This window comes from Misgurnus anguillicaudatus, chromosome 4, assembly GCF_027580225.2.
Source record: "Misgurnus anguillicaudatus chromosome 4, ASM2758022v2, whole genome shotgun sequence".
In the NCBI taxonomy this organism is placed as follows: Eukaryota; Metazoa; Chordata; class Actinopteri; order Cypriniformes; family Cobitidae; genus Misgurnus; species Misgurnus anguillicaudatus.
Window position 1 is genome coordinate 27999400 of NC_073340.2, and position 559506 is coordinate 28558905.

The 559506-nt window shown below is 37.9% G+C and overlaps 15 protein-coding genes and 4 long non-coding RNA genes across 60 annotated transcripts; 10 read left to right on the forward strand and 9 right to left on the reverse strand.

Moving 5' to 3' along the window:
• Window positions 1-789: 789 nt before the first annotated feature.
• Window positions 790-5486, forward strand: prph2a (peripherin 2a (retinal degeneration, slow)). Its single transcript, XM_055177213.2, has 3 exons — window positions 790-2026; window positions 2759-3005; window positions 4232-5486. Exons 1-3 carry the CDS (start codon window positions 1446-1448, stop codon window positions 4439-4441), a joined length of 1038 nt encoding a protein of 345 aa, XP_055033188.2. The 5' UTR covers window positions 790-1445; the 3' UTR covers window positions 4442-5486.
• Window positions 5487-36720: 31234 nt separating this feature from the next.
• qki2 (QKI, KH domain containing, RNA binding 2) lies at window positions 36721-80601 on the forward strand. 4 transcript variants are annotated; one of them, XM_055175701.2, is made up of 9 exons: window positions 36721-37413; window positions 48172-48314; window positions 55729-55845; window positions 63177-63320; window positions 70713-70800; window positions 71025-71309; window positions 71593-71625; window positions 73255-73329; window positions 78529-80601. In XM_055175701.2, the coding sequence occupies exons 1-9, from the start codon at window positions 37272-37274 to the stop codon at window positions 78543-78545; spliced, it is 1044 nt and encodes a 347-aa protein (XP_055031676.1). In that variant the 5' UTR covers window positions 36721-37271; the 3' UTR covers window positions 78546-80601. The 4 variants fall into 4 exon arrangements, 3 of the variants coding, with proteins under 3 accessions (XP_055031676.1, XP_055031677.1, XP_055031679.1); XR_008636891.2 differs by having other exon boundaries at window positions 36722-37413; window positions 72602-73329; XM_055175702.2 differs by lacking the exon at window positions 71593-71625 and having other exon boundaries at window positions 36722-37413.
• An 11909-nt stretch (window positions 80602-92510) lies between these two features.
• LOC141363719 (uncharacterized) lies at window positions 92511-94086 on the reverse strand. Its single transcript, XR_012369293.1, has 2 exons — window positions 93968-94086; window positions 92511-93084 (listed from the first exon to the last, which is right to left on the reverse strand). It is a non-coding gene; the product is annotated as an uncharacterized lncRNA (long non-coding RNA).
• On the forward strand, window positions 93995-97572 carry timm23a (translocase of inner mitochondrial membrane 23 homolog a (yeast)). The gene is made up of 7 exons (XM_055176382.2): window positions 93995-94394; window positions 94500-94558; window positions 95331-95424; window positions 95542-95626; window positions 96392-96450; window positions 96555-96665; window positions 96756-97572. Exons 1-7 carry the CDS (start codon window positions 94283-94285, stop codon window positions 96866-96868), a joined length of 633 nt encoding a protein of 210 aa, XP_055032357.1. The 5' UTR covers window positions 93995-94282; the 3' UTR covers window positions 96869-97572.
• A 613-nt stretch (window positions 97573-98185) lies between these two features.
• On the reverse strand, window positions 98186-102057 carry LOC129421083 (elastase-1). The gene is made up of 6 exons (XM_055176381.2): window positions 101925-102057; window positions 100810-100919; window positions 100637-100731; window positions 100280-100560; window positions 99665-99828; window positions 98186-99595 (listed from the first exon to the last, which is right to left on the reverse strand). The coding sequence occupies exons 1-6, from the start codon at window positions 102049-102051 to the stop codon at window positions 99416-99418; spliced, it is 957 nt and encodes a 318-aa protein (XP_055032356.2). The 5' UTR covers window positions 102052-102057; the 3' UTR covers window positions 98186-99415.
• A 1619-nt stretch (window positions 102058-103676) lies between these two features.
• Window positions 103677-129370, forward strand: syt15 (synaptotagmin XV). 4 transcript variants are annotated; one of them, XM_073867113.1, is made up of 8 exons: window positions 103677-104035; window positions 122191-122380; window positions 125091-125193; window positions 125284-125579; window positions 126252-126419; window positions 126519-126630; window positions 128258-128437; window positions 128898-129370. In XM_073867113.1, the coding sequence occupies exons 1-8, from the start codon at window positions 104022-104024 to the stop codon at window positions 129050-129052; spliced, it is 1218 nt and encodes a 405-aa protein (XP_073723214.1). In that variant the 5' UTR covers window positions 103677-104021; the 3' UTR covers window positions 129053-129370. The 4 variants fall into 4 exon arrangements, with proteins under 4 accessions (XP_073723214.1, XP_073723213.1, XP_073723215.1 ...); XM_073867112.1 differs by having other exon boundaries at window positions 103688-104035; window positions 125051-125193; XM_055176426.2 differs by lacking the exon at window positions 103677-104035 and adding an exon at window positions 120702-121441 and having other exon boundaries at window positions 125051-125193.
• On the reverse strand, window positions 107962-117689 carry LOC129421111 (uncharacterized). Of its 2 annotated transcripts, none has more exons than XM_055176422.2 (2): window positions 117297-117689; window positions 107962-110198 (listed from the first exon to the last, which is right to left on the reverse strand). In XM_055176422.2, exons 1-2 carry the CDS (start codon window positions 117422-117424, stop codon window positions 108836-108838), a joined length of 1491 nt encoding a protein of 496 aa, XP_055032397.2. In that variant the 5' UTR covers window positions 117425-117689; the 3' UTR covers window positions 107962-108835. The 2 variants fall into 2 exon arrangements, with proteins under 2 accessions (XP_055032397.2, XP_055032398.2); XM_055176423.2 differs by lacking the exon at window positions 117297-117689 and adding an exon at window positions 117140-117278.
• Window positions 129371-132370: 3000 nt separating the features above from the next.
• On the reverse strand, window positions 132371-137210 carry LOC129421202 (rap1 GTPase-GDP dissociation stimulator 1). The gene is made up of 5 exons (XM_055176565.2): window positions 136840-137210; window positions 136644-136748; window positions 134358-134480; window positions 134077-134202; window positions 132371-133038 (listed from the first exon to the last, which is right to left on the reverse strand). Exons 1-5 carry the CDS (start codon window positions 136883-136885, stop codon window positions 132566-132568), a joined length of 873 nt encoding a protein of 290 aa, XP_055032540.2. The 5' UTR covers window positions 136886-137210; the 3' UTR covers window positions 132371-132565.
• A 664-nt stretch (window positions 137211-137874) lies between these two features.
• LOC129421200 (uncharacterized) lies at window positions 137875-141554 on the reverse strand. Its single transcript, XM_055176563.2, has 4 exons — window positions 141396-141554; window positions 139796-140467; window positions 139382-139511; window positions 137875-139275 (listed from the first exon to the last, which is right to left on the reverse strand). The coding sequence occupies exons 2-4, from the start codon at window positions 140418-140420 to the stop codon at window positions 138864-138866; spliced, it is 1167 nt and encodes a 388-aa protein (XP_055032538.1). The 5' UTR covers window positions 140421-140467; window positions 141396-141554; the 3' UTR covers window positions 137875-138863.
• Window positions 141555-147186: 5632 nt separating this feature from the next.
• Window positions 147187-186413, forward strand: LOC129421013 (neurotrypsin). The gene is made up of 14 exons (XM_055176271.2): window positions 147187-147566; window positions 154175-154217; window positions 167573-167815; window positions 168498-168636; window positions 170469-170647; window positions 171360-171507; window positions 172638-172816; window positions 173171-173312; window positions 174606-174817; window positions 179564-179705; window positions 180283-180564; window positions 181566-181688; window positions 184826-185106; window positions 185333-186413. The coding sequence occupies exons 1-14, from the start codon at window positions 147495-147497 to the stop codon at window positions 185665-185667; spliced, it is 2520 nt and encodes an 839-aa protein (XP_055032246.2). The 5' UTR covers window positions 147187-147494; the 3' UTR covers window positions 185668-186413.
• Window positions 177711-179220, reverse strand: LOC129421014 (cannabinoid receptor 2). Its single transcript, XM_055176272.2, has 2 exons — window positions 178953-179220; window positions 177711-178868 (listed from the first exon to the last, which is right to left on the reverse strand). Exons 1-2 carry the CDS (start codon window positions 179059-179061, stop codon window positions 177892-177894), a joined length of 1086 nt encoding a protein of 361 aa, XP_055032247.2. The 5' UTR covers window positions 179062-179220; the 3' UTR covers window positions 177711-177891.
• A 3296-nt stretch (window positions 186414-189709) lies between the features above and the next one.
• On the forward strand, window positions 189710-292556 carry ndst2b (N-deacetylase/N-sulfotransferase (heparan glucosaminyl) 2b). Of its 3 annotated transcripts, none has more exons than XM_055176068.2 (15): window positions 189710-189896; window positions 246210-246339; window positions 273388-274722; window positions 280508-280595; window positions 280673-280827; window positions 283610-283795; window positions 283900-284028; window positions 284431-284613; window positions 284757-284853; window positions 287187-287310; window positions 288250-288424; window positions 288840-289010; window positions 291000-291109; window positions 291298-291400; window positions 291582-292556. In XM_055176068.2, exons 3-15 carry the CDS (start codon window positions 273688-273690, stop codon window positions 291705-291707), a joined length of 2682 nt encoding a protein of 893 aa, XP_055032043.1. In that variant the 5' UTR covers window positions 189710-189896; window positions 246210-246339; window positions 273388-273687; the 3' UTR covers window positions 291708-292556. The 3 variants fall into 3 exon arrangements, with proteins under 3 accessions (XP_055032043.1, XP_055032046.1, XP_055032045.1); XM_055176070.2 differs by lacking the exon at window positions 189710-189896 and adding an exon at window positions 189947-190058; XM_055176071.2 differs by lacking the exon at window positions 246210-246339.
• LOC141363644 (uncharacterized) lies at window positions 236819-238100 on the forward strand. Its single transcript, XR_012369126.1, has 2 exons — window positions 236819-236892; window positions 236997-238100. It is a non-coding gene; the product is annotated as an uncharacterized lncRNA (long non-coding RNA).
• On the reverse strand, window positions 256783-259655 carry LOC129440108 (uncharacterized). The gene is made up of 5 exons (XR_012369294.1): window positions 259401-259655; window positions 258154-258719; window positions 257882-258013; window positions 257694-257801; window positions 256783-257555 (listed from the first exon to the last, which is right to left on the reverse strand). It is a non-coding gene; the product is annotated as an uncharacterized lncRNA (long non-coding RNA).
• Window positions 292557-297220: 4664 nt separating the features above from the next.
• camk2g1 (calcium/calmodulin-dependent protein kinase (CaM kinase) II gamma 1) lies at window positions 297221-395686 on the reverse strand. 19 transcript variants are annotated; one of them, XM_055177157.2, is made up of 23 exons: window positions 395492-395685; window positions 394516-394610; window positions 356793-356852; window positions 345613-345667; window positions 342773-342838; window positions 335823-335895; window positions 330909-331011; window positions 329564-329647; window positions 328408-328502; window positions 323064-323186; window positions 322782-322865; window positions 322621-322663; window positions 320544-320606; window positions 315133-315170; window positions 314439-314525; window positions 312013-312057; window positions 310385-310430; window positions 309232-309336; window positions 303243-303371; window positions 302475-302550; window positions 302251-302345; window positions 301915-302163; window positions 297221-299733 (listed from the first exon to the last, which is right to left on the reverse strand). In XM_055177157.2, the coding sequence occupies exons 1-22, from the start codon at window positions 395554-395556 to the stop codon at window positions 301931-301933; spliced, it is 1863 nt and encodes a 620-aa protein (XP_055033132.2). In that variant the 5' UTR covers window positions 395557-395685; the 3' UTR covers window positions 297221-299733; window positions 301915-301930. The 19 variants fall into 19 exon arrangements, with proteins under 19 accessions (XP_055033132.2, XP_055033131.2, XP_055033135.2 ...); XM_055177156.2 differs by having other exon boundaries at window positions 310376-310430; XM_055177160.2 differs by lacking the exon at window positions 314439-314525 and having other exon boundaries at window positions 395492-395686.
• A 25135-nt stretch (window positions 395687-420821) lies between these two features.
• sec24c (SEC24 homolog C, COPII coat complex component) lies at window positions 420822-445742 on the reverse strand. 5 transcript variants are annotated; one of them, XM_073867115.1, is made up of 26 exons: window positions 445576-445742; window positions 443249-443439; window positions 442486-442569; window positions 440610-440727; window positions 440302-440471; window positions 439620-440213; window positions 439449-439577; window positions 438786-438928; window positions 438211-438279; window positions 434751-434862; window positions 433959-434086; window positions 433642-433780; window positions 433442-433557; window positions 431626-431750; window positions 430681-430872; window positions 430512-430605; window positions 430175-430291; window positions 429883-430053; window positions 429678-429774; window positions 426670-426815; window positions 426443-426581; window positions 426153-426271; window positions 425871-426050; window positions 424429-424620; window positions 422572-422661; window positions 420822-422389 (listed from the first exon to the last, which is right to left on the reverse strand). In XM_073867115.1, the coding sequence occupies exons 2-26, from the start codon at window positions 443418-443420 to the stop codon at window positions 422249-422251; spliced, it is 3777 nt and encodes a 1258-aa protein (XP_073723216.1). In that variant the 5' UTR covers window positions 443421-443439; window positions 445576-445742; the 3' UTR covers window positions 420822-422248. The 5 variants fall into 5 exon arrangements, with proteins under 5 accessions (XP_073723216.1, XP_055031586.2, XP_055031588.2 ...); XM_055175611.2 differs by having other exon boundaries at window positions 439449-440213; XM_055175613.2 differs by lacking the exon at window positions 442486-442569 and having other exon boundaries at window positions 439449-440213.
• A 699-nt stretch (window positions 445743-446441) lies between these two features.
• Window positions 446442-448596, forward strand: chmp6b (charged multivesicular body protein 6b). Its single transcript, XM_055175615.2, has 7 exons — window positions 446442-446646; window positions 447141-447250; window positions 447463-447550; window positions 447769-447855; window positions 448065-448130; window positions 448274-448354; window positions 448454-448596. Exons 1-7 carry the CDS (start codon window positions 446584-446586, stop codon window positions 448562-448564), a joined length of 606 nt encoding a protein of 201 aa, XP_055031590.2. The 5' UTR covers window positions 446442-446583; the 3' UTR covers window positions 448565-448596.
• Window positions 448597-454261: 5665 nt separating this feature from the next.
• On the forward strand, window positions 454262-543635 carry baiap2b (BAR/IMD domain containing adaptor protein 2b). Of its 11 annotated transcripts, XM_055175181.2 has the most exons (16): window positions 454280-454663; window positions 474611-474686; window positions 481517-481603; window positions 497027-497038; window positions 497561-497622; window positions 497937-498008; window positions 499651-499788; window positions 509181-509333; window positions 518425-518664; window positions 530942-531137; window positions 534009-534210; window positions 536709-536777; window positions 537082-537244; window positions 537660-537697; window positions 537903-537949; window positions 540125-540857. In XM_055175181.2, the coding sequence occupies exons 1-15, from the start codon at window positions 454592-454594 to the stop codon at window positions 537919-537921; spliced, it is 1599 nt and encodes a 532-aa protein (XP_055031156.2). In that variant the 5' UTR covers window positions 454280-454591; the 3' UTR covers window positions 537922-537949; window positions 540125-540857. The 11 variants fall into 11 exon arrangements, with proteins under 11 accessions (XP_055031159.2, XP_055031152.2, XP_055031154.2 ...); XM_055175177.2 differs by lacking the exons at window positions 537903-537949; window positions 540125-540857 and adding an exon at window positions 543335-543630 and having other exon boundaries at window positions 454271-454663; window positions 534012-534210; XM_055175175.2 differs by lacking the exons at window positions 537903-537949; window positions 540125-540857 and adding an exon at window positions 543335-543626 and having other exon boundaries at window positions 454278-454663.
• LOC129434489 (uncharacterized) lies at window positions 519866-529263 on the forward strand. Its single transcript, XR_012369295.1, has 5 exons — window positions 519866-520187; window positions 520835-520962; window positions 521165-521307; window positions 521399-521492; window positions 528635-529263. It is a non-coding gene; the product is annotated as an uncharacterized lncRNA (long non-coding RNA).
• Window positions 543636-559506: the final 15871 nt, after the last annotated feature.

A 559506-nucleotide genomic window follows, 5' to 3' on the forward strand; every position in this document is an offset into this window, starting at 1 on the left:
AATGTCTCGGGTAACTTATGTAACTGTTGTTCCCTGAGAAGGGAACGAGACGCTGCGTATCCCTTGCCATACTTCCTGCGTCCCTGTAATGCCATCTTTGGCAATATTTTAGATAACGATATACTTCCTGGCTCCCCCGTCACCCTGTCTTTGTTGTTAAGCCTTACCATTGGTTAAATTTGATATACACATTCAGACGCACTTACCCCTGGAGGCATCCCCAAAGTGTCACAGCAGTGATGCAGCACGAGTTCCCTTGAAAGGGAACTGTAACAATGTATCTTAAAAGGTAACACGATGTAACCTTGCTCTCACTTGAAATGCCCCCCCACATTTAGTCCTTGAATTTGAGGGTACTGGACCTGGAAAGTCCTTGAATTTGAAGTTAACTAAAGGTGTGGGAACCCTGTTACCATCATTACCATCTTACCATAATTTTATATTTTCATCATTTATCACAATAATATTTGTTTATCCTACTACAGTGCGCTGTGTGCTTGCCAACATTTTTCAGATTATCTTCTTTTGTGTTCATCAAAAAAAAAAAAAAAAAAACTCATACACACAACATCATGGTGAGTAAATAATGACAGAATTTTCATTTTTGGTGAAATATCCCTCAGTCCAAAGTCATTTAAACTTTTCTGAGCAGTTGGGGTTAAGAAGAACCAATAAATATAATCGCCAAATATTTTTATTTGAACATGAAGCAGTTTAATTGTCCACGTTCCAATTACACAGAATTAAGTGTTATGGTTCAAACAACAACAAAAATATGATGTCCACATATGTGGACATCCAGGTCTTAGGAGGATACATTCATGTAGTCTAATAATTGTTTAAATGATCTATAAGAAATCTCAAACAATTGCTGGAGTGCCTAGTAGACAACAATCTTCAAGACCCTTAAAGCAGAAATGGTGCGGTCTTGCGTATTTGGCTCCTGGTTTTTGGTGTCCCATTAATGATGCCAGTTAAACCATGTGACCAGTCAAGCCAATCACACACCATGGCAGCAGCTTACAGATAGGCTCATCTGTAGGTCAGGGATTTCTGTAAATGGGATGAGGGTGATTAGCTGGGTTTACGATGACGTACAGTATCTTTGTGTTTAATCATTCGGATCTTTGCTGTTTGTCCTCTCTTCACAGGTAGAGCACTATTTGCTTCACTACCTGCACACATTGCTAGTTTTAATCATTGTGGATGAAAATCTATTTTAAATGTGAATCGTGATGACAGGGCGATACACCTGCATTTACTTTTAGGCCGGCCGGGTCTTTGTTTATTATGGGTGCGAAGACAGTCATGAAAATAGCCAACAAGTGCTTGCTTTACTGGAATGGATCACATATTGCACCTTGAACAGCGTTAAACAGCGTTTTTTGATTATTTGTGGACCTTTTTTATAAAGATATCTGGACTTTTAATATCCAACATCCAACATGGCTCTTATGAAGGTGAAGTTTGACCTGAAGAAACGGGTGAAGCTGGCCCAGATGCTTTGGCTCATGTACTGGGTCTCTGTTATGGCCAGTGTGCTCGTCTTCAGCATGGGCCTTTTCTTTAAAATCGAATTGCGCAAGAGAAGTGAACTCATGGACAACAATGAAAGCCATTTTGTACCCAACTTGCTAATTGGTGTGGGTCTTTTGGCGTGCGGCCTCAATGCATTTGGGGGCAAGATCTGCTATGATTCACTTGATTCCAGCAAGTTTGCAAAATGGAAGACCGTTTTGAAACCCTTTCTTATTTGTTGTTTGTTCTTCAACGTTTTTCTCGTCCTCACGGCGGTGATGTGTTTTGCCACGCGCATACCTCTACAGTTCACCCTCGCTGAGGGGCTGAAAAATGGCATGAAGTACTATAAGGACACAGATACACCTGGTCGCTGCTATATGAAACGAACTTTGGATCTCATGCAGATGGAGTTTCGCTGCTGTGGCAACAACAACTATAAAGATTGGTTTGAGATCCAGTGGGTGAGCAACCGTTACCTGGACTTCAGCTCCAAGGAAGTCAAAGAGTTAAGTTTCTTTTAGCACCTTAATGCTTGGGCGATAGCACCCTTTAACAGATAAAATGATGTATTATTGTTGCCTTTCACATCTTTTCAATTCATTCTGGTCAAACGCAGTTGGAGATCAAGTTTTAAATAGTGAACGTAGAAAGATTGGTCACTAACCAGTATCATAATCTATGAATTATTTCGTTATTTGAGTTAAGATGGGCAGTGGGTGATTTGTAAGGGGTCAGTGTGCAGTGTAAGTGCTATCAGGCCTGTTAGCCACTTGGGAATTAGTCGCTAATCTTCTTGGATCACATTTTCTTGTCCTCAGAGCTTACTGTCCTTCTCAGTCAGATAGATGGGCTTGAAATAGACCTTAAAGTTGTTGGGTAGACCTCTTGTGTCATCAGTAAGTAATTGATGGTTTCACAAAAAAGGTGTTTATTGCTTTACTTTAAAACCAGATTGTGATTTGGTTAAAAAAATGCTTTTTGCAGGCTCAAAAATGTGTCAAAAAATGGTCCCTAGCTGTCACTGAGGCAGTACCCACTTTAAGAGGTCATAAAATGTATAATTTAGGCACAGACAAGTATACAGTTGGTACTAATGTGTACCTCTGAGAGTACTAATATTAACCCTTTAGGTGCAAAGATGTACTTTTTAAACATGTAATGCCCCATTGAAAGCTTTTTTTTGACAATTTTTCACACAGTGTGCACAACAGCTTTAATTGTTTTTCTTTGTCTTCAGTCGAATCAGCAGTAATGTGGATGGAAAATACTTAATGGACGGAGTTCCCTTCAGTTGCTGCAACCCGAGCTCACCAAGACCTTGCATACAACATCAAATAACCAATAATTCAGCTCACTACAGCTATGACCACCACACAGAAGATCTTAACATCTGGAAACGCGGCTGCCGGGATGCCCTCGTATCTTACTACGGCGGAATGATGAACATGATCGGGATACTTGTGCTGCTGGTTACTGCTTTGGAAGTAAGATGTTTAGCTTTGAAATATCTTAATGCAGGGATGGGCAACTTCGGGTCCTGGAGGGCCGGTGTCCTGCAGAGTTTAGCTTCAACTTGCCTCAGCACACCTGCCTAAAAGTTTCTAGTATGCCTAGTAAGACCTTAATTGTCTGCTTCAGGTGTGTTTAATTATGGTAGGAGCTAAACTCTGCAGGACACCGGCCCTCCAGGACCAAAGTTGCCCATCCCTGTCTTAACGTGCTGATCCAGGATCAGAGCTTAATTACTTGCATTACTTACCTCTTTTCTTAATGGATGACGTTGTAAAGGTCAAACTGATCTTTGATCAGTACTTATTGTGCTTATTTGTCCGAACCAAAAACGTAATCCTGTAAACTGTTTGCAAAGTGGATTTCGGTGTCTTCCCCCAAATAAATGAATCAATAATTATAGCTATGAATTGAACATCTTGAACTATGGTTATAGATTGGTGAAAGAAGTTAGCAAAGGTAAGCAAATCTTTGAATGATGTCACACTATATTCATGTTGGCAGGTCCCTCATATGCTCATCTTACATAATACCATCACAAAAAACATTACGCTGGTTTAATTTAGTAATAAATTATGCTGACCATCTTGAAATTATACTGAAAAATGTTTGGTCTGCTAAGAAATATTAAAAAGCTAACAGGTATTTACATTAAGATTTATGCATTTGGCCTGCATTTATCCAAAGCAACTTATTTATAGTATACATTTTATCCACGTATGCATTTATCCGAATGTGGTCTGTTGTTTTCTATAAAAAAAAGTTTTTATTGTTAGTGTAGGGTTACTGTAAAGTTTGTGATTTTAATAAAACCAGTTCGTTTTTTAAGGTTACCAGACATAAACAGTACATTACAATGTTTGCAACTATAAAAAGTTTGAATATTAATGAAAATCTAACAGAATATGGATCTGAAGTAAGTCAGTCAGGCTTAAAGCAGTCAGTAGCAACATAAACCTTGAACTAGAAATGGTAGAGATTAGGATTGTGAGATGATGCGCTCGCACTTAAGATTCAAAGGGATCAAAAGTACTAATCTGAGGGGCGGAGTTTATACTTGAGAGTTCTCAGAAAAGGTAATGTTGAAATCTAGTTTTAAACAAAATATTTTTTGAAATATGCAGAACACCTGTTTTGTGACTGTTTTCATATAATAAGAAAAACATGTGCATAAAGCTATCTCTCATGTGCTTCTCTTTAGGTTGCTGTCATGATTGGTCTACAATATGTAAACACCTCTCTGTCCACGCTGGTAAATCCCGAAGACCCTGAGAGTGAGAGCGAAGGCTGGATCCTGGAGAAAACTGTCAAAGAAACCTTTACTGACATCATGGCTAAAATGAAGACCATGGGCAAAGGCAATCAAGTGGATGAGGGGGCACAGGAAGAGGGTGTTGCCACTGTAAGCTGAACAAGCCACACCTACAGAACTTTGGCCACGCCTACATGATGCAAAGTGCTGACACAGCCTGAAGCTTACTGCATATCATTTACACTACAAAAAGTGAAGACAACGGCGGTTAGTTAAGCACCTGTGAAGAAAAATGTAAATATAAACTGTTAGCCTTTAATCTGTATGGAAATCCTTATATTGACCTTAGATAAAGCACACATTAATATCCAAATAAAGAGGTGTTTTAAATAATTCATCAACGTGTATTTTTAACAATCGTTGCATTTCCCCTTGACATGGCACTGAAAGTCAAATATAACATTTACTTATTTCAATTTGTGTGATTTATTGCATCTAGTCAGGGGTTTATATCAAGCAAAAGCGAAAACTAGCTCCCATTGTGATTCTTGTAGGCTATCTACTAAAAGAGCACTTGATTTTGGGGATAGGGCAAAGGGTATGAAAAATGTACTTATTATTTTGTGGCCTGCCTGATGAGCACAATAAAATTCAATAAAGTGTAAAGTTCAACAACACAAGACACAAGCGATTTCATCAGTTGATAGGAGACGCTGACTTTGCAGGTTTAGGAGATGCAAAAGTTTAGGCCCCAAATTAACCAAGTACAGAGGGGGCACTTGAGAAGACCCCTGGAGTTCAGAAGAAAGCTTAAGATTGGCAGCTAAACCCTGACCTGTGACTTCTGCATTCCCACTGCTGGGATCTCCTGTGCTTTTACACCTGCACGTTTACTTTATTAAATGTCCCAGGCCAGTGATTGAAACTCACATATGCTCAAACTTGTAAAATGACTCATTTTAATTATGTATCTTTGTAAATCATGTAGAATTATTACAAAATATATTTTTCTTTTTGTAAATATTGAAATGATTATGATTGTACACTAAGTTGACTTTAGTACAGTGTTTGGTGCTTAGTAGGCTAATGTGAATAAAAGTTGTTAAAGTCTAAATAAGCAGAATTGTATTGTTCAGTCTTTTGCAGAGATCAAAGAGTAGGGCATGCTGGGAACTGTGCCTTATCCAATGGGATCAGTAAAGTTTTTGTGAATATGGCACATGGCAATGACAGGTGTTTTACTTTGTCAGAAAAGGGTACAAAAGCTGTAACTGAAAGGGTTAAAGATCCTAATATATACCATTTATGTACCGATATGTATCTTTGAGGTACTAATATGCACCCTTTATGTACAAAGGTCTACTTATCGAAAGTGTACCGCCCCAGTGACAGCTTTAATACCTTTCTTTCTGACAATAGTGTTAAAAGAAATGTTAAAATACCCCAGTGACCTTCACATTGATCATAGTTTTAAACAAGTCCTCCTAAAATAAAAGTGGATAATTCCTGTTTTAAATATAAAACTTCAGAAATTAAAAAATTGAATGACTTTAGACAAGATGCTTTCCTTTATGTAATGTTTAGTGAACATGCAATAAAAAAAAACTTTAGACAAGAAACGTATATGCTTAAAATATCATAGAAAATGGAGACTAGTGAAAGGGCGACATCAGGTATTATGGTTTGTCGTCAAGCACATAAACAGGAGCTGATCTGATAAGCTACTTTGTCGTTAAGCTTAACTTCTTGGCAAGTGACCTGAACTTCTACTACACATCCGGTTAGTGTAGGACACAAAGCGTCCTTGTGCAGGTATGTCTTAAAACGGACTGTACAGTTCTGTGACTATATTTTTCCTCCAGGTCATGAAATGCTTGGCAATGAGAGGGAATCAGGATGTAAACAGAGAATGTGCTTCTGGAATTAGGCTATCCGTGTGTCTCAATCAGCTCCCTTGTTCAGTAGTCAGGGCACTGATCAGGGAGTCAGCCATTTTAAGGGCTGTCTCAATCGCAAAATCCGTTTAGTGCACTGGAACGTTCGTTCCCTAAAAATTCCCACAATGCAACGCAAAAACAGCATCGATGGTCCCTATGTTCCCTTACCGGAAATCACGTGACCTTTTCTGAAGCTCGCCAACCGAACATCACGATCCAACTCAATAAACTTTATGAAATGTTACAGAACTTTTATAAAAGACAAACATTTGTTTAGTTGTAAATATAAACACACATTGCTACACAGTAAGGGACCACAATCTACTCAATATTTAAAATAATAATATTTATTTAAAATTGTAAATATATTTATTACATTTAAAATGTAATTATATGCTTCAATTATATGCACAGATATGTAAGAGAATAATGTCAGCATTTTTCACAATGTACTGTTTTTAAAATTAAGTGGTTTTGCTGGTTGTTGATGAGTAACAGCTGTGAGTGATTACACCGCGCTTAAGCAGCCACGTGACAGAAAAATAAGTGAACATTGTCCCAATGTGAAGTGAGCTAGGGTCCTTACCAGTGCCCGAACCTGTGTACACGATATACTGATTCACGACCTCGGGAGCTAGGGAATGAATTGAGACACACGGTATGTTAAACATTGGTCATTATATAGGCTACAGTAATAACATTGAAAATTTAAAAGATCAAAAAAATAAGTCATTGAAATTTTGGACCCCTTGATGCCAGTAGGAGATAATACCGCCCCTTAATTAATCTGCACTATTCCACCACAGCACCGCCATTTAGTGCAGAGATCAACTCATTTGCATTTAAAAGGACACACCCAAAACGGTTCACAACTACAAAGTGGCAATTTTAACATGCTATAATAAACTATCTATATGGTATTTTGAGCTACATATGTACTCTGGGGACACCAAAGATTTATTTGACATCATTTAAAAGTCTTGTGAAATGTCCCCTTTAAATATTTACTTTGTGTTCCTGTAGCTTAACTAATAGAGAACTGTGTTAAAAGTCGCAAAATGTTGTGGGTTTGCACACCGAGGAAATAACATAATGATAAAACGCACATGTGGTGGCGCGATAAGCATCTGGCCTGAACTTCCGGTTTCTGTTTGTTTAATGGTCTGACTAGTTGCTGAAACAAAACTCTTAAACAAATACCTCGTCGAAAATAACAAATGTTTTGTGTTCCTATGTAATCTACGTGTTGTTTTTTGCTTGCTATATAAATAAACTACTTTAAAGGGACTGTAAGTAGGATTTAAAGTGTTTTATTAATCAAAATCAATGTCTTTATTCATAAATATGTCCTCGTTGGTGTCAAATGACCTCTGCCAGTGATCTGACTTTTCATAAGCTATCCAATGTAAGTCCAATGAGTCATCCATATCGTTCCGCCATATTGATAAACTATATTATACAACAGTTCTTTCTGGTTCTCGAATCTGATTGGCTAAGAGCCATACGATATTGTGCTGATAACAGCACTGTAACCTCTTCACCTTTCGTATTATTCCGCCACCTAGTGAATGGAGGTCCTAAGCAGGCTCATCTCTGAATGGAAAAACACAGACGCGCTGTTTGAATCACTCTCCAAGTGTGTGTCTCATTAGTTTACTAGCTCATAAATCAGTCTGTGAATCCCCAATCAGAAGTATTATTCCGTCAAAGATCAGCGCTCTTGGATGTTACGTTACAGTTAATGGGAGTAATGTCTTGTCACATCGTGTGGATGATTAACACTTGGAAAGAGGAATATAAACACTCGTTTTTTTTTCTGGAGCTATATTTCTTAATCAGAACGCGAAAACACCGTGGAACTGCAGGTAAGCACCGCAGCTTTTAAATGTGGACATTGATCATTTACTTTATCGTGACCTGACTATTAAAACATGTTATGAGATATCGCCACTGATATATTTATAAGCAGCATGCAAAAACATCTCTCTGACACTTATAAAAAACAGTTTTATATAGTACTGACAAGAACAAAGTTTAATAATAATAATCGAGTGCTCGTATCACGTTAAGAATAAATGAGAACGCAATAGTAACGTTATACAAATAGTTTTATTAACTTTTACCTCGCGCCAAAACAATAACAACACAAAAGACACTAAATATGAATTAAAAAACAAGTAATAGTTTGATCATGACACCAAATACTGCTGATTTGATCTCATTTTGACGATCATAAACAAACAAGGCCAACATGAGAGCCAGGGTATTTCTTTCAGAAATGTAGCCCAGAGAGGGCGGTGGTCAGCGGGGCGAGTGAACACTGATGTCCGCTCATGCTTTGGTTCTCATTCGTACCGAATCTCACTAAGCAAACGTTCAAACAGGCGCTATCTTTACTAATCGACTGTAGATTTAAATATAATACATATACATTCTCGACTGAACTAATCTTAAAACTACACTTTGTGACCAAGAAACGGTAATATAAAGTAACGGCTTTTCTGTCCATTGAGTTGTTATGAGCTTCAAAGCAGCCGAAAGTTTTACCTGTCATTCTGGCCGCCCTCAAATCCGTGGCGGAAGAAGTAGTTCTCAAACAAAGAGGCTTTTAAAATAACTCCGTTGTTGTTTTCTAGTTTTCTTTTTTCAAACGTGTGCCGTCGAACTGTTGTATAAAAGCAATATCGCTCTCGGAGTCGTGTGATATAGCTCTATATCATCACGGCTGTGATTGCCTCCGGCACTCGGCCTGCGGCCTCGTGCCTCTGGTCTAATCACAGCCGTGATGATATAGAGCTATATCACACTCCTACTCGAGCGATATTGCTTAAATAGCAGAGAGGGACAAAAAGCACTTGCCTACCAACGCGTTTCCACAACATGCTTTCATTCAGAACACGTCAACCAGCTGCAACGGACAATGAGATCAGCGATTACATAACGGGCTACCGTAGTTGCAACACGCATTTAGACAGGAGAGGCGCTAGAGAGCACTGTTCGTTTGAATGCAAAATACAATTCCACCACTAGATGGGGGTAAATCCTACTTATTGCCCCTTTAAAAGGACTTTGTTATTTATTCTTCAATGAGTTTACCGGAAGTTACGTGAGGACCACGAAAGCCGCTTGTTTATGCTGTTACTGCTGAAACTGTCTATACCTTGTAATGGATTGTAAATCTGTTAAATGCATAAAATAAACTTTGACTTTTAGAAATAGAAACAGAGCTGGAAATGAATGTGGATCGCATAACTCAGATAATTTGGTATTTGTAAGATGTCCAAAATTGAGAAAAACTCTCCTTTAATACTTCCTATTTACAGATAATCATTTTCTTCAATTTAATTTTTCTTACAGTTTTAAGTTTGACAACATAAAACATTGGTTTGAGGTGGATTTATTTATAAAATAGTTACAAACTGAAAGGATTTGTGCACTGACCTCTGTTTAAATCCTTTTCCTCTGGCCAGAACAGTAGGTCAGAACTAGGCCAATGAGAAACTAAACCATCATTAACATCATTTAACTTGAATGATCAATATACATCTCTGGTAACACTGCCATCTGTTGGAGAGAAAACTATGATAATCCTAAAATTTAAGAAGTGATGTAAACCAATGGTTCTCAAACTGTTTCACTGCCATCTAGACGGGTATTATTTATCTCAGGACCCACCAAAATATTTTTATGAATATGCAGAAAAAATTAATTTAAAAACACAATAAGAAATTCTCTTTTAGAAGAGATTTTCATTGTAAGAATTAAATGTATGTTTAATTGCAATCCCAAAATACCTGATATCTAAACCATTGCCAATAATAGGAAAAAAATAAATGTTTTTGTGTCATTCACTACAACAACCAAGTGACTTTGTGCTACCCACCTGATCCCACTGGCGACCCAAAGTTTGAAAACCCCTGATGTAATCTTAATGGTAATCTATAAAAAAATGTAAATACATAAAGGTTGTAGTAAAAGGCATATTTTTTTGCACGCGTTGATGTATGTCTATTCATTTGTTTTATTCAGACTGAATTAAGTCTCTACACAAATACTATCAGTCTGGTGTCATTGTGAAGACCAAGCTGCTGTTTCTCTCTGTTGTGACGGATTGTCTGTTCTCTCTCCAGGGATTTTAGATTCTCTCCCTTTTCCTCTCAGCTGGAAAATTGCCTCATCTCTTCATCCTCCTTGCCAAGATCTTCAGGCAAAGCTGAGCTCCTCCTTAGTCAGTGGCCATTTATATCCCTGATGCTCACAACATCCTAGGATTTCTACATGGTTTGCATTACGATCTGCTTTAAAGAAACAATGTACCAAAATGCCATTCATAGCTTTGTGTGATAGACAAAATGTCATTAATGTGTTATTCTGTAAATGTTTACTGTTTAATGATAGCATATAATAAAAAAGATTGTCTAACTGATAGTTAATAAGGCAGGGGGGTGAAATGGTGAAAAGGGTTCTATGTGTTAATTTAGATTATTTGAGAAACTACAAATAATGAGATTTTTTTTTAAATGCATGTATTAAGTTAAATTAAGTAATAAGTTAATGGACATATTGGGGCAGTTTCCCGGACCAGGATTAGCTTAATCCAGGACTAGGTCTTAGTTTAATTAGGAAATATAAGTAGTTTTAACAAACATGCCTTACTAAAAACATTACCTGTGTGCATTTTGAGGTAAAACAAAGGGCCCTGATGTATTTGAAGATATGTAAGTGCAAGTTGTTTTCAGTTTGGAGAGCTCTTAAAAGTGTTTAAGTCTAGGACTAGTCTAATCCCTGTCCGCGAAACCGCCCAATTATGTATCATCTGCAGTGTGTGGTCATAAAAAAGTTAAAAAAACATAATAATTGTTTGAATTAAAGTATCTCAAGACCAATACAAAATATTCATCACTGTAAGCAAACTTTTTTTTGACCTAAATATATATATATTTAAATTTTCTGATATATTGTAGTATTGTGCAATGATCAAATGATAAACTATATTAATAAATATATTTTATTATTTAATTAATAAATTTTTAATCAACTCTTAAACCCCCTGCAATTCCCCCACGAACCACCAGGGGTAACTAAACTATTTAATTATTTTTTCCTTTATTTTTAGGAGTGTACATATCTCTATATTTTGGAGTAACATAATATTTTATGGTTAATATCGTTTTTGAATTTTGAAATGTTTGTTAATTAGAAAAGTGAGTCATTAACATTATCTTCCTCACGGGGGCAGCATTTACCGATCTGACAAATATTGACAGAAGCTTTTCTGTATCACCCATGCGATCTTCTCATACAACTTTTATTAATTTATTTCCCAATAGCTTATAAAACTAGTTTAAACAATACCCAGAATAATAAATAAAATAAATACCATCACGATTAATACCCACATACAGTACAACAAACTTCTGCTCTCTGTGCTTGGCAGTTTCTGTCACTTTACATGAGATAAATACAATACAATAAAGGACACAGCAAATGACAAAACCCCACTGGGGATGAATAACGAGAGATACATGGATATCCTGGAGCAAGAAGGTTTCAGGTATTGTTTTATATTTACAGGGCATGTCTACTTATAGACTGCTGTTCTGATATCAGGTGTAAACAGCAGAGAAGGACACATTATGTGATTTATTACAACATAGAGTATACATTTATAATAATTTAAATAGTTTATTAGTGAATTGTTATCAGTCAAGATGGCGTAGTAAAACCTGTTGCTTTAAAGATGGGTGAGTAGCCTACACACTTTTCCTCCGATGGAGTTTTTCTCACCCTCCGTATTTCTCACCCTCCATTGAAAGTGAATGGTTCTTATGGGGTTGGGTTGTCTTTATTCAACCTAGAAGCCATTAGCGTGTCAAGTTATGCTGAAGTAAGACTTCGTCGTGAGGTTGATGTCGGGTCTTTTTGTCTCTGCACTGCAGTGGCTGTTGGCAGCCGAGCCTAAAGGTGTAATTAGGTTTTGAAAATGGTAATCTATATTCAAGGTAAGCTGACAGGGACTTTCACATTTGCTTCCAAAACCCCTCATCACAACTCATTTTGCTCTTCAAAGTCCTTCATTAAAGGTGCTGGAAGTGATTTTTTTAGCATTTTCCACTAAAATGTCCCTTCTCTTTGACAGATATCAGGGTAATAGATGCCCTGAGAAATCACACTCGTTTCTTTGACGGCCTTTCAGGTCTGCAAACAAGCAAAAAAAAGAGGTTTTCAGCCAATCGGAAAAAGCTTCTACATGTAAATAATTTTGCACAGATTTCCTGATATATATAGGTAATAAAAAAATCATCACAGTAGTCCATGTGACATCAGTGGGTCAGTTAGAATGTGTTGAAGCATCAAAAAAAGGTTTTGGTCCAAAAACAACAAAAATTACGACTTTATTCAGCACCGTCCTCTCTTCCGCGTCTGTTGTGAAGCGCATGTGCGAGACTAAAGTATGACGTGTATGATGTGTTATCCTCAGACATGTTTGTGAAGTTTTTTTTAACTTACAGACTGTAAACGAAGCCTGGGCGCACAAAAAAAACTCAGCTGGGGTGCACCAGATAACACGTCAGCCATGTCATAAGCCATCCGCGTCACTGCAGTCACGTGACTTTAGTCTCGGGCATGCACTTTACAACAGACGCGGAAGAGAAGACGATGCTGAATAAAGTCGTAATTTTTGTTATTTTTGGACCGAAATGTATTTTTGATGCTTTAACACATTCTAACTGACCCACTAATGTCACATGGGCTACTTTGGTGATGTTTTTATTACCTTTCTGGACATGGACAGTATACCATACGTAGATTTTCAATGAAGGGTCAACAAGCTAAATCTAAAACATCCCAAACTGTGCTCCGAAGATGAACGGAGGTCTTACGAGTTTGGAAAGACACGAGGGTGAGTCATTAATGACATTATTTTCATTTTTGGGTGAACCATCCCTTTAAATCTACTTTACCCCGACCTCAGGACATTCAGAAATACCGCTTTGTTGGCAAAATCTATTAAATGCAACAACGTGCATGGAAAATAATTGAATTAATGATGGTGAAGAGTGACTGGAGACTTTTTAGTAGAGTTTTGCATATACTTAGAGGGTTTTGTAATGAAAGACTAAAGTGACATTAAAAAATAAGGCATTTCTATTACTAACTAAAAAAAAATTCATTGCCATTAAAGTGAAATTACTGAACCCTGACAATAAATGCTAATTTACAAGAAAACATGTTAGACGCACGCAGAGGATTTTGCATCTGAGCTCTCTATACCTACAATCACACAAAGTAAACTAAAGCATATATAACACAATATAGTTGAACAATATTTAAATCAGAACATTGCTTAAATAACTATTCAATTTATTTAATGCATTCAGTGCTATCACTACAGCATATGAGAAAAAAAACTATTAAACGTAGCACGCAGATAAACAAATATTGTTTATTTTCCATCTATTCAAAATAAGAAACATTAGAAATCTTTTCACTCCCAAATCTGACGCCAAAACTCGATTACCTGAGAGAAAACTTGACAGGAATCTCATTCTGTGAACATGCCACTGAGATTTATAAACTGTTTCTGGTTCACAATAAAATGAAAGGTTTTAGTGTATCCCACACAGACGCGTAAACAAACACAACAGCTATAGGCTTTATTCTCACGGCACCATCTATCAATCATTCAGTCTGACAAGCACTATGTCCCTCCACACATATCCCACATTAGATTGCCAAGAAAACAATTTCTATTTGTGTTTAATGGATCGGGAAAGAAAGGAGTGTTAGATGAAGGGTGAAACATAAGAGCTTTTAAGAAAGAGACAGAATACCATAAAAGGAAAACTTTCTTTATTAAAGCCGTCCTGTAATCCACCTTGGCTGTTGTAACACTGGTCTGTATAATTTCTCTCTATTGTGCTTAAAAATCTAAAAATTGGCTTGTTGACCTTGATACAGGAGCGGGTTCTCCAGACTCAATTTTAATCTCTGAGCTAACCCCTACCCCAAACTTGGTACATTTGGTAAATTACAATTGCACTTGAAAAATGGAGGGTTATTTTCAACCCAACATTGGGTCAAAAAAGGATAAACTAAATATTTAACCTTCTGCTGCCATATTTGCAACCCCTCCAGGTCTTGCTAAAGCAAAAGAAAGTAAGTGCCAACCCCAGAGGGCATCATTCTTAAACGGTTGACGATTGGCTCTTTTTGATGGAAGGTGCGTCACTGCGCATCACTCGCGGATAATGAGTAAAGAGGTGGGACGTGGGTGAAGCTAAAATTATGCCTGCCTAGTTCGACGGTAGTGACAGCAGTGGCAGTTCACCCGTCACTCAAGTAGCCACGTTCTTAATTATTCAGAACTTTAAGGTTTATTAAAATTAAGCGGATGGGTTGCAAAAATATTCGCCCCCTCACGGTTGTCATGAAGGCAAAATTAGCTATATAGACCAAAAACGTCCAGTTGGTGAATTGCAGTTTAAGTCACTATCGCGTTGGCGTCACAATAGAGATTGGAAAGGTTGCCCCTTGATCAATACCAGTGACGCATCTTGGTAATATGAAATATCTTTGGTCAAATATAAACATTTCCTGGGTTAATTTACTTCAACGACTGGGTTTGTCCCTTTTTGACCCAACGCTGGGTTGAAATAACCATGCATTTAGTGTAGTGAATAAGTTGTTCTGATGTAGAGATGTTGAAGGGCTGTGTGATGATTGACAGGTCAGAATGATCAGGTGAGAATGATTCTCACAAACAAGGGAAGTTGCAGCACTAGGCGGCCATGTTTGCAATGCCTGTGGGCAGTTATTTCAGTCATGATGCAATGCAAGACTAAAGTCTTATCTTTGGGAATGGGAAAAGACAGATATCTCTTAAATCGCCTGCTAAAATTAAACAAGACATTTCTGAACAACAATTCTGACATTACCCCTATTATAACTTTGGTTTCTTAAGCCCAAATTGTGCTTAAAACACTTTTTTAAGGATGTTTTATCTACTGCGCATACGTACAGCGCGTCATGCGACTACGTACAGACCCCCTACCCCAGAGCATTGTCTTTCTTGATTGATGATTGGTTCTGTTAACTGAAAGACGGGACTTCCATCGCCAGAGCGGCCCATGGACTGTAAAAAAGATGGACAACGCAAGTCGCTTCCTTCCATTGTAATAAATTGAAGCCAGACATGTCCGAACATGGGCGCTGCCATGTTATGTAAAAACGTTAGTTTTGAGCTAGGGCATGCGCAGAAGGAATCCTCCATGGAGCCAGAGGCAGAGCCGCCAGTATCAAACTTCCGCCCAAACGCTTGCGCATCCCATTTAACCATGCCAACGACACGGCCTGTTTATATAGCATCAAATTACTTGCTAAAATGAAACTTATCACAAAAATGAACGATTGAACATACAGTATATGAGCGTGATAACTACCTTAAAGAACCAAAACCATCTTTTGGAAAATTTTATTGAAAGTGTAAATAATTTTTTATTTAGAGCTAAGACTCGATCGTTTGCATGGAGAGGGTGGGGTTTATGACTTGTACTGCAGCCAGCCCCCAGGGGGCGATCAAAGAGCCAGCGGCTTCACTTTTCAAGATGTATACATGCCCTGCGTTCCAGTTCGTTTTTTTATGAACTTCCCTCGCTAACTTCCCTCAGTCTCGTTCACTCGGATGTACGTCATTTATTACGTTGTACGAGTGCCCACTACTGCTAGAACACTTGAAGTGGGTTCAAATGGATCGCCCTTAGCCCTTGATCACATGGAAAGTGGAGACCGCCCCCTCCATGTGAAAAGCGCGAGTTGCTGAAGTGACGTCACAATCGTGCTGCATTGTGGGATATGAAGCTGCATGAAGTGTACATATGAAGCAGACTCGCTCCCTCTGTCAAAATCGAGGGAGCGAGGGTCTGTCCATACAAACTTCGCTCGTCCACTTGACGAAGTGGAACGCACTTCAAAATGGCGACAGGGATTCCCCGCGAGGGGAAGTGCTTAGGGAAGTTCGCGAGTGTGTGTCTAAAACTGTGGAACGCACCCTTGGATTTTTTGGTGACGTCATCACTGCTTGCGCATGCAACCGAGAGGCAGAAAGAAGAGACATGTCTCGTGTTGTAGGGTGTCAGACCTGGGGGTAAAACCAGTACTGATTACCAAGGCCCCAAAGGAAGAGAGGGCCCTTGAAAAGTCTGGAATATATTATAGGGGTGAGGCATGAGGGCCCATCAGGACTGCCTATGCATAGGGCCCAAGATTTTGTGCAATGCCCCTGAGGCTAGTAGCGGTGTCTGTAAGTCAAAATGCCAAGGAGTTGTTGTGTGGTTAATTGTACCAACAGAGGCAGCGCTGGGTGCCTGATGTTAACATACCAGTAGATGCAGCTATTACATTACTAGCCTAACATGATAATTCATACATGTATCACAGTAACACTGCGAAATTAAAGACAGACAAACAGATCCAACTAAAATCACGTTTTATTTAGTCAGCAGTTATATACAAAAAATAAAGAAAGCTTCAATACTGGGGTGGGGTGGTGATGGCACAGTGGATAAGACACACGCCCGTGAGAGACCCAGGTTCGAATCCAGTGTGACACACCATTGTGTCCCTGAGCAAGACACTTAACCTCTAGTTGCTCCAGAGACGTGCGACCTCTGACATATATAGCAATTGTAAATCGCTTTAGATAATAGCGTCAGCTAAATGAATAAGTAAGTAAATACTTAAGGTTGTTGCAGTAGCGGACCAACTCACCAATCTGGCTTTCTGCCTCTAGGATGCGCACGCACCCTAATGTTTGTAAACAGGAAAATCGTGTATTAGGCACACCCGGAGCGGCCATATTGAGTGTTGCATCGTCCCATATTTAGAGTAACAGAAGTACTCAGTCTTGTTATATCCAATATCTTTGGTTAAAACCCAAGTAAATGGAAAGTAAATTTACATTGCACTTCTCACAATACACAGTTTCAAAGCAGCTTCACACAGAATGCATATTTCTTGGTTATATTTTATGCTGTTAGGATCAACAACATACAGTATAATATTCATATAAGTGTGATCAAAGCAATATAAGTAACATATTCTCCATTATTGTAAAGTATCTTTTGAAAAAGGCTGATGTAGAAGTGGAAGTATATGTTTGTGTGTTACTTTACAACAGAGTTCAATGACAGGCAATTTCAGCACTCGTCTCTGAAGGACAATCCAAAGCAGCAAAAAAAAAAAACCCACAACATTATTGAAAAACCAATTTTCTCAAGTTTCCTTTTGATCGTTCTAAAATAGCTGATACGGGGAATGGAAATATATTTACAGCATTTCGCAAAAAATAAAAGGCCTTGAGTTAGGGAGTATGAGCATTATTAGAAAATATTGATCTGAATAGTCTTCACAGTTTTTGGTATGATGAGGATTGGCTTCGTGTTTACTTTAGAAGGTGTGCTAGTTCCACTTCCTTACATTTCAAAACATGTTATCTTATGTTACGAATCTCACGGCTGCGGTTACTTCTGCTCGTAAAATAACAAATATTAACATATCTTGCGTTAAGGCCTGTTCACACCAAGAACGATAACTTTAACTGCTTCACACATGCAGTCTTTACTGGTAAATTGCAGTTTAGAGATCAAGTGTGAAAAAGATTATTTTTAAAAAATAAGAAGTTGTAAGATTACCAGTAATTTACTGATATTGTGCTATGTGTGAACAGAAAATAGGATTACCAGTACTATGAACAAAGATGATGTCAGAAACGCTGACAGCTTCAAGCCAATCATAACAGTCCGACACTGATGACGCGTTAACCTCCCTCACTGTTTACGGTAGATTTTCCACACGTGTTGCTTGACATTAAACGATTAACTATCTGTTTTCCGAATTTTCGATGCAGGTTGTGACACATTATCATACATTCCAGTTTGAAGTCATCTAATACGACGTTGTTTGGTCAAGAGCAACTGCACACGGCTGTCACTGTCTGCCACAAAAGTAGAAACAACAAAAACACGGACCGCTTGACCGTTTTCTCTGACACTTGTTGTGGTTTGCATTCTGCTATTTTCTTACATTTACAAATATTTGTAAAACTTTATTGTAGTTATTATAGTTATAAACATGTTATATCTGTTATAAAAACAAACACTAATGCTAAAAAAGAACTACTATATAGTACTGACTAAATGATCACAAAGCCCATTGTGGTCAGCGAGCCTCTATCGTAATCTATAGCTGTCCAACTGCCCCAAGTTACAATAAGGGGGCGCGTTGTCCCTCAAAGACAGCATATCCCTCTGAAACGTGCCATTGTTCTGCTGGTTCAAAAACAAAAGGCCGTCTTCGCCCTCACATGCCCACTATACCAGCTGGCGATGACAAACCATGTCGCCACACTAACCCTCCTTGTACATCCAAACGCCCATCAGGCTCATAAGACTACTGTTGTCCTTGCCTGGTCAATGGACACTTGATTGTTTGTGAACCAGCGCTATGTGCCGGGATGCCTGGACTGGGGGTGGAGGGCGACCAGGACGGGCATTCACGACTGCATATTTGTCTTGGATGCCACAAAAGAAGTACACATTGACTGTCAATGAGATACATTGAGCTAGGCTGGACAATGGCAGTGCATTGGACAAACATACTCATGTAAAAAAAACATATAGGCGCATATATGTTAACACAACATTAGCATGTCAGTACTGGACAATTTGAAAGTGCCATGACGTATATTGGATTACTAATGAATAAAATGATCAATTATTATACTTTCCTTAGCTTTAACAGAGATGGGGGACACTATTTGTTGTTTTGGTACATGGGAACTTCACAATGAAGACGATGTAGCATGAAAGAGTTAAAGGAACAGTATGTAAGAAATTTATATCAATTAATCATAAAATGGCCCTGATATGTCACTAGACATTAAGAAATCATTTTCATTTCAAATACTTATATCACTGACAACAGTGGTCTGGCCAGGATATTGTGATTTAAAAAGTGGAGTTGCAGCCCTCAACTGATGTTTGTGTTGTCATGTTGTGTATTGGCCACCAGATGTGTGATTGCAGTACCAGTTTTAGCCACAAGTTTTGTGATTGCAATACCAGTTTTGGCCACAATCCTACATACTGTTCCTTTAAGTCTGAATTACAATGGGCTTTAACATTTGCTCTGTTTAAGATTCGAGATTTCCATGACTCGTGTCTTTCTGAAGGTTGGCCATGAATTGCTGGCAGTGAACCGCTATTGATGAATGGAAATGGAAATGCAATTTATTGTAAATGTTTTTCTTCTTTTTAATAACTTTTATTATTTGTTTCATGCAAAGAAACTCCTCTTATGAGCATTGCAAGATTTTTCATTTCCTTTTAATCTTGTACACACACTGATCTCTGACCAGCATCTTTAAAACAAACACCAGCAACTCTGCCTGAATAATAATTCCCAGTAAAATCATACTTACGGCTCTTGAAGACCTGTTTGTGTCACAGTGAATCAACCATGATGACCTATGGGATGTGTGTCACAAAGGCAGAGAGCAGTCTTAAATCTTTCAATAAAACTTCTTTTAAATCTCTTGAGTTTATATTGCTTTATTCATGATCTACACATACTTCCCAATCCTTCCACTTCCTCTCTTTTCTGTGTGTACTTCCTCTTTAAGTCTGTTGTCGAAATATAATATCAGTATATTAGGTATCTGTGCCATATGTGTGAATTTTCATTATTAAATTTCACAATTTTTATTTTCAACCCAGCATTGATTGGGTCAAAAAGAGAGTTGAGATGTAATTTAACCTATGCTGGGTTGTGTCTACCCATTGAGTACGTTTACATGCACAGAATAAGCGGATAACTATCAAAAATCTGACAACTGCGTTTACATGGGACTTGGAGATTTGTCAGGTTTCTCGCAGGTAGTGACGTCATCGCCTATAGTAGGCTACATAATAGTCGATCAAAAAGCAGACAGCATATCTGTCTTAAGCTATATTGTTTTATCTCTTTTCGTGTCTCTAGAACCTGTAAATATAACTTCAAGTTTTATTTTCACAGTTTCTCTGCCAACTGCTTTAGTAGAGAAGAGACTTTTATGCGTTACTTTGCGCTAACTTCCGCGCCTGACGTTTATCTTTCACATGCGGAGACATGCGCACATGGACAAAACCGTGAGAAACCGAATAAGGTGTTTACATGCCACGTGAAATCGGGGTATTGAGCAAAAACTACCTGTGCCGATCGGTTTTTGCTTACACCGTTTATGGGCTTTCCCCGATTAAAGAAAACCGTTTTACGCTTTTACACGACCCCACGTGTTATCAGTTTATTCAGCATAATCGGCGTAAGACTGTCCATGTAAACACACTCATTGTTGGGTCAAATTAGGGCTGTCACGATTATGCAATTTGGCTGATTATGCAAGCTGTGCTTGTTAATTGTTTATTAAATTGTGACGATTGTTTGTTTTAGGGCTTTGACCTTTAATGCTCATAAATTTGTTTTGTTTGTTTATGAAATAATTTTCACAGATTGGTGTGATTATTTAAATTAAATCTTTTGCAAGGTTTACCTGGCAGTAAAAATTAATACACATAACACATATTTAAAAGTAACCTGATACTGTCTTGTTTATACAGGCGCTGCAGCTCCCCTTGTGTTTTTTAGAGAGATGTGCAATCATTGCGGTGATCTGAAAACATCGCGATGAGGTCAAACAATCGCGATGAGACGATTATTTAATTATTGTGACAGGCCTAGGTCAAATATAAACATTTTCTGGGTTATACTAACCCAACAGCTGTGCTTGTCCGTTTTTGGCTCAATGCTGTTATTAAAAAACGGTCAAAATATGACGAGCTCAGATGCAAAAGCTGCTAAATGCCACCTCCGTCAAAATGTAATAATGATATTAACTGAATGCTCTCAGAATTATTATACGTTTATTATACGTTCATCAATAGTGGCAAGGGCCTCACGATACAATACATATCACGATACAATACGTATCATGATACAATGTAACTAGTGCTGGGCAAAGATTAATCGCGATTAATTGCATAATAAAAGTGATTTTTGGCATAATATATGAATATGTGCTGTGTGTAATTATAAATAAATACACACACATTCATATATGTATTTAAGAAACATTTACATGTTTATATATATTTATTTATATTTTTATATATTCTATATTAAATATAAATTTTAAAAATGTATATATAAGTAAAACAATTCTGAAATGAATATATGAATGTGTGTGTGGATAAATATACATAATAATAGACACAGTACACGCACATAGTATATGCCAAAAATCACTTTTATTTTGTATGCAATTAATCGTGATTAATCTTTGCCCAGCACTAGATGTAACGTGATACAATACAATATGTTGCACGCTGCAATACATTGCAATACTTTTTTTTTTAATCGAAAATGTAAAAAAAAATAGAGCTGATTTTTTTCTTAAAGCCAAAGTGCGTCCACATGTCGGCTTTGAAAGCTGCAGGCGTTTTTAAATCGTGGAAAAATGTATCACGATAGTTAGCTGTATCGATATTTTTTGCACTGCCCTATTCATCAAATACTTTCACATCATATCCCGGCCTCAGGCCATTCAGAAAAAAACGGTTAGTTGGCAAATCCACTGAGAGCCTAATAAAAACTGCTCATTTAAGAAAACACGTCAGATGCACTTACAGGGTTTTGCATCTGAGCTCTACATATGCAACCCAGCTGTCACGGACACGGTACTCTTTCAAAAAGTACATCTTTGAAGGTAAAGAGTTCATAGTGGGACCTAAGAGGTACATATTGGTACCTCAAAGATACATATTGTTAACAAATGTATACATATCCATACATATTAGGACCTTTATAAATGGTACTGCCTCAGTGACAGCTATGGTACATATATTGTTTAAATAACCCAACACTCAGTGTTGTTTTTTGTGATATCCAATAAATCTGTATATTTAGTACCTTAGAATTGGATTGAGTATGAGCATGCTTTCCAAAATATTTTTAATGGGAAGACATGGTTTGTTGCAGTCATACACATACATTTCCCCACCCAGCATTTATAATGTTGTAAAACTGTCCGCGTTCCTTTCTTAAAACAGGAACTTATAGTATTTACAGGCATACAATGATCTGCATTGCATTGAATAATATTGCACTTTAAAACCCTCCGCTGTAGCTCAATTGGTAAAGCATTTTATTATCAAAATGGGTTATCATGGGTTTGATTCCTAGGGAGCATGCTTACTAAAATGTGTTACAGAGGTTGAATATCTAGTATACGCTCTCTGTTGTTTTTTTGCACTTACAGTAAATGTATTTTCAGTGAGATCATAGAGAATCTGATTTCAGCAGATGGTCATGCAGCAGTGGAACCTGGAGATATTTCCTTCAACATATGTGTGTAATGTGTAACACCCCATTCCTGAGAAAGAGAAGAGGGCTTTGCCAAAAATGTGTTGTGCACAAGCTAAATCTTTTGTTTAAAACCGGACAACTTTGAAGACAATTACAGTTATACACAATGCATTTCCCTCTACAGAGCGAAAGCAACGAGTCAAGTTTTTTGGTTTACAAACCTGCTATAAACTGTGGCTTTTCTTTGGTTTTAAAGTCTCTGGAGTAAAGAGTCTAAACTGGATCACTTTCAACACATCCAAGTCTGATTTTATGACCCTTGAGAGAAAGTTGCTTCACACTGAGAGATTTCGCCGACGCCGTAGCCTACTCGTCTGTCAAATTCCCTTCGAGCTCAGAAAATAAATGACTAGAGGGGCATTTACACACAACCGCATTACATTTAAGTCATATTCATGGCATGCCACAGGCATTGTTGGGTTCAATTTGGAATTTAAGATTTGGCTTCCTTCCGTTTATGAGTTGGATTTTGAATTGGCCACACCCCATAAGAAGTTAAATTGGTTTGAATTGAGGGTTGTAATATCGTAACTGTTAGAGCCTTTTTTACACCTGGTCACTTCAAACATTTTCACTGATCAGATAGCTATCCGATCTTAAAAAGACCAAGTGTAAATACCTTCATGCTGAAGCAATGCCAAAATTGTGGGTTTAATACAATCACATCCTAACTACAGCATTAGTTTTGCTTTAAATAGGCTTATATGCACTGTTGGGTAAAGTTACTTTTAATAGTAATGCATTACTCGACTAAAAAGTTACTTTTCATGGAAAGTAATGCTTGCGTTACTTTTAAGTTACATTTGCGTTACTTTTTCTTACTTGGCTGAGGTTTGATCTCTTTCAGGCCTTGCAGGTGGCTTTTACGACTGAGAGGTTCTGCATTTAGACATTACGCCAAAAATCATTATATTAAGTTAAGATCATGTTCCATGAAGATATTTAGTAAATTTCTTACCGTAAATGTATTAAATATGTATTTGTCATTAGTAATATGTGTTGCTAAGGACTTCATTTGGACAACTTTTAAAACCATTTTCTCATTTTTTTTTGCACCTTCAGATTCCAGATATTTATTCAGCTTTCAGATGATGTGTAAATCTCATTTTAAAAAATGTACCTGGTTTTGTGGTCAAAGGTCACACATTATGTTATAATTTTAAGAAGTATAATTTGTTAATGAAGTACCATCATTTTAAGCAAATAAAAAATGAATGTTATAATAAACATTTTGGGTTAGTAACTGCACAGTCAGAAAAAATGGTCCCTACAGGGCTCCAGACTAACTTTTTTCACTAGGAGCACAGTGGCCCCCATCTGAAAATTTTAGGGGCGCAACCAGAAAATGTAGGGGCACACACCGTAAATCAACATGCTAACCAAATATTCACATTTCTAATTTCCACTGTATTACTAATAAATACTTTAATGATAGATGCAGAAAGTACAATGTGCTGTTTCAAATTCAGTGTCACATTTTATTGTGCACTTTTGGAAAAAAAGGTCAAATTTATTGGTTGCACATGTGCGACGGATGTAAAATTCAGTGGCACACTCTCAAATTTTAGGGGCAAAATGCCACCATTTGGGGGCAGTCTGGAGCCCTGCCCTATCTGTCACCTGAACAAAAAGTATAATTCATTTTAATGCCTTTGAGGTCACACCTAAAAAAAATATTTTTTTCAACTTATATGTTTAAGTGAAAAAAAAGTAGTGAAAAATATTAGATGAAAAAACTTTACCAATTGAAATACTTTTTTAAGTTGATCTAACTTTTCACTTTTTACAGTTGAATTTTTACATTTAAAAGGCAGGGTGCATGACCAAAACACACTTGTAGCCAATCAGCAGAAAGAGGCGTGTCTACTAACTGACATTCTTGCAGGTGTTGCGTATGTGTGGGGCGGGTCTATTAAAAAAAAGGTCCAGATTCTACTGGGGTAGGGGCGTGTTTGTTTTGGTGATTTCAAATTTCAACATTGGCTTTCAGAGATCATACACCCCCGCCTTTAATGAAACTTTCCTAAAATCATATTACACATCCTCCTCATGTTTGCTCATTTAGGAATTGGATTTGCACAACATTGTCCATTCCATTGTGAATGTCACATAACCCTGTACAAAGGGGAGCTTTAAATTTAGGTTGCTAAACGTTTGACATGATTTGATCAAGTTTCCTCTGAGTGTGGGTAAAAAGTCAAAAAGTCAGTTAAATTTGCAACAGCTACTGTTGGTGGGTGACCTTTTACAGTGAAGATGCTTTTATTAAATACACTTTATTAGTATTTATTCTCCCTGGCAATAAAATCCATGACATTTAGTACTACTTACTTAATGCTCTACTCACTGTTAAAAAAATTGACAAAATACCCCAGCTGTCATTGGGCCACTACCCTTTAAAAAAAATGTCCCATTTGTGCCATTAGGTACAGATATGTATACATTTGGTACCAATATTAGAAAGGGTACCACCCCAATGACAGCTTGAGTCCCAGCAACACTGTTTTATAAAATAATAAAGCTATTGTTCAATTTCAGTCTTTTAAAATATTTCAGAGTTTTTTGGCACAGTCAAAAGATTTTGAGACGTTGCTGATTGTATGGGTGGACAGCATGGTGAAATAAAAGATCAATCCGCATGCTGCTGTAATGTGATGTCATTACATCAGACTTTGGCTTAAACCATGAAGTCACTTCTCTGTTTAGACTGTTAAAACAATGTACCACAGATATTGCACCATCAAAATCACTTACACAAAGGCTTTGTTCAGCATTTTGGAACGAAACCAAGCAAGAAATAGATATTTGACCTATAATCACATCTATCGATTGTGATGGGGGCGTGTGAACCACCATCAATGTGAAAGACAAAAGCAGATCCTTGATTATCTTAACAAAGCAGACGTGCTGCTCTTATCCTTTATTTGTGATAGCTTTCTGATGGAGATGACTGTATTTTTGATCTGTTTGGATCATCCAGTGGAAAAACCAAGCCATAGATCCGTGTAACCAAGCTCTGCTTCTGACAGATATGTTGGTCGGCAATGGCTGTCTCGCCCTAACTCCCCCCCACACACACTCTTGATAGCCATCTGTCTCTCATTTGGGTTTGTGACAAGGGCACCAGGACCTTGGGGCATGTGCGACATGCAGCGGAGCTAAGGTGATGATGTGAACGACTCTACAAAGAACTAAGTATAGAACACGACGCCCCCAACATCACTGCCAAGCGCCATACTGATACCCCTCTGTTACCCATAAATCATGAGTAATGGTTATGATCCCGGCAACACTTTGGTGAATGTGAGTGAACTTTCTTAAAGTTTATGTAAATGAATCATTAACGTTAACATGATGTGAGTCATTCAAGCACTAGTGGGCCAAATACGTCTAAATTACGCTTTAATATGTTTTGGATTTTTCTTCAAGGCCGAATAGAAAACTAATTTTCTGAATTTGAGAGGAGCTTAAATACACCCATTATTACAAGACTGTGTGATCTGGTCAAAATATTTCTCTTCCCTGTTTTTTTCTGAAATACACTGTCAGAAAATATGGTCAGAAAATGGTCTATAGCTGTGAATGAGGCCTTTAAAGGGTTTATACCTTATATTGGTACCAAAGAGTGCCTTTTGGTCCATATTGGTTCTAAATATATACATGCATGTATATATTGCAGTGACTGCTCATCTGAGGTGCGTAAATTCAAAATATGTGTTTGTTGCGTCATGTAAACCATGTGCATCACGTGTTTTGTCAAAATAAGTGCCTGCTGCACATGCGTCAAAACCGTTTATGATAAAAGAGTCGCTCACATTCACAAAATACATGCAAGACACTCCCTTAAAGGAATATTAAATTTTCTTAAAAGAAAAATCCAGATAATTTACTCACAACCATGTCATCCAAAATGTTGATGTCTTTCTTTGTTCAGTCGAGAAGAAATTATGTTTTTTGAGGAAAACATTGCAGGATTTTCTCATTTTAATGGACTTTAATAGACACCAACAATTAACACTTAACACATAACAGTTTTTTCAACGGAGTTTCAAAGGACTATAAACAATCCCAAACGAGGCATAAGTGTCTTATCTAGCAAAACGATTGTCATTTTTGATAAGAAAAATAACAAATATACACTTTTAGAGCACAACTTCTCGTCTAGATCTGGTCGTGATGCGCCAGGTGACCCCACGCAATACGTCATGACGTCAAGAGGTCACAAAGACGAACGAGAAACTCCGCCCCAGTGTTTACAAGTGTGTTGGAAGAGGACCGTTCCTACGTTGTTGTATGTCAACTGATACTAATTAATGTCTTTGTGTCAGTTTATTGTTTAAAATGGTCCGAAAATGTGCGTTTTATATATGTAACACGTGACCTCCCTACGTCACTACACATTTACGTTAGGTCGCGCTGGACCGGACCTACACGAAAAGTTGTGGTTTAAAAGAGCGTATTTTTTTTCTTGTCAAAAATGACAATCGTTTCGCTAGATAAGACCCTTATGCCTCGTTTGGGATTGTTTATAATCCTTTGAAACTCTGTTGAAAATAACTGTTACGTGTTGAGTTAAGTGTTAATTGTTGATGTCTATTAAAGTCCATTAAAATGAGAAAAATCCTGCAATGTTTTCCTCAAAAAACATAATTTCTTCTCGACTGAACAAAGAAAGACATCAACATTTTGGATGACATGGTGATGACTAAACTATCTGGATTTTTCTTTTAAGTAAATTAAATATTCCTTTAACAGTAAACTCTGATTACGTATGAGATTATGCGAGTATCTGGCAACCACAAACGTCACTTTTATCATAAACCATTTTTAGACGCATCTGCAGCAGGCACTTATTTTGACAAGACACGTGATGCACATAGGATCCCTCGATACGCAGAACACATATTTTGAAATTACAAACCACACACATGATGGGCTACATACATGTTGTGACGAACTTCGAATTGAGCCCACTCGAAAAAAGAAGTCACCGGCCGCCACTGCTAAATTTTACATAATGAAGGGTACTACCCCAGTGACAGCTATGGACAATTTTTATTTTTTTTTTGTCGCAGAGAAGTCAGAAGTCAAAACATATGTGAAGCTGAACGAATATGACAAGACAGATGTGAAAGTATACACGCATTTCAACATCGTCACCCCAGTATGTCAATTACAATATTGTAATTCTGCACATACAGTATTATAAACTAGCGCCGCCATGCGAGTTTAAAAGTCAGCTTAGGGTGTCTTTAGCCTTTAGCAAGCTTTTCCTTTAATGGGCAGATAAGAAGAGGCATAAATTCGCAACAATATGGAAATATAGTCAGATGCCAGCAGAACTGTCCATCTGCTTACAGGGTGGCATGTTGCGATGCCCCTGGCTTCTCCGCTCTCCTTGTTCTCAGTCTAATGTTCAGCGCACTTAAACCCTCTTTCTCCTCCTGCTGTGAGCCAGCACATCAGATATGTTACATTACCCACTATGCATAATGGATTAGCAATAAATCTATTTCTGTAACGGGGCTACGACTCCCGCATTATGTCTCTGAGGTCTTTATTAGTGAATACCAATGAGAGAGAGAGAACGGGCAATGAGGGAGAAAGAAATGTCAGAGAGAGAAAGAAAATCTGAGTTTCCTATGTATTTCATTTCGTTTCATAAATTGTATAGCAGTAAGAAAAAGGATTTCACCAGGTCACTGTAGACCAGTGGTTCTCAAACTTTTTGGTGTGTGCCACTCCCTTGCGTAGGGTGCATCTTTTCATGCCCCCCCCCAAAGAAAATGTATTAAATAAAACTTTAAATAAAAGAAAACATTAAATAATACAGTGTAGTGCTGTTGGGTAGCCTTAGGTTTAATTGCACAGAATTTATGATAAATTCATGTATTTTGTAAAATGTCATGGGACCATCTCGCGCCCCCCAGTTTGAGAATCACTGCGGTATGCAGCAGTGGCGGCTCGTGACTGCTCTTTGGGGCGCAAATTAAAAAAAGACGCGTCTGCAGCAGGCAATTATTTTGACAAGACACATGATGCACATAATTTCACTAGATGTGCAGAACACATATTTTGAAATTACGAACCACACCCGACGGGCTACATACATATTGTGACGAACTTCGCACTGGTACACAGTCGAAACAATGGTCCCTAGCTGTCACTGGCGCGGTACCCTTTCAGAAGGTACAGAGTTCTTATTAGTACCTCAAAGGTACATATTGGTACCAAATACATACCTGTTCATACATATTAGAGTCTTAAAATTTTTTACTGCACTATTACAGCATTTTGTTGACCAAAGAGTGTTCGGCTCTATTTGACACACTGAAAAAAATTATTCATTGAATTTAATACATTTTTTAAGGTAGGTGCTTGCAATCAATTTATTTAAGCTACATTTAAACAAAAAAATATTAGTAAAGTAAAATAAAATATAAAACTTTTGTTTAAATGTAGCTATATAAATTGATTGCAACCACTTGCAAATAATAACTTTACAGATCCCCCCAAAATCAGCACAAAGAATGCACAAAATCTGCAGGCTGCGTGTGGACGTGATCATAATTGTCACTTTCCCACGATATCTAATTCTGGTATTTCTGGAATTTGAGGACACAGATAAAACATTACGAAAAGCAACATTTCCTCCGGTGTTCCTAGAATGTTCCAGCAAATAGATGTTTGAGAGAAGACTGCTTGATTGTGACCTCACATGAGATAATAATTTGTTGGAGCCACAGGTGTGCGCCCCATCTGAGAGGTCAATAACAGAAACATTTTCTTTTGTGATGGAAAACATGTCTTTTAAAAACGTCTTCATCTCAGCTGGCTGTCTAAAATGTTTCTTCAAACAGATCAAATTGCAGGGGCAACAAATTGTGTCTCTCGTAGTGAGGACCGCCAACTGTTTTTATTTTATAAGTCACAGGTGATGGGCAGCTGAATCTACAGCTTAGGCGGGTCACCTCACTCATGGTGGTCTTAAGAAAATCTACCTAAAATCCAAATCCTAGAGGCCGACCTATGAAATGCATTGATGCAGAAAGGTTTATAATGATATGAGATGATTTCTGGGAAAAACGTGAAATATAGGGAGTTATTACGCTTGTAGAGAGTCAAATATATACATTTGTTTGTGTTTCCTGTTGTCTCTGCCTCTGTGAAATGAGTTCACAGACTGAGGATCTAAATAAAGATAAAAAGATTTTTCAAAGTTCTTTCAGTGTTATTTACGTGGGCAGAATGCTTCTCACACAGAGAATGTCTTTAAATATACATTTTTGGCAAATGTTTTCTTGCCAAAGCCAAAGAAAGTGTACTACATCTAGACAATAGACACAATGACTTAAGCAAATTAGTCAATGTTTTGCATGACTACATTAAAAACTTTTAAAAATAGTTTAAATATTTGGTCAATCACAGCATTTTAAAGCAACACTAAAGAGAGGCCCTCTATCGGCCAAAATCGCACTAAAGAAGTTTCCAACCGTCGGGTTGCGGTCCTGTAGTTTGAGTGAAAACTACAAAAACTTGCTTTACGGCAGACCTACAATCCAATCGGAGCCAGCTTTGCTGCCTTAGGCTAAATTATTTACGAGCAAAGAGCAAAAACTCTTTAGTGTTGCTTTAACTGTTTTGTATAATGTCTGCTACATTTAAAGGCGGAGTCCACGATGTTTGAAAGCCAATGTTGACATTTGAAATCACTTAACAAACATGCCCCTACCCCAATAGAATCTGGACCTTCTGTTGATAGACCCGCCCCACACATACGCAACCCGGCAAGGATGTCGGTTAGTAGACGTGCCCCTTACTGCTGATTGACTACAAGTGTGTTTTGATAGTCGGCCCGTCTCCTTTTCCAAAGCGTTTTTCAAACATCGTGGACTCCGTCTTTAAATTACCGATTCTTCTTTCATAATAAAATTTTTAAGCAAAAATTAATGTATATGTATTAATCTGTGAAATAAATCGGATAATGCACTGTTAAAACGTAATAAACTTGTAAAATAAACTTCTAAAGACAGTGGCGGCTCGTGACTGCTCATCCGAGGGGCGCTAATTCAAAATATGTGTTCGGAGTGTCATGTGTGTTGCTTGCGTTTTCAAAATGTGTGTTTGTGGCGTCATGTGAACCATGTGCATCACGTGTTTTGTTAAAATAAGTGCCTGCTACACACGCTTCAAAACCGTTTATGATAAAAGAGATGCTCACGTTCACAAAATACACGCAAGACACTCCCTAACACTAAACTCTGATTACGCATGAGATTATGCGAGTATCTGGCAAACTCGAGCGTCTCTTTTATCATAAACCATTTAGACGCGTCTCCAGCAGGCACTTATTTTGACAAGACACGTGATGCACATAGGTTCACTCGACACGCCGAACACATATTTTGAAATTACGAACCACACACATGACAGGCTACATACATGTTGTGATGAACTTCGCATTGAGCGCCCTCGAAAAAAAGACTCTTTCAGGGTTTATTTTGCCATAATGGCCATCTGACTACATAAATAGTAAAGGGATAGTTCACTAAAAAAATCTCAATTCTGTCATCATTTAATCACCCTCAAGTTGTTCCAGACTTGTATAATTTTTTTGTTCTGCTGAATACAAATGAAGATATTTTAAAGAATGTTTGTAACCAATCCGATCTGGGGCACCATTGACTTTCATTGTACGAAAAATAATACTAGAAATTAGGGCTGTCAAAATTAACGCGTTAATAACGCGTTAACGCAAATTCATTTTAACGCCACTAATTTTATTAACGGAGATTAACGCAACATGCAATTTCTGTTTGACCCTTGGTACAGCCCATAGTTGAATGAACAGAGACGCAGACAAATGTGACTCTCTCTAAATGAGTAAAAGGTTTTCATAGAAATAAGAACATTAAGCAAATCGTCTACCAAATCCAATGCTCTAAATGCTCGTTGGACATCTGATATGATCTTTATTTATACGTCTGAGAGGTGTAACGTTACCGTCCTCCTAATGCTGAATCTAATACAAAAATGCGTCTCAATTCATTTTGGTTTCGCTTTTATGCATGACTTAGAAAATAGACTGCAGGACTTGCTTGATGTTAAAAGAGTCATTAAGAGAGATAAAGTTCGGTACCTGATTAATGTTAACGAGTTATTAAGAGCGACAAGACTCAAAAGCGATCCCCTCACGCTGACTGACTGATATCTGAAGCGCGTGCACACAGACACGCGAGTGCGCGACCCGGATATACATCTACACAAAATTACAGTTTTACAAATATCTGTTTTGATAAGAATTCACGCAGGTAGGCTCTATAATCTGTTATGTTTTAAGTAAATGTTTGGTTAACTGTTGGGTAAAACTATCTGATGTGTAACATTATATTAGATCACTTAGATTTTAAGCAGTCTGTCTCAATGTCAATCAAACAAAAGGAAAAAAAGTTGAACATACATTGATGATGTTTTTGCTTTGTGTGTGCTAAATCTATTAGTTTTACCAGTGATTTTAAGGTATTGATGTGGTAATATAATGTAGGCTATGGATGTGGAAATTTTTGTGGTAATTTGACTCTTTCAACTTCAAACACGTGTAGTTCCGTCATATTTTGCCACATTTCAACAAATCATGCATTGTTCCATGTTTTAATAGAGAATGTCAAAATATGAACAACTATCTTTTTTAAATTTGCTAACTCCGACTCAACCCGCCAGCACAGGTCACAAACGACGCAGCAGCAAACAAAAATGGAGAAAGAAAAATCCTCTGAAAAGAAAATTCATATACAAAACAATGGCTGGTGATTCTGTCAAAATGCAAACAGGCTGTTGTTAACATACATTTGCATAAAGCATCTATATATGTATATATGATTAGAATATTAAAAACCTGAAAAGTGTTAAATTAGGGTAAATTTAGAATGGATAAAAATGTGCGATTAATCGCAGTTAACTCATGAAATCATGCGATTAATCTAGATTAATTTTTTTTATCTATTGACAGCCCTACTAGAAATAAATGGTGCCTCGATCTGTTTGTTTATTAGCATTTTTCAAAATATTTTTCGATGAACTAATTACTTTAACAAATAAACAACCCACCTAATGATTTATTACCCTCACGATCTTTCTAAGTGTTCACATGCCTGTACTTAACATAGACACCACGCGACACTTATGTCAGTAAACTGTATATAATGTCAAAGGACGCATGCATGATCCCTAGGCATGGTCTGACCTCTGACATTTCGACTGATCCAGGCCCTGTGTTGAATGTAAATCTTGTTTGCCTGATGATAAAACATGCACAAAGCAAACGTAGATACTTCTACCGGTTCGGCTTGGTATGTATGGTATGAAGTGGGAGTGACACTTCAGGCATTTATCATAATATCACATACAAAGCATCTCCATTCTCTCCATTAATATACACACGCAGTGGATCACAGAGTCTTGACAGGTTACAAACCAACCTCTGTTAGTACACAAAGGCCTGGTTTCATTTTCAGATTGGACTTACACCCATGGACCGCCTACATTCAGTCACAGCTCACTTGTAAAACTTGTAAAGATTTGATCTTGTAAACTCTAATCTGATTGGCTGAGTTACATGTTTGCTAATAACGCACACAGGTTTGTAATGTACATATTCTGTTTTTTTATTATGTTTTCTGCACAGGTGTCTTCAGTTTCAAAGCATCTGTGCCACAGTCAAACACCCTCCATAGATAAGCATGCGTCATTTACCATACAAGTCACACACAATGTACATGCCAGAACATACAATAAGGTATTATTCAGAGATGCACACACACATTATAGCTGTAAATATATTGGATGTTTATGTATATGGATGACTATTAGATGAGCAAACAATACATTCAGACGCACTCAAACCCACACGCATGCAAATACACAAATATAATCCTTCACAAACAAACTGTGAACAACCATTGTTTAACATAATCACACATTTGGGACAACACATTATCAACACCTCATCCCAAATAGATGACAGCCTGTCTAGAAATAAAATCTAAACAGGTGCAGACGATCCTCAAATGTGTTTGTGATGGTCTGTATGACACTGCCATTTGTCTGAACACCTCATGCACCGTTACACTAGTTTCATGTGGGCAGAAAAAAATTGTTTCTCGAGTAGACATTAAGAGATTTGAGCACTGTATCAAAATCTCTGCCTGCCAGTGAATGCAAAGCTTTAGTGATTCATCAATAAGTGATTCAAGAATAACAGCAACTGTCTGAGATGTTGAATCATGTACTTTTTCATCTTAGTACGCATGATACAGATAGTTGCAAGATTTTATAAATATATTTTACAAAAACTGGGTTTTCACAGACCGGGCCACATACACTCAATAAAAGGATGGGTTATTTTCAATCCAGCGTTGGATTAAAAAGGGACAAAGGGTGTCCCCAGAGTACATATGTGAAGTTTTAGCTCAAAATACCATATAGATAATTTATTTAATTAATGGGTTAAAACAGTGGTTCCCAAACTTTTTCAGCGTGTGGCCCCCCTTGTGTACGGTGCATTTGTGACAAAAAACTGTTCTAAAACTCAACATTTTAATAATAAAAAAAAACATTAAATTATACAAAAAAGTAGTGCTTTTAGCCTTACGTTTAATTACACAGAATTCATGATATATTAATGTATTTCATAAAATGTCATAAAACTGGGGCCCCCCTGGCACCACCTCGCGGCCCCCCTGGGGGCCCCGGCCCCCAGTTTGAAAACCACTGGGTTAAAACATTGGTTAAATTACAACCCAACAGGTTGAAAATGACCAAGCATTTTTTATGCAAATTTATGCACATGGCATAGTTTTATAAATATTTCCACAAGGACATGAAACACTAGTCTTTTCGTTTCGCTCTCAAAATAATCCATCTCAATGAGGTGTCAGTCAAATAACCATTGTTCGTTTTTGCCTTGGAGATTTGCACATTTTCTTTTGTCAATACATCTCGCTGGCTTTGTTGAACGAACTGTTTTCTCTCTCTTTCTCGCTCTATCAGAAAAAGCAGCAGTAATGAAACAGCCTGTTCTCTCACCAGTCTGTTAATTACTTCTCTATTTATTTAGCGCTTGTGCTTTGGTGATGGGAGGCCCAAGGGATTGTCTGACTCCCATGCTAAATAGCCTGCATTCCAATCCCTTGATGCCCAGGCTAATACCATCCCCACTTTCATCTCCCCGCCATGCCAAATTAACAGCCATCTAACTTCCTATAGTGAAAAATAAGAAGAAAGTGGTGTACAACATCCAAGAAGAATGTTTTAAATATCGACAGGGTCAAAAATGGTTTAGCGCTGGTTAAGTGCTAGAATAGATAGCACCTCATTCATATGTTAGCTTGTAAAGTAAACATCAAGCAGTTTAGTATGCTATGCCATTCCTTATGCAAGACCACAAAGGCAGTAAGAATACAAAGGTAAGACAGATCCTGATGAATGTAGCGATCTTCAACATGTTTATAAATCTCTTTCTATACTGTTCTTGGATCTGTGCTTTCCCACTGCGCTTCCATAGCTGTTTAAAAAGTGCATGGAGCAAATCTGATCTTAGATCAGCTTTTCATTGTCATACTCTCCCTGCTGAAGGGCCTCTCATTCCGGCCTTTAGCTGTTGTGGGAGCAGTAGCTAAAGTCTGTGTCCATCTGCATAAGAATGCTGCCCACTTCACAGACGAAGGAGGGAGGCCGGAGGAATGGATGAAAACTTTTCCTGTTCCCCTCAAGCCCTTTAATTCCCTCTCCCCTTTTTATTAAAACTTGACTGGGTTGTTTCTCAGACTCCTGCCTGCGTATATTCTATTCGTGCCAGTTTCTGAATTGAAACCCCAGAGATAAAATTTTGGTTTTGAACATTTTATAAAATAATATTGGTGAAGCAACTGAAAAGTAGTTGGTTTTAAAGACGTATGCTTTCAACATCTATTAAACTGTGCATGCCAATACTTCAATATTTGTTAATGCAGAGGAATGCAGAAAAACACTTTCTTGTTTTCTCATATTTAGTTCAGGGTTTGTGTGTAATTGGTTCATTACACTTACTAAAAAAAAAAACACTTACATGAAAGTGCATTGAGTAAACTGGGGCTAGTTGTCACATGGGAAGTTGTCATCATGGCAATATCTCAGTAGTAAGGTTTTAACATCAAAATACAATTTCACAAATGTGTGTTTTCTCTGTTTTTCTTTTTTTTTGAATCCCTATATCAGGAAAAGTTGTCACAATGTTAATTGTTTGTCTTGGGTAAAATTAGTAAAAAAAAAAAAAAAAAAAAAAAAAAAAAAAATATATATATATATATATATATATATATATATATATATATATATATATATATATATATATATATATACATACATTTGGATTTTTTAACTGTGAATGTGCATTGGAGTAAAAATGTGACAGGTATTATCCTCATATTAAAGTATGCATTTATCCCATTAAAAGGGTTTCTGTAGCTCAACAAGTAGCACAGTAAAGGTCATGAGTTCAAGTCCCACAGAACACACACTTTGAATGCACTTGTTAGTCACTGGATGAAAATGATGTCCAAATGTCTTGTTCTGACATAAAAGAACCATCTTTGGTACCCCAAGGAACCTTTCAGTCAAAGGTTCCTAAAAAGCATTCATTTCTTACCTTCTGAAAGTCTAAAGAATGCTTTTTCCACAAAAATAACCTTAAGTAAAAAATGAAAAATCGTTAATCTATGGAATTTTGTGGTATAGGCCTACCTTAATTTTTTTTAAAGGGTCGGAGTTTGTATTAATCATCATGATTTAAAGCATATAAGTTTGTTTTTGTTTGTGGTTGCATATGCGTGAGAGAAAGAGAGAAATCGATCAATGCTGCGCAGACCTTTTGGTATTTGCCATGAAAGTATCGCGAGAGCACAATGCTTTAGAATCGCTCTCGCGATACTTCAATTTCTTACACTGGTCGGTCTGCGCAGCGCTGCATGAAGTCGAACACGCCTAAAGACAGACTGTACAAGTTTCTCCTCCCATTGGCGAGTTTGCACGCTTGTAATGTCGAGCAGTCTAGCGGGGATCGCGATCATCATGTGACAGACAGACACTCAACAGAGAAACATCAGTCGCAAGTAAAGGAGTTTGCTCAGCGCGAGACGAAGTGAACATTGCCGTGCTTTTAAAACCCGTTATTCCGCTATATCCGTTATACGTTCTTACAGAAAGGCGGGAGCGGTTAAAGTGCTGAAGTGAAGCTGGGGACGATTAAAAAACATTCACCGAAGACCAGACGCGCAAATCTCAGCGGGCATGCGGGACTTTTTGGACTTAATTCATCACTGTACAAACATATAAGAGCTGTTATTTGCCTTTATCAGTTTAAACCTGTCAACTGATGGTTGTCGGCGAAACAAATCTGCAACATTGTGTGTGAAAGAGTAGTAGCAGGGCAAGACTTCTGGAGTAAATAAAACGGGGGACGCAGATTAAACCCCTCCGTCGGATTTTTTGTCAGGGGGCAGTAGTGTTTCCCCTTAGCACGTATTTATTTTTTAAGGTTTTTAGGCAAAATTTCAAACATGGTTGGGGAAATGGAAACGAAGGAGAAACCCAAGCCGACTCCTGATTATCTGATGCAGCTCATGAACGACAAGAAACTGATGAGCAGCCTCCCAAACTTCTGCGGCATCTTCAACCATCTCGAGCGACTTTTAGATGAAGGTGAGAGTCTTAAGTTTTTGTTTAAACTGAACACATGAATGTGTTTTTGATGGTTATATACGCCAATAGACTTTGAGTTTGGACATACTTGACTAAAAATGTCCTAGTTGTTGGTTTTCGTTTGTTGTAAATCACTAAATGGTTCTCTTATTACGACACGACACGACTGTATAATTCATAATATCAGACTGTAGGGACATCTATTTTTAAGTTTTTCAGGTTGTCAGACTTAAACTAATCCATAAAACTATGTTTTTTTTCTAAACATGACATAGCTAAACAACTAGGCTTGCATTCATAATCTAATTATAATAATTGTGTAGTCATTGCTTTGGAAAAATGCCTAAAATATTCTACTTTTAAAAAAATTAACCATGGTTTAAATATAATAAAAGTACAATAATCTAATTTTTGGCTTATTTATTACTTTTTGCCATAATTTTACAATTTTACAAGCATCATTGTTAAACTACAATTCCTGTAGCGAGACAATTTGCTACATTTGTGGTTACTGTGGTGTATCTACAAATATAGCTAAGCTGTGGTTAGTGTAGTACCACTATTTTCTTAAAGGACAGGGTAACCCAGCCTTTCAGAGGACAATCATTTCCTTAAATGACCTTCAACGGGTGTAAAACTGCCCTGCCCGGGTCACACACGTGAGGGAGGTGTAAATAACTGTTGATGTCAATAGAAAGTTCCGCTGCATGCGTGTCTGTATTCGACAGGGGGCGCTGTACATACAGTTCATATGAGGGGTGTGGAGCCCTTACAACACCCCTAAACTTAAATAACAATACTTTGTTTCTTAAAAGTATGGGGTGTGGAAAGTGATGACACACATTTACTCTGATACGCAATGATTATCTGTTGAAAGTGAGTAGATCCATTTTGAAAAAGTGTGGCAAATGCATGATCAGTGTTTTTATTTTGCTCAAATGAATGACAGAGCTACATGATCCGGATATATTATTAGTGAATGTGTCTAATCAAATCCAAAAGACAGACTGGTATCATTTCCAGCACATTTGTAAAATTAACACACACGTCCTTATGGGCCAAAGTGCAGTCAGATGGTTGCAATTGATTGAGTATTTGGGAATTAAGTTCTAACCTGTTTTTTTTAACACGCATCACATTAACAAAGTCATCTGTCTGAACATAATCTCTCTCTCACTCGCTCACTTTTCTCTTGCTGTTATTCTAATCACACAGCACGTGGCCCTGGCTTATTTCATTCTCAGTGTATTGCTGATAATCCAGTGTAATGATATAAAGGTTATTGCTGCAATACTTCTACGAAAAGAAGGGCGTTCTGGTGTATTTATTTCCACAGTATTTTGTCATTCATATTACTGTGAATTTGGTTCATTGGTACACTGAATCTCTCTGCATTCATCATAGCTCGCTCATAGCATGCTGATGTATGTGTGTCATAAATAACTTTACTAAGCTCAGGGTTTTCAGTTCCTCTCTTTGGAGCTAATTTAGCCTTGCCTCTTCTCCTAGGCCAAATGCAAACTGATTCGAATATATAAACTGAAATGTAATCATTAGATACATGGGTGGAAGTAAGATACGTTTTATTTTATATACTTTGATCAGGCTGTCACAGTCACAGAAGGGGCTTGAAATGACCCACTGCTTTTTGTATTTGTCTTGACTCGCCGTATATTTTACTTTTATAAGGACCCCAGTTCTGTCAGGTTATTTTTAAGAAGGCTGTGTATAATAAGCTTGGTACTTTGTCACTCACCCAATGCTTTTTTTACGCCAGAGAAACTTATGGTGGGAGTCTGCAGTTTTAAAAAGTGTTTACATTTTATTATTTAGCTTTTTTGAACAAATAGAAAGTGTCCACCGTTTCAGTTCATCTCTTGATTTTTAAATGTTCTTATTCTGTTTTCTTGTCCTGTTATTGAATTTGTTTTCAGCATAAGCGATTGCTGCCTGAACATACAGTACTACAAGCCATTGCACATTTGGCAACTTGTATTTAATGATCTGCGTTTTTCGTTTATTGCTCGAGGCGTTGTGTAGATCCAGTGTGTTTTAAGAGCAATGCTCTGTTTCTTCACATGTATTTGTGTTTCCTCTGAGGAGCAGAGTTTCTGTTGGTATGCTGCTTTTTTATTTATTTATTTGAGTAATTAAACCATCATAGAAAGGCATATCTGGGAGAGGATCCAGAAGCAATACTGTTGTTCTGTACTTATATGATGTAGATATACAGAAGGACAACTGGACCCTTAGGAGCCTTTAAGTCAATTACAGTATTGATATAAAATATTACTTTTCTGTTATTTTTACTGTATTTTGTTCTGAAACAAACGGTGCATTCACATAAGCACGCCAGTTGCCTTTATTGCATCAGATTACTAATATTAGGCTTGTTTCAAAGGGTGGTTTACACAAAAATAAAAATTCTGTCATCATGTACTCACCCTTACAGTAAGTTTTATACAGCTTTGTTCTGCTGAACACAAAGGAAGATATTTTGAGCAATGTTTGTAACCAGACAGTTTTGGAGCACAACTTCCATAGTATCTTCCTATATGGAAGAAAGAAAATTTACACAGGTTGAGAATGTAAATGATGACAGAAGTTTAATTTTTGGGTTAACTTTTAACAGTTGTGTGTAATTGAGTGAACCTTGTTATGCTTCCCTCTTATTTTGTACTTTCAGTCTGTTGTAACCATCTCACTTAAATCTATAATATGTGCTTGGAGCTTTTTTGTAAAATGCATGTCTCTTGTGTCGTGCATTTTTTAAAGGGGTAAAAGTTGTTCCAGACAAAAATGTTGGGTTCTTGTTGGTGGTGCTTGACCTTTGATTGTTTTCATCACATGTGGGTCTTCAAAGTTAAGCTTTGAAACGTGGTTCTCTGCTCATCCCTTCCACACATATGCTGGCACATGAGTGATTAAAAGATGTCCCACCTTTGACCTATATGCATCATATGACCATGATTAAGACACACACACACAGACATTAGCGCAGTGTAGTGGAAGAAAGATCACATGCTTTTCATGGATGTTACCACTTCATAATTGTTAAAGGTGCCGAGTGTTCTACAAAGAGAGAGTGTTCAATGTCTTCTTTTTGTTACATTACATGTCTAATTATGTCTTGTACTTAGTAGCTGGCATTTGCATTTTGTAAGCATGCTTTGCTTAAATGTCTTTTATCATGTGTTTGTATGTAAGCAAGTTGTGTACCTGTGTGTTTAACATTTTATCTCAAAATACATGTGACATCCACGGTCTTTCATTTTCGACTGCATTAAGTCGTTACTTCAGCCACATCCCGTGACACAGACAGAACAAGGCGTAGAGAGATTCAAGGGAACCAGCATGTGGATCGAGAGCAGACCAGATAAATAGTGTTTCACAATAGGCAGTCAGGCTAAATGTCCCAAAATAAATTAACTTTTCTGTAGGAAATGGGTGTAATGGCACATGTTGAGCTCTCTCTTTAACACCATGACACACAAAACTAACAGGGACGCACGGGGACTTGAGGACATCAAAAGAAAGGACAAGTGTTTATAGAAGCAAGTTGTTCCTGCTCAATCGGTAGAGCATTGAATTACTACACTGAAAAAAACTTCTGGACATCGGTTGCACATGATTAAATTAGGTTTTCTAAAAATAATTTAATTTTAATAAAACTTGATTCAATCATGTTGAACTGGTGTACATAATTATATTAGGTAGATACAACAATTTCTTTAAGGAAAATCTTTTTAACTTAATACAATCATGTGCAACTGAAGATTTTTTCAGTGTACTGCAAAAGTTTGTGTTCAAATCCAAGGGAACATGCATACAAAAAAATGGTATAGCTTGAATGCAAAGATGCCAAATGCATAAATGTAAATATAATGTTTATTAATTTAGTTAAAATTTTATATTTTAATGAAAGATTATGTGAAGTGTTTGGTTCCAAAAACGCGATAAACCCCATAAAAAAAGAGTTACTGCCAAAATCATTATTATATTAGGTCAGTATTAAATGTAAATTCTTAATTTTACGCATAATCCAATGTCTGCCGTGTTATTCTGTCATCTTTTTTCCCAAAACGCAATAAACGCCACTCCTCCTTTTCTACAGAATGCAATAAATCCTCTCCACAAATTACAGCGCACCATTCCACGCATTGTAAACAAACAATGGCGGCACGTTGAGTACACAGAATCCTAGTTTTCCTTCATATTGTACTTCGTGATCAACAAACAAACAAAAACAAAATAATACTTTAATTGCATTGCTAAACCTGTGGTTGTTTTCTGTGACGAGAAAGAAACATAGGCCATCAACATCTAATAATTTACGTAAGAAGCACTCGGGAAACGGAAAATGCCGGTTGCATGTTCCCCCGACAGCATCAAACTCTCTCGTGCTAACACATTGACCCCAGGGGATCTTATAAAAACTTTTATTTTACGCAAAGTCAACAAAAATCGAGCAGGACCAAATATTTTACAGCTAATTGCGGTAAAAAAGTTCAGCGACGACGTCCCAAGTATAACCGCATGACAGTGTTCTTAATATGACAAAGTAAGTGTTTTGGTTAATGCCATTAATGTTTATTTTTTTAATCAATGGATATCACTAGTCAACTAAATGAATATAACATGGCAAAGATGAATGCACATATTGTATATATTATATATTGATTCAATAGATTTATAGCATTTTGAAAAAAAAATGTCATGGATTTATTGCATTTTGTGGAAAAAATAATTATTTTTTATTATAAATCTTGGAAAATCAAATTATGGATTTGAATATTTTATGTTTTTATAACCTAAAGATGCTATGTGAAAGTTTGTAACAGAAAATAGTGGTTTTCATCTCGTCATTTTCTTGGTATAGAAAACACGTTTTTACCGAAATTATTCAAAATGGATTTATTGCGTTTTGGAACCAAACTCTTATAGAGATTTTATTTCTTTACTAGGGATATGTATTAAAAAGTACATAGGGATTGATTGATTTGTTGATTTGTGTGATCTGAATTAGACGTAGTCTTATCTAAATTAGCCACAATAGTACCTTCTCTGAAATAAAGTTTGGATTAAACACTCTATACAGGGCTTTTAAGAGAACTTGCTTTGAATGGGGATTGCCAAAGTCAATGACACTGGATTTAGTTATAAATCTCAAACAAGAAAAAGAAATAATAATTTTTAGTTCCCAGGGGCTTGATTTGCATTTACATTTAGGTATTTAGCAGACTTCCATAAGTGAGGAAAACAACAGAGCGATTCAACCATTTGAAAGTTCTTTTTTCTTCTATTGCAATTCATTTTTGTCTTTCTAAATTTGTTTTGTCAAAGGCATGGATTGAATATAGTATCCCAAAGTTTTTTCGGACACATAAAATGTGTCAAAAACAATGGGTCTCATGCATGGGTACGCACAAATTTGTTTGTAAAATAATGCGTTCGGACGTTCATGATTCAACAAAAACTTTCATACTAAAATTTCTTCTAAATGTTTGCAAAAATGTAAGAACAACTGCGCAATAATCATGAACAAGGAAAAAGAACCCTATAAAATATATCTGTGTTATATATTTTTTATATAGTTTTTGTTGAATCATGATTTGTAAGTTACAGTGAATGAGACCCAATAAAATTAAAATACATCATAAACAATATCAAGCTAGCTAAGTGACATCTACGTAATTACTTTTTATCCACTTGGTCCCAAATTCCATTAGTGTGAGTATGCAATCACTTTCATTGAACTTTAAATAGAGACTCCATAACATTTTATGAAATGTTTTTTTTTTAAGTGCTTGTGCAAACCCTTTTCAAATCAAATGCCACCTGATTTTAAAGTGTTATTTGTTATTTGCTGAAATAGCATTTAAGTATGTCAGTTCATTGTCAGGTCAAATCTTTGCGTTTCGAACTGCACATCTCATGTGTTTAAGATGTTTCTGGATTGCCTGCACGTGTCTGTTTCTCTTTGCTCCCTTTGGCAGTTTTCCTTAGGATAAAAGATTTAAAAAAATGATTATTGGGTGTTTTCTCTGAATTCATCAGCCTCTTCTGCTCTTTATCAGACAGCTCTGCTGCATCTGTTAATACTCAATACTTATCTCTTCATTAACTGCCAGTTTGCCTTCCTGTCGTCTTGACATATCCACACAATGTCTTTCTGAGCCTGAGTGCAATCCCATCACGCAATCACAGCAGCAAGTTACCCTGACATTCACAATTGTATTATGATGATGTCACAGAGTTTACCAGCAGAGTAACACAAATTGTCACGCATATGAATTTTAATCAGATTGTCAGGAGAATCTGAGGAATAAGTAGGCTACAGTAAAAATAATATACACAGGTTTTACGTTTGCATAAACATTAGGATAAGTAAATAAATTATGATGTCATTTGACATATCTGGGATGTTTTATGTGCATTGTATCCAAGTCACAAGTTCTTGGTTAAAACAGCCAGGGTTAAAACGGCACAGCTTCTGCCACAGGAATGGCCTCTAAATCTGAAAACAACTTTCAGTTGACAATTTATAACCAGAATAAATGACAATACTGTTATTGTATGTGCATATTTGTTTTCACGCTAGCACTAACAGCCTAACAATTGTGGTAACTGAAGAAGTCAAACCGTTTTCTGGCAGTAGTGAGTATCCAGATGGTTACACTGTTTGAGGTCTACTCTTTCATCCCTCTTGCCACCTTTTTTACCTTTCTTTATCATATTTCTCTGTTCATCTCAGCGTCTCTCATCTCTCCCACACATCCACAGATGGCCGACTCTACTGTATGTGTATGTAAGACTGAAATAATCTGTTTTGTTTCAAAGCTTTAACTCAAGTGGTCGTCCTGCACTTTACTGTGGACTGCTATATCTAAAATTCATAAGACTCATAAATCAGTGCCAACTTATAATTAGTTGCACCAAATATAATAGTTTTATTTATGTATATAATAAAACTGCAGTTCTGCATTTTTCCACACAATGGCCCTTAAATCTGTTAATTACTCAAATAGATAAAATGACCGGAATGTCCATCGCTTTCATTAATTGTTCATACATACTATCTGTTCCCTATTCTTGGTGTCTCCACTTTGCCATTGTTTATGTGAATCCGAGCGTGTGTGAGACCACATCTCCGAACCTTATGTAATGACACACAACTGTGATGTAGTGTTTGGTCGAGTACCCACTTTGTCTTTATGTAGCGTCAAGCGTGGTTTCGCAGGCAACAACTGCTTTGTTCACTAAACGACGAAGGAATGTGTCTGACACCTCACATTAGATCAAGTGCTTTCCACCAGCACAAATCTTTTTCAACATCTTTGAGAAATCTAAAAATGTTTCCAAATTTGCCCGTTTTAAATTATTTTTAACAGTCCACGAGTGACTTTACTGTCAGTATGAAATTAACTAGAAGGTAGGCGTAGAAAAAACTTAAACCAGACAGATGACAGCGTATTATTAGTAAATAACAGTGTCTGTATAGGTTATCTGTGTGTGGATCTGTTTGTTTAAAGGGCAGGAGATCTGTTGGTATTACAGAGGTGATATTTATGTCTCGGTGATGTAGTCCCTGTGAGCTGTCTGTCATACCAGATCATGTGTATCATACTGTAGTGTCGGACAGCTAGACTCTGATGACAGTTAACAAACACAAACTGTAATCAAAGAAGTGTCTCTCTCTCCCCCTCTCTCTCTCTCTCTCTGTCTGTCTGTCTCCTTTCTGTCTGTCTGCCTCTTTCTCCCTCACAGATAAATGATGGTCTTTAAAAGCAGTAGGAGGGCCTGTCTTATGGTTTTTGTCTTTAGTGGCTTTGGAGTTTTGACCAGTTGCCTGTAATGGTTGTTTTTAGTGCATCTGAAGGTTGTTCTAATAACAGCCTGGGGGTGGAAATTATATGTCACCTAATATATCATCTCAGCTGTTTTGCTGGGAGGAATATCTGTGATAAGAACATACAGTAGCATCTGTATTTTTTATTGCTTTTGGTATTTTATAAGAATATTCACTATCTTTCTTGCAGACCTGGAAGCATATAAAATTATATTACTTTTTTACAAATTAGAAAATTTGTTTTGTTTTTATATCCTAAATCTAATGACATGTTTTTAGTAAACTTAAAGGGACTGTTCACCCAAAAGTGAAAAATCTGTCATCATTCGCCCTTATGTTGCGTGGAACCTGTATGAATAGTTTCTTTATTTTGTTAAAGGTGCAGTGTGTAAAAAGGATCTCTTGACAGAAATGCTAAATAATATACAAAACTATATTATCAGGGGTGTATAAAGACCTTTCAAAATGAACCGTTATGTGTTTATTAACTTAGAACGAGACCTTTTTATCTACATACACCAAGGGTCCCCTTACATGGAAGTCGCCATTTTGTGCCGCCATTTTTCTACAGAAGCCCTTAACCGACAAATTTTCTCAGACGATGACATGTTTGTCCGGTGGCAGCTACTGTAGCTTTTCTATGTGTTTCAAAAGCGAGGGGTGAGCAGTGGATTAAGCCGTTGGTTGCAATTCGCAACCTCACCACTAGATGCCGCTAGATGAAATTTACACACTGCACCTTTAACACACAAAAAAAGATGTTTGAATAAATAATGCAAACCACACAGTTGACAATACCCATTGACTTCCATCGTAGGAAAACTAAGGGTGCGTCTCATTTCTCTGTCTTACCCCTTCCCCTTACCCCTTCACCTCGGTTTTGCACGTTCATGCGAGGCGAAGTGGTGTCTCAATTCTCAGTTTGATCAAGGGCTAGGGCCAAGGCGTAGGGATACATAGCCCTTGAAACGAAGTGTGATAAGGACCACACTTGAAAGAGAGGGGTAAACGTTAACGTAGGAATATCTCAGGAGAGACGGCATCAAGACGTTTTATTGATGAATGTCGAACTGTCAAGGAGTCACACAAATGAAAGTAACGTTATTTTCTGCAGTTTAATTGAGATTATATTATGACACTCATGTTTTATGATACTTTTAATAAAATGTTCAAGCGGTTTGAATTGTAATGTTTTTGTTTTGAATAGCTAGTTAAGGCTTAAGGCGCTAGCTAGCAGCTAAGTTATGCGCTATTTGATACCACAACCTGAGACAACGGCATCTTCTTTGTTTGTCAACGCTTGTCTGTTTACGTAGCAGCCAGTTAGCGGCAAGGGAAGGTGACGCAAACGGTAATCGAGTGGTGTCTTATTTTTTAGACGACCGACCTGTCTTACCCCTTTCCCCTTACTCGGTTTCGAGGGGCAAGGGGAAGACGAAGACAAAGGGAAGGGGTAAGACAGAGAAATGAGATTGGCTTTAACAGGATGTCAGTGGGTATCATAAAATGCTTACTGTCATTCATTATAAAGTCTTTTTTTTTTGTGTTCAACAGAATAAAGAATCTCATACAGGTTTACAACAATATAGCGGTGAATTTTAATGGCAAAATATTATTATTTTACAAAATCATCCCAAAGATTTCATATTATTGTCGTGCCTAGTCTCCTACACAGTCACACAAAACCAAAAACAGTAACAGTAAACAGTAACTTCTGCCAGAATGTTTAATCCCCTTTTAGCACTCAGTCTTAAGTGACCAGTTACTCAACTTAACAGTCATGTCCACTTAAAATGCCAAAATGTGTAAATCAGTCACCCTTTGATTCTGGAAAGCTTTCAAATTCTTTATTTTGATGGTTGGTTGTGTTTCATACGGCGCCATTTATTTCTGCCTTCAGTTGTATTCACTGATTGTCTGTATATGTGGTCAAACCAATGATAACATGTGACCATGCATGCAAGATTCATTATTGACATCCAAGATTAGAGGTCTGTGTTGTCGAGTTCTTATCAAGTACAGAAAATTTGCATGTGTTTAGTCAGTCACATGAGAGACATGCTTGTGGAAACAATCCTCATTCTTTGGAATGGGTGTAGGTGGTGGTGCCGCCGTCGTGGGCGGGGCTTAGAGGAAGACGGCACATCGTGTACTGAAGGGTTACTGTGTTTCCAATCTTGTGAGTTTTTTTATGTTGGGAGGATCCAATGGCTAGCTCGGCTTGGGGTTATTTTGAGGTCATATTAATCTGCAGACCCGGGCCAGGCTTTGATGTTGTCGTCTTGAACCATATTGTACATCAGTGAAAATCCAATCTAATATAGCACTGCTTCTTCTCAATATCCTCCAAAGAGCTTTTGTTAAATAATAATGATTGCCTCAGTCTTTTAAGTTAGTCTCTTTGGAATTTCATGGTTTGGACCAGGGTACATTCAAAGAGCTGGTGTCTGATTCACTCTTTGCGAATGCACATCATGGTGCATCTCGCCATGGCTGGCTGCGCTTTTTGCCCTTTAGGATTTGTTTTGGAATTAGTTGCATGAACTCAACAAGAGTTTTGCAAGCTGTCGGAAACAAGTTACTTTAAAAAATAAGTAGATGCAAACTTTAACGCTTCATAGATCTACTTTTGCATATTGCATAAGTGCACGTGCACCCAAAAATGTCCCTTTTATTATTGTGGTGCAAGACAGCCCCAATCTCTTATTACTTTCATTATATGGACAAAAGTGACCAATACATCCTTTTACCTTTTGTGTTTCACAAAACAAAAAAGTCATGAGTTTGAAACAACATAAGGCTCACTCTCATGACCAAAAGTATTTTTTGTCCATCATTCTTTCTCACGCTCTCCACAACTCTTCAGGGTTTCTTTGTTTCATAGAGTTTTTATTGTGTGTGTTTGGCAGAGATTGGACGGGTACGGAAGGACATGTACAATGACACGCTGAACGGCAGCACAGACAAAAGGACGTCTGAACTCCCGGATGCCGTGGGGCCCATCGCACAACTCCAAGAAAAACTCTATGTGCCTGTCAAAGAGTACCCAGACGTAAGTATATTCAGTATTCACCATTTTTGAGGCATTCAACCTATAAATGGCTTGCGTAAGCCATCTCTGCGTAAGCAAGGATTGCAACAAAAAATACATTTTATATGCAAATTCATTTGATTGTTTCAAAGAAAATCACGTGATTTACTTATGAAAAAAGGTATGTTTAATTGATAGCAAGAGAATAATGTTAATAAAAGATGCTTTATAGCTTGATTTAAATTATTGTATTATGCATGGTATAATTTACATTTTAACGTACATACAAAATGGGCAGTACTTACCCCTATAAATATACTATTTACACCACATTATTTTGTGTTTTATGTAGACTTAAAGTGCATGTAAATAAAGCCAAAGTGGGGCGTTTGTAACATATGCTTTCGTAGATAATTCAAATAGCTGGAATTCGGTCCACTAAACACCAATACCTTGTGTCAAGACGTCTATTATCTCAGGTGGGTCCTGGGGGATGAGGTTTTTGGTTGTTTGCACTTCGGTCTTTGCCTCAGGGGAACAGGAGAAGTCTGCCGTAGACTAGATCCAATTAAATCATCTCTGCCAGGACAACATCAATCAAAAGACAATAATTAGCATGGTAAATACTGCTTAATACTGAGTCTGGGCATTGTTTGATGACTCACAGCCTGTCTTGCTTTATATTTATACATTGTGGCTTTTAAATGCATGTTTTCAAACGTAACATTGGTGGTTTCTGGCCCTGAAAACACAAACTTTTGATGACAGGTGTCAGATTCTATTTTTTTTAATACAATTTTGCTGCTTTACGGGCTGTTCATATTTCGCATCTAAAAGCGTGCAAAAAATGCGACCACGCAGTATTCTTCCTCCTTTCCAACATGGTTTCGACATGGCATTCTGAAGGGTTGTAGTATTTTTTACTCGCTGCAGCACTAAATAACGTTAAAATAACGTATTTCACAAAAGACATGAAATGTGAACCCCCCTTTTAAATCAATAGTTGTACTGTAGACAATGTGTATGTGCACAGGCGTGTGTTGTTTCTTTATAAAGTAACATTTGTGTCTACTGGCCTGGGGTCTCATTTATAAAACTGTGCGTAGGATCTTTACTAAAAGTATATGTACACACAAAAGCTGAAAATGGCATATGGCAAAACATATTAAGACTTATAAAACAAAGCAATGTTTGCTTAATAAATCACAGATCACCTGCAAGTGTGCGTACATGAATGTTCCTCAGATCACACTCTGCAATCCCATTCTCTCGTCACGTTTGTTTTTTTATTGATCATAACCTTTGCATTGGAACTGGTGTGCGCACCTTTCCAGCCCTGTTTTGTGAGTAGCAAGCTTCATAAATGAGGCCCCTGTTGTGCGTAATAAAGCGTTTTAGTCATTTTAGTGGATCAGAGTAAACACCGATTTTTTTTTTTTTTTTTTTTTTACGTTGTTGTGTGTACAAAAACGTTTACTTTTACGACATCGTAGTCGTGTAAACATAGCCTAAGTTTAGAGAGATGTTAAGAGTGTTTCAGACTGACAACTCGCACGTTTCTGTCATCTTAAGAGAAGATAGTAGTGGAAAGGGTTAATCAAGTTTAAATAAGAGACGAGTAAAAGGAGCTCCAGTCTTATCTCTTGTTTAGTTATAATTAACCTCCTGCCATTGACCTCAATATCAGGGTGAAACTTGCCTCACTCTTGCAAACATTTGGGCAAATGTACGAAATTAGTAAAAACAAAATACCTCCACATCTTGTTTAAAGTGCACTTACTTCATTGCTAAAAAACAAGGTTATTTTTTGTATTTTTTATCAAATGTGTTCTCATGGTTTATGGTTCAAAAAACACACTATTTTCCACATAACTCACATTTTTGTAGCTCCAGATATACTGTCATCTTGACACGCACTGATTTTGTACAAAACTTGGCGAGCTAATCTGTAGATTGTAGGGGTGTAACTGTACGTGTATTCGTACCGGACCATTTCGATCCAGGGCTTTCGGCACGGTGCACATGTGCACCGAATGGCCGAATGCAATCTTTTGTGTGCAGAACATAGGTCAATTTTCGGTTTACACACGAACGTATTAAGTGGCGAAAGTCTCTGTGTTCAGCGCAAGTCTTCTGTCAAACATATAACATAATTCGGCCCTCAGAAAGATTTTTATTTACTTAGTTGTATATTCGTTTGCGTTTATTGATGTAAACGTTTGCGTGTGTCGTCTAAGCACGCGTTAAACGCTTTTCAACGCGCTGTTTTGTTCTTTCAAAAGTGCGGGAGAGGTTGCGCGTCTTTTGTTGCTATGCAATCATGAGTCGCGCTTTCTGTGAGAATAAGGAATGCGTGAACAGATTTTTCATCTGTACCTCACGTCAATCATATCATTGTCACAATGCGATCAGTTAGTCGGGACAGAGAAGAGCTGTATCCCGGGCTTACTCAGCTGTTACTCGGCTGCGGAGGGGTTCGTTAGTTTAAGTAACAGCTTACATTGGCGACACAAGCAAAGATTAGGAGAAACGTGCAAAAGATAAAAGATGGATGCAACTCACTCATCTTAATATGAGTGTATAATAAGTATATCATCATGTTGCTTGCTATGCAGTTACACATAGAGCAGTAATATTATTTTTATACAGAGATGGGACATAACCAATTTAATACTGTGACTGAAAAAAAAAATCCAAAATAAATCAAAACATAAACATTTTTTGGTGGCAAAAATGTAGGCTTATAGACGGTTTCATCGGATGCACGTGATACACGTCTGGATCCTAACCTTACTTCCGGTTTTGTTTTTTTTAAGGTCTGACTAGTTGCTAAACTGATCTCTTGAACAAATGCCTTGTCGAAAATAACAAATGTTTTGGTTTCCTAGGTAATCTATGTGTTGTTTTTTTTCTTGTTATATAAATAAACTACGTTTAAAGGACTTTGTTGTTATTTATTATTAGCAGAGTTTACCGGAAGTTACGTGCAGCCGCTTGTTTATGTTGTTACTGCTGAAACGGTCTATAGTTCATAAATGTATTCAGGAATTGAATTTGTTAGTTTAGTGCAAGGTTTTAGTAGAAAAAGTTTAAGAAAAGATTTACCTACTGTTATAAAATAATGTAAAAAAGTTTGTTATTTAGCGGAGAACTTTGCAGCAGTACTTTATTTATTATTCTTTTTTTATTTTATATATATTTTATTTATTATGTTTTAATAAAAAAGTATAAAAAAAATTGTTAAAAAAAGTTTATAGTAATAAACAACCTGCAGTTTAATGTATGTATTTTCACCCTTTCTGTACCGAAAATGAACCGAACCATGGCTTCAAAACCGAGGTACGCACCGAACCGTGATTTTTGCGTACCGTTACACCCCTAGTAGATTGTGATTGCCCTGAATACCTCTGACGTCAGCTGGAAATGTGGCGCTCCTTACCATGTTTGAAAGATTTGCGCACAATGCAATGATGACAGGAGGTAACTTACAGGTTGAGTATGAAGCGGGAGGAATTATGATAACGTTGGTCTTGTCCACGTCAACAAGCCCAGGATGTAAACTGTTGCCTACAATCCATGTGTTTGCTGTTTGAGTCCAAGAAAAGAGATTTACTTTGGAGTTTTGAGGGAATAAAAGTTTTTGTATGGATAAGATTAATGGATGACAGCATTTGACTTTAGAAAGTAATGAAGTCATTGGGAACAACACCGCACCACCCCCAATGGTCTGTATTTCATAAGCAATATTTCCAAATTATCATTATTCAGGCTCAACAAATAAAGATGTTTCCTATTGCAGGAAAGCAGATTAGATATTTTCTGCCCCAGCAACATAAATGTTTTTAGCAAATTTTTATTTTTACAGGAAAAAATTAATATAAAGTCATTTTTTTGCATTTGTTATAGCACAAAATTTTATAATGCAACTAATACATTAAACCTCATAAACACCTGGTTTAAAATTATAACGTGTTACAGATTTGTCTTACAAGTCGTTCTTGCCAATGACACCTTTATTTTTGTCCTATCACTTTTGCCCCCACCTTTGTAAAATCTTTTTTTGTTTTTACACTTTGTTGACCATTATCTTTTATAGATCTGTCTGAGGCACAACAGATCCTCACCTTATCTCCACCATCAATCATCAAGCTTGTTCTCAGAGCGGCTTTGCTCTTCTGTAATAGAACCAGAGTTCAGATAATCCTGCAGGAACCTGTCAGGGATGCCGGTATCTCTGGCTCAGTGTTAAATGTGGGTGAGAGATACTCCTGTCACAGGCTTTTCTGTCATCCACAGCCTGACTCGCTTAGAGAGAAGGATCTGGAACACTATCACTGTTGGTGTGGTCCATTTGAAAACAAATGTGAAATTGATGCGGAGGTGGGGATGGGTGGAGGTACGGTAATTTAGTTTTTTCATGCTCTTGCTGAAAGACCCTTCAGGCAGACAATGGATGATTTGAAGGTTTCACTCGATGCTTTTAAGACTCGAGCTATTTGCTGATCATTATGCTTGTCTGTTTTGTTGTAGTTTATTTAAAGCACGTAAGATGCATTTCTTCAACCTGTTAAATAGCACAAGAGATAAGGTCAAAGTGTTTACTTATAGTGTTCTGCATTGATCACAGCATTGAGTTGGTATTATAGGATGGGACATTCATGTTATATGAGGCTATCACACTACACTTTTCATTCCATTACTTCCATTCATACACATGCAAATGTGTCAAATCGGAAACGCAAGCTCGTGCGAGAATACTTTGCATTTCTCTGCATGCTAAAGTTCAAGACTCTGACCTCTGAATTTGTATGATGTGGAGACATGATCAGTAGCAAACCAGTATGTCACAGCATGACCTTTCTCTCTACTGAAAAGCAAAGATGGACGAAACACTCCCGACCATATTCGCAGCAACGGTCGAAAAATATTTGCATGCTCAAAGTCTAGCATGACATATCGCGTCTAAAACCGTGCGGAAAACGACACCGTCGGTTGGTTGTTGTCTCATGACCTGTGGTGCGCTTGCCGCATTCTGAAAAGTTGACATGCGCATCGCTTCCATTATGAGCGCATATACCGTGCGCCTACATTTGAGATAACGAACTTGAGCGCGCAAAAGATGCGCAATGTGAATCGCCCCTTAGAAAGCATATTTTTAGGCAAGATGGTCGAGTATAGTAAGAGCAGGGTTGGGTAAGTTACTCAAAAAAAGTAATTAATTACTAGTTACTAATTACATCTTCAATCATGTAATTAGATTACTTTACAAATTACTCTCTACAAAAAGTATTTAATTACTTATTACTAATTACTTTCTAAATCCTATTTAGTACATGATACAAGGATAGGCTTGAAATGGCTCGAATAAATAATATATAAAAGTACATCAATTATTCTGGTCCCACTTTAGGGTCCAATTCTCTCTGTTAACTAACTATTAACTACTTTTGCCTCAATATACTCCAACAACTAATACTAAAGAAGTTATAGATTTTAGGTATTGGTAGAAATGGGAAGGGTTAAGGATGTAGAATAAGGTTTTGCAGAATCAGGCATTAATATGTGCAGTATTAATAAACAGCCAGCATCTCATTAATATTAATGCTAATAATCAACCAGTTAATAGTGAGAATTGTAAACTTAAACCATGTTAAATCCACTATTGTATTATAGTATATATAATTGTTTAGAGTCCATACACAGTATTTAGTTACATCAGAAGTAACTGTAATTAGATTACAAGAAAAATAAGAGTAATCCCTTACTTTACTTTTTCAAAGGAAAAGTAATTTAATTACAGTAACTAATTACTTAGTAACTAGTTACACCCAACACTGAGTAAGAGTCATCCATATTTTTGATCCCTTTGCCTGAAAGAGGATTTTCTGTAAAGTTCAATTGCAAATTTTATTCACAGCTATACCTTTAAGACATGCCCCCTTCACATTGCTGATTTCAATGTAATCTTGTATATGTCCTTCACTTTCAACCTCTTTGTCACAAGACAACAGGTTCAAGAACAATCCCCACTGAAATGTGGCAAGCGTTAAGTTCGCAATTATGCCTCATGATCCAGCAAAAAACTATTGCGACATCACCTCTTACTTGGCGTAACAATTACAATCACCCTAGCCAAAAACACAGAAGCCAACAGCTTAAAAACATTGCACAAAACAACAATAACACAAGGATGCAGACAGACAGCCCTCCATCCAAACAGTAGCCCGATGAGATCAGTTCCAAATATACAGCACAGAGGCATCATGGCCCCCAGCAGCTGTGGAAGGACCGAGAGGACCTCAGCTTTAAAAGGAAGAGAATGCATTGTGACCATGATAGAGATGCAGCTGCCTGGCTTATCACTCAACCCTTGTGACAGATAAGGTTAAATGCTGAAAGAGCCAGACTGCAAACGTCAAAAAGCGCATGTCCTGGCCTTGTGTCTGGTAAAGGGACAGTGTGATAAATCACAGTTCACAAGTCATTGACATCGCTTGAGTGGTGATTTATCGAACTATGGCTATCTCCTTTAGCGGGAAAGTCTTGCATGGTTTTGATTAATGTTTTTTTCAGATGTTACAGAGTATAATTTTACAAGTCTTGTCTGGCTTTAGTGAAGAGGGAAATCAGTTTTATTGTAATCATTTTAGTGCATCTCATGGGTAGGTTTGAAACTGATCCAAGGTTGGGATTTGTGATATTCAGTGTGGTCTGACCTGCTGTCCTTATGTCATTTTCTCAAAGCAATGATAAATGTCATTGACCGATGAAGCAAAAAGTCACAGCACTTGATAGATTTGATACAACTGTGAAGTTGCATACAAGCAAAGCCCTCTTTAGACTATCAATGATATGTAACTTTTGTCATTTCATGGCTGTTAATTATGGTTGATCTTTATTTTTTTGCTTTCAGACCCCATAGTTAAAAACGTATCTACTTTGTTCCACCTGATTTACATCAATGCAGGAACATTGTGAAGGTTTCCTATTGCAAATGGTCTAAACCACATTTGGTCTCCTGGATGTTCCTCACTCATAAAAGGGGATTAGACATTCCACGCATTCTGCCAGGGCTTACTAAATCCCTTTGATTGAATTTTACAATTATGTTATCATCCAACACTTGCGTTTAAGATTAGCCACAAAGCTTCCATATGGGAGAAGCATTAGCTGAGGATGATGGTCTGTTTGTGTTTTTAGCCTTGAGGATGTGACCATCGCTGTCTCTTTTAACCGTGTTAATATGCTGCTCATAAAAGCATGAGCCCCACGTGCACAGCGATAAAACACATCATTGTGTTACCTAAAGAGTACATGTTTGTATTGCCAAGATCTGGTTACAGATCTTCAGTGCTTGGATGCTCATACCAGATGTGTGAAATGCAGATGTGTTTCACTGAAAGAACTCTCTTGTCTTTTTGATTTCTCTACACAGTTTAATTTCGTGGGAAGAATCCTGGGGCCCCGCGGCCTGACAGCCAAACAACTGGAGGCAGAGACGGGCTGCAAGATTATGGTGCGAGGCAAAGGATCCATGAGAGACAAGAAGAAGGTGAGAAGAAGGTTCTTTCTTTTTCTTCTCTTTCCATTTCTTTCTTTCTTTCTTTCTTTCTTTCTTTCTTTCCATTTCTTTCTTTCCATTTCTTTCTTTCCATTTCTTTCTTTCCATTTCTTTCTTTCTTTCTTTCTTTCTTTCTTTCTTCCATTTCTTTTTTTCTTTCCATTTCTTTCTCTTTCCATTTCTTTCTTTCCATTTCTTCATTTTTTCTCTTTATTACTTTCTTTCTTTCTTTTCATTTCTTTCTTTCTTTCTTTATTCTCATTTCTTTCTCTTTCCATTTCTTTATTTCCATTTCCTTTTTTCCTTTCTTTCTTTCTTTTTTCGCTTTCCATTTCTTTTTCTTCTCTTTCTTTCTTTCTTCTCTTTCCATTTTCTTTCTTTCTTTCTTTATTTGTATTTCTTTCTTTCTCTTTCCACTTCTTTCTTTCTCTTTCCATTTCTTTCTTTTTTCCATTTCTTTCTTTCTTTTCATTTTTTTCTTTCCCTTTCTTTCTTTCTTTCTTTCTTTCTTTATTTCTTTCTTTCTTTCTTTCTTTATTTCTTTCTTTCTTTCTTTCCATTTCTTTCTTTCCATTTCTTGCTTTCTTTCTCTTTCCATTTCTTTCTTTCTTCTATCCATTTCTTTCTTTTTCTATCCATTTATTTATATCCCTTTCTTTCTAACCATTTCCTTCTTTCTCCTTCTATCCATTTCTTCCTTTCTTTCCATTTCTTTTTTTCCATTTCTTTCTTTCCACTTCTTTCTTTCCACTTCTTTCTTTCCACTTCTTTCTTTCCACTTCTTTCTTTCTTTTTTCTTTTTTTCTTTCTTTCTTTCTTTCCACTTCTTTCTTTCCACTTCTTTCTTTCTTTCTTTCTTTCTTTCTTTCTTTCTTTCTTTCTTTCTTTCTTTCCATTTCTTTTTTTCTTTCCATTTCTTGCTTTCTCTTTCCCTTTCTTTCTTTCTTTCTTTCTTTCTTTCTTTTTCTATACATTTCTTTCTTTTTCTATCCATTTATTTCTATCCCTTTCTTTCTAACCATTTCTTTCTTTCTCTTTCTATCCATTTGTTCCTTTCTTTCCATTTCTTTCTTTTTCCATTTCTTTCTTTCCATTTCTTCCTTTTTTCGGTCTCTTTCCATCTCTTTCTTTCTTTCTTTCTTTCTTTCTTTCTTTCTTTCTTTTGTTCTCTTTCCGTTTCTTTCTGTTTCTACTCATTTCTTTCTTTTTTCTGTCAATTTCTTTCTTTCTTTCTTTCTTTCTTTCTTTCTTTCTTTCTATTTCCATTTCTTGCTTTCTTTCTCTTTCCATTTCTTGCTTTCTTTCTTCTATCCATTTCTTTCTTTTTCTATCCATTTATTTCTATCCCTTTCTTTCTAACCATTTCTTTCTTTCTCTTTCTATCCATTTCTTCCTTTCTTTCCATTTCTTTTTTTCCATTTCTTTCTTTCTTTCTTTCCATTTCTTTTTTTCTTTCCACTTCTTGCTTTCTTTCTCTTTCCATTTCTTGCTTTCTCTTTCCCTTTCTTTCTTTCTTTCTTTCTTCCTTTCTTTTTCTATACATTTCTTTCTTTTTCTATCCATTTATTTCTATCCCTTTCTTTCTAACCATTTCTTTCTTTCTCTTTCTATCCATTTGTTCCTTTCTTTCCATTTCTTTCTTTTTCCATTTCTTTCTTTACATTTCTTCCTTTTTTCGGTCTCTTTCCATCTCTTTCTTCCTTCCTTTCTTCCTTTCTTTCTTTCTTTTGTTCTCTTTCCGTTTCTTTCTGTTTCTACTCATTTCTTTCTTTTTTCTGTCAATTTCTTTCTTTCTTTCTTTCTTTCTTTCTTTCTTTCTTTCTTTCTTTCTTTCTTTCTTTCTTTCTTTCTTTCTTTCTTTCTTTCTCTTTCCATTTCTTGCTTTCTTTCTCTTTCCATTTCTTGCTTTCTTTCTCTTTCCATTTCTTTCTTTTTCTATCCATTTATTTCTATCCCTTTCTTTCTTTCTAACCATTTCTTTCTTTCTCTTTCTATCCATTTCTTCCTTTCTTTCCATTTCTTTTTTTCCATTTCTTTCTTTCCATTTCTTTCTTTTTTCGGTCTCTTTCCATCTCTTTCTTCCTTTCTTTCTTTCGTTCGTTCTCTTTCCATTTCTTTCGTTCGTTCTCTTTCCATTTCTTTCGTTCGTTCTCTTTCCATTTCTTTCTTTTGTTCTCTTTCCATTTCTTTCTTTCTCTCTCTCTCTCTCTTTCTTACTTTTTAAGACATTTCAAACCTGTTTTAAAGGTTTTATGTAAGGTAAAGCTTATACTAGATTTGCGCCAATGCGTAACTAATAGATGGCAAATTGAATGGAACAAAATTTGGGCAATTCCAATTTAATGGAATTCCTGACAGAGCCTGAATGGCCTTCTCCAGTGTAGAAGGGAGGCAGACGCTCCGCTTGCCTCCAAGGCTACCTGACACAGAGGAAAAATGGCTCACATTAAAATGAAAATGAGTGCTATTAGAGAAAGGAAAATGCTGTTTTCAAGCTCAGAGTTCACTGTTTTACTTCTTTGCAGTGTCTGTATACCATTTAGTTTTCAGCGAAACAAGAGTAGTACAAATAGTGCTACTAAAGGTTGCAATGTTTTAATGGCATCAGTGTCTTTAAGATGTTTTATGTCATTGTGATGTTCATAAAGGACAGGCAGGTTAAGGCCAACTACAGAGTTGGGTTCAGACCAACAGTGTCCTATTTCACCATCCCAATGCTGTAGTAGTAGCACAAACACAATCACAGTTTCCTTGCATAAAATTGAATGAAATAAAAAATCACTATAATTATATTAGACCTTTGCAAATATTATTTTATTCTTCGTAACATAACTCGTACTGCCTACAGAAGCATGCACATGAAATATTAGCGTACACAAAAATGAAGGGTTCCAGGCATTGATGAGATTCTTCTCGATGCAACGCTGCTAATTCAGACTGATGGGGAATTAATGGAACACAATGAAGTGAGATGCCTCAGGCAAAGAGCCATTCTCTCACTGTTATTACACAACCCACGTTTATCGCACCAGAGATGCTTATTGAGGCCGTTTCATCAGTCAGGACAGACACGCAGACTTGGCGGCTCAGCATTCTTACCCAGACCGACTGCCCGGACGTCTAGAAAATGCAGAACAGACAATTACAATCGAAAGTTAAAACTTCAGCTGTTTCCCTGAAGTCTCTGACGCGATTGTTTTGTGACAGCACACACCAGGGGCCTGTTTTAAAAAGGCTCTTGTCTTAATAGCTTGTCAAGAGTAAAACTGTGTAGAGTGTTGTGCAATAGCCTTGATTGGATTTTGAAACCATCAAAGCTTGTAGTGTTTTCCAGACTTTATTTCTGTTTTACTGACAGCAGAGCCAAAGGGATTTGTGTGTAATTCCTGTGGAAAAATTATGGGAAGTAAAGATAAGAAGAAAACAGGATAGTTACATCAGTGACAAAAAATGATTTACTGACACATTTTTAGTTTTGAGTCTAAGCTTTTGTCTTTCATTTAATGAAAGTGGATGGGGACCAGGGGCTGTCAAGCAAAAAATTCCAATCACATAGGAGCAAATGTCTGATGAACTGTATTGTAGGTCATCTGAAGCCTTTACAAATGCTTTATGTGAGGAACAGACTTAGAGTTCTTCCCTAAAATTATTTCTTTAAAAATCAAATCACGTTTGACATCCGTGGTCACCATTTACTTTGTATAGGAAGGAGCAGATCGGATATTCTCTTTTGAATTACTCATTTGTGTTCCACTAAAGAAAGTTATGCATATGGGTTTTAAAATCCATTATAGTAAGTTAATGATGACTTAATAATGTTTTTGTTAGGTGATCTATTACTTTAATTGTCTGGTACAGCTATGATGTCACATCATGGAGTGGTCTGTTTCGGTTGTACACTGTATTTCAGATCATATGAAAACTTATTAAAACACATATTCGTTCCTTTGAGTTTGAGGTTCAAGAAAGTGTGCATGCCCCTAAAAACTAAAATACATCGAGGTACACTTTGTAAGGTGTATGAGTTCTAATAATAGCTTGCCATAATCATAATGATATGAACTTTATTTGATTTATAGCTTGTTTTGGATTGGCCTTTTATGTTGATCGATAGAGGTAGTCATAGATCTGTAGTTAAGCGCATCATGCAAGCAACTTTATCTTCTGCAATTTGCTGTGTTGTGCACAAAACTGCACACCCATCGAAAGTAGGCCAAAGCCAACCTCTATGCATTGTACAATTGCTTTGAAAAAGTCAAAGTTATTATTAGCATGTAGCCAGCTGTGCATAGAATGTAATGTTTCCTTATTGAATGCATATATTTGATCACGTAATTATTCTTTTCCAAGGAGGTGGTAGCCAATTATTAACAAGTACATCACCGCCTACTGTGATCTGAGGCCGGCGTCAAGGATGTGACTGGTCTATGTCATTGTTTCTCTCATTCAGACTTTACCCATGAGTCCCAGGTGATTTCTGCGATTGCTTGAAGTAGGGGCCCTCAGACGAAGGCGAACGAGTTCACAGTAATTGATTGTTCTGTAGGCCCGAGCTCTGTGTCGTAAACATAAGCCCCGCTGTGATGAAAAACCCAGCTGGAGACATTGCATTCAATAAAGACTCAATGCTTGGGCCTGAACATCCTGTTTCTATGGCAACCGGTGTGTCACTCCTGTTACAGGTCAGAACGTTGAGATAAACCGACAGTCGCTTGCTTCTAAGCTAACTGTTGCTATGGCAAACACTGTCTGTCTGTTGATGTTGGTTTGTGTGTCAGCTGAACACGTGAAAAAAGAGTCTGGAAAAGTTTCTATGGAAACTGGCTGCCACAAAATCATAAGAAGTGGTCTGGTTTGTGCTTATAGGCGGTAGATCTTGAAAACGGCCCTGGAAAAAACTTTTAAAAAAAAATCTAGTCTAAGACGTGGCTTGACGGGTTGCGCACATGCTCTGACACGTTGCATTGTGGTGCTTATGCAGTCTACCCGAGCTTAAGTCATTTCCCATTCCTGTCCCTGTTTAACATCTTACTGTTTTTTTCTGTTAAAGTCAGGGATGTGCAAAATATCATTTACATCAGGGATGGGCAACTTTGATAATGCCGAGGGCCAGCATTTTTCTCCTTTATACCAAGGGGGCCAGAACCACACGCACAATTTACACCATTCTTAATTTCCTTTATTAAGAAACCACAATATACAATTAACCTGTCTTTAAAGATTTTAACTATAAAACTTAGCAATTATGCTAATTCTAAATCATAACTTAATTTTCAGTGGACAAGCATGTCAGATAAAACTTTTTAACTGCATTGCTTTAACATCTGTAACAAGCAAGGCACTTTTAAATTACTATAGAGGAGTTTCTCATCCTGCCCTTAGAGAACAAAATTATTTGAAATAAATAACACATAAATTCAAAACAAAATATATCAAAAAAATGTTAATAACAATGTATTTTACCTTTCAAATCTGAGAGCAATTCTGGCCCGAGTACGACCGCTCACCCATACCAGTGGCATTGGTTTTAACCCGACTGGACCCGAATGTAAACTGACGTGTGTGCAGTCTGCAGCCCCGGTGGCCTCGCAACAAATTTGGCGAGCTGCTCCATTTGTTTATATGACGATGACACCAAGGTAGCCGCTAAAATTGACATTTAAAAATATTTGACATGTCTGTCTGAACGAAACCCGAGACCGGATTATTGTACCTGACTCGTGTCCGAGGCATGCGTGAAACTTTTAGACCCGGACCTAGCGCCCCCTGCTGGTTGGGAGTATTTACGTTCTTATACAAAAATCATTATTTTAAAAGTATTAGATTATGTATAATATGGTCCAGCAGGTCGTATTAGAATTTACCCCGGGCCGTGTGCGGCCCTCGGGCCACCAGTTGCCCATCCCTGATTTACATAATCATTTAGTCTGAAGAAAGCCATGTTTAATTTGATTGAGTTAGGGTCACGAATCAGCCGAATTTCCAATGCTATCTCATGGCAATTTGTACATTTTAAAGGGACAATCCACTTTTTTTGAAAATATGCTACATTTCCAGCTCCCCTAGAGTTAAACATTTGATTTTTACTGTTTTGGAACCCATTTAGCCGATCTCCGGGTCTGGCGGTACCACTTTTAGCATAGCTTAGCATAATTAATTGAATCAGATTAGACCATTAGCATCATGCTTAAAAATGACCAAAGAGTTTCTGTATTTTTCCTTCGATAAGTTGCAGTTTTCTAGGTCGATTTGGCTATAGGAACTATGCTCTCATTTTGGCGTTATAATCAAGGACTTTGCTGTCGTATCATGGGTGCAGCAGGCGCAATGATATTACGCAGCACCCGAAAGTCCCCTTGGTCTAGAAAATCGCAACTTTTAATTTTCCGTCCTTCTTAGTACACAATGTAACTACCAAAGATTCAAGTTTTAAATTGGAAAAATATCGAAAATCTTTGGTTATTTTTGAGTGCGATGCTAGTGGTCTAATCAGATTCAATGAATTATGCTAAGCTATGCTAAAAGTAGTACCATCAGACCCGGAGATCGGCTGAATAGATTACAAAACAGTAAAACTCAATTGTTTAACTCTGGGGGAGCTGGAAAATAAGCCTATTTTCGAAAAAAGTGGAGTGTTCCTTTAAGAGATGGCTAATTCGTATTAATTTGTACGACCACATTTGTACATTTTTGTACGATTTGCTTTTGCCCCTGTGACGTTGGGGTTAGGGGTGAGATTAGGAGTGGGGATTCGTTATTGTTTTCTTCTTATGATAATCATACATTTTTGTATGATTCCTTTCCATATGAATTAATACAAATTAGCCAACGCGTAAATTACCTATGAATTCTCAGAATGCATTTTCTGGTTAAAACAGCTGGACATAGGAATAGAATGGAACAGAATGTAAGGGAACTAAATATAATACATCTAAAAGTTGCACAGAACACATCATAGCCCACACCTACAGATGCATTATAGTCAACATTGTTTACAGCAGGCTATTTGAAGTCAGACAGTAATTGTCCTAACATGTATTGTTTAAGACGGCGAGTTTATAACACAGATGGTGCTTTTGATGAATGTACTAGGGGTGCTTTCAAAGGGGATAAATTTAGAGACGACCCTTGTCTGACGGAGTTTACAGTCTTAACAGCATACCAAAAAAGTCATGTTTAGACTCAAAAACAAGTGGGTTTTAATAATTATAGACTAACTGTTTTTCCCAGTGGGAACTAAATGTGGCAAAACACTGATAAAGCACTTATCTTATGAGGTCTGTGATAAGAGTTATCAGATGTTTCTTTTTTTGTGTGAGCAGGAAGAACAAAACAGAGGGAAACCGAACTGGGAACATCTCAATGAAGACCTCCATGTCCTCATCACTGTGGAAGATTCTCAAAACCGCGCTGAGATCAAACTCAAAAGAGCCGTGGAAGAGGTGAAGAAACTGCTGGTCCCTGCGGTGAGTGACGTGCTGTCTGTTTTCCCATCCTTGTGTGTATTTATTAAGACGAGGTTTAAAAATGTGCAAAGTGATAAAAACATTGATTTGCCTAGACAAACAAGACTCATAGATTGTGCTTAAAGAAACACTGCTTTAGGTATTGATAAATGTATTTACTCAGCGGAGAGCGTGCTTAATTGAAACAGCTGTGCTCAGCACGTCTACCAGTTTCCTGGTGGTAACCCTGAGTCCTCGGGTGAGCATGTGTTGGGCGAGGAACAGGGAGTTGATGGAATCCCTTGGGAATAAGTTCAGCTCATGAGCATACAAAATTCCAGATGTGAGCAGCAAGGGCACATTTTATGAGGAGAATCAAGACTGAAGGGTTAAGGCAGGGGACTGAGGGAAGAGCTTGCTTTGTTGTGCTACTCTGAGCTGAATGGAAATTAACCTTCAAATCTAAAGGAAGTAACATTAGAGGAAGTGCCATTAAGAAGCCTAATGAGATTTATAGGAAATGTTTGTTAGATGTGGAAATCTGCATGTGGACCCCTTGTTGAATTGTCAAGAGGAATTACATTTTTACAGTAAGTCAACATAAAATCAAAATTGCTTGAGGTTTCTTTTTATATCAAACTCAACTTTTATTATGGTTCATTACTGTTTCGCTCAGAAATGCATCAGATTATAGTAAAAAATTCCAGATAATTTACTCACCACCACGTCATCCAAAATGTTGATCTCTTTCTTTATTCAGTCGAGAAGAAATTAAGCTTTTTGAGGAAAACATTCCAGGATGATTTTTCTCAATTTAACTTTATTGGACCTCAACAGTTTTAATCAAGTTTAAAATTGCAGTTTCAATGCAGCTTCAAAGGGCTCTAAACGATCCCAACGAGTCATAAGGGTGTTATCTAGCAAAACGATAGTATTTTCAGCAAGAAAAAAAAATGCACTTTTAAACCACAACTTCTTGTCTTGTACTGGCTGTGTGACACGCCAGCACAACCTTACGTAATACGTAAACACGTCGAAAGGTCAAGCATGACGAATGCGAAACTACCGCCCCAGTGTTTACAAGTGTGGAGAAAGAGGACCGTTCTGACGTCATTTTATGTGGAATAATACTAATTAAAGGTGGGGTGCATGATCTCTGAAAGCCAATGTTGATATTTGAAGTCACCTAAACAAACACGCCCCTACCCCAATAGAATCTGGACCTTCTTTTGATAGACCCGTCCCAAGCATACGCAACCAGAGCAAAGATGTTGGTTAGTAGACACGCTCCTTACTGCTGATAGGCTACAAGTGTGTTTTGGTACTCGGCCTGACTCCCTTTTCCAACGTGTTTTTCAAAAATCATGCACCCCACCTTTAATGTCTTTGTGTCAGTTTATTGTTTAAAATGTGCATTTCACATGTGTGACACGTGACCTTTCGACGTGCTTGCGCAGTTCGCGGGGTCGCGCTGGCGCGTCGCACGGCTAGTGCAGGACTAGAAGATGTGGTTTAAAAGTGCTTATATTTTACTTTTCTTGTCAAAAACTTAGCTAGAAAAGACTTTTATGCCTCGTTTGGGATTGTTTAGAGCCATTTGAAGCTGTGTTAAAACTGCAATTTTAAACTGCATTGAAACTGTATTGAAACTTGGGGTTAAATAAAGTCTATTAAATTGAGAGGGATGCTGGAATGTTTTCCTCAAAAATAATTTCTTCTCGACTAAACAAATAAAGACATAAACAACTTGTCAAGTCCTTTTTATGAAAGTGGAAAATTCCTTAAATGATACTGGGTTGCAAACAGTTTCATGTTGTCCAATCATAAGATTTTTGTGGCTATGGTGATTTTCATTGTTATAAAGATGTAGTTTGATTATCACTTGGGAATAAAATTCTGTACTTTGCGTGATGCTGGATTGTGATCACTTTGTTGTCAGAGAAAATAAGAGTGGGTTTCTGTACACCCTTTGGTGTGACCACGGTAAGTCTTTTGTGGATGTAGTGATCCTTGATTGACAGCTGTGCCTTTTCTCTGCAATTAAACTGTAAATGGAGAATAAGCTCTTGATAAAGTTTACTGCTGTTTACTCTAAGAAACTCTCATCTCTAATGTGTGAACCCACTACTTTTATGTTTGTTTTCATCAAACTATCTGGAGAAGGAGTTTTTAGCTTTTTCTCAGTATGCGAGTTGCTGGTGAAATGGTGTAGAAAAATGTCTTCCTAATGCTTTGGGCCTTGAGCTAGACAACATCTCCCTGGAGTGTAGAATGTAGTCTTTCCATCTGATTCGAGAGGAGGAGACGATTCAGTAATTATGTATTAGGATATAAATGAGCCCCCTTAGCAACTCATCAATCTCTAGGCAAATGTGTCTAATCTGTTTTTTCTGAAATGAATGGTGACTGAACTAAAGCTTTAACACTCTGCATTATTTTTTCCACTTCTGTTTAGTTCTATAATTTGTAATCTAAGCCAGTAATCCTATAATACAATCAACACATTCAGTTTGGAGGTAATTTCTCGAGTACAGGCAATTTTTGTAGTTGAGAATATTTTTAACAGGTTTAACAGATGAAATAAGAGACTGAGTGGAATAGTTTTTGGTTTTAAAAATTCATTTGTCACACCACAAGACCATTTAAAAATAAATTTTAAAGGAAAGCTGTGTAGAAATGGTGAAAAACTTAACGCAGATTTGAAATTTGTGGTGCACGATATATCAGCTGCCGATATGGTCAATTTTTTACACATCTGCATCGTTCCGAATTTACGGCAGCGCAAACGCCTTTAAAAAAAAAAAACTACTATAAAGATTTACTAAAGTCGCGCAGTGAAAAATTTGCACTGAAAAGGCGTGGGCAGGCATTGTTTTTGTGACTGAGTTTATTGCATATATATTTGTAGAAACTTCCCTTCCAGACGCATAATTTATGGGATGAATCACACAAGGCGATTCAATCAATTCACTGCTATTTGCGCCGTATTTTTAAAGGAATAGTCTACTCATTTTCAATATTAAAATATGTTATTACCTTAACTAAGAATCGTTGATACATCCCTCTATCATCTGTGTGCGTGCACATAAGCGCTGGAGCGCGCTACGACGCTTGGATAGCATTTAGCTTAGCCCCATTCATTCAATGGTACCAATCAGAGATAAAGTTAGAAGTGACCAAACCCATCAACGTTTTTCCTATTTGAGACGAGTGGTTGTGCGAGCAGGTTTGGTGGTACAAAATAAAACGTAGCGCTTTTCTAAGCGGATTTAAAAGAGGAACTATATTTTGTGGCGTAATAGCACTTTTGGGAGTACTTCGACTCGCCTGAAAAGTCCGCTCCCCTTCTCACTCTCATAATGGGCGAGGGAGGTTGTTACTGCGCTGAGTCGAAGTACTCCCAAAAGTGCTATTACGCCATAAAATATAGTTCCTAACTACTCGTCTTAAATAGGAAAAACGTTGATGTGTTTGGTCACTTCTAACTTTATCTCTGATTGGAACCATTGAATGAATGGGGCTAAGCTAAATGCTATCGAAGCATCGCAGCGCGCTCCAGCGCTTACGTGCACGCACACAGATGATAGAGGGATGTATCAACAATTCTTAGTTAAGGTAATAACATATTTTAATATTGAAAATGAGTAGACTATTCCTTTAATGCCTAAACAAAAGCTGTTCACGTAAGCTTGCATTCGCATGGAAAACGAAGAATCGTATTTTCCGGACTATAAGTCACACTTTTTTTTTGTCGGGTCCTGGAACTTATAGTCAGGTGCGACTTATACGTCAAAATTATTTCATATGAACCAAGAAAAAACATTACTGTCTATAGCCGCGAGAGTCTGCTCTATCCTGCTACTGTATTTATGTAATTTAATGGATTCAGTGATGCAGAATGACTTCGGGACCTTTTTGAACTTGATTTGGCTTATTATGTTAATTTAGCTTAATCAACCTTCCAGGTATGTTCTGTATGCTATTGTGTATCGTGTAAATAACTGTTTATGTTACTTTAACATGTACCGACACCTATTCAGCCTGCTGTTCTGTGCTATTGTTTAGTTGAATAACTTGCCTTTCCAGATTAAATGTCTGTTCTTCGATTTGGATTTTGTAAAATAATTTTCTAAATAAGCGCGACGTATAGTCCACTGCAACTCCGGAGCGATTCATAGTCTGGAAAATACGGTATAAGCTTACCTGGGCCTTATGCGTCAACTATCTGCATACAGTATAAAAGCATTTTAATGATTTTATTGGATATCATCACCTCATTTGCATTTGCATGCACACGGTTAACTTTGTCCTTTTGACTTGTGCTCCTTTATAGCTCAGTGGTAGAGCACTGCGTTAGCAGCGCATATGATCATCATGGGTTTGAATCCAGGGAAAAAATGTGTATAGCTTGTAATGTACAGTAAATTACTTTGGATTGAAGCGTCTGCCAAGTGCATAAATGTAAATAAATGTAGTTGCTATGTCATCAAATTTTACTATCATATCTCTAATACACAGTTTGACTAATGACTAAGTTGGCAAATCTCAGCTTAGCAAGCAGAGAATAGAGAGGTGTGTACACACATACACATTGATCCCACTTTGAAAAGCTTTTCGCTCTGCTTGCTGACATAGTTTATGTTATTCATTGGACCATCGGCTAAACCCAATCCCTGACCTGCTTTCAAATCAAACTTTACTTTCTGGAAGCTACAAACTTGCTGATCTTCCCTCTTGTTTGTGCTTCTCATAGTTTGGATTTTTATGCCGTTGCAGTCTTTATATCTGCGTTTCCAGCTGTTTCATACTGCACAGATATCAGTCATTTCTTCATGACATGGATAAATGCAGAGGAGAAATGTTTCAAACAAGTTTAGCATGTAGTATGAGTCATTTACAGTGCGCTTTGACCATTTCAGCAGAATTGAAATGTGCAGAGTGCCAGAGTGTTGATCCTAGTGCACACTGTTGAGGGAAATGCGATCTGTTGCTTTAACCTCTCTGGCTTGTTTGAACAGTGGCAGAGTAAATCATCCGTTAGCTGTTAGCAAGCGTGAAACTTTAGATCCCCGGTGCCTCAATGCTGCAAACATCAGGCCTGCAGTCTTCAAACCGTGATCTGAGGCGGTTTAACCTGGTTCTGGTTGGATGGAGCTCTTTTTTCTCATAGTTTTCTGCTGTTAATTTTAATGTATTCTATAGTTTGTTTTCTCCGAGGTCAAATTGACTTTTACTCGATCACGTTTCTGAACTGGGCGCATCTACTTTGTTTAAAAGGGCCAAAAGCTTCGAAAATATATGTCCAATGGCTGTTGATTAGGTGATAAAATAATCAAGTTTTTATTGTGGTGTTTTAATATGCTTTAAGACAAGGCATTTTCAAATTCATTATTCAACATCATTCCTCTGTATTTTCTACTTATGAATGCAGTGTAAATGCTTAAACCTGTTAACAGCGGTGGCAAAAACGTGCTACAGTTGCAGAAGTCACGTATGCGTTGTGTAACCGTCCTCAGCAGCTACATGCCTGGAACTGCACAATGCGGCATCTATGTACATATATATCTATGGTCTGAGCTGGTGTGATTGAGTGGAAGCAGGGGCTAATTTTCATATTCGTGTTTATAGTCTATCTATGTACATATATATCTATGGTCTAAGCTGGTGTGATTTGAGTGGAAGCAGGGGCTAATTGTCATATTCGTGTTTATAGTCTAACTATGTACATATATATCTATAGTCTAAGCTGGTGTGATTTGAGTGGAAGCAGGGGCTAATTGTCATATTCGTGTTTATAGTCTATCTATGTACAAATATATATCTATGGTCTGAGCTGGTGTGATTGAGTAGAGCAGGGGCTAATTCGCATATTCATATCTATAGTCTATCTATGTACATATATATCTAATGGTCTGAGCTGGTGTGATGGAGTGGAAGCAGGGGCTAATTCGCATATTCATATCTATAGTCTATCTATGTACATATATATCTATGGTCTGAGCTGGTGTGATTTGAGTAGAAGCAGGGGCTAATTCGCATATTCATATCTATAGTCTATCTATGTACATATATCTATGGTCTGAGCTGGTGTGATTGAGTGAAAGCAGGGGCTAATTTTCATAATCATATCTATGGTCTATCTATGTACATATATATCTATGGTCTGAGCTGGTGTGATTTGAGTAGAAGCAGGGGCTAATTCGCATATTCATATCTATAGTCTATCTATGTACATATATCTATGGTCTGAGCTGGTGTGATTGAGTGAAAGCAGGGGCTAATTTTCATAATCATATCTATAGTCTATCTATGTACATGTATATCTATGGTCTGAGCTGGTGTGAATGAGTGGAAGCAGGGGCTAATTTTCATTTTCATATGTTCATCTATGTACTTGTATATATATGGTCTGAGCTGGTGTGAGTGAGTGGAAGCAGGGGCTAATTTTCATATTCATATCTATGGTCCATTTATGTACATATCTATGGTATGAGCTGGTGTGATTTGAGAGGAAGCAGGGGCTAATTCACATATTCATATCTATAGTCTATCTATGTACATGTATATCTATGGTCTGAGCTGGTGTGATTTGAGGGGAAGCAGGGGCTAATTCACATATTCATATCTATAGTCTATCTATGTACATATATATCTATGGTCTGAGCTGGTGTGATTTGAGTAGAAGCAGGGGCTAATTCGCATATTCATATCTATAGTCTATCTATGTACATATATCTATGGTCTGAGCTGGTGTGATTGAGTGGAAGCAGGGGCTAATTTTTATATTCATATCTATGGTCCATTTATGTACATGTATATCTATGGTATGAGCTGGTGTGATTTGAGAGGAAGCAGGGGCTAATTCACATATTCATATCAATAGTCTTTCTATGTACATATATATCTATGGTCTGAGCTGGTGTGATTGAGTGGAAGCAGGGGCTAATTCACATATTCATATCTATAGTATTTCTATGTACATATATATCTATGGTCTGAGCTGGTGTGATTGAGTGGAAGCGGGGGCTAATTTTCATTTTCATATGTTCCATCTATGTACATATATATTTATGGTCCAAGCTGCTGTGATTAAGTTGAGGCGGGTGCTGGGGACTAATTTGCATAGATCTGCATATACTAATTGAGGCGAAGGTTTAGAGTTACATTTAAGCAATTTTTCAAATAGAATGCATGAAGAAATTATTATTAGAGGAAAAACAACTTTTAGATATACTGTTGAAGCTTTAAGGGATAAACGTATCGACTACAGAGGGACACTAAAGGTAAATAAGGGGCTAATATTAAAATGACTACTGTTTTAACATTTACAACAGTGAAACAAAACTAGACATAAAAAATACTTAAAACAAGCAAGAATTAATTTCAAACAAAGTCTTTTGTATATGTGCACAGGCGGAAGGAGAAGACAGTCTGAAGAAAATGCAGCTGATGGAACTGGCCATACTCAACGGCACATACAGAGACGCCAATATCAAGTCTTGTAAGAATGACATCATCAAATCTCAACCTGTTCAAATGTTTCTGTTCCTGTCCTGTCTCATTTTTTATTCCTTTGTAAATTAATAGCCAAACAGGCTGAATAAGCCTACAAGTTCAGTTTTGCCCAGACAGCACTGTATTCAGATTCTGGTTAGGGCTTTAATCTCCAGTTTCCTTTTTGCTCACACCTCTGTGTATTGCTCTTGTACATCTCACCCTGTTTAGCAGCATTAGCCTTCTCGCTGGCCGCTTCTGCACAAGCTCCTCGCATGATTACCGGCCCCTCACCGGTCATGCCTACCCTGCGTACCCAAGCGCCCACTGCTCCCACCCTCATGCCCCTCATCCGACAGATCCAGACCTCTGCTCTCATGCCCACGGGCACGCCTCACCCCGCCACCCTCGTACCACAGACCCCTGAGTCGGGAATCATCTATGCACCCTACGAATACCCCTACACATTGGCACCTTCCATCCTTGAATACCCCATTGACTCCAGTGGTGTTTTAGGTAAGCAGAATTTCAGTATTTGTTTGGTAATCAGAGGTGTTATGTACAGATTTGAAGTTAGGGTTGGGCGGTATGACGGTAGAAATGTGTACGTTTATATTTTGGAATGCCACTTTTAAAATGCATTAGATTGTGTGACTGTTCGTGGGCAGGATTGCTTTATTTTAAATACATGAGAGCTCAACTTATAAATCATTAGTGTTGTGAATCAGTGTAAGGTTTTGAATCGTAATTTGTATGTACTTGTTCAAAAACATATATTTTTGTTTATTTTTAACTAAAGTTACGGACTGGAGATTGATTTGTGGTGACATAGGTGAGTATCCGAAAATTACAACATGGTTATTTAATTTATAAACCATGTATCAGAGTTTACTGCAAAAATAACTCTATTCTGATCTATACTATTACAATAGTCCCTTTCACACATGCAGTCTTTACTGGTAATTTGCAGTTAACAGATCATGTGTGAACAGAACCTTTCCGATAAATCAGTGCTCCCAATTTATCAGTAAGATTTACCCGTAAGCGCTATGTGTGAACGAAAAATATAGGATTACCGGCATTTAGAACGGACGACGTCAGATCGCGCTGACAGCTTCAGACCAATCATAATGTTTTAATACAGATGACACGTTTACCCCCGCACTGTTTTAGGGACGTTTCCACACACACGCTGCTTGAAAGTCGAGCACACCTGATGTTTACGTCCACATTTCTTCACCAAAGTTGTTTAAAACAGCTTACCACCTACTTGCCGAATTGCCGACGTCCTTAGTGCGCTCTCTGTGAAGCCTAAAGTGCAAACAGTACTGTTGTTTAAAACGCATTTTATGTTTGACGTCGCCTCATGCAATGTTGTTTGGTCACGAGCAACTTCGTGACTGTCAGAGTTTACCACAGACTTAAAAACAACAAAATATGGACCGTGGATATGAACGACGTGGATTGTTTACAAATACAACACTGAGCTCAACGCGCGCCACAGGTACTTCCGCTTTCTCAACGAATTTACAGGTATTTTGATACTGATGTGTGAATGATGTCTTACTGGTAAAAAGACGGAATGTCACTGCATGTGTGAACAGCACATTTTTGTATTTACTGGTAAATTCATTCTGGTAAATTAATGGTAATTTACCAGAATTACTTTGTGAAAGAGGCTATTGATAATATGATAAGATAATAATAAGATTTTAGTCATGCCGCCCACCCATGTTTGCAATTACAGGATTTTTTATTTGCTCAGAGATCCTGCAGACTAACTTTAGCATTCTGTTTTGTTCCTTTAGGTATGGCTTTTCCAACAAAGGGCTAGTAATGCTCAGATGTGTAACAGCCTTCAACCTATACAAGTGTTAAAATGCTTTTCTTTACAGCTGCCTTGGAACAAAAACAGCCTTACAAACAAAAAACTGTATTTTTTTAAGAATCAAAAGACTTAAGGTCATTATGGATTATGTTTACACTGGTCTCAACTGTTTTGTTGTCTTATTCACAGATCTTAACAGAATATTTTCAGATAAATACTGATTATTAAACATTTTATTACATTCCTCAGTTTGAAATATTTGTTTAGTGTGTAATATTTGGATTACTTATTTCGCTTGTAATTGTATTTTAGATTTACAGTATTATTGCTAAAGTAATATGCTTGTGAAAAATGTACTACATGAAATAACCTGTAGTGAATTCCTTTTATCCAAGGCATCATAGTGTTAGGTGGAAATCAAGGGCTCTCTGAAATGGTTGTTTTTGTAAAATTGCTTAAGTATATCATGGGAATTTTACTTTGATGGAGGTTTTATAAGAGAGATGTCACTATTGCCTTGTAATTTAGTCTTACAAACCTTGTTAAACAGATTTTGTGCTGAGTGTAATGTAGTTTGGTGAATAATCTGATTTTAACCCTTTTGTTTTGTTGGCAATGTTGCGCTCTGAGCAGGTGCCGTGACTACTAAAGTACGAAGGCAGGATATGCGCGTCCATCCTTACCAAAGGGTAGTGAGCGCAGAACGAGGTTAGTTTAGCTCCAGTGTTTAAGCTGTGCTGTGTGTGTGTCCGTGTACAAATGTATTTTATCTTATTAAGTAGGGATGCACGATATATCGGCCGACATATCGTTATCGGCCGATAACTGCTTATTTTTAATATTATCGGTCTGATAGCAAAATTAGGCCGATAAATAAAAGCCGATAAATTATGGATTATTTTGGTTTGTTGAACCACTTCACTTGCTCATTGCTGGCCATGTGGAGTTTTGATTGGTGCTTTCTGTGACATAGCACGAAGATGACACATGTTGCGGGCTTAAGAAGAGTATGCTAGTCTAGTGCAAAGACAAGATGTCCGCGGTCTGGGAGTTTTTCATTGTGAAATTAATATGAATATTTATCGGCCTATATATATCGGTTATCGGCCCCCAAATATAAAGAGTTATCGGTTATCGGTATCGGCCAAAATTTCCATATCGGTGCATCCCTATTATTAAGTATGCTGATCACACTGTATGTTTCATTGCATCTTCCTTATTGTAAAACTAGTAGTTATTTCGAACCTGCCAAACATTAAGATGATCTCTGTATCATTTGAACATTATGATGCTATTGTCAGGTATAATACATTCCAGCCAACGGCACAAACCTGCCAACAAACCTGCATTGAAACTTTGGGTGTTATCAGTGTACTCGTATTATTTGAGCATGTTCTTGGGGTCACAATGCACTATGAAATCGTTACTTAAGGAAACTTTACCTGGTTTATTACAGATAGTAACAACCTATGACAGATTATGACGACATTCCAGTCTATGAGGTTTAGCGTGGCCTGATAAATGTAGCACTTACATGTACACTGTAAAAAGTAAATGTTGGATCAACTTAAAGTGTGAAAATTTAGGTTGAATTTTAAGTGTTACCAAATAAAGTTATTTCAGGGCTCCCATGGGTCCTTGAAATTTTTGAAAGTTTGTGAATCTAGGGAAAAAAATTCAAGGCCCTGGGAAGTTTTTGAAAATATACATACATAGATACAGGTAATTGAAAGTGCATGAATCTATTTTATGCAAGAAGTTTTCTGGAAAAAAAATCCGTATTATTCCCTGTGTAGTGTAGGATAATATCATAAAAATTCTAGACTTTTAAGCACACATGCTAAACTGTTTGCTTTAAATGCTTATATCTTGTGTATGCCAATGTTGATTCATACCAAAATTTTGCATAGTTGTGTTTGACACATGAAAACGTCTCTATACTATTGCTCCCTGAAAAGGGAACGAGACGCTGCGTCTCGCCATACTATCCTGTACCGCCGTCTTTGGCAATATATCAGATAGGGATATACTCCCTGGCTCCCGTGTCACCCCGTCTTTGTTGTTAAGTCTCACCATTGGTTGAATTTGATATACACATTTATGCACTTACCCCTGGAGGCGTCCCCAAAGTGTCACCGCAATGTAACCTTGCTCTCGCTTGAAATGTGTCCCCATATTTAGTCCTTGAATTTGAGGGTATTGGACCTGGAAAGTCCTTGAAAGGTCCTTGAATTTGAAGTTAACTAAGGTGTGGGAACCCTGGTTGATCCAACTTTTACTTTGAACAGTGTATTATACATTACGACAAACATGATCGAAAGCTCAGTGGTTAAGGTAGATAGATATTAATGATCCAAATAAGGATTTGGACACTTGTGCCACCTAAAAATGTATGCAAGTTTATGCATATTTTAAAAACCATCAAACCATGTGACAGCATATTTTTTAAGATGCCTCTTGGTTTTATATTTTGTTATGTACTGTAGTAAAATTAATACATTTTGGGTTTGACTTAAGTGTCCAAATACTGTTGGATCCACTATAAATGTTGTACAGCTAGTTTAATAACACATTCAGATGCTCTAATGTATGTAAAAAACACATTGGAGCAGATATGGAGCAAAACTACCTGTTCAGTGAGCTTTGTTACCCTGATGATATATAGTGAGAGCCTCCAGGCTCAGAGTCAATGAAGTGTGATGGAGCTCACCTGTTTCTTCGGTTTATTCCTTCATTTGTCATTCCTCTGATATCTATCTTTCACTTTTAGCATATTTTGACATGTGTCGCTAAAGCATACTAGTTTTCTTTTTCTATTTCGTCCTTTTATTCAACTGAAACATTGTTTTGACTGCATTCAACAAAAAGTGTTTTCACATTTCGCCTGGGAACAGCTTAAGATTTATTTATTTTTTCTTTAAGACTTAACTGTGGATTTTTGATAAGAAGCATAAACTTATGATGGTTCAACATAACCAGACCAGCATAAATAGTTAGGAGGAGCAAATTGAGTGCCAATTTTTTGGGAAGGGGAATTTGTGAGACAGAAGCATTCTTAATCATATTTATTTAGAAAATGTAGTTTTTTGCATATTATTTTAGTTATTAGCTGTTTTCAGCTCATTTTTCCCCATTTTGTGATTTGTAATGCATTTTTCATAATGCGTTCTTTAGTGCGTACACTGTTTGAAATCTTTTTACATTTTTATTTATACGTATATGGATAGATTGATAGTTGCTTAGAGTCTGTGGCCACATTGTGCACATTCATGACATACTCATTTAAAATGCCTTACATTAAAATAAACTGGATCTAAGGGAACTACAGTATGAGCTTTTAAAGACAGCTGTAATGAAACTGATAATAAACTCATGTTACCGAAACGTAAATGTGCCAAAACTGTACATAAAATAACTGGGACTCCTGCAAGAAGAAAAAACTGGAGACGTGAGAACCTACTGATCAACAAAAGTAAATGTAATACCCGTAAGAACTTAACATTGCGTAATTTAATAACGGTCCAATACGACTGACCAGTTTAATGCATAACGATTGTGAAATTGCACATTAAGTCAGATCTGTCTTGTGTGGTTTACTGCCCATATAGCGTTGGACAGGTTTTGGGGAAGAACTGAACAGTATGTACTGGAAAGATGCTAATAGCTTCTCCAGTTTAAAGGCATCTACAAGTTTTGGTCTTTTTGAATGTTGCTGTACATTATGTTTAAAAGGATAGTTCACCCTCATGTCGTTCCAGGCTCGTGGGACCTCCGTTCATCTTCGAGACACAGTTTGGGATGTTTTGTGTTTGGTCTGAGAGCTTGTTGACCCTTCGTTGGGGGTCTATGTGCGGTGTGCTGTCCATGTCCAGAACGGTGGTGGAAGCATCATCGGGGTGGTCCATGTGGCATCGGTGTGTCGGTTGGAGTGTGTTGAGGCATCGAAAATACATTTTGGTCAAAAAATACAAAAATTCAGACTTTGTTCAGCATTGTCTCCTCTTGCGTCTGTTTTGAGGCGCATGCGTGAGACTGGAGTAGCGTGACTGCAGTGACGCGGCTGACGTGTTATCTGGTGTGCCCCAGCTGGATTTTTTTTTGTTAGCCCGGGCTTCATTTACAGTCTGAGGGAGGTTACGCTGTAAGTTTGAAAAAAAACTTTGCAAACATGTCTAAGGATGGCACGTCATCCGCGTCACTGCGGTTACGTGGCTTTGGTCTCGTGCATGCGCTTCACAACAGACGCGAGGGGGAAGACATTGCTGAATAAAGTCATAATTTTTGGACCAAAATGTATTTTCGATGCTTCGGCACGTTCTGGCTGGCCCACTGATGTCGCATGGACTACTTTGATGATGTTTTTGTTGCCTTTCTGGACATGGACAGGGTGCCGTGCGTGGATTTTCAGTGGGGGGTCAACAAGCTCTCGGACTAAATGTAGAAGAATCTTGGACTGTGTTCTGAGGATGAACGGAGGTCTTGCGAGTTTGGAACGACATGAGGGTGAGTCATTAATGACATTATTTTCATTTTTGGGTGAATATCCCTTTAAGAGGTGAGATTTTTTTCATACCTGGCTTGGGTAGTGTGCCACATAAGACAGACTAGACTGGTTATGAAGGTTAGAACTTGTCTGAGAAGTAAAGTCATCATATAATGCATAAACATTTACAATTATACGTTGTACATTAAGTGTTAATTTTGAGTGCTTATGATGGCTTTGAACTCAATCAAGAATTTCTTCATGTTAAAAATATGGCACAAATAGTTTGCACTGAAGATCTAAAATCGACAGCTCTTATTCTGTGATACACAGACAGAGCAAGTGAAACGAGAAAATACAAAACAGCAAAACCTCATGAGATGTTTATCAGAGCAGGACGGTCACACCATAGGCCAGCCTGTTAGCACAAGAACAACAGATGAAATATTCCAGTTTTGGGTTATTTTGTTTTTTGTACATTGTTTTGCAGTAAGCTTCTTTTGAATTTTGTCATTATGTATGGAAAAGAACATAGTTATCATATCTGTGATCTTTTTAAGATACGTTTATAAAAGCAATATGTTAAACTAATAAGAACATTTATGAAATTTTATTGTATTTGTAAATGAATAGGAATTTATGCTATATAGTGAAACAATGCCATGTTATTAAAGGGGTACATTTTAGGATGACGTACCAATGACGGTCTTATAAGCTATATAGGCTAAGAGTTTATCGGCTTGCAGAACAAGTAGATGTGTCTTTCTAATTGTTTTCTTGTGTTGTGCTATTGTTATAGCCCTACATTTCAGCCAGTATGCATTAGTATTCATGTGTTTTATTAGCGTTGTGTATTTTTTGTAAATAGACAAATTTTAAAGGCAATAAAATTGAGTTTAAAAAAAGAACGGTGTAGCAGTCTGGTTAAATTTTCCCTCTCGAGTCACTTTTTTCTGGATTTTTCTCAGTCACATCTCTATAACTACTCATAAATTCATATCATTATCACTAGCAGCTTTGTGGCTTTGTATTAAACCAGCACTTTTAATGCTTAATAGCAGTCATATGCATCGTCACTTAATCTAGTATAAAAACACTTCATTTCTCCAAATTGACTGCTACTAACCATTAAGTGCTGTTAGTTTAATTCGTAATGACTCTATAATTGCCTCTTTGCTTCTTTAACCATTTTCACCTGGGAATTGGAGTGAAATCATGAAGGAGTTCATGATTTGACTATGTTTAAAGTAGATGTTAAGCAGTTACAGTAGCTGTAATTACAGTAGTAATGTCATATTGTCATCCAACCGTCACTAGCGGAAACTAATCTCCTTCTCTATCTTTTTTCTTTTGTGTCCTTTTGTCTCGTTTGTTATTTTTTGTTTCCCCTCTGTCTGTCCATTTTTTTCTTTCTAACCACCCAGCCGCCACCGGCAACTAACCAATGACCTTTGAGCTCTCAACTCTTCACCCAATGACGACCTGACCATTGCCTGCCTGCTGACCAGCTCTCTGGCTCTCGTCCTTCGCTTCTATGTTTTGGCGGCCTGCCGGCGAGCCCAGAAGCGCCTTTAATTCGGTTAACACAGCTGAAAAGCCGTGATGGCCCCACGCCACCACCCGCAGATCAAACTGAAGACCTCTGTGGTCAGGTGACCTGGGCTACCCTGCCTGCACTGAAATGTCAAAGCAATAACGCTGTCTGAGCAACACCTAAATCCCACTGATAGCCTTGCACGCAAGCACATCTACGCATACACTAAATAAACATGTGTTTAATACATTAATATTCTGAGCGTAATGTTAAACTCACATTTTTCTTGCAGTTCTCACTCTATCGGGAAGAAATGAAATTAAAAAACATTTCGTTTTAAACGTATAAGGGATGTAAAAGCCATGCTTGCCTACCAGCGTTTTATTCAGTGAGCTGTTAAAATGCATCCAGACATGTGATCAAGTGTATAAACACTAAACATCCATAATGTTTTTTGATATGAGGGTGCTGCACAGAAAAGTGAATATAAATATATATATTTTTCACAAGGGATCCTTTTGTATTCAAGAGCAGTATTGTCAAGATGTGAGAACAAACATTTATTTCTTTATAATGACAGAAATTTTAGAGACCAAAACAGTGTCTTTTTTAAATTTAAACAAGTGCCTTATTTTACACACGATCATCAAATACAAGCAAACGTGAATGTCCATTAATGTGTCATATCAGGTCATTCTGTTTAATTCCTCTTCTGTGATCACGAGATTGCGTTACACTCAAACTACAATTTATATGTGTTTTATCATTTTTCTTTACAAAGTTTTACCAGCCTGATCTCACAGGAATTCGTACGTATTTTACGACTTGGCAAATTTGTATGATTTCGTACGAAGTACATCGTACAAATAAGTGCAATCATTAAAAAAACAATAATGAAACCCCGCCCCTAACTGCAATGTCACGGAGCGAAAGAAAACCGTACAAAAATGTACGAATGTGGTCGTACGAATTACAGTGAGATTTGAGCGCTGATTGGACCCTTTTTGGAATCACACAACCTACAGTATAAATACATTAGGGAGCTTTATGTTTAACATCTGTTTGTATTTCAGATGTGCAAACTTTCTTATGTTTTTTTTGTAGTCTGTTACACTACAGTAATGATCCAATACAGCTTTATTAATATGTTACTTAGCTAAAACAGTACTAAAGATGTGTTGGTTATATTTTGGACACTATTTCAGTATTTCTTTCTCTGCATATATCTCAAGAAGCATTTATTCAATTCAATAGACTGAAAATGATAAACATTTGGGGTTTATTAGAACAGAAATAGTTATTATGAGGAATTGAAGTGTGCTGAAGAGCATCACATTTATTCACACTTTTCTATGCAATTGATTTTACAGTTTTTGGTCTTCCAGTCCAAAATTCAGAGCATTAAAGAGCGGAAGAACAATGAAACTAAGTCTAACAAATTGAAACGTATTAATAACAGAGCAAGATTTTGTTTTGGTTATAATAACTGGATTTTTGGACATCATCTCTTCTTTATCGTATTGGTTTATGCAGGGCAAATGAGTGCATGTACATTTTTCTCAACATGTATTTTTGCTAAAAGAAAAGGCCTGCAAATACATTAAATGATGTAGTTTGGTTTTACAAGGATCTTTCATCCAGTTAGCTTGAACAGGAACTGAAGTTGTTTGTAAATGTTTTTTTTTTGTTGTTGTTTGTTTTTTGCCTTCCATGCAGTATTACTACAGTGTGTATGTGTGTGTGTTTGAGTGATTGTGTGAATGTTTTGTGTCACATGTTTATTGTATATGCCAATGAACTGCAATTCTTCATTCAAGTTTTGATTGTTACTTTTTTGCAAACCCAAGCAGATCCCTGCATTGGTAAATATAAGGTCCTATTTATAACCATTGTAACATTTTATAATGTATTTTTCTATCATATTTTGTATGTGAGAAATAACATTAAATCACATTTCCAGATATGAACAGTATGCCTTATTACAAAAAAATGATATTGGAGAGAAACACTTTAAAGCACATGCTATTTGTATTTTTTCCATAATTATATAATTCCAGGCGATGGAAATTAAGTATCAATTTGATCATGATTGATAATGAAAAAATATGATTTGGTTCCAGCCTTAAAGGAATAGTCTACTCATTTTCAATAGTGAAATGTGTTATTGCCTTAGCTGGGAGTTGTTGGTGCATCCCTCTGTCATCTGTGTGCGTGCGCGTGGGCGCTGGAGCGCGCTGCGACGCTTCGACGGTATTTAGCTTGGCCCCATTCATTCAATGGTGCCATTTGGAGATGAAGTTGGAGGTGACCAGGCGCATCGGCGTTTTTCCTGTTTGAGACGAGTGGTTGTACGAGCAAGTTTGGTGGTACAAAATAAAACGTAGCGCTTTTCTAAGCGGATTTAAAAGAGGAACTATATTGTATGGCGTAATAGCACTTTTGGGAGTACTTCGACTCGGCGCAGTAACACCCTCCCTCTCCCATTATGAGAGTGAGAAGGGGAGCGGACTTTTCAGGCGAGTCGAAGTACTCCCAAAAGTGCTATTACGCCATAAAATATAGTTCCTCTTTTAAATCCGCTTAGAAAAGCGCTACGTTGTATTTTGTACCACCAAACTTGCTCGTATAACTACTCGTCTCAAACAGGAAAAACGTTGATGTGCCCGGTCACCTCCAACTCCATCTCCAAATGGCACAACTGAATGAATGGGGCCAAGCCAAACGCTATCGAAGCGTCGCAGCGCGCTCCAGCGCCCACGCACACGCACACAGACGACAGAGGGATGCATCAACAGTTCTTGGTTAGGGTAATAACATATTTTGATATTCAAAATGAGTAGACTATTCATTTAATTTGAGTTAAATCTGGTTTTATTTACTGGGTTTGGTTTGTTGTTGTTGCTTTGCCACTGTGCCTTCTTGTGTATATTGTAAGCTATTAACCATTTCAGTTATATAATTTGATTAATCTTTTCTTTTGCCGATTGTACTAACAGTTGATGATTTTCTATACATTAACCCACCAATAATTTACTTTGTCTGCTTTGAATCTTTAGAACGGGAGTTGTGTGAAATTAAGCAAACGAGTGTTTTACTTACTTTGAATTATGCTGGACTAAACTCTGTACTGAGAAGCAATAGCAAAATATTAAAATCATAGTTTTAAAAGAAACTAACTTGGTCGCTCTTTCTCTCGTGCTTTATGTGCCAGATCACTATGCCTACTAATCTGATAGGTCTTCTGTAGATCAACAAGAAAATATCTCTTTTTAAACTTTCCTTCACTTTATTAATTGATCCCTATAAAGAAAAAATGTATTAAAATCTAAATAAATAATAGTTGAACATACATTTGAAGATACACTGAACCTCATCACTTTTTCACACAGCCTTCTTAATACTAACTAGCTTTTTTCAAAACTCTCCATTATGTTTGCTTGTTTTGCATCACAGTTTTGGAAAAGAATCAGAGACAGCTAAAAAAATATATCCACACTTTACATCAGTAATTGTCATTTGAAGAATTCATTGAAACTGACAAATGCTAAATTGTACATATTTTAAATAAATTAAAAACAATCTAAAACAAACATGCTGGGTTAGTTTTAACCCAAATTTGGGACAAAAAACGACAAATCCATCTGTTGGGTTAAATTAACCAAATATGGGGCAGTTTCCCGGACAGGGTTTAGATTGATCCAGGATTTGGTTATATTAGGATATTTAAGTACACTATTAGAACACTAAATGAGTTGTCCCAGAATTCACCCATCTTTGTGTTATTATTGAAACAACACATTTTGTGTTACTTTTAGCACAACTTGTTTTATATTTTAACACAAAATAACACATAATGTTCCTCAACGGGTGGTTTCCCAGACATGGATTATCTTAAAGAGACACTTCACCCATTTGCATAAAGCTTTGTATAGTTAGAACCCCAGTCATGTTTTTGAATGGTCATGCACAGTGTTGGGTGTAACTAGTTACAAAGTAACTAGTTACTGTAATAATATTACTTTTTTCAGTAACTAGTAGTGTAAGGCATTACCCGTCTGAAAATGGTAATATTATTACAGTTTTCCCGAGCTAGTTACTTGAGTTACATTCGCCAGTAGCACCTTCATCACACAAGGCACAAAACACAGAGAACAAAAGGGAAGGGGAGGAGGGCGTGAATGGAACAGTGATTGGTCTAAGTTTGGCACAGGGTATCATTTACCATCACCGATTGGTCGACACCCGGCAGCCAGCAGCACAGAGCGGCAGCGGCACACTCAAAGACAGATCGGGAAAGTTGAAGCGTCAACAACGGCCAGCTCTTTTTCAGAGGAAGGTTCCCAGCAACAGAAAGCTAGTTTCGACGGGTGGAGATTCAGCCATATTTTATTATGTTCAACGGAAGGAAAATAACTTGACGGTGAAGTGCACACTCTTTAATGTTTCTCCGAACGCTGGGCCCCGCGTCCGGTAGCGGGTAATGAAGCCAGCATTTTCTTGGCCGTATCTTGCCCAAATAAACATTCTTGTCCAGAAAAAAAAATGTAACTAGTAATATAACTAGTAATATAACTAGTTACTTTCTCCAGGGAGTAATAAAGTAAAGTAAGGCATTACTATTTTTGAGAGTAATATGTAATACGTAATATATTACTTTTTTGAGTAACTAGCCCCAACACTGGTCATGCATCATTTTCTCAGTTGCCACTGAGACAGGAGAAATACAGATTTCAGTGTTTCACTTCCTTCTTTCAATGATGTAAAAATCATCATTTTGCATCATTGAAAGAAGGAAGTCCAATATCTTTGTTGAGGGAGTGAGACTATAACACCCCTTTTCTCGGTCAAATAGGCACCAAATTCTAAATGCATGTTAAATTTCACCTACAAATATAAGACACTTTCAATAAAGATTAATGTTTCTACGGTTGAAATGCTCCTTTAAGTCTAAGGACTAGTCTTCCCTTAATTAGGAAATATAACTAGTTTGAACAAACATGCCTTACTAAAAACATTTTGAGGCAAAACAAATGGCACTGATGTATTGTAAGACATGTCAGTGCAAGTTGTTTTTAGTTTGGACAGCTTTTACATTTATTTTAGTCTAGGACTAGTCTAATCCTTGTCCGGGAAACAGCCCCAAAATGTTTGACCCAACCATAGGTTAAAACAACCCAGCACAGGTTAAATTACAATCTAATCTTTTGACCCAACACTGGGTTGAAAATAACCTCAGGGCTCAACATAAAGGACTGCCCGGTGGCCCGGGGCAAGTGTGAGAGACATTCGGGCCAGTAAAAAGTATTGCCACTTGCCTGATCAGGCCAGTGCTTCACCCTCAGTCACTAAAATATATTTTCATCAATGTATATTATTTAACATCTTGGAAGCAGACATTTACTTGGGGAAAACACGACGAAAGAAACAATGCAATTGTTTGCACAATTTGCTGTCAGTTTACAGGTAAAGCAGAAAAGTTGGGAGCCTTTTTCTTTGGAACATGTCTGTTGCATATGTATACAATTATATGTGACACTTGAATTATTATTTTTAAATATGTGGCACTGACATTTTTTATTGGGGCCAGTCAAAATTTTGGCTGGGCAAGTGAAGACCTGAACCACTGGCCCGACCGGGCCAGTATAAAATTTTTTTGCGTTGAGCCCTGAACCTGTAAACATTTTAACCCTTAATTAACCCAAAAATGTCTACATTTGAACCAACCATGGCTTCAACAACCCAGCATTCTGGGCTAAAACAACCCAGTTTATTCATAAAAGTGCTAGGTTATTGTCAACCCATTGCTGGGTCCCAAAAAATTCAACCTTTTTGACCCAACTATTGGTTAAAAGTGTAAGAAAAACGTTCTGGGTACTTGCAAACATGAAAAAGGTTTGAATACATTAGCTGTGTCCGAAACTGCTCCCTATCCACTATATAGTGCACTATATCAGATGTCGGCCATTTTGTAGTGGTGTCCGAAACCTAAGTGAACAACTTTATTCCCTACATTTGTTCACTACTTTTTACCCACAATGCACTCTGATTTTGAGGGTACATTCGATGCACACTTACTCACTCATATTTCCCATGATGCAACGGGAGACAAACGAGTTTGGCCCTGTCCCAAATGCCACACACTTCAGACTTGTGGTCTTCCACAGGGTCCACGCTTTGATGACATCGTAGAGTGCAGACTTTAGGGACCCTTGATGCGAGTCCACGTGGGTGCACCGGAGTTGTGTTTTGGGACAGACTTGAGCGTCACGCCGGAAATAGGAAGGGAAGTTGCCGGTCAGTGTGAACTCCTCCCTTACGTCGTCTGATTGGTCTGATTGCTCTTTCGCAAGGACTTCTGGGTTGGTAAAGTGCGCGAAGCCTGCTGCAGTGCGGGCTTCGTCGGAGACCGCATCAAGGGGGCAAAGGGGGCGCTGATGAGCACACTTCAAAGCATAAAAATGACAGATGGGACACCCTACAGACTCATAGACTAAGCGAGCATGCGCAATTTAAGTCCTCGAGACCGAAAGTCCACATGAAGTGCGCCATTTGGGACAGGGCCTAACTAAAATCAGCTGAGGGATATGTACGGTAAACACCAAAAATTTACATTTATACACTTTTGTTAGTTCTTCTTGTCAGTTATTTTCTACTTTTTGAAAATAACAAAATAATTGCGATTATCTTTTATTTAAAATCTAATACAATTAATTTTTACTAAACAATAAATAAACAACAGTAAATAAATATGATAAATAGTTGTTTTGTTCTCTTTATTATCAACTAATACAATAAACATGACAAATGTGATAAGAAAGTAAACTTTATCGTTTCACAGTACAATCAATACAGCTACACAGGTGTAAGGTTTAAGACGAATCTCTGTGCACTCCTTCTGACGCATGATATTTACGTCAGTGTCCGAAATGGCTCACTCATTTTCATTTTTCATTTGCTTCTTCCCCATATAGTGGACTCAATTGCCATTCCCTACGTAGGGAATAGTGAATGAGTGAACGAGGGAGCGGTTTCAGACAGCTATTGTCATACGCACTTCTTAACTATAATTATAAGTAAGCAAGTAAGCTTTCATTTTTGTAAACATTCACACATAGTTTTAATGAGTTGCTGTTGTTTATGTAGTGGTCTGTGCTTAGCTGATAATGCTAATCAGACTTTTATGGTTCCCAAAAGACCCCTTCACTGCACACAAGCGTCCTAGTGACTCGTTTCGTTCCTTTCCAATTTCCGGCCATAGCATTCATTAAACAAATATGCTTATATTCAAAGGAAGAACCGTGAAGCAGAATCTGTAACCGTCATGGCAGTAGATTGTGTTTTAATAACACACAAAAAATGAAAAATGTAAAGAGATGGATAGAAAGAGGCCGATTAATTTACTCCCACAGAAAGCAAACTGCTCATTAAACACCACACATTTCGTGTTAAATGGTTCCTGTCTGTCCCAAATTACTGGCTGCTATGTAAGGAAATCGTTCGCTCTTTCCATTTCTGTCCTGTTCTCTCTCTCCATCTCTACCCAGCAATTAAAACCTCAATTTCCTGTCTTGTTCGTCGTCCGATGTTCCCTCCTACCCCCTCAACTCCTCTTTATCAAAAACATTTACACGTACTACCCGAAGTAATGAAGTGTAGTGCAGTAAGTGTAATGAGTAGAATGGATAACTTTTTTTCTGAGGGCTAAAGATGAAAGGTGAACCGGGCCCAGAGAGAGAGAGAGACATTATCCTCTGTTGACACACCCACACTATGACTTCCCCCTCTGAAGGCTACGTTGACCTTTACAACCTTTATGCCCACATACAACTCAGAACTCTCTGTCCTAACTTACTAAACCAAAATAGAAATCCCTTCCTTCCTTCCTTCCCTGTCAGTCTACTGATCTTACTGGGTGCCAATGGCACGCCAACCCAGACACAGTTTGAGGAGACGGACCACTTGCAGAAGACAGAAGGGGAACATTGCAGCGGTCACTGTGGCCATCATGGTAAAGGAAGTCAGTGGGTTAAAGACGTTAACATAACGGATGTGATTTATTTATGGCACCTACCACACTCTAAAAATGGCTGGGTTATTTATTTTTGAATGTGTAAAATGTATTTTTAAATGTATTTTTTAATGGGTAAATATTGGACAGAACACATAATCCAATGTTGGGTTGTTTTTATGCACCCATGGGGTATAATAACCCAGCAGTTGGGTTAGGGCAATCCAGCATTGGGTCAATTTTAACCCAGCGGTGTGCTCTGTCCAATATTTACCCATTGTAGGTCAAAAATAACCCAGTCATTTGCAATTTCGGTTCTGATAGTAATGTTTATTGCATTATTTTCCCTACATCTGCACACATCTAAGTGTTACCTAGCAAATAGGGTCATGACAGGTTAAGCTACCAAGAGGAAGTTAATAAGGAATATGATAAATATGAAAATTTATACTCACCCTCATGTCATCCCTTATGACTTCTTATCTTTAGTTAGACACAAGCAAGTTTATATTAAAATGTTTCACGTTATGGGGGTCAATATCATAGATATCCCTACTGAAAATTCCAGCTAAAACCAGCATAAGCTGGTAGCTGGTTTTTGCTGGTTGTAGCTGGTTTAAGGTGGTTTACGCTGGTCCTCCCAGCCTGACAAAGCTGGTCATGCTGGTGGGCCAGCTGGTATTCCAGCATGACCAGCTAAGTCCAGCTAGACCAGCTTAAAATGTGACCAAAACACAGCTAGACCAGCTTGCTACACCAGCAAAACCAGCTTCCTACACCAGCAAAACCAGCCAAAACCAAGCCGGGGACCAGCTAAAACCAGCTCACCAGCCTATGCTGGTCTCAGCTGGATTTTTCAGTAGGGATGTGTAATAAAAGCTAGATGTCTCGCCCGCACTGCTGGCCAATGGAGATCGACGTCCACACCTGGCAGCCATCTTGTCTCAGTCAGCTCGCTCACTCGTAGCATTGTGTTTTAATAGTAGGGTGGCCATTTGTGCCAGTTCCGCCGGACACGTCCCGAACATGTTTTCGGGTTCGTTCTCCGGAAGTCGTTGGTCGACCGCATACGTCATCAAGGTTTAATATTTCGGGTTTAATTTCACAAAAGCAAACGTTACATTTCAAAGTAAGAATGAAACTACAATGATTGTATGTCTAAGAAATAAATCTTAATTTTCTAATGTATTTTAACTGAAATGTGAGAACCTCGATGACGTATGCGGTCGAGCAACGCGACTTCCGGAGAACGAACCCGAAAACATGTTCGGGACGTGTCCGGCGGAACTGACACGAATGGCCACCCTACTATTAAAACACAATGCTACGAGTGAGCGAGCTGACTGAGACAAGATGGCTGCCAGGTGTGGATTTAATAGTGCATGTGCTTTTAAATAACCAAAACTTGCTAAATTTTCTACTGATTTTCTAATGGTTTGGTTTGTTATTATAAACGTCAGAGATGTACCTATGATACGCATACTTATGAATAATTTGCATGAAACATGTTCAAGCATCCAGAATTATTGCCACGTTACTAACGTTTGTAAGAAACCAAACCATTTGAGGATCGGTGGAAAATGGAGCAAGTTGTTGTTGTTTAAAAGTACATGCGGCATAAAAACACAATGCTACGAGTGAGCGAGCTGACTGAGACAAGATGGCCACCGGTGATGACATTAGAGACTCTGCCGTAAGACATCTAGCCTTTATTTTACATATCTATGGTCAATATCTTAAAAGCACACCCATTAGCCAGTTGTCAAATGTATGTTTCGTCACAAACACAAGAAGACCCAATAAGATTTGATGTCAATAACGTGCCGCTAGGTGTCCCATACAGGGAGAGCAATTCGAGAAATCGTAGGAGTCGTCTTCTTTCGAATCGCTCACTCCCTAGAGTGCATTTCTATTGCAGATTTGCTCAAAACTTTAGCGGCTATTGCGAAATAGGGATGATTAACCGTGCTGCGATTCTGTGTTTCATGCACAGCTTGTGCGTGTACTATGGCATTTGGTCAGTAGGAAGTCCTTATTAATCTAATATCATTATGAGTCAGAGTCATTTATTACGTTCATTTAAAAAAGCAACACTCGTTAAACAAAATCATTCAAAATATTCTTTATTATCATGAAAATATGTGAAACAATTTGAAGAACAACGATATAAATATTCCTGTAGACATTTACTGGAATAGCGTTTGTAATGCTACTTCTTCTGTGGCACAAGGGGAGTTTCTGCATGGGAGCGCCCCCTGGCGTTCGGATGTGCCAGGATTTCACCGTAATTCATTCAAATTCATTAATTGAGAAAACGCGCATTTGCACGGTTTATCGTTACATCCCTATTGCGAAATGACCCCGTTTCCATTAACCGATGATATGCGACTGCAAAAGCTATTTAAGAAATGATTCAAAGAGTCTGATTTCGAATCACTCTCGCGGTACTGTGATGTCATCAGCCCTTCGATTCTTGCGGCACCGTATGAAGTCGAACAAGGCTTTTCACACCTTTTAGATTTAGGCTACATGCTGATCTGTTTCCATGGATATATGTTTCAATTGCTAAATGAACTCAAAATATTAATAGGTTTCTCTTACAAACATATGATTTCTTTTCCGAAAACAGTTTAAACCACCGAGTCATCTGCATTACTTTAATCACTGTAAAAAATTCACAGCATTTTTGTCAAATCAACATATATTTTTATGTTACTTTAACTCAAAAAATTAAGTTAAACAATTTCAACTTGATTTTATAAGTTATGTCAACTTAATTAAATAGTAGGTTGAATTGACTTGCAAAACCAAGTTGTTTTAACTTCATGGTGCATTTTTTTTTACAGTATGTGTTTTTAGGAGATTTTTTGTTGAGCCCCATATAAGACGACAACATGCATGGTGGTATTTTAATATAAAAGTATTAATTTGTGCTCAGCTGAATAAAGGAAATCATACATCTGGCATAACAGATGAATAAATTATGAGAGGATTTTCATATTTGTGTTTACTTGTTCTTTAAATGTTTAATTTCTTTAAAAGTTATAATGATGCAAAAACATTTCTATTTTTTTACAATTGCTATTATATTTAAACCCCGGACTTGCATCCATCCACAGTTGTATTGCAAAGTCTGAAAAATAATAATCCTGTTCCCCGAGTGTGAGCATTTGTGCATGGTCTTCTAGGAAACAAACCACACTTGATCTTAAACAATGACCACAAAGAAGACGCGTCCAGCGCGAGGATATGGAGAGGGTGGGGAATGTCCTCCCAAAGGGAAAACAAATTTCCAGGAAACCTTCCTTTCTTCTCTATTAAAGAACCGTTTCCACAGACACTTCCATCAGTGTTTATGCAAGAGAGGAAGTCATCGCTGTTTACCTAGCTTGTGTAATTGTTTCTATTCATAGCCAAAGATCTGAAAAATATCAGCGGGAGATGGTAATGGCGTGGTGTACATAAAGGACGCGGCAGCAAGTTAAACAGGATGACACAACAGATGTTACGCCACAGTGAAGCCACGCAGTGGGGCTCTGCCTCGTTTCAGTTACATCTAGTAGGTTGTGTAAGCAAAGAATCATTCCCGGCTTGCTTATTTTCACTCAGTAACATTTCTTAAAGTTTCATGTAAAGAGATTTATTAGTGAATGCCTTCACAGATTTGGTCTTAACATGAAGTTACTATGTAAGATGCTTTTCTGCATTATTGTACACCCCAGTCTTCTTTAGACCCCCTTTTTGGTGTCTCCTCTTCCTCTCATTCTGTGGGGTCCCCCGCCCTTCCTGACTGCTCTCGAAGGATGGGGCCCCAGCCGCCCGGCCCCCCACGCTGTCTCCTCAAAGCAGGACACTGGCCAAACTGGTGGGATAGGACAACAGAATTTGGCAGGACACAGTGGAGAACATTCAAAGCCAAGCCAAAATGCTAAAACCCTGCCAGGATATAACAGGGAGTGACAAGAGCTAAGCCAAGAGATAACTTTGGCCCTTGGATTATACTTAGTATGTGGGACACATTATGAGGTTTATTTGAGTCTGTTGTGTCAGCTGGGCTTTAACAAAACACATCTAAAGTGTGTTAAAGGGGAGCTGCTGAGTTTGGGTGGATTTCAGGTTTCCAATAAGTAATTGTTTAATACACTTTTGTGCTGTTGTAAACAAGCTCCTTTGTACCCCAAGAGCCTGGAAAGTAAACATACACTACCAGTTTGAAGTTTAGAAATGACTGAAATGTTTACAGTGATCTTAAAATCTTTTAATATGATTAAACACACAAATGTAGTTGTGCCAAACTTAAACATTTCTTTTATTAGAAAATTAAATAAAAACATATTTTTGAAATAGATGACTTACTGTGGGTTCACACCAGATGCGAGTTCAACAATTTGCAACAATGCAAAGACGCAATCAGAGGTGTCCTCGCGTGGGGCGATGCGAATGACGCGATATGGGCAGCGCGTTTGCCGCGAAAACACGCACTACTCGCTTCAAGCTCGTCTTCGCCCAAGTTGAAAATATTCAACTCGAGTGAAAAATTCGCATGACACGAAGTTAAATCCCACGAGTAATCTAGAGTGGGCAACGTGATGCGATTGCACGCTTCGCGTTTGGTGCGAATTCAACGATTTGCGCGAGTAGATTACAAACAAAGTCAATGCAAAGACGCGATCAGACGCGTGGGCCGATACGGATGACGCGATAGGGGCGGCGTGTTTACCGTGAAAACGCGTGCTACTCGCCTCAAACGCGTCTTCTCCCAGGTTGAAAATATTAAACTTGAGTGAAAAAATTTGCATATGCACGAAGTTAAATCCAGCAAGTAATCTAGAGCGAGTAACGTGATGCCCCACATTTGGTGTGTACGTAGCATTACTGTGGGTTTACACCAGATGCGAGTTCAACGATTTGTGCGAGTAGATTACATACAAAGTCAATGCAAAGACGCGATCAGACGCATCCTCACGTGGGGCGATGCGAATGAACGCGGTATGGGCGGCGCGTTTGCCGCGAAAACACGCGCTACTCGCCTCAAACGCGTCTTCGCCCAAGTTGAAAATATTCAACTCGAGCGAAAAATTTTAAATTACTGTGGGTTTACACCAAACGCGAAGCCTGCAATCGCATCGCGTTGCTCGCTCTAGATTACTCGCAGGATTTTACTTTGTGTCATACGAATTGAATATTTTCAACTTGGGCGAAGACACGTTTGAGGCGAATAGCGTGTGTTTTCACGGCAAATGCGGCGCCCATATCGCGTCATTCGCATCGCCCCACGCGAGGACGCATCTGATTGCGACTTTGCATTGACTTTGTATGTAATCTACTCGTGCAAATCGTTGAACTCGCATCTGGTGTAAACCCACAGTTAACTCTAAAGCGACGCGATGCCCCGGGTTTGGTGTGTACGTAGCCTACTATTGAAGAAAAAGCAACCAATAAGAGTCTAGAATAGATGTGAACCCTAAAATTGTTAAAAATTCATCTCATGGTGAAAACTCAAGATCGCTTTTTGATAAAATGCCACAAGTACGACTTTGCAAAGTCTGACTACACTGAAGATGATAAAATATAACAGTTTTCATAAGCTTTTAGTCACAACACAATTCCTATAATTACGTCTTAACGTCTTTTGATGAGTTTATTATTACTGAATAATGTGGAAAAATATAAAGAATGACTCCAAACTTTTAACTGGAAGTTTACATCACAACATAGCTGTGATTTCTTTATACTGCTTGTTTCCTAAATATATATAAAGGATAAATAAACACATTTTAAAATATCAATCATGCATGCAGTAGGTCATAAACTGGTGTACCATCTAATAAAAGGTGTTTTTATCTTTAAATCTTGTATAAAAATAAATCACAACCCAACAGTAGATTTCATGCTTGTACAGGAAAAATTCATGACAGCTTTAAAGTCTTCATCTGAAAGGTTTCCGAGGCCTTTGAACCCCCGCCCCTGTCCTTTCCTCTCATCTCCTCAAAAGTAGTTTAAAAGGAACAGAGGCGCTGCACTGCTTTCCCATCTCCATGGATACACACCCCCTCTGGGGTCCTCCTGGAGATTTTTGTGCGTTGTTGTTCCTCAATTTTGGCACACAAGAAGTCTCAAAAATAAGAAAACGAAGAGAACAGAAAGCGTGGTGTTAAAATACAAATGTGATGAAAAGATATTGCGGGAGATGCATTCATTATGACATCACAGTCATTTCCAAGTGATCCTCGGGGTGCCGGTCTCTATTCTGCAGCTTCTGGTTCTCTTCAGCACTGTGGGTTGTCTATAGGAGCCCTTCCACTGGCCGTGAATGGTCTTTTTGTTGGGGAACAGTGAGCCATTTCTGCTCCCACAGAAAGCTCTGGGTAATTTAGTGTGGATGCCAGGAAGTCTGAGCTCACAGAATGACAACAATGGCAAACGTTATTGCTCCACCTCAAGGGGTGGAAAAGAAAGAGAAAGAAAAAATTAGCTATGGTGATGGAATTGTGGTTCGACGTCCTCCCACACTGTGAATTCCTCTTAAAACCCATGCGAGGATAAGGCAATCTTTATAGTGCTAAACAACCAATTGTGCTTTCAAGCATGCATCACAGGACATGGTTTATTGTGGCACATGGCTCAGTGTGGGGCGGATCTTTTGCCCACAACACTAACAACAACAACAACAAAAAAACTAAAAGTTTCAGTAAAGGAAACTTTTTGTTCGCAGACTTTTGTTCTCGGGTGACATCTAGTGGACAAACATGTTAACTAAAAATGAGACTCTTAACAAAAATCCATTAAATATCACAGTTCTGCGTGAGAAATGTGTGCACTACCACAACATTTGCAAATCATATTCTGGAAAAGCTAAGATGACGTAAACTTTTTTTTTACACATAACACTGTATATTTTTATATGAGATATTATATAAAAATTGTTAACTCATAACAGTGCATATTATTTACATAAGACAGCAAAGTGTGTAACAGAATTTACAATTTACACCAATCTATCGAATTACATTTTACATTTACGCATTCTGCAGACAAATGTATAACTATATTACATTTTGATTTAAATATTTGCATTAATTCTGGTATAAATTTTGGTAATGATTTACACATTTTTCTTTTTATAATGAAAACTTTGTAAAGTGTAACTAACGATAACGCACGTGGTCATAAACTGTCGTAAAAACACCCGCTTATCAACCATTAATTAATTTAACCGAAATAGCCTTATGTATTGAATGAGCTGATAGCATTAATAATATGTTTACTTTAGCAAATGAATCAATCCAAAATACGTTTGTTAAAATTAACCGTATCGTACCATGAATTTTACGGCAGAATTACGTCAGCGGTGACCTTTCGCTTTACGGCAGAGCGGCATGTGGAGGTCAGCGATGTAACCACGACCAGAAACAGAAAACTATACTGATCTTTAAACGTTAGCACTGAACAAGCGGGTTTGCCAATCACAAAAACACAAAAAGAAGAAGAAATATCAACATCGGACAACTTATGACTGTAATATCTACGGCTTTAAGAAGAATATAATCGCTCGGCCAAGTTGTGGATCTCGGTATTTACACCGTGAGTCAGTCAGGAAATCATCTGGTCAGCTTTCTGTATCACATCTAAAGAAATGGATAATAATAATAATGCACCCGGATCAGGAGGGCTTAGAGGGGGTTTGGGAAGCCTATTCGGTGGAGGAGCCCCCGAATATTCAAATACTGAGCTCGCGGGAGTACCACGTAAGTAATGGAGATCTGTACTGACTTTAATCATACAAACTCAAGTAGGGTGTCTACACATTTCCGAAAATATAAACAAAATGAATGTTATGTTTCTTATTTTAGTGACTGGTATGAGCCCTCTTTCGCCCTACCTCAACGTTGACCCTCGTTACCTTGTACAGGTGAGTTCCTGACATTTCTGTATTCCGTTGTGGAAATATATCGATCTTCAAAATAAGGAAGCTCACCCTATGTTAAATGATTGTTTAACGAGATTATGGGAAATGTCATAATGGCTTATGAGTAAAGAGTGAAACCACGCCGAAGCAAAACCCCATGATCAGTAAAAGTTAAAAAGCTTGCCTAACATGATCACAATGATCAACGCATTGTCATGAATGATGAACTGTATTAAGTTGAAACATAAAAAAACACGTGACATGTAGATGGGCTTGTTTAATAAATTAATAAATCGTATTTAATGTGTGTTATTATTTAACACAAATATTTAAAAAATGTAGCTTAAGCTCTTTTTATTATCTAACTATTGGTTAATTTCCACATGTAAGTAATTTTTGATAAATGTATCAGCTGAATAAATGTAATATTGCGCAAATGAGAATATTTGGGAGTCCTGAACTTGAATAAGGGTGTATATGTTAATATAATGACAGTCATTTTGAGAGTGCCTATGCTGTGTAGAATGACATTATAAATGTTTAATGTACTGTTAAGGTTTATGCTTTTTTATCTAATGGTGACGTTATTTAAATGTAATATTTTGCAAATGCAAACGAGACAGGCACAGTAGACAAAATATTTGGGAGTCCTGAACTTGAATAAGGGTGTATATGTTAAAATCTAAGCAGCAGTCATTTTGAGTTTGCCTATGATGTCTGTAATGTGTTTAAGAGCAGTCATGTAACTTTTGGGTTGCTTATCTTTCTTTCCAAGGACACAGATGAGTTCATTTTGCCAACTGGGGCAAATAAAACGCGTGGTCGCTTTGAGCTGGCTTTCTTTACCATTGGGGGATGCTGTATAACAGGTGAGGCCTGTCTCCATGCAGCCTGTGTTCGGTCTTATGACTATAAATGCACCATCTTTTTTTTTTTTATTATAAATGCACCATCTTTATTTTAACTTTTTGATTTTGTTATTGAAGGTGCTACTTTCGGCACACTAAATGGCTTCCGAATGGGTCTGAAGGAAACGAGAGACATGCCGTGGTCGAAACCCAGAAATGTACAGTAAGTGTGTCAACTTTTTTGTAAATACAGGGTTCCCACTGGTCCTTGAAATCCTTGAAAGTTGTTGAATCTGGGGGGAAAAATTCAAGGCCCCGGGAACGAGACGCTGCGTCTCCCTTGCCATACATCCTGTGTCCCTGTAACGCCATCTTCTTCAGGTTGCCATGTACTTTTTTCCTTTGTTGTTAAGCCTCACCATTGGTTAAATTTGATATACACATTCAGAAGCACTTACCCCTTGAGGCGTCCCCAAAGTGTTACCGCAGTGACGCAGCGCGAGTTCCCTTGAAAAGTATCTTAAAACAGGGTTGCCACATCTTGGTTAACTTTAAAAATCAAGGACTTTTCAAGGACATTCCAGGTACAATGCCCTCGAATTCAAGGACTAAATGTGGGGCACATTTCAAGTAAGAGCAAGGTTACATCATGTTACCTTTTAACAGGGTTCCCACAGGTCCTTGAAATCCTTGAAAGTTTGTGAATCTGGGGGGAAAAAATTCTCGAAAGGGAACTGTAACAATGTATCTTAAAAAGGTAACACCATGTAACCTTGCTCTCACTTGAAATGTGTCCCCACGTTTGGTCCTTGAATTTGAGGGTATTGGACCTGGAAGGTCCTTGAAAGGTCCTTGAATTTGAAGTTAACCAAGGTGTGGGAACCCTGTAAATATTTGATTCAAAATTTTGATGCAACTTACAGTATTTGTGATTAACTGAGCCATCTTATTTTAATAAAGAATTCATCTTATTTTAATACTCCATCAGGATTTTGAACATGGTCACACGGCAAGGAGCGTCTTGGGCCAACACACTAGGATCTGTGGGTAAGAAATTCACTGTATTCACTTATGTGAATACATCAAAACCCTCAAGTTGTCATTACACAAGGATGTATACATCTGTTAAAAGTTGCTTTTGATCTCAACAGCTCTTCTATATAGCGTGTTTGGTGTGGCCATTGAAAAGGCCAGGGGTGCAGAAGATGACCTCAACACATTAGCGGCTGGAACTTTGACGGGTTTGCTCTATAAATCCACAAGTGAGTCAGTCACATTGTTTAAAGTTTAATGAATATTATCAATCTCTTCATTGCACTAAATAAAACATAATCAATATTTATTGTGTACAGGTGGACTCAAAGGAGCTGCCAGAGGAGGCCTTGTTGGTTTGGCCATGTCAGGACTGTATGCTCTCTACAACAACTGGGATCACCTGAAGGGCGCGTCACCTTCACGTTATTGAGCGTGACGGAGAGCTCAAACCATGGACTTATTTTGACTCTAAGCTCATTTTTAGCCTTTATCACCAACTCATCTTCCAATTTAAACTTTTGGAAAAGCATCAGTTTCTTATTGAGTGAACCCATGGACCATCACATGTACAGGCTTCATTAGATGTTTATTGAGTATAAAATATTTAATCGGCGGACCCAGGTCATCTCCAGATGTAAAATGCTTTGCTGGGAATTTGCTGTCAGTAAAAAAAATATTGATTTGTTGTTTAGGAATGTATTGCGGTTGACATCTGTTGCAGCTCTTTCGAAATGGTCAAGAAACGCTGTGTCCTTTAAAGGGATAGTTCACCCAAAAATGAAAGTTCTGTCATCATTTACTCACTCTGTCGTGTTGTTGCAAACCTGTATACATTTCTTTGTTCTGAAACAAACAAATTGTTTGATTACGAACATTCCTCAAACTATCTTAATTTGTGTTTATCAGAATAGATAAGTTTGTGCAGGTTTGTGGCAACACGGGAGTGAGTGAATGATGACAGAATTGTATTTTTGGGTGAACTATTCCTTTAAGTTTGATCTGTTTTCATTGTGCACTGATGATTAAAATGTTGTCAGTGGTGGTTGGTTTAAAATTGTGTAATTTGTTTGTACATAACTGGCCACATCAGCTCTGCTAAAATCTAAAATAAAAAACATTTAAGAGTTTACTACAGTAACAGTGTTTGCTGTGTGTGAATGATCAGTGTTTTGCAATTTTTTGCACTTGAATTGAGACAAAAAATATAGCATGAATTCATTTATTTGTGATAATGCACATTGATTTAACATTATTGTTGATTGTTTAAAATGTAAGGAATTGTAGGTGGTCTTGTTTTACACATTTATTTGAACAGTGTATTCGGTGTAGAATGACATATTACAGAATTTGTTATTTTACTGTTAAGGTTTATGATTTGTTTTACATGTCTAGTTATACATGTGGTTATATTTTGCAGAGGGAAAGCATTATAAGAAGTTCTTACACTGATATGTGACAGGTCTGTGCAATCCAGGCTAAAATCTTGTAATCTAATGATGAGGTTAGGAGCATCCAAAGACCCTAGTCAGTATTAAAGATATCAAGGTTATATATTCGTAGAATGTTCTTTACATTTCACTGAAAAAAAATATTCATTTAATTTACTCATTTTTTTTTAAGTAAGTGGTTGCAACCAATTTATTAAAGCTACATCTAAACAAAATTATTTTATTTTTCTATTTTTTTTAATGTAGCTTAAATAAATTGATTGAAACCACTTACCTTAGAAAAAAATTAAATTAGTAAATTTTTAACTTTTCAATGTTTTGTGGGATGATTTTATGTAGAAACAGGTTTTAGCTGGGTTTTCACGGGCAGGTTTACATGTTTATTATTTATGATTTTTTTGTCTAATATCCAGTTAGCACTGTACTTATATTTTATGCATTAATTAAATACAATAACTGATTTTTGTTCTTTTCCAAGCTTTGTTTGGTATTTTACAATTTAAAGGTGCACTGTGTAGATTTTTAGCAGCATCTAGTGGTGAGACTGTGAATTGCAACCAACCGCTCAGACCACCCCTCCCTTTCAAAGCATATAGTGAAGCTACAGTAGTCGCCACAAGACAAACATGTCATTATCTGAGATAATCTAGTGACAAAACATGCTCTGTAGAGCAGTTTGTCCGTTTAGGGCTACTGTAGAAAATGATGGCGACTGCCATGTAAGGCGAACCACGGTGTATGTAGATAAAATGGCTCATTCTAAGGCTGGACTATTCAAATCTTACCCTGGAGGGCCGAGCACGGCAGAGTTTAGATCCAACCCTGATCAAACACACCTAAGCAAGCTAATCAAGGTCTTCATTATCACTTGACAATCACAGGTGAATAAGTTTGATTAGGGTTGGAGCTAAACTCTGTAGTTCTCTGGCCCTCCAGGTTAAGATTTGAACAGCCCTGTTCTAAGGTAATAAAACCATATGTTTATACACCACTTATAATATAGTTATGTATATTATATTGCATTTCTGTCAAGAGATCCTTCTATAAGTTACACAATGCACCTTAAATTGGGGATTCCAATTTCCATCTATGAAAAGACCTTTTCCCTATTCAGTGAAAACCTTTGTGAAATGAGACCATAGCAGCTGTAATAATATAAGAGATTGTCTACTTGACCATAAAAGCACCTTAGGGACTGAGCAATGGACTGCCCAAGAGAGAGGGTATCTGTATATGCCAGTCCTCACAGAAAATGATTAATGTGACTTACAACAACCAGGATTTATAGCTTGCTGAACACCAGGTGATCTGTGTGGAATTTAGCTGAAGCAAAAACTTTGTGGTTGAGATACTAAAGCCAAGCCCAGAAGAATCTCACATGCAAAGTGAAGAAATGACCTAGAAAGCGGTGCAGACTACCCTAACTTTGGTGGTTGTGTTGTACACCATTCCACATACACAACAGGAGGACTGGATCCAGACTGGGACATAACACAGCAGATGTTGGCAGGGAATTCTGGGAAGTGAGATCAGTGCAAGAAGATATCCCTGATGCGTGTGGCCTCTATCCACGGGATGTAAGCCGCGGTGCGAGTGAAGACGCTGGGCTTGTTCTCCACCGTGCATCCGATGGGGCCGAAGCTTACAACGCCATGGACTTCCCAGCGGTCTTGCCCCACCTGACACAGCAGAGGGCCACCAGAATCGCCCTTAAAAGTCACAAAGAAGTCAAGTTAAACATGGGAATCAAATTAAATCCCATAAAACTATTATCTTACCTGGCAGGCGGCGGGCGTGCCTTCTGTATCTCTGAACCCAGCACAGATCATGGAGTCCCTCACTCGGTCACCCCAAAACTTCTTCTGTTTGCAGGTCTTATGGTCGATGATGGGGAGTCGAGCTTGATTCAGCGTCTCAGCCAGCGACACATTTTCCTTCCCACCTGATGATTTATTATTTGAGTTAATGATTTTCTAGATTCTCCCACCACTTAAAGGTGCAGTGTGTAATTTTTGAAAGGATCTCTTGACAGAAATGCAAAATAATATACAAAACTATATTATCAGGGGTGTATAAAGACCTTTTTATAATGAACTGTTATGTGTTTATTGTCTTAGAATAAGACGTTTTTATCTACATACACAGAGGGTCCCCTTACATGAAAATTGCCATTTTGTGCCGCCATGTTTCTCCAGAAGCCCTTAATGGACAAACTTTTTTACTAAGTTGTCTCAGTTGATGACATGTTTTTCCGGTGGCGGCTACCATAGTTTCTCTATGCGTTTCAAAAGCTAGGGGTAAGCAGTGGACTGAGCCGTTAGTTGCAATTCACCACTAGATGCCGCTAAAATTTACACACTGCACCTTTAACAAAGTTTTTTGTTTTTTTTTACCTCGTGTGTCTCCCCAGCCAGTTACCCAGCAGTAGTGTCCTGGTTTCAGGTTGGTCTGCTTGCGCGGCAGGCAGGCGTAGCGGATGAAGTCCGTGGTCTGGATATCCGTGGCAGCTTTGACCAATGCGATGTCATAATCCAGCTCACTGTGGGCCGGATACCGGAAATGCTCATGTCTGTAGATCCTCTTCACGGGAAAAAAACGCTCGGCGGACTCCGATCTCTTCAACTGGTGTTTACCCAAAACAATACGCCAACTGGCAGGGTCCTCTGCTTTTCCCCTTAGGCAACAAAACACACCCATTCTCATTTTTCACCCATTGTCTTAATCTTTGTGTTAAACAGATCATGTCTTACTTTTGAAAGCAGTGTGCCGCAGTGAGAACCCAGTTCTTGTGGATCAGGGTTCCTCCGCACACATGTAAGTAATGTTTACTCCCCCTGGGACGAACCTGTGAAACAGATAGCCTATAAGTGACGGCACTTGACTTGATCCAAACAATCTGTGAGTCATTTCTGAAGTCATTTACCTGCAGTGAAACTTGCCATGGCCAGGAGTGAGGTCGCGCTTCATTGCCTGATACGATACGCTCAGCTGTGTTTGGTTTGAAATGAGCCAGGCCACAGTCTTTTGGCCAATCTAAAAACACAACAACAGTTTTGACAACGTCAACATAGATACAACACTGCAATAAAGTGTTTCTAAGCTCAGTATTTTTGTTAAAAATTAGAGGTGCACCGATATCGGCTGATGATGCTTGCTATGCTTCTCAATGAATTACGGTGAATTACCGCTACATCCAAAAGCCAGAGGGCGCCCTCGTGCAGAAACTCAATATGCGCCACAGACGAAGAACCATACACACAGACACGCAGCTCCAGGAAATGGATTAAGGATGTATTTATATTGCTGTTCTTCAAACCTTTAAGGTATTTGCATGATAATAAAGAATATGTATAATGATAATGTTTGACGAGTGTTGCTTTTTTAAATGCATATTATAAACGACTCCAACGAACAGTGATTTTAGATCGATAAGGACGTGCTGATCAAAAGCCGTAGTACATGAAATATCTGTGAATAAAATAGGCCGTGCGATTAAGAATAGTTATAGCCCACATATTATTAGTGCAAATAGGTATTTATAGGTGCAACCCAATAAGAAGAGAAAAAACCCCTCCAAATTTTCAACCATGTAGATATCATACTCTGTACTGCCAGAAAAAATGGTCCCTATGTAGTAACTCTCATTGATGCAGTACCTTTTCAGTACCTCAAAGGTACAAACTGGTACCAAAGGGTGAAAATTAGTAGACCTACCTCACAGGTATGAATTGGTACCAAATGTATACATATCAGTGCCTAAATTATACATTTTATGACCTTTTTAAAGTGTACTGCCCCAGTGACAGCTATATAGGGACCATTATTTTGACAGTGTATTATGTTGCTTTTTACAGTAAGTAATCGTATCTTATATTACGTAATATTTACTGATAAAGATAATAATATTTAACTTGAAAAAGTTCATCTGCTTTGAAGGCACACAGATTTTTAATGTTATAATTGAAATCAATTCATACTTGGAAAATTTGTAAATGTAGTTTCATCCCACTTGAAAACCTGACTCAGTTTGTTTCTCACCAAGATGAAGAACTTTGTGCCGTTGAAGACGATTGGGGTTGAATGCGTGGATGGAGGCCTTGTCCAGCGCCAGACCCAGCTGTATAAACAGTAGTAGAAAAAATAGTCTCCTTACCGCCATGATCATACTATGTATTGTGTTGCCTTCTGAAGACTACCCATTTATATCATACCTAGCACAGAGGCTGTTATTTGTCCTCTCCACGCCTCTGTCACTGGGACAAAGCGTTTTAACAATGCCCCTCCCTGTCCTGGATTTTTCTGGTGGGGTAACAGAAAGTTTTCAGAAAAAGCTGGTCCCAGAGGATCATGGGAGTGCTATCAGCATTTCCAGTCACTTGCCACTGTGCAAAACAACTCGCCCAGAATGGATTACCAGTAGCCTCCTTATGGTCACGCCATACCCGCATACAAACGGCTGTTATTCGACCTCTACATGACCTTCACTGCCTTTTTAATCCTGGAAGGACACAGTGTTAAACCCTGATAAATAATTTTCATGATCATGACTCGACCTTGTGTTGTTTATGTATTCATTTTATTAAAGATTACCAGGAGCTGTTTATCTTTTTTTGCAGATGCAAAGTGATTTACAGTTCACTTAGAAACCATCCAGTCTGCAGGAACTTGCAGTTAGGCTACACTACCAAAACAACGCAAAGGTTTTGTACATTTTTAAAACACAAAAGATACAGCAAAGTAGTTTTGCTTGTGGGATTTGTAGCTCATTTGGTACAGCATTGTGTTGACATGCAGCGCAAATTTTGTGTGTTTGATTCCCAGGTACACACACCTCTTAAGGCAAAAAATACATTTCTTTGGACAAAAATATGTTTTAAATATATGCTAAATACATTGTATAGAAAGTAAAGGTCAATTAACCTAAAACTCGAGCTTTGGTTTGTCTTTTTTCAGATTTCTTTCAGCTATTTTGGGGTTAGGAGGAACCAATAAATATATCGGTAATAACCAAATATTTTTCTTTGAACGTAAAGCAGTGCAATTGTCCATGTTTGTGTACAACAGGTTCCAGTTTCACAGAATAAAGTATTATGGTGCAAAAAAAAGTGGACACGTATGTGGACACACCAGGTTTTAGGAGGTTAAATATATTTAGAAAATTCAAAAAATTATACTTTAATAATAAAGTATAAGTATAAAATGTATACATGTGTATTAAATATAAAATTATTTATATTTACAGTTGAAAATATATTTATTTTAACCTTTTCAAACCTTTTCAGTTTACAAAATATACATAAATGACCAAAAAATATTGGTTAAAATAAATTTTTGTAAAAATATTTCAAAATGTATTTCAGTACATATATTTTTGGAGCATTTTTTGTTTATTTTAAAATATATTTAAAATTATAATTTAAAATATATATATTTTTTCCATATGGGACATAATGTTGTATTTGTTAACATTAATAAATGCATTAGCTAATATGAACTAACAATGATCAATATAGTTTTTAGCATCTTTGTTAATGTTAGTTAAGTGCCAATACAATATTATTCATCTTAGTTGTGCATAAAATAAAGTTAACAGTTACAGCTTTTGATTTAAAAAACTGTATTAGTAAATGCTGGAATTAACATGGATTAAGATTAAAAAAGTAGGCCTATTGGTCATTGTTAGTTCGTGTTAGCTAATACATTTACAGATGTTAACAAATACAACCATATTTTAAAGATTTTTTATACGTTGAATGCATATGTCGTTTTGGAAAAAAGGGGTCTGTCGAATGTAGAAATGTAAATAAGATTGACAGCATCACTAATGTGCAGTAGTGTTTCATTACCAGCAGAGGGCGCAAGAACTTGACGGGAAAACGCAGGTAGATCTAGCTTTTATGTTTATATTTAAAACAACGTATCTGTTCTTGTAAAGCCATTTTTAAACATATGTTATAATATTTACTTTGTTATAATAAGTTATTTATTGTTATTTTTTATCTACACACAGTTTCGTGTAAAATGCACGACCTTGTGTGTCGTTGCTCGGCGGTAAACGTTGGAGAATGGAGATGAGGAGCTAGGAAAGAGTCAATAGCAGGGAATGTGCCTGCTCATCCAAACGCTCAAAGGGTCATGGAAATGTCCAGGTCAGTCTACTGGAACACAGTTCATCAAGTTTAGCTGGACCTTCTCACATGTTTCCCTTTTCTTTGTACTCTTCGCAAACAAAGAGAAATTTCTGTGTCATTTGGCAACAAACATCATATAGAGTAGATTACAAACTGTTTTTCAGTACCACACATTGTTTAACAAACTCTTTATTGTCGCTCATACATTTCAAGACATTCAGTATTCGAAATATTAAAACATTAGTGTAGTTTTTCTGTATATAAATATTTTCTCATTATACTGTAGTAGGGTGTTGATCCAGTTATATATCTGTTGTTAAATCACAATGTTTTGGTCCAGAAAGAAAATCAAATATGCTTTGACAAAGAAAAACAAAAAAGGATGTATACAGCAAATATTTTTGATTTGGTCAGAAAATCTGGAGATTTACTTACATACCTACAAAATGTGACTGTTTTAAAGGTTATTGTATTGAACATAATCTGAAATTACCACAACTTTAAGAGATTACCACTTCTAACTTTCACAAAAACTGACTGATTTTGTAATTGATATAGCATACAGTAGGCTATACAGTATTTGATCAAAAAACATAGTGACAATCTTACACAGAGTATGATGAGTCATTTTAGCTCTAGAAACTTTATAATAAACAAACGTTGTAAGATTATGTAACAGGGCTGCTTGATTATGGGCAAAATCACATTCAGGATTGTTTAATATGATTACTCAGTGACTTTAAAACATGCATTTATTTAACCTTTTTATTAAGTAAGTGTTGTCAAAGCAGTGCCTTTCAAGCACATCAGTCAAGCAGCCTGCAATTTATTATTTTATTTGCACAGTAATTGTTTTTAATTTAATTGTTCGAATAAAAAATTGAAAGTCAAAAACAATTAATTGCACAGCCCTATTAAGTATGTGGTTGAAAATGTGACCCTGCCTGTGAAAACAGTCATTTTTGTGATTGACTGTTTTTTTATTTATATAAAAGTTTGTGAGTAAATAACTTTGATATTTTTAATATTGACTGAGTAAGATCATGTCAAAGATTTAAATCAATGAATGATTAAAATCAAACTTTAATGCTCCAAATCTCATCATCATTAGATTATAAGACATTAGCCTAGATTTCACAAACAGGGTCAAACATAAAAAGGTTTGCTCATAATGGGCCAAAATAGCATTTGCCTATACACTGGTTCTTAATACTTTTAAAAATCCAAATGTGTGTGTGTGTTATCATTTGTAATAGATTGAGATTGTCCCTGAGCATCACTGGGCATTAGCTGTAGTTTATATTAGACCACAGATTAAGTGCAGTAACACTAACCTTGAGTCTATATTTGTTAATCATGGTCTGATAGGCCTGATAAGAATCCAGCTTTACACACCCACAAACCTCTCCAGCGTTCATATTTTTAGCTCTGTGAATTGATCTGGCTTTGAACACGAATCAGTATTTTCTGATCGCAGAGAGATGATAGGTTTTTACATGCGAAAAGAGCATTGTAGTTGTTAAATCAAAATAAGATGTGACTCAGTCTTTAAAAACCAAGTTAAGTCATTTTTGGTGATTTACTGATTTCTACATAAAATCGTTCTACATAATGTAAAGGATATAGCTTATGTATTATAATATAATATAATATAAAATAATATAATGTAACCTTGATATCTTTAACTCATTCCCTGTCAGCCTTTTTTTTTTAAAGTTGCCCCCCAGCTTTTTTTGTGATTTTCACAAAAGTTTCACAAAATGCCTTCCAGGAAAAATTTTCTTATTAAGTATTTAAACATACAATATATTTAAAATGAAAGAATAGACCCTCTGCTTTTAAACAAACAAATAAACAAACAAAACGGAAAAAAGTTTCATCCTATCCTCATTTTTTCCTTTTATTAACCTCTCAAATATGGGTAGGTTTCTTCTAAAATACAAAATTTTAAGCAAAAACCTGAAATAATTGTATTTTTGTAAAGGACTTTTGTTAAAGATCAGATTCAGAACTATGAGCAAAACATACACGGACTTTACATTGTTGTGAAAATAGTTGATGCTTCAGTTTTTTATAAATTGAGCCCCCTGGTGGATAATAGCAGAATTATAGATTACCGTAAAAACTCATCAGGGAAGCATCATTGGCAGGGAAACATTTTCTCTTAATTGACAAGATAACTTGTCAATGGTGGGGAAAGAGTTAATACTGACTGAATCCATGATCTCTAAAAGCCAATGTTGCCATTTGAAATCACCTAAACAAACACGCCCCTACCCCAATAGAATCTGGACCTTCTTTTGACCCGCCCCACACATACACAACCCAGGCAATGATGTCAGTTAGTAGACACGCCCCTTACTGCTGATTGGCTACAAGTGTGTTTTGGTACTCGGCCTGACTCCCTTTTCCAAAGTTTTTTCAAAAATCAAGCACCCTGCCTTTAAAATCAATGATTGAAATCACATTTTAATGCTCCAGAGCTCATCATTAGATTATGAGACTTAAAGCTTATTTCACAGACATGTTTCACAAATAGTCAAAGAAGCTGCATAACAATGGGGTTGAAATTTCTGATACAGTAATAGTGTATTAAATCTGTGAGACCAAAACACAAAGGGATGCATTCTCTGGATTCACTAGGTTGACTAGAACTAGGGAGTGTTTAGATTTTGCTCAAGGGAGCCCTTTGGGATGTATGAGGGAATCACTAAATTTAGAATAGACTTGTGGAATAAATTCTGGTCCTCATTGCAGTTTATTTTGGCCAAACAATTGGACAGGAAGAAAACATCTGACAGACATTTAAAGCGACCAACCACCATTTTGTTTATCTGAAATAGGTTACACCACAAAAACAGAACAACTCATGAAAACACAGTAGAAACAGCGGAAAGAGTCAAAATGTTTAAAAGTAATAAGTATTGATTATTTCATAGACATAACTTAGAATATACAATTCATAGATATCATTTTTATTTGCTATTAAATAAATCAAACCAAACTCCACCAACTCTGTTGCTTTGTAGTAGATCATTGTGGACCAGTTTCCTGGACAGGGCTTATGGTCGTCCCAGACTAAAATGCTTATTTGAGATATCTTAACTTTAAACAGCTTGCACTAACATATCTTAAAGGATTAGTCAATTTTCTTAAAAATCCAGATAATTTACTCACCACCATGTCATCCAAAATGTTGATGTCTTTCTTTTTTCAGTCGAGAAGAAATTATGTTTCTTGAGGAAAACATGGATTTTTCTCATTTTAATGGACTTTAATGGACCCCAACACTTAACAGTTTTAATGCAGTTTAAAATTGCAGTTTTAAAGGACTCTAAACGATCCCAAACGAGGCATAAGGGTCTTATCTAGCGAAACAATTGTCATTTTTGGCTAGAAAAATAAAAAATATGCACTTTTAATCCACAACCTCTCCTCCTCCTCCGGCTGTGTGACAATCCAGCGCGACCTAACGCACTTGCGCAATGACGTGGAAAGGTCACGTGTTACATATATGAAACGCACATTTGCGGACCATTATAAACAATAAACCGACACAAAGACATTAATTAGTATCATTTGACATACAACAACGTTGGAACAGTCCTCTTTCTCCACACTTGTAAACACTGGGGCGTAATTTTGGTATGTCATCCGTGACCTCTTGACGTGATGACGTATTACGTGAGGTCGCGCTGGCGTGTCACAGGACCGGAGGTAGACGAGAAGTTGCGGTCCAAAAGTGCATTTTTTATTTTTCTTGCCAAAAATGACAATCGTTCCGCCAGACAAGACCCCCACGCCCCGCCTGGGATCGTTCAGAGTCCTCCGAAAATCCGACCTTAAACTGCATCAAAAGTGTTGGGGTCCATTAAAGTCCATCAAAACGAGAAAAATCCTGGGGTGTTTTCCTCAAAAAACATAATTTCTTCTTGACTGAACAAAGAAAGACATAAACACTCCGGATGACATGGTGGTGACATGGTATCTGGATTTTTTTAAGAAAATTGACTAATCCTTTAAAATATATCAGTGCCATTTTATTTTGTAAGGTATGTTTGTAAATACTACTTAAAGGCGGAGTCCATGATGTTTGAAAGCCAATGTTGATATTTGAAATCACCTAAACAAACACGCCCCTACCCCAATAGAATCTGGACCTTCTGTTGATAGACCCGCCCCACACATACGCAACCCGGCATTTGATTTGATTTGATTGGCTATAAGTGTGTTTTGGTAGTCGGCCCGTCTCCTTTTCCAGCGCGTTTTTCAAACATCGTGGACTCCGCCTTTAACTGTCCTAATATGTCCTAGTCCTAGTCCATGTCTGGGAAACCGCCTCATAATCACTTAAACTTATATTTGAGCATTATAGCATATGAAAAAGTTTTTGCTGTGACAGTAATTTCTTCATGCTTTAAAACAGCTTGAATGTAACTACTACATCATTGCTTCAAGTTTAAGTGGGTTACTAATAGCCGGACTATATCGGGTCTATAGTTAACCTATACGGTAAAATGACGGTTATTGCTTGCTGGGAAACAGCCAGACAAAAACCTTTATTTTTTTAGAAGCGTGGTGGTCTTACTAAGGCTGAGACTAACTTTAAAGTTCCCCTGGATGATCACTTTTCTGCCGTTTGCAGATCTAACAACCAACCAACCAACCAACATCCAGCATAATAAAAAGTATGTTGCCGAAAGATGATCTAAAAGGTACTTTGGAGACAAGAAGGCCATATTTGAATGTACAGCAGGTACACATCACAATCTGTAAACACTGAACGGTAACTTTACCGTTATCACCCGGCCACCTGCTTCAGTCTTCTAGAGTACTAGTGTTAGAGCAACATGCTGAACTGCGCAGAGACCTTATAATTCCTTCGCTCTTCTTGCGTCGCCTGGACTGCAGCGCCAGGCCGTTGACTGTCTCTGAAGATTCGCACCGAGCAGCCGCAGCAGCTGCCGTCTCTTTTATCTGCAGCTCCAAATGCTTCTGGATTGCAAGGCCAAGTTCTTCAGGGTCCACAGATGCACCGTACACCTCCCATGTCATACCCTCAGCGTCCCATTCCACCTCTTTCACAGGGCTCCTGTGACAATTGCGCTCTGTTGCCACAGATGCATCCAAGATAGGGTCTGCTCTTAAATTGATTTCCGGAAACAGGTGAGACATAGAGGAACCGAGGGAATTGGAGGACATGGTCTGCACGCCAATATCTCTGAGTTTATGTTCAGACGTCATGGTGGTGGCATCTTTTGTTGTCCTGTTATGGCCGTCATGATCTGGGCGGTCAGTTCTAAGGCAAGAGGAGTTCTGTCCATGTAATTCCGATCCACAGCAGTGTACAGCACTTCGACTGTCCAATCTGGTTTCGCTGACTGAGGATACGAGTGGCGGAAAACCGAGCAATCCGGAATGAAGCATTGACCTTTGACCAGCACACGGGCTTCCTGTGCAAGCTGGCCTTGATAGCAAATGTCCAGGACAGGGAACGGCACTGCAAACGTTCCTCAAGCAGGTGGTGTTCATCACGTGACCGGCACAGGCAGATCTGCGGCATGCTGATAGATGTTGGCTTTCACAGTTATTCGGAGCGTGGTCCACTGTATTCGCTACCTTCCCCACTGAAGAACCCATTCTGCAACAACTGCATCCCGAAAAGTTCTCTGCAGGTCCGCAACATTGACAGTATCCCTCCCTGCTCACCAGACCCTTCATCCTTAGATCCCTATTAGTGGATGGTGAGCATGGCACTCTTCTATGAGTCTGATTTTGTGCAAGGAGTAGATCTTGAGTCCTTCTGGGTGAGCCTTCAGTGATGCTCCATGGTCTAGCAGTTTCTCCATGCCAGATTACACTTTCTGAAGTGCTGTTACCACTACACATGCTCCCTTGATCATAGTCACACAAGGTCACAGGGACTCTCGTCGCCGGTCCGCCCATACTAGCGGGCCTTACTGTGGAGGCAGTGCTGCTGACACTCTTATGTAAATGCTGGTGGCACCACGGCACCTCCGTGTGTTGAAAAGATCCACTCACCATTTCTGTGGAGCTTTTGGATACAGAAATGATTGGTAGTTCATGGTCTTGAACCTTTTCACCTTCTACAAATCCAAGACTGATGCTTGGGAGGTAGATCTCAGATGTTGGGTTTTTTCCTTCCTCCATTGTGAAGTGTCTAGCAAAGAAGAAAGACAGAGAAGTTACGTTAATGTTTTTCATTTTAAAGTGACACCATGTAATTTTTCAACCTTCATAATACATTTTCAAGACCCTTGTGATAGTACCTCGACTTTAAATAGGTTGAATGACATGTCTACCATAGCCTGACGGGGTCTGTATCACTTTTACTCGTATTTTAAAACTTAAGGGTTTCTGGTAGTAACCAGAGCACAAAAAAAACTACAAAATTCGACTGCTTTACGGCATACGTCACTTCCTCCACACAATTTGTTTTTAACGTGAATTTTGCTGGAGGCTTACTTAAGGAATGTAGAGAGCAGCTTTTATTATGTGACTCTGTGGCACAGTCTTTAGTGTCACGGACCTATGACACGGGCGACCCGGGTTCGATTCCCCTTTAAGGCCATTTTTTTATATAAACTCTTGATTCATACATAAATGCGATGTTCTTTATAAATGACGGCGATTATCTTGCATATAGTTCCCTGTATTCACATGCGGTGTTCGCGTTTTTACCTTTCTTTTACTGTGTCTATGATATTTACATTACAATCCAGGATGCAATAGCAGTCAAACTTGCTCAAACTCACACAGTGTAAAACCAAACCCTATTCATTCACCAATCAGATCCGAGCGTTTCTCTCTTCTCTCTTCCTCATTTGCTGCGTTCCGCTGTCACTCACGTGACATATTACAAAGCGGCAGCCTTTAGGTCTGCTTGGACCACATCGGTTTACTTGGATTTGGAGCGACAATTTTCACACAAAAGAGAGGAAAAACGAGCGCCATTGCGGAAAATCCTAGTGGCGAGGGAGAGAGAGAGACGATGCAACAATATTTGTTTGGGAAAAGGCAAGGAAATACTTCTGGTCGTTTCTCAATTGGAAGGCTGCAGCCTCCGGAGGTCAAATATGCAGGCTGCATACGTCATCAAGCCTGGTTTATTAAGGTAAACGGAGCATTACATTCGCAAGTCATAAGCATACTGCAACAATTTACGATTTACTATGTATAATAGTCAACTTTGTAATTGTTAATATTGTGAAATAAAACAGTCTTGATGACGTATACAGCTTACAAATACGACATCTGGAGGCTGCAACCTTCAGATTGAGACATGGCTTCTGCCACGACGAGTTCCTCATCAGAAAGTTGTAACATGACTGCGTTTCTCCCTGTTGTCTCAAAATGTTGATCGTTTAGCGTTTTAAATGTTTAGTTTTTAGTTTAGTTTTAAGGTTGGCCAGTTCCTTTCCTTTGCGACAGTGCCGCGGCGCTTGTGGGCTCTAGGGGCGCTAGAAGTGAAAAATACATGTCTAGCACCCCCTAGTGGTCAGGCAAGGCAAAGGCAAGGCAAGGCAAAGTTTATTTGTATAGCACATTTCATACACAAAGGTCATTCAAAGTGCTTTACATAGAAATGAGAAAACAAAAATCAAAGATACATGAATTTGAAATATCAATTAAAAGAAAATAAATGTGATTTTAATAAAAACTGTTTAAATGTGTGAAAAAGAATAAAACAGGAATAAAAGTATAAAACAGTTAAAAATAAGAAAAAAAGTTTCATGGTGTGCCTTTAAGTGCCTGCAAAAATGTACTATACAATTCATAATTTAATGTTGTATTTGCACGACCCTTATACGCACAAAATTATTTTTTTCCCACTGAAGGTCGCAAAACAATAATAAGGGTGTAGCTTGATGAAGCTGTGAAGGCGTGTGGAATCATGGGAGATGTAGTCTTCTCCTTAACTGCGGAAAAATTCGATTTACGTCCTACGTAGAATTTACCCCTGTTGCACCATCTAGGCATAGCGTACGTCCGAGACTACATCTTATGTCTAGTCAAAGGTAGGGATAAGTGTAAAGTGTTGACTTGTTTCTATGGCAAAATAGAAATAATTAAATTGACAAGATGTTGGCACATCTTATGCATATGATTCTCGTGAAATTAGACTTATGAGGCGACATGAAACATTTTGATAAAAAAGTAAATGCAAAGTAAGAGTATCAAAATAAGAAGCATACAGTTACAAACATCTCTTCACGTACTATTTTGCACATGATTTTAAATTACATCATACAAACCAATTTTGTTTTTTGTTTTCACATTTAAGGGGAAAATTTTAATTACCGCAATGTGTCCATGAATGGATTTTGGTTCTTTGACATGGAAATATAATTAAAAAATCTAAAAAATAAAAAGCTTCAGTGCATGTTATACTATAAACATTTACAGTAAAAAACATGTGGTATTTGGTGATCATTGGTAAATGTAGAGACAATAATAAGGAATATAAATGTGTCCAAGAAAAATGTTCTCATCCTCCGCAACAATTTAAATCATTGTTTAAGCCCTCAAGGAACTAACATTTAAAAAAAAAAATTGTTGGAAGGGACATAATTGACTGTGACACTCAAGATGGCTACCAGGTAAGCAGTTTTTATTTTTTCTCTCCTGATAAAAGTTTAAATTTTGTTTGTTATAGTACCTAGACAACTTTTTAGTTCTCATTACCGAAACATGAGTTTGTAAATGCATATATTTAATGTAATATCATGTTGTGTTAATGATCATTTTTGATTGATAATCTAAAAAATGTAAATAATTCTGTAGGAAATATTTTTTAAACAATCTAAAAATAATGGTTATTGTAAGTTCAGACAGTAATCTTATATGTGCAAAAAAATTGGCTTTAAGGGCTTTAGAAAAAAAATTCTGGATTTCGTCAGAATCACCCATATGCGAGCACTAGGCTTTCATGCATGCAGAATGAGAGACCACCAATACATTTTTATATTATATAACACTTGGATATTTATAAAGAAAGAGTATAAAACTTATTAAAAGCTGTGTTTAATTTTGTTTTAATTCAGAATTGTTAGATTTAATCACCAAATTATTACCTTTTGTGCAAACAGGAAAGGCTTTCTTTTAGTTAATGTGCAGGTTTGATGGGTCTGCACCTGACGCAAGCATCTTGAGGGACATCGCACTTGTAAATGTGTGAGAGGAGGGAAAGCTCTCATTTCTCATCTATTAGCTGGCAGCAGTAAATGTGAGTTTGTAAGCGTCTCAACTATCAATGTGTTAAACCGGATACACAGGGATGCGCATCGTGTACGCTGAGCGTAGTATTAGATGGTGCAACAGACGTAACATTATTCACAAAGCCTTACATAGTTAAGTATGACGTAGTGCTGACATATTGCAACCAGCCAGAATACTAAACCCAACTTCAGTCTTAAGATCGCTACAACATGGGCCTGTCACCTTTACTTACACAATAATCCATTTCAGTCAGGTGATGCTTTCTCTCCACAAGAGTGGTACATTGGATGATATGAACTCTCCCAAAACAATTGAAAGTCTATTAGACTTCAAATGATTGCTGTTGAAGCATGTGTACTTTAAAGCCATCATTTTCATTCAAGCACTATTTTGATATACAATTATTAAAAAAACAAACAAGAGAAAGTGCCCTAGAGAGCTTTGATTGAATGTGTGGCAGGCCTGTTCATGTTTACATCGCACGTTAGACACCCGGGCAGATTCTTTTGGGCAACACTTTTGGGATTGCTGATGATCTGTCACTCCCTACTGTCAGCACACACATGCAGTACTGCTAACTCATATGTGGCATCCACAGTAGGCACTCATTAATACTGTACAACAAAAACCTATAGCAGTTTCTTGTTATTTGTTATTTAGTTGAAACATTATTTATTTATATGTATGCATTTGGCAGACGCTTTAATACAAGCAACTAACAGTACATTTAAGATATACATGTATCAGTATGTGTGTTGTGTTCAATAGAAACTGAACCCATAAGCTATTACACTGCTTTCGCAATCCTCTACCAACCAAGCTACAGGAAAACCAATCCTTTCAACCGTTTGGAGCAAAGGCAAAAGAACAAAAGTGTCATTTCAATAACCCTACGATTCCTAAGTCAGGTGTGATTCTGAAGCCTTTGTGTTAACAGCCCAGAACCGGTTGCAACGATCTCTTCATGTCCCTCCGTCAGTATTTGTTCAGTTGCATCATATAAAACAAACTTCCTAATAGGTTTTTGTAGAATTGAAACATGTTACATTCACAGACTTCCAAACTGTATAGCTCAGTGGTAAAGCATTGGGTTCAAACCCAGGGAACACACATATTGATAAAAATGTATACCTTAGCTGGGTCTCAATTCAAAGGCTGGGTCCTTCAAAGGATGTGTCCTCGAAAGAGAGTACTCGTTCTTTAGAGGTCACAGCCTCCGAAGTCCGCGAAGAGAACTGAAATGAGACGATCTAGCGTTCAGAGGATCAATAAGTTGCGTACAGATTCGCTGTCCAATCAGGGACACAGAGCTTATCAAATCCGTGTGTTTCAGGAAGAGAGTGAAAACAATGAGATGTTTTATCTACATACACTGCGGGTCCCCTTACATGTAAGTCGCCGACAAGTTTCTACAGTAGCCCTAAACAAACTGTTTACAGAACGCATTTCATCCCTACGTTGTCTCAGACAGCGACATGTTTGTCCTGTGGCGGCTACCATATGGGTTTTAAAATTGAGGGGTGACCTTTGTTTGCAATTTGCAATCTCACCACTAGATGTGGCTAAAAATTAACCCACACCACCTTAAACTAACCAACAATATATCAAATGAATCAACCTTAGAAATATATGCAACATAAACAGAATAATATTAAAGGATTAGTCAATTTTCTTAAAAAAAATACAGATAATTTACTCACCTCTATGTCATCCAAAATGTTGATGTCTTTCTTTGTTCAGTCGAGAAGAAATTATGTTTTTTGAGGAAAACATTCCAGGATTTTTCTAAATTTAATGGACTTTAATGGACCCCAACATTCAACAATGTTAATGGACTCTAAATGACCTCAAACGAGGCATAAGGGTCTTATCTAGCGAAACGATTGTCATTTTCGGCAAGAGAAATAAGAAAGATGCACTTTTGGACCGCAGCGTCTCTTCTTCCTCCGGTCCTGTGACGCGCCAGCGCAATGCACAATACGTCATCACGTCAAGAGGTCACGGATGACGTATGCAAAGCTACGCCCCAGTATTTACAAGTGTGGAGAAAGAGGACCGTTCCGACGTTGTTGTATGTCGAATGATACTAATTAATGTCTTTGTGTCAGTTTATTGTTTAAAATGGTCCGCAAATGTGCGTTTCATATATGTAACACGCGACCTTTCCACATCATTACGCAATTACGTTAGGTTGCGCTGGCTCGTCACATACACAGGCGGAGGAATAAGAGAAGTTGTAGTTTAAAAGTGTATATCTTGGCAAAAATGACAATCATTTCGCTAGATAAGACCCTTATGTCTTGTTTGAGATCATTTAGAGTCCTTTGAAACTCTGTTGAAACTGCAATTTTAAACTGCATTAAAACTGTTAAGTGTTGGGGTCCATTGAAGTCCATTAAAATGACAAAAAACCTGGAATATTTTCCTCAAAAAAACATAATTTCTTCTCGACTGAACAAAGAAAGACACCAACATTTTGGATGACATGGTGGTGAGTGAATTGTCTAGATTTTTTTGAAGAAAATGGACTAATACAAAACATAACTTATATAATAAAGATGCATTTTAAGGGTTCAACCTAAGCAGCCTTTGAATTGGGTGAGCCTTACAGGACTGCGACGCAAAAGAGCACCTATTGTCAGATTTACATTTTTACATTTCCTTTGGTGTGTAAGTGTGTATTAGTACATGTTAACAATATGCAAAAGGTACAAACCCCAAAGTAAACGATGACGCGAGTTATCGTCTCCAACATAAATCTCTTTTCTTGGACTACAACAAACACACAGATTGTAGGCAACAGTTTACTTCCTTCGACTGGTGACGTAGAAAAGACAGACATTATCATAATTCCTCCTGCTTTGGACTCACACAGCCTGCAAGTTAACTCCTGTTAGCATTGCATTGTTAGTGAATCTTTCAAACATGGTAAGAAGCGTAATATTTCCGGCTGACGTCAGAGGTATCCAGGCCAATCACAACGTACAGATTAGCTGGCCAATCAGGGACACAGCGCTTTTCAAATCTGTGCATTTCAGGAAGAGAGTGAAATCTGAAGCTACAAAAATGTACGGTATGTGAAAAATGATGCCATAAACCACGCAAACACATTGCATTATACCAAATACACAATAACGTTGTTTTTTAGCAATGAAATAGGTGCACTTTAAAATATGTTTTTCAAAGGTTGCAGCCTTCGAAGTTGCTTTGGATATAAGTGTCTGCCAAATGCATAAATGTAAATGTAAACATAGCCTGGACGGGACTGCATTAAAGTGTTCACAAGAAGATATTCAGCTCTGTGTATAGTTCAAGAAGTGAATCATTCAGCTCATACAATTGAAGCATACACACAAACAGAAGTTGATATCACAATATACATATTAATATCAGGATATTATGTGTTAAAATCAAAACAAGTGCTAAAAATGTATTTAAAATCCAGTTTACATTGAAAGGTACTGCCTACTTCATTCACGATAAAACTAGTAGTACTACTTTTTTAAGTACTAAAAAAAGTAGTTTTTATTTTTTTTACCATAGAAATTAATTTTTAGGTTAATTGTTCGATATTATGATAACTTTCGATGCAGAGCAGGCAATGATCTTGAAAATAACCTTTACTAATTGACCAAAACTCAAGCAGCAGACACAGTGCCAGATGTTATCTCCACACAGTCATCATGGGAAAACATGACATTCATCTACCCAACGCATCTAAAAATAACAGACAAGGTCCACCGGTAACCCATCTCAACCCATAGCCTACCCCCACCCCTACAGACAACAATACACCTGCAGCGGGAAACACTTGTATATGTATACACACACACTCCAATAGACATCATTCCAGATAATAATACTAAAGCAAAGCCATCTCACCTTTTGGTCTTGTTAGCAAACATACACGGTCCATTAAGGCCTGTTTGACATTCTCATTTTACAACCCAGTATTGCAGGCGGCACTTGCCTTACACCGACACAGGTAAGTCAACAAGCCCTCCTCCTTCCCTCCACACACACATGCAGACGTACCTACCTCCCACTTCCTCCTCTCGCTTCCTTCCCCGCAGACCAGCCAGCTTGTCTCCTCTCCTCCTCGCGCTCTCTCCGGTCCATGTGAACAGGACCGAATGGGAGTGCTGTCAGATTATCAGCTGTTGCCATCTGATTACACACACCAGGCTCTGATTCAGAGAGGAAAATCCACGGTGGAAGGGGGAGGAGGCGTGGAGAGACACGGAGCGAAATGGTGCGATGGGAAGTCGAGCTGTGTGCCCGTCAGGGGGTGGGGGATCACGGTTGCTTGGGATTGTGTGTCTATGTGTGGTTTAGAGGAGAGACAGGTGAATACTACCTTAGTCAGGAACGGAAATCAGACAAACACGCACAACTAGTTACTCCGTCTCTCGTTTACACACGCGCGCAGCCTGTGGCTCTTACTCATCCCATCTCAACCAGTCCGTCTTCCCGTTGCTATAGAAACAGGCATGCTCGATAGGAGCATGATGAATTTTCATTTCTCTTTTTTTAAGTTGCCATGGGAACAATAAAAACAGCCTCTTTGAGGTCCTGGGGATGCTGGGAAACCATTATGATATTTCTTTCTGATTCATCTGATATTCCAATACATGCAGGATTCAGTTTGATTATGATATTAGTTAAACAACAGTAAAATCGCAAAATGAAATAGCAAAATATATTTTTTTATATGTATGAATTTTTTGGTAACATTTTACATAAAGGTTGTATTTGTTAACATTAGTAAATGCATTAGCTAACATGAACTAACAATGAGCAAAAGCATTTTATTTTAGCATTTATTAATAAGTTTATGCCAGTACAACTGTTCATGTTAGTTCATTGTGCATTAACTAACGTGAACAGTTCCAACTTTTGATTTTAAAAATGTATTAGTAAATGCAAAAATTAAGATTAATAAATGCTGTAGAAGTATTTTTAGTTTATGTTAGCTAATGCATTAAGCAGCAGTGGCTCGTTACTGCTCATCCGTATTTGTTGTAGTGTTGTAGTCAAGACCACCTAAACCGAGACCAAGTCAAGACCAAGACCAAGACAGGCCGAGACCGAGACAAGACTAAGACTTTAAAGGGTCGAGACTGAGTCAAGACCAAGATCATTGCAAGTCACTGCATTAAAACACTGGAATATGCATATGATTAGGCACTTCTTGTGTGTGTGTGTGTGTGTGTGTGTGTGTGTGTGTGTGTGTGTGTGTGTGTGTGTGTGTGCGTGCGTGTGCGCGTGTGTGTGTGTGTGTGTGTGTGTGTGTGTGTGTGCCATTAGAGAAGTTGATAAAATATTCAAAGACATTGCAGATATGTGGGAATTTATCTTTTTCTATAAGCAAATAAAAGTGAACAAACACTAAAGAGCTGAAATCAACTTAACCATTTAGTCTGAACTGTCTTTCCATGGCTTAATATGCAGGTGTTAATAAAATTAGAAAAACTGTCATTGGGAGAAACTTAAACAATGACAACTTCATATGCCAAACCTGAATAAACTGCATAAAATTAATGATAAAAAATAAATTTGTGATGTGCCATTAGTTGTGGATCTTGACCGGTCTTGAAATAAAATTCCGAGTCCTCTTTGTCTGAGACCGAGACAGAATAAAAACGCGGTCGATTCCAAGAATGAATGAATGAATGAATGAGCTTTTTATTGCCAGGTATGTTTACACATACGAGAACAAGACGAGACCAAGACCTTTAAAAAGTGGTCTTGAGACCGGTCTCGAGAACTAGTTTGTTGGGTCATGTGAACCATGTGCATCACATGTTTTGTCAAACAGGTTACAACCACATCTGTAAAAAAAAAGGTTCGTTCAAATCCATTTAACAGCCACAATTTAAAAAGAAGTACATATTAACAATTGATTATAAGGATGTATTTGTTAACATTAGTCAACGCCCCTAGCGGCCGGCGATTTCTTTTTTTGAGGGCGTACGATGCGAAGTTCATCACATCATGTATGTAGCCCGTCATGTGTGTGGTTCGTCATTTCAAAATATGTGTTTGTTGCGTCATGTGAACCATGTGCATCACGTGTTTTTTATAAAATAGACTCTCATGTTCACAAAATACACGCAAGACACTCCCTTAACACTAAACTCTGATTACACATGAGATTATGCGAGTATCAGGCAAGCGCGAGTGTCTCTTTTATCATGGACCCTTTGGACGCGTCTGCAGCGGGCACTTGTTTTGACAAGACATGTGATGAACATAGGTTCACTAGATGCGCCAAACATATTTTGAAATTACGAACCACACACATGACGGGCTACATACATGTTGTAACGAACTTCACATCATGCGCCCTCGAAAAAAGAAGTCACCGGCCTCCACTGGCATTAACTAATGTTAACACATACAACTTTAAAAAAAAAATCTTTATAAATTGTAACTGTTAAATGAAGTTGAAAAAATATTTTTTTCTCTTTACAAATGTGATAGTAACCTGTTGCAGTAACAACATCTTGTTGATATCATAACACAGAAACTGTTTGTGTTACCTTGAGTCTGTTGAATCAGGTAGGTGCATTTCCTCTACCATTTTTCACCATTTTGTGAACCAGGCTTAGTAATAGTTAATCCAAATATGAAAACTCTCTCATAATATCTGATATTTACTCACCGTTTACTCATCCTGTCATGATATTTTCTTATATGGGCTTCAAGACAACCCCATATAAAAAATTGTTATGTAAACGAATGCAATTCAAGCAATGGTACATGTAGTATTTATGAATTGTGTATTTGTGTATGTGTACACATTTAAACATATATATATATATATATATATATATATATATATATATATATATATATATAAATATATGTATGTACATAAAATTTCCAGCAGATGTAGCCATCAAGCCAAATATTGAATTCATATAAAGAAATCAGAACATTTAAGTATACAAGTTGAGTCATAATAAATAACGTGAAATGACACAGGGAATAAGTATTAAACACACTTTGTTTAATGCTTTGTAGAAAAGCCTTTTGCTGGTCTCTCCGTAGGAGAGGCGTCTAGAAGCTGTAATCACCAACAAGGACTTTTTTACGAAGTATTGGGTGAGGTGTGTTCGGTGCTTGTTCCCTGTGTCATTTCACTTTATTTATTATGACTCAACTTGTATACTTAAATGTTCTGGTTTCTTTGTATGAGTTCGGTGTTTGGCTTGATGGCTACATCTGCTGGAAAGTTTGTCTCAATAACCCACTTTCACATATACACTGTTTAGGTCGGCTCAAATGACGTGTCGCTCCGAGTACGGTGCGTTTGGGTCAGTGTGAACACAACAGCCGCACTCGGGTGCGCACTAAATGGCCGCTCCGAGACCGCTCTAAACAGGTGTGTGTGCGTGCGTGCGTGCGTGCATAAGTGTGTGTGTATGTGTATATATTTAATGCAAAAATATGTTAAAACCCTCTTAAATTTGACTTGAAGGTATTGTGGGAACAGCAGTCGTGTTACCTGATTACAGCTCTTGATAAACTTCCCTGTTGTCCACAAGTTATTCATTAACCCTTTGCGAAGGCTGCAGGTCAACTAATCCAAATGATTTTTCATCTATAAGCCAAACTGTACTTATACTGTACTTAACTGGTAGCGCATGGTTCTCATGGGTTCGATACCCAGGGCATACACGTACTGAAAGCTATAAACTTTTGCTTTGGTTGAAAGCATTTGGATAATACATAAATGTTAACATTGGTGTCTTTTATAGCTTTTCATCATGCTAAGGCACACCCCTGACCTGGTTGCTTTCAACAAATTGGTTTCATTGGAATTTCATTAAGTTTGTTAATTGCATTAACCTTCGCAGTTTGCATGCTCGCTGCATGCCCAAACTTGGTGTTTGTTTGGTAATGAATTCTGTAACTGGCTGAGTGGATATCAGGTCTTTGCTTAGTCTAGCGCATGGTGTTGATTAACTAACCTGGGAAGACTTAGATGACCTGTAGTGCCGAACTACAGTGTGACCCAACACTGAATCCGAAACTTTCTGTCAATGGGACATCGGGGAGAATGCCAGTGAGACTGGGCATACTGGCAAAATGGGGAAGCAGTGACTGGTGATTTACATTGGCATTAAAACGAGAGACAATTTATCCAGTTGGGATTTATACAGTGACTGTCTATGGCTGGTAAGTAACGGACTATTACAACATGACATCATGTTTGCTTTATCAGGCTGCAAATATTTAAAGATTGTCATCTAATAAAACTTAAATTGTGTCAGATATATGAAAGTATTAATATGTATGCTAGTATGTTAATGTTAGTATGTATAGTATAGTAAGTTTGATGCAGGAAAGTGACAGTAATTTTAATTTAATTTACCAAGACTCTGTGCTCTTACAACCTTCATGTGCTATTTATCATCCATTTTCTTACAGTCAACTGCGCCAACATACATTTAAACAAATGTTGTAATGAATTGTAGCATCGTGTTTAAAACTAAAAGACAAAACCCAAGCAGTAGCCTATAATGTAATGAATTTTACATTTCAAATAAATGATTCACCCTTTAAACACTTGAGAATTAAAACTATGGGTATTAAATAAAAAACATACCTTTTCAAATTTCCTTTAGGGTTCTTCTTGTTCCTTCTTCACAGAAAAATATAATCGTATACAATGTATTTGACCTGGAGGATAAACTCTAGTTGTTTTAGAAATGCTGCGGTATTACTCGAGTACTGGCGATATAACATGCCCCACCTCTTGCATGCACCACCAAAGTGTGTTGACATAAGACACTTCACACGTCTATTTAAAATGAATGTCCGGAGAAAGACTGTCCAGTTGTTTTACACAGTAGGTTGAATTAATGCAAAGTCACTTTTTCCCCTGTATAAAACACAAAGTGTGAGTGTTTATTTTGTGCCAGTAGATCTACTTGTGGCATTGGCTTGTGGACTGTCTGCAGCATTTTTCCTACTTTTGCTTGCTGGCTTATCAGTCTATCTATTGTGGAGGAAGAGGCAGACCCAAAGGCTTTACCAGGGACTGATACCAACCACCCCCACAATCCCACAATGCACCACTCCAGTACTCCAGACATCACAGAGCAGCAGCTATGGGTAAACAACACCTGTTGCTTGTGTGGCGATGTCAAATTGTGTTAATAATTTGTTTACACTTTGATGAAAACACATCAAATATAGTGTTTCTGTAGCTCAATTGAAGTGCAAAGGTAATCGGTTCGCAGGTAAAAATTTTACACATTTGTTAGCTAAACTTTTAGTAAACTTTCCTCAACTCTTTCCCTGCCAGCATTTTTTTTGTCAGTAAGTTGTCAGTCAGCGCCAGCATTATTCATGATTTTCACAAAAGTTTAATGCCTTCCAGAAAATTTTCTTCTTTAAATATATGAATATACAATATATCAAATGAAAGAACAGACCCTCTGCTTTCAAAAAAAAAAGTTTCATCCTACCTTCATTGGTTCTCTTTTTTATCACCTTTCAGATATGGGTAAGACTTTTGATAGAGATCAGATGCAAAGCGATCTTTAAAACATACACTGAGTTCTTCTCTTTTATGTGAGGCGTTACTTCCAGGGTGTAAAATTTGCGGAAGTGCGCCACCTGGATAATAGCGGTATTGCGGAAAGCCGTACATTCTCGTCATTGGCAGGGAAACATTTTCTCTTAATTGATGAGATAACTTGTCAATGGTGGGAAAAGAGTTAAGACGTATTCACTGTAGTAAACTGTCAAAAAAAAGGTCAAAAAATGCCCCCTAGCTGTCACCGGACCAAACTGTAAGTCTGGGAAATTTTTTTATAGTGTTCCTGATTCACAACCTGTGGATGTTTTTAATTTTAAAAGGGAGTTTGGGAACTTACTGCAAAGCACAGATGACAACAGGTTTACTTGAGACCACACAAGCTAGCATGAACGTAAAGCTAATCTTTTACATTATAGCGATGGCGCTGGTTGTGACGATTCTCTCAGACCAATCAGTAATCTACAGTGTTTTCGCGTCACATTTTGATATAAACTCAGGTCGCTTGGAACCCCGACTGAGTTGGTACTAAAAAAAAGTATTGGGTACTACGTACTGCACCCAGTGGAAAAAGCTCCCAAAAGTAAGCTGACCCGACCCAAACCGTGGGGTAGTATGCAATGGAAAAGCGCTATTAGAATATTACTTAAGACCAATACAAAGAAAAGATTTTTAGAAATCTTGGCCAATGGAAAAGTATAAACATGGAAAGTATGAACATGTACAGCCCTCAATGCTTAGTTGGTGCTCCTTTTGCCTGAATTACTGCAGCAAGTCAGTGGCACTGCTCAGGTGTTATAAGAGCCCAGGTTGCTCTGATAGTGGCCTTCAGTTCTTCTGCAGTGTTGGGGCTGGCATATTGCACCTTCCTCTTTACAATATCCCATAGATTTTCTATGGGGTTAAGGTCAGGCGTGTTTGCTGGCCAATTACGAACAGGGATACCATGGTCCTTAAACCAGGTACTGGTAGCTTTGGCACTGTGTGCAGGTGCCAAGTCCTGTTGGGAAAGGAAATCTGCATCTCCATAAAGTTGGTCAGCAGCAGGAACCATGAAGTGCTCTAAAACTTCCTGGTATATGGCTGCGTTGACCTTGGACTTCAGAAAAAACAGTGGGCCAACACCAGCAGATGACATGGCACCCCAAACAGTCACTGACTATGGAAACTTTACACTGGACCTCAAGCAGCATGGATTGTGTGCCTCTCCTCTCTTCCTCCAGACTCTGGGACCCTGATTTCCGAAGGAAATGCAAAATTTGCTTTCATCAGAGAACATAATAATAATAATATAATAATAAACTTTATTTTCTATAGCGCCTTTAAAGTAGCATCTCAAAGCGCTGCACAAGGGAAAAGTAACAAGCAATTATACAAGCAATACATAAAACAAGTCAAATATAAAACTACACAAAATAAGATAACATAACTTTAGACCACTCAGCAGCAGTCCAGAAGCGAGACACTTCTGATGCTGTCTGTTGTTCAAGAGTGGCATGCGGAAGGCCACAGCTGAAACCCATGTCTTGCATACGTCTGTGGGTAGTGGTTCTTGAAGCACTGACTCCAGCTGCAGTCCACTCTTTGTGAATCTTCTTCACATTTTTGAATGGGTTTTGTTTCACAATCCTCTCCAGGGTGCGGTTATCCCAATTGCTTGTACACTTTTTTCTACCTCATCTTTTCCTTCCCTTCGCCTATCTATTAATGTGCTTGGACACAGAGCTCTGTGAACAGCCAGCCTCTTTTGCAATGACCTTTTGTGTCTTGCCCTGCTTGTGCAAGGTGTCAATGGTCGTCTTTGGGACGAATGTCAAGTCAGCAGTCTTCCCCATGATTGTGTAGCCTACAGGACTAGACTGAGAGACAATTAAAAGGCCTTTGCATGTGTTTTGAGTTAAGTAGCTGATTAGAGTGTGGCACTAGGTGTCTTCAAAATTGAACCTTTTCATAATGTTCTAATTTTCTGAGCTACTGAATTTGGGATTTTCCTTAGTTGTCAGTTATAATCATCAGAATTAAAAGAAATAAACTTTTGAAATATATCAGTCATTCTGTGTGTAATGAATGAATATAATATACAAGTTTCACTTTTTGAATGGAATTAGTGAAAAAATTAACTGTTTGATAAAATTCTAATTATATAACCAGTACCAATATGTACCTCTGAGGTACTAATATGAGTTGTTTAGGGGCAAAGGTGTACTTGAAATGAGAATCTTACAGTCTTCAAATTTTCACAGGTCAGGTAATGTTCCTTTCATTGTGCCCCCTCGATTCAAGACAGCACCTCATTTAAGGGAGGAGAAAGCGGGAAGACAGGATGCTGAGGAATGGGAACACCATCCTGATCTGCACACCCAGCGAGGATCTTTATCAGTAGGCAGTACGTCAGCTCCTTAAAACTGAATCATGAGATTGTTTGATACGTCTTGTTCTGTCCTTCATTCTGCCTTTTCTTTTTGCTGTTCTTAAGGTTGGTTTCCTCTCGGTAGCTTAAGGCCAGACCTGTACCAGCTTCCAGAGGAGCCCAGCGAGTGGTCCCTGCCGAACGGCTCAGCTGTTCGTCTGTGGTTTGCTTTGAGATACCAGGAGGAGAAAGAACAGCTGGTTGTGTCTGTGCTCCGCGCCGCTAACCTGCCCGCTCGGTGCCAGGGTAACATCGCGTTGGTCAAACTGCAGCTGTTGCCCTCGGATGAACGTCGTCATCGTCAGGCCAAAGCACGAAGGAAGGGACGTCATCCGCAGTTCAACGACAGCTTTGTGTTTCAGGTTGAGAAAATGTTTCTGTCCTATACTGTAAATCAGAGGATAATGTATTGGTCATTAATGTACTAAACATGTAAACAGCTTTTAAAGTTTATTTGTGGATTAATTTGTCAAAACCCTTAAAACCCGATCTCTGGGTCTGGCGGTACCACTTTTAGCATAGCTTAGCATAATTCATTGAATCTGATTAGACCATTAGCATCACGCTCAAAAATGACCAAAGAGTTTTTCTATCTAAAACTTGATTCTTCTGTAGTTACATTGTGTACTAAGACGACGGAAAATTAAAAGTTGCGATTTTCTAGGCCGATATGGGTGGGAACTATACTCTCATTCTGACTTAATAATCAAGGACTTTGCTGCTGTATCATGGCTGCAGGAGGCGCAATGTTTTTACGCAGTGCCCGAAAATAGTGCCCAGCTATTGAAGGTTACCAAGGGGACTATTTTCAGGCACTGCGTAATATCATTGATTTCACATTGATTTTAATCTTTGACATGACCTTACTCTGTCAATATTAAAGATATCAAAGGTATATTATGACAAAATGTTCTTAATTTTGCATTATGCAGGAAGATGTTATGTAGAAAACATTAAATCACAAAAAAATGACTTTAGCTGACATACACATCACACATAGGGCCTTTAACCTGAAACCCTATGTCTGGCAACAGGTATCTAACAGCTGTGTGGACCAATGCTCTTTGCACATGAGCTTGTACACTGTGGAACAGAAGAAGCATCATCTACTGGGACAGATTTTGATACCCCTGAGACATTGTGAACTACAGGAGACAGCAGGCAAAGTGCAGTGGAGGGATCTGGACAATGAGTGTGATCAAGTATAATACTTCATTTAAGATTCTACACAGTATACTATGATAAACTTTGCTTAAGGTCAAGAGGTACATGTATATGTGTGCTTATCACTGCTGTTCTAGCCTTTGTCAAAGAACGGTGACATCCAAGTGTCATTGAACTACAATCTGTCTCTGGACCGCCTCACTGTAGTTGTTCTGAGAGCACGAGGTCTGCGTTGCAGCAGTGATGCAGGTGAGACGATTTTATGGTCCTAAATGTAGCCATCAAATGTTTCATGTCACACCTTAAAGTCTGTGTAAAGTAATTTCAGAGAATTGTAATTTTATTATAACTGTTAGAAATGGATTGCTGAAACATGTTACAAAGACTGTGACACTGTTACACTGTTACACAGTTTTCCACATTTCTGTGTTCAGGATTATTTGAGCGGGGCTAAAACAGTGGCTTGATGATGCACTAGGCCACTGAGCATGGCCCCTAACATAATCACGAGCATCTATTTAGGTCCTGTTCCAAATGGCGCACTTCATGTGGACTTTCGGTCTTGTGGCCTTACGCATGCTCGCTTAGTCTACGAATCCGTAGGTTGTCCCATCTATCATTTTTACCTTCGGAAGTGTGCTCATCAGTGCACCCCCTTTGCACCCCACTGCTGCAGGCTCCACCCACTTTATCAACCCAGATGTCCTTGCGAAAGAACAATCAGACGACGGATGGGAGGAGTTCACACTATTTCCGGTGTGACGCTCAAGTCTGTCCAAAAATATGACTGCCTAAAGCCCGGGATACACTGCATGACTATTGGCTGTCCCAGATGAAAGATTGACATCGTGAAACAATCGTCGCTATTTCTGTGATCGGCTCTTCATCGTTGGTCCTATGTCGTACAATGAGAAAGGTTCAAAGACGGCCATTGATAACTGCACAGTGTGTTTGCTGCTACGACCTGCGCACTTGTATTTGTTTACCACAAGCGCATGCTGGTGACTTTGCGCTTACGTGTGACGCAGCCTCCGAAACTTCTGTGTCATTATCATACAGTCTACATGCCTGTCGTACCCGAGTTTAAACGATCCATGATGCACAGTGTGATAAGGTAATGAAAGGTAATCTTCTAGGAGTGCAAAAATCGTGCAGTGTATCCAGGGCTTAAGGTTGTAGGGGTATTTGAAAGTTGAAAAAGGCCCTGTCCCAAATGGCACACTTCGGAATTGTGGACTTCCTCAGAGTCCACACTTTGATGACATCATGTAGTGCAGACCTTAGGGACCCTTGACATGAGTCCACAAGGGTGCACCAGAGTCGTATTTTGGGACTGACTTGAGCGTCACGCCGGAAATAGGAAGAGAAGTTGCCCATCAGTGTGAACTCCTCCCATCCGTGGTCTGATTGCTTTTTTGCAAGGACTTCTGAGTTGGTAAAGTGCGTGAAGCCTGCAGCAGTGCGGGTTTCGCCGAAGACCGCAACAAGGGTGCAAAGGGGGCGCTGATGAGCACATTTCGAAGCATAAAAATGATAGATGGGACAGTCTACGGACTAATAGACTAATCAAGCACACGCAATTTAAGGCCACGAGACCGAAAGTACACATGAACTGCGCCATTTCGGACAGGGCCAAAGAGACAGCTTTCCTGTAAGGGTGCGTGGTTTTAGCGCAGACAATAGACACACCCCCAGCGTTTGAGAACAGAGAAACCTGTTTTTCCAAGATTTTAATAACTTGATTTAGTTTTTTAATCATTCAAATTTGACTGGGTGGTTAATATCACACTTTTCTGTGGTATCACAAATTAAGAACACATTTCATATCAGACTTTACACAGACTTTAAGAACTCACCTGTAAAATGGTTGGGACAGGTGTGTGCGTCCAGGTCTCCCTGAAGATACATACTCAGGTGGTGAGAAACAAGTGGACCACCGTGGCCAAAGGCAACAATCCGTCTTTTAATGAGAGGCTTACCTTCAGACTTTTACCAACACAGCTGGACACAGCTTGCCTGACCTTGCAACTCCAGCAGCCAGTGACAGACGAACCGGGTAACTGTCTATCAATTACTATTATGATCATATGTGACCCTATTTGTAAAATCCAGACTAAAGTCTCATAATCTAAATATGAGATTAAGAGCATCAAACTAGTGGTCATAAAAATATGAAAATGTAATGTGTGCTTATTGCTGTGATAGGCCTTAAAGAATATATACTGAAATGAATTAATTTATTGATACTTTTATTATTTCGTATAAATAAATACCATTGATTTTAATCTTTGGCATGACCTTACTCAGTCAATATTAAAGATATATCAAAGTTATATTTTAGCAGTTTGTTCTTTACATTATGTAAGATGTAACATGTAATTCACAAAAAATTACTTTAGTTGCGTTGTCACAGACAGGTTCAGATATTATAGGGTTCAACCCCTGTAAAAACCCCTACTGAAAAAAGAATATTACTCCAAAAAAATCAACATTTCTGTTACATATGTATTTTGCAGTGTCGTTGGGTGTCGTGGTCATTGGACCGTTCATGTATGCAAGAGGCAGAGAGCTGGACCACTGGAACGACATGGTCAGCAAACCTCAAGAGCTGGTTAGACAATGGCACGCACTGGGAACAGTTACCACAGTGAACAGCATGGATCAAGTTTAATTCCAGCTATCCTCTTTTAAAAGAATGGTAAAGGGAAGTGTTATGTTATTGTTACCAATGATGTTAAACTTAACTTAGCACTATTAAACAAAGGGAAAGGAAATTTGTTTATTATAGCAGAAATGTGAGAATGAGGTTTGCTTGTAATTACAAACATTTGAATGAGAGGTTGATCGCCAAGGTCACATTTGAACAAACTGTGAATTAATGCATGCAGCAAAATATGGTTTTGCTTACACACCAAGCGTTCCCACACCATTTGTCCAATGAATTTGCATGACTTTTTACTTACTATCATTAATAAAACATCGAAACGCTCATTTTTTAGCCTGATGCTAATGGTCTAATCAGATTCAACGAATTATGCTAAGCTATGCTAAAAGTGGTAGCGCCAGACCCGGATATAGGCTGAATGGATTCCAAAACAGTAAAAATCAAATGTTTAACTCTAGTGAAGCTGAAAAATGAACCTATTTTAAAAAAAAAGTATAGTGTACCTTTAAGTGTTACAAAACCTTTGAACAGTAGTGTGAATGTCAACTAACTCTCATAAGTATTAATGAGCACCTATTTCATTGCTAAAAACAAGGTTATTTTGTGTATTTGGTAAAATACAATGTGTTTATGGTAAAAACACATTGTTTTCCACATACAGTACATTTTTGTAGCTCCAGATTTCACTCTCTTCCTGAAACGCACTGATTTTGTACAAAGCTCATTGATCTAAAGCGCTGTGTCCCTGATTGGCCAGCTAATTTGTACGTTGTGATTGGCCTGAATACCTCTTACGTCAGCCGGAAATATGACGCTCCGTACCATGTTTAAAAGATTTGGTCACGATGCAATGATAACAGGAGTTAACTTGCAGGCTGTGTGTCCAAGCGAGATGAATTATGATAATGTCGGTCTTGTCTACATCACCAATCCCAGGAAGTAAACTGTTGCCTACAATCTGTGTATTTGTTGTAGTCCAAGAATTTTTTTTATGTTGGAGATAACTCGCGTCATCGTTTACTTTGGAGTTTGTACCTTTTCCATATCGTTAACATGCACTAATACACACTTACACAGCAAAGTAAATGTAAATCGTGAATCGGATAATTGGTGCTCTGCTTAATATCTGCGTACATTTTTTATTGTGATCATACCTAAACAGATATTTAACTATATGGAACTTTACAAGTACTTATTTTTAGGGCTGTCACAATGATAAAATTATCGTCTCATCGCGATTGTTTGACCATCGCAATGATTTCAGATCACCCCATTGATTGCACATTTCTCTAAAAACACAAGGGGGAGCTGCAGCGCCTGTATGAACATTTCCAAAACAACAATTTCAAATTTAGGGAAGTGAAGGATGCTATTCTTAAGGATCTGTAAGGAATAGATTTTTTGCAGCCACTACAGACATGTGGTCCACTACTAATGTGACCTTAGTAGGACTGGTTACTATTTAAAGGGATAGTTCGGCCAAAAATGATATTAAACCCATGATTTACTCACCCCCAAGTTGTCGGAGATGCATATGTCCATCGTTTTTCAGACAAACACATTTTCAGTTATTTTAGAAAATGTTTTAGATCTTTCAGTTAATTAAATGTAAAGTTACTGGGTCCACGACCTTCAAGTCCAAAAAATGTGCATCCATCATTCACAAAATAAATCCAAACGGCTCCAGGATGATAAATAAAGGTCTTCTGAGGGTAATCCGTGCGGTGCTGTTGTAGAAATATCCATATTTAAAACTTTATAAACCAAAATAACTACCTTCCGGTAGCGCCACCATCTTAGACTCCTCTGTATTCAGGAGAGAGAATCAGCGTAGTGTACGGACATTTCTTAGTGACGTATGACAAATTCGGAGGCGGGGGGCACAGAGCAGCAGCAGAGTAACCTCCGTACGCTGCGTAAAGCTCTGATCTTGAATGCGGACGCGACTAAGATGGCGGCATTACCGGATGCAAGTTATTTTGGTTTATAAAGTTTTAAGTGTGGATATTTCTACAATGAAACTGCGCAGATTTCACTCAGAAGGACTTTGTTTATCATTGTGGAGCCATTTGGATTTATTTTGTGAAGGATGAATGCACACTTTTTGGACTTGAAGGTCGTGGACCCCATAACTTCACATTTGATTAACTGAAAGATCTAAAACATTTTCTAAAACAACTGAAAATGTCATCGTCCGAAAAACGATAGACACACGCATCTCGGACGGCCCCGGGGCAAGCAAATCATGGGTTCAACATCATTTTTGGCCGAACTATCCCTTTAAGGCCTGTTCTGGTATAGTCAGTTTATTTTGCTTTCTTTTTTTCAGTTAAACACTTTATTGTGTTTATTTCTTATGAAGAATTTTCAGTTTTTGAAAGATATTCATTAAATAATTACTTTTAAATATGTGTTATGTGTATTAATATTTACTGCCATCTAAACCTTGCAAAATATTTACTTTAAATAATCACAACAATGTGTGAATTTTTTTAAATGAACAAACAAAAAATGTATTAGAATTAAATATAAATGCAATAAAAGAGACAAATAATTGTCATAATCATCAAAGCCCCAAACAGGCAATTAATCGTCATAATTGTCACAATTTAGTAGACAATTAACCGTCAGCCAAATTTCATAATCATGACAGCCCTACTTATTCTACTAACCCTATAACATCTACCCCAGTGGTTCTCAAACTGGGGTCCGGGGCCCCCAGGGGGGCCGCGAGATGTTGCCAGGGGGGCCCCAGTTTTATGACATTTTATAAAATACATTCATTTATCATGAATTCTGTGTAATTAAACCTAAAAAAATAAGGCTGCTAACCAACAGAACTACTTTTGTATAATTTAATATGCTTTGTTTAATTAAAATGTTAAATTTTAGAACAGTTTTTGTCATAAATTTTCTTTGGGAGGGCCGCGAAGGAATGCACCGTACACAAGGGGGGCTGCACGCGGAAAAAGTTTGAGAAACACTGATCTACCCTATAGATAACAGAAAGTAAAATGGGTACCATCAGAATTATGTGTAACCCAGATATTGACTATTTTCGAGCATATCATATCAGAAAAATTCATATTCTTACATGAATATGTATTCAAAACAGATCTGAAAAAGTTTTCCAAGCAGAGAGAATAGGAAATGTAAACAAGGCCTAATCTGTAAATGTATTTCTCATGGTAAATTTTGCAAATATGCTTTCATATTGTGACCTGGGTGAGTGTCAGCTGCACTGACCCTGTACACTGAGTCTGAATAATACACTGCTGTAAGGCCTCTTATATGGACTAATCACATAGTTCAGAAACGCTATACCCATACTCTATGCACAGCCAGTTTCTATCTCTAAGATAGATCACTCAATGCAGTTATGCATTTCTTTAAGAGCATATAAGGCTCCAATCTCGATTACAAATGGCTGAAATGAGCTCCTTAAATTTTGGGACTGGTTTACACCAGATCCTCTTTTTAGGCCACCTCAGATGTTGGAAAGCACTTGAATGTTCAGTTTCACAAAAGGGTGTGAAACACCGCTGTCCTCAGATTTCGATTCCTGGGAATGTTCTTTACAGAGCATTTGAATACTTTATACAGCTTGGGGCAGCTTCCCAGGTGGGTTAAATTCGCTAGGTGGTGCCCTGCGTGCCGGCCGTTGTGGGCGCCCCACAGTAGCGTGGAGCATCGCTGAAGAACTTCTACCGTGACGGAGTACTGACCGTTAGTCTTTCTCAGCCTGACCACCGTCACAGCCGAAGAGAAACCGAACAAATATCGCGTGGTGCCTCTAAACACTCGCTCCCCATCGCTGAAATACGCCCCCTCTTCCCAGGCCAGCGTGGAGGCGTCCTCTTCGCCCATGTCGGACAGGTTACAGAGGGCCAGCAGGAAAGAGCTCCTTAGTGCTTCATTTTCACTATGCCTGAGAAGAACCGACGCCAGGCGTGGAACAGCTCCGAGCCTCAGGAATCTCTCCTGCTGCAGGTCTGAAAATAGAGATTTTGAAAACGTTATCCACCTTATTGTTAACTTAATTATTCTTGGAAATTACACTGATCATGCAGGCTATCCAAACATTAACAGCAATTAAAAGCCTGCTACTTTTACTTCCATGACTGAAAGAAAACCAAAGATTTGAATACAAAAAATAACAATTTCAATACAAATAAAAGTGACACAAATTTTTAACATCAATCTTAAACTGGGGGTCTTCTTACTCCGCTTAGTTTTTTAGTTTACAAATTCCCCAATCTAAATAAGGAATCGGCATGGCCAGAGCGCAACTGGATTTTAAAGTGAATGAGAGAGGAGACTCTCATTGGTTTATTGCACGTTACGCCCAAAACACACCCATTACTCATTACGAGAATAGGAACAACACTTTTAGACATTTTTCCCATCGTTAAATTAGCAAAAGTGGATTTGGACATACTGTATTTTCCAGACTATTAGTCGCTCCAGAGTATAAGTCGCATCAATCCAAAATGCGTTTTGAAGATGAAAAAACATATATAAGTCGCACTGGACTATACGTCGTGTTTATTTAGAAAATGATTTCACAAATGATTTTCCAAAATCTGGAAAGGCAAGTTATTCAACTAAACAAGGCTGAATAGGCTAAATTAACACGGCAAGCCAATTCAAGTTCAAAACGGTCCTGAAGTCATTCCACATCACTGAATCTATTGAATTATATAAATACAGGAGCACCATAAAGTGGAGTCTCGCGGCTGTAGAAGGTAATGGATTCTCTTGGTTCATATGAATTAATTTTGACATATAAGTCGCACATGACTAGAAGTCGCGGGACCAGTCAAACTATGAAAAAGTGTGTCCGACTATGACTGGAAAATACGGTACCCTTGTGCGTCAGCACTTTAGACAATGCGCTAAAATCACACCCAAAGACAAAAATTTTTGTGTTTATATGTCCTCTTGCAATAAGACATAATTTCTATTTCCAATAAAGCTCAATGCTGTGTCCTGTGTTTAGAGGAACAGGACAGAACTTGAAGTTCACTTACTGCTGTCATAGCAGATCCTGGCAATGGCCTGGCTGACATACAGCAGAAGGTCCTGGTCTTGGCTGAGCAGTAAGGTCACAAGGGCAGACACAATGCCTGTATCAAAGCATTGCTCCTTCACAGGAGCTGAGGACAGACAGATAAGAGAAACGTCAGAAAAGAATACTATGAAAGTCAATGGAGCCTCTATAAACGTTTCTCAAAATATCTTTCTTTGTGTTCATCAGAACACCACCACATTTATACATTACATGTTTGCTTAAAACATTTATTTTTCTTACCATCTCTGGCAAGTTCAGCCACCAGTCTGACTGTGTGAACGGTTAGTGTACTTTTTCTTCTTAAAATCTGTGCCAGCACAGGCAGAATCCCACTCTCTGCCACCTGCTCAGCGATGCCTTTCTCTAGGGTAGGAAACATGCATGCATGGGATGTCAATCAAAAGAATTACTCTTAATAATGATGATGCAGTTGTCTCCAACATGTTGAACTATACCTATCCATTTATTCTGCATTAATATATACATGTATGTGCAGAATAATCACATTACTAAAGCATGTTTGCTTAAAGGAACCGAGGTGCCTGTTGCTGGTCACCTGACCAATTGTGTTCAAGTAAACAGCCCGGTTAATAAATCCTGTCAGGCTCTAACAGAGACAAATGGAGATACTCTGTTTTCAAATCCACAGGGGTTATCTTTTGTTTAAACATCCTTTAACATTACATGTGGTTTATAACCCGTGTCCAGATAATATCCTGTTTGCTTTGGGTTCCTAAAATGGGCATTTATTATGCCATAATGACTAAGATTACATTCTAACAATAATTTGACAACATCTTAAATAAAATGCAAAATAAATAACCATGAAATATTGGTGAGAAAGAGAACAAAGCAACAGGATCAGGGCTCCAGACTAACTTTTTTCACTAGGAGAACAGTGGCCCCCAACTGAAAATTTTAGGGGCGCAACCAGAACATTTAGGTGCCCACACCGTAAATCAACATGCTAACCATATATTCACATTTCTACAAATTTCCATTGTATTACTAATAAATACTTTAATGATAAATACAGAAAGTACAATGTGCTTTTTCAAATTCAGTGTCACATCACAAAAAAAGAGGTAAAATTAACTGGTCGCACATGTGCGACTGGATGTAAAATTCAGTGGCACACTCTCAAATTTTGGTGGCAGTCTGAAACCCTGAGGATGGACATGAAACACACGACTAGTGTTGGGGAAAGTTGCTTTTAAAAGTAATGCATAACAATATTTAGTTACTCCCAAAAAAGTGACTAATTGCATTACTTAGTACTTTACATAGAAAGTAATGCTTATGTTACTTTTTAGATACTTTTGCGTTACTTATTCTTGGATGAGGCTTGATCTCTTTCAGGCCTTGCAGGAGTTTTATATGACTGAACAGTTCTGACTTCAGAAATTGCATATTTCATCACAAAAATGTCATCTGCCATCTCACATAGAGTGCATAATGTGACTACGTTTAGTTTAATTCAGTACATATTTTTTTAAATCGAATTAATTAAACTAAAAAAGTAACTTGCATTACTTTTTTAAAAAAGTAACTCAAATATTAATGTGTACATTTAAAAAGTAATGTGTAACTTTACTCGTTACTTCAGAAAAGTAATATTAAAGCAACACTATGTAGTTTCCATGTAAAAATGACTTACGGCTCCCCCATGTGGTTGAAAAGCGCAACAGTGCCTGGTATCAGACACTCTTCTGCAGGCAGGAGGAGGGGCGGGGCTGTGTTTCCTACCCTCCACCGCCACTTTCAGAGTGTGCTTGTAGCAGCTAGGAGGCTGCTCAGGTTGCAGCAACAGTACAATTTGTACAGTTAAAAGTTGTTCTATCAACTGAAATAATTTTAGAGACATTATTTAGAGGTAAAAAAACTACATAGTGCTTTAATACGTAATGCACGTTACTTGTAATGCATTACCCCCAACACTGCGACTATTAGCCAAAGTGTATAATCTCAAAACACTGCACTTTATAAACAAAACAAATTACCATGGTTGTTTAAACCCATGGTTGGGTAAAATGTTTAAATTTTCTTATTTAATTTAACCCATTAGTTCCGTTTGTCCATATTTTACCCAACCATGAGTTGAAACAACCATGCATATTTTTTTTTTGAGTGTGTTTATACCTCTATATCACCAAGGTAAAAACATTCAACCACATATGACTGATCAATCAGAATAAGCATTTTAGAGAGTCAGGTAATATTTAACAAATGTGACCCTGGATCACAAAACCAGTCATGCGACTGGCGACTTATGACTGGTTTTGTGGTCCAGGGCCACAAATGACAGTGGCCCTGTGTTGAAGCCTAAACCCCTACTATATAAAGCCAAGGTGTCATTGCAATACACTAAGCAGCTTTCCGTACTAACACAATTTACTGGCCCAATCTGCTCAAACAGAAGCTAATACCTCTGAACAGAGCATTTACTTCATTTTATAGAGAATGTGTGATTATATTGTAATAAATGGAACAGTGTAAAATAAATGTTGCTTGTATGCAGACACTCACTTCTCTCTATGGCAACATTCAGCACCGTGTCCAAATATGGCTTAAGTTCCTCCTCGACAAGTTCTGTACTCACACTGAGGGCTTCTATTGCAGCACTTAATGAATCTGAGACAATAAAATTAAGTCTTAATGAATAGATTTTAACTTTAACCAAAACATTTTACTAAGTCTTTCCATTGTGTTAGCAACTACTTACCCTTACGTGTGCTGGGGATTGGACAGCTGGCTACCATCTTGTCCATATGTCCCAATGCAAGGTTCTGATGACTCTCAGCTTTGCCTACGACTGCGTTTCTGTACTAAAATCGCATGCAACTCCATCTCTCCCTTTTCTTTAATTTTCAGCTCTGTCTGTACATACATAGATCTGTTTGTGACACGCGCCCTTCCATCCATTATTTATTTTCTCTGTCTATATTCCCTCTCAGATTTACACTAATGCACTCCAAATCCTCTGACTAAAGCTTTGTGCTGTACAGGGCCGACTGTAGGTCCTGCTGTGAACTGCAGTACACAAGAGTCAGATATCTCTCAGAGGACACGAGAGAGAATAGAGCAAACAAAACATTGGCTCAGCTACAAATGTGCCTACATGCTACAGATTTCCCTGCATACTCAAAGGGGATTGGGTTTAGAAAAGCTGATTTGTGAGAGTACAATAGATTACAAATGCAGCTGAATCGAGCTGTATTGGATTAAACCAAGCTAATAAAGTAGGGATGCATAACGATTAATCGTGATTAATCTACCGCAGATGTTTACATCATATATCTGTGTGAACTGTGTATAATAATTATGTATATATGAATATACACACATGCATGTATAATTTTAAGAAATAAAAATATATATAATATAAATTATACATAAATCTACAAATGTATATACACATGTAAACATTTCTTAAATATATGCATGCATGTGTGTGCATTTATTTATACAAAGTTATTATTCACAGTCTACGCACATATATGATGTAAACAAAAACTTTTATTCTGCTATAGATTAATCGCGATTAATCGTTATGTATCTCTATAATAAATACAAACAATTGAAAACAAACAATTACAATCTGTCAGGATTAAATAATAATAACAAAATTATTTTTTTTAAAGAAAATGTGAGTGGTGTGTGCTTGTGCAAGCCATCACCATGATGCCTGGTTTCCTCAGGTCAATCCCCCAAATCAGGAAATCCTTGCCTTTTCAAGCAAAAAATAATATACAAATCATTCAAAAAGGAATTGCTTTAATACAAGCTTCAGATGAGCAATCTGCAAATCTTACAGAGTACAGGCTACAGTCATTTACGTACATTACACAACAGATGCGAAAGAAAATAAATATTTTTTGAAAACTAAAAAAAGTCCAATCGAGAAGATATGTTATTATTCAAACTAAACTGCTGAGATTGTAAAATTAAGTACAATGAAATAAAAACTGTTTTAAAATAATGCTAACAAAAACTGTTATTACCATTTGTTTTAACAGAATAAAATAAAAGTGCCCAAAAAACAGTAGCTTGCATGCTACTTTGATAGTCTGTGTACGTTTGTTCGTACTGCGAACAACAAACAAAAACTTTAAGAGCAACAAATTATTTTTGCGTTTTAAATGAAAATAACGTTAAGAAAAATGATGTTGAACAACATCTTGCATTGACCAAACTTAAAGTTATAGTTCACCCAAAAATTTTAATTCTGTCATAATTTTTTCATCCTCATGTTGTTCCAAACCTGTATGAATTTTCCCTTCCGTGATGAACACAAAAGAAGATATTTTGATAAATGATGGCAAGCACACAGCTGATTTTAACCATTGACTTCCATAGTAGGAAAAACAAATACGATGGAATTCAATGGGTACCGGTAACTGTGTGCTTACCATCATTTATCAAAATATCTTCTTCATTTATCACAATACTTCTATATTTCTTTTCCTACTATGGAAGTCAATGGTTACGGCAGCTTTCATTTATCAAAATATCTTCTTTTGTGTTCATCACAAAAAAGACATGTGTACAGGTTTAGAACCTGAGGATGAGAAAATAATGACAGGTTTTTCATTTTTGGGTGAACTATCCCTTTAAGGAATAAAGTAAAACTTTCACTTTTGAGACAAGGTAAGAAGTCGAACATTATAAAACTAAAGTTTTCTTTGAAAAGTTTTTGCACTCGGAATTCACAGTGTCTCTCTAGCTGTGCCCCTTAGGCACGTGCCATTAAGCAAGACCAGCATTGGTGGAGGTGAGTCCACTTGAAATGGTTTCGTATCCCACAGACACTAGCGTTAAGACGCTGCTCTCCATCTCCGTGGGTTGTGGAACCTCTGCGACGGTGGAATCCAGACAAATTTGTTTTCCTTTCTTTCGTCCTCGTTTACCTTTGTCTTTAGGTTTGCCATCTTCCGTGGCAGCTTTGGGCTTACGGTTGCGTTTCCTGATCCTTCTCGCCGGAGGTTCGGGTTTGGGGTCCGTGTTCCCTGAGAGGATTCGAATTTGTCGGTCGATGACGGTGTCGATGAGATCAAGAGCCACGTCCATCATTCCGTTACCGAGACCGTGCGTAACGTTGGAGAACAGGTGGCTGTTCATGGGATCGTTAAAAATCTTTCGCATCTCCTCTAGATAGTTCCTGTTTGATAGCGAGACACAATCGAGGTTTTAAGCATTTATTCAATTAGACTGAATCCGATTGACTGATTCTACTGTGGTATTATTGTACAAATACAATGCCTTACCTTGTCTCGATAATTTTCGACCAGTGCTGCACCTGGTTTGTTTCAGGAAGCAACTGTTTCGCCATGTTATCATAATCCACATACTGCAGTGCAAAGTCCTTCATGTCTTTGCAAAGGGCCGCCGTGTCACCTGAAAATAAGTCATAACATAATTCACATTCACCATCATATTTTAGCGGAACGTACATACGGCGGGGAAAATAAGTATTTGACGCATTAGCATTTTCTCAGTGAAGGGATTTCTAAGTGGGCTATTGACACAAAATTTCCACCAGATGTACCCATCAAGCCAAATATTGATTTCATACAAAGAAATCAAAGCATTTAGGTATACAAGTTGAGTCATAATAAATAAAGTGAAATTGATGGCCTATTTAGTCTATATTCTGAATTGACTAAATTGTCCAGGCTTACCTTCAGTAAGTTTCGAAAAAGAACTAGACACGGCAGTGTTGGTGCTCGGCGACAGTCCGAAGACGTTGAGGGACTCCAGTAGGGTCTTCTTACTAGCTGGACCTCGGCTGACTCTCGTATAGGCGGCCAGAGATCGAAGAGACATCTTCTCAGGCGCTTCCAATCTCCTTTTAACCTCATCATAATGGATCTGGTACTTGCGGGCCTTTGAGCTCTTCATGTTAGGGTCCAGCAGTGAGGCTACTTCCGCAAAAGGGACCTGTAGGGAGTTCACTGCACCGTCCTGAGAAGGTGTGGCACTCTGGCCTTCTGATGAAGCATGTGTCGCTACATGGCCTTGTGTTGAAATGTGTGCTTCCACGTGGGCTTGAGGTGGCTGAGGCTGTAGATGTGTCACTTGCTGGATGTGCGAGTGGGTCTGCATGTGAGATGCCGGTTGGAGGTGTGATGAAATAGCGTGTTGCATGGCATGACAGGAGACTTCTTGAGGTACCACGTGTTGTGTGATGATCTGCGTGATGTTTGGAGGTTGCGGCTGAGGCTGATACATGGATATAATGGGGTTACTGACAGTGACACGGAGATCATTGTTCTGGGACATGTGCATACCCGTAGATGGATCCATTCTTCCCCTCTCACAGGTACAATGATGATCAACTATATAGTTTATATCTAAGAAATAAGAATAGTTTGAAAATAGTTTATATTTATATAAAATGTGTATATACATTATATTAAATCATATAAAAAGTTAACATAATAATCATTCACAAATTAATTCATTAATAAAATAAGACATTGAAGCAGAATATTATTTAATTAGAGAAAATAAAGTATTTTCATGATAAATTCATCAGGAACATTAAAAGTGGGCGTTCCTTACCAGATTACAGGCTGATGGGGAGGGGCTAGTAAAAGTAAATTTAAGTAACTAAAAGTATTTTATTAGGTTTTCTGTGTAGTGACGTGCAGAGATAAAATGTGTGTCATAGGGGCAGGAGGATGTATTGGACAAATAATAATATAAAAAATATAATTCGACGCCATGTTCGCAATATTAATTTCTTACCTAGTTGTTTTTATATTGTTTTATTAAAAAATAAATAAAGACATGACGTTTTGTTAAAATTACTATATTGGCCAATGGGGTTCACATCTCAATAAAGGTAAGAACCTAAGGACTCGTTACGTCACGGGCACGGCAGCTGCTGAACTTCAAAGCGCGTGCATGCGAGCGCGCGGCGGTATGTTGTTTCAACGCTTTAAACATAAATATCAAATACAGACCCTAAACTAAGGTACAGCATATACATGAGATAAAGTATAAGTATGTCATTTAATGTTGCGTTTATTGCACGCACAAACAAGCTACTAATAACACAGAAAGCCGAGTGCATAAGTCAGTGTTGACTTTGACAAGAGATAATCTACTTGTTTTGATGTTAAGTAGGGAAGGCCATAGCCACCATCATGTTTGAAACGTGATATTCCACCGTTTCATGTGCTCAAAAGCGACCAAACGTCAGTTTCTTTCGGATTCTTCTGGTTACGATCGCTAACCTTGTTTCACACGCAAGTTGCTGACGGTATTCTTACTTACCGCTCTATAGTTAGAGTCGTTTTAAACCTCACTGATCCTAGAACAGTCCATGGCGAACCGATCGAAGGTCCCCTTCTTCACCGATCCCGTTTCGGCGGGTTGCAAATCAGCAGATGAGGCACAGGCGCCATAGTTGCAAGTTCTCGTAAGTTCATTGGTTAATGTCACCGTCAGTCGTATTCTTTGACAGTTCTTATTCGGCGAGGTCTGTGTCAATCATATTACGTCAGCGCGAACAGGCGGAATATCCGGAGCTTAAAATGGTTGTACTTGGCATGCATTCTCTGAAAATGTGTTAAAGTTTTTCTTTGTTAAATATATGTTTTTATTTGATAAGCAAAGATTACTAATAAATGTGTACTTTGTTTAGTTATGGGGAAATACATTATTCATAAACAAACACGTGCTGAACGAATAGCCTACCCATTTTTTTGTTATTTTTTTGTTATTTAAGGTAGAAATTAAACTTGGAGTTGCTTCTTAATTTCTTAAGTTAAATAACCTCAACACAAAATGCACTAGATCTGTTATTAGTATGATTTTATTTTATTTTGTATTTTATTGTCTTTCATTATTTTCCTTTTCTTATTTATATATATAAAATCAAGTTATTGTATCATATATAACAATATGTAAGGCAATAAAAAACGACTGTACAAGAACCCATTATACATAGTAAGCTCACTGTCATCCGCCTCACATAATGATAAAAGTCATGCAGTGAAACTGGCTAATTATGATTAAGCACTTTGATTTATGTGCATTATTTGTCACATTTGAAATAAAATCAAAGTATTTAAGTCAAATATCAGATGGCCTTTTTCAACCTGATCTATAAACAATAGTTTATCAGAGTCTTTGTCTAATAGGACATCCAAGAATGTTACAAACTGTTCTTTCTTTTGTGAATTTCATTATTGCTTTTCGCCGCTAGATGTCAGTATTTCCATTCACAAATCAATACGTCTTACAATCTCATTATTCTCACAGTGGCGCTGCTGTCCATCCCATAGCGTTGTTTGCATACATTAGGTCTTGGGTGCTAATTATTAAAGCCAAAGTCATTTATTTTTATAATTTGGCCAATCGAGGGATAGTTATAAGAAACCAGGAAATTATTAATGTGAGGAATTATTCAGAAATGTATGGTGAGAGAAATGCTATCCTTTGTTCTGGCCTCCTGACACATAAAATTCATATTTCTGGCAGCTATCTATTGGTCAGAAATGAAATGTCAGCACAGGAGGCTCGAGGGGACAGTAGAGGGAGTCAAAAGCAATTTCTTCTAGAAAAGCATAAATATTTCCTCTTTCAGCAACCTTGTCAGGTCACATTGACAAAATACTTAAGGTCTGCCATGACTCATTACTTTTGGCTTAATAAAAAGCCTCTTTCACGTAGATCAAATGAAAGCTCTTTGCAATTTTGATGAAAGAAAGATTTTTGTGTTTTCAATTCATTGTTTGATGTCAGACAAAGACTACATGGCGCTTGAGTGAATGAATACAAAGAATAGAAGTGTGCCGCAAAATAACTGCATATTACAAAGCACAGCAAAACACACGTTTCTTTTTTGAGGACATTTATGCATGTGTAGAGACTATTAAACTACCAGAAATAAAAAAAACATTTTAAGATGAAGCAAATCATTTTTTTATTTACTTTTTTTATTACAGAACATGATTGATGCATGAGAGAAGAATGACTTTGACAGTATGCTCCACTTCAAACGCTATCTTACACCAACATCCAATGCCTGTAGCAGCCAGTGCTAAACGCTCTGCTGTTGTCCCATTGCCAAACTCCATGAAAAGGTACAGATAGCGGAAGAAGGTATTATTTTGCATTAGGACTAACAATTGCAATGCAATTCATCATTTACATCATATAGGTTTGAACACTCTTATAATAGCTATTGTGTGCACGTGGCAGTTAAATTAACATGCACAATGTGATAGACACGAAAAATAGCAGACAGAGTTTGTCCAAAAATAGCTCCAAAACGTTATGGCGTGCACAAATGTGTCAAGACTCATTTAAGCGAGACATATCATTAATACAAATATCTACCAATAAGAGGCCTTATGCTCCACACTCATCTTCTCCTAGTCTTTAATGTCTGGTATCAGCATGCATGGAAGAAAAAGAGACCGGGTCCTTTCATTCTTATCTGTTTCCATACCAACTGTCTTGGGTGGGGATCGGCTGCAGTAGAGGGGGTTAATAAAAACGAAAAGCGACGCCTGTAGGTAAAGACAGTTATGATAGACCGAGCCTTCAGATGAGAGTCTTTGAGCCTGAAACAAAAAAACAAAGGCTCACTGATGTATTGCTGCCACACTTTAAAAATGATGCTTTTTTAGACGACTTGCCTGCTTTCGGGTTATTGCCCCTCTCCACCTCCTCCAACAACCCCCCCCCTCCCGTGACTGACCTAAGTTACAGAGCACAAAGACAATTGTCTCTTAAATATCCTTAAATGTGCTGCAAGAGTTGGTGGTACTGCTGGCAATTTAACCATTGTGTTGCCATGACAACGCTGCATCCATCAAAGCAGCGCACTAGTAAAATTCTTGTTTCTCTTATTAAAATTGCAGTTCATCATGAAGCGGCACAGAGGCATAACGCGACTGTAAAACACATCAGTGCCAGCGATCAGGTCATGAATGTAGTGGGAGTATGAGAGTATTGAGAGGGTAATGTATGCATGCTTGTGTGGGTGAGATGGGACTCTGTGGGTGACTTTCCATGGCATCAACAGAAGGTCACTCATACTGGGCTCCCCAGCTGTAGCTTTATGATTATGAGCATACGTGCACAGACTAAACCTGTTATGCTGTGCTCAATTTGGTTTTATTGAACGTAATTGAACTCGCTTATGCCGTCCTATAAACAATACAGAGTGCAAATGCATTTCATAAATATTCCGAACTTTTGATTTTTGGGTGCGGTTTGAGTTGTATGTTTAGATTTGATTTTGTGTCATGTGAAACACCACATAAATACTGTATTTTTACAGATGTTTTATAGATGGATATGTATTCTTGTAAGACAAAATGGTCCTCCTGTTACCAGGGCAGGACTATTGAAAAAAATCTTGGGGACAGATACATTTGGTACCGATATATGCACTGTTCTCTACCATTATGTATATTTTAAAAGGGTACCGCTTCAGTGAAAGCTAGGGACCATTTATTTCTGACAGTGTACAAACTTGAAAATATTTCGCGGTGGTATTTTTGGAAACTAGTTTGTGTTCAAAAGCTTTTTTCTTCCTCTTGCCCCAAGACTTTTTCTTCCCTTTAAACTCTTGTAGGAGTTTATTGTGTTCACTCTGTTGATTTTCTTCACAATCCCTTGAGGTCTTTTAGGATAATAAAGATCTCGTTCATGTCTTTACTGCTGCATTCAAAACAAACAGCCTGCATTAAGAGGCAATTTCATAAGGACAATGAGACAATACAAAAAAACTCATTATTTTTGTATTAAATTCTCATAAAAATCTCATTAAGTAATTAATTATTTACATTTTTTAATTCATTTCAGTTTCATTCATATATAACAATAGTCACAAAGCTGTTAAAGTTTTAGGACTAAACTTTAGTTACTTTCAGAAAACAAGGTACAAAAGCTGTCCCGTTCCACCACATCCCAAAGATGCTCTATTGGGTTGAGATCTGGTGACTGTGGGGGCCATTTTAGTACAGTGAACTCATTGTCATGTTCAAGAAACCAATTTGAAATGATTCGAGCTTTGTGACATGGTGCATTATCCTGCTAGAAGAAGCCATCAGAGTATGGGTACATGATGGTCATAAAGGGATGGACATGGTCAGAAACAATGCTAAGGAAGGCTGTGGCATTTAAACGATACCCAATTGGCACTAAGGGGCCTAAAGTATGCCAAGAAAACATCCCCCACACCATAACACCACCACCACCAGTCTGCACAGTGGTAACAAGGCATGATGGATCCATGTTCTCATTCTGTTTACGCTAAATTTGGACTTTACCATCTAAATGTCTCAACAGAAATTGAGACGTATCAGACCACGCTACATTTTTCCAGTCTTCAACTGTCCAATTTTGGTGAGCTCGTGCAAATTGTAGCCTCTTTTTCCTATTTGTAGTGGAGATGAGTGGTACCCGGTGGGGTCTTCTGCTGTTGTAGCCCATCCGCCTCAATATTTTGTGCGTGTTGTGGCTTCACAAATGCTTTGCTGCATACCTTGGTTGTAATGAGTGGTTATTTCAGTCAAAGTTGCTCTTCTATTAATCTTGAATCAGTCGGCCCATTCTCCTCTAGCATAAACAAGGTGTTTTCGCCCATAGGACTGCCTGTGGATGTTTTTCCCTTTTTACACCATTCTTTGTAAACCCTAGAAATGGTTGTGAGTAAAAATCCCAGTAACTGAGCAGATTGTGAAATACATAGACCGTCTGGCACCACCAACCATGCCACGCTCAAAATGGCCTAAATCACCCTTCTTTCCCATTCTGACATTCAGTTTGGAGTTCAAGTTATTGTCTTGACAAGCAACTTCCATGTGATTGGTTGATTAGATAATTGCATTAATGAGAAATTGAACAGGTGTTCCTAATAATCCTTTAGGTGAGTGTATATATACATTTGCTACCAGTTTGTGCTTTTGAGGTACTAATGTGGACTCCTTAGGTACAAATTTGTACTTTTAAAAGGGTAATAGCTTTTGTACCTAGTATGCAGTAAAAAGAGAACCCAGGAGTATGAAGAGAGTGCCTTTCAAAAAGTACATATATTATTACCTCAGATTATTACCTCAGAGGTACAAACTGGTACCAAAAGGTGCATCTTAGTACCTCAGAAGTACACATTGGTGCCAAATGTATACATATCTGTACCTGAATTTGAATATATCAAGGGTAAGCCCCAGGCGAAACATTTATAAAACCTGAGAAGTTATAAAACTTGTCCTGAGAAATCACACTTGTCTGTATTAGTTCTCCTGGTGTTAATCGATCTGGTAACTGTCTGCCTTCTCCTTATGACCTTATTATTAAGTGTCATCTGAGTTTTTATCACCTAGGCTATCATTGGATGGTCATGCGTGCCATTCACATTTGATGTCACAAATGCAGAGGCTTCTTTGCTGCTAAATGATTAAAAACAATGTAAAAATGCTTAATTTAAAACCTGTCGGTTAACTGTAAACAATCCCAGAATGGTAAAACTAAAGTGTTTTATATTATTTATGTTTTTTAACCTTTATAGCACAAATAGTTATGTTTTATATGTTTCTTTATTCAAGTATTGTCCTTGATTTATTGAAAGGTCATTTAAAAAAAAAACATACAACATAGCTATCCATTTTCTACCACCTGTAATGTGGTTATCTGTTTATTGTAAGGTATGTTTATTATATTATTTAAAGAAATATAAAGGCACTATTACTAAACTGTGTTCGTAATGCACTTCCAAACTTGACTGTATTTTTTGTCTCTGTATATTTAAATTTTTATGCCCATGCAACATATCAAGGTTTGCAACCATAATACAACTATAGTAAAAACATTTCTATTGTATTTTACGTGTATTTATTAAAGAAAAAAGCAAAGCATACATTTTACTTTAAATTTTTACACATTTAAAACTGCTTTATAAATTATTTTGCCTTTTATATATAGGAGAAATGTTTATTTATTGTTATTATTACAATTGCAAATAAATGCTCTCACAGGGATACATTTAAGATATTGATTTGTTAATTAAATTGTTATTGTGGTTGATTTATATTGTCAGATGTGCACTGTAAGGCAGAAACGCCCAGTCTGTTGGCTGCAGGTACGTAAGTGCGCGAGCGCGTGGGTCTTTTCTAGGGGTGTGTGCATCTCATCATTACTCCACAACACCGATCAGACATCACACATCAACCTACGACAGGTCACGGAGGAGCAGTACATCACTCGCCCTGGAAACCGACGCGTTTACGCAGCATCCACACGACCGCGCCTTTCAAAGCGTTTATCAGCGCGCTCGTTCCCAAATTCAACCGGAGTCCTACAGGACAAAAGTGCCATCTGATACCGGACAATGACAGTGACCCAGAGCCGGAGATAGGGATGGATGCGAGAGTGTGCAGGATGCTCGTCCTGGTCGGTGTTTTTGCGCTTTGGGTACCGGCGATCGCGGAGGTAAGACGCGCCTTTGGGTGATGTTCAATAATGGGAACAAATGCGCCCTTCTTTTGTGAAAAATAATGAGGTGTATGATCTTCACACTGCATCTTATTTCTGACCCGATAACAAATGCCGCATGATTGTAAAGTGTGATTTTCAGGCAGTATCTTCTGTCATTGTGCAATAAAAGCCTCACATGCTCTTAGGTGGATTCAGGCATAGCCACCTCCCTCTATTAGAGGATGTGACATGCTTGCTGTGCAAACCTTGTGTGTGATCGAAATGTCTTTTGAACGATATACATTTTGAAATTGCATTCATACAAACAGCCTTATTAATGCTATGAATAAATTTAATTATAATTTAGCGGTTTCTTTTTTGGTTACCTTATCTTTAATCTGGATGGAGAACCTGCACACAGAAAGATTTCGTTTCTTAAGAACAAAACATTAACCCATATTTTGCAACAATATCAGTAAAACATTGTCCCAAGCTGTCATTGGGGCAATACCACTTTAAAAGTCCTATGTACCAATGTACCATTTATACAGATGTGTATACATTTGGTACCAATATGTACCTTTAAGGTACTAATATGAACTGTTTAAAGGAGTCTTTTTGAAGGGGGGTTCCCCCAGTGGCAGCTAGGGACCATTTCTGACCTTTTTTGAATGTTGTTTATTAATAATGTTTGGTTTCTTTCTTTAGTGATATATAAAGCTTTATTGCTATTATTACATTATAACCAATAAGAAATCATTATTTACATATTAACATTTACATATGTGACCCTAGATCACAAAACCATATAAGTCAAACGAGTATATACCCAATAGCTAACAATACAATCAAAATATAGATTTTTTTATGCCAAAAATCATTATGATATTAAGATCATGTTCCATGAAGATATTTTTGTAAACATATAAACAACTTAAAAGGTGATTTTTTTTCAGTTTCAAAATTTTAAAATAGTTGTATCTCAACTAAATATTGTCATATTTACTCAGCTTTCAAAAGATATAAAGCTCATTTTCAGAAAATTAACCTTTATGACCTTTATTGTGGTCCAGGGTCACATAGTAATGTCTACTCAATACATTTGCATTTATGCATTTGGTAGACACTTATCCAAAGTGCGTACAGTGCGTTCAATATAAATACTGTAAATTATTGCATCAATAGGCAATTTTTTCTGAGATTGACCCATGACCTTTGTTTTCCCAACACGATGCTCTACAAACTGAGCTACAGGAACATAACGGCTTCAAATGCTTCAGACTGCATTGTATCTCATGGAAAAACGCAAATAGACATCAGTGTTTTTCAACATGATTGTACTTTCATCTTCACATCCGCCACTGAACTAGAGATCCTTAACATCTGTTTGGGCGGTGAAACTGCAGCACTATTGGAAATATTTAATTGGAAGTGTGCCTGCCGTGCTTCATCACAGATTTTATGCTCTCCATCATTATAGAAACTGTAGCATTTATATCCCAAACAAAATTTGTTTTAAAGGGCTCAGCTTGTGATTTATTCAATATATCTATATACATTTTAAAATGTGCATTCACATAGACTCAGAGATAGCGATCACAGCGCACTGTTTGTTTTTTAGTTAGGTGCCACAGGCTATAGACATCTCCAAGGTTGTTGTGTGCTGTCTTCTATTTGCAGCTGCCAGTAAAACCCACCTGCTCATATGTCCCCTCATCTGTGCTATACAAAAGAGAATATATACCAGCCTCATGTTCGTATAGAATTAAAAATGCATTATCAGATAATAACGGAAAACCGAATGTAACTCGAAGCTTTTTTCTTATGGTTTCTGTTTTGCTCTTTCAAAGCAACAGACAGTGTCATACTGGCCTCAGTTGATGCTTTAGAATGAGAGTGACAGATGCAATTATGGCTGTAACTGAAGCGAGTGTGTTAATATGAGCACGAATATTAGGCTGCATAACTGGGGCTTGTTATCTATAATGCAGTTAACCTGGAGGTGCTTTGCTTGTGGTGCTACATTCTCAAAGCAGTTTATTGCTCGTAAATTAATAAAGTCAATGTGGTGGCTGGTATGTCTACAGACAGACAATCTTAAAAATAAAGGTGCTAAAGGGTTCTTCACAGTAATACTGATGATCCATTTTTGGTTCTGCAAAGTCCCTTTTGGTCAAAGGGTGCATTGTGTAACTTATAGAAAGACCTCTTGACAGAAATGCAATATAATATAAATAACTATAAAATCAGTGTTGTATAGACCTTACATAGTGAACTGTATTGTTTTTATTACCTTAGAATAAGCCATTTTTATCTACATACACCACAGTCCCCATACATGGAAGTCGCCATTTTGTGCCACCATGTTTCTACAGTAGCTTTAAACAGACAAACTGCTCTGTGTGAGTGTTTGTTAAACTTGGTTAGTTTCAGTCCTTGATTCTGATTTACAATTAAACAACTATGACCGCTGCACCCATCGATTTTGTGTATCACTGCGCAGCACCCTTAACAACGTAAAAGTACAGAATGTATACAGTTGATTAGGGACTATTTTTCCAGCTGAAGGAAGACTTTTAGTGATTTAACTTCATGAATGTTGCGTTGATACATATTTTTTTGTCTGTAATATTTGTATTGTATCATAACTGCTTTATATAAGCAATAAGGTAATTGAAGCTAGGGCTGTATCGAAAATAAGTCACGTCACTTCCAGCACATCCTCCAGTACCTTGCTTGAAAAGCAGGCAGTATTTGTGGTCTTTGTTTGATGCAAAAGTGGCACATGCACTTTACCAACTATTTGGTAACATTTTAGAATAAGGCTATATTTTAACATTTTTATTTGAAGGGGACATATCATGAAAATCTGGCATATCATGAAAATTTTTCCATGTTTAAGTGCTACAATGGGGTCCCTAGTGCTTCTATCAACCTAGAAAATGTGAAAAAGATCAACCCAGTAACTTAGTTCTGGTAAACCATTATCTGCAAGCATGTGAAAAAAGAGGTTAATAAAAATTGGCTCCCCTTGTGATGTCAGAAGGGGATAATACCGCCCCTTAATCGGCACTATCCAACCACAGCACTGCCATTTAGTGCAAAGATCAGCTCATTTGCACAATAAATGCAGAAAAAGCCCCCCAAAAATATAACTTAAAAAATGTATTTAATGTTGAAATTAACAATAACTAAAAAATTAGCTGTAGTTATGCAGCTGGTTGCCAGTAACTTACTGTAGATTTAAATGAATGTTATTTACTGGCACCAGTTTGTTCAAAGTTAAATGAACATTAAACATTAACAACTTTGTCTTTACAGAATAAAACTTAAATAAAAGCCTTATGCAAAGCATTCCGGGAATCAGAAATCCTCATCAACCTTTTTCAGTTTTTTTCTTCAGATTTTGTTTCCCAGAATGCTTTGCATAAGGCTTTTATTTAAGTTTTATTATGTAAATACAAAAACTTGTTAATATTTAATGTTCATTTAACTTTGAACAAACTGTTGCCAGTAAATAGCATAAATGTACAGTAGGTCGCCATGCCAGTTTTGTTATTTTTACAATGTTATAGTGATCATATATAATTGTTTCTCAGTCTCTTTAATAGAATACATCCAGAAAATACAGGAAATGTGTATATAGTATTAAAAACTGTATAACAATGTAAACTGATGTGTCAAGTTTTTAAGGTAAACTCTCCTTCCACTTTAGCAATAGCAGGAAACTGCAGGATCTCTTAAACCTAAATAAAATTAAATCCTAATTTTAAAGAAATTAGTCTTTTTACTTAATTCTGCTCAAAACGCTCAAGATGTGTTTAGTGCCAAGAGAGGTCACACTAAACAAAGACAATGCCCAAAGAAGACATTTAGTCCTGAAAATTAAATTTTTCTTTTTTTGTACATATTTCCTGTATTTTCTGTTTGTATCTTAATAAAATAGCTTAAAAAATAAATATGGAAGATAGCTAAAAAAATAAATATGGATGGACATTAAAAACTACTAAAACAACAAGTCTGGTGGTGGTGGCCTAACACTTGCACCGTACTTTATTTCTAAGATACTGGCAAACAGCTGCCATTAATACTGTCATTTCTACAGTTTTTTTTACAGTGATGGACTTGAACTTGTTTTCTCTGCAGTATTGAAGATCGGACATTGCATATTTTTTTGTTATTTTGACCATATTTTTTCTCATTAAAATAAAATAAAAGCATTATTTTTATTAAGAATTTGGCAGAAATGTTGTCAGTAGTTGATAGAATGAAACAAAATTGATCATTTTACTTAAAGGCGGGGTGCATGATTTTTGAAAACACTTTAAAAAAACCAAAACAAACTTGTAGCCAATCAGCAGTAAGGGGCGTGTCTACTAACCAACATCGTTGCCTGGGTTGCGTATGTGTGGGGCGGGTCTATCAAAAAAAGGTCCAGATTGTATTGGGGTAGGGGTGTGTTTGTTAAGGTGATTTCAAATATCAACATTGGCTTTCAGAGATCATGCACCCCACCTTTAAACACGAAAGGATTTATAAATTTTTTCCGTGGCTGTAGATAGAATAGTATTGAATTATTTGCAGTTAGCAAGTGTTACAACAAACCCCTTAAATCATCTGTTACAGTTAACCTAGTCTTGCGTAGCCAGACCTTCAATACTGGAGGTCTGGTGTTTTTCGCTGCTTTTTCTGGACAAAGCCTGCCCACGAGCTGTTTGACCGACATGTCAAACAACCAATCACAGTTTGTTTCGTCTAGCGTCACGTTTCGGACTCCTCACAATAACGAGCCGGCTGGCAACAAGTCAGTTATTGAAATAACCAGCCGCAACCGAATAGCATCTAAATAAACAACATTACTCACCATAGAACAACGTCCTTCGGATGAGACGTTAAACCGAGGTCCTGACTCTCTGTGGTCATTAAAAATCCCAGGATGTCCTTCGAAAAAAGAGTAGGGGTGTGCCCCGGCATCCTGGCCAAACTTGCCCATTGGCCTACTAATCATCCCCTCATACTAATTGGCTATATCACTCTGTCTCCTCTCCACTAATAAGCTGGTGTGTGGTGGGCGTTCTGGCGCAATATGGCTGCCGTCGCATCATCCAGGTGGATGCTGCACATGGGTGGTGGTTCAGGAGATTACCCCGTTCATATGTAAAGCGCTTTGAGTACTGAGAAAAGCGCTATATAAATGTAAGGAATTATTATTATTATTATTGTGCACTTCATCAACAGCTACACCAATGAGACGCTCCCGTTAAACATCTTTTTGAAGCATATCTCTCCACTTTTTAACACATACAAGCAATTCAGGAGAACCAAACTTTTTGACTCCACTAACTGCCTCAAGCAAAACTCTTGGATGTCTTTTAGAGAGTCTATGCTGCGAACTTTGCATATTTTTTAGAATCCAATGTCATGATAGCTGGTCATTATTATCCACGTGAACATGACTGATTCTCTTTCTCAATGGAACGTCAGAGCTTTGTTTTTCAGGGATCAAAACTAATCGCGACACTTGCGTCTCGTGGAAATCCGTTTTATTTCAACCAATCAAAACGACTTCGAAATTCTCACAGGGTTTCCAGAAAAGTGTTCGAAAAACATCAGACATTTAGCCAACAGTCTGTGGGCATGACGTCTGAGGCTGAGACTACAGTTAACCCTAACCATGGAGTAAGTTGTAACATTTGCAATTCTTTCACTTTCAGGGTAATTGTATGAGAATGTTCGTTTCTAACAAACTTTAAGTCTGAGCCAAACCCATATTCAATTAGGTTGTACCTCGCTGTTCCAGACTGTTTTTCAAAATCACATACACAAATAATGAATACTTGGTGAGATAGTCTGGATTACCTGCTGCATGGTCTACTGTGATGCTCAAGAGAAAACACTAAATCACTTGGAAGCGCAGAATCCGATTGCTTCTGGAAAACTCTGCCACCCACCTTTGAATTACAGCAGAGGTCCTGCCTTACTAAACGGCGCTTGTTGGATTTCAGATCACAGGAACAGCTTTTCTCTCTTATTCCTGACATATTAAAGCCTTATCAGCAACCTTCACATTTCTAAGGTGTGCTCAACCATGACAGCAGCCTAAAATTTAGCTTGCATGCTTTGAAAACCCAGTGTCAGATTCGGTCAATACGCTGTAAGCTCGATTTTCAGCTAAATGGCTATGCTGTTATAAATCAGAGCTTGGGAATTACAGTTGTGAAATTGTTTGCAGAGTCATCTGAAGTCTTTTACAACCATAACTTTCAGTCTGCAGTGAATCTGTCGTTTCCGTTTAGTAGAAAGGCTGCTAGATTGAACTTCATCCAAATGATTCGTTTGCCTTTTTTTCCCGAAAGGCAGCTACTTATAAAGATTAAGGCACTAAACGCATCGGCTAATTGTATTTCTGTCGCAGTGCAGTAAAAGTAAGCAGGTAAAGAAAAGTTTGAATATTAAAAGATATCATGTTTTCTGGAACACTCTCAGGGATGACTCTCCGTTTCTTCTGAGCCAGGAAGAAATGTAGACAGAAACAGAACGTAACGGTGTTCAAATATCTGTCACATCTAAGAAGACTTTTTTCAGAACAACAAATTATTTAATTATTCTGTTATCTTCCTTAGGTGAATGGAGAAGATGGCTACATGAATGCTGTCCAGAATACAGGTAAGTCATCTCTTTGTAAAAATTTGGGGTTCCTCAGTTGGCAGAACCCTTCTGAGAACCACTAAACAAGGTTTTGAGGATGTTTGAGGCACCTTTACGTTACCCAAATGTTCTGACTCACATGCGTCTGTTTTGTGCATTATAGAGGTGTATGCAAAATTAAAAACCACTGTTTGTTTAGTCACATCCTGCTGTATCTCATTCAGCTCAGGCCGCGATAGTAATGAGCCGAGGATGATGGATTTGGGATGGCTTGTTTTGGATAAATCATTCATCAATTTCCCCAGAGCTCCAAAACATGACATTTACTCTACAGTCACTGCTGCGCGCCGGTCGCTCGATATTACCGGTGCGACTGGTTAATAAGGGCAAGTGCTCTGTGATGGTGTCCCATCATTTCGAGGTCTGTCAGATTTTCTTCTCATCTTTCTTCCATGCACTTCGACAGCGTGCAATCTGCTAGTACCAATCCGAAAGTGCTAATGACTCGGAGCGCTTTGATGTCGCTGCATCAGGACAGATAAACAGCCCAGCATGACCCAGCCAATCAAACGGCTTTATGGGGCCGATAATGGATTGAGTTTAGATTGAACGATTTGCTTGGTTTTTGTCTCAGTGAAAGTATGAACTGTGCCAGTAGCATCCCTCATGCTTAAAAAGAAATAGGTCAGATTTTATAGATCCCATTAGTTTGTTTTCTGCTTTAATGTGTTTTTTTAGGTTAATGTGCTACAGTGGATATTAAAGATTCTTGGTTTTGATCCTGTGATTCGAATGTGTATCTTGAACATGCAAAATAATGTTGCCGCTATGACAATGTGATGCAGTTGCTAACGTGTGATTGTTGCCACACGATGCAGTTGCCAGGAGATTTTGTGTGGTTACTTAGTGGGCCAAGTTAAAAGAGAGCACATAAAAGTCACATGTATGGTGTAATAGATTAACACTGGGTTTGGCTATATGAATGTGAAAAACAGTACAAATGTCGTATTTAATAAAAATAGTTTCATGCTTCAGCTAGGTAAACATGGTAAACAAGTCTTAAATCATTACATTGTAAACTGATGTGAATCAGAAGATGAGACCACATACTGCCGAGCACTGTAGGTGTGCAGCAGTATGTGGTCTTGAAAGCTGCATGCCATTTAAATACATCAGCGTCTTCTGTTCAGCCCTTTTAGTATGATATAGAGAGTATCATAAATGATGAATAATACAGAAAAAACACAATTAATGATGATTAAAATAAAGACAGTCTGAGAGGTAAAAAGTTGGGAGTGGGGAGTAAAACATTTTCACATGGAAAACTATACTAGATACCACAGTATTTATTTACTATAGTAAACTGCAGTAATACTTCACAGTCCTTCCAGAAAAAGAAAATTTTTTGTGATTGTTGCGGGCAAAAATCCTTGATCTTGCGGCACTTTTTCTTGAAAAATGTGATGGAATATGCGGGATATTTATGCAATTTTATAAGGTGAAATTGCGGGAACTTGCAAAAATTGCGGGAATTCAGTTATATAGCGCTTTTCACAATTGTTTTTTGTTTCAAAGCAGCTTTACATGAATAGATGTGGGGGAAAAACACAGAATAATCAATATATAAGAAGGAAACCGTACAAGCGAGCGTGGTAATACTGTAACGTATGTAAAGTGCTAAATTAAGCCAATGTTGGCTGACTCTCCCGGGGATGAAAAAACCCCTAGGAGAAAAACCCTGTGGGAAAACTCCTAGGAGGAGAAAAACCCTTGAGAGAGATTATTATAAATTTATATATAAACACGATAGGGATAGGAAACGGGTAAGCGGATTAAACTGGTTCAGCCGGTGGTTGCAGCTTTTGCAGCTTTTCAATAATGTTCACGTCATATAATCACGTCACTTCAAAATGTTCCCATGGCAACAGGGGACATGGCTGCACTTGTGTGAAGTAAATGCAAATTTTTTTAACTTTCTGCTAAGATATATGTGATTTTTGCTATGAAAATGTGAGGATTATGAAATCATGCAAGCCCCATATTTTTTGCGCAACGAAATATGCAATTTATGCTGCGAAAGTCCAACATATTCGATAAAATGCGGCCACCGCATAAATATGTGGACTTTGGCTGAATATGTGTTGAATCATACGATCTGGAGGGACTAATTTCACGACGACCATTACATGTCATTGACCCAAAATGCACTATAGACGAAGCATAATGGCGGCCACTATAGGTTAAATGAGTATTGCATGTTGTTTTTTTTTAAAGTAATGAAAATATTTAAAGTCGCCATGAAATTGAAGTTAAAAACTTTTTTGGAATATTTTTTTTTACAAATTTGTGACCTTAATTGTTTTACAAAAAATCATGTGCCCTCATAATCTTTAATCAAAAACGCTTATCTAAAACTAAAATAACAGCCTCATGCAAAGCATTCTGGGAAACAAAATCTGAAGGAAAAAACAGGATTTCTGGTTCCCAGAATGCTTTGCATGAGGCTGTTATTTTATTTTTATTTTGTACAGATAAAGACTTGTTAATGTTTAATGTTTATTTAACTTTAAACAAACTGTTGCAAGTAAATAACATAAACTTAAATTTACAGTAACTTACTGGCAACCAGCTGCATAAATTACAGTTAATTTTTTACAGTGTACTTTTTTAACATTTCAGAAGCCGTTTCACTCAGATATAATACAAGACAATAATGTAATCGCTACTTCCGTTTCATTGTGACTTTAATATGTTTCTATCAATTTCATGTCCACAATTGGAAACAGGTAAGGGGTTTGTTTAAATCTCTACTGTGTTGTTGTTGAAGATTACCTTGGCAAGGCCCTCTTATAACATATTTACACAGAACGCCTTGTGCTGAGATTCGGACCACGTTTTAAGAATATGAAAGATAATCTTCAATTATTTCAATGCCAGTGCCAATGTGAATGGCCTAATGCGATCATGTTGCTATTGGTCCCACACCACGCAGCTGCTCTCATGCTCGGTTACCGCGCCACAGCCTGTGTGTGAACCGTATCAAATATTCATTGTGGTGGGAAAATGGATTATTCTGGGAGGGAGAATAAATAAACTCTGAGCTGAGAGCGTGTGTGTCCAAGTACGGCATACGGAATGCTTTGCGTAAATGACTTGATTTCCACTTCCATTAGCTCTGAATGAATTCAAGCTAAAGAGCTTTGAAACAGTGCATAAGATTTATGACTTTTTCTCAGTGTTAAAAGTACATTGTGTAACGTTTAGAAGGATCTCTTGAAAGAAATGCAATATAAATATTATCAGTGTTGTACAAAATGAACTGTATTGTTTTTATTAATGAGCCTTTTTTATACATACACTGCGGGTCCTCTTACATGAAAGTCGCCGTCATGTTTCTTCAGTAGCCCTAAATGGACAAACGATTCTATAGAGTGCGTTTTGTCACTTCGTTGTTTCAGACGAGGGCAGGTTTGTCCTGTGACAGCTACCATATGCGTTTTGAAATTGAGGGGTGAGCTGTTAGTTGCAAATCGCAATCTCACTACTAGATGCCGCTAAAATGTACTTTTAATTCTTTCCCCGCCATTGACGAGATATCTTGTCATTTAAGAGAAAACATTTGCATAAATAAAGTGTTCCTGATGAGGTTTTAAATGTAATATCGCGACTAGATGGCATACTTCCCTAATTTATCAAAAAACGGAAGCAAAAAAGTATTTATTAATTTTACACTGCGTTTATGTTTTGATAATCATTCTGAATCTGATATCTAACAAAATTCCTTTACAAAAAGCTATTTTTTCAGCTTTTTTGCAAAAAAAAGAAAAATACCCATATTTATAAGTTTATAAGCAGAGATATAGAAATATAGATAGGATGAAATGTTTTTTTCCTGTTTTGTTTTGTTCTGTTTTTTCAGTTTGGTCTGTTCTTTCATTTTATATATTTGTATGTTTATATATTTTTAGAAGAAAATTTTCCTGGAAGTTTTTATTGGAAACTTTTGTGAAAATCACAAAATAATGCTGGCGCGAAACATGGGCGGCGCTAGACATGGGCTAGCGGGGCTTGAGCCCCGGATCTATTTTGTAAAGCCCCGATTGTAATATGCGCGTCACTAATTTTAATCTTTTAAAATATTTTCTATTACAGCCGAACTGTAAATCTCTCGTCAAGAACTGTCAACTTGCTTGTTTGATTATTTATGTAAACGGATAAAAACGCGTGTTATAGACGTTTCTTTTTCCTTCCAAAGCGCGTGAGAGGTAGCGCGTCTTTCGTTGCTACGCAACCATGAGCGCGCTCTCCGTGACGGCGAGTAAACTAAATGCGTGATCGGATTGCTCATATGCACCACACGTCAACCATATCATTGCCACCATATAATCAGTTAATCTTGTCGGGACTTTGGAGTTTTCGTCTAGAGAAGATCTGATACTCTGTCTGTGGGGTTACTCATCTTTACTCAAAGAGTTGCACGGGGTTAGTTCACGCCAAGTCACAGCTTATAGCAACACCTCATATACTGTAGAGATGGAGATGTAACCCATACTAAACCACGGATTAAAAAGTCATCAGTGCCCAGGTTAAGAAAAGAGGAAAGATGAGGAGAAAGGTGCAAAAATAAAAGACTGTATGCTATGAAGCTCCCTCATCTTAATATAAGAATTGTATGAAGTATATATCATTATGTTGCTTGCTGTGTCTGTGCTTAAGTTACACATATAGAGCAGTAGCCTTATTCATTTTTACAGAGATTGAACATAACCAAGTCAAGTCTGTAACTTAAAAAATCCTAAATAAATCAAAACAGAAACACTACCTGGTTGCAGAAAATGTATAATCATTAATACATTCATATTCAGGAATTTAATGTGTTAGTTTAGTGCCAGGTGTTAATATTACAGTTATTTAAGATAAGGTTAAGAAAATGCAATATAAACAGTGCTTTCTGTGGTAAATAATAGAAAAATATGTAATTTACAGAAATACTGTGTATTTTATGTTAAAAAAGCTTTGCAGCCCTGCAAAGAGATGTTAATCTTGGGTTTGAGTTTGAGATCCAGGAACATATCCTGGATGAAATTTTTATTTATCCTGGATGAATTAAGAGATGAGTGTGAAAGGGGGAAAATATGACATTAAAAAGAAATCCAACAAGAAAAATTAAGATGTGTATATTAAAGAGAGAACAATTGTGGATAAAATAAAGAAACAATGAATTAAGTGGAGAGTAAAAAAAGAGCCAATATGTTAAAAAAAAACTGTTGGCCCCCCTTTGACTTGCATTAGTCAAAGTCATGGGGGGGGAGTAGTGTTAGGGATACCAATATTTTTCAAAATATATTATTTTGTGTTCTGCAGAAGTCATACAAGTTTAAAATTACAAGAAGTGGGGTAAAAGATGACCGAATTTTCATTTTGAGGTGAACAACTTCTTTGATATCAGTGTAAAGTGTTCTCAGTTTAACTCAGTGGAAGATATTTATTTTAATGAGCACTATAAAAAAGTTAATCTGGCAAAAATAATACCACTTAGAAAATGTTTATCATGTTTAGCTATTAAAAGTGTATTTTTGACACATGCTTGGATGTCTTTGGGCTAAGCCCCGAATATCCACTGACCCTAGAACCGCCCCTGGCGGGAAATAAAAAAAAAAGGCTGGCGGCAAATGAGTTAACTATCACCTTTAACTGTTATGTTTTATTATATCTTAGAACCTACATTATGTGACAATTGGAAATGAAAATTCCTCAATAGCATCTTGGCTGTCACTTTATTTTAATATTAAATTAAATTTATGTACCTCTAAGCTTTTACTGAATTATGTAAGTCCATCAGTTTGAAAGCTAACTTATTAGGTAATATTTTACTATTTCTTTTAAAAAAACAACATCAAACACACAAAACAGATCTCCTCTCCCTTCGGTGCATCCCTGCTGGTCTTTGCCACCTTAAACAGCTTTGATGTTTTATCCCCTACCTTACACAATGAGTCTGCATGTGTTCAGAATGGAGAAGAATTTCAGAATAAAAAAATCTCACTGCAATACATTGTTGTGATTTAAATGCTTGTTTTAAATAAGGAATAATTCATTATTAGAATACATTACCAGAAACATTGTAAACTGATTTATATTGAATAGACATCACAAAAATTCACTTTATAATTTGGACTTTATAACACAAGCCTGTCTTTGGCCATCAGTCCACATCACCATTCGTACACCTTTTCCAGTTTGTGTAGCAGCACATACTGTTTGAATGGCTCCTTTCCAATTATGTGCTGCCTGCTCTTGGTATCTGTTGTTTTGCAAGACCTGATTCCTGTAATAGCATATATGTCAGGGGTCTGCTTAAATCCGCTGATTTTTTCCTTTAGCTTACCACCCCTCCTCCAACCTTTCTTGTGTCTTCCAGTCATTAACACCTGGGCATCAGCCATTTTTCTTGTATCGTAATGGCATGAGATCGAAATCTCTGTCCTGAGCTTCAGATCTGCTGAGTAAGCATGGCTGACTTCCCATGCAGGTCCTAATGGCTTGAAAGCTTCTATTTTACACCCTTTTACTACCTGACTGGCTCATTCTTTTCTGTTTCTCTCAGACAGACAGACAGATAGACAGACATATAATGACATAGATAGATAGACAGAGAGACAGACAAACTGAAAGAGAGAGGGAGAGAGAGAGAGAGAGAGAGAGAGAGAGAGATGGATCAGAAAGCTCATGTGATTGGCTTAAAAAACACAAAAAGCAAAAATGGCAGCAGCCACATTGGATAATAATGTGTCTTAAAAAGGGTGGTTGCAAACAAGTTGCTTCATGGGACTGCAGACGTTGCCTGGGATTTTAAATGTCATCATTCATAAAGATCTTAAAAAGGCACAATTTCCAACGATCCACAGCAGGAAACATGTATTTAAATGCCTTTAATAAAGTTTGAAAGAGCTATCGGATGCTTGGTGATGATGACGTTGATGTTGGGAGACTGTGGTGTAGTTCGCTTGTAGCCTAAAACCCGGTATACAGCAATAGATAATCAGGCTGAATTTTTTCCCAAATTTTACCCCTCACGACAAATCTTGATCGTCTTCGTGGTTGAGTCGATTATCTTCTAAGATTTTCCTGTGGTGCGTGGTGTGGTAAGAGCGTCTGAATATGCTTAAAGCATGTCGGGGGCGGTCCGATCAGAAATTGGAAATATTCAACGTGTTGAATATTTATGATCTGAAATCCTGTTGTGTGGGGGAAACCTCAAGGACAAATACGATACCCAATCAGAAAGTGAGATGATGAAAGACGAAACCATAACAACCGCACAGTCCAAAATTTTCCCACCAGCATTTGTGATAAAAAGTTGCCAGCATTTTTTTATGATTTTCACAAAAGTTTGTGTTTTTTACCTTGGGTAAGAGCGCCACCTAGTAGATAGTTGCGGAATATGGATTGCCTTATAAACTTGTCATTGGCAGGGAAGCGTTTTCTCTTAATTGACGAGATAACTCATCAATGGTGGGGAAGGAATAAATAACGTTTCTTTATGTCCGTCATGAAGTCACGTTTGACCACGACCACGATTTTTTACAAGATTTCCTGTGTTCTCCATTGAAACTTGCATTGTTTGTGAACTTATGTGAAGGGAATTTGAAGGTGTGTGGTGTGTGATGACCACATAGACATAGCGGCACTATAGGAACAAAACTTTTAAATTGAAGATTTTTTCATCATGTTTGTGGTCTCTTACATTTACATTTTGTAAATATGATAAGATTTAAAAAATATTTTGGTGTGGCCCAAGCTTTATGTTAGCCCTTCATTTTTAGTAAACGCATTTAGACTTTAAAATGTATAAATGTTGTGTTTATCTTTGAAGATTATCTTTTTGGACAAAACCATATAAAAAAGATGGACGACGCCCATTCGCTCTCTTCCATTGGTGAAAAGTGAAACCGCCAGTGTCCCGATACGGCGCTGACATCTTGGGTCTTGAGTCTGCGCAATAGCGATTTCGGGACCAGTACTGCGCAGTAGTGAGCAGGAAGTAAAGCCGTGAAACCAAGCCCCGCCCTCACTCTCACAGAATGCATATATCACAGCTGTCAATCATGACGTCACACCACAGTTTTATAGCATAACTAACTAAAAACAAACTTATTTTAAAAACAAACACTTGGATTTACATCAGCGTGATAAAAACTACAGTAAATGACAGAAACCAGCTTCGGAAAAAATACAATTGAAGTGTAATTAAATTATTTAGTTCAAGTCCCATTGAATAACATGTGGAAGGCGGGGTTTATGACCTATACTAGGACCAGTCACTAGGGGGCAATTGAGTTTGGCTTTACTTTTCAGGGCTTGTGCGGCACGCTTGGACAAAACGTGCAAGTGTCATCAATTTTATAAATTTATTTTTTATGATAATCCAAAAATCCATGGGGAAAATAATAGGCTTTTTGGCAAGGGAACCAGTGTCCCGCAAACTTAAGGGTTGGCCTAAAAAACACATCATCCCTGCGGCACTCTATTTAGGGGCTGCATGCGCTAGCTGAGCGTCTGTCGTTAAGATGAATTGGAATGCAAACTAAAAGTGATGTCCAGGTATATCAAAACACCTTTGTTTATATTTTTAGAGATGTCAACCTCTATATCAGTTTATATAATTTTTTTTATTCCAGGACCCATTTAGACTAAATCTTACCTATATGAAAACCAATCAAGATGAAGGAAACATGAGGGCGGAATGGCAAGGACAATAAAAACCCTTCAAAAAGAGAACAAATGTGTACCCTCCTTGTCATTGCAGATCCAGTTTTAATTCTCCTTAAATTGCAATACAAAAATACCTTATGGTGCAGTAAGATATCAACACCATTGTCGCTTTTAGTCACTGTTGTACTTATCACAATAGACACGTGAGTTTGATTGATTTACCTTATGAAAAACCCTTGATCTATATTGTTGATTATAGTTTAATTTATTTACCAAATATGCATTTATATATATGAAATATGTATTTAAAATCAAAAAGTTGATTCACTTTTGTACTCTATGGGTAAAATATATTTATGTTGTGTTCCAGATACTTCATAGACAGCATTTCCACCCACACATATTCAGGCATCCAATTAAAGAGAAACGCTGTGAACGATTTCCCTGAGGTTGGCACAACTCTCTCTGCGACAACTCTCAGTCATTTGGTTTAATATGTCTAATTCAGCTCTGCCCTCATTGCAGTTAGTCTGTTTAAACTTAGAGATGGAGACATTAATCTCTTCTGCTGCTCTGTACACACAAACACACACCATTCCTCTTCAATATATATTCTCTGATATCACTTGAATACAGACAGCCTGGCCCTGAAATTGCAATTGCGTGTGCATGCAGACAGAGAAGACTGCAGACAACACGATGATGATTTACAGTCTGTTCTTCCCAACCGTCTGTGATGTATTTGAATGAAAGTACCCTTGATTTCTACACAACATTTTATTGACAAGCAATGTGGATGACATTTTTGCTGAGTCGTGTAGTTGTGGATTTTAGGATTGAATGAATCGAGGGTTAGCGGAGGATTAGTGCAGGTGGAAGATCTCAGTCTTCCCATCCATCACTAACTGTCTCACCCGCCTTGTCCAACTTCCAGCAAGTTTGTCAGCAATTGCAGACAAACACGGAAAATGTGCTGACATCTCTTGGACGTGCACAGAGATTTCTGGAGGGCTTTTTGTGCAATGTCTGCAGTCTTTCACAGTCCATATGGACCTCGCCATCTAAAGTCTTTGTGAGGGTTTCTAACAGTCGTACTTCCCATAGTTCTGCTCGCATCCCTGCCGTGTGTGCAGTCATCCAACGGGAGATGCATTTGTTTCCTGATTAGCACAGCACTAAACCCAAGTGCTCAAAGGCCCTTAGCAAAATAAAGTTATGTTCGAACCGAACTTTAGAGCAGCACTACTGATAATCTATTGGACCATTATCTAGCCAGACATAGCATGTGTTCTGAGAGAAATGCAATTTGATCCTGGTTGGAGAAGGGCTACGACACTGAAATTGAGTTAACACAATTGAGTTTACGTTCTGGAGACGAACCAGCCATTATTTTGATCTACCTAGCTATTATGAAGACATAAAATACACTTTGCAGTTGTGAGTATTTCTTCTTACTTTGGTGTGCTTTTTCCTGATTTTTTTTACAAGACCATAAAATACATGCAACAAGCATAACAGAAATCCCATTCACACAGCAGAAAATTTCCGTAAATTTAGCTAAAAAGAGACTTTTGTGTGAACACAAATTTTCCCCGTAAATGTTTTGGGATCACTCCCGTAAAGAGGACCTAGTAACATTGCCGTAACATTTACAGAACAAATCCTGTGTGAACAAGAGGCACAAACAATGCCATAAGGAGCGTGCCGTTAGTGAAGACGCGCATGTTGTCGCAACAAGATGTTTATTATGGTTCAGCTGTTTGACACAGGGATTTAAACGCAGATCGACATTCATGACGAGAATTTGCAAACTGGTCTTAAGCAGAGATCAGGGAGCTTGTCACTATCTGCGCTGAAGCTGAGATCGTAATTAGCAAACTTAAGACCTACCAAGTGCAGGACTTTAAATAGACTGCTAGAGTTCCCTGTAATTTCTACAGTTACCACAAAATGCCCAGTAAAATACCATCATTTTCTTTTCCAGTTCATTACTGTAATATGCATTGCATTATGGGTATTAACATTTAATTTACAGTGATTTACTGTATGTTTGGAATTTGCGGTAGACTGCTGTAAAACAACAGCAATAGTGTTTCTGTAGTTTAATAAAATAGTGTTATAAAAGCATATAAAATGGAAAAATAAAGTGTATCTATGAAATGAAATACATTTTATTTGTTATGCTTTACGCAGTGAAGCAAATTTCAAAATGTGAATTGTTTTTCAGCAGTGTAAATAATTTATTCAGAATTGTAGATAGAAACAAGAAAGGGATTTATGGATAAATGCTTGACCATCAGGTTTGAATTTGACCTCAAGACTTCAAAACATTAGTGACGCCAAGATTTCACTCCTCAGACTGTCGGGAAAGTGACAGAAGAGGCTACTTGGGGAGTGTAGCGAGTAACTTTTACGGGCGACCCTTGACACGGGCGACCCGGGTTCAATTCCCCTTCAAGGCAATATTTTTTTAAATCTAGGATACAGTAAGGGTATTATACTGCAAAATGGAACTGCAGTAAAGGCATCATATTGTAAAAAACATGTACAGTTATGGTACTGTAATGGGGCAGTTACAGTAACTCACTGGCAACACGTTGCCAGTGAATTACCGCATATATACAATAAAAAGTCTAACAGTGTACGTCACGTGTCCTTGCGGGATTTTTACGGCATGTGTGTGAATGCAGGCACAGATTCGGGAAAATCTTTGGCAGTGTGAATGAACCAAAAATCAAACAATCCCATACAAATTCTGGACGCATTTTCCGTGTATTTTCCGTAATCTCTGTGTGAAAACGGCTATGCTGTCCCTTTCATGTAGGTCTAGCGTGATCTTACAGGAATTCGTACATATTTTATGAGTTGGCTAATTTGTATGAATTCGTACGATGTTTATAGTACAAAAACGGACGATTATCATAAAAAAATCACAACAATGATACGTTGAAAGCTAAAGTTGCTAAAGAAAGCTAAATTGTACAAAAAAGTGTGGTTGTATGAATTAATACGAATTAGCCACATCGTAAAAAACGTACAAATTGCCATTATATTGCGTTGGTAGGCCTTGTGGCAGCAGCTGTTGGCATTTTATCAGTCTCTTCTGTTTTGATCAGTGGCAGCTCATGACTGCTCATCCGAGGGGCGCAAATTCAAAATATGTGTTGGCAGTGTCATGTGTGTTGCTTGCGTTTGCAAAATGTGTGTTTTTGTTGCGTCATGTGAACCATGTGCATCACATGTTTTGTCAAAATAAGTGCCTGCTGCACATGCGTCAAAACTGTTTATGATTAAAGAGATTTAATCACATTCACAAAATACACGCAAGACACTCCCTTAACAGTAAACTCTGATTACGCATTATATTATGCGAGTATCTGGCAAAAGCGAGCATCTCTTTTATCATAAACCCTTTAGACGCGTCTGCAGCAGGCACTTATTTTGACAAGACATGTGATGCACATAGGACGGCTACATACATGTTGTGACAAAGTCACCGGCAGCCACTGGTTTTGATATGTCTAAAACGGTGGCTTGATAACGCACGGAGCCACAGAACATGGCCTCCGCCCCTAATCGTGAGCATCCATTCAGGTCGTAGCAATATTTGAAAGTTGAGAGAGAGACTGGCAGCTGATTATTTTTTACCTGCCAATAGGGGTGTAGGCTCTTTCTCAACCTTTAAAAACCTCAACCACCTGTTTTGCTTAATGCAAGGTAAAGGTTTATAACATTTGTGGCTTTAAATCTCGGAAAGGGTAGCGAATCTCTTTCTTGTCAGGCTCAAGTAGGGCAGGTCAGCGAGAGTTTGACTCCCTGCTGCTTTGCTGGCTGCTCAACTTGGCTTCTCATCACCTTCTTAGAATAAAGGCATGTCTAATCCCTTGCCCTTTATGCTGGGAAATAGGCTGGATAAGGGACCCAGATGTCCAACTTCCCCCTCTTTTCACTTTCCAGCTCAGACCCTGAGGAATCAGTGCCCTGTCCACAGCTTGGAAGAGATGTAAGGGCCAAGGTGGGTGTTCATGGGAGATAAACAAAAGGGCTGCTGTTGGACTCGCATGACGCTGGCCTGAAAAGCCCTATTGATAAAACACATCTGCAGAGCTGTATAGATTGGCACTTTATAAAACATGGATAATTATTTTGGATTTAATAACATAAGAGGATTATGGGAGAAAGTGGGCCCTCTTGGAACTAGAACTAAAGTATATTCAGTATATTCAGTCTTCAAGAGTGATGACAGCCAAACTCATTGTCAGACAAATATTAGCTAAAATACAAAACAGTAAATCAGAAATAATTAATTCTAGTTTGCACACATTTTTATTGTTGTGAAGATTAAATTGCATTTTGGTCAAAGAGAGTCTTTGCGGCAACACATGCATCATCACTAAGACACGAATGAATGGGGCTAGGCTAAATGCTAACACATTCACTATGCGCTATACAAAGATTAAGTGCATGCATTGAAAAAAGATTTATTAATTTATCTTAGTTTAGGTAAGAACATAGTAAAATATTTTCCTTTAAGAAAAAAATAGAATTTAAAAAATAAAAATTGTAAAAGATTTCTTAAAGCGAGTTCTTTTGGTGTCACATGTGTTGTGCTGTTGATTATCACATACTTACTATTAATATTTATTTTTGTTCTTCAGTTCCTCTGTCCTGCTCTGAGGGATTCACTGAGTTGGGTTACTACAATGGCACCGTTTCTCAGACCGACTCCGGTTCACCCTGTCTGAAGTGGACGGAGTTTCCGGATTACGTGCAGCAGTATCCGGGCAGGGGTCTGGGAGAGCACAACTTCTGTCGAAATCCTGACCGCGAGTCAAACCCATGGTGCTTTTTTAGACAGAGCTCAGGAGCCATCGGATGGGCCTACTGCGACTGTCACCAGGGTGAGCGATAACTCGCTTCATTAAAGTTTATTCAGCTCATTGCATTCAGCCTGGGAGACGATTTGATGAATTGATGAATGAAAAATTAAAGGGAAGAGTATTCATAGATTCCTTTCATAATATTTCTCAAATGCCTAACATTATTTAGATAATTTCTTATACTTGGATGTTTAAAATTCATCTTTGGAAATGAATGTTCGGCACTCAACTCTTGACAAGAACATTCTGTATCTAAGGGAAATAAAATGTTGTTATGCAAAAATTGATACTAATAAACAATACAGCAGCTCCTCACAGAAACAGACTTAAATATATTGGTAATAAATACATTTTTAGAAAATGTCAAATGATGGAAATGTCACATTCATAACGCTGGAATTGCTCATCTCTATTGTTTATCCTTACCAGGGAAGAATGATTGAGATTTACAGTATTATTATGTTCTTAGGGTAACCAACCAATCCCAACTGCATAGCAATGTTTTAAAGATTTGTTGTTCAGATCGTTTTAGTGTTAATACACATATCATGGTAACCATAAAGATGAAAACTGTAACGTCATAAGTCATCACATCATGTGTTTTGCCCTTTGAGCTTCTGTGAATTACTATTGTTCTCAGTTCAGGTTTCCTCTTTGCTCGTGTCAGAATCGATCAGACTGTGTTTTTCTTTCACCCGTTCAGGAGCGGTCAGGTTAGCAGGGGGTTCGTCCTCTAACAGCGGCCGTCTTGAGGTCTACCTGAATGGCCAATGGGGGTCGGTTTGTGACACACACTGGACGGACCGTGATGCCAGCGTGGTTTGTCGGCAGCTTGGACTGGGGTACAGGAGATCTATTTTTCTGTTAATTTTCTGTGTATGCTAATTTTCCTCATAGCTACATGGGGAGTTTGGGGGGCACTGCCCCCCAGGTCAGATCCAATTATGATTTTGTCAATTATGAATATGAGAATTTATATTTATCATAAATTTTAATGTGTAGATGAGTAAGTTAATGCTAAAATTCTTTCAACTGATTTAAACCATTTTTAAAAACCATGAAGTCGTAAAGTATAGCAGTACCCTTGTTTGTCGGTAGGTGCCCTCCAAGCACAAACGAAAAACTCTGCGTTTAAGTCCAAAAGCCAAATTGGACAAATTGCCTTTGACAAATTAAAGTTGGTCCATACATTTTTTAATGACTTATCTACCATATTGTACCTCAGAGGAACTTTTAGCCATTGGCATTAAAACTGTAATTTTGGGTTCTGCTTATACACTCACCTAAAGGATTATTACGAACACCATACTAATACTGTGTTTGACCCCCTTTTCTACGTGGCATTGATTCAACAAGGAGCTGAAAACATTCTTTAGAAATGTTGGCTCATATTGATAAGATAGCATCTTGCAGTTGAAGGAGATTTGTGGGATGCACATCCAGGGCACGAAGCTCCCGTTCCACCAAATCCCAAAGATGCTCTATTAGGTTGAGATCTGGTGACTGTGGGGGCCATTTTAGTACAGTGAACTCATTGTCATGTTCAAGAAACCAATTTGAAATGATTCGAGCTTTGTGATATGGTGCATTATCCTGCTGGAGGTAGCCATCAGAGGATGGGTTCATGATGGTCATAAAGGGATAGACATGGTCAGAAACAATGCTCAGGTAGGCCGTGGCATTTAAATGATGCCCAATTGGCACAAAGAGGCCTAAAGTGTGCCAAGAAAACATCCCCCACACCATTACACCACCACCAGCAGCCTGCACAGTGGTAACAAGGCATGATGGATCCATGTTCTCATTCTGTTTACGCCAAATTCTGACTTTACCATCTGAATGTCTCAACAGAAATTGAGACTCATCAGACCAAGCAACATTTTTCCAGTCTTCAACTGTCCAATTTTGGTGAGCTCGTGCAAATTGTAGCCTCTTTTTCTTATTTATTATTATAGTGGAGATGAGTGGTACCCGGTGGGGTCTTCTGCTGTTGTAGCCCATTCGCCTTAAGGTTGTGCGTGTTGTGGCTTCACAAATGCTTTGCTGTATACCTCGGTTGTAACGAGTGGTTATTTCAGTCAAATTTGCTCTTCTATCAGCTTGAATCAGTCGGCCCATTCTCCTCTGACCTCTAGCATCAACAAGGCATTTTCGCCCACAGGACTGGCGCATACTGGATGTTTTTCCCCTTTTCACACCATTCTTTGTAAACCTAAGAAATGGTTGTGTGTGAAAATCCCAGTAACTGAGCAGATTGTGAAATACTCAGACCCGCCCGTCTGGCATCAACAACCATGCCATGCTCAAAATGGCTTAAATCACATTTCTTTCTCATTCTGACATTCAGTTTGGAGTTCAGGAGATTGACTTGACCAGGACCACGCCCCTAAATGCATTGAAGCAACTGCCATGTGATTGGTTGATTAGATAATTACATTAATGAGAAATTGAACAGGTGTTCTTAATAATCCTTTAGGTGAGTGCAGATCCGTGCATTTCAGAATTTTCAAAGCATCTCATCTGCATATTTGCTACATTCATCCATATCTATTTTTGTTTCAGTAGTCTCAATAGCCTGTAATATAACCTGAGAGTGGGCAGAAAGACTCATATTCATCGATCTAACTTCTAATCCTCCACTTTTTTCCTCTGTCTTTCTTTGCGATTGCTGTAGTGAGATTGGCACGGCTCTTCAACACTCATATTTTGGCCCTGGTTCCGGGCTCTTTCACTACGCCCGCCTTGGCTGCCGTGGCGATGAGAAATCCCTGCTGCAGTGCAGGAGCAGGAAGTTTGTTACTAGCGACTGTAACCATGGAAACGAAGCCGGAGTGGTGTGCGCACCACCTGAAGGTCAGTGAAGCTGATGACCTTTTGATTGACAGGCGATGTAAACACACCCACATTCAGGTGCTTTGGTGTAGAACCTCAAACAGAAAGCCATTAAAAGCTTAGTGAGGATGATTGCGCTATCTTTTAATGTCTTTGTTCATCAATAGTGAGTTATTAAGATACCATTTACTGAGATTAGAAATTTTAATGAAACATTTTGGTGGGGGTTTTGACTTTCTTTAGTGGAATTAAAATGGCTGTGAATATTTTTTTGTAAAGAGGAACAAACGGATAAAAGGTTGAGAAGCAAATCAGTCCTGTCTGAACTTATGATTGCCTGCTGTGAGCTTTATTGAATACACAATCTCGCAGACAAATATATATATAATAATAATTTAATTTAACCAATTTCAAAGTAACCATTCTTTGATTAGAATTTGCAGCACTAAATTACTACCAATTTTAACACCTTTATTTTTATAAAAGTATAGTATTGAAGGAATTAATGCCCTATTACATCTGGGTCTTATTGGGTGCTTTTCATTCATTGTAAAAAGTTTTATTGTACATATTTTGTATCATCTTTTTAAAAGCAAAACCTTTTTATGATCACGGGAAAGTTTCAGTCAAATGCCCCCATGTTTTTATATATTTGTATATAGGTTATTCTAATGGGCTACATTTATTGATTAGTTTGTGGTTTTGGGTCATGACTCCTGATTTGTCTGTTCAGGTAATGGACCTCCGCTGCGGTTAGTGGGAGGACAAGAGGACTTTGAGGGTCGAGTCGAGGTCTTTCATGAAGGCCGCTGGGGGACCATCTGTGATGACCAGTGGGATGATATGGATGCTGAGGTGGTCTGTAGACACCTCGGACTGGGGTGAGCAGGGTAGTACTGATAACATAACTGATACTATACAGGTAACTCAGTGGTTCTCAAACTTTTTTAGCGTGCGCCCCCCCTTGTATATGGTGCATTCCTTTGCGGCCCCCCAAATTTTTTTTATAACAAATTTGTTCTAAAACGTAACATTTAATAAGACAAAATATATTAAAGTATACAAAGTAGTGCTGTTGGTTAGTAGCCTTATTTTTTTTTTAGGTTTAATTACACAGAATTCATGATAAATTAATGTGTTTTATGAAATGTCATAAAACTGGGGCCCCCCTGGCACCATCTCGCGGCCCCCCTGGGGGCCCTGGCCCCCAGTTTGAGAACCACTGCTATAACTTATACATCAAATGCTCAGATATACTCCCCCTTAAATGCATACACAGGGGATGGTATAGTAATACTTAATAGTAATAATAGAAATAGCTTTTAGGTGCAATCCTTTTTGCAGAAAAAAATCAGTCTTTATGCAAGAACTCACACAAGATGTTTCATCCCAAAGGACAAAAGAGATCTCTCATCTCTATGAGAGGAGGATTGAATTATTTATTTCGCGGCATTGTAGTTTTTGTGCCGTTAAACCATCTCCATTATATTTTGGCTGTTATAAAGAATAAAAACAGTGAGATGGCACACAAGCACTGCAGATATAATATGCATGACTTCACTTACTGCAAGCATTAAAGCTGTTGAAACTAGAGTTATGGCAAAAATATCTTATGTTTATCATTTTGCTTTGTTTTTTTTTTTTGGTCTGTTTTTCTCACTTTTAGTGTATAAAGGGTAAGTTAACAGACTCCAGTCTTCAAAGGGGTTTGTTCGAGTAATGCAAGTTGGCATGAATAATGTTTCACATGACTTTGTCAGAACATTGAAATAAAAGCGTGGAGTTGCGAAATACCACAAATGTTTAACTTCCCTTTTCTCCATTATTTTTATTATCATTGTAGAGATACACAAGATGTTTTGTACAAGGTTGCTACATGAAACACATAAACACAAATAGTACACAAATAAGTAGTCTCAAAGTACAAATACGTAAAAATGATGGGAAAACAGGTTTAAGACATGTTGCTAGCCTGGTCTGCATGAGTTTTTTACCTTTATTGTATGTTTAGAGGTATACCGAAGGCCTGGTCATGGGCTCATTTTGGGCAAGGCAGTGGGCCGATCCAGCTGGATGCAGTACAGTGCACAGGCAATGAACTCTCTTTGGACGAGTGTCGTCACAGTGGATGGGAACAGCACAACTGCGATCATATGGAAGACGCCGGGGTGTCATGCAACCCCTATACAGGTATTGACTTGATGCATGCACACAGAAACACACAATGGTATAACAAAACTTTGCTATGCACCATAAATAATGATGATCAGTGTTTCTGAACCTCAACTGGTAGAGCATTGCGTTAGCATTGCAAAGGTCTTGGTTTCGAATCCGAACATGTATGAACACATATGTTAAAATATGTATATCTTATATGCACTGTAAGTTGCTTTGGATAAAAGTGTTTGCCAAATGCATGTACATGTAAGATATGGATACTGTGGGAGTGATAGATACAAATAGGCTCAGTTAGCATCCTGGGACTTAATCTGTTTTATAATTTGTGGTGTTTGTGTATATTTGCACATGTGTTTGTGTATTTAGATGGGGTGGTGAGACTGGTCGATGGTGATAACCCATGGGAGGGACGTCTGGAAGTCTATCACTCCGGAGATTGGGGTACAGTATGTGACGACAGCTGGACTGAGCAGCATGCACAGGTGGTCTGTAGACAGCTGGGATTCAGGTAAAGCTCTTTTATCATGACAGTATTATTATACATCACAGTGTGTTTTTCCAGCAGACAATTGGATCCACTTTTAGAAATCTGATATTTTATTTTTTCAAACAAAAAATCGGTAAAGGAAAAAAAAATAATTTGAATGAAACCCATTTGAATTATTTAAATAAAACCCAGATTCCCTTTGTGAGCCTTTTTGCCAAATTATTCGGTCTAATAAATACCTAATAATAGGTACTGTTTTGTTCATTTTGTACCATTAAAGGTGCATTGTGTACTTTTTAGAAAGATCTCTTGACAGAAATGCAAAATAATATACAAAACTATATTATCAGATGTGTATGAAGACCTTTTAATAATAAACGTTTATGTTTTTATTACCTTAAAATTAGGCGTTTTTATCTACATACACAGAGGGTCCCCTTACATGGAAGTGGCCATTTTGTGCCGCCATGTTTCTACAGAAGCCCTTAACGGACAAACTTTTTTACTAAGTTGTGTCCGACGATGACATGTTTTTCCGGTGGCGGCTACCGTAGCTTCTCTATGCGTTTCAAAACAAGGGGTGAGCAGTGAACTGAGCAGTTGGTTGCAACTCACATCCTCACCACTAGATGCCGCTAAAATTTACACACTGCACCTTTACAGCACATATTGTACAAACCTGTACATCATTTTTGGCCACTACTACTTAAACATAAGTTTCCACTATTGGTCCCATGTGCGTTTGGTTCCAAAAGCAACTTTACTGTTCAGGTTAACCCTGAAACTTAACATTGAGATACCATGAGATAATACAATTTATTATAGCATGTTAAAATTACCACTTTGTAGGTGTGAGCAAAAATGTGGCTTTTTTGGGTGTGTCCTTTAAAATGCTAATAAGCTGATCTCTGCACTAAATTGCAGTGCCGTGGTTGGATAGTGCAGATTAAGGGACGGTATTATCCCCTTCTGACATCACAAAGGGAGCCAAATTTCAATGACCTATTTTTTCACATGCTTGCAGAGAATGGTTTACCAAAGCTAAGTTACTGGGTTGTTCTTATTCACATTTTCTAGGGTGATAGAAGCACTGGGGACGCAATTATAGCACTTAAACATGGAAAAAGTCAGATTTTTATGATATGTCCCTTTAATCGTAATTTAGTAGTTAAATTCTTTTGAAATGGCTTTCATCTTCCTTATAGTTAGGCTCCTACAGTACGTTGATATTCAGTTACAGTATGTTTTAAAAACACACATGATGTATTTTGTGAAAATGTGTGATTGGTTTACCCTCTGAGTTTGTATGTGTAGGGGCGGTGCGGAGGTCGTGGCCACTGGGGTGTTTGGAGAAGGAACAGGATTGATTTTGTTGGACGATGTTGAGTGTGAGGGTAGTGAAGCCTCCCTGCTGGAGTGTAAACATAGCGTTTGGGGTCGACACGATTGCTCACACAGCGAAGATGTTGGAATACGCTGCCACAGGGCAGAAAACAATGAGGTCCCACTAGCTCCGGAAACTACTGGTAAGTTGTCTTTGCACACACACGCACACACGCGCGCACAGACACACACACACAGTTTTTGTGTATGGTGTAGGCATTGTGTTTGTGGTAGAGATACATTTTGCTGATAGACTCTGCACTGCTTTGACCCTTTGTGATATTCAAAGGGGATCTAAATGTCACCTGTAGTTTCTAAAGCGCTCGCTTTTATTGATCAAAACTTCCATTTGAATTTCAATCGAGTATTGTGTAGCCCACCAAGCCGCCTTTTGACATTTGATGGTGTAACATTACAAAACATGATTTTTTTCCCACCACAAACACTTTTCCGATCTCAACTCTATTATCAAATGACATGAACTGTATTTTTTTGGTCTCAGTCTGTGACATTTTGTTTCGTTTCTTAAGCTGAAAGATAAGATTTGTGTGGCTGTCTTAGAGGATTCAGGTGTGGTTATTTACTTTATGCTCATAGATGTCAAGTACATTTGTGAGGAAAGCATTTTGTTAATGTTGTTATATACAATATGATGAATGATATAATAACAATATCATAAAATTATAATATAACCATGACAAATGCCACTTAATGCTATTGCATCTTATGCTGCGTTTACACCAACATCGTTTGAGGCGTCAAAATCACGTCTATCGCGTCAAGTTTGCCGCTTGAACAGTTTGATTGCATTCACGCGTCTAGAGCGAAGTAGACATGCGGAAAAAGCAAGCATTTGACATACGCTTCTTGTGGGAGGGGCAAGTGCTATGCGGTTGTTTGTTTGCAAAATGGCTGATGTTGATTGTGCATTTATCGAGAGAGTAACTGGTTTGTATTTGGTCACCTTACTATAGGGGAAAACAAAGGGCACGGGTCGATAAACGTCACGTGACTCAAAAGTGAAATGTGTATTTACAACTTACCAGGTTGCCCAATGTCCTCACTGACACTCTTCCAAGCGAGGTCCTTTTTATTCCTGTCTCTATAAGAACTTGTGTCATATAGCTTCGGGTGACTCACGGACAATATCAAGCGTTCCTTCATGTTGAAAGAGTGACTCCGGGCGGGGCTGCTGCCACAGCAGCGAGCAGCCTCCTGATTGGTTAAGCGGCGCGAAAATCCGCCAAAGTTCCAATTTTTCAACTCGGCGTCAGCCGCAAATTCGCGTCAAGCGAAAAATTTACAAAAAGCACCATTTGCGCGTACCGCGTCAGATGCTCAATTTGCGCAAATAGCGCGAACTAGACGTGCAGATGAGGCGGAATCACGTGTACCGCGCCGCGCTAAACACCTCATTCGTGCCGCGAGACCTCCAGACACGCGTCTTCACATTGACTTAACATTGAAATCACTTGTGCTTGATGCCTCTCCCGCGCTGGTGTAAATGCAAGCATTAAAGTAAATTGGGCTTTTAATGTTCTAAAATAGTTGGATCAATGTAAAAAATTGGTAATCCCTAAACATATGACGTTTTATCAAATTCAATTTTCTCACTTTAAGTGAAAAATTTAATTTGAAAATGTTTAAATATTTTAGGTGTACAAAATATACAAAGAATGGTTGCCTGATGAAGATCAGTTGATCGAAACGTTGCAACGCAACTTTCATTAAAAAAAAATTTTCAGCAAGCAGATAGTGTGCGGGAATTGTTCTTTGTATATTTTGAGACTTTTTGTCGTCTTATCCTACGCACCTATCTATTGACTTCAGGTGTGCGACGCTAATTTGTTTAAATATTTTAGGTGTAAAAAATTTTCACCTTAAAATTTTCACTTAAAAGGGACATTTCACCAGATTTTTTGGAGATTATAAATAAATCTTTGGTGTCTCCAGAGTACGTATGTGAAGTTTTAGCTCAAAATACTATATAGATAATTTATTATAACATGTTAAAATTGTAGGTGTGAGCAAAAATGTGCAGTTTTTGGGTATATCCTTTAAAATGCAAATGAGCTAATCTCTCCACTAAATGGTGCTGTGGTTGGATAGTGCAGAATAAGGGCCGGTATTAACCCCAAATTTCAATTACCTATTTTTTCACATGCTTGCAGAGAATTTTTTACCAAAACCAAAAGTTATTGGGTTGATCTTTATCAAATTTTCTAAGCACTGGGGACCCAATTATAGCACTTAAACATGAAAAAGGTCATATTTTCATGATATGTCCCCTTTAAAGTGAGAAAATGTAAGTTTATAAAACATAATTCTTTTTGCGGTGTTACCAACTGAAGTAATTTTTTTAAGTAGAGCGGCTATTAATGTTTTATACTGATATTTTAGCAGATTTTCAAAGGCAATCCCAAATGAAAAAATACTATAGTATATTATAGTAAAATTACCATAGAAAAATTTAGTAAAATTACTCTAGTAAATACTAAAGTGTTTATGAACCATACTATCGTAAATGTACTACAGTAAACTGTATTAAAAGTACTATAGTAATTTATAGTAAACTAACTATAGGAATTGAAGTAAAATTACTCTAGTAAATACCATAGTGTTTTTGAACCATACTACAATAAAGATACTACAGTAAACTGTATTAAAACACTAGTAATTGATAGTAAACTAACTATAGGAAATTAAGTTAAAAAAAACTTTAGGAAATACTATAGTATTTTTTAACCATAATAAAGTGAACTGTACTAAAATACTATAGCAATTTATGGTAAACCTACTATAGGAAATGTAAAATTTCTCTAGTAAATACTATAATATTCTAGAGTATACTACAATACACTATAGTTTACTGTAGTAAGAACTAAAGTATACTATGGTACTTACTACAGTTTATCAGTTTACTATATAATACTATGGTATGTATAGTAAATACTATAATATACTATAATTTAATATACAGTTTACTATAGTAAATACTAAAGTATACTACATTATTTATTTTATGTGGGTAAAAACAAACTATTATCATAAAGGTTCACTTACATCACACTAAAAGTGTTTATATGCTTCCTTTTGTCCTATATGTTTTCCTAATCTTAACCTACATTTGTTCACAGACAGAAATAAAATGTAAATGAATCTGAATATAAGATATTTATTTTAATATTATTGGTGGTTTGGCTGATACATAAATCAGTTATGTAATAGGTGAGGTATTGCTCCAGCACCAACCTTTCCATCTCCTTAAACCAGACAACAATGAAGCAAGTGCAGCCTGTAGCTCACGGCAGAGCAGGGTGTAAAGTAACGGATTTATACCAGAGTTCACCAAACACAGCAGACAGCAGAAAGCGAACACCTTTCCTTGTAGTTTGGAAATTTGCTCTGAAACGACATCTGCCATCATGAAACTAAGGATAGGTAGCCAACACACTAACAGAATCAACAAAATAAAGCTGAAAGTCTTTGCCAAACGGATATCCAGACGCATACGTGCTTTTCCTGGATGCTCTGCGTCCATGTTGGTATCGTGTCGGTGGGCCTTCCAGACTATGATGCCGTAGGCCGCCAAAATGAGCACGAGGACCACCAGCACCAGAATGGCCCAGAATCCCAGATAGTAACGATGGACATAAGGAAAGAGTTTGGAACACGATTGACCGTTCACACATCTCCAGCCCATCAGAGGAAGGAAGGCAATGAAGAAAGCTACAGCCCATAATATCACAGTTCCCACCACGACTCTTTTTCGATTCAGCACGTTATATTTGTAAGCTTTGAAAATGACGTAATAGCGGTCCACCGCCATCAAAAGAAGGCTTCCCACGGAGCTCGTAAATGCCGTGGTCACGCCGCCCAGTTTCAAGAGATATTCATCCGAGCAGTTGTCCGGATTCAAAAGGTGGAAGTTCAGGAAGATTGTGGTAAAAACGCAGCAAGCGACCGTGTCAGCCAGCGCCAAGCTGCCCATAAAGAGGTATGATGGATGTTGCCGCAGGTGCGAGGAACAACCTATGACAATCAGCACTAGAATGTTGGCTAGAAGGGCAAAGGGTGCTATCAGGAGGCAAATTGTGGCAATGGCCACTTTCTCAGCATCATTCAGCACCATGTAGTCGGTCAGGTTACAAGTACTGTTTGTCATTTCCAGTGCGCTTTGGCTTTTTGCCAGATCTGGAAAAACAGCCTCCATTATTATCTTTTAAAAAATATATATTTATGTAATATTTTGTAAATATTTTATAATGTTTAACCAACCTGTGTGAGCCATAAAGTGTGCGTCTTCATGAAAGTTTGTGCGTCGTTTGGTCTGTTTTGATCTTTTTGGTGTGAGAGACGCACAAATCTTTTGAGTCATTTCCTTCATGGTTTTGAAAGTGCAACACCGGGCATCTGTGGTTTTCCAACTTTAACTAACTGTCGTAACTACGATCAACTTAAAAGATCTGCGTGTGTGATTTTATCTCTTTCCAACCTATCAGTCATGTTTACTAATGCTTAGATGCACACATACGTTACCCATACGCCACATCCTATAGGCTTTGCTAAAGTGAAAAATGTCACACACATCCACATTCATTATAGCTTATGAATGCGCTTGCAATATCTGTGTATCTTCTGCAAATGTGTAATTACTAAAAGATGGATTTTAAATTGATTTTTGGTTATTCTGTGCTTTGCTTGACATTTGCAAAAATAATACGTATTTTCGTTTTCAAACAGTTGATTGATTTCATCATTCGCTTTTCATCACAGCAGAAGCTTAAAAAAAAGTCAAAATGTCAAGTTGACTTTTTCAAAAGCTGAATCTGATGTTTCTGTGTTGGTGGTTACACTCATTGGTAAAATGCCAAGTGGTTTGGTTTTAGGGCCGCTGGTACGATTGGTGGGCGGAGATAACAGGAAGGAGGGCAGGGTGGAGGTGTTTCTCAACGGTGAATGGGGCGGAGTTTGCGATCATGGCTGGAATGATGTCAACGCTGCCATCGTCTGCAGACAGCTCGGTTTCACGTACGGATCCATGTGCTACATCTTCAAATATAAACATATGTTATGTCATCAACAGTGTTGGGGAAAGTTACTTTTAAAAGTAATGCATTACAATATTAAGTTACTCCCAAAAAAGTAACAAATTAGGTTACTTTTTATGGAAAGTAATGTTTACGTTATTTTTTAGGTACTTTTGCGTTACTTTTCTTGGCTGAGGCTTGATCTCCTTCAGGCCTTGGAGGTGTTTTTTATGACTGAAAAGTTCTGCATTCAGAAATTGCATATTTCATCACAAAAATGTCGTGCTCTGGCCTGCCATCTCCGTTTCTGACTTATAAAATGCATAATGTGACTACGTTTAGTTTAATTCAGTACATAATTATTTATTTATTTATATATTTTTTTTGAAAAAGTAACTCAAATATTAATGTGTACATTTAAAAAGTAATGCGTTACTTTACTTGTTACTTCAGAAAAGTAATATTAATGCATGTTACTTGTAATGCGTTACCCCCAACACTGTACATCAGTATTGTGGATTATGATTTATTGCCATAATTTCTATGTATTTTAATATATTTTTTTTACTTTCTGGCAGCGGGGTGGCAAAAACACGCCCGATGGGTTTTTATGGAGCAGGGAAGGGGACCATCCACCTGACCAATGTGAGGTGCACTGGAAAGGAGTCGTTTCTTGGGGAGTGCCCTGCTAAAGGACAGGACACCCACGTGTGTAAGCACGGACAGGATGCGGGTGTGATGTGCGATTACATGCCCGAGCCGGAGGCTGATATAGCAGTGGTGGGAACACACACCTGTGGGTTAAGAGCTGGCGCTGAGAGACGCAGCAAGAGGATTGTGGGAGGATATAAATCTCTCAGGTAAGTAGTCAATTTTACTGCTGTTAACTCTTTCCCCGCCATTGACGAGAAAAAACCCTTCCCTAACAATGACAATTTACGGCAATCCATTTTTCCGCCATTATCCACCAGGTGGTGCTCTTACCCAACTTATAAAACCCAGGAGCAACCCCTTAGGGCAAACAGTAAGAAATCTATAGAGGGTCTGTTATATATATTTCAAGAAGAACTTTTACTGGAAGGCATTCAACTTTTATGAAAATCATAAAAAATACTGATGCTGGCTGGCATTTTTTTTTTTAAAACGCCAGTGGGGAAAGTGTTAAGTTTGGTTGAGAAAACATTCACATGGTGTGTGCATTTTTGTAAATTTACTTTTTAATGAAGTTTAACTATTTAACTAAAGTGTGTCACTGTGGGTACTCTGGTTTACTCCCACAGGCCAAAAAAACATGCAAGTTACAAAATTGCCCCTCCCCTAATCTGTGTATGGATAAACTTGTATGGATCAATTTGTGTATGGATTAACCGATTCTCGCTATGAATATAGCCATAGATGCTGGAATGGCATGACGAATAAATGAATAAATAAATAATGTTATCTAACCGATCAGCGCAAAGATGTCTCTCAAATAGCCCTCTGTCAATTTTTTTAAGCATCCCTCCTGCACCCCATCGCCTCACTCTGGTATATTTATCCCAGTTAAGATAGGGGAAGTAATCTGGGTTCGGGCTAATATTTCGAGCATGGAGCCCTTCCCTCGGACAGCATGCCAAATATGCTTTATCTCATACGGTATTTGATTACATGTTAATGTGAACTTGTGAATCGGCTACTGTAAAATCCTAAAATGTGTGACCATCTCTATGAAAACTCAATTTTTTGTGATTAATGCTTTCTTCCTAAATTCATCCTACATAATGTAAAGATCATTTTGTTAAAATATAACCTTGATATTTACTGTGTGCGTGTGTGTGTGTGTTTGTGTGTGTGTGTGCGTGCACATATGTAAACCCCACAGGGGTGACTGGCCCTGGCAGGCGTCCCTATGGCTCAGATCTCAGTCTAAAGGGAATCAGCCTCTATGTGGTGCTACTCTCATAAACTCCTGCTGGCTGCTCACCGCTGCTCACTGCTTCAAACGGTAAGAGAGACACCTGCTGGTGGCTCAGCAGCACACATACATTAAAGGTCCCATTCTTTCTGTGTTTTTGAAGCTTTGCTTGGTTTACAGTGTGTAAAAACGTGTAAAAAACACGGTATATTTTACACAATTTACTTGTAATGTTTTCACTGTCCTCAAAACAGGCTGATGTCTTCCTTGTTTTATGAAGTCCCTCCTTCAGAAATACGTAACGAGTTTTGATTGTGTAGCTTGTTTAGTGTGTTGTGATTCGATAGAAGCTTAGCTTGCCGTTAGCTTAGCTGGTGACTGATGTATTCCTGTCGGAGTTTAGTCAAAAAACTGTTCTACTGACATCATTAAAGCAGGAACTAGAGGGCTATAGTCCAAACCGGATGTTCGCTGTAGGCTTTGAAAGGCGAATTATGTTAAAGAAAATATATCTCCTGGCACTTTGAGCTTTATCATTTTAACAGGTTTTATTTATGCTATTATAGCAACATTACACACTAACGTGGGTTTAAAAAATGAGATCAGAAAGAACGTGACCTTTAAAAAACTATAACTATTCAAGATACAAACTAATGATTGTGATAACCGATCTATGTAGAGATGTATTTATAATTGAAAACTGTTGCTCAATATTCTGCAATGACACAAAAGGTTGTTTTAAATTCAGATGAAATGCAATTTAGAAAGATTACTCTGTAGAGCAGTGGTCTCCAACATGGTGGTTGCGGGCACCAAGTTCGCCCCATGGAGTCTGTGAGTTGCCCGCCAAAGCACATTCTATAAATAGCCTCAATTTAAATATTTATTTATTACATTTTTAAATTAGCTTGGCTTATTTTATGTATGGTAAAATTTTAAACAACGATAAAACATATTACCAAATAAAATAAATAAAATTAACAAGTAAAACAAAAACGGTTTGAGTAGACTATATTAAAAAAGTAGCCCTCCAGATTGTCTTGTTCTTTGTAGTTCCCAAAAAGGTTGGAGACCCCTGCTATCAGGCTTGTGCACAATTCAGAATTTCAGAATTGGCCTCTATTCAATTCATGAATCAGAATTTGAATTGAATTGACTCTGCCCTACAGGAAGTTGAATTTGAATTCGAATGACAGGAAGTGGAATTAAATTCATGGCAATTCAAAGAAATTCCACAGTCACACAACAGAAAGAATCTCACATACATTCAGTGTTAGGAAAGTTACTTTGGAAAATTGTTTGGCAACCATTTTAAATAGTTGGTAAAAGTAAAGCATTCTGGGAAATGAAGTCATGTTCCATCTTGTTCCACAAAATTACAATTACAAAAAAAAAATCAAACTTAATTATTTGTTATGTGACTAGAGTTTTTAACATTAATTGCTGGGGGAAAATATCTCCTGTTAATGTAATCTGTACAAGTAGTTCAAACTAATTTATAGAATATGTAATGCAATCATATCTGACATATACTAGAAGCTTATTTTTTAACACTTCATTTACTGTATAATATGTATATGAATTTCTTTGAATTTCTATTGAATTCCAATTCTGCTTCCTTTAATTCAAATTCGAATTGTAATTCTAGATCCTGTTTTTGACATCAATTCAAATTCAATTCAAATTCAAGAATTGAATTGGAATTAAGGAGTCATTCTCAATTCTTTTCTGAATTGTGCACACGCCTGCCTGCTATAGAGTAAATATTTAACTATTTTACTTTTACTTTTTTTAGCTTACACGATGTGATGGCAAGGTGCAGGTGGCACATTGATTTTAGGATGAATCGTAACAGCATATAAACATAACACATAATAGTAACACTTTACAATAAGGTTGCATTTGTAGTTAATGCATTGGTTATCATGAACTAAGAAGTTTAAAAACACTTCTACAGCATTTATTAATCTTATTCTATGTAAATTTCACCATGCAGAGCTAATACACAACTAACACGAGCAATTGTAATGGCTTTAACAAAGATGAATTCATGCTGAAAAACTATATTGCTGATTGTTAGTTCATGTTAGGTAGTGCATGTATTAATGTAATGCATCTACTAAATTTATGCTTATTTCAAATGTTATATTTGTAATTATTTGGTACTCATTGTCTTGGATCTCAAAATGTTATAGGCCATATCAATAATATTTTTAAAAAGTGTCTTATTTAGCTGAAATGATTTCCTGATTTCCATTGCAATGATATTAGGATAAATATCGAAACACTTTGGTCATTTTTGAGCCCGATGCTAATGGTCAGGTTCAATAAATGATGCTTAGCTATGCTAAAAGTGGTACCGCCAGACCCGGAGATTGGATAAATGGATTCCAAAATGGTAAAAAATCTAATGTTTAAAGGATTAGTCCATTTAAAGAAAAATCCAGATAGTTTGCTCGCCACCATGTCATCCAAAATGTTGGTCTTTCTTTGTTCATTCAAGAAGAAATTATGTTTTTTGAGGAAAACATTCCAGGTTTTTCTCATGGACTTTAATGGACCCCAACACTTCACAGTTTCAAATGACTCTAAACGATCTCAAATGAGGCATAAGGGTCTTATTTAGCGAAACGATTGTCATTTTTGCGTCACAGGACCAGAGAAAGATGAGAAGTTGTGGTTTAAAGTGCATTTTTTTTTCTTGCCAAAAATGACAATCATTTCGCTAGATAAGACCCTTATGCCTCATTTGAGATCGTTTAGAGTCTTTTGAAACTACAATTTTAAACTGCATTAAAACTGTTAAGTGTTGGGGTCCATTAAAGTCCATTAAAATGAGAAAAATCCTGGAATGTTTTCCTCAAAAAAAAAAAAAAACATATTTTTTTCGTCTGAACAAAGAAAGAAATCAACATGGATGACATGGTGGTGAGTAAATTCTCTGGATTTTTTTAAGAAAATGTACTAATCCTTTAACTCTAGGGGAGCTGGAAAAATCTGCATATTTTCAAAAAAAGTAATATGTCCCTTTAAGCATACTGTCATGATTTAGTACACACATTCACAAATAAATAGCTATATGAATAAATAAATAGCTATAATATGAACCTTGAGTATATGTGCTGTTTATTATGCATGCTAAACATGTACTGTATATTATGTGCTAAAGACATAGCTATAGCATATACAATACAAGGGAGTATATTTTCTTCTGTCTTTATTTGCAGGTTTGGAAGTGAAGCATCGCGGTACGTGGTGAAGCTCGGGGATTACCACACGCAGGAGCAGGATGACTTTGAACGCGTGCTGTCTCCAGAGCACATCCACGTGCACAGGAAGTACCGCACAGAGAGCTGGGAGCACGACGTGGCTCTGATCCGGCTAAAGGGGGCGGAGGGAAAGTGTGTGGCCTTTAATCCCCACACGAACGCTGCCTGTCTGCCCGCACCTGGGAGCATGTGGGGCAAAAGACCTTCGTCCTGTGTCATCACTGGCTGGGGAGTGACTGGTAATGTGGGGCTATTCTTACGTCATGGTTTTACAAAAAACAATACTAGTGTGCATCTTGAGACAAAACAGTGGCACTTAAATGTGCTAAGATATTATATCAACTCAAACATGCATTTTAGTCTGAGACTAGTATAAAAAACCGCCCCAAGAAGTTAAAAATGTTTTAGGTTGACCTCCCTTATTGTCTCTACACAAGTTTACTGATGTTTTCCCTTATTTTTTAGACACAGAGCATCCTAACACTCTTCTCCAGGCCTGGGTTCCTCTTTTGCCCTCCTGGCAATGTAAGAAGCGCTACGGCGAACGCTTCACTAGCCACGACATGTTGTGTGCCGGCACCATGTCCTCTGACCTCCGAAAGCATGCCGACAGCTGCCAAGGTGACAGCGGGGGTCCGCTTGTGTGTCAGGGTGAGACGGGGCGCTGGGTACTCACAGGAGTCATTTCCTGGGGTCACGGCTGCGGTGACCCCTCTTACCCAGGCGTATATTCGAGGGTCAGCCGTTACCTGCAGTGGATCGAACAGGTGACGCACAGCACCGCCCCTCTTCAGCACTAAATCTCTCTCTCTAAGAGGTCCTTGACACTTCTGAACAACAGGACTCTTGAAAAGGAGAAACAGGAGCCTGAAAGTGTTTAACATCGTTCTGCTCTACGCTTTGACCTCCCTGTCCTCTGCAAAAGCACTGGATCTAATCTCCATCTGTACAGTTTCATGTAGTCTTAGCATTTAGAGATTAGAAGTGTTGCTTGCTCTCAGAAAGAGCCACGCATATTGAGTATGTGAATCTGGGGAATTACAGAATGAACAATGTGATGTTAAAGGAACAGTTCACTAAAAATCAAAATTTTTTGTTGTCATTTACTCATCCATTATGAAAGAAAATAGTGAAAATGACAAAAATACATCATAAATTAAGTTTATGAATAAAACTCAAATCCTGTAGATGGAGCCCATAAAATTGCTTTTGTGATAGGTTGCAAAGCTCGGGAATTTTGAAAAAATTCCACGTTGGAAAATTGAGGAATTAAAGGAAATCATTTGTAAATTTTGGGTAATTTATACAAACTGTATCACTCATAAACATTAGCTTCCTCAATATCTGACTCATCTTCATCCGTGTGCCCCAACTCCCATTGCCATGTTTTTCCACGGCAACTTTCCGAAATTCCCAGAACTTTGCAACTGTATTGACAGATCACAATTCAAGCCTTTATGTGCATTACTATATGGGAGGATCATACAGTAGATAAACACATAAAGGTTAGCAAATGATAAGACATGATTTAAATTTTTAGGTGAACTGCTCTGATGTTTGAAGAAACATTATCAGTGTCGTGGATTAGACAAGTAGAAACAAAGTCACATTTTTTTAGATAGCTGACAGTTGAAGTGATCTTTAAAGCCATGAGTCTTCTATAAATGTATCTCAATGTGACAAAGTGCAACAAAGCCTTGTTTTACATCATGTCAATCATGACGGTAATATTAAGCTCTTCGAATTCACATTCATTTTCTTAGTATGATCCAGAACTAAAATAAATGTTTAGTTTGATCTCAGTAGATGTTTTAAGGCTTAGGTGACATTTTAGAGGATTAGCCTAACGTGACTTTTCTCTTATGGTCAGTTTGGTTCATTCTGTAATGGTGTTTTAATACAATGTGTCATTATGTACATACAGTATTGCAAATAATAATGATCCAAAAGGTGAGCGTGTAGTGCATAATGTGGTCAATTATCGAAAGCAAATTGCCCAACGTGACTTTTCTCTTATGGTCAGTTTGGTTCAGTTTGTAATGGTGATTTGATACAATGTGTATCATTAGGTAAAAGAAGTATTACAATTAATAATGGTGGTGGTTTTATAAGGGTGTTATCAAGAGAGTTTCTTAAAGTCTAGAAAGGAAGTTTGGGACATTCTCTACATCTTTGTTAACTGTCTGTGTAATGAGATTGTATTTTGTAGCATCTTTAACTCTTCTTGTTCTTTGTTTTGTGAACTGTGTGTTTTCATCCAGTGGGTGGCGATATTGTGTTTTATTACTCAATAGGAGATCCATTCTGTTTTGTGCTGTAAATAGAAAAATCTCTTCAATCTGTTTCTCATTTTAATTCCTAATGATTCTTGTTCTATTAATAACATCATTCATGATACATTGATGCAAATTTTACAGTCATGTGTTAAGTTGGTAAGTAACAAGGGCTCTTTAAAATTGGTCATTAACAGTGGCAGTAGGCTAATGTAAATACAGTAGGAAGTGACATCATGAGAAATGAAGCATGGCTGAGAATAAAGTAACTACAGCGAGAGATTTTTTTAATTATTTCCAATTTAGTTTTTTTCGTTTTTTTTTAGTTTTGTTACCTTGAAATTTGGACTTAATGTGAATCTAAATAATGATTTAAATATAACTGACTGAGCAAAAGAAAAATGGCACTTTAGTGCATTAGGAACTTCAATGTAAGGTTGACTTTTTTATTTTTAGGTATGTCTCTATTTTTGTATGGACATTAATGTCTATTTTTATGTTCCTTAATGCGTAAACTACACTCTAAAAAATGATTGGGTTGGGTAAAAAAGGGATGAGCCCAAACCCCTTGGGTTATAATTTATCCTATGATGGGTTGTTTTAATCCACCTGCTGGGCTTGTCCCCTTTTGACCCAATGCTGGGTTAAAAATAACCCTGCATTTTTTAGACTGTATTTATTATAACAAAAATGTTCACTCCCTGAAACACAGGCACAATTTACTGCGAGATGTACTTTAAAAACAGTTCTTAACATGAAAAAAAATTATTCTGCCTGCTTTTATTATTAATGCATATTTTAATAATCTGATATTGCCTGCTGAATTAGTTAACAGGCATATATTATTTATGTATTCTTAATGTAAGTGGAGCCAAGCCTTCCAATAGGCCTGCATTTCTATGGCATTATATTTTATTGCTATAAAATCCAGCAGGCCTATACATTCCATAATGGATTTTGAAGAAACAGGAAGAGCTCATATTTCAAATTACATCTTTTTTTACTTCATTAGGTCTAGTGGGAGTAATTGGATATGTGTTATATGGGACTGTCTTGTGCACTTCCTCTTTTGTGTTCTGGATTTTGCCTGCTCAGATCTTCAAAAGCCATCCTAATATGTAAAGTAGGCTACTTGGACTGTATAAAGTGGCCAGTCACAGCATCAGAGCTTTGGGACTCTTCATCAGGGGCCAGGAACTCCTCTCTGTATGCACTGGTTGTGCGAAGGGGTTGATGTCTGTTGCATGTCATGCAAGCATCTCTTTGTGTGTTTATGATGTTCTCAGTCATTACAAAGTCTTTGATTTTCTGTAAAAATGCTTTGAATATTTCCATGTGTGACAAGTGCCAAAATAAAGTGACCTCTTCTTGTGGCATTGTATGGTTTTATGGCAAAGATGTTGTTGTAAACAAAGCATGTAGTACTATTGTGTTTTATTTAAGTTGAGAGGGCAATTACATTGGCACAAAAATAAGTAGGTTATATTAAAATGATAGAATATTTGCCAAAACATTTGCCATTACAAACTAGCCCAATATAAGATACTGTTAGTCGCCTGCCTAAGGTAACCCACACATGGTGATTTAAAATTTCCCTAATAAAAATTTTTTCTACTACTAGGCATACTATTTTTACTGTTGCCATTGAATAACTACTACTTTTAATAAAAAAAATCTGACAATGTTTTTTTTCTGTTTTATTGGACTTGCACATCAGCTGTGCTGATTTGAAGCTAGTATTAGTGATTAAATTATAAATTCCTGTATAACTTTAAAAAAAACCCTATTTTCTTCATTTCCATTTATTGTAGAGAAAAAAAAACTCATAAAAGGTTCTCAAGGTTTTCCTACAAATATGCGTTTTCAGCTAATAATAAACCATAACATAATTACGAAACACAAAACAATTCAAGAAATAGACGAAATGTAAAACATACTGTTATGCACATTTCAATATGTTGTTTTGTTCAATAAAAAAAAATCACATGTGACAACTTGCCCCAACCACAAGTTTAAGAGTAAAAGTATCTGTGCACACACGAAAACCTTTTATAGTTCACCCAAAAATGAAAATTCTGTTATTTACTCACTCTCATGTTGTTACAAACCTGTATAAATATCTTTTTTATTGTTTGAAACCAAACCCATCATGAGCCCCATTCACTTCAATAATATTATTTTTTTCCTACTATAGAAGTCAATGGGGCTCATGATTATTGACTTCTCAAAATATCTTCCTTTGTGTTCATCAGAACAAAGACATTTATACAGGTTTATAACAACATGAGGGTGAGTAAATGATGACAGAATTTTCCTTTTTTGGGTGAACTATCCCTTTAAAAGCTTCATTTATATATCGTTTTCTTGAAAGTCTACCAAATAATAGCAAAATATGACGCTGCAATTTTAGATGGGAGAATAAAATATTGAATAATTATTTTATAAAAGGCTTTAACCCAACACACTTATAACTTTTAAATATATGTAATAATTAATTTTAATATATGAAGTAATAACAGTGTTGTAGAGCGTGGATGAGGTGCTCACAACTTCGGGAACCCTCCTACCCGCGCGCCCACTGGCTTCGAGCGCGCGCCTCTTGCTGCTCGCGCTCATTCGGCTCTGGCTGAAGATGGCGGAGCGACGCGAGCGTTGCGGGATGCGCTCGCGCGACATTGACGAGAAGTTTTTCCTCTGACGCTCGCAAGATTCGGAATCGCGCGGACGGGACCGTCGTTCTGACCGGACATTAAACGGTGAGCAGATGTGTTGCGCGCGCGGCTGTTTGTCTTCCCTAGAAACGTACACACATACTCACGCGCCGCTTGGCTTGGACTTCAGTTGCAATGTGGCAGTCCGAGAGATGCAGAAACATCGCGACTGTTGCCTTCAGCAGTGCACGGAGACTAGATTGACAGGTTTGATGGGATAGGAAGTATGCACAGGCTGATAGTTATCTACTGTAACTGCTTGTTTCGATACTATTGTTAGCAAAGTTTTGTTTTTACAGTTTTCTCGAGACCATCACAATTTCAGTAGTAGGCTACAATACGTCAGTACAATACGCGTGTTTAAATGTCTTTTGAAAAGATTTTGGCTTTCATTTTCAGTTTGTGTCAAGCTTTTGTAACTGTAACATGAATTGAAGGGGCTGTTGCACCTTTACCCTTGCGAAAAATAACCATGGTTTACCCGTTTATCTGTGGTAAAATCACAGTAACCACAAATTTACTATGGTGTCAGTGTCACTACAGGAACAATGGTTTAAACTGGTACTATAAATAGTTATCAAGATGCCAAACAAAACACAGTTACTTCACTTTTACCGTATTTAAACCATGGATTATTTTCCTAAAGCTAGTCATGTATAGACACTCAAAAGATGCATTGAAAGTCACTTTGGATAAAAGCATAAATGTGAATGTAAATGTTGCCATGTCTGTGGTTGTGCACATCAGAACATGTGCATGTGTTGATAGTGTTTAAAAGCTGCTATCTAACATGAGAATCTGTGTTAAATGTTTCAAAGTAAGGTGTGTTTGCTTTCTGTCTTTAGTAAATGTCTGCTTATTTGGACTTGACTTAGGAAACCACCTGTTTTTTTTCTGTTTACTGGCGAATTTTTGTGACTGATGCCTCGCAACTTATGAGACTTGCACTGAATGAAATTATGCATCATTTTATGTTATATTGATAAGATGCCAGTTGTTCAAAAATAGATTGTGGGTGCTGGGTGGTGACTCTTGTGTGAAAAAACAAAAGTCCGCATTGAAGTTTTATAAGAAATGACTAGTGCAGCGAATGCACATTTTGTATTGAAATCGTCAAAGTCATTTTTTTCTCGACATTTCAGCTTCGACTCTGTAATTACAGTTGGCGGCTATTGAAGTAGAAGAAGGAGGAAATAAAAGACCTTCCTCTTCCTTTGAAATGAACCTATTAATGCCTCTCATTGGACTGAGAAATCCAATGAGCTCTGGTCAGAGAGCAGAAGATAAATTTTACTCATCGAGTGCCTCATTCATGCCCTTGATGAGTCAGATATAATTAAACATTGTTGCCTCTGGGCTTCGTTCTCCCGGCTGCAATTTGTTTCATGAAGAGCTTAATCAGTGCTCAATAAATGTGCCGCCCAATGCCTTTACGTGCTTTCTGCGTAAATGGGCATATCTTGTCTGCCTCGGGCAGCCACCACCTTCAAGCTGTCATACACTTGATGCATATTAAGCACAGTCAAATGCACGGCCGAGTAAATTAGTCGAATACCATTTTTGTGATGCACTGCCATGCTTGCTTAATGGAATAGTTCATGCAAAAATTAATATTCTTTGTTTTTTTACCCAAGTGAAACGTGTGGTTTTGGAACAATTTTGTGCAATTCCTGTGCCAAATCCATGGGCGTTTACAGGGAAATTTACATGAAAAAGCATTTTTTTACTAAAAGAAAGCTTTCATCTTTCTTGAAGTGTTTCTGCAGAAGAAAATACTGTATTGTAGTAAATGATGTCTGTTTATGTGCCTTGGCTTGTTTAATGAACATGGTGTAGCACCCATTTTCTAGTAATTGTTTTTGGTGAGGCATTGTTGTTTAAACTGGTTACATGGTTTAGGCTGTAGGCAATGCTTTTTCAAGTAATTACTGTTTTTGTTCTTGTTTTATAAGAGGTTGGCTTGGTGGCGTTCTGTTTGTGGTGTGGAATGCCGCATGCTTGGTGCAGTCCTAACCAATTTCTGTAAAACCGTCTTCCCAAACATTGAGTTGCTCATGAGTTTCATGCAGCAAATTTATTTCTTTATTAGATGTTTTTGGGTTATGTTTTGTTTCAGTGTCCTTAATATCCCAATAGACACTTTAACCCAAAATAGCAGAAACTAATAGACTCTGACTTCCAAAGCTTAATGTGATGTCTACATAAGCAGCATTTAATGGACCTTCTAGAAATTAGGCATTGTTAGACATATGCCTAATGAGATTCTTTCTTTTGGCCAAATTCAGATAATAGTGCATGTGTCCTTCACAGAAAATGCAGTTCCATGGGTTCACACCAGCCGTGTTTGAGGTGTCAAATTCGCGTCTACCACGTCTAGTTTGCCGCTTGAACATTTTGAATTTACTCGCTTCATTCGCACAAAATTGTAGTCATCGAGACATTCACATGGAAGTTCGCGTCATTGGAGGAGCTTCTGCGACTCCGCTCGCTTCCTGTAATCTCGTTACTAATAAAGCAAGCTCCTGATTGGTTAATGTGGCGCATTTCTCGCCGCAACGCTCAATTCGCGCCATTCACGCGAGCGAGGCGGAATCGCGTCTACCGCGCCGCACTAAACACCTCATTCGTGCCACGAGACCTCCAGGCGGGCGTCAACGCGTCTTTACATTGACTTAATATTGAAATCAAATCACTCGTGCTTGACGCCTCTATCGCGGCTGGTCTGAACGCAGCATAAGGCTTTTGAGTTGTTTTCAGTAAAAAATCCAATGAAGATGATGGTTCACAGTTATTATGACTGGACAATAGGACAATATATTGCAGAGGCCGATATATCGGACGGTATTTGGATTTTTTTTCTGCATCGGCCGATAAATCTTTTCAATCGGCCAGTAAATGTCTCTATTACTTAAATGTGTTGTTTGTAATAAAAAGACACTCAGTGTCACTCAATGTAAAGCCAAAGTCTGACAGACAGTAATATGGCCAATCATTGTTCCCTTTTTAAAATTACATTATGTTGTGTCACACACAACTACACACCAGTTTAACACACTTATTAAAAAACAGTACCGTGTGATGTCCACATTAATTATGTCTTGTAAATATGATTAAAAGGATTTTAAAAGGGTATATTTATAAATGTTATGATTAACAAACAAACAACTTATTTTTTTAGTTTCACCAATTTTCTGTTTGTCTCTTATTTACTGTATGAAGATTTGTGTTATATCGCCCTCATATCGCCCATACCAGCCTGATCTCACAAGAAATCGTACATATTTTACGAGTTGGCTAATTCGTATCAATTAATACGAAGTTAATCGTGCAAAATCTTATGATTCTCATGAAAAACTACAATGAAACCGAACCCCTAACCCCAATGTCACAGGGCTCAAGGCAAATCGTACCCAAACTTACGAATGTGCTCGCATGAATTGATACGAATTAACCAACTCGAAAAATATATACGAATTGTCGTGAGAAAGCGTTGGCCAAACAGATTTTTTTTAATATTGGCTTCGGCCATAAAAAAACCCCTGTATTGTTCAACCACTAATTATTACTGACCTAACTTCTAGAAGAACTTAGGGGTTGTTTACATGGCAACATTTTTAACCAAATATTGGAAACTATTTTGTTTCGTGTCTTAAGAACGCAAACTTTTGAAAAAGGTTTTAAAGTGCAATTTTCTTTTTTAAAACAACGTCATTATCGTTTTAGTATCGTATAAAAGACGCAAATCTTTGGTGACATCATGTGTGTGCGTATTATACATTTATGCTATGGGCATGCATGAGTATTTCACAACCATTACAATAATGATGGCCTACAGGTGTTTGTTTCAAAATAGTTCTCTGACTAAGTTTACAACATTTTGCCGCTTTAAACCAGGATCACCTAACTCATCAAATAAAACTGCTTGATCCTTTCACCATCTTAATTGTTTATTTGTCGCTCTGTAGAAAAATGTGCGCAGGTGCTTAGTGTTTCTTTACAAAATCACCAGCCACTGGCCTGACATCCATAATCCATGTTTTAGTTGCCGATCCACGTGAACGGGGACCGTTTTGACAATGTGTTAGTGTGTTCGCATAATTTTTCCGTGGAAAATTCTTTTTGATTTAAATACATCTTTTGACGTGTAAACAGGGGCAGTCGGAGCCTAGTGGTTAGAGAGTCTGGCTCGTAACCCAAGAGTTCCCGGTTTAAGTCTCACGGCTGGCAGGTTGTGACTGAGGTGCCCTTTAGAAAGGCACCTTAACCCCAAATGCTCCCCGGGCACTGCAGTGATTAGCTGGAAATTAGGCATCCGGCTGTGTGTGTGTGTTCATGACTTGCAGTGCGTGTACTCACTGGGATAGGTTAAATGCAGAGGTCACATTTCGAGTATGCATTCCATACTTACTTGACAAGTATGTCCTTTTCACTCTTCAAACCAACAGGTTAGTTTAAATTTAAGATCAACATGCTAACAATACAAGCGCATGGAGGGGGACATAGTATAGGGTCTTGAAATCTAAAACCAGTGCATCCTGTCCTCAGGCGATAGTCTCCAAATCTTGCAATGCCGAGAGTTCCATCGTTCTCCGAGAGGGAAGTTAGGGATGGATGGTAGCAATGTTAAAAAGCCGACAGGGGGGATGGTGGCAGGCTGCTCCACGGGGAGCCAAGAGCTGTCTGGTCAGGGATCAAATTCTCGCACTGTTGGCTAGCTCGCATCCATAATTCATGTGCTTTTTGACTAGCAGAGGAAAATGGAAAATGTGCTGCGCTTTTTCCTTCAACTCTCTCCCGGTCCTTCTTTCTGCCTTGTATTCGCTCGTGTCCTTTTATTTCATCAAGCCATTCCAACGTTTCTCTTGACATGAAAGGGTATGCCTGACAGGAGAAATTATTTACTGGGAGATCCACAGATTTTGAGCTTTGTTGAATATGGCGTCTGCGCTCATTCCAATTTCTTATTTTCTTCATTTCGCACACCAACATGCTTTCATGCAGAGGTTTACGTACAGACGAAATTCATCTTCTTCATCTTATTGGGCTTTATGTAATAAAGTTGTTTATGCTTTTATGTATCATGCATTCTGTAGAAACATCCACTTTGACAGATATAGGCTTTGGCGACTGTATCAAGCCCAGCAGGATGTCATTTTTCTTCCCCAAACTCAAATAAATCCATTTTCATTTAATTTGTCTGTTTTATGTTGGCGGACAAATTGTTCTTTCAAGCCTTTAATCTGATCTATTGCCCATTCTGGCTGGAAAAGCGGCAAGCGCACATGTCTGTGTTTTCATTGCTTTTGTGTAAGGTCACATACACACACAATGTAAGCATGCTGTTTCTATTAGTGGTACAACCACATGTGGGTTCCTCCCATTAGGTTTTGTTGTGATTTCTAATGAAGGTTGTGTTTTGTTTATCCAAAATGTTTATCTCATAGACTCGCAGTTTAATGTAATTGAAACGACTGTCTCTTTATGGGTGCTGTAATGTAACCTGCACTGAACAGATAGTTTATTAGTGCTCCTTTATAGCTCAGTGGTACAGCAATGTGTTTGCAGTGCAAAGGTCATAGATTCAAACCCAGGCAACACATATACTAATAAAAACAATGCATACCTTGTAATGCCCTGTTTGCACTGTCAGGTAGACAGGTGTAATGTCTTAAGACATCTATATGAGTCTTAGGACATCTATTGCAGCATCCATAAGTTATTTGTAGCCCTGCTTTCCCGACACAGATATATACAATTCCCTCTAAATCTTTTAGTTGCTATTTTATCTTTGGGTGGGTCATCTTTTGTTTCAAATTTCCATTAGTACGGCCCATTTAGACTCATGGGCCTTTATACATAGTTGTGTAGATGCTTTCTGCATTCATCACGACTCACAATGCACTCCGAAAATGTTGTCCAAAGCTAATGTTTCTGGTTATGAGTTTGTTTGTCTAGTGTATGCGTAATTCGTCTTTGCTCTCTTAAAATGTCTGGGATGGAAATGGCTGGAGGTTTTCCTCACACTGGGCTGCTTTCGCATCAGATCTTCATTAGACTGAAGAAGCTTCAAAGGCTGTTGTGTTCTTTCTATAAATGGAAATTCCTTATTATGGCCTTGGATATTTCTTGTCCATCATTCATCACACTTGGTTTCAATCTGTCTGATTGATTTAAAATGTAAATCTATATATTGCAATGTGCATGCAACCTCACAAAGCAGTTTTACAGTGCTGTTGATTTCAACAATGTAGCAAAACTGTTTTTCTTAACCAAAATAGATGCACACAGTCTCATGGTGTATGGGAGTGGTTCTCCAATTTTTTCGGTGTGCCCCCCTTGTGTACGGTGCATCTCTTCACGCACTCCCCCAAAGAAAATGTATGACATAAAACATTCTAAAACTTAACATTTTAATTAAATAAAACATATTAAAATATACAACGTATTGCTGTTGGTTAGCAGGTATGAATTTCTTTTTCTGATGAACACAAAAGAAGATATTTTGAGAAATGATGGTAAACACACAGCAGATAGTGACCATTGACTTCCATAGTAGGAATAAAATAAAATAATAAAAAATATGATAGAATTTAATGGGTACTGTCAACTTTGTGCTTACCAGCATTTATCAAAATATTTTCTTTATCATTTATTACAGTACTTCCAAAATATTTTTTTCCTACTATGGAAGTCAATGGTCACTATCTGCTGTGTGTTTACCATCATTTCTCAAAATATCTTCTTTTGTGTTCATCAGAAAAAGAAATTCATACAGAACAACATGAGGATGAGTAAATGATGACAGAATTTTAATTTTACTTTCCCTTTAATAACAAAGAATTTATGACAAATTAATGTGTTTTATAAAATGTCATAACATGGCCCCCAGTTTGAGAACCACTGGTGTATGGTATGGTTCAGATAATTTGTTATTTTGGCCCAAAACAAGAATTAGTTGTGTATTACTGCAATATGAAAACTGTAATACTTGCTCTTTGGTATAGTTTCCACATTATTTGGATTGCCAGCCATCAAGCTTTTGAAGAGTGATTGAATGCTTTTTAATGTTAAGAATATACTGTCACTCAATGCCTTGATGTAATCAGAGCTAAAGCTAAGGGACAACAGCGGATCTGTTATGGTCATTCACATCTGCCCGGCTACAGTAGATGAGTAAATCCCATTTCCTTTAACCAACTGCACTTCATGCATGCCACATAACAAGAGGACCATCAACTGTGATATGATGTCATGGTCTAAAGTATTGAAGGCCCTTAGCATTATTGCTAAGTCTCTCTTTGTATCTTTATTGGATGCTCTAATGGATCCTTTTCATTTGAGCTATGCAAACAGATGAGATTTAGTTTTTGCTTTTATCCTGATTGTGTATCTGTGGTGCCGACCTCTGTGGAGAGAGCAAACATGGTATTGCGTTACACAATGCATCTCTTTACTTGTTGTAAAGCAGTACTAGTCATTAATTATGAAGATGGAGTGTACGAGATGCATACATTTGCATATATTTGCATTGTAAAAACACGGTTTTTAAGATGTAATTCGGTTAAGATGTAAAGGTTAAGCATGCAAACAGACCTAGATTTGCATATACAGTAAAGTTCATGGTACCATGGCTACAGTTTAAAAATGCTAGGTTGTTTTAAATGTGTGATTTGGTAAAATATGGACAAATCCAACAGTGTGATTTTCACGAAATCCAGACTTAAAAGCCAAAAGGTGTCCAGCATCAGATTTTTTTAAAAAAAGCCATTGAAGCCAATTTATTTTGCACATTAAAGATTAAGGTCTGAACTTACTATAACCATTATTTTTAGACAATTTAAAAAACATTTCCTATATCATTACCGCAACATGATATTACATTAAATATATGCATTTACAAACTCATGTTTCGGTAATGAGAACAAAAAAAGTTGTCTAGGTACTATGACAAACCAAATTTTAACTTTTATCTGGAGAGAAAAAATAAGAACTGCTTACCTGGTAGCCATCTTAAGTGTCACAGTCAATTATGTCCCTTCCAACAAAATTTTTAGTTCATTGAGAGCTTAAACAATGATTGAAAATTGTTGCGGAGGATGAAAGAATTTTTCTTGGACACATTTATACTCCTTATTTTTGTCTCTACATTTACCAATGATCACCAAATACCACATGTTTCTTTACTGTAAATGTTTATAGTGTAACATGCACTGACGTTTTTATTTTTTAGATTTTTTAATTATAAATTTTCCATGTCAGAGAACCCAAATCCAGTCATGGACACATTGCGGTAATGAAAATGTCACCTTAAATGTGGAAAAAAAGCTGAATTGGTTTGTATGATGTCATTTGAAATCATGTGCAAAATAGTACATGAAGAGATGTTTGTAACTGTATGCTTCTTATTTTGATACTCTTACTTTGCATTTTTATCAAAATGTTTCATTTACTCTTACTTTGCATTTTTATCCAAATGTTTCATGACACATCATAAGTCTAATTTCGCGAGAATCACCCAACAGTTGGTTTAAAGGCGGGGTGCATGATTTTTGAAAAACACTTTGGAAAAGGGAGTGCGGCCTAGTACCAAAACACACTTGTAGCCAATCAGCAGTAAAGGGGCATTGTCTGGGTTGTGTATGTGTGGGGCGGGTTTATCAAATGAAGGTCCAGATTCTATTGGGTTTGTTTGGGTGATTTCAAATGTCAACACTGGATTTCAGAGAACATGCACCATGTCTTTAAATCAAAATGTCCATATTTGACCCATATTTGATTTTAAAAGAGGAACAGAGAAACGCGAGCGATGCATTTGTTTATGTTTTTGCCGTCCTTCCTACGGGATTTGGCAAAAGTTGGTCGCACTTATGGAGGACAAAGTTAAAGAAGCAACTGAAATGAGTGTCACGGCGATGCAACTCGGCGTGCACGACGAGATGGATATAATTAGCGGTCGTTGGCAGCTTCTTTTCGGAACCCCGGAATCGTGACTGCTGAATAAGTGGAGGGACATGCTAGGCTCCGATATTTTTCAAGCCAACGTAACGTTAATGGGTATCGTCGTGGATGAAGTTCACCTAACGTACAAATGGTAAGAGATAGTCTTACTGTATGACTTGGTAAATACTTAATGTTGTGATATAAATGAAATGTTGTACACATAGTAGGTGTTGATGTACGTTGCTAACTCAGACTTAGTATAATCACAAAGTTAGTGTCATTGTAGCGAAATAACTATCAGTTCGGTCAGGCTACAAAAGACGACATTTCAACATACGTCACACACTCCGTTGCTCTGATTGGTCGTAGGTCTATCCAATTGAGTGCAGAGGCATTTTTCGGTTGAGACACGCCTCATAATTATAGCTCAATGGAGCGGTATCAGACTCAAATTCTAACTAGAATTGAGTATGACAACGTCAGGCTAGCAGTTTTTTACAATTATTTTAAATTAGATGACTCGATTAATAAATCTACGTGATTCCTCAAAGGTTTGTTACCATCCTGTTGTTTAATATTCCACCTGTCCCAGATCACCTCACAAATCATTTGAACTGAGAACAATGTTTTTTGTTCCAGTTATCAGGCAAAAAATAAAAAGAAGCAAAGAAAAAGCCTCACTCCATTTTCTCATTCAGTGGCTTATGTGTTTGTAATGGGATACTCTACTTCTTAGTGTATCTGAATCCACAATGAGGCTCCTCTCTTGCGCGCTGCTTTTGAGTACCAGCTTCACCCTAGGGCTTTGTCACTGCTGGATTGTGTGAAATATTTGCTTTGAATTAGAAGCAGGTGGTTTAGTTTCTAATAAAATGTAGAAGGGTTTATGTTTTGTTATCAAAAGTGATGTCAAAGGTTGTGCCTGTAGACTAACAGTTATTGCACAAATGGAGCGATCGTTTATTATTTAAATTCTCCGGTCACAAAGGTTTCTCTCATCGTAATGCTTAAATTTCTCTGCTGCGAAGGGCTGCAGCTGCCAGGCGTCCCACGGGGTCTTTAAATCCCCCTGTCTGTACTTAGACTGAGCCGAGCATCTCTAAGAATACCCCTAATTCTCCGCCCGTCCCCTGGGGTGCAATCAACTGCAACCGGCCCTTAATCTCATAAAGAAAGTGGGAGCGCTTCAATCCGAGTGGGACATAATGAAAATTCTCACCTGTGAGTTTTTGGCACTGAGTCTTGCTGCCCCGCTGTGTGTGTGTTATGATAGTGGATGCACTTTGCTTTTAGTATTGTGAGATCAGCAGGTTCGCTCAATAATTAATGCATTATGAGTTACGAACATTATCTGAGAGGAATTTTCAAAAAGCTTGATCATGTACGCCTAGACCTTACAGATGTTGTCTAGGTGCTGCTGTATTCTTTTGACTTTAAGGCTCATCTTCTAGCGCTCACCGCCTTTAGCCGTGTCCGCCTTGCCTTACCATAGTAATCTTGTGAGCTGTAGTCGCTGTCATTGGCAGGATTGAGTGCTTGCCAGCTTCAACCTCAGGCCTGGGTTATGGGAGGTCGTCCAGCAGCTAGTTTTCAATGGCGCATTTCCATAGGGCCTCCACTGCGACACTGATTAAAACCTTAGGTGATCTTCTGCAGATTGAAAGACTCAGGGACTGAGCATAGGCCTGTCGGCTTTTATCATCAGATTTCATGTATATCCGGTTTGTTTTCCTTGTTCTATGGACTTAGATCTTTAGCTTTTTTGTGCTTTAGTTTTTTCGTTTGAAGTCTAATATGAAGGAGCATGGCTTTTTGAAAAGAATAAAAAAGCTAAATATTAGAGCTATGTGCATTCATACGTGAAACTTGTTGCAGCTCTGTATTATGGTTGTTTTTAGTTAATAGTGTTGGCTAAAGCACTGATTTTAATGTCCTACACCAGTGGTTCCCAACCTTTTTCTCCCGCCCAAATCTAAGCCCCCCCCAACCCTCTACAACTGTTTTTCTTTTTGGTTTTGCCACTACGTGGACAAGCATGTTTAGATTTGAAATTTGAAATAATTATTTTACAAAAGAGAATATGTTTTAACTACCTTATCTTGGCATTTTAATGGTGACATAGAATGATTTAATGGTGTATTTATCCTTGTTCTGTGATGTGAGATGTAGACAACAAAATTTTGGTTGGGTTTATGGGTAATGCCTTACAAGCTTCCTAAAAACTTTCTCAGTAAGCTATATTAGGGTGGGGGATTTTAAATGCGTAGTTTTGTACCTATTTGGTATCCCTTCGGGCTTAACTGGCAATCTCATTATGAAATGCAAGCATTTGACGCTGATTGGCTGCCTTTGCTGCCTTTGCTGCCACTCAAAAGAATGTTAACTTTGCCGTCTTTATAACACGGATAGAAGAGCACACCTCAGAACGAGACTCCCCATTTCGGCTTGAACTTTTCGAACACTGCTGCAATTTACTTCCCGTTGTAGGCGAAAGGTCGGATGTATGCAAATTATTTTGAAGGGGAGGGAATTGAATGAGAGTAGGGGGGAAGTGAAATGCATTTAACGTAACATGTATACATTTTTAAGATGGGGCCATTTTCTGGCGGACATTTCTAAAGGAGGAATTTCTATGAAAATGCGGGTAGACTACCGAGAATGTGGGTAGACTACCGTTATTCAACTAAGACAAGGTAAAAATGTATTTTCATTCTCTGTCCCCTTTAACCCTGTAAGACCCAAATATAGATATAGATATAAATATTTAACCTTTTCAGGGCTCCAGACTGCCCCCAAATGGTGGCATTTTGCCACCAAAATTTGAGAGTGTACCACTGAATTTTACATCCAGTCGCACATGTGCGACCAGTAAATTTGACCTTTTTTGTGATATGACACTGAATTTGAAACAGCACATTGTACTTTCTGCATCTGTCATTAAAGTGTTTATTAGTAATACAGTGGAAATTAGTAGAAATGTGAATATTTGGTAAGTATGTTGATTTTTGGTGTGTGCCCCTAAATTTTCCGGTTGCGCCCCTAACATTTTCAGTTGGGGGCCACTGTGCTCCTAGTGAAAAAAGTTAGTCTGGAGCCCTGCTTTTATATGTTGTTGTAGGAGTCCTCTAATGCAAAAATCAATGGGTTTTTAAATTTTTAACATTTTAGTAAGTTTTTATGGAAATGTTGTAATATTACAGCATTGGGCCTTTGGGTTAGCAGAATTGCTGTGATTTCACTCACTGTCTTAACAAATGTTAATAACATCTAAGAGTTACTTTGCAGGGTGTACTACTTATGCACCCCAATAATAGTATCCTATATATCCATATACATAATCACACAATACATAATAACCAGACAAACCATATTTTTATGAAAAATAATTTATTATAAAAAATATGCTCATTTTGTATTTACAAAACCAGATAAACTGAAAGAAAACTGGTATTTCCTGTTTAGCTGTGTTTACAGACATGTTCAATGATAGTAATCCTATTTTGTTGTTTATGAAAACTTCTCTCTTTTACAAACTGTACTCATTGGTGTTATCTGTCAGAGCCGTGATCATGTCTTGTTCTGACGCAAACCTTCGGAGGTACTTCAGTGATATATGAAAGGAGATGGCATCATTAGTGATGTTAATAACAGAAATATCAGTCTTGAGACTGATAAAATCCTTTTTCAGACAGTAACACCTGTCATGGGGCAAAGTCTGTCTTCATGAATGGCTTGGTTTTGTTGGCGTCATGTCCACATTATCATCATATGAACAAACAACGTTTTTAATTTCTCTTTTATAGTTGAGAGGAATCACCACATTCCTCCTCATCAGTTATATCAGAGTCCCATGTCAAAGTCACTTTTTTCAAATTTAGATGATATAAATGACATCATACACATTGTAGATAAGACAGTCCTGTCTGTTAGAATTCTGAAATAAAAAACAAACTGATTATTTCCATGCTTATTAATCTTGATGCAAATCAATTCCAGTCACATTTATACATTTCAAAGGATTCACCCATTCCACAGAATTCAAACAATACTGTCTGGCAAGCTTATTGTGCTCTATTTATAATGGTAATATCACCTATACCCCCCACACCACATTCCAGAACAATATCACCTGACTCTCATGCAGCAAACAGATATTTGAGCAAACAAAGCCCAGACAAGTAAACAGGACCAGCTAAGAATATTTTGTAAACAATAAGATACAGATTTTAAGGGTTAAAACATTAGGACTTGTGTAAAAAACCTGTACAGGTATTAGATTTTAAACTGATGTTGTAATATTACAACCAAGGGTTTTACAGGGTTAAGCATACAGTATGATTTAAAAAAAATATTATCTTAAATAAAATATTAGTGAAATATTTTATGCATCTTTATTTGAGCTCAAAGCATATCGTGTCGAACGCCCCCCATGTATTCTCTGGTGCCCCGCTATGGAGAAGGAGTGAATTTCCCTTGCGGTGATTTTGCATGGTTTACTAGCATAGTATCCGGATTTACCGCATTTATTTATTAAAATAATTACAGCGAAAACCCTGGTTGGGAACCACTGTTGTACACCATGCCATTTAATTTAGATTAGAGATGCATCGACACAAAATGTTTGTGCTGATACGATATTTGATTACCTAGAACTGCGACTCTTGTCACCCAATTCAAAATAATCACACATTATGAGTTCTGATGCATTTTCCCATCCCTTTTCACTACCAGAATATATTATGCCTATAAGATGCCTTGGCTGTTTTTTAAAAATCGCCCGATGTCCGATAGTGGAAAAAATAGTTTTTATTTGCTGATACCGATTATAGGCCGATACATCGGTACATCCCTAGTTTAGATGCATATAAAGGGTTACAAAAAATTCATACACAAGTGTCTTATAATTGTTATTTTCATCTAACATCACCTGAACCTGTTTCAGATATACAAGCGCTCTCTTGTACCAAACTTATTACAGAAATTAATTGTTTGTAATTCTCTGAGCTCAAATGTCTAACTAAAGTTTTGGCATCCCTAAGGTTTTTTCTTTCTTCTTTTTTATTTAAACAATATACTTTTTCTATTTGATTTTGAAAGATAAATGTATCCATCTTTCATACTGTCCATTTATTATAATGCCATAATGCCAAAATAAACGGTTACCTTTGTTTTGAATGATTTCTTCTTTTAAGCTCAGTTAGCAGCCACGACAAGAATAATTTTAAGTTTATTGTTACTGGCTACAATTTCATTATGGCGCACCCTTATCGTGAATGATTTATCATTGCACATTATAAACTATAAAATACTTCCTTGCTTTATTTTGAATACGACATTTCCTTACAAGCATTAGCTTTGTCTGCCTTTGTAATTTACCCTTGACTTCCCATCAGCTCAGTTTTTGAAGGAAAGCGATTGCATAATGTCATCATTACTTATTTTTGGAGAGGAATGTTTTGAAACTCATTAAATGCAGTCCGACCCCACGCTGGACCTAATTAACTTCATGCCATTGTTTGATAAAGGAACCCTTGACTGATTTATGTTTAATCAGCAGTTGGCTCTTCATGCACCACAATCTTTCGTGTTTTCGTATTCTTACAAATTGAACATAGGCCATCAGCACTAGTTAAACTATTCTGGCCCTATCTTGCTTGGATCTCTTTTGTGCATCAGAATGCTAAATGCTTTACCCCAAAGGTACAGCTGTGATGTCTCCTATAGGATTTCCTCCAGGCCGGTTGACCCCATTTAGGGTCTGTTTCTAATGCCTAGGCTCACAAGGGAACAATAGACACATTGATGCAAGCAGTGTGCATTGACTTACTGTCTCTGAGACTCAAGAGATTAACCTCTTGGTCTAACACGCCCATGACTGAGGTTTCATCTGAACCGTGAGAAACCTGGAAGGCATTGTTGGTCCATCTATACTTTCCTGTGGTTAAATGTCTTTTCTCACTCTTTTTCTTTTTAACTGCCCGTGGTTTTGGCGCAGTAACTACTGTGATGGGCATGACTGCAATGTGTATTTAATTTATTGGATGTGAAGTTTCTCCAGACCCTGTGGTGAATTATTAAATCATAGTGGTCTGTTGTCTGGAGATTTGGCTGGTCTGAGATCTGGGCTACACGTTTGATCAAAATATTAAATGTGTAGATGTGGAAAATAAGGGAAAATTTTGAATTTCAGTTAAAATTTTTGTTAGGCAACAGAATTTAGCCATTTTGTAAACTATATTCGGTGATTTAACAAGGTGCTGCTCACCTTGTCATGTAAGTTATGATGATATCATTTGAATCTTGGACTGTGCCCCATTCATCAGGATTGAAATCATCTGGTTCATGTTGAGATGAAGCTGCACTTCTGTCTGCTGTTCTTATAGTGTTTTTATTTTTTTAATGTAAATCATTCTGGATTATAGAGGAATACGTGTAATGTAGCTTATTACATTACTGTGATCCACTGCTAATTGATTTGTTTCTCTTTATATAAGATGGCTTTCAAATGACAGGACTGCTGTCGGTTTGTGGTTTTCTTGTGCAATTCAATGCTAAACTACAGTTTGATACTGTTTTGAGAACTGTGGGTTTATCAGTTTGTCGGACTGACCTGTGTATAGGAAAATATATATATTAGCAAATAAGACAATCATAGAGTTGAACACATAGATGTGCACATAGATGTGTTTGAGTTTATTCCTTAAGCGTAATGAGTTACAGTGTAATTGGACATTTTCTGGATTAAACCTAAAATGACATTATATATGGGTGATTCTCACGAAATCCAGACTTAAAAAGTGTCCATCATCAGATTTTTTTAAAAAGCCCTTGAGGCCAATTTTTTCACATAGCTTACTATAACCATTATTTTTAGAGGATTTAAAAAATATTTCCTATTATTTACATTTTATAGATTATCATTATAAAAAATGATCATTACCGCAACATGATATTACATTAAATATATGCATTTACAAACTCATGTTTCAGTAATGAGAACTAAAAAGTTGTCTAGGTACTATGACAAACAAAATTTCAACTTTTATCTGGAAAGAAAAAATAGCAACTGCTTACCTGGTAGCCATCTTGAGTGTCACAGTCAATTATGTCCCTCCAAAAAATTTTTTTTTTAAAATATTAGTTCATTGAGGGCTTAAACAATGATTGAAAATTGTTGCGGAGGATGAGAAAATTGGCCTCGGACACATTTATATTCCTTATTATTGTCTCTACATTTACCAATGATCACCAAATACCACATGTTTCTTTACTGTAAATGTTTATAGTATAACATGCACTGAAGCTTTTTATTTTTTAGATTTTTTAATTATACATATTTCCATGTCAAAGAACCCAAATACAGTCATGGACACGTTACGGTAATGAAAATGTTCCCCTTAAATGTGGAAAAAAACAACAAAATTGGTTTGTATGATGTCATTTGAAATCATGTGCAAAATAGTATATGAAGAGGTGTTTGTAACTGTATGCTTCTTATTTAGATACTCTTACTTTGCATTTAATTTTTTTTATCAAAATGTTTCATGAGACCTCATAAGTCTAATTTCGCGAGAATTGCCCATATCTGCCCATCACACCATTAAAAGACAGAAAACTTTACATGCTCATTTTCATTTATTACTGAGTGTACTTGAAACCATTCCTTATGCATAATAATCAGTGGATATGTTTTTTTTTCATTAAAAACTAAACCAGAACTAATAATTTTCTCATCATATAGTGGGATGATAATTAAAGATGTAATGAAACAAAAGTAGCGATTGTCTTATTTTCTCTATCGTGACGTATATCCGAGTGAAACAGCTTCTGAAATGAACGGTAGGGCAGTACTTGATTTTGTCCAATGAGAACTGATTGGATTGTTGTAAGTTGGGTCTTGTTGCTAATTGCTAATCACTGTGATCTTTTCCTTGTGAAAGGAAGTAAAAAGAGTATGTTTCGAGAAGGGGAGTAGATTTGCGTTTTTTGATTAAAAAAGGCTGATGAATAATAAAAAAATGAACCTCACAGATAAGTCATTTATAAAAAAAGACTTTAAAGAATAATTCTGTATTTTCAAAAATGTATGTCTAATGTCATAGAGAATGCCAGTCAGCCATAGTATTACTACATTGTACTATACCACATTGTGATCATCCCTTTAATATTGGTGCTCCAATTTTGCCATTCTTTTTTATAGTACATTCCTCTGTATCTTCATAGTTTCACTGCTAAAAAGAGACTGAATTGAAAATTGATGAGAGATGGTGTGTGTGCTCTGGGTGTTATTATAGGAATGTGTGTGTAAGTGATGAATAGTAGACATATTCTTGCTCTTTTACTGCCATTTAGCCAGGGGAGTCTGTCTGTGACTCCAGCTCATTAAAAATGAATAAAAACACATTGCTGGATTTGACTTGAATATAAAAGGTGTGCTTTTATTAGTCTTAACATTTGCTGTTTTTTAATATAAACAATATCCACCTTTAGTATATAGACAGAATTTTATTGAATTATTTGTGCTTAAACTAAATTTCTAGCAGGTGTTACAACAAACCCTCTGTTTGTTACAATTAACCCCACCTATGTGGTAAGTTGTAACGTTTGCACTTCTGTCACTTTCAGTGTAATTGTACGATAACGTTAGGTCCCACAAACAAACTTTAAGTGTTCATTTGTAGCAGAGATGTGTGTATTGATTGTTTAAAAAAAAGATTAATCTAACTTAAATATTTTTTGAATGATAGAGCCAAAGTCAAAAAGCATAAGGTTGTGCCCCGCTCTCCCCTACATATAAAAGTGAAGTTATTGAAAAAATTGTTTAGTGTGAAGATCAAATGAAATGAGCATAAATCAATATAAGTGGTATACAGTCTCATGACCTACATTTTAAAATTCACTGCACTATTGTGGTTGCTGTCAAGGACATGAAAGGGAATTAATGACTATAGATGGCTTGAAATTAATGGTCTTCATTTATTAGAAATACGGTTATAATAATTATAGTAAAAGAATGTCATAGAAGCGGTGGAGTGTAGAGCTTTTCCTCTCTTTTCTTTAGGGATGCACCGAAATGAAAATTCTTGGCCGAAACCGAAAACCGAAAAAAGTAAACCAAGGCCGAAAAACTGAAACCGAAACACCGAAATAAATGATTATGCCAATTATTAGTACAATTGCATTTATGGCTATCACTGTGTACTAACTTTACTAGGGGTGTGTGACGAATAAAAAAAACTCACAGTTCGGACCACATTACAGTTTTTGAGGCACAGATCAGATTATTTTTCGGATCAGCAAAAAGGTGGGAAAAATCTAATAAACAATAAAGAAATTGCCAACATTTATAAAAAAGAACAAAGTTGTACATTTAATAAGGTCTGAAATTAGCATTTTAACACAACTGAATGTTATTTTCACATATTATCTGTTCTGTTGTCAGACATATAGTGGCGTTTTCCCAGACAGGGATTAGACTAGTCCTAGACTAAAATAAATATAAGAGCTGTCCAAACTGAAAACATCTAGCACTGACATATCTTTAAATACATCAGTGCCTTTAGTTTGTCCTCAAAATTCACACATGTTTTTAGTAAGGCATGTTTGTTTAAACTAATTATATTTCCTAATTAAACTAAGGTCTAGACCTGGCATAAGCTAATCTCTGTCCAGGAAACCACCCCAAAGACTATTAAAATAGTGACTAAACATGACCCAATAACCTTGTGTTTAATCCAACCAGCTGTTACTTTAACTTCAAAGTTACTAAAATCTTGATTTATAAACGAGACATCGCAGACAATTCGGCGCAAATTACAAAATTGCCATTACACAGAGTTACTACAGAAGGCATGCGCGGGCATAGGAGAGAGAGAGCTCGCGCAAAACCACATAGAGAACCAGTGTGTGTGGGAAAACACTGCTGCTAACCTTTATTGGGCCTTTCATGCGAATCAGTCGTCTTCTCTGTCAGTAACATCTGACGTTTACGTGAAAATGCAAGTACACAGAGGAATCCGCATGGAAAACACATCCAACTTTTAATTCTTTCACTCAGTGTCATGTATGAGACGCGCTGTCTAGGGGCTTCACGCACAGAGAGAGAGAGAGAGAGAGAGAGAGCGAGAGAGCGTGCACAAGAGAGGCACCACCGAGCGCTTACAACAATAAATGAAGCCGTTTTAAATGAAAATAAAAATGTAAATGTTGCGACCATTGTTGATTGGCGCACACAAACAAATAAATGTATGGATAACACTGCCAGGAGCAGAAGCCGCCATTACGTGAGATTAATGTAAACAGCGTGACGCGTCGCGTAGTCGACGTAATCGATGACGTCGACGCGTCGTTGCAGCACTATGGAGCACGAAGGGGAGGGGTAGGAGACGACTGATCACCGTGAGTGAAACCAAGCGCTAGCGCACAGATGGGAGGGGCGCGGTTGACATCAGTTTCGGTTTACATTTTCGGCTGGATTTTTTATTTCGGCCCGAAACCGATAATGCCATTTTCGGCCGAAATTTTCGGCGACCGAAATTTCGGTGCATCCCTACTTTTCTTAATAAGGAATAATCTTTTCTTAGACTAGAAAAATAGTCAGAAAATCATGTAAAGTCTCCCGAATGTCTTTCTGAGAAGTTTCTAGTAAGATTCTGGTGCATAAACATATGTTTACTGTCATTGGGATGCAGTGGTGGCCGGTGACTTCCTTTTCGAGGGCGCTAGATGCGAAGTTCGTCACAACATGTATGTAGCCGTCATGTGTGTGGTTCCTTTTTTTCAAAATATGTGTTCTGCGCATCGAGAGATCCTATGTGCATCACGTGTCTTGTCAAAATAAGTGCCTGTTGCAGATGCGTCTAAAGGGTTTATGATAAAGGAGATGCTCCTGTTTGCCAGATACTCGCATTATCTAATGCGGAATCAAAGTTTACTGTTAAGGGAGTGTCTTGCGTGTATTTTGTGAAGGTGAGCATCTCTTTTATTATAAACCGTTTTGACGCATGTGCAGCAGGCACTTATTTTGACAACATTTGATGCACATGGTTTACAGGATGCAACAAACACACTCCGGACACTTATTTTGAATTAGCGCACCTCGGATGAGCAGTCACGAGCCGCCACTGTTGGGATGTATTGTACTTTATTGCTCAATCTCCACTGTCACTTTTTTGTCTTTTTAAATCACTGCGGTTAACTAGTCTTATATTTTATTTATTAAGTATTTATATTTTTGATATTATGGTCACATTTGTCAATGCATGTTTCCCCTTTCGCATTGAAGGAAACGTGGATTTGGAATTTAATGTGCCAGCCGGCAAACCCATAAATGCCCCAAGCTCAAGACAGCTGTCTTTAACCCACAGACTCAGCTGATGCCCTCGGTACCTCTTAAACTCCAAGACTCCTCTACATTCATATCCGTTTTTGTAATAGCATATCAAACACACTGAAGGAGAGCATTATTAAATTTGATGACTGCATCCGATGACAACCCACTCTAGTCAGGTCATCTGGGAATTGAGGAATATGTTCCTGGAAGATATAATAAGAAATTTTAAAATTTACCTCAGCAGTCAGTCATGCCATTTAAAAAGTACCCTGGAAATCTCTGAGATGTTAAATTTTCTACAATTCCTTGCATTGAGAGTGTATACAGTAAGATGGTGTTTCTGGCTGACTCAAAGGGCCCTATCTTGCACCCAGCGCAATTGACTTTGTCAGTGACGCATGTATCATTTCGTATTTTGCACCGGCGCACAGCGGGTTTTTCCCTCCACGGACGCACGTCGGCAAACTAGGGAATGAACTTGCGCTCCCTGGGCGGTTCAGCGCAAAAAAGGAGGCGTGCTCCGGCGCAAATCATCTCTTATGCTATTTTGCAGTTTCAAAAAACAATTGCGCTACTAACCAAAAAAAAACTTGCTTAGATAAGCATTGCTTATCTAATCTACACAGATGCAACAGTTATTTTTGCAAATCATAAATTGTTACAATTAAAAATATAAGATAAGGGAAATCATTAAATCATAATTTGTTACAATAAAAAATATAAGATAAGGGAAATCATTAAATCATAAATTGTTACAATAAAAAATATTAATACATGAGATAAGGGAAATCATCAAATCATAAATTGTTACAATAAAAAATATAAGATAAGGGAAATCATTAAATCATAAATTGTTACAATAAAAAATATTAATACATGAGATAAGGGAAATCATTGTGGTGATAGTTTTTATTTATTTTGTGTGGCAGCATTAAACAATTATCATGCAAATAACGATTAAAATATTTTCATAAGTTTGTTGTGTGGCTGTATTACGTTTATTTTATCTAAATAATAATTAAAATGTTTTCATAAGAAACCTTAATGTATATGAACTGGATTTGTAAGTGTACTTTGGGGTTGGACCTTGCTTGCGTTTCTTGGGTCCGATTTCAAAGCCCCTAAAACCCTTTCAGCGGTGAGGGTGGACGCAGCGATGTCCTCCTGTGTGCCCGGCGTGCCCGATTTATGCTGGCAAGCCTGGGATTCCCCCGTCTCCTGACATCATTGTAGTGCTTGGCGCAGCTGATGAGACAATTGTGGCTATTTCCTCTCACGCCTGTTTAACCGACGCTGCTTTGGGCGGGTTTCTCCCATCCCCATACAAAACAACTTCTCTGTCTTTGACTGCTCTTACAAGAACGTGGGTCTCCTCGGCTGTGAACTGCTCCTGGCGTGCGCCTGGTAAATCCGTCATAATAATAGCAACCCGCCATGGAACTTGCGCCCTTGCGTTTAAAGGGAATGTTGGATAGCGTTCTGATTGGTTTATTTGACGTTACGCCCAAACCACACCTATGAATTATGAACCTACTTCAGATCTACCCCTTATTGATTTGCGCCTGGCTCAAGGCTCATTTCTCCCGCCGGAAAAATAGCAACAGCGCCCAAGATCCGCCCACAAAGTCACTTGCGCTTTGCGCTTCGCACTTGCATTTCAGATCGTTAAAATAGGGCCCAAAGTGTCTCAAACTCATTTAAAACCAGCAAATTAAAGCAAGCGTTTTTCCTTGTTCAGCAAGGCTATTAGAAGCATAAAGCGAGGGCTCATATAGCGTCTATTATTTCATTGACCCATCATCTCCCCACAGAGTTCACAATGAAACACGAAAGGTCACAGTTTCCCCCCTGCATTTCTGTACATTGAAATGAAGCGTCATGCTGTAAGATCTCAGACAAGATAGCTGTGGGGTTCTTATTTGTGAAGTTCTGGATGACGGATGTTGTAAGCTGGGCTTTAGGCCATCGGGGAGATGAGAAAGTTGTCAATAGAAGCTCTTCCCTGCTGTGAACCCGTCAGTACGTTGACACTTTATTGCAATATTCAGATGTCTCGCAATACAACAGTCCCCGCTCCGCCGTTGCCCGTGGATTTGTTTTGCACATCAACCCACATAAATAATAGAATCATTTGCAAAACAAATTCAACAGTGGTTGTTTTTATTTACACAAGGGTTGAGCTTTAGATCTTAGGACTAGGACAGATCTAAATGTATTCACAGATGTGTGCATAGTACGGAGAATTTATTGCAGTATATTGCACAACACGTATCTCAATCTGATCATTTTAAAACTGCAATCGCTCTGACAGAAACTTTCTAAAAGGAATGAAAATGATAGGCTGTTATTTGCAAGAACGTGCCGTGTGGGAGTCGGTCTGCCAACATTAGGGTTTTATAGTGGTCTCCTACGCTTTCATGGAAACAAAATCAATGCGTGAAAGACTTTGATTAGTATGAAATGGCTCCCTAATTCTTGGTTTGCCTCTCCAAAAAACATTTTGAAGTCTTGCAAGGGAGCTTTTCCACATGAAAGCCATTATTGGTGTCTACGTCTATAGTTCAAGCCTGTAGTGGCTTTATAACGGTTAACTGTGTCATGTTAATATGAAATCCAGTCTTTCTTCAGTGTGTCATCCCTATCCAGCTGTTGAGTTAATTGGTTTTCCCTTCAGCCTATGAAGGAGAGTAATGAGACTGCGGTTGGTACGGCGGGACCCTCCGGCAGCAATCTGCTGGGGAAAAAATGAATTTTTCAGCACTGTTCCATCTCATCCCTCAGCTCACCGATTCCATCAAGAACCAAATTCGCACTGTTTCCCGTTCCCTCCCAACTTCATTACTCTACCACCGTTCGCCTGACACGTATTTTCATGTTTTGCCTCGACTTTTGCCTTTGTTGCTTCCGTTAGCAATCAGCGCTGGGCTTTAATTAGAAGTACACAGTGTCTGATTGCTTAAACATGCATAAAAACTATTTGTAGGGCTGTAATAATGACACTCCGTTTCAGCTTGCCTGCACCTACAGCAGATGTTATCAACCCTCCTCCGGAGGCTTTTATTTTTAAATGCAGACTTAAAAGGTGGAAATTTAAAGGAGCACCTCTCTTAACACAGAAAAGCACCTGAGGGTCTTGTTCCTCAACCCGCTATTTACCCCGCCCTCCGCCTCGCATGACTGAACTAGAACATGTTGATGACGGTACGTCCCTTAAACAGGAAGTGAACAGGATTACTTGCCCGCCGGTGCGAGACAGGTCTCACATCAGTGGTAAACTGTTTCATAATGAGACACTAATTACAACCCGATAAGGTCAAAACTGCAAAGTCTTGTAGTTAGCAAAATATTCAGTATTTCAGTTCTGTGTACAGCTGAAGTAAATACAATTATTATTATGTGCATTGGAGGGTTTGATTTGTTTAAAGGGATAGTTCACCCAAAAATGAAAATAATGTCATTATGACTCACCCTCATGTCATTCCAAACTCGTAAGACCTCCGTTCATCTTTGGAACACAGTTTAAGATGTTTTAGATTTAGTCCGAGAGCTTGTTGACCCTTCATTGAAAATCTATGTAGGTATACTGTCCATGGCAGGGCCACGGAAATATGGGGAGATATGAGCAAAAAATTCCGTGACTATCCCACGGAACTTTGTGAGATCATGTTGCTTAGAATGTATTTGAAAGCATCGAAAATACATTTTGGTCCAAAAATTACGACTTCAATCAGCATTGTCTTCTTTTCCGCGTCTGTTGTGGAGTGCATGCGCGAGACTAAAGTCACGTGACTGCAGTGACGGGGATGACGTGTTATCCTCAGACATGTTTGCATTTTTTTCTTTCAAACTTTGACAGTGTGCATCTTCCTCAGACTGTAAACGAAGCACACAAAACATGCACAAAAAAAAAACAGCTGGGGCACACCAAATAACACGTCAGCCACGTCGTGCGTCACTGCAGTCACGTGACTTTAGTCTTCCGCATGCGCTTCACAACAGACGCGGAAAAGAAGAAAATGCTGAATAAAGTTGTAATTTTTGGACCAAAATGTATTTTCGATGCTTCAACACATTCTAACTGACCCACTGATGTCACATCGACTACTTTGATGATGTTTTTACTTTGTATTTCCTTTCTGGACATGGACAGTATACCGTACGTAGATTTTCAATGATGGGACAACAAGCTCTCGGACTAAATATAAAACATCTTAAACTGTGTTCCGAAGATGAACGGAGGTCTTACAAGTTTGGAACGACGTTATTTTCATTTTTGGGTGAACTATCTCTTAATGTAAGATCAGCTTTTGACACGTCTGGGATACACTTGAGTAAAATGCATTGGTTTTCCTAAAAACAATATCTGTTGACAAGATTTTTCTATTATAGGCTTTCCTTTAATAAACAGTTTTTGGTGTTGTAAATCGGTGTTATAAATGTGCACATGGATTAAGAGTATGTGAAAGGCAATTCACACAAGATTTTGGCTTTGATACGCTTGTTTTTGAAGGGTCCAAAACAATCAAAGAACTTTGTGTAAGTGCCATTGCAGAATGACCAAGCATCGTTTTGGAGTAAAAAACCCAAGCCTGACATTTAGATGGTGTTGAAAAGTAAGGCTATCTATTCAAGCCATATAATGCACTAGAATGGGTTCCAGGTTGGCATCTGTGAACTACTGTACCCAGTTTAGATGAGGACCTGCATTGACCCTTGCAGGTTGGTCCGATCAGAATTGGAGGCATCTGCTGGCAGATATCTACTCAAAACTTAACTCAGTCTGGATATTTTTTGTGATTTACTGTTCTCTACATAAAATCATCCTACATAGTAAAGAACATTTTGTAAAAATATAAGAAATAGATTATGAGACTTTAGGCTGGATTTCACAGACAGGGTCACATTTGTGACGCTGATTATCATTTTAACCAAAAGATAGCCTGTGCTGGTTGCCTTGTCTGCCATCTTAAAGGAAAACACCACCGTTTTTCAATATTTTACTATGTTCTTACCTCAACTTAGACAAATTAATACATACCTATCTTTATTCAATGTGTGCACTTAATCTTTGTACAGCGCGCCGTGAATGTGTTAGCATTTAGCCTAGCCCCATTCATTCCTTAGGATCCAAACAGGAATTAATTTAGAAGCCACCAAACACTTCCATGTTTTCCCTATTTAAAGACTAAAAGTTACATGAGTAGTTACACGAGTAAGTATGGTGGCACAAAATAAAACGTGGCGATTTTTAAAGCAGATTAAAAATAAAACTATATTGTATGGCGGAAATTTTATTGTACGGCGGAAGAGCACTTAGTTTGCAGCACATCGATGTCGGTCGCAGTAATATTGATGGAAGTTTGAGTGAGAAGGGGAGTAGTCAGGAGTGATGATGTTACTGCGCGCCGAGGTCGAAGTGCTGCAGACTAAGTGCTCTTCCGCCATACAATATAGTTCTCATTTTTTATCCGCTTAAAAATTTTTATTTTGTGCCACCATACTTACTCATGTAACTACTCATATAACAGTCTTTAAATAGGGAAAACATGGAAGTGTTTGGTGGCTTCTAAATTTATCCCTGTTTGAATCTTAAGTAATGAATGGGGCTAGGCTAAATGCTAACACATTCACGACGTGCTGTATAAAGATTAAGTGCACGCATTGAAAAATATGTATTAATTAATCTAAGTTAAGGTAAGAACATAGTAAAATATTGAAAAACGGTGCTCTTGAATATTGCAAGTTACATCAAAGTCACCCTCTAATGACCTGGCAGTACAATATTATTCATTATTCTATTTAATTAATTAATTTTCATAGCACATTGTGATTTATTATCTCATTTCTTTTTATAGTTTGTAATAAAATATGTTCTCAGAGCTAAGAAAAGAGTCGTAAACAAAGACTGCAATGCACAACATTTGTTTGTGGGCAGGTTATGTACTTGGTTGCATCATTATTTGGCTCTTAACTCTGGTTCTGGTTTGCAGATCTCCCAGCTGAGCACCAGCACTTTCCGTGGAAAACAAATAATTGTGACTCCTACGTAAAAGTATATAACATGTTTTCTTTATCTGCACTTCTAAGGCTCCGGCGTATTTCTTCTGAATGTTTTAAATTACATTCCATCATCGAAACCTCAGCGGACAAGGAAACATCTCATTTCCTTTGGTCTGCATAGCGCTGCTGGAAAATTGCATGCAAGTGCTGCTCGGCATTTCCCTCCACCTTTTTTCGCTTTCTCACCTCCCCACATCCCTCCCTCCTTCTCTCTTCTTGTTGGCTTAATGTGTTAAAAAGTGAGAGACTTTGCCACCTTTTTGACAGGCCGACAAGTAAAATACTTTCAGTGGGGGAGATAAAAGGAGTTTGGTGTCCAGCGTATTAGGAGGAGGCGCAGATGAGCTCCAGCTTACAGTCATGATGTTAAAGAAAAGTAGAGACAGAGCTTCTTGCGTGGATTTATAGGGTACCGTCTCTGGCAGAACTTCATTTTCGCACCATGGCGTCCAAGGTTGTGCGTGAGAGAGTTTGTAGGCGTGAGTGTGCCAATGTGAAACTCAAATGGGATTCCAGACCGCTAGTTTTTCTTCTGAGTTTCTTTCAACTGATGGATTAAAATCGCTTAAACCAGACTTAACTGATTTAAAGGGATAGTTCGGCCAAAAATTATATTAAACCCATGATTTACTCACCCCAAAGCCATCAGAGACGCATATGTCCATCTTTTTTCATACGAACACATTCAGTTATTTAAGAAAATGTTTTAGATCTTTCAGTTGAAGTTATGGGGTCCACGTCCTTCAAGTCCAAAAAATGTGCATCTATCCTTCACAAAATAAATCCAAACGGCTCCACGATGATAAACAAAGGCCTTCCAAGGGTAATCCGCGCCGTTTTGTTGTCAAAAATATCCACATTTAAAACTTTATAAACGAAAATAACTAGCTCCCGGTAATGCGGCCATCTTAGTCGCGTCTGCATTCAAAATGAGAGCTTATGGAGGTTTCTCTGCTGCTGCTCTGTGCGCCCTCCGAATTTGTCAGACATTAAGTGCGTACACTACGCTAATACTCTCTCCTGAATACAGAGGAGTCTAAGATGGCAACCAGAAGCTAGTTATTTTAGTTTATAAAGTATTAAATATGGATATTTCTACAACAACACCACACGAATTACCCTCAGAAGACCTTTGTTTATCATCCTGGAGCCGTTTGGATTTCTTTGGGGAAGGATTTATGCAAATTTTTTGGACTTGAAGGATGTGGACCCCATAACTTTACTGTTTAGCAGCTGAAAGATATAAGACCTTTTCTAAAATAACAGAAAATGTGTTTGTCTGAAAAATGATGGACATATGCATCTCAGGGTGAGTAAATCATGGGTTTACTATCATTTTTGGCCGAACTATCTTTTTAAGGAACTAAGGCCCAGTTATAGAGACAAAGCTTAGCTAAAGCCAGGACTAGGCCTTAGTTAAATTAAGATGTTTAGGGGCAGTTTCCCAGACAGGGTTCTGATTAGACCATTAGCATCGTGCTAAAAAATAACCAAAGATCTTCAATATTTTTCCTATTTAAAACTTGACTCTTCTGTAGTTACATCGTGTACTAAGACTGGCGGAAAATAAAAAATTAAAAGTTGCGATTTTTTTTAGGCAGATATGGCTAGGAACTATACTTTTATTCTGGAGTAATAATCAAGGACTTTGCTGCTGTAACATGGCTGCAGGAGGCGTAGTGATATTACGCAGAGCCTGAAATAGTCCCCTTGGTTACTTTCAATAGCAGGGGACTACTTCCTTAGTACACGATGTAACTACAGACAAGTCCATTTTTACATAGGAAAAATATTGAAGCTCTTTGGTTATTTTTTTAGCCCAATGCTAATGGTCTAATCAGATTCAATGGATTATGCTAAGCTATGCTAAAAATGGTACCGCCAGACCCGAAGATCAGCTGAATGGATTCCAAAACGGTAAAAGTCAAATGTTTGACTCTAGGGAAGCTGGAGAATGGGCATATTTTCAAGAAAAATGGTGTGTCCCTTTAAGCCTTGCATGTGAAACTGGGACTATGAAAGTTAGTTTGCACCCAGTATTTGCAGTAAAACATGCAGGATATATGAAATTATTCAAACTTGTTTCTGGGCCTGATATTAGCCCTGTTCTGTTTAGGCAGGGCTTCATGGATCTCTCTGGGATATGCCAGTATGACCTTCAGTAAAGTGAATGGTCTAATAGCCTGTGAAGGACACTGGTCTGAAATAGGGATGCAAGAATGTGTGAAACCGGCTGGACAGCGCATTCATCAAAAGCCCTAAACCTTGACTCTAAACGCAGTTTGCTCTGTAGAGCGCTTAAGCCCTGAGGCCTACCTGCCACAACTGCCTCAAAATGATGAATAGGGAAGATCAACATGATCTGTGAAATAGAAAATATCTTGGGTAAAATATTGACGTTTTTGTCAAATATCGTTTTGATGGTTTTTAAGTTGATGGTTTTCTATGATAACAGAATCATTTTTTTTCTAAATTACCCAATTTAGATCATTCAAAATATTTATATCACACCATATAGCTAATGAATAGAAAACAAATTACAATTGCATTTTCTGCTAAAATATTTATCTATTTACTTTTGCATAATTCGTATACTTAAAATATGTAAACCACTTTGAGGAAGGTTTTAATAAACTTGTGAGAAAATAATTAATTTGATTCTAGTGCAGACAGTATACAGAGTGCTTTGGCTGGAAAAGGTTGAAAAAATGTTTGTGATCACAAACCCTGCATATGCATAGAGAATATAAACTTCTTTTTAATGCTTTTAAAGCATACTTTGCCGCTCTGTGATAATAATTGCACATTAAATTATTTACAGATCTCTGGAGTCCGGACAGTTCATCCGTGTCTGAGGCAAAGCAGAACTGCTTTTATCATTTTCCATTAAAAAAACTTAGGTCTCATCAGCAATCATCAAAGCCTAAAGGTCAACATAATTATACTGCTGATGTGCGTGTATTTTTCTTAAGGATGTGCTCTACCAATTTTTATAAGAGCTGATTGAAATGCATACAGCAAGATGGGTGATGCCACTTATTGTATTTAGGAATAAATAAAGTCATTTTAGTCTTAAGAGGCTGAAAATACCTGGAGGACGCCGAATCCCAGCTGTTTTTTCAGCTGAGCGCCAGCTTTCTTCAGCTGAGCGCGATGGTAGTCATACTTGAGCTGTGAACCGGTTGGTTGTTGTGATATTTGTCCCGCCCTTTCTCCACTGTGATTGGATGGCCGTGTGAGAACTGACATTGATGGAGCGGAGCTTTTCACCCAAAGTTGAATCTTTTTCAAATCTCGGCGCTGAGCGTGGAAAAAACGTTGAGCACTGGCTTTCAGCGCGGAAAAAATCCGCCAGCTGAAAAAATCTGCCAGCTTAAAAATGCAGCGCTTCCATTGAAAACAATTGAAAACATGCGCCGGCCACGGGCGTAAAAGTTTTTGTGTGCACGCCCCCTTAGGGATTTTCAATGGAAGCTCTGTGTTTTTAAAATAAGCCAGCAGCTAGCAGTTTTCTTCCGCGCTGAAAACTGGCGCTTGGTGGTTTTTCCGCACTCGACGCTAAGCATCAATAGTTGAAAGAGATTCAACTTTGGGTGAAAAACTCCCCTTGTCAATGTCAGTACTCACACGGCCGTCCAATCACAGTGGAGGAGGGGTGGGACATTACCAGGACATTATCAGAGCTACCAAAGCCCTCAGCTAAAGAAAGCTGGCACTCAGCTGAGAAACAGCTGGCATTCGCCGTTATCCAGGCGCTTTCAGCCGCGTTAAAAGTTTTGGTGTGCACAACCCCTTAGTCTCTATTAGGCCATCTTGTTTATGCCAACTTTTTCGGTTGCCATGGCAACCGCCTCTTTTAATCAAAAAGCGTTTCCTTCACAGCTTTACACTCCCTTCAGCATGCCTTAGTTAAATGATCCTTTAAAAAATTACATTTGACCAAACTTGGCTAAAGGACAGAAATAGCTAGTTAAAGCCGCGCGATACCGCATCTAGTTCGACAAGTGGTTTTCAACCCCATGATGGTTCACAGGCCTGTACTTCTCACACTTACAACAGACCTTTGATTCCATTTAAGAGACTACATCCAAGCTCGTAGTGTAGCCACAGGCTGGTAAAATGAAAAAAAGAATGTGGTTGCACACAGATTGGGCCAGCGCTCTGTAATAAGGGCTCTATTCAGACAACCGATGTCGATGTGCCTCTCTGCTCTCATTAAGTGAACTGTCAGTCACCGCGCTGCTGGAACTCCACACGCTAGAATGGGATCCCCCTCCCACCCCTGGCCAAAATGACACTCGGGATCATGAAGTGGGAAAGCGGAATAATAAATCGCAGACGTCTTTGAATTATAATGTTTAAAGGGGGGGCCTTTCTAATAAATCTTATGCTTTCCTGCAGGCTGGTAATTGAACGTCTCCTGGTCTTATTACCTAAGGTCACATGAATATAAGAACATGAATATGGATCATATTGAAGAAATGTTTGCAGTCCGCACCCGTCTGACTGACAGGCGGAACGGGCGTTTTGAGATGCCGTCCTTGACCTGAGTATGCGCTGTCTTTTAGAGGGCTAGGAAGGATTGTTGAGTGTGGAGTGCCTGTGATTTCTGTCCATTATGCGGTGATTGATGTGTAAATGAGTAAAACTGCAGAGTTGGTTGTGATGGGTCGGCCTGAATAATTAATGTTCATCTCACCGACCCTTTACAGACAGTGCAACATAATTGAAATTAATAATGTCATCTTCTAGGTCGATATATTAGTCATTTTTGCCTTGAACAATAAATCCAGAAAGATTCATTCATTTGGAGAGAAATTGGTTTCTTGGCACAATTTATTTTTTGGACATCAGCACTCGCTAAGACAGATTTAGTGATTTAAAAAGATCAAATTAAAAGTTGGCCTTTTAAAGTGTGATTTCTTAGTTTTCAGTATTTATTATGTACTTGTATTTTGCTGAGTAGCCATTACACTCAATTTCTTTTAATACATCATATAAGCTTGACCAAAATGCTTGTGGGGAGAAAATTGCTTTAGTTTAGGTTTTAGTGCAGCACATTTTTTTCTCAATAGATGTGGACTGTCTTGCATCAAAACCTTTTAAATTCTTAACCCTAAGCCCTTTTCACACAGAGATTACGGAAAATCCACGGAAAATGCGTCTGGGATTTGTCCAGGAAGAATTGAATTTTGGTTCATTCACAATGCCAATGATTTTCCGGAATGTGTGCGTGCATTCACACACATACTGTAAAAATCCTGTAAAGACATGTGAGGTATTTTTTCCACATTGTCTGAAGTTTGCTAATTATCCGTGATTTCTTTTTCGAGAAACCAGTTTACTTTATGAGAAGATCACAAGGAGCTTGTGATGCGCTGTTTTGTCATGGTGGCGAATGATCTCTGCTTCAGTGCAGATAGTGACGAGCTCCCTGATCTCTGCGCTTCAATCCAGTTTGCCGACATTTCTCATCATGAGTGTTGATCTCAGTTTAAATTTTTGTGTCAAACAGCTGAACCATAACTTCTGGTTGCGATGACACGGCACACCTCTTATGGCATTGTTTCTGCATTTTGTTCCCACAGAATGTTTTCTGTGAATAATAGAACAGTGTAACTAGGTCCTCTTTAAAGGAAAACACCACCCTTTTTTATATTTACTATGTTCTTACTCCAACTTAGACGAATTAATACATACCTATCTTTATTCAATGCATGCACTTTTAATCTTTTTACAGCGCGTCATGAATGTGTTAGCATTTAGCCTAGCCCCATTCATTCCTTAGGATCCAAACAGGGATGAATTTAAAAGCCACCAAACATTTCCATGTTTTCCCTATTTAAAGACTGTTACATGAGTAGTTACACGAGTAAGTATGGTGGCACAAAATAAAACTTTCGTTTGAGCTATAGGAATGAATGGGGCTAGGCTAAATGCTAACACATTCAAGAAGCGCTGTACAAAGATTAAAAGTGCACAGACTGAAAAAAGATATGTATTAATTCATTCAAGTTGAGGTAAGAACATAGTTAAATATTGAAAAACGGATTTCCTTTAAGGGAGCGATCCCAGAACATTTACAAGGCATGTTTGTGTTCACACAGAAGCCTCTCTGCTAATTTTACTAGGGGTTTCACGATTCTCCAAATCCTCAATTTAATTACATTTTCGGTTCTAAGGTCACGATTCGATTCAGTTCTTAAATTTTTTTAACACAAAATGTTTAGACTATAATATCTGACCTTGAACTCGGAGATGCCCTGCCATGTTAGTTGTGCTGCCAGTGGAAAAATATGGTACACGCACATACCTGATTAAACGAAACTTCCTGTCAGATGAACATTCCTGTTAGTACTGTACCCCTTAATCGCGCTTTTATTACTGTCGGATGAGATTGTGAGACTATACCCCAATAAGTCTTGTTTAAATGCTGTTTTCATTACTCTTAAGCAACTGAAATAAGTTGTTGTGAAACTTAAAAAGATCTCAGTTCAGATAAACGACCGGGTCACAGACGCCGCTCTGCTGTGCACGCACGCTTGAGTTCAGGTGAAAGCGGGAGGCGCGGGATGTTTTTTGTTTCCCATGTAAAGAGCAGCTCGCGTGGTGTCTCCTGCATCTGCCATGCTATCTTTTGACTGGTAGTAGCTAGCTAAGTTAGAGGAGGTTGACTCACAGCACTCAACATGTCGTTTTTTTCCCACTTGGCAAGCTGACCGGACGTGACATGGGGGCGTGGCAGCATTGACGATTCCATTTTTTAATTCAAAGTTGTGACTTAATTCCGATCGATTTCGATTTAAAATCGAAATCCTGACACCCTTTAATTTTACAGAACATTTCTGGGACCTAAGTGCTGTGTGAATGGGGTTCTATGTCTTAAAAGCTGGTGGCAAATGTGTCACAAAAAATAGATGCAATACTGTTAGTACCTCCTTTGGGAGATCCTGTACATTAACACAGTAGACATTGGAACCTATGGAGAAAGCGGAAAATATTGTAAATCAGACTGATTTATTTCCATTCGTTGTTTCTTCATGTAACACCCTTGTTTTGTCACATCCTCTGCTGGTGTCAATCTGTAGAAATCAGTATGTGTTTCTCTATTATAGCCAATAGATTCTCAAGGTCATTCTCAAGATGAATGTGCATTTACATATTGAGCAGAGGCATCTGACAGACATGATTTATAATACAGTATGAGCTCGTAGCAGACGTTAATGTAATGACTGTGAGTGCAGGAACAATGTGCAGCTACATCTTTAAATTTTGTGAAGAAAATGGGAATCATGCTTGCCTTTGGATAAAATTTACTGCCACAATAATGTGGTGGCATTTTCTGAGACTGGGGAAAACAGGTTGTTTTCATCTAAAAGTGAAACCTCCTTGGTACTTTTATTTTTGCCACATAGGATGTAGGGATCCATCGGGAATGGATTTGTTTTTCACGGCTGCATGTTTTACTGTTAATGGAGGCATCCTCTAGTGTAAAAGATAGAGTCATCTTCTGATAGAAATGTAATTATTTCCTCACCATTTAGCACGTCAGACTCAGTATTAAGAGCCACTTGGCCCGAGTGTTTGGAAACAGCTCTATTAATTGCAGGTTTATGTATGGAGTAAAAATATTATAAGAGGTGTGGAGTAAATCCCATAATAAAGGTCTTCCGCGGGTAATCGATGCGATTTTGTAAGAAAAAATCCATATTTTAAACTTTATAAACTGGAATAGCTTCTGGTAACAACGGCATATTGGACTCACGCGATTTACGCGAAAGTTTTAGCGTGTTGATTACCCGCAAAACACATTTATTAACCCCTTGTATCCGTGTTGATTACTTCTGTGAAGGATGAATGCACTTTTTTTGTAACTTATACGTTTTAATTATATTTAGCCTTAAAGTTCTGTACAATTAAAGGCGTGGCCACTTGAGTGCCAGGTGGATTGCTGCTAGTGGTGGATTGCTCACTATGAGCTAGGCATGTGTGGTTTCAGCACTTGGCACTTCAGCTCCACCCACGTTCAACCTCTTTGCCCATTTTGGTTATCTGGGAGTGACGCGCTTCCTATGGGTGACATCACGGGCACAATGTCCATTTTTTTACAGTCCATAGTTTACATTGAAATGTTGCATATAGATAGATTGTATTACTCAGATTAAAAGAATTAAAAATAAATACCTCTATTTCTCCAATTTGTGACAGATGTAAATCAGAAGAGGGTTTGTCACACATGTCCTGGGACTGTACACAGAAATAAAGGTATAAAAGCTGTCACTGGGACAGTACCCGTTTACATTTTTGTACCCAAAGAGTGCATATAAGTACCTAAAAGGTGCATATTGGTACATCAAAGAAATCTACTTTATTGATACCCCAAAGGCACATATTTGTACATAAATGGTACGTACATATCCTTTTTAAAGGGTACCGCCCCAGTGACAGCTTTTGTACCTTTATTTTTGACAGCGTTTTGGTACACTGTATCAGGCGTTTACGTTCAGTGTAAACTCAAGATAATTTTGAGATTGTGCATTGTTCAAATTCACCACTCTTTCGTGTTGTTAGTGGCCAAAAAATATAACTGAATGTACAAGCCAGAAATTAAGCTCTGTTTTTTGCACATGTCTACTAAGGGGTTAATGGTGCCACATGGTGATCAACAGTAAAAATGACAAATTTTACCTCTTTGCAAAAGAATGCATGATAATAAGGTATCATGGCTCTGCAATCCAAAAAATTGTTATAATGGAAGTCAATGGGGCAAAAATGGCCACAAACAATAAATGAGGGAGATAAAAAATAAAATCCGATGCTGCACAAAAACTAAAAATGCATCAAAGCCAATGTTTTTACCAATCTTTGACATGCCTAAGACTGTGCAAAAGGCTATAAAAAAATCCAGTCCCCAATCACTTTTTATATTGAAAATTGGGCATTTTGTGTGTTTTTTTCCCAAATCGGTGACACCACTCATTTTTTCAATTAAAGAGTTAAAATCACGAAATTTTTGTAAACATTTGGTAGTTTTGATCAGTACTGATGTTGATTTAACAGATTTATGCAAAAAAATGAAAAAAAAAAAAAAATCATCTGATAAATTTTTACAGCATTTAGTGGTCTTTTTGAGTTTTTGAAAAATGTCAAAGCATTTTCTTAAAATAGGTGTAAATATAAGATTTGTCACCAAAAATCATTCCATTTGCTGAAACACAGAGAAAGTTGTGGCCAAATGAAGACTCAAAAAAAAAAGGCCAAAAAAATCCCCAACAAAACCCTAAATTAATGTGTCATTACCGTGAAAAAATCCACTCAGTAAACCTTTAACTATTTTCTCAGCTTTTTTCCCTCCGCCCAGCAGAAACAATGAAACGTGTTTGAGCGTCAGCAGATTAAAAATAGCTCTGTGTAAAAATGCTTTTCAGAAAGGACATATCCTCCACCACCGGGAGACTCGGCTAATGGAACACATGCTAAAGCCATCATGTTGGCATATGGGCGATAATGGACTCTTTGTGTTCCTCTCTCTTTTGTTTCGAGTATTCTGTGCTCTTTCATGACATTTTAAAGATTTCACCTTCAACAAATCATTACATACCACCTGTGAAGATTGCTCAGGCTTGTTTCATCTTTGTCTAGTAACAGTTGCACTTTTATTTTTTATTTTTTTAATAGCAAAAGCAGCGCATGATGTGCTCTGCTTTTATCTTTTGTATTTTTACATTTCCCAATAAGATCTCTTGACAAGCATGAAGGATGTTATCATTAAGGCATTCGATTGGCCAAAAATATGTGAAGTGCAAGGTGAGTCATCGACACTGTGGTTTGATTTACAGAAGAAAAACAGTTCCTTTTAAAATGATTTTATTGTTAAAGGATTTTTTATCATCTTTTCTGACTATGCTAACTTCTATATGGCTTTAAAGCTAATAGACATGGAAGCGGAGTGCCTAAAACCCCCTTAGCTGTTATAAAATGCACTGTAACCCCACTGCTTTGAGGGGTTTATTGCGTTTATAAAACGGTTACTTCATATGCATAAACTTAGCGGGATTTTATAAAATAAAATACAAATAAGTTGTAATTATATTAGTACAAATATTACTCTTCTGCCAAACAAAATAGTTCCTCAGAATCAAGTGTGACTGAAACAGAGCGCAGTTCACAACCAACACAGACCGCAGCAATTTATAAATTTATACATTAACATTTATATTGTGCAACTGTTGAAGTGATGATCAAATATGCTTGTAAGCATGCTGAACTCTTTCCCGTCAGCGTGTTTTTTTTTTTTAAGTTGCCACCCAGTTTTAGTTTAATGCCTTGCAGAAAAATTATCTTCTTTAAATAAACATAAAATATCAAGTGAAAGAACAGACCATCCGCTTTCAAACAAAAACAAACAAAAAAACGTTTCATCCTACCTTCATTTGTTCTCTTATTACCTCTCAAATTTTTTAGCTAAAAGCGGAGATAATTCCATTTTTGTGAAGAACTTATGTAAGAGACTTTTGATAAAGATTCTCTTTATCGACGAGATGACTCAACAATATTTATTGACATTTATCTGGATATCGCCATTAATTATGCAATTGTAGACAAATTAAAAATATGATTAAAGACTGTGGTGTTTATTTTCATAAATTAGTACGCAGCAACAGTGGCGTAGTGATACTTACGTAATGTGGTCTGAACCGTGGGGTTACCGGTGTATTTTATCACGGCTTAGAACGCGTTTCAACCAATCAGAATGAAGAACCAGAACTGCCCGTTTTATAAGCACCATTATATATTTATGAGGCACAAAAGTTTGTCTTAATAGACACATGGATTAATATTCTGTGTGGAACTTTTTTTTTTAATATCCTAGTTATTGAGAAGATGCAGCTGATGACTCTTTTTAGGAAGATGAAGATCACATTCAAAGAGATTAGCATTGTGAGACATGGTGAGATATGAAATTACATAAATCCATACTTTTACCATACTTTAAAATACTTTTTATAGCTATGTAATGTACGAGTCTATGTATCTGAAGTTATGAGTCTGGTCTGATGAGAGATGTGTTCGGCAGGGGAGACGGCACAGAGGTACAGTAAGGCAAAAAGGATGTAGTCAATTTTTAGTGGCGTGTTACGGCTCATTCAGGCTGACAAGCCAGTGCATGTTTTTTTATCTACACTGTCACAGTGTCTATTGTGTATGTGGACGCGCACACAAAAAGCATACAAGCTGACTGTGATTTTCTCAATGGGTTTTGATTGTCTTTGCTTTTTAACACTGTACATCTAAACTCTGTTCCAATGCCAAGTGCATCGCCTCCTGTCTAGATTGTTTTCTTCTGTGGCAGCATTTTAACAGGAATGTAACCTCATAAGCAAGTGATTTGAAACGCTTTATTAAAATGCTTTTGCATCCGAACTACTACACTTATGATGCCTTGAAATGTTCCCCATACAATTCACCTGGATTTGTAACAAAGCTGGTGTCGTGTGTTATGGATGCATTTTTTGTAAGGGCCATTAGAAATCACAGAGAGATGAGAAAGTCGAAAAGTGCATTATATAGAAACAAATGTTTGATGTATTGTGTGTGTGTGTATAAACTTATTTACACACACACATATACAGTATAAGCTCCATACTTTACATACAGACTAGGACACGACAGTATGGAGTTTGGACTGGATTTGATTATGAACATTTTCCCGACAATCAGTTACGGCCAATTGGATTCCCAACATTTCTCGCTAAGAGATTATCTACCACTGTATGTCCCTTAGGAAGCATGCTCTCTTTCCAGACTTTATATAACCTGGACTGGAGGTGAGACAGCTGTCTGGAAAGATCTAGAAGGACTGTCACATCTGTCAGTCTTTAGTTCTGACATCTCCTGTAACAGGCATTTCTTTTCTTGGAGACCTTGCCATGATTTGTAAAGCTTTTATAATTTCTTTCTTTCTAAAACGCATGTGATATATATTCCATTTTATATTTATAATTTCTCTAACATTAATTATACATGCTTGCTGTACTCCTGCAACGTTTTGGGTTTAAAGCTGAAAGGATGACTCGTTCTCTGTAGCTGAGCTCTGTAGCTCTTTAGTCAAAAATAGAAACAGATACTTTGGATTTAAAAGACAAGCAGGGAATGTGTAACTTATGAAACTGGGACTTTTGCATCGGTTGGCACAGTTTTTTCCCAGTCTTTCGAAAAGTGAGTTTGCTACAGTTGAAGCGAATGTAAAGATTTAGTCATAATGTCCTCTTGAGGATTTTGGAAAGCCATATGTTCTCCTTCACTCGGCACAGACAGCTCAGTTTGTGGTCCTGCTCTTTCCTAAGCTAATTAATGGTGCTTTTCCATTGCATAGTACCCCACGGTTTGGTTTAGTTTGGGTCGGGTCAGCTTACTTTTGGGAGCTTTTCCATTAGGTGCAGTACGTGGTACCCGATACTTTTTTTCGTACCACCTCGGTTGGGGTTCCAAGCGACCCGAGCTGATACAAAACGTGACGCGAAAACACTGTAGATCACTGATTGGTCTGAAAGAAACGTCACTAACACATCATCGCTAACTTTACCTGTGCTAGGCTAGCTTGCGCTGTCTCGAGCAAACATGTTGTCATCTGTGCTCTGCTATAAGTTCCCAAACACCCTTATAGCGATGAAAAACATCCACATGTTGAGAATCAGGGACACCATAACAGTTTTATCCAGACTTGCAGTTTGTGGCGGAACATTCGCGACGAGCACGTCAGCATTATATGCTTAAATGCAACTTCAGTGAGGCTCAGCGGAGCGCCGTCGGCTGACGCCGCGGGTGTTTGAACCTGTCATGTGATACAGAGGTAACGGAGTGATAAACGCGATGTGCAAATATCTATTTGTTGTGGCCAATTTTAATTTTGTGGTGGACTGAGAAATAAATAAATGTATGGGAATGTACAACGACGCTCTCCTCTCACTTGTATAATGTCACAGCTGTGGGCAGCGCAAATATAACGACACGCCTAAAATCCCTCCCACTGCGAAGTGATACTAAACTTGATGGAAAAGCTAACTACGCCAAAGTGAGGTGAGCTGACCCGACCCAAACTAAACTAAACCGTGGGGTGCTATGCAGTGGAAAAGCGCCATAAGATGCTGTCTAGCTGATTTTAAGCTGTCTTCATTTAATAAAAAAAATTCTTCTGAAACCTAAAGAATTTGTAGCACATTGCTATTCACGTTACCATACAATTAAGCAATATCGCTCGAGTAGGAGTGTGATATATCTTTCCATTCAGAGATGAGCCTGTTTAGGACCTCCATTCACTAGGTGGCGGAATGATACGAAAGGTGAAGCGGTTACTGTGCCGTTATCAGTACAATATCGCATAGCTCTTAGCCAATCAGATTCGAGAACCAGAAAGAACTGTTGTATAATATGCAATAACTTGCTAAATTATGCGATATACGATATATGACATGATAATGCTTTATACAATCATTTTGAACTATCAGTCAAAACTAAACTATATTTAAAAACTGAAAATAACAAATTAAAGGTGCTCTAAGCTTTTTTGTTACATACAGCAAACATCTCCGCACTATCTGCTTGCTGCCTGTCCGCTGATCAAACTATAACAAAACGGAATCTCTGTAGACAGCCCAGGCTCCACAAACTTCAATATAAACACAGTGGCCAAACATACAAACAGAAACCATAACAAAGTGTTCCAGCCAATAAACGACGAGAAGGATTTGAGGGTGGGGGTTGGGCGCGTTCATGAAAGCACGGAAGGGAGGGGGAGGGGGAGGAGTTAGCTACGCTCCGTTTGTTTGAAAACAGTTCAAATATCAACAAAAACTGACCTCTCGCAGATTCGCTTAGAGCGCCTTTAAAGGTGACATAGAATGGTTGAACGGAGTATTTATTCTTTTTCTGTGATGTGACATGTAGACAAAAATTTTTTGTTTGGGTCTGTAATGCCTTAGAAGCTTCCTAAAAACCTCTCTCAGATAGCTCTATTAGGGTGGGGGATTTCAAACGAGTGGTTTTGCACCTATTTGGCACCCCCTACTGGCTTTTCATTCTCTGTCCCCTTTAAGAGTTTGGTTCCAAAACGTGATTAGTTAAAAATTCAGTTACGCCAAAATCAGTATTGTATCTGGTCAGTATTAAAAATTAAATTCTTAATTTTACGCAAAATCCGATATCCGTTGTCATCTTTTCTCCCTTTTTTCCAAACAGTGACAAACGCCAGTCTTCCTTCTCTGCAGAATGCAATAAATCTGCTTAACAAATTAGAGCGCACCATTCCACGCATTGTAAACAATAATGGTGGCGTGGAATACACACCGAATCCTAGTTTTCCTCATCTATTTTGTACTTCGTGATCAACAAACAAACAAAAACAAAATAATACTTTTAATGGCATTGATAAACATGTGGTGGTTTTCTGTGGTGGGGAAGAAACTAAGCCATTAAAATCGAATAATTTACATAAGAGGAACTCGGGCGAAGGAAAAAATGCCGGCTGTTGCCTATTCTCACACGACAGCCTCAATGCTAACATATTGACCCCAGGGGATCTTATGAAAACTTTTCATTATTTTACTCAGTCAACAAAAATCGAGCAGGACCAAAATTTTTTAATGCTGATCGCTGTCAAAAAAGTTCTGCAATATGGATGACAGTGTTCTTAATATGACAAAGAAAGTGTTTTGATTAATGCCATTGATGTTTATTTTTTTAATCATTGTATACCACTAGTCAACTAAATTAATATAACATGGCAAAGATGAATGCACATTTATATATTCATTCAATAGATTTATAGCATTTTGAAAAAAATAAAAAAATAAAATTTGCGGAAAAAATAATCTTTGAAAATCAAATTATGGATTTGAATTTTTAATGTTATTATAACCTAAAGATGCGATGTGAAAGTTTTTAACAGAAAATAGTGGTTTTCATCTTGTCACTTTCTTGGTATAGAAAACACATTTTTTACCGAAATTAGTAAAAATGAATTTATTGCGTTTTGGAACCAAACTCTTCAAATATACTTTCACACAAAAGAAGATATTTTGATAAATGATGGTAAGCACACAGTTGACTGCAGTACGGTACCCATTGACTTCAATAGTAGGAAAAACAAATACTATGGAAGTCATTGAGTACCGTCAATTATGTAATTTATCAAAATATATATTTTTTTGTGTTCAACATAATAAAGAAGCTCATAGATGTCATACATGTTTAGAACAACATATGTAAATTATGACTTTCACAAATGATTTTAATTTTTGGGTGAAAAATCCCTTTAGTTCCCAATATTATTCCCTCCATTTGCTTTATATTCCTGAATATAAGGCAGTATTATATTTGAACAAATCTAATTTTAGTAAATTGAAGTAAAGTTACAGTGGATATAAAAAGTCTACACACCCCTGTTTAAACAGCATGTTCTTGTGATCTATAAAATGAAACCAAGACGAATCACCCCGGAACCCGCTCCAACTCAACTCCCCACCCCAAACCCACACATCAAAGTAAAAAACACCAAGAATAATTTTGTGGTGAAAAAATGGCAAGTAAAGTTGTACAATAACCAGGTTGCATAAGTGTGCACACCCTTTTACAATAGTGATTGTGGCAGTGTTCAGAAGCAACCAGTCACATTTAGACTTAAGTTAAATATGAAGTAGTACATACCTGTCATCAATTAAAATAAGTTTTTAACTATTAATGAAGTGTGCCTGGTCCTAAAGGATTTTTTCTAAGTATCATCCCACTGAAAAAGACATTGTCTGTGTAGAGCTTACTCAGCAGGTACATGATCCCATTGTTGAAAAATCTTAATCAACAGAAAATTAAAACATTTCCAAGACCCTGAATATACCATGGAGTACTGTAAAAACAATAATCCACAAGTGGAGAAAATATGGCACAACATTGACATTACTAAGACCAGGGCATACACCTAAAATTAATGAGAAAACCAGGAAAAAAATGGTAAGGAAGGCTGCCAAGAGTCCTACAGCAACATTAAAAGAATTGTAACAATATCTGGCAAGTACTTTTTGCTCCCTACATGTGACAAAAATCTCCTGAATTCTTCATGTTTGGGCTATAAGCATTTTTTAACCAAAAATATTATCAAGTCCATGTAAAGTTTGTAAAAACAAATATTTCTATATCCCAAATCCATGTGGAATAATGTATTATAGTCCATTGAGACCAAAGTTGAACTTGGGCCGTTATACCAAAATATATATTTGGTGCAATAAAACCCACATCACATCACCAAATGAACACCATGCCCAGAGTAAAGCATGAAGGTGACAGCATCATACTTTGTGGCTGCTTTTCTTCGGCTGGAACTGGGGTTTTTAATTAGGGTAGATAGAATAATGAATAGCTCCAAATACCCATCAAAACCTTAAGGCTTCTGCCAAAACACTTAAGATGAAGAGAAATTTCACCTTACAGCATGACAATGACACAAAGCACACCTCTAATCAACAAAGGAATTACTTCACCAAAACAAGATCAAGGTTTTGGAATGGCCCAGCAAGAGTCCGGATCTAAATCCCATCCAAAATCTATGGGGTGATCTGAAGAGGGCTGTGCACAGGAGAAACCCAACCAATTCGACAGATTTAAAATGCTTTTGCAAGGAGAAATGGCAAAATATTGCAAATTCTAAAAGTGTTAAATTGATTGACACATACCCATTAAGATTGAATGCTGTGATAAAATCTAAAGGTGCTTAAACTAAGTTTTAGTTTAAGGGTGTGCACACTTATGCAATCTGGTTATTGTACAACTTTACTTGCCATTTTTTCACCACAAAAGTTTTCTTATTGTTATTAACTTTAATATATAGTTTGGAAGTACGGAATCAAGTTGGAACAGGTTCCAAAATGATTCATCTTGTTTTCATTTTTTAAATCACAAAAACCTGCAATTTTAACAGGGGTGTGTAGACTTTTTATATCCACTGTATGTAATGAACTGTATAATCATTCTTTTATCACATGGCACTCTAAAATGCTTGATTCTGATTGGCCAGTCGCAACATTCCAAGGTATGTTATTAAAGCAATAAACCCCAATAAACTCCGCTTCGCGTCGTGCCTAACAACGCCCCTTAGCTGTTATAAAATGCACTGGTAACCCAACGCTTCAAGGGGTTTATTGCGTTTATAAAACGGTTACTTCATATGCATAACGTTAGCGGGATTTTATAAAATAAAACCCAAATAAGTTGTAATTATATTAGTACAAATATTACTCTTCCACCAAACAAAGTAGTTCCTCAGAATCAAGTGTGACTGAAACAGAGCGCAGTTCCCAACCAACCAACACAAACGCAGCAAAGACACAATGAAAATATGATTTAAGACTGTGGTGTTTATTTTTATAAATCAACATTCATCTAATTTATACATTAACATTTATATTAATGTACAAATTAGATGCAAGTGTTGAAGTGATGATCAAATATGCTTGGAAGCATGCTGAACTCTTTCCCCGTCAGCGTTTTTTTTTTTTAAGTTGCCACCCAGTTTTAGTTTAATGCCTTGCAGAAAAACATAAAATATCAAATGAAAGAACAGACCATCCGCTTTTAAACAAATACAAACAAAAAAACATTTCATCCTACCTTTATTTCTTTATTTGTTCTCTTATCACCTCTCAAATTTTTGTATTAAAAGCGGAGATAATTCCATTTTGTGAAGAACTTTAGTAAGAGATCAAATTCAGAGACATGAACAGTACTACACGGTGTTTTCAGTGAATGCGTCAGTGTTTAAGTTGGGTAAGATCGCCACCCAGTGGATAAAAGCAGACGTATGAACTTGAGTTATAAAATCCTCAGACAACGTTTTCTCTTTATCGACGAGATGACTCAACAATATTTATTGACATTCATCTGGATATCGCCATTAATTGTGCAATTGTAGACAAATTAAAAATCTGATTAAAGACTGTGGTGTTTATTTTCATAAATCAGTACGCAGCAACAGTGGCGCAGTGATACTTATGTAATGTGGTCTGAACCGTGAGGTTACCGGTGTATTTTATCACGGCTTAGAACGCGTTTCAACCAATCAGAATCAAGAACCAGAACTGGCCGTTTTATAATCCAAGATAACAACCATCTAAAACTAATAACACACAGCTGCCAATCATTTTGACAGGTACAGTTTAATATTACACAAAATTAAATATAAATGTCTTTTAATAACATATATGACTTTATATTTACAGTACAAATTATTAAACCAAATAGCGTGAACGTCTTATCTTAAAACCAAAAGTAAGCGGGTGTTCCTTGCATTAAAAATGTGCAAATAAAACATTTCAAATCCTTATTTAATGTTCCCTACCTTACTTATGAGGTAAATAGCCTTGTAATAAGCAGGATAATGTACCGGCAGCAGGTTGTTATCGCAGAAATAAACCTCTTCAGTTTAATACAAGATCACACTGTTGGGGCTTTTTTCTGCGATAACAACCTGCTTGCCTATACATTATCCCATACTTTGCCACATCTTTATTCTGTTTAAACGACTTCATCTTTAAATATTTAAAGTCATACACTGTCAGAAAAAAGGGTACGGTTGGGGTCCATTTGTGCCACTTAGGGTACAAATGGCGAAGTTGTACCCTCAGTGGGTCATAGTTGCACCTTAGGGTACTAAAATGTACCATTTAGGAATAAAAAGGGTACAAAAAGGTTTCCAACAGTCAGAGGGTCCATATTTGGACCATATAATCTCCAAACAAAGGTACAATTACTTGTGTAAGCAGTTTCTTAATATTATTGTCTCTGGGTCACAAAACTTAGTTTTAACAATATTTCAGGCGATAATACATATGTATAATCTTTACATCTGCACTCATTTAGTGAAGATAGCGCCTTTAAAAGAAAATGCTTAGACAAATTCGGAAATACCAGCGGGCGGCAGTGCTCGTTCACCTGTTGAGCACAGATCTTGGCCACTCCTTGTTTGCTGCTGGCCTTGATTTATCTGTGTCTGGCGGTCAAAAATTACATTTTATTTGTTTTGGATATCTCTAACCAACAGTCTGGTCTCATGAATCTATTATTTGTTTATTTTATACATATTAAGTCTCGTATTATTGTTGTTATTATTATTTTTGGGCAGACGTAAAATGTATAAATAGATTTTTTTTATTTTATATTTTTTTACTGGAATTTGTTTTTGTCTGTACTTACTGTTACACGAAACAGAATAATGAAGTGGTTTTAATATTGCACTTTAACCAGTTTAAAAAAAATACGTTACTCAACGTCGAATTTGTGTTGTCCAATGGGGTTGAAGTTGAACACCGCGAGGCGCCGTGATTATGCACGCAAACAAATTTGGGACGACGCGACGGTTACTCGACATAATGGCGGTCTCACTTCAGTCACTATCCACGGAGGATATTCTTCAGAAATAAGAAGCTGGAATACAGGTCACCGAAGATGAAGCACAGAAATTCAGAGGTAAGTTTAGTTTTAAGTACTGTGAAAATTCGTTGGTTGGTTCTCTTCCGAGTTCTGTTGACTTAGTGAGGCGACCAACCTGACGCAATGAGGGGAACATTAAATACTGGCCTGACAAAACAAACTTATTGATTTTTATGTTTAGTTTGTTGTTTTTATTATTAAACAATAGCTTAATATATAACTTTTAGTGTAACTTATACGCAACGACGTCCGTCACGGAATGTCACAGTGTTGTACAGCCACAATGTTGTACAGTTAACGTTAAACCTAACATTAATTGACTCATAGACTTAGAAATTTAGTTTCCAGCATGTTCTTATTCCCGTGCCCTTGTTCACTTGGGACGCGAGTGAGCACCTGGTATGATTTGACGCATCACGCATGTATTTCTTGTGTCTGAATTTAAGTTACATAATAAAGCTCTTAACGTAAGTCAGGGGCGTGCCACTGGGCAAAGTGAGTCGGCTCGCTCGCTGTTAAACACATACATGAAACGTATAACAATACTGTGTTTTTTTATTACTCTGCCAAGTTGTTCAGAAGTTTTTGTTAACAGTAGTCGAACACGAATTCACACAATAGGTGTATTCGCGCTGCGGAGACCGTCAGATGTATTAACTGTCTGTTACCTCAAAACTAAAATCGAGTGTAGACTGCTCTGTATGTTTTTTAATTACTCTTGCAGTATTTGATGTCATTCACAAGCAGTTCAAATGCATTACTTTATAATACAGATACTTAGGGGTGGGCAATAAACCGGTAGATATGATAAACCAGTAGAAATTTGTCAACCGGGAGAGATTTTGGACTATCGGAAAATTAAATAAATGTTTAAAGGCATTGATTTGATTTTATTGTTGCTGTTATAACATTGCTCATGCCGACCACTCTTTCCTTTTTACAGAGAATGAGGTTGATGGTGAAACAATAGATTGTGGCCTTACAGAGAACATGGTTTCATACTTATTTGAAGGCTTTTTTAAAAAACAGGTTTAACAAATTTGCACGTGAGATGAAGGTGGTGACAATGACTTAAGAACCAGTGCCCGCAGAGAACTATCAAGATACTTCATCTACTGAAATGTAAGTAGTACTGAGTATTGTGTATCTTATTTGCATTACAATAGATGCTGACTTTCGTGCGACTCTCACATCCTTAAAGAGAAAGCAGAGAGATTCGTCACACTGGGAGAGGTATGGTACAGTTTGTTAAACTTGTAATGCTCTGATTGATACATTCTGTTCTGATAAATGGTGCATTTTTTTACTAATAGATGTTTAACCTTTTTATCTTACAGTGTGATGCTGATACTCCATACCCAACTATACAGTTGGTTGAAACTGACTGGAAAACGGCTTTCTCCAAGAGGGTTCAAGTTCTTGTCAAAGTGGATCGGGTGGAGGTGTGTCAGGGAATGGGAGTTGAAGAAGGGATACAGTAATTGCAGCTTTCAGTGCTTACTATGTTTTCAACTTGGCTTATCCACCCTGCATGAAGAATACACTGACCTTCTTGCAGCATGCCATAGCCAAGATCATTAAGGTGGGTGGCAAGCCCCTTCCAACAACTGTCACCCGAATGATCAATATCCTGTGCTGAACATGCCACAACATTATTCATGCACAAGGTGCAGAAGAAAAACCTTCACCTTAATGAAACTAATTCACCTACATGTTAGTATGGTTCACAACCACGAACTAAATTTCAATATCATATGTGGACTAAATAGCTATAAGTCATCTTTTACTGTATACGAGTCTTTCAGATGTCATGTCTATCATAAACACAGGAAACTTGAAAGTGAAGGGTTCAAGGTAATAGTAGATGGTATTAAACAGACTATTCACAGCGTATGATTACCAGTGGTGTATGATTCACACTTTCATGCATATACAATCAAAGTTGACCCTGAGTGGAGTTTTATAAAACCAGGGCAAGAGATGGACTTCAGGCCCTTTATCTTGATGATAAAATGTTTGTGATCCTCAAGAATATTTAAGAAGTTCAAATGAATTGTGTAGTACATGTGTAGTTGTGTGAAATGTGTGGTGGTGATAAAATGTTTTTTAAAAAATTTAAGAGTATAAAGTTAAATTATGAATTGTGTACTGTTGTGGAAAAAACAACTGCTTTGTGATTTTAAGGAAAGAAAATTTGAGACTTAGTACTGTTTTGAAGTACTGTTTACTTTAATGTTATGTTTTATATAAAAACGAAATGACATGTTGTACTTCTTTTGAAAAAAAAAGCTTAACATGTGATGCTTGCTGTTTAAAACTGTATATTTAAAAGTGTATTAACTTTTGATCCTGCTATGAGACATTTGTAATACAGTGCTTAATGTTCATATGAAAAAATGTGAGGATTTTTAAAAATATTTAATAAATGTAATAGAACAGCATTTTGGCCTTTTTAATGTGCTGTACAGTCTAGAGTACAAATTTGCCATTGTAAGGTACAAAAGGCTTGTCACTGGGGCAGTACCCTTAAAAGCACAAATTTGCACCTTTTATGAAGGTACATTATGGTACCATTGGAGTACAGGGTACAATTTAGTCACCAAAGGTACATTTTTGTCATTGAAAGGTACAATCAGCAAGGGTACTTATATGTACCTATGGTAAAGGGTACAATGAGTGTACCTTTGAGGGTACTGCCCCAGTGACAAGCCATTGTACCCCAAAAGGTACAAATTTGACACCTTTTTTCTGACAGTGTACACACTGTGTTTTTCCTCGTTGGCCTTTTTTCACTCGTGTTTCACTGAATATAATATGTACCAGTTTGTTATTTGTTCCATGTTTACAGGTTTCAGAGGTCCATTAGATGTTTAGGGGTGTTAGTATAACGCAAAACCATTCACCTCAGCTAACATCACGCCCTGCTTGCGGAGTCAAAGGTAAACCTGTGGCCCAGTACACAGCACTGTTTACATCACCCTGTGGTCTGGGAGCTAAACTTAGCCTCCCTAATCCATTGATTTCACCCGCAAAAGCTTTCCAAACATTAGTGCAACTATCACTGCCGTTTTTATAGTGAATACTGAGAGGTGGTCTCAGCTATGTTTAAGCTTGACTGCTGTGTTCTTTTACAGCATTTCCTGGCGGTAAAGGTTTGGTCATCTTGGTAGCTTGACTTGTTTCATGTTTACCACAGTCGGCTGTTATTAGCCACAGCTAAGTTAGATTGGCGGTACTGATGTGTTTTGTGGCGTTCAGTAGATTGGCACGTGACACAAACAGCTCTGTGTTAAATGTTTGTATGAGTTATTATTACCTAGATGTCCGCTTTAGATTAGTTTGAGATGTACAAAAGGTCATTTGTTTACTGCAGTAAGTGGCCCTTGATTTATAAAATCACGAACATCACAGAAGCAGTTGTAGTTCTTGGTTAATTTGCTTGATCTGTTCGTCAACAGTACCTTCCATATTCACATACAGGAGTAAATTAGCAGCAATATGAGAGATGAAATTAATCCCAGCTAGATTACAGAAAAGTAAGTATGACCTAAATGCAGGACACATCATGATCTAGTCAGTGTAATGTAAAGGCAAATTGTCACCAGGGTTTTGGGTTTGACACATGAGAGAGAGCGTATTTTGAGCAGGTGAGCTAGATTTTCAGAAGGACCAGAAGAAGTGGATCTGTCTCTTGAGGAAACACTTCAAAGAATGCCAGCAGACTATATTAAAGATAACGTGCATGTGTTGAAAACAAAACGTCATCAGACAGGAAGAGATTTGGCTGTTTTCCTTCAAGCTGCTTTTCCCGGTGGACTTGAACGTTGTATTGACGTATAATGCTGAAATCTTTAAAGGAACACTTGGTTGTTTTTAACTTGTGGTTGGGTAAAATATGGACGAGCTTAACCATTGGGTATAAATAACCTACTGCATTGCAAAAAAATTACTTTTATATGTATTTTTGTCTTGTTTTAAGTACAAATATCTAAAAATTCTTAAATAAAGATGCATTTTCTTGATGAGCAAAACGACCTAAAAAAAAGTCTAGTTTTAGACAAAAAATTATCAAATTTAAGTGAATTTGTGCATAAAAAAGCAAAAAAATTGGCCAGTGGGAACTGAGTGGATAGGTGGAAGTTGGTTCATGTTGCTTATTGCTGCAATTGGTCCCGGGCCCCCTCCTTGCACCATTCTTAGTGACCGTACTGTAAGTAAATATCGTTTTGAGGAAGGGAGGGAGATTAGGTTTTTGATTAACTTTTTCCCGCCATTGTCAATTAAGAAAAACGCTTCCATGCCAATGACGAGTATTTCCGGCTTTCCGCAATAGCGCTATTATCCATCAGGTTCCCCAACTTATAAAACTCGAAAGTATTGCCCTAGGGCAAACAGCTGTATGTCTGTGTAAGTTTGAGGATCGCTCTGCATCTGATCTCTATCAAAAGTCCTACACAAAAATTTAATTTTCTCAGGTTTTTGCTCAAAATTTTGTGTTTTTGAAGAAACCTACACATAGGGTCTGTTCTTTCATTTCATATTGTATGCTTCTGTATTTTAAGAAGAACATTTTCTTAAAGGCATTACATTTTTGTGAAAATCATGAAAAATGCTGGCGCTGGCTGGCAATTTTTTTTTTAAAACGCTGGTGGGAAAAGAGTTAAAGAGCTCCTATTACATTGCTAAAAACTTTATTTTATGTATTTGCTGTAATACCATGTGTTTGCGTGGGTTGTGGTTCAAAAAACTGCTCTTTAACTCTTTTCCTGGCAGCAATTAAAAAAAATGTTTAATGCTTACCAGAAATGTTTTGATATATTTTTTGTTTATATATTTAATGAAAAAACTATTGAGCCCCTAAGGGGACATGGAGAAAAAATTAAATAAAGTTTAGTTGTGCGTGCCCACGTGAAACTATCGCACGGGCATGTGAAAGCGAAAGTTTCACGTGCGCACGCGAAACTAAACTTTAAAAAAAATTCGCCACATTAACGTTTCGCGTGAGCACGCAAAGTTTCACGTGAGCATGCGAAAGTGCGAAAGTTTCACGTGAGCACATGAAACTAAACTTTAGCTTTTTTTTACTCCAATGTCACCTTAGGGTCTTGGTAAAGAACTGACCTTTTGCTTTAAAAACAAAAAATTTTCATCCGATTTTTATTTGTTCTCTTTTTATCACCTCTCAAATATGGGTAGGTTCTTTCAAAAATACCAAATTTTGAGCAAAAGGTTGAGATAATTGCAATTTTGTGGGGTACTCTTTTAGGAGATCGGTTTTAGAGCGATGAACAAAACATCCACAAAGATTTTACTGTTTTTAACTAAGTAAATTCTTTACTGTTATATAAGTTGGGTAGGAGCACCACTGTGCCACCTGGTGGAGAATAGCATAAATGTGGATTGCCGTAGGGACTCGTCATTGGCAGGGAAACGTTTTCTTTTAATTGACGAGATAACTCGGCGAGGAAAGAGTTAAAGATAAAGATGGCACATTACTTTTTTTAAATAATAAAGCTCACAGATAAGTAATTTGTAAAAAATATAAATTTAATTTCATGACGACTTTAAAGTAGTCACAACATGTGCATGAGTATTTTATTTTTAGTTTTACAGTTTAAGGGTTAACTTTTACTTATAAAGCTGTACAGTTTGTTAGCAGTTCATTCAATTTAAAAAGCAGTTCGACAGCTGCTTGGATGCCAGTAAAAAATGACAGATCATCCTATATCTGTCACAACAGATGGTTAAAGCTCTCTTGCCAATGCATGCAGTGTAGGAATGAAACACCAAAGTATAATGGTATGCCAGCTGCACTAGGACACTTTAGGTCTTCCTGCTGTGAATATGAAGATGCCATAAAGCCTTGGGCACTCCTCATTTACACACACGCCTTTTAAAATAATCTCACAGGAGATCCGGGCCTGTTTGATCCAACAAGGCACAGCAGACATGAGGTAAAATCAACCAGCTCTCCTTTCCAACATTTCTTTCTGTTTCTTCTTTCTGTACTTGTGTCAGTCAGTACACACAGTGATGGTACGGGTTTTCAAAATCTTGAGCTTTCTGTTTCTTTACTCTGTGATTGAGATACAGTACAAAGTGATGCAACGTGGATTGATCCCACTGTAATAATTTTAGCTGGCTAAAATTGTGTGCTATTGGTAAATAAAATGTTTGTTTCAAGATGTCTGGTGTTGAAAGTGATTATGGTATTAGGATTACATCAGCACTGAGATGACACAAAGAGCTAAGAGGTAAAATGAATAAATAAGGACATCTTTATCTGTTAGTGAATGCTGACATTTTAATGCAGAAATAAAACAATGATTAAAGTGTTTTCAACATCAATTTTAACACACTTTAATATAGGGCTGCACGATTATGAAAAAAAGCAATCATAATTGTTGATTATTCACCTTGATATTGTAATTGTAGGGCAGTTGTACCTGCTGAATTATAGCTGCATAAAAAAATTGGTCAAATGTTTTGAAAAAAAATCTAGATTTAATTATTTGCCATATTGCCCAGCACTGTGTAATTGTGATTATTATTGCTAGATTTTACATTGAAGTTTTGAAATGTTTTATAACTTTCTGTGAAGATGCTGCTTGGTAAATTCTAAACATCCAAAACTAAATAATATAATATAAATAACAAATAATTATGGGGGTTATGTTGTTAGTAAAGAAATCCAAAATGAAGTAGAAGTTAACCTATCAATTTTATAATCTCTGATTCACCATTTGGTGCCAAAACATGCACAGAAATGAGCAGCTGTAATTGAGGCTTTTGTAATTGGGGATTATGCAATTGTTTCACCGTAATTGTAATCCCGATGTATTTTTGCAGCCCTACTTTTATATATAAACATAAATTGTGTAAGTCATGAAATGAAAAGGTTATATATTCCTCACAGATGATTTTAGAGGCTGCTATTGTATTAAACTAGAAAAATTTATAGTCTGCCTTCAAATAAGAAACCAGCCATTTTCAGGTTAATTTCTTCTCTGTAGTAGCTCTAATGTTGAAAGAAATGAATGAAAGCCTGGCAAAACTACTATAGGATTCAAGTCTATCAGCCTGTCATGAATATTTCAGCATTTCATCCAACTGGACAAACGTTCCAGCACTGCCTGATGGCATTCAAGGGAGCAGTTTTCAGCTGCCCGGTATCTGAATTATGAAGTCAATGAATATAGAAAGATCTTGTTAGATTTTTTGCTATGAATGCCAAAGTCGTTGCTGTGAAGTATAAGTCAAGTATACGTTTTTAAAGATGTGAGGATTATTTTAGAAAATTTAGGGTGCACTCACACTCCAAAACCTGGTTCGTTTGACCAGTGTGCTTTCTCTGTACTGCACCCGGACGCAGTTTGGTTAATAGCGCCCTGGCCGGCTTGTAGAGGTGTGCTTAGGTGCAGAATGTGCGCGATTTAAAGGGAGAGACGTTAATTTTGCGACCACTCACCTTCATCTGCCTTCGTGTAAACCTTCTGATGAGCACAGTAGGGTTACATGAATGTCTGAGCTGCACATGCAACAGACCAACTAAGCAATGTAATGGCATGTGCGAGGGCTGTGTGTCATCGCTCACCAAACGACTTGGAAAAAAAACACAGACTTGACATTAAGATGGGTTCTAGTGTTAAAGAGAGCGCTTTACTTCCTGCTTTGTTTAAAAAAAATCACATGATGAAAATGATGAAAGTGCACCCGGGCTCAGATCGATAAAAGTACAGTGTAAATGCGTGCTTCTGGGAGAGTAGGGGGGGGGGGAATCGTGCCGGGGCACGGTTTGGATAGTGTGAGTTAGAGGTCTTCTCGGGTCCAAAGAAATGTACCCGACCCGAAATGACCCGAATCACTTCATACCCAAACCCGACGTGCATAAATAAAAAAATTTTAAAGAAAGACCTTACCCGAGACAAACCCAAGAAAATTAGACCCGAGTCCGACCCGAACTAGTGAACATTTTTTTTAACCCGACTGGAACCGAATGTAAACGGCACTGACGTGTGTGCATTCCGCAGACCCACGTGCAGCAGTCAGACAGAAAGAACCTCCGGTGGCCTTGCACCAATTTGGCGAGCTGCTCCATTCGTTTTACTTTGTTATCTGAAGACGAGACCAACGTAACCGCTAATATGTACATTTATAATTGACAGACATGTTTGTCTCAACGAAAATGAACCTTCCGACAACCACACAATGTCGCAAGCGCTCTTGGCAAACAGATGAGAGGTTTGAAAAGGACATTGACTCACACAGGTGAGAGAGTTCGGGTCTTCTCGAGTCCGTTCAGAAAAAACACATTCATTTTTAAATTACCCGAGACCCGATGCCGCTATTATTGTACCCGACCCGTGTCCGAGGCACATGTGAAACTTTTAGACCCGAACCTGATCGGGTCTCGGGTCGGACCTCGGGTTTTCGGATCTAAGTGGACCCGTGAAGACCTCTAGTGTGAGTGCGCCCTTATTATACTTAAAGCAACATTAAAGAGTTTTTGCTCTTTACTCCCCCTACAGGTTGGAAGCGGAATTGTCCATTACCACTGTTGTAAATAATTTAGCCTAATGCAGCAAAGCTGGCTCTGATTGGATTGTAGGTCTGCCGTAAAGCAAGTTTTTGTAGTTTTCACTCGAACTACAGGAACGCGACTCGACAGTTGGAAACTTCTTTAGTGCGGTTTTGGCCGATAGAGGGCTGCAAAGCGAATGTGAAAGTGCCGTTCACCCTGTTTCGAGTGGATGAACGACTGAAACTATTTTGGAAACATTATTTTAAGGTAAAAAAAACTATTTAGTGTTGCTTTAAGGTCCTTGTTTTGTTTGAAATCAGGAATTCACACTTTTTCATTCACAATTCCTGAAAGATCTCAGTTAAAGACAATAATTTAAAAAAATGTTATCTCTAACTGGTTGCCATTTCAGCCATGGTGTCCTTATATCATTCAGAGAAACTGCCTATAAAAATCTTTATATGATATTTTCAGCGTTAGTCTCTGGATGTGATGGTCTCAGTTCAGGGGTGATTTTTAAACATGACATCCATTTAACATAAAATTGACTGAATTCCGAAAAAAAGTCTAGAGAATGAAGGAGAATTTAATGAGTGCATTCCAGCTGTGTCAAACTGTAACAGCATCACTTTCCATGGAGTGAAATGTCAGATTTTGCCTTAAAGACATTGAATTCATTCAGCTGTGGTGTTCAAGTGCTATTTTCTGTGTTGTCATGGCGACAGACTTAACACTTGTTCCCATGACTCCTGTAATGTGTTAGTAATCCAGCACCCACCCCCATATAGATATAAAACATAGATTCCCCAAAATACATAATTTTCATTTTCAAGTATTTCACTTTTAATTGGTTATTGTAGCTTGCCAGCCAGCAGGTGGTTGTGGGTTCGACACCCAAGCATACACATAAAAAGTGTATTTGAGTTAAGAATCTTGTTTTTAATGTTTTGCCTTTATTTTTAACTCATACAGTTTTAGTCAATGGTACAATTATTTTGTGATATGAGTCAACATGATTCATAATGAATGAGTCATTAGATTTGTACGTTTTGGGAAGACAATGCTTAGGAGTTATAGATGGTTGCCATGACGATGATGATCATAATTGTTATTCTACTAATGAGTTTAATAGTAATGAATATTTTGTATTATTTAGAATGAAAAAACAGTCCCTGTTAAGCCCGTCCTGCAGAAATAGGCCTGAAGCAGAGCCTGAGATCAATACCACTTCCATGGTATGTTTGGATAGTAACCAGACAGTAAGGAGGACAGATTTATGAGCTGTTTGACTCAGGACTCTATGTGCTTGTGTTAATAAACACCCTTCACCCTTTTGATTGTGGGAAAGGAGGGGTATTTTGTTGTTTTGTTTTAGGGGATAGGCACAGTTTGTCACCATATTTAACTGTAAAGTTAATTTGACATTTAGTACAAAGCCAACAAATCTGAATCACATTTGACAGAGAAGCAAACTGGACTACTTGATTGTCACATATAATTATGATCTCTTTATGGGACACCCCTCTGCCCTGTCATGGGGCCATTACCCGCAAGGTATTTTCAGGCAATTATATTATGGTCATATTTGTTTCTATAGCCTGCATTGCACAGGAGGGCAGTCTATTACAAATTCACTGTGGGGCGATTTTCCAGACAAGATTTAAGATTAAAAGATTAAACCACCTCTGTGTGTTTAACCAGATTTTAACGCATTGCATATGCTATTTTAACAGTATACATTGTTCCGGTAGCTTGGTAACTTTGTGTTTCTGTAACTGGTAAAGCATTACATTAGCTGTGCAAACATCATGGGTTCGATCCCCAGGCAACACGCATACTGATCACATGTATACCTTGAATGCACCGTCACTTTGGATAAAAGTGTCTGCCAAATGCATACATATAAAATAGTAATACTATACATCATGCTGACATCAGTCTGGAAGTAGAACAGAAAAGAAAGACTCTTTCTGTAGATGTTGCAAAAGAAAACGCCCTCTGAATCTGTTGCTGTCCACCTTCTTTACAGGAGATTGTCCAAACCCACATCTCCTCTGATTCAACATGACAGCGGTGGAAAGCGTCTGCTCTTTGTTCTGTCACCTCTCATGGCTGCTTCAGGAACTCGCCTGTGTCTCTTTGTCATCCAGCGCTCTGATGTGAGTATACTGAGGTGTTGAGGCTGACATTTATCAAAGGAATTGTGTGAAAATGAAAGTGGTTGCACCAAGTGCAGGTGTTGGCGCAAACAGGTCTTGAATTTGGATTTTTACATTTGCAAGAAAACTGGAATGAAATTCATCTTAAAACTTCTGTTTGGGGTCTTGTCCAGGCAATATAAATGACAGTGCCTCACTCCGACACAATAGGGACGAAACTATGACTTACCTTTCACTTCATTTGTCGCTTTTACCTCAAAAGAGAGCTTTGTATTTAAGCACTTTTAAACGTTAGGGGGTGTGCACACCAAAGTGTTAAAACACGATTGAAAACGTCAGGCGGACAACGACTGAGTGCTTTGGTTGATGATACTTCTGCTTTGTTTATCAGTCGTTGAATGATACAACGGTTGGTTGTTGTGATATTTGTCCCGCCCTTCCTCCACTGTGATTGGACGGCCAAGTGAGACGTGACATTGACGAGCTGAGCTTTTCACTCAAAGTTGAATATTTTTTAACTCTTGGCACTCAGTGTTGAGTGCGGACAAAACCCGCCAGCTGCTGGCTTTTTTAAAAAGCGCAGCGCTTCCATTGGAAACAATTAAAAAAAGGTACGCCGCACGCTGGCGTAAACACTTTTGTGTGCACGCTACTTTATTTATCAAGTAAGCTTCAATAAATGTGCTCAAAAAATGGTCAAGGTTTGCAGGTAGATACTATTGAGCAGATCGCTCTGGGAGGGTAGGCTAATAAAAAATACTATTGGGTACAGGCACTGAAGTCCCCCGATGTTCCTTTGAGTATATGTCAATTGCATATAGATCAGCCTGTCAATTTTCATTCGAGATTCACTGTTGGGTAATCAGCACTGTATAATGGAGTAGCCTATATGGGTAACAGCACGATTTTGGCATGTGGCTCATAAGATGTCTGAAGGAGGGACGGGTAAAACTTGTTGGTGTGTTGTCTTAATGAATAGGTGACTAATTGTTCTTGAAGAACCCTGAGTTGGTTTGATGTCCCTGAATTTAAATAAGCCCATCCGCTGTGTGTTGGGTCCTGATCACATTGTCGAGGCTTTTTTTCTGCGATAACAACATTATGCCTTACTTAATACATGTTGAAATACTATATTGTTCATTGTTTGTTTATGTTAGTTAATGAATTAACTAATGTTAACTGATACAACCTTATTGTAAAGTGTTACCAAAATATCTTCTGTATAAAGTTTTAACAACTTTGACCTCGGGCGCAGTAATATTGACAGAGGTTTAAGCGAGAGGGGGAGTAGTCAGGAGGGATGATGTTACTGCACGCCGAGGTCGAAGTGCTGCAAACTAAGTGCTCTTCCGCCATACAATATAGTTCTCATTTTATATCTGCTTAAAAAATCACCACGTTTTATTTTGTGCCACCATACTACTCACTACTCATACACGTAACTACTCATGTAACAGTCTTTAAATAGGAAAAACATGGAAGTGTTTGGTGGCTTCTAAATTCATCTCTGTTTGGATCCTAAGGAATGAATGGGGCTAGGCTAAATGCTAACATTCATGACGCGCTGTACAAAGATTAAGTGCACGCATTGAAAAAAGATAGGGATGTATTAATATGTTGACGTAAGAACATAGTAAAATATTGAAAAACGGTGCTGTTTTCCTTTAATGTGTTTTTGTCGATGAATTTAAGTAGTTGAGGGCAAACATAAAGTATTAAAACATACAACTCTTCAAAGGCGGGGTACTTTTTAAAGGAAATAATTTTATTTATACAGAGGCATTGATAGTTGGAAGAAAAGTTAAAAAACAGCCCATGGCTGCATGATCTTTACATTCAAACAAGACATTTTAGGACAAACTTTTTGAAACTCCAGAATCAATGTTCTTTCATGCCTATGCTCGTTCCTCACTACTTTTTACTTTTGTATAGCCTTTTATGAGCTTTCCAATGGGCAATAAGATACTACTTCTAACCCCTAAAGGTTTAACCAAAGATAACATTTGAATTTGAATGGCTGGAAAGTTGATGTTATTTCCTTTCTTAGAGGTGCATTTTGTAGTTGTGGGTTTTTAGAGGTGGTTCAGGGGTTTTGCAGAAGCAATCAAGGCTTTGAAGAATTGCAGTTTGATCGTGTTAATGTCTTCGTGCTCCAGGGGTCTCGTGTTGCCACTAACGCTTGAAATTTTGACAATAACTGCGACACTTTAGATGCGACCAAAAATAATGAACAGCTTGTTTGAAGGTTCTTGCACTGTAAAAAACATTTGCCTCCCTAACTCAAAATTTTCTAGTGACTGGTAACATTGACATTTTTCACTTGGGCCAATAGATTTTCTGTGAACTGAATTTTATCAATTGTGGCAACGATCTTTAAACATTAGCTCAATGGGAAATAACAGGTTGAACCAATTGAAAATAAGAAACCATGTTTTTTGCCCAATTCACTTTTTTAAATTTTGGTAGCATTATTTTTTTAATTTACCCAAACTGAAAATGTATATTGGTAAAATTATATTAGTAAGGAAACATGCTGAATTGTTTATTTCCCGTCATCCTAACAGAAAAAAACACTCAAACTATTTTGTAACATTTTATTCATTTTTATTTATTTGTAATACCTTAAAATTGTAAACATACAGAAATGGTCTGCATACAATTGCACAGTAAACATAAGAAAATAATTATTTTTAATAAAAAGTTTAGAAAATATATTTTACAAATATCTCCAAAAACACCAATATAAAAGTGGAGAGGGTTCCTCACGCATGTTAATCACAATTTCACTTGAATTTAACATTCTCACATGAAGTAAGAGCTTATGAAACTACTTTAAAAACTTAAACAATGCCTCATAACAGTTTAAACATTAAACACCTAAAACATTCTACAAATTAAAGGCATAAAGTCTCACAAATCTTCCAGCACAACCTGCTCACTGGAAATGAATCTTGACATGGATCAGCAACTGCTCAGTGTTTCACGAATTCCCATTTTCATGTCAGATGTGTAAATCTCCAAAGCCTTGCTACTCTGTAAGAAGTAAAAAATTATCACTGAGTGTACATGTACCAAATGAGCCAATGTAATAAATAAAACCAGATCAATATAGAATATCCTCAAAGTTTACACTTCTGAACATAAAAAAACGGCTGCTATTGCTGATGCTTATGAAAATAAAACAGCTTTAATATATTAGTACAGTGATTTTGGTATTGGAAATTTTTCATTACTAGTTTCACTGAAAATATCCTTTAGTGAGACTATGGTAAATGTGTGGTTATATGGTTATCCAACACAATGGTAAAACTATGGTTAATTTTCTAAGGGCGAATTGTTCAAGCAAACCTGTACTAATGTTACTTTGTGTTGGTTTTATATTCGATTACTTACAATACAGTCAACTCGTCATCTCATCCGTTTTGGGCGGTGTTCGTGCACTTATTTGAGACTCTCGCTGTTGAGTATAACCGGCAGCTTTACAACACCAGCTGAGAGAGAGAGAGAGAGAGAGCGTCCTTTTCATATCTATCCCTCGTGGACTTCCTGACGCAAGATGACGACGGCAGCATGCGCGGCGCAGATCGATTGGCACATGAGATCAATATAACGCGAGATATAAGCTTTTGAATGGCTCTCGCGGAACTTTGATGTCATAAGTTGATTTGTCTGCGCAGTGCCTCATGCAGTCGACGAATACATGTATGGCTCGTTTCGTGAAGTCCAGGCCAAATTCAGATGTCCCTACACTCGTAATATATTCATTTATTTAAAAAACACGACAATTTCTCTCTACAAAGGTGCAGGTTGCAAGCAGTCTTTCATGTCTATGTGTGCACGTGTGGGCGCGGCGCAGCAGCTCTTAATAAAAAAAAACGCACCTAAATCTCGGAAAAGCTAACAGTTTTCACACAAATATGTTATATAAGAAATACAAATATAATATACTTACTGTGAAAGTTGTAGTCACCTTGCCATTTCCTCACCAAATGAAGCGTTAGCTCGGTGCATTACACTGAGGAGAAAACATACACAGCAAAATCGCTGGTGTTAAAATAACACCCACGGTGTCAATTTTAACACCAGCAAAGTGTGTATATGTGTCCACACTACACTGTGTTAATTTAGTCAAAAGTGTAGTGTTAATTTAACAACACCCATTATATTGTAGCGGCGTGTATGATTTCCCAGAAGAACGAGCAGGAGACCGGATAGATTTCACACAAAACCCAAACGGGTTGTTGGTTTATTGCCTATTTTTCCAGCCTAACACGGGTATTAGGAGGTGTCCTTAAATCCCTCTCGTGCAAAACTAGCAGGCATCAAAGAAAAACAACAACGACTACGTTATATCACAGTAGTCTAACTTACAACCAAAACACTTCTTCTCCCCCTCTCTTTTTTACCGCCTCCACCACCCTCTATTGCCCCCTCCCGGACACCTCCCCCCAAACAGTGTCAAAGTGCAGTTATTAACCCCACTAAACAGTAGATCCACAAAACATTAACACATTATTATCAAGAGCTACCAGCATCCTCGCCACACTGCCCCCCCCTTAGTTTTCCTCGTCCCCGAGGAAGGGTGAAATCCAAGAAACGTTGTGGCACTCGAAGCACGTCCCTCGGTCTTAACCCGGGACCTCCTCTCACATCTCGGGGCCCCCGCGGAACATAGGTTGGCAGTACAGCTCCCAAGGGCGTAGTTGGTATGTCCTCTGCGTTCTGAAAGATTTGTCCTTTATGCCTCCTTCCACTCTCGTGACAATCCTTGGCCAAGGTTAGATCTTCGGATGTCCCTGACTCAGACTGTCCCTGAGAAACCCCAGACCCCCCCAGCGCTGCGTGTTCAGCTCCTCCGGAGGTGTCCAGAGTCTCCCCAGAACCCTGAATCAGGGAGTCACCCTCTTCACAGCCTGCTGAGGTTCCCCACCCGTTGCCCGGCGCTGCGTGTTCAGCTCCTCCGTGCGCAGGGTGAGTTGCCCCAACAGTCTGCCGTGGACTGTAGCTCCTGAAGGGTTGCTGTTCTCCTTGGTATGGGGCCAGCCGGTCCCGATGCAATACCACAGTCTTTCCTCCTGGCCTCTTCCTAACACGGTACACTGTCTCTCCAAGCTTCCTTACAATGTAACAGGGACCAATCCAGGCACTGTCCAGTTTAGGTGAGCGTCCCTTCTTTCTCTTTGGTCCATAGACCCAGACTAACTCTCCAGCGCAGAAATCACGCCCCTTACAGTGATGGTCATACGCCCGCTTCTGACGAACACCAGCTTGCAGAGCCTGACGACGAGCGTATTCATGAGCCGACTGCAGCCGATCTTGCAGCTGATGAGCATACTCCAACCCCGGCGGCGCGGCCGGCGCATCTGGTGGTTGACCCATTATTAGTGAGGAAGGAGTCCTTAGCTCTCTGCCCAGCATCAGGAGTGCGGGTGTGCAACCGGTCGTCTCCTGCACCGCACTTCGTGTAGCAAGCAGGACCAATGGCAGCTGAAGATCCCAATCCCTCTGATCTCTACTCACGCACAATGCCAGCTGTGTGGCAAGGGTTCGATTGTACCTTTCCACCAGCCCATCACTTTGGGGGTGTAGGGGAGTAGTCCTTGTCTTCCATATGCCGAGCTGTCTGCAAAATTCTGAAAACAGGCGTGATTCGAAATTTCTGCCTTGATCTGTATGCACCTCAGCTGGAACCCCGAAGCGAGCAAACATGCCTTCCAAGAGAACGTCAGCCACAGTTCTTGCCTCCTGATTGGGTACGGCGTATGCTTCCGGCCACTTCGTAAAATAATCCATGGCAACCACCACAAACCGATTTCCTCTCTGGGTCTGCGGGAATGGTCCCAAAACATCTACTGCCACACGGTCCATAGGGCAGCCAACCTGACGTTGTTGCAAGGGAGCATGAGACTGGCCCGGTGGCCCTTTCTTAGCTGTACAGGTATCACATCGCCTGCAAAATGACTCTACATCCCTACGACAGGTGGTCCAGTAAAACTCTTGCCTAACTCGTTTCAGTGTTTTATTGACTCCAAAGTGTCCAACCCCCGGCCGACCATGCATCGCTTCAAGGACCAAACGGTAGCAGGACTTTGGAACAACAATCTGCCATTTCACAAGGCCAGTTGCCGGCTCCACAAACTGTCTTTGTAGCATTCCTGCCTTCAGGGCCAAGCCATCTTTCATGGACCACAAGCTCCTTACCACTGGCCCATAAACCGCTACCTCTTCCCATGTGGGCCTCTGCCCTGCTTCCAACCACTGCATGGCTACCTGGAGCTCAGGGTCTAGACGTTGTTCAGTGGACCATGCTATGCTAGAATCAGGCAACACTGCACAACAAGGCACTCCAATCTCCTCCTGAAGGGACTCGTCCGCCTGTCCTGACTCTTCATAACAGGTAAGCCGCTTACACTGTGGGCATGTTGATTCACACATGCGTCTTGACAACCCGTCTGCATTCTGGTGACTTTCTCCTTTTCGATGTTGAATGGTGAACTGAAACTCTTGCAGCCGTTCAATCCAACGGGCCACCTGCCCTTCTGGCTCCCGGAAAGACAGTAGCCAACGTAATGAAGCATGATCTGTTCTGACCACGAAAGGGAGCCCACATAGATGATGTCTGAAATGGGTTACTGCGTCAACCACGGCCAAAAGCTCTCTTCGGGTTACACAGTAATTGCGCTCTGCCCGATTGAATGCTCGACTGTAGTATGCAATAACTCTCTCTCCCTTTTCCCCCTCCTGAGAGAGGACAGCCCCCAAGCCAACATTACTTGCGTCTGTATCCAAAATAAATGTCAATCTGAGGTCTGGAGCTGCGAGCACTGGCGCATTACACAAAGCCTCCTTCAGGCTATCAAAAGCCTGCTGTTGTTCCTGCCCCCAAGAAAAACGCTGTGCCTTCTTAGTCAACTGATGGAGGGGAGCGGCTATAGTAGCAAATCCAGATACGAATTTCCGGTAATATGATGCAAGCCCGAGAAAAGCTCGTAACTGCCTGAGACTGCACGAAACCGGCCAGTTGCGAACAGCTGCAGTCTTCTGGTCATCCGTAGCTACTCCAGCGTAGCTAACATGGTGGCCCAAGAAAGTGACAGCTTTTTGCATTAGCTGGCACTTTTCTGGATGTAACTTAAGGCCCGCCTGAGCTATCCTGGTCATGACAAGATCAAGGGCACTTAGAGCAGAGTCAAAGTCTTTTCCATGTACCAAAATATCATCCAGATATACCAAGCACAACTCCTTTGGAATACCCTGGAGCACCTGCTCCATCAATCGCTCAAAAGTCGCTGGAGCATTGCACAACCCGAAGGGCAGGGTTTTAAACTGCCAGAGGCCAGTCCCTGTGGTGAAAGCTGTCTTCGGCCTTGAGTCGGCACTGAGGGCCACCTGCCAATAGCCACTTCGCAGGTCTAAGGAAGAGAACCACTGAGATCCTGTAATGCGATCCAAAGACTCGTCAACCCGTGGGAGAGGATAGGAGTCCTTAACGGTCACTTCGTTGAGTCGCCTGAAATCAACACAGAATCGCCAACTACCACCTTTCTTCGGGACTAATACAACAGGTGAAGCCCATGGGCTCTCTGATGGCTCTATCACTCCTGCTGCTCTCATTTCTTCCAGGCAGTGTTCTGCAGCTGTCTGCCTAGAAACTGGCAACCGTCTTGCCCGTTGTCTAATGGGTGATGCGTTCCCCGTGTTTATACAGTGCTGTACCAACTGAGTCTGACCAACATCACTGGGTGACGTAGAGAAAATGGCATGATGGCGCTCTAGCACTAGCCAAAGTTTTTGCTTTTGAGAGTCATCCAGACCCTGACTACTTTTCTCCCAGACAACCTGCGCTGTACATATGGAGGTGGAGCTTTTCACATCTTTAATGGAGACCCCAGGGCAAGCATTTAAACCAACAGAAGGTTGAACAGTTGACGGGCCTGGCGCAGAACAGAAACTTGGGGCCCCAAGTGACTGAACTGTTGACGATTGGGTGGAAATTGCCTGAGTGACGAAGCTCCCATTCAGAGGCCCCATATAATGAGACTGGGGCCCTGGCCATATAGAGTGGAAGTAGATTGGTACCGAGCACTTTGCCGCAAATGTTAGCGTGGCTGCATCTAGATCTACAACCGCAGCAGCCCCATGCAGAAAATCAATCCCCAGAAGGCAGGATTCTGGAATATCAGCAGCCCAGACCCACATTACTGTATTGTAGTCGCCCACCTGGAGATTCGCCTTACAGCGGCCCATCATCGCTGCTCGTTCACCGGTGACAGTCATAAGGGGAAAACAGGTGGTTTGGAGAAGCCTTCCTGCTAAAAGTTTAGGATGGACTATAGTGACCGTAGAACCGGTATCCAACAAAGCCTGTATAGATTGCCCCTCCACTTCGACTTCTACACGACAACATTCAACTGGGGTTATTGACTCAAATGTTGTTCCACAGGGAGTTTCTGGAAAGATAAATGGGCCAAGAGTACCCCCGTCTACTCCGGCCCGGGCGCGTTTCCCGACTGCTGAAGAGACACAGCAGACTCCAGGGTCGGGCATTCTCGGCGCATATGACCGGTCTTTCCGCAGCGCCAGCAAACCACAACCACATTTCCTGTAGCCGCCTGTGACTGTGTCTGTCCCGCAGAGTAGGCAGCGAAAACCCTGGGACGGTTGGTATTACTGCCGTCGACCATTCCATTGGGCTGCTCATTCAATATGCCTTCTATGATCTGAGCTTGGTCAAGAGCCTCATCAAGACTAGAGGGCTGCGCTATCCGTACTTGTTGCCGCAAGCGATCTGGCGTCAGGCCCCTCACAAACGCATCCAGCACCAAGGCATCTCTCACATTCTCGTTGAACGTTGGGTAGCTGCGGTGGGCTAAGTGTCGCAGATCAGCCATAAATACCCCTAAGGGTTCCATATGTCGCCGGCGACGCTCCTGAAACTGTTGCCGTAAAGCCATTGGGGGTGTGGTATCCCCAAAACGTCGAGACATCGCTTTGTGTAGCACCTCAGCGTTATGAAGCTGACTTCCTTGAATGTCCAACAACACCTGCTGTGCATCACCTTCTAAAGCTGCTGCTAGCTGACCTAATTGTTCAGTTTCATCCCAACCATTTACCTTGCTCACTAGCTCAAACTTCTTCTGGAATGCCTCGTAAGATGAATGCCCATCATAGTACCCCAATTTTAGACAGCTCCGGGCCTTATTACACAATTTTTCAGGCTCAACTGGAGTAGTTTGATCCGAATAATTAGAAAAGGCACGGCCAGACGTCGGTTCTTTGATTGAAACGGGATGATCGTCCCGTCTTAGCTTCCAGCTTCGACTTTCGGGATGTTTATTGGCACCATCAGTCTGTTTGGAACAACAAAAATCAGTCATCATTGAGGGTTGTAGGGAAGACGGTGTAACTGTTGGATGCATGCTATATGTGTGTGCGATGGGGAAAGGCTTATTAGCTCTTCTCAGCACATCTCTGGTGATGGTAGGGCTGAAAACTAAGCTGCAAGAATCAGTAACAGACCCCTCTGTAACATGCATATCACCTATTTGAGGGAGCTCATAACTGCAACTTAAATCTTTAGAATACACAGAGAACGTTTTATCAGCATTGTTCCCCATATAAGCGCCTTGTTTAATAGTGTTTTCATCCAAATTCACCATCATAACCCCGCGCCGGATGTTTTTACTCCCGACGACTTCCGGTTCCGGGTCAACAAACCGCATGCGCTCCGTGGTGCACGCTTCTGTAACGGGGGTGCTCGCCATGCAAATATCCTCGCCAAAAGGCACGTCAGTGCGCAATACGGGCTGTGTTTCGGTATTTTTGCAACTCCTCTGATTAATTTCAGCAAGCAAAAGCGGCAGAAAAGGATTAGTAGGCGATAACATGTTAATCAACTTATCTTTCTCTGTCGGCGCTCGCTCTCCCTCGGGACTACGGTAATCCCGCCCATACCGGGGCTCTTCTCTGTCTCTCTCCAACATCTCATTGCACAACAGCGGCGATCTTACCGGATTTTTCTCCATTATCTTCTGGGATCGTGATCCCACTTCTGACACCAGTGTAGCGGCGTGTATGATTTCCCAGAAGAACGAGCAGGAGACCGGATAGATTTCACACAAAACCCAAACGGGTTGTTGGTTCTATTTTTCCAGCCTAACACGGGTATTAGGAGGTGTCCTTAAATCCCTCTCGTGCAAAACTAGCAGGCATCAAAGAAAAACAACAACGACTACGTTATATCACAGTAGTCTAACTTACAACCAAAACACTTCTTCTCCCCCTCTCTTTTTTACCGCCTCCACCACCCTCTATTGCCCCCTCCCGGACACCTCCCCCCAAACAGTGTCAAAGTGCAGTTATTAACCCCACTAAACAGTAGATCCACAAAACATTAACACATTATTATCAAGAGCTACCAGCATCCTCGCCACAATATGTTAATTTAACACTCAATATTGTTAAATTTTACACTTTGTTCAACACTATTCATTGTTGTTTCCACACTACACTGGTGTTGGCACAGAAATACAGTGTTAAAAATTAACACTCCTAATTTAAGGTCAACACCAGTGTAATGTGAATTCAACAATGTTAAGTGTTAAAATACTGATTAATAGCCACTTTTGTAGCTAATGGGTTGTTTCTATAAAAGACAAATGACAAGAAATATTGCAAAACCTCTTTTTATAAAATACATCATCACATTTAATATTTACATTGATACACACAACACTTTGCATTTAACACTGCTTAATTAAATACCTCAGCTACAATTAAAAAACAGAATACAGTATGGAATAATGCAAGTTATCTTATACCACAGCGCAGTGAGATGAAAACCACTGATTATAAGGTCTTTAATAAATCAAATTAGAGTTAAAAAATAGCCACCCTACTCAAAACTTGAATATTAAAATACACTGCAATTACCTTACTGGCAGGCAGAAATGCTTATCCTTCACAATACTAAAGATTTTTCCATAACAAAACAGACATTTCAATTCAAAAAGACATTTTTCTTAAATACGTTCCAACCTGGTATTTAGTTCTGTAGTTGTTTTACTCATGATGTAGTGGAAGGCTGCATCAGTGGTCTTCATCATGCAGGGAATGGCTTTTTGGTCCAGAATGATGCAACTCTGGATGCAACTTCTGCAGAGCAGGCAGGGCTGTGCTGATTCATTCCCCTCAAAGCATGGATTGATGCTCATCACCTAAGTGTTTTAAAAGAGTGTATTTGATGAATGTATTTTTATGTGTATTTATGAACTTGTATGCATTTACATGGGGTGAACAATGCAAGCAAACTAACTGCTGAATAAATAACTAGAACAAAATACCAAAAAACTTACACAGCGTAGCTTCAGTTGCACATTGACCCTCTCCAGTCTTTCTTCCTTTCACAAATGAAGGCAAGAGGTGAATGAGCCAGGGAAGAGCTGCCACATCACTGTCCCATCCTAGCAAAACAGAATTTAAACACCATGAGTATACAGTTAAACTTTAAAACTGTAAAAGTAGCAAACCCATGTACACTTACCATATTTAAACTCCTGTTGACCAGACAGAGGGTCATCCATATCTTCATCCAACCTTCATCAGGATGTAGTCTGCAATTATCCTTTAATTGTTGTATGTTGGCTATTTTGCAATACATCGCCTCAGCATATTTCTGCAGATTTTCAAACACAAAAATAGTCAAGAAAATACCAAAAAGGGTGCAGTTTTAACCGTTATTTGAATCAAAATCATCTCAGTATAATAAATCATGTTAGAGACAGTGTACAGTACAAATGTACTGTGTGTACTCACATAACTAGTTGGTAAGCTCTTATCCTCCAAACTGGGTTAAGGAATAACAGTTCCAGAATTCATGGGTATGCCGTATTCAAATGTAGTCTGGTAGGGTCTTATAACAAAAAATGACAATAAAGACTCTGAAAACTCAACATTCTTTTTATATTAAAAACAGCACTCAAGACAATATGAATCTTCATTTATACATTTTTAAAATAGTAATCAATTTGATTGCCATTTAATATGACATCAATAGCAAAACGATGTATGAGAAGATAATATACTGTATTTTTATTAAAGTTGGCAGCAGGTCATGTGACTTTCTTTCCAGATTAATAACCATAATATGTACAAAACTACATATACTAAAAAGATTGGTTAACTGTTCAGTTATGTCAAATAAAATGATTTATATGTATAAATATATAAACTTACCTTCTGTAATGAATTTATATAAGTATTAGCAGTCGTTTCTCATTGGAAGTCATCCATGTCAGGTCTTCTTTAATAAACTGCCCTAAAAACAGCATCTCTTCTGAATGATTTGAAGCACTCAGTGTGTACTTTCACCAAACTAGCATCTATAATGACAGAAAAATAAATGTTCGCCATACACGTTTTACACTTTCGTATGTATTTGCAATTTGCATCTGTCTGACATCTAGCGCCACGAAAAGCTTACACACAATGCATCAAATCCAGCGATTTGTGCATGCAAATGATGATATATAGTGAGGTTTTGGTAAAATTAATTGTTGGTTTGGCGATATTTACCCTGTTTGCATACATCTTAGAAAAACACATGACGATGCGGTTGCGGTTTTCTCCGTGTTTTTCAGTAATTTGAATAATCAACCGATCCGTGCACTCACGTGCATGTAAACGACCTTGTTAACTCACGGTATCTATATGATTACATAATAACGAGCATCATATGGTGAATAAACGAGCTTTCATTTAACTTAATTTCATACCTTCAATTTGTAGTGCATGTCGCGTTTTATCAGGGTTCAATTCTTTCGTTCACATCTCCTGTTAATATTATCCTTCTTGGTTAAAACTTAGCTAGCAGTTTAACTTTATACTAAACTAACAAGGGAACAACGTAACACAAGGTAGCTCTGATTAAACTGAACCAAATAACGAACAAAGGGGAAATGGGAAAAATATCTTATTTAGGTTTTTGGCATATGGCTGCGTAGAGTCAGACAGAGAAATAACAGTTTAATTTAGCTAAACCTTGTGAACATTATGAGATTTACCTGCTCTCTTCAGTCCTCCTTTGAAAGAAAATGGCGGTAAAATCCCTGACAGGAAATGTTTAGTGGAGGCGTGGCTTGAATTACACCGCTCAGTGTGAAATCTGATAACGCCCTTGTTTTACACTGACACTGTCGTGGATATAACACTGGCCTAGCAATGGCAGTGTTATTTTATTACCAGATAGTGTTAAAACAGCATCAACACTGTGTATTTAACACCATCCCTGAAAATTTAACACTGGTGATTTTGCTGTGTATCTATCATATGCTTTTTGTTTGCTGTAATTATTCAGATTTTCACTCAGTTTAACTTGAAAAAGACTTTAAAAATACTTAAAAATGACTTAAATGTAAATATTTAAGTACTTACCATAACTTTATTGTAGAAAATGTCGATCATCAACTTCCGCGCACCCACACTGAAGCCAATTACTTTCAGGTGCATTCCCATACGCTTTTCTGGCTGAACTACGTTCAGTCAACTCAGATTTTTCATTTGACACGATAAATTGGCTGAGCAGAGTTTAATATGTTCTGTGAATATACATTTTTGTTTTACCCCAATAACTTAAGTTTTAATTACCACAATGCATATTTTTGTTTGGGGAGAATTATTTGAAAGCAATATGTTGAGTCAATACTTAACTTTCAGTTTACACAAATTTTTTAAATATAAATTTTTTACAGTGTGTGGTATCACATGCGCTGAAGTTACTATAAGTTGGCAGCAGCATATATATGGTTTTTAAATTCAATATAGATTTTTTTTGGGGGGGGGGTTTAGAGGTGGAAAAAATATTCATTCAATTTACTCAATTTTTTTAAGGTAAGTGGTTGCATTCAATTTATTTAAGCTACATTTAAACAAAAGTTTATTATTTTTTTACCATTTTTTGTTTGTTTATATGTAGCTTAAATAAATTGATTGCATCCACTTACCTTAAAAAAATTAAATAAATTGAATTAATCTTTTTTTCAGTGTATGTGTATAACATAGGATTGCAAAGGGGCGGAAAGTTTCGTGTACATTTCCAAAAAACTTTCCATGGGAACTTAATTTGGGGAATTTTGGACATATTCCAAATTGAAAACTTAATGGGAATTTACATAAATGTATGGGAATTATTTGGAAATGTATATAAACTTTATCATATACAAACATAAATAAACATTTAGTTTGGTCAAAACCAGACATGCATGCAAGGTAATACACATTTTGAAGAATCCTGATGCTTACGCTTATCAAGCCGTGGATTTATTAACACACAGCACAAGGAAGTTTTAACCACATTTATGTAATTAACGTATATGCATGCAATGGCCCTTCAGTAAGCAGTGTGCTGTGTTTATGCGACTGAGGAATGTGCAGGGTAGAAATTCAACTGAAATTGCATTAAATATTTTTGTTTTAAACACTATTATTCTGCAAGATTTAGGTTTCCTGTTTTAGGCAACTCTGCATTTTTTTTTTATTCCCAGTTTATTCCTATTATTTTCCAGGAATTCCCATATATTCCTGTTTAAATCCTATATTCTTGTTAATTCCCATGGAAAGTTTCCAGTCTTGAAAATTCCTGGAATTGCAACCCTAGTAGTGCAAAATGGGATATAAATATTTTGGGTTTGTTTACTTGATCAGTTCATTTTATTAGTACTACATTAGCATATTAATGGCTCAAAAGCTAACATGCATAATAATAATAATAATTTGTTACATTTTTTATAGTGCTTTTCTGCAGCACTCAAAGCGCTTTACATAAGAAAGGGGGATTCACCTCAACCACCACCATTGTGCAGCATCCACCTTTTAGCATAAACTAAAAGTCTCAGATTTCCAGTGTATGCATTTTAAACTGTCCTAACTTTTGACTTCTTTTTGGGTGTTTAAATCGTAAGCACACCCCCTCTTTAACCCCCCTCCCCTTAATTCACATCTTGCAAGACTTTTAGATAAAAAGTCGCTGCAAGCCTTTGTTTCACAATGTAAATTCACCATCCTTCTCTCTGTGCTTTATCTTTCCTAATAAGTCCATTGCCATAGAGGATTTATGAACTGTGTACTTCAATTTCCTATTTTCCTTTCATCGCATCATTCAATTCTTTTTGTCCTTTGGCACTGTATTCATTGCATTTGACCACAAAGAATTACATTTGTGTCAGCGTTTGTTTATTCTCATTGATACAAAATCTGAGTGCTCGGTGCATGACATTCACAAACACAAAGGCGCTTGCTCTGACATCATTCCCGAAAAAACGCCAAGGATCATATTGCTCACTGTGGATAAAGATACAGACCTAATTACTTGAAACAAACTCTCTCTTATTCATTTTCAATTCATTTTCATTCGCTGACTCTCAGATATTGTTTAAACCTTTACATGATTGTGAGAAAATCTGTGAGATGTTGTCATGAAGCAGACAGTACAGTAAAACTAAATGTTGTGGACACCTACATAGACAGCTAATCCTGTCTAGTAAGCCAGCTCACTAGTTTTTGGCAATAGTCTCTTTATATCTTCTTTCTTTGTTAATTCTCTGCTTCTCTAATTTCTATTCTCTCTCTTCCCCTCTCTAAATCATTAAGTCTGATTACATTGAGCTGATGACTTGAATAGAATTGATTGACTGCTGATTTCCAGCAGTTCCCTCTGGCCATGAGGTGGACACATCACACTATCAACCGAAAACTCAAGCCATTCTACCTAAATTAGTCCTAATTCAAACAAGGATGTAAAGAAATTACTTTTTAAGTGTCTCTCCACGTCTACTTCCGAGACTCGGCTAGAATAAGAATAGCAGGACGCATCCGATCCTGGCTAAATCTTAATACGATATCCCAGAGTGGAAGACGCATAAGAGGCCAGATTGATTGATTGATTCATCACCATGGAGATTTTATGGCGGAAGAGAAGCTAAAAGCAAGAAGATTGAAATTGATTTTGAGTCTTAATGCTGTGTGGCTGTTGATTTATATTCTTGCGATGGAATTATTACCTGCTTGTCTTTTGTTTGTCTGAATGATTGTGTTTATGAGGGACTGTTGGGAAGAGGCGAGAGATGGTGTCAGTTTTTCGGTCTTTGGGTATATAGATGCTGACAGTCCTAATAACTGTTTATATGTTTGTGTCTGTCTGAAGAGGTGTTCTCCAAAATGCATTTGACAGCCGTTCAGGGTGTTTGTTCTCCACTGCGGTCATCTCGGCTTTGACTGACAACCGGATCAGGCAGATGGACGAGAAGAATTTTTGGAAACCTTGTATCTCATGTGAAACCATAAAAGGTTTCATTAAAATTTCTGTGGCATTGGCTAGGTGTCCACTAAAGCCTTGTACTAGCAACTGTTGAAAGACCCTCGGGAAGCTGCCCTCCATCATGCCTGAGCTAGTATTGATTTTAATGAAACAGTTCACATAAATATCAAGCAGTTCACTTTAGCGATTCATTTACCGCACAGTGAGACTGAACATGTGGTAAACCAGGAGTCTGAATGTGTGTAAACTGTGTATGTTAAGTGAAGTGTTTTAGGGGTGTCAAAGTACTGATACTGGTAAGATTATTCAAGTTGCTTTTTTTGATCATACATAAAAATGCTTACAAATAAATAAAAATGTTTAAGGGAGGCAAGGTAAAATGTGACCCTGGACCATAAATAGCACTAGTATATTTGTAGCGATAGCCAACAATACATTGTATGGCTCAAAATTATAAAAACATTTGTATGCCAAAAATCATTAGGATATTAAATCTTTCCTCGCCCGCGTTTTTAAAAAAAAGTTTCCAGCCAGCGTATTTTTTCACAAAAGTTGAATACCTTCCAGAAAATGTTCTTCTTTAAATATATAAACATACAATATAAAATAAAAACAGACCATCTGCTTTCAAAGAAACCTGTTTCATCCTACCTAGTTAAGTTTCTTCAAAAATACCACAATTTTAGAAAAAGCTGAGATAATTGCATTTTTGTAAAGGACTTTTTTCTGGGCCCGTATTCTTAAAGCATCTTAGAATCATCTCAGAGAGCTTTTAATTTAGCTTAAAAACGTTTATGAGGAGTCTGGTTGGTTGTCCAAGAAGGAAGAAAGTTTATGCTTTTAAGTATAGGGTCTATTATTAGCCATCAGTTTGAAATTACAGGTATACTTTTTCCTATTTTAATTTATAAATTTATATAAATATATATCCCTATAATTTATGTATAAAATATTATAAATATATTTGATATGAAATAAACAGCGACACAAGGTTCTGTAAGTTTGTGTGATCACTTTGCTTATAGAAGTCTATAACAGACCTAAATCATCTCTGCTGCAGTTTTCTAGTTACTGAATCTATACCGTAGTTTATGTAGTGATTACTTTTATTTCTGGCGCTATATTATATTATTATGTCTCTAATAAGATGGGTCACAAACACGATTCCTGCACGATCTAACGTGTTGCATGTTATTAACTTACTGTCATGCGTTGTGTGCAACATTTTTTGTCTCCCTCTTCACGTTTTGTACACTTTCCTTGCTGCTAAAAAAAATCTCAAAGGGGCCATGGCATGAAATCTGTCTTTTTCCATGTTTAAGTGCTATGATTGGATCCCCAGTGGTTCTATCAACCTAGAAAATGTGAAAAAGATCAACCCAGTAATTATTTTTGGTAAACCATTCTCTACAAGCACATGAAAAAATAGGTCATAATGATGTCATAAGGAGCTCTTATTATAATAATACCGCCCCTTAATCTGCACTATCCAATCACAGCACTGCCATTAAGTGCAGAGAAAAAGAGAGAGAGAGAGAAAATAATTCACAGCACAACTGAGTTTCAATCGTAACAAACTGCTCATTTGCATTTTTAAGGACACCCAAAACGGCACATTTTTGCACACACCTACAAAGTGGCAATTTTAACAGACTATAATAATTTGTTTATATGGTATTTTGAGGTAAAACTTTACATATGTGCTCTGGGGACACCAAAGATTTATTTTACATCTTAAAAAAATCTTGTGCCATAGCCCCTTTAAGCATCTTTAAGGTTTTTGGACCTTAAGACCTCTTTTAAGGGTTAAGATGCTTTCTGAAACGCCCACATTTCTAAGAATTTTCTAAGAATTTGGCCACTAGGAGCAACTCTTTGCTCTAAAATGTTTCATAAATACGGTCCCAGATTCTGAACAATGATCAAAACAAAAAAAGAGCTTTTACTGTTTTTGGATTAGTGGATGCTTCAGTGTTTTATAAGTTGGGTAAGGCCGCCACCTACTGGATAATAACAGATATATAGATTGACGTAAAAACTCGTCATTGGCAGGGAAGCGTTTTCTTGTCAATGGCGGGGAAAGAGTTAAGTACAGATTATGTTCCATGAAGATATTTTGTAAATTTCCTAACATAAATATATAAAACATTTACTGTATTTATCATTAGTTAATATGTATTGCTAAGGACTTTTGAACAATTTAAAGGTGATTTTCTTAATATTTAGATTTTTTTGCACCCTCAGATTCCAGATATTTAAATAATACTGTATTTTGCACAGATACAACTATCCTATCCTAACAAACCATACATCTATAGCTTATTTTTTCAGCTTTCATAAGATGTATAAATCTCAATTTCAAAAAATGTATCCTGATTTTGTGTCCTAGGGTCACAGGTCTTTTACACATCAGGGTTCACAACACAATAATTTGCCATGTTATGGGACCTACCCACCTCAGTCAAAATATTATACTGAGATTACGTAATTGTTATGTTACATGATGCATGAAAGTTGTGTAATGTTTTGAAGTGTCTGCAAAGGCCACATAATCGCCGCAGGGTACCCAAAGAACATTCCAGCCTTATGTTAGAAGTTTTGCGACTAAGAACACAGCATGTGCAAACCAGCTTTGATATTACCCTTTGTCAACATGCAGACACGCGTTCTTTTCTAAAAACCTAAACATTCGCTGTCTCCTCCCTTCACATCCTCTCCTCCATTTACTTCCATCATCTCTGCTCTCTGCAGCTCATCATTTCAAAAAAGCCCTTCATCAGAGTATGTGTATATGTGCATTGGCTGTGTAAGGCAGATGAAAAGACAATTTTGACAGGGGATTCTTGAGTATCTGCTCCTGAAGTGCCGTGAGATGTTTTTTAGGAAACGTTAGATTACCGTGTGTGTGAAAGAAATCTATCTGGATTACTCCTGCGTAAGACGGGTTACAGGCAGCCAACATAAAACGCATACACAATGTTTTTTAACTCTGTAATGTGACGTATTTCAGCATATTTGACGGGAAAGAAACGTGGGAACGGGGCTTAGTTTAATCCATCAGGAATTGTGAACTGTTCAGAACTGGATGAAAATTTCATTTTTTTTTTTTTACCGAAAATTGGATTCTGTACCTGATAGATGTAAGTGAATGTTAAAAACAAAAAGTTTGATACACAGTTTCACAGTCATTGTTCTTCAGTAATCTTCTGTAAGCACACGTTGACCTTATCTTTCAAGGATGCTGCTATATCCCATAAATTGTTCGAAGCAGACTTGCGTTTTTCCTTCCTCACTTTCACTGTAACATTGGGTTTCTGCTTAATCTTCTCTCTCACACTTTTTTAAATTAATTTGATGAATATCCTGCCTAATGGAGAACTATAAAACTCTAATCTTCTATTGTTAAATATTTATCATGGGCTAATGAGAACGATAATCTCTGTGTGCCTTTTGCGTTTTAGAAGATAGAAAGATGGAGTTTTATGCTATCTTTATCTCGCACTCTCTTTCTTTCTTTCTTTTACTTTTAATGTTGTGCATTATGATTATGATCTATTTTGTACTTTACCTTCATAGAAAACAGCTGCCAGGGAACAATATCAATTGTCACTGAGGTATATTTACAAAGTACCACATCCTCCTGTATTACTTACATTTTATTCAGGAAAATCATATTTTGTATCGTGGTTCATATGTCTATGTGGTGTTTTTAATGTTTTAAGACGAACCATATGCAAATTCATTCAACACCATTGCTTAGTATTTTCTCCATAAAATTGAAGACAGTCTGCTGTTTAAAATCGTCTTGAATGCTGTAACCTTAAGCGATTAAAAGTTAATGCTGCAAACGTGCAATTCATGCATCGTTTGAAACCAAACAATGTAGCATCTAGTTACATATCTATGGTCCGAGCTCTATGATTGAGTAGAGGCAGCGACTAATTTGCATTTTCATAGATCTGCGTCTACTAAATGAGGCAAGGGTGTAGAGTTACATTTAAGCTGTTTTAAATCATAAAGAAACTACTGTTACAGGTAAAACTTTTACTTATGCTATAATGATCAAAGATGAGTTTTAAAGCTGCGGGCGGCAACAATTTTGATCATATTTTTTATCATATTCACTGAAACCAACACTATGCTTCGATAGAACAACATAAATTAGACTGTTTCAGGAAAAAACGCGCTTCTAGCTCACCTAGAGCCTGTTATTTGTTTTGCAAAAATCCACCGCTCCCGGTTCATTTGGTCCAATCAGCGCAGGCCGGTTCATTTGGTCCATTCAGTGCAGGGCTGTGTAAAATCTGCCTGTCAATCACAGTACTTGCACGCGCCACAGATCCCCCCTCCCTTACGCGCGTTACAATATCACATGCATCCGTCTGAAGTTCACAAGCGTGTTGGATTGAACGCAGCGTAATGGCGAAGAGAACTTTCACTAACAAACTTCCGATTCCTCGGTTAACAACCAGAGCTAGTAAAACAACAAATGATTAGAAGTAAACAAATATATAAAGCGACCGTGACCGTAATAAAACTAGGATCAATATCAAACCAGCATTTGAAAGGTGGAGGAATCTACGAGATTTTAAAGGGTTCAAGTTGGATGCAGAGCTTGCCACATTTCTTCTCGACAGGTAATTGTGCTTTATCAACCATTGATTGTGTTTCGGAGTGTTATGTAAGTAATCTAAGTATTCTTGCTAAGTATGCGTTCACAATAATACTTTTGCACACGCGCTGACGAGGACGAGCTCGAGAAGGGACGTGGCTCGGTGGTAGTGCGGGAGGGACATGAAATTGTAAACATTTGGAAACTGCTCAATCCTCCAGAGTTGCCGACGGCAGCTTTAACTGATAAAATGGGGAGACTTTAAGCTTAAAGGTAGTTGACCCAAAAATTAAAATGCTGCATTTACTCACCCTCTTGTTGTTCTAACCCTGCATGAGTTTCTTTATTCTATAAATAAGATATATCTGCCATTTCCATAGTAGGAAAAACAAATACTATTGAAGTCAATGGGTAGTATCAACTGTGTGGTTATCGTCATTTGTCAAAATATCTTCTGTATTGAACAGAATAAAGAGACTCAAACACATTTAAAACAAAATGAATATGAGTAAATGATGACAGACTTTTCATTTTTGGGTGAACTATCCCTTTAACATTGCCTCAAGTTATATCTGGCAGGTTCAATTCCTTCTCTTATTAATAGGGGAGAGCGGGGCACAGCCTAACGCTTTTTGGCTTTGGCTCAATCATTAAAATAATATTTGAGTTTGATTAATAATATTTTTATACACATCTCTGCTACAAATGACCATTTGAAGTTTGTTTCTAGTACTTACCATTCTTGGACAATTACACCAAACATGACAGAAGTGCAAACGTTGCAACTTATCCCATAGGTGGGTTTAATTGTAACAGGCAGGGGGTTAGTTGTAACCCTTGCTAAAAATTAAGTTTGCAGGCAAATATTTCAATACTATTTTGTCTATATACTTGAAGTGGATATTGTTTTTATATTTGCCTATAATAGACACATATCTACACTATTCATCCCTCATCTAACCATAGTTTAGTTATAAATGTATACAAATGTTTAAATTTGTGAGAAAAAGCAGCACAATTATGATAAAAAAAACATTTTTATATGTGACTGAGTCTGTAAAAACCATACTAAAGTCTCAAAATCTAATTCTGAGATAATGAAAATCAAAGTCTGATTTTAGCCGTTCATTTCATTATGATTTCAATCTTTGACGTGACCTTATTCAATCAATATTAAAGATATGAACAAAAATAAATTTGGATAATAACTAAATTTTTGATAAGACAGGCACATTTATTTTGTTGGCAGCCAGAAATCATTTGTGTGTAGCCTATTTAAAACAACGGCAAGAATCACGCTAATGTTAGCGGATTAATATCGTTAGTGCTTAGTTGTAACGTACCGTTGCAACTAACCCCGCTGGGTGAAAATATTTTTAAGCCCATCAAAAAGTTGCTTTAGAGCTGCAGACATAATTCAAACTGATGCTATGTTTTAGTCAACAAGACACTGATTAATATGCAATAGCATTGGATTTGGTATCTTAAACGCCCAACTCAGAAACCAAAAAAAAAAAAACATTTGATGAAAAAATTTACTTACATGGCACCAAAACACTCTTTTATCAATAACTCTCTAAAAAAAATGATACCTTTCTATAAATTTGCGGGAGACCGTCTTTTGGCATTGTGAAAACAATATGGAAAAAACAAATCGCCAACCCTGTGCAACAATGTAAACGGTCCGTGTTACAACTAACTCTGCATTAGGTTTTGCCCCGCCCACCCCTACTCTGTTGCTGTTACACCTTCTGCACAATTCTTGTCCTTATTTTACCTGTAGATCAAGTTTTAACCAGAAGGCACCAGACACGATCAGTCTTTATATAAAGCCGATGAGAGCCGGTGGCTTACAGATTTGACAAAGAACAGTCCCATAGAGCCTTTCTCCTCCCGGCTAGACACACAACCCTGACTGCCTTTGCCTGGCAGACATAAACCCTATTGGCCATAATAACTTCATAGATCGAACCGTACACCTGAAATCAAACGCAATACGTGTGCAGAATCAGTTTCCTGAGTGCCGTGGGAAGAAACCGTCTTGAGGGGTCTCGTGTGACATGAGGCCGGTACCCCGAGGCACCTTTGGGCTAAACTGGTTCTGGCCTTCTGCATTAGTCTCTGTGGAGTCACGGAGTATACAGTTTTGTAGTCACAGCTGCTGCACTGTTCCTGTTCAAATCTTAAAAAATAAAGAGGCTTATATATGGAGAAAAATATGACATTCCCAGATGAAAAGACATCAGTGTAGTTGTCATAGGCTTTCTACTGCATAACACACAGTTATCAGAGTAATTTCTTGGCAACTGGAAATATCCATTTATAAAGTATAATGTAATCCAAAACGGCAAAGTCAGCTTATATTTTATCTCTTTTAACTTCCTCACGCTAATCCATTCAGTTTTTTTTCTTTCAGAAATTAATCATTAAAATGTGCCGCATTAATGGAACCGTGGATCTCTGGAGCAGAAAGACTTCATATCCAATGCTTGTCCTGCACATTTTAACTAATACAAGCGGAGAGGGAATTTAAAGCCATTACTTAATAGAAGCCTAATGCAGTGTGTCAAACTTAATGATTTTCGCCCGTGTCCTTTGAATACAGACGCCCTGAAATAATGCTTGTGTAGTCGATCATGACATCAGATGTACTCTTGGTAGGGATGTTGCTTGGCCTACTTAGCGTGAACTCTCACGGCGTCAGGTTTCTCTGCCGTATGTACGGCCCGAACGGTGTGCATCTACCAAACCTTTCCTCAACTTCCAAAGGAGGCAATAATGAATGTTCACATGTCACATTGAGGACATCATAGAAGTAAACTCATGACCATCTGACATTCATACTTCACACACACTTCTTTTATGCAGTATACACGCTGTAGCACTCGCACACATTTTCCAGTCACACCTGAAAGCTTATATCAGGAGAGCGTGACTGAGAGATGGTTCAGGGGGCGGAGTTATTTTGGGATCCTGGGAAAAGGTCTCATATAGACGTAGGAGAGATTTGATGATGGGTGGATTGAGTGTTAATGGGGCAGGGGTGTCTGTTTTTGTGAGTATCTCTGTGAGTGATCAAGTATGTGTTTATACCTCTCGTCTAATGGAAAAATCGGCAGATGTCTGGCCTACATTACTTTGGAGACATGGAGTGGCCTCTTTTTTTCCGAGATGATATGACTCTTTGACCTAGAGTTTATTGAGAGTGAAGTTCAGATATAAAAATGACTGTGTTCTGATATTCCCGTGTTTTCTGTGAGTATTTATTTGGGAATTACTAGTAGGTTTGCACTCTATTTTAGTACTCTATATTTAAATGTAGTTAAGTTTGCACCTACAGTACTGTGCAAAAGTCTTAGGCCACCATGTCAGAATTAGATTTGTTGTTTTTGCAATGTTATAGTGATCATATATAATTGTTTCTCAGTCTTTTTAAAAAAATACATCCAGAAAATACAGGAAATTTGTATATATTAAAAACTGTATAAAAATGTAAAATGCTGTGTCAAGTTTTTAGGGTAAACTTCCCTTCCACTTGAGCAATAGCAGGAAACTGCAGGATCTCTTAAACCTAAATTTAAAATAATTTTAAAGAAATTTGTCTTTTCACTTCATTCTGCTCAAAAAACACTCAAGATGTGTTTAGTGCCAAGAGAGGTCACACTAAACACCAAAGATGCCAAAAGACGACATTTAGTCCTGAAAAAATATTTATTATTTTTTTGTACATATTTCCTGTATTTTCTGTTTGTATCTTAATAAAATAGATTGAAAAATAAATATGGATGGACATTAAAACTTCTAAAACAACAAGTCTGGTGGTGGTGGCCTTATGGTGCATTCACACCAGCCACTGTAGAGGACATTTGAGTTTACTTGCTTTATTTGCATGTGAAATTCGAGACTCTGCTCGCTTACTGTAATCACGTCACTACTACAGCAAGGTCCTGATTGGTTAACGCGGTGCGGAAATCCGCCGAAGTTCAGATTTTTCCACTCGCGTGTTTCCCGCGGCAATGCTCAATTCGTGCTGCACCTATCGCGCATACCGCACCGCAGGATGCCTAATCGCGTCTTTGCATTGACTTAAAATGTAAATCACTAGCGCTTGCTGCCTCTACTGCGTCTGGTGTGAAACCTGCATAAGACTTTTGCACAGTACTGTATGTGAAATGTATCTTTTCTTGTATTTTGAAAGGTAATTTGGAGGCCAATTTGAAATATAAACCGTCACTGTTAGGGGTAATACAAATGCAGTGTGTAAAGTGTGTTCTTATCAGTGGCAGCCGATGACTTCTCTTCCAAGGGGCGCGAATTCAAAAAATGTGTTTAGTAGTGTTGTATGTTGCTTGTCATGTCAAAATATGTGTTCGGTGATTTGATCATCAATCCCTTTGAATCGTCTGCAGCAGGCACATATTTTGACATGACACGTGATGCACATAGGTTCACATGACGCACCGAACACATATTTTGACATGACAAACTAAATACATGTTTTGATGAGCTTTGCATCGTGCTCCCTCGAAAAATAGATCATTGGCCGCCACTGGTTCTTATTAAAAACAAATGGTAACGGTTTTAAGGGGTGGTCACACACCACACTTACAGTTTTATTGACTTCCATTCATAAGTAATGCAAATGTGTCAGACCGAAAATGCAAGGATGACCTTTCTCTACTGAAAAGCAAAGATATTGGAACCGATCCCCACCCATATTCATCACACCAAAGTTTCGAAAAATGCATTTGACTAAGTGACTGCACACTTAGCTGCATCCGAAGCCGTCCGAAATGGATGATCACCCGGATGACCTACTACTCAGAGCCAGCGCCAGACCATAACTAACAGGGGGGCACGTGGCTTCCAACGGTGGGGCACGCAATTAGCAACAATAACTTACAGTGCAAGCACACACCCATACAACTAGTACAGACTGCCAGCTCATTTCCCGTATAAAGTGCAGAAGATCACAAACTATGCGCAAAATTAAACTATTTTGAACTTTGACCGCGGCATGAGCGCAAGCTGCGTTCCGCTGCGCTTTGCTTGACGCAACAACAAACCGCCCTCGCGCGGCGCAAGCCATTGAAATGAATGGGTTTCATAGCGCAGCGCACACCGCGTCCCAAAAGCTGCTTTACCATAATCACGTCGTAATGCTGTTAACAGTCTATAGCCGCACTTCACATTTAAGCTTACGTAAATTAAAACAACGCTAACTTACCTTTAAAAAAGCTAAAGCCGGCGTGTACGTACTACTTCCGTAAAGATCCTGAATTGATCCTGAAAAGATCCTGAATAAAATTCTTAGGCAGATGTACGGCCCGCGAATGCCCCCCCCTTGACGCCGGCCCTGCTACTACTTCCGCAAAGATCCTGAATTGTTCATTCGTTAGACACTTTACTATATTGTGAGCTCCCGGAAGGGCAGTTATCCAATGAGGGAAAAGATGGAAAGGCGTTGTTTTATTCAAAAACATCCGAAAGCGTTAACGCAACTCTATTCAAATGCTAATACATATATTAATCAGCCATCCATGGTTTATGGTTAAAAACACATACCTCTGACATCAGCCGGAAATATGATGCTCCTTACCATGTTTGAAAGATTCGCGCACAATGCAATGCTAACAGGCTGTGAATCCAAGCGGGAGGAATTATGATAATGTCGGTCTTGTCTACATCACCAATCCCAGGAAGTGCTGTTGCCTACAATCTGTGTGTTTGTTGTAGTCCAAGAAAAGAGATTTACATTGGAGACAATAACTCGCGTCATAATTTACTTTGGGATTTGTACCTTTTGCATATCGTTAACATGTACTAATACACACTTAAACACCAAAGGAAATGTAAAATCATGAATCGGACCATTGGTGCTCTTTAACAATAGTAAGCAGATGTTAAGTACGGTGTGTTATGTTGCAGTTTTGCAAAAGAAGTACACAACACTATCTTGTAAAATTCTTAGGCAGATGTCCTTTTTAAGCCATGTCCATGAAAATACCTCAAGCTTTAGGCTTATCCAGAGTCTAGACGTTGTAAAATGTCTCCCTGGATATTAAGATATACAGGATTAGTTCTGATCCTTCTAACCTTTTCTTTCTTGTTTTTTGTCTTTTAGAAAGAACAGGAGGTTCTGCTAGAATACGTTTCTGCTCAACCACATTTATGAAGCACCAGAAGACCAACAGAGCAACGGTAAAAAAAACGTGATGCCGTGATGTCTCCGGTTGCCTACGCATAGGGTTGTTTTATGGATGGACGAAGCAAGATACACAATACGGCAAGCGGCGAATCCGCCGCAGGCTATGGGGGCCATGGTGACCTAGAATGAACTATTGTTTCCTGGCAGGGCAACAATATTCCTGTCTAATTCCTTACCTTACACTTCACCCCAGCCGTCCATTTGGCCAAAGCAGCCATGGCTGGAGTGAGGAAGCTGGCACGGGCTGTCAGGCATCAGGGTCTTCACCGCCTTATCGTAGCGCTTATACTCTTCTGCCTGCTTTCCATGGCTTACCTAGCTTACCACGTCAGTGCAGGACCCAAAATTAAGGAAGCTCCCTTGCCGCTCCCGCTGGGTAATTGTGTTGCGACATCTGCCATCGGTGGTGGACAGAGGGCGCCGCTGTTCTTGCCATCTCAGGTCAGCCAACGCAAACACTTGGGTAGGATGGCCGACAGCTCACGGACGGAACCTGTAGTCCTGCTGTTTGTGGAGAGCATCTACTCCCAACTCGGACAGGAGATCGTTGCCATTTTAGAGTCAAGCCGCTTTCATTATCGCACCGAAATCGCACCAGGAAAAGGTGACATGCCTCCTCTAGCGTGGCGAGGCCGCGGGCGTTACACGCTCATCGTCTACGAGAATCTGCTTAAGTATGTCAATTTGGATTCTTGGAATCGCCAATTGCTGGATAAATACTGCCAAGACTACGGAGTAGGAATAATCGGCTTTTACCGTGCAAATGAAAACTCGCCATCCAGCGCTCAGCTAAGAGGCTTTCCTCTCTTCCTCCGTTCTAACCTTCCTCTTTGGGACTACAGAGTGAACCCCGCTGCACCCCTGCTCTACATCACCAAACCTAATGAGCTGGAGCCGGGCCCTTTGCCTGCAGACAACTGGACCATATTCCTGTCCAACCACAGCACATATGAGCCAGTTCTGTTAGCAAGCCCCAGACCAACCGAACTTAATCAGCTCCCAACACATTCACACCAACAGAGGGCGCTGCTGGCCACGGTTGTGCAGGACCTCGGCCTTCACGATGGGATCCAACGGGTGCTCTTTGGTGGTAGCTTGACTTTCTGGCTGCACAAGCTGCTGTTTGTGGATGCCGTTGGGTATTTAACTGGCAGGCGGCTCAGCTTGTCATTGGACAGATTTTTACTAGTGGATGTGGATGATATATTCGTTGGGAAGGAGGGGACACGCATGAAAGTAGCAGATGTGGAGGTAATTACACGAAGTCCTGAAAGAGAGATATGTTATAAGATCCCAAGACTGGGACTTATTATACTGATGTTTCCAAGTGGAACAATTGTTTAAACAAAAAAAAAATATTTGCAGTTCTGGCTAATTAGTATTGCTAATACAGAAGGTTAGCGACTTTCTTGAATGTGCCAAATTTACATTGGTGCATGTCTCACTAAACACAGTTTTTTACCTTTTATATATTTAGTAGACACTTTTCATCCAGAGCGACTTGCGGATGAGTACTGTAGCATTTGTGACCCTGGACCACAAAATCAGTCACAAGTAGCACGGGTATATTTGTAGCAATAACCAACAATACATTTTATTGGTCAATATTATCATTTTTATGCCAAAAACCATTATGATATTAGGTACAGATTAGGGATGCATAATAATATAATAATAATAATAATAACTTTATTTTTATATAGCGCCTTTAAAGTAGCTTCTCAAGGCGCTTTACATAACAGAAAATAAGAAAACAACGCACACAAAATGAGACAAGTAATGCATACATACATGTAAGAATAAAACAAGTAAATGCATACGTACATGTAAAAATGAGACAAGTAATGCATACATACATGTAAGAACACACAACAAATAAAAGGGTCATAAAAAGGCTATCCTAAAAAAGTGAGTCTTTAAAAGAGATTTAAAACTACTAAAGTTCTGTGCGTCTCTGATGTGAGGAGGGAGTGCATTCCAGAGTCTAGGTGCGTACGACGAAAAAGCCCTATCCCCTACTGAGCGCAGCCGTGACTGTGGGACTGCTAATAGTCGTGCCTGTGAGGAGCGCAAGTGACGCGTGGGTGTATAAAAAGTTAAAAGTGCTGACAGATACTGGGGGGCAAGACCATGCAGTGCCTTGTATGCAAGCATGAGGACTTTAAAATCAACTCGGAACCTGACCGGAAGCCAGTGCAGGGACTTGAGAATTGGTGTAATGTGCTCATTTTGCCTGACTCCAGTCAGGATCCTAGCAGCTGAATTTTGCACATATTGTAGTTTATTCAGTGTGGTTTTAGGAACTCCAATCAGAAGTGCATTGCAATAGTCAATGCGAGAGAACACAAAAGTGTTAATAAGCCTTTCAGTCACAGAGCGGGACAGCATAGGACGAAGTCTAGCGAGATTAAAGATTAATCGCGATTAATCTATAGCAGAATAAAAGTTTTTGTTTACGTCATATATGTGTGTGAACTGTGTATAATAATTATGTATATATAGATTTGCACACATGCATGTATAATTTTAAGGAATTTTTTTTAGATATTAAGTATTTATATTTATATATAATATAAATTATACAAAACTATACAAATGTATGTAAACATTTCTTAAATATATACATGCATGTGTGTGCATTTATCTATACAAAGTTGTTATACACACAGTTCACACACATATATGATGTAAACAAAAACTTTTATTCTGCTATAGATTAATCGCGATTAATCGTTATGCATCCCTGGTACAGATCATGTTCCATAAATGTCCTACCGTAAATATGTCAAAAATGTATTTATCATTAGTAATATGTGTTGCTAAGGACTTCATTTGGACAACTTTAAAGCAATTTTCGTAATATTTAAATTTTTTTGCACACTCAGATTCCATTATTTAAATAGTTGTATCTCTGCCGAATATATTCTAACAAACCATGCATTAATGAAAAGTTAATTTTTTAGCTTTCAGGTGATGTATGTATACTGTCTCATTTTCACAAAATTTACCCTTATGACTGGTTTTGTTTTCCAGGGTCACATTTAACTCTTTCCCCACCATTGATGAGTTAACTCCTCAATTAAAGGTGGGGTGCATGATCTCTGAAAGCCAATGTTGATATTGAAATCACCTAAACAAACACGCCAATACCCCAATAGAATCTGGACCCTCTTTTGATTGACCCGCCCCACACCTACGCAACCCAGGCAACGATGTTGGTTAGTAGACACACCCCTTACTGCTGATTGGTTACAGGTGTGTTTTGGTACTGGGCTCGACTCCCTTTTCCAAATAGTTTTTCAAAAATCATGCACCCCGCCTTTAAGAGAAAACGCTTCCCTGCCAAATAACGAGTTTTTTCCAACAATCCATATTTCCGCTATTATCCACTAGGGCTGGGCAAAAAAAATAAATTTTTTGATTAATCGTTTTTTTTTCCGTGGTTGATTCAAAATCGATTCTCAAAGGCCACAAATCGATTTTTTTTTCATATTTATTTGCGCAAACATTGAACGTAAGATTAACGTTAATCTAATTACTAGTCTAGATGTTACCCTCTTTTTTTGCCTTGCGCGATGTTACCAAGGAGCGAGAGGTGAGCCTGTCATTTATTCATTTAGTGCTTAAAATTGTGGTTTTCTGGTGCTTCGTCGACGTTGATGCCACCTTCACATAAAAAGTCAGAGGTATGGAAGCATTTTAGATTTCGCAAGCAAGACGATGACGATAGTGTTGTGGCTCTTAATTTCTTTTTTTATTACCGACTTGTAAACTTCTGATCACTGTTCTTTTTTATAAATATAGTAAGTGTATTAAATCTTGAGTTAAATTAAATTGAGTTGAATCGAGTATAAAAATCACCCTGAGAATCAAAATCGAAACGAAATCGAAACGATCTGGAACATCTGAATCGATACCCAGCCCTATTATCCACCAGGTGACACTTTTACCGAGGCATAAAACCCGTAAGTATTTCCTTAGGGCAAACAGTTTAAACTCCGTGTATATTTTTATAATCGAATCTCTGAATCTCTGATACTCTGACTCTGATCTCTAACAAAAGTCCTTTAAAAATCGCAGTTATCTCAGCTTTTTGCTTAAAATGTGATATTTTTGAAGAAACCTACCCATATTTGAGAAGTGATAAAAAAATAAAAAAATTTAAGCAGAGGGTCTGTTCTTTCATTTGATATATTGTATGTTTATATATTTAAAGCTCACGTAAAGGCCGATTTATAGTCGTGCGTAGGTTCTATCCGTAGCCTGTGCGTAGCTCTGCGTAGCCTGACGCGCACCTCGCAAAATTTTTAACAGCGCGTCAGTTCTACGTGGACCGCAAGCACTGTGATTGGTCCACCAGAACCCCTCCCATCAGGTAAAAAAAATCGGCGTAATATGTATTTCCGTTTGTGACGGTGAAAACAAAGATGAGCCAAGTTGAGGAGTGATTTAACTCAAACTGCATCAAAAGTCGCTGTTTATTTACTTCCATCATTGCTGGTCTTCTCAAATTATACAAAAGGTGCTGTTTCTCTACGACGACGCAAAAGTATAAATGAAAACGGACACGGAACCTACGCCGTCGCTGCTACGCCGTAGGACTTACACACGACTATAACGAGCCCTTAACACATGCTGTTTCTGCATTTTTGATGTTAATCTGGAGTACCTATAGAGAAGTATGACATCCTTTATATCTCCGAAGAGTCTTTAGTTTAATCAGATTTATAAAAGAAAGATTAGCTTTACAGAATCTTTCCAATAACGTACGAAAAAATGAAAAAGGAAGAGTTACTACCGCGGGTGAAGCAACACTATACAACACTGTTTTAACTTATGATTCACTACATGTTCGTGTCATTTATATAATATGCAAGGGCCTATTTCCAACATAAGACAAAAGTCTTACTTACCGCATGCAACTCGTGACCCGGTTTGGAAACCGGGTTGTATCAAACACACACGCAAAACTCCGCTGCTACCCAGGAAAATAAACTATATCCATTGTTTCAATAAGGCTGGCTTTCTTCTCCTTACATCCAAAAACACACTGAGTTTTGAAATTAAACAAAGCTGTGTCGCGTGATAAGATGTTTGCAAGTTGTAGCGTTTCTACATCTGATTGACGGGTGGGCGGGGATTTCCGGGGGAAGTGCCCATATAAAGAAGTGATACGTATAGAAAACCCCTGAAACGTCAGTTGGACCTGTAATCGAAAAAAACTTTTCGAACCCTGGCGAAGTGCATTCGTCACAGAAATACTATGTAACACGCCCAAATGCTTTTTTGACACTTTGCCTACGTTTAGCATGAGGAAACAGCTCTATAACCATGTTACTAAGTCAGAATGCTTGAAATACCATTGAACCACCCCTTTAACTCTTTCACCGCCAGCGTTTTAAAAAAAAAGTTGCCAGCCAGCGCCAGCGTTTTTCATGATTTTCACCAAAGTTTAATGCCTTCTATAAAATGTTCTTCTTTAAATATATAAACATACATATACCAAATGAAAGAACAGACCCTCTGCTTTCAAACAAAAAAAAACGTTTCATCCTACCTTAAGTGGTTCTTTTGTAATCAGCTTTTGAATATGGGTAGGTTTCTGCAAAAACACCACATTTTGAGCAAAAAGCTGAGATAATTCCATTTTTGTGACGGACTTTTCATAGAGATCCCATTCAGAGCGATCTTTAAAACAGACACGGACATGCAGCCGCTTGCCATAGGGCAATACTTCCGGGTTTAAAAAGTTGCGGAAGTTGTGGATAATAGCGGTATTGCAGAAAGACGGAAAATCTCGTCATTGGCGGGGAAGCATTTTCTCTTAATTGACGAGATGTCTCGTCAGTGGCGGTGAAAGAGTTAAAGAACATTTTCTAGGAATTCGTTAAACTTTTGTAAAAATCATAAAAATGCTGCCGCTGGCTGGCAACCTTTTTTAAAAACGCTGGTGGGCAAGAGTTAATATTTTGTCAATCTGCTATATGAACTATATAAGCTATGATCTTGTGAATTAAATCCCATAGTAACATTGAAGCAGGGGTTTGATCCTAGGAACGAAAAAGTAACCACACACGACACAACATAAACAGCATTGCAGCTCCCAGCAACCCCTTAACCACCCCTGGCAGCATCCAAAGATAGCTGCAGAGATGGTGCCACAAAGCACCACTTGTAAATGCAAACCTGTTACTTTAATCAGACCTGACCCAGTTCTTTCTTCATCAAATATTCTGCTCTTCCTCATTGCTTTGTGTTTGAATAATCCCTCCTCTTTCTCTCAGAGCAGCTCACCGACTGCATTCACACTCCCAGCGCTTCTCCATGACTCAAATGAAGCGAATAAATTAACAGACTTAATACGGATAAGAGATGTTTTCTGTCCGCTGTTGTTTGTAGAGAGTCATGATTATTGTGTTTAAGAGAGAGAGAGCTTATTTGTAATGTCTCTTGCTCGCTCTCTCTTCGGAGTGAATGAAGGCTGTAGGCTGGTATGGGGCTAATTAGACCGGCTCGCTTTTTAATTTAAGCTGATATGTTCTCATAGGGGGTTCTGTGTGGCCCACCACACCAAAAGCAATGATATGCCTGAGGTTTTCACTTTCCTTTCTGCTTTTCTCTCTTTTTCTTGCCTTTTTCTCCTGGTAGGATTATTTTTTCTCTCCTCAAAGTTTACTTTCTGTGCCCCTGTTGTTCTTACATTTTCTCTCCACCTGTTTAATGTGCATCCCCTGTGTAATATCGCACACTAATATAATTCATGTAAGTAGGGCTCAGTGATGTGATGGTATATCAGACTACATTATGTTTTAATTATCAGCCCTTTCTTCCCAGCAGTTCCCAGATGCTTACAAAAACTCTATCAATCTCTATACAGTTACTGTGATCCACAATGACTCAGATTGTGATACAAGGTTTTGCTGTAGTTTAATCCTACAATAGTTTTTATATTTATACCCTATAATATGCATGATAACCTGATAATCATCTTTGTCATCTAAATACTTTATGTAATTTATTTCTCTTTATTCTCCAGGCACTGCTTCAAACACAGAACAAACTCCGTTCTCTGGTTCCTAATTTCACCTTTAATCTGGGATTTTCTGGAAAGTTTTTCTATACAGGTACAGTATGATGTCCTGTCCTAAGTGATGTGCAAAAGGTCTAAACAACAGACAATGATCCTCTGTTTGTTCTTCAGGTACAGATGAGGAAGATGAAGGGGACGACACTTTGCTCCGACACAGGCAGGATTTCTGGTGGTTTCCTCACATGTGGAGTCACATGCAACCTCACCTCTTCCACAACGTCAGCGTGCTGGCTGAACAGATGAGACTCAACAAGCAGTTTGCACAGGTCAGAATATGAACCGATTCGGATGTCCTGATCAGATAACTCACATCATTAAATCCTTGTTTTATCCTTGACGCTGATGCTGGTTGATACACATTGCAAGGACGATGATTCAGGGTCACGCTGCATCCTGAATCGCGTACTACGACAGTACGTACTGAATTAGAAGAACGTAGTGCTTTATTAATGAAATTACGAATACGGCGTGTCCCGGTTCGGAGGCTGCGACCTTCTAAGGATGTATTCTAAGATCGATTGTGTCACAGCAGTGCGACTTAAGGCTAGTAAGGCCGTCCCAATAGGCTTTATGCCCAGCTGCACTACTTCCTGAACTTCAGCCAGCTCCTTGTTTCCTATCTGCCATTATTGGACAAACTGATTAATCCAGGTGTGTCTGATTATTGTTGTTGTGACTACTGAGGTAAGGCACACCTGAATTTATCAGTTTGTTTGTGACTACTGAGGTCAGGCACACCTGGATTAATCAGTTTGTTTGTGACTACTGAGGTCAGGCACACCTGGATTAATCAGTTTGTCCAATAATGGCAGACAGGAAACAAGGAGCTGGCTGAAGTTCAGGAAGTAGTGCAGCTGGGCATAAAGTCTATTCAAAGGATGCTTAGAATGAAGCCTCAAAATGCATCCCTATTTCTCTGCGCTGTTAAGGATAGAACAAATGGATCCTTGACGGCCGAGGCTATCCCAAGATTCATTGCCCGCATCCAACGCTTGCATATAACGGCTGGATATTCTAAAATAAACAATTAAAACCTTTAAAAAAGTGTGTATTTATCAAAAAACATTTTCTTGTCACTGTTTTAGTATTATAAGTTATGTTTTGTGTTAATATTATTCTGTTTATGTTGCGTATATTTCTAAGGTTGATTAATTTGATATACTGTTGAATAGTTGAATCTACATTAACGTGTTTTCTCAAATAAATTAATATTTTTCTGATTTCATATTAATTTTAATAAGTCAGAAACGTCTCCACTGTGTCCTGCTGACAGGCACGGTGGACGTGTGCAGCAGCTGACGCAAATTATGGGTCCTCTGAAGGTTAGACCGTCTCATTTCAGTTCTCTTTGCGGACTTCTGAGGCTGCCACCTTGAAAGACGAGTGCTCGCCTTTTAAGGTCGCATCCATAGAAGGTCGCAGCCCTTGAATTGGCACATAGCTATAGTTTTAAAATTGTTATTAAAGTTACAAAATTTAGTTATTATTTTTATACCTTGTGTTATTTAAGTGTGTGCATTAGGGGTTGTGACGAGACACTTGCTTCACGAGATTGGGTTCACGAGACGAGACTAGATTTTTACACTTTTTAAGAAATCCTCAATGATAAAATGTATAAATGGGAAACTGAAATTACATCAATTTGAAATGTTTTAACTAATCTAAGACTGTCCCTAAAATATTTTGGTAATTGCTAATAAAGAATTTTTTTTTTTTTTTTGGTAACAAAAATTTACTCAAGTGAGCAATAACCTTTAAAATGACACAATAATGATTATGCAATAATAACTGGTTCAAAGAAAATATCAAAACCAAGTAAACACATGGTGGTTTTTATTAAACAAAACATTAATATAGCCTATGTGAAAAAAAGCATTATGTATTATAACAGATGCCACGCAGAGGGCGCTAGCGGGCTCGCGGATGTTATCTTTACTTTCACTTTGGATTGAGAAAACGCTTACTTTTAGCCAAACAACGTTTACATCCATTTAAATCTTTAATATTTGTCCAAATCTTCACATTAGAACTAATACAGGTACTGTCATTCTTGAGCAAGAACATGCAGACATTATGGGGCGGTTTCCCGGACAGGGTTTAGATTAATCCAGGACTACTCTGTAGTTATTTTAGGATATTTAACCCTCTATAGGCCCCTTTTTCCTGTATATGTCAGAGTTCCGTGGGGGTAAAAATGGCCCCATATATAAATTATATATTATACATTTTATAAATATATACATTCTTAATGATACAAATAATATAGCATTTTTTGATTACTTCCAATCTATACATTAATACTGTGTTTTGGGAGATATAAAGTACTTTTGTACCGTTTTACCACTAAATTCCTCAACTACACAATTAGCTTGCCTGTAAAATATAATTTTTTTGTGAAAAATTCACATAAATTATGATCTAAATTGGATTTAAATAGTTTTTAGATATTGATCTAGATGTTATGTGTTGAAGCTATCAGGTGTTTGTTTAGAAAAAACATAAAATAATTACAATAGTTTTACAATAATTATAATAGAGAGCCATTAATTTCACCGGATGTGGCCAACTACTCACATCACTACTTTATTGATACATTTGGTGAATTTATGTATATATAAACATTAGAAAGGACATTTAAAATAAATATAATTTCAAATAGTAATAGAAAGTGGCTTGGGGTAAAATTGACCCCAAGGGACTTATAAGGGTTAAGTAGTTTTAACAAACAAACCTTACAAAAATTTTTACTAGGGTGCATCTTGAGACAAAAGTAGTTTGTAATAACTACTTAAATACACTATTGTAACACAGGCATAATCCTGGATTTATCTAACTGCTGTCTGGGAAACCGCCCCTAAATATTTATCTGATGCTTTTAATCAAAGCCTCCTATGGTTTACTTGTTACAAAAAAGGTCAAAGTCACAATGGTGAAAGCTCTTGGATCACTTGTTGCACGGATTTAAACCTGCAACCTTTCACTTACCAGCTCAGATATTTAACCATTATGCTTGCTACCCACCCTGACCTCTATTTTTCTGCGTTGCAGGAACATGGGATCCCCACAGACATGGGTTACGCTGTAGCCCCCCATCACTCGGGTGTTTATCCTGTACACAGTCAACTGTACGAGGCTTGGAAGAGCGTGTGGGGCATCAAAGTGACAAGCACAGAGGAGTATCCTCACCTCAGACCCGCTCGCTACCGCAGAGGCTTCATACACAATGGCATACAGGTGTAAACCTCATCTCATGGCCCAAGTCCTGATTCAACATGGAAAGACAAATGATTCTTGTATAGCGTAATGCTGAGAAGTTGTGCATGATTTTATGTATACAGGTTCTTCCTCGGCAGACGTGTGGGCTTTTTACGCACACCATCTTCTATAAAGATTACCCAGGAGGACCTCAGGAACTGGACAAAAGCATCCGCGGTGGAGAACTGTTTCTTACTTTGCTGCTTAATCCGGTTTGTAGCACACACACACACAGAGCGTCCGAATTTTAAAGTTGATCGATTTTGTTTGGATACTTACTGTAGGGTGAAGAGGTCAAGCCCATTTTTCTTCATTAAGTTGGTCAGGCTATTGTAGCTGTTGAAGTTCAGCCAAAACTGTGCAGTAAGGCTAAAATATCCTACTATAATTAAAGATATTTCATTGGCTTTTAAATTATTACATTTACATTTGGAAGATGATTTTATCCAAAGCGACTTTGGCATTTCTGTTATACATTTTATCAGTATGTGTTCCCTGGGATTCAAGCCCATAACCTGTGCACTGCTAATGCAATGCTTTACCATTTGAATTACAAGAACAATGCGCTGCATCTTTTTCTGACCCGAATTGTCCTCTTCCTCTCCAACGGGCAGGTCAGTATATTCATGACTCACCTGTCAAACTACGGCAATGACCGGCTGGGTCTCTACACCTTCGAGTCATTGGTGAGGTTTGTGCAGTGCTGGACTCACCTGCGCCTGCAGACGCTGCCTCCAGTCCGACTCGCTCACAAATACTTCCAGATTTTCCCTGACGAGAGAGACCCCTTGTGGCAGGTTTGTGCAATTACACTCATCGTGTTTGAGCATCTGTTTGATCGAGTTCTAATAATAATTAAACTAAATGTGAAAAGTGCATTTTGTGGAATTTGTAATAGTCACAGTTTAATTTGCTCTCATATTATACAACTGACAAACAGAATCCATGTCATGATAAGAGACACAAAGACATCTGGTCCAAGGAGAAGACCTGTGACAGACTGCCAAAGTTTTTGGTGATTGGCCCTCAGAAAACAGGTAATCCTCGAATAATCTCAGATCTGGATTACTTTACATCTATGCAATTTGCACTTCATTCCAGATGTGGGATTCAAACCCAATATACACATCATACTTTACTCTAATTTAGGCACAAATCTTGTTCATCAGTCATTTAAACCATTAAAATGAACAAAAACACTATGAAATGATTACTTATAATGCCTTTAAAATGTTTGCATTAATGCATTTAATAGACACTTTAATTTTACAGTGCAGGTATAGGGTTCAGTATGTGTTCCCTGGGACTTGAACCTATGACCTTTGAATGGCTAATGTGTGCATTGCTCCTCCAATTGAGCTAAAGTAACATTGATGATAGAAATTAATCTAGGATGCAAGTAGGGGTGGGAGATAAATCGGTAGAAATTTGACAACTTGTAGAGGTTTTGGACTATTGCCAATGTCGAGGTTACGCGCTCACGAAAACTTAATGTTGCACATTAATGGAGTAAATATTCTCGAAAAAAAAAGGTTATAACATTTTTTTTATATTTGCAAAGCGAATATGTAACATTTTTGAAACCTTTTCTTTTTTAATTTATTTTAAAATATTCCCACGTTGTTGTTTATTTTATTTTTTTATTAATACTTTGAGTTGATTCATTGATATTTTGAATGCAATAATAATCCAGTGAATAAGTGATCCTTTTTATATTCATGCAATGTTCTTGTTCTTAAAAAAATAATAATAATAAACTTTATGTTGCACACATATTTAAGAAAAAAATATATATATATATTTTTTAAATAAAAATTAAGCTGTTAAAACACAAACAACTGGGCTATTTGAGCATAATGTTTCTGTGTGAGAGGAACACGCAAGCCGCGCATTCGCTGCTTATTGAGCTCGTAAGCAATTTTGCCGCTTTATTGGCCTTAAATACATTAAATTTGCGTCAAAATTCCCGTCTTTGCAAGTTTTCTCATAAACACAACCATTTAGGTTTTAAAGAATTAGTCTGTTTCCTTTTTAAAAAATCCAGATAATTTTCTAACCACCATGTCATCCAAAATGTTGATGTCTTTCTTTGTTCAGTCGAGAAGAAATTATGTTTTTTAAGGAGGACATTCAGGGATTTTTCTCATTTTGGTGGACTTTGGTGGGCCCCAACGCTTAACAGTTTTAATGTAATCTCGTGAAACGATTGTCATTTCTGGCAGGAAAAAAAATATGCACCTTTGGACCACAACTTCTCTTCTTCCTCCGGCTGTGTGGCGAGCCAGCGCGACTTCGCGTCATTGCATAATGACGTGAAAAGGTCACGTGTTACATATATGAAACACACATTTGCGGACCATTATAAACAATAAACTGACACAAAGACATTAATTAGTATCATTCCACATACAACAACGTCGGTACGGTCCTCTTTCTCAACACTTGTAAACACTGGGGCGAAGGTTCGCATACCTCATCCGTGACCTCTTGACGTGATGACGTATTACGTGAGGTCGTGCTGGCGCGTCACAGGACCGAAGGAAAACTAAAAGTTGTGGTTTAAAAGTGCATATTTTTAATTTTTATTGCCAAAAAAGACAATCGTTTCGCTAGATAAGACCCTTATGCCTCGTTTGGGATCATTTAGAGTTCTTTGAAACTGAAATTTTAAACTGCATTAAAACTGTTAAGTGTTGGGGTCCATTAAAGTCCATTAAAATGAGAAAAATCCTGGAATGTTTTCATCAATAAACTATTTGACTGAACAAAGAAAGACATCAACATTTTGGATGACATGGTGGTGAGTAAAATATCTGGATTTTTTTAAGAAAATGGACTGATCCTTTAAGAGAAAGTAAACAACTGAAAAAACAGCATGCCTAACAGTATGGATCTGGACTTTGGTCTTAAAGTAAAGGTTACCTAATATTGCTCTTGTTTGTCATTCATATTAATTAAAGGAACAGTATGTAAAAATGTATATCAATTAATCATAAAACGGCCTTGATATGTCACTAGACATTAAGAAATAATTTTCATTTCAAGTACTTATATTACTGACATTGGTGGTCTGGCCAGGATATTGTCATTTAAAAAGTGGAGTTGCAGCCCTCGACTGATGTTTATGTTGTCATTTTGTGTATTGGCCTATCTATTTATCTTCAGTGAGCTTTTTAGTTTGTTTTGTCGTTTTTTAGGAAAAGAAAGATAAATAACTGTGTCTTGATCTATAACATTATCATGATATAAAATGACTCGTATCATGATATAATATTTTGTTCAAGTCGCCCACCCCTAGATGCAAGTCAAGGAACAAATAATGTACTGTATTTATAATGAATATTTGATGAATTACTCTGGTGTCACACAGGAAGTACTGCACTCCATTCGTTTCTGACCCTGCACCCTGCCATTACAAGCAGTTTCTCCAGCACGGTCACCTTTGAAGAGGTGCAGTTCTTCAGCGGACCAAACTACCAGCGTGGCATTGACTGGTAACCATGGAAACCCCAGCTATGCTTCATTTCCTTTGTTTCCAAATTAGCTACCCAAACCTACGAACACAATGTACTTACAGTGATATATTTAGTCAGCCCTTTAATTGCACTTTATTAGTGATGCTTTTTCCTGCAAACATCACATTTATTATTATTAGCCGTTCTTGGGATAAGAGATTTAAAGCACTAAGACAAAGTATTCAAATATTTGGCATGTAACCTGGCTGTATTTGAAGTAAAAAATTATTTTGGGTTAAAGGAAAACACCACAGTTTTTCAATATTTTACTATGTTCTTACCTCAACTTGGATGAATGAATACATACCTATCTTTTTTCAATGCGTGCACTTGATCTTTGTACAGCGCCTTGTGGGTGTGTTGGCATTTAGCCTAGCTCCATTTATTCCTTAGGATCCAAACAGGGATGAATTTAGAAGCCACCAAACACTTCCATGTTTTCCCTATTTAAAGACTGTTACATGAGTAGTTACACAAGTAAGCCATAGGAATGTTTGGAGCCATAGGAATGAATGGGGCTAGGCTAAATGCTAACACATTCAAAAAGCACAGTACAAGGATTAAAGGTGCGCTCATTGAAAAAAGATAGGTATTTTTTGATTAATCTAAGTTGAGGTAAGAACATAGTAAAATATTGAAAAAACAAAACAGTTTAATCTGCAGCATTTTAGCATCTAACATAGTCATGTGCCATATTGGGATACCGGATCACACAGGTCAGATCATGCACATCCTTGCTACAATTCCCATACAAATTGTATCCCGCACTATTACACAATTTTTGTAATTCCTCATGTTAATCTGGTGCTTAAATATTTATACATGTCTTAATTTACACAGTTAATTCCTCTTTGTATTGGTACAGTACACAAATTTGACTTATGCTCTTACTGTGACTCTGTCTGTTGTATTTTAAAGGTATATGGATTTTTTCCCCATACCCTCGAATGCGAGTACAGACTTCCTGTTTGAGAAGAGCGCAAACTACTTTGACACCGAGACTGTCCCAAAGAGAGTGGCGGCGCTGTTACCAAGAGCCAAAATAATCACTATACTTATAAACCCCACTGACCGGGCATATTCCTGGTACCAGGTATGTTTGTGTGTACACAATTTTGGGTGGACAGTGCTAAAATGCCTAAATGATTTGTGACATGATTGGTGGTATTAGAAATGCATGTGACCACATCCTATTTTTTGCTAACTTAACTGTGAAGAACCACCTAACTACCATTCACTGTGCTTAAGTTTTAAACGTTGCCAATGATCTCTCCGACATACATTATGGTGTAAATGTGTGACATTTGCAGCAACAATATCATACCATCCTCTTGAAATCTAATCACAGGCATTCGAAACATACATTATCAGAGGTACAAACAGTGTTTAATCTCCGCTGAGCAACTGTGATCAGATCACCAGAGACGGATGTTAATATGTGGTCCATAGAGACACATGAAAGGGAGCAGTATAAATGTTTGATTTCACTACTCTCTCTCTCTTTCTAGCATCAAAGGGCTCATCAGGACCCTGTTGCGCTAAACTATACATTTCATGAGGTGATCACCGCAGGTCCTTCGTCGAACGCCGCTCTGCTTTCGCTGCATCGCCGCTGTCTGCAGCCCGGGGCTTACAGCAGCCATCTGGAGCGCTGGCTACAGCATTACCAACCCAGTCAGGTGCTTACACAAATATAAACACTCACTCCAGCCTAAGGCAAATTCGGTTAAACTATTAATCTCAACAGGAATGCACATACTTGGAAATCTTAATTATTTTTTACTTCATGTTTACGTGCAGTATGTTTGACATGCTGTCAGTCACCACATAAAATGGTTTTATGGTTTAAACCCTCAGTCTGGTAAAACAAATGGAAAAGTGTTTGTAGTAACGTCACACATGCAGCTTTAGAAATAAGTCTTGGGTTTAATTATAGACGGTATCATCTGACGCACGTGCTGCAATGCGATATGCGTCTGGTCCGAATTTTACTTCCGCTTTCAGTTTTTTTAATGGTCTGACTAGTTGCTAAACTGAACTCTTGAACAAATACCTCGTCGAAAATAACAAATGTTTTGGTTTTCTATGTAATCTACGTGTTGTTTATTTTGGTTGTTATATAAATAAACTACGTTTAAAGTACTTTGTTTACCGGAAGTTACTCGTTGACCATGAAAGCTGCTTGTTTATGTTGTTACTGCTGAAGCCGTCTATAGGGCAGAGTTGAGGACAAATTAATTGTAATTAAATCATAGAATGTAAATAAATACATGTTAAAATAAAAAATATATTTTTAATAATATAAATATAAAATGAACAGATACGTTTTATGTACCAATAAAATAACTATGTAAAAGACTACTGATAAAAACTTTAAAGGGGTCATATTATGAAATTATTTTAAGATGTAAAATAAGTATTTGGTGTCCTCAGAGTTCAGATTTGAAGTTTTAGCTCAAAATACTTCACAGATAATTTATTATATAAGATGTTAAAATTGCCACTTTGTAGGCCTGAGCAAAAATTTGCAGTTTTTGGGTGTATTCTTCAAAATGCCAGATTTTAACGCTATGACTCCTTTAAAACGGATGATAAATAAATGTTTTTGAAATGAAATGTGCAAATGCGCTATTCAATTATTGAAATGTTTACTTAAAATTTCAGGGGACACTTTAACTCCTTCCCCACCAGTATAATTTTTTTATGATTTTCAGAAAAGTTGAATGCCTTACAGAAAATTTTCTTCTATAAATATATAAACATACAATATATTAAATGAAAAAAGCGGGGAAAAAACGTTTCATCCTTTCTTCATTTGTTCTCTTTTTTATTACTTCTAAAAAATGGGTAGGTTTCTTTAAAAGTTTTTAGCAAAAGGCTGAGATAATTGCATTTTTGTAAATTGCTTTTGTTAGCGATCAGATTTAGAATGATGATCAAAAAATGCAAATTATTATTTTTTTTTAATCAGTGAATGCTTAAAGAGAATAAAATCATTTTCATTTTTGGGTGAACTATCCCTTTAAGAATTGTATAAGTTGGGTAAGAGCGCCACCTTGTGAAAAATTGTTTGCCGTAAAAACCAAATAGGGTAATTGGCAGGGAAGCATTTTCTCTTAATTGACGAGATAACTCGTCAATGGTGGGGAAAGAGTTAAGTAAATAATTTGGGTCAAGGAGGTTGTGCTGACAAAAAGTTTGAAAATACACATTTTTAAAAATCTATACATTGTACTGTATACAGTAAGTCAATTTAAATTAAAGCAAAATGCGTAAATGTAATATAAACACTTTAAATAGGGAACTATGACACCGAAAACAGTCAGTCATGTTGGCATAAGACCAACTGTGTGCTGTATTTGTTGGTCGACGACCCACCACAAAAATTGCTCAAATGATGGGAATTTTCCCAAATAATTAATAACTAAGCAGGTCAACTTTTACGTATTTGAAAACAGTCATTTTTTTATTTTTTATTTATGGGCGAACAAAATACGTATTGCACATTTGTGTAACATCTGTTTTTAAATCCTTCAACCTGCTGTCACTGAAGATGTGCTTCCCATTTACTGGCATGTCGGAATTCTCTGTAGTATCAGCAGCATTCCAAAGATGTCAGATGATCAGTCCTGTATGAGATTGTGATGCGTGCTGTCTCCTGTGAGCAGTTGCTGATGGTGGACGGTGTGCAGTTTCGCTCTGCTCCTGCTCAGGTGATGGATGGGATCCAGAAGTTTTTGGGAGTCACACCATATTACAACTACACTCAAGCTCTAATGTACGACTTACCGTATCATTATTTAAGCTCTCAGTCTCTCTAGTAATGCATTTACAATAATACAATAATCCATTAAAGGAAGTTTGCTCAGAAATGATTTACTGAATCTCATGTCTCAAGTTATTTTTCGGATCTTGACTTAAGATGTAGCAATGTGTGATTCACTGCGTGTGTGTGTGTTTTCATAGGTTTGATGAGAGTAAAGGTTTCTGGTGTCAGAAAGCGGAGGCGGGCCGTACTCGCTGTCTGGGTAAAAGCAAAGGAAGGAAATATCCGGACATGAACCCTGAGGTAAAACTCATTTCTCAGCAGCAGAGCTTTCAGTGCCAGATATGTATATGAGGTTGACATAACTGCAGAAAAATACACATCTCGTTTCTCTCGGGCGATCAGTGAAGACATCGCTGTATTTTAATGTGTTGATCTGTCTGTATAACTGTTTGACTCATCTTGCATGTTTTTTTGATTGTAGTCGAGGACATTTCTATCCGAGTATTACCGCGAACAGAACGTGGAGTTGCTCAGGCTCTTCAAACGTCAGGGGCAGCCGCTGCCCATTTGGCTCAGAGACGAACTGCACAATGCCAGCTGGAGCTGATGAAGACTTACAGGAGGAGAACCACGCTAGAACCCAGTTCCACACTGGAGAACTCAGGGTCTGAGTGCGGGAAAAGCAGGAACAGGGTAACCGACCCTCTCGTCCTCCATACACCGCACAGGCTCTGAAAGACGGGCCGCTCAGTCCACACAAGATCAAGCCCAAGCGAAACTCCTCAGAGCTGGAGGAACTTGTAGTGGACATCTATGGAAATGCGAGCTCCCTGATTGGACAGTGAGAGGAAGACTTCCAGATTGGTTTAAAATCAGTCATTACCTGGCTGTTTTTAACCCCAAATAGTCTTATCAGAAACTACCCAGCACCTCCAGGACGTTGAGGTTTTTATGGAAAAGTCAGTGAAAGAAAAGGGCTGGCAAGGAGTTATAAAAATTTTATTCCCAAAAGTGTTTAATTCTGCCAAGCAGAAACGTATTTAAATGTGTCTTAATTTTTGCGGCCTTGTTCCTTAAAAACAGTGCTATTTAAATTATTTTTTGTTAGTGAGGTCAACACTGTACACCCATGCAGCTACACAAACAATTCCATAATTATGTCTAATAGATTTTTTCTTTCTTTTTTTAAAGAAAGCCAATGTTTTTTTATTTTTCCAAGAAATGTCAAATTACTTTAAGATGGCTGTGATTTGCAGATCTGTTAAAAAATCTAGTGAGCTACCGATGTAAAGGCCGTTTGCTAAATGTAGTCACTGGAAATGTGATGTCATCTATATAAATATGGTCAAATACTAAAGCAACATCGCAAGTATTCAATCCCAGAATGCATTGCGATGAGCTCGGTTCGACCCTGGGGCCTCATTTATAAAATGCTGCACACTGCAAAAAATTATTTTCAAGAAAAAAAATTCTTAGTATTTTTGTCTTGTTTTTAGTAAAAATATCTAAAAATTCTTAAATTAAGATGCTTTTTCTTGATAAGCAAAACGACCCAAGAAAGTGGGTCAGTTTTTGGACCAAAAATATCAAATTTAAGTGATTTTGTGCATAAACCAAGCAAAAAATCTGCCAATGGGGTAAGCAAATTTTTCTTGAATTTATTGTTTAAGAAAAATTTTCAAGATTTTTTTGTTTACCCCATGCCTAATTAATGTCATGGACATATAAAAGAGCGCTTAAGTTTAAACGCAATTTCGAGCAACAAGAATGACTTGTATTGCCAAAAACCTGCAGCAATCAGACAAGCAAGAGTTTTCCACGTCAACGACAGTTTTTATAAATATGGACTTTGCCGTGGATTTTTGCGTACGCACGCTTTAAAAATGAGGCCTCTTGACCACAAAACCAGTCATAAGCCAAAAATACATTGTATGGGTCAAAATTATTGATTTTTTTTGTTGTTGTTTTTTGGGCAAAAATCATTAGGATATTAAGTAAAGATCATGTTCTATGAAGATACTTTGTAAATGTCCGTAAATATACAAAAAAAATGCATTTATCATTAGTAATATACATTAAGCACTTGTTTTAAGCAAATTTCTCAATATTTAGATTTCCCAGATTTTCAAATTGTTGTATCTCGTTCAATCCTAACAAAGCATACATCAATGGAGAACTTATTTATCTTTCATGTGATGTATAAATCTCAATTTCAAAATATTGACCCCCCCAATGACTGGTTTTGTGGTCCAGGTTTACATATTTGTGTACTCTTAAAACGTTTTTTATGTGCACTGCAAAAAAATTTTTTAGGAAGAATGTCCTTAGTATTTTTGCCTTGTTTTCAGTGGAAGTGTATAAAAATTCTTAAATTAAGATGTGTTTTCTTGATGAACAAAACGACACAAGAAAATAAGTCTTGTTTTTGGACGAAAAATATCAAATTTAGGTGGTGTTGTGCATAAGCAGGCAAAAAAATCTGCCAATGGGGTAAGCACATTTTTCTTGAATTTAGTGCTTAAGAAAAATGTTCAAGCTTTTTTGCTTGCCCCATTGGCAGATTATTTTGCTTGTTTTATGCACGGAATCAATTAAATTTGATATTTTTGGTCTAAAAACTAACTTTTTTTTTGGGTCGTTTTGCTCGACAGGAGGAAGCATCTTAATTTGGGAATTTTTTGATGTTTTTGCTGAAAACAAGACAAAGATGCTAGGAACATGTTTTCTTGAAAATATTTTTTTGCAGTGTGTGAAATCAAATTGCACACTGGTAGGAACATGTTTTGTTAAAAATCTTTATATGCAGCAGACTTTCATTGCCAATGTGTGAATGTGTATTGTTTGTACTGTATGTGTAACAGTTGAAAGTCTTGACTTGAATTTACAATATAATGTGATCCGATGAGTTCATCGTGGGAAATAAAGGCACAGAAGGAAGAACTGAGATTTAGATTTTCCATTCAAAGTTTAAAGTAAGGTGAACTGGGAGGGGAGACTATATCTTATCTCTTTTCCTGCAGACGGTTTTATCAGATGGATGGATGAGTGGAGTGAGAGTCTAGGGAGGTTTCATTAATCTTCACACAGAAACAAGAGACTCGCCCTCCATTTCGGAGCTCTGAGGGTTCTGTCGGTCAGATTCAGGCAACCAAGCACTTAAGACTTATACTGAGAGAGCCACTGGGAGTCACTACAGACAGTACACTCCGTGCTTAAGGGTAAAGAAAATACATTTTGTCTGCAATCAGATTTATACACACAGAGTCAACATAATTTAGCAAATGCACTGTAAAAAATTAGTATTTTTGTCTTGTTTTGAGTACAAATATCTAAAAAAAGAAATTATTGATGAGAAAAATGACCCAAGAAAACAAGTCTAGTTTTTATACAAAAAAAAAAAAACTATTAAAGTGAATTTGTGTTTAAATAAAGCAACAAAATTTGCCAATGGGCTATAAGAAAAGTATTCTTAATTTTCTTGAATTAAGTGTTTAAAGTGCACCTATTTTATTGCTAAAACAACATTATTTAGTGTATTTAGTATACAATGTGTTTGCGAGGTTTATGGTTAAAAACACATTATTTTCCACTTACCGTGCATTTTTGTAGCTCCAGATTTCAGGGCCGGCCCGAGGCATAAACAAACTAAGCGGCTGCTTGGGGCCCCCTCCCTGCATGGCCAATCCCCCTCCCATACAATTAAATAAGTTAAACAAGTATTACAAATGAATGAATACGAATGAATAAATGAATATTTGTGCAGCAGCAGCTAGTGGTATGACAGATCGCAGTTGATCCGTGATCGACCCGCGGTTCAGCTCGCATGCGATTCGCGGATTAATACGCAAATTTAAATAGTTAAAGTTTATAATTTGCACGTTTCAAAGGCTTGCAAATGTTAAAAATTTCAAGTGATTTTAAACAATTTAACCTGCAAAAAGGCGCTAAAGTGAGCAGCTTTTCTGGACGCACATGCGGTTGAATGTGTCCGGTCCAGCTCCAGTCAGAGGTGTGTGCGTGCATAGTAGTGCACACATGTAGAGACCAGTGTTGGGTGTAACTAGTTACTAAGTAATTAGTTACTGTAATTAAATTACTTTTCCTTTGAAAAAGTAAGGGATTACTCTTATTTTTCTTGTAATCTAATTACAGTTACTTCTGATGTAACTAAATACTGTGTATGGACTCTAAACAATTATAAATACTATAATACAATAGTGGATTTAACATGGTTTGAGTTTACAATTCTCACTATTAACTGGTTGATTATTAGCATTAATATTAATGAGATGCCTGATTCTGCAAAACCTTATTCTACATCCTTAACCCTCCCCATTTCTACCAATACTTAAAATGTATAACTTCTTTAGTATTAGTAGTTGGATTATATTGAGGCAAAAGTAGTTAATAGTTAATTAATAGAGAGAATTGGACCCTAAAGTGGGACCAGAATAATTGATGTACTTTTATATATTATTTATTCAAGCCATTTCAAGCCTATCCTTGTATAATGTACTAAATAGGATTTGGAAAGTAATTAGTAATAACTAATTAAATACTTTTTGGAGGGAGTTGAAGATGTAATTAGTAACTAGTAATTAATTACTTTTTTTGAGTAACTTACCCAACCCTGGTAAGACGTGTTTCAGAAAGCAAGCGAACATAAAATCTTTCTGTTCTTGACAGGACACATACAAACAAAATGATCTCCACATTAGGCCTACTCTTTTCCCAATAAAAACATTTGTTTATGTCTTGGGTTTATGTATAGATTAGGCAGAAACCAGTCTCTGCTTCTCTTAAAGAGACAGTAACCTCAATTAACCTACTTAAGTCTGTGTCATTAATGTTAATCGAACAATCCAAGACAAAGAGAAAATCACTTCTGTAGCTCTAAAAAATAATAATTATATTTAATTCAAACAATAATTCATGCAACTTTGTTCTTTTTATAAATGTTTGTAATTTCTTTATTTTTTAATAAAAAAGTGGTGGGAGGGAAAAAAGCAAATTCTGCTTAGGGCCCCCAAGAGGCTTGGGCCAGCACTGCCAGATTTCACTCGCTTCCTGAAACGCACGGATTTGAAAAGCGTTGTGTCCCTGATTGGCCAGCTAATCCTTACGTTGTGATTGACCTTGAATACCTCTGACATCAGCCAGAAATGTGACGCTCCTTACCATGTTTAAAAGACTCGGCCATTATGCAATCATAATAGGAGTTAACTTACAGGTTGTGAGTCCGAATGGGGAGGAATTATGATAATGTCGGTCTTGTCTACAACATCAATTCCAGGAATTAAACTGTTGCCTATAATCCATGTTTTTGTTGTAGTCCAAGAAATTTATGTTGGAGATGATAACTCACGTCATCGTTTACTTTGGGGTTTGTACTTTTGCATATCGTTAACATGTACTAATACACACCAAAGAAAATGTAAAATCATGAATTGGGCCATTGGTGCCCTTAAAGAAATAAGATTCGATTTTTACCTCATTGGCAGATTTTTTGCTGGTTTTAAGCACAAATTCACTTAAATTGTATGTTTTTTTTTGTCTAAAACCAGACTTATTTTCTTAGGTCATTTTGCTCAAGAAAAAGCATTTTCTATTAAGAATTTTTAGATTGTATCGACAAAAACAAAGAATCCTGCACACTTTTTGCTTGCAAAACCGTATAAAAATGTACATTTATTCATCAGGCCTGATGAAGATCATGCGAACGTTGCTAATAACTAAATTTTTATATGGTTTCGCAAGTAGATATTGTGTGGGATTCTCTTTGTTTTTATCTGTATTCGGACTTCATTGGTCTTATCTCCTACGCACCTATCGATCACTTAGTTGTGCAATGCCAATTTGTAATTGATAGATATTTGTAATGAAAATCACACTGGGTAACACAAACCAAATGCATAAGACTGATGATGACACTGTTTGTTGATGATGTCATCATCTGCAGTGACTTAGTCATTACATTTTTCTTTCTATAATGGTCACAGTCAACCGAAAGAAAGCCGAAAACCAGCTGCAGAAATGCTCTTTTTATTAAATACTCTTCCAGATAAAGTTTCAATAATAACAAAGCTATGAAGACCTACTAACATTCAGACAAACACTTGATAAGTTGTCATTTCATGATTTTATTAAATGTATGATCATGCAAAATCCAGCATCCATGTTTAAACTCCGAATATATACGAAGCCCAATAGTATACCATTACAATGCAATAGATTTACTAAGAATGAGGGGAGCATACCAAGCAAAGGCTTTTGTTTAACACATTTTCACTATTTTCTAACGTTTTTTCTTTTTAAATATGGTACTGTATGTCACTTATAATTCCCAAATGGATTGGTTTTCATGTCGAGATGCAAATACTATGACTTTTTTATTAAGTGTGTTTATTAACACACATTGAAAAAGATTCACCAAGAAAAGTAGACATGCATATCGGCCTGCTATTGGACGGGTGGGCCAGAAGAATTCACCGTCCTGCCCAATACGAAAACCAAGATTTTATTAAGGGGGTGGACGTTAATTTCTGTAAATCTACACTAGCTAGTGTCTTCTGATGGCCATCATTCCTTTTCACTTTAGCGGATCTGAAGATGTCGACCAAGTACAGAAAAGGAACTCTCGGATGGATTTACAAAAACAAAAAAAATCAAAATAAAGACAGTGTAGTTTGGCCAGGCAAGGCAGCAGTTCCCCATAGCACAAAAAAACAAAATCAAGTAAAAAACAAGCATGAGAAATGGAGCACGAGACGTGAAAGCGTCACATAATCGGACGACATCACTACGTTAAAGGACGTTGTGGTTAAGGTGATGAACGCACGCGCGCGAGATACAAATCTGATATGTCACGAAGCCCAGCACACAATGAAAGGTGCGTGAACACTACACATATTTACAGACCGAGAACTTTGTCGATACAAAAGACTGATGTGTGCTCCAAAGGGGATGGCGTCATCTTTTGTTTTCCACACTTCACAATATACTGCCTCTGAAAATAACTATACGCTACCAAAATCTAGCATCTAAAAGACAAAAAACGCCGCGTTGATGAACACTCCTGCAACTACAGACGAACTTAACGCGTCACTCACAAAAATCAAACCTTCACTTCTAACAGTAACAGTAATATTAAAACGCCGTTTAAATAGTCAGTGCCATAAAACTTACGCGTAACATAGTTTGTGGTCAAAACCAACAGACAGACCCCTGTGAATTGTGATCGTACAAACATTAAAATGGTGATTTTTAATCGACGTAACTCTGGAAATCGGAAGCAAAGCGTTCACAGAGTTTTCCCACCTACTCCCCGTGACAGGACGAGTCGAAAGACGTGTATTTACAGAGCTCCCGTCACCAACATGAAGCACGACGACATTGAGGACAGGGTGATGTAGACACATTAAACATTACTATTAAAACAACCGCGCACTTTTACAATACAACTGTATGTGTGTGTGATGGTATTGTATGTGTTAAGATTCACAACACTGCTTTAAGCCCCAGTCTCAACTACTAACATCATATGTTTTTATTATTTATATTGATCGTGTTATTTGTGTAGAGGCGATGGTTTGCCCATGACTATATTAAACTGGGTTGGTTTTTGGATGTGTGCTTTATTGGATGGCGCTTTATCTGTCCTCATATGCACTTGTGGCACGCGCAAACCTTTTAAAACTATACGGGGGGCGTCACGTGGATTACATTTCTATCTCGATCTCACACACATACAGAGCGCAAACTTTTTCCTTAACCTGGATGGCAACTCTCCTTTAAATAGTTCTGAATGTCTTTACAGGTGTATTATTTATGTAAACTTAAAAAGGTCTTTAAAATTCAAACACAAAAATACTTTACGTCCGAGTCAAAGATCAAAAGAAAAATAGGAGTTCCACATTAAAAACAAATGAATACTAACACCCGGGCCGTACAAACCTTCTTAGATTTTGGTTAGGTAAAGAAAATCCCACCAAACACACCAAACAGAAACATTCCTTAAAAAGACTAAAAACTACACTTTGGTTCTTTCGGTTTCTGATATGAAGAACTTCGGAACAATATGTCACTTAAACGACCCACTTCCTATGAGTTTGTATCCAAAAACCTGCAAAGTGTACAAGATACCGAGGACGACCCTGTAAACTTGAGCAGTTTTTGAGCGACAGTCCGTTTTTTTAACCCCGCCCACCCACGACATTCACCCTCCCGTCCCGTTTACTTACATAAATGCTTTTCGAACTTGATTGTAGCTTCTGTTTCAGCTAGTGATTTTTTACAATATACAGTATATTTATGAATTTATAGATCAGTACGTACAACACCTTCTGAACATCTTTAACGGGCAAAAAAAGATGGTTCCATGGGAAAAGGACAAAACAGCACCCCCATGTGGGCGTCAGATACATGCACCGTCCCTTGGGCGGGGCCACAGCCGCGGCCAGCTCCCGTTGGTCAAAGATTGGACAGGATAGGTGGTGTTGACAGTTGAACTGGATGTTGTTAGAGTTCCTCACTGGTGTGTCTGTAACTTTTAAGAGCTGTCATCCAGCTGGCCTTCATGTGCCCGTCCGGCCACAAAGAAGAAACATTTCCATTATCTTGAGAATCCAGGCAAGCTGAAGGGATATAAGCACAGGGGTTAAATACATATATAACATATATACATAATTATTATACACAGTTCACACACATATATGTAGTAAACAAAAACTTTTATTCTGCTATAGATTAATCGCGATTAATCGTTATGCATCATTAATATTAATTATTATATATCCCTTTCTGTAATTTCTATTATACATCTTGACAAACTATCTATCGTTGAAAAGCTTGAAAAGAATGTAGTTTTCATATTTTAAAACCATTTTGCACTAATAATAATGCAGTGACAGCAATGTATCAATTTGTGACAAGAGTATGCAACAAACCAATGACACCTAGTGGCTGTTGTAGGTTAATCTACTAAAAGTCTCACAAAAACCTCCGTTTTTTTTTTTATTTAAACTTGAAATTTAGAAAAAAACTAGTTGGGATTTGTGGCTTTATTTTTTTGCATTTTTGGCGTGAATTTTTTTATTTTTTTATAGCTTTTTTAAAGGGTTAGAAGATTTTTTTAGGTGTAAAGTAAGTCTTTGGTGTCCCCAGAGTGCTTATGTGAAGTTTTAGCTCAAAATACCCCACAGATAATTTACTATAATTTATATATTATAACTAGTGCTGGGCAAAGATTAATCGCGACCAATCGCATACAAAACAAAAGTGACCTTTGGCACAATACATGTGCGTGTACTGTGTCCAATCACCATGCACACTTAACCACACACACATTCATATATTCATTTCAGAATTGTTTTACTTATATATACATTTTTTAAATTTATATTTAATATAGAATATATAAAAATATAAATAAATATATATAAACATGTAAACGTTTCTTAAATACATACATGAATGTGTGTGTATTTATTTATACATAATAATTACACACAGCACATACTCATATATTATGCCAAAAATCACTTTTATTTTGTATGCGATTAATCGCGATTAATGTGTCCTTTAAAATGCAAATGAGCTGATGAAATGCAAACACAGATCACAATGATGGTGGTTGGTTGCAATTGAAAGTTAATTATGCTTCCGATAATTTTTTCTGTCTTTCTTTTTCTCTACACTAAATGGCATTGCAGTGGTTGGATAGTACAGATTAAGGGGCGGTATTGTTGTAAACGGCCTTGCTACCTACCTCACAAAACAGGTGAAATCTGAACAACCTAATTTTTCACATGCTTGCACAGAATGGGTTGTTTTTTATATTTTCTAGGTTAACAAAAGCACCCGGGACCCAATCACAGCACCCAAACAAGGAAAAAGTCAGATTTTCACTCTATGATAACTTAAAATATAGTGTTATTTTTGTTCGTTAAAATAAAATGGTAAACCTAAAACTTTAAAGTCCAAAAACTTTTAAGTGTCTTCTTTAAAAAAGCACAAAATGTAACTTTTCATTACCAGAGGTCGCATTTTTTAAAACAATAAGTAATGCAACAATGATAAAGGGTGAGCCATTATTTAAAATATGAATTTCTCTGGATTTACAAATCCTTGGGAACTTTTGGGATAATTTATGTACACAACTGCATTAAATTGTGTTATGTTACAATAATCTTACAAATTGTGTCTTTAACTAAAATAAAAGGAAAATTACAAAAGAATGCATTTTTTAAAATATCATATGATACAAAGTAGAAAAACTGTGAAAAAAGTTTGTTATCAGGCTGAACAAACTGTGTTGTGTTAAAGGGGACATAATGAAAATCAGACTTTTTCCATGTTTAGGTTCTATAACTGGGCCCCCAGTGTTTCTATCAACCTAGAAAATGTGTAAAAGATCAACCCAGTAACTTAGTTTTGGTAAATCATTCTCTGCAGGCATGTGAAAAAATAGGCCATTGAAATTTGACTCCCCTTGTGATGTCAGAAGGGGATAATACTGCCCCTTAATCTGCACTATCCATTTAGTGCAGAGATCAGCTTATTTGCATTTAACAGGACACACCCAAAATGGCACATTTTTGCTCACACCTACAAAGTGTCCATTTTAACATGTTATAATAAATTATCTATATAATATTTTGAGCTAGACCAAGCTCAGGGGACAACAAAGATTTTTTTTTTAAACTAATACTGACCAAAAAACTTTTCCAAACACACAAACCCAATATAACACAAAATATACAATTTGTTTTTACTACATTTGTTACACAGAGTGTGCAAAGCAGTAGTGTTTATACCTGTATCCCATGCGGTTCACTGTAAGGGTGCGGCTGGCGCCCCTGAGCAGTGAAAATGGACATTAAGCCACTTGCCGTCGCGGCGGTGCCAGACACGCGTCTCCTCTGACTGGCAGCTGCGCGGGCGGCCCTGGCTGTCGATGTACTGCGTCAGTCGGATGTAAGCGATGCAGGCAGCATCTTCTCCAATGAGGTGAACGTGAGGGTTCAGGATAGTGGTGTGCACGGGTTTGTTGTTCTTACTTAACACTGTAACCATCAAACGCACGTGGACAATTATATCTCAACGCAAGTACACTTGTAATGGCAGTGATGCTTATAATAAACATAACTCACAGTGCTCAAAATAAAACTTGTGGAAGTCCATTCCCTCCACCAGGTTCCCCAGAGCTTCAGGTTCAAATGAAGTCAGACCAGGATCACAGATTCTCCTAAAAACGGCATGTGAGAATGGCAATATAGTAACGCTCTGCTAAACAAAACATTTTGAACTATTTTTTATTTAACCTTTATTTTACCAGGTAGGCATATTATTTGTCATACATATTATTTGTACTTACGTATATGCTTCAAAGTCGCCATTGTTGACTGCTTCGATCAACTGCTCGGTGATCTTGATAATCTCCTGCTTACGAGCTATTAAAACCAGGATAGAAGAGAGGGATGAAGGATGTGAGGATGATGAGAGAAAGAAGAAATATGGCAGAAGTAGAGGAAAGGGGAACAATAAAATCAAGTTATTAAGTACAACATATTAGTCAAACATGTTCAGCACACTGTCACATATATTTTTTACAGCTACAGCTTCATAATTGTAAGAATGGGACTTTGTTACAGCCTCTTTACACCAATTCTGTTGCAAATATTTGCATCAAAAATCCTGCACACCAAGCACAATGCGAGTACCCTGTGTGTTATTTCTGCACCACTTGTGTCACCAAATACTCATATACTATTTGTCAAAGAATCAACGAAATGTGACGAAATAAAGTTTTTGATAGTTAACAACAACATTACCAATTGAGCTACAAGATCACACTTTTCAGTCATGGGTTTGATTCCCAGGAAACACTCATACTAATAAAAATAATGTGCAGGTTAAATGCACTGCAAGTTGCTTTGCTTTTCGCACTTAGTGTGAATCGGTCAACAGGTTTCAGTTTGACGTTAATATTTGCGCTGGATGTAAATAGGCCTTTAGAGTGCAAATATGCATTTTAAGGAACATTCTCTCTTATACAGCTAGTAAAAATCGTCACAATCTTGACTCCTCCCTAACATGAGCTATTGTGTGTGTATCCTGGTCTACCCCACACATTTCCACTGACCTGCGGCCCCACTCGCTGTAGGGATACCGCTGGCCTCACGGGCTCCAGATTGTGTGCTCTCTAACTCGGGACATGAAGCATGACCTGAACTGTTCCATGCCAAGCGTTTAACGTCATGCATGGGGACGGCTGCAACACACAATGCAGCACACCCAACAAAAATGATGAAACATGCAGAAAGAGAGAGATACAGTATGAACACACTGATATGAAGTACAACATCAAATATTTCAGATCTCCTTAAATATACAAGAGCGAGACATATTGTTCTGTATCATTTGTAGCTTATATACAGTACTGTGCAAAAGCCACCATTAGATTTGTTGTTTTGCAATGGTATAGTGATCATATTTAAATATTTCTCAGTCTCTTTCTTTATTAGAATACAACCAGAAAATAGAGGAAATTTGTACGTAGTATTAAAAAATGTATAAAAGTATAAGCTGAAGTGTCAAGTATTTAGTGTAAACTCCCCTTTTACTTGCGCAATAGCAGGAAACTGCAGGATATTAAATACTAATTTATATTCGAATGACTTCAGCATTCACAAAAAAGCTCAAGATGTGTTTAGTGCCAAGAGAGGTCACACTAAATTCTGACTGATGCCTGAAGAAGACATTTAGTTCTGAAGATTGTTTAGTTTTTAATTTTGTGTACATATTTCATGGTTGTATCTGAATAAAAAGAGTGAAAAATAAATAAGGATGGACATTAAAGGATTAGTCCATTTTCTTAAAAGAAAAATCCAGATAATTTACTCACCACCATGTCATCCAAAATGTTTATGTCTTTCTTTGTTCAGTCAAGAAGAAATTATGTTTTTTGAGGAAAACATTGCAGGATTTTTCTCATTTTAATGGACTTTAATAGAACCCAACATTCAATACCCAACTCAACACCCAACCGTTTTTTCAACGGAGTTTCAAAGGACCACAAACAATCCCAAACGAGGCATAAGGGTCTTATCTAGTGAAACGATTGTCATTTTTGACAAGAAAAATAAAAAATATGTACTTTTAAACCACAACTTTTCGTCTTGGTCCGGTCCAGCACGACCTAACGTAAATGCGTAGTGACGTAGGGAGGTCAGGTGTTACATATATAAAACGCACATTTGCGGACCATTGTAAACAATAAACTGACACAAAGACATTAATTAGTATCAGTTGACATACAACAACGTCGGAACGCTCCTCTTTCTCAACACTTGTAAACACTGGAGCGGAGTTTCGCGTTCGTCCTCTGTGACCTCTTGACGTCATGAAGTATTGCGTCGGGTCACGCTAGCACATCACGACCAGATCTAGACGAGAAGTTGTGCTTTAAAAGTGTATATTTGTCATTTTTATTGTCAAAAATGACAATCGTTTTGCTAGATAAGACCCTTATGCCTCGTTTGGGATTGTTTATAGTCCTTTGAAACAACGTTGAAAAAAACTGTTACGTGTTAAGTGTTAATTGTTGGTGTCTATTAAAGTCCATTAAAATGAGAAAAATCCTGCACTGTTTTCCTCAAAAAACATAATTTCTTCTCGACTGAACAAAGAAAGACATCAACATTTTGGATGACATGGTGGTGAGTAAATTATCTGGATTTTTCTTTTAAGAAAATGGACTAATCCTTTAAAACTTTGCTAAAACAACAAAGTTGGTGGTGGTGTCCTAAGACTTTTGCACAGTACTGTACATTTACATTTATGCACTTAGCAGACACTTTTATTCAATGAGACCTACAGTGCATTACAAAGTATACATTTTATTAGTATGTGTGTTCACTGGAACTCGAACCCACATCCTTTGTGCTGCTAACACATTGCTCAACCAATTGAGCTACTGTACAAAAACAACCTACTGCTTGAAGAAACGGTGAAAAATTCTGTCATCTTTTTATATCATGTTGCTCTAACCATGTATTTTAATAATACAGAGCAAAGGTAGTGGGTTCGATTCCCAGGGAAGGCACAAACTATTATTAAGCAATAAGGTACGAGAGGCTGTGCTGTATCGTGAATAAGTAACGGCTGAAGGGCGTTGTTAGGCACGACGCGAAGCGGAGTGCCTGCGGCCCCTTCGGCCGTTGCTTGTTCGCGATACAGCACTTGCCTCGAGTACCTTATTGCTTTTATAAAACGGTTACCACACAATATTAAAGTAAAAAAAATATTAGTGCAACTTTCATGAAGTTAAATCAATAAAAGCATTCCTTCCGCTAGAAAAAATAGTCCCTGAATGCAAACAACAACATGGAAGCTCAAATAAAAACAACAAACTGTTCTCAGAGTTTGTCTCATTATATGTTTATGTGTTGCTAAGGGTGTTGCTAAGGGCGCAGTGATATTAAATAGAACCGTTGGGTGAAGCGGTCATAGCAGTGTTTTATCGTGAATAAAGCACACCTATTGACCAATCAGAATCAAGGATTGGAACTAACCGTTTTATAAAATGTATTGAATAACTTGAATGCACTGTATCAGTTTGGATAAAAGCATCTGGCAAATGCATCAATGTAAATGTAAAGTTGGGAGCAGACCCTGTCAAGCACCACAAAACAGAAGTTATCCCATAACATTATTATAGGTATTTTTGTTGTACTTCATAAACAGTGTTATTATGTACAGTAAAAGAAGAGATGAGTTATAAAGAATGGAAAAGAAAGAGAAAACTAAAAATGGAAATCTGAGATTTATGCGAGCAAAAAAAGATTTTTTAAATGATAAAGGGAGAGGACAAGGTGGAGAGGTGGAAACTGTACTGAAGATGCTAAATAATGCTGTACAACCTGACCACATCACAGTTACATAATGTTTGTTTCTGTTTTGTTTGTGGCTTGTAAAAACACACTGGCCTAATAACATATTGTACAATAAATCGGTAACACTACAATAAGGTTGTATTTGTTAAGCTTATTTTGCAATAACAACCGGCTGCTTGTACATTATCAACACTTATTATACAGCTATTTACCTCATATGTAACGTAAGGAACATTAAATATTGATTTGAAATATTTTTTGCTAATTTTTAACTAAAGCAGACCTTCCATGAGGAAAAAACGGTTTACTTTCGGTTTTAAGATTTTAAGAAAAGACGTTCAAATGTCACAAAACACATTATTTGGTTTAATCATTTGTAAATATAATGTCATATATATTATTAAAAGAAATTTTATTTTTTCCTATTATTAAGGTTTACTAGGGATGCACCAAATGTTCAGCAAACGAAATTATTCGACCAAAAATAGCAAAAAAAGTCATTTTCGGTGTGAAAAGACAGAATAAATTTTACCAAACAATGAGGTCTTTGATGACACGATCAAATTAACCAGTGCAGCGTGAGAGACACGCAAATGCAGTAAACATGTTAGTAAAAGCATTTTAAAGTGTCCAAGAAAGACGCGAAAACATACAGCACTACAAATTTCATTTATAATTTAAAATCAAGATATCCTGAACACCATGCAGCGTGTGACAAAGACACGGTATTTGTCTGCTGAATGCACAAGCACGGATAAACGAGAGACTTTAGCTCTTTATCTCATAAAACGATGAAGAGCGTCAGCAGTATGTAATAAAAACTTCCTAGGAGCAGTAAAGTCCTACAATGACAAACACGCTTATATTAAATGAGAAATCAAATGTTTATTAACAATAAGCTTTTTGTTAGATTGCTCTGTTGAGCGCTTTTCCCTCTGTCAACTCCTGTCATTCTTGCCGTAATCTCTCTCTCTCTCTTCCTTTTCTCGTGCTTGACCATGCACGCAAGCGCAACATACAGTACAGTGCTATATAAGCATTGTTGAAAGTTTCTTAAGGCAGAGTTATGAATAGGTTATTTATTTTCATTTTGCATGGGAATAGATAATCGGATTAATATCTGTTTAGCCAACTTATTGTGACCAGGTGTAAAAAGACCCTATAATGACTGCTGGAATGTTAATTTTTTTATTATTAAATAATGTGAAATAAATATAGTAAAAAGGACATTCTGAATGTAACTTGTGCAATGGTAAGAAATTGGCAAAATAATTTGGAAAATGAAAAAGAAAAAAAAAACGTTTGGTTATTCGGTATTCAAATTTTTTTTTTCGACTTTGACCAAGAATTTTCCTTTCGGTGCATCCCTAAACTTTATCCGTCAAACTGATTTCCAGCATCCGGGTTACTGTGTTTTATTAGTTTTGAGTTGTTCTCGAAATAACATACCTTGGAATGTCGCGACTGGCCAATCAAAATCAAGCATTTTAGAATGGCGTGTAACAACATCAGTTAATGCATTAGCTAACAATGAACAATACTTCTAAATCATTTATTAAAGTCGGAGTGCACAATGTTTGAAAAACGCTTTGGAAAAGGAGACGGGTCGACTACCAAAACACACTTATAGCCAATCAGCAGTAAGGAGCGTGTCTACTAACCGACATCCTTGCCGGGTTGGGTATGTGTGGGGCGGGTCTTTTAAAACAAGGTCCAGATTCTATTGGGGTAGGGGCGTGTTTGTTTAGGTGATTTCAAATATCAACATTGGCTTTCAAACATTGTGCACTCCGCCTTTAATCTTAGTTCAGGATAATTTCATCTAGGGCTGTCACAATAATGAAATTTGGCTGACGGTTAATTGTCTTATAAATTGTGATGATTATGACAATTAATTGCCTTTTTTGTTTTTTCAGGAAATAATTTTCACACGTTGTGATTATTTAAATTAAATCTTTTACAAGGTTTACCTGGCAGTAAATATTAATACACATAACACATTTTCAAGTCACTATTTAATGAATACATCTTTCAAAAACTGAAAAAAACTTCCCTAAATTTGGAATTGCTGTTTTGGAAGTGTATGTTTTACCTGGCAATTAATACTACTTATCAAAAAAGTTTTGCAGCATTTCTTTAAATGCTGTTTTTCCACTGAATTAAAGCCGGAGTGCACAATGTTTGAAAGCCAATGTTGATATTTGAAATCACCTAAACAAACACGCCCCACCCCAATAGAATCTGGACCTTCTTTTAAAAGACCCGCCCCACACATACGCAACCCGGCAAGGATGTCGGATAGTAGACACGATACTTACTGCTGATTGGCTATAAGTGTGTTTTGGTAGTCGCCCCGTTTCCTTTTCCAAAGCGTTTTTCAAACATTGTGCACTCCGCCTTTAAATGGCTTTGCAATGCATAGCATTACATTGTCAGTAAAGGAGCGTCATTAGATGCGGTCTCATTTATACAGGCGCTGCAGCTCCCCCTTGTGTTTTTTAGAGAGATGTGCAATCATTGCGGTGATCTGAAATCATCGCGATGAGGTCAAACAATCGCGATGAGACGATTATTTAATCATTGCGACAGCCCTAATTTCACCACGTACTAATACATTTTTAAAAACAAAAGTTGTAACTGTTAACATTAGTTAATGCACGATGAACTAACATGAACAATTGCATTGACACTAACTAAATAACAAAGATTAAAAATGCTGAAAAATTATATTGCTCATTGCTAATGCATTTACTAATGCATTACAAATACAACCTTACTGTAAAATGTTACCAAATCTTAGACAAAATAAAAATAAAATAACATTCAATACTCATTACATTACGTCAACCAGCAATATTAGAGCTTAAAATGTGAAATTCATGCATGCAACAAACTCAGATACAGAAAATCTGACGTCTAAAACCTCAAAATTGGAAACAGCTAAACGTTTAGTAACATGATGTGAAGAGGAATACACTGTTGTGAAAACCAGGATTTTTTACTGTACCGAAGAGCTGTTTTAAAACGCAACATGAAAAAAGACAGAGGGGTATCAGGGGGTTGTACAGAAAAGCAAAAACTGTGACGTACTGCTCTACACGAAAAACAAGTGAGTCAAACAGACGACAGTACACTAGAGGGCAGAAAAGGCTGGAGTTGGGAATGGACAATAGGGTCTCAACTTAGGTTTGAGGGGAGTTAAAGGTGCCCAGGTTGTACGAGAGAATCTTGACTTACTGGCTGGAGAACCCTGCGGTGATGCCACCAGAACGAGCGGCTCGTCCCCGGCACTGCACTGACTCATGACGGCACTGTCACAGCTCGCCCCCTGCGCGCTCTCGGCTGGCACAGCCCCCAAAACCACACGCCACCAGAAGAAAAACACACACATCTCTCATGTCCTTCACCAAGACAAACACCAACTTTGGCAGCATTTCATCCTTACTAGATTGCATAAACCAAGACGACGCTAGATGAGATGTTTAGATGAACTGGTGGATTCACTTCTCAATAAGACAAATGAAAGCAGTTTAAAGGAACAGAACTACGGATTTTACAGTTGGGTTATGGGTAATGGCGTGACGCCGGTCTGGATCTATGAATGCGGTAAAGTTGAGCTCGTGTTTGTTGTGCTTGGACAACAGTGAGCTCGAAGATTGTTTCTCGAGGCGCCAAGCCAATTTCCTGTCCTCGCCTCCTAACCTCAGATTTGACCACGGAGGTAATGATCAGACTCTTAAACTGTATTGTCTGGGAGTGAATAAGGAGAGGAAATTAATTTGAGTCGTGACCGACGAAAGCGTCAGCGAGAGTCCCTCGGGAAAAACAGTCCCATGCTAATGACTTTACAAGACACGACACACCAACAAACACCAAAGTGGGGTGAAAACACAGGACACACACACAAACAAGCACGCACATCTACAAGGAATCCTAGGAACACATTGACACCAACATCTTGAAAATATACATGTTTGTATATCAAATAGTCATATCCTCCCTTTTTTAATATTTAGATCATGTAACAATCTTATATGAATGTGTTTGGTGATGCATGTAACCATAAATATCCAAACAATAGACACTCCAACCCGAATCAGTAAATGCAACTCAAACGTCATAAAAAAAATCCCAGCATGCTCTACTTCATCGCCCCTGAATGCCATCTACCCATAATCCCGCTCCTGATCTCAGTCATGCCTTTAAATCACAAAGCCCCGGGTGACCCTGCAGGCCCGTGTTTCATTTCTGACTGATGTTTACTGGTTTAACAAAAGCTTTCTGTTGTATCCTGACAGGAGAGGGACTACAGTACAGACGTGAGGGTTGTGAAGTCACATCGCTTATAGCATGCAGAATAGAGAACTGAAGGTCTGTATACCTCTCCTACCTTTCATATCCTCTTCCTCATTGGTGTTGCAGCTTTCTGTGGAGCTCTGGGGACAGAAAAGACACAGATATACAGAGACGAGATAAATCAGATATGGAGATATGAAGAAAAAAACACGAATAAAGAGTTTGTTTCAGAATAAGGTGTGGGAGCTTTTCATCCCCACAAAATTTGATTCAGTTTTGATTCAAATATGTACCCCAGCTGTCCCTTTTAAAAAGTACAGCTTTGTACCAGAAGAGTCTCAAATGTTCATATTGCTACCAAATACATATATTTATCTAAATGGCACATACTGTATTAGGACCTTTTCACATACACTCACCTAAAGGATTATTAGGAACAACATACTAATACAGTGTTTAACCCCCTTTTACCTTCAGAACTACCTTATTTCTATGTGGCATTAATTCAACAAGGTGCTGAAAGCATTCTTTAGAAATGTTGGCCCATATTGATAGGATGCTCTATTGGGTTGAGATCTGGTCACTGTGGGGCCATTTTAGTACAGTGAACTCATTGTCATGTTCAAGAAACCAATTTAAAATGATTCGAGCTATGTGACATGGTGTATTATCCTGCTGGAAGTAGCCATCAGAGGATGGATACATGGTGGTCATAAAGGAATGAACATGGTCAGAAACAATGCTCAGGTAGGCCATGGCATTTAAACGATGCCCAATTGGCACTAAGGGGCCTAAAGTGTGCCAAGAAAACATACCCCACACCATTACACCACCACCACCTGCCTGCACAGTGGTAACAAGGCATGATGGATCCATGTTCTCATTCTGTTTACGTCAAATTCTGACTCTACCATCTGAATGTCTCAACAGAAATTGAGACTCATCAAAACAGGCACCATTTTCCAGTCTTCAACTGTCCGATTTTGGTGAGCTCATGCAAATTGTAGCCTTTATTTCCTATTTGTAGTGGAGATGAGTGCTACCCGGTGGGGTCTTCTACTGTTGTAGCCCATCCGCCTTAAGGTTGTGCGTGTTGCGGCTTCACAAATGCCTTGCTGCATACCTCGATTGTAACGAGTGGTTATTTCAGTCAAAGTTGCTCTTCTATCAGCTTGAATCAGTCGGCTCATTCTCCTCTGACATCTAGCATCAACAAGGCATTTTCTCCCACAGGACTGCCGCGTACTGGATGTTTTTCCCTTTTCACTCCATTCTTTGTTGTGCGTGAAAATCCCAGTAACTGAGCAGATTATGAAATACTCAGACCGGCCCATCTGGCACCAACAACCATGCCACGCTCAAAATTGCTTAAATCACTTTTCTTTCCCATTCTGACTTTCAGTTTGGAGTTCAGGAGATTGTCTTGACCAGGACCACACCCATAAAATGCATTGAAGCATGCCATGTGATTGATTGATTAGATAATTACATTAATGAGAAATTGAACAGGTGTTCCTAATAATCCTTTAAGTGAGTGCATTTTGACAGTGTGGGTAAATAAAAGCAGAATGTAGAATTTTGGGTAAATAATTGATGACAAAAATCTGATTATGAATTTTCCTGAATCAAAAATGCATTTGTCAAGACTTTTTCCCCAATATCTAATAATAATAATATTTATGAGAAATGCCTTTATCTAAATGTTCAAACCAAGATGCTCACCTTGGGTCCATCAGGAGGGTTGTGCACAACTGTAGTTTGTGGCTCCTGAAAATTTAACAAAATTTCACATCAAGGTTAAAGAAGATAAAACTCCCAACATCATAATTATAGAGATAGTTCACCCAAAATGAAATCCTGTCATCATTTACACACCCTCGTGTTGTTCTAAACCTGTATGAGTCTATCTATGAGTGTATCTAATCTGATGAACACACAAAAGAAGATATTTTTTAATAAAAGATGGTAAGCATGCAGTTGACAGCACCCATGGGCCTCCACAGTAGGAAAACAAAATACCATGGAAGTCAATGGGTACCATCAACTGCATGCCCACCATCATCCATCAAAATGTCTTATCTTGTGTTCAACAGAATAAAGAAACGTATACATGTTTATATTAAAATAATGTAAATGATTAAATGATGACATAATTTTCATTTTTAGGTGAACTATCCCTTTAAACACAACATTCACAAACACACAAAATAAGAACTAATAAGAAACGACTTTATGAAACACAATGGATTTCATCAAACCCACCACACGTGCATGCACTTATATAATGCAAATAATATTGGCATGGATCTAAAGATTCTTGCGAAACATTTCATTCTGCCAGACCCACAGGAATGGTGAATCATACTCCAGTAGAAACAGACACGGCGTTGATTTACATACAATCCATCCTGTATTAGTCACACATTTGCTTAATTTCAATTTTCCACTTGCTTAACCTCCAATAGCTTTCGTTAATGTGACACAAATGAACGTGAATGTAATCCCAATTGTATCCTCAAAAGTATCAACTTTTTTCTGTCGTCTCATACAGTATGCTTCTGATAGAGCCGTGTAGTCAGCTGTCTATCAGTATTGTGGAGATATTTAGAAGTCTCTGGAGAGGTCAGGAGTTAACTTGTGCTCTTAATGGATTGTTTTGGAGATCCAGGGTGCTCTTTGCTCTGTTATCCGGGCAGCCGATCAAGCAAGACCCATCCGAAGTGTCAATCCACTTTGTCTGCTGCGGACCGCGGGGAACACTTTGGTTTCCAAAGTGACCAATCAGCTGCCAGCTTTCTGAGTGGGATATGGCATCTTTACTGTGATTGGTCTATGAACTTTGTTTCTAATGTTCATAGTACATCAGCAAACCGTAAAACTGAATTTTGCGGTATACACCTTGAATGCACTGTAAGTCGGTTTGGATAAAATGCATTAATGTAAAATACATTTTTATCAGTGTTTGTGGGAACGAGCAAGGCACGTTTTCCCCAATTGCTGCCCACTGCTCCGGGTATGTATGTGTGCAGTGCATGTGTTCACTACTCATGGGGAAGGGTTAAATGCAGAGGTCACTTTTTGAGTATGGGGTTTCATACTTGAAAATAATGTCACTTTACTTAATTTAAAGGAAAACACCACCGTTTTTCAATACCCTACTATGTTCCCACCCCATCTTAGACAAACCAACACATACCCATCCCTTTGAATGCGTGCACTTAATCTTTGTACAGCGCATTATGACTGTGCTAGCATTTAGCCCAGCCCCACTCATTCCCTAGCATCCAAACAGGGATGAACCCAAAAGCCACCAAACACTTCCATGTTTTCCCCATCCAAAGACTGTTACATGAGTAGTTACACGAGTAAGTTTGGTGGCACAAAATAAAACGTGGCGATTATTTAATCGGATAAAAAATGAGAACTACATTGTATGGCGGAAGAGCACCCAGTTTCCAGCACGTCGCCTTAGGAAGTTCGAGCGAGAGGTCAGGAGTGATGATGTTACTTCGCGCCGAGGACAAAGTGCTGGAAACCAAGTGCTCCTCCGCCACACAACACAGCCCTCATCCATCATCCACCCAAAAATATCACCATGTTTTCTTTAAATAGGGAAAACATGAAAGTGTGTGATGGCTTCCAAATTCATCCCTGCCTGGATCCCAAGGAATGAATGGGGCTAGGCTAAATGCTAACACATTCACAACGCGCTGTACAAAGATTAAGTGCACGCACCGAAAAAAAATAAGTATGCATCAATTCATCCAATTTGAGGCAAGAACACAGCAAAACACCGAAAACGGTGCTGTTTTCCTTCAAAACACCACAAATTGTAAACCCGGACACAAATGGACACATGAGGGTGAACTAACTAGTGAGACCTAATGCACAACAAACAATAGGACTCATTTATTTATTTATTTATTATTGAACGCATGCAAACCCTGCTGAAAAATCATTTTAAACAAGCCTAAATTGGTTTGTAGTCTTGCTGGGCCCATTCAAAACCAGCAAAAAGGCCACCAAATGATCTTTTCAGCATGGAAATTGTTTGATTGCTAACATGCACCAATCACTATGTAAACACTTTAAGACATAAGATGAAATGTGCTCAAATGGGCAACAAGAATTAAATGTAAATGAGGTACCATTGGTGTAGACGCGGTTGTGTTGCTTTCTTTCATGGCGTTCACTACAGCGCTCACTACACTGTTTTTAGTGTTGTTTGTCTGGGGCTGAAATAGAGAGGACAGATACAACTTCCTTTCATAGAGATGACATCACTAGAGACATGACTGGCATTTGGCACAGCCGAACTGAAATATCTCTCTGAAAAACGTTCATTTACAGGCCACAGTAAAAAAAAGATGAATAACATGCCAAAAAGATGATTTTACAATAATTCATTTATACAGCACAGAGATGATTTTAATATTTCCTGAAAAGCATCAAAGGCAGGCCCTCGTCCTAGGGCCCCAAATGGCAAAAAGAGGCCCAGATCGCTAATGGAAATCTTAAAGTACCTCATAAGTTCCATCAGGAGTGCAGTTACAAAATCATTTTAATACGTTTTGAAAACTAGACCCGGTCGCTTCCAATGGGTAACATATGGCTCTTTATTTAATACTGTGAAATAACAGCTTTTAAGCATGAGCCTTACATCATTAAAAAGTGTAGCAATATACTTATGCTAAGTGGAACTACGAGGCATTTCATTTCAGACCTATTTTATAGGAAAAATAGATTAAAATATAGAAAATATAGAAAGGGACTTCTGTGAAAAGTACTAGTAATACTAGGCAATATGAAGTAACATATCTGTAGCAATGTTTCAAGGCTTACCTTACTTCCATCTGCTTTTTTCAGTAAACTTTTGCATGCTGTAGAGAACAGAGAAGAATTGAATTAGTACTTAAGAGTGAATGACAAAACCATTAATAGATTGCTGGCTTGACATTTCATCATTTATTACAATACAGAACTGCTGACTAGCATCATTTTGACCACAGGAGAAATGATTTATAGATCCTTTCTTATCCATTTAATTTTAATACATTTTAAAGCTTTGGGAGAACGTATAACATTTTGAGAATATTTCAAGGATACGATTTGCGACACTAAAATGATTTGCAAACGATCTGTCAATAAGAATTTTAGTGTGATTTACTTTAAAGCCGTCATATCATGAAGAATCAAATTTGCATTGATTATTTTTAATGGTTTTACTGCACCATGAAAACAAGCCAAGAAAGTTGCAAAAAAGTCTCAACATTTTTGTAACTTTATGACAGGCATATGAATGCACATATTTACGTTAACAACATGTATAATAATTGAAAGAGGAAGAATGTGGGATAGATACATCCACACATATTTTTCAGAAAAAAAAACATTTTGTTTATTGTCTCTATCAGTTTAAGCACATTTGGTACTAGTTGACCCTTAAGGGAAAAAGCTATGATATGACTCCTTTAAAATTAACTGCTTGGAACGAATTGCACATTTTTAACCAACCTAAGAGACGAGAGACTAAATGAAATTGTTCTCCATTTGCCATTGCATGCGTTATAAAGGAAAATCATGGCTAATGAATGCAATTGATTTTCCTGTAAATGCACCTGTTATTTCCCAGAGGCCGACTTTCAGAGGTCTTGAATGAATATAAAGAAAAGTGGCCCCTGATACACTTCAGAGGACCATAGAGAATGCTTTTTGACCATAACAGATCTATAAAATGGTACCCTGTTAAAAAGCAGTATACTCAAAGCATCGGGATTCACATTAAGTGCCTTACCTTCAATAAACAAACAAAAAGAACAAAATGACAAGATGACAAAAATCTATTTAGTAGCAAAGAGACATGGCAGGCATTGTTCACATGGCAGGCCTGCTTTCATGCATCCCTAATCATGAGGTGAGAGGTGCTGATGGTGGATGCAATTCACCATACAGTCAGCCATGCAGTGCCAACAAGTTTAAATCACAAATCCCATAATGCAATGCACCAATGAGGCAGGAGCCCTAAAGGTAGACCTCAACTCATTACCATTCAACCATCTCATAGATCTAACTATGTCTCATGAGATTTACAGACTGTTAGGGAACGCTGAGCCAGCAGTCTTCCGTGATCCTGCAGAACTATTTGACGGATACAGGACCCCAGAGCGGCCACGATGAATCACACTGCTATTAATTCTGAGTGAAAATGAAAGAAATTGACTCATTTTGGGGCAAAGTGCAAAACACTGCAACCTTATTTCTAAGATCGTTCACATCTATGAGTTATGTACTTAAAGGGATAGTTCACTCAAAAATGAAAATAATGTCATTAATGACATGTCGTTCCAAACTCGCAAGACCTCCGCTCATCCCCAGAACACAGTCCAAGATGCTCTACATCTAGTCCGAGAGCTTGTCGACCCCTCATTGAAAATCCACGCACAACACACTGTCCATGTCCAGAAAGGCAACAAAAACATCATCAAAGCAGTCCATGTGACATCAGTGGGTCAGCCAGAACGCGTTGAAGCATCGAAAATACACCTTTAACAAAAATTACGACTTTATTCAGCATTGTCCTCTCCTCAGCGTCCGCCAAGAAGCGCATGCGCGAGACCAAAGCCACGCGACTGCAGTGACGCGGATGACGTGTTATCCTCAGACATGTTTGCGAAGTTTTTTTCAAACTTACAACGTGCGTCTCCTTCAGACTGTAAAGAACAGCTGGGGCGCACCAGATAACACGTCAGCCGCGTCATATGCGTCACTGCAGTCACGTGACTCTAGTCCCACACATGCGCCTCACAACAGACGCGGACGAGAAGACAATCCGGAACAAAGTGGCAATTTTTGTTATTTTTGGACCAAAATATATTTTCGATGCTTCAACACACTCCAACCGACCCACCGACGCCACATGATGTGGACCACCTGGATGATGTTCCCACTACCCTCCCGGACATGGACAGTACACCGCACGTAGATTTTCAATGAAGGGTCAACAAGCCTTCGGACCAAATCCAAAACATCCCAAACTGTGCTCCGAAGATGAACGGAGGTCCCACGAGCTTGGAACAACATGAGGGTGAGTCATTAATGACATCACTTTCACCCCCGGGTGAACCATCCCCTTAAGCAAAAGTATTGGATCATAACACAGTGCAAATACAAACTTTAATGTTTTAAATATTAATATGTTATAAAATTACCACATGAAATACATGTAAAATTCTACTTTGATGTGTTCAATTGGCATTTCATGCAACGTGTACTATTAAAATACTTTGATGCATCAAATCATTTACTGAATAATCATTATCATATCAAAGTCAGAGCAAATATATAAATGATGCTTTAGGTCTCAGAAATATTCCTAAGAAGGGAAAGAAGTTATATAATATAATTTTTTTTTAATATATACACACTGTAAAAAAGTCACTTAAAATTTTAAGTATAATCAACTTGGATTTACAAGTCATTTGAGTTAAAAAAATTTTTATTTTGACTAGTGATGAGTTGCTGTAACTGATAAAATAAAGTTGACTTAGCTTAATTTATTTCAACTTTATTTTATAAGTTACAACAACTCATCACCAGTCAACATAAAAAACAAAATTTGAAATGACTTTTGAATCCAAGTTGATTATACTTAAAAAATTTAAGTGCAAAAGCATTTTTTACAGTGTATTACAAGCAATATGGCTGATATTACCATGCCATATCATAATTTATCTGTCAGCAAACCGTTACATTGGTAATAAAAAGCTAAACGTGAGATGAAATGTTACAGTTGGCTAAACATCTTAAATATTTTGCTGGCAAACTGGATTTTTACAACGAAAATGGGAAAATAAGCTTAGGTACACTTTTAAAAATAAAGGTGCATAAGAACCATTTTTTGCCTAAATGGTTTTGTAAACAACCTTTAACACCTTATTTTTAAGCGTGTATTTCCAAAGAACATTACAAAAATATTCTGGGTTAAATACAACTTACACTCGAATTAACACCATCCGTGTCCTGAAGTTAACTAGCACAGAAAATTATTTCATCCCCACAGGTCATAAAAACTTAGGCAAGATGTTTTAACAGTAGTGTATTTAACATTAAAAGAGATTCTAAGGTTGTATTTTACCACAAAAAAATTACTATTGTCATCAAAACGTTAGGGTGGCCCTTACTTTTTATCTTTTAAAAGTTCATGCTCTCACCCCACCAATATATTTGAATAAATAAATAAAAAAATTGGGAATTTTTTTCCAATAATAATTAATATTTAGAGGTTGCTCAAAACCTTTGAAGTTTAACACATTTGTGTATTATGTAATACTTTGTGCTAGCATGTATAATTGTTTAATAATATATACTTACGGCAGCAATGGACTTATTTGACAATGCTCCATGCAATTAAAACTCCTGTTTTAGTTGTGATATGTTTTTGTGAATAGACAATATACACTGAGACAATGGCTGAAGCAACACGAAGCAAGTCCGCTATATGGTTACTCAGATCAGAAGAGACTGAAATAACTGGAACAAAGTTACCCTCCAAGTTTTATGTGTGTTGTGCGTTTTTAAATGGTAAAGTTTTTGCAAAAATATGTGATTTCTGAAATATTCAAAAGCTTTGAGCAACCTCTAGATATTGTAGGAACAATTCAAAATTTTGCACAGTGTGTTTTTATTGATATCCTAACACATTTAAGGGGTGAGAGTTGAACATCTAAAAAAAATAAAATTTGACCCATTATAAGGACCACCCTAACAAAATGTGCACAGTACATACTACAGAAATAGTAGGAGTAATATGCTAGGATACAGCCGTGCACTGTATTAACTAAAACTTTTTGAACTGGTTCAGCAAAAGAGCAAAATCTTCTTGTTTGACGGATTCCATAATCCTGAGGGATCCAGGCAGATGTTATAGCTTCACTTAATTGCTCTCCTTTGACCACTATGCACATAATAAAGTATTCTCAGATTCTGACAGCTGTTGAGAGACAGCTTGTTGAAGACGACAGCTTGTTGAAGACGGCAGCTGGTTGACGTTCGCCTAAACTGACTGACAGCTGTCTTAGATTTTAGTAAGAGCAAGACAATTACAATTTTATCAAAGTGACACCTACATCTACAATACAACTGTGCCCTCTGACGGTCTGGATGCACAGATCGTGTCTTTATTTCTCCTGACTCATGCACACTGTCAACAGTGTTGTTCATCTGCCCTCCAGAGGGCCTTATTCCCCGCAGACCACCTGGCGACCTCCGGGCCCACATGCCAGTGTTATCATGGTCTGACGACTGGCTGCAAGCCAACCCCGCTCCTGTCCATCCGTGTAGTTAAAGCCCTGCGCTTTCGGCAACAGGGAAAGTAAAGTTGGAGCGAGAGTGGTAGGGCGATGGTAGCTTGGCTGGGCGGCACAGTTCTGCTTTAGTTAATGACAAAGAACCTCAGGAGCATCCCACCAAATACCACAACCGTGCGTAAGGTGGAGTGCACCAGAGTGGACTCATGGACATGGTCCAGTATCTTCAGCTAAAGCAGACTTTTCCTAAATGCCATTTAACCCGATAGCAAATATCTCCGGTAAGCTGATCAGCAGGGAAGGAGGAAGCCAAAAAGGGCTGAAGCAAGAGAGAAATAAGTCTAAAGGAGGGTGACATTTGCATTTTTTACTTCATGCAGATGATAACGCATGCCGGCTGATGGTGGGTAACATTATGGCGATCGTTAACATGAATGCAATGCGGCAGTATTGGTTTCAACTCAGACCAAACAGATGTAGATGGTACCGATTGTGTATCGCGTTGGGAAAAAATACCAATATATTACCAAAACTCTATACTAAGACCCTATTGGAGCAAGGTAGATACTGTAACAAAACCTGCTTTAGGGGTTAAAAGCTAAGCGTTAAAAAAGTCGCAAGTTACAAGCAAAGCACCAATAAAAGCATAAACGCATGCCGTTCCATAACTCTTACAGACACGTCGTTTGAATGTGTGACGTATATGTGAGAGATGGAAACTCAGCAGGCCACGATTCTTATCATCGTAAGAGCGTATTTTCCGAGACTACATAGCAGAGGTTGTTCATGAGAACAAATAATTTATGCAAATGATGGGAGGACAGGCAGGCTTCCCATTGGCTGCATGCTGATTGGACAGAGCAGAGAGAGGGCGAAGTTTGGAGGCAGTGTGAATGGGGCCCGTCGGGTCCCCCTAGTGGTGAGTTGAGGAGATGCACTCTCACATACCTTCCTGTGCAAGAGCGGCAGTGCTTGTGGTGGGAGCAGCAGGGCTGGTATGCCGCCGACCCACTATTGGACAGAGAGGCGTTGAGTTGGGAGAAGCAAACCCTACAAGTTTCCTCTATTCTTTGGATCATGGTTCTCCAACGTTGTTCCTGGAGGGCACCTGTCCTGTATATTTCAGTTCCAACCCCTCTAATTTTTAGGTAGTCCTGAACAACTTATTGTGTGTTTGACTGGGGTTGGAAGTGAAATCTGCAGGACAGGTGCCCTGCAGAAACAGGGCTGGAGACGTATGCTTTAGATCATGGGTGTCCAATTCTGCTTCTGGAGAGCAACCATCTTGTAAATTTTAGCTCAAAACTACTTGCCTTTGCTAAAATGAATTTACTGTAAAGCCGCTTGGCATCAATGCAATAAACTTGAAAATAGGCAGCTGTGTATGGAGGGTTAGAGCTAAATTCAACAAGAAAGGAGCTTTCCAGAAGCAGGGTTGACTCTGTCTGGTCCAAAACATTATGATGGGAGAGTTATAGCTATGCAACCTATTTAATCAATTACAACACCTGCACCAATAATAAAAAGCTGAATATTTTAATTTTCTCATTCTCCAGGTGCTATACAAGGCCCATATGTTCAAAAACTCAAAACAAGAAACAATATGGTTATTATTTTTGAAGAGCTCAGAGGCAAAACCCACTAAATGCCAACCTCCATCAAAAATGAGATATACTCTCAGCACATATTTTGCATTCATCAATTAATTTTGCTTCAAATATGCTTAAAGAGCACCTATTGTCCGATTCACGTTTTTAAATTTCCTTTGGTGTGTATTAGTACATATGCAAACGATATGCAAAGGTACATACCCCATAGTAAACAATGACTAGGGCTGAGTATTGGCAAGGGCCCCACAATACGATTTATATCACGATACATGTGTCATGATACAATGTATCACGGTACTATACAATACGTCGCCTGTTGCGATACATCACAATACTTTTTCTTTTTTTTATCAAAAATGTAAAAAAGAGCTGATTTTTTTAAGCCAAAGTGCTTCCACACGTCGGCTTTGAAAGCTGCAGGTGTTTTTCAATTTTCTGCCATTTTCTCACTCCCGCTAACTTAAGACATTGTCGTATGTGACAGACAACTGGACAGCGACAACTACAGCAGCGGCGGAGGAGGTCGTTTGAGGCACACAGAGGGATTTGATGGGTTTTAAAAAGAAAAAAAAATCGATAGTAGAGATCGAAATATCGATACTCTGACGTGGGGAAAATATCACAATAGTAGCTTTATCGATATTTTTGCACAGCCCTAACGATGATGCGAGTTATCGTCTCCAACATAAATCTCTTTTCTTGGACTACAACAAACACACGGATTGTAGGCAATAGGTTACTTCCTGGGATTGGTGACGTAGGCAAGTCCGACATTATCATAATTCGGACTAAGAACCTGTAAGATAACTCCTGTTGGCAACCGAATCTTTCAAACATGGTCAGGAGCATTACAACGTACAGATTAGCTGGCCAATCAGGGACACTGAGCTTTTCAAATCTGTGCGTTTCAGGAACAGAGTGAAATCTGAAGCTACAAAATTGTACGGTATGTGAAAAATAATGTGTTTTTAACCATAAACCACGCAAACACATTGTATTATACCAAATAACATTGTATTTTAACAATGAAATAGGTGCTCTTTAATCTAGGCCATTCAGAAATGCAGATTTGTCGGCAGAATCCATTAAAAGTCTGATAAAAAATGTTAATTTACAAGAAAACATGTCAGACATGGCACTTAGAGGGTTTTGCATTTTCATATGATTTCTTTGCTGCGTTACCTCAAACTTCAGAAGAAAACACTGAAAGGTAAGTAAATCTCAATACAGAGAAAATAAAAATAATATAAACTGTACTCATAGCAAAGGCCTTAAAATCCAAAGCTCTAGATCCCAAGTGGATTTTTGCTTGACTTAAATACTAAGCAAGCCTTACAGGGATCTTTTTTAATAGTCAAACTGCAAGAGGAGGGCCATGTTCATCCATGACTTCCCAAGAGACTAAGGCAACTCACCTGAGAAGTTTCTAGAAACCAGCATAGTGGTCAAAATGGCTCCCTGTAAGAACACATAGAAAATCGAATTCTTAGCAACCATTGCCACAAGACATGTCACCTCTTATCCAAGCGAGGAAGGCTTTAAGAGAAGAGCAAAGTGTAACGCATTCATTCTGTACCTTCAGTTTCCTGCGGGCATTGAACTTGCGCAAGCACTCCACTGTCTCCTGACGATGCATCATGGATGCCACTGTGGACCGTTGCTGAAAAACATAACCATTACAGAGAAAAATCATCATTATCTGGGTAACCATGCTGAGTCATTAGGCGGACTAAAATGGGAACGTATAAACATATTCTTGGAACCTGACAATTTACAAGGTAGAAATCTTTTAAAGAGACAGTTCACACAAATAAAAATTCTGTTATGTCCAAAAGAGTCCCCGGCACAGAAAACTTACGCAGACCCATGGGTGCTTGAGGGCCTGCTCTGCTGTGATCCGCTTGGCAGGGTTGATGGTCAACATTTGGTTGATGAGGTTCTTGGCCTCGGGGGTGACCGTATCCCACTCAGGAGATGGAAACTGTAGGGAACACCAATAGAAAAACATGATCAACTCTATACTGTACGGTTGACATGTACGGTAATCCCACCCCAAGCTGTACTGCCACACATAGAGAGCAATCTGGGACTTGGCCTAATGAAATTAAATTGGTGTACAAGATTCAATGAGTCACGGTAGAGTATCCCTCTATTCGTTCCATGCGTGTTATTTCCACATTTCACACCGTAACTGGAGAAGATTGCAGTTGTAATTAGCCAATAAAGAGTCATGTCTGTATCCGAGTTAAATCCGTGTCGCACCACCTCATTCATACCGGGAGATCTTCAATGTGGCCATTGCAAAATGTTTGTCTGTTCCAGGAAAATCCTGGGCAGGTTCCAGGAAGTCTAATTTGTTTGCGCATCAAGCTGCGTTGCATCAGCTACACTGAATGTGTGGATAGTACTTAGAAACACTGCAGGTGTTCATAAGCCCTTACACTGCGCTACAGTAGTTGTGCATTTGGCCCAAATCACTGTTAGTGCATGTCAAGGGTGGGGTTTGGTTTGCATTGCTTTAGCCTTACCAAGCTAAGAGACATCTTACAACATTTATTACACAACATTTTGGTCATATCGCCCGCACCTAACATGACTAAACTGGCCTGTCCACCAACCCGTAACCACACACAAAAAAAACTTGTTAGAACAGCAAAAGAGCATTTTTGGTATGGTGAGAGAGTTAAATAATTTCTTCTCTTTCATGCATCACATTTATGGGAAGGCAATACAAAGTATAAAGCAAACAATCAAGCATTAAGATTGTAGTTCAGGGCAGTTGTTTCTAAACAGAGCCCATCTCTCTGCAATGCGACAGGCACGGCCTCATATAATCAATAATACCGGCAGAACCTCCAAAACAGATCAGAAATAAACCACAACGAACATCTCAGACGCATCGTGCCATCTGTTGCAGTCAACACACTTGCTCGAGATTTATCCAATGAGCTGGAATAGTTCAGTTCAACCTTCTTCAATGACTTCTCTTATTTCCCTCTTGGCCTATTACTGCATTCATTACAAATATCTTTATCTCCCCACTTGGCTTTTGACTGCTACTTTAACTCTTTCCCCGCCATTGACGAGATATCTCGTCAATCAAGAGAAAACGCTTCCCCGCCAATGACGAGTATTTCCGTCTTTCCGCAATACCGCTATTATTTACCTTCTGCAACTTTTTAAAACCGGAAGTATTGTCCTATGGCAAGCAGCTGCATGTCCGTGTCTGTTTTAAAGATTGCTCTGAATGGGATCTCTATGAAAAGTCTGTCACAAAAATGGAATTATCTCTGCTTTTTGCTCAAAATGTGGTGTTTTTACAGAAACCTACCCATATTCAAAAGCTGATTACAAAAGAACTACAGAAGGTAGGATGAAACGTTTTCTTTTTTGTTGTTTGAAAGCAGAGGGTCTGTTCTTTCATTTGGTATATTGTATGTTTATATATTTGAAGAAGAACACTTTCTGAAAGGCATTAAACTTTTGTGAAAATCATGAAAAACGCTGACGCTGGCTGGCAACTTTTTTTAAAAATGCTGGCGGTGAAAGAGTTAAAAAAAAATAACAACTACTGACCAAGAGCCAAAAATAAATATGGGAATAAAAATTTAAGGAAAATAAATAACAGCAAACGTGCACTACTTCTAGATCATACATTTTTTTTTAGGAATTAAAAAAAAGTTCATCCAAATATGAATATTCCCTCATAATTAAGTTTAAAGATAGATGTGTTAATTTGAGCTTCGCCAAATAAGATGATCGCATGATGGCATTTTAAAGGATTACTCTACTTTCATAAGATAATTTACTCCCCCATGTCATCAAAGATGTTTATGTCGTTCTTTCTTCAGTTGAATAGAAATTACATTTTTTGAGGACAGCATTCCAGGATTTTTCTCCATATAGTGGATTTCAATTGAACCCATTTCTTTTTGACTGACAAAAGCGAGTCTTATGAAAGTGGACCAATCTTTTAATATACAATTTTTTGTGTTCACCTGAAGAAAAGAATTCATATACACTTGGGATGGCATGCGGGTGAGTAATTTATAGTGATGCACCAATGTATCGGCCGATTTTTGATGAATTTGAAACCATCGGCATATCAGCAATAGCACGAGAAAGGCCGATAACGATTGTTTATTAATTAACTGCATGAAGGCAATAATCCATAATTTTTTTTAAATAATTATCAAAATAAATAAATACTTCCCAAAACAAAATAAAATCTGTACACATAGTTTGTCAGACATGCGATGGGGGAAAAAATAGTAAATCAGGTAGTTAATCATGTGAGAGATTACTCATTCACGTGAGCCATGCTCACAGTAAGAGTATTTCGGAAAATGTCTGCGGTTTTTTTTTTAATTTTGGAAAAAAATCGCTCAAATTTTATCTTTCTTTATGCCTCTTTTCTTCTTCCTTTATTTCTTTACGCCATTCCAGCATCTACGGCTATATTCATGGTGAGAACCAGGTAATCCATACACAAGTTTTATTCAGACAAGTTGATTCATACACAAGTTGGGGGAGGGACAATTTGGTATCTCAAATTTGCATAACTTGCGTGTTTTTGGCCTGTGGGAGGAAACCGGAGTACCCGGAGTAAACCCACACTCAGAGGTGGAAAAAGTAATAAAATATTGTACTCAAGTAAAAGTAGAGTTACTTTAATAATATTTTACTTAAGTAAAGTTACTGGTCTAAAAATCTACTCAAGTAAAAGTAAAAAGTAAGTAATTTTAACTTTACTCAGAGTAAAAGTTACTTTTTTACAAGCGGATTCTAGTATAGTTCAAAAACGACAAGGGAATATAAATCTTAAACTAGTTGTTTTTAATTGTAGGAACATCTTTACAATTAAAGAGCAATAACAAAAAGTTAATAAAATAAAAAGCTTTTTTAAACTAAGAAACATTTATGCAATTGTTTAATGATTTTTACATGTGAGTTATGCACTTTTGAAGGTGGTCAGCAGCTTGTAAATACAATCACTATAGTAAGGTTGTAATTGATGTATTGCTGGTACATTATTTTATTAAACTGGTACCTGGTGTCAGACCTTTATTCTTCTCTCTCTCTCTCTCTCTCTCTCTCTCTCTCTCTCTCTCTCTCTCTCTCTCTCTCTCTCTCTCTCATGACCTGCGCATTCTCGAGGACGTTCTGAAGTTGTGTTTGACTTGACGCTAAGCAGCTAGACCTCGGAAGATAATGCGCATGGTATTAAAAACGCGTCGTGCAAATGAGCGGTAAAAACTGCCATTTCGTACTGAAGAGCATTAATCCTACCTTTCATAGGAATGAAACACTCGCTTCGCGTCAGTGGAAAGTGGTCGCTTAAATATGACCAGGGGTTTCTTTCATAAGATTTGAACTGAGGCGGGTCTGCATTAGCGCGCGCCTGTCTCGTCCGTCTCCATGGTTCTTTTTGCGCGTTCCCCCGCCCATCAATCATCCGTTGCACTTCTTTATCACCTTGCTTTTTTAAATATTCTTTTACTCAGTAACGGATATGATTTAAAATGTAGCGAAGTACAATACTTTAAACAAAACATACTTAAGTAAAAGTAAAATTTTAAAAACTACTCAAAAAAGTAAAAGTACACAAAAAAACTACTCAATTACAGTAACGTGAGTAAATGTAATTTGTTAATTTCCACCTCTGCCCACGCTGACACAGGGAGAACATGCAAAAACTCCACACAGAAAGACCACCTGCCCTAGCCGGGGCTCGAACCGGGAACCTTCTTGCTGTGAGGCAACAGTGCTACCCACTGTGCCACTGTGCCGCCCTTATGCTTCTCTTAGTTATTATTGAATGTTAAATAGACCCAATCCATGTTCAGTAAAAATAATTTGATGCAGAAATAAACTAGGGCTGAAACGATTAGTCGACATTGTCTACAACGTCGACAATACAAATTTGTCGACAAATATCTTTGTTTTCGAGTAGTCCTTTAGTTTCACTTAACCTAATGTAAGGGCCTGCAATGTCATGATTTGACCGCTACGACGTGATAGCGCTAGAGTGTAATGCAACCCTTACAAATTTGCGATAGAAGAAAATAGATGAAAACACAGCGTGGATTATTGCGTAGTGCAAATGTATCAGCATGAACATTTCATAAAACTTCAAACCAAGAAAGCTGTTGTGTTTAATACATAAAAGACAGAACTTGAAGAATTTTTTTAAGAGGACAGAATATTTAAACAATGCTTAGAAAGCATTTGTGTGTAATTTGAGTTGGACAGAAATCATAAAACTTAAGAGAATGACCTGCTCAAAGTTCATTAAAACAACTATTCCAAATGCTGAAGTGATTTTCTTTTTTATTTATTAGTTAGAATATGTACAACTTGATGTTTTAACTAATTGAAAAAGTTGAATAGTCGTTCAAAACATACTGATTAGTCATTGAAATAGCCGACGATTAGTCGATTAATCAGTCTAATAATCGATAGATTAGTCGATTATCAAAATAATCGTTTGTTGCAGCCCTAAAATAAATTAGCTAATAAGTCAACTGTATAGTATTTTATACAAGTTTTTAATATCGGTATCGGCATTAGTAGCAGCCAATAGTCTGTTTAAAACGGTATTGCCCCCAAGAATATTGGTGCATCCCTAGTAAATTATGGGGAAAAAATTTATATTTGGGTAAACAGTTACACAAGTTCAGATGTTTGTACCAACTCTATTATATTTATGTACAGACGAGATATGTAAAATAATAACATAATCTAAAATTACATTCATGTAAATGTTAAAAATAAACTCTGTACAACTGTTATTCTGAAAATATTACTTTTTCACAAGTGTACGTGAGTCTCTTGACTGGTACTGCATGTCTTTAATTCCAAGTGATTTCAGAAATGTTCACGGGAAGCATTTACGGTATCCTGTTGGGAAATTCTAGTCCTGTTCTGGAAGGATGCAGAGACCTTGTGATGTGCAGCCTAAAATTAAACAAGCCTCAATAGACTTGATTTATGAAACAGCTTGACGTACTTACAGAGACCGGACTAATAAAACACATCCGGAAATACAGTATGAGAATGCTGCATTAAAAAATGCCACAAATTTAAACCAAATGTTACAAAAAAGAGACGGAGGTCTCTTTGTATTCTAATACTTTGTATTAAATTATAAAGACTTTTGGACCAATCTCAAGACAAGGCCATTGAAGGACAGCTGCACTTACGTCATAAGCTCCTGCCTTGATCTGCTGGTATAACTTATGTTGATCTTCATCCCAAAATGGAGGGTAACCCACTAGGAGAATATACAGGATAACTCCTGCAGAGAGATTGAGAAAGAGAGAGATAGAAAGAAAGAGAGAGAGAGCGTTTTAAAGGTGCAGTGTGTAATTTTAAGAAGAATCTCTTGACAGAAATGCAAAATAAAATACAAAACTATATTATCAGGGGTGTACAAAGACCTTTCATAATTAACCGTTATGTGTTTATTACCTTAGAACAAGACCTTTTTATCTACATACAAAGAGGGTCCCCCATGGAAGTCGCCATTTTTCTACAGAAGCCCTTAATGGACAATTTTTTGTTGTCTCCGACAATGACATGTTTGTTCGGTGGCAGCTACCATAGCTTCTCTATGTGTTTCAAAAGCAAGGGGTGAGCAGTGGACTACGCTGTTGGTTGCAATTCGCAACCTCACCACTAGATGCTGCTAAAATTTACACACTGCACCTTTAATTAAGTCTTGACTTGAATAAATAAGTGCTATCATTGACCAACTAGTCGAGGCTGGACACGGCACAGGAAAATTAAATAGAAAATAAATGATTTCTGGGTCACCACACGCAGTACAAATATATTTTTTACATTTAAAAAAAACTTAACGTGAGTGACTTTTAAAAGGTATTACAAATCAGATTGTCATATATATCTAATATATAAGAGGGCCACATCTATATCCAAATGACATAAATCTACACAAACCAAAACTGTAATATAGACTATAAACTGCATAAATTGTCAACATTCAGCCAACTTAAACAGAAGTGCTGTCTGTGTGCCTTTTCACAGCATGTGTAACTCACATCCAGCTTGACAGACGTCCCCATTTTTAAGCAATGAGTAGTAGCGGTGCGCTCCAAGTGTTGCTTCATACCAGCTTGTTTTGCAAAAGATAAATGGGTTTGTGGTGTATTTCCACCTCATTTTCTGCTGAGTTCAGCGTGCGATACCCAGCAAAAATAAGCTCAGTGCTGTTTAGTTTTTCTGAATACTGCAACGTGAAATGCCGTAATAAAGATGCATCGCTTACGGTACATGCTGTAGATGAGAGATGTAGCAAGCAGGCCTAATGTAATGTGAAAGGCTTTCCAACAGACTCACCACAGGCCCAGATGTCCACAGGTTTCCCATAGGGATCTTTTCTCAAAACCTCGGGAGACAGATAGCCAGGTGTGCCGGCAAAACCTGCAATAATAGCAAATAGAAAATTATAAACTGTGTAATGGTCTTTCTGCATCTTTGAGATATACGATAAATTCTGGATCTGTCCAAATGGACGGTTCTTGACCAAAATGTGGTGCAGTGTACACCAGACTCCATTCAATATAATTAATTTACAATAACTAACAAAATTGCAAATAATGTCAGTATTGTTTATGTGCGGATGGATAGTCGATGCATATTCTCATATCCATAATAGTTTCTGCATGATTCGAAAGGTCTCTATGCAGAATAGGCAAGTTGTAAACCGCTGTTGGTATATAAGAGACCACTGTAGTAACATAAATCTTCACTATCCATACATGTACACATGGATATACCACACTCATATTACCCACAATGCTTTACACTCTTCCCCTTTCGCAAAAAATACAGCATATCTTGAAATTAGATGATTTATTATTTATGTAAACCTATTACAAATAAAATAGGCCCTGAAGCAAAGATGATTTACTAGAATGGCTGCAGAATTTAACAGCTGCCAGCAGGTGGCCACAGGGCCCTTGAGAATCTGCTGAGCGAATTTCATCCACAAAGCTAAAGGGTCTTTATCGTACTGACAGGTAAAGTTTCAAGTTAGTTGAAAGCTAAACATGAAATGGGTTCAAATTGGCATTTAGCACGTCCAGCAAATAAGCCTCGGCTGTCATTCCAATTTATTTCAGAGCAGAGGCAATGGGGCAGAAAATGTCCGAACCTCATTTTAAGATAAACTGGAAGAAGTCCTTAGAAGTATTGCACACCCCAATGTAAATTATACCTTTTCAACACAAAAACAATTCTGGATTTTTTAAGGAAGAAAAAGTTAAATCCAAGAACCAGAACTTTAGATTCAGGATGGGCGAGTAAGTAACTACCCATAATTCCATAGTTTTGCGCCCAGAACACCTTAGCAACAGAGCAGAAACCCATCTGAACACCTTAGCAACCAATCTCCATCGCTCCCTCTATCTCTCTTGCGCTCACTCTTCTTATATTTCTATATAACTTGAAATGCTGCTTAAAGTTGCAAATTCTTAACTTCAAACATTTGACAGGTTCTGTAGGCACCTGATGCGTAAAGCTCAAATTTAAAGCTCACTCCCAATTCAAGTTTTTATGTGTACTTTTATTTAAGTTTTATTAAACAACAAGTGGCTTTTGAATGTGGCGAAGATTCAGTGAATATTCACAGCTATATAAATCTTTGGACATGTATGTGTGAGAGGGAATGAGAATTGCTTACCAAACCAGGCCTGTTGATCACCCTGCACCTCGATGGCAAGCCCAAAATCAGCCAGTTTCACTGCTGCGCCCTTCATCTTGCTGGCCAAAAGCAAGTTCTCAGGCTGGGGAGAAAAACAGAACAAACTTGGCACGCTTTTCCAACCAAAAGACATTTTTAAATGGACTAAAAACAATGGGTCTCATTCACTAATAATTCCGTACATTTTTTTGTATTGATACGCACACTTGAACACAAAAAGTTCTCGCATAATTCACAACATGTGTGTACGCACATGAGTTTATTTTTACAATAGTTTTTACGTTAGTGAATTTGGAGTGTTCTACGTGAGCGGCCGCATGCACAAAGTTGGTAATTTGCATAAAACACTCCCGAACCAGCTCCATATAAGGGCTTTCCGCAGCGCAGCGCTAGTCCGCAGTTTGTCATAGAAGCAAAAGAGCTTGAAAACAAAATCCATGATCATATTTATTATCGCAAAAGTTTCGTTTTGCTTTGCATTTTTATTTGGGAGGTTGCTGTCGCTGGAGGAAGCCAGTGCTGTCCACTGACCAGAGTAACATTAAAGAAGTATTTGATGCGTTAACAAATATGACATTTAAATAATATGACAGAGACGTGCATCTGTATCTAAAATAAAACAGACAGGAGATCAAGTGATTGACGTTTGGACTTCTCATTACATTTACATGACGTTTACATTAGGCATTAAGGAGACACTTTTATATAGAGATTTAAAAAGTGAAAAGGAAAGCGTGAAGATTTGTCATTATGTGCATCTTCTTTATGTGTTTAGAAAAAAATAAGTTGGCTATAATAATTTATACAACAGTTCTTTCTGGTTCTCGAATCTGATTGGCTAAGAGCTATGCGATATTGTGCTGATAACAGCACTGTAACCGCTTCACCTTTCGTATTATTCTGCCACCTAGTGAATGGAGGTCCTAAGCAGGCTCATCTCTGAATGGAAAAACACAGACGCCCTGTTTTTAAACACTCTCTGTGTGTCTCATTAGTTCACTAGCTCATAAATCAGTCTGTGAATCCCCAATCGGAAGTTATTATTCCGTCAAAGATCAGCGCTCTTGGATGTTACGTTAAAGTTAATGGGAGAAATGTCTTGTCACATCGTGTGGACGATTAACACTTGGAAAGAGGAATATAAACACTTGTTTTTTTCTGGAGCTGTATCTCTTATCAGAACGCAATAACACAGTGGAACTGCAGGTAAGCACCGCAGCTTTAAAATGTGGACATTGATCATTTACTTTATCGTGACGTGATTATTAAAACATGTTATGAGATATCGCCACTGGTATATTTATAAGCAGCATGCAAAAACATCTCTCTGACACTTATAAAAAAACGTTTTATATAGTACTGACAAGAACAAAGTTTAATAATAATAATCGAGTGCTCGTATCGCGTTAAGAATAAATGAGAAAGCCATAGTAACGTTATACAAGTATAGTTTCATTAACTTTTACCTCGCGCCAAAACAATAACAACACAAAAGACACTAAATATGAATAAAAAAACAAGTAATAGTTTGATCATGACACCAAATACTGCTGATTTGATCTCATTTTGACGATCATAAACAAACAAGGCCAACATGAGAGCCAGGGAATACCTGTCAGAGACGTAGCCCAGAGTAGAGCTATAATCGGGCCTTAAAAGTTAAGCCCGAAATGACCGGAGCCCGACAGAATGCAGCCCGAACCCGTTTACAGCCCGACATTATTTAAATGTGCGCACACACACAGCTTTTGTCAAGAATGAGTAATTTACACAGGTTTTAACATTATTTATTCATTACTAATAATCTACACGCAAACTTGGAAGTTGAAACAAAGAAATAAAATAAGTCATCTGTAACATTGTAACATCTCATTCTAAATAGGCCTATGCAATACACTATAAATAGGCCAATAAAAAATATTATTTCTTAACGAATTAAATTAAGATAATACATTCTGAATTAAGATGGGTATTTGGCAATAACGAAATTAAGAGAAAGGCTCCGTGGGATTTGCGTCGGCACTTCTCTCCATTAGGTACTGCCAACATTAGTCTATATCCTTTGTCTAAATTATGTATTTAAGACTCAATTAATATTTAGTTATACATTGAAAAACCTTTACTCACCAAGATTAGGCTACATGTTTTTGATGAGGAAAATTATTAAATAAATGGCTTCAGCGTGGTCCTGTGCTACTGAACTTGACTGCTCATTTACCTCACAAAGCTGGAGCGGAAGCGAGAGAGGGCTGTGGTCAGCGGGGCGAGTGAACACTGACGTCCGCTCATGCTTTGGTTCTCATTCGTACCGAATCTCACTAAGCAAACGTTCAAACAGGCGCTATCTTTACTAATCGACTGCAGATTTAAATATAATACATATACATTCTCGACTGAACTAATCTTAAAACTACACTTTGTGACCAAGAAACGGTAATATAAAGTAACGGCTTTTCCGTCCATTGAGTTGTTATGAGCTTCAAAGCAGCCGAAAGTTTTACCTGTCATTCTGGCAGCCCTCAAATCCGTGGCGGAAGAAGTATTTCTTAAACAAAGAGGCTTACAAAATAAACTCTGTTGTTGTTTTCTAGTTTTCGTTTTTCAAACGTGTGCCGTCGAACTGTTGTATAAAAGCAATATCGCTCTCGGAGTCGTGTGATATAGCTCTATATCATCACGGCTGTGATTGCCTCCGGCACTCGGCCGCTCTGGCCTAATCACAGCCGTGATGATATAGAGCTATATCACACTCCTACTCGAGCGATATTGCTTAAGTATAATATTGTATATAATAATAATAATAATATAGATCATGTATAATAATATATAATACAGAAAATATTATAATATAAAATGTAAATTTTATATATCAACATAATATAAACATTATAATTATAGCCTAGTATTTGATTATAGTGTACGTGATTATTGCATACGAGTGGTTTTAGGTTTTCTTGAATTTTTGCGCACTTTTAGAAGACATTTTGATACGAAAGTTTTTGTTGAATCACGATTTGTTTGTGAAAACATCCGTACGCACAAATTTGTGCATATGCATGATTACTGAATGAGATGTTCTGTCATTCATGGTAAAAGCGAGCAGCAGTGACAATGCATTTGGATGTCTCTTCTTTAAATTAGAATGAGCTTTAATGCAATATGGGCTTCTCGGGTTACACAACAAACTACTAACAAAAATAAAGACATTAAAGTACTCAGTCATATTTGACCCTAAAACAGAAACAATCATTTGCCTAAATTCCTTGTGAGATAGAAGGGCATGTCTAGTTTAATATGATAGTTATTCATCATATTAATTGACAATGTTCGATAGTCTAAAAAACACATAGATTTATAATTTATATACTAATATTTCTACTCAATATATTCTACATATTTGGATCTTGTTTGATATATGCATGTATTGGTATCATCATTTTTCCATTTTTTTTGGTTTCTTTTTTCCATCTATGATGCTTTGGAAAATGCAACACTGTTAAAAATGTGCTACAAAAACTATTAAATTATTATAATTAAACTATTTAAATTAATATAAAAAAAAATAAATAAAAAGGGCCACACGTGGTCACTAAGGTTTTTGTGGAAGGAAAATCTGCTTAACAAAAAACAACCCCAAAATCTTATGTCTTATGGTCCTAAATATAAGAAATGCAAAATATAATTCTTCATTTTTTGTTTTCTGAGTGTAATATTAACCAGAAACACTCCAGCAGACTACAGGCAAATCAAAGATAAAATAATGATCAATGTTTCCTTGTTTTATATAACTTGCCACTGCCCACCTAAAATAAATTGTGCTCAGAAAACAGAGCTGTTGCACTCAGAAGGAATATTCATCCCATCATAAGGTCATCACCTCAGTTATGTTATGCAAATATTAGTATAAAGTTACTTCATGGACGAATATAATTTACAGGTCGTTCGCTATTGCCCAGTAACATATATTACATACACTGGAAACGTTCTCACAAAAAAATCCAAGAAGATAAAGTCGATTTTTCACACCATTTCTCAAATACAGAATTCAGCACGCTTGATTTATTAGGTGCTGCACATATATCTTTCCAAAGCTCTGAGCGCATCCCCATAGCTCAACATTGAAGTATTTAAACGTATCTGATATAAGAATGCTGGGAAATTTATGCCCATAGGTGTGAATCTCTCATTCTTTCACATTAAATGCAGAGACTGCAAATGAGAAACGCCAGGATGTGCGATGCCAGCCCCTCCCAAATCCCCTCCGCCTCTAAGGCAATACTAGCAACAGTTGTCATATCACGTTCTTCGCTATGGCAACCAGCCTGGGCACTTTTCTGCTGCTTAGCATTGGGCTCACATACACATGGGGGTGGACATTGCATTGCATCAGAGAACATGATAAATCTGGCATGATATATACATATACGCACATTAATTTAACTGCATAAACCAAAGTCTGCGTAAAAACGATCTTTTAATATCTTTCAGTATATATATATATAGATATTTATGTAATTGCTCTAAAATGTAAAACTGTAATTTTATTACAATTAATAAAAAGTGCTTTCGTATAGCATTGCGTTAGCAGTGCAAACGTTCATTGGTTTGAACCATGAACACACATGCTGATAAAACTGTATACCTTTAATACACTGTAATTCGCTTTGGATAGAAACGTCTGGCAAATGCATAAATGTAATTTATATCTATGGTAGTTGAAATAGTGAAAAGGTTATAAAAAATTGTCTATATATGTGTTAAATTGTCCGTATTGAAGATACGTGTGTATGTCTGTGAGTTTGAAAAGGCCAGGGCATCGCTTCGACAAGGAAACCCTTAGAGGCAGTCTAGTTGCCTTGCGCTGCGTTGTCGTGGCGACAGGCTCTCTCTCACCTTAAGGTCTCTGTGCACAATGTCATGCTGGTGAATATGATTGACACTCTCCAGGATCTGATTGATGCACTGGCTGAAAAAGACAAAAATAAGAATATATATAAAATATCACATAAATCATTCTACTGTCACAGAGTTCTGCTACATTTTTCTTAGCTTGCACTCTTTTCAAGTGTTAGTTCACACAAAAATGAAAATGTTGTCACTATTTAATCATCTTCAGGTTATTTTAAATCTATCGGACTTTCGTCTCTGGTTGTTGCTTTTGTAATCTCCCTTTGTTGGCCACAGACATGTCATACAGGTTTTGAGCAACATTAAGGTGAATAAAGCTGAATTTTTTTAAATTTCTTTAAAGGAACACGCCCACATTTTGGGAATTTAGCTTATTCACAGTATCCCCCAGAGTTAGATAAGAGATACATACCTTTCTCATCTACATGCATGCTGTAACTCTGTCTGACGCAGCCCCCGCTAGGTTAGCTTAGCACAAAGACTGGAAGTGAATGGCTCCAGCTTGCAAACTGCTCCCAATAAGTGACAAAATAACGCAAACATTTTTTTTCTATTTATGTGTTGTGATTTGTGTAGTCACACTGTGTACACTGCTACTTGAGCGGAGTGATTAGCACAACTCGGACCGAACTCTCTGCTCCTCACCAGGGGGCTTCTCGGGTGCTGCGAGCAAATCGCTCCGCCCAAGAAGCAGTGCTTCGCCTACTGAGAATATAGTTCCCAGTATGTATACTGTTAAAAGATGGCTGTGTCTCATATGACCTTGTTATTTGTACACAGTGTGACTATACAAATCACAACACATAAATAGGAAAAATGTTTGCGTTTATTTGTAACATATTAGGAGCAGTTTGCTAGCTGGAGCCATTCACTTCCAGTCTTTGTGCTAAGCTAAGCTAGCGGGGGCTGCGTCAGACAGAGTTACAACACGCACGGAGATGAGAAAGGTATGTATGCACTTATCTAACTCTGGGGGATACTGTGAATGAGCTTAATTCCCAAAATGTGGACGTGTTCCTTTAATAATATGGTAAATAAATACTTAAAGTCCCCATGAAATCAAAACTGACCATTCTTATTTTTTTATAGAATATTGCATGGTTTATCATAAACAATTTATCAGTGTAAGTCATTTTTTTTATTTAATTATGAGCCCTTGTAAACGTACATCCACCCTCTTGTAGTGGCCATTCTCTGATGATATCAGCAAGACGGCTTGGGCAGGATCATCCGTTAACCCCGCCCCCTCCAGCTGTCAGTAAACTGCGAGTGCCGTTTCTGAATGACGCGCCTACTTTTCTACATCTAATAAATTTACAATGGAAAACACAAGCTACACCCACTTTTTCCTAGTGTGATATTCCGCTTCACTCGGAAATACGTTTGTAAAGTTAATGTGAACTCCAGGGATTTTAAAGTATTTATCCTAATTAAACCAGAGACAATACAAAGATATTATAAGAACCACAGTTAGAGATGCACCGATATATTGGCCAATAATCTGTATTGGCCGCCAAAAGCAATTTAGTCAAAGATGATATTTAAAAAAACAGCCGATAGCCATGGCCAATATATGCTGTCGATCAAGAGAGAGCAGGAATATGCAATGAATTTGAGCTCTGTGCATAGAAAATGTTAAGAAACATTTTATATTAATACATTAATAACCACGAAACTACTGGTATGAACCGATATAAGTCTGAATAATCGGCTATCAGTAGAAAAAAAATTATATCTATATACATTATATCTCTAAACACAAAACAACAAAAAAGCAAATATGTACAGAAAGCAGACTGTTTCATAGATTTTTACAACCAATTTTTTTTTACAAGTCAAAAGAAATATATTGCAAGTCTTTCGTTTCAATCCCTTAATGAAAATCAATCCTCGAAATTGATTACAGTACAGTTAATCAAACAGCCTCCGCTAGACTATTAAATTACACAATTCAATTAAACACTGCAACGGTATGATTGATGTCAGATATTATAATCATACGAGTTCGACTTATTCAGACACAGCTGAGGTCACAGGACATGTGTAAGCTGAGCAAGGGATTCTGGGATAGCTGTGGTGGGCATCACTGATGCTAAAGCACCTCACTTACAGACAGGTACACAGACACACGTTATCTCATCCCTCTTAATGCTTTAATCCTATAACAGAAGGTCTAACCAGGACAGCTGAACAACAGAAAGAGATAAAGCGAGAGAGAAAAACTGTGTGCATGTTACCTTGTTGTCACCCTGTGCTTTGGATACTCAATATTGAACTCTTTATGGTTAAAAAAAATGTTTGGTGAAATTAAGCATGACTTTTTTAGTCTTCTAAATCTTTATTGAATTTGCTCTGGGTAAATGTCACAGATGGTGGTTGGAGTAGGATTGTGTATGATGGATTCCCATCTTTCCACAGCTGACCAGGCTTTGGGAAAACAGATGGATAACTTAATAATGGCTATTTAGTAGATTAAATTAAACTGGAATTCGAGAAGTTCAGCAGGGCTTAACATTATGCTTTTTATGGTATTTTTTTCTCCTGACAAGTTAAATGCTCCAAGAGCTTAAGTCGCTTTTATAACGTAGCTTAAGAACATTACAATGGTCAGACAAACATCAGGAATATGAAGCCAATGACACTGTGATGACGAATATGAGACCACCTCAGTGTGAAAGAGGAGTTTAACTGGAAAAAAAATGGGAAAAGTGGAGTAGTTTTCTATCCAGATGAATGTTTCTCTGTTAAGTTCCTCGTGTCAAGCATGAAAATTAACAAGTAACTTTAAGCGTGATGCATTATTTCTTGCTGTTATGCGTTTTTCTTGCATGATTTAGTTGTTTAATCTAACGACCTCATTCAAAGTTTCACAACTGCCTATTTTTTCTGTAGTTGGTTGTGTGTGAGAAACATTAAAGGGATTGTTTGCCCAAAAACAAAAACTATGTTGTCTTTGTTCTCTATACATTCCCATACATTCATATGAAGAGTTTGGTTCCAAAACGCGATAAACGCCATTTTTGAAAAAAATGAGTTACTGCCAAAATCAGTATTATATCAGGTCAGTATTTAAAAGAAAATTCTTAATTTTACGCAAAATCCAATATCCGCTGTGTTATTCTGTCATCTTTTCTTCCTTTTTTCCCAAAACACAATAAACGCCACTCCTCCTTTTCTACACAATGCAATAAATCCGCTCCACAAATTACAGCCCACCATTCCACACAATGTAAACAAACAATGGTGGCACGTTGAGTACACAGAATCCTAGTTTTCCTCATCTACTTTGTACTCCGTGATCAACAAACAAACAAAAACAAAATAATACTTTAATGGCATTGATAAACCTGTGATGGTTTTCTGTGACGGGTAAGAAATGTAAGCCATCAACATCTAATAATTTATACGAGAGGCACTCGGGAGACGGGTGCTTGTTCTCCCGACAGCATCAAGCTTTTGATGCTAACACATTGACCCCAGAGGATCTTTTGAAAACTTTACATTATTTTACTCAAAGTCAACGAAAATCGAGCAGGACCAAAACATTTTACAGCTGAGCGACGACGTCAAGTATAACCGCAGCAATGACAGTGTACTTAATATGACAAAGTAAGTGTTTTGATGAATGCCTTTAATGTTTATTTTTTTAATCAGTGTGTACAACTGTTCAACTAAATGAATATAACATGGCAAAGATGAATGCACATTTATACTTTGATAAAATAGATTTATAGCATTTTGAACAAAAAAAACTGTCATGGATTTATTGCATTTTGTGGAAAAAATTATTTGTTTTTATAATAAATCTTTGAAAATCAAATTATGGATTTGAATTTAAAGTTTGTAACCGAAAATAGTGTTTTTCATCTTGTCACTTTCTTGGTATAGAAAACACGTTTTTACCGAAATTTGTCAAAATTGATTTATTGCGTTTTGGAACCACACTCTTCATATATTTCTCAATCCGTCCCAAAATCAAAATTGACTACCACAAATAAATGTTTGCACATTGTGTTTATCACTATACCTCTGTCTCGCATAACAATTTTTGTACAAAAACCAGTGACGTAAGTTGGCGCGCTCTGCTGAGCCAACTTGCAAAAATGCCGTACATGCGGACGTGTGCATTGCAAATGTGCCGCCACAAACCGAAAGTCTGGAAAACACTTATATGGCGTTCCTGATTCTCAACTTGTGAATGTTTTTCACCTTTAAAAGTGAGTTTAGGAACTTACAACAAAGCACAGATGACAACAGGTTAGTATCAGTTCAGCTTGCTTGGAACCCCAACCGAGGTGGTACTAAAAAATGCATTGGTACTACAGTGGTAAAGCCCCCCAAAAATAAGCTGACCCAAGCCGTGTGGTACTATGCAATGGAAAAGCGCCAAAAGTGAGTTGTGACTGAGGCGGTCACCATCCATTCCCATAATAATTAGAAAACCCTTCCAGGGCTCGAAATTGCGACCATTTTGGTCGCATATGCGACCGAAATTTAATCTATGCGACCTTAAAATACATTTGGGAGCATTTGTGCGACTGCCCATTTTGTTGTGACGCGAGTTGATTGTGATCCTGCGTGCTGGCGCTGTCCCAGGTTCAGTGTTTTCTCCAACGATACATAACCAATCAAATTTCACCATTAAGTTCTTGCGTTTAATGAAGACCGCAGATTGGCTAATATGAGCGTCAGTCATTCCTTGTTGCCGTGAAGCGCGGAAATTTGAAAAGACGAACGCCAAGGTTATTACTGTATTTTTTGACGACGATCCGGATTCAAATGTAACTCCACCACCGAAAAATACGAGTTGACGTTAAACCTTTCAGAGAGAGTGACTTAAAGATTTCGAGTGTCTCCGCTATGAAAATGTAACTTACTGTGTTTACTGTAAATCCTGTAAAACGGCGTTAATGGCGGAATCAAAACATTTTAAGCGCCAGACGTACCTTGCTTAAACATGGCGAAAGTGCCAAAAACACAAGACGTGTCATGACAAATGTGTTTATTATTGATGGAGACACCGACCTGTCTGTCAAAGTGTGTTTGATGGTCTATGTGCGCATGCGCTGGTGAATGGACATTCGACAAACATCCTTGTGCTCCATGTTGCTGTGGAATACGACAATGCTGATGGTATGTTTTTGTTGTATTTTTTAAAACATTGCCTATTTAGTAGTAAAAGCATCCTGGTAATGCAGTTATCAATACCAATATATATTAGCCTTCTATATTAGGGTCACTTTTGTAATGTCACAATTAATCCTTGTTTTAAGTGTTTGCTAGATTTTCTATGTAATCTTAATCATGTTACCTGTAATTGTTAAATTATTATTGCTGCAATACTATTTCAACAGCATTTGGGTATTAATTCAGGAATTTATGCAGCAAAAAATAAAATAAAATAGAAGACCAACTTTTAAATGCTGGCCATAGGACGTGTAAAGCCCGGTGGTGGTGTTTTATTTTTCACAAAATAAATCTATTAACATTAACATTGTAGTTGTGGTGCTTTTAAATTTTTTGATGGATGCGCCTAAATTTTTGCTGGTGCTCCTAACTCTTTAAAGTTGGGAGCACCAGTGCTACCAAATAAAAAAGTTAATTTTGAGCCCTGCCTTCAAGCTTCAATAGGACTCGAAAGTGTCAAATAAATAGCTCCCTCGACTTGTGTCATGTATTTTAAGTGTCCTAAAAACATTTACATATCTACTTTCTTGTTGTAGATATCTCTGTTGTTTTAGTTGTTACACATTATTTAAAAGTTAACATCCTAAAACTCCCTAAAAAACTGTTTAGACACAGAGAATGCACTAAAAGAGATGCATAGATCAAATAAGGATTATATTTTAGTTTGTTTTTCACCAAACCCTTTTGTATGCCTTCAGGACACTTAAAATATATGTCACAAGTCAAGTGGAGTTATTCTTTTAATACTTTTGGGTCCTTTTAAAGGCTTAAACAGGTCCACTTCCATAGTAACCACAAAAAACACTTGCATATGGGGTCTAAAGAACAAAGATAGATTTTGGGTGATCAAACAACATGAAGGTGAGTAAATACTAACAAAAAGTTTTCATTTTTGGGTGAACTATCCCTTTAATATTAAACCCTCCAGACCCAGGAACCAGACAGAGAGAGAGAGACAGGGAGAGAGAAGATAAACAAAGGAGATAAGAAACCAGAATATAAAAGAATGTTGATATATTAACTTAACAAAAAACTACACCGAAACGCTTTGCCCAAATTTGGTTACATTTTAAGCACAGCATTCCACTTTCCGGGCATAACAAATCCTATTGGACACAAAAGACCTGTCTGTCTCTCACTCAAACACACAGCTAATCTCTATCTAAAATTCCTGCTTGTCCTTTACGTTCCCACTCACCTTCTTCCTACATTCACACATCCCACTTTATCTGACTTTACTTCTGTAATGTTGGCATCACAAAGTTCTTGTAAACCAAATTTACCAGGAGCTCCCAAACCATACTGGTGTTTATGCTGATATGGTGGGGCTTTGATTTAGTGCTGTTAATTTGAGTAGAAGTGTTGTCAATTCTGTGCCATAATCATTGATTAATAGACTATTTATTTGATGCAGTGAAAAACAGAGAGATAGAGGAAAAGAGAGAAGGAGATGCAGAGAGAGACAGGGAGAGAGAGGGAAAAAAGAGAGAGCAAATTGGGGGGCCAACGGAGGACAAATGTTTTGTGTGGCACCTGTTGATTGTCAGTTCTGCAAACTCTACCATCATTAAAGGCTCTCAGGTTTTTAACACAATAGAGATCCAGCATCTCTCTCTGTGCTTTACAACCTGTGTGTGTGTGTGTGTGTGTGCGTGCGCGTATGTGTGTGTGCGTGTGTGTGTGTGTGTGTCCTGCTCACTGCAGGCTGCAGCACAGTAACCACAGCAACAGTAAATTGGAGAGCCCACCTTGCGTCAGCTTCACTGTAATACTCTCTGGCGACGATATCCTCAAACAACTCCCCCCCAGTCACACTGCGGAAAGAGAGAGAGAGAAAAAAATCAGCTAAACCAGGGATGAGAGAGCAGAGACTGTGCTGGGTTCTGGGCTAATTTGGACAGCGGTGGGAGGCAAAGCCGACATTTCACACTCGCGTAAACATGATCGCAAATGTATGACATGGTCGAAAAAACATAGGCTCCCTAAATACACCTGTAGAATTTGGTTTTGAAAAAAGCGCTATATATTTTGGCCTCAATACTAGCTGGAAGATATAATCAGTTTACCCTAGTGCAAAATACTACAGTAACTATTATGGGTGATTCTCGCGAAATTAGACTTATGAGGTGTCATGGAACATTTTGATAAAAAAGTAAATGCAAAGTAAGAGTATCAAAATAAGCAACATACAGTTACAAACATCTCTTTATGTACTACTTTGCACATGACTTCAAATGACATCATACAAACCAATTTTGGTTTTTTTCACATTTAAAGGGAAAATTTTCATTACCGCAACGTCCATGACTGAATTGGAGTTCTTTGACATGGAAATATTTATAATTAAAAAATCTAAAAAATAAAAAGCTTCAGTGCATGTTATACTATAAACATTTACAGTAAAGAAACATGTGGGATTTGGTGATCATTGGTAAATGTAGAGACAATAATAAGGAATATAAATGTGTCCAAGAAAAAAAAAAAATTCATCCTCCGCAACAATTTTCAATCATTGTTTAAGCCACCAAGGAACTAACATTAAAAAAAAAAAGTTTGAAGGGAAATAATTGACTGTGACACTAAAGATGGCTACCAGGTAAGCAGTTCTTATTTTTTCTCTCCAGATAAAAGTTGAAATTTTGTTTGTCATAGTACCTAGACAACTTTTTAGTTCTCATTACCGAAACATGAGTTTGTAAATGCATATATTTAATGTAGAACCATTTTGCGGAAATGATATTTTTTTCTAAATCTAAAAAATTTAAATAATTCTATAGAAAATATTTTTTAAATCCTCTAAAAATAAGTTCAGACCTTAATCTTAGATGTGCAAAAAAATGGCTTCAAGGGCTTTTTTAAAAAAAATCTGATGCTGGACACCTTTTAAGTCTTGATTTCGTGAGAATCACCCTTATGCTACTCTATAATTTTTGACATTGTTTAGGAAAAAGATTGTTTCCAATGGCCAATGCTGACCCATCAGTCATACAGATTTCGTAGGGAACAGGTGCACAAATCTATTACTGTCATTCTTTGCTAAGCCCCACCCTCTTAGTTACTGCATTATAGTTATATTGTGGTATGTACATTGCCTACATCATCATCATCCCCCACCCCTAATGATCCTCATTGTAAATATGTAAATGTTGTTTTTGGATATTATGAGACACATATAACGGGTAAATAACATTAATAACTCCAGATTAAATAAAATGCATGGGAAAAAATCAAGTGTGCAGTTACTTTGGTTAAAACCAGGACACAATCACAGAAACAACAATCCTGACAGCACTAAATCATATTTACTGCCACCAAGTACGGTCTACCATAAATTTTTCCCTGGCAGATCCCATCAAACTGAAGGATATATTTTTGACACCCAAGACACTGAACGAGGTGTTCTTGTCTAACGTATCTGAGGTGCATTTATCTGCCTGCAGGAACGGATATCTGAAATGATTCATTGGAAATAAAAAGTCTTGCGCTTTAAACCAACCCTAGAGCAACTAAAAGTTTGAAAAGACACACGGCTCTGTTGCAAAACCACTTGGTAGGGCATTGTGTTAGCAGTGCATGTTGTGGGTTCGATTCCCAAGGAACCCATATATAATGCATAACAGTGAGTGCACTATAAGTTGCTTTATGCTGGGTACACCAAAAGATAATCGGGCTGATTTTGGGCCGATTTTCCCTATTCCGACAATGTCCCAGTTATCTTGATGGTTCTACAGATTATCTTATCAGATTTTCCCTTGGTGTGAGGTGTGTTAAGAGTGTCCGAACCTGATCGGAAGAACGTTGGAGTCACCCTGATAGCGAATTGTAAAAAGTAAGCATTTTAATTATTTACGATCAGAAATCCTGACGTGTGGGGGGAACCCTGAGGACAAACGCACGCACGCTCTTGAGATTATCACGTGAAACCAAAAAATATCTAATCAGAAAGCAAGATGAGGGAAGACGGAAGCAGTCATGGCGCAGCACAAAGTGAAGTTGGTGCAAAGTGAACTTGTACAGACCATGTTCCCGCTGTCTCCACGACTTCACCCAAACCTTTTTCTTTTATCCTTGAAAATTATTCCAAACACTATCATTGAAATTTTCTCCTACATATTGTCCGCCATGCCGAGATTTTGCAAGATTTCCTTTTTTCACAGTCATGTGAAAATCTGTTTGTGTGTGGTGTGCTGTATTTGACACATAATGGCACACTACACACAATAGGAGCAAAACTGTTAAATCTAGGATTTTTTATCCTCATATTTGTGGTCTATCACATTTTGAAAATCTTATGAGATGTAAAAAAATCTTTTGGTGTGTACCCAGCATTGGATAAAATCATCTGCCAAACGCATAAATGTTAAAGGGTACATTTTAGGTAAAAGCATCACAAGTACCCATAATGCACTGCAGCAAAACGAAGAAAAAAAAGTGTCTGTCCATGTAGGAAGCAGACAGGATGCTTGTTCACTAGGTTTTGGACCACAGCCTATATCATTACTACGTATAGTGTTACATTACAGCCTATAGTGTATAGTTGAGTCCCACGGTACTGATCATGTGATGTGTGTGTGCGTTTCATACTCACAGGTCAAAGACCAGGTAATGGAAACCTTCTTCTGAGATACTTTCATGGAGCCGGACTAAGGACAGGAAAGAGAAAACAACATGCGAATCAGCATTGAACAATGACAACACAAAGACAATGTGTTATGAAAGCGCATGTTTTTTAACGAGGTACATCGAGGGAAATCTTCTGAGCATCGCTCGCCCCATCACACAGCATTCATAACATCTGAGAAAACACATGGCATACATTCCAATTAACCGCTATTATTGCGACGCTAGGGTAGCGCTTACAATTACAAAGCAGATTTACAGTATTAAAACAGGCACGATGAACATATGGCCTAAACGAAATAAGAAAATTGAAGGGAGAGAGAAAGTAAATGACAAGTGCACTTGTGTACACAAGCAGTGTGTCACGTAGACAGTGACACGCCATAAGGAGGGGGTGGGGGGTAGAGAGAGAAAAATAGAGAGCGAGAAAGAAAAAGAGAGAGAGAGTTGAATAAACACTACCCAGAATAGCAGGAGCCTTCTGAGAGCCCTAACAGAGCAACATAGTGGCTGGAAGCTAAAGTAGACATGGTAGGAAAGAGTTGGAAACAAATAGCGGAGACTGAGGAGAATCTGACACTGCATAATACGTACTTTGTTAAATTATGTCTATATTATTAGAGCGAGTCAATAATCCTCAGTAAAACTGTTTGACAAGCAAGGCCCTGACATGTTGACACTGCAAATAATGGCTACTAATACGCCAATAAGAAGTCCAACACATCCAGACATAAATGAAAGACGATGAGATGTTGCCTTCACAGAGCATTTAAGTTTTGTAATGACATTTATTTTAAGTCATATATTTTAAAATAATTTATCTTCATTTAAAAAAAAAAAGAATTACAAATTAGAAAACAATTATATGCAAAACAGTAGTAAAGTAATGCAGCACCTAGGGCTGTTCCGAATACCATTTTTTGAGCTTCGAAGCTCTAGTAGAAATAAAATCGGATATTCGAAGCTTCGGAACGAGGGGCTGAACATATTTTTATCTTTAATAAAGGCAGGAATCTCTGTGTGTGTATGTGTCTGTCTGTCTATCTACAGTTTAATTATGTGGCGGATGTGTTGCTGCGGACCCAAGGGAGTGTAGTGCCTTTTTTTCGTGCAATATGGACATGTGACACGTTTAGAATTAATAAACTTTAAAAATACTACAGAACAGCGCAAGCCGGAAGCGGCGTGCCTGTCACGCTTCATGCAAGAACAGCATTAGTGAAACAAAACACAAGAGCAATGCTTTTAATAAGGTAGCCTAACATTTTTCTAACAAACAAACATTCCCGTATCAGAAATAAGCAGCACAGTAATTACTGACAACGTAAAGGGTAGGCTATTTAAATAAAACAACAAAAATAAATGAACGAAGTTCAACAAACTGTAATAAAACGGTAGCATACTTTCAAAATCAAGTTTATTCATAACACTTACACCATCCAATATGTTTTTTTCAGAAACCCCAGTGCTCCGACATGCAAGTCAACCGATCCTCACACTTTAAGAGCTAAAGCATATATATCCAATACAACAGAAATCCCCCATAACTCCGTGTGACATACTGACATCTTGTAAAGCAAATCAATTAGTTTTTGCAAGAAACTGAACGTTATTTACAACACTATTAGCGTGAATGCCAAAGCAGGAAGCGCGCTTTCCGTTTGAGGCGATCTCTTCCACTAGTGCCGTTTGGTGGCTGTTGGCTATGGATGTTGGTCTCTCTGCACCACCTACAGAGCGGGAGCGTGAAGCACACTTCCTGCTTGGCAAAAGCTCTGCATTAACGCTGAAAAATATTTATATATATATTTTATATATAACGAATATTCGAATTTTCTGGTCCAGCCCTAGCAGCACCTTAATAAGTTTAGCTATTACGTTTAGTTATGATATATACAATCATTTTAATGAAAACAACAAGCAAGACACAGCATGGCGGTGAGCCACTGTTCTGCTTATACCAAAAGGCAGATGCGATAAACATGAACAACTATATTTGATAGCCTGTTGCATTTCACGCGAGGACTCGAGATCGATTTACAGAAAATAATTGCGAGTCAATATGTAAGATATTGGATAGAAAGAAACTTACCATGAACACGGACAGTGCCGCATTATGCAGAACTTGTGTGTCGTTTTGAGCATTTGCACACTGCTGTCACGATCAAGCTTTAATGATGAGAATGAAATCTGGGAAAGGTGGGGATCCAGGATTTTTTTTGGTGTATATTTTGTGCAGTTGTTTTCTAATTTGGCTGAAAATTTCAGCGGGCAAAACTTATTTATTTATTCTAAACGCCATTCCTGCATCTGTGGCTATTTTCATGGTGAGAACTGGTTAATCCATACACAAGTTGGTGAGAATCTCCAATTCACCTAGCTTGCATGTTTTTGGCCTGTGGGAGGAAACTCGAGAACCCGGAATAAACCCACGCTGAGACGAAAAATATGCAAACTCCACTCAGAAAGGCCACCTGACCTAGCCGGGGCTTGAACCAGGGTCCTTCTTGATGCACGGCAACAGTGCTACCCACTGTGCCGCCACTTGTTGCATCCTTAGGGCCTGTTTACACGAGGGTGATTTTATCGGATGTGCCTTTCGTTTACACAGTGACGACGTTTTTGGGGCTTAAAAAAGCAAAAAAGTGAAACCACCCTCCAGAGTGGAAATCTTAAAAATGATCTACCCTCGTGTTCCCATCTAAAGAGTACAAACGCAAAAATCTGCTCACGCTGGCTCTCGCCGCGTACACGTTTACATCACAGGCATGCGCCAGTTCATGAAAATCACAAAAAACATGTCTGATTATTTCCATATGTCAGACCTTCAAGTTGCCATAGCAGCTCTGATAAATATACAAGAGTCTTTCCAGCAGTTGTACGAAATATTCACAGTTAGTATTACTGATCAGAGAAGGCGCATTAATTACCTCCATCAAATTGTTGATGTGCCAACTCGGAGGCAAACCAGACTGATTTGGATGAGACCTGGGAGAACAAGGAAGAGGGTTGTACGCAGGCCCACGGATTGGTGGTGTTGTGTGTCGGTGCTTCACATTGCCACCTAGCCGCCTGGCGTGCATACTACATCGAATATCACACACTTTTGCGTCACCATATGCACGCAGATTTCCCCCTCAAAACGCTCGTATAAACGCGGAATTGAAAGTAATAACGCAACTTTGCGTTTTCTTTTCAGATCGTTTCTGTGTAAACGTAGCCTTAAGGGGGTCGCATACAGGACCCGCTGCTCAGCGCCGCGCATCGCCGCGGCCTGTCGGCGCCGGTGTGCATATACTCATAGAAAGCAATGTGTGTGCATATACTCATAGAAAGCAATGTGTTAGTTTTTTATATATAAAAATCACTTTTTTTATAAAGAGGATCAATATTGTTTTGACCACTTTCAGAATTCATTTTTCCTACTGATGATTGATAAAACACTGACCACTGGAGTAATTTAACCTGTGCTGGGTTGTTTTAAACCCATTGTGGAGTTAAATATAAACGTTTTTTTGGGTTAATTTAACCCAGACGTTAGTCTAGGCTTGTCCATTTTTGACCCAATGCTGGGTTTAAAAAAAACTTTTAAAGCGTACACTGTCAAGGCCTTTTAATCTACTAAAATCTAATAAACTGTAACCAATCCATTAGTAGATTAATTTTCAAAAAAAGTGTTAACATGGTGACTCTGCCGCCCTACCAAAACATTGCTGTTTGTATAAACATCGGTAAAAAAAATGCATGACTAACATAGCGTGTGCCGACTTTGCCAGAAGCAATGAGCACTTAGTCCTCTCTCCTCTGTAACCTCTTAAACTCTCTCTCCCCGTCTCATTGGCTCTATTGTGGAGCACTTATCTCCAGCCCGAGCAGAAAACATGACAAGCTGTCCACTTCAGGAAACACGACAGGAAGTAAAGCAAAAGAGAGAGAGAGAGACAGATACAGGTGACAATGAAGCGCCATCGCCCCGAGGAGGGAACGGAGATGAGAATAAGAAAAATAAGCAAACAGCGGATAGAAAGATGTTGGGAGAGTGAGGGAAGAGGTAGTGAGAGACTGGAACAGGTGTGAAGCTGAGGTCAATTTGGGACAGGAGTGAAAAGGTGTGGAAGATACCAGATATTGGAATAAGCTGTCAGCAAAGGACAAATGCTGTTGCTTGTTAAATCAATGTCTGAAGGTTAACCAGGAGATGATGTGGGAGCGATCATAGCAGTGATCGACCCAAATGTACAACAGCCACATCATAAGTTGTTGTAAAACAGACAATATATTCACATGAATATATTGCTGGGTCCCAATTGAGGTATTTTTGTTATGAAAAAGTATATACATTTTAGGGCAAAGCAAAATAGTATGCAAGTTGAAACGTAACACAAGTAATTGTTGTAGTCTAGATGCACAGACATCACTGAAAAAATTATTCATTTAATTTACTCAAGGTAAGTGCATGCAATCAATTTATTTAAGCTCCATTTAAACAAAACAAAAAAAATAGAAAAACAAAACAAAAACCTTTTGTTTAAATGTAGCTTAAATAAATTGATTGCAACCACTTACCTTAAAAATTTGAGTAAATTGAATGAATAATTTTTTTCAGTGCATATGAAAATACAACTTCTTAAATTTCAGCTTCTTTTCATTCATTATTTTAAAATTGTATTAATGTAGTGAACCATCACTTATGCAATTAATTTATTTAGTGTGATGTCCCTAAACTCCGCCTTCTCACGCATCACTTGTTTAATTCATTAGGTGTGTTCGATCGGCGGCTGACTTGAAGCATCAACTCTGCACTGTAATAAAATTCCGTAGATATTGCAGCTGGGTTGCCGGTAACTTACCGTAAATTTATGTTTTACTGGCAACATTTTGTTCAAAGTTAAATGAATATTAAACATTTACAAGTCTTTGTCTTTACAGAGTAAATCTAAAAAACAGCATCAAGCAAAACATTCTGGGAAACAAAATCTGAAGCAAAAAAATAGAAAAAGGTTGATGATGATTTCTGGTTCCCAGAATGCTTTGCATGAGGCTGTTATTGTATAGTTTTATTCTGTAAAGATAAAGACTTGTTAATATTTAAAATGTATTTAACTTTGAACAAACTCTTGCCAGTAAATAACATACATTTAAATGTTCGGTAAATTACCGGCAACCCAGCTGCAATAACATTGAAATTTCTACGGAATTTTTTTACAGTGTGCTGATATTTTAAAGAGCACTAGGGGTGGCACGGTTCATGAAAAAAATCCGAACCGTTCGGTTCGCTTGTCTCGGTTCGGAGCGTGTGTGTGTCGTACGGTTCAACGGTTCATTGCATGCGCAATGTATGTAGCCTCGTGCCCTGTATGTGACCTCAGATAGCGTGTTCCCCTTTCGCGAATAGCGCGGAAGAAGAGGTGACTGGTGTGGAGAGTGAGTGCTGCCGGTCATGTTACGTGTAGAAATGGCAAGAGGGAGAGAAAAATAAGTCTGCCCGCAGTTGGAGGATGCGCCAGCGTCGTATAAGTTTGGTGTGTGGAAACATTTTTTATTTCATGTTACCTATGATGACAGCGGAAATAAAACAATAGATACAGCCACACGCAACAGCCTTCTCTCCGACCATTTATCTAATCTGAGGTAATGAACACTCTTTTACGTCTTTTCGTATTCAGTGCTATTTTTAGCCTTTCGTTGATAAAACGAAAGCGGCTGATTTCCACGTAGTTTCATTTTGCTAGCGTGTGAAAGTTGCGCGATCTTATTTCATAAACTGCCCCTTAAAGTAATCAGGACAGAAATGGACAAAAGTGGACAAAAGAGACGGATTTAAATATTACAGGTGTAAACATTATGTTTCTCTCTCGTTCACATATTCTCTCTGCAGTATTTAAGCAGCCTCTCAGTGATAAATCTTAAAGCTACACTGAAGTTGGCATTTTGATAAAGGCAAGTTATCTTTGTGTGCTAAAAATGCACACAAAGTTCATGAAGATGGCAATACACATTCTCTTTTTTGCCAAATAAATGAAAAGCATGTTCAAATCATCAATGTCTTCCCTCTCGCTGTGTCAAAATCTCGCCTGGCTTTCCTCAGGGATGTTCCCAATAATGTGCTTAAAGTCAAATTCAGTTTGTGCATGATTACATGATATAACTTTTTTTAATACTGTATCCTAAATTATGGATAATTAATACATTAATAAGGTAATAAATTTCTGTAGTGTTAAAAAAAATAACAACAAGAACTGTACTGAACCGAGAACCGTGACCATAGAACCGTGATACGAACCGAACCGAGGGTTTTGTGAACCGTGCCACCCCTAAAGAGCACCTATTGTCCGATTCACGTTTTTAAATTTCCTTTGGTGTGTAAGTGTGTTTTAGTACAGGTTAACGATATGCAAAAGGTTAAACCCCGAAGTAAACAATGACACAAGTTATCGTCTCCAACGTAAATCTCTTTTCTTGGACTACAACAAACACACGGATTGTAGGCAACAGTTTACTATCTTGGATTGGTGATGTAGAAAAGACCGACATTATCATAATTCCTCCCGCTTCGGACTAATAGCCTGTACGTTAACTCCTGTTAGCATTGCATGGTAAGGAGTGTCACATTTCCTGCTGACGTCGGAGGTATTCAGACCAATCACAACATACAGATTAGCATTCAGGCCAATCAGGGACACAGAGCTTTTCAAATCCGTGCGTTTAAGGAAGAGAGTGAAATCTGGAGCTACAAAAATTTACGGTATGTGGAAAATAACGTGTTTTTGAACCACAAACCATGCAAACACATTGTATTATACCAAATTATACACAAAATAATGTTGTTTTTTAACAATGATATAGGTGCTGTTTAATAATGTAGGCTTATGTTACCCGTTATTTTCGGACATATAAGCAGCAATAAGCCGTGTTTCTGGTTGCAACCTTTTATTAAAAGGTTTGTTTTGAACAAATTCACCATCTAATTCACTTCATTCGCAATAAAAAAGGCAACTCATGTCACTACGGCAAGCAGCAGGTGTCCGACTTGACAGCTCTGACTTCAACTGCTCCCTTTGATGTGATGTCACTGCACTCCGCCCTCTCGCAGTGATTTGTGGGTAATATCAGCCGTTAATGTATCATGGATTTGCACTTCAACTTTTCCCCGGGTAAAGTAGACCATTTAAATACTTTAAATACTATTTATGATGGATAGTATGCAAACCGGAAAGCAGAAAGCGGAGTATATAACGCAACAGGTTGTGAGGTGACAAAACTGCTTCGCATCAGACCCCAACACATTCTCTTGTCTTGACTTGTGAAACTTTGCTTTCGCATAAACCACTACATTTGCATGCAGTGTTGCAATACGTATATCTGTCTGTACATAAATAAATGACACAGCAAAATATACCAGTTGGCACAATTGTACCATTGCGTCAGTATGTATCGTCATTCTGCCTAACCCTAGCCCAGGGCATCCTTAAACCATTTCAGGTATGTCTTCCTTAACCTTCTTTGTGGTTTCTTAATCACGTCCCTTCACGTTCTTTTACTTCTTGTGTGCTCATCGGTGATAATGATGGTTTTGGTTGTGGATGCTGCCCACTAGCATCTCCCACCTCAGTGCAGTTATTTATAGAGCTGTACTCTTTCTTCACTCCTCTTCATCTCTGCGCTGCTCTCTCTATCGCTCTATCCTCACCTCTTTCTCTCTGTCTCTGTCAACATCACCTTGATCACGACGGTCATTCTGTTCGGTTCTCTCCTCTCAGGTTGTTTTTGTTCTCCATCGATCCACAACTTTCTGTCTCATCAGCTCCTCTTTATTTCCCTAAGCTTTTTTACTACTACTGTTCTTGCAGTACTTATAGTATACATGCTATATAGTATATTATGTTTGATTTTGAGAACAGATTAAATGATTTTAAGGCGACTGTTTGAGCCAAAGGTTCTGTGAACGTAGTTTGAAGATTTGAGAAAGTAGACAACAGAAATGTGTTTTTGCAATTGTAAAAAGCTGTAATATACACACACATACGAATGTGTACATGTAGTAAAGCTACTGCGCTACTGACACAGCAACCACAGAGGATGACAAGCGACCGCAGTGCAAGTTTTTTTCTTTTATGATGCTATGCACTTTTTGTTTTTCACTTCAAACTGGGATGAGAGAAAGATGTCATCTGTCTCTATCTGCAGCTAAGTCTGGAATTACTCTGATGAAAATGAACAATACAAAAATACGCTTCAACAAACCAGGTTGCTTAGCAACCGTTATCTGTGTGTCCGTGCAAGATCTGCGCAGACAGTGAAGCCTCTGCAGCCACTGCCCTAATATCCAGTGATTTTTATTTCGCATTAGATTTGCAGTTACAGCTGCACAAACAAGTATTTTTTGCTTTTATTTATTTATTTACGTTTGACAATTTGTATATTTAGTTCAGGCTGGCTAAGCTTAATCCTTTTTTGAGAAAAAAAAAGGCATGCTGCCTCATTGCCATTCTGTGTTCTGCATTTAACAATAAGTACATAAAAAGTCATTTGTTTGAAGTTTTAAATATATTTCTTACAAAAATCGTATTGATTGCCCTCAGAAGGCTTTTTGGACATCAGAATCAAATCAGAATCGAAAGCACCATTTACAGGGTTCCCACACCTTAGTTAACTTCAAATTCAAGGACCTTTCAAGGACTTTCCAGGTCATATACCCTCAAATTCAAGGACTAAATGTGGGGACACATTTGAAGTGAGATCAAGGTTACATTGTGTTACCTTTTAAGATACATTGTAACTGTTTCCTTTCAAGGGAACTTGCGCTGCATCACTGCGGTGACACTTTGGGGACGCCTCCAGGGGTACGTGCATCTGAATGTGTATATCAAATTCAACCAATGGTGAGGCTGAACGACAAAGACAGGGTGACGCAGGAGACAGAAGTATATCGCTATCTGAAATATTGCCAAAGACGGCGTTACAGGGACGCAGGAAGTGCGGCAAGGGAGACGCAGCGTCTCATTTCCTTCTCAGGGAACAACAGTCAAGACTTTTCATGTGTCAAACAACTATGCAAAAAAGCATTTTGGTATGAATCAACAGAAGCATTTAAAGTGCCCATATTATGAAAAACTCCCTTTTTCTGGGTTTTGGGGTGTTATTTTACAAACTTGGCAAAAAATCCATCCATGCTGTTTTAAGTGAGATACAGGTTTCTGAATGTCCTCTACCTTGAGTCTCAGATTGCACGAGTTTAAACTCAGCGCCGTTGTGACGTAACTAGCCGTTTCGTCACATTCCGTTTAAATTTTCCCGCCCACCACTCCACTCGCAGGTCTCCACCTACCAGGTAGCTAGAGAGCACAGAGAGCAGTCACTTCCCTGATATCCTCTATACTGTTATCATGGCTCACGGAAATAACAGCGCTATTTGGATATTATGGATTATACTCCCGCCTACTTTTATAAACAAAGTTTAAACGCGTGTTTATTTAAACCTAAAATGTGATCTCATATACAGTGTGTTACGACGCAAATAGTCCTCAAATTGTAGGCGATAAGACGTTCATGCGAAATCTGATGTAAACAACAGACTATGTAGCTATATTTCATGGATTATACGCATTTGTGGACAAAAATGGTCATTGAATCTATTTTATTGGACTTTCATGCATCATTCACACATCTGAAACAGACTGGATTCGATTCGCGATCGCTGTATCAACACAAAAGGTAAGTAGTCACGTTATATTTTGCATGTTGTCATCTTCTGTCACAAAATACTACATTTATGATGCTAGAGCATCTGTATCTCAAAACAGAGACCATACATTGATGCTAATCACGTAAATTATACCTTTTAAATGTATAGTAATATTGTTTGTAGACAGTAGGCTATATAGATATTTTTGCAGGCTAGATAGTTTGCAGCCTGGTTTCAAAAGTTAAAAAAAAAATTAACGGCTTTATTTTACAATTCTACAAGAACTAAGTAATAGTGCTTTGCCAAACTAAAAGTGTTTTGCCAAACTAACCGAGACTGGGCCTTACCGCCCTGGCTTTTCTGACGAGGTTAACGTACCCCCCAGTCTCTTATAACTTTACGGTCCGGACTTCCCGCTAGCTTCTAGCAATTAGCATGCGGTCCACAAGCAGTATTCATCCCCCGCCGGGTCTAAATTTCTGTCATTTGCAAAAATAATGCATTTGAAAATGTTGTATAACGGGAATATGTAAGCATTGTCCAGGGAAAACGAGTGTATTGTTGAGACTGCTACATCACAATTGACTCTGGAATCATTGTGTGTCATGAGTTTCTTCTCCTGGAGTGTACTTATTAGTAATACTTTTCTGCTTGATTTGTCTGTTGGCAACATAAACCATTAATAATAATAATATATAAAAATAATAACACAGTATGGTCTGTACTGCTCACGATATCACTATGCACGCGCACATGACGTTAGTAGTGGGGCGTGGCCAAAGGAGCAGCAGCTCATATATATGTAATGACCACCTCAAAACGGCACAATCTGAAATGCACTGAAACAGAGGCTACTAGAGATGGTTAACAATCTTTTCCTACAAGCTATTTCGGGCAAACAACTTTTGAAACATGCTTTATGGAACTCATACACCTATTTAACTTGTGGAAAAGCAGTCATAATATGGGCACTTTAAAGCAAACCGTTTAGCGCGTGTCCTTAAAAAGTCTATAATTTTAATGATATTATCCTACACTTCACAGGGAATAATATGGATTTTTCCAGAAAACTTATGGCATAAAATGCATTCAATGACCTGTATCTATGTATGTATATTTTCAAAAACTTCCCAGGGCCTTGAATTTCCCCCCAGATTCACAAAATTTCAAGGTTTTCAAGGACCCCTGGGAACCCAGCATTTATTACTATTATAAAGCTTGGAACAGCCAGGACACTTTCTAATATAACTCTAATTATGTTCGTTTGAAAAAAAAATTACATACATCAAAGATAGCTTGAGGAAGTAAATCACGGGGTAATTTTTTTGGGGGGTAAACTATCCCTTTAATACTGCACTCACATAAACTGATAAAAGGTGGCAACATTAACTGCACTGTCGAGCCACCAAAAATTATCGCAAAACAATAGGCTAACACAAAAGTAAATGCATGAAAACACTCACCGATATTGGGGTGCTTGAGTAGACGGCAGATTCGAGCTTCACGTTCCAGTTTCTGATGATCTGTGGAGGACAGAAAAGAAGATACATTCGTTATATGAGGTGGCTGATGGTTTGTTCTTGCTGATGTAAAAGCAGATGAACACATCACAGCCAAGTTGCGACAGGGGTGCAGACTATATACTCACTGCTGGGGAGGTTCATGGACCAGCATTACATGTCAGTGTCTAGTGTTTTGTGTATTTAGTGGTGTCTGATAAGGTGAGCATCAGTATTAATTTTCCTTACTTAGGGTTAAAGGGACATTTCACCCAAAAATGAAAATTCTGTCTAAAAACCTATATAAATAATAAACACAAAGAAAGATATTTTAAGATCAGATCTTCCATAGTAGAAAAAAAGGAATACTATGGAAGTCAATGCGGCCTTTGATGGATTTGATTACAAACATTCCTCAAAACATATTCCTTTGTGTGCACCAGCACAAAAAATGTAGTAATTATGACAGAATTTTCATTTTTGCGTGAACTATCCCTTTAAGGATTTGTGTTTCGGACATTAAAGCTGCCTTAAACTGTGTGGATTTGTTAAGAAGTGTGCAATCAGACTTCTGGAAGATAACAAAAAGCTGAAAACACATAGATGTATAGAAACGAATATCTTCTGAAGTCTTGTGTTAGGGTGTGGGATTTTCTTGAGTGGGCTAGTAAGCAACTCTCTAGCTACCAACCTAGATACTCTATCACAACCAAATTCAAATCATTCAGAACAGCTATTCCACTTTTTCAGACAGAATTATATTTTAAGGTTTTTAAGCTTTTTTAATTACGGTAGCAGCTCAAAAGCTTGTGGGTTCGACTACCAGGAACACACATACAGTACCAATAAAAATTCGTATAGCTTGGATGCACTGAAAGTCACTTTGGATAAAAATGCCTGCTTTTCAATCACACACACACACACACTTTTACAAAACATATATTACCAAAACCAGGCTATTCAAGCCAACATTACTGAACATAATGCTAGTGTGAGCTCAAAGGATAAATGTTATGTAAATTTAAACAAACTGAGGCCACATTTCTTTACATACTGGAAGCAAATGAATGACATGTGACATTAAAGCAAATAGATTTTTTATCTCAAATAACAATTTAGCAACTTGAATTCAGATCGTTTGTTGCTTATTTATAACAACATAATAACATAATAAGCAACTTCTCATCAATTTTTTCCTTCGAAATGTTGTCATGGCTAAGGCCAAAGGTTAAGTTTATGTTTAGCATGAGCTTAGGGTGCCACTAATGCCACTGCTTTTAAAAAGTTTTTAAAAAAATTTGACTTTTACGTGTTTAAGTGCTTTAATTGGGTCTCCAGTGCTTCTATAAACCTAGAAAATGTGAAAAAGATCAACCCAGTATAGTTTTGGTAAATCATTCTCTGCAAGCATGTAAAAAAATAGGTCATTTGGCCCCCCTTGTGATGTCAGAAGGGGATAATACCGCCCCTTAATCTGCACTATCCAACCACGCACTGCCATTTTGTGCAGAGATCAGCTCATTTGCAATTAAAAGGACACATTTTGCTCACACCAACAAAGTGGCAATTTTAACATGATATAATAAATTACCTATAAGGTATTTTGAGCTAAAACTTCACATACGTTCTCTGGTGACAGCAAAGATTGAATTTGATATCTTAAAAAAGTCTTGTGAAATGTCTCATTTAAGGTATCAGTGACTTAGGAAGAAAGCCACAGACCTTCCACCTAACCTCTGTATTATACTCAGAGGTGGAAAAAATCCAATTTGTAGTTTAGTAAAAAAAAAATAGATAATTTGTAAATGTTCAGCTTTGTAAAATAAAATTGTGATTCCTTGTAAAATATTATTTTTCTTAACAAAACACACATTCAACCACCTTAACAAGCACATCAACCAGAAGCGAAGTGCTCATTTTGATCCGGTCGTTGGTTTGATTGAATGTTATTGTGCGTGTTCGTGCGTGCACGCATGTATCCAGTATAATTTTCTGCATATTGTGTTGTCTGTGGGCCAAACCTTTTTCCTTTGTTCACATTTATTTAAGGCCTGTCTTTCTCTCTGAACTACATTAGGTGTTAGCCTCCCCCACGCGCGCATCTAAACGTAGCACGCATGCTTTGAGCTAACTGGATTACATTCTCTCCCATCTTGCCCTGTGACCCAGTGTAGAATTAACCCTTGCCGAGCTGCTGGCACGAATATCGTATGCCTCTACGGTCCTTTCAACGCCTGCCAACATGACCGCACGACTTACAACTGTCCGAAACGAGTGCCAAGATCACGGCATCAAAGCTGTGCTGTCGGATAAGCCCATGTGATTTTATATACATAGAGTTTAGCAAGTATAAATGTGATATAAATTGGGCTACAGAGCTGGGGTGAATAAAAAAAGTATAACATATTGAAAAACCATATATTATTATGTAGAAAGATGAAAAATGTCACTTTGAGTGAGAAAATAGACAAAATAAGAGGTTAAACTGGGAGTTAAGGAGTACTTTAACTTCCAGAAAGAAAAGCAATCATTTAAACAATTAAACATTAATATATCATTCTTTCTTTCATCTAGTGGACTTAACCATAATGATTAAGGCTGTGCGATTTTTTTTTTTAATTAATACATATTCTTTTTGGCCATTTTTTGCCTGTCAAATGACAGGAAATTACAGCACTCTTAGAAAGGATATGTTAATTTTTTACACATCTTTGTGCGTTAAGCTTTTAATACATTATGTGTAATTTTAACACATTATGTGTCATTTTGTGTTAAAACATAACACAAGTTGTGTTAAAAGTAACACAAAATGTGTTGTTTTAATAATAACACAGAGATGGGTGGATTCTGGGACAACGCATTTACTGTTTTGTCCCAGAATCAACACTAATGTGTTGTTTTTAACACATTCGTTCTAAGAGTGAGGGAGGAGAGAGGGGTATGGGATCGGCAAATGACCACGAGCCGGAATCGAACTCGGGTCGCCGAAAGTGCGAAAGCATCAAATGTATGTATGTGTATGTATATATGTATTTTTTTAATTATATAACCAACATATGTTTCATAGACTATCACAACAACTTCTGAAAGTGAACAACCATGATTCACTGTTGCATAAAACAAATCAAACATTTAACAATGCACAAAGAAAATAAATGAAATAAATATATAACTATGCAGTTGTCCCAACTAACATCCAAGTGCCAGATACTATATTACTTTGGCCATACTTTGTTTTTTAAAGTCTTCCTGTAGTCGACTTAATCCCTTAAACTCCTCTTTACGCATCATAATAACATATGTATATGATTTTTCCTGTGACAGTAATTTCTACATTCTTTAAAACAGATTAAATACGCGGATCTATGAATATGCAAATGAGTCTCCGCCTCTACTGAATCACAGCTTGGACCATAGATATAATTGGGCGAATTAGGCCCGGCGTCAATTTCACATTTCATAAGTGCAAATAGATGCTAAATTTGGTAATTTTTAGCGCTGATGTCAATGGGTTAGACTATTACACACTGCACATGAGTTCAACCAGTTTAAATGTGATGATGTGATTGGTTAAAACTCAAATATTATGAATGAAATCCTCAGTAATGGTGTTGAATGATGAATTTGCACATGGTTTGTCTTAAAAGTATATTAAAAACACCACATAGATATATGAACAACAATAAAACTCTTTTTATAAAACTCTAAAGATTTTCACCACAGTGGGACTTTAAGTCTTAAAATTAGGGCTGCGTAACAATTAATCGCGATTAATCCATTGCAGAATAAAAGTTTTTGTTTACATCATATATGCCAGTAAACTGTGAATAATAATTATGTATATATAAATATGCACACATGCATGTATAATTTTAAGTATATATATATATATATATATATATATATATATATATATATATATATATATATATATATATATATATATATATATATATATATATATATATATATATATATATATATATATATATATATATATATATATTAAGTATTGACATTTATATATAATATAAATTATACACAAATATAAAAATGTATATACACATGCAAAACACTTCTTAAATATAAACATGTGTGTGTGTATATTTATCTGTACAAAGTTATTATACACAATTCACACACATATATGATGTAAACAAACACATTTATTCTGCAATAGATTAATCGCGATTAAACATTATGCAGCCCTACATAAAATTAAATCAAATGTATTGTGATAAGGCATGGGCCGGTATGAGATTTTGGCGGTATGATAACCTTAAAGGGACACTTCACCCATTTGCACTAATCTTTGTATAGTTAGAACCCCAGTCATGTTTTTGAATGGTTGTGCATTATTTCCCCAGTTGCCACTGAGACAGGAGAAATACAGATTTCAGTGTTGCACTTCCCTCTTTCAATGACAGGAGAAATACAGATTTCAGTGTTGCACTTCCCTCTTTCAATGATGTAAAAATCATCATTTTGCATCATTGAAAGAAGGAAGTGCTATATCTTTGTTGAGGGAGTGAGACTACAAACAACCCTTTTCTTGGTCAAATAGGCACCAAATTCGAAATGTATGTTTCGACTACAAATATGACGCACTTTCAATAAAGATTAATGTTCTACGGGTGAAATGCTCCTTTAAGCAAAAATACCACGGTTTCACAGTATTGCGGTATAAAATGTGTTATTTTCAGATGTCTATATATAAAAACAACTTTTTAACTGGACAGAATAAATTTTATTTTTAAGCAACATACAACATGTATACCAGGTGAAAAGAAAATAGCCTTTAAATTATATACAAATATTTTTGTAATACATATATTAAATGTATACATATAAAATATATATATTAATATATATTAAACTTAATGATTTTATTAATTTTGTGTAAACCCAGCTCATACCTTGCAAACGGTATTACAGGAAATGTTATTGGTTTTGAAACCTCGAGTGTTTAAAACCTTGGTATACCTTGAAACCGGGAACCGGACCATGGCTAATTGTGATATACACGTCGTTTGCGATATTCTGACCCATTTCGGTATATATTGCGTGGCCCTAGTAAGGGTGGTCTATTCCAACCTGGCAATTTCAGAACCTTACAGTAGCAAAACAACTATGATGAACATTGCTTACAAGTTGTGTTCATGCCTGACCAAACACACCAAACAAACAATTCCTTTCAGCCTCAAAAATGTAGAGAAAAGCTGAAAATTACTTAAATTAGAGCTAAATCACTGGACAGCATTTCAACAGGAGTCCATCCGCATGTCTACTGATTGTCAGCGCAGAATTCAAGCTGTGCGAAATCCTGCTCAGAAATACGCTGTGATGATTATTTTGCAAACAAAGAACAGCAGAGGGATTTCAAATTTATACAGGCACCAAAAAATATTGGCAGCACTTTATTTTGTAGTCCTGTTCTACAAGTACATACTATGTAATTTCAACAGGTACCAACCCTGAACCTAAATTAAGTACATGTTGTTACTCAAAAAGTACAAGGTCAGTGCCAACACTGCAAAATTACTACTGTATCAAAATGTGCGTGAACAGATGCATGGTGGATCACACACACTTGTTGTAGTAATTGCGTTACAGACACACACATCTCTAATCTGATGCATAATTAAACGTGGGGTAGAGATAGGAAGAGCCCTCTGTACTGACATTCAGTGTAAAGAGTAAATGAGAGCACGAGTCGACAGACAGCGAGACAATGGGGTTGGGTGGGTACTGAAAGGGTACGAGAAAGCGGGAGAGAGAAGAGGGGTCAAACAGTAGAACAAAAGCATCAACGTTATACGTGTCTTTCATGTGTATTAGATCTCACATTCTAATATTTTATATTATTTATCATATTATATAATATTATTAATTATCCTAAAAGAACACAACAACAATCTAAAATAGCTTTATATGTGACCCTGTCTTTTTACATAAAGTAATCCTACATAATGTAAAGAACATTCTGTGAAAATATAACCTGATATCTTTAATATTGATTGGGCAAGGTCATGCCAAAGATTGAAATCAATGTGAAATCAATGATTAAACTCAAACTTTAACGCTTAGAATATGAGACTTTCACAGACAGGCATTTCTGATCACAGGTTAGGTTTAGGGAACTACAGCTGGAATTCAAATAAAAGTAAAATTGATATAGAAACAGATTTGAAAGTGGAACTGAAATACAGAAGGGATAGAAATGAATTACAATAGTGACGCAGAAGCACCACTAATCACAAGAGGCAGAAAATGTGTGCGTGTGTGTGTGAGAGAGAGATAAAGGATTACATGAGATATCTACTTGATGAAGCAAAATCACAACTCCCTCATGCAAGTATTCTGCACTTTAATCCTCTGCATGCGTGAGCATTAGCAGCTCAAATGGCACCATGCCAGTCTCACACATTTGTTTCTTTACTGATTCAAAAACTCTTTCATTCACTCATTCGTTCCTGATTTACTGTATGATTACTAATAATCCTGTGAAGTGCAGAAATCCCTACTTCCAGACTCCACTTCCGGCTGACATCATGAAATGTCACAATGAGATGCATTTGAATGGGATGTTCAACAAGATAGTCTGAAAGTGACATCAGACGAAAACAAAAGTCTTTGAGGCGGAGAAAGTTGATAAAATGACAAAAGTACAAAGAGAATAAAAAAATCACACATAATATAAAGAAAAACTGAGTTGGGTTGTAACAACTTGGGTTGTAACATGAGATTTTCACATCTTTGATTTAAAGGCGCTCTAAGCGAATTGACGCATTTTAGACCATAAAACATTTTTTGTTACATACAGCAAACATCTCCTCACTATCTGCTTGCTGCCTGTCCGCTGATCAAACTGTAAAAAAACGCAATCTCTGTAGACAGCTCAGGCTCGACAAACGGCAATATCAACATAGTGGCCAAACCTAGCACAACAAAACAAAACAAAGTGTTCCAGCCAATAAACGACAAGAAGGATTTGGGGGTGGGGGTTGGGCGCGTTCATGAAAGCACGGACGGGAGAGGGAGGGGGAGGCGTTAGCCACGCTCCGTTTGTTTGAAAACATTTCAAAAATCAACAGGAAGTGACGTCTCACATTATTCGCTTAGAGAGCCTTTAACTTCTGGTCTCCGCTTCTCTGTTATGGTCTGACTTATGGCCAAACTGAACTCTGGAACAAATACCTCGTCAAAAATAACAAATGTTTTGATTTCCTTGAGATAAGGGGAGACGGCGATCATGGATCATTGCTATGTGAAGGGAGGTTTGGCAGTGGATCTGTAGTTAACATTGTAAACATGATATAGTATACATTTTACAACGTAACATTAGCTCAGTGTAGTTTCTGATACGCTTTAGCTATAATTTTAGCAAAAGGTAATCTACGTGTTATTTATTTTGCTTGTTATTCAGAAATAAACTACTCTAAAAGGTCTATACGCTATTAAACAATCATTATTATTATAATCATCAGCTACAATGACCCTAAAATAAATGAAAGCAGATAGGGGTTTTGGTTTGAACATATGGGTTATTATATCAGACTTACATCAGAAAAAAAAACTTTTTATAGTATGAGTGTGAGTTTACATTTTTTTAAAAATTAGAGCCAAAATAAACCTGCACATCTCTTATTTTAACAAAATAAGGAATACGTTATTTCTCTTTAGATTAGACAAGAATAAACCAAACTGTCCTTCCTCTTAAACAGCATAAATGGGAGAGCAAAACATGCAGGCCCCAAAGTATTCCCATACTGCAGATTTTAACTAATATATATGTGTGTGTGTGTGTGTATGTATGTATATGTACACTCACCTAAAGGAATATTAGGAACACCTGTTCAATTTCTCATTAATGCAATTATCTAATCAACCAATCACATGGGAGTTGCTTCAATGCATTTAGGGGTGTGGTCCTGGTCAAGACAATCTCCTGAACTCCAAACTGAATGTCAGAATGGGAAAGAAAGGTGATTTAAGCAATTTTGAGCGTGGCATGGTTGTTTGTGCAAGACGGGCCGGTCTGAGTATTTCACAATCTGTTCAGTTACTGGGATTTTCACGCACAACAAAGAATGGTGTGAAAATGGAAAAACATCCAGTTTGCGGCAGTCCTGTGGGCAAAATGCCTTGTTGATCCGAGAGGTCAGAGGAGAATGGAATAACCAATGACTGAAATAACCACTCGTTACAACTGAGGTATGCAGCAAAGCATTTGTGAAGCCACAACACGCACAACCTTGAGGCGGATGGGCTACAACAGCAAAAGACCCCACTGGGTACCACTCATCTCCACTACAAATAGGAAAAAGAGGCTACAATTTGCACGAGCTCACCAAAATTGGACAGTTGAAGACCGAAAAAATGTTGCCTGGTCTGATGAGTCTCAATTTCTGACAATCAGATGGTAGAGTCAGAATTTAGCGTAAACAGAATGAGAACATGAATCCATCATGCCTTGTTACCACTGTGCAGGCTGGTTGTGGTGGTGTGATGGTGTGGGGGATGTTTTCTTGGCACACTTCATGCCGCATAGTGCCAATTGGGCATTGTTTAAATGCCACGGCCTACCTGAGCATTGTTTCTGAACATGTCCATCCCTTTATGACCACCATGTACTCATCCTCTGATGGCTACTTTCAGCAGGATAATGCACCATGTCACAAAGTTCAAATCATTTCAAATTGGTTTCTTGAACATGACAATGAGTTCACTGTACTAAAATGGCCCCCACAGTCACCAGATCTCAACCCAATAGAGCATCTTTGAGATGTGGTGGAATGGGAGCTTCGTGCTCTGGAAGTGCATCCCACAAATTAGTACCAGAATAGTTTCTAATGCTTTAATGTTTTTCACATACACAAGAACCCATAAAAGATGTATTTATAATCTCCTGTCTACTGTTCTCAAGGCTGTTTATAAAAAGTAAAGCCTGTTTACACCAAGAACAACAACAGAAATGGGGACAAGATCTGATTTTGTCTGATTTAGGCATTGGAAGTTGGGCATTGCGAACAAAACCCAAAACAATCAACTGCATTAAGTCCCCAATGGCCCTGCCCTCACGGTATAACTCACGACAGGAAGAAAAGTTGTTTCAAGGGGGTTGGAGGGTAACATTTTAATTTAAAGATTATAAGGGTACATGAATTATAAAAAAATAATGAAGTGGATGGATAAATAATGTATCAAACACTACAATGTTCCACAAAAAATAAGAATTTAACATTATAGGTGATCTCTCACGGTGCACGGCCCTTTATTCTCACAATCTGCTCTGACAATTCAGCACTGGGCTGACAGGCTAAGTGACCATTATGTTAACCGACCCGAAACGCTCTCACGCCGTCCCTGGGACAGCAGGCCATCCTTATTGTTGACATACCATAGACACACACGGATCTTAAAAGCCCTAATGTGATAACACCCTCCCCATCAATCCCCAAACACAAGAACAAATGAAAAAGTGACCAGAAGCATCCTGCTTTCATTTCAGCCAGCTGCCGGCATGTGTCTTAAACAGCAAATGCAGTGATAAAACCCAAATTACAGCAGTCTCATAGTCTGTGACATGTCGAGATAATGCCTTCATTAGGATGCCAGAGAGAAAAAGGAGGAGCCGAGAGCCAATCGACTAGAGCGACACTTTACACAAGTAACCCATCCCTAAAGATAAAGCTCAATCATAATATGAATACAAACACGGCGATGTTTAAGTGTTCCTTCACCCGTGCCACTTACAGAAGGAGGAAGCATGTGTGTGTTTGAGAGTCGTAATGTTGGTGTCAGTGTTTTGCTTTATTGTGCTGAGGCTCAGAGATCCGAAGGCTCAATTACTACCCCAGTGAGAGGCACTCCTGCGTTTGTCGCAATCAACAAAACTGCAGTGGACGACAGAAAAGAGCAGGTGCAGAGGAGCGCAGAGCCCCTGGGACACGGGTCTGAACCCCGAGCACAAATCAGGGTGCGCCTGGACAATTAATAGCCTGTCAATATCTGCTGGAAGCAGCTGGCCGATACAGCTCTTCTATTTCCAAATGATGAAATGACAACATTTTTTCTAGTGACCGATGTTAAATATGACGAGACCTTATTATGTTGAGAGAGCAGCAATACAACGATGCAGTCTTGAATTACACGAAACATACTGCAGTATGCGCTTTATAATATTGATTTTGTTGTATTTAACGTATGGAAACCTTGCTGTAAAATTTACATCCGCCACAATTTGTATTGAAACTTACACACGGGAACATGGAACAACTGTATGCATTGAATATGCATGTGGGTCAATGACATGACATGCAAATTTTTGTGTCCAGGGGCATTATATATACTACAAAAATAACTTGATAAATTTATGACATGCGTCACTCTAGGTGTGAGCGATAAATCGATTGGTATGATAAACCGGTAAAAATAAGTCAACCGGTAGAGATTTTGGACCCTTATGTCACTCTATTCTATAAAACATTTTTAGTTTAAATATATATATTTTTAAAGCTCACATAACACACGCTGTTTCTGCATTTCTTATGTTAATCTGGAGTACCTATAGAGTAGTATTACATCCTTTATATCTCCGAAGAGTCTTCAGTTTAATAAAATTTATAAAAGAAAGATTAGCTTTACTGATTATTTCTGATAACGTACGAAAAAATTAAGTAGGAGGAGTTACTACCGCGGGAGGAGCGAGTATGAGTCATGCAACACTTTATACAACACTGTTTAACTTATGATTCACTACATGTTCGTGTCATTTATATAATATGCATGCGCCTATTTCCAACATAAGACAGAAGTCTTACTTACCACATGCAACTCATGACCCGGTTGGGACTTTTTAGCGCATCAAACGGACACGCAAAACTCCTGCTATCCCGGATAAACCAACTATATCCATTGTTTCCATAATGCTGGCTTTCTTCTCCTTGCATCCAAAAACACACTTCTTTCGTGCGACTGTTGAGTTAAACTCAAATTAAACAAAGCTTGCTGCGTGATGTGATGTTTGTAAGTTCTACAACTCCCGCTGATTGACAGGTGGGCGGGGTTTTCCAGGGAAAGTGCCCATAAAAATAAGTGATATGTATAGAAACCCCTGAAACATCAGCTGTACCAGTAATAAAAAAACTAATTTCCAAAACTTGTACGAACCCTGGCGAAGTGCATTCGGCACAGAAATACTCTGTAACACGCCCAACTGATTTTTTGACACTTTGCCTACATTTAGCATTAGGGAACAACTCTATAACTGTGTTAATGAGTCAGAATGCATAAAATACCATTGAACCACCCCTTTAATAATAAATACTGTTTTGGTATCTCAAACTGTCTGTACAAATCAGCAGTTTAAGAAAACTAAGAATTCAAAAGAAGATACTTCGGCATTATTATTTTTTTAAAACCTTTTGTGAAAAACTTTTGTCCAACAATTTGGATGTTTGCAAATGTCAAGATAGTACAACTGCAATCATGGGACTTTTATTAAGAAGTTACCAAGTATAAAAAGTAAACATATCACATCATCCAGTAAACCCTAAATGGTCTTTATGGCTGAATGAAAAGTTTGGAGATTTCTTTCAAATACTAAAAAAAGAGCTACTTTATTGTAATGGGCTGGTACACCATTTGTGTTAGTTGGTACAACCAAATTAAAACTAGAAAAAAATGCTATAAGCTTCCCATTGTAAAAGTCCCAGAATCAAAGTATAATTTTTAGTTAGATGTAAATTTACTGCTCAGGGGGTCCAACCAGAAAGTTAAAAGTGTGCTACTGCTATGAAAAAACATTAAAGAAACAGTATGTAGGATTGTGGCCAAAACTGGTACTGCAATCACAAAACGTATGGCTAAAACTGGTACTGCAATCACACAACTGGTGGCCAATACACAACATGACAACATAAACATCAGTTGAGGGCTGCAACTCCACTTTTTAAATGACAATATCCTGGCCAGACCACTGTAGTCAGTGATATAAGTGTTTGAAATGAAAATTATTTCTTAATGCCTAGTGACATATCAGGGCCATTTTATGATTAATTGATATCAATTTCTTACATACTGTTCCTTTAAGCTAAAGAATTTTAATAAGCTAATAATTTTAGTTGTAATAACTGCAAGTCAAGGTTGTCTATATTTGTTATTATAATATTTTAAAAAGGTTTGATTTGTTTGTTTTTATAATTATTTGTGAATTTATAGTTCTTAAATGATAGTTTTATCAAATAATCAAACAATCAGCATGTCATAGGAACGCATTTAAGTTTATCTGTCAAATAGAAAATTATTTGTTGTACCACCTGTCTTTTTTAATTGATATGTACAGAGATGTTTTACTTTCAAATAACTTTTTAAAGAAAGTGTTTCTTAACCAATAATGCATTACATAATTTCTTTTAACGATTTTTTTTTTAAATACGTTTTGAGGAACTTGTTTTTTGTCATTGACCCATGTACAAATGTACTGATATTAATAAACTAATATTAAATGCACCCAGCTAATTGGTTTATTCTGAAAGGTAAAGCCTAATTTTCACAATCCACTCAATTTCTGGTTAAAAAATTGAAGTCCCATATTACATTTTTTCCATTGAATGTTCTGCTTTATCTGGAAAAAAACAATTGTAACGAAATTTCGCATGTAAAATGTGTTGCAAATGTCACTTCCTGTTGCCTATGAGGCCAGTTTATTGACATCTCACAGGCATTGTAATGCCAAGAATTAGGTAATGCAACAATAAAACAGCAAAAATGAGGTGTGTAAAGAGTGACGTGTCAGTCAATTAAAGTTAATAAATAGTTTCTCTTTATTAGTGCGCTGGGAAACACTTTCTTCACAGTAAAAGGGTGACGCCGAGGTCAGGACAAATCCATGCTGGGCACATTGCCAGTCTTCAACATTCTCCATACCAGGCACACGGGCACACATGCCAAGTCCTCAGACTGTGCGAGTAAGTGCCATATGTACGACAGATAAAACAAGCAAAAAGCTCAACATGATGTGCATGTGTGTATCAGATTTTATTAGGATGTCTACCACCAGACTCAATTCCTTTCTGAAAGACAAGTTAGATGTTTTAGGGAATATTCGCAATGGTTTTTCTTCAACAACTAAATGAGTCTGGGTAAATTAATAGTTTTTTTTTGTTGGGGTCAAAAAGACATTTGAACATCCCATGCACATATATGAAAAATGTAATTTGTGATGCTGTTTACCACCTCACAAGCAAACAGAGTATCCAGATATGCATCAGCATCAGGTTATGAGAACCTATCAGACTCAGACAGCATCGCCCATCCCCAGGCACCGGTCGCCAGGTCCACTCCGTCTGCATTTCAGAGCTCGATTACATCTTCATCTGCTGTTCGTGCCCTGTTCGGTTTCAGTGTCACTTTCCACTGTTCTTGTCTGATATTTTCTACAGAAATTCCCTCGGCTCCACTTTTCTGCTCTGTCCAAGACACCAACACTACGATATCACTTGCTAAGGAAATCATACACGTGAATGAAGTGTTTTGCAATGGTGCCTTCAATAGGAACCCATATTGGCAGCGGTCTTTAATGACAAATCCATACTGGGCACATAGCACTTTGACAATAAACAAAATACTAGGAGTGTAAATCACATTGCTTATGATACCGATTTTCTACGCCAGCAATGTAATATTTGTCGATACATCAAAAACTTCTTCGATGCATTTACGATTCAATTAATTTATCAATATCTTTATATTACTTGCCTAGTTAAGCAGTTCCATCGCACAAATGCAACCGAAATTTATAACATGAACGTTTAATTAAACTCTGAAGCTGGCACGATCTCTGTCCCAATAGGAACATTTACAACAACAACAACAACAAAACAACAACAACAACAACAACAAAAATAAAGAAAAAGTCACATAAAATCAAGCTTATGAAGGCAACAGTCACAGTATTTTTCAGTATTTTGTGCCAAAATGTGCAACAGTTAGTGACAATTACTGAGGTAGTTGTAGAAAAAAAGTAATTAAATGGAAAAATAAAGCTGGTAAGTTTAAGCATTTAATCAGTCACACAAAGTCAGATCTAACTGCAGTGGTCTCTTTTAAGAAATGTTTCCTAAAAAAAAAAAAAAAAATCAACTGATCAACATATTCAGGAGAGAGGACACTGCGTTTTAAATTGACAATATCACCTGCAGTGCTAAACACACTCATCTTCCGTCTCTTTCGCTTTGTTTTCGCTGCTACAAATGCTTTTTTGCTGCATCGCATTAATTTTCTGACACTAGCAGATAGGTGGACGTAACAAAATAAGAAATAAGGTTGTGGAGTGTGCCACAATAAAGGTACCTCATAACGATATTTTATGTGTGGCATCAATGCATCGCATCGTTAGAAATATAATCGATATATAAATCCATTCCGATGTGTCGTTACACCCCTACAGAATACATCAAAAAGCAAAATCACAAAGTTTTGCACATGTAATTATTTCAGAATCTTATCAAAGCTTTTTTTAACCCAAGCTCATCTAAAACTGAGCATTTTGAAAATATACCAGCATATAGGTTTGAAATGACATGGTGTGAGTAACTACTTTTTCATCTTTAAATACATATTGGTCCTGTACACACTCCATATTAATTCGGTTGTCATTTTACATTTTAATGCTTAATCCTGTTCTGTACACACACACAGTTCAGTAATTTACGGGACTGACAACCGCATTCTACAACCGAATTAACTCCAGCAAAATGCAGGTAGTGACAACCACATTTACAGAAACTCTGCTTAGTGTGTACATAACCAAACTGAACAACAAGTAGTTAATAAAGTGTTTAAACGTGCATCAAGGTCTCTCTTTTGAAAAAACAAATGCCTAGAAGGGCAAAAAGTCTTCTGTATGCGCGAAAATAACAGAGGCACGAGCGTTTGCTGACTAGTGTTGCCAGATCTTGCACTTAAAAGCGAACAAGAAAAATCCAATAATAAACCAAAATAAAACCCAATGCTTTACCTCAAATATCAAAATATTGGGACCGGCATCTTCACACTTTAATAACACCAAAAACTTGATCGCTTCATGAGCCAAAAGCCATAAACGGTATGTGCGTAACAAAAGACAAGGAACTGGCAACACTGAAAGACCGCGCGCTGTGAAGCAGCCTCACAAAAGCGTACAATACACAACGCCAAGACGGAGGTTTATAGCAAAACACAATGCTGTTAAATTATTTTGGTCAAAGCTGTGAGTGATGACCACGCGAGACAGCAGAACGTTGCTATGGTTATCTCTGTGTATCATTACATTTTCGGGAGTGAGTCTTGTTCCGTACAGACATGTATTGAACATTTGGGGATTCACTCCTGCATTTAAACTCCCAAAAGTTTGCAGTGTGTACGAGACCATCGATAAAATGGCTATCTGGTGGATTAAACATCTCCAAAATATTTTAAAATGGACAAAGCGGTGCTACTTTTCTGTAAAGAACAAGATTGCAGCGGTCCCGTGTGGTTCCTTCATAACAGTACCGAAATGGCTCCAGACAAATAAAAATGGCATGTTTTAAAGCCTATCCTGACCTCTTCTCCGTTACTCAAACTGTATTAGCCTCACAACTTAATTGCTAAGGGAATACGAATGGCTGTGGCATCCTTAAGCTAGCGCTGATGCCCTAAGCATACACTAATGAAAATGTTCATCTCTGCCTTGTTGTGAAGACCAGAATTGTGGATTCCTCTGATCTGTTTTTTTACAACAGGTCAGCCCAAATGTAACAATCTAATGACATTAACAAAAAATTATTACAAGTATACTAGCACATAGTTGGCCTGAAACCTAACAAGCCACAAAACTCCCAATTTTAAATGTGATTCGACAGACTATAACAGGGTTTCCCTAGACAACAAGCGTCAAAGAATTACGCAGTACACAACAGGAATGAATCTCTAGATAACAGCACCATTCAAACTTTCCACAGGGGCTGGCCAAATAATCAGGCAAGGGGATTCTGGGTAATGCGGTACTGAGCTTTAAGCTCACTGCACCTGTGGCGCAAAACAACGGTAACCAAGCCGCAGAAAGAGCGGACGCAAACAATACATTCCCTACATACACCCCCACCACGGCCTGAGGGGGCAATTTACAGCAGATTATTCCCTAAAGACCAAGAAGTGTCGGAAACAAAGCTATGCCTCATCAGATAGAGACTCTCCAGAAATATTTCAGAACATTGAGCAACGGTGGTGTGCGTCATTTCATAGCTTTTACTTGCAACTCTCCCCGATCTCTCCCCTTCCTGTGACTTTCTCCAAACCTGGTCAACCATCAAATGTTTGTGACAGTGTTGAAATAAATCAAATTAACAAACCAAATGAGAGAATAAATGCATCTGATCAAACACTTCGAAATGACAATAACCGCTAGTAATGTAATTAGAAAAGTCAGATATCTGTCTGCATCTAAATGTGTGTGTTTGTCCATGGAGCATAAACAGTGTTTACATGAGCATTACTCAGTACTGATGACAGCTCGGTTTGTTCGTATGTGTGCTTTAACTTGAGGAACAAAGGTGAACACAGCATCCAAAATTAACCATGTGCCACACCTGCCAATTGATCATAGTACATTTACTTGCCATAATTATTTTAAAGGCTATGAAACTAAAAAATGTTATTAAATACATCATATATGTAAATGTGCTCTTGTAGTATTTCTCTAGCAGGTCAAAATGTCATGGGTTTGATCCCAGAAAACAAACATAGTGATAAAATGTAAAGCTTGAATGCACTGTAAAGCCTCAGCCAAATGCACAGATTTAAATAAAAACTTTTTATTTTTAGTGTTCATTTCAGGCAGAAACAAAGAAAAAATTTGTAAAATACCAAAGAAAAGCACACTAGGCTCCACAAAAAGAGTGATGGAGAGACCAGAGCTAGAAAGAGCACAGGCTTTTTTTTAATGGGTCAAAACGAGAAAGAGAGATTTAAAGACCATCATACTAACACACAATGGCACTGATTTTGAAACAGAGAGAGACAGAAAGCGAGAGAGAAAATAAACACTTCAGAAATAAACTTGCTGAAGCCGATGAAGACAGTCTGGCCCCTGACCTAACATGAAATTCATTTGAACATTTCATTACACTCCACATGCCAATTACATTTCTGAAAACTCATTTTTCTTCAGGACCACCATGTAATACCACAGAGCAGACCACATTGATAACTTTTAATTTCCTGAAGGGAACACCAGACTTCAGCTTGGACTCTGTTTAAATGAAATGCTGGGTCAGATCCGTTCAGTCGTTGTCATGACAATCAGTGTGGATTTTGCATTCAGTCGGCTGCGTAGAAATATCAACACACAGTCACTGCGCAGCATGAAGACGGATATAAACGGAGAGATACGTGCAAACGAAAAACCAATTGCAATTCAGATCAACTGCAAATATTATGTTGACATCAATTTTTTGCGGTTTTTTAAACCTGAATCTTTTTAAATGTATTATATTTACAAACAACAAAACCAGAAATAATTTGGAAAAAAAACCTAAATAAATCTGCAAATTAAGCACTAATTTGCAAACATTTAAAACTTGGGGAATTGACGAATATTTGAAGAATAACAACAAATTGTTGCCTTTAATGACTTTGATAAAATGTTTAATAAAACAAACCTGAAATTTCCTTAGGAAAGCATGCACATTCATGTGTGTGCATCATGTACAGCCTGTTTGATGCATTCATCCATCTCCCAAACAATCAAAAAGATGCAGCGAGCCATTGAGCATGTCACCAAACATCATTACTTGTATTATTGTATCATTATTTTGTTTCAACCAAGATGTGGTTTAATCTTATTCTCATTTATCACTATTCTAACTCCACCAGAAAAGCATGTGGAGACGCGTCCCATAGCTTCAACAAATGTGTGCCTGGCTTTAGCTGTGTGGCCGTGAATTAGATATACATCATTTGTTTGCTGTACTAAAAGCAGCAAATAGGCAGTCACTCTCCTCTTCTCAAAAAACAGATTCTGTAATTCAACAAGACTGAATTATTCACATCTAGCCCTCTAGAGAAGGAAGCAGAGGAGAAAGAAATGAGAAATAGGACATGGAAAAAGTGGGGCACATAGGAAAGAATGGGAGTGTCAGAGCAAGATAGTGGAGAACAGGAAGAGTGGGGGCTTTGACTCTCAAGGTGAAACGCAAGTCATTTCTATGCGTTTAAAATATGGTTAGCGCACTTTATGGCGTTTGACTTTAAACAACATCACCATGACAACAGCATCAAACTGATTCGGTCCCATAGATTCTCAAAGGGCTTGAACCCGCAACACCCACGGCGTGACCCCTACACGTCAACCAGGAACCACTGCGCCACTCCTCAGAGAAACTTGGATATTTTATCCAAAGCATATTCATTTTTATCATTTGTTTGTTCTCTGGGAATCAATCTTATGACTTTACGGTTGCTAGCCCCACATGCTGGTTGAGCTATAGAAATCAGCTCAACTAAATATAGACCTAGATTTACTAAACAGGCAAATTGGTGCGATAGGGTCGGGTCAAAAAAAGGATGGAACTCAACGTCGGGTCAAATAAGGGAAGGACCCAGCGTTGGGGTCAAAAAGGGAAGGACCCAGCGTTGGGGTCAAAAAGGGAAGGACCCAGCGTTGGGGTCAAAAAGGTAAGGACCCAGCGTTGGGGTCAAAAAGGGAAGGACCCAGCGTTGGGGTCAAAAAGGGAAGGACCCAGCGTTGGGACAAAAAAGGGAGGAACCCGGCGTTGGGACAAAAAAGGGAGGAACCCGGCGTTGGGACAAAAAAGGGAGGAACCCGGCGTTGGGACAAAAAAGGGAGGAACACGGCGTTGGGACAAAAAAGGGAGGAACACGGTGTTGGGTCAAGAAAGGGAGGAACCCGGCGTTGTTTCAAAAAAGGGAGGAACCCGGCGTTGGTCAAAAAAGGGAGGAACCCAGCGTTGGTCAAAAAGGGAGGAACCCAGCGTTGGGTTAAAAAAGGGAGTAACCCAGCGTTGGGTCAAAAGGGGAGGGGACCTAGTGTGGGTCAAAAAGGGAGGACCCCAGCGTTGGGTCAAAAGGGGAGGAACCCAGCGTTGGGTCAAAAAGGGAGGAACCCAGTGTTGGGTCAAAAAGGAAGGAACCCAGCGTTGGGTCAAAAAGGAAGGAACCCAGCGTTGGGTCAAAAAGGAAGGAACCCAGCGTTGGGTCAAAAAGGAAGAAACCCAGCGTTGGGTCAAAAAGGGAGAAACCCAGATGTTGGGTTAAATAAACTCATAAAAATGCTTATATTTGACCCAACAATGAGTTCAAACAACCCAGCATTTTGGATTGAAACAACCCAGCATTGGTTAAATTACGACCCAACAGGTTGGGTTCGTCCCTTTTTGACCCAATGCTGGGTTGAAAGAGTACAGTGTGGCCACTGGCCAACTTTAGCACTAGATGTAAGTCAGCTAGCCGAATGTTTGGCATTTTGACATCAAAGGCATTAGCTCAAAACGTTGGCCGATTGCCACATTTATATTTCTTATGTTACAATAAGTGCATGTTACAACACTGAGGCCTGTCGCCCTATGCACATTTAAAAACTACTTCTTGTTTCGTGTTGGCGCACTTTACACATTTAATTGCTACCTAGGTGCGTCAATTTAAACGTCATTCTACTCCCACACAAACTCTTGCACATAGCAACGTATGAGGAAGTCTTTACAGCATATCAATAAATATAAGAGGGAAGGACTTTAGTTTTTTTTAGCATCAGAAAGAGAAAAGACACATATACAGTGGATGAGAAGAGATGGGAACATAATTATTTTGTCTATCTTTTTAATTTAATCTTTAATATTTTATTAAAGTTTCGCAGAGCTGTAGAGGTCATAGCCCATCCTAGATCCAGTAAAGAGTGTGCCTAACATTTCCATGATTGGATAAACCCACCACAGAACCAGAGAGAGAGAGAGAGAGAGAGAGAGAGAGAGAGAGAGAGAGAGAGAGAGAGACCAAGAGAGAGATATTTAAAGCGTATGTCATGTTCTTGTAGCTCAACTTGTAGGAGCATTGCATTAGCAGCGCAAACTTTGTGGGTTCAATTTCCAGGGTAGACACATACACAAATGTACATCTCGAATACACTGTAAGTTGCTTTGGATAAAAGCATGTTACAAATGCATGAATGTAAATGAATGAATGGACATTCACACCTGCACCAGTCTTCCCTATGGAGAAAAATCTGCACTGCTGCACGGCAGCATATGGACTTTCTGATCTTCAACAAATGAGATGCTCCATCAGGAGCTGGTGAACAGCTGTTCACAGTAACCAAAAGAGTCATATTTGAAGAATCATGGGGAAAAGATTGCCCTGGGTTTAATGAGCCGACACAACAAAAGCAACATGCCTTACCCACCCCAAAAGAGAGTAATACAAACAGCACTTCATGGGCAGTCCATTAAATATGAGGGATTATGTACGATAAAAAAAGTATATAATTTGTACTCTTTCAGACAGAACTCTAATGATGCAGGTTAGGAAACTTTAAAGAAGGTTTATCTACTGAACAGTGTGGGTATGTGGAGGATTGGAGGAGGCAGGAGAAATCGATTCTCTGTGATCTCTGGATCGATCTGCAAAAACGCATAATTGGATTTGTAAATGAATTATTAATAATCCCATTTAATTTGACACTGATGCAGCAACAATTTACATCAAGTCACAAACACATGATAAGCTACTTGGAAAGTTTTCCTACAAAATACAAGACTTGCTGATGAAAAGCCTGAAAATTCCGCTCCCCTTCTCACTCTCATAATGGGAGAGGGAGGGTGTTACTGCGTCGAGTCGAAGTACTCCCAAAAGTGCTATTACGCCATAAAATATAGTTCCTCTTTTAAATCCGCTTAGAAAAGCGCTACGTTTTATTTTGTACCACCAAACTTGCTCGTATAACTACTCGTCTTAAATAGGAAAAACGTTGATGTGTTTGGTCACTTCTAACTTTATCTCCAAATGGTACAATTGAATGAATGGGGCCAAGCCAAATGCCACCGAAGCGCCGCAGCACGCCCCAGCGCTTACGTGCACACACACAGATGATAGAGGGATGTATCAACAGTTCTTAGTTAAGGTAACATATTTTAATATTGAAAATGAGTAGACTATTCCTTTAATAAACTTAAACCCAGACACAGTGTTGTAGTAGGCAGCTATCGTTGTTTTGTTTAATCTCGCACATGCCTGTGTGAATTAAAACTCATGCACATGACATCACTGTTAGCACAGATTTGCGTTTACATTGTTTACACATAAACAAAAAGGCGTTGTTATCAAAAACATACACTTTGAAATCCATCTTCAAAAGTCTGCGTTTTCAGGACATCAAAACGCTGTTGTCGTGTAAACGAACAACCAAACCACATCAAAACCACTGACTGTAAAAAATATGGGCGTAGTGTCCGTGACGTCACCCATAGGTTTGTAAAAAGGTTTTTTGAAGCTAATAGTAGGCTCCACCTTGGCCGCGCATCACTTGCGGATAACCAAAAATGGGTAAAGAGGTGGGACATGGGTGAAGCTGAGGTGGCTGATGCTGAAACCACGCCCGCCTAGCATGACTCTTGTGACAGCAGTGGCAGATCACCCGTCACTTAAGTGGCCATACCCTTAATTATTCAGAACTTTAAGGCTTAATATAACTTAAATTATTGCCTTCAAAGTTGTCATGAAGAGCAAAACTAGCTAAATAGACCAAAATCACTTTTTGTACCTGGCAGTAAACACATTTATTTCTGCTCTAAAGTTGGGCATTTTAACATGGTGGTTTATGGGAATTGACTTCCTTTTGGAGGCAGCCTCTAGTGGCCAGTCGATGAATTGCAGTTTAAATCACTTCCGTATTGGCTTCATCAGGTTACTCCTCGATTAAAACTCTCCCATTTATAGTGTAAAACACTGCTGTAAACAGCCTCTAAGAGAGCTGTCGAAACAAACACACGCCAAGTTATATCAAATGTGATGGCCAATACACTGTGAAAATGTACATTTCTTATTTTGTTAAAGAGGAAGCCTTATATTTACTTATATTTATCTGTTAGGTAAAATGATGTTAAAAAATAGCTTTGCCCTAATATATCACTGTGTGGTCAGTGTTTTAATAATACAATCCTGCAGACCGATCCTCTGCAGACGCACTGCAACACAAGCAAACATTTCTTATCAAATCAAACAAAACATGCACACTCTCACAAATACTTCAGTGCTATGTCCACCTGGCTCCTTCAATATTTACATACAGATCGGCAAGATAGTGTTGCAGAAGTAATTCACATGAATGATTGAGACCGATACCACAGAAGACACTCGACAGGAAACAATTCTCTCCGTTGACATTCCTCGGAAGGCGGCAGCCGAGATGTTCACAGATACATCTCATTTAAATGCCCAACGACAGCTTTTTTGCACTCTCCACTTGTGCAGGTGAGAGATAGCAACTGAGGGGTGACTTGCTTTTACAAATTAGGAAGTTACTTTTGTACACAGGATGAGACTAAAGGGTTTGTTATTGACAAATTGCCTGTTCAACATGTCTCCTTGTGTTGACATGAGATAGAAACTTACCACATTGCTTAAATGACCTTGTCTTCTTGTGTATGATTCATTAGTGCAAAATATTCTGAAGAACAACAAGTGACATCAAATTGTAATCATTTTCTCAAACTCTGAATGGACTGAAGTTTGCCGACTAAAAAAAGCCATCCTGGGAAGGATTATTCAATAAAATATTATAAAATAACTATATTTTCCATTTGGTGGGTGGTGCTTGTCCATTCAAAATTTACAAACTGACGATATTATATTAAAACTAAAATAAATCAAAATCAAACTCTGCATGAAATCATATAAATAATAATATCAACATCTCTTTTTTATCTATCTATATATATATATATATATATATATATATATATATATATATATATATATATATATATATGCGCCTCTATATTTGCCTATACTACTCTACACCTAGTGTTAAGCTGCTTGCTAATGCAAAACTATGAAAAGCACTATAGTAATAAATCTCAATTGAACTTAATTATTTAATACTGGCTATACTAAATACATCTGACTCATGTTCTTCATTCAGTGTGGTTTGGCAAGAGGGTGAGAAATGACAGCACATTCAATAACTAGAGGGCACACCCACCCTCTTTATAGCCTATAGAAAACAGTAGGCTGTAAAGCAGGAACATGTTTTCTTTAAGCCCCAGCATCAGAATACACAAATTAAGCCATTAAACTGCTCTGCTGAAAAAGAACAAAAAAGATTTCAGCTTATCACTGAGCACAAGACTTAGCTGTGCTAGAGATAGTTCCCCCCTTACAAAAATGAACCATGTTTTTGTAGTAACCATGGATTTTTGGTGTATTGATTACCACTTGCAAATCCATAATTTTACTGTAGTTTTTTTTAACTGTAGGAAAACCATGGTTAATTTTTGTAAGGGTCTGTGCTATGAGAGCTGCACTAAAGACCAATTTCTGTGCGATTAGAGCTGTGCTAGAAACATTTCTCTGTGCTATGAGAGCTATGCCAGAGGCTGTTCTCTATGCTATGAAAGATCGGCTAGAGACAATTCCCAGGGTTATGTATCTGTGTTTTGGGATCCATACTAGAGACAGTTCTTTGTGCTATGAAAGCTGTGCTAGAGACTGTTTTCTTGTGCCATGAGAGCTAGAGACAGTTTTCTCTGTGCTCTGAGAAATGTGCGACCATTTCCTGGGTTGTGGGAATTGTGCTGAAGGTAGGAATCTTTGTTTTATGGGATCTATGCTAGAGGCAGTTGTCTGTGGAATGAAAATGTGCTAAGGGCAGTTCTCTGTGCCATGAGAGCTTTGCTAGAGACTATGAGAGCTATGCTAAAGACATTTCTCTGTGCAATGAAAATGTGCTAGAAGCAGTTCTCTGTGCAATGAAAATGTGCTAGAGGCAGTTCTCTGTGCTATATCCCATCCCTCTGTGCTAGAGGCTGTTCTCTATGCTATGAGAGCTGTGCTAAAGGCAGTTTTCTGTGCTATGAGAGCTTTGCTAGAGACTATGAGAGCTATGCTAAAGACAGTTCTCTGTGCCATGAGAGCTTTGCTAGAGGCAGTTCTCTGTGCAATGAAAATGTGCTAGGCAGTTCTCTGTGCAATGAAAATGTGCTAGAGGCAGTTCTCTGTGCAATGAAAATGTGCTAGAGGCAGTTCTCTGTGCTATATGCCATCTCTCTGTGCTAGAGGCTGTTCTCTATGCTATGAGAGCTGTGCTAAAGGCAGTTTTCTGTGCTATGAGAGCTTTGCTAGAGACTATGAGAGCTATGCTAAAGACAGTTCTCTGTGCCATGAGAGCTTTGCTAGAGGCAGTTCTCTGTGCAATGAAAATGTGCTAGAGGCAGTTCTCTGTGCAATGAAAATGTGCTAGAGGCAGTTCTCTGTGCAATGAAAATGTGCTAGAGGCAGTTCTCTGTGCTATATGCCATCCATCTGTGCTAGAGGCTGTTCTCCATGCTATGAGAGCTGGGCTGAAGACAGTTCTCTGTGCCATAAGAGCTTTGCTATAGACAGTACTCTGTGCAATGAAAATGTGCCAGAGGCAGTTATCTCTGCAATATGCCATCCTCTGTGCTAAAGGCTGTTCTCTATGCTATGAGAGCTGTGCTAAAGGCAGTTCTCTGTATTATGAGAGCTGTGCTAAGGGCAGTTCTCTGTGTTATGAGAGCTGTGCTAGGGACAGTTCTCTGTGCAATGAAAATGTGCTAAAGGCAGTTCTCACTGCTACTGTATCCTCTATGCCATCCTCTGTGCTAGATGCTATTCTGCACGCTATGTAAGCTACACTAGAGACAGTTCCATGGGTTGTGGGAACTGTGCTGAAGGTGGGTATCTGTGTTTTGGGATCTATGCTAGAGGCGGTTTTCTAGGCTTTGAGACCTGTGCTAAAGTCTACCCTTTGTGCTATGACAGCTGTGGGAGAGAAAGTTGCCTGTGCCATGAAAGCTGTGCTAGAGAAAGTTGTCTGCGCCATGAAAGCTGTGCTAGAGAAAGTTGTCGGTGTTATAAAAGCTGTTCTAGAGAAAGTTGTCTGTGTTATAAAAGCTGTGCTAGAGACAGTGATCTGGGCTAGGGAAATTGTGCTGATGGCACATATCTATGTTATGGAAGCTATGCCAGGGGCAGATCTAGCAGTGGTAGAGGTGGGTCACTGTGTCCTGAAAGCGACGCAACAAAAAAGTATTTGTGTTTTGGGAGCTGTGCAAGAGGTAGGTCTCTGTCTCTAGAGGCAGGATGAAGTTTGGGCTTTGAGCTGTGTGAACTGTGAAGGACTTAAAGATATGAAGGGACAGATAGAGGGCAGCTCCACAGGAGACAGAAAACGAGAGTGAGAGAACCGTGTGCGTGTTCTGGGTCAGCAGTTCATCCGGAAAAAAGAGGACTCAATGACACTGCATGTTTCAGAACAATGTGTGTGTGTGGGTGGATGTGTGCATAATAGAAACACGACTGCTTTCAACACTTAAATCCTAACACAGCACCAAAGCAGTAAAATTTCCGTAGCACACCTGGAGCACAGCACTTGCAACAGCAAAGTCATGAGTTTGATTCCCAGGTAACATGTATAGATAAAATGTATCCTATACACATAAAATGACATCTTCAAAGCACTGGAAGAACTTAAAAAAAAAAACACTTAAATTGGCAATAAACAGTAAAAAGGACAAATTAAATTAACAATAAAACAGTAATAACACTTTTTTAATGCACAGAACTGAGACTAAAGGAAATACAAAGTAAGGCAAAACACAGTTTTATGAATAGAAAGAAACAATACAGATATGAGAATGAGAAAGGCAGAAGAAAGAGGTTTCGCACCCGTGGCAGATGAGTGCGAAGTTATCTGACAATGACAAACTTCACTACACACACACACAGTGAAAAGTAATGCAACAGAGCAGTAGGCAAATATATATTATCTACAGAAGGAGTGTAAGAAGAGTTTGCGAGGATTACGTGTCGTATACTTGAGAGACAAATAAAGCTAGCATTAGCATGCCACCGTCCAGATCGCAATTAATTAAAAGATAGATTCACATATTCCCTCAGTGCCACTACTGAATGTTATTTCAAGTATGTTTTGGGCAGCTATAACGTGTCAAGTCATTCTCAATCTCTGCTGAACTAGCAGGCTGACTAATTTAGGATTTCCGTTGCGTCTGAGCGCATGGGTAGGCAGAGCTCTCCGTTACGACGTGCTAGGGCCTGTGTGGATCTCAGAGGACTTAACTCCACCGCACTGTAAGAGATGATCAATGACTCAATGCCACCCAGAGCTCCAACTCACTAGCTACAGTTTATCTAAATGAAGAGAAATATAGCCAGGGGCCTAAACACAACGTCAGCACATTTTCGAAACAATGATATCCCAGCATCGGCTTTGATTAAGTATCTTCTCATATTGCGGGGTCAGAACGTCTGAGACCAGACTGGAAATCTGGAATTCAAAATCTAAATAAAGCCTGAAAATTAACCGGAAGAAAGGGAAAGAGATACTACGTACTCATACTACGTACTAGGTGAAAATCAGTACGAGAGGCGAGTATTATGTCCAAATATATAGTATTTGAAAAGCATTCGATAAAAAGTACCCAGATGACCTAATACTTCCAGCTATATTTTTAGGTGGGCATTCGATGGACACTTTACTATCCCATGAGGCCAAGCGTGCTGATGAGCTACCAAATTCCAAAAAGTGAATATAACAAAAATACCAGGAATCTAGGAAGTGGACGGCACTTTTCATCCCTTGTGATTTAATTGTAAATTATATAAATACATTTTGGTCACGGTTGTTGTGATTACGCCATAGGTCAAAGGACAGTATGTCCGAAATATATTTATACTGCACCCGCACATACTATATAGAACGTAATGTTTTACGAAAAAGCAGTAGGTACTTCATTCAGTACGTATTGTCACAGTACGCAAATTTGGACGCAGCGATGGTTTAGGATTTTCAAAATAGTAAAACTTTATTTCACAAAAGGTTTTGCATAAACTTGTGGAGGCCAAGCCAGCTTGACTGCTTGCTACTAGTAAATCAAAAGGTAGACGTTGTAATTACATTTACTTTACATTCAGGCACATGTAAGCATTTGGCATATGGTTTTATTCAAAGTGACTTACAGTGCATTACAAGGTATACATTTCTCAGTAAATGTGTCCCCGGGGATTAAACTCATGATTTTTTGTGGTGCTTTCCCAGGAACAATACTTGACATATTATCATTAATGTTATATTTATCACGACAGTATAAAATGCCACATGTATTTAATAAAAAATACAAAACACAATTATCACTGGAGGTTTTAGATATTTGGACCCCCCTGTATTTCCAAAACTGCACAAAATTAAAGAGGACAAATCTGGCTTTCCATGTTTAAGTGCTATAATTGGGTCCCTGGTGCTTCTATCAACCTAGAAAATGTAAAAAAGAACAACCATGTAACTTAGTTTTGGTAAGCCATGTGAAAACGTGAAGAATTATTGAAATTTGGCTCCCCTTGTGATGTCAGAAGGGGATCTTATTATAATAAGAATGCCCCTTAACCTGCACTATCCAACCACAGCACTGCCATTTAGTGCAGAGAGAAAAAAAAAATTGACAACACAATTGAGTTTCAATTTCTAGAAACCACCATCCTGGCTATCAGTTTTTGCTTTTTATCAGTTCATTTGCATTTAAAAAGGACACACCCAAAAACAGCACATTTTTTCTCACACATATAGTGGCAATTTTAACATGTTATAATAAATTATCTATATGGTATTTTGAACTTAAAAAATAGGGGAAACGAAAGATTTTTTACACCTTAAAAAAGGCTTGTGAAATATCCCCTTTAAGAAAACACATAATATGGTGTATAGTTCATTTCACTATTCCGACCATATCAGGACAGGAAGTTACTTTTTCAGTTTAGGTTCCTTATGCTAGTGAGTTGACCACTTCTCATTACAGCTGAACTATATCAGACTCACATGCAATTAGTTACACTGTTCATTTGCGTTGTATTTCAGCCCACGTCTTAACCCTTTGCATGACGGCCTACATTTCAATAGATAAACCGACACAAGTTTCCCAAGTCACTCTACCAAGTCTCGCCCACTTTTCGTAATCTCTCTCTTTCTCTGTGCGACCTGCTCTTCCCATCTGATTTTCTCTATTCTGTCTCTTTCAAAAAAGTCCTCTAATGGCAGCAGGGATCAGAGAGCGTTACTCCCACATCCTACCATTCAACAGGTAAGTAATCACATTTTCCCTTCTCCCAAACCTCTACCTTCAGTCCAAACTCATAGACTCCAAATCCAATTCATTTTACACCTTTCCGTCTCTTGAAAAATGGAACAGGTCCCATTTTTAGGAAATATAAAAGTTCACCAAAAATGTAATCCTGTCATCATTTAAAATGATTCTTGTGTCGTTTTAAATGCATGACTTTCTTCTGTGGAACACAAATGGTGATTTATTATATGGATTGGTATATTCAATACTCTATACCTTATGACTTACTTTAATACTCAATAAGGCATCTTAGAGAGTCAGCAAGAAAAAGCATTTATTATATTCTTCAAATATATTGAGGGAAAGTCATACAGGTTTGAAACATGCAAGTGAGAAAGCGAAATGCAGATTCTTTTCATTTTTTGGATACGCAATAAGGTTGACACAGCAGGAGAAATAGGAAAAATGGCAATGAGAGCAGGAGGGAATGGGAGGAATATGAATCGATGTTGGGTCGGGTGCAGCCCGCAGAAGCACAAGACAATGAGTGCAAAGCGAGTGAGGCCAGAACCCCAGCAGATCTCATTCTTATAGGGTGATTGACAGAAAAGAGCTGAACTCAATGCTGTAATGCTTCCTGCGTGAGGACGGTCTTCATTCTGGTCCTTATTCTATAGCTCCTTTTACACAATGGAGTTCAGTATGAGGCTATACAAAGGGGGTTAAGATTTGGTCTGTCTGATACATGCCCTGCACAATGACAAAATTAAATTCAAATGCACTAAGCGTCTATCGAATTCACTCTCTGATATGACAGTCCGATAACAACCAACAGGGTTCCCACACCTGAGTTTACTTCAAATTCAAGGACCTTTCAAGGAATTTCCAGGTGCAATACCCTCAAATTCAAGGACTTAATGTGGGGACACATTTCAAGTGAGAGCAAGGTTACATCGTGTTACCTTTTAAGATGCATTGTAACAGTTCCCTTTCGAGGGAACTCACGCTGCGTCACTGCGGTGACACTTTGGGGACGCCTCCGGGGGTAAGTGCGTCTGAATGTGTATCTCAAAATCAACCAATGGTGAGGCTTAACGACAAAGACAGGGTGATGCGGGAGCCAGGAAGTATATCGCTATCTGAAATATTGCCAAAGATGCCGTTACAGGGATGCAGGAAGTATGGCAAGGGAGACGCAGCTTCTCATTCCCTTCTCAGGGGACAAGAGTTACATACGTAACCCAAGACGTTTTCATGTGTCAAACACAACTATGCAAAAAAACATTTAGGTATGAATCAACATTCGCATACAGAAGATATAAGCATTTAAAGCGAACAGTTTAGCACGTGTGCTTAAAAAGTCTAGAAATTTTATGATATTATCCTACACTACACAGAGAATAATATGGATATTTTCCAAATAGATTCAAGCACTTTCAATGACCTGTATCTATGCATGTATATTTACAAAAACTTCCCAGGGCCTTGAAATTTCCCCCCAAATTCACAAATTTTCAAGGACCCATGGGAACCCTGAACCAATTGTTGAATACATTTAGCATTTTGATCAAGTTGATTGGACCAATAAGTACTAAAGGTTAAATATTTACAAAAAAAACTTATTATATTATATGTTATATTCCAGAATTTGGGTATTATCCTTTGAGAAGGCTGTTGGTAGATGACAATAAACACAAAGTAAAACTGTTAATCGGCCAAGAAAATGCAATAAATGTTCAGTGCTAGTGTTCTGTTTGGAGCCACAGGAATGAATGGGGCTAGGCTAAATGCTAACACATTCAAGAAGAGCTGTACAAAGATTAAAAGTGAACGCATTGAAAAAAGATAGGGATGTATTCATTTATCTAAATTAGTGCTGCACAATTAATCGCATCGCAATCGCAATCGCGATGTCAGCCTGTGCGATTATATGACAGCAAAATGTTGCAATTATATTAAATAAATAAATGTTTGGACTTGTTAACACAAACTTTCTGATAACAGTTTGATGATTTTCCTTGCCGTTTAAAAAAAGAAAGAAAAACGAACAAAAAAGGCAGTGCACATGTGGCATGCACGTGTGTGGTGTGCGTCGTCACTTATACCAGAGCGAAGATAGATGCAGAGGAGGTTGACAGTGATCTGGTAGCTAAAAAAACTCTACGTCTGTTGTATGGCGGTATTTTGGATTTAGGATTACTGACACTGAGCAGTTGCTACATCACGTGGCAATACGAAAACATTTCTAGTTTTACAAATACACATTTTAGCATTATCACTAAACTGTGTGTGGATTTTCCTTAAAACCCATCAAGTTGACTCATGATACCATTTAATATAATCGCACATCGCAATATTAGCATCAATAACCGCAATCGGAAAAATTACCCAAATCGTGCAGCCCTAATCTAAATTGAGGGGAAAAAGTAGTAAAATATTGAAAACAGTGGTGTTTTCCTACCGTTTAGTAAACTAATGATTTCTGTTTCCAGAATGTTTCGGTTAAAGGAACAGTATGTAGGATTGTGGCCAAAACTGGTACCGCAATCACAAAACTTGTGGCTAAAAACTGGTACTGCAATCACACAACTGGTGGCCAATACACAACATGACAACATAAACATCAGTTGAGGGCTGCAACTCCACTTTTTAAATGACAATATCCTGGTCGGACCACTGTTGTCAGTGATATAAGTTTTTGAAATGAAAATTATTTCTTAATGTCTAGTGACATATCAGGGCCATTTTATGATTAATTGATATAAATTTCTTACATACTGTTCCTTTAAATAATTTTCAGTTCTTAAATAAATGTTATTTTAATTTAAATAGATTTTACAAACGTAAATCATCAATGTAGTATTCAGCAAATTATCGCATATTAAATTTTTTTCTTTTTACAATATCGTGCAGCCATATCCAGCGCACAAAAATCTCAAAGTGGACAAATACTGGCTAGTCAGTCAACCAATAACTAAATGGTACTAAACTCAAATACACCCCTCCCCCCAACAAAAATGACAAAAATACTATTTCTGATGCATAATATGACTTACGTTAATCATCCTCTTCTAGGAAAAACCAGCAGTGCCATCGGAATACACTACAGTGAATACACTGATGAAACACTGGGCAATGAGCAGTCAGGGGACGATGCATGCAGGATAAGTGACAGTGATGTAAATGGTCCATGATGTCAAAATGCACCGTAACACTTCTGTTCAGATCAGTCAATGTGAGAATATGATAGGAGCAGACGGGAAGTTCACTTATAAGAGGACAAGTCCTTCATACTGCCTGACTCTTTGATTATCCATGTAGGGGTCACACCCTTTTATATAATTTTAATGTAAATAGGTACACGTAACACAATACTTGAGTATTGTGGTTATGTGTGCGTGCAGAATGGGTACTAGAATGGGGATCATACAGCCTTTTAGATGACTGCCAATTTTACACCGGCATTATGATCAGGCAGAATCACGAAAAATGCAGAGATAATTCATATCCTACATTTCTTCAGATAAAACAAGATAACAAGACTAACACTTAGATGACTGGAGCTTAAGTCAGTCTAAGGGAAGTCAAATCTTGTCAATACCGGCTTAATCTAAATCCACTTGATTGAGCCATTTTAGTCTTTATTGCTGCATTCATAACTGTTGAAGATTAAACAATGTACTTCATCAAGAACTAAAAGTACATTCACTCGACGACAGTGTACTAAAAACAAACGCTTTCTTTGGCGTTTTTCGGGCACAGATGAAAATACCGTCAACGCGATTCCTGTTCACACTGTTTTTAATGCATCACCACAGGATTAAAGGGACACTACACTTAAAAATATATATATATGCTCATTTTCCAGCTCCCCTAGAGTTAAACGTGATTTTTACTGTTTTGAAATCCATTCAGCTGATCTTTGGGTCTGGCGCTACCACTTTTAGCATAGCTTAGCACAATCCATTGAATCTGATTAGACCATTAGCATCGTGCTAAAAGGACTTGGCAGCTGTAACATGGCTGCAGCAGGCATAGTGATATTACGCACTGCCCGGAAATAGTCCCCTGCCATTGAAAGTTACTAAAGGGACTATTTTCGGCTGCTGCGTAATATCATTGAGCCTCATGTAGCCATGTTACAGAAGCAAAGTTCTTGATTATTACGCCAGAATGAGAGTATAGTTCCTAGACATATATCTGCCTAGAAAATCACAACTTTTAATTTTCAGTCAGTCTTAGCACACGATAGTAACTACAGAAGAGTCAAGCTTTAAATAGAAAAAAATCGAAACTCTTTGGTTATTTATAGCGTGATGCTAATGGTCCAATCAGACTCAATGGATTATGCTAAGCTATTCCAAAAGTAGCACCGCCAGACCCAGAGATCAACTGAGTGGATTCCAACAATATAATCAAATGTTCATCTCTAGGGGAGCTGGAAAATGAGAATATTTAAAAAAAAGTGGAGTTTTCCTTTAAGGCTACTGCTCATTTGATGTGTTTTCAAGTCACCTGTACAGTCTTTAACAGACTTTATTGTAAAATATACATGAAAATTCATTTTAATGTTGACTGAAATTTTCCCTGTAGCTCACCTTCAGTCGTAAGGGTCATCTTTTGAAAATTGACGTTTATGCAATCTAAAATCTGAATAAATAAGCTCTCCATTTATGTATGGTTTGTTAGGATAGGACAACAATATTTGGCCAAGATACAACTTTTTGAAAATCTGAGGGTCCAAAAGTCCTTAGCAAAACATATTACTAATGATAAATACATTTTTATACATTTACAGTTGGAAATTTACAAAATATCTTCACAGAGCATGATCTTTACTTATTATAATGGTTTTTGATATTAAACAATGATCATTTTGACCCATACAATGTATTTTTGGCTACTGCTACAAATATACCCGTGCGACTTATGACTGATTTTGCGGTCCAGGGTCACAAATAAAAAACAAGTGTGAAGAGATGGTTTTGGCACCCATCCCCCCAACCTGAGCCAAAGGAATACAATTAAATAAGGGGATTAACCTAAATACAAAGAAATCCTCTATGCAAGTAAGGGAGAACAAGACACATAACACATATTAGATGACAAAGCCAAAACATAAAAAAAATGTTTCCTGATTGACCAATAATGAAAGTTGTTGCAATGTTTAAAAAAAACCTGACAACATAAAGCATGCAGGCCAGCTATCCAAAAAAAAAAAAAAAAAAATTCCTAATCCTTACACTGACAAAAAGGACAATCAATTTTCTGGCATTTCTGATCATAAATAAATAGCCATATTAAATAATGCACTATGACGCCACCTCTTTATAGAACATGAGTCAGCAAAGACCCTTTGGAGATCGACTGCACCCCAGTGGGGGCAGGGGGGAGACACGTGTCTACTAGACCTCTGCTCCGATTTCTATAGCAAGTCACTAATCAAAGACAGAAACCATGCCGAGCTGCGTGTGTTACGTATACAGCTGATTTCATTATCGGCATACGTTTCCTTAGCTCAGATAAACCCCACCCACCCACTAAGAAGGTTATAATGTGACCTGGCCAGAGCGCTAATCACACAAGTATTTATTTTATTTATATGGCTTGGGGGGGCATGTGCCTCGAAAGGAACTTTTCAATGAGCTGTCAGATTGTTTAACAAAACCAGGCCGACGGTGTGCATCACGAAACTCAACTACTCTTAGCTTCTGTCCAGCTCACGTGCTGCTACTCTGCAAACATGTGGTGCATGTCAGGGCAGTAGGGGATTATATGGGGGATTTTTTTCTTTTTGCATTCATCCCCAACCAAGACCATCAACTCAGTCTTGAGCTCCTTGTTTAAGGCAGCCAATCAAATGCACTGTTGCCTAGCTACAGCAACTCGTGCTTAGTCAAAACCACCACAATTGTTGAATAATTCTGCACAACTCTATTTTGCATTTAAGCCCTTCTGAGATGCTTCTTCCTACTTTTCAAAAAGAAATTTGCTCAGAATGAAAATAGACATAATTGGTCACTTCATACTGCTATTCTTTTCTACTACTTTATCATGTTAACACAGAAAATTATGGGAACAACTAATCAAGCTTACTAGTCAACCATTACAGTAAAACATGAAACTTAATTGGTATAACCAATATCAACTTGTACGTCCCCGCAGCCCAGCGTACGTCCCCGCAGATAAGTGTATGTTCCCACTGATAAGCGTACATTCCCGCAGCTAGCGTATGTACCCGTAGTTCAGCGTACATTCCTGCACCTCAGCGTACGTCGTCCCCGCGCCTCAGCGTACGTCGTCCCCGCGCCTCAGCGTACGTTGCCCCGCACCTCAGCGTACGTCGTCCCCGCGACTCAGCGTACGTCGTCCCCGCGACTCAGCGTACGTCGTCCCCGCAGATAAGCGTACGTCCCCGCAGATAAGCGTACATTCTTGCAGCTAGCATGTTCCCGTAGTTCAGCGTACGTTCCCGTAGTTCAGCGTACGTCGGCCCCGCAGCTCAGCGTACGTCGGCCCCGCAGCTAAGCGTACGTCGTCACCGCAGCTAAGCGTACATTCTTGCAGCTAGCATATGTTCCCATAGTTCAGCGTACGTTCCCGTAGTTCAGCGTACGTCCCCGTAGTTCAGCGTACGTCCCCGTAGTTCAGCGTACGTTCCCGCAGATAAGCGTACGTTCCCGCAGATAAGCGTACGTTCCCGCAGATAAGCGTACGTCCCCCCACCTCAGTGTATATCCCTGCAGATAAGCGTACGTCCCTGCACCTCAGTGTACGTCCCCCGCAGATCGGAATACGTTCATGCAGCTAGCATACGTTCCCCTAGTTCAGCGTACGTTCTCGCAGCTAAGCCTACGTTCCCGCAGCTAAGCATACGTCCCCGCACCCAGTCTATGTCCCCGCAGAGAAACGTACATCCCCCACCTCAGTGTACATCCCCGCAGCTCACCCTACGTCCACGCAGCTCAGCGTACGTTCCTGTCTTATTCTTACTTATTCATTTAGCTGACGCTTTTATCCAAAGCAACTTACAATTGCTATATATGTCAGAGGTCGCACGCCTCTGGAGCAACTAGGGGTTAAGTGTTTTGCTCAGGGACACAATGGTGTGTCACAGTGAAATCGAACCCGGGTCTCTCACACCAAAGGCGTGTGTCTTATCCACTGTGCCATCACCACCATGATCCCGCAGCTCAGCGTACGTCCCCGCAGCTCAGCGTACGATCCCGCACCTCAGCGTACGTTCCAGTGTACGTCCCCGCACCTCAGCGTACGTTCCACCACCTCAGCGTACGTTCCAGCGTACGTTCCCGCACTTCAGCGTACGTTCCCGCACCTCAGCCTACGTCCCTGCACCTCAGCGTACGTTCCCGCACCTCAACTAGTAAAGCATTGGGCTAGCAATGCCAAAGTCATGGGTTTGATCCCAGGGAACAAAAGAGCTCTGGGGCACAAGCACCCAAATTGGGGAGCCTCTCTGATTGGTGAATCTTGCGAGTTGTAATATCTACAATGCTTTCATACATAAGCTGAATTAGGCGGTATTGGCTATATAATGCACTTGGATCTCTTTAGATAAGAGTGTCAGCCAACTATATAAATGTAAAAGTAAATGTTAAACCGAGAATTTGGAAGTCAAAAATTTGTGTTTTCTGATAATAAGTTGCAAAGATTTTGTTATCTTCCATAATCATAATGAGGTTGTCTTCATTACTCATTCTGCAATCTGCACTGTTGTCTTCAGCACTCATACATAAATATGATAAATCAAACATGCTTTATTAATAATTTTTCAAGCCAGACTAAAACAAATAAAAATGAAAACATGCCACAAGAAACATTGTTAGCTAGTATGAGTTAGACTCTGTATTAATTTATTCAAAATTAACTGTAACCAAACAAAATTAAATGTCATACACATCAGAGCTGAGGGGCCATTAAAGCAATCATCCATTTCAGATGAGAGACAGATGAATTGATAAAAAACCAACAGCAGGCTAACAAGAACCACACCTCTCCTCTGCCAACTTTCAGAATCTTCATATTAACGGTTAAAGGGTTTCCGTCATGCCTCTCTACCTCGGCTAACAGGACGGCTGAAGCATGCTCCAGTACAGCAGCCTTTAATTGGGCGGGCTGCTGGATACAAGCACTCTACAAAGAAAATGGCTGGGCCGTAAAAAAGAGCCTTATTGTCCATATTTGCTGCTTATTTTCACATTAACTGAACGTAAAACTGCAAATCAGCAACTCGAGAGAGAGAGAAAGACATACTGCTTAAGATACTTCACTTGCTAACCTCCTGCCATTATGACAAATGAGTGCCTCTGACCTGCTGAAGCAGGTACAATTAAATATAACACAGCAAAGCAAAACTCTACAAGCTTAAGGCTTATTTCATAAAAAAAAAAATCGACAAAATTTTGCATTTTTCGATTATTACAAATGACTGCAACATTGTTGTCATTTTACACGCCACTAAAAGTTTACTAGTATTACCCAGAATCCTTCTCAGTGCATGACTCATTTTATAAACCTTTCTGTCATTCACATTGTTATACAGTCAACTTTCCTGTTAGGGAAGCAAGTGTGGGAAATTAACACTAAATATATATCACTTAAACACCTCAGGCCTTGAAAAATCCATTTTTCGATCTTTATATTTATATACGTTTTTTTCTCGAAAGCAAAAAAGCTCCTTTTCTTATTCAGGAGCGGAACTGATAAACACATGAAATTATTACAAAACTGCAGGTTTTTGCTGCAGGGCACAGCACAAACATTCAAGCGACTCCCTGTTTTGCACTTCAAGTTTTCAAAATCATGGCTGAAAGCAAAAAAGACGCTCGCTTTTCTCTCATTTCACCATGCAAGCACTTCTGTATGTCTTTTCCCCTGAAAACAAGACTGTCTGAGAACATATGAACACACTGAGATCCAATTGAACAATTGTGGCCATCCCAGTGGGCCAGGTTTCAATGCACAGGTCTTGAACCAAACACGCAAGCACACAACAGTCCTCAGGGGGAATTTTGGGTGTATCCACCCTTCTGCTAAAGAGCCAATGAAATCGCTTGACAAAAACAGTTTGCTTTCCTGTGTAAATCCATTTCCTATTTACAACGTTGACACAAGACTTTTCACTTTTCTCCTAATGCCATATTGTGGGTACTGGGGTGAATTTTATTGGAAAAAATATAAATACACCCAAGTGTATTCAACTTTAAGTACATGGGGTCTTCACCAACTTGATAGTTCAGTCAAGGAAGCCTCAAGGCACAATGTGAAAAATCACAATGCATTGTGTATGCGATGAACTGCTGCATCCAGTGCCTTACCTCTTGCTGACAGTTTCTTCGTGTTAATAATTTTAGCAGCATATTCCTGGCCATTGGATTTTTTCACACATCTCCGCACCACGGAGAACGCGCCCCTGTGAACGAGAAACACACATCCTGATTTCCCTCGAAAGTCAAATATGTTTTTGACGCGCGCGACCGCGGAAAGATCTGTCAATCGTCGATGACGCAACAACAGCGTCATTAGAAATTTACTCGAGACGTGGAAACATTAAGCTTGATTTTATGAGATGATCAATAAAATGTGTCATTTCATCTATAAAAATGAAAATATGTTTGGCATGCAAACAACTTTAGCATATCAAAAAGCTGTAATTCTCGTTCCAGAGATAACATTTAATTTGCTCAGAAAAGGCTTCACGTTTATTGATTCGTTAAACATAAGATATTGAAGTGTTGCGTGCAACATACACTATATACTATTTTTTAATATCAAGTTCTTTAGCGCACTTCATAGTATACTTCTAATTTTAAACTGCTGCACAGCAAAACAATTTCGCCTGTGGTTACGAGCACAAAACACTCTGTCTACATTGCAAAGCAACAACGATGTCGTTAAATGTCAGGCAAACTGCCAGCACAATGCCCAAAGTAACCAAGAAAGGCTTCAAGCCCTTAAAATAAACCAAGCTGAACACATTTAGCACAGTATATAGTATATTCAACATAATTAGCACTAAAAACCACTAGAGACCAGCAGCGAAGCTGAAATGATTCGTCAGTCGCGCATAGAGCGGCTTTATCGGATCAAGTACAGACCCGAGTGTCGTACTCAGTCCCAGACCTGATCCGACCAAGACCCGATGCGTGGCTTTCGGAAAGGTTTACGAGACTCTTTGCAAGTCATTGCCGCCGCTGTCAACATCCAACTGCGAGAACGGAACGAAACAAACAAGAGTAACTTGCGCCGGGTGACGTCACAATGCCAGAATGTTACAATGTGGCGCGCACTTACTTCCCCAGCTCTTCATAAAGCTGATACTCGTCCGTAAACCTGGTCGAGGTTACGATTGTAGCCATGTTGTGTGCGCGTGTGGGGAGGGGGGTCGATGCCTCTGCCGCTGCGGTTCAGGTTTCGGGAGGAGAATCTCATGTGCTCCAGTGAGAGAAAGAGAAGGGAGAGATACGGACGGAAAGAGCAGAGGGGAGGGGCAGCTGTCGGTGGGGGTGGAGAGAAAATAACGCGAGCTAACGCGAGACTTCCGCGCGATCGGCACCTATGATCGGCACGGGTGGAGTGGAGTGACAGACTGAAAGTATGCGAGCCGAAATAGCAGGGTGTGTGCAGTGTCCACTAGATGCAAAAATAGACAAAATGTAGCAATGTGAGCACAATGTAATAATGATTCACTTAAATATATAAGAAAAATGTTTATAGTTCATGTCCATGAACCTAGAATGATTAAAAATTGTATGCTGAATTTTACAGACATTTATAAAAAGTGGATTTTTATGTGGATTTTGCAGTATATTTGTAAAAAAAAAAAAAACTTTGAAAAAAATGCAAATGTTACCTTTGTCACTTAATATATGGTCATAAAAAATGACATTTTGATAATTATAATCTAAAAAATGTAAATATTCTATAGGAAATATTTTTTAAATCCTCTAAAAATAATATTTATAGTAAGTTCATAAGAAGAAATCTTATATGTGCAAAAAAATTGGCTTCAAGGGCTTTTTAAAAATTCTGATGCTGGACACCTTCTAAATCTGGATTTCGTGAGAATCACCCTTATGGCTACATAGCAACAACCAGGTGACAGCTCAGTTTGAAAACCCCTGGTTTAGCTTCACAGGCTGTAGCCGAAACTGCTCAAAATGTCATGTCAGTTTGGACAAAATCATTAATACTACCAAAAGTTAAAATATGTATAAACATTAAATCACTTTTTGCACACGATTTTCCACTAAAATGTGAACTCAGCATGCAGCTATTTCCTGCATTTAATATCACGACACTTAATGCCCTTTCTTCTTTGCTGGCTGGCCATAATGGTCTTATAAATCTCCATCGTATGCTCGAAACTTTTCAAAAGGCTTCGCCTGTCAGGTTATCTCACCTTGTAAGTGCTTCAATTTCTTTGCTCAAGAGACAGTGTGTTCTCTCACTGTCATGCCGAATTGCAAATATAAAAGTCTGTTCTTCCATTTAAAGTGTCAGGCATTAGGGTTTGTATTATGAAAACAAACCAAGAGAGGATCATTACATCAAAGTAATAACATTTGTTATGGCCACCGAAGATCCGGTCCTGTGATTGATTTCCAGGAAATCGTAGTAAAAGACATTACAGTGATGCAACATTATTTAGTCCATGTCATGATTAGCATTCAAGCAGTGTTCCAAGTCCAGTTGCTATTATCTACAAACAGCTTTATAAGTAATGCTGTGTATGTGTCTTGGACAATACGCTATAGTGTATTATATATCATAGTGAACTCTCTAATTATTAAGTAATCACTAAATACAAGCAACCATTCATAATTGATGCAGCTTTTCTATTCATCTTAAATATTCAGCACTTTCATCCATTAGTCCCTAAACATAAATCTGCTTTGTCCACATCTATGTCTCATTCAAAATGCTTATATTAAAGAGGAAAAAGTTGACAGAAAAATAAAAGATACAAAGTGATAAACAAAAATCTTTTGGGTTTGTTTGTTAACATATAAGCATATTTAACCCATTACTTGATTGGTGTCAGTTATTGTAGCTAGACACCAGAATACACACACATGTATCACATGCAGGGAACGTCCAACCAATAAGCTTGAACTTGAACAGCATATCAGTCATGCAAAACATGCAAATCATCAGCATATCAAAATATGTGATGGTATGCCTATGACATCACTGAAGACATAGCCAATGGCATCATCATCACTGCAGTCAGAACTCGAAACGAATGAACACATGCAAATATGAGGCTAATACAGTAACCATCCAAAGCACCTATGCCGGTGAGACAGTATTGTACAATGAGAGATATTAAAATGATATGGTTTGCGCTTCTCACAAAGCTCTGAATGCACTGCGGTGCCTTGCTTATTAAGACTTTACACAGGCAGCCAAATTAAGTAAATTCTGGACAGCTCATGCTGTAAGACATAGCACTCTGTTCGGAGGGCCATAAATTAGTCATCAATCAATAGAGATCAATAGGCTTATTTTCACCAGGCTGGAATTAGGAGCAAAGGGTTCAGCTCTTGTCTGGGAGGCAGAATGAGAGAGAGATCTAAACACATGGACAAACAAGTAAAGTATATGCAATTTAGCGTATTTCACTATCAATGAATTTATAAACAGCTTGTGGCAGCTAAGGTTAAAATCAGACATCAGAAACCCATTGTTGGGTCAAATATAAACATTTTAAGGGTTAATTTAATCCAACGGCTGAGTTTGTCTCTTTTTGACCCAACACTGGGTGAAAAATAATCCAGCATTTTTTTTTGTGTCTGTATATGTGTATTTTTAAGAATGAAGTGGTGCATTGTTCACAAGTGTCTTATTGTGTTTTATTTACCTACATTTACCCAGTTAAAGTATCTGTACTGAATAAATTAGGATATTGGCCAAATTCTTTATTCTTTTACCTTTATTCAGGAAAGGCATTGAAGAGTGACTGAGTTTTTAGAATAGAAGATTTTTGCCAAAATGCTTGCATGCATTTAAAGGGTTTAGCAATGAAAGATTAAAGGAAAACAGCACAGTTTTCAATATTTTACTATGTTCTTACCTCAACTTAGACAAATTAATACATACCTATCTTTTTTCAATGCATGCACTTAATCTTTGTACAGCGCGTCGTGAATGTGTTAGCATTTAGCCTTGCCCCATTCATTCCTTAGGATCCAAACAGGCATGAATTTAGAAGCCACCAAACACTTCCATGTTTTCCCTATTTAAAGACTGTTACATGAGTAGTTACACGAGTAAGTATTGTGGCACAAAATAAAACGAGATGAGAAAATAATAAAATTTTATTGTATGGCCCTTACTTTGCAGCACTTTGACCTCGGGCGCAGTAATATTGACAGAAGTTTAAGTCTTTAAGTCTTTATAGTTCTCATTTGTTATCCGCTTAAAAAATTGTCACGTTTTATTTTGTGCCACCATACTCCACTTATTTAACAGTCTTTAAATAGGGAAAACATGGAAGTGTTTGATGGCTTCTAAATTCATCCCTATTTGGATCCTAAGGAATGAATAGGGCTAGGCTAAATGCTAACACATTCACAATGCGCTATACAAAGATTAAGTGCACGCATTGAAAAAAGATAGCTATGTATTAATTCGTCTATGCTGAGGTAGGAGCATAGGAAAATATTGAAAAACAGTGGTGTTTTCCTTTAAATATTAAATTAAATGAAGTGTCATTTGTGAAAATAAGGCATTTCAATTACCGACTAACATCCATTGCCATTAAATTAAAATTACTGAACCTAAACATAAGAGCCTGATGTCAGACGCACAGCGTTTTTGCATATGAATAAAATGTATTTGTTTATTTATTGTTTGCTCATTAATAAAGTACTTTATCTCCATAGTTGCATGCTTTAACAAAAGATTAGAAGCTGTTAGGGAAGGCCAGCATCCTTCTAATGCCAAAGATTTTAAAATTAGATACTCAACAAGCACACGTGTGTCCACATACTTTTGGCCATTGTGTAGAAACAGCTGCTTGTTATACTCTACACTCCATCTCACTTTACACTAAACACCCAAATGAAGGGTCGCATGACTGATTTAAAGGGCCATTCAATATTGTATCACTTGCAAACATGCACCTCTACTTTCCTAACTTAAGTGTGAAGAAAACTCTTGCTTCTGTGCAGGTAAGAGAGAGAGAGAGAGAGAGAGAGAGAGAGAGAGAGAGAATGAGATTGAAAGTGACAGAGAGAAAGAGACATTAACAGGTTGTAAAAAAACACTAAAAGAGAGTTTTTCCCAGCTGTTAATGTGACTGGCCCTAATTTTCTGACTTGTCATTGGGGAGGACGCGGGTGATGTCATCAGTCATTCTTGAAGCAAGGCTGTCAACGTCTCCACATGGTCCCTGCAGAAACCCTTTCACTCTTGCACGCACACTCAGCACACATGTATCATGAAGTGCAGTCATGTTATTATGCTCAGTGTGTCACAGGATCCTGGCTGTTGTGACTGATCTTGAGTCAGTGGCTATCCGTTAGTGATGGACGGATGTGTCGGCCAGGCTGATTAATTGGCCGATATCTGTCCATTTAAAGATCATCAGCTTCGCCTGATAACTGCGCCTGCGACCATTTACAGATGTGATAGTTTCCCCTAGAGTAAGTTCTGAAATGTTACAGTGTGTTAAATGGATAAGGCAGATGTTTCGTTTAGATATTTTTAATGTTTACTCAGAGAACACACAAAAAATTCTACATTTAAATTAAATATAAAAAAAAAGGTCCCAAGCGTTCACTGGGCATTACCATTTAAAGGTGCCAAAGAATGCATTAAAATAATCTGTTAAATTATTCTCTGATATCTACATAGAAGGTATGTGACTTTATTAAAGGTGCAGTGTGTAAATTTTAGTGGCTTCTAGTGGTGAGGTTGTGAATTGCAACCAATGGCTCAGTCCACTGTTCACCTCCTGCTTTTGAAACACATAAGAGAAGCTACGGTAGCCGCCACAGGTCAAACATGTCATCGTTGGAGATAACTTAGTAAAAAAGTTTGTCCGTTAAAGGCTTCTGTAGAAACATGGCTGCACAAAATGGCGGCTTTCATGTAAGGGGACCCTCTGTGTATGTAGATAAAACATCTCATTCTAAGGTAATAAAAACATAACGGTTCATTATGAAAGGTCTTTTTACACTCCTGATAATATAGTTTTGTATATTATTTTGCATTTCTGTCAAGAGATCTTTCTAAAAATTACACACTGCACCTTTAAGTGCAAAAAATATCCAGATATGCTTTAACATGTCCATTTACAACTGTAAGATTTGCCTTTAGAATGAAATGGCCTATTATTACCTTATTTGACATGGTCATGAATAATAATGTTGAGCTCTGCTCTGATTGGCTGTTTCTCAGAGCAGCTCCTTCAGTAGCTCTGTGTGTGTGTGTGTAAACAGACCTTATGTTTGAGCCTGTATTGGACAAAGATACAGAATTTGAGGAATAATCAATTGTTTAGAGATTGTTAGACATTTTCAATTCTACGGCACTTGTAAAAGATCCTTTTATGTACTTTTTTTTGTACAGATATGTATCTTTGAGATGTACTTTTTGAGGTGTACTTTTTGAAGGGGTCCCACCCCAGTGACATCTTTGACCTTTTTAAGAGTGTGTAGCTCAACTGGTAGCATTGCTTTAACAGTGCAAAGGTTGTGCGTTTGATCAAATGTATAGTTGAATGCACTGTAAGTGGCTTTGAATAAACACGTCTGCTAAATGCAAAAATTTTGATTATGAAAAGGTAACATTTTTAAATGTAAAAAAAAGAAAGAAATTTTACGGTGCAAAATAAATAAATAAATACTTTAGGTTCTGAACTCTTTCTTGGTCACCAGATCAAATATAAGTTGTGTTGTTGTTTTTAAAAAACAGTTTTTAGTACTTTTGTAATTCTGTATTGACCAATCAGCATTCAGGACTCGTTTAAAAATTACTCATCTAATACATTATAATTTTATAAAGTCATTTGCTCATCTAAAGTTATATTTTAATTTCATGTGTTATAGCTAAACTGCACATTAGAGGGCTTTTGTGTATTAATTTGCTTATTGACGAATGTATATTGTAACCTATTATATCCTAAGCCTTTTAAAGAGCACATATTACCTCTGACGTCACGTGCTACATGAAATGTGACGCTCCTTACCATGTTTGAAAGATTCACTCACAATGCAATCCTAACAGGAGTTAACTTACAGGCTGTGAGTCCGAAGCGAGAAGGATTATGATAATGTCGGTCTTGTCTACATCACCAATCCCAGGAAGTAAACTGTTGCCTACAATCCATGTGCTTGTTGTAGTCCAACAAAAGAGATTTACGTTGGAGGAGATAATTCACGTCAACATATACTTTGGAGTATGTACCTTTTGCATATCATTAACATGTACTAATGCACAAAAACGTGATTCTGACAATATGTGGTCTTTAATATAAATCAAACCTGTCCTAGAACTCACCTGGAGCGTTTCAAGTCTTTTACGTAGTGTTTTTAACATATTATTAACCAGAACTGTGAGTGACAGAGGTTGTATCGGTGTTATTCAGCAGGGCGGTGGGTTCGGTGTATGAGGACGGAGCGCTGCAGGATGGGGTTGTTTCAGTTTTAGCCAGTCGAGGCCTGTGGGAAGGTGTCCAGCGGTTCTCCTACAGTGTTTATGTAACTGAACACACTTCAGTTTGTGTTAGCATCTTCTTCCTCAATGCTCCCAAATGACCCGCTTTACATTGTACACCAATGAGAGATGAACAGAGTAGTGAAATAAAATGTGCAGTGAAATGGATGAGAGAAATACTGAGGTTTATACTGAGCTCAGCAGAGATAAGAGTGAAAGTTAGAAAATGAGAGAGAGAGGCATGGCAGAGAGTAATAAAGATATTACTGATGTGTTGACAGGGGAACATGATTATGAACTCCAGTGGTGAATTATATATATTTATACAACAGTTCTTTCTGGTTCTCGAATCTGATTGGCTAAGACCTATGCGATATTGTGCTGATATCGGCACTGTAACCGCTTCACCTTTCGTATCATTCCGCCACCTAGTGAATGGAGGTCCTAAGCAGGCTCATCTCTGAATGGAAAAACACAGACGCGCTGTTTGAATCACTCTCCAAGTGTGTGTCTCATTTGTTTACTAGCTCATAAATCAGTCTGTGAATCCCCAATCAGAAGTATTATTCCGTCAAAGATCAGCGCTCTTGGATGTTACGTTAAAGTTAATGGGAGAAATGTCTTGTCACATCGTGTGGATGATTAACACTTGGAAAAAGGAATATATTTTTCTGGAGCTATATCTTTTATCAGAACGCGAAAACACCGTGGAACTGCAGGTAAGCACCGCAGCTTTTAAATGTGGACATTGATCATTTACTTTATCGTGACGTGACTATTAAAACATGTTATGAGATATCGCCACTGATATATTTATAAGCAGCATGCAAAAACATCTCTCTGGCACCGTTTTGTATAGTACTGACAAGAACAAAGTTTAATAATAATAATGAAGTGCTCGTATCGCGTTAAGAATAAATGAGAAAGCAATAGTAACGTTATACAAGTATAGTTTTATTAACTTTTACCTCGCGCCAAAACAATAACAACACAAAAGACACTAAATATGAATAAAAAACAAGTAATAGTTTGATCATGACACCAAATACTGCTGATTTGATCTCATTTTGACGATCATAAACAAACAAGGCCAACATGAGAGCCAGGGAATCCCTGTCAGAGATGTAGCCCAGAGAGGGCGGTGGTCAGCGTGGCGAGTGAACACTGATGTCCGCTCATGCTTTGGTTCTCATTCGTACCAAATCTCACTAAGCAAACGTTCAAACAGGCGCTATCTTTACTAATCGACTGCAGATTTAAATATAATACATATACATTCTCGACTGAACTAATCTTAAAACTACACTTTGTGACCAAGAAACGGTAATATAAAGTAACGGCTTTTCCGTCCATTGAGTTGTTATGAGCTTTAAAGCAGCCGAAAGTTTTATCTGTCATTCTGGCCGCCCTCAAATCCGTGGCGGAAGAAGTAGTTCTCAAACAAAGAGGCTTTTAAAATAACTCCGTTGTTGTTTTCTAGTTTTCGTTTTTCAAACGTGTGCCGTCGAACTGTTGTATAAAAGCAATATCGCTCTCGGAGTCGTGTGATATAGCTCTATATCATCACGGCTGTGATTGCCTCCGGCCTCGTGCCTCTGGCCTAATCACAGCCGTGATAATATAGAGCTATATCACACTCCTACTCGAGCGATATTGCTTAAATATATGTACATATATGATGTCAATGTGTACCATTGATGCTATGTATACCTTGTAATGCATTGTAACAGTTGCTTTGGATAAAAGCATCTGCCAAATGCATAAATGTAAATGCAATGTAATGTTCAATAACCGGTAAGCAGAATTGTTTTACAAACAGAAGACATAAAGAACTACTGTAGGTTTGACCACTGTAACTTTACCACACACACAAACGCTTCTTCTGCTCTGAATTATTAAAGACCGAAATGGAAATAGTCTTCCTGGACAGAAAGGAATGTGTGAAGAGATGAAAGAAGAAAAAAGAGAGAATTTGATGGAGAATATACGCGCTTGATCCCGAGAAGACACAAGACGAAAGTCACGAACGAGAAAAACACAGAAAGAACAAATTGAATGCAATTTTCATCTGCTCTCCAGAGAGCCATACAGCGTTCACGAGGCACACCGTTCTGTAATTCCCACACTGTTTTCCAATCTGTGGCTGTTATGATGAGATGTGACTGTACTTTCAGGAGATCTCTGTATAGGGTACAGACGATAATGTATCTCTTTATTTGGTATTACGAGCGCAGGGTCTTAAAATGTATGTCAGCGTCTGGAAAGTCATTGTTTGGATTAAAATCGGTTTGCACATGGGTGTGTGTGCTTGCTTAAGGTAATAAAGCTGAGACGCCTTTTGTTTACATCTGTGTAGCTGTTGTAAGTGTGTATTGTAATAGTGATGTGTCACAAACTTATGGGCCATGTCTTACTATATTTGTCTTATTATGTGTGAACGTTTATGTAACTTGACAAACTTCCATGTGAATGTTTAGTAGGAATTTATGTAAGATAATGAATGGAAATCAAATAGTTAATTCTGATATTATTGGTAATAAAAGTAAAAATATTTTTCTTGCCAGAACAGGCTATTCGGTTACATCATATACATTATTAGCTTTGATACAAATGAGATGATAATGTACAGGAAGAGATGCATCAGAAATTTAATGGATTGTACATAATATTAATTTATTCAAAAATAAAATTTGTATTTATTAATGTTGACTTTAAAGGCACAGTGTGATTCTGTCCTGTCAGATCAGATGAGCAGTGATCCATTCACAAATGTACGTTTTGCGAACTGAATGAGTGGAAATGTAAAGGACTAAAAGCATGTTTGTAGATTGAGTGTTTTGTCAGTAATATGTGAATAATGCATGAAGATCCAAACAGTGATGTACACTTAACTGCACTATAACTCATCCTTGTTACTCGTGTTGTGTGTCTGTATTTGTGAGTTTGGTGTGGACAGGGAGAGGTCATATAAAGTGTGTTTGTGTGTTCACTGCGTGGGCCGTTGAATTGCTATGAGATGGGCTGCAGTTCTGATGGTACATGACAGTTCAAATTCCTTCTGTACACCCACCACAGTGAAACCAAAGAGGCATTTCTGTGCACATTTATTAAATATTATAATATATAATAGCGGAATCCCTAAATAATAGGCCTATATTACGGTGCAAAGATCGAGGGTTTGATGTATAGAATGAATACTTTAATGCATATTGGCTAGAAGTGTCTGCCAAATACATAAATGTAAATTAGTTTTAAATTGCATATTGTATTATAGGTTTTCCAAGGTCAAGGAAAGAGCTTAAATTTAGTTCATCTACAATATTTAGCCATTGTGCATTGGCCAACAACGGTGCTTGGTCTATTTATCTATCAGTCTATCTGTCTATCTGTCTATCTATCTATCTATCTATCTATCTATCTATCTATCTATCTATCTATCTATCTATCTATCTATCTATCTATCTATCTATCTATCTATCTATCTATCTATCTATCTATCTATCTATCTATCTATAACGGCATAGACAGCTAATCCTTAACCACATACAGACAGAAACAGTGTTTGCACAACAAACAAAAATGATTTCACAACTTTGTTTGTAGAGACACAGAAATGACAAACTTTACTTGTGGTTGAGACACACTTGTTCATATTGTAAGTTATACACTTAACTTAAACTTTATTTTGTTTTACAGAATAAGGAAAGTCAGGAGGCTTAAAGGTCCAGTGTGTAGATTTTTAGCGGCATCTAGTGGTGAGATTGTGAATTGCAACCAACTAGTCCACAGCTCACCCCTTCCTTTCGAAACGCATAAAAAAGCTACTGTAACAGTCACAGCATCATCTTCTGAGACAACGTAGTGAGAAAACGCCCTCTGCGGAGCAGTTTGTCTTTTTAGGGCTACTGTAGAAACATGGCGGCACAAAATGGCGACTTCCATGTAAGGAGACCCGCGATGTATGTAGACAAAAATGGCTTATTCTAAGGTAATAAAAACAATATCGTTCATTTTGTAAGGTCTATATACACCACTAATAATATATAGTTATATTATATTGCATTGCTGTCAAGAGATCCGTTCGAAAGAAACACAATGCACCTTTAAATTAACTAAAGAGTCAATTATATTAAGTGTAATGACAAAGCACAAGGTGCAGATGTGGCTTTTCAGTCTTTTTGCACTTATTTTAAAAGGTGAAGATAAATGTGATTTCTCATAACACGAGCCACTTTAGGGGACAGATTGAAATAAGCAATGTTCCGAGCACAGGACAAGTGCTATTGGTCTAAATAAATGTTCACTTTGAAATAATGATCAACTATCAACTGGAAATTCAACTCGCATTAACAACAACAAAAGATCAAAATTGACTCAATTTACTTTCCTAACAAATGTGTCTGGTCTTATCGTGCACAATTCATCAGTCTGTAGAACGAAACTGCTTTATAAGCCAATGTTGTGACTGGAGAATTCATTTATGAATAGATATACAAACAATTTATTTTCTGGGTTGCCACATTATTTGTAAAATTTGAGTAATAAATCAAAATCTGTTACTAAAGTACAAAAGAAAACATTATCGTACATTTATATTTGATTCAAAGGATCCGCAGTGCACTTTAGAATACATATGTACACATATACATGTAGTGTACGTGTTATAGGAATCATCATACAGTACACTTTAGCCTTTATCAAACAACCCAACCAAAAGGGCACCTTGGGTAAAGGTGTGAGGATGACACATTGTCAACCCTGACATAACAGCCAGTGAAACATACAGACCATCATAGAGTCAAGAATAGTGTGATATTTAAACACATGGGAGAAAATCATAGACTGTAAAAAATATGGACGTAGTGTCCGTGACGTCACCTATTGGTTTGTGAAGATTGTTTTTGAAGCAGCTTAAAGGTGCAATTTGTAAGATATTTGCAGTAAAATGTCCAAAAACCACTAGGCCAGTGTTATATATTTTGCCCAGCTGATTACTATCAATATCTGTAATGTTTTCAACTACTTGTAAATCGTGAGAAAATTGCCATTCAAAACATTGTTATGGGGCAGTGCAGTCTCCTGTCAATGACGTTAATATCCATGTGACCCTTTGTCACCGCCTTTACTGACGTAAACCACATGACAACAGTGGTCGAGTTCGAAAAAATAAAATGGCGGCCAAGGAAGCGACTGGAGCACAAATTTAGTGTAAATAAACGTATATCTTCACTTTTTACACATTTTAATTGCATTTCTAGCGATAAATTAGTATTGTCCCACTGAGCAATGCGTCTTAAAAAGACGTCATTTCGACGTCCCATGAGGAGCCAGAATGAAAGTTTTTATGACGTCTTTTTATGACGTGTTCTGAACATCCAATATTGATGTCAAGGGGACCTCCACGCAAATTAAAACTATTTAAAATGTGACCATTTTAGACATCAGATGTGTATATATAATCTTTATATATGAATAAATGTTCAAAAATATTGCTTATAGATAATTCCCAAATATTCCAGTTCCACCTTAACTATCTGTGTCTGCAATCTCTCTCTCTCTCTCTCTCTCTCTCTCTCTCTCTCTCTCTCTCTCTCTCTCTCTCTCTCTATTGAAGTGAAGTGACGTGAACTTCACTCTTCCTCCCACGCTGGCTCTCGCTGGATAATTGTTAAATGTACATTCTCTAAAACAATGTCATCACCATTATAAAAAGTTGTTTTAACAAAGCATTGTTTTGAAGTAGGCCCATACTGATTAAACAAACCAAATTCACTTTATTTTTTTGTCATATATACGGCTCGTTTTTGAGAATTTACAAGATTCTGATGTTTTATTGAACATGTTTTGTCACCATCATGGTGATCAGTGTTTCCTTTAGTTGGGTAGTTTGACTCTTTGTTTTTGTATGGTAGTGTGTGTGCTTGATAATGGTGTTTTTGAAAACACATTATTATTGCACCAAGTGTTTGTTACCATTGCAACTTACTTGTGGCTTCACATTAATTACATTGATTGTCAGAAGTGGTGGTATAACATAACTGAACTAACAACACAAAAAAATATTATAATTTTTTTAAAGTAAACTTCTATCTCAGTTTTGTTTGGAGCTGCAAAAAACATACTTCTGTGCATACTGCTGCCTACTGTAACAAAACATGGAACCTCGTGGCTGTAATCAGAAATCTAAAGTCTAGATTTTTTTGACACAGATGCAGACATCAAGAATCAGCCCCTGAATCACAATGATGGTGAGTTTTCTAAATGTTGCAATGCATTGCACCAGCGTACTATAAAACTCATGAGTCCAGAGAGTGTCACCACTGTTGTGATTCATGGGCTGATTCTTGATGTCTGCATATGTGACAATAACATCTGGACTATTAATTTTATATAAATGCTTACCAGTGGTGGTATAAACCTAAATAATAAGTTGCTTGTGACACCTCAAATCAACTGAGAAATTGAGACAATACTACATGGTTTACAAAAATAATTTACAGACTTTACATATGTGGTATTACTATTGGTAAACTTTCAGTGAAGTTGTAAGATTCACATGTGAGTTTTGTTTATAACAAATTTTCTTTGCCACAAATAACATGCGTTAGCAAACACTCTTACAAAAACCAAACACGACTATAAAAAGTCAAACTACCCAACTAAAGGAACCACTGATCGTCACCATGGTGACAAAAGTTTTCAATAAAACATCAGCATATACATCTCTGTTAATTAAAGAGAGAGAGAGAGAGAGAGAGAGAGAGAGAGAGAGAGAGAGAGAGAGAGCATTTAAGGTGGAACTTTATCTATGAGCAGTGCTATGTTTTTGAACACTCATTTATATATAAAAATAACATTATTTTAACAGCTTAACAAAATATTCTACAAAAAATACACGTGATGTTTATGTTTTTTTTTACTTAGAACTCATAGACCACATTTGTATAAAATATTTTTGTTTTGATTTCCCGAACCCCTTTTGGACGTCTACCTGACGTCCAAGAGGGGTCATAGTCAGACGTCCAGATACTGTACCAGATCTGCACGTTGTATAGACATACAGATAAGGGCCTGGACCAACCGACCTAATATAGACATGATCTGCACGTCGTGCGGACGTCTCATGTTTAGTGGGGTAGTTTTCAAATATGTGATTAGTTATAACAAAGGCGCTCTCTGTTTATATTTCAAACACGCTGCCTTTGAAGTGAGTCGGAAAGCCTTTCTCTGAGCTGCCTTCAGGCCTCCGAGTCCGAAGTCATGTCCTCATGAGGCAGCGAGGCCACAAGTCCTCACAGTCCTCACTGCCTTGAGTTTTCGGACGCAGCCAGTGTCGTGGACAAATGCGGAACTACGCGATAGTGCCTGTCGCAACATTAGTGTGTAGACTGTAATCAGCGCGTCTTCCCGCGGACGATATGCACATCAAGAGGTATTGTACAGCAATATAAATGGCCATTTTAAGACACTTCACGATAAGATTTGTACTGTCAATACATTATGTGAAAAATCATTGTAGATTGTAAGTTGAAAACTTAATTCTGTGCTGTGTTTACCAACGAATTTGGACTAATACTGTAATATATATATGACTAACAATTTCGTTTTGAACATCACATATAAACTTACATAATGAAATAAACAATGTCATCAAATGCAACATTTATAAGACTTGATTACCTTATCCATCAACGTGATTTCTCGTTCTCGTCTGATTGATAAATAATCAGCGGTTGAGTTAAAGACTACAAATCCCATAATTCCACGCTGCTTCAGAGCGTCAGTAAACAACATCATTGTTATTGTTTGATCTGGCGCCATCTAGCGGCGCATAAATACAAATTGTATCTTTAAAGTAGGCGTTGCCTGCCGTCGATTGGCATCTTGGCCGCGCGTAATCGCGAATCACTCGAAAACTGGAGTTGTTGAGTCCAAATTGGCGCGAAAATTCACAAAATGTGATGTCATGAGCATCCTCGTCTACTTGGGCGTTCCATATACATGCTGTACGGCAATAGCATGTTTCAAATGGACTCTGCAGACGGAAAGAAGCGAACAGCCTCCAGCACAATCCAGACTACCATGGAAACTCTAAAGTTTAAAAAACTGAAAGTTTAAAAAAAATCCTTATATAGTGTGGCCAAAATAGAGCGTGACCGGGGTCGGCAATGACAAGAGCCAACATCAGATTGGCATTTGATTGGAGCTCTGGTCAGCGCTGGGTATGAAAACAGACCCCGATCTGGCTTTCTTTTTACTGCAAGTGTAAGACATAGTCACAGGCCATTTGTAATATATTATTTTATTGTTTTTGTGGTGTAATGCTAACCATGGCAATGAAACCATGGTTTCACAAGTTACTGTCTTATATGAATTATTTTTATTCAGAGCACGAGTGATTGTGAGTGTCGGGAGTGTGTTTTACAGTGTAGTATTACAAAACTTTTAGAAGTAGACTTCTGTTGAAAATATAAAGTAGCACTGCAACATTTTACTAAAGTATGGTCTGTCAAACAATAACCTTACAGTACTGTAACTTTTCTTACATCTGTAAACATGCTGGTGAATCTCGATGAGCTGTCTGTGGTTACTACGGCAACTCTGGTTGTTGTGGTCGTGCTCGTAGGAGCGTGCCCACCGAGTACAAGCATGAGACTGGCTGCAGTTTCTCTAATGGCCACTGGTGTCAGTAACGGTTAGAAATTTCAGAACCTACGCAATGCTTCTTTAATTACATATGGTAAAAAATAAAGAAATGTTTATTTTTTTATTTGTCCAACAAAAGCAAGTAAAGTTAGTTGGCTCAACAGAAATTGAGTTTTTATCATGATTTTTCACAAATTAAGTTGAGTGAACTTAATTTTTACTCGTAAGTACAATCCCCCCAGGAAATAGGTGTCGTAATTTTATTAAGTTAAACCAACAAGCTATTTTTTTTAAAGTGTATTTTGCAGTCTTGCAGAGATGGAGACACAACAGAAAGGCCACCGCTGGTCATCACACACCACCAGATGTCATTGCAGATGGTTGACTGAGGTGAAGCTTGTGTTTGTTTTGGGGGAAGATGGTTGATGACGTCTCAGATCTAAGCATCTAGATCAAGGGTAACAGCATCATACTGTTTCAAACCGGCAAGTGCCCTCTAATCATGGGTAAAAAAATAATCACCATTTTTGTCTTATTTTATCGAAGAGCGGGGCTTTACATTTTTTAATTAAATAAAAATGATTTGTCAACTATACAAACTATTAAAATGATTGTGAAAAACAAAAAGCTATTTTCCATACAACAAAACTTCTTGGTGACTCAAGTTTAGCTTTTTATATAAGGTATTATATTAAAGGTGCAGTGTGTAATTTTTAGAAGGATCTCTTGACAGAAATGCAATATAATATACAAAACTATATTATCAGGGGTGTATAAAGACCTTTCATAATGAACTGTTATGTGTTTATTACCTTAGAACGAGACGTTTTTATCTACATACACAGAGGGTCCCCTTATGTGGGAGTCGCCATTTTGTGCCGCCATGTTTTTTATAGAAGCTCTTAACGGACAAACTTTTTTACTAAGTTGTCTCCGACGATGACATGTTTGTCTGGTGGCAGCTACCGTAACCTCTCTATGTGTTTCAAAAGCAAGAGGTGAGCAGTGGACTGAGTTGTTGGTTGCAATTCACAAAATCACCACTAGATGCCGCTAAAATTTACACACTGCACCTTTAAGTAAATGTAAGGTTAAACCGTGCATGCTAAATTAAATAGTAAATTGAAAGTAACAAAACTGATACTTTTAACTTTCATATATCACAGTATGATTTTTTTTCTTTAATCGTGTCTTCTTGTGCATGAGGCAGCAACCCATAAGAAATATCACAGATGTGATCTTTATAATATCTCAATTATTCCTTCTAGACAGCAATGAGATTAAAATGAGAAATATCATATAACGTTGTTTTTTTCTTATAAATGTGCATACAAAAAATTTATTCTTCGTTTGTTGTGTTTTATCGCGTCTTGTTTGTGCCTTAATTTACAGAATTTCTACAAAGTATGTTGTCTCCCCAAAACGTTTTTAGTCACATCCATAACACACATTTCCCTCATCTAAAATACACTGTAAAAATAATATGCTGGATTTACCAACCCAATCTCACGGAGTTGCGCATAAATAGCACGAAGTGTAAAAATCGTGCAATACATACGCCAAATTCCACTTTGGCGTGCATATGATACGCCAGTCCTTCCCATTCATTCACTTAAACGGTGCATCTTTTTTTGTCGTCTTATTTATTGGTTTCTCAATTTTTTTGTTACTTTTTTTTTTTTACCATTTTTGCTTGGGTTTAGGGTTAGAACAACTTTTTGTTATATAAAAACAACATCCTAACCCAAACCCCAACTCCAAGCGACCATGGCTTAAATATGGACAAAAAACATGGAGAAACCTGTATATTAAATAACCTCATTAAGCAAATCTAACCCTAAACCCAAGCGAAAATGGTTTAAAAAAATAGCAAAAAATTAAGAAACCAATAAATAAAACGACAAAAAAAGATGCACCGTTTAAGTGAATGGGAAGGACTGGCGTATCATATGCACGTCAAAGTGGAATTTGGCGTATGTATTGCACGATTTTTACACTTCGTGCTATTTATACGCATCTACGTGAGACTGGGTAGGATTTACTTAAAAATATTGTGTATATATACTTACTTTTTTAAGTGAGTTTTACTTGAAATTTTAAGCAATTGCATAAATTGCTTAAAATTCCATGTAAAAATTACTTTAAAAATAGATGCAAAAATAACGCACTATATTTTTAAGTTAATCCAGTGTTTAGTTTTTTCAGTGTAGAAAACATAGACTGATATATTTTTCTGATGACTGAATTAAAATCATATGGATTAATAGTCATTTTAGAAAAAACACATAAGACTAAGTTAATACTTGTAACTTGATAGTTGATAAATGAAACACAAATTATAAATCCGAGCAATTACATTTTCCTCTGAGCAGCTACCCAGGACTGCTACTGATGACCCCTCAAAAAGAAAAAAGGTGCATTATTCCCTGATCAAAGGAAACACGTTATTAAGACAGCTGAAGTATTTGGTTACGTAGTGATCACTTCGTCATACTGAAAAATTTTCCAGGTTATATAGGGTGTGTACAGTATACTGTGAAATATATAACTGTGAGCCAAGAGCCGTTTGGTGCCCTTGACAGAGAACCGCTGAGAGCAAAGCCAGCATCCGGTGCACAAACTGGCTAATGACAATGTGGGTCAAGCCCAAGCACGCCTGCTCCAGGGTAGAGATGGCCCTTTTAAAGCTGACTCCAGATTAGTTCCCTCTTAGGCTTCCAGTCTCCGGCTTATTGCACGCAGTACATCAGAACTGATCTCAGGTCAGGATGAGATAACGCCTGGAGTTGCACTCCAGGGTTCTCCTTGACAAGTCCTCGGCGTTCGCTGAACGCAGTGATAGACGAGTCAGGGGACCGAGGGAGTGCAGCATCCCTCCCTCTTTTTTTTCTCTCATCTGTTGTTAGCAAAAACTCTTGCTATCTATAGCGTACCTCTCTGACCTCATTGGATGAGAATGCACACACCTGCAATGCCTCAGCAGCAATAGTGTGTGTCTAAAGTTTTCTGTTTTATAACTTTTAAAATTTAAAACAAAATATGTTTTCACAATATTACAAGATAGTAGATTTTAACATGTATGAAACAAAAACAAAATGTTTTTCCCGGTCTCAGATATACGTCATTGTCTACCGTACGTTGCTCGATTGCCCACCCTTATGTAAATTAAACATGGTTTTACTATAGCAAATGTAGTACCCATGTTTTTTTTTTTGGCAGATTATCATTTGTAAAACCATGTTTTTTTTAGTACAAAACCCTGGTTAAACTATGGTTACTTTAGTTAATTTACGGTAACCACTGTTTAACTTCAATAATCATGTTTTTTTGTTTTATTTATACTAATGTGGGTAATTTTCGCAAGGGAACTACTGGTGAAATCCTTCTTTTCCTATTATTGATTTTTTGTTTCTTTAATAAAATTAATTACTTTTAGAAGTTTTTGGGCCACATCTGGCCTGGGAACCAAGCCGATTCTCAGCCAAAACTGGCTTACAGTGACCTGGGCCACATAAAACAATAAGAGTCACTACACAGTATGCTGGCCAGATCTGGGCCACATCAAATGATAAGTGTCATTTTAAAGGGTGTGGGTCACACCTGGGCCAGAGGAAGTTTTTTTGTGTCCGTTTTCAGGGTGTTGGGCCAGTTTTGGGCCGGGGACCTAGCCAGAACTGGGCCAGAATTGAAGCAAGGATGAGGCCCAGAGGTGGGCCAGACAAATTTTGCTATCTGGGTTGCAATGAGTTTAGCCATTGATTCCTTAAAATTGTTATGGAGTCCATCCTGTAAGTTTTGTTTTGATGTCACAACCGTGATGCATTATGTTGCTTGGATATGGGTAGATGAATAGAAGGAATACCCAAATAATTTCCCTTGTCTGCCTAACAAAGTTGAATTCACTTCAAAATATCATGGAAGTGCTTATGCAAGTATATGCAAGTGTATAAGCAAATGCTCACACACACTTACACGCACCAACATATGGATATGCACAGCTGTGACCCATATAGCTGACAGGTGATGATGCTGAGGAAGGCAGGCGGTCATCGTGGTGGGTGGACAAACTGGTGTCCTTACAAACAGACACACGGACACAAAAGATTTCGTCCCAAGAACTAACTGAGAGATAAACAGCTTTTAAATGAGGACATAAAGATGTGACTCTTCAATAGTTTGTTATTTGGATGTGCTGTGACAGAACGAGGCTATGCAAGTGTGCATTTGCCTTCTACAGCACAACATCACCAGCGGAGCGACACCTGCTGGACAAACGGTATAAATGCGACCCTGGATGTGTTCATTAAATTTAATGCAATGCTGAAATTTGTTATCTCAAATTTCTCTAAACAAAAGTCACAAATTAAATACCACAATACTAAAATGCAATTGGGTTTGTTTATTTTATAAATATATTCGCCTAACCTGCATGTTTTTGGACTGTGGGAGAAAACCAGAGTACCCGGAGTAAACCCACGCTGACAGGGAGAACACCCGGAAAGACCTCCCGACCCAGCCGAGGCTCAAATTGGGGACCTTCTTGCAACAGTAATGCGGAGATGTATATTATGCATAAAGCTGACTGAGGTAACTCTTGTTACAGTAATACGGAAGTCACACACAGCTTTTTTTTTAGCAGAATAGCTAAACGCAAATCCAGCGGGAGAGAAACAAATCAGCATTGGCAGCATTCAAAGCAGAATGTAAGAAGCGATTGGTTGTTTTGAGGGTGACAGGGGTCTTGTTAAAGCTAAACGTCGGTTGCAACTGATCTCACAGCAGGTGTCAAAGGCCTGATTTACTTCACACAAACAGGGAAGTATCATGAGGCACGAGTCTCCAGGGGGAGTTACTCTCTATTACATCACATATCCAGGAGAGGTCTAATTGAACACCGTGTACACCCATATGGAAAAAAAGACATTTATTTTGCTAAAAATATGTTTTTAATACATTTTGTAGAAAGTGAATTTAAAGGTGCAGTGTGTCCATTTTAGAAGGATCTTTTGAGATCAACGCAATATAATAAACTAAAACTATATTATCAGTGGTGTGTAAAGACCTTACAAAATGAACTGTATTATTTTTATTGCCTTAATACGAGCTGTTACACCGCAGGTCTCCTTACATGGAAGCCACCATTTTGCGCCATCATGTTTCTACAGTAACCCTAAACGGACAAACTGTTCTACAGAGAGGATTTGTCACTACGTTGTCTCAGACGATGACATCTTTGTCTTGTGGCAGCTACCGTAGCTTCTCTATGTGCTTTGAAAGAAAGGGGTGCAATTCGCAACCTCACCACTAACTACTGCTAAAATCTACACACTGCACCTTTAATTAAATATATTTTTTATTTACATCCATATATTAACATATATTTCAAGCTAAGCAGGGCTGAGCCTGGTCAGTACTTGGATGGGAGACCACCTGGGAAAACCAGGTTGCTGCTGGTAGTGGTGTTAGTGAGACCAGCAGGGGGTGCTCACCCTGTGGTCTGTGTGGGTCCTAACACCCCAGTATAGTGATGGGGACACTATACTGTCAAAAAAGCACCGTCCTTCGGATGAGACGTTAAACCGAGTTCCTGACTCTCTGTGGTCATTAAAAATCCCAGGATGTCCTTCGAAAAGAGTAGGGGTGTGCCCCGGCATCATGGCAAAACTTGCCCATTGGCCTACTAATCATCCCTCATACTAATTGGCGATATCACTTGGTCTCCTCTCCACTAATAAGCTGGTGTGTGGTGGGCGTTCTGGCGCAATATGGCTGCCGTCGCATCATCCAGGTGGATGCTGCACATTGGTGGTGGTTGAGGAGATTCCCTCGTTCATATGTAAAGCGCTTTGAGTACTGAGAAAAGCGCTATATAAATGTAAGGTATTATTATTATTATTATAAAATGAATTTCAGGGGTAACAAATACATTTCTAATTTTTACAATGCAAAGACAAATTTTCTGAATTTTACAACACAAAGACCAAATTACTGAATTTTTTAAATGAGGACAAAGATGTTTTCAGAATTTTCTGAATTTTTTAATACATACCAACACACCCACACAATTATAGCTTCATAATATATCTAATTGGCTCTATAATATGCATAAGCAGAAAACAACAATAAAGCGATAATTTGCTTTATATGCCAAACCTAAAAAAATGGCACCATCTGGTAAAAATAGTAAAAATTTAAATTTTGAAGCCTTGCCAACAGAATGAAAGCCTGTTAACAAAGATTGCATCATTTTATAGTTGAATGGCACCGGGATTAAAAATTGCAGTTTTAATGGGTGTCAATGGGGACATTTTTTTCCAAAAGGTCCTGAGAGGAAGTATTTTGTGTGCCTAGTAGAAAATAGATTTTTTAAAGGAAATGAAGGTGAAATATTAAAATTCCAATAAAAATGCACACCTGTGGCAAATTTTATGCAGTTAGCATTAACGCAGGCAAAGTTATCAAAAAAACTAAACTGAGTTTTACCAGTTTGCCAATTGCTATAAATTAGAAATATTCCAAAATGCAGAGTCATGTAAATAAAAAAAAATACAGCCTGTATTGAGGAAATCAATTTGTCATTGATTTCATCAAACTTGTTTTTATGAAGAAAAAAATGCACAATTAAAGAAAAAAATGCACAATTGGATGTACCATTTATATCGGTAGCAGAAGTACTGTTTAATATTTAGGAGTTTAATACTTTAAAATCCCTAAATCTATCAGCAATAGTAACAGCAAAGCTTGCCTTAGCAGACGCCACTAAAAACAGCACATGCCATAAACGACTTTCTTGGATTGAGTTAATAAACACACCTTTAATGCAACCATCACATCACATGCCCGAAGTACAGATCATTCTGTTACATAATACAGCTTAAGGTTTATTATGAGCGAGTCTGATGCTGCGACAGGGTATGTGCTTTGAACTGAGATTAAGTTGAGATCACAAACATTTCTCCTTTATCTAAAACAAATCAAAGCACTTTCAATAAAGTCACAGGATCTTAAACAGTCATTTAATAAAATGAATGTGTGATTAAACATTCACTTTTATGAACTTTGGCTGTAAACATATGGACATTTTTCTGCAACTTGTGTGCAACACAAATGTTGCTCAGTGGTTTTATCACAGGATATATTCTTATGGCACAAAACTCATTAACGCGTGGTTTGTGATACTACAAATAGCAAATTTGTTAAAGCGATAGTTTATCCAAAAATGAAAATTCTGTCATTATTTACTCACCCCCAAGTTGTTACAAACCCTTATAAATTTATTTGTTTGGTTGAACACAAAGGAAAATATTTGTAATCAAGCAGGAAACAGGAGCACCATTGACTTCCATGGTAGGAAAGAAAAAATACTATGGAAGACAAAAATGGTTTGATTTCGAACATTGCTGGTATGTATGCAGGTTTGTAACAACTTTCAAAATTTTCATTTTTGGGCAAACTATTCCTTTAAGAGAGTTGTGCTATTACTCTTATGTGAAGTGATTTTTACCCAGAATCCTTAGCAAGTATATTAAAGACATCCAAATCATAAAACTGGAGTTGGGCTCTTTAGAAATCGGGCAGTTCTGTAATAATTTAGCAACATCCTAGCCATATACAATCCATAAAAATACTCTTAAAGGGATAGTTCACCAAAAAAAAAAAAAAACTGATCATTTTCTCACTCTCATGTTGATACAAACCTGTATGAAATTTCCAGCTTGATCGAGAGAATTTGTACATATTTTACGAGTTAATTTGTATGAAAGTTTATCGTGTAAAAACTTACGAATGTGGTCATATGAATTAATACGAGTTAGCAAACTCGTAAAATATGTACAAATTCTCGTGAGATAGCGTTAAACATTTCTTCTTCTTCTTTCCTCATATTTTGAGGATGCTCAAACCGATCATGAACCCCATTCACTTCAAAAGTAGGAAAAAGAATACCATGGAAGTGAATGGGGCTCACGAACAGCTTGGTTACAAACATTCCTCAAAATATATCTCTTCCTGTTTTCAGAACAAAGAAATGTATACTGTTTATAACAACATCAGAGTGAAAAAAAGATTTTTGGACGAACTATCCCTTTAAGTTTCTAAAAAAAAAAAGTTAGAAAAACTCTGCCCTACGTTTCTAGGTTATAAAAATTATTTTTTAAGCATTTGTTTTATCTAACGTGTCATGCAGTGCATTACAAGGTATACATTTTATCATTATGTGTGTTAATTGGGATTAAACCCATAACCATTTGCCCTGTTAAGGCAACACTGGAACACAATTTTATTATGCTTTCTGCTACGAGTGTAATACTGTAAAAAATGACACCATTTCAAAAAGTAGGAAACATCCCCAGAATTTATCTAGGACTGGGAGTACAAAAAATGACCCATTATGGGTCAAAAATAACCCAGTCATTTTTATGCAGGGTTCACACCACGCAGTAGAGGCGGCAAGCGAGAGTGATTTACATGTTAAGTCAATGTAAAGATGCAATTAGGTATCCTGCGGCGCGAATGGTGCGGAACGCGCAGTGCGTATGGTGCGTTCCACGTGAATTGAGCGTCTCTGTGGGAAACGCGCGAGTTAAAAAATCTGAACTTCTGCGGATTTCTGTGCCGCGTTAACCAATCAGGCCCTTGCTGTAGTAGTGACGTGATTGCAGGAAGCGAGCAGAGTCTCAGCGGAGTCGCAGAAGCCCCTCCCATGACGCGAATATCCACGTGAACGTCTCAAATGACTAGAATATCATGTGCAAATGAAGCGAGTAAACTCAAAATGTTCAAGCGTCCAACTACGCACAAATAGCGCGTTTTTGCCACCTCTACCATGACTGGTGTGAAAGCACCATTACCGTGGGTTCACATCAGCCGAGTTTGAGGCGTCAAAATCACGTCTACCGCGTCTAGTTTGCCGCTTGAACATTTTGGATGCAAGCATTTGACGCACGTCGGCTGCAAAATTCGCTTCTTGTGGGAGGAGCAAGTGCTATGTGGTTGTCTGTTTGCAAGATGGCTGATGTTGATCGTGCATTCATCGAGAGAGTTACCAGTTTGTATTTGCTCTGGAGAGCAGAACAGCGGCATTGGGGTCATAGGGAGGCATTCCCAGTTTGGCGTGTTCCATCATTTGCTCCAGGAGCTGTATCGTATAGCTCCGGATGACTGTTCACAGACAATATCAAGCATTCCTCCATGTTGGATGAGTGACTCCGGGCGGGCCTGCTGCCACAGCAGCAAGCAGGCTCCTGCTTGGTTAACGCGGTGTGAAAATCCGCCAAAGTAAATTTTTTTGATGAAAATCCGTGTTAAACGCAAATTGCGCAAAAAGTACCATTCGAACGTACCGTGCCAGACGCTCAATTCGCAGCATCCGCGCGAACTATACACGCCTTATGAGGCAGAATCGCCTCTACCGTGCCATGCCAAACGCCTCATTCGTGCTGCGGGAACTCCAGACGCGCATCAACGCGTCTTCACATTGATTTAACATTTAAATCACTTGCGCTTCACGCCTCTACCGCAGCTGGTGTGAATGCAGCATTATGCTACGTACACACCAAACGCGGGGCATCGCGTTACTCGCTCTAGATTACTTGCGGGATTTAACTTTGTGTCATGCGAATACTTTCAACTTGGGCGAAGACGCGTGTTTACGCGACAAACGCGTCGCCCATATCGCGTCATACGCATCGCCACACGTGAGGATGCATCTAATCGCGTCTTTGCATTGACTTTGTATGTAATCTACTCGCGCAAATCGTTGAACTCGCATCTGGTGTGAACCCACAATTAAAGTAAGTAGCTTACCACCGGAAATCATACAGACATGCTTGAGGATCTTTTACCTCACAGTCCAAGTTAAATACTGTGGGATTGATTTCTGTGACCACCACACACAACCTCTACAGAAACATATCTGTTCAGCTTTAATATCCGGTTTTATTTAATTTTATAGATGAAATTGATTATTATAGGCATTTATTTGCAGTCACGTGGCATAGATGGATCAAGAAGACAACTCAAACACACAGTGGAGTCTATGGCAAACATAGATTAGTGATTGCAAACACAAAATGAAGTAAAAAAAGACACACTCGATAAATTCAGATCCCTCAGTTCAATACAGAACTTCACTAGGATATACCCCATGTACACAAGAATACATAAAAGAGCTTGAAAAAATGATATATAGGAGGACACTATGAGGTTTATGATCACTAGAGGAGAGAGTGCTAAAGCAAACAAGAAATTAATGTTTAAAAGAAGCATGCAAACACATTTCTGTTCATGTAAAAAAGATTGAAAGCACACTAACCGCCATTTTTAAAATGTGATTTTTAATTCTGTACATGTAATAAATGTGATGACAAGGAATTCAGTGTTGATTGCTTTTTAAGGTCACAATTCTGCATTTGCTCGAAAACGTTCGCTTGAAAACTGTTAGAAATGAGTCCCGCACTCCACTCATAGCACAAGGCTTCAATTGCACAAAGATTAATACCCTAGAGACACATAAACCCAGAACAGGAGATCTCGACCGCGAGAATCCACCTGACCCAGGATCATGATCCTTCCAAGCAGATTTAGTACATAACATTAAACCATAAAAGATGCATGATCGAGCATATTTGCAGAACAGATTACTAGCAGACAATACAGGAAAAGAAAAAAAGAAAAAACAAATGTCAGTGCTCCTGTAATATACGCCAAATTAATGAACCATCTGTTGAGGAATCGGAAATTCATGTTGGACAGGCATCCAAATGTGCCGATCCATATTCTCTCCACAATTCTGGATCAGGACGCAGATGAGACACAATAACATGTTTAGGCATTTCTGCTTTCGTAAAGGCTGATGGGAAAAAAAAAATGGGAATAAATTAATCTTCCGATGGCAGGCTTGTATACCGCCTTCCCTATTTTTAAGTACAAGTTGATGCATAGACGTAAATGTTTTAATTTTGGGGGAGTAAAAGACGATTTACGATTAACAGCACACTTCAAAATCCCACAGAGTCTATTAGCCAAGGGGTTGCACACATAAAAAAACCAAATAACAGAAAAAGACAAAAATTAGACATGATAAACAGAATTAAGAATGACAAAGGAGAGACTGCATTGGTAAGGCCAAGGTTAAGAGATAAATTATCAAAGACAAGCTAAGAAAGTCAAAGATCTGGGTAAAGAAGTCTGATTCTAAAATGTCTGATGAATATGAGATTTTACTGTATTCAGATTTTTAATTTTTTCTGTCCCTTTGTCCCTAAAGACCATGAATCAGTGCTAGTGTTTCTTACAGAACACCCAGTACAATCAACATCAACGTTCACAGTCATCCATCACGCGCAAGCGCACGCAAACACTAAAACCCGGTAGCCGTTCTGCAGACAGTGTTAGCTTCACAAAGGCGTTGAAGCTTTGCAAACTGATCCCAAATTAGATGTGGACAAGGGGTGGGGGGCGTTCTACTAAACGGCACTTCTCCCTTTTCAACCCCACGCTGTGCCATGGACACAGAAGAGAAGGTTGGGCCGAAACTCCAATCGCTAAAACCAAAAGAACAACACCATAACCCGATGGAGCGATATTTCCTTTACGAGGTGGTTTCCTCCTCACGAGTCACGGCGGGTGAGATTATATTTGAGAGAGAGGAGATGATGGGTAAAGGGATTGTGTTTATTATGTCAAATAAAAAGATATAGCGCTTCCCAGAAGAGACCCAGGGGGGAGGAGGACACGGAGGTCCTAGCTCAGGAGCTGACGAATCTCCTTGTGCATGTGACACAGGAAGTCCACGTAAGAAGCTCCGCCGTTGTTGCTCTTATCTTCAACCAGGAAGTGTTTGAAGATCAGCTCTAGTTTGTCTTCCTGTTTCACCACAATGAGCTGAAAGGCAACAAATTATTATTGTACAATTTAAAAAAAAGCTTGACAGTGGTGCTCGACAGTCAACCTCATTTATGACATATCGGTCAACTTTATAATCTTGATGAATGGCATCAATGGTTATTTTATTATACGGTAGTATTAACAGATCAGTTTTGCTTGGAGCTCTGTGGTGCATTTACCTTCATGTATCGCGAGCGTTCTGCCCTGATGGACTCGATAATCTCCTTCAGTCTCTTTGAAAAAGGATTATCCAACACCGGTAGGGATGTCTACACACAATAAAACACCAGTATTCACATAACGTTCCAGAATATATGAAATAAATGAAAAAACAGTTTAAGTCTCTCTAGTATTCAAGTTTCATGTGAGCTTATAACGGACACAAATGCAAAGTAAATGTTTTAGTATTTAAATATGAGGTAAGAACCAAAGTGCATATGGGTGATTCTCACGAAATTAGACTTTATAAAAAAATATTTTGATAAAAAAAAGTAAATGCAAAGTAAGAGTATCAAAATAAGAAGCATACAGTTACAAACATCTCTTCATGTACTCTTTTGCACATGATTTCAAATGACATCATACAAACCAATTTTGTTTTTTTCCACATTTAAGGGGAAAATTTTCATTACCGCAACGTGTCCATGACTGGATTTGGGTTCTTTGACATGGAAATATTTATAATTAAAAAAATCTAAAAAAATAAAAGGCTTCAGTGAATGTTATACTATAAACAATAATAAGGAATATAAATGTGTCCAAGAAAAATGTTCTTATCCTCCACAACAATTTTCAATCATTGTTTAAGCCCTCAAGAAACTAACATTTTCAAAATAAATTTGTTGGAAGGGACATAATTGACTGCGACACTCAAGATGGCTACCAGGTAAGCAGTTCTTATTTTTTCTCTCCAGATAAAAGTTGAAATTTTGTTTGTCATAGTACCTACACAACTTTTTAGTTCTCATTACCGAAACATGAGTTTGTAAATGCATATATTTAATGTAATATCATGTTGCGGTAATGATAATTTTTGATAATTATAATCTAAAAAATGTAAATAATTCTATTGGAAATATTTTTTAAATCCTCTAAAAATAATGGTTATAGTAAGTTAAGACCTTATCTTATATGTGCAAAAAAATAAATAAATTGGCTTCCATGTCTTTTTTAAAAAATCTAATGCTGGACACCTTTTAAGTAGATTTCGTGAGAATCACCCAGATGTACTTAATTTCTGATTTAGGAGGAACCCATACATTATGTATGCCTGAATTAAATTTAGATTAGTTCACAATTTTTAAAGGTCACCTTCTACCTGATCCCATTTTTCAAACTTTAGTTAGTGTGTAATGTTGCTGTTAGAGCATAAATAATATCAGTAAAATGTTACAGCTCAAAGTTCACTGCCAGGCGATATATTTTCTTTAACAGAATTCCACTTTCAAAGCCTACAGCGAATGACCGGTCTGGACTACAGCCCACTACTTCCCGATTGAATGACATCAATATAATAGTTTTTGACTAAATTTCGCCCAGCTACGGCTCAAACTGCTCTGCTAAGATAAGCTGATGTCGAATCACAACACACTAAACAAACTACACAATCAGAACTCACTACGTATTTCTGAAGGAGGGACTTCATAAAACAAGGAAGACATCAACCCATTTTTCAGGACCGTGTAAGCAGCGCTACACAGATAAGTAAATTGTGTGAAAATACTTTGTTTTTTACACGTGAAACATGAACACGTTATACTGTGCACTGTAAACAATCAAAGCATCAAAAACACAAAGAGAATGGGACCTTTAAATTTATTTCCTGTGTGTTAGCATTCCTTTTTAATGTTTTAAATTATCTGATTAGTGTGCAGTACTCTCAGCTTGTTTTAACACCTAGTACCAAGTTTAAATCTTTTAACCCTAACAGTAAACGTGAAAGTCGTCAGCATATTCTATCTAGACCCATTTCTACGCAAGCATAAATGATCTGAAAATAGCTCAAAACCTTGCTGTGCATTTTAAAAAGGTCATACCATGCTGGGGTCTATCTGGCTGAACGAAGTCGTTCCAAAGATGTTCTGGAGCAGCTCTTGTTGGGCATTCATCCCGACCCAAATGAAAAGGTTTAGTCCGTTCTCTAACAGGTACACTCCTCCTCTAGACAGCCTCTCCTCGGAGTCTCTCACAGCTACGGGCAGAGCCGTGCTCTCGACATCCAGCTTTTGCTGTAGAGAAAGACAAAGCCAAGTTTGTCACCCTTATAGTTGAACATAACACACAGCAGGTGAAAGTGACCCAAATCCAAAGTTTTTGCCCAAATGTGACAAAAAAAAACTATTTTGACAGCCTGAACAGCACAAATCAAAACCAGGCCACTTTCATATATGGCCCTAAATCAGATACATAGCTGACGTATTGCAATGAGACATCAGTCTGAACGGCCATGTGACATTTCGTGCGACTTTTACGAGCAGCATCCATGTTTGTTTCTGCAAACACAGTGCCATGCGTCTGATGTCACGTTGTTTTCTGGGCCGTATACGGTTCACACGAGACTGATGGCAATCGCATTTAAATGGTAATGTGAACAGCAGCAAAAAAATCCAAACTGAGCATTAAAGGGACACTCCACCCTTCCGAAAATATGCCCATCGTCCAGCTCCCCTAGAGTAAAACATTTGATTTTTACCGTTTTGGAATCCATTGAGCTGATCTCCGGGTATGGCGCTAGCACTTTTAGCATAGCTTAGCACAATTCATTAAATCTGATATATATATATAAATAAGCAAAGAGTTTCAATATTTTTCCTATTTAAAACTTGACTCTTCTGTAGATGCATCGTGTACGAAGACCGACAGAAAATTAAAAGTTGTGATTTTCTAGGCAGATATGGCTAGGAACTATACTCTCATTCTGGCGTAATATTTTAAGTACTTTGCTGATGTATCATGGCTGCAGCAGGCGTAGTGATATTACCCACTTCCCGAAAATAGTCCCCTGCCATTTAAAGATACTAAGGGGACTATTTTCGGGCAGTGCTTAATATCACTACGCCTGCTGCAGCCATGTTACAGCAGCAAAGTCACTGATTATTACGTCAGTTTGAGAGTATAGTTCCTAGCCATATCTGCCTAGAAGAATCACAACTTTTAATTTTCTGTCGGTCGTAGTACACGATGTATCTACAGAAGAGTCAAGTTTTAAATAGGAAAAATATTGAAACTTTTTGGTTATTTTTTTAGCGTGATGCTAATGGTCTAATCAGATTCAATGGATTATGCTAAACTATGCTAAAAGTGTTAGCGCCAGACCTGGAGATCAGCTGAATAGATTCCAAAACGGTAAGAATCAAATGTTTAACTCTAGGGGAGCTAGAAAATTAGCATATTTTCAAAAAAAGTGGAGTGTCTCTTTAAGACCTGCAGTGTGAACTAAGCCTATAATGTAGGTCGACTACACGGTTGTCTCTCTCACCAGAGGAAGCAGTCGAGGGTAGAAGAATGCGTGGCTCTCGGCTACGTCCATGCCGCTGACCAGCTGTCTCAGATAGGCACGGTCATCCAGGGAGACGTCCGCCCCGGGCTGCAGAACGTCACTTTTCAACACGCAGTTCAGATACACAGGAAGCAGCTTCATACACTCTGGTAAAATCAACTGTTCACAGGTAGATATACATGAAATCATATGCAATAAAATTTTTTGGATATTATGAAACTATAACTGATTTGATTCCAACCATGTGTTTTAGTAGGTTACCTGCCCTGCTGAAGATGGACTGGCACAGTTTTTCCGATAACAGGCCAAGATCTGCGCACACTGATTCACCAGACTGTCACGCACATTCTTGGTGGGACCGCTGAGTAAACTGCGATATGCTGTAAACACATACAAACATCAAAAAATTAGGCAATGATGCACTGGCAATACACGACAGTGAAACCTAATTGCACCATGTTAGACTGTTATGACAAACGCAGCCCAACAATCCCAAGCACAGGACATAGTAAACGTGAGACATGCGAGAGGATGCGTGTGGTTTTGCTCACCATATTTGGCGAGGAAGTTGATGATGGTGTCAGTCTCGCAGTTCCTGTACAGATCTGCCAGCTGAGAGCAGCAGTTTACTGCCATGTTATGGATGCGAAGGCGTCGCTGCCCACTGCAGCTCGTGTACAAAACCGCACACTGACGAGACAGAAAGCACAGAGAAAATGTTAAGATGACTGAATTCAGTGCAGCTGACACTTCACACGCGTGCCGTGTTCACACGCACCTGCATTAGAGCGCCGGTCTCCTCGCTAAGCTTGTCATCGTGTCTGAACTCCACTGTAACTGTCTTGTCACAGTCTAGTCCTGCCAACTCTACATCTGTGGTGTTGCTCATGTAGAAGGAACCAAAGAAGTCTGTCGCCCGGATACCTGCCACATAGTCAGGAGATAATCTTAGCCTTTATCTTTTGATCACTTTTGCAATCCCTTTTAACAGCTATTTGCAAGCATACATAAGAACAATTGGGTGATTCTCACGAAACCATTAAAACACCACGGCACTAATTATTTTAGCTTTAAAATGTGTAATATAGTAACATTAAAAAGCATCAGAATTAACAGAATACTGTGTTCTACCTTGCACAATGTGTGATTTCAACATAAGAATTTATAATTGTCAATTTTATCTCATTTTCTGCTGAAATTCTCATTACCGCAATGTGTCCGGCTGTGTTTGAACATGCGTTATGTTGTAATTTAATCAAATTAACACAAAAATATTAAGAAAAAATAAATGGATGTTTTGCTAGACTACTTTAGATGACACAAAAAATATTTACTAGATATTCATGTATAATAATAATGAAGAAAAATTAGGAAAATGATGTGTCCATGCCTGATGTTCTCATCCTCCGCAACACTTTTTGAGAACAGTTTAAGCACACATACAGAATTTTAATAAAGTTTGATTTTGAGTGACCAAGCACATGGACCAGTTACTTCAAGATGGCTACCAGGTAAGATCATTTTTTTACAGTTAATTTGAAATATTGTCTTGTCAGAATGCTTACACGACATTTTGATTATCATTACCGCAACAGATGCTTATTAAATGTTAATTTAATTAATAGAAGCATAATACTTTGATTTTAAATGCATGTGCAGAATCTCCAAATTTATGTTCTTTCAGGTTTGTCATGTCATTTTGAAAATATGTCAGTGTTGATGTTTTCTGACTGTTGCGGTAATGAGATTTTTTAGGACTAATTTTTTAAAATTATTTTACAAAAAGTGTTAAATGATAGGTAAAAGTTTTTAAATTAATGTTCCCATTTACTCCAGACTTTGTTTTTCAATGTCTGGTGGGAAAAAAAATAAATTTAAGCAATTTTTACATTTTCCTGCTTGACATTTTTAAAACCAAGTTTTCGTGAGAATCATCCAATTACATATTGTCAGAATTATCTTCATTACTACATAATTGTAAAGAAAAGGACTTCTTTCCCAAATTTAAAGGTCCAATGTGTAGATTTCCATTGCATAGTACCCCACTGGTCAGGTTGGGTCAGCTCACCTCACTTTGGCTTGGTTGGCTTTTTCATCGAGTTTCAGAGTGGGAGGGATTATAGGCGTGTCTTTATATTTGTGCTGCCTACTGCTGTGACATCATACAAGTGAGAGCTTCATTGTACATTCCCATACATTCATTTATTTCTCAGTCCACCACAAAATCTAAATTGACCACCACAAATAGATGTCTGCACATCGCATTAATCATTTAAGCATATATGTGGACATGCGCGTCGCGAATGTGCCGCTACCAAACTGCAAGGCTGGAAAAAAACTGTTATAGTGTTCCTGATTCTCAACCTGTGGATGTTTTTCACAGTTAAAAGAACAAAGCACAGATGACAACAGGTTTGTTTGAGACAGCGCAAGCAGGAATGTAAAGCTAATCTTGCGTTTAGCATAACGCTCATCACGATTCTCTCAGACCAATAAGTGATCTACAGTGTTTTCATGTCACGTTTTGGTATCAGCTCGGGTCGCTTGGAACCCCAACAGAGGTGGTACTAAAAAAAGTATTGGGTACTACTTATGGCACTTTTCCATTGCATAGTACCCCACGATGTGGTTTGGGTCGGGTCAGCTTACTTTTGGGGCCTTTTCCACTGGGTGCAGTACGTAGTACCCGATACTTTTTTTAGTACCACCTCGGCTGGGTTTCCAAGCGACCCAAGCTGATACCAAAACGTGACTCGAAAACACCGTAGATCACTGATTGGTCTGAGAGAATCGTCACTACTGCCATCATCACTATAATGTAAAAGATTAGCTTTACCTTCATGCTAGCTTGCGCTAGCACATGTTGTCATCTGTGCTTTGCTGCAAGTTCCCAAATTCCCTTTTAGCGATGAAAAACATCCACAGGTTGAGAATCAGAAACACCATAACAGTTAATTTTCCAGACTTGCGACGCGCACATCTACATATATGCTTAAATGCAACTTAAATGAGGTTCAGCGGAGCGCGTCGACTGACGCCACATGTGTTTGAACCGAAACCATCATGTGAGACAGAGGTAGTGATAAACATGATGTGCAAACATCTATTTGTGGTGTTCAATTTTGATTTTGAGGCGAACTGAGAAATAAATGAATGTATGGGAATGTACAACAACGCTCTCACTTGTATGATGTCACAGTAGTAGGCAGCACAAATAACGACACGCCTATAATCCCTCCCACTCCGAAGTGTTACTAAACTTAATGGAAAAGCTAACCAAGTCAAAGTGAAGTGAGCTGACCCAAACCAAACCATGGGGTACTATGCAATGGAAAAGCACCAATAGTAAAGCTACAGTAGCCGCCATAGGACAAACAAGCATGTTACCGTCTGAGACAATAATAGATAGTACTGTAGGGACAAAACTTTCTCTATAAAGCAGTTTGTACATTTAGGGCTACTGTAGAAACATGGCGGCACAAAAGGCACCTTCCATTTAAGGGGACACACGGTGAATGTAGATAAAACTGCTCATTCTAAGGTAATAAAAACAATACAGTTCATTATGTAAGGTCTTTATACACCACTGATAATATAGTTATGTAGATTATATAGCATTTTTGTCAAGAGATCCTTCTAAAAGTTACACAATGCACCTTTAAAGTAATCAAAATTAGTTTTCATGAAAATAAAGCAAATATTCCCACAATGTAGTGTGAAATATAATAGACATCCCTTGTGACATTCATCCAGGAAGATCTATTAAATGTTAAAATCAAGTCTCACCTGTACTAGTGCGGACCCTCAATACAGCATCAAAGCCCATCTGCTTCTGCACATCTCTCCTCAGATCATTGAGAAATCGCTCTTGGTCAGTTGCAGCCTAAAACAGAGTTTATAGGCATCTTAGCTTAATGCCTGTTGTTTTGTAACCAAGATAACTTTAATCTTCATCTGTCAAATAACCATTGAGCAGGATAGTTGCCCTCACCTGAAAGTAGGTGTATTTGTAGATGGTGCCACCCGTTGAAGTGGGCACCACCCCTAACGTTGCTACATCAACATACTGGTTGGGAAAGAGGAAGAGGTCCACACAGCAACCTTGGGCCACGCACTCCTTGGCCAAAGTGTTGTAAAAACCAACCTGTGGCTGGAACAGGGACTAAAAAGAACATGAAGAGAGGAATTAAACACTATGGGAAATAGTAATTGGTACTGCTTGTTCCCTTTAAAAGACGAAATCTATTTAGCAGTATAGTTTAGACAGGAGTAGGTCAAGTTACCTTCTCTTTATCAGTCCCCACTAGTTTCTTGTCCTCACGGTTTTTCAATTTTCCTGGTGCTTCAGCAATAGGTAGAGATGAGTGGAAAATAAAAAGCTTGCCAGCGCAGTCTGCAGCCTGGATGACAAATTGTCATTATTACTGTACAGCTCCAATCAGAATGATACTCAAGCCCAAATACAGAAGCTTTTTCAATAAATAATGATGAACAACATAGACGTACTACCAAAGTTGTAAACTGTTGACAAGGCGAAATACATCTTAATTACAGACAGCTTTTATTAAAGTATTCCCGCACAAAGATGCTCAATGTCAGCATGTGCTTGAGATCAAATACCTTGAGCGCCTCCAGCCCTGCCTGAATGACAGGCGCAAACACAGTTTCTGTTTCCCGCGTGTCTGCAAACATCTCAGGGATCTGATCCAACAAACTGAAGGGACACAGATGTTTTAAGAGTTTTAAATGCACAAAAAGTATTTTGCAACAAAATACTTTAAAAACCTACCTCTCAATAACTACCCTCGACTCTGAAACATTGACCAGAAAACCATCCAACAGGGGCAGAAACGTGTCAGCCACATCTGACACGACCATCATCTGTGGCTGAGCGAGAGATGCCTTCACGTTATAGAAATGAAGCACTTTATTGTAAGTGACGAAGCCGACTCGAATGTTTGACTCCACTTCGGGGTTCTCTCTGAAGGAATAGCAGTCGACAGGAAAACATTACAAGATTGGCATGATTTGATTTTAAAGGAAAACACCACCGTTTTTCAATATTTTACTATTTTCTTACCTCAACTTAGACAAATGAATACATACCTATCTTTTTTCAATGTGTGCACTTTTAATCTTTGTACAGCCCCTCATGAATGTGTTAGCATTTAGCCTAGCCCCATTCATTCCTATGGCTCCAAACAGGGATGAATTTAGAAGCCACCAAACAATTCCATGTTTTCCTTTTTAAAGACTGTTACATGAATAGTTACACGAGTAAGTATGGTGGCACAAAAAAAAAACGTTTGTTTAGAGACATAGGAATGAACGGGGCTAGGCTAAATGCCAACACATTCAAGAAGCGCCGCACAAAGATTAAAAGTGCACGCATTGAAAAAGATAGGTATGTATTAATTCATGTAAGTTGAGGTAAGAACATAGTAAAAACGCTGGTGTTTTCCTTTAATATGTACAGCAGCAAAGTACAACAAAGCACAAAGGGCTACTGATTATGTGTTATTCGATTCGTTATTACACAGTACTGTACAAAAATCTATGTTGACTGAAATCTTTGAATGCTTTTAATTTAGCTCAATGCATAAGTAGCGCAAAAGGTTGTGGATCCAAGCAAAGACAATAAAAAAATGTAATGTATTGTAAATAAAAGCATCTGCCAAATGCATAAATGTAATGTAATGTAACCAATTATACAATCTGGAGTTAAAACTCTCACCTTGGCAGGTAATCCAACAGCGTCTTCAGCTCCTGGCAAACCATTCCCACCATGCCACTCTTCACAGCATTATAAGACACGTCAATCAGGAAGATGTAGGCTGGCGGCTGAGGAAACTTATTGTTCTATAAACAAGTAAGTCATATATTACACATCAGCATAATTTACAATTTAACAATTGAATTACTACCTTGAAGTGGTATGATGGCAGGGTTTCCACCAGCACATTTCAGTTCAGGCAGCCCGCCTAAGCTTGGAAACCCTACCGCCTTAACTAGATCGTCCAATAAAAAAAAATTGCTGCACAAAAGACCGTTAAGTGCGTCACTGTCTGGAGGATAGCCAGTTGATAAAACGCGTGAGAAATGTAAGTGGACTTATGTTTTGGGGTTATTTAAGCCAGCCTGTTATTGTATTCGTTTATAGTTCTTGCAAATTTAAAGTAAGTTAGCTGGTGATTTTGTTGTTTGAGCAACCTGCTAGCTAGGTTTCATGTGCCTGTTGATTAGATATAATTGTTGAGCGCTCTTGCTCACTTTATTTATGTGCATTATTTACATGCTACAGTAGTTACACTCCTTTAAGATAATGTAATTAATAGTGGGAAATAATCAGTTTTTACCATTTTTGCGCTAATCGTTCGCCTGACGTTCTACAACATCTGCTTTAGTTTGTGTTTATTAACCCTGTAGTTTCACTTCATCACGTGGCTATTCCCATTAGAGGTATCTGTTAAAAACATTTAATTTATTAATAATCTAGTACGTGTTCATTTTCTGACATAGTTTATTCAAAATTAAGTTTTATTTGAGTGTTTTAAATAAAAATATTTTAATTTCCATCATGATGCATACGCCCCGCCCCTTTGGTTGCCACGCCCTATGCCCCGCCCACTCGCCAAACCCTACCACCTTAACTAACAAATTTTCTGAGGGAAACCCTGGATGGGATCTTGTACTGTACTAGGGGTGGGCGATAAACCGGTAGACATAATTAACCGGTAGAAATTTGTCAACCGGTAGAGATTTTGGACTATCGTTTCTATCGAGGTTACGCGCTCACGTCACGCTCCTGTGCGCGTGCTCGCGAAAACGTAACGTTTGTACACGTATTTAAGCACTACAGTTTTAAAACAAGTTATTTTAAGCTATTGAAACACAGACAGCAGATCTGTATGCGTGCGTTCTTTATGTGTGTCAGGAGCGGAAAAGTCGCGCAACCGCTGCTTTTTCTGTCTGTGAGGAGCGCGCAAGTCGCGCGACCGCTGCTCATTAAGCTTGTGAGCATTTTCCGCTTTATTGGCCTTAAATACACATATGCGTCAAAATTCCCGTCTTTGCAAGCATCCTCATAAACATGACCAGTTAGGTCTTAAGAGAAAGTAAACAGCTAAAAGAGAAAGCGCATGTGTAACAGTGTTTTGGAGAGGGACTTTGGTCTTAAAGGGGAAGTTACCTAATTTTGCTCCTGTCTGTCACTCGTGTTAATCAAACAGCATTGAGAGAAAATCTCTCACTGCTCCTGATTAAATCACTTTTCTACCTTAAATAAAAATATATATAGGCCTATACATACATGAATAATTTTTTATTATCATTCTCATATCATTCACTGTTTATCTTCAGAGAGCTTGAGTTTTGTTTGTATTTATCTTCTTTCTATGCTTGTACATGTTTTTTTGTGAGAATTATGAACATTTCTATGGTATTAAAGATTTAAACCTTATTAAAACATAAAAACTGTGATACATATCGTTATCAAATTAATCCTATCGTGATAGAAGATTTTGGTCATATCGCCCACCCCTATACTGTACCTTACAGTAGTCCATAGTAGCCATAAACTCATAACTGCCCATTGAGAGCTCCGGTCGCTCATAGCAGTCTACTCTCTTCCCGGTGTGATCCAGATGCTGGAAGTAATGGGGAGGCACTGGAAGAAAGCAATGAAAACATTAGTTAATGTTGATTAGGATGCATTTAACATCATAACATGTTAAAAGAGCATCTGACTCACCCTCTGTGACGCAATTGCAGAAACTGCACTGAAAACGCCGACCGCCTTCGATAAAATGCATGAACGGACACATGTAGGCTTTGCAGCGATTGCAGCGGATGGGACCGGTTTCACCATGATCCACAAGATATGGTGGTGTCTCATAGAAAACAGAGATCATTGCACCGCTACTTTAATATTGAGATGATTGACAGCTTAATCGATCATGATTGTGCCATTATTCACAAACCCTTGTGTTCCCACTCAATAGGAAACACCACCAATTAGTAGCCACAATAAGAGAGTGGTTAAAAGAGAAAGGTAAGGTGGACTTTTACCTCATCTGGCGGCAGTGTGGCCAGGGGTTTGATGACAGCAGCCAGGGGCACCTGTGACTGTTTGGCCATGTCTGAATTACAGGGTATGTTGTAGGCTGTGCAACGGATGTAGCGTGGACTTGCATTCCCTATGCAGAAAAATCTCACATTATATTTTAATCCAAACTATAGAATGTATAGTACATTCATTATTTTATAGTCTACTCATTTTATGTCTGACAACAGATGTAAAAATGGCATTCAGTTGTGTTAAAATGCAATATAATGTGATAGATCAAAGACTAGAAGTGAAACATTTTATATTTCTGTTAAGCAACTACTTTGCACTGGATTTTTTTATTATTATTTATATTGTATTTTTATTTGGTAATATTTAAGTTATTTATATTCAAAATAAAATGGACACAATAAAAATAACATGACTTTTTTTTAATTAGTCGTTTAGAATAGTCGACTAATCGAAAAATTAGTCGAAAGATTAGTTGTTAGAAAATTAGTCGTTAGTGGCAGAACTAAAGTCTATAATGTTAAAAGAGTGGCTTTTAACACTTTGAAGCGATACTATACTGCAGTGGAAAAGCAAACTGTACCGAGCCGAGTCATGCTAAGCCTAATCGTACCATGCAGTGGAAAAAACGCCATTTGAAACATTCATCATGAAATAATGTCAATTTCTCAATAACTCAATAACAGCAGGTTGTACATGGTGTATATGAAGCATAACATTTACAAAGTAGTAAATTAGCATTCCATCATGAACTTAACCTAAACATATCCTGTCTTCACTCTTACCTTGATCTTTAACTTGGAAGTTTGTGGTGACAAGAGGTGGGGCTTGACCTCTGACTCCTGTAGTAAAAGGTTCACTTCCCTTGTTTACTTTGTCGTCCTCAATAACCTGAATCTGTGGAAAGAAAGACCAGTCTATAAAAAGACTGACACACCTTTGTTCTTGAACAAACACACACCCTGACTTTCACCCAATAAACAACCATATGCTTATAGAGAACTAATGCAAACAGGATCAGTAGGTTTAAATATTAGTAATATGCCTGATGCTCTTAAACAGATGAAAGGAATATGCAGTTGAACACAGCTTAATTGTTTTTTACAGAAACGGTCTTATGTGGTACATTATCACAGGAAATAATTTTGACTTCAGTAATTCATTTACAATGGAAGCCTGTGAGGCAAGTGTACAGCACCACAAATAACTTTAAATGTGCAACTGTCTGTGAATGTAGTCTGAAAAGTAGTACACTTGCTTATGTGAAAAAGATCTGAGGTGGGACAACGTTGTAGTGAAAAAAGATTTTCCTTTGCATTTATGAAAAATTTCACGTACACATGACGACGATGTCAAAAGATCTGCGTTTACACAGATTCGCAAAGACTTAAACTTAATCCGCTGTATTACGTATGCCAGGACAGTAGATGGCGATGTTACATTGTAAAGAAACTAGATGCCTGCGCACATAAGCATGGGCTGTTTCTCAATTCCAAGAACGCAAAGAACGGTCTTGCGTCCTCGTGGAGATCGATCTTGCCAGGCGACCTTGGAAGAACGAACTCGGAAGTTTTGCCGCAATGACTTCTGGGGCGTAAAGCGATTTCAGCAAGTCTGCACTCGATACATCCTCGATATCAAGAACACATCCGGGTATTTTCATGCGTCCTCTGTCCTTGCGTTCTTGAGAATTGGAATGAACTTCGACCGTTAATGATGACGTAGAGCGAGGACACGAGGACGCAAGATCGCTGAAGAACGCATATTGAGAAACAGCCATTCTTTTACAGAGCAATGAAAAAAAACAATCAAGATAGCGAAAGCATTAAGCAGTTTTGTTTAAATGAACAATAGCTGCGTTTCCATATGCCTAATTTTACGGGCATTTTGAAGTATCGCATAAGAAACGAGCGATGGAAATGCCAAATTTCAAATAAAAATCCCATAATTAGCAAAAAAGTTTTTACACTTGCTTTAGGTGGTTTTTGACTTATGCGAATAATGGGAAATGAAAGCTCATTTGCGAAATATATTTTGACATAGCGAACATTAAACCGATCATTTAGCTGTATCAGCTGACATGGTATTTCCCATATATGGGGCTTAACGTCATCGTAATGCCTTTGTTGCTATTGCCTGCATCAAAAAGTCTGCATTTCTTTGTCTTTGCACAGCATTCAGTTTGGCAATTACAAGCTGCACTGTAGTAAATTTATAACTTGCCCAATCGTAACTAAAATGCAGCCATGTCTCCATTTTTGAAGTGTGCTTGTTTTATTCACTGTTGGTTACTAAATTACCAATACCACCACCATTCGCTCTAACAACTTGATGAAAAGATGAAAAAAACGCATCTAATTCGCATTTCTTTGTTTTTGGATGGAAACTTAGCTAATGAGGTTGGTTTATTACTACAAGTGCCAAAACTTTGTTGAAAAAGTATTAATAACTCTTAAGCATCATAAACACGGTCTTGTAAGCCACCATTGTTGTTTGGTTATACTTGCACATGCCTATAGGCGGAATTAACACATGCACATGACGCCACCGCTATTACTGTAATTTACACAGAGATGTCAAGGCATTGCTCAAAAACTTTTTAAAAGTTTTCTTTTTCAAGACCCCAAAATGTCATTGTCATGTAAACCAACAATCAACCCTCTCCCAAAAATGTCCCGTTTACGATTGAAGTTCTTGTAGTGTAAATGGCTCGAGTTTGAATGAGTAAAATATATTTAAAGGGACAATAAGTAGGATTTACCTCCATCTAGTGGTGAAATTGTATTTTGCATTCAAAGAACAGTGCTCTCTAGCGCCTCGCCTTTCCAAATGCGTGTTGCAACTACGGTAGCCGTTACGTAATCGATGATCTCCTTGTCCGTTGCAGGCGGTTCACGTGTTCTGAATGAAAACGCGCTGTGGAAACGCATTGGTAGGCTAGTGCTTTTTGTCCCTCTCTGCTTATTATAGGTTTACAATACGGCGGAACGACATGGAAGCCTCCTTGGACTTACCCGTTCAATGTAAGTAAAGAGAAGAAATTCTAAGCTTACAAAAAAAGGTCAGATCACTGACAGAGGTCATTTGACACCAACAAGGACATATTTATGAATAAAGACACTGATTTTGATTAATAAAACACTTAAAACCCTACTTACAGTCCCTTTAAAAAAATAATAATGAATTGTTAATGTAATGCTTTTCAAAAACATGAGCTTCATGAAACTTTTCAACTCTGGTACAATCGCTTCATAAACTTCCATTGTAATTGCCTTACTGTATATATTGTATATTTGTTTATACAAACTTAGGAACCAGTAGTACCAGCCGATAATGAGGCTTTCTATCAAATCTAACACAGCAGTCATGCAAAGACTGTCACTACGTAGCATGCAAGAGTGTGGATATGTTTTGGGCAGGAACCAATGACCTGCTTAAACATATCAAGCCTCAAATCTGCCCAAACAATCTCCCAAAATCATTAAAAGACATTGCAAGTAAAGAATATATGTTATGGAGATGAAAATAATAGTAGAAACGTGTTCATATAAAGAAATCAGGCATCAGTCCATACAAGAACAGATAAAAACATCACTCCGCAAGAAATGACCAGGTCATATTTCCAAAAAAGTTGACTAAGAATAGAAATCTTTTCTTTGCATTGTCAGGCCAAATTTTCCTCTTTTTAACCTCTATTTTACTTTATGATAAAACATAACCCCGAAGACATTTCTATGCGAGATATCTTACAATCACTACTAGGGTTGCACGATAAATCGCACGTGATTGTCACATGCATCTCGTCAATAAAGCCGGTTCTCCTTGATTCGCCATCAGCTGCTTTTAGATGAAGCAACATTTATTACACAGAGCCGTAGTTCATTGACAAGCGGGGAAATATCGTATTCATAATCGCAGGCAATTCATCCACGATTATGAATGCAATATTTCCCCGCTTGTCAGTGAACTACGACTGTATAGTAAATGTCGCTCCATCTGAAAGCAGCTGATGGCGATTTACTTCTAATCAAGGAACCGGCTTTACTGACTAGATGCGCGTGACAATCGCGTGCGCTTTATCGTGTAGCCCTAATCACTACTTCAATGCAGCATCATTTAACACATTTAACATTGAATGTTAGTGTAAAATCACACCTATAAAAAAAACAAAAGGATGGAAACCAGTGCATGAAACAGAGTTAGTGCACGAACACAGATACACAACAGCATAGCAGAGGCACTTACTGGACTTGGGATTGCGTCTGGGTCTATTCTATGTCTTGTTTTCTGCACAGGCGGCATGTCAGAGGCTTGCTTTACATTTAACAATTTAGTCAGCAAATGATAAGAGAGAGAGGAACCAAACAAAAAGAAAGAGAGAGAGCAGAGAAGAGAAGATAAACAGAAGAGTAACCACTGTTACATATCCTCTGTTTTTTTCCAAGCCTAAAATTACTGATGATTAATCACACTTTAGCAGGCAGTGACAAAGATGCAGATGTTGTAAGGTGGTGTGTGCAGAATTTCCAAGCCTTGAATCTTAATGTTATTGTTACTGATACAGTATCTGTACTAAACCGCCATAGTGCATGCACATCAGACACAGGAGACTCCAGAGCGAAGCCTTTCGTAACACAAGCACATCACACCACTATAAACATCATTTATTACAGACAGACAGTGCATATCTGTGTGTTTATGCAAGTGCGTTAGTACAGAAGACAATATATAAATACGTTAAGAAACACACTTTAACAATCAACACAGCAGATGTATGGGAGATTGGTATAGTGAATTTTAAAGATGTGGATTGGTCATACCGGGCTTGGGATCGAATCTGGATCGAGCCTTTTTGGGGCAGATTGTGCTGGAGCAGGTGCGGTGGGACCTGCGCCATAGTTTGGTTGCCCAGCATATGGCGCTGCATAGCCCGGCTGAGGTCCTCTGACCTGCCCAAACGCACCTGGCAAGGAAATAACAGATAGTTTACTTATAAACGACAATAAAAAATGTATTCTGTATTTTGTGTGTCTATGTGGTGTTTTAATATGCTTTGAGACAAACCCTCTGCAAATTCATCATTCAACACCATTGCAGAGTATTTTTTTATAAAATTGGTATCCTATGCACAAAGATGTAATCAATCGTTCAACACCGCTAAACGAGTGGATCAGCAGTTTGCATCATAGATATTACGTATGGATGCCACATAGATTCGGTGCTGAAACGATCAGTGAGGCTTACACAGGCAGTGTAAGTAACTTGTTAACATCGGTGCTGCAAACCTGCAGTTCACATATGCATTGTGAAACCAGACTTAGCAATTATGCTAAATAAACTGCAGAATGTAGCATCTATTTACATATACATCTATGGTCCAAGGTTGTGCAATAGAGTGGAGACTAGGACTAATTGACTACAGCGGCAATTTAAAGTTGCCATGACAGGAAACAGTCTAAATGCTAAATTAGGTCCATGCTCACCATTTTGTTGCGGAGGATAGCCCTGCATTCCCGGCTGTGGTGGTGGTCCCGACATACCAGAATTATGAGGACCAGGTGACATGCCAGGTTGTGAGGGAGGCACATGGTTTGCCTGTGCCATTGGAGGACCTTGAGAGCCCATTGGAGGACCTTGAGAGCCCATTGGAGGACCTTGAGAGCCCATGGGAGGGCCCTGCATTCCAGGAAGGTGAGGCCTCGGTGGAGCTCCTCCTTGTGGTGGAAACCCAGCTCCGGCAGGTGGAGGACCTGAGTGGTAAAGCGAAGGTTGGGATACTGGGGGCTGAGGTGGCATCCCTCCTGGCATCTGAGATGGTGTAGATGTGGGTGGTGGTGGACCTCCAGGAAACATAGGGGGCTGGGAGGCGGGAAGAGGAGGTCTTTGGAAAGATGGCTGTCCTGGAGGTGGGCCATCATATGATTGGTTCCTGGGTCCTGGAATGGGACCTGGAGGCGGGGCTGTGGAAAAAGGAGGCTGAGAGACAGGTGGACCTTGAGGGAAGGAATGCTGAGAGACAGGAGGCGGGGCTTGGGGCTGGGTGGGGCCAGCAGCGGAAAAAGATGGAGGAGCATTTGAAAAAGGCTGCTGTGCTGTAGGTGGAGACCCATAGTAGGATGGAGGAGGAGCCTGAGCCACACCTTCAGTAAGCGGGGGCTGTGTGGGAGCAGCAGAAGTGGGTGGGAAAGTGTGAGGGGCTGCAGGTGTGTAGGCAGCTGAGACAGGTGCCTGGGATACAGAGGGAGGAGCTAAAAAAACAAGCAAAAACAATAGTCACAACAGTGATCTAAATATGAAGTTTTAAGAGACGTTGAACCAGAACAACAAATTATTTACCATAGCCTGGGCCAGCAGGAGATGGTGCAGTGGATCCCACCTGCATGCTGGCCATTTGATTGGTCATCTGTTGCATGCTGACAGGTGGAGCTCCAAACTGTTGGCTGTAAGGGGGCTGAGGACCAGACATATTCATTACTCCTGGAGTGTACGGCTGAGACGCTGGAGGCCTAAATGAGCCATTAAATAAAGAAAATCATTGGAACAGTAACACATTTTACATTAACAAAGTTTGAGATAAGTTTTGTTTGAATACCAACAACAAATCTAAAGAGGTATCATGTAAGTGTAAAGATCAGGTCACCGACCTCTGTGGTGGAGCACCCATTGGTGGTGGCCCGTTCTGTGCGTCTCCTTGCCCAAACTGAGAATAGTTCTGGGCAGCCGAGACAGGTGGCGCTCCCGACGTCGGGGGTCCTCTCATACCTGTGGGAGAACAGGCAGTGGGTTAAGGTTTACTATATTCCTAAATTGAAAGTGTCATCTCCATTACTACAATGAGAAATAATTTTCACAATCCAATAGAGGTCTGCACTCCTGCAGGATTTCTGCAGAGCATGATTAGATTTGTTGTGGTGTGAAATTGTATTTCTGATGTAAAGGCAGGACCAGACATATTTTTTTAAATGCATATCTGAAACAGATTAGTTCTGTGTATGGTTCTGTGAAAGCTGACAAAGTTACAAAATCAGATATTTTAACCAATTTAAGTAGAACACAGTAATACAGAAACAATTATTTGGATTACAAATGTGTCTTATGGATTTTTTTATTTCAAATAATGTAAGTTAGCCTGAGACTTTCTTTACTGAAGACCTAAACGCTATACAGTAGTATTTCAAATGAATTACATTTGGAAAATCATAGATGATCTGAAAACAGCAAAATAAGGCACACGTTTCTAAAAGCTATACAATAACCTATTTGATTCATGCAAATATTAAAAAACACAAAAGGGCAAACACCATATTTGAAAGTTCACAGAACATGAAATGATGCTATTGAGGGTGTCTACACCTGGTATTAACTTAAGATGCGTTTTGGTCCATCGGATCACAAGTGGACGATGCTAAATACAGGTGTAAAATGTGCGGTCGAAAGTGGATGAGCTTAAAACATTTTACATGAATGTGTTGGGGCAACCACATAAGCTCACGCTGTTTAGGCGTTCATTAAAAAAACTAAAGCGGCTGCTCTCTGCCTCTTTCAGTTTTGTTTCATTTTGCAAGCGTGTGAAAGTTGCACAAGCTTTTTTATCAATTGCGTTGAAATACATATATACACATGTACAAAACGTTGTGTGCAGTATGTTAACAACACAAGCCGCAACCCTAACATAATATTAGTTTGCGTCAATTTAAACCCATCATTTCTCCCGCTCGCGTTTAAACGAAAGCAGAGGGACTCGACCACAGACCAACCCCTCAAAGTAACCAGGGCAGAAGCGGTCGAAAAAGTGGACAAAAGAGACCAGATGTAAACGTGGATGTGTCTCTCTTGTCCACTTGCAATCCAATATTCAGACAAAAACGCATTTTATGTAGATAATGTTATTTCTTCTACTAGTTTTTCAGGAAATGAAAGGACTGGTTGATTTTTAACACCTCCCTAAGACAGAGGCTGATCATTAACCCTACTGACCACAAGTTTTCCATATGAAAGGGTTTTAGCCAGGGAAAAATAATTGTGATATGCCTGCATTCCTCCCTAAAGCATCAAAATGTTGATTGTTTTAAAGGTTTAGTGGTTTTAAAGTTGCCCAGTTGAAGTGTACAAAAAGCACAGTTGCTATTTATTTTAATCCTTTTTATTTATTAATGTCCTTATTCATTTATATAAGTCCTGTTTAGGCCATGTTTTTTAATTAAAGTCGCCATGAAATGGAGAAATACAAGTCAGGTACGGTATGCATGAAACAGGCCACTCGAATCTGCTAATTTGTTTATGCTTAAAAGAAAGTTATGCATGTGCGTAAATTGAAATAACAGCATAATGCACTACTGGCTCGACTGGGTGATGCTTTTATCAACTGGTCTGAACCTTGCTCATACTGGTCTCTGGTCCTATTTATTGTTGAACCCTGGACTATGTCCTGGTGTTTTAAATGGCTGCAGGTAAGGCACAATGATGAACAGCAGAGAATCGAAAACAGGACAGGACACAAAGCAAAACTGAACCAGTTACCTAGGTCAAGAGGAGAGGAGGACAGGTCAGAAACTAAATTTGTTGCGAGAGTCTTAGAGGGAAAGCTTGCATAAGGAGAATATCCTGCAATACAAGAAAGAGAGCGCAGTGAAATACAGCAAGAGAATGAGGGCTCAACATAAAGGACTGCCCGGTGGCCCGGGGCAAGCGTGAGAGACGTTCGGGCCAGTAAAAAGTATTGTCACTCGCCCGATCGGGCCAGTGCTTCACCCTCAGTCACTACAATATATTTTCATCAATGTATATTATTTAACATCTTGGAAGCTAACATTTACTTGGATAAAACATGACAAAAGATACGATGCAATATTTTGCACAGTTTGCTGTCAGTTTACAGATAAAGCAGAAAAGTCGGGAGCCTTTTTTTCATTGAAACATGTCTGTTGTATATGTATACAATTATATATGACTTTTGACATATTATTTTTATAATATATATATGTGACACTGACATTTTTTAATTGGGGCCAGTGAAAATTTTGGCAGGGCAAATGAAAACCCGAACCACTGGCCCGACCGGTCCAGTATAAAAAATTATTTACGTTGAGCCCTGAAATGTAAAATACAGGAGATGATGGATAGGATGGAAGAATCTGTTGCTTTCACCTTCAATTAATTTATCTTGTTGTGTATGATATATAACTTAACTAATACTTTACACTATAGTAATAATACAAGCAATAAGCACACTTCCTGAAGCCGTCATAGGAAAAGGACCATCATTTTGCACTTTTCTACTTACCTTGCGGTGGACCTTGTTGGTAAGCAGAGCCTGGACCATTATAAGGTGCATTCTGAGCGGGATAGCCCGCTGGCATGTGTCCGCCCCCATAGCCAGGCTGGGGATAGCCCTGATATCCAGGCTGAGGCTGCCCATAAGGAGAGGCCATGTGAGGTTGCTGGTTAACATTCATTCTCAGTTCATCCCTAATTCTGAAGACGGTGCAAAAAAAAGAGGGAAAAAATAAGCAAAAGGAGAGATTGAGTGAATCAATCTATATTTATGAAGTACTTTGATAAGTGTTTGTGAGATTTATGAGCATAAATAAAACTCCCAGTGCTGGCTTAGCAAAACTGAACAGTAACAATTTAGCCTAAGTTGACATAAAACATAAATTTGCAAAAAAGCTCTGCAACAAGCAGGAAAATGTGGACTCTTAAGGGAAACAAAAAAGAAAGTAAAACAAAAAAGGGAAGGTTAACTTTATACAAAGGTTTCATTTTCAGCACTGACGTCACTATTGTAAAAGTAAATATGTGATTCATTCAGCATTACAGTATTACTGAAAATTAAAAAAAACTGACAACATGTGAACACATTTTACATTTTATTCTAGTTTTAATCTATCTAATAGACCCTTGGATGTGAACATGCAACATTTCACAACTTAGTTATAGCCAAGTGAAGAACACTCAACAAACAAAAGCGATAATGGGCATGGCTTGATTTCATCCATTCTGGAACAAGTTGTATCATGAAAAGTGGAATTTAATGCCAACCCAGACCTCAATGAGAGTTTGAAGTGGACTACAGATTACATAAAAGACAAGCAGTACCACCAACTTTTCACTTTTTGGGATGTGAAGCTGAAGCTCACATTCAAGAACATCCCAATATTTGCTATTATTTCTGTGGTTACATTTATTTAGTTAATTATTGAAAGCATTTAATTACTATTGGCAAGTTTTAAAAAGAAGACTGCATTAAAACAGTAGCATAATAAAGAAAAAATAATTCCGATTTCACATTAACTTTACAATACGACAATCACACCGAACCTGTCTGTCATTTTCTAAAATTTGTGTGGGCTTAGTTACAAAACACTTGTAACCAAAGCACTGATTGTTACGCTCTGCAAAAACATGAGCTATATTTTTAACAAAGCATGACCTAATAACTTTAAGAACAAAAACTTCAGATAGCAATGCGGTCCACACCCACCCAAAGCATCTGAGATTCTTTAGCTCCATAATCAAACAGTGCACTCGAATAAATACTGAAACAGTCTATGCTATGGTGTTTAATACTGCATCCCATATCTCAATTTCACAAACATCAATGAAACACGAGGCGACTGGGGTTGACTCATATTACATCATTACTGCCAGCACACGTTTCTTAGCAGCAGGATGTTATGAAGACCGTAAAACAAACAGGGAAAAGTACATTTCCATAATCACAAAACTTCAAGAGCTACATTTAGACTTCTACTACAAAAAATACTACTCCTCAAGTTTCTAGCAAGCAACAGCTGAGAAGCTTTAGTACAACACAGCCTTGAATAATGTTGAATTATTCAAGGCAATTGACACCGTAGTATACAGTATCCCATGTGTGAAGACTTTCTGATATAAACATACTCACATTCCGTCTGTCTGAATTGAAAGGACAGACCTGTTGCATGAACTAAACGTGACTTGAAAAAATTCGTGAACACAACATCGATGATTACCTAACAGCAACAAGTCGCATGCCTTTTTCATACACACAAAAAATGTTAAAGAACACGAGTAAAGAGGATCAGAGGCTCTTACAGACAAAACAACGACATTTAAAAAGAAAACACTGAACTTATTCAAATTAAGAGGCCCTCGTACTTTAAACTTTAAACGTCAAACCACAACAAACAAAATCATAACATACGTGCTAGGCAGGTGCATTACAAAACCAACTCGGGCTCCAATAACAACTGAACAACATATTATTAAGCATTACGTTAAATTATATACTACTATTAAATGTTTTTATTCCTTAAACCGATAATGTTATTGGGCATTTGAGAACGTTAAATCCTCTCTCGCTAAGCTAATTTGGTATGCTTGGCGTTGCTAGTTTTAATACAGAATCAAAAATGACCAAGTGTGCTTGACAACATAAACCCCACATTATTAAACGCTTATTTTATATAGATTCAAGCAATACGTGTCACTTTGGTGAATCAAAGTGAATTAAACTCATAAATAACTCGACGATGGGGGTCGCGCTAGCTGTGCTAAGCTATGCTAAGAGTCACAAGAAAATAAATAAACAAAAACTGAACAAATATCAAGCGCCATCTGACAACTGACCTCAATAACAGCTCAAGGAGTTAACGAACGAGTCGTCAAGAAGCCGTTCCGGTTGTAAACGCCGGTAAACGCGACGGGACCACAGTTCTTTCACGGAAAGAGAGCGGCTTGAGACGGACGTTTAATCCCTTCCTCACGCACACCGGAAGAACTGTCACTGTATGCCACGTCCACATCCGCTTCTGTAGTGACATGACATGGCCAAATGCTAAAATGTTGCATTTGAGGAACTGTTGCATTTTAACGGTGATTAAAATCTTAAATGTATATTTTATTTAGGTATAATTATTTACTTATAATCTATTTACAAATAATAACTATAAATTATAATTATTATAATATAAATTATAATTATTTACAAAATATTAACTTATTTTTTTCTTTCTGGTTATAGGTACTTTTGTATGTACCATATGTATAGTTAAATAGAAAATAACTTAAAAATAAAAACTTATTAAAAAGTGGGTTTAGAGTAAATAAACCTCATTCAAGTAGACTTCTGAATAGTCAATAAGCAGTTGATGTGTACCTTGAATCCATGTGGTGGTGCTATTAAGAATAAATCTATAATGATTTAAATTTAACTGTTAAACCAGTAAAGATATTTTGGTGTATTCGTATCTGTGAGGTTCTCGTTTTATAATCCTATTTATATTGTAAGCTTCTTATCTAGTTTAACAGCATTTGGAACACCTATTATTAAAATAATATACACCTATAATAATTGAATTGTATATTAATTTTAATAACATTTGTATTATTACTTAGAAAACAGATACCACGTTTCTAAACAACACTGAAAGAATTTAAGTCTGTGATTTCTTCTTCTATTTTTTTATGTGGCTTTTATTTTGAAGTACAACATTTCCGGTAGGCCGGCTCGGGCTCAGCCCTCGTTGTTTTTCTGTAATGGATCGATAGATACTAGGCCTGTGAAATTACCATATTTTTTAATTTAAGAAACACCGTCTCTGTCTGGACAGATAGTGGCGGGGATGCGGAATCGAAATGGGAAATCTTTTCGGGAAAAAGAAAGTAACTCGGATAACCGAGCAGGACAAAGCTGTGCTGGTAAGTTAGACACTGGCTAAACGGCTAGTCATTCTGATGTAAGTTGACAGGTTATATTCAGGTTTTTAACCCCTTTAAACCAATATCTTTAATAAAAATATCCAAATTTAAACTAAATGTTATGTATAATTGCGTGGTTTGGCTATAAGAGGGGTGGTGTTATTCAGATGTCATGGTGTTTACAAAACCCAGTCGTCATACAATTTTATATATTGGTAAATGATGTAGTTTATTCGACTTGGTTGTTGGCATGACATGTCATGGTAGTAGTGTTGTTTGCTGTTGTTTTTGTGGTTAATGTTGTCAATTAAGCCCCTACATTTTCAAGACAGATTGACACCAAAGCAAAACTGATACTGTAATTAAGCTTTCCTTTAATGTGTATCACGCCTGTCCAGCTCAGTAAATAACTTTTCCATAGGAGCATGACCGTCCATATCCTTTATTTCATTTCTGTGCATTATTTTTGTGTGTGTGTGTGTGTGTGTGAACAGCAACTGAAGCAGCAGAGAGATAGACTGAAACAGTATCAGAAAAAGATCACCCTACAGTTGGAGAAGGAGAGAGAGCTGGCCAAACAGCTGTTGAAAAATGGAAAGAAAGAGTGAGTTACGACGACCGGTCCATAGATCATGTAACTCATGTAACCTGTAGAACCAGGATGCCTAGTTCTCATTGAATACAGAATCTTTTAATTCTGTACTTCAAAATAAAAGCCACATAGAAATAATTGTTTTCTCAAAGACATCCTACACTTATATTTTTGCTATTCAATTAAAGTTTAAAATATATGTTTTTTTGTGTGTGTTTGTTTAGTAAAGCACTCCTGCTCTTGAAGAAGAAACGCTACCAGGAACAGTTGCTGGACAAGACGGAAAACCAGATAAGCAATTTGGAGCGGATGGTAAATAAACCGATCTTGCTATGAGCATATGAGATTTGAATGTATACCTGATGTGAAACTGTTGACATGTTGTAATCAGTTTTGTAATACATACTTTAATGCAATTAGAAACACTTTCATGTGTCATTTCCCCATGGTTTTCTTGCCTTTGCACAGGCTATTTATAGTCCATTCCGAATGTACTGTTATTTACATCCAGACACACTTTTGTTTTACAGGTACAAGATATCGAATTTGCACAAATAGAGATTAAAGTCATCGAAGGACTGAAAGTTGGCAATGATTGCCTGAAGAAAATGCATGAGGTAAAAATGAGAAGAAAAACATTACTGGTTAATATTATTAGTCAGCATTCTTGATTATATAATGGTTAGTTCCAATCTAATTACTCAATTGCTGTGTTTTATTTATATAATCTCAAGAATCTTGAACCAAGAACCTTGTTACTGATTTAGTTTGGACCGAATACTGCAGCCAGTAAGATACTAAAGTTTTCTTCTTTTCCTTTGACCAGTTGTTTTCCATAGAAGAGGTGGAGAGGATCATGGATGAAACACATGATGCTATCGAGTATCAGAAGGTAACTTTTACTTTAATGATCAGCATTTAAAAGACAATTTCGATATAAGAATATCAGATTTGGTAATCGGATGATTCATCCGCACATACAATTCCACAGGATAAAGGCAAATAATGGTTGTTTGTTGTTATTTTTCTTTGCAGCAAATTGATGACATGTTAGCGGGATCTCTGACCCAGGAGGATGAGGATGCTGTTCTAGCGGAGCTGGAGGCCATTACTCAGGTGCGTGTGACCTTGGAAGTTTGACTGATATTAATGTAGCCTGACAACCCTTGTAAATGATGTTGTGTTAGAACAGGTGCATTTTGTGTGTGTTTTTAGGAAGAAGCTGACCTTGAACTTCCTGATGTTCCTGGTGAAGAACTGCCAGAGGTTCCAGAGCAAGAACCAGTGCGTGTTGTCTTTCTCTGTCTGACAGTTTTGTGTTTCTAATGTTCCTGAAGCAATATCAGCTGCATTTCTTTTTCTTTATACGTTATTTAATTGTACTGGCAACTTTATAATACAAAGTTTAATTGAAAACACAATTGTTCATTCATCATGTTTCAGTGCGGGAGAAGGAAAGGGTGAAGAAAAAGGCAGATCGAGAGATGCTGGCAGTGTAAATGCAGATCTGTCCTCCTGCCATCTGTCACATCTTCATGCCGCTCCACTGGAGACCTCAAGGGCTCATCCCAAACAAAGACACTGGGACGTGATATGAAGATCTCCTTTTACATCTATGGCATTTTTAAATTGTATATACAAAAGCATACTGTTTGTCTAGTTTAGTTAATTCTGAAGATCATTCTTTAATAGTGCCTGGTCTTTATAATTGCCCTACACTTTTGTCTAATTTTTCAGTAACATCGCAAAGGCTTGTCACCAATAAACCTTTAACTTTCTAATGCATGCATCACCTTTGCGATTACAATAATCTGTCAATTATTCTCACAATTTGGTGTCTCAAACCCAGGATCTATATGCTATGAAATCAGGAACACAAAACTAAGATAAGCCAAATGATAACTGACTCAGAAGTAAAACAAATACTGACTTATGGACAAATAGACTTATCCTTAAGGAAAATACAGCTGTAAGACCAATGTACATATACTTATTACACGTAAACCAGAGAGGGCATGACAAACCATCTGCAAATTTGTTTATATATATATAGCTAATAGCTATAACATGTAAATGTGCTGAAACCCTATACAGCCTCCTTTGTCTGTAATGCTCTCCAAACATGTATCTCTTTCTACACCACCTCTTATTAGGAGTGTTTAGACAGTGCAGTTTGAAAATAGTACATTGTGCTTCATAAAGACTGTTTTTCTTATGAAGCATATGTACAAAATATATGATGTATGCAAGCAAAGCTATTGACATTGGCACCGTGAACAGTGTTTTTCTGTATTGTTTTAGTTTTGACTGACTGTTTTGGCTATTTCATATCATGACAAAGATCTTAACTCTTACTCTCATGCAAAATTTCTTATTACTGTACTGTGATTTCATTCTTTAGTAAGACCATTGTGGTCTGTCTTCCTCTTTCATTTTGTTATTCTGCAACAATAAATTTTAGTTGATCATTTTTAACCCCTTTTGCCGAGTGGATGAGTAAGTATACTTGCAACCACTGGGTTGCAGTGTTGGCCAATGTATTTGTGCTTTGAGTTTCAGAAAATATCTTAATTATGCTATGTGCTTTATTAAAGTCTGCAAAAGTAAGAGATTTTAACAAATTCAGACATATATATATATGTGTGTGTGTGTGTGTGTGTGTGTGTGTGTGTGTGTGTGTGTGTGTGTGTGTATGTATATATGTATATATATATATATGTGTGTGTGTATGTATATATATAATTTATATATATATATATTTATATATATATATATATATATATATATATATATATATATATATATATATATAAATTATATATATATAAATTATATGTATACATTTTTCCATAGCATAAACTTCTAAACCAGTAGTCTCCAACATGGTGGTATCTATCTGGGCTATTTTTTAATAGCCTCAATTTTAATATTTATTTATTATATATTTTTATATTGAAGCTTGGCTTCTTTTAAACTTTTTTTAACATTCACTGTAAAAAATCCGTAGAAATTGCAGCTGGGTTGCCGGTAACTTACCGTAGATTTAAATGTATGTTATTTACTGTCAACATTTTGTTCAAGGTTATATGAACATTAAACATTTACAGTTCTTTGTCTTTACAGAGTAAAACTAAAAATACTTCATCAAGCAAAACTTTCTGGGAAACAAAATCTGAAGAAAAAAACAGAAAAAGGTTGATGATGATTTCTGGTTCCCAGAATGCTTAGCATGAGGCTGTTATTGTATAGTTTTATTCTGTAAAGATAAAGACTTGTTAATATTTAAAATGTATTTAACTTTGAACAAACTCTTGCCAGTAAATAACATATATTTAAATCTACGGTAAATTACCGGCAACCCAGCTGCAATAACATTGTAATTTCTACGGATTTTTTAACAATGATAAAACATATAGGGGCGGTTTCCCGGACAGGGATTAAAGTCCTAGACTAAAATAAATGTAAGAGCTGCCCAAACTGAAAACAAAGGGCACTGACATATCTTAAAATACACCACTGCCCTTTGTTTTGCTTTAAAATGCATACAAGCAATGTTTTGCATGTTTGTTAAAACTAGCTATATTTCCTAATTAAACTAAGGTCTAAATTAAAATAAGATTAAATCAACAAGTGAAATAAATTTATTTTTAAGTAGAGTAGACTATCAAAAAAATAGCCCTCTATCCATATTGTTTTATCCATTGTGATAGCCCTTGATCACAAAAGGTTGGAGACCCGTAATCTAAACTGTTATCCGCATCCATTTCATCTCCACAACTGGGTCCTTTTTGTCTGAATTTTAGAAGTTGCATTGAAAATTGAAGCATATACTTTAGGCCATTGTTCGAAAAGCAATGACCTAAAATTGCTACCTAATGTGTTGCTTTAAAAGTCCATTGTCTGAAAGCAGGCGGCTGGAGCTATGTCTGGTCCTGCTCTTATCTCACCTGACCCAGTGCATTATGGAAGTGGGCAGCTGCAATGAATCTGAATGGTTCGACCATCGATCAGTTGTGATTGTCTTATACTGTCAGACAATAAACATTGATTAATGAACAAGAGAGGTGTGAAGGGTATGTGCTAAAGACCAAACTTGAGCTTGGACAAAACCAAAAAGCGGTCAGGACCCCCATGCAGTTATGCTTCAGGGTCCCATGTTATGTAAATTTACATTATTCTTTTGAATATGGAGCAGCTTCTATTTTTATTTTATCTTAATCAAAATGTGAAACATTTGTTTTCCTCATGTCCCCATAGTATTTCACTCAGAAGAGGATTCACCTTAATGAGATACAGCTGTTTTAAAGAGATGCAGTTATTTAGGTGTCTGTATTGATCTCTGTTCTGCTTTGTTGCTTTTTATTTACCCTTTACATTTGTTCTTGATAAATCCACTAGATAAGACTTCCACCATGATGTGAAATCAATTGATGTGGCCTCTGAATGGGAGCCTTTCCGCTGTTGTACGCAATTGCCGGAAACCTTCGTGGGTTTTCAGTGTAGGTTATGTATGTGCAGTTGGCCTTAAAAAGAAAACAAAGGAAATTGCCCATTGTATCAGATTGGATTTCTTGACCTTTATAATCAAGGAGTGCACATGCCGTTAAATGCAGTTTACTTTTTCACTTGACCTTTAAGAAAGGGAAACACTAGAACTGGGTTGCTCTATCTTGCTCCTGGGGATTAGGTTCAGATTTGGCGGTAATCAAGTGCATCTAATCTAGCTCATCAAGGTCTTGAGGTTTATTTGAAAATTATAGGCAGGTGTTTTAGACCATGATTGATCTCCAGGAGGACGTCTGTGTCCTCAGGCAGAGCTATAAAATGTGTTTGTCAGTGTCGTGAACACTTTCAAGCCCGTAGTATAGTCTGTTTTTACGTGTACATGAACGAAAGTGCATGGTCAAACTCGTATACGTACACGGATGTTCGACGCAAAATGCAATGCATCTCCTCCTGTACATACAACATTCTTCTGTACGTGCATGGGTGACCTACGAGTACAAAGTAGGCTATGCGCGATTACTAAAAATCTGGCAGTGCGCATACATTGCGCGCATACTATTCTGTTGATAAAACACACTGTATGTGGACACTCGCGTATGTTTAAAAACAAAATCAACACTTATAGCTTCACACGGAGTTCACTTTAACTAGATCAGGGGTTCACAAACATTTATTTTTTTTATATCCAAAAACCACTGCAGTGTGTGATATATCTGATATATATTATCCCAAAAGTTCCCAAGGATTTGTAAATCCAGAGAAATTCCTATTTTAAATAATAGCTCTTCTCTTGTCATTGTCACCTCAATAAACTAAATCCATGCTATCCTTGGTTTTCGCTTGTAGAAACTATGCAACGATAATGCAATCAAACATACAAGTAATAAAATTATACAGGTTATAACATCGTCTGTAAACATGATTAGTAAATTCCATATGTCTATAGATGGATAAAACAACATCTCCCATTTTCCACTCTCTTTCATAACATCATTAAGCTTCGCCTTTGTTTAAATGCGACCTCTAGAGGTGAAATCCTACATATTGTGCCTTTAAACAGGTTTTATATATCTCAGGATCACAATATTTTTATGAAAATATGGGGGAAATGCATCTTTCTTCTCTTTTAGAAGAGAGTAGTTCTTATTTTCCTTGTCATTTTATGAATTAAATATAAGTTTTATTGCTATACCAATTAATAATTCCAATACCAATATAATCTTTATAATTGCTAGTCATTAACTGAACTCAAAAAGTCACTTTGGGCACACTGTAAAAAAATACCTTAAAGATTTTTGTTGAATCAACTCGGATTTACAAGTCATTTCAACTTACTATTATTTATCTTGACTAGAGATGAGTTGTTATAACTACAGGTGAGTTGTTATAACTTATACAATTAAGTTGACTTTTCGCAACTATATTTTATAAGTTGTGACAAATCATCTCTGTTGACATGACTTGTAAATCTGAGTTGATTTAACCAAAAATTTTAACTACAAAAAAAGCTAAATATAGCATAAGCTGATTTGCTCATCATACAGCTGTTTAAATAGCTGCACTGTAAAAATAAAATGCAGCATAAAGTTAAAACAACTTGGTTTTGCAAGTCGATTCAACCTACTAGTTTTGAATTGTGATAAATTGACAAAACTACAAAAACAAGTTGAAAATGTTAGATTTCACTTGTTAAGTTAAAGTAACATACAATATATATGTTGATTTGACATCATTTTTACAGTGCGGTTTCAACCAGTCCTCACTTCGTGGCAAAGCTGATAAAGGTGAAGAGAGAGAGAGAGAGAGAGAGAGAGAGAGAGAGAGAGAGAGAGAGAGAGAGAGCAGCTGCAGTATTCTTCTTCGTGTTGGTGGTGGTGTGGGCAGGATCTGCTGAGGGATGAGGAATCCCTGCCTACATCACACAGGACAGACCCACGCGTGAAATACGCAGTGCCCACTCTGATCCTCCTCCACCCATGCCATGCGTGATGTTCCCTGAACACTGATGCAGTCATGACATTCGATTCATGGTTAAGATCCGAGGATATCTATCATTTTACAGACCGTTTTTACGAATCAATTTTGAGGTGAAACCATAAAAATAACGATGAAGACACATTAACCTTTTTCATTTTCCAGAAACAGTAAAGGTACCCATTTTTACGCAAAGCACATCTAATAATATCCCATCAAAGATTTCACTATCGTTTGCCTGAAAATGCCGTGGTGTGTTTCCGTGGTCATTTTTTAATTAAACGTCTCGGTTACATCCGCGTTTAACATTGTGGTTTTCCCAAACAGCAACTTGTTTCATTAACGCTACGCAGATATCCACAATGCAGATGTCCAGCTATACACAACTGGATGCTGTTGTGTTCAAATATTTGGCATGGATGAGTTTCATCATCATTACAGTGCCCCAGGGACTTCTGCACAAATTACAACGCTTTCCTTATTATAACCATGGCTGTCTGTCTGTCGGTCTGCTCTGCAAGCGCGCCCCGTCCGCGATGTTGTAGTAGTGAATAGTATTTAGCAGTCTACGAGCCAGACGCTGACAATCGCGTCGCGTTAGGACGCTCGCTCGCGGATTCTGAACGAGAAGAGGCGGAGTCCGTTTGTATATCAAGCGCGGTTCCAGTGACGCGGATAAGCGCGCACGGTAGATCCCCGCCACTCCGGCGACTGCGCGTGGGTATCTGTGGGTGCAGTGAGAGAGTTCCGTATAAAAGCTCCCGCATCCTCCTCTGCATCCGACACTCTCTGGTTGAGGAATACATTGTCTTCCTCGTTCTCCGGTATTTTTTCGGGAAGCTTTTCCCGCAGTAGAAAACTAAATTCCCGTCTATGGTTTTGACTAAAGCTACCAATATGTCCCGGACTGAAGAGGTGCACCGTATAACGGAGAATGTCTATAAGGTAGGCTTTAAGTTTATTCATTGAGTTAGCCTTTTTTAATTACTATTTAAAAATAATTGATGCTATATTTATATCACATTTATTTTCTATTAGGCTATACTTATATTCTTTATTATAAGTATTTATTCACATTGTACATGTAAATAAATGAACATTTGCTTTTGTGCGTCTGTTAAACTTCTAGAGTTGGTCATGAATAACTCTAGATTACAGGCATATCTAATAAAACTATTAGATATCCAGTGTATGGCAGGTTTAATTTTTAAACCAGTTTAGCCAAATACTGAGTTTCGTCTATAGTTATTACATGCACAACTGTACATGTTGTTAGAATTTGAGACAGTTTTACTTTAATACTGTACAGCTTCTCTCATTCAATATTTAGGCTATTTTGTATTTCTTCTGTATTTGACCTAACTTTGTGGAAAAACTTAAGCTGCAGTGTTTGACTAATATGATGTTAATTTAATGATGATGCATTATTGGGTGTGTACTTGTGTGTATTATTGGATTTAGTTTTGCTGTAAGAGTTCTCGGTTGGTAATGTGGTATTAGTGTAAACCAGATGGATGGAGAAGATCCCATCAGGAATGACTAATGCACTTCCATGGATCTTTTCCCACCCCTCACCATAAACGCATGCACACTTTAAACCTCTGCCAGCTTTTCCCTTGTTCAACACATGGCCACTGTAACGCATCTCTTCCACTTGACTCACCATAACGTGGTAAACTGTAGTGGCTGCAGAGGCTGAACTACACTCTAAAAAATGCTGGGTTATTTTTAACCCAGCGTTGGGTCAAAAAGGGACGAGCCCAGCCCACTGGGTTGTAAACCCATGCTGGGTTGTTTTAACCCATTGTTTGGTCAAATAAACATTTTCTGGGTTCCTTTCAACCCAGCTGCTAGGCTTGTTCCTTTTTCGACCCAATGCTTGGTTGAAAGTAAATATTTTTAGTGTAGTGAAGGATTTTGTTACCTTTTGTGGTGTATAAATAGCATGGAAGTGTTAAAGGGCACATTTAATAAGACTTTTTTAAGATGTCAAATAAATCTTTGGTGTCCCCTGAGTATGTATGTGAGGGTTTAGCTCAAAATACCATATAGATAATGTTAAAATTGACACTTTGTAGGTGTGAGCAAAAATTTGCTGTTTTGCACTAAATGGGAGTGCCGTGGTTGGATAGTGCATATTAAGGGGCGGTATTATCCCTTTCTGACATCACAAGTGGAGCCAAATTTCAATTACCTATTTTTCACATGCTTCCAGAGAATGGTTTATTAAAACAAAGTTACTGGGTTGATCTTTTTCACATTTTTTACATTAATAAAGGCACTGGGGACCCAATTATAGCACTTAAACATGGAAAAAGTCAGATTTTTACCATATGGCCCATTTAATTTCAGCCTTCAGAATTGTATCTGGAATAAATGCATGTGATTGTGCATGTGTGTTTATGAGGAAACCAGGAAGCTTGTGAACTTGATGTGATTTTGAGATCAACATCAGGTCATGTTATATCTTGGGTTTCATCCCCTCTTATGCCTTTTCCACCGGGGCCGGCTCTGGTGCTTGAACTCAGTGTTGAATCATGCTGTGCTTTTCCACAAGTTTTGCCAAGATAATGCCCTAAAATCAGGGGCGCCCCCTTTTACGTACCCCTTTTACTGGGACACATGCGCTTAGTGTTACTTTAATGTGGATTTATTATGGAGCTGAATAAAGTTGTGTAACAAGCCTTTGGGTTTATAACTGGATGTTTCTTGACCTTATAATCCTACTTTAGGATTATTTTCAATGTATTAGATATACTGTATATTTATGCAGATGGCAAAAGTTACTAAGAGTATTTACAGTGAAACCATAAGCAATTTTTTATGACCTGTGATGACCATTTTGGCATTTTTCTGCTCTGGCACAGGTGGATTGTCAGGATTAAATAAAGTCATCAAGGTTATACTCCCAAAGATTAATCTCTTTGATTTCATGGATAGGATACGTTTAAGTAGGAGAAGGTCATAATTTATTGACTTGACCGCTTGGCGTTTTCATACTGCAGTGAATATATTTCAAAACCCGGAGTATAAGCCTCTTTAAGAAGTAATCAGTGGTAGCTCAGAGAATAATAGATTTCGTTGTGGGGGATTTAGGTTGTATTGAGTGTAGTACAGCGGGAAGCACTGGAAAGTAAGAACTTGGGTAGCATTTATGTCAAAAGGGTTCATTTATCCTTTCAAGATTCTAAGTTGGAGGATATTTCTTCTTCATTGGGTCCCTTGGACTCTCTATGATTTGTATAATTATGGGTATTGTGAGGTCGCAGTGGGGTTCTCGGTTGAAAGAAATGAAGGGAGAGAACTGCACTCAAGCATACAAAAAAGTTGTCACTTTGACAGTGCCAGGCTACCTGACTGCTTTGTTCTGCTTTTGTCTTTTTAAATTAATTTTGTCAGTGTCGATTTTATGCATAAATCTGCTGAATGTTTGTACATATGCAACAAAGTATATGTTCAACAGGGCTGATGATACTCAAAAAATGCTCCCTAGCTGTCACTGGGGTGGTACCTTTTCAAAAAGTACACATTTTCATCTTAAAGAGCACCTATTGTCCGATTCACGTTTTTACATTTCCTTTGGTGTGTAAGTGTGCATTAGTGCATGTAAGCGAAATGCAAAAGGTACATAACCCAAAATAAAAGATGACGCAAGTTACCGTTTACAACGTTAAGTTAACTCCTGTTAGCAAACGAATCCTTCAAACATGGTAAGGAGCGTTACATTTCCGGCTGACCTCAGAGGTATTCAGGACAATCACAACGTACAGATTAGCTGACCGAAATCTGGAGCTACAAAAATTTACGGTATGTGAAAAATATTTGGATCTTAAACCAGCCATCTTGTTTGTTTGCAAGATGGCTGATGTTGATTGTGGATTTTATCGAGAGAGTTACCGGTTTGATTTTGGTCACCTTACTATAGGGGGAAAATAGACGGCATGGGTCGATAAACGTCACGTAACTCAAAAGTGAAATGTGTATTTACAACTTACCAGGTTGCCCAATGTCCTCACTGACACTCTTCCAAGCGAGGTTTTTTTATTCCTGTCTCTATAGAAATAAGAACTTGTGTCGTATAGCTCCGGGTGACTGCTCACGGACAATATCAAGCGTTCCTTCATGTTGAATGAGTGACTCCGGGCGGCGTGGCTGCCGCCACAGCACCAGATAGGCTCCTGATTGGTTAATGTGGCGCGAAAATCCACCAAAGTAAAAAATGTTCAATTTAGGCGTCAGCCGCAAATTCGCGTCAAACACAAAATGCACAAAAAGCACCATTCGCCCGTACCATGCCAGATGCTCAATTCGCGCCATTCGCGCAAACTATACCCGCGAATAAGGCGGAATCGCGTCTACCGTGCTAAACGCCTCATTTGCGCCACAAGACCTCCAGACGCGCGTCAACGCATCTTCACATTGACTTAACATTAAAATCACTCGCGCTTGACGCCTCTACTGCGGCTGGTGTAAACGCAGCATTAGAGCTTTCCAACAATATATAGTTTGTCGTGATAGATTAACATTTACATGAAAAATATTGAAGTAAACTTTAACAGGTTAAATTGGTACTGCCCCAGTGACCGCTAAGGATAATTCTTTTTGACATTTTTGTCCTGACAGTGTACTCCAAAATACATAGCAAACAAACATAGATTGGGAATTAGCAGTGACGTGTGGCGATACAATATATATCATACATTTCTGGATACAATACATATTACACAAGCCTGTTGCTTTGTAGACTATGCAGCATTTTTTGTGTTAGAAAATGTGTCTGTATGTGTTTGTCTCTACACGCATGCGCACCAGGCAGCTGCTTAGTAATCTCACAGGTCCTTGGGAGCCCAAATTCACCCGTCTGCACTCACGAGTGACTCAGTCTGCATCTGCCAGTGTACGTAGTCTGTGTCTCACGGGCCGCAGAGTATGTGTGTCAATACGCGCATGTGCCTCTGTCTGTGCGTGAGTGGGAAGTGTCTAGCAGACCTAGCGGTTCGTGTGTGAGAATGTACCTATGCCAAAGCGTAGGGGTTGTAAATAAGTTCAGCTTTGTGTATGCCCACGGTGAGTAGGCCAGTCAGAGCTCATGAAGGACATTGTCATCTGTTGGAGGATGTTTCTTTCGTGCCACACTGCACTGCCCACCTCCTGACCACATGTCCACATTGAACTGACCTTTTATTGGAAAATAGAGGGAATATGCAACCACGAAAGTGATGGTTCACCCAAAAAGGTCTTAATATGTACCATTTAGGTACTGATTTTGTACCAATATGAGGTACTTATATGCACTGTTGTACTTTTTGAAAGAGTACTGCCCCAATGACAGCTTCTGAAACTGAACAATAGCTGTATGTGGAGGAAATTGTTATAATGCATAAATATTTTTTAAGCATTTATGAAGTTTTCAAGCTAGCACATAACATTTGAAGACTTTTAATCCACAACATTTTTGCATTTTGGACACTAAAATGAGCTGCATTAATATTTTGCCTTGCATCCCCTAACATCATTGAAAACAGCATGTGAGGAGGAGTAAGGTAAATTTTGGGTCAACCTGTGCCTTTGGGGTCTTTTGATTAGAGATGTTGCATAAATTCATGATGTTTGAGTCTAATGCTACGTACACACCAAATGCAGGGCAATTACTCGCGGGATTTAACTTCATGTAATCCGAATTTTTCGCTCGGAGTTAAATATTTACGCTCTGAATATTTTCAACTTGGGCGAAGATGCGTTTGAGGCGAATAGCGCATGTTTTCGCAGCAAACGCGCTGCCCATATCGCGTCACTCGCATTGCATTGACTTTGTATGTAATCTACTCGCGCAAATCTTTGTAGTAAGTAGGAAGATAGTTCTTCGTTTGGTGTGTATGCCCCATAGAGATGCGAGTTCAACGATTTGCGCGAGTAGATTACATACAAAGTCAATGGAAAGACGTGATTAGACGCGTCCTCGCATGGGGTGATGAGAAACACGCGCTATTCGCCTCAACCAGGTCTTCGCCCAAGTTGTAAATATTCAACTCCGAGCGTAAATATTTAACTCCGAGCGAAAAATTCGCATGACATGAAGTTAAATCCCGCGAGTAATCTAGAGCGAGTAACGCGATGCCCCGCGTTTGGTGTGTATGTAGCATAAGAGGACACCTATAGCATCCGATTAAGTAAAGTAACTTAATTTTCAAAGAGAAACTGGAACTTAAAGCATCAAATCAATTATTTCATCATTATTTGGTAAACACAAGTGCTTTTCCCCGCTCATTGTTGTTCCTTTGTTGAATGGATGAGTCTCTTCCGATATCAACTTCATCTTTGTGTTTGTATTGTGTTCAGGAGTGGTTTGGGAAATAAAGTGACACTCAAGGTGGTGCCGGTTTTCAACACTAGGGTATGTGTATAAGATATTAACTCATTCCCCGCCAGCCATTTTTCGAAAAGTTGCCCCCAGCATTTTTTGTGATTTTCACAAAAGTTTAACAAAATGCCTTCCAGGAAAATTTTCTTCTAAAAATATTTAAAGGTACAATTTGTAAGATCATTGCAGTAAAATATCCAAAAACCACTAGTCCGGTGTTATATATTTTGTCCAGCTGATTACTAACAATATCTATAATGTTTTCAACTACGAGAAAATTGCTGCCCTAAACAGTGACACGGGGCAGTGCAGTCGCCTGTAAATGACGTTAATATCTACGTTACCCTTTGTTACCGCCTTTACTGATGTAAAAACCACATGACAACAGTGTCGTGGACAAAAGCGGAAGTGATAGCGTCTGTCGGGCCACTCGCTTTTTTATGGTAAGTTTGTTAATCTGAACACTCAATTCTGTGCTGTGCTAACAAACCATCGTATTGGACTAATACATAACATCTATGACTAACAATTGCGTTTTGAACATTACCTGAAATCTAACATAATGAAAAAAAACGATGTCATCAAACACAACATTTATAAAATGATTACTTTATTGTGTAACATGATTTCTCGTTCCCATCTGATTGATGGCCATCAGCGTTTGAGTTAAAGACAACAAATCCCATCAGTCCACGCTGCTTCGGAGCATCATTAATCTATGTAATTGTTATTGATTTGATCTGGCCGATCTAGCGGCGCGGATTATACAAATTGCATCTTTAAACATGCAAATATATCAAATGAAAGAATCTGCTTTCAAACAAACAATAAACAAACAAAACGTGAATTTTTTTATCCTATCTTTATTTTTTTCTCTGCTTTTAAACTTAAATATTGGCATTTTTCTTTAAAAATATATATTTTTTTTACCTCACTTAAAATGTGATTTCTCTGTTTATATGCACAGTAATTAGAAAAGCACAGCGTTTCCACGTGTGCCCTGGTTTCGGCATTATGTAACATACTCTGAACTTTTCCTCTCATCTCGGTTCAAGTAGTCTGGAGGGCTTTACCGGAATAAAGATGTCGTTAAAATCAGTTCGAAATTATTTTTTTTGTTTGTTTTTTAGCAGGCAAATAGCAGGCAGATGGTATCTTAACAACATGTTGGAAGAAAGCTGTCGCACTGTATGTTGGACTGCATGTGTCCGTCTGTGTTTTTGAGTGTCTGTGGACCCCTGAAGGCACTGGATGGCTTCTTAAGAGAAGTGAAATAAAAAAGCTTTTTGAGATCTAAAGCAATGGCTTAGCTGCCGATTTAATACAAAAACCTGTTATTTACAGATGGCTGGATTGTACGTGTGCCGCCTCCCTTTACGCTATTCATTTCAAGACTTGCTTTCTGTTCTCTTGGCTGACCGTGACCCCTGTTGTTATTTATGTGTTTTTACTGTTAGTGCTGTGGTTGATCCTTTAGTAAATATAGTTAGTCATAGATATGTATAGGTATATGCAGGGGCCAATAAATAAAACATACGGTAAATCACTACTGTAAATATTTCCACGTTGAGTCATGCTGTCACTCAAGAGCCAGATCAAGATTGAATTTGCATGCAGACCTGTCATGTAGCAATAACTTGCACCTACTTTTAAGATCATGTTTAAGTCTATGATTCGGTGTGTAAGCTGCGTAAATGTGGTGTTTTAACACAAAATAAAATTTTTTATGAAATGCCTTTATGGTTAAAGGTAATGATTTGTAATTGGATTAAACCAATTAATCTTCACAATCTACTGTAAGACGGAAATACTGTGATTTATTTGAGCTGTTATGCCTGTTATACAGTTCTTCTTTGTCTGATCTCTCATGTGCTGAACTGTCTAGTTTGAAGAGCTGATAAAATAAACATGATAATGTGTAAAGTGAAGAGAGAAGCCGCAATGTTGTGACCGTGCGTGTTTTGTAGGTGAGACGAAGGCCAGCTGTCAAGACAGATGTGATAATGAAACAGTGGATGAGGAAAAAGAGGAACTTTTATTTTGTTAGATTACTGTGTTCTCACCGGGCAGGCAGGCACAAAATGTTCTAGTACTTTACATGAAAGCATAGCTCTGATCTAGTATACTGCTAAACAAATAAATTTGTTTCTTTCAAAGCTTTTTAACTTTAATGATCCATGTAAAAGAATTTCAATAACAGGAACACCTTTTTGATATACTGATGTTTAAAAATTCAATAGTTTCAGTTAGCATCGATGTATTGGCTGTCAATATGTATTGGCCGATTTTTGATGAATTTGAACCATCGACATATCGGCAATAGCACGAGAAATGCCGATATCGATTGTTTATTAATTAACAGCGTGAAGGCAATAAGTTGCATGTCTGATGCATAATCCAGCTTTTTTTAAATAATTATCAAACTAATTAAATAGTTTCCAAAACAAAATAAAATCTGTACAAATCATAATTTTTCAGACGTGCGATGGGGGAAAAATTTTAAAATCACATATCATGTGAGCAATTACTCATTCATGTGAGCCAGTGTAAGAGTAATGCTGCGTTTACACCAGCCGCGGTAGAGGCGTCAAGCGCGAGTTATGTCAAGTTTAAGTCAATGTGAAGACGCGTTGACGCACGTCTGGAGGTGCGAATGAGGCGTTTAGCTTGGCGTGGTAGACGCGATTCCGTCTAGTTTGCGCGAATTGAAAAATGTTAACTTTGGCGGAAAAACGCACCGCGTTAAACAATCACGAGCTTGCTCTAGTAGTGACGTAATTACAGGATGTGAGCCTATGGAAGGCCCTCCCATGACACGAATTTCACGTGCAAATGAAGTGAGTAAACTTAAAATGTTGAAGCGGCAAACTAGACGTGGTAGAAGCTAATTTGACGCCTCTACCGCGGCTGGTGTAAACGCAACATAAGAGTATTTCGGAAAAATGTCTGCGGTCTGGGATTTAAAAAAAATCTCGAACAGAACAAAAATCGTCAAAATTTTATCTTACTTTATCTTATTATGTTGGTCAGTTGAATTTTAAATAGATCCAATCAATGTTAAGTAAAAATAATTTGATAATAATTAACTCTTTCCCTACCAGCGTTTTTTAAAAAGTTGCCAGCCAGCACAAGCATTTTTCATGATTTTCACAAAAGTTTAATCCCTTTCTAAATATATAAACATACAATATATCAAATGAAAGAACATGCCATCTGCTTTCAAACAAAAAAAAAACTGTTTCATTCTACCTTCATTAGTTATCTTTTTATCACCTCTCAAATATGGGTAGGTTTCTTCAAAAATACCAAATTTTTTGCAAAAAGTTGAGATAATTTCATTTTTAGATTCAGATTCAGAGTGATCCTCAGAACAAACACGGAAATACAGCTGTTTGCCCTAGGGTGATACTTCCAGATTTTATAAGATGCCACCTGGTGGATAATAGCGGGAGTACGGATTGCAGAAAAAAAATTGTCATTGGCAGGGAAGCGTCTTCTCTCAATTGACGAGTTAACTTTTCAATGGCGGGAAAAGAGTTAATCGGCATCGGTATTAGCCAATAAATAATAAAATAATATCTGTTCCTTTCTAGTTTCAATTAAAAATTATAATTTTTATATAAAAAATTATTATAAGCACATTTCAATATAATTTTACCCTTATGCATATCTGTTTTAAGTAAAAGATCTTCCAATTTTAAGCTACATTTTTACATTTTACAGTGAAGTGAAAGTGACCTGATTGTCAAATATGGTAGCCTGCGTTGCCAGGTCAGCGGCCTTTCGGTGCAGTTCTGAATTGGGCATCTTTTAAACTGCTTCAGCAGGTTGATGTTTTTCTGCGGGTTAGAGATGAAATGATTTGGTTTATTAGTTGTTGGCATTTGGGCTGTGAATAGTCATTGCTTTTGGACTAATTTTGGACTAATAAATTTGGACTCTTTAACCAGCATACCCAAATGTGGTCATTTGGTGGCAATGATGGACATAATGTGATTGAAGTGGAAGCTGTTTCTGTCATGTCTGTTATGAATAGACACTGGCAGTACAAATGCAAAACTGATTGCCATGCATGCCAACAAACAGAGTGGTTTGTGAATATCAGGGTTACAACGGTGGAATGGACAGAAACAGTTGGCAAAGAATGAGATTACAGATTTTGCAACAGTCCTCTGATAAATAAACAAATGAGATGATGAGAGTCCATATTTCGGTTGATTGTTCGCAATCTAGGTGCCAGGCCAACAGTGTGAAAACTCTGAAACTATAAAGAAATGAAAATTTTACTTAAATTAATTGGCGCTGTCCCGTGAGCGGGACACCTAGGTTTATTTCAATATTTTCTATGTAAATGTTAATCTATCACGACAAACTATATATTGTTGGAAAGTTCTAAGAATGTAATTTTCATATTTCAAAACCTTTTAGCAGTAATAATAATGCAGTAACTGTAATTTATTCATTTGTGACACAAGTATGCAGCAAACCTCAAAGCGAACCAGCACAAACCTCAGTTTTTTGACAATTTTATGTATTAAAAATTATACTATATTGCATTTTTATTTATTACAAATAAATGTAAACTGCTTTAAAAAAATATATATATATATATTTTCACCTCCAGACACCTAAAAAACGTTGAGATGTCTTCTTTAAAACCAAAAATTACCAAAATTAAAACCAAAAAAATGCCAGAGTTATATTAATTTAAAGGTGTATATCACCTTTTCACCAACCCCCCACTCAAAAAGGGCTGCGCCAGTTAAAGGGTTAAAATCAAAAGTAGAAACAAATAGAAAAAAATATTTTTTTGCATGAAATCTTTTTGCATTGTTATGATATTTTTATGACAGTTTTATGACTAATAAGAATAATGAGATATTTCCCCCACTGCATTAATGACATGGAGATATTTGCACATTATGGTACTGATAACTTGTTTTTAATTGTCTAAAAAAGCATGCAAAATTGCAAAACTAATAAAAAAATGTTAATTGTCCCACAAATATAGGCTTTAGCCCCTTGCAACCCTGCAAAGGACAAGTGGGTTTGGGCAATAAATGGATGGTCATACAAGTAGGGCATTAATTAGATTTTTGGGTGAAATATGACCTGGATAGTTCTTCACTTTCACCCAGCAAAGTCTAAATAAAGCCTGCAAATAACAGGACAGATTCAATATAAGTCAGAAAATATGTGTGTGTGTTTCTACTGGAAATCTACTCTTTGCCATGATATTCCATCTGTAATCACACCATCAGCAAGACAAAACCGTGTTTATAACACACATTTTTCATGGTATACTGTCACATACATTTGTATCTGTGAAATCCAGGCTGAAGTCTTGTAATCTTGATTTTAATCTTTGACATGACTCAGACAATATTAAAGATATCAAGGTTATATTTTCCTATGTTCTTTACATGATTTTATGTAGAAAACATCAACATTTTTCACAGACTGAGCCACATTTATTCAGGATCTCAGCTGTATTCATCATTTAATGGAACCTGATTGTGATTCGCTTGTTTCTCTTCTGCTTTTCTTTGAATGAATAAAGCATTTGGGATGGAGGAGGAGTACAAAATGTTCTATCGGGCAATGAACAGTAGCTGCACAAAACCTCCCCCTTCCCAAATGTGATCGGGTGGTACGATCCGAACGTGCAGAGAATGGGAATACACTAGCAGAGTGTAATGCGGGGGAATTCCGACAGAGCCATGTATGGGCAAGGAAGTTATTCTCTCTCCATCTCACCTCTCTTAGCTCTTTCTGAGGTGGGATGTACACGCAGTGCTGAAAACACACTTACACGTACAAGAGCTCATCTGAAATGGAAATTGGTACGACGAGCACTAGGGTGGCTCGTAGGAGTGTTGCAGCTGTAACTGAATGACTTGCAACATCCGCAGTGGACATGAAAGCTGGCCTCTTTAGCATATTAGGGCCTAATACTCTTATTGTTATCGCCATATTGTACTTGAAAGGTTTTGTGGAGCCATGTATAGAACAGTGAGCTATTGGTCAGATTTATGAAGTTGCTCATAAGGAAGCCATCCAATAAGAAGCAATCTTATGGGGAAACTTGGGAAGAACAATATATGGGTGCCCTATAAAAGTCTCATGGTTTAAATACCATTAGAAATGGTTTATGTGCCGTTACACGCTGTTATGTTAAGCATTAAAGTAAGGCAATGCACTGTTATTATTGTATTTATTATTGAATTGTATTATTGTGCATTGATTAATTTTGGGAAACTGCATACAGGAGCTGTGTATTGCCAATGGCATTAATGTCTCAATAAGTGTTTTAGTTTGTGCCCATATAAATGTGTTGAAACCATAGACTGGAAAAAAAGATGGACGTCGCGACATTGCTTCCTTCCATTGTAATGAATTGAAGCCAAAAATTAAATGTTCGACCATGGGCGCTGCCATGTTACGTCAGTTTCGAGCCTGGGCATGCGCAGAAGGAATCGTCCGTAGATCCAAAGGCGGAGCCGCGGTATCAAACTTTCGCCCAAATGCTCGCGCGCCCAAGTTCAACCACGCCAATCATAAGAACACGCCCCATTTCTATAGCATCAAATTACTAAAATAAAACTGATCACAAAAATTAACAATCGAACATACACTTACCTGAAGGATTATTAGGAACACCTGTTCAATTTCTCATTAATGCAATAATCTAATCAACCAATCACATGGCAGTTGCTTCAATGCATTTAGGGGTGTGGTCCTGGCCAAGACAATCTCCTGAACTCCAAACTGAATGTCAGAATGGGAAAGAAAGGTGATTTAAGCTATTTTGAGGGTGGCATAGTTGTTGGTGCCAGACGGGCTGGTCTGAGTATTTCACAATCTGCTCAGTTACTTGGATTTTCACACACATCCATTTCTATGGTTTTCAAAGAATGGTGTGAAAAGGGAAAAACATAGAGTATGCGGCAGTCCTGTGGGCTAAAATGCCTTGTTGATGCTAGAGGTCAGAGGAGAATGGGCTGACTGATTCAAGCTGACTGAAGAGCAACTTTCAACTGAAATAAGCACTCGTTACAACCGAGGTATGCAGCAAAGCATTTGTGAAGCCACAACACGTACAACCTTGAGGCAGAAGAACCCACCGGGTACCACTCATCTCCACTACAAATAGGAAAAAGAGGCTACAATTTGCACGAGCTCACCAAAATTGGACAGTTGAAGACTTGAAAAACGATGCCTGGTCTGATGAGTCTCAATTTCTGTTGAGAGTCAGAATTTGGCGTAAACAGAATGAGAACATGGATCCATCATGCCTTGTTACCACTGTGCAGGCTGGTGGTGGTGTAATGGTGTGGGGGATGTTTTCTTGCCACACTTTAGGCCCCTTAGTGCCAAATGTGCATCGTTTAAATGCCACGGCCTACCTGAGCATTGTTTCTGCCCATGTCCATCTCTTTATGACCACCATGTACCCATCCTCTGATGGCTACTTCCAGCAGGATAATGCACCATGTCACAAAGCTTGAATCATTTTAAATTGGTTTCTTGAACATGACAATGAGTTCATTGTACTAAAATGGCCCCCACAGTCACCAGATCTCAACCCAATAGAGCATCTTTGGGATGTGGTGGAACGGGAGCTTCGTGCCCTGAATGTGCATCCCACAAATCCAAATCAACTGCAGGATGCTATCCAACCTTTCTAAATAATGTTTTCAGCACCTTGTTTAACAATGCCATGTAGAATTAAGGCAGTTCTGAAGGTGAAAGTAATAACAGTACCTTAAAAGACCAAAACAATCTTTCGGAAATGTTTATTGGAAGTTTAAATATTTTTTTATTTAAAGCCGAGTCTGGGGCTTCACTTTTCAAGATGTGTGAGTGTGAGGCACACCCGGTTGAAACCTGTGTGATCTGCAATTTTGTGCACTGATATTCATACATTTTTAATTGTAACCTGTATCCAAATATAGTTTTTGAGCCCACTGTAAATCATTTTAATGACTGTATAATGTTAAGTATTCCAAAACTGACTTTTCTTGTATTGAATAATATTTTTATTATTTTTTTATTGCTAATGTAATATGCAATGCTTTTAACAGAAAGCTACTTGTATAAATCAACCCTGGCTTTAAAGGATTAGTCCATTTTCTTAAAAGAAAAATCCAGATAATTTACTCACCACCATGTCATCCAAAATGTTGATGTCTTTCTTTGTTCAGTCGAGAAGAAATTATGTTTTTTGAAGAAAACATTGCAGAATTTTTCTAATTTTAATGGACTTTAATAGAACCCAACATTTAATACTTAACTCAACACTTAACAGTTTTTTTCAACGGAGTTTCAAAGGACTATAAACAATCCCAAACGAGGCATAAGAGTCTTATCTAGCAAAACGATTGTCATTTTTGACAATAAAAAAAACAAATATACACTTTTAAAGCACAACTTCTCGTCGTGTAGATCCGGTCGTGATGCGCCAGCTGACCCCACTACGTCACCGCAATACGTCATGACGTCAAGAGGTCACAGAGGACGAACGCGAAACTCCGCCCCAGTGTTTACAAGCGTCTTGAAAGAGGACTGTTCCTACGTTGTTGTATATCAACTGATACTAATTAATGTCTTTGTGGCAGTTTATTGTTTACAATAGTCCGCAAATGTGCGTTTTATATATGTAACACGTGACCTCCATACGTCACTACGCATTTACGTTAGGTCGCGCTGGACCGGACCTTGACGAAAAGTTGTGCTTTAAAAGTATACATTTTTTATTTTCCCTGTCAAAAATGACAATCGTCTCGCTAGACAAGACCCCCATGCCTCGTTTGGGATTGTTTATAGTCCTTTGAAAAGTGTTGAGTTGAGTATTGAATGTTGGGCTCTATTAAAGTCCATTAAAATTAGAAAAATTCTGCAATGTTTTCTTCAAAAAACATAATTTCTTCTGGACTGAACAAAGAAAGAGAGTAAATTATCTGGATTTTTCTTTTAAGAAAATGGAATATTCCTTTAAGGTTAAAAAACCTACTCAGACACACTGATTTATACCCATCATTATCCCTTACCCAACTCAATTTTCCTGGAGCTCCAGTGCTCAAGAGTATTACATAACAGTAAACAACATGAAGTTCTTGCTGTAATTCACATCAGTGGTCACACGGCAGCTTTCAACACTATTTTATTGTGTTTGTTGAAGACATAAGGATGAAAACAGACACTTTTATGTACCCAGGTGACATTGAAGCATAGCTTGACATTGGACTGATACGCACACACGCGTGAGTTGATTACAACCATCAATCTTTTCCAAGCTGTCGGATACTGTGAGACCTCAACTGCATTAGTTTCGCATCACAGGTTATATACTTTAGGTTTATAAGTGCTGATCTATAAGGATGTGTGTTTGCGGTAAATGACCCATATTTATAACCCTGTTAGGTCAACAAACAATAAATGTTCCCTTTATTTTACAACGTGCTTGCAAAAAATATCCATAGAGTCTGAACCAGAGCCTTCATATTCTCAACAGCTTCTCATTAAACTCCATCCCCATCTGTTAGTAATTGTAAAAGTCCTGTACTTTTTTTTACTAAAAGTGCTAGCTAACCTCATTTATATCTTGTTCCACACCTGCCACTGTAATCTCTGCTTGAGATCGATGTGATCGAATGGGGAAATTACAATTTCCCATGACTGTTTCTCCGCCAGTGCTCCTGCTGATGGAATATGCATCAATATTAAATCTTGCTTGTTTATTAAGGCTATTCATCATTTCTTAATGAACATGACTGTAATGAAGTGCTAAACATTACATGGTAATCTGTGATTAGTGTCTGACAGAGCCATGCCGAGAAGAAAATGACATCTAATCGGAGTTTGGTTGCTCTCAATCATGAATTGATTGCTTTGGGAATAGTTAAGGAAAGAGAGGTTTCCCAATGGAGTGTTTTAAGGGCTTGAAATGATTAGATGCTGGATAGACATCAGTTTGACAACACTCTAAAAACAAACGGTGCTATATAGCACCAAAAGTGGTTCTTTGCTCGTAATCATAGAAGAACCGTTTTTAGTGCCATATAGCACCGGTGAGGCACCTGTGTGGAGCCATGTGGTGCTATGTGGAACCAAATGTGGTGCTATAGTGGTTCTGTGTGGCCCCTGAGTGGGTCTGCACGGGTGCTTCACCGGTGCTTCACCAGTGCTATATGGCACTAAAAACGGTTCTTCTATGGTTACGATTCAAATCAACAGTTTTGGTTCTATATAGCACCTTTTGTTTTTTTAGAGTGTATGTATAGTGTTGGTTTCTTATGTGTATAAACATAAGAACGATCAACATATGACATCAGAGTACCTGAAAGAGATTTAAAAGCAATTTTTTTTGGAAAGTTCTGTAAATAAAGACTAACCTGTATTAATTTTTGGAATTACTCTTTACCAAAACTTGACATGCAAAGAAAGTGCAATCTGGTAACTGTTGTATGAATGTCAGGCATTTAACCTCATGCATGCAGGTATGTGCTGTCACCTCACAGTAATGTTGCACTATGACTGTGTAATGTCTTTATCTGATGAGAAAATTCCTGCTGTTCTCCTCTGTGTATTATTTGTTGGTTCTGTGTTGTCTGTTTCTTGGTAGAGATTTTTTGAGGAAGATCAGCACAGCTGGACAGATTCAGTCCTATGATTATACACAGCAGATGATGAATTACATAAGAAATGGTTGTGAGCTTAGATGCTGAAATAGTAACGAACGATACACCAGTGCTGATATACTGTATGTAGCTTGGGCATTAATGTCCAATACAATATACGAAGAGCTCAGATGCAAAATCCGCTAAACACCACTTCCATCAAAAGTGAGATGATGATATTGACCGAATGCTCTCTGCAGGTATTGTACGTTCATCAGAATTTGCTTCAAATCTGCTTAATCCCAACATCAGGCAATTCAGAAGTACCGTTTTGTTGACAGAATCCAGATTTTTCAGTCCATTAAGTGCACAGAAGAAGAGTTGTTTACCTGGTTAAAGGCAGGGTATCTAATTTCAACCCATTCTAACTCCCCAAGGCGTCAAAATCTGAAGCATGTTCAAACGCCTTCAGCGTCAGTCTGAAGACGTGAAGGGTGCCCCTATGCGTCACTATATCGACGAAATAGGAACTCCGTTGCTTTCATGCTAATCCCTCAGCGTCGGATATAGACGAAAGGGAATCCCGGAAGGTGATGCCGTCACATTATGCGACGATCGGCAGGACAATGGTTTAAAAATAGGAAAAAAATTGAGTAGTTACCGTCCAGAAGCGGAATGATCCTGCCGATTGTCGCATAATGTGACGGCATCACCTTCCGGGATTCCCTTTCGTCTAAATCCGACGCTGACGGATTAGCATGAGAGCAACGGAGTTCCCATTTCGTCGATATAGTGACGCATAGGGGCACCCTTCGCGTCTTAATACTGACGCTGAAGGCGTTTGAACATGCTTCAGATTTTGACGCCTTGGGAAGTGAGAATGTGTTGCTAATTTTGAAAAATACTAACGGTAGCCGACTAACAATGAAATCACGATCCCACCCTCAATTCAAATTGTTATCCAAAGTCACGCCTCCTCAAAACACAGATGTCCACATCTCATGTCTCATTCACCAGTGAGAAAACTTTGCAGTACAAAGTGAATAACATTAACAAAATAACCAACATGAACAACTGGTTCACCATGGAATTCGTTAAGGCACACTTTCAGTTGTGTAGACGTAGTAACTATATCGTATGTTTCATCAAAGTAGAATATCTGAATCCATCTCAATACAAACATATCGCGTACCTACCTTACCAAAATAAACAGTGCGACGACCCTTTCAGACCCTTTGCCTCCTGCAGCTGTTTGCATCTTGTGGTAAAGCAGTAAAGTTACCGATGTTAATTTGGGTTTTTGCTCTTTGCTGTTCCAGAAAGTTTTTGCTGTTGTTGTTTTAAAAGATGTCTTTCGTTTTGTGCAGGTTGTCAATTCAGGAAAATTTGCCATTCTCCCTCTGTTTACAAATGGGAGGTGAGCACACATGAACCGATGACGTATGGTGTCTGCGCGAACAAGCTGCGCGGTGGCATACAAATTACCCGGATGAGGGACAAAAATGGCAACGTCCGTTCAGTCCGAGTTCAATGATTTGTTGAACATTTTTTGGTCCTATGCCTTTCACAGATGACATAAATTTCTACAAATACATTTAAACAACTTAACATAGTGATTGCTATCAGGATGTGAGGAGACTTTTAACCAGCATAACTAAAAATGTTTTTGGATCAAATCAGATATCCTACCTTTAAAGAAGGTTTACAGAATATATCAGGATATTGGTAGATTTTTAAGCCTTTTACCTTTATCCAAATAGGACAGTGGAGAGTGACTAGAGACTGTATGCACTTAGAGTGTTTTGCAGTGAAAGACAAATTTTGTTAAATATCAATGAAATGATTAAAGTGACATCTGTGAAAATAAGGCATTTCATTATTGACTAATAACTTTTTGCCATTATAGTGAAGTTACTGAACCTAAACATAAGAGCCTGATTTAAAAAAATGCTAATTTACAAGAAAACATGTCAGGTGCACTTAGAGGGTTTTTGCATCTGACCTCTTTATATATTTATCGAAATATGATAATATACAATAAAATTTTTCTTATAATTATTTTATTATAAATTAGCAAAAAAGTTATTGCCAAATTTCATCTGGTGCAGCAAAGGATGTAAAATTCAAACACACATGCACTACTTTCATTGTAACTAACACAGGCGAGGGACTGACAAGTTACTAATGGTCTTCATTGAGTATGTCAACAACTTTACTCCAGTTCTGTAAAGCCTAAAGTGGAATCTTTAGTATTCACATTTTTACAACTTCATTCCGTCACCATAGCTGCCGGGGTATTTGTATTGCACGGTGCTTTGTTGATAGTAGCTCTATTCATGCATTCTCCGTTCTTTGTAGTGTTCCAACACCGTATCCTGATTTACTCTCCCCAAACCCTTAGGTACCCATCCTCTGTCCCATTTTTATGCCAAGCTGTATTATTTTCCAAGTTGTTGTGAAGCATGTAAAAAGTTAAGGGGAACACTGTGACTGGGGAAAAGGGTTTTTGAATTTGAATCATTCTCAGAACAAACTCATCAAGTTCAGAGAGAGAGAGAGAGAGATTTGAGTCCTAATGGAACATCGAAGTTCTGTTGAGAATAGGTGAGGAGTTTTTTAGAAGAAAGGGCAAATCTTAATGTTGAATTAGATGAGTCAGACTGGAGATAGATCACCATAATACTCCCACAGTCTGTGCCCACCAGCAACAATAGGTCGGCAAATCCCAGCTGGCACATTGCCTTCCAAATCCCACAAATTAGAGTTTTCTGAATGGGGGGGGTGCTCTGGTTCTCTTTCTCTCTATCTTTCTTTATATCTGCACATTAATTGCATCTTATATAGTTAGTATATATATATATATATATATATATATATATATATATATATATATATATATATATATATATATGATATATTGTTTGGGGCTAAACATTAGTATTCTACTGGTATAAAGGAGGTATCCTACAATTGTGAGCATATTTTTTTCTTTCAAGGGCACATATTATGCCCATTTTTTACAATATGTAATATAAGTCTTAGTTGTGTCCAGAGTGTGTCTGTAAAGTCTCAGCTCAAAATACCCCACAGATCATGTAGCATGTCCAAAATGCCGCTATTTGGGTGGAAGCAAAAACGTTTTGTGTGTGTAGCTTTAAATGCAAATAAACCAAAATCTTACCAAAAGAGATGCTTAGGTTAAAATAGATCTGATTTCGCATTAAAGCAGAAGAACAACTAGCACACAATGTCACCGAAGCCAGAAACTATGGTAATACAAGACTGTCAGTCAGCAGCCGTGGGTGGGGCTTTAGCAGTGTGACATCACATTGCTAAGAGAATTAAAACAGCATGTCTAATGAGACTGCTTTGGTTTAATAGGGTTTAAAAAGAAGGGGTGAATAGATTTTTTTCATTGTAGGGTGGTTGTGTTCACACACTACTAACACAGATTTATGTCCAAAAACCTTAAAAGTGCATTTTGCATAATAGGTACACTTTAAGAAGGTCCTAAAATGTACCATTTAGGTCCCTATAACATGTATACATTTTGTACCAATATGTACATTTGCTGGACCAATATGCACTCTTTGATACCAGTATGTAACTTTGAGGTACTCTTTAAGTACAAATATGTACTTTTTAAATGGTCCTACCACAGTGAGAGCTATTTTTGACCATTTTTGTCTGACAGTGTACACTACTTTATTATTAAATGAGCACTTCATAGAAATACTAAATATATATTATCCAGTCAGGCGCAAGTTAATACATGTTGGTCTGTCACTAGCTGTCTGAGTTCATCTCTTCTTCCTGTGGCCATTGATGTTCTAATAAGTTGAAGTGATGAATAAAGCGGCTATGTGAGGGTGCTGTGTTGTGCTTACTAAACTTGTGCTATTTCTGTTGCAGTCCATCATGGAGCAGTTCAACCCTTGCTTGAGGAACTTTGTTGCCATGGGAAAGACCTACGAGAAGGCTCTGTCGAGTGAGTACAAAAGTGGGTTCTTCATTAGGACTCTAGTGGCAGTGAGGCGGCTCTCTATGCTATCGTTTCATTGGTTGGCATGTTAAACTAATTTACGAGTGAAAATATTCATGCCTATGTGGAGCGGCGCTCCTTGGTTTCTTAAAGAGGATTGCATAGTCCGTCAGAACAGTGAGATCTGTTATTGTTCATTTAAAAACAATTCCTAAAATAAATTGTTGTTTAAATGTTTGTCGAATGTTCGTTAAGAATCAATGTTTTTGTTTGTGGAACGGAAGACTTCCTGTTCCTCCTGTAGTGATGATGTCATAATGTTACATGTCAAAACTCCATCCACACCCTGAATCCCCTGACATCCCTCATGCATGTTGCATCTGCAGAGTGAGATACAGTGATGCCCAATGACGTGTTTCTGTTGTGTGTGCGGAGCTGCATGCATTTTGAGATGTTGGCCGAACTGGGCAAGGACAAAGATTGAACCAAAAGTATGCACCAGAAGGAACTGAGAGCGAAATAGAAAGGAGTACAGGCGTAAATAGGCCAGAGGGAGCTCTGGGAGAAGACAGTCCCATAGAGGGAGAGAAAGGAGACCAGATAAGATGTGTATTCAGGACAAGCACTTTACATCACTGCGTAGGGTATGAATATGGGCTGTATCAAAAAATGCTGGGTTATTTTCGACAAAGCATTGGGTCAGAAACGGACAAGCAGAGTCGTTGGGTTAAATTAACCTAGAAAATGTTTATATTGTACCCAACAATCTGGCAACTGGTTGGGTTGTCCCTTTTTGACCCAATAGTGGGTTGAAAATAACCCAACATTTTTTAGAGTGCATGCATACATCTTTACATTTTTGCATTTTAAGCTTTATTCTAAAAACTTACTTGCATTCTCCATTTTATACTACTAGTAAAAAACGTTTTAATGTACACTCTGTATGTACAGTAATTGTTATTTTAGGTTACATCTGAAAAAGAAAATTTGCATGGTGTCTTTGTGATAAAACTTACTTGAAATAATTGAAGCCGGGGAGAAGGGGGTGAGGTAATTGATTTTGTTAATATAGACAACAACACATACACATTACAGTTAAATACAATTGTCACCATTCTTTTAAATGCTTAATCTGTTCTGTACAAAACATTTTTTTTTTACATAAAAACTGGACAATAATAAAAAAACTACTTGATGCTATGATTTACTCAGCCCAGTCTCATGAAATTTCGTTATATAGTCACATATTTTTTTGATTCTTTTTCGTGCTATTATCACGAAATTTTGTGTTTTTTCGTGATCGTATAACGAATTCCTGTTTTCGTGTGATTATATTGGTTACTCGACTGTTTTGTCCTATTTTCTTACCATTGTCGCTTCAGTTTAGGGTTAGATTTACATAAAATGACATCCCTGACCAAACCCAACTCTAACCCTAACGTCAGGCGACATATAAAAAAAAAATCAGAAAAAAAAGTAAAAATCAATATATAAAGTGACATTCTAATGCAAGCACCAAATCTAACCTTAAACCGAAGCGACAATGGTTTAAAAATAGGAAAAAACAGTTGAGTAACCAATATGTGATAATCACATGAAAACAGGAATTCGTTATACGATCACGAAAAACACAAAATTTCGTGATAATTGCACGAAAAAAGAATCAAAAAAATACGTGACTATATCACGAAACTTTGTGAGACTGGGTAGGATTTACTACATAAAAATGCTGGACAGAATAATTTTGTATGCACACCTATATTTAAATGCACACGTCAATGTCTATGTTTACATGCACAAAATTTTGTCAGTCCTACTAAATTTAATCTAATTGCAGGTTACCACAGTACAGTTTACATATGTCCCTACATCTCTGTCTCTGATTAAAATTTATGTTTACATTAGCATTCTGTAGAATTAAACCAAACGTCTGCGTAACACACAGCCAGGGTTGCCAGATTTGCGTATCAAAACCAACCCAATGGATATTCAAAACTAGCCTAAAAGCATTGCAATGACTATGACATCCTAAGTAAGCAATAAGGTACGAGAGGCTGTGCTGTATCGTGGATAAGTAACGGCTGAAGGGCGCAACCCCTTCAGCCGTTACTTATTCACGATACAGCACTTGCCTCAAGTACCTTATTGCTTTTATAAAACGGTTACCACACAATATTAAAGTAAAAAAAATATTAGTGCAACTTTCATGAAGTTAAATCAATAAAAGCATTCCTTCCGCTAGACAAAATAGTCCCTGACTGCGAACAACAACATGAAAGCTCAAATAAAAACAACAAACTGTTCTCAGACTTTGTCTCATTATATGTTTATGTTTTGCTAAGGGCGCAGTGATATTAAATAGAACCGTTGGGTGAAGCGGTCATAGCAGTGTTTTATCTTGAATAAAGCACACCTATTGACCAATCAGAATCAAGGATTGGAACTAACCGTTTTATAAATACCAATAACCAATAAACAAAATACTTTCATCTTTAACCGGCAGGAAAAAATAACTCTGTTTAAAACCCCAAATCTGAAAATTGTTCTTCAGAAGTTTTCCGATATAGTCGTGAACTTAAGCACAATTTTTCTTTGCATACAATTGTGAAAATACTACGATTCACGCTTTTACATGCGTTCTTTTCTTCTGATGACTACACCTTTGGACTTCTACACCACCCCTTTAAAGGCGGCCGCGGAGTGCATTATTTTTGAAAAAACACTTTGGAAAGGGAGTCGGGCCGAGTACCAAAACACACTTGAAGCCAATCAGGAGTAAGGGGCGTGTCTAATAACTGACATCGTTGCCTGGGTTGCGTATGTGTGGGGCGGGTCTATCAAAAGAAGGTCCAGATTCTATTGGGGTAGGGGCGTGTTTGTTTAGGTGATTTCAAATGTCAACATTAGCTTTCAGAGATCATGCACCCCGCCTTTAACACGAATGAAATTTGCATCCAATCGACCTCAATCGACCTCAATCGTAATGATTAAGGTGTTTACATGACGGCTTTTCAATCCGACTGAGCCATCAATACGATTACAAACGGATTATTTGGTTGCATGTAAACGTACCTAAATGTTTAATGTTTTGTGACCATAGTTAAATTCAGCTTTCAGTTTTCAGAAACAAGGACCCCTTGTGCTAAATTCCGAGATGTTCACTATAAGACCTGGCAGAAGTCAATAAAGATTTTCCCAAATACTGTTGGGCCCATTTTTCTATATAAACCCAGATGACAGTTTTCCCTTGGGTGCTGGAGAAAAGCATAGAGCTTTACAAGATTAGACTAGCACATGCAAACTTATCGAACATCTCCATGTAAAACAATTACTGTCCAAACAGGGCTTCCGAATGTAATGAGTGTTAACGTTTTTAACCAGATAATACAATTGTCAACCAATAGGTTAGTAGGAATTATTTTCACACAATTATTATCTTGTACACAATGTCAAAACATTGTTGATTTTAAAGGCGTTTCTGTTTTTCTGTGTGTAGTCGAGCACCACGGACAGAGTAGAACATCCTGACAAGTGCAGCATCCCTATAGAGTTTGATTACTGTGCCAAGTACTGCAGAGAAGCGTTCCACTCATCATTCTAGATCATATATTTTATGAGGCAGAAAACACAAGCAAAAGCCTAAGCTCTGGAGGTTTGAACGCAGGAATGTGTGTATGTGTGCGAGAGTGCTGAAGTCTGATTGATACTAATAAAAATGAGCCAAACGGAGTGAGATTTGCACTCCACCCTTGCGAAACTGCCCTGGCTGAAGCTTAGGTGGTACACAGAATCCATGGGGATTTGCTGGAGTTGTAAAAATGCCAGTTCGTGCAGTCAGCAGAGCGGAAACCCGTACCCACTGATGACTGGTGCAGATGGCGGCCACTTGGGCATTTGCAAACTTTGGGTTGTTTTGAAGGGTTTGCAATGTGATAATATATAATTTTACTACAAATAATGAGAATGAGATTGAGGTCTGTTGGCAGGCTTTTATAGTGTTCCTGTATCAAGGTAGAACATTGCGTTAGGGTTGTAGGTTTGATCCTTGTGTACCTTGTAATACAGTCTTAAGTCGCTTTGGATAAAAGTGTCTGCCAAATGCATAAATATAACTGTTATTCCTTTAGATAAATGTTTAATTTCTTAAAAAATGAAAGTGAGAAGAGCTCATGATTCAAAGGGCACCTATTATGCGAAATCCACTTTTGTGCACAAGGTGTTTGGACATAAATGTGTGTTGGCAACGTGTAAACACAACCACCCAACCGTACAATGAAAAAAATCCACCCACTCCTTTTTTTAATCCCCATTACACCAAAGTAGTCTGTATGTTCACACCACCACTGAAGTGGCCGAAATCATTAATTTTCAATGTAAGACAGCAACTAGCTTTAGCCAGCAGCAAATCGGTGCGTCTTGGACGGTGTGGGCATCGAAGAAATTTGAAGTCAGGTCAACTTGAGCTATGACATGGTTCGGCGGCAACCATTGGGAATCTTGAATCCTCCGAAGGATTCTAGAAATGTGGTCCTGTAAACTTTGCATCCAACTACATTAATTTCCAAGAAAAATGGAGTAGAAACATCTCCTATAAACGGCATGTTGATATTATGAACACAAAAGCCACACCACACTTTTAATTGGTTTATTTCATTAGCAAACGTAACTATAATTGTTATGTTCTTTCCATATTACTTTGCACGAGATCAACATGCTTGTTCGCTTTGTGGCCTCTTTAACTCTTTCCCCGCCATTGACAAGTTAACGCGTCATTTAAGAGAAAACGCTTCCCTGCCAATGACGAGTTTTTCCAGCAATTCGTATATCAGCTATTATCCATCAGGTGGCTCTCTTACCCAACTTATAAAACACGAATGTATCCCCTTAGGGCAAACAGTTCAAACTCTTTATCTCAGCGTTTTGCTCAAAACTTGGTATTTTTGAAAAAACCTACCCATATTTGAGAGGTGATAAAAGAGAACACATAAAGGTAGGATGAAACAGTTTGTTTTGTTTGAAAGTAAGGTGTTCTTTCATTTGATATATTGTATGTTTATATATTTAAAGAACATCATTTTCTGGAAGACATTAAACTTTTGTAAAAATCATAAAAAATGCTGGCGCTTGCTGGCAACGTTTTTCAAAAAATGCTGGCGGGGAAAGAGTTAAATAAAGTTTACAAGACCAAGAATTTGATTGCCAATAAATCTCTCCAAAAACATTGTTAGCAGGGCAGCCAGAGCGCTCTCGTCGGCGGTGGTGTAAACGTACAGTCAAAAGACATGCTGCTTTGATTCTCTGATCAATGTGACGTCACACTGATAAAGCCCCGCCCACAGCCACTGATCGACAGTCCTGTATTACCATAGTTCCCACCCTTAGTTAGTTGTACGCTGTCCGCCATATTTCAATAGTGAGATATTATTGTCTCAGACGGTATTCACAGGAATCAGATCTGTTTTAACTGAATGCGCTCACTGTCTCTTTTCGTAAGGGAGTGAGGAGCAGTACCTCATTTGCATTTAAAGGTACACACACGAAAACAGCACAGTTAAATAAGGGCATTTTGGACATGCTTTAATAAAGATCTTTGGGGTATTTTGAGCTGAAACTTCACATACACATTCTGGGCACACCTGAAACTTAAAAATAGGCATAATAGGTGCCCTTCAAGTAGCTGTTAACCCTGAGGAATCTTTCTTTTGTCTCTGAGAGGTGTTGGAAATTGCCTTATGGAGATTGGAAGGATTGGAAAAATGGTTTAGAAATGAAAGAGGGAATAATTTATTGGATATTATCTATACATAAGAACTCGAAATCTAAAAGATGGTTCTTTTAGTTTGAGCTGGTATGAAGGTTCAAATCTGGATCAATGTATCTTGCATTTCCTCAAAGCGTGTTGGAGAGACTTCTCTGTCCCATCTGCCAGCCCTATATTTCAGACCTCTGTAATCCTCTTTTCTTTTGCACTCTCCCTCATTCCTTTACCCACCAGTGTTCGGCCTATCTCCCCCAACCGCTGGAGCACCAAAGCCCCCAGATTTCCCCCTCTAATCCGCCACAACCAGGACGCACCTTGTCTTAAGCCAGGGATTTGCACGGACAGTATCAAATAAGTCTATACATTCATTTATGACTGGACCGACATTGGTGTAGTTAGTATAAACTTATCACCTTCGCCCATACGCTCCCTATGCACTGAACTGGGATTAAGTGCAGTAAATCCATTTGTGATAGACAATACCCATTCAGCATCAGAGCATGCTATTGACATCATATTTGATATTTAGATAAAGTAGTTTGTTCAGAAACAAAATTTCCCAAAATAAATTTTGGACATAACCTATATACTACTTGTACTGCTACGCATACACTTACCACTTGCTCGTACCTTCTTGATGCCAAATTTTACTTTGTACCAGAACACTTTGTGCTTCTTGGCGTGCTCCCGCTTTGTTAAACTGCAGTGATCCTCTGGTTTACAGAGAGCCTGAATCTGAGCCAGGCCTATGGGGTTGCAGAAGAGGCAGTACTACCCCTATATTGAGACCTATATGAGTGATTGAGTCTCAGTAATGTGCTGTGATCTGATATGAATGCGAAGTTGTTTTTTATAGAAACAGTACCTTTGCTACTCATTGCTCACCAATCACAAGCTCCACCCTCACCCCGCCCCCAAGGCAGAGCCATCATAGAACATAGATTATAAAACTTTCCCATCCACCACTCCTCTTTCCATAGACGCGGCACCTGTGGGTTAAGGGAAGCTTCGGGTGTGAAAGACTAACAGTAGAACACTCCCGATTCTTATGTCCCACATGCTTCCATGTTTCCAGGTGTGACATTTGCAGCAAAAGGCTACTTCGACGCACTGGTGCGGATGGGAGAGCTGGCCAGCGAAAGTCACGGCTCTAAGGATCTTGGTGAGTTATAGACTGTAGATGCGGTGCCCCCTGTGGTTGGGAGGGGGATTGCAAAAGAGAATAACTATGGTTGAAGTGTGAATGGGTGGATGACTGAGCATATTTCAAATTGTATCTTTGAACAGAACAAATACTCTGCGAGTTCACTCGTTGCTTGTTGTTGATTGGTTACATTGTGCTCAATCTGTTATTTTATTTCAATGTCTCTCTTTATGTTTACTATTGTAATTGAATGGTCTTTAGACAAATTATAGTTCATTTTAGATTTTAAAGGACTAAAAATGCAATTACACATGTTAACAATTCATAAAAATAGGCTAGAGTTAGGGGTTGGCATTCTTTTGTGGTAAAACCTGCAACATACTGTCATACAGTACGCTTTTTTGTATTATGTATATGACACTTGAAATATACACTCACCTAAAGGATTATTAGTAACACCATACTAATACTGTGTTTGACCCCCTTTCGCCTTCAGAACTGCCTTAATTCTATGTGGCATTGATTCAACAAGGTGCTGAATGCATTCTTTCGAAATGTTGGCCCATATTGATAGGATAGCATCTTGCAGTTGATGGTGATTTGTGGGATGCACATCCAAGGCACGAAGCTCTCGTTCCACCACATCCCAAAGATGCTCTATTGGGTTGAGATCTGGTGATAACAGTGGTAACAAGGCATGATGGATTCATGTTCTCATTCTGTTTACGCCAAATTCTGACTCTATCATCTGAATGTCTCAAAAGAAATCGAGACTCATCAGGCCAGGCAACATTTTTCCAGTCTTCAACTGTCCAATTTATGTAAGCTCATGCAAAATGTAGCCTCTTTTTCCTATTTGTAGTGGAGATGAGTGGTACCCGGTGGGGTCTTCTGCCGTTGTAGCCCATCCGCCTTAAGGTTGTGCGTGTTGTAGCTTCACAAATGCTTTGCTGCATACCTCAGTTGTAACGAGTGGTTATTTCAGTCAAAGTTGCACTTATATCAGCTTGCTTCCTTTTCACCCCATTCTTTGTAACCATAGGAAGGGTTGTGCATGAAAATCCCAGTAACTGAGCAGATTGTGAAATAATCAGACCGGCCCGTCTGGCACCATGCCACGCTCAAAATTGCTTAAATCACCTTTCTTTCCCATTCTGACATTCAGTTTGGAGTTCAGGAGATTCTCTTGACCAGGACCACGCCCCTAAATGCATTGAAGCAACTGCCATGTGATTGGTTGATTAGATAATTGCATTCATGAGAAATTAAACAGGTGTTCCTAATAATCCTTTAGGTGAGTGTACATTTGCTGCAGTAGCATGCTTTATTCATTTTTATTAATAATTAATGTGAATTTTGGGGATAAGTGCAGCACTGTTTGATAAATCATTCCAATGAATCTGCTTTTTTCCAGAAATGTTATATGCAAACTGATCTATTTCATGAGGTTTGATTCAGAAACCTGTAAAAACATGTTGACTTTGCTCAGTGGCCTTTCTATCCATTCATTATTTATAAGTGACTTAGCTTGTGCCGTGTAGCTAACAACTAAACTGAACAGTCAACAACACAGCAACCATTGGTAATATTGAAACACCAAATACTTAGAAATCACTTTAGGGTCTTTCCAGGAATTATAGATCTGTAGCTATTCTCTGCCACCAGTAAGAATCTAACCTGTAAAGACTATTTAATTTATACGTGAAGAGATTGACGGGCTTTATTGATGCCCAAGAGGGAATTTATTGACTAGAGAGTGGGTTTGTTTTTGTGTAATGCTTCACTGATCAACTAAACAAACAACTCAAGCTGTCTGGTGGTCACGGGTCCAGGGTATCACTCCATTTCGAGGGGGATACATTACTAGAAAGTGACTTTTCAAAGCTTGATAAAATTGGCTCTAGAGTCTCTTCGGCACAACCTTCATATTACTTAAAGCCTATCAAAGTTGGAAGTTTAATCTTAGAAGAAGACAGGACGGCTGTGGCCTATAGTGAAGAAGATCATGAAAAACAGTTATACTTTCATTATTACTCTTATTCTGAACATTCATCTTTTCATTACACTTACTGCTTATTCAACGTAGTTCTCGATCCCAGCTCTAATTTTAACAGTAAAAGTCTATATTATTATATGAATTCCTCATCTCTTCTTGAAATTGGATTACCCGATTTCCAGCTTTTTCAATATCTAAACAATACACCCTGGCGGCACTAGAGGTCTTATAAGATGATATTTTAGGATCCATTTCTAGACTCCTGCTAGCTCAGCATTGTTAAAAAAACAGCATTATCTCTCTGTGTGAAGAAATTTAATGAGAAAACTTTTATAAGAGACCTTTTGCCTGAGACTCTGTGCTTGTATTGTGCTTTTGCTTGAATAAACTAGCATTTGCGTGTCACATACTCTGTAGTATGCATGCTTATTATGCGCATATCTTATTTAGTGTGTTTGAAGCAATATTGTTTCTGTATGTCAGATTTCACAACGGTAACAATGCTTGGTGTTGTGCATGGATGTTTTTTTAGATTCTAGTGTCAAAAACCTTCCTAATGTGTCTCATAGCCAATAACCTGTTTTGTTGTCTAGTGTTTCTGTAGATCTGTAATCAGATCATCAAGTGTGTACAAAATGTCTATGTATAATGTTCCTGTAGCTCAGTACAACATGGTGTTAGCAACACCAAGGTCGTTGCTTTGTATCTGAAGATGTGCAAGAACATATACAATGTAAAACGTCAATGCAATGTGAGTTGCTTTGGTTTAAATTATTATGAATGTTACATTGCATTAATGTCAGTATCCATTTATTTAGGCTTTAAAGAGTAGCATTGTGATACTTTAAATCAACTTGGTCATAGGCAAAATGTGTCCACAGTTAGACGTTCACGTGTATTTGTGGGTTTTACCATGTGAGCGTCAGCCACATGGTCTTGGTCTCACCACAGTTACTGCACGCTTAAATAATCCCATAAATGAGATCCTAGCACAGCGTTAATAATTGATGCAGACATAATTCTCCCATTAGCAATGTGTTGTTCAAATGAAACTATCAGAAGTATTGGATGGGAGAGAGAGTTCCTGTCCACTGTGAAAAACTTTATGTTTTCATCATGGCCTTGTTAGCACATTAAAGAAAGTGTTATAGGATGTTGTGGACTTGCAACAAGGCCTCGTGTGTTTATTAATAATGTAAGATTTGAAGCATAGACCACATGGACAATTCACATGCTAAAGACGTGTGTGTGTTTTCTTGCGTTATATGATTTGAAAAGCTCATATGCAAAATCTTTAAAGTGCATCTGACATTTCTTATAAATGAGCATTTTTATCAGGCTCTTATGCTTAGGTTCAGAAATTTCACTTTAATGGCAACGAAAAGGTTGTTAGTTAGTATTTGAAATGCCTTGTTTTCGCAAATGTCACTTTTTACATTACAACTTCATTATTTAACAGATCTGACTGATGCTGCAAAACCCTCACTGTAAAATACAGTATATGCAGCATGAAAACAAATGGGTGTAGCAAGTCAAGTTCAGCATACTATTTTAAGTTTTGCCTTGTGATAAGTTGTCATAACTTATAAAAACAAGTTGAAATTTTAATTTCAACTTGTATTTTTATGTTACTTTAACTTAACAAATTATGTTGATTTGGCAAAAATGGTGTCAAATAATGACCTTGTTCATTAAGTTCTTCTGTGTGCTTAAAGGGACACTCCACTTTTTTTGAGCTCCCCTAGAGTTAAACATTTGATTTTTACCATTTTGGAATCAATTCAGCTGATCTCTGGGTCTGGTGCTACCACTTTTGGCACGATTTGTTGAGTCTGATTGGACCATTGGCATCATGCAAAAAATAACCAAAGAGTTGCAGTGTTTTTCCTGTTTAGGACTTGTCTCTTGTGTTGGTTGCATCGTGTACTAAGACCAATGTTGTATGTTCGATGGTTGCGATTTTCTAGGCAGATATGGCTAGGAAATATAGACGGATTCAGCAGTAACAACATAAACACTCGGCTTTCGTGGTCATCACGTAACTTCCGGTAAACTCTGCGAAGAATAAATAACAACAAAGTTATTTTTAAAGTAGTTTATTTATATAACAAGCAAAATAAACAACACGCAGATTACATAGGAACCCAAAACATTTGTTATTTTCAACGAGGTATTTGTTTAAAGGGGCAATAAGTAGGATTTACCCCCATCTAGTGGTGAAATTGTATTTTGCATTCAAACGAACAGTGCTCTCTAGTGCCTCGCGTTTCCAAATGCGTGTTGCAACTACAGTAGCCGTTATATAATCATTGATCTCCTTGTCCGTTGCTACTGGTTCACGTGTTCTAAATGAAAACACCTTGGTAGATTAGTGCTTTTTGTCCCTCTCTGCTATTATAGTTTATCAATACGGCGGAACGATATGGATGCCTCCTTGGACTTCCCCGTTCAATGTAAGTAAAGAGGAGAAATTCTAAGCTTACAAAGAAAAGTCAGATCACTGACAGAGGTCATTTGACACCAATGAGAACATATTTATGAATTTATAAACATATTTATGAATTAAAATCCTACTTACAGTCCCAGAGTTCAGTTACAGCAACTAATCAGACCATTAAACAAACAAAAACCGGAAGTAAAGTTCCGACCAGACGCGTAATCGCGTCACCGCACGTGCGCCTGATGAAACGGTCTATACTCTCATTCTGGCGTAATAATCAAGGACTTTGCTGCTGGAACATGGTGCTGTAGCCATATCTTCCTAGAAAATCACTACTTTTAATTTTCCGTTGGTCTTAGTATACAATGTAACTACAGAGAGTCAAATTTTAAATAGGAAAAATATCGTAACTAGCGTGATGCTACTGGTCCAATCAGACTCAATGGATTATGCCAAGCCACGCCAAAAGTGGTACCGCCAGCCCCGGAGACCAGCTGAATGGATTCAAAAAAGGTAAAAATCAAATGTTTAACTCTAGGGGATGTTGAAAATGAGCATATTTTCCAAAGAAGTAAAGTGTCTTTTTAAAGGACTTTGCTAAAAAATCTTTTTGCCATTTAGCTGATTCTGCTAACAAACTGTTTTTTCTGAATGGCCTGAGGCCAGGATTAAGCGGAAGCATTTGATGAACCTGTGGTACATGACGAGAACATTCAGTCAATATCATTATCTCACTTTTGACAGGTATCGTTTAGCGGCTTTTGATTCTAAGCTCTTCATTTGTTAAGATAAGTCGCTTCTTATTGCATCACCCACCCTATAGGTAGATGTAAATAGTAGGTTTTAAGTATAATAAAGCCTACCAACATCTCAAAAGGCTTTCAAATTACAACCAAGAAGCCATCAATCTTACTATAAGATCAAATGTGCAGGAGCTATTGAACATTCTGCAATTCTTGTACATTATTGCAAAAGCCTTACTTTCAGTCTAGTGTATAATTGTAAGATCTTATTAAGTACACCCTCATCCTCCTCCTGGCATCCTCAAATCTGACTTACTCTTGCTGTGAAGAGAGATACGCTGTGATCCTTCAATGCAGCACTTGTGCGTATCGCATCACCCACCGCCTGCAGTCAGCCCACGCGCTGATGCAGGAACGCAGTCAGCCTGAGAAATGGAGCGAGAGCAGCGAGCTAAAAATAGATGAAATACCGGCCTTAACAGGAGAGGTTCCGTTAGAGAGAGTAAAAGAGAGCAATGCAATGAGGATGCGGCCCGTGACTCTCTGGTGATGTCAGTGTTGCCAAAAACAGCCTCTCCTGTCTGCCTTCTCCAATGCTGCACGAGTGTGCCGAATACTAAACGGCTTCCTGTTCTTGCTGCCCAAATATGGGTATCAGTTGTCATTGTCGTGGGATACCAGCAGGTCCTGGTCTTTTCATCTTTGGGAGTTTTCTACAGATTTATTACAAATATTTGTTGAGGGATGACTGTGTTCTCTGTACAAACACGTTTAATTGTGTCTTTAAGCTTCCTGCGCTTATTATAGTCGCAAAATGACTCTGGGGTGTTTGAATTATTAATGCTGGCAAGTCTTTCTGCTGAAATGCTCCGGCAATATATCCAGTCTCATTTTCAGTGAGCTATTCAAATAGAGATCAGGCTTTCAATTCAGACCTTAAAAACTATACGATCAGGATGTTATGGTATGATATCGCAGTGGAAGTTATTATAATGTCTGCGGAAAATGAGTTTAGAGTGAAAAGAAATGAATCGACTGAATATGCTGAATAATGATTGTTTTAGCAGAGAGGAGGGAATAAGAAAGCTGTGTTTTTAATAGCTTGAAGTAGGGTCTGTCTGTATCTAAATATATATCTGTCTCTCTGTCTGTCTGTCTGCCTGCCTGTCTGTCTATCGATCGATCTACATCTATATCTCTCGCTCTCTGATTGTCTGTCTGTCTATCAATTAATCTATATCTGTCTGTCTGCCAGTAGGGCTGGGACGATTAATCGTGATTCATACTAATAATCCCTGACTGAATCGCAAAGGCGATATTATGCACAGCTCTTTCATGTATTAAGTCTGTATTAATCTAAAATCACTTTTAGTTTGAGTCGTCATAACATGCAATTAAAAAAGCTACACTCGTCAAACATAATCATCATAAATATTCTTTATTATCAAAAAAATACCTAAAATGGTTTGATGAACAGCGATATAAATATGCTTATAGGCATTTCGTGGAGCTGCGTGCGTAAATGGTACTTCCTCTGCGGCACATATCGGGTTTTTGCACAAGAGCGCCCTCTGGCATTTGGATGTAGTGCCAATTCACCGTAATTCATTGAAAAGCATAGCAAACAGAATCGCACGATTTATCACCTCATACCTATCTGCCAGCCTTTCGATCTATCGACCTTAATCTGTTTGTCTGTCTTTCTGTCTGTCTGTCTGTCTATCGATTGATCGGTCAATCTATATATTTATGTCTATATCTGTCTGTTTGTCTGTCTGTCTGTCTGTCTTGTCTGCATGTTCGCACATAAATATAGATCAATAGATGATCGATGGATGGATATCTATATTTATATATGTCTATCGATTGATCTACATCTATATTTGTCTCTCTCTCTCGCTATCTATCTGTCTGTCTGTCTGCCCGCCTGTCTATTTATCTATTGACCTACACTTGTTTGTCTTTCTTATTGTCTGTCTGTCTGTCCATCGATTAATTGATCTATATTTAAATATCTATGTTTATGTCTGTCTGTCTGTCTGTCTTTCTGTCTGTTTGTTATGTCTGTCTGTCCGCCCATCCAGCCATCATCTGTCAATCTATATTTATATCTATATTTACTGTGTCTGTCTGCCTGCCGGTTTGTGTAGATTGACTGATCTATATCTATATCATCTATGTGTGTGTGTGTGTGTGTGTGTGTGTGTGTGTGTGTGTGTGTGTGTTTCTGTCTATCAATCGATCTACATCTATATTTGTCTCTCTCTCTCTCTCTCTGTCTGTCTGTCTGTCTGCCCGCCTGCGTATCTATCTATTGACCTACATCTGTTTGTCTGTCCATCAATTGATCAATCTATATTTACATATCTATGTCTATATCTGTCTGTCTGTCTGTCTGCCCATCCATCATCTGTCGATCTATATTTATATCTATATCTACTGTGTCTGTCTGTCTGCCTGCCTGTCTGTCTGTTTGTCTGTCTGACTATCGATTGATCAATCCATATCTATATCATCTATGTCTGTCTGCTTGTCTATTTATTGATCGATCTACATCTATATTTGTCTCTCTTTATCTGTCTGTCTGTCTGCCGATCCATCCATCATCTGTCGATCTATATATCCATATCTACTGTGTCTGTCTGTCTGCCTGCCTGCCTGTCTGTTTGTCCGTCTGAACATCAATCGATCAATATCTATATCATCTATGTCTGTCAATCGATTGATCAATCTATATTTATATAACTATGTCTATATCTGTCTGTCTGTCTGTTTGTTATGTCTGTCTATCCGCCCATCCATCCATCATCTGTCGATCTATATTTATAGACGGGTTGCAAGTTTACAAACATTACAGGGTGCGCGCGCATCCAGGAGGCAGAAGCCCGCTTGGTGGGCTGATCCGCTATACTGCAACAACCTTAATTATTGAAGCGTTCTTTATTGTTTGTATATAAATAAAACTTGATTTTAGTTGGATCTGTTTTTCTGTCTTTATTTTTGCAGTGTTACTGTGATACATGTATGAATTATAATTATAATGCTAGTAACGTAATAGTCGCATCTACTGGTATGTTAACATCAGGCACCCAGCACTGACTCTGTTGGTACTATTTTCTCTTTGGCATTTTGACTTACAGACACCGCTACTAGCATACAACACAATGCACTTCTCTTCTTTCTGCCTCTCGGTTGCGCGCGCAACCAGTTAGTGACGTCGCCGTGCAACCTGTCTATATCTATATATCTACTGTATCAGTCTGTCTGCCGGCCTTTTTGTCTGTCTGTCTGTCCATTGATCGATCAATTTATTTCTATATAATGTATATCTATGTCTGTTTGTCTGTCTAGCCAACATTCTCACGCTCTAAGTTCTTAAAGCCTCAATAGCAGCTCACACGTGCGGTGTAAAATAGCACTTAATTATGTGTCTGACTCTGTCCTGATGTTGGTAGCACAGCTGCAGGTTGACACAAACACTGTTTCATTTTCACTAAGAACAGGTGGGATATGTAGCGTTATATAATATTTCAGTGTTTCCTCATTGTCTCACCTTCTGGATTTCTCTCCCTCTGTTGAGGCGTAACACAAACATACACACAAACAAAACAAAAGGCCAACATCTCAAATACCCCTGAGCAATGAATCACAACGCCGATAATTGCTTTTGTAGATGCCGCTATCAACATAAGCTCTCCCATGTGAAAAGATGCTTGGAAATCTCTTGGAAATTGAAGATACGCAGTGTTTTACATCAGAGCGAAAAGGAGAAGGTTCGGTTCATTGAAGCATTTCTCCTCCCACCTTGAGTTGAATTAATGAGTCGTGCTATAGAAAAGGCTTATCTCATGAATATGAATGCATTTGTTTGTTTGGTAACTGAACTTAGGAATACAGTCATGTATCCTAATAAAATTCACGAGCCTTCACTATAGTATTATTTGTCAGTTCACCTAATGACAAATAATCACCACTTGTCAGGGTCTGGCTTTCAGCAAATCATTACTGTGCATACAGATGCCAACCTAGGCAGCATTTCTGGCCAAAATCGATGACATCATTGCATGTACACAATTTTGAAGTGAATGTATTGTGACCAGATCTTTGCACGTTTACAGTACAATACTAGTTTCAGAAATTTCCAGGACCATCAGATAAATCTGGCTACCCAGCAGATACAAACCACAGCCCCCCGCCAGAAATCTTTTCTACTGCAGTAATCCGTCTCCATTATGAACTCATCAGCTGCACTCTAATAGCCATGTATACAGTCTTCTGTCATATAGTAATGACTACAAAAGAATTATTCAAGCCTTGAGGCTTTGAGTTCAATGAGGCATTGCTACATTTTGTTTTGGGTCAATGAGTTTTACAGTTTTAAACCTGAATATTCTGAAGCATGTGGATGATTGCATACAGACTGTTTTGTGTTACTTATTCCACATAAGGCTGCTTACTGCGGTGAACGAGATTTATGTAAAGTTTATCGATGAAGCAAATGTCTTGGTTTTGTTTAGAAGTTTTTAGAGGAGAAGAGTTCAATTCAGAGGTGCTGGAGTTTATCACAGCCATCTGTGTGCTATTTAATTTCTGACAGTATTGATGTTTATTACCTCTATCAAGGTCAACGCAGACTGAAATGATAAACATTTATTGTCGTAAATAAAACGCAGTGCGGTAGGTAGGTACAGGGTTCCCACAGGTCCTTGAAATCCTTGAAAGTTTGTGAATCTGGTAAAAAAAAATTCAAGGCCTTGGGAAGTTTTTGAAAATATACATACATAGATACAGGTCACGAAAGTGCTTGAATCTATTTTATGCCAGAAGTTTTCTGGAAAAAAATCCATATTATTTCCTTTGTAGTGTAGAATAATATCATAAAAATTCTAGACTTTTTAAGCACACAGTCTAAATTGTTCACTTTAAATGCTTATATCTTCTGTATGCAACTGTTCATATCAAAATGCTTTTTTGCATATTGTTGTTTGACACATAAAAAACGTCTCGGGTTATGTATGTAACCCTGAGAAGGGAACGAGACACTGCGTCTCTCTTGGCAATATTTCAGATAGCGACATACTTCCCGACTCCCACGTCACCCTGTCTTTGTCATTAAGCCTCACCATTGGTTGAATTTGATATACACATTCAGATGCACTTATCCCTGCAGGCGTCCTCAAAGTGTCACTTCAGCAACGCAGCGCGAGTTCCCTCAAAAGGGAACTGTAACAATGTATCTTAAAAGGTAACACAATGTAACCTTGCTCTCACTTGAAATGTGTCCCCACATTTAGTCCTTGAATTTGTGGGTATTGGACCTGGAAAGTCCTTGAAAGGTCCTTGAATTTGAAGTTAATGAAGGTGTGGGAACCCTGTAGGTAGACAAGCGTTAGCCATTATAAACCGCCATGGAAATGAATGCTGGTCTTTTTGGTACAGGTAATTAAGTTAAATTTATTGGGTGAATTGACACTTGAACCGTGGAAGGCAAAAAAAAGATGGTCAAAGCAATGATAGAAATAAAGTGGAAACAGTGTAGCACTTTTTACTCCTTTCTTACTTAGATATAGAATTTGAGAAAAAATTAATAGTTCCGAGATTGTTAATGGACGTTTCTGAGTTTGTGTTTTTTTCAGTATGGACCTGCAAAATGTTACTGTAACGTCAATATTAGAACTTCAGCCTTAACGCTACCATATAGCATTAACTCGCATATAGCGCTAACTCGGCAGTCCCAACTTTGTTTTTAGCATTGTAACAACATTCACTCTAAAAATGGGTAAATATTGGACAGAACACATTGCTGGGTTAAAATTGATCCAATGCTGGGTTGTTTTAACCTAACTGTTGTGTTGAGTTCTCTTTTTATCACCTCTCAAATATAGGTAGGTTTCTTCAAAAACACCAATTTTGAGCAAAAAGCGGAGATAATTCCATTTTGTGAAGGACTATTCATAGAAATCAGATTCAGAGCGATCCTTAAAAACATACACGGACATACAGCTGTTTGCCCTAGAGCGATACTTTAGAGTTTTATAAGTTGCACCTGGTGGATAATAGCGGTATTACAGATTGCCGGAAATACTCGTCATTGGCAGGGGAGCGTTTTCTCTTAATTGAGTTAACTCGTAATTGGCGGGGAAAGAGTTAATTGAATGTTTAATTTAACGTTGAGGGCATACATCTCGACTGTAACGTCACACTCGATGTTATGTTGAGATTGGCCTGTTATCCAGCTGTCTGTTGCATGCACAAGGTTTACATAAGAAGGTGGAAACAATCGTTTTTAAGGCTTATAATATGTCATTAGCATGTATAGAACTCTTATTATTAATCTATGCTTAGTTAAATACAGTTTTACATTTACAAATTTGTCACACCACATAAAAATCTGTTATTAACCACCCAGCCACATTTGAATGAAAAAACCATCAAGCAAATAAAATAAGTTATCAAAATGTGGGAAAAATAAGCAGCATTCCCTGCTCTCAAACGTTGGGGGCATGCCCGCTGGCGGCGCTGAAACCACCCACAAAGTCTTTCAACTTTCAATTATCACTAAAACCTTGTTTTAGGGGTGGGGCCATGCTCGGTGGCTCTAGTGCATCATCAAGCCACCGTTTTAGCCCCGCCTTGATTTTCCCATATAAGACAAGCCAAAATGTTTGAGTGCACTGAATGAAGCCTGGAAATCTTGAATGTCAGATCATCTCTTATTCTAAATTGGTAGCTGAATCTTTTAACTTTCCTTTTTTAAGATTCACTTAGTGCTGGATAGATGCTACAGCATTTCTGTGGACTGTATCCTAATTGATATCGGTCCTTTAAGTGTGGACAACAATATGGTTAAATCTTTCAAAGCTGCAGATGTTGTGATCCCCGCTGATTACCGGTAAGCGGATTACCGCAGCAGGCGGGCGGAGAGATGGGGGGTGAGGAGGACGAGAGGAGGGGTATTAGACAATTGTGCTGACTCGGAAAGAGAAATGAGAGTATGTTGACCTAGAAACAAAATCTGGACATGGGCCAAGGTGAGGTTAGGGCAAGATCTACAGCAGAGGAGACTCCAGGTTACCTACACACCATCTAATGCTTTGCTTTGATGGTATTTGCCATTGAGAAAGGTCACATACTCTTAAAAATAAAGGTGCTTAAAAAGTTCTTCACAGTGATGCCATAGAAGAACCAGTTTTGGATGCATTCTTGCATTAGTGCTCCCCAGCACAGTAGTCACTGTAGGCAAAAAATTTGGGTACATTGAGTTTGTCCTTGTTTGACATATGTGTAACTTCTGCATGGATCCACCGTCTTATTACTTTTTCTGTTTTGATGTACATCACTTGTAGGACAGCTTCTGTTGACCTTGATCTGCAAAAATGTTTAATAAAACGGACTGTTCCTCTGTTTTTCAGAAGGCAGAGCTTAAGAGGTTGACTTGATTAGATATGTACTGCAGCCTGGTACAGTTTTCCCGGGTCAGGAATGATGGATTTGGAGGCAGGGTCGCGCTTTGTGCAGCTTAGCATCTCAGTTTATGTATAGATTTCACACAAAAAGACTTTGTATAAAAAGTATATATAAAATAAATAATATTAATATTTAATATATAATAAAAATGTATAATATGTTTACATACACAATAATAAAATAATAATTATAGGAATATCTAGGAATTTGTTTTTTAGTTGTTATGGTGTTGCTATGTGCCTGAAAAGGTTTTCTATAAGGCTAAAATTGCGTCCTTAATAAGTGCACTATTTGAGGGGACAGCCATTTGTAGGGTTGTCCGGAATTATAGTGAGCATTATCAAGTGCACTTTTACAATCCCATAATGCACCACAATAACGGCTAGCCGCTACCCCTTCACTGTGAGGTGGGGTGCATGATTTTTGAAAAACGCTTTGGAAAAGGGAGTCGGGCCGAATACCAAAACATACTTGTAGCCAATCAGCAGTAAGGGGCATGTCTACTAACCAACATCGTTGCCTGGCTTGTGTATGTGTGAGGCGTGTCTATCAAAAGAAGGTCCAGATTCTATTAGGGTAGGGTCGTGTTTGTTTAGGTGATTTTAAATGTCAACATTGGCTTTCAGAGAGCATGCACCCCGCCTTTAACGAACTCCCGCGTCTCGACACAAGATGGTGCCCGCTCGCGCTCAGTGTCCAAAATCACTCGATTTTATTCACTCATTCAAGTGGACTATATCAATTGGAATAGGGAACGAGGGTATAGGGGGCTATTTCGGACACAGCCTAAATAAGGTATTTTTAGTTTGTTGCTATGTAGTTACTAGGGTGTTCTGGTCGGTTTTACTTACTGGACTGAAACGCCAGGCGCTTTCTTTTAAAAACGCCAACCGTGGCCGCTTGCCACCATTTCTTGAGCTGACTGCTTTTGTTGCTTTGTTGCTTATCAATCGTTGTACAATGCACCAGTTGGTTGGTGCTGGATTTGTCCTGAACCTCCTCCACTGTGATTGGACGGCTAAGTGATGTGACTTTGACGAGCCCAGCATTTTCCCCAAAGTTTTCTCAATTCTAAAGGGGGTCGCACACCGGACGCGAAGCCCAGCACCACGCAGGACAACTCGGAGGTAGCGTACACCGCAAGTGCACATTAAATAGCGCAAGCTTAGTCAGATAGCGTCTACTTCAAAATGCAAAATATACGTTAGCAGCCAATGTTAATCGCTAATGATTTGGGACGAATATGATGTCATTTAATGTTAAACTATGTGAGTTGCGCTATGTGGCGCGACAGGGGTTTGAGCAACTTCCTGAGTCGTAGCTGGGTGCTGCATACATGCGCCACCTGTCGGCGCCGGTGTGCATATACTTATAAAAAACAATGTGTTCAATTTTTTTAGAATGGCGTGACGTGGCGCGGCGCTGAGCTGCGCGTCTGGTGTGCAAGCCCCTTTAGCGCGAGTCCTTGTGATACTGCATTGTTGTCCTATATCTTAAGTCTATCCTTAATTTAAGTCTTTAATTTAAGATTTGTATAATTACATATAAGTACTTAGAAAAAATAATAGCACATTTTTGAGGTATCATTCATGTCTACAGCACACACGGTGTGAGTAAGTTACAGATTCAACAAATAAAAGTGATGCTTGACTTAGCAACACCAATAATAAGTGTAGCACATATCCAGTATCTACATTTACCTTAAAGCAACACTATGTAGTTTCCATGTAAAAATGACTTACAGCTCCCCCATGTGGTTGAAAAGCGCAACAGTGCCTGGTATCAGACACTCTTTTGCAGGCAGGGGGAGGGGCGGGGCTGTGTTTCCCACCCTCCACCGCCACTTTCAGAGTGTGCTTGTAGTAGCTAGGAGGTTGCTCAGGTTGCAGCAACAGTACAATTTGTCCAGTTAAAAGTTGTTCGATCACTGAAATAATTTAAGACACATTATTTAAAGGTAAAAAAACTACATAGTGTTGCTTTAATGTGAAATCACAGCTTAGGAGGTAGAGAGACATCATTGCGCATTAGATGTCATGCGAGTGCATACATGATGATTCTGTCTGTAAGTACTGTGTCCTATTAAAGTTCTCAGTGTCTGTGGCTAAAGCTGCCCTCTACGTCACATGCTGTGTCTGTGCGTTTTTCTTATTTTATTTCATTATCAAGCCAGTTAAACCTGGTTAGGAGAGTTGGACAACAATTAAATGGATAGTCAGAAGATATCTCAGCGTTCTAGGGTTATTTCTGTCCCTGTTGAACTTCAGAAGAGCGTGTCTTGACTTTTAATGTAATTAAATGTTTGTTTTATGACTGCTTTGATCACTTCATATAATAAGAAATGAACCAGCCAGGTTGAGCTTTAAAAAAATTCAAAGAACTGTATTTGATTTGTGCGCCAGGAATAAAACAAGCAAAGTATTTCAGCCAAAGTACTCACTTTGTTTTAAGGACAATGTATGAGGAAAACTTACTAAACAAAATCATTTTGTGTATGTATAAATTCAACATTGTGTTAAAAATGCAATAATCCACTTAAGGCCACACTTTACTTAGATTTGATCACGAGCAATGGAGTTTTAAGATGTGTGGTAAAATCACCGTAAATGCACGGCTTCATTTAACAGCAACACTGTTTTGATATTGTGCCCATGAGACCAGGGCCCCTATTATGTATACTATAATGTTTTATTTTCAACTTTTTACTCTTTGACACTGTCTTAAGGTCTTCTGTACTGTTTTCCTGCTCAAACTAGGTCTTTTGTTCCTTTCTTTACAATGCATTGCCTAATCAGAAGAGGCAGCATGTAGGTACCACAACACTTCACACACGCCTTAACATGGCTGCATGCTTTACCAGTTCTTCTTATTCTTTAATTCAGCTTTTCTTTGATTTTCTTCTTTCTTTTGCATAACAAAACATTCAGCTGATATGATCTTATGATCATCTTTTTCTTAATTTTGCATACTCTTGTTTTTTTATTAAACATGCACCTGCATTACGCTTTTATTGTCAGTGTTTTGTTTTGATTAACAAACCGTTTTGCTAACATTTCTAGTTTGGTTTGATTTGTGTTTTTTAATGAAGCCATACTGATATTTTTGATTTCTCCATGTTTGCCTAATATTTTCTTGCACCCATAGCTCGACTGCTGGACCGCCTTGCTTACCAACTGTTTTATTTTCTCTCTCTACCTCCTCTATTTTTCTCTCTTGCACCTTTGTGTAGCTTCATGGTGTTGTGGTAACAGGAGCAAAGCATTGTAATGTGAATTTAATATCTCTCTATCTCTCTCTGTATATCTGTATGTCTCTCTGTGTTTCTCAAGGGGATGTGCTTTTCCAGATGGCTGAGGTTCACCGACAGATCCAAATGCAGCTTGAGGATATGGTGAGTATTACAGAGATGAAATCGTATTGAACGTACTTTCTCATTACATTTTCTCATTTTCCTACTTACGTTGTATCTTAGAGGCTCCATTAGTCTGCAGGGTGAGAATGCAGAAGGGGGCAACTCCTTAAAATGTCATATTGACTTTTCTATACACATGGAGAATGATAATTGACAGGCACAGACCTTTAAACTGGGACATGGCTAGATATACGAAACGTAAACCAAACCATATCTCTCTAAGTCTTATTGCTGGTTTGTTGTACATGCGTGTTTGTTTTTACCTACTAAATAAACTTTTTTTGTACACTCAGCTGAAATCATTCCACAATGAATTGCTCACAGAACTGGAGAAAAAAGTGGAACTGGATGTGCGCTACTTAAACGTAAGTGTAAGCACACAAACTGTAGAGTAAATTATTCATAGTAATAAAGTACAGTATTACTACTATTTACACCAACATCTAAAAGGCTTGTCATCTTATCTGTGTGAGGAAAAAAATAGTTTAAAATATTTACAAATCTGGGGTGCGTTTTCCAAAGCATCGTTAGCTAACTATGGTTGTTGTTACCATTAAACCTTATTGGTAATGACAGAACTTGGGACCATAGTTGCTTTTGGGAAACGCACCCCAGAATGATAAATCCCAAAAATGTAGAAGTGCGTTTTGTGTGTTCCCTCTTGACTTCGGGGTTTGCTTGGTTTTTTATTTCTCATTTATTCAACGTGTGCACTGGTTGGCTATGCCCAACAGCAATCATAATGATCTGACTCGGTATTCGACAGGGTGAATCGGCCGAAAAATGGTGATGTGACTTATGTGGTGTTTACACCAGTCGTGGTAGAGTCGGCAAAAACGCGCTATTCGCGTGTAGTTGGGCGCTTTAACAGTTTGAGTTTACTCGCTTTATTCGAGCGTAAAATTCTAGTCATTCGAGACATTCATGCAGAAATTCACGTAATCACGTCACTACTAGATCAAGCTCCTGATAGGTTGCCGTGGTGCGAATGTTCAACAAAGTTTTTCAAATTGCGCATTTCCCACGGAAACGCTCAATTCGCATGGAATGTGCCATCCGCACCGCGCCATTCGTACCGTGTCATCCGCCCATACCGCACCGCGGGATGCCTATTCGCGTCTTTGCACTGACTTAACACGTAAATCACTCGTACTTGCTGCTTCTAGCCAGACAAACTGTTCTACAGAGTGCTTTTTGCCCTTAGTTTGTCTCAGACGATGACATGTTTGTCCTGTGGCAGCTACTGTAGCTTCTTATTGCGTTTCGAAATTGAGGTTGGTTGCAATTCGCAATCTTACCACTAGATGCAGCTACAAACACATTACACCTTTGATGTTTATTTTGTCTTTTTTATTAATTTAACACATCTCAAGTTCGTTGAGGCCCCCTAGTGGACCCCGGCTGAGAAACGCTGCTTCATTTTGACCTTTAAGCTTTGCAGGTTCACATACGGCTCCACAAATCAAAGCCGCATTTATTCCGAACCTCATTACAAGCGTTGACAGAAACAATTAACTACGAGCCCATGGTTCTCCTTTCCACAGATAGTAAGAATAGGAAAATGAACTGTGTTTGAATCAGTCAAACGTAGCAGAAGGTTTTGGCAGCATAGAACAGTGGAAACAAAAAGACTCGGTCTGAAGCACAATGAATTCGTGAAGCAGAGAATTCTGGGAAGACACTTTGAGGACAATGAAGATACTGACTCAGCCAAGTTCCCATTAGCACATAACGCACAACGACCTTTAGATTCGGTGTTCAGGCTACTTAGGCGTTGTTAAAAAACAATTGACTCTTAATCGGAGCGCTAAACATTTAATCAAAAATGATTTTTACCTCAGGATGTCCTGCGAATGAGTTATCAAGATTGCTATAAGAGAGCCTCGGCTCATTTCATTCTGATAAAAAAATCTGAAATACAACAATTAAGTCAGTAATTTTGTTTGTAGTTAGTATACAGTAGTTAGTTTCTGCTTGTGTTGAGGACCATGTTATTGTCTCCAACAGACCGCTCTAAAGAAATATCAGATGGAGCACAAGAGTAAAGGAGAGAGTCTGGAGAAGTGCCAGGCTGAGCTGAAGAAGCTGCGGAGGAAGAGTCAGGGCAGCAAGAAACCCTCCAAATATGGAGACAAAGAGATGCAGGTGAGTCTGCGCTGCTCTTTACATTTCCGCTACTTAACTCTACTTGTAAGAGTACTCAAATTATTTCCAAAACTTTAGGAATTAGTTCACTCAAAAAGAAAAATTCGTTACTCACCATCATGTCATTCCAGAATTTTTATTTTTGGATGAACTTCTCTTTTTAAACAATTTTTTAGAAATGATTACAATCTAAAAAATGCTGGGTTATTTTCTGGGTCAGAAAAGGACAAACCCAGTCATTGGATTAAATTAACCCAGAAGATGTCTATATCTGACTCAATAATGGGTTAAAACAGCCCAGCATTCTGGGTTAAACAACACAGCATACAGTATAGTTTACATTGGGTTTGACCCTTTTTGACCCAGCGCTGGTTTAAAAATAACCCACTTTCCCTTCTCTGTTAGTTTGGCAGTAGTTTTTCAGGCATTCAATGTGTTGTGTTATGTGTTGCAGTACTATGGGCAATCTGTGACTTTAACTGAGACTTCCTGCTGTCATGGGAATGATATCAATTTGCGTGTTTCCATAAATAAGATCTATATTCCCACTCTTACTTGCACATCTTGAGTTAACACGTTAAAGTGCACAAAGTGTTTTGGGTATGACCTTTTGATCTCTATCGTAAGGCCAAACATGGAAGTGACTGCAATTCATCAACTGGTCACTAGAGACTCTTTCCCCATAGATCCACCATGGTAAAATGCCAATTTTTACAGCAGAAATAAATATGTTAAGAGCTAATTTTGTTCTTCATGACAACTTTGCAGGGTAATTTTTTGTAACTCATTTGTTAAAATTATATTAAACCTTAAAGTTCTGCATAATTAAGGGCGTGGCCACTTGAGTGACGGGTGAACTGCCACTGCTGTTACTACAGTCGAGCTAGGCGGCCGTGATTTCAGTAACCAGCCACCTCAGCTTCATCCACATCCCGCCTCTTTACCCATTTTTGGTTATCCGCAAGTATCCAATGGCAGGCTCCGCCAACTATTGGCTTCAAAAAAGCTCTTCACATACCTATGGGTGATGTCACGGACACTACTTCCATATTTTTTACAGTCTATTGGTATGACTGAGGGGGATCGCAGCTCAGCGCTGCATCGAGTCGCGTCTAGGACTCGGATGTATCGTAAACCGTAAGTGCACATTGGTGGTGGTTGAGGAGATTCCCCCGTTCATATGTAAAGCGCTTTGAGTACTGAGAAAAGCGCTATATAAATGTAAGGAATTATTATTATTATTATTATTATTAAATAGCGCAAGCTTCGTCAGATAGCATCTACTTCAAAATGCAAAATATACGTTAACAGCCAACGTTAATCGTTAATGATTTGGGACAAATATGATGTTATTTAATGTTAAACTATGTGAGTGGCGCTCTGGCTGGGTGCGACAAGGATTTGAGCAACTTCCTGAGTCGTAGCTGGGCGGCGTGGACAGGCGGCACCTGTCGGCGCCGGTGTGCGTATACTCACATAAAACAATGTGTTTGATTTTTTTATAACGGCACGGGGCTGCGCGGCGCTGAGCTGCGCATCCGGTGTGCAACCCCCTTAAGGCCGCTTTTACACTGCCTGTTTGAAGTGACTCAATTCCGATTTTTCTCTGTTACGATATTCTCCGATCGGTTTCATGCGTCATTCATATGTGGAAATAAATCGGATATGAATCGGATACATGCATTCGCGTCCGCAATGTAAGCGAACAAATCCCATGTCAAGACGTGTCGTGCGTCATTGAAAATGCGACGCTGACAAATGACAACAACTCAGGTGGACACCACCCGTGATCATATGACTTTTCAAAATAGTATATAAGTGAATAACTATCAAAAATCTGCTTATTATAAAAACTTTTAATGCGTTTACATGCAAATCAATAATAAATCAATGCAGACAACTGCGTTTACATGGGACATGGAGAATTGTCAGGATTCTCGCAGGCAGTGAGGTCACACCAATGGCATATCTGTCTTAAGCTATACTGTTGTATTACTTCTCGTGTCTGCAGAACCTATAAATGTAACATGAGCTTTTATTTTCGCAGTTTTTCTGCCAACTGCTTTAGTCGAGTAGAGACTTTTATGCGTTATTTTGCGATTACTTCCATGTTTGACATTTATCTTTCACACGTGGAGACGTGCACATGAACATAACTGCGAGAAAGTCGATTAAGGTGTTTACATGCCACACGAAATCGGGGTAATGAGCAAAAAAACTACCTGTGCCGATCGGTTTTTGCTTACACCGTTTATGGGCTTTCCGCAATAAAAGAAAAAACGTTTTACGCGTTTACATGACCCCACGTGTTTTCAGTTTATTAAACATAATCGGCATAAGACAGTGCATGTAAACGCACTTAATGTTGTAAAGTTTTATGTCTTGCTACAGAAATAAAGCTCTATAATATTGTATAACCAATTTGTCTGTGTTCATTGCATACCGCGACATTTTACTTCGTCTGTTCCGGGTCAGTATGCCTACTTGAACTGTTTCACCAAATGTTTGTAAATGCTGATAACGGATACAAATCACTTTTTAAAGATAATGTAAACAGATCGTTAAAGAAAGATATAGTCACCAAATCGGAATTGGGCATCAAGATCTGCAGTGTAAATCCAGCCTAAAGCCCGGGATACACTGCACGATTATTGGCTGTCCCAGACGAAAGATTGCCATCGTGAAACTATCGTCGCGATTTCTGTGACCGTGGCTCTCCATCGGTGGTCCTATGTCGTACAGTGAGAGAGGTTCAAAGGCGGCCGTTTTTCCGGTCTTGCGTCCAAAGATAACCTACGATAGTTTTCTGGCAGTGTCAGAAATTCGGCATGATCACCGCACAGTGTGTTTGCTGCTACGACCTGCGCGCCGGTATTTGTTTACCACGAGCGCATGCTGGTGACGTTGCGCAACGTGTGTCGCTGCCGCCGAAGCTTCCGTGACATCATCGTACAGTTTACATGCCTGTCCTACCCGAGTTTAAACGATCCATGTCGTACAGTGTGATAAGGAAATGATCTTATAAGAGGACAAAAATCGTGCAGTGTATTCCGATGAAACATTGATTAAAGCTACCAAAATGTGGGATCTTGTTTTTGCAGTTTATTTGTGGTGCATAATAAGGGAAAACATCATTTTAAGTGCAGCTCATACTTAGTGTTTTGGGCTACCTGCCAGTGCCCTAGTAGTAATCCCCTACAGTAAATGTTTGGGGTTTTTCACAGATTACGAAGCTATTCATCTTTTTGAGGGTCTGTATTTAGCTTTATTTAAAAAATAAAGGTGCTGTTGCTCTATTCATGTTTTGGCCTAGCACTTTGAAAAAAGCTGTTAAGTTGCGAAAGATAATAATAACATTCCAGGTTTAGTCTGCTTGGTTGAAGTCCACAATATTGTACTTGTTTTGTGTGGGTTTGATTGTTCTCAGTGTCCTTGTGCTTCTGTTCACCAAGACCTTGTTTCAAGGAGTTGAATGTGGTTTGTTTTAAACGTACGCCTCTCACTACCGTTGTCACCAAGTACGGGGTCAGAGACTTTGTTATAGGCTGACCTGTGGTCAGTTCACGCTATGAGCAGTAGGTGTGTTTCTCATAATGGCGTGGGAACACACTGTTGCATAAAACGTTGTGGGCTGTGTTCGCTCAATGAACTCACTTCACAGGTGTACTGCAGTGCAGAAGATGAAGTCGAGTGGGTTGTTAAGTAAATGGACCATATTAACTGAATGATGCGAATTTCCGGTTTCTGAGTATCACAGTGAAACAAACGTCATAGGTAATTTGTTATTCTGTACTGGCTCCTTTGCATTTTCAGTTTAAAGGCTCTTGTGGGTTTTGCCAAGCAGAAGCAAAGATTTGAATGTATAAATGTTGAGTTTTTGGCACAATTGTAACATTATCTAGCGGGCTAACATAGAGGTTTGTTAAAGTTAAAGGGGACATATCATGAAAATCTGACCTTTTCCATGTTCAAGTGCTATAATTGGGTCCCTAGTGCTTCTATCAACCTAGAAAATGTGAAAAAGATCAACCCAGTAACGTAGTTTTAGTAAACCTCTGCAAGCATGTGAAAAAATAGGTCATTGAAATTTGGCTCCCCTTGTGATGTCAGAAGGGGATAATACCGCCCCTTAATCTGCACTATCCAACCACGGCACATTTTTGCTCACACCTACAAAGTGGCAATTTTAGCATGCTATAATAAATTATCTGTATGGTATTTTGAGCTAAGACACATATTGTATGTACTCTGGGGACACCAAAGTTTTATTTGACAATTTCCGTGGCATAGTCACAGAATTTTTTGCTAATTTTTCCGTGGCATTCTAACGGATCTCCGCATTTTTCCGTGGCCCTGCTACCGACTGTCTTTTTCCGTGCCCGAACCCTAAACCGAAGCAAAAATGGTTTAAAAATAGGAAAAAGCAGTTGAGTAACCAATCCAGGGCCACGGAAAAATGCGGAGATTCGTGAGAATGCCACGGAAAAATGAGCAAAAAATTCCGTAACTATCCCACGGATCTTTGTGAGTTCATGTTGATTTAACTCTGTGGACCGGGTCCAAAATTAATTATTATGACTTAATATAAAACATCTCAGGCCACCAGATACTCCCCCAGGATTTCTTGCAGTTTACTGGGTGTGAAAGCTGAGGTTTACAGAGAAAAGCCTTCGTGCCATTTTAGGGCTTTGCGAGCATGTCCGTGTGTGTCAACCCTTCCTATAGTGTCTCCTATTTATGTCATTTCTTACAACCCCTCCTTTATAAATGTAATTTCTCTATAGGGGAGTGTGTGTGCACACTGCATACATGTGCTGTATGTTAATGGCATTTAGGTACTGATGTTCAAAGCAGCGCAAAATGAGTCATGGATGAATAGAGTCTCGTGGTCCCTGTCGTGCGTCATGCTAAGAGGGCTTTGGTTTTGCTGTTACATTTACTACAGAAAATATAGAGAAAACTTACAATATACAGTATGTATTTTTACATGGTTGGTAAAATTACATTTTATTCTTACAGTTTTTAACAAAGTGCAATGTTGCAGAGCAGCTTTACAGTTTTTTAACCGTTTTAACATGTTAGACAAACCCAGCCAATAGGTTAAATTAACTCAGAAAGTGCTGAAAATAAGTTAAAACAACGTAGCATTTTGGGTTGAAACAACCTAGCTAAATTACAACCCAGTGGGATGTGTTTGTCCGTTTTTAAAAATAACCCAGCATTTTTTAGAGGGACTTATGTTACCTCAACTTTGTGCATGTGTGTGTATGTATTGGTATTCCTCCGGAATCAAATGAAGGGTGCAGAAGTATTGATCCGAATATGATATCTGAACCCATTTACCCCTCTTCGCCTATGAGTCACACAGCTATTAAACAAAGACAGTATCATGCAGTGCAGTACATCCTGCAGATGTTTACCACCTCAGTGTATAAATCAGGAGTTTTAGCACAACAGGTACTAAAAGAGGGTGTTTTAATATGAGTAGCGATTGTTTTATTTTACCCGTCTTGACGTATATCTGAGTTAAACAGCTTCTGAAATAAGGTTGGGCGGGACTTGAATTCATCCAATGGGGATTGGATTGTTGGAAGTTTGGTCATGTTGCTATTTGCCATTCTTTGTGACTGGAAGTAAAGAGAGATCGTTTTGAGGAGGGCAGGAACGAATTTGGTACTGTACTTAACTCATTCCGCATTTTTCCGTGGCCCTGCTACGGACTGTCTTTTTCCGTGGCATTCTCACGGATTGGTTACTCAACTGCTTTTTCCTGTTTTCAAACCATTTTCGCTTCGATTTAGGGTTAGATTTGGTGTTTGCATTAGTATGTCACTTTAAGTATTGGTTTATACTATTTTTTCTGATTTATTATTTTATATTTTCTAAACTTTAAACAATTGTCGCCTGGCGTTGGGGTTAGAGTTGGGTTTGGGTAGGGATGTCATTTCATGTAAATCTAACCCTAAACCGAAGCGAAAATTCTAAGAAAATAGGACAAAACAGTTGAGGCAGAATGCCATGGAAAAAGACAGTCCGTAGCAGGGCCACGGAAAAATGCGGAGATCCGTGAGAATGCCACGGAAAAATGAGCACAAAATTCCGTGACTATGCCACGGAAATTCGTGAGATCAGGTTGCTCGCCAATGAGTTAACAGCATAACACCTACTAGGCTATGCTAACTATCATAGATGGTATTTATAGATTTCGATTTGTCACTTCTTTTTTTGTACGATTTGCCTTGACCCCTGTGACCATAGACTGTAAAAAAAGATGGACGACGCATGCCCGTTCGCTCTGTTCCATTGGTGAAAAGTAAAGCCGTCAGTGTCCTGATACGGCTCTGACATCTTGGGTCTTGAGTCTGCGCAGTAGCGATTTCGGGACCAGTCCCCGCCCTCGCTCTCGCAGAATGCGCATATCACAGCTGTCAATTATGACGTGACACCACCGTTTTTTATAGCATTAAATAACTAACTACAAAACAAACTTATTTTAAAAAGAATCACTTTAATTTACATCAGCTTGAAAAAAACTACAGTAAATGACAGAAACCAGCTTCGGAAAAAAGATAATTGAAGTGTAATTAAGCTGTTTAGTTGGTCTCAAGTCCCATTGAATAACATGGGGAGGTGGGGTTTATGACCTATACTGGGACCAGTCACTGGGGGATGATTGAGACGTTTTGGCTTCACTTTTCAGGGCTTGTGCGTCACGCTTGCCTGTGACGTGGGGGGTTAGGGGTGAAATTTTGTTATTATGTTTTATGATAATCATACATTTTTGCAACTTTTTACGAATTCATAAAAATTTGCCAAATCATAAAATCTGTACAAATTTTCGTGAGATCCGGCTGAATATACTGCAAGTTGCATGCCTCTAAGATGTTGAATATACTGTAGCCCATTACTGCACACCACTTTTCTATCTGACACCAGCTCTTATATTTCTATAGAAATAAACCGAATAGCTGACATATTTCAAGCCTCAATGTAAGAACTGCATCCGGCTTAACCAGTTAAAGAGCATATTAAACCATCTAAGGGGGCGTATACACCAAAGCTATAAGTGCTAAATGCGGACACGGGCTGTGGGCAATTGCCAGCATTTTTCAGCGTTTTTGAAATACCCAATGCTTTCATTTGAAACAATTGAAAACATACGTCAGACGCTGCCGTAAACGTTTTGGTGTGCTCGGTTTTTAAGACCAGCTAACTATCTTAAACTGGTTTACTACAGGGATGTGCAGATTACCTAGTGTAGGAACTATTTAGTGGAAATATTTAGTAGACAAAGAATATTAAATTAGTTTAATAAAGCAATAAGCCCCGAGAAGCAGTGGGTTACCAGTGCATTTTATAACAGCTAAGGGGCATTGTTAACACTATTGGCAAGGTTTTTGTAGAATATATAACACGGTTTCTACGCTTGCAGTTATGTAAGTGTACTCACTTAAACTTTAAAGTTTAATCTTAATGTGTGACTGTACTTGTCAACTGTACGTGTAACTATCTTCAGTGACTCATACATTAAATGAGTATTTAATGTGAACAAAAAAGGGGTCTTGACCGCACAACATTAAATATAAAGCAGATCCTGCAGTATAAAGCTGTCATTATCTATGTCTTTGTCTGATCCATTAGCTTGAAAAATATGCAGCATACATGCAGATACAGACCAACGCAAGATTTCTTTTCTTTGCACTATTGCTTTTGTTTCCTCCTACCTGATTCTTAAGTTTCTTTTTTTTAATTGAAATCAAAATGCCAAACAAACTGGTTTTTTGGCAAGGACACTGTTTTTAATTTAATAAAGTTCTGCAGAGAATAGAAACTATCTGAGGAAAATAGGAAAATCTTATGCTTTGTTTTTTTCCCCATCACCTAAAATATTATACTGAGCACTTCCAAAACCACATTAAATAAAGCTACAAGTCAAAAGCACTCCTAATAAAGTAATGTAAGTGACTCACTGGGATATTGCAATCTGCAGAAAAATTCTGTGTTCAGCTGTTTTTGTCTGCCGAGCACGCTAGTTGTCAACTGTATGACCACACACCCAGACATAATCAGAGAGAATGCTGGGAAATGGTATATAATTTATATACATTTTAGGGCACATACATAGCCTACACATATTAGATGGGTTAAAAGTTACCCAATGCTGGGTTGTTGTTAGCCAACCATGCTATTGAGCATTGGGTAATTTTAACCCATCTGTGTTCTGTCCAATATTTACCCAACACTGGGTTAAAAATAACCCAGCATTTTTTTTAGGGTAAAGGTTACTGAACATTTACGCTATAGCTCAATAATAAAATTAAATGTATTTACATTTGTCACTCCATAACATCTTATGATGTGGTTTGTTAACTGTATTTAGCTGTTTCTTTATTTGATCTAAGTGCTATAGTATTATATACATACAGTAAGTCTATCGGTCATCTGACTGGTTAAAGGGCACCAATTATCCGATTCACCTTTTTACATTTCCTTTGGTGTGGAAGTGTGTATTAGCACATGTTAACGATACACAAAAGGTACAAACCCCAAAGTAAAAGATGACGAGAGTGCCCCCTTAAAAAAATTGGTGCATGACGTCCCTCACTTTTTGAAAGGGTACCGTCCCAATGACAGCTTTTGTACCTTTTATCCAAAGCGACTTACAGTACAATCATACATTTTATCAGTGTGTTCCCTTGAATCGAACCCGTGACATTTGCGTTAGTATTTGTAGCTGTAGTTTTTAACATCTGGATAAGGCATTGCTTTGTTCATTTAAGTTGTTGTTGCAAGTCACCAAACTCATTACATCTCAAAAATTGAAAAGTGTGAGGAGGTGAACACCATGTCCTGTACATATTCATGCAACACTGTGAACCTGAATGTTTTTTAACCTAATAATAGACTCACAAACGGCGACTGCAGCTTTATTCATTTGCACTTGGTGGGAAGGAACCAGAAGAACTCACTGTGATATGAGCACAGGTAGTGCAAATGTTATGTCTGTGTGGTTGAATAACACTTAATTCTGGCAGGGCAAATGTCCTTGTTAAAGATGTTTTGGCAGTAGCCTGGTCTCTACCGGGGCAGCATCTTTGCCAATATACATTGAAAGCACTAAAAATAGCTATATATCACAGTCCATTGAATGTTTCTTGATACTCTGATCAAACCAAATACGCTGGTTGAGTTTCTGAGCTTTGCGGTTGACCATTGCATGAATCATTAGCTTGAGCGACTCATACATTCATACAGTAAATGTGGCAACAAGCTCACCTGTATGTGGTTGTCATTGAAAAGTGCTGTTTCTCCTGTAGCATGGCCTTCATTACATCAAATTGGTGCACGGTTTGTCATTTTCTGTCTGCTTCACATCACCTTCCTGTCCTCAGTACGTCGAGACCATCAGCAGCAAACAACATGAGCTGGATAACTACATCGCCGAAAACTACAAGACGGCCATGTCTGAGGAAAGGAGGAGGTATTGCTTCCTTGTTGCACGTCAGTGCGCCGTGGCCAAGAGTAGCAGTGCCTACCACACCAAGGTGAGAATCAATGTCATGCTGTAGATACATTTGGGTGCAGAAACACTGAAATGTTGAGTAAATGTTTATGGTATACTTTTAATTCCTTTAGCCTAATTTAAAAAAGTAAACCATAAAGAACCTTTAACATTTAAGAATCATTTCTTGGTTCCTTGTAGTGGAAAAGGTTTTTAGAGTATAAAAAACATGCTTTTGACTAAATGGTTCTCTGGGGAATCAAAACTGGTTCTACTGTAGCATTGCCCTTAGTAGCACTTTTACTTTTAAGAGCGTATTTGCACATTTAAATGTGGTTTAAGACAATATAAAACGTGCAACATTTCGAAGTAACACTAAAATATTTATTTGAAAATTATGTAAACTAGTGCTTTATTTTATCCGTTGAGATGGGGAATTTGTAGAATCGGTTCATTTTATTGTTTAAGACCTGATAAGTTCAACATATCATTGGTTATGTAAGGAATTATGCTGTAAGTTATCCCATACAGCAAAAATTATATATTTTTAAATATACTTCAAAATATACAAAAAAATTGCCAAAAAATATATTTGCTGAATATATATATTTGTTTACAAAAATACATTTTTCACTATATATTTTTTGTAAATTTTGAAATATATTTCAAAGTAAATAAATTGTAAAGCATTAAAAAATAAATTTAGCCCTCCATATGTTTTAATAAAAGAAAATATATTCAAGTCGTATGTTACGAACCTGTAAACATAATAGTTTTAAAAAGCTTCAAATTAAATATATTTTCTACTTCAAAAATATACTTTATAAAATTTACTTGTTTTTAGGATGTATTTGAAATATATTCACACACACAAATGTAAAATTAGAAATGTATTTGCTGAAATATATTTTGGAATATGTTTACAAAAATACATTTTCACAGATATATTTTTTTGTAAATTTTGAAATATATTTTCAAAGTAAATAAATTGTAAAGCATTAACAAATATATTTAGCCCTCCATATACTTTAATTAAAGAAAATATATTCAAGTCGTATGTTACGAACCTGTAAACATAATAGTTTTAAAAAGGTTCAAATTAAATATATTTTCAACTTCAAAAATATACTTTATAAATTAACTTGTATTTAGGACATATTTAAAATATATTCAGAAAATAAATACATTTTTTTGCAATATGGAATGTCAAATTAGAAATGTATTTGCTGAAATATGTTTTGGAATATGTTTACAAAAAGAATTTTTTCACAGATATATTTTTTAAATATATTTTCAAAGTAAATACATTGTAAAGCATTAAAAAATATATTAAGCCCTCCATATATTTTAATCCAAGGAAATATATTCAAGTCGTAAATATATTCAAGTCGAATGTTACGAAACTGTAAACATAATATTTTTAAAAGGTTCAAATTAAATATATTTTCAACTTCAAAAGTATTCTTTATAAAATTGACTTATATAAAAATATTCAGACAAAAATATATATATTTTTTGCCTTATGGGATGTAAAATTAGAAATGTATTTGCTTGCCAATGAAATAAATTTTGAAATATATGTTGATATATGAAGATTAAAACTAAATATATTTTCAAATTCAAAATATATATTCAATTGAGCTTTACTTTCTACAAAATGTATTTAGCATATATTTTAAATATATTTTTAAAAGTATTTTTTTTGCCGTATGGGATTATAGACCTTTGATAAATAATTTTACATTTCATGTTGTCTTTAACTAAGTATCCATGTAACATATACATTAAAGATCATATATATTCCAAATGTTAAGTAATATTCACAAGTTTGCCACAGCTGGACAAATCTTGTGCTCAGTTGTTTCTGCCCCAAATTCCAATTATTCCGTCATTCATCTCATTTTAATGCCATTGCGCTGATCATTCATTATGCTTGCTACTGAATGGCCTGCTTCTTGAAATGCTCTTATTTTGGGGGAATTGTTGATTGACTGATAATGCTGTTCTGTTTTGTTGACTGTATTATGCTTTACAATCAAAACTTTAAATGGCTGTCAGTGTTGAGGTATTTTGGTGTAGAACAACCATTATGCAGTGAACAAAAATAGATCAGAGATTTAGTGATGTCTAGTGGATTCACCAGCTTGTCGAGGAACACCAGTCATTCCCAAGTAAGCGAGCTTCTCTCCTCTGACACCCACACTTGTGAATCGGTGATAGACGGAGCATTGGCAAGAGAAGGGAGTAGGGAGGGCCGGGCAAAGTGTGGCCCACTTTTACAAGAACTGTTCAGATATCAGATGTGTAGGAAGATATTTACTAAAGAAATGCTTTGGATACCTTTGATGAAAAGAAAAAGGAATCACTCTAAAATCCTCACCTATGTCAGGCTGTTATGTCGTCATGTGATAGCACGTCTTGGCTTTATGAGAATTACAGGAATTACAGTAAATAATTTGAAATGAACCGACCATCTGTCCGAGTTTGTCATTGCGGGATGTTCACACAACCTCCTACACAAGTCACGCAAAGCAACAGTTGATACGCACCTGCTTGAAACTGAGGTCTAAGAGCAAAGACAATTTAAAATGAATAAGATATGAGAATTTTCAATTATAATATGTGGTAGCACTTTGCTTGAGGGGGTGTTCATGGGACTGACATGGTACCTTTGTGGTCATGACATGACGCGTGTCATGAACATAAAGGAGATTTTATGCACATTTATGACAACTGTCATTAAGTGTCATTTGTTTAAATTGTTAAAGTCATAACAATGACATAAAAAAATAATTATCAAATCTAAGAAACTACATACCTTTATGGGTTAACATTACATTAAACTGTCATTTAAATGTTATTAAGTGTTAATACTCTGTCAAATAATTTTAAATACTTTAACAGAATTCAACAGACACGTTAAAGGATTATACTTAACTTTACTTAACTAACAGAACTTCTTCCTTACACAGAGGGTTCTGAAATTTTCAGATATAGAAGAAAAAACTAACAAAACATTTAATTAATTTATTGTAATTAACTATTTTTGCAGTGATATGGACCAAACGCTGCATGGCTTAACCCACCATTGTACTGTTTTCATTGAATTTTAGGTGAATCGGTCTCCAAATGCAATAAAAGTTAAAAGCAATATATAAAACCATTTTAATTAGTGTTATTATTATTATTGGATGATTGATTTTATTTTTCTAACACCTGGAGGAAACTTAAAAAAAACTTTAAAACTACATGACAGAGTATTAACACTTAATGACATTTTAATGACAAATTATATTTGTACCAATGTAGTTGAGGTCAAGAAAAATATTCATGATGCTGTTATAAAACTACATGACAGAGTATTAACTCTTTCACCACCATTGACGAGATATCTCGCCAATTAAGAGAAAACGCTTCCCCGCCAATGACGAGTATTTCCGTCTATCCGCAATACCGCTATTATCCACCAAGTGGCGCCCTTCCGCAACTTTTATACCTGGAAGTATTGCCCTATGGCAAGCGGCTGCATGTCCGTGTTTGTTTTAAAGATCGCTCTGAATGAGATCTCTATGAAAAGTCCGTCACAAAATTGAATTATTTCAGCTTTTTGCTTAAAATGTGGTGTTTTTGCAGAAACCTACCCATATTCAAAAGCTGATTACAAAAGAACTACTGAAGGTAGGATGAAACGTTTTTTTTTTTGTTTGAAAGCAGAGGGTCTGTTCTTTCATTTGGTATATTGTATGTTTATATATTTAAAGAAGAACATTTTCTGGAAGGCATTAAACTTTGGTGAAAATCATGAAAAACGCTGGCGCTGGCTGGCAACTTTTTTAAAAAACGCTGGCGGTGAAAGAGTTAACACTTAATGACATTTTAATGACAAATTATATTTGTACCAATGTAGTTAAGGTCAAGAAAAATATTCATGATGCTGTTATAAAACTACATGACAGAGTATTAACACTTAATGACATTTTAATGACAAATTATTTTGTACCAATATATTTGAGGTCAATAACACTTAATGACATTTTAATGACTAATTTAATTTGTATCACTGGTAAAAAGTGGTCAGTTATGTTGTCTTGGTAATGTCAACGTGTCATGACAAGTTATGATGTATTGGTTAATGTCAAGTTGTCATAACAAAGACATCTCAAACAATGTCATCTTTGCATTTAAAAAGGACATAATTGAACAAATGACACTTAATGACAGTTGGCATAAGCGTGCATAAAATCTCCTTCATGTTCGTGACACGTGTCATGTCATGATTATAAAGGTGTCATGTCAGTCTTATTAACACCCCTTCAAGTAAAGTGTAACCTAATACTTCTTATTCAGCCTACCGCCATGTTGATTCCGAAACGAGGCTGTGAGGAATGGATGTGCAGAATGTGCGCTTTAAACCTGTTGTTTTGTATCGGGATGCTGGTCATTCAGCAGTCAAAACACAGAAAATGCATTAGTTTATACATTTCCACAAGAAAAAAAACCTCAGAAATCATGGATTGTTAAAATTAAAAAGGCACATGACCTAATTTTGAGATCAGAGCCTGTTGGCTAATCACCCTGCTGAAAAAAACAATAAAACATTACAGAAATTCCTAATGGTTTCCATTAAAATACCAATAGGTACTAGCTTTTACTAAAACTACTATAAAATTCCTTTTTGTAGTGTGTTTTGGGACATATTCCATTAGGATTTAATGGTCCCACCAATAGAACCCAACACACACCAGTAAAGACCAACAGAGACCCATAGAGACCATTATAGTTTCCAATACAACCATTGCAATTCCCATTTAAACCAATAAATCCAGTAGAAGTTCTGTGATGGTGTCTATAGTTTTTTTAGCATGGTGCAGTAATTTCTAATGTTGTAAGCATGCTTACTTTTCTTTAAAACATTAATGTAGCCCTATAACTAAGTACATATCTCTAAGTTGTACAAATTACAAATGTATACTTCAAATGTTTACTTCAAATGTTAATATTGTTGCACTATATTGGTGTTTTAAAGAAAAATAAACATGCTTACAACAGAAGAAATTAGCGACTAGCCAACAGGCTAATATCCAAAACAGATATTACGTACACAATGAGCTATTTTAATCTCAAATTGTCCTGTGGAAATTTGTAAAATTATGTATTTTCTGTGATTCTTGATGGCTGAATGACCAGCCTAATACAAAACAATACGTTTAGTTTTAGGCTCTGGACGTCCATCCCTCACAGGTTTGGTTTGGAACCAACATGGCTGAATAAGCGTTAATGAATTCTTTGGAACAGTTGTAACCTTTAATGGGAATTTGTACAGTAGTTATCGGCGGTCTTTGTATTGCAGTTATGTGAAAAGACAGAAGTAGTTATTTAGCGGTGCTTTTATCCAAAAGTACTTCCGGCACCATTATTACATGGTGAGCTCCCCTGTGGTATCCAGGAGCACAATGGTGATGGCTCATGGCACTTGTTCTGGGTAATAGCCCTACAGAACATGGCGATCAATCACTATAGTAACCTTACAAAGCAAAATGAAAATGTGGTCACTCAAAACCGGTTGACACTTAACCTTTTGGAATGCAATATACAGTGACCGAATGTATATGCTATTATTTTCTATACAATGATTGTAAAAGGAAATGGGTGTTGTCAAGCTTTATATATGTGACCCTGTCTGTGAACTTCAGACTGAAGTCTCTTAATCTAATCTAAAGTTTGATTTCACATTGGCCTTACTCAGTCAATAATATATATCTTTTCACAAATCATGTAGGATGATTTTATGTACAGTAAATCACAAAAAATGACTCACAAATAATATCAAGATAAAGTATTGGTCTGCTTTTGTGTTTTATAATTTTTGTCATCAGAAGAGTGCATGCGTACTGTACGCTCACCGCCAGATTTTTTAAAACCCTGCGTACATTATATGGGTAGATAGGGAGGAAAATATAGTATGTAACCTAGGCAATGCATTGCATTTTGTCCCAATGCACATGCGTGGAACGTCTGCACGTACAGTACACGTACGAGTCAAATAAACTATACTTTGCAAGGCTGTGCATTCGACCGTGCACGTACATTCGCTACACTTAAAACACAGACTTCACTCCGGGCTTATTGGCATACAAAAGAACAATTATGGCATTGATAGAATTTCGGACCTGCTGATCTTCACAACACAATCAAAACAACAGCAGTGTTATTACCTCTGTGAACTCATCGAGATTGTGAGTCGGCAGGTGTTCGGACAGACAGCCGGGTGATAATTGCTTTGGCTGGTTGATGTGTGAAGAGGACTGTAGGGGTCTGTACTGACCTGTGCTGGCTGGTACAAACAGATACTGTGCTGGTATTATGACTAAAGATAGGAAAGAATGAGGCGGGGAGGACAGAGATTAAAGGAAAGGTGCTGAGTGACTGCAAACGCTGAGTTCCAGTGATGATACAGCCGGAACAACCAGGTTTAACAAAAGTTCACCCAAAAATATCAAATGTCATTATATTCTCACCCAAACTCATGCTATTTTTTCAAGTTTTATGACATTTTTTTAAATACATTAATTAATCAATAATTAATGCAGTCAAACCAAAGGCTACTAAAAAACCTACTAAGGCTACTAAAGGAGAAAATAAGGCTACTAACAGCACTAGATTGTATCATTTAATACATTTTCTTTCATTCAAATTGTAAGTTTGAGAGGTCTAAAGGGTTTATGATAAAAAAGACGCATAATCTCGTGCGTAATCAGAGTTTTCTGTTAAGGGAGTGTCTTGCGTGTATTTTGTGAACATGAGCATCTCTTTTATCATAAACGATTTTGATGCGTGAGCAGCAGGCACTTATTTTGACAAAACACGTAATGCACATGGTTCACATGACACAATAAACACATATTTTGAAAAACGAGCAACACACATGACACTCCGAACACATTTTTTGAATTAGCGCCCCTCGGAAGAGCAGCCACGAGCCACCACTGCTGTTAACTGTCATATTTGCAGAAACTTTAACCTGGTAAGGAACACTGTGCCGTACACGGTACACCCCTCCCTTGCACGTGAGGCTGCATTACGTCATCGTAACTTTGAAGCATTAAATCTTCAAAATATACGGTCATGCGGCACATCATTGTAAAGCTTAGACTTTCGGGATTCCATTAAGCGCACACACAAAGCATAATATGGTTTTTAGCAGTCATAAAACTGTAATCTAGTTTGGCGGCGCCGATTTAGGATATTTACTTGCCTTCCAAATCTTCCCTTTATCCGCTTCGGTGAAATTGTCCAAAACAAATTGTTCATAAATCCCCAAAAGTCCAAGGAAATGGAACATCCAAGCCTTTTAATCCAAAACGATTTGTTCATCTCACAATCTTGACGTTTCTGACCGAATTACGATATAAATAGTGTATACAATTAGTTCACTAACGGACATTCGTTCGAATCTCACTTTTCATTCACGATTTATAATGAATATATTCGGATGTCACGTTTATTGTGCAACGTCGGAGGAACAAATACGCCCCCTTGTGGAATTTCAGCCGTTCCATAAGAGGCTACAAAGAGGACGATTGCTCTGACCTTGATTGAGGGTGAGAGGTCTACCAGCGAGTAAGTGAATGCAGTCTCTGGTTCGAAGTGTAGACTGTAAAAAAAGATGGACGACGCGACGTCGCTTCCTTCCATTGTAATGAATTGAAGCCAAAAAATTTCCATACGTCAGTTTGAAGCCAGGGAATGCGCAAGAGGAATCGTCTGTAGAGCCAGAGGCGGAGCCACGGTTTTAAACTTCCGCCCAAACGTTTGCGCGCCCGATTCAGCCACGGCAATCATAACGACACGTCTCATTTCTATAGCATCAAATAACTAGCTAAAATGAAACTTATTACAAAAATGAACAATTGAACATACAGTATATCAGCGTGATAACAACTACCTTCAAGGACCAAAACCATCTTTCAGAAAATTGTATTGGAAGTGTAAATATTTTTTTATTTAGCGCCAAGACCAGTTCGTTTGCATAGAGAGGGCGGGGTTTATTACTTGTACTGCAGCCAGCTACCAGGGGGCGATCAAAGAGCCAGCGGCTTTACTTTTCCAGATGTATCAGGCACACCCAGTTTGAAGCCACCGTAAACGTCTGTCACCACAACAGAAGGCCCGCCTCTCCCTGCATTCGATTGGACAATGGACAAAAAACAGAATGACGTTGGGTATTTTAAGTTGACTTTTTTCAAATTTAGGTCCTCAGAGCGCCTCTTCAAAAACGCATGGCGCGGCAGGTGGCCCCTTAGTGCTCTATCACACCAAACAAGTTTTAAACGCTTGGAAATGCGAGGCGTGCCACACTGCCTTTTTTTTTGGTAATTTTAAAAAAGAGCAGTGGGGGTTTTATGTTGTATAGGCAAGCACAGAGGCAGCTGTCCTGTCAATCAAAGATTGGAAGCGAGAGTGCTCTTTTGCTGGCCATATAAGCAGAAACTTTAAAAAGAGGGCTTTTGATGGAGGGTAAAGGGTGCAGTAGAGCAGCTCTGATTGGCTATCGCAGACCAACACCTCTAATGTTCTCTGTCAGACATAAGAGAAACTTTAAATTTTTAAGGTAGCCTATTTTTTTACATTTGATGATTATACTTGAAAATTGCATTATTGCTGTTTTATACACATAGTAATGCATGTGTCAAAGAAAGTTTCATCATATTTTCACCTTAAAAAGAGCATTTGCTGAATGCATAAACAAATCTCTAGTCACCCCTTACAAAAAGTAAAGTCACACCTTCTCTGAAGAGTCTGAAAGATGTGACCACTAAATTTCTATTTGGGGATAATAAATCATTTCTGCTTACAATTACAAGCACATCTCTTAAATTATGCCATCAACATCCAAATAATAACTTGACATCTCTTTAAAATGTGACTCTTGAGAGTTAGATGTACAGTATATAAACATTCATGTACTGCTCATACAAATGAACTACATTTCAGAAAACAGTCCAAAGATAAAGTCACACGTCCTGTGGTCTACATTCGGTGGTCTCTAGGTGTTCATCATGTCAGGTTCATACTACTCGGGTCATCCATAGTGGATACTAATATCAGTTGTGGCGCTGTTTGTTCGTTTTCAGGGCAGAGATCTACTGACACAGAAGATCCCTTTGTGGCAACAAGCGTGCGCTGACCCAAATAGACTCCCGGAGCGGGCCATGCTGCTGGCCCAGCAGATGAGCTTGGGATCTGGTGGGCCAATGGGAGCCAGTTCACATCACACCTCTAAATCTACCCTGACAATCTCAGACCCCATCCCAGGCGCTAAACCACTTCCTGTGCCACCTGAACTCGCGGCTCTCATGGGGAGCCAGCACACGGTGGGTTGGACCTGGGTGGAGAAGAAATCGCCTTTGGAAAAATGTCAATTATGCTTCCGATAAGCGTCCAGTTTTATACGCAAATAATTGCAGAACAAATGCGAGCCCCAAAATGAGTAGTTTCAGTTAGAAGATTTGTAAATGGTAGCATTAATGATGTGTGTAATAAAGTCCTGGGGGTGTTTTAGGGGAACAGAAAGGAAATAAAGTCGAGCTCACTATAGATGGATATAGTCATTAAATGTAGTTTGCTAATGACCGCATTCCTGTGAAATGAATAATCAGAAACCTGCAGGCTTTCACACTTACATTTCCATTCAGTTTATTATTACGCTGCAGTAAAGTCTCCTGAGGCACGGCTGCTGTGAGGAACTAGGCTACAGAAGATGTAAAAAGAGCACTTATTTAAATGAAGATTGCGCATTTATACTATACTATACTATACTACAATAATAAATGTGTCTGTGAATTAATGGTTAATGCATTATGTTAGCAACGCAACCATTACAGGTTTGATCCCACATACTGATACTGTTAAAGAAATTTGTAATGTGGGGGAGAACCGGGGCAAAAGTAACGTGGGACGAAAGTAACAAAACGATTTTCTCCGAGCCCTGATAACATTTACAACCCAGACTATGACAGTATCTTTAGCACACAAACCTTTGACAGACCTGACAAATATTGCGTTATTTACTCACCGTTTTCCACGTGTAGATCCAGAAAGGTGTTTTCAACCATGATAAAAGCGTCATTTTTTTTCTTATAACGGGTTGTGTTTTCATGTGTTACAGTACTGATCAATCTACAGGTTATTTAGTGCTGTAACACATCCTGAAGTTTGACTTTTAGTTTTTCAAAATTCGAGTTTAAATGTGTCCCGCTGCTAATACTGTTCTATATGTTGAAAATTGATATTATATTAATTTGATTTAATTTCATTTTTATAGTGTTCAAACTGTTGAAAAAATATTTTATTTTCAACAATGTAAGTTTGTATTGTTGGTTGCTTTTGAAACAATTGATAAAACTGAAATGTAAAATAAAAATGTACACTGAGAAAAATTATTCATTTTATTTACTCAATTTTTTAAAGGGGCAGTGTGTAGATTTTCATCTAGTGGTGAGATTGCGAATTGCACCCTTCTCTTTCGGAGCACATAAAAAGCTACGGTAGCCATCACAGGACAAAACATGCACTGAAAAAAGTGCACAACGCATGTCATTACTCTAAAGAAGATTTTATATTTGATCTAACTCAAAAAAATACATTTTCTGTCCAGCCATCAGTTTTATGTAAAAAATGTGTTTGATTTAAATTAAAAGTAAGTCCTGTTGGTGTAAAGTAAATACATTTCTGTAAATTAAATTAAAAATATTAGTTTCCATTGTCACGTGACTTACGTAACGTCATGCTGGTTGGTGCGTAAGGACGTTCAGCTGAAGTTCAGCTTTCCGCCATCTTGATTTACACTGCACCGATGGATGAACTCCGCGTGGTACAATGGGATTCAAGAAAATTGGTAAGTAATTTTAAACATACGTTTTGGCGTATTATTAACATTATACACGTGTGATTGTACTGTTGTTTTACATACGGTTAGTATTACTTAGTGCTGTAACTGTTACCGGTCGGATCGCAGTTGATTAAGCGTGACGGTTCGGCTCACATGCGATTCGCGGATTAATGCGCAAATTAAAATGGGAAACGTTTAATCATTTGCACGTGTTTTAAAGGCTTGCAGATGTTAATAAAGTGATTTTAAGCAATTTCACCGCAAAAAGGCGCTAACGTGAGCAGTTTCTATACTCATACAGATGAATGTGTCTCTATGCCCTTCAAAGATCAGAACTCTTAATGTGTAAACTTTAGCGACAGTTTTGCTACTTTGCCTCATACTGTAGTCGATTAAAATGCATTTGGCTGTTTATACTGCATCTCCTTCCGGAAGCGCTGTTTGAAAGTCGCGCAGCGCTCCGTTTCTGTGTAATTATGCACTCAAAACTGCACACGTGGAGAGACGAGCAAACATAAAATCTTTCGGTTCTTGACAGGGTCCATACAAACAAAATGATCTCCACAGTATTCTTTTTTAAATAAAAACTTTTGTTTATGTCACAAGATGTAGGGAACATGTAAATGTCTAGCAATTATCTATTATTTGTTCAGGCCAATCATATCCCATCCCTGGATAGACATCAGCAAACATTATGACAAAGACGTTTGCCTTACGCAGACAAGAGATTGTGGAAAACTAACCTACTGTTCAAGAACTGCAAGAAAGATTGCCAGAGGAGGTAAAAGCATTTATTTTATTATAAAATGTTAAAATGTGTACTGAATTAACCATAGTTTTTACCATAGGATGTAGTGCTTTTGAAAATGTCTTAGATGCTCTAATTATATATTCATTCAATGTTTTGTGTGTATATCTATTTTTACAACTAGTTCTAGAAATAATTTTTTCAGAAGTGTATTTTCTGTTTCTCTTACTTTCAGATTAATGCAGAATTGCGCATCACGAACTTACCTTGAAAATCAAGATTTGTGGCCTCTTTGGACAGACAGAGCTCTCATGTTATTAGGAGCAAAGGTGGAGTCCTCCATGAAAAACTAAGGACACTATTAAAGTTATGGATCAGGTATTGGTTGCATGCGAACAAAATTGCTTGTGGCAATTAATTTAGTAGTATTTTGGTCTAAAATAAACAATACATCTTGAACATTTTGTAGAGTCTGGACATAGAAATCAGAAGAGAAAGCCTGCTGAAGTGCCTGATTCATGTACTTTGGTGAAGATGCAAGCTGTCTGATCAAAGAATACCAGGTAATGTAGACAATGCAAACTACTGAAAGTTTCTCCAACCATGGTTGCCTTAAAGGGATAGTTCACCTTAAGATAAAAAAATCTGTCATCGTTTGCTCATCCTCGTGTTGTTCTGGACCTGTGTGAATTTCTTTTTTCTGATGAACACAAAAGATATTTTGAAAAAATGATGGTAAACACACAGCAGATAGTGACCATTAACTTTAATAGTAGGAATAAAAAAATATGATGGAATTTAATGGGTACCGTCAACTGTGTGCTTACCATCATTTATGAAAATATTTTCTTTATTTATCACAATACTTCCAAAATATTTTTCCTACTATGGAAGTCAATGAACACTATGCTGTGTGTTTGCCATCATTTCTCGAAATATCTTCTTTTGTGTTCATCAGAAAAGATACATTTGTGCAGGTTCGGAACAACATGAGGATGAGTAAATGATGACAGAATTTTCGTTTTATGATTAACTATCCCTTTAAAGGAAAACACCACAGTTTTTTAATATTTTATTATGTTCTTACCTCAACTTCAACGAATTAATCCATCCCTATCTTTTTTCAATAAGTACACTTAATCTTTGTACAGTGTGTCGTAAATGTGTTAGCATTTAGCCTTGCCCTATTCATACCTTAGGTTCCAAACAGGGATACATTTAGAAGCCACCAAAGGGGCCAGTCACACCAAAAGCGCTTTAAACACTTGCAAATGCAAGGCGCGACGCACTGCCTTTTTAAAAAAAAAAAAGAGCAGTGCGGTGCCGCTTTTCATATTGCTAAGCAACCACCGAGTCAGCTGTCTTGTCAATCAAATATTGAAGCGTGAGCGCTCTTTTGCTGTTAACTGTCATATTAGCAGAAACTTTAAAAAGAGGGCGCTTGGTCTGACCTTGTTTTAGGGTGAGAGGTGCACAAACACGCAGGAGAGAGTGAGCGAGTGGAGTCCGGTTCTTCAAAGCAACTGTAAACTTCCCTCACCACAACGTAAGGCCCGCCTCTACCCTCATTCGATTGATCAATGGAAAGAGGCGAATGACGTCGGGCGCGTCTCCGCTCTCAGCCCTCATTCAGAAACGCGTGCGCGGCAGGCGGCAAAAAAACGCAAGGCGCTCGGCGCGCATGAACAGCGCGCGAACGCGCCTTGCCCATAGAATATCATTCAAAAAAGGCGCCTGCAACTCCCATAAACGCTTTTGGTGTGACTGGCCCCAAACACTTCCATGTTTTCCCTATTTAAAGACTGTTACATGAGTAGTTACATAAGTAAGTATGGTGGCACAAAATAAAACCTGGTGATTTTCTAAGCGGATAAAAAGTGAGAACTATATTGTATGGCAGAAGAGCACTTAGTTTGCAGCACTCGGACCTCGGTCGCAGTAACATCATCAGAACTCTCCCTCAAATTCTAAAAAAAGGGGGACTAGTCAGGTATGATGGTGTTACTGCATGCTGTTTGGATCCTAAGGAATGAATGGTGCTAAGCTAAACGCTTACATATGCACGCTACAGCAATTAAAGTATTAGCCCACTTCTGAATTAAACATTCCTCATAATTTACTCACGTTCAAAACTTTCTTTCTTCACTAAATAAAAGAGATTAAGGTTTTTGATGAAAACATTCCAGGATTATTCTCCATATATAGTGGACTTCAATTACACACGAATGGCTGAAGTATTCTTCAGAGAATTTACGCTGTATGTCCTACGCCTTTCTTATTCTACTTACGGAACAAATGCACGCAGCACCAGTTCTGTTTTTTCTGTAAGTAGAATATGGAAGGCGTAGGACAGGGCTATTCAAATCTTACCCTGAAGGGCCAGAGCACTGCAGAGTTTAGCTCCAACCCTGATCAAACACACCTGAGCAAGCTAATCAAGGTCCTTGTCACAGGTCGGAGAAGCGGACCGCCCCTGTCGCGGGTCACGCTACTCCTATTTCCACCCCGAGGAGGTCCCAAAACACCCCAATGACCAGACAGACAAAGAATTAAAATCTAACAACTTTTATTTAAAGATTTTAAATGGTAAATAGTGGGAACTAAATACTTAAAAAGAACATATCAGACCTCAGGCCTTCATCGCAAGGGGGGGGGGGGTGTTTAGGAGGCTCTGGGTTCTTTGCTGTGGGAAGAGGCAGGTATTACACAGGTGACTGGGAATTTTAACTTTTCCTCCTCAGGTTCGTGGCTGTAAGAAATTCACAGGGGACTGGGAACTTTAACTTTTCCTCCTCAGGTTCGGGTTCGTGGCTGTAAGCAGAGGTAAGAATTACACAGGTGACTGGGAACTTTAACTTTTCCTCCTCAGGTTCGTGGCTGTAAGCCAAGGTAAGAATTACACAGGGGACTGGGAACTTTAACTTTTCCTCCTCAGGTTCGTGGCTGTAAGCAGAGGTAAGAATTACACAGGGGACTGGGAACTTTTCCTCCTCAGGTTCGTGGCTGTAAGCAGAGGTAAGAATGACACAGGTGACTGGGACTTTAACTGTTCCTCCTCAGGTTCGTGGCTGTAAGCAGAGGTAAGTGTTACACAGCTGGCTGGGACTTTAACTTCTCGCTCAAACACAATGGTTATTCCACACAACTTTCGCTCTAGGGCAGTGGGCTTACAGGGCGGTGTTCAACACAGGGTGCATTCGACTTCGGGTATGGTCGTGCGGAGCCGAACGCTTCCCTTGCTCCTCCTCCACTTACGGTTCCAGAGATACTGAGCAGCGGCGAACCTTTGAAGAGGCTCCACACAAGGATTGTTATCGTATGAAGACGTTATAACAGTAACCCTTCGTCCAAGAACAATAATTACAAGATGGTTTACTCACACTGGTATGCAGGTACACTTCACCACTCCCCTCTTTCAGAGCCAGGAAAAGGATCCGTCACTTTATACTCAGGAAATCCTATTGGCAACTACCTTTAACCCACGCTCCACTAGCCTCAACGTGCTGTGATCTCCTCACGACTCCTCTGACCTCGAAGTGGCTTCTGTCAACACAAGCACAGCACTACACTGCAAGCTTTAGGTGTACACACGCACAATGAAGACAAGGACTCACCCACGACACTCCACACACTTTAAGTGACTAAGGACTGAGTTGGTTGGGCGTTATTCTCGGTGGAGGGGGAAAAGTGCCTACAGGATGGACGCCAGACCTCCAGTGTTTACTCCTAGTTGTACTCCTCGGCTCACCCACGCTTCTCTCCACAGTGGGGCCACAACTCTGTGTGCTAGACTCACAACACACGTCAGGTAATATACCCTCTTCAATACCACATGGTAAGGTGGATCATGTTACTCACGTGAAAGGCCACTATTTCGCAATGCTGGCTTCCTACGGTGTCTTCCAGTATTACTCTTTGGCTCGCCCACACTTCTCTCCACGGTGGGGCTGAACGCTGGTTATCAAACTCACAGCACACATCAGGTAATGCACTCTTCTTAATACTTCGTGATAAACGTAGCTTGTTACTCACACTCCCTGATGACTCTCTGCTGTTCTTGTTCCTGTTTACAGCTTTTCCGCTGCTGTAGATCGTCCTCGACGACAACTCCGGTGAGTATTCTCCAATGTTACTCTGTTTCTTCTTATAAAGACTTCGCCCAGGCCTCCGCTCTTTCCACACCGGATCAGTCTCCGTGACCACGCACCACACAACAATCGCAGAGACAAGCACTTTTTCCGTGGTGCTCCTGTAATATACAGCCACAACTCCTTGCTTTTCGCCTCTCTTGGCCCCGCACTCTTTCCGCTCGCTTTTAAAGCGATCAACGGCGCTCTAGACTCTTCAAAGGAAGTGTGAGTTCTGGTCCGCCTTTGGCGGAGCGGAGCTCGCCCCGAAATCAACTGCTGTCTCTGGTGTTTCTGCCGCTCTATTTATCTGTCCCATCTTCACACATCCTCCAGTCACAAATCACCACCTCAATTCTTCTCACCTGTGGCTCGTAGAGCCCCGATTGTGTTGCCATTGGAAACCAGGAAGTACTGGTGTTTGAAATGTTCGGCCTGGGCGGAAACCATCTTCGGGCGGAACCAATCTTTGCCGCTTTTGGTTCCGCCCTATAATAGTCACCATGTGACATCCCCCCCGCCAAACAATTTTAGTCCCTAGAACGGGCTCTTCTTGGTGACAGGAAAAATCGAGTAGGGTCTTTAAATACGTGGTAGGCCATTGGGGGGCCTTGGTCGCTCAACCCGGGGTGGACTGCCGACTACGCCAAATCTGTCACAGGTAGGAGGAGCGTGACCCGCGACGGGCGGTCCGCTTCTCCGACCTGTGACATCCTCATGATCACTAGACAATCACAGGTGGGTAAGTTTGATTAGGGTTGGACCTAAACTCTGTAGTGCTCGGGCCCTCCAGGGTAAGATTTGAATAGCCCTGGCATAGGACATACAGCGTAAGCTCTTTGAAGAATACAGAAAGCTGAAGCAAGGCGATCATTTGTGTCTATTTACCAAATACAGTTGTATTTTTTTTTAAACGGCCGATCATTTCTTTGATAAGACACTTATTCCTCATCTGGTATAGTTTAAAGCCCTTTGAAGCTGCACTGAAACTGTCATTTTTACCTTCAGCCATTTGGGCATCATTGAAGTCTTCTAAATGGAGAATAATCCTGGAATGTTTTCATTAAAACCTTAATTTATTTTTGACTGAAAAAAGTCATGAACATCTTATAATTTACTCACCTCGATGTCATCTAAGGCAGTGGTTCTCAAACTGGGGTCCGGGGCCCCCAGGGGGGCCGCGAGATGGTGCCAGGGGGGCCCCAATTTATGGCATTTTATAAAATACATTAATTTATCATGAATTCTGTGTAATTAAACCTAAAAAAAAAATAAGGCTACTAACCGCCAGCACTACTTTTTATAACGTAATATGTTTTGTTTAATTAAAATGTTAAATATCAGAGCAGTGTTTTGTCATGGGGCCGCAAAGGAATGCACCGTACACAAGGGGGGCCGCACGCGGAAAATGTTTGAGAACCACTGATCTAAGTGATTTTTATTCAGAAGTGGACTCATATTTTAAGTTGCTCGCACTGAGACATGAGAGGTATGTATTAACATGTCTACCTTGAGGGAAAAACATAGTGAATTATGGAAAAGCTGTGGCAATTTCTTTTAAAGGAATAGTCTACTAATTTTCAATATGTTATTACCTTAACCAAGAAGAGTTGATACATCCCTCTATCATCTTAGTGCGTGTACATAAGCGCTGGAGCGCGCTGCGACACTTCGATAGCATTTAGCTTAGCCCCATTCATTCAATGGTACCAATCAGAGATAAAGTTAGAAGTGACCAAACATATCAACGTTTTTCCTATTTCAGACGAGTAGTTATACGAGCAAGTTTGGTGGTACAAAATAAAATGTAGCGTTTTTCTAAGCGGATTCAAAAGAGGAACTATATTTTATGGCGTAATAGCACTTTTGGGAGTACTTCGACTCGCCTGAAAAGTCCACTCCCCTTCTCACTCTCATAATGGGAGAGGGAGGGAGTTACTGCGCCGAGTCGAAGTACTCCCAAAAGTGCTATTACGCCATAACATATAGTTCCTCTTTTAAATCCGCTTAGAAAAGCGCTACGTTTTATTTTGTACCACCAAACTTGCTCGTATAACTACTCGTCTTAAATAGGAAAAACGTTGATGTGTTTGGTCACTTCTAACTTTATCTCTGATTGGTACCATTAAATGAATGGGGCTAAGCTAAATGCTATCAAAGTGTCGCAGCGCGCTCCAGCGCTTACGTGAATGCACACAGATGATAGAGGGATGTATCAACTCTTCTTAGTTAAGGTAATAACATAGTTTAATATTGACAATGAGTAGACTATTCCTTTAACAGAGGTCTTCTCAAGCCTGGATGGTGAATAAAACATGGAAAAATTTTGATTTGGTTGTGCACTATTGCTTAAAGGAATGGTCTACTCGTTTGCCATGTTAGACTGTTATTGCCTCAACTTAGACGAATTAATACATATCTATCTTTTTTCAATGCGTGTACTGTACAGTGCGTTGTGAATGTGTTAGCATTTAGCATAGCCCCATTCATTCCTATGGTACCAAACAGGGAAGCCACCAAACACTTTCATGTTTTCCCTGTTTAAAGACTGTTACATGAGGAGTTATACCAGTTAGTATGGTGCCACAAAATAAAACTTTTTTGGTACCATAGGAATGAATGGGGCTAGGCTAAATGCTAACACATTCACAACGCGCTGTACAGTGCAGGCATTGAAAAAAGATAGGTATGTATTAATTCGTCTAGGTTTAGGTAATAACATAGTTTAATATGGCAAAAGAGTGGACTATTCCTTTAAAAGTAGTTCAAGTAATTGTGTTATTTACACATTCTTTTGTGTTCTGTGGAAGAAATCACACAGGCTGATATTTTGAAGAATGTTGTTAAGAGCCCCCCCATTTACCTGCATTGGTTTTGTGTCCATGCAATAAAAAATGAAAATTTTGTCATACTCTCCTCTTGAAATAAATCGTACACATTTTATTTTTACGCTGAACACAAATTAAGATATTTTAATTAAAGTTAGCAACAGATGTTTGGGCTCTACATTGACCTCCATAGTAGGAAAGCAAACAAAATTGTGTAATACATTTTCAGATGAAGGGGTGTTTTCTTCCTCCACAATCCCCATAGATATATACACTAGATGTCGCCTTGGGGCTCTGAGCATGCGTCAAAACCGCCGCCATCTTAGCCGTCATAGGAAGTATCTAGGTAAAGCTGCTATCTCCGCCTGTACTTCGAATTCATGAATGATGCCATGAACTTTTGTGCTGCGCATGGATGAAAGGGCTACTAGCACTATGCATTACAGTTAGAAAAAGTACATTTTCATAAAATCAAAACTTTTATTTTTTCCTGTACTAAATGCTAAATACATGTCTGACTGTTGAAACGAACCAAAAGAAAACCAAGAAAATCGCGTTCATGACGATTTATGGTGATTTTATTTCTGTTACACCATTGCCTACAATGGCGCTGATGCGGGATTCCCCTGTTTTAAGATGGCGGCTCTGTTTGACGCATTCGGTCCAATGAACTGCCGTAGCCAAGGCTACATCTAGTGTACATATCTATGCACAGTCCCTAAATTGGTCTCTGTTCTTGTATGTTTTTAGGCTGACCAGAGGGAAGAAGTGGAGAGGGAATTCAAAAAGACCACCATGTTATTTTTTTTTGATCCGTGAAAGTGATGCTCTTAATCCTGCACTGGACATTTCCATTTTCATTGACGGTGTGGAGTAATAAATGAGTTGCCCTCTTTTGCATGTGCATGTTTGGACTCATTTGAACTGAACTTAAAACATCCTGATGGACTCAAATATAACTTTTAAAGCCTTTCAAAAAAAATGTCATGGACGTAGACAGTAAGCAGATGAGCCGAAGGGTGCAGAACCCCTCTTCAAAACTGCAGGAGTACATTTTTTTCCTTTGACCCAGCTACTGAAGGTAAATTTTTTGAGCCTTTTATACAACATTAACTGTAATACTGTTTACTAAACCTGATTTGTTTTATCTTGATTAAGTTTTATGGTTTATCTATCAACCATAACTGATTCTTATTTAGAATTTACATTTTATCCAGTGTGTCTACAAATACTAAAAACTGTTATACGTTATGTGTTTTTATAACAATACTATACACATTGTTGAAGTGTTTTATGACAAATTGTCATGATTATAATGTGTTTACATTGTAAGATAGTGTGTATTTGTACAAAAATGTGTATTATGACAAAATAAATTGTCAAAAGTTTGATGTTTGAAGTCATTCATCTTAGACAGATGGTAAAATTACACATTTTGAAAGTAAATAATTTTTTTTAATATTAAATTAATATTTTAAATTGTATTTGGTTGGATATTTGGTTAGATGTAAAGTAAAACTTTTGCGTCAACTTGTTACAACTAATTACTTTACTTTTTATCAACCTAAAATTTTTACTTTGAACAGAATGAACTATCCATTACTTGGCCAAAGCAAAAAGTATCTTTGAATCAAATACGTTTTTTAAGTTAATGAAATGTCAAAATATACTTTGTCTTAATGCATTAACGTAATTATTTTACTTTGTATTTGGTTAGATATTTGGTTAGATGTAAAGTAAAACTTTTGCGTCAACTTGTTACAACTAATTACTTTACTTTTTATCAACCTAAAATTTTTACTTTGAACAGAATGAACTATCCATTACTTGGCCAAAGCAAAAAGTATCTTTGAATCAAATACATTTTTTAAGTTAATGAAATGTCAAAATATACTTTGTCTTGATGCATTAACCTAATTATTTTACTTTACATCTAACCAAATATCCAACCAAATACAAAGTAAAATAATTACGTTAATGCATTAAGACAAAGTATATTTTGACATTTCATTAACTTAAAAAATGTATTTGATTCAAAGATACTTTTTGCTTTGGCCAAGTAATGGATAGTTCATTCTGTTCAAAGTAAAAATTTTAGATTGATAAAAAGTAAAGTAATTAGTTGTAACAAGTTGACGCAAAAGTTTTACTTTGATCCAATGAAACACTTTTTTCAGTGTGTCATTGTCTGAGACAACAGATGAGATGAGAGCCGTTTGTCCATTTAGGGCTACCGTAGAAACATGATGGCACAAAATGGCAGCTTCCATGTAAGGGGACCCGGGGTGTATGTAGATAAAAAATTATTATTATAAGGTATTACAAACAATACAGTTCTTCTGTAAGGTCTTTATACACCACTGAAAACATAGTTATCAAAATTATATTGCATTGCTGTCAAAAGATTAGTCTAAAAATTACACACTGCACCTTTAAGGTAAGTGGTTGCAATCAGTTTATTTAAGTTACATTTAAACAAAAAAGATTAGTAAAGTAAAATAAAATAAAATTAAAAAACTTTTGTTTAAATGTAGCTTAAATAAATTAATTGCAACCACTTACCGTAAATTAATAAATTGAATGAATCAGGGTTTTTTTCAGTGTAATTTTTGTTATTTACAAAGATAAATTACAAAATATGTTTACAGTTACATATTAACTAGGTCATAGTCATGTATATTTAATAAAAACATGTGTAACACAAAAATCGAACTTGTTTTGTTTTGTTACTTTTGTCCCTGCAGGTTGAGTCGAACAATTTACTACTTATGTTTAAAGTGAAATTATACTGAACAAAATTTCACCTTGTATTGATAGACCACACTTGTGAGTTATTGACCACAGCAAAAATATATCTCTGTTTATAACATTATCTTTTAAAATTAAGTTTTTCTGAAAAATTGTACTTGCGCCCCCGCTCTCCCCTACTGTAGATTGAATGCCCTATATTACTTTGGATGAAAGCATCTGGTAAAGGCATAAATGTATATTAATTCCTTTATAACTTACAACAGTCAAACTAGGAGTTTTAAACATGTAAACACTTATATCTTGCAGAGGATGACGGGAGCAGAAAGTGTCCCTGTAATAAACGGCACATCAGGGATTTCGGGAGAAGACTACCAACGGTGGATGGAGACCAGAGGCGCACATGAGAGACCATCCCCACAGGTCCACAGACAAAGCGCCGGGACCTTCTCCAACACCCTACCTGTCCGCAAGGTTGCTCCCGTTAAGGCCAAGAGCACTTTGGGTAAGTCGTGTTGCAGTTTACTTCTAACCTTTAATGCAACAAGCAAACATTTCTCAGATACTAGCTGAATGCCATTTATGAGATGTTCAACACTAAACAAATCTTTTACACACCAATATGAGGCTTGTAGAGAGCCTGTCCTTGCATGCAAAGGTTATTAGTAGCTGGTGTCTGTGTTCATAAATGTTTCGGTGTTTGTGCAGCGTTCTGCCCACCTCTTAATCTTCCCTTTATAGAGGAGCGAATATTCTTCAGTGCTTGGACAATAACAGGGCAGACAGTGCTGAAATGAAAACAGGGCAGGACACATGGGAATAGAGAGGACAGCTTTAAAAATGGATGAGAAATAGGTGAAGGGTATAGTTTCAGTTGGAGGGAAGTGTTTTTAAGTAGTTGTGAAAATGATCAGTTCTAAGCTTTTAGTGAAATGTGACCCTGCCTGTGAAAGCCCAGCTAATGCCATGTTTTTATTTCTATATAAAATCATCTCACATAATGATAAAGAAGATTTTGTTAAAATATAACCTTGATATCTTTAATATTGACTGAGTAAGGTCTTGTCAAAGATTGTAATTCTATAAATTAATGCTTGATATCAAACTTTGATGCTCAAAATCTGATGAGGTTTTCAATAATAGGGTCACAAATTTTGACACAGTTTCAAATCTAGTGAATTGCCTACATAGAATGCTGCAGGGCTCTCAAGTTTTGAAGACAGGCAAGAGTGACACCCCTCCAAATACCCCCCCCCCACCACCCCAAATATTATTTAACTATTAGGTTGTATACTACTAACCTTATTGCAATCCACTATTCCATTGTATTCCCTGTGTGTCATATATGGGACTAATTTTCATTTGGGAATGGAGATTTTTTTACAATGAAGACTTCCTGATTCATTATTCACTGTGTAAATACACATACACATTTCCAGTACAAACACATCATTTTACTGTTTGCATTTCTATGCTCACATAGAAACCTTAGCCAAGGATTTTTTTTTTGACAAAATAAACTTTTAACCAGAAAATAAGATAAATGTGTGTGTTCACATAAATGTAAACATAAACCGGATTTGCTAATCTTATAGGTTAATATTATTAGTTGATAGCCACTGTGTTAATCTGGAAATTATACAGATCTAAAATTTAGAAAAGGGGAATGACCAACAAGTGATCTACCTTAATACTGAGTTGTCAAGATGCAGTATGATTTGGTTTTCAGGACAGGGTTTAGATTAAGCCAGGACAAGGCCTTAGTTATATTAGGATGTTTATGTAGTTTTTACAAGCACAAAAATAGTACAGGTGTGCATCTTGAGACAAAACAACGTGACTGATGTATTTTAAGATATGTTAGTGCAAGCTACTTTTAGTTAAGAACTAAAACTCAAACAGGCATTTTAGTCTTGAACAAGACTTAAGCCCTGTTTGGGAAACAGCCCCTATGTCTATACTGTAGGTCAGGGGTCTCCAACCTTTTTATAAGCAAGGGCTACCACAATGGATAAAACAATCTGGATGGGTACTTACTACTTTCTGATATAGTTTAATCAAAACGTTTTTCTTTTACTTGTTGTTTTATTTTACTTTACTTGTTGATACGTTTTAGTATTGTTTAAAATGTTAAGATAGGTAAACCAAGCAAAGCTAATATTAAAAATACCATGTTGAACCCTCAAAAACTTACTAGGAATACACATTATACTACCATACCAAAGACAAATACACAGGTGCCTTACACTTTTTAAAAGGAAGGAGTTCAAATGTTAAAATATTAATATTTTAAATGAAATGAAACAAACATATTTAATAAGCTATAATTTAATTATATTATTAGATTTTAAAAAAGTTATTTTACTGCAAATATAAGGTGAAATGCCCATTAAAAGCTCAATTTGCACGTTTGATCCAGTTTTTCCACAAAAAAAACTAGTTTTATAAAAGGATACACTTCACAATCACCTGGTGTTTCGCTGCATGAAATGATCTGCCTGATGCGTTCAGTACAACAACTGTACATAATGCAATGCATCACGCCAGCACATGACTTTAAAACCTGTTACGTTAATAAGCAATATATAGACGCGTGCTTTTACTGGTGACTGACCTGCTCCCTTCCTGGAGAATATTTCTGTGATTGATTTTTGCAGCATCTCGCTGCGTCTGTCTCTCTCTCTCTCTTTCACATGTCAACCTGAGATGACTGCACGGCGGGTCAGAACAGCCGCCAGGTCAACATGGCCAGTCCGCCCTGCACACACCTTGTACTACTGATGTTCGCTCTGCTCGGCCCCCTGCGGATTGATAAACGCGCTAAATCCATGCTGCTGACTCAGATCAGGGGAGGAGACGAAACTTGACGCAGCATGCCGCCTTTCATTGGTTGTTGCGTTAAATCTTACCCAGATACAATAGTGCTATTTTCTGATTGGCTATTGTGTAGCCTATTTCTTTTTTTTTGATTGGCTGATAAGTGGCAGGCTCTAGGGGATACGCGCTTGATTCCTGCCGGTTTCCATAGTGAGAGCGGCGCGACCAGATAACTTTTGTGCGCTGCGGCATATATTAAATATATTATAAATAGTTTTTCTGCGTGAGAAATACAATGTGTGGCGGGAGTGCGTGACAAAAGACCGAAATGAGTGACTGTCACGCTCAATGCGTGACACTTGAGAGCCCTGATGCTGCCTTCTAAGTGTGCATCCTAACTGATATGAAGCCTAATAAGTGAATGAACAAAGGCAGCAACATAAATAGAGTGCCCCACATCAAATGAACAGGGAAACTTATTAAAAATTTGTCCCAAAAAACACATTTTTATTAACCTTGTGCCTGTTCTCAGCACTTATGCCAGACCTCTTTCTTCCAGCAGAGACCCAGACCCTGCCCAGGTCCAGCTCAATGGCAGCTGGGCTGGAGCGAAATGGACGGACACGCGTTCAGGCTCTTTTCTCTCATGCTGCGGGTGACAACAGCACCCTCCTCAGCTTCACGGAAGGAGACATCATCACACTGTTGGTACCTGAAGCACGAGACGGCTGGCACTATGGAGAAAATGAGAAAAACAGAATGTAAGAACTTTGAAGTTATGCTCAGAATACAACCATTGCTCTTTTGCCAGTAAGCAACCACATACAGTAGAAACTCAGTAATGCAGCAACCCAAATACCCTAGAAACCAAAAATTAACTCCATGGCAACCACCCAACCACCCAAGAAACCTTTTAGAAACTGTTGGAACAAACCAAACACCCTATAAACCACTTAAAAACCCATGGCAACCACACAAACACCTTTGAAGCCACCTAGAAACTCAATGGCAACAACCCAAACACCCTAGAAACCACCTTAAAACTTCATGACAACCACCAAACAACCCAGAAACCTTTTAGAAACTGTTGCAACACCTCAAACACTATAGACACCATCTAAAAACTCCATGACAACCACCCAAACACCCTAGAAACCTTTTAGAAACTGTTGCAACACCCCAAACACCCCAGATACCACCTAAAATCTTCATGGCAACCACCCAAACACCATAAAAGCCACCTTAAAACTCTATGACAACCACGCAAACACCCAAGTACCCTTTTAAAAACTGTTGCAACACCCCAAACAAAATAGAAAACACCTAAAATATCCATGGCAACCACCCAAACACCCTAAAAGCCACCTAGAAACTCAATGTCAACACCCAAACACCCTAGAGATCACCTAAAACTCCATGACAACCACCCAAAAACCACAGAAACCATTTAGAAACTGTTGCAACACCCCAAACACCCCAGATACCACCTAAAAACTTCATGGCAACCACCCAAACACCATAAAAGCCACCTTAAAACTCTATGACAACCACGCAAACACCCAAGTACCCTTTTAGAAACTGTTGCAACACCCCAAACAAAATAGAAACCACCTAAAATATCCATGGCAACCACCCAAACACCCTAAAAGCCACCTAGAAACTCAATGGCAACAACCCAAACCCCCTAGAAACCACCTTAAAACTTCATGACAACCACCAATCACCCCAGAAACCTTTTAGAAACTGTTGCAACACCTCAAACACTATAGACACCATCTAAAAACTCCATGGCAACCACCCAAACACCCTAGAAACCTTTTAGAAACTGTTGCAACACCCCAGATACCACCTAAAATCTTCATGGCAACCACCCAAACACCATAAAAGCCACCTTAAAACTATATGACAACCACACAAACACCCAAGTACCCTTTTAGAAACTGTTGCAACACCCCAAACAAAATACAAACCACCTAAAATATCCATGGCAACCACCCGAACACCCTAAAAGCCACCTAGAAACTCAATGTCAACACCCAAACACCCTAGAGATCACCTAAAACTCCATGACAACCACCCAAAAACCACAGAAACCATTTAGAAACTGTTGCAACACCCCAAACACCCCAGATACCACCTAAAATCTTCATGGCAACCACCCAAACACCATAAAAGCCACCTTAAAACTCTATGACAACCACGCAAACACCCAAGTACCCTTTTAGAAACTGTTGCAACACCCCAAACAAAATAGAAACCACCTAAAATATCCATGGCAACCACCCAAACACCCTAAAAGCCACCTAGAAACTCAATGGCAACAACCCAAACCCCCTAGAAACCACCTTAAAACTTCATGACAACCACCAAACACCCCAGAAAACTTTTAGAAACTGTTGTAACACCTCAAACACTATAGATACCATCTAAAAACTCCATTGCAACCACCCAAACACCCTAGAAACCTTTTAGAAACTGTTGCAACACCCCAAACACCCCAGATACCACCTAAAATCTTCATGGCAACCACCCAAACACCATAAAAGCCACCTTAAAACTATATGACAACCACGCAAACACCCAAGTACCCTTTTAGAAACTGTTGCAACACCCCAAACAAAATACAAACCACCTAAAATATCCATGGCAACCACCCAAACACCCTAAAAGCCACCTAGAAACTCAATGTCAACCACCCAAACACCCTAGAGATCACCTAAAACTCCATGACAACCACCCAAAAACCACAGAAACCATTTAGAAACTGTTGCAACACCCCAAACACAACCCCATGGCAACCACCCAAACACCCCAGAAACCTTGCAACAACCCAACGATCCTAGAAACCACCTAAGAATCTCCATGACAACCACCCAAACACCCTAGAAACCTATTAGAAACTGTTGCAACACCCCAAACACCCTAGGAACCACCTAAAACTCCATAGCAACCACCCAAACACTGTTGCTTAAAAACTTGGTTGCACCACCCAAACACTCCAGAAACCACTTTGAAACTTAGCTACAAACAACTAGAAACAACCTAGCAACTGCTTAGCAACAACCTTGCATTGTGATGGTATTTTTTGCACAGGAAGGCCTGTCAAAGCAATTTTCCTCAGGAAACTTAAAATTTAGTTATCATGTGCCGTCTTGCCATTTAAGTGGTAGTTTGTACATATATTTCAGGTGATGACAGATATGAGGCTTTTAAAGATAATTCATGCCTTAAAATGCAATATTAATTGGTTTTCTATCAGGCGAGGCTGGTTCCCGTTCTCTTACACCCGTGTGATAACTGAACCAGACACCAATAAACTCCACGTCACGTGAGTATGTTTAAATATTAAGGGGTAATTAAAACCCCTTTGAATGCTTAAATGCCATTTATTTTTGCTGGCACAGCCTATGAAGTGCAGTCATGTGCTAAATAACATCAAAGCATGCAATTTAAAAGAACTTGATCAGATCACCTACAGTAATAAAGGCCTATTACAGTACATAACTGCACATGCTTTTAAGTGCATTCAATCCATACATTTAGTTATCAAACCCATGACCTAATGCAATGCTTTACCGGTTGTGCCACATGAACACTGGGTGTTAACTGAGCGAATATGCATGTGTTTGTAGTTTGCAGCACAGTCGGAGCAGCAGCACAGGAAATCTTCTGGAAAGAGAGATGGCTTTACCCACACCTGATTACGGCATGCCCACCCGTTTTCTCACACAGCAACAGAGCACACAACACAGCCGACAGAGACCGTACAGTGTGACAATGCCAGGACTCTCACAGGTAAGCTATGCATACAGATACAGTACACAAGGACAATTGCATTACAGAAAAAATACTCTGTCAAATGTGTGTAGATGTGTGATATAGCCTTTAATAAAAAAATCATCAGTATGAACTAGAATCAGTTTTCATGTGTGATTGTGTTATTTTAAAGGGATAGTTCACCTTTAAAAACTATAAACTATATCATATTTATTCACCCTCTAGTCGTTTGACCGCATTGTTTATCCCGTACCCTATAGTAAGATCTTTTGTCTTTGCTTGGCTCATTTTATTGTGCACTCAATGAGCCCCAACTCTACTGTATGCTTTGACAATAGAGATGCCATTTACATGTTAGTATTCTACTACTGCCATCTGCTGGCCATTTGACGAAACGTCAATCACTAAACAAAATTTCTCTCTTCTCTCATAGCAAGGGTTGGAAGACTACGAATCCCGATTCCAAACAAGGTAAGACTGAGCCCCCCCACACACACACACACACAAAAAGTTACACAATACTGACAAAGCATTTGTCTATTAGTTTTATTTGTGTGTCCATTTATATTCAATTATTCCTTTCTGGTTTTCTTTGAATTAAAATCCATTGAATCCATTTAATTTTGAATCCAAAACAATTTTGGCAAGCAAAAAGTCTTCTTTGCTTGACCTGCAGATGGATCAGACGAACATAGCAGACGTTTCTGAAGGTCTAGCCCAAAAGTAAGGTGGGCGGGTGACCGCACAGGGCACCTGAACCCATGTTGAACAAAGGGAAATCCTCTCAGATTGTTTAAATGGGTTTCAAATAATATAACGGTCAAGCATTGACTATCCTGGTCATTTCCCATAGATGACAGACATTTAAAAAGGTGATATCACAATATATGAAACAAATAAACAAGTGAACAAACCCTTTTGGGACATCTATGGGAAAGCAGGCAGCTTTTCCTGCAAATCCCCTAGTATCACCAAATTTAAAGCGGCTTAAACAATAAATAGTTTACATTTTATTTCTTTATGTCATTCTTGCTTTGGCTGTCCATTTGTGTGTATTATTTAGTGTTTAAGGATCTATTGTAGTTTCTGTCTAATGCAAAGAATATCCCCATGAGCAATTTTCTCAACCTACCCTCCTGTATGTCCTGTAATACACATCATTTAAATTTTATTCCCATTATGTATTTAAAGTACTGGGCTCCATTTCCACAATACAAGTGTATGGATCTATAAGATCTTTATCTTTTGTACAATACTGTCGGTAAAAATTAAATTAAATTATATTTATTTATTTATTTTTAAAAGGTGGTCCCAAGCTGTCACTGGATCAGTACCCTTTAAAGGTGCAGTGTGTAATTTTTAGAAGGATCTTTTGACAAAAATGCAAAATAATATACAAAACTTATCAGGGGTGTATAAAGACCTTTCATAACCAACCGTTATGTGTTTATTACCTTAGATTGAGACCTTTTTATCTACATACAACAAGGGTACCCTTACATAGAAGTCGCCATTTTGTGCTGCCATTTTTCTACAGAAGCCCTTAAAGGACAATTTTTTTTACTAAGTTGTCTCCGACGATGACATGTTTGTCCGGTGGCGGCTACCGTAGCTTTTCTATGTGGGGTGAGCCGTGGACTAAGCTGTTGGTTGCAATTTGCAACCTCACCACTAGATGCTGCTAAAATTTACACACTGCACCTTTAAAAAGGTCTTAATATGTACCATTTAGATACAGACATGTATACATTTGGTATCAATATGTACCTTTGAGGTACTAAAATGGTGCAAAGGATTACTTTCTGAAAGGTTACCGCCACAGCAACCATTATTTGACCATTTTTTTCTAAAAGCGTACATTACCCAATTATTAGCAAACCATTACATCTGTCTTGCAGGAAATGCAGCCCATCATGTGTTTTTAGGTACAGTAGATGAAACCGAAGTTAGCAGAAAAGAAATAGTTCACCCAAAAGTTAACAATTAACTTCATGTTGTTCCAAACACAAATGTATGTCTTTTTTTCTTGAAACCAACCATTTCTATCCTCCACTATATAGTCATTTTACATTTTAGGAGCTTCATTATAATTTCATGGGTTTGGAAACGACATTGTCTTTCATTTTTGACTGAAAATAGCACAGTTTTTCAATGTTTTGCTGTGTTCTTGCCTCAACTTGGATGAATTAATGCATAGCTATCTTTTATCAATGAGTGCACTTGAATGTGTTAGCATTTAGCCTAGCCCTATTCATTCCTTAGGATCCAAACAGGGATGAATTTAGAAGCCACCAAACACTTCCATGTTTTCGCTGTTTAGAGACTGTTATATTAGTAGTGAAACGGTGACACAAAATAAAACGTATCGATTTTTTGAGCGGATAAAAAATGAGAACTATATTGTATGGCGGAAGAGCACTTAGTTTGCAGCACTTCGACCTCTTGCACAGTAATATTGACTGAAGTTTAGTGAGAGGGGGAGTAGTCAGAAGTGATGAAGTGCTGCAAACTAAGTGCTCTTCCGCCATACAATATAGTTCTCATTTTATCCGCTGAAAAATCGCCATGTTTTATTTTGTGCCAACGTGTAACTACTCAAGTAACAGTCTTTAAAAAGGGAAAACATGGTGGCTTCTAAATTCATCCCTGTTTGGATCCTAAGGAATGAATGGGGCTAGGCTAAATGCTAACAGATTCACAGCGCGCTGTACAAAGTTTAAGTGCACGCATTGAAAAAAGATAGGGATGTATTTATACATCTAAGTTGAGGTAAGAACTTAGTAAAATATTGAAAAACTGTGTTGTTTTCCTTTAACATTAGTGCTTTGTGCTCCCTGTGCATCAATGCATCTGTGTCCAAACCCGACCTGGCAGCTTCTCCCTCTGTTTGTTCCACAGTGCGGAGGGCAAATTGATTTCTACAGTGTGAGAGGACAGACAGACACACAGGCAGACAGACAGACAGACAGACTTCCCCTTCTCAACACTCACATCTCCCTGTCTTGCTTTATATCTCCACAATCACTTCACCTTCACAGGAAGAAGATACAGTCTATATCCACCCCTCCCTCCTTCTCCATAATCTCGTACTTTATCCCAGTCGGAAGCAGTCGGATGAACGATACTAACGTCGATATTCCATGTTGACTTTCCTCAGTGTTCGCTCCATCGTGAGCTCATTTTCATTCAAGTATTGAAATGGATTTCTCTGAGAAATTGTCTATACTGTATGTATCTCCTGCTTGTCTTTCATGCATGTACAGAACATGTCAACGGTGTAAAGTCTTAAGTGCATCACTTGTGCCATGAAGAGATCTTTTAATTTAAATGATACTGGCATGGTAAAGAGTTTACATTTGTTATTGTAACATGATTCGTGGGTTTCAAAGTATAAACACGTTAATAATATAGCTAGAACTCACTTGAGAAAGATTGTGTATTTTGGGCAGTGAGCATATTAAAATGTTAACGGAAAGTATTATACCTTTTACACTGTACATCTGAACGAATTTGATGTTATTATATAGGCTACACTTTGTTATATAGGCTGTTTACATTGCTTATGTAAAGGGCACTCCATGATCTCATATCATTTGGAGCGCATTCAATAAAAGAGAAAATGTTTTTTAAATGCGTCAAGTCTTGTTTAAAGCAGGAATTCTAGGATGTTTTGATGTACACTGTCAGATGAAATGGTCAAAATATGCTCCTCAGCTGTCACTGGGACTGTACCCTTTACATAAAGCTGTGCTTTCCAGGACAAGGGTTTATGTTAGACCCTGCTTCCACTGGAATGTACATAATATGTTTTGTGGTTCAAACCAATAAAAATCCTGATCAACCAATCAAAATAAGACACACTGCATTTTAGTCTGGGACTAGAATAAGCCTTGTCCGGGAAACCGCCCCAAAGAGCTTATATTGATACATCAAATTGGTACAAATTTGAACCAAATGTATACATATCTGTACCTAATAATAGTACATATTAGGACCTTTCCAAATGGTACCATCCCAGTGACAGATTGGGTACATACACTCACCTAAAGGATTATTAGGAACACCATACTAATATTGTCATATTCAAGAAACCAGTTTGAAATGATTCGAGCTTTGTGACATGGTGCATTATTCGGCTGAAAGTAGCCATCAGAGGATGGGTACATGGTGGTCATAAAGGGATGGACATGGTCAGAAACAATGCTTAGGTAGGCCGTGGCATTTAAACGATGCCCAATTGGCACTAAGCGGCATAAAGTGTGCCAAGAAAACATCCCCCACACCATCACACCACCACCAGCAGCCTGCACAGTGGTAACAAGGCATGATGGATCCATGTTCTCATTCTGTTTCTGACTTTACCATCTGAATATCTTAACAGAAATCAACCTCATCCGACCAGGCAACATTTTTCCAGTCTTCAACTGTCCAATTTTGGTGAGCTTGTGCAAATTGTAGCCTCTTTTTCCTATTTGTAGTGGAGATGAGTGGTACCCGGTGGGGTCTTCTGCTGTTGTAGCCCATCCGCCTGAAGGTTGTGCGTGTTGTGGCTTCACAAATGCTTTGCTGCATACCTCGGTTGTAACGAGTGGTTATTTCAGTCAAAGTTGCTTTTCTATCAACTTGAATCAGTCGGCCCATTCTTCTCTGACCTCTAGCATCAACAAGGCATTTTCGCCCACAGGACTGCCACATACTGGACGTTTTTCTCTTTTTTGGATGTTGTGTGTAAAAATCCCAGTAACTGAGCAGATTGTGAAATACTCAGACCAGCCCATCTGGCACCAACAACCATGCTACGCTCAAAATAGCTTTAATCACTTTTCTTTCCCATTCTGACATTCAGTTTGGAGTTCAGGAGATTGTCTTGACCAGGACCACACCCCTTAATGCATTGAAGCAACTGCCATGTGATTGGTTGATTAGATAATTGCATTAATGAGAAATTGAACAGGTGTTCCTAATAATCCTTTAGGTGAGTGTATATTGACCATTTCTTCTGACAGTGTACTTTTTTGACCTTTACTGTTTCAAGTAAAGACTTTTATGTGTTCTGAAAGCCATGCTGAAGTGAAATTGCAGCAAACTCAAGAGAAAACTCAAGATATTTCCAAAAATAAAAATATATAGGGGCATGTTTCATGCATGAAAGAAAAGACAACTGGTACCTACATGTTCATGTCACACCATCCTCCATAGTGATTTCACTATGCCAGCTGTAGGCTGTTTACGGTTGCCAGACAACATTATGGACTAGGTGCATTAATATGAGGTCCCATTCTGCAACAGTGATGTTTGAACTGTCGATTTTATATGCACAGGTTTGCTAATAATATAAACTGTCTTTATACGTTTCGGTCCAGATGATCTACCAAAATTTATCCATAATAATGACCCGCCAAACTCTGTAAAAGCCAGTGCCTTGTACATAGCAAGTGTTATTTATGATAATCATGCAATTTTTTCTGTAAATAATTAAAGTTTTTATTGAAAATGTGTAAATATTAGCAAAGATCAAATTTGATAACAAACTTGGTAATGAAAATGGGTAGCACACACACATCCCATATGCTTATACTGTCCATACCACTTGTGAACACTATTTTTAGCCTTTTTCACAGGAATTATTTAGTACCAGCGTTGTAATGAAAGAAAGCCAAGTCAAGGCTTTAACATTATAATTATACTATAAATGAGGTGATAATGTTACTCTGGTGTACACTTTGTCTGTCTCATAACCAGTTAGTCGACAGTAATGGTTTAAAGGTGCCCTTATTTTCTCTGTATTGTACTTTTATGAAAGTGATGCACAAATAAAAACACCTTTAGCATTATCATGTCCACTGTTTGCATACACAGATTTTATTTTTGTCAGTTTTCCTCAAGGTTAAACTTGAATAAAAATAATCTGTATAATCATCAAAATAATTTGATTACAAACATGAATATTCATTTTAAACTTTTGAAAACCAGACCTGTGCGTTGCGTCTGTCTCTCTCCACTTGTAGTTTTATTTCTTTGCTTTTCCTTTATCTTTTTCTGTGTAACTAAACCAACATCTTGCCGTAGCTCTGCCAACACTTTCCATCTCTGTTTTGATGAATTTAGAGACAAAAGCAGTAAGATGTCAAGGAGTGGAAGCCATTGCGAGTGTTTCTTCTTTCTGCACTAAAGTAAAGCCGCACGGCTGCCACGCTCACTGAACTTCGTGTACAATCTCCACCTGTCAGTTTTTAATGTCATTTTCTTCTGCAAAGCCTACTTTTGAATGTAAATGAAAGGAGAAACAATGTTGAAGATATACACTATATGCATGTGTTTTGGGGGAAACCAAAACAGTGTAACGTTCCTTAATGGTCATGTATGGTGACATTCTTCTCTTGAAAAGATGAATAAAAGTTTGTTCAGATGAAAGCAGTGTAGTCGTGTTTTAAGCTTGTTTTATTTTTTTAATATGCTTCTTAAACTAGATTATAATGTGCAGATATTAAAGCAATGAACCCCAAGAAGCAGTGGGTTACCAGTGCATTTTATAACAGCTAAGGGGCGTTGTTAGGCTTCGCGTCGTGCCTAACAACGCCCCTTAGCTGTTATAAAATGCACTGGTAACCCAACGCTTCGAGGGGTTTATTGCGTTTATAAAACGGTTACTTCATATGCATAAAGTTAGCGGGATTTTATAAAATAAAACACAAATAAGTTGTAATTATATTAGTACAAATATTACTCTTCCGCCAAACAAAGTAGTTCCTCAGAATCAAGTGTGACTGAAACAGAGCGCAGTTCACAAACAACACAGACGCAGCAAAGATACAATGAAAAATTGATTAAAGACGGTGGTGTTTATTTTATAAATCACCATTCATCTAATTTATACATTAACATTTACAGTGTGCTGTTGAAGTGATGATCAAATATGCTTGTAAGAACTCTTTCCCCGTCAGTGTTTTTTTTTTTAAGTTGCCACCCGGTTTTAGTTTAATGTTAAATAAACATAAAATATAAAATGAAAGAACAGACCATCCGCTTTCAAACAACAACAACAAAAAAAGTTTCATCCTACCTTAATTTGTTCTCTTATCAGTTATCACCTCTCAAATTTTCAGCTAAAAGCGGAGATAATTCCATTTATGTGAAGAACTTTAGTAAGAAATCAGATTCAGCCATGAACAGTACTACACGGTGTTTTCAGTGAATGCGTCAGTGTTTAAGTTGGGTAAGATCGCCACCCAGTGGATAATAGCGGGCGTATGAACTTCAGTTATAATCTCCTCAGACAACGTTTTCTCTTTATCGACGAGATGACTCAACAGTATTTATTGACATTTATTTGGATATCGCCATTAATTGTGCAATTGTAGACAAATTAAAAATATGATTAAAGACTGTTGTGTTTATTCACATAAATCAGTACGCAGCAACAGTGGCGCAGTGATACTTATGTAATGTGGTCTGAACCGTGAGGTTACCGGTGTATTTTATCACGGCTTAGAACGCGTTTCAACCAATCAGAATGAAGAACCAGAACTGCCCGTTTTATAATTATATTTTTGCAATGAGCAATTCAGCTTAGTAAGAAGAATATGAAGATGAAATCATTTGTCTCTAAATTGATCTGAAATGGTCAGGTGCTTGTCAACTCTTTTGACCATTTAAATGTGCAGTTTTAGTCTTGTCATTATACGTTCTACTGTAAAGCATGCATAGTACATTCATCATCTTTAATTCAACGTTTCATACCTCAAAAATCTTTTTTTTTTCATACTTCAAAAATGAATGCCACTTTTATAACTTGACATACCCAAATGCTTTTTAAAAACACATTCAAATTTGACTAAACATAGACTAAACATTTAACTGTGTTTATTAATCCAATATTTTATCAGATATTATAATGTTGACGTGTTGATGGTCCGTGTACTTTTGCGTCCATTCATTTTTCTTTTTTAACCAATAAATATAAAAACGAAAAATGTGATTTTCTCTTTTTTTGTTTTTAAACTGGTGAAAAGATAATCAAAATACAAAGTTATTCTAATTATTTAATAGTATTTTACAATTGAAAAGCAAATAATTGTAATTTATTTACTTTACTTACACAGTTTTGCTCTTTCACATTAAGGGCTCTATCTTACACCCGGCGCAATGCAGCGCAATGCGCGACGCAAGTGTCTTTCGCTAGTTTCCACCCACGGCCGGAGTGGGGCCACTTTTCAGCCCGGGAGTTTCAGGCCCAAGACCGGCCCACTTTTTCCATAGTGTTATTCCAAATTAGCACTTTTTTCAAATTGGATAAAAAATAAAGCAACAGTTCAGCTCTTACTACAGTTTTTATTAATACTATCAACAATTAAGGTAAAAGTTAAATAATATTTCACTTAAGATGAGAAGTTAACAAAATATTCCTCTACACTCTAAAAAAGGCTGGGTTATTTTTTTACCCATAATGGGTAAATATTGGACAGAACAAATGCTGGGTTAAAATAACCCAATGATGGGTTGTTGTTATGCAACCATGGATTATAGTAACCCAACAGTTGAGTTAAAACAGCCCAGCATTGGGTCAATTTTGGCCCAGCAGCGTGTTCTGTCCAATATTTACCCATTGTGGGTCAGAAATAGCCCAGCCCTGTTTAGAGTCTATTCCACAAGGAAAGGTTGATAAATTATTAGCATTGCTAATGCTATGAGGCCTATGATTAATCAGGTGCAAATAGAAATATAAAACCCAGTCCTAATTAAAAAAGAAAACAGTTTGACAAAAAATATTAAATCCAATATTGGGTAAATATATAGCATAAAAAGTGATTTATAAGCTTTTTTTGGGCTGCTCATTTTTGACTGGGAACACAAAAGGTGTTATATGGTTCTGAACACAACCTGAGGGTTAAATAACTTTAATTCATATTGTTTACTCATTGCCTCCTCGTTTTTAGCGGGGAACTGGCTAATCTGCTGCTCAGAACCTGCTTGCATAATATTTGCAAAGTCTATGAATCGCATGTATACACAAAAGGCTAATATTTTAACAAAAAAAATGTTGGCTTGTAAATAGTTTGAAAACGGTATTAGCCGAATAATTACGTTGCTAATGCTAACCATTACTAGGCGTATTTCTCTTTAAGTTACCTGTTGTCACTTTTGTTTGTCCTCTTGAAAATAAATCTGTAAGTTTGTCACATTTGGCAGCATCATCCTAATGGATTTTTTCTTCAACCTGTTTTTTTTCGCCCTCCTCCTCTCAGACGCGTATTGTTACGGTAGGGCCGGCCCAGCCTACCGGAGAAAAGATTTCTTGGACGCGCTATGGACCGAACCAACTCTATGGGAGGGGAGGGGAAAACTCCTTCACATGGTACAACCCATGCAGAGGCTGCGCGCTGCAGTGTCAATGGGAAACGTGTGAAGTGTCATTTAAGAGAAGATAGACTCACTAACGTGACAAATGTAAAAAAAAAAAACTCGACCGGCCCAAAAGTGAAGCGGCCCACCGGGAATTCTCCTGGTTCTCCCGATTACCCACTCCGGGCCTGTTTCCACCCTAATTTTCACGTTTAGCGCCGCGTTGTTTAAATAGCAAATGCATTTGCGCCCCCTTTGCGCCCATGGGCGTTCTGGTCTGAAAAACGAGGTGTGTTCAGGCGCATTGTTGGCGCGTTGCTATTTTGAGGCAACTAAAATAGACTACGCCATTGACCAACAAAAACCTGGTCTAAAGTCTAAAGTCAATGGCGCAATGTGTTTTATGTTATTTAAAGAGCGCATTAGTAAAATGCGCCTATAAACGGGAGGACAACGCGGGTTTGCTTATCACAAAGTACATGAATGCGCAGCAGCACAAAAATGCTTTTAAATATGAAAGATTAAAGGATTTAATGTTAAAGATTATTATTGAGTCTCTTGGACATAATTGAGGACTTATTATGAGACGTTAGAAGGCGCAAAGAGCTGCTTCACCTGCAGCCTGGTAAGTAAATAAATTTGCTTTGAACAAATGCGTGTTTTTAAATGTTTTTTTTTTTTAATGCTACCTCACGGATTTATTGTATATGATGACTCTGTACCTGTGGATATGGGAGGTAAGAAACATTTGTAAGTAATGCTTAAAAAAACTCTTTGCTAAAAAAACGCTGTCCAAAGTGCTGAAACGTGAGGAGAGCCGTTTGTAAATTCTTTATCTCCTGTTTGTTACAAATAAAGTATTTTTAGAGTACAAACCTTATCTTAGATACTTGTAAATTATGTTTTGATGATATTGGATAACCATACATTTAAAGCAATTACAAGCCTGCTTTTTACTTCCATGACTAAAAGAAAACGGGTTTTAAAGGTTTTAATAAAAAATAACAATTTCAATATAAGGGAAAAACAACACAATTATTTAACATTAATCTTAAACTGTGGATCTTCTACCTCCGCTTAGTTTTTCAGTTTACAAAGTCCGTCATCTAAATAGGGATTAGACATAGCGCCAGCGCAACTTGCTTTTAAAGGGGATGAGAGCTGAGTCTCTCATTGGTTTACTGCACGTTACGCCCAAAATACTCCCATTACAATAGGACCTACCCTTTTCGACCATGCGTTCGGCGCAAAAACCATTTTTCCCGTCGTTAAATTAGCAAAAGTAGATTCGGACACGCCCATTTAGACGTTGCGTTGTGCGCTTTAGACAATGCGCTTAGATCGTTAAAATAGGGCCCTAAAAGGCTTCTTCTGGCTGTGAATGGGGTTGGAATTCGCAGAGCGCAGCTTTATGCACGTGAACATCACAGCCTTTCTTACTCATTTAGACTATATTAAAACGCGTAGATTATAACTGGCAAGACTGAACATCTACAATGTTTGAAACTATAAATGTTGATTTGTGATAATGGGCTCTATCTTACACCCGGCGCAATGCAGCGCAACAAAAACCTGGTCTAAAGTCTAAAGTCAATATGTTTTTTTAACACAGTCTCACCCCATGGCGTCAATATTTGACGACACTTGACCATGCGTCAATATGTTGACGCGGAGGGTATACCTTTCGCGTAATTTTTTGACGAACTGGGGACTTCAATACTGTTACGTCCGTTGCGTTCTCTTTTCCTATTTTCTAACCATTTTCGCGTCGGTTTAGGGTTAGATTACGCAAAATTAAACAGTTGTCACCTGGCGTTGGGGTTAGAGTTAGGTTTGGGTAGGGATGTCATTATGTAAATCTAACCCTAAACCGACGCGAAAATGGTAAGAAAATAGGAAAAGAGAATGCAACGGACGTAATAGTATTGAAGTCCCCAGTTCGTCAAAAAATGACGCGAAAGGTATACCCTCCGCGTCAACATATTGACGCATGGTCAAGTGTCGTCAAATATTGACGCCATGGGTGTGAGACTGGGTAATATGCGCCGAAACGGGACGACAACGCGGGTTTGCTTAACACATAGGATACATGAATGCGCAGTAGCACGAAAATATATGAAAGTATATGATGACTCTGTACCTGTGGATATGGTGAGATGAGAAACATTTTTAAGTAATGCTTAAAAAAAACTCTCCAAGAGCTGAACCTTGCGGAGACTTTGCGGTTTGTAAATTCTTTATCTCCTGTTTGTAACAACGTAACAAATAAAGTATTTTTACAGTACAAACCTTTTCTTACATACTTGTAAATTATTTTATTGATGATATATTGGATAGCCATTTAAAGCAATCAAAAGCCTGCTTTTTACTTCCATGGGGCAGGTGGCCTTTCTGTGTGGAGTTTCTGCATGTTCTCCCTGTGTCAGCGTGGGTTTACTCCAGGTACTTCGGTTTCCTCCCACAGGCCAAAAACATGCAAGTTAGGCAAATTGGAGATACCAAATTGTCCCTCCCCAACTTGTGTATAAATCAACTTGTCTGAATAAACTTGTGTATGGATTAGGTTCTCGCCATGAATATAGCCGTAGATGCTGGAATGGCTTTAAGAAATAAAGGAAGAAGAAGATTTTACTTCCATGACTAAATGAAAAACGGCTATTTTCAATCAACAAGCAGTCGGTGTTCATGCCAATTTGATTGTTTTAGATAGAGCCTGATTTGTGAAAATTATATCATATATATAAATAACAAACTACTTTTTTTACTGTTTCAGACGGATGTCGGTCTTTTTTTAGACTGCATAATCTCTCTATTTTCGCACAGTCCTTCCCGTTCACTTTGAACATTTCTCGTTGTGAATGAATGTTGATTTGCGTTTAAATACCTGTGTCTGAACCATAACTTGTTGCGATGACAGATGCGCACAGGCTGAATCTAAAACTAGTCAATTGTTTCTGACTGCAACACTGCATGTTCATTTAAATAGCCGTTAATTATAAAATGTGTATGTCTTCCGCATTCACCGGCTTCCCAGCAAGCAATTTTGGCTAAAACAAGGCAAAATTTAGGTTGTCAGTGAAAGTCTAATAGTCTAATAGCCCAAGAATAGACGATGCGTATGTTTACAACATGTAAAAGAAATTAAAGCAAACACCTTGAACACCTGTTGCTTACATGATGGAATACAGTACTTCTCCAAGTTATTTTGGCAAGCGGCATGTAACCAAATTCAAGGTTATTTAGGGTAGAAGTGTGTTCCTATTGCACATAGCCGGACTATAGAGTCTCGGTTTTTGCTTGCTGTGTTAACATAATTTGACAAAACTTGAAGAAATGTACAAAATGCGTAGAATGATGATGTTTACATGCAAAGCACTGTGATCACTGCCAAAGAAGTCTGAATGTTAAATAGCTAATAATCGCGTTTTTTAATTTTAGTTTTAAATGTATAATAAAGGTGCAAAAATCATAAACAAAAATCTGAAAATACATCAATATTTGTTTTTTTGGGGTAGGATGTTCTAAATACAGTTTGAATTTAAACTTTGAAATTTAATATTGCATTTTAAAAATACAACAACCGTTTATATTTTATTTTTCATATCATGGTTTATAAAGGAAAAATGAATGGACGCAAAAGTACACGGACCGTTGATGTATTTAACTGCTAAATAATTGTGGTAGCAAACACCAAGTTAAAACAAATATTCAAATTCTAGGCCTGTTTTGACTCTTTCAGTATGGTTCCTGTATTTGCACGCTTTTAAGTGAGTAAACCATACCTTTGTCTTCCCATTTATGAATAGTATTCATGGCATTTGTTAGTTGATCCTGATTTAAAAAGTAGATTTCTAATACAGTGAGTGTATAGGTATATACATATGGACATACATATACAAAGCTACATGTACAATAGAGGGTTAAATGGGCTTACAGTATATGAGTATATATTTTAATTTTACAAAATATGTACCCCAGTGGTTCCCCCTTAAAAATGTCCTAACATGTACAGATATGTTTACATTTAGTAGCAATATGCGCCTTTGAGTTACCAATATGAACTCTTTAGGTCCAAAGCTGTACTTTTTGAAGCTGTGGTACATATATTGGCCTTTTTTTCTGAGAAAAGATTGTGTACGGTGCAAAAGTCTTAAGCCACCATGCCAGAATTAGATTTGTTGCTTTTGTAATGTTATAGTGATCGTATATAATTGTTTCTCAGTCTCTTTAATAGAATACATCCAGAAAATACAGGAAAATGTGTATATGGTATTAAAAACTGTATAAAAAGGGAAATCCAATGTGTTTAGAAATTAGCCTTTTTACTTCATTCTGCTCAAAAGCGCTCAAGATGTGTTTAGTGCCAAGAGATGTCACACTAAACACCGGCGATGCCTAAGAAGACATTTAGTCCTGAAAATTGTATTTATTTATTTTTTTTGTTCCTGTATTTTCTGTTTGTATCTTAATAAAAAAGATTGAAAAATAAATATGGATGGACATTTAAACATCTAAAACAACAAGTCTGGTGGTGGGGGGCTGAGACTTTTGCACAGTACTGTATAGGATAAAAAATTATGCGTCAAATTTCGTGGAACATGTCCATAATTATAGCAAAAAAAAAAAAAAAAAAATGCAGCATGAAGTTAAAACAACTCGGTTTTGCAAGTTAATTCCATGCTATTTTGAGTTTTGGTTTGTGATAAGTCATGTTGGAATTGTTTAACTTATTTTAAGTTAAAGTAATAGAATATGTTGATATAAAAATGCATGTGTTGATACTTTACTTCAGCACTTGTGTGAACCTGTGTTGGCCACTAGAAGTGATTTTGGGCACAGTTGGTTAAGGTAAAGGCAAAACTACGGCTTCATAGGCTATACATTAAATGAGTGTTCAAATACTTTTTGGAGCCACTGCATGTTATTTGAGTTTGAATAATTTTTCATTTCACACAATGCTGAAAGTTTTGCCAAATGTCATGTGGTTGTTTTAAGCAGGAGACAAAATAGCTGCTTGACAGACCTCTGCAAATAACAGATTTTGAATTATATAAGAGCACGTGTCTGATTTGGTTATTTCATGCATAATCTGTTTTTACTTTCCATTTTAATTTATTTCCCTCATTTATTAAAGAGATTAAGAGTTTTTTAATATTCTTCTCCATTTTTTATTAACTTTTAAAGCACAGTACTCTTTTTAGCAATAAGCATGCTTAGAAAACAAGCCACTATGACAGTCTCTGTAATAAGATGAAGAGTCAGTGTTATGGTTTGTGTTTTAGAGTAAAGGATCCTCTTCTTTTCACAACATTTGCACTCAGACCTCACCAAAGACACAGCAGCTCCACCTGTGAACAGAAACTCATCATCGCTGAAGACCTCAACTCTCCACACCTTCACTCGGACTTACCATTTTGGATTTATGGAAAACCCCAAGCAAGCCTCATTTAGAGACAGACATTCTGAGCTCATTTTAATTGAATTATTGTTATTGCACAATGCATACACATATTATATGTACATATATTTAGTGAGACGTTTGTTTATTTTAAATGAAGAGGCATGATGTAAATATGTACAGTATTTGTTTTTCTATGTGTATCAGCGTATTTTCTATAAAAAACCCCACTGGGTTATTTCAACCCATGGCTGGGTCAAAAAAGGACAAACCAAAGGTTGTGTGGAGACAAGGATGATGTCTTCAAAGGATTGTCCTTCTTTGACACATCGAGTAAAATGTATCTAATAATTTATTAGAAATGGCTTTGGTAGCAATGTACTAAAAAGTAAAACATTAAAACTTTTAGAAACTACTGTATGATCCAAAAGCTGTCACTGGGGCAGTACCCTTTAAAAAGGTCCTACAGATATACATTTTGTTACCCTTTGAGATACTAATATGCATTCTCTTTAGATACAAAAGTGCACTTTTTAAAAGGGTACTGCCCCAGTGACAGATTTTGTACCTTTTAATTTCTGTAAAAGTGTACTGTAGGGGTTACAATAGTCTGTTTCACAAATGTTACAGATTTGTGATGCTGGTGCTCATTAACGTGTTATTTTACATGTTTGAGTAGATCCTTCAGCAGATGATGAACTTTGCATCTATCAAGGTATTGCCAAAGGTTCCCCTTAAAAAATGTATTGTCATCTCAAAGCTTTTCAGTAATGAAGCATACAATCATCTCTTCTAGCAGCTCTGCTTCTTGGAGCTTGACAGTCTAATGTCAGTCACATTTGTTGTATGAAAAATAATATGCACACACAAAAGCATACGTAGGGTGAGCTGACATTTCTTTGGGTGAAGTATTACTTATAATTTTCATTGGGTGAGCAATGAAAGCAAATTCAGTCCATGAGTTCACATTAACATGATAATAAAGCATATTTGTGCTGTCCGGCTCCGAGCTCAGAATTTTAGTCCAAACCCACTCCCCTTTTTTACTGGAATGGTACCAGCTGGGAGTGAGGATCCGCTTGTTAAGTCATGATGTAAGGAATACTGTTTCCTAGTCCAAGCCTCTCGTCATTTTAATGGAGGATATTATTTATGAGCATTATTTATTCATATCACACATTTAAGTGGAACTTTTATAAACTCAGTACCGCATTTCTTTTTGTTATTTTCCTATGGCATTTGTGAGAGGTTGGACGGAGGGATGCTGCAAAACTATCATGGAACAAAGGTGAGGGATGAAATTTTTAAATGACTCTTATAGTTAAACTTCAACACTTTACAGCATATACAGTATTATTACTAACAAAAATACATAGGGTGTACATCTTAGAGTAAAGGGTTACATGTGCACAAAAAATATATTCATTCAATTTACTATTTTTTTAAGTGGTTGCAATCAATTTATTTAAAAAAATAGAAAAAAGTAAAATAAAAAACTTTTGTTTAAATGTAGCTTAAATAAATAAATTGCAACCACTTACCTTAAAAAATTTAGTAAATTGAATGAATATTTTTTTTCAGTGTGTATTCACAATGGCCCTCATTTATCAAAAGTGCGTACACCAAATTTCCAGGTACACCTGGCTTACACCCAAAACCACGGTGACTTTGAGATTTATGTTGGTGTACGCACGTTTTGAGTTAAGAAATGTACAGAAAAAAATTCCTAACACAACAAAACGCACTGACAAACTAAAATAGTATATGATATATTATGACCCACTGAAAAAAAACAACAACATAGTAATTATATTTATAATTTGTAATTATATTTAGTAATTTATATATTATAATTAACATGAACTTCAATGTTTAATTTGTGTGACTTTACCAAAGCATTTGATTTGTATGCATATGTATTCCTTAAGTTGCGGGCCGTTTCAGGGCAGAGCACGTGAGCGGAGCGGAGCGTTGAGCGGTGCGGTAATATCATCTTTTTCCGAAAATTCCGCTCACTCAGCACCGCTTGTTGAACCCAGAACGCCCTTTGATAATTTGCTAGTTCGAGAATCTGTAAAAACGTCTAGCAATAAGTTATGGAATTCAAGCCTTATACATAAATGTAAAGTAAAAATCAAAGTTAAGATTGGACAGGAAGAAAACATTGAAAAGGAGTGCGGAGAGACTGTAAAAGTTAGCAAATATTCATCCTGGAATCTGAAGCGGCACATTGCAAGAAAGCACAAGGATGTGCTACGAAAACATGGTAATAATGCATCAAAAGGTAAGCTAGTTACATACCATTCGATGATAAATAAATAAATACACATGAATAGGTAAGGTAAAATGCTTGTGTTGAATGGCTACCCAGTCTCACAAAGTTTCGTGATATAGTCACGTATTTTTTTTATTCTTTTTTCGTGCAATTATCACAAAATTTCGTGTTTTTTCGTGAACCTATAACGAATTCCTGTTTTCGTGTGATTATCACGTATTGGTTACTCGACATTTTTTCCTATTTTTAAACCATTGTCGCTTCGGTTTAGGGTTAGATTTGGTGCTTGCATTAGAATGTCACTTTATATATTGATCTATACTATTTTTTCTGATTAATTTTTTATATGACGCCTGGCATTAGGGTTAGAGTTGGGTTTGGTTAGGGATGTCATTTTATGTAAATCTAACCCTAAACAGAAGCGACAATGGTAAGAAAATAGTACAAAACAGTCGAGTAACCAATACGTGATAATCACCCGAAAACAGGAATTTGTTATACGATCACGAAAAAAGAATTAAAAAATACGTGACTATATAACGACACTTCGTGAGACTGGGCTGTGAATGGAGCCATAAATACTTCTTTTTCTTATTTAGTCTAAAGTATGGCCATCAATTTAGAATTCGTCCAATATTCAACAGTTTGTTCATAAGAATTAATTATTATAATATTTCGTAATTACGATTACAATTATTATTATTTCAAATTATGAATTAGGCTAGTAAAACATGTGGATGTCGTGGAAACAAATTGTTAATTTGAATTATATCCGGAGCTCCGTATCAAACTGGATCTTAGCTAACAAACAACTGTACGTAAATACAGAAAAACACACTACAAAAGTTACTGCATCTTTTCAAAATATTATTTAAAAAAAACTTAACCGAACCATTAAGCAGACATAGAATTTAGATGTAGACAACAGTAAATAATAATAATAATAAATAAGTATTCTTCTAAATATCAATAAGTGTCATTAATAATAAAAATAATAATACAAATATTACAAATTGTCATGCAATTATTACTGTCTTTAATCCCACTCTTTAAACTCCCAAATAAAACAATTTTGCTTCTTTCCCCTTGTTTCTTTTCTTTGCCATCTTCTGTGTGTCAATGGCTTAAAATGAGGGCGTGGGGGAGGCGGAGACTTGAATTTATATGGGCATGTTATTCTAATGACGATCGTTTTCAGCCGCGGCATTTATGAAGGGCAGGTATTGCGTACACCTGAATATAAAAGGTACGCACAGCTTCATAAATCAGGCGGTGAGAGGAGTGTAAGCACAATCTTCACCAACATATACGCCCGTTTCTACGCAAGAATGATAAATGAGGGCCAATGTGTGTGTGCCTGTACAGTATGTAAATATAAATAAAAAAGTAAGTGTAAAAATTTGATAGTTTGCTTGCATGGTCTCAGTAGTCTGTTTTAGAATTACCTAAACAAAAAATGAAATACTTTATTTTTTAAAATAAAGATGATAAACCATGCTATAGAAGAACAATTTATGGCTGTATGGTTCCTTTCTGTTTGACAAAAGGTTCTTTAAGGTGAAAATGTACCAAAGATAAGAAATGGTTATTTGGGGAACTAAAATGGGTTTTCTATAGCACTTATTTTTTAAGTGTGTATGTGCAAAATTCTGTGGACACTCAAATAAATCAATTGTATCAATGTGAAGGTTTCCTGTGTGTTTATTTTTATCTTGCTGAACATGATATAATACAATTATATCACCATGTACTGTTTAAATCTACAATAATAAATTAAAAAGGGAACCCTGTTAAACAAGAAAAAAACCGATTTGTTTAATTTTTCTCACTAAGGTTGTGACACATTGCAGAAACGCGTATTATACCACCAAACTCTCCAGCTATACCCAGGAAGAATCAATGACTCTCTGCCTCTGTAAATAAAACATATACGACACGCCAAACCAGCCTTTGTGTCACATTACAATACATTTCTTTGGCAGAAAAAACACGTTCATCCTCCTGAGTATCCATTTGATCTTTCAGTAGTTTAAAATGGTTTCATCCAATACAAAAATAGTACGGACTGTTGTCTAGTTTAATCTAAGCTAGACGATTACATATAATAAAGCCTTAACAGGCCAACAAACATGAAACATATTCAAGAGTAGTTGATGATTTTTCTGCTCGGGTTCAGATCTGTGCAGGTAGCTTTGAGTTCATCTTTACTGTACACGGTTCTCTGCTACATCTGTGAGCACGTTCTCCTCCACCGTTCCCGAGTCTGCTAAGATGTGGCAATGTTGTTTCTGTCCCAAAGTTAAAATCCATTTCGCTCAGAAGTTGTTCCCATTAAGTCCAACAGCTTGATTAAGCATTGCAGTGAACATTAATCATCAAAGAAAATATAAAACATGTTCATAAATAACACTCTTTAAACAAAACGTGTTTAACACCCTGATCAGAACACAAGTCTGTTCCAACTCTCAACAAACAGCAGTCATGTACAGCATCATTTTGATAATCGTCATAAATACACGTCAAACCATGAACTGCCCCATAATAATGCAAGTAAATATCATTTATGTGTTGTTTGGTAGTTTCCCATACTTTACTTTAACAGTTCAATGTTACACTGTAAAAAGTGAAAGCTGCTCTACTTAAAAATCTTATTTCAATTGGTAACATCTAAAAAATTTAGTTTTTAGACTTAAAATTTTCCTCACTTTAACTGAAAAATTTAAAGGGATATAGTTTACCAAAAAATGAAAATTATGTCATCATTTAACTCACCTTCATGTCGCCACAAACCTGTATAAACTTCCCTGTTCTGATGAACAAAAAAAAAGATCTTCCGAGAAACGTTTGCAAAGAAACCACTCATGAGCCCCATTCACCTCCACAGTATTCATTTTTCAGCCCAGTCTCACAAAAGGATTCACCTACAGTTATGTAATCTTTTGATTCTTTTTCGTGATACTGTCAGGAATTTCCGCGTTTTTTCTTGATCATATCACAAATCTCCGTTCATGTGTCACTGTCACGTATTGGCTACTCAACTGTTTTTCCTATTTTCTTACCATTTTCGCTTCACAATGGTAGATTTACATAAAATTACATCCTTACCCAAACCCAACTCTAACCCAAACGCCAGGCGACAATGGTTTAAAATGTAGAAAATATAAAAAAATAAATGATGTTTTATTAACGTAGTTCGGGAGGAACACGTCAAATAAACTACTCAAGTAACCCCAGCTGTCTTCAATCAGTAATCAACAAATACTCTAGTATCACCAGCTGTCTATCAGTAATCAAAATATCTACCCAATCAGCAGGAAGGCAAGCCCATATATAATCACAGCCAAACTCACCTAAGGATTCTCTACAGTCTTCAGAATCCCTCCACCAGCTCATCTCCTCTCACTCACAAGTTTACTCCCTAAACATGGGGGGGTACTGTGTCTTCGGGCTCATTTCCGAGCTCAGAGCTCTCTTCCCGGACAGCACGGCAAATACATTTACAAATTTATTCTATCTGACTTATTTGTAAGTGTCAACTCGTGAAATCAGAAAAAAAGTGACATCCTAACGCAAACAACAAATGTAACCCTAAACGGAAGCGACAATGGTTTGAAAATAGGAAAAAGCAGTTGAGTACACTGCAAAAAATTACCTTCCCACCCAGTATCATTGTCTTGCTTTCAGAAGAAATATCCAAAAATTCCCAAATTAAGATGCTTCTTCTTGATGAGCAAAATGACATGAGCAAACAAGTCTAGTTTTAAGACAAACAATATACTGCCAAAATTATCTGCCAATGGGGTGAGAAAAAAATTTGTGAAATAAGATTTCTTTTTTCTTAAACACTTAATTCAAGTAAAATTTTCTCACCCCATTGGCAGATATTTTTGTTTGTTTTAAGCACAGATTCCCTTAATTTGTATATTTTTTGTCTAAAAACTAGTATTTTTTTCCTAGGTCATTTTGCTCATCAAGAAAATACATCCCGATTCAAGAACCCCCAGACATTTCTACTGAAAACAAGACAAAAACACCAAGTTAGAAAGTCATTGTTTGCAGTGTAACCAATACGTGACAATGACACACAAACGGAAATTCATGATACTGTCACAAAAAAATGCGTGACAGTATCACGAAAAAATAAAAAATAAATAACGTGACAATAGGTACATAATTTTGTGAGACTGGGTAGCTTTTTTCAACTATGGAAGTCAATGGGGCTCATGATCGGCTTGGTTACAACCATTCCCCAAAACATCCTTCTTCGTGTTAATCAGAACAAAGAAATGTATACAGATCTGCAACAACATGAGAGGGAGCAAATGATGACAGAATTTTCATTTTTGGGTGAACTGCCCCTTTAAAGTGAAAAAACTTTACAAAATTACTTGGTTGGTAACACCTAAAATATTTTAACATTTTCAACTATATTTTTTTACTTTTGGCGTTTCCAACTAAAGTCATTTTTAAAGTTGATCCAACTTTTACTTTTTACAGTGTAATTTTACATGAATTCAATATTCTATACACGGTAAATGTCAAATCAACATATATTTTTATGTTACTTTAACTTAAATTAAGTTCAACAATTTCAACTTGTTTTTATAAGTTATGTCAACTTATCACGGGTAAAAACGTAATATAGTACTACTGATTTTGAAAAACCAAGTTGTTTTATTTTTTTCCTATTGTAGCTTTTTATATAAATGTCAGGACAAGCTATTAATATAAAGTTAATAGCTATTTTTATTCAGTGGGTTTAGCTGCTGATATTTAAAGTTGTAACATTTTAACCCAATTGAGTGGGACATGATTTGGCTCCAAACAAGGGAATAACAAAATATCAAAACCATTTGCCATATATGGAAATTGACTTAAAGCCATGTATAATAATGACAAATAAATACTGACAAGTTTTAAAATCTTCTTTAAAAAGAAATCAATTTGAAATCTACAAGAAACTCATAAAACTGGTTTAAGATTGCCACATCACCATAACACTATGCTACTCTAGTAAGGTGACAAACACAAGGCAGCCATGTGTCAAACTTTTTTTTAGTCATATAAACACTGTTAAATAGCATTTTAAAACCCTTCATTCTTCTAAACTGACATTACCGGCATTGCTACTTCAGAGTTTTGTTGCAGTTTGCTCATCTTTTGATCTTCTTGCCGATTTTTAGTGCAACCATACCTTGAGTGTGTTTTGAACACTTACTCAAACTACAGTATTGTAGGTTTTGTGTTGTAAACAGTCACAGTTCA

What these genes read in the sequence shown, in the direction of transcription:
- LOC129421083 (XM_055176381.2), bottom strand. Translation starts at nt 102,051, where the DNA reads ATGATCATGGCGGTAAGGAGACTATTTTTTCTACTACTGTTTATACAG. An exon ending in CATGGCAAGTTTCACTGCAG is followed by an intron (nt 100,732 to 100,809) that starts GTAAATGACTTC and finishes TCTGTTTCACAG; the next exon opens with GTTCGTCCCAGGGGGAGTAA. An exon ending in GCGGCACACTGCTTTCAAAA is followed by an intron (nt 100,561 to 100,636) that starts GTAAGACATGAT and finishes TTGTTGCCTAAG; the next exon opens with GGGAAAAGCAGAGGACCCTG.
- qki2 (XM_055175701.2), top strand. Translation starts at nt 37,272, where the DNA reads ATGGTTGGGGAAATGGAAACGAAGGAGAAACCCAAGCCGACTCCTGAT. An exon ending in CTGTCAAAGAGTACCCAGAC is followed by an intron (nt 48,315 to 55,728) that starts GTAAGTATATTC and finishes TTCTCTACACAG; the next exon opens with TTTAATTTCGTGGGAAGAAT. An exon ending in AGACGCCAATATCAAGTCTT is followed by an intron (nt 70,801 to 71,024) that starts GTAAGAATGACA and finishes CACCCTGTTTAG; the next exon opens with CAGCATTAGCCTTCTCGCTG.
- LOC129421200 (XM_055176563.2), bottom strand. Translation starts at nt 140,420, where the DNA reads ATGGATCCATCTACGGGTATGCACATGTCCCAGAACAATGATCTCCGT. An exon ending in TTTTTCGAAACTTACTGAAG is followed by an intron (nt 139,512 to 139,795) that starts GTAAGCCTGGAC and finishes ACTTATTTTCAG; the next exon opens with GTGACACGGCGGCCCTTTGC. An exon ending in TCGAAAATTATCGAGACAAG is followed by an intron (nt 139,276 to 139,381) that starts GTAAGGCATTGT and finishes GCTATCAAACAG; the next exon opens with GAACTATCTAGAGGAGATGC.
- ndst2b (XM_055176068.2), top strand. Translation starts at nt 273,688, where the DNA reads ATGGCTGGAGTGAGGAAGCTGGCACGGGCTGTCAGGCATCAGGGTCTT. An exon ending in TTACTTTGCTGCTTAATCCG is followed by an intron (nt 284,029 to 284,430) that starts GTTTGTAGCACA and finishes TCCAACGGGCAG; the next exon opens with GTCAGTATATTCATGACTCA. An exon ending in ATCCGGACATGAACCCTGAG is followed by an intron (nt 291,401 to 291,581) that starts GTAAAACTCATT and finishes TTTTGATTGTAG; the next exon opens with TCGAGGACATTTCTATCCGA.
- baiap2b (XM_055175176.2), top strand. Translation starts at nt 454,592, where the DNA reads ATGGTTTTGACTAAAGCTACCAATATGTCCCGGACTGAAGAGGTGCAC. An exon ending in AAATGCAGCTTGAGGATATG is followed by an intron (nt 497,623 to 497,936) that starts GTGAGTATTACA and finishes TTGTACACTCAG; the next exon opens with CTGAAATCATTCCACAATGA. An exon ending in GAATCCCGATTCCAAACAAG is followed by an intron (nt 537,698 to 543,334) that starts GTAAGACTGAGC and finishes TGATGAATTTAG; the next exon opens with AGACAAAAGCAGTAAGATGT.
- timm23a (XM_055176382.2), top strand. Translation starts at nt 94,283, where the DNA reads ATGGATAATAATAATAATGCACCCGGATCAGGAGGGCTTAGAGGGGGT. An exon ending in TGAGCTCGCGGGAGTACCAC is followed by an intron (nt 94,395 to 94,499) that starts GTAAGTAATGGA and finishes TTCTTATTTTAG; the next exon opens with TGACTGGTATGAGCCCTCTT. An exon ending in TGGGGGATGCTGTATAACAG is followed by an intron (nt 95,425 to 95,541) that starts GTGAGGCCTGTC and finishes TTGTTATTGAAG; the next exon opens with GTGCTACTTTCGGCACACTA.
- sec24c (XM_055175611.2), bottom strand. Translation starts at nt 443,420, where the DNA reads ATGAATGTTAACCAGCAACCTCACATGGCCTCTCCTTATGGGCAGCCT. An exon ending in CTCCTCTCCTCTTGACCTAG is followed by an intron (nt 440,728 to 442,485) that starts GTAACTGGTTCA and finishes GTTCTCCCACAG; the next exon opens with GTATGAGAGGACCCCCGACG. An exon ending in CTTCCAAGTTAAAGATCAAG is followed by an intron (nt 434,087 to 434,750) that starts GTAAGAGTGAAG and finishes TTTTCTGCATAG; the next exon opens with GGAATGCAAGTCCACGCTAC.
- syt15 (XM_073867112.1), top strand. Translation starts at nt 103,990, where the DNA reads ATGTGCCTGCTCATCCAAACGCTCAAAGGGTCATGGAAATGTCCAG. An exon ending in ACGACAGCTTTGTGTTTCAG is followed by an intron (nt 125,580 to 126,251) that starts GTTGAGAAAATG and finishes GTCTGGCAACAG; the next exon opens with GTATCTAACAGCTGTGTGGA. An exon ending in GCGTTGCAGCAGTGATGCAG is followed by an intron (nt 126,631 to 128,257) that starts GTGAGACGATTT and finishes TGGTTGGGACAG; the next exon opens with GTGTGTGCGTCCAGGTCTCC.
- LOC129421014 (XM_055176272.2), bottom strand. Translation starts at nt 179,061, where the DNA reads ATGAAGGAAATGACTCAAAAGATTTGTGCGTCTCTCACACCAAAAAGA. An exon ending in ACACTTTATGGCTCACACAG is followed by an intron (nt 178,869 to 178,952) that starts GTTGGTTAAACA and finishes CTGTTTTTCCAG; the next exon opens with ATCTGGCAAAAAGCCAAAGC.
- chmp6b (XM_055175615.2), top strand. Translation starts at nt 446,584, where the DNA reads ATGGGAAATCTTTTCGGGAAAAAGAAAGTAACTCGGATAACCGAGCAG. An exon ending in AGCAGGACAAAGCTGTGCTG is followed by an intron (nt 446,647 to 447,140) that starts GTAAGTTAGACA and finishes GTGTGTGAACAG; the next exon opens with CAACTGAAGCAGCAGAGAGA. An exon ending in GCCTGAAGAAAATGCATGAG is followed by an intron (nt 447,856 to 448,064) that starts GTAAAAATGAGA and finishes TCCTTTGACCAG; the next exon opens with TTGTTTTCCATAGAAGAGGT.
- camk2g1 (XM_055177156.2), bottom strand. Translation starts at nt 395,556, where the DNA reads ATGGCTACAATCGTAACCTCGACCAGGTTTACGGACGAGTATCAGCTT. An exon ending in AAAAAGCAGATGGAAGTAAG is followed by an intron (nt 314,526 to 315,132) that starts GTAAGCCTTGAA and finishes TCTCTATTTCAG; the next exon opens with CCCCAGACAAACAACACTAA. An exon ending in ACCCTCCTGATGGACCCAAG is followed by an intron (nt 310,431 to 312,012) that starts GTGAGCATCTTG and finishes TTCTGTCCCCAG; the next exon opens with AGCTCCACAGAAAGCTGCAA.
- LOC129421013 (XM_055176271.2), top strand. Translation starts at nt 147,495, where the DNA reads ATGGATGCGAGAGTGTGCAGGATGCTCGTCCTGGTCGGTGTTTTTGCG. An exon ending in GTCATGCAACCCCTATACAG is followed by an intron (nt 172,817 to 173,170) that starts GTATTGACTTGA and finishes TTGTGTATTTAG; the next exon opens with ATGGGGTGGTGAGACTGGTC. An exon ending in GGAGGATATAAATCTCTCAG is followed by an intron (nt 180,565 to 181,565) that starts GTAAGTAGTCAA and finishes TAAACCCCACAG; the next exon opens with GGGTGACTGGCCCTGGCAGG.
- LOC129421111 (XM_055176422.2), bottom strand. Translation starts at nt 117,424, where the DNA reads ATGGCAACAGCTGATAATCTGACAGCACTCCCATTCGGTCCTGTTCAC. An exon ending in GCGAGAGGAGGAAGTGGGAG is followed by an intron (nt 110,199 to 117,296) that starts GTAGGTACGTCT and finishes CTTCTTTGCTAG; the next exon opens with ACACTTCACAATGGAGGAAG.
- LOC129421202 (XM_055176565.2), bottom strand. Translation starts at nt 136,885, where the DNA reads ATGGACAAGATGGTAGCCAGCTGTCCAATCCCCAGCACACGTAAGG. An exon ending in AATCCCCAGCACACGTAAGG is followed by an intron (nt 136,749 to 136,839) that starts GTAAGTAGTTGC and finishes TTATTGTCTCAG; the next exon opens with ATTCATTAAGTGCTGCAATA. An exon ending in GAATGTTGCCATAGAGAGAA is followed by an intron (nt 134,481 to 136,643) that starts GTGAGTGTCTGC and finishes TTCCTACCCTAG; the next exon opens with AGAAAGGCATCGCTGAGCAG.
- prph2a (XM_055177213.2), top strand. Translation starts at nt 1,446, where the DNA reads ATGGCTCTTATGAAGGTGAAGTTTGACCTGAAGAAACGGGTGAAGCTG. An exon ending in AGCTCCAAGGAAGTCAAAGA is followed by an intron (nt 2,027 to 2,758) that starts GTTAAGTTTCTT and finishes CTTTGTCTTCAG; the next exon opens with TCGAATCAGCAGTAATGTGG. An exon ending in TGCTGGTTACTGCTTTGGAA is followed by an intron (nt 3,006 to 4,231) that starts GTAAGATGTTTA and finishes GCTTCTCTTTAG; the next exon opens with GTTGCTGTCATGATTGGTCT.